Source organism: Pseudochaenichthys georgianus, chromosome 4, assembly GCF_902827115.2.
Source record: "Pseudochaenichthys georgianus chromosome 4, fPseGeo1.2, whole genome shotgun sequence".
Taxonomy (NCBI): Eukaryota; Metazoa; Chordata; class Actinopteri; order Perciformes; family Channichthyidae; genus Pseudochaenichthys; species Pseudochaenichthys georgianus.
The window spans coordinates 2,863,915-3,440,630 of NC_047506.1; the positions used below are offsets into that span (position 1 = coordinate 2,863,915).

The following is a 576,716-nucleotide window of genomic DNA, read 5'->3' on the forward strand; positions in this document are numbered from 1 at the left end:
CTGCGGGGCCAGAACCACTTCGTGCTGTTTCTGATAATAAGATATTATCGTATCGTATTCTCCGTGAACTGAGAGAACTGCATTTTGTGTGTGTGTGTGCCGCATCGATTACAGTTCTTGGAAAGATACAAACATTGCCCTAGGAAATAGCAATCTGTGCATCGTCAAAATAACCTGCACATTTACATGTTGGCCTCACGTATGTCGCTCTGGTCTCCCGCTGAAGTCAGAAGCTGCTGCGTTCGCCGAGGAAGCCAACTCGAAAGATCTCAAAGATCCCGTTTAAAGTCCTGGACGCTCCGGAGCTGCAGGACGACTTCTACCTGAACCTGGTGGACTGGTCGTCTCTGAACGTGCTCAGCGTGGGGCTGGGGACCTGCGTGTACCTGTGGAGCGCCTGCACCAGCCAGGTGCTGTGTGTGTGTGTGTGTGTGTGTGTGTGTGTGTGTGTGTGTGTGTGTGTGTGTGTGTGTGTGGTGTGTGTGTGTGTGTGTGTGTGTCATTGACAGCATGAATAAGTGAATCACTGGTTGATATGTCTTTTCTTCAGGTAACACGGTTGTGTGATCTGTCGGTGGAGGGAGACTCGGTCACGTCCGTTGGCTGGTCCGAGAGGGTGAGTAAATGAATGAATTGTATAGTGGTGCTGTGATGTCGTATTTCTGTGTTGGAGCCTGAAGGCAGCATCTCCCTAGTTAATGGGATTTCTCCATGTGGTTTGGATTATTGCAGAAAAATTATCGTTTATGATTCTTACACGTTTAATTCAGCCGGATAATCTGCACGTATACTATTAACACCACTTTATGATTTCTGAAGTGAAAAGCTAACGGTAGGCTGTAAAGGAACCGCTAAGCTAAAGGCGGCTAACGTTGAGCCGTAAAGGAACTTCAGCACGGTCACATGACTTCGTGTATTTTCCTGTTTCAGGGGAACCTGGTGGCGGTGGGCACTCACAAAGGCTTCGTTCAGATCTGGGACGCCGGCGCTGGGAAGAAACTCTTCGCCCTGGAAGGACACACGGCGAGAGTCGGTGAGTGAGAGTCTTTGTTTTTACTTTATAAGATTAGATATACTTTATTCATCTCAAATTAGCACAAAGTTTAAAACACAAGTTAAGATAAGATAAGATGGACTTTTATTAATCCCTCGTGGGGAAATTGTTTCTCTGCATTTGACCCATCCTAGTGTTGGGAGCAGTGTGCAGCCATTTTGAACGGCGCCCGGGGAGCAGTGTGGGGAACGGTGCCTTGCTCAGGGACACCTCGGTAGCACTTGGTCTTGCTGGGACTTGAACACAGCCCAGTTGTGAAATGATCAATAAGCAGCGTAACTAGGGATGATCGTTTGAAATGAATCGATTCGGGTTCTTATCGATTCCGCTTCTTATCGATTCGGGTTCTTATCGATTCCCCGTTTCGATTCCAAAATTGTAAAAGAAAGAGGTCAAACGTCTAGATAACAAAAATATCTTTATTCTTTTAAGCTTTAACTGACATTTTTACAAATCAAAAATATACATGCAATACAAAAGCTGTACTTTATTTTAACTGAGCTATGAACTTGCACAGTTACCCCGGGTCACCGCGGGTTCAGACGGGCCCGGTGGAATACAGGGTCTACCACGTTTAGGAACCGTTACGCAGAAACCAAAATGTCGTATGGGTACAAAGGCATTTCCTTATCGGTTCTCGTCTGGAACCCAGTTTCGGTTCCCAACCCTAAGCGTAACACATGATTCACAATCCTCTGTCACGATCAGTTGTTTCTGTGAACCACCGACTGTTGTCCTGACTTAAATGTTTGCAGAAAGAATTGTGGGACAGCATTATGTCCTTTCCCTTCGCAAAAGGATTGTCAAGTGTGTCCTAAAGGAGATAATAAAGGAAGCATTGAAGCTCCCTTTCCTATCACCCTTAGAGAATCAGACCAGCTCTAATCATGGCTGACACTTCGGGGGCGTTCAGGAACCTTCCTGAACAAAACTCACATCTTGCCTCAGATTTAAGGTGGCAGGGGTCAAGAAGTAGAGGTGTGAAGATGTTTCTGGGGTCAAAGGTCATGCGGGGCCTTCGTTAATGCAGCTTTCCCTCTGTGTGCAGGAGCGTTAGCCTGGAACGCAGACCAGTTGTCTTCGGGAAGCCGTGACCGTATGATCCTGCAGAGAGACATGCGGACCCCCCCCCTGCAGTCAGAGCGCCGTCTGCAGGGTCACAGACAGGAAGTGTGCGGCTTAAAGTGGAGCACCGACCATCAGCTGCTCGCATCGGGGGGCAACGACAACAAGGTACCGTCCACTCAACTATTTACTAATGAAAACTGTAATGTATGTTTTATATTGTAGGACATTTTTACTATAAGGTAAGATACGTTTATTTTATACATTTTCAGACACAGAGGCATTTTTAGAGTGCTTTACATCATCAGTAAACACTTAATACTAAGACAACAGAAAGGAACACGATAAATAAACATAATGGAAAAACATGGAAAGCATACAAGAGATGCAGAATAGTTTAAAAACAACATTATAAATACGGTAGGTGCTAAAAGAAGTTAAAAGGCTTCTGGGTAAGCAGGTTTTTAGCCTCGACTTCAAAGAGCTCGGCGTTGGCGAAGACCTCAGGTCTTCTGGAAGTTTGAAAACTATAAGTTCTTGTGTTTAAATGTTTGCTCTAAACTTCTTGGATTTTTTTACTATAACTTCTTGTGTTTACATCAATGATTTTGTTCTGTTTTATACTTTAACTTGCTCTAAAGTTCCTGGAGCCTCCGTCACAAAACCCAATTGCCCGGGACAAATAAAGTCTTCTGATTCAGAAAAAACCAACCGACACTGAAGTTAACACAAATGTGCTTCATAATAAAACATGAAAATACAAAAACCCTCTTCGTGAGCAAAACAAAAGAGATCAATAAACACTGGACTTAAATAAAACAAGACAAATAATATTCTATTTAAAGCCCAGTTGTTGTTCTTAATCTCCATCTTAGTGTATTGGCTTTTATTTACTACACTAACAACCTACCAAGAAATAAAAGAGATGGCTTTGTAATCTTGCTGCTTAACTTTCCATCAACTTCCAGAAACCACGATTTCTCAACTTCTTATAGACTCTTCTTGCACTAATTCTATTTAATTTGTATTTACATTTTTGCACATCTCAAAACATTTCCCTTGCACTATTTGATCTGTTTTTATTTGTTTTATGTCCTGTATTCATGTTGCACTGCTGGAGGAGCCTGTGACCTAACTTTTTCATTGCCATATCTTCACTGTAGCTACGGTGCACACGACAATTGAGCCTTGAATCTTCTCTTTCGCTCACTCTACACATGCAGGCGCCATACCCTCTCTCCCGTAAAGGGATAGGCTGCCCTAGTCTGCATTATGCTCGCCCTGATGGCTCCCACAGGATTGTCGGCATCCTCGTGGATTCATCTTCTTAGTACAGACAGATGCATTTCCAAACATTTGGACTACCTATGTTGCAAATGTATTATCTTTTCAATTTACACACGGCATCTATTGCACGTCTGTCCGTCCTGGGAGAGGGATCCCTCCTCTGTTGCTCTCCCTGAGGTTTCTCCATGTTCCCTTTAAACTGTGGGTTTTCTCTGGAAGTGTTTCCTTGTACGATGTGAGGGTCTAAGGACAGAGGGTCTAAGGACAGAGGGTCTAAGGACAGAGGGTCTAAGGACAGAGGGTCTAAGGCAGTGGTTCCCAAACTTTTTGTGCCCAAGGCACACCAAAGGACAAGTAAAAATCTCAAGGCACACCTATTGTGCAAAATAGCCCTTATAGCACGTGTTATCACTCATATCATGTAAAATATCTGTAAATGTGCATAATTATTTACTAATGCCAAATAAAATGTGACAAAGACAACTATATTACTCATGAAATATTTATTAACGAAATATTTCAGAAATTAATTTGAAACGTTATCAAATTAGGCTTCATCAAAGCAGCAACACACTCATTTAAACCAGACAGGTCACAACATTAAAAATGAGACAAAGGAAATTCAGCACAGATAACTGTAAATGCAAGGAAGCTGCATTGTCCATGGTCCTGAACTACAAATTATAAATGTAACATTTCAGCAGAGATGGGGTCGTTACTAAAAAAAAGTAATATATTACATATTACTTTAAAAAAGTAATATATTACACTACTTCGTTACTCTCTACATAAAGTAACTCGTTACTTTACTCGTTACTTTACTCGCAGGGCCGGCCCGCCCCTCCCTGCAGGCAGATCACGCAGACTGCTAAAGTTTCAAATGTTCTCTTTAGTTCAGTTTCCATTATCGCGTAAAACTAATCCAGATCCTGAATGTTTTCCTATCTGACCGTGGCTGTCCTCTGTCTCCTGCTATCTGTATATTTTGCGCAGTCTATCTCTGCTCACGCTGTTGCGTCGGCGTGTTCTCCTGCGTGTTGGCCATGTGTTGCACTGGAACCAGACACCGCAAAGACTTCAGCCGAGCACGTACGAACTGCGCATGCGTGAGTGGCAATAACTCTCCTTACCAGCAGGCGGCGGTAGTGTGTATTCGTCATTCAAAACAGGCAACAACCGGAAGACAGAGAAGAAGAACAGACTGTGATATAAACAAACAACAAATAGCGTGTGCGGTAGCTCCACCTTAGCATGTTTTCTTTGCAGGTGCTTGTTGAGGTTTGACGTGGTGTTTACAGCAGTGGATAACAGCTTCTGGCCTGGACACAGTTTGCACCTCACCGTCACATTCCTGTCTATTCTTCGGATGAACTCAAAATAATGGGCATACCTCCACCCCTCGAGAGTTATCGCTGACTCATCCATGTGTATGCAGCACTGCACGTGGAGATGTGGACGCGCAAGTCGCGCAGATTACGTACATATAAACCTACAAAGTACTGATATAGTAAATTAAAAAATAATTATTTTTGTGTAGTTGTATATTGCAATAATAACGTATGGTTGTCACAAAATCCCACTGCACACCCGGACTTGACTCACGGCACACCAGTGTGCCGCGGCACACCGTTTGGGAACCACTGGTCTAAGGACAGAGGGTCTAAGGACAGAGGGTGTCGTTTTCAATATTCTCTACAAACTGTAAAGCCCACTGAGACAAATGTAAAATGTGTGATATTGGGCTCTATAAATACACTTTGATTGATAATGCTACTATTACAGTTCATACAGTAAAACATCGGTATCGACATCGGCGGACTTTTTTAAAATCCGTGGATCCCTACTTGTCTGTTTGTATGTGAAGCGCTGCAGTCCGTTTATGAAGGTGCTGTATAAATAAAGCTTTATTTGTGTTGTGTTAACTCAGCTGCTGGTGTGGAACCACTCGTCCCTGAGCCCGGTGCAGACCTACACGGACCACCTGGCTGCAGTGAAGGCCATCGCCTGGTCGCCCCACCAGCACGGGCTGCTGGCCTCCGGGGGGGGCACCGCCGACCGCTGCATCCGCTTCTGGAACACGCTGACCTCCCAGCCGCTGCAGTGCATGGACACCAGCTCTCAGGTCTGCAACCTGGCCTGGTCCAAGCACGCCAACGAGCTGGTGAGGGACCCCCCATGCACTCACTACACTGTAATACCATAGGATATGATAATACTTTAGTGTCAGATCAGGTCTGCAGTGTTTCCTGCATCACAGCAGCTCCATGTGCAGCATCAACAAGGACAAATAGATAAGACAGGGTACAAGGAAACAGACATTTAACATGCTCAAGACCCTCTAACAGACAGTGACGAGTCCTAAAACCCGGAAGTGAGTTAGCATTTCACCACTTCCTGTTCCCTCGTCTCAGAGCCAATGGGATCTCTCCATTCGGTTTAGGAGAATATCTGGAACTAAGGTCTGTGGTTGAGACACATTTAAGAGACGGATCACGTTTTGTTCTACAACATTAAATCCATCAGCAGAGACCCCACTGGGGATTTCTGAAGAGTTTACGTGTCTGAAAAACGATGGTTATTAACAAGTGGCTGAATAGGACTACAGAAGTTGTCGAGGCCGTTGTACGTCATTACGCCGAACACGTCAATACTCCTCTGAGTTAGTTTCTGTTCTGTTTGAAAGCAAGTCCCTGCCTCCTGCAGACTGTTCAAACAAACGCTTCAACTTGTACCATTTAGAATCTGTAGTTTTGAATATGGATCTTAAGTTGGCGTGACGTTGAAGTCGTGCTGCTGGACTCGGCTGTAGTTCCTTTATAGCAGGGGCAGACCGCGGTCCGGACCCAGACGCCGACCTATACGGACCCGGACCTATAATCATTACATTGATTGGGGATTTCAATTTTGACGGGGCGATTCTATTTTAACCGCCGCCGACAGGGGGCGAAAGAGACGAGTGAGCGATACAGGGAGAGAAACACAGAAGAAGAGATGAGAGTGCGGCAGAGAGAAGCGGAGAGGAGAGTGAGTGAAGAGAAGAGTTAGCGATACAGGGAGAGAAGCGGAGAGGAGAGTGAACAGGCGTGTTAGCGGCAGACAGGGAGAGACACATAATGACACATGGCGCTCTCCAAGAAGAGGAAAGAGGAAAGTGAGAACAGAGCTTTGAACCCTGAGTGGACTCATTCGTGTTCATCCTGCCCACTGGGAGCACAGAGCCAGTGTGTCTCATTCAGAGACCGTGGCGCTCATTAAAAGTGCCAACACGCCAATATGAGACAAAACACAAAGTGTTTGACCAAACATTCCCTCTCAAGTCAGAACTGAGGTCACAACAAATAAGCAGTCTCAGAGCCCGATATGATCAGTCCAGCAGGATCAAAATTAAAACTAAATATGGTTCCAGGGCAGGCTAACCGAGGCTAACCAATGAGCTAACCGAGGCTAACCAATGAGCTAACCGAGGCTAACCAATGAGCTAACCGAGGCTAACCACTGAGCTAACCGAGGCTAACCAATGAGCTAACCGAGGCTAACCAATGAGCTAACCGAGGCTAACCAATGAGCTAACCGAGGCTAACCAATGAGCTAACCGAGGCTAACCAATGAGCTAACCCAGGCTAACCAATGAGCTAACCGAGGCTAACCAATGAGCTAACCGAGGCTAACCAATGAGCTAACCGAGGCTAACCAATGAGCTAACCCAGGCTAACCAATGAGCTAACCCAGGCTAACCAATGAGCTAACCCAGGCTAACCAATGAGCTAACCCAGGCTAACCAATGAGCTAACCCAGGCTAACCAATGAGCACCTGCATGTGTATGAGAATGGCTCTGACACCATTTCAGCCCAGATTTACAAACTCCTGGCAGAACAAGCTCTAGCTCAATTCTCACACTGAATTAAAAAAAAGTGAGTGAGGGACTGTGATATAAGAGGGAAAGAAAGAGAAACTTTAAAACTGTTAAATTGTTATGATGTGTAAAGACTGATATTGTTCTATAATCGTCTGAAACAGTTAAGTCATGATGTGAAACGGTTAACAAAGAAAAAGGGAAACTCAAGCTGCTGCTACACTTTATTTTATTTTATTTATCTAAAATTAAACACTTTTAAGATGCACATTACATTACATTGCATTTAGCTGACGCTTTAATCCAAAGCGACTTACAATAAGTGCGTTCGACCAAGAAGACACAAACTTAAAGAAAACAGAATCATAAAGTATATCAGGTTTCATAGAGCCAAGCATTTCAAGTGCTACTCAACTGGCTTTAGATAAGCCAGTCCTTTATTACTATATAAGTGCTTTGTTAGCAGTTGTTTGTTAGTAATTCTATCGCTCGAAGTGGAGTCGAAAGAGATGAGTTTTCAGTCTGCGCCGGAAGGTGTGTAAGCTTTCTGCTGTCCTGATGTCAATGGGAGCTCATTCCACCATCTTGGAGCCAGGATAGCAAACCCACGTGTTTCTGCTGATGGGAACTTGGGTCCCCTTCGCAGTGAGGGTGCAGCGAGCCGTTTGGCTGATGCAGAGCGTAGAGCACGTGCTGGGGTGTACGGTTTAACCATGTCCTGGATGTAGGAAGGGCCAGATCCATTTGCAGCATGGTATGCAGGTACCAGTGTCTTTAAGTGGATTCTAGCAGTTACCGGAAGCCAGTGGAGGGAGCGGAGGAGCGGAGTGGTGTGGGAGAATTTAGGAAGGTTGAAGACCAGGCGAGCCGCTGCATTCTGGATGAGCTGCAGAGGTCGGATGGCACATGCAGGTAGACCAGCCAGGAGGGAGTTGCAGTAGTCTAGGCGTGAGGTGACGAGAGCCTGGACCAGAACCTGCGTGGCTTTCTGGGTCAGCTGGGGACGCATCCTCCTGATGTTGTAAAGCGTGTATCTGCAGCAGCGGGTTGTAGCAGCGATGTTTGCAGTGAAGGACAGTTTGTTATCTCGGGTCACATATTTTCAAAAACTATTTTATTTATTTTCTCTATTTTATTTTTAAATGCTGCGAGAGGAACACATTACACAAGATTACACATATCCACAGTATTTACTGTATATCTGTATAGTTCAATGTTAATTGACAATAAATAATGTTGTTTATGAATTGTACTTTCTTTATTTGATTGACAGTCAGTTGTTGATTGCAGACGTTGATAAAGCTGCAGGCTACTTCAATATATATATCACACTAATTCATAAAGCAAGTTAGACATGTTTGATGTTCCGGACCTTTGCATTTCTCTAACTGGACCTCATTGAATGTTAGTTGAATGGCCCTGCTTTGTAGCATAACGTTAGCATTTTTGCTTCTGGCGATTAGATGTATGATTGAAAAATGATATAAGTAGGGTAGACATGTGGAGATTATCCGGCTGAACAAAACGTGCATTTTTTACAATATTACAAAATCCTATAGAGAAAACCCGTTGCTTTTTTGTTTAGGGAACCCATGCGCAGCTTACTTCCGGGTCGGCCTACAAAATACGTCATCCCTGCACCACTCTATTAGATCTGGGGTTGAGCTCTGTATTTGATTTGAGGATTGACTAGGGTTGGGAACCGAAACTCGGTTCCGATAAGAAAATGCCGGGTACCCATACAAAATACACAATTTCGGTTCTGCTTAACGGTTCCTAAATGCGGTAGACCCTGTATTCCACCGGGTCCGTCTGCGCCGTGGCGCCCCGGTGGAATACAGGGTAAGGGAGGACTGGCCATCTGTGTGTTCTGGAGAATCACAGAACGGCCGGTCGTCAGCGGGATGTTGACGGCCGGCTCGGTACGCTGACGGCCGGCACCACCCTTCATTTTTTAAACGTCATCATGTAAGTTGCGCTGACAGGCGACAGAGGTCCACAGTTGCCCCGCAGCGAGGCTCCCCCCGCCCTCCCGTAGACAGTTCACGAGCTCAGTCACTTCATAACAAAGATGGGTCGCGGTAAACGCTCTGAAGTGAGACTCCACTACACTAAAAAATAAAAAGACAAGGCACAGTGTGATGCCTGTTAATAGCTCGCCACAGGCATAGCTCAGTTCAAATAAAGCACAGCTATTGTGCAATACATTTGTATTGCATGTATATTTTTAATTTGTAAAAATGTCAGTTAAAGCTTAAAAGATTACAAAAAAAATGTTATCTAAACGTTTGACCTCTTTCTTTTACAATTTTGGAATCAAAACGGGGAATCGATAAGAACCGGAATCGATAAGCAGAACCGGAATCGATACATTTCAAACGATACCCATCCCTAGGATTGACTGACGCACAACAGAAAGCTTCAGTCTGACTTTTTTTTTTAACCCGTGTGACCCCGTCTCTCTGATTTGATGGAAACAATTCATATTCACGGTTCAGGACCTGGTTCTGAATATGTTGTTATTACACAGGCTACATGACACATTCGCACATTTGAATAAATAGTGGCAATTAAAAAGACAATTATTGCTTTGTCTTGTGTAAAAAAATAAGAAAATGTTTGGAGTACTGTGTCCTCATTTACAATCTCTTATAAACCTCTTATGAGGCAGATTAAAGGCTTAGCCATGTTTTACCCTGAAAATGTGTTGGTGCTTTTTGTTTTATATCTTTTGCACACGATGTATTGACAGCAGAACAAACCCTGCAGGATATCATATCTGTAAATACACAGAGAAAGCATATTATTGAATACATGGAAAAAATATAGTTTATATTCTGTGAGAAAAGGATCTCGTGTTTTAGTGTTAAGAACGTATTCATGGTGACTTTTATCATCCTGTTTTTCCTGCAGGTGAGCACTCACGGCTACTCTCAGAATCAGATCTTGGTGTGGAAATATCCGGCGCTCACTCAGGTCGCCAAACTCACAGGACACTCCTACAGAGTGCTCTACCTGGTCAGTGTGTGTCTTCTATCTGACGGGAATCATGACGTGGCTGTTTGGTCATGATAATGGAAAAGCTGGCCGTATTTTCTGAAACATATGGATTTGTTCTTTTTGTAAATATCAGGCCATGTCCCCGGACGGTGAGGCGATCGTGACGGGAGCGGGAGACGAGACGCTGCGCTTCTGGAACGTGTTCAGTAAAACCAGGTCAACTAAGGTGAGGAGGTTGCTGTCATAAGTCTCTTTTTCTATGTGGAACTGAAGCTTTAAAGGTCCCCTATTTTTCTCTTTTTCAACAATACATTTTAGGTCTCCGATATATACAGTGCATGTCTCAAAGCAGATCATTGCAGCATCCCATAATCCCCTCTGTTTCAGCCCTGTTCCAAAAGTGCTGATTCTGTGTCTGTAGCTTTAAATGCTAATGAGCTGCTGCTGCTGGCCACGCCCCTCTGAAAGATGCTTGGTTTTTTTTTAAAAAACACAATGGTGCTCTAGGAGGAGATTCAGGTGATAAGGTGGGGGGGGGGGTTACCTTGGTTGCTGATTGGCTAATGGTTACACAAGCCAAAACATCATAAAGTGGCCAAAATCTGATCAGCTTGTTTTCAGACAGGTTTTTATAGAAATGGATCAAAAAGAGAGAGAATCTTTGTTCCTGAAACTTCACAAGTCTCTTTCCACACAAGACATGATAAAGTGCATTTTGCATAATAGGTGACCTTTAAAGACACCAAAATCCATTGACAAAAACAGTGAGTTTGTCTTCGCAAGTTGCTGGTCATCTTCTGCCTCAATGGGTTAGTTGGCCTGTGTTGTTTTGTGTTTGTCACACAGTAAGCAAACCAATCGATGCAGCAGGAAACCAGTTTACCCCTTGGGTTCATTTCTTTTTCTGATGCAGTCTGGTGGCTTTGAAGAGAGTTCAGCGTGAAGCAGTGCATCTCAACTCAAATAGATTTTCTTTTTACACTGGAAAAAATGCTGCTCCAAAAAGAAGTTAAACAATATTGAAAACAAGCTGTTTTCACTTGAAATAAGTACACCAATCTGAAAAAGTGAAAATTAGCTTGGTCAGATTTCTTGAAATAACAAGGGATATTTAGATAAATCAGATCTATATTTAACCAGAAACAGGAAATGTTGTTACAGTATAAGCCGCAAATGCTCAAAAGTGTTGTGTTTTCTGATGTTAGTTGGTCATTTCTAATAATAATATTTAAAATGTGTTTCATCTGAGATACAACTCAAAAGGAGATTTTTGGACTTAACAAGATGACGCATTGTCCAAAGACAAAACCCGATATCTCACTGCAGTGTTACTTCTGAAGTTATTATGTTCTATATCAGGTGTGAAGACATATTCTGACTAGATGTTAGACAAATATCCTTGGCAAGATTTCGAGTTTTCGCAGTGTAGGCGGTATGTTTTTAGGTGGCTAAATATATTTTGCTGCTTTCCCCACCCACGGCAGCACATTGCTTATCCTCCGTGCTGTAACTCTGCTTTTATTTCGTAAACTGGGGTCTTCATCCAACCCCATTTTAAAACATCTGAAATATGACTTTAATCAAACACCCCCTTATATGTTTAAAAGCAATTTACCATCTTTCTTTTTTCAGGAATCCGTTTCAGTTTTAAATCTCTTCACCCGGATACGATAACTTTAAGGAAATATAAAAACTCTTGGACTCTAGTTGGAGTGCATCCTGTCGTCCGGACGGTTCCTCCTCACGGTGCTGAGAACAGAGAACACTACAGGCTTCTTGTTCCACAGAAAACATGGCGACAAGAACAACCGGGCACTTTTTTCATGCGAACAGTTGCTAGGGAAACTCTTTATTGCCTTTTTGTGCTCTCATTCTGAATGTAGTCATTTTTTTTTATTAAAAGAAATGTGTATAAGTGAGTTGAATTTCCATTTGTGTAAAAAAAAAAAAAAGGCCTTACTTGTGCTGAAACATGGAGAGAGTATTACTAGTTTTTATTTAACTCAGGTCTTATTTATTTAAAGCTGCAATTTAGAAAATGCCATTACATATTATGACTAAAACACGATCACCTACCAAGGCCTTTGCATTACGTGCACCATGTTTACTGTGATCCTCAGAGGACTCGCAGTGATTGGCTGAAATAATGGACAGAAAGTCTAATGCTGGGCATCGAGACGTACTTTAATCTGTATACTGATTCTTTCTTGTAAAGGAAGAAATAAAACCATGATGCAAATGAACAATCTGTGTGCGTCTCCTTTTTGCCATTACATATACCTTTGAGTACTTCTTTTAGGGTTATCCTGCCCCCCCTCACAGGGAGGGGGGGCAGGAGCTCCAACAAGCCGTTTAGGACAGAGAGTGAATACACATACTTTACAGAGATGCTGTGAGAAACCGATGTGAGTTTGGAAAATTGCACAATATAAATGTATTTTAGTAGACCTCAACAATGGAATTATGATCAGTGGAAATGGCCATGGGACCTTTAACCTTCTTTTTTTTTATATTGCCATATTTTATTCAACATGCTCCTGAGATAACTTTATATTTTATTTGTTGTATTATTTTCTCCTTATAGCATTGTGAATCACCTTGTTTTTAAAGAGTGCTATATAAATGAAATGTATTATTATTATTTTGCAATTCTTGTTTTACATTCAAAGAGGTACTTAAGGTAAGATAAGACGGAATTTATCCTCGCGGGAAATTCAGGAGATTAAAGCAGCAACAGAGTGAGAGTGAAAAACCGGAATGCACAGATTCACACAAGGGTAATACAATTAATGATAACATTATATAAGTGACTGTTAAAACAAGATATCACAACAAGGTAAAACGTTGATCAGTTGAATGAACATAGATATTTGAGTTTGGGTTATTTAATATATTTACATGATGTGTTGCAGTTTCTTCCTCTCTGTTACCGACAGAGGTGGGAAGTAGTGGAGTACAAATACTTTGTTACTGTATTTAAGTACATTTTTCTGTTATCAGTATACTTTCATCCACAACTTATTTTTCTGACGACTTTTTACTTTTACTTTTTACATTTTGAACACAAATACCTGTACTTTCTACTTCTTACATTTTCCAAACAGGCTGGTTACTTTAGTTTGAATGTGTGTTTGGTGGCGTGATCATTATTATTTAGAGTCATTGCGTGCCATTTGATTTGAACACGATCCGTGTATCCATCATTTCCTGGTCTTCTCTAAAGAAGAGTATGGTGGCTGAGAGGTGCAATCAGTGTGAAACACTTTAACAAAGCTTCAGACAAATTTACATTTTATAAAACAAATGTACATTTTACAAAATTACATTAGCAAAACACTTTTACCAAAGAAAAAACGATTTAACGTTAACAAAAACAAAGTAACAAGATGCGAAACACTTTTACAAAGCTAGAGACACATTTACAAGTGTCGAAACACTTTAACATTTCCTGAAACACTTTAACAAACTAGAGAATCAAACCGGAAAGGGAATGTCCATTATACAGAAGTGACGTGCAAGTGATTGGCGGATAGACCGCCGGTGTTACAGTATAACTTGAGTCATGACAACTGGCGGCATTCTATTATTTTCGTCACAGGAATCCGGGGCGTGTACATTGAGGACCCATTGTAGACTTACCAGGAAATAAACATGTCGATCGCCTGATTTGTCGTTTACATTCATCTTTTGCTGTATCTGACTTCCTAAGATCACTTTGATGCACATTCAGTACTCGTATGTGAGGTTGTGGGTGAGAGGTCGATATCGTGACGCTTACAGGGAGGTATCGGAACAACCCGGTATCACGGCAAGACGTGAACATGTGACGATTTACCATGCTGGGAGACGTGAAGATGTCAAGATTTCGTCCCTTCAAACGTGACAGTTCACGGTATTGTTAACCCATGTTAACCAGTGGAGAAATACCCGGAAATGCCAAGCAAATGCTACCCCGACGGTCGGTTGTTATTGTCAATATTAATATAATAATGATTTATTTTGAAATAGTTACACTCGATTACGCCGATTTTCTTGTTGCCCCAGCTGGTCGACACCTCTTTTAGCAGAAACAAAGGCTACATTAATGTATTAAATCGATGTTAATCCATGCATGGATGTGGAATTAACGGACGTAAAGTTGTGCGATTGCGTTGCCAGGCAACAGCTTCGGTTCATGTTAATTTACAAACTCTTCAATTACAACCGTAGTTATATTTAAAAACATGTTAGAAGGCCTCACGAAATACTTTAATGTAAATTAAAATTTAAATGTGAAGGAATGTGTGTATAACCAAATACATCGGAAACCAGAAACAGAGGTAGGCAAGATCCTCAGCGATGAGTGGATGGTTTAGCCGCAATGCACGCTGGGATTTGGTGTTTATGCGATGTGAAATCCGAAAACATTTAAAAAAAATAAAATAATAATTTATTCCGAGTGTGCTTGATTTTCTCTTTGAAAGTCATCACATAACGGCATTGTAATACACGGTTCGGCTGCATTAAATATTACATATCTGCCGTAGTTGCTGACACCGTGTTGTATCGGAAATGACAAAGTAGGTGACTGTGTGGATGCCTGTTCAAAACATTGCAAACTTGAATAAACCATTTAAATTATATATTTGTGTCCGACTTTCATTTGTACATCGTTCTTAATGTGATGTATAGTAGCTTTGATAGCTGTCCATACCTTCAGACAGCCTAAAAGTAAAACACAAGTTGTTTATTCACAGCCCGAAAGCCCGAGCAAGTTTTTTTTATGAAATACCTGTATCCCTCTCATCACATCAAGACTCTACACTGTGCAGAAAAAACAATTACATACATGAAAATAACCTTGATGCAACATAGGAATTAAACAAACTATCTTCCATGGCTAATACTGATATGTCACCGTAACGGTAAACCACAGAAAAGTAAGTCCAGCGGGGCACAAGCTCAATACATATAATACAGTAGTTATATTATGCCTTTAAGCGATACGTTCAACCCATAAGAACCCGGACCCATTTCTACTTTTGGGGAAATTAAGGGGAACGTTATTTAGACTAAATAGACCACCTTGAACACATTTCTGACAAGTAACCCCCCCCTAGTGTCACATATCTGAAATGTGACATATATGTCACATTGAGCTTTAATGGTAAAGTAACTCTTATTTATAACTTAATGAATGAGGATGATTTTTTGGTTTCCATTTGTTTGAACATACTTTGAATTGAAGAATAAAGAACATGTTAACTAAATATAATTTCATCAGCTAAATTAACTGATCAGATCATAATAATATTTCTAATTGTTCATAATGTCACTCCGGATTTACTGTGAATGTTTAGAGTTAATGTCCCGATGTGACATTAATGTCACAGAGATATTTATGTCATTTGTTTCAATTAGATCAAGAAATGTTTCCACAACAGGTTAAATGGAATCAGAATCAGAATTCCTTTATTTGTTCCACAGAGGGGAAATTTACATTTGTTACAGCAGAAAAGAGCCAAAGACAGCTTAATGTTTAACAAAGGACATGACATGTAAGTATTTTTATTTTTAAATGGCTTGAATAGCAGCCAACAAAAAAACCTTTCCAAATGTAGCTAGTTCTGTCACATGGACATCTTGGACATGTTGTTATGGAACACAAAAGCAAAATAGAAAATACATTTCCTGCTGAAAATGCTGTAACCTGTGTACATTTGGTGCTGAATTTAGCTGAAAATGCAGAAAAAGCTGAATGTTATTATTTGAATAACACAAATAAGTGTGTTGCTGAACTTAGCGGAGAAATGCAGAAAAGTGAAATTATTTGAATCAAAATTGTTACAGCTCAAATGCATTGCAATGACTTTGTTGGAAACTTGAAAGTGAAATGTTAAACTGGAAGAGTAGGAAAAATAGTGAAGAAGCTTAATATTTAAAAGAAAAGGTTTAAAAAAGGTATGAACAACTAAATGTATACTGTAGCCTCAATGTCCTGAAATAGCTGAATAAGTTAATAGTTGAATGGTTTATAGCTGAAAGTAGGCTGAAGGAGTTAGATATTAAATGCAAGTAGTAGTGAATGAATGTTTACAAACACCTGTGTGTGTAAGCCCAGAGATCAAAGGTTACCACGGTGACGACGTTATCAAACATCTGTGTATGTGAGCAGGGATCAAAGGTTTCCATGGAGATGTGCTGTGAAAGGAGAGCCTTTCCATTGTTCTGAATGAGAAATAAACCTCTTACATTTCTAACTATAGTTTAAAAACGGTCGCTGCTTTCCTAATATGTCAACGCGTGGAGGATGTCAGGATCGTGAGGAGCGTTTGTGCATTTTCGGGTCAATAATGTGGCATTTTTGGCAGATTTACTAAAAGGTGTGCATCTGCTGCTCTGAGGACAGATCAGGCTTGATTTACAATTGGCCTTAATGGAGACATGTTGAAAGGTTTTGTCACGTCATGCCCTCAGGAGGCATTTTGTTTAATTTTTCAACGTAGAGGTTTTCCTACGTTTTTCACAACAAATTATGTCCAAGGAGTGTAGGGTTTGCGAATTTCAAGCTCTAGCTGTTCCACTCTAGCTGTGACATCACGCACTCTAGCCTTAACGAGCTGCGCAATACACACTCAAGTTAAAATCTGAAGGAGGCCTCTTTACCAAGCTCCAAAATAAAGTTAAATATCTCAAAAAAGTGTAAAAGATATGAAAAATCTGAAGAACGAGTTTTATAGCTGAAGGTCCTGTGATCATTTTAAAGTTGGAATGAAGTCTTTAGCTGAAAGTATGTGGAAGGAGAAGCATTTGGCGCACGGTGTAGTTAAGAGGATTTGAAGGTTCCTCCCATTGAGTTACAGGTTAAAATAAAAGTTTAAAAAGCTGAATATTTCAAAAAGTATAAAATATTTTGAAAAAGGTGAAAGTTTCCCCATCATGTGCTAAAAAGGCTGAATAGTTTGATATTTGAATGGTTTCTGTAGCTTAAAGTATGCTGAAGTTATTGAGAGCCAAAGTATTGGTTGAAATAAGAAGATTAAAGATTTGAAGAACTCTTGCACCATAGGACCCACTGATATAAAATGCTTAACTGCCTAAATTGCAACTACACACTTTTTGGTGGGCTAAGCCCCAACTTGACATATTTTTGGCTTATCTTGGCCTACATTACCATTATAGAAGGAAAGACAACAGTGATAGTTATGTTTCAGAATAACCTTTATTGGAAATTGTTATAAAAATATCACTCGTCACCGGCTTGAGCTTCAATATCAGGATCTATGTATTTATGATCCTCTCAAGAATGGAAGTAGTCATCACATACAGAGCATCAAGTAGTTCCTGAACAGTGTCCTTCACATGCTGATATACAAGAGAGGGAGTTACACCGTCACAAGATGGAGGAATAGAAAGCAGTATTCAATGTTTACTTCAGATTAGCTCCACGTCAGAAATGAGCATGCTTGTCATATGTCTCTCTCCATAGAGGCTGAATCATCATGTTAATCACATAGCTATCATATGCCTCAAACAGTCCTGATGCTCTTCTAGGTAATCATACATCCTGTCATGTACACAGCTACAGTTGAGATACCTTTGTTAGCATGTGTACTCTGATATTGGAAGAGTATATTCACTATTTTTCCAACAGAAATAATAAAGTGTGTGTGTCTAAAAAGTGCAGCCTTTACAAAAGTAATCAGCATCGACAGAGGGCTCCCCAACACATTTGGTGTGGTACCACATAGTGCACTCAATCTTAAAAGAGTAAGCAGTAATCAAGTTGTTTACATTACATTAAGCAAGCAATGTATAGGTTTGTATCTTAGCTGTTTTCCCTTTCCGTTTAGAGTCCATGCTCAGAAGTTTCTCCAACTGCTCCAGTGTCTTCCCATAGTGCAAAGACATGCAAGTTTGGTGAATTAAAGTAAACATTTATCATTTCTGTTGTAGTGCGTGTTCACCCAGTGATGTAGAGGTAACCAATCCAGGGTGTATCCCAGTCTTCCAGCCAAATGTTGGTCAGGAAAGAAATACAACTTCTTACCCATTGGTCAACCTTAGATCCTGAGCTAAGCTCCCCACAGGCCCGACACAGCTGGGCTAGGTCACCGGAAAAAAAGTAAGGTGAGATGCCAAATAAGATACAATATTTCTATTTCCCCTGTCTACCTGAGTTTTTCCACCAGAGCCATTGCCATGTGGAACCTGATTGAGGCCACTCCTTCCCGGTCCACTACATACTAGGGATGGGAATTTGAAAGCAAATGTATATTCGAATATTTGACCCCCAAAAAAACGGTTAACCGATTAACCGGAAATGTACATATCCTATAAAAAATAAATGTGGGAATTTCTTTTACAAAACAATTCATTTTGAAAAATAAATAAATACATTCAAACGTTCAAATAAGTATAGAAACCAAGTCGAATTTGTCAAATGTATTGAACAGTTGACAGTGTCATGGCCTGGCTCTTAGCCATAACAAACGTGTGGAAAGGACAAGAATATATATATATATGAAAGATGTTTATTTTAACAAAACTCAATGTGACCAAAGCCAAACAAAAAGGCAAGACAAAAGAATTAGCGACGTGGCTGCTCTCCCAGAACAGGTCCTCTGCGGGGAGAGAGATCAAGACTCTGGCCTTTAAATCCTCCGGTGCCAGCAGCCAGGTGTCCTCAAACAGCGCTGACACAAACAGAGGGAGAACATTAAAAGAGCCATACACAGGAGACAGTAAAGCAGGGGTCGTCACAACAGCTATCGGCCTACAGCTTTCATGCTTAAAACATAACTTGGTTCTCTGATGGATTTGGACATAAACGCGAGTGAAGTATAACCGGACGCGAGAGCGGAGCAAAACACACCTTTAGACCCAACACATTTAGCTATGGCTCTGTCGTATACATTGAATTATTCCATTTGATAATATGTAAACTTAGGCACTCCACCCAAATAAAAATATGCATAACTCATATTCGAGTACCTGAATAATTTCGAATAATCGTTCCCATCCCTACTGCACCTTTGTTTATATAGTATAGTATTTGCTCTGCAAGCTTAAAAGGTCTGCAATAAGTATCTTCGTAATATTTGTTAATTACAGATAGTTATATATACACAGACATTACTAAATGTTACCTTCAGAACCAACACACCGCAGGATGTAGAATCCTGATGGTCCTGCCGGCCCATCTCCCAACTGAAGGTCTGTTTTTCCAGACCAGCGATCTACACAGGAAACGGATGGATTGGGTTTTGTAGATAAGCCCAAGTAAGATCCTTCTTTAAGTCAAGAAGAGCTGCATGTTCACAAAGGACAATCGAATGGTATTCAAGTAAAACAGAAGTAACCAGGAACATGATTTGTGGCTTTGTGTTGCTCCCCCTTAATATAATCTAAAATCATGAATATGTGTCGTAAACACATTAGAGCTTAGATTTTATTCACCTTGTTAAATCTTTACATCTGCTTACAATGAGGGTCCAGTGTGCCCCGTCACAGACGGCTTCCACATCATGTTTTGACAAATTCCAACTGCAAAATATTTGTATACATCAGTACATACATATGTTCATATATACACTTATCTCTAGTACTCTACTCACCTTTCTTAACCCTCCCTTGTGGGTTCCCTGCCAGAGGGAAGTCATCAGGTAGGAGTCCACGATGAACACCCCAGCTTTGGCCCCAATCCATGCCAGATAGGCATTCACAATCTATAAATACACCGGTATCATTTGAACCCATTTTCTTGAGAATTATCAGTTTGCCTACTTACATTTTTCACATACAGTACGCTTACCTCTCCCTCCAACTCCTTTCCCGGGGCCAACACCAACAGATTTCCACTGTATATGTTGTATGCGCCCACAGTGTCTCTTTTCTCCTCCCTGCCCATATGTCTCGGATTACTATTAAAAAAGGCATGTTAGTTATGAATGAAATGCTTACTTTAAGGTGTACTTTGTGTCAGTTTACTTACAAGTCTCTACATCAGAGGATGCTCCTCGTGCCTGGCAGTCAGTCATGGAGGTGGGTGTGGGGGTCAGTGGACCAGCCAGAGGAGAAGGATCCAACACTTTTTTTAACTTGGCAGGGATCCTCTCCTCTGGCTGGACATAGTGTTTTAAATGATCAATATTTATTATCATTGTCTTTTTCCATCCCAAGGTCCGCCATTTTCTTCTCAATTTGTAAAACCCTATATGGTCCCACCATTTCTGCTTCTAGCTTTTCCTTTGTTCCAACCTTTTGTTTCGTTTGAAAACCAAATCACCCTCTTGGAAATTGTCCACTTGCCCGTGGTCTCCTTTCTCGGCTTTTTGTCATGTTAGTTGTGACCTCTGCGGAAACGGCCTCCTGTTTCTGGAGTCCCTGGAAGACTTCCTCCCTTTGCACCAAGCTGCAGACTTTCTCTTCCGTTATCTGCCACAGAAAAGCGATATAATGTTGAGAAAATATATGTTTATAAAGGATGACAACATTATCAGATCTTACTTTGTACTCCTTGGGCACCTCGCCTCCCTCCCAAACATCAGATAATATGGCCTGAACTTCTGGTCAACTGTGTTCTGGTCGTTCGACCAAACGTGGTCCCTTGGAGGAGTTGGTCCCACCGTGTTGGCTCACCCGCCACCAGTTTGTTCAGGGACCTAAATTCAGGTAAAGTACAAACACAAGAAGGTAGAACAGAAATTGGTTTCTAATATATGATAAAGCAGCTGATTTATTTACTCGTTGTATTTTTAGGTATAATTTCTGATTAGTTAATATAGGAACAGTAATGTTTGTTATTGTTATGACCTGGCTCAAAAAGGCCACAACAAAGAGGAGACACAACTTCTTACCCATTGGTCAACCTTATACCCTGAGCTAAGTTCCCCACAGGCCCGACACAGCTGGGATAGGTCATCTGTAAAATAAATACAGGCATTAAGGTGGTGCAATGCCAAATAAGATACAATATTTCTGTTTCCCCCGTCTAGTCCTGTATACCTGAGTTTTTCACCAGAGCCATTGCCATGTGGAACCTCATTGAGGCCACTCCTTCCAGGTCCACTGCACACGTCACCTTTGTTTTCAGAAGTATTTGCTCTGCAAGCTTAAAAGGTCTGTAATAAGTATCTTCGTAATATTTGTTAATTACAGATAGTTATATATATACACAGACATTACTAAATGTTACCTTCAGAACCAACACACCGCAGGATGTAGAATCCTGATGGTCCTGCCGGCCCATCTCCCAACTGAAGGTCTGTTTTTCCAGACCGGCGATCTACACAGGAAACAGATGGATTGGGTTTTGTGGATAAGCCCAAGTAAGATCCTTCTTTAAGTCAAGAAGAGCTGCATGTTCACAAAGGACAATCTAATGGTATTCAAGTAAAACAGAAGTAACCAGGAACATGATTTGTGGCTTTGTGTTGCTCCCCCTTAATATAATCTAAAATCATGAATATGTGTCGTAAACACATTAGAGCTTAGATTTTATTCACCTTGTTAAATCTTTACATCTGCTTACAATGAGGGTCCAGTGTGCCCCGTCACAGACGGCTTCCACATCATGTTTTGACACATTCCAACTGCAAAATATTTGTATACATCAGTACATACATATGTTCATATATACACTTATCTCTAGTACTCTACTCACCTTTCTTAACCCTCCCTTGTGGGTTCCCTGCCAGAGGGAAGTCATCAGGTAGGAGTCCACCATGAACACCCCAGCTTTGGCCCCAATCCATGCCAGATAGGCATTCACAATCTATAAATACACCGGTATCATTTGAACCCATTTTATAGAGAATTATCAGTTTGCCTACTTACATTTTTCACATACAGTACGCTTACCTCTCCCTCCAACTCCTTTCCCAGGGCCAACACCAACAGATATTCACTGTATATGTTGTATGCGCCCACGGTGTTTCTTTTCTCCTCCCTGCCCATATGTCTCGGATTACTATTAAAAAAGGCATGTTAGTTATGAATGAAATGCTTACTTTAAGGTGTACTTTGTGTCAGTTTACTTACAAGTCTCTACATCAGAGGATGCTCCTCGTGCCTGGCAGTCAGTCATGGAGGTGGGTGTGGGGGTCAGTGGACCAGCCAGAGGAGAAGGATCCAACACTTTTTTTAACTTGGCAGGGATCCTCTCCTCTGGCTGGACATAGTGTTTTAAATGATCAATATTTATTATCATTGTCTTTTTCCATCCCAAGGTCCGCCATTTTCTTCTCAATTTGTAAAACCCTATATGGTCCCACCATTTCTGCTTCTAGCTTTTCCTTTGTTCCAACCTTTTGTTTCGTTTGAAAACCAAATCACCCTCTTGGAAATTGTCCACTTGCCCGTGGTCTCCTTTCTCGGCTTTTTGTCATGTTAGTTGTGACCTCTGCGGAAACGGCCTCCTGTTTCTGGAGTCCCTGGAAGACTTCCTCCCTTTGCACCAAGCTGCAGACTTTCTCTTCCGTTATCTGCCACAGAAAAGCGATATAATGTTGAGAAAATATATGTTTATAAAGGATGACAACATTATCAGATCTTACTTTGTACTCCTTGGGCACCTCGCCTCCCTCCCAAACATCAGATAATATGGCCTGAACTTCTGGTCAACTGTGTTCTGGTCGTTCGACCAAACGTGGTCCCTTGGAGGAGTTGGTCCCACCGTGTTGGCTCACCCGCCACCAGTTTGTTCAGGGACCTAAATTCAGGTAAAGTACAAACACAAGAAGGTAGAACAGAAATTGGTTTCTAATATATGATAAAGCAGCTGATTTATTTACTCGTTGTATTTTTAGGTATAATTTCTGATTAGTTAATATAGGAACAGTAATGTTTGTTATTGTTATGACCTGGCTCAAAAGGCCACAACAAAGAGGAGACACAACTTCTTACCCATTGGTCAACCTTATACCCTGAGCTAAGTTCCCCACAGGCCCGACACAGCTGGGATAGGTCATCTGTAAAATAAATACAGGCATTAAGGTGGTGCAATGCCAAATAAGATACAATATTTCTGTTTCCCCCGTCTAGTCCTGTATACCTGAGTTTTTCACCAGAGCCATTGCCATGTGGAACCTCATTGAGGCCACTCCTTCCAGGTCCACTGCACACGTCACCTTTGTTTTCAGAAGTATTTGCTCTGCAAGCTTAAAAGGTCTGTAATAAGTATCTTCGTAATATTTGTTAATTACAGATAGTTATATATACACAGACATTACTAAATGTTACCTTCAGAACCAACACACCGCAGGATGTAGAATCCTGATGGTCCTGCCGGCCCATCTCCCAACTGAAGGTCTGTTTTTCCAGACCGGCGATCTACACAGGAAACGGATGGATTGGGTTTTGTGGATAAGCCCAAGTAAGATCCTTCTTTAAGTCAAGAAGAGCTGCATGTTCACAAAGGACAATCTAATGGTATTCAAGTAAAACAGAAGTAACCAGGAACATGATTTGTGGCTTTGTGTTGCTCCCCCTTAATATAATCTAAAATCATGAATATGTGTCGTAAACACATTAGAGCTTAGATTTTATTCACCTTGTTAAATCTTTACATCTGCTTACAATGAGGGTCCAGTGTGCCCCGTCACAGACGGCTCCGGCTGCCACATCATGTTTTGACAAATTCCAACTGCAAAATATTTGTATACATCAGTACATACATATGTTCATATATACACTTATCTCTAGTACTCTACTCACCTTTCTTAACCCTCCCTTGTGGGTTCCCTGCCAGAGGGAAGTCATCAGGTAGGAGTCCACCATGAACACCCCAGCTTTGGCCCCAATCCATGCCAGATAGGCATTCACAATCTATAAATACACCGGTATCATTTGAACCCATTTTATAGAGAATTATCAGTTTGCCTACTTACATTTTTCACATACAGTACGCTTACCTCTCCCTCCAACTCCTTTCCCAGGGCCAACACCAACAGATTTCCACTGTATATGTTGTATGCACCCACAGTGTCTCTTTTCTCCTCCCTGCCCATATGTCTCGGATTACTATTAAAAAAGGCATGTTAGTTATGAATGAAATGCTTACTTTAAGGTGTACTTTGTGTCAGTTTACTTACAAGTCTCTACATCAGAGGATGCTCCTCGTGCCTGGCAGTCAGTCATGGAGGTGGGTGTGGGGGTCAGTGGACCAGCCAGAGGAGAAGGATCCAACACTTTTTTTAACTTGGCAGGGATCCTCTCCTCTGGCTGGACATAGTGTTTTAAATGATCAATATTTATTATCATTGTCTTTTTCCATCCCAAGGTCCGCCATTTTCTTCTCAATTTGTAAAACCCTATATGGTCCCACCATTTCTGCTTCTAGCTTTCCGCCTTTCTTTTGTTCCAACCTTTTGTTTCGTTTTAAAACCAAATCACCCTCTTGGAAATTGTCCACTTGCCTGTGGTCTCCTTTCTCGGCTTTTTCTCATGTTGGTTGTGACCTCTACGAAAACTGCCTCCTGTTTCTGGAAGACTTCCTCCCTTTGCACCAAGCTGCAGACTTTCTCTTCCGTTATCTGCCACAGAAAAGCGTTAGAATGTTGAGAAAATATATGTTTGAAATACAAATAATTAAAAAGGATGACAACATTATCAGATCATACTTTGTACTTCTTGGGCACCTCGCCTCCCTCCCAAACATCAGATAATATGGGCTGAACTTCTGGTCCACTGTGTTTTGGTTGTTAGACCAAACATGGTCCCTTGGAGGAGTTGGTCCTGCCACGGTTACACCCCTTTCCTTTCAGATGGGGAGAAATCACCACAAGAGTGAAAATGGTGTTACATCACGTACATTTACTCAAGTGTTTTGCATCACATGACAATCACAATACAAAATGAGCAATTCACAGAAATTGTACAAAAACATATTAACATGAGATTTCCTTTGAAGTATAAAATATACCCTTTTTACATAAGCACTTTCTGATAATGACACTATAATAATTCTTCTGTGTCACTATAAGAAACTACATGACTTGCAACTGTCACACATTTTCTATAAACAGCAATAAACACATTACATTAGCAAAATACACATTTAAACATATTGCATTAGCAAAATACACAAGTACACACCTTTAGCTTTACAGCCATACTGTAATATGGAGGCACGAGCGTAAGCTGCGCTGTGTACCTGTCTCCAATACAAAACGGGAACCTAGTTTACACACACATTCCTGTCCAACAGCACTTGTCAGTCAAAACACGTTTAAACTCTTCTAAAACGTACTAACATTTGCCCCAAACTCTCGCGGGCACTCTGGAAGTATTAAAGAACAATTGCAATACTTTTAGTTTCATTTCTTCACCGGTAACATACCTTTCAGGTGGGGAGAAATCATCACAAGAGTGAAAATGGCGTTTCATCACGTACATTTACTCAAGGCAATTAGGAATTGCCCGCGAACCCCAAAATGTGTTGGTGGAGACAACAAGAGCAATGGATCTCAGGATCCTAGATCAGACATTTAAGTGGATCAAAGATCAACATTTTATATTGATCATGTCAAAACGTAAATGTTATCTTCACAGTGTAGTATTTATATGATATACAATCTTTGTGTGTCTAATGTAATATATGATCTTTATAACCACATTACATATTTTATCACGAAGAAAACATGAATTTACTTTCTTCTATTTAAAACAACCTATTACACCACAAGTTTGTTCAGGGACCTAATTTCAGGTAAAGTACAAACACAAGAAGGTAGAACAGAAATTAGTTTATAATATAGGCTATGATAAACCAGCTGATTTATTTACTCGTTGTATTTTTAGGTATCAATTCTGATTAGTTAATATAGGAACAGCATTGTTTGTTATTTGTATGACCTGGCTCAAAAGGCCACACCAAAGAGGAGACGCACCATATCAACAGTTAGCAAAATATGTTTAAACAAACAACTCAACCAAATTAATTAAGTGCAAAGTATGGTGTGGTATCAGTAGTGTAAATGCAGGGTGAGGGTTGCATGGACATGTATGTGTGAGGGTGTTGAGGTGCACAAAGTGAAGCAACTGAAATAACTGATAGCATACGCAACAGAACTGGGCGCCTGCAGGAAAAGCCGAGGGAAGACAGAGAGGAGCAGAGAGGCTTTAACTGCAGGGTACCAGACCCAGGTGCCCTGAGTTACTGCAATCAAGGCGGCTGGATGCAGCACAGCCACACCCTCTCCAGATGACCCCACAGGGGCATCATTTAATCTATGAACAAATATATCTTTGTATTGTGCCATTTCGTTTTTTCACCAGCCCATTAGTCTGTGGATGGTAAGGCGCGCACAGGCTTCTCTGAATGCCCAGCCTCTCCCAAAGGTTATAGTTGACCTTGAAGTGAACATTGGGACAAACAGGAAATAAATTAGCAGCAGTTACATAATGGGGAGTCATAATTCTTCAAAGTAGTACCTCATTACAAAGTTCCCCGCCTTGATCTGTTAGCAGTCTTTTAGGTGCACCAAATTTGTAAAAGAAATCAATAATACACTTGGTCACCTCATCTGCTGTTTTGTTTTTAACTGGGTATGCCTCTGCCCATTTGGTGAAATAATCAACCATTACACATGTACTGGCTGCCACCATCGGTTACATGAAGTTTACCCACTATGTCTATGCCGACAAGCTCCAGAGGCTCGGTTACCTGAGATGGAAAAAATACACATGAGCATTGCAGTCCATCGCTGTTGACATCTTTGAAAGCTGAAACTGTCTGCAAAAGTTTCCTTGTACCTCTCTGGGACTGTCGTCTTTCTTCTCCTTGATATTGGCCCTCTTGGATTGGCACTGGGGACACTCAGCAATCTGAACAAAAAAAACACACTATAAACTTTTATGTGTTGCACTTTTGTACCATAATGTGTAATTTACCTCATTATTTTGAACTCACCCATGCGGATGTCCTCCGCATGCCAGGCCAATAAAATCTTTGAATGATGGCCAGATGCCCTGTTTTTTCCCTCCTGCATATGTAGTGTAGATCGCCATCTGGTATTGAAATGTCATAATTATACATGTATTGACAGTGTTATCAGCAGATGATGTTCTGAAGACCACATGTCTGAAATGGTTACCTTTAATCCTGAAGGACTCTTGATTTGCTAGTCAAGCCATCATGATAGATATGGCGGATGAAAATCCATCAGTTGTTTCACAACGTCTGGATCCATGGTTTGTTGGCCCTCTCATGTAGCGCTACTTATGCTGTCCCTCCAACACACACATAGGCAAACAACAACTACTCACTAAAAAAATTACCACACACCACACTCACAAGGACAAACACTATCACATTCAGTACTCACTCACGCACAACCGATCTTTCTCTGTCGAATCTCACATTTGCACCGGTTTATAGCCTAGCCCTAGAGACAATCAAGGAGCGGATCACAGCTTGTCACTGATAATCACGATCATCAGTGACAAGCTGTGATCCGTGTGAACATGTGCTTCATATGATCCAGTCATCTCGATGCTGCTTTCGGGCTGTGAATAAACAACTTGTGTTTTACTTTTAGGTTGTCTGAAGAAGGTATGGACAGCTATCAAAGCTACTATACATCACATTAAGAACGATGTACAAATGAAAGTCGGACACAAATATATAATTTAAATGATTTATTCAAGTTTGCAATGTTTTGAACAGGCATCCACACTGTCACCTACGTTGTAATGTTCGATAGCTCCCTGTAAGCGTCCCGATATCGACCTCTCACCCACAACCTCACATACGAGTAGGCTACTGAATGTGCATTTGTTAATTTGTTTTTGTTAATGTTAAATTGTTTTTCTTTGGTAAAAGTGTTTTGATAATGTGATTTTGTTTTAGAATATGTAAATTTGTTTTATAAAATGTAAAATTGTCTCAAGCTTTGTTAAAGTGTTTCACACTTTGTAATTGTCGATTGCACCACTCAGCCACCGTAGGAGAGGGACCAATGAAAACGTTGTCATGTTGCCGTTGTTCAGCATGGAAACATTCATTAGCTAACAATGACATTATTGTTCTATTAATATAAAGGGAGCTCAGTTACTCTTTAAAACAGCTGCTAGTTATGGGTACCTTTTACTTAAGTACATTTCAAAGCGCTCTTTACTTTTACTTGAGTAAATAAGTTTAGACAGTAGGCTACTTCTACCAGAGTATTTTAAACACGAGTATCTGTACTTCTACTTGAGTAAAGGATGTGTATACTTTTGCCATCTCTGGTTACCGGCCTCATCAACAAGGCCCGGGACCTCCACTGACACTGGCTTTTATCCAGCCCATAATAACATAAAGCATTACATTAATCACATCATAAAACCACATATTGTTCTTTTAAAATTGTAAATCCTGAACATGTTGCAAAGGCAGTTTATTTGGTTCCACTAGTGGGTGGTAATGCCTCTAAACACCAAAGAAGAACCAATGAAAGAAATGCGATTGGAAGACAAGCACCCGCCCTCTAGTGACGTCACTTCCTCCACTAGCCTTTAAAATAAAGGTTGTGAACGCCACATAAACCTTAGTATTAGTATTAGGGCGATTTGAAGATGAAATAACAATCAATTAAGATGTATATGCTATCATTATTAATGTGTGTATCACTGTGTGTTGTTTAAAAAGAAACACGCTAAAACAAACAACTCTTATTTTGACATTCAAAGTGTCATCCGGAACCACATCCGGCTGTCTGCTCTAGGACTGTGAACCCAAACAGACCCATGTCAACTTTAGCTAAAGCGATGTCCAGTAAGTATGGTATTCATTTAAACTTATTTAAAGTCGTGCATTAATCTAAGTGCATGTACAGCTTTGTGTTATCCACCGTGTGTAGAAATTCAGACTGTTAATCTGCGTTTCTGGTTAATTTAGACAACATATTTAAAGTAGCCTATGTATACATGTTTGTTGTTGTTGTGCTTCTATCATTATTATATTATATCACACCCTTTATTCCCTTTACACAAAGTACATGTGCATGTTCGTTGTCTAATAAAACGAAATGCAGTTTAGCATAAACAGTCAAATGCAGACAGCGAATTACAATACATGTAATATACTGAATTATGAAAGTTGGTAAACTGCACTACACTGTTCAATAACTCCTTGCTAAATTGCTCATATAAGTGCAACTGCTAAAATAATTGTAATACATTATATCAGATTATTATTGTTGTGTCATGCAATGAATTTACAATATTGTTCATGTTAATTGACGCAGTAGTGACTTACATGAATGCAGCATTGAAGTTATACTCTGGGCAAGTACAAAGTACATGTCCTACACAACAAACGGCAGTTTAGCATTTGTGTAATGGTTAATCAGAAATACTTAACAGCAAAGTGCAGATAAACAGACACATAATTGTGATAACTGTTATATGTCATGTAAAAAAAGGGTGGATTTAAGAGTGGAGAAATTATCGTTTAATTAAATTAAAACGCTCACGCTCTGTCTGTTTTCCTGTTTCAAGGCTTCTATTGTCATGTGTGCACAGCTACAGTGTAGTTATGATAATGAAAATCTTAGGTCACAGGCTCCTCCAACAGTGCAACACAATAAAACAGATAAAATAGTACAAGAAAATAAAATAGAATATAATAGAAACAGAATATAATGGAAACTGTGCAGAATAGTCTATACAAACCGCTCAGTTCAAACCTCAGCCCGTATCTTTGTTATGCTTTAACGCTTTGCTGCATTTTGTCTTTTGAAGCTGTTGCTATTCTCTGTGTTTCTCTTTCAAGCCAGTTCAGGACCGGTTGCAGGTTAAATTGCCCTCCCTGGTGCTGTGATATTGCACCGGCACCATGGGGAATGTCTGGTCTTCAAGGTTCTTTATTTAGTCATACGAACATAGCTACAGTGTAGTTATGCCGATGAAAATCTTGTGTCACCCCCTGTCTCATGTCTTTTTCTACTTCCTGTCTCTCTGTTTTCCCTCCTGTCTGATTCTGGTCACCTGGTGCCCTTGTGTTTTCCTCCCCAGCTGTGTCTCGTCCTCTGATTGGTCTTGAAATAAAGGGAATTTTCAGTTTAAAACATTTGTCTGTTCAACCTGCTCTGCTTAAACCCTGACACATGTTAGTGAAAGTAATGCTAAATGTATTACAGTAAATGTGTCTTATGTGGCAGATCTTTTTTTTATTAAGTTATTAAGTCGTTACATAAACACGGTGTTTTTTGTGTTCCCTCAGAGTTTCGCCTGGCTGTGGTGCAGCTGCAGGTGGGGGGGGTGAAGGCTGATAACCTGAGCCGAGCCAAGAGGCTGGTGAAGGAGGCGGCCGGGCGGGGGAGCAACCTGGTGATGCTGCCGGTCAGTGAGGAGAGGGGGGGGGGGTCATTATTTACCTTTACCTCTATGGTCCCATTATCCAGTGCACTGTAATCCGAATCAGACACGGGTTTAATAACAGGTAGGTTGACACGTACGAGGAATTTGACTTGGTGTCGTGGTGCATACATAACAGTAAAACAAAAATAAAAAAACACAGATGGAGAACTATTATAAGAAAACTATAATAACTTTAAAAATATAGTAAAATAAAATATGGCAGTATTTACAATGAATAGAATGGATGACAGCTACATAAGTTATATTCAGACCCAGATGCTGATCATTCCAAAACAGGGAATGTTTGTGTCGAAAGTGTAATCTCTGGCTTTTCGGGGGGCAATAGGATACAGCTTGTCTAATGTATGTGAGGAGTGGGACTAAATGCAACATATCAGTGAGTTACAGTCCCAGAAGCTGCTAATGTGAAACTGAAACCCATATTTTCTACCGTCATCGTTCCAGGAGTGTTTTAATTCCCCGTACGGCACCAGCTTCTTCTCTCAGTACGCAGAGAGGATCCCCGGAGAGTCCACAGAGCTGCTGTCAGAGGCAGCCCGGGAGAACCAGGTCTACCTGGTGGGAGGTGAGAGAACCGGGTTTTAATCCACGGTACATTTACATTTTGAAGGAGCTCTATGATGCTCGTCTTCAGGTGTATATCAGTATGTAGTGTCTCTACTGGGACATGTCTCCGTGCTTTAATGTTCAAAAAGCTGCAGCACCTCTTTTCACCCTCTGTCTGAAACCAGAGCCCAGTCTGCTCTGATTTGTTAGCTGGCCGGCTCTGTTGTGATTGGTCAACCTGCTTAGAGTTGTCCCTCCCCCTTAGCCTAGCACGTACAATGTGTTGGAGCGCTAGCCAATAGGAGCGCAAGTGTAACAGAGATGTCACTATGTTTAGGGAGTAACCAAAGATTCCAATGGAGGGTTTCAGACGGGGGGGATTTTAGCCTTTGCAGACCATTTACATGCACAAAAACCTTTAGCACGCACTACAGGACAGGGAAAACCCCAAAGTGCATAACAGGGCCGCGCGGTTTAAAAGATAAGAAAGCTAAGCCCTAACATGACAGGAAGCACTTGAAATTACAAATGAATAATAATCCAAACTTTTTTAATGTATGTAAATGGCACATTAATGTAAAAGGCATTCTCTCATTCACCAGGATCGATCCCTGAGGAGGACGGGGGGAAGTTATATAACAGCTGCATCGTGTTCGGGCCTGATGGGGAAATGATCCTGAAACACAGGAAGGTACGTGAGCTTCAACTCCAGTTCTTAGTTTGTGAATAGTTTAGTTCTCAGAGATCACAGCAGGTAATGTGTATCTTCCAGATTCACCTCTTTGACATCGACGTGCCGGGGAAAATCCGTTTCCAGGAGTCCGAGACTCTGAGTCCAGGAGACACTTTGTCCATGTTTGAAACACGTAAGTGACCTTACTCCGGTGACTAGTCATTTTAGTAGAATACATTTTTAAAGTAACCCTCCCACCCCCGCACTCTGTGATTCTCCCTCAGCGTTCTGTAAAGTGGGCGTGGGGATCTGCTACGATATCCGGTTTGCAGAGCTGGCTCAGCTGTACAGTAGACAAGGTGAGAGGGGGATATCAAACTGCAATCTGGGCTGACTTTACAGATCATTTAAAGGTCACCTATTATGCAAAATCCACTTGTTCATGTCTCTTCTACATCAACATGTGTCTCCTCTTCTTCATGTCTCTTCTACATCAACATGTGTCCCCTCTTCTTCATGTCTCTTCTACACCAACATGTGTCTCCTCTTCTTCATGTCTCTTCTACATCAACATGTGTCCCCTCTTCTTCATGTCTCTTCTACACCAACATGTGTCCCCTCTTCTTCATGTCTCTTCTACATCAACATGTGTCCCCTCTTCTTCATGTCTCTTCTTCATCAACATGTGTCCCCTCTTCTTCATGTCTCTTCTACATCAACATGTGTCCCCTCTTCTTCATGTCTCTTCTACATCAACATGTGTCCCCTCTTCTTCATGTCTCTTCTACATCAACATGTGTCCCCTCTTCTTCATGTCTCTTCTACATCAACATGTGTCCCCTCTTCTCCATGTCTCTTCTACATCAACATGTGTCCCCTCTTCTTCATGTCTCTTCTACATCAACATGTGTCTCCTCTTCTTCATGTCTCTTCTACATCAACATGTGTCCCCTCTTCTTCATGTCTCTTCTACATCAACATGTGTCCCCTCTTCTTCATGTCTCTTCTACATCAACATGTGTCCCCTCTTCTTCATGTCTCTTCTACATCAACATGTGTCCCCTCTTCTTCATGTCTCTTCTACATCAACATGTGTCCCCTCTTCTCCATGTCTCTTCCACATCAACATGTGTCCCCTCTTCTTCATGTCTCTTCTACATCAACATGTGTCCCCTCTTCTTCATGTCTCTTCTACATCAACATGTGTCCCCTCTTCCTCATGTCTCTTCTACATCAACATGTGTCCCCTCTTCCTCATGTCTCTTCTACATCAACATGTGTCCCCTCTTCCTCATGTCTCTTCTACATCAGCATGTGTCCCCTCTTCTCCATGTCTCTTCTACATCAACATGTGTCCCCTCTTCTTCATGTCTCTTCTACATCAACATGTGTCCCCTCTTCTCCATGTCTCTTCCACATCAACATGTGTCCCCTCTTCTTCATGTCTCTTCTACATCAACATGTGTCCCCTCTTCTTCATGTCTCTTCTACATCAACATGTGTCCCCTCTTCCTCATGTCTCTTCTACATCAACATGTGTCCCCTCTTCCTCATGTCTCTTCTACATCAACATGTGTCCCCTCTTCCTCATGTCTCTTCTACATCAACATGTGTCCCCTCTTCCTCATGTCTCTTCCACATCAACATGTGTCCCCTCTTCTTCATGTCTCTTCTACATCAACATGTGTCCCCTCTTCTTCATGTCTCTTCTACATCAACATGTGTCCCCTCTTCTTCATGTCTCTTCTACATCAACATGTGTCCCCTCTTCCTCATGTCTCTTCTACATCAACATGTGTCCCCTCTTCCTCATGTCTCTTCTACATCAACATGTGTCCCCTCTTCTTCATGTCTCTTCTACATCAACATGTGTCCCCTCTTCCTCATGTCTCTTCTACATCAACATGTGTCCCCTCTTCCTCATGTCTCTTCTACATCAACATGTGTCCCCTCTTCTTCATGTCTCTTCTACATCAACATGTGTCCCCTCTTCTCCATGTCTCTTCTACATCAACATGTGTCCCCTCTTCTCCATGTCTCTTCTACATCAACATGTGTCCCCTCTTCTTCATGTCTCTTCTACATCAACATGTGTCCCCTCTTCCTCATGTCTATTCTACATCAACATGTGTCCCCTCTTCTTCATGTCTCTTCTACATCAACATGTGTCCCCTCTTCTCCATGTCTCTTCTACATCAACATGTGTCCCCTCTTCTTCATGTCTCTTCTACATCAACATGTGTCCCCTCTTCTTCATGTCTCTTCTACATCAACATGTGTCCCCTCTTCTTCATGTCTCTTCTACATCAACATGTGTCCCCTCTTCCTCATGTCTCTTCTACATCAACATGTGTCCCCTCTTCTCCATGTCTCTTCTACATCAACATGTGTCCCCTCTTCTTCATGTCTCTTCTACATCAACATGTGTCCCCTCTTCTTCATGTCTCTTCTACATCAACATGTGTCCCCTCTTCCTCATGTCTCTTCTACATCAACATGTGTCCCCTCTTCTCCATGTCTCTTCTACATCAACATGTGTCCCCTATTCTTCATGTCTCTTCTACATCAACATGTGTCCCCTATTCTTCATGTCTCTTCTACATCAACATGTGTCCCCTCTTCTTCATGTCTCTCTACATCAACATGTGTCCCCTCTTCTTCATGTCTCTTCTACATCAACATGTGTCCCCTCTTCCTCATGTCTCTTCTACATCAACATGTGTCCCCTCTTCTCCATGTCTCTTCTACATCAACATGTGTCCCCTCTTCTTCATGTCTCTTCTACATCAACATGTGTCCCCTCTTCTCCATGTCTCTTCTACATCAACATGTGTCCCCTCTTCTTCATGTCTCTTCTACATCAACATGTGTCCCCTCTTCTCCATGTCTCTTCTACATCAACATGTGTCCCCTCTTCTTCATGTCTCTTCTACATCAACATGTGTCCCCTCTTCTTCATGTCTCTTCTACATCAACATGTGTCCCCTCTGTGGAAAGAGACTCTGAAAGTTTCAGGAACAAAGATTCTCTCTCTTTTTGATCCATTTCTATAAAAACCTGTCTGAAAATGAGCTGATCAGATTTTGGCCACTTTATGATGTCATCACGATTCTTGTGTAACCATTAGCCAATCAGCAACCAAGGTAACCCCCCCCCCCACCTTATCACCTGAATCTCCTCTAGAGCTCCATTGAGTTCTTTGTAACCAAATGTCTCTCAGAGGGGCGTGGGGAGGGGCTCCTTATCTTCATCTAAAGTAACAGACAGAGAATCAGCACTTTGGAAACAGGGCTGAAACAGAGGGGATTATGGGTAATGCTGCAATGATCTGTTTGGTGTTTGGAGCCAATCAGAGACATGTTCCGTATATATCTGAGAGCTGTGATATATTGATGAAAAACAGTATAATAGGCCCCTTTAATGTTAATATGGGTTGTTTGTGTCCTCAGGCTGCCAGCTGCTGGTGTATCCCGGAGCTTTCAACATGACCACGGGTCCGGCTCACTGGGAGCTGCTGCAGAGAGCCAGGTTAATATTCATCGGAGGGGATCATGAGACTGTAAAGACTCCAAACTTCAGACATGGCTACATAACATTCGATAGAGAGTGAGATTAGGAAGAGAACCAGAAAAAAGGAAACCCTCCAATAGTTGTTTCCTATAAGTCTGAGCCCGGGTTGGATCCTTTCATAATTAATACGTGCAATATGTCCTGCATTAGAAGCGTCACCATGATTGCATGTAAATGATGTGATGATAATTAACTTTAATACTATTTTTGAATGGCGCATTTTAAGTTTAGAGCCTTATGACCTAAGAGTTCTCTTTGTTTGCCCTGCAGGGCGGTGGATAACCAGCTGTACGTGGCCACAGCGTCTCCTGCTCGAGACGAATCCTCTTCATACGTGGCCTGGGGACACAGCACTGTCGTTAACCCATGGTACAGAAACAGACACCCTCTGAACAGCTGTGTGAATGAAAGGGCTGCAGAATATTTTAAAAGAAAAGTGGTGGATTAGATATATGAAATAGTATACTAATGTGAAACTACTCGTAAGCTTTTGTTTTTTGTGATACATTTTTGCAGACTTGTGATTGTTATAATTTGTCTTTTCAGGGGAGAAGTGATCTCAAAGGCCGGGACAGAGGAGGAAGTCATTTACGCAGACATTGGTGAGTGGAAGATCAACAGATGCGTGATATTTGAAAATGATTCGTCTTAGCCATAGCAGACAATTGACATGCACTAAAACCCCAAAAAGCAGAATAGGGCCTCTTTAATGCAGGGCCGTTGTATTGGATTGCATTAGATCGCCCAGGTGTCTTTTTTCTTAAATTCGTTAAAAGTTGTCCTGATTCTATCTTTTTCCGTCTTTTTTTTACACTTATGCTTTTATTGAGTTTTCACAACAATAATAACAGAACAACAAAACATAATGCACACAAATCAGTTGTAAAATAAAGCACAAGTTGTCTGAAGACCTTCAATATGAGAGAGAGAGAGAGAGAGACTTTTTTTTACTTTTAATAAAACCTTTATTTAAGTCATTTTAAATTAAAAACTTACAAAATCATCACATTCATGACTTTTTTTTTTTAAAATATTCATATCAAAGCCACTTTTTTTTTTTTTCTCTTTTTTTTTTTAATTTGATAAATTCAGCTCCAGCGTACCATCTTCCCTTGTCGTACATAGCACATGATTGACCCCCCAAAGAGTCCTGAAAGCAGGCAGGTTGTTGGTCACACTGTAAAAAGCATGTTCGACTTTTAGCCGAGCAGCCACCAAACCCTTCACACTCTGAACAACATCTGTCCAGCCTTGCCCTAGCATCTGGTTCTTCCTGGTCCTCCAAATTGCTAGTTTAGCAGTTGCAAAGATAGCATTAATCAGAGTGAGAGTTACTCCTTTTGTTGCCACATATCTAGGCCCATATACAAATAGTGGAAGTGAAAACACCTCCCCTAACCCTTCCACCCATCCTTTCAGTAGCCCAAATAAGCCTGCCAGCCGCGTGCAAGAAACTACCAGGTGCTCAACTGTTTCACTCTGCTGGCAAAACGGGCACTCGTCCCCAGCACTTGGATCAAGGTGAGCTCGGTGTCTGTTTGTAGCTAAAGCTCCATGTATAATCCTCCACTGGAGGTCAGCCATCCGTTTTTCAACAGGACGCTTATACAGGACCCTCCACCTGCCTTTAGGGGTAAAGCCTGAAGGGAAAAACTCGTTCCACCTCGACTCCTTGACCTCAGCCAGAAGACGGATGTGAAGCGTCTTGACACAGCACTGGTACAGCTGCTTTTTCCCACAGGAACTGAAACTGCCCAGAATTGGTGTTTTTAGCGAGAGAAGTTTTCCACGCTCCTCTTGCCACTCTCCGACAGCAGCACTGACGGTGAGTGAGGGAAAACCATAGTCATTCTCCTCCTTCCAAGTGTCCAATCTAGCAGGATCCTCAATGAATGCCCTCTCTGGCGCCGACAGGGACTGCATGATGTCTTCAACGATCTTCTGTATCACTCTGGAAGACCTGATGTTTATGGTGTGACAAAGAGTTTCAACCGATGTTCTTTTCAGATGACCCAGCTTGGTGATGCCAGCCTCAACAAACTTTGTTCCCAAAGCTGCAGATGAAAAGGTTGCAGTTGGGAAGAGGTCATTCTTTTGGAGTGGCTCCTCGAACACCCACATTCCCGGTCTCTGGTCCGGGGTCCGTGTGACCTTTAGTGTCTGCCAGGCGTTAAGAACGGATCTGTAGAAGGATGTAAGTCCCGTCAGGTCAGCTTCAGTCGTCCTGATTAGGAAAAGGTGTTTATCCATCCCAAGCCTTCCAGCCTTCCTGAGGAGCAGCCGAGCAGGATCCACCCAGCGCTGCCCGCTGCCGTACAGCAGTCTCTGAGCAGTCTGCAGTCTAAAAGCTGCTGTTCTGGACTGAATGTCTATGAGCCCTTGCCCTCCCTCTGCCACAGGGAGATACAGGACCGAAGCCTTCAGCCAGTGTTGTCCAGACCAGAAAAAGTTTACAAGGCACCGCTGTAGTTCCTTCACCAGCCCTGGTGGTGGTGCCAACACTATGAGCTTGTGCCAAAGAGAAGAGGCAACGAGATTATTCACAACCAGAGCTCTTCCCCTGTATGACAGCTGAGGTAGCAACCATCTCCATTTAGACAACTTAGCTTCCACCTTGTCCAGCACTCCCTCCCAGTTCTGTTTTTTAAACTCCTCAGTCCCTAACTGCACACCTAGGACTTGAATCCCTCGTCTACCCCACCTGATGCCTCCAGGAAGACTAGGAATGTCCCCTACTCTCCACTGGCCCACTAAAACAGCCTCGCTCTTTCCCCAGTTGACCTTGGCTGAAGATGCTTTTTCATAAAGGGCAAGGCTTTCCTTCAGTTCCTGTACATCCGTGTGACCCTGGATAATGATATTTATATCATCTGCATATGCTGACACAACAACAGGAGGGCTGTGAGACATCTCTGGTAAACAGAGACCCCTCAGTCGGCTCCTCAACCTGCAGAGAAGAGGCTCAATGGCAATACTGTAAAGCTGACCTGAGATAGGACAGCCTTGCCTGATCCCCCTCCCAACCGGCACAGGGACACTCAACCCTCCTCCCACTTTTATTACACAAAAAGCTTCATGGTACAGAATCCTTACCCACGACAGGAACCCCTCCCCAACACCAAAAGCCTGCAGTGTTGTAAAGAGAAACTTGTGATCTACACGATCAAAAGCCTTCTCTTGGTCAATTGATATGATGCCAGCATTGATATCATACAATTTACATATGTCAAACACATCCCTCATTAAAAACAAACTATCAAGCATCGACCTATCTGGCACACAGTATGATTGATCCACAACAATCAGTTGACCAATAAAAAGTTTTAATCTGTTTGCTAAAACCTTTGAGAGGATTTTGTAGTCCGTACATAAAAGAGCCACTGGTCTCCAGTTTTTTAAAGAGGTCAAGTCTCCCTTTTTAGGAAGCAGAGAGAGAACTGCACGCCTGGAGGAAGCTGGGAGTATCCCTTCTTCAAAACATTCTTTAAAAACATCCAAAATGTCCTGTCCCATAAGACTCCAAAAATGCTTAAAAAAGTCTGATGATAATCCATCTATTCCAGGAGCCTTTCCTGACGCCATCTGAGACACAGCGGCAGTTAGTTCATCAAAAGTCAGTTCAGAGCTGAGCGTGTTCTGTTCCTCTGAGCTCAGCTGAGGAAGTCCCTGCAGAAGCTCTGCAGCAGAATCCACATCACATCCATCAGCCTTGAACAAATCCGTGTAGAAATCCACTGCATGCTTCCTCATCTCAGCCGGCTCCGTGGTCACCTTTCCCTCAGGAAGCCGCAGACACAACATCTGTTTTCTCTTTACCACTGATTTTTCCAAACTGAAAAAGAAGGCAGTGGGTGCGTCTATGTCCTGGAGTTTGGTGAAACGGGCTCGGACTAAAGCTCCTTTGGCTCTTTCTTGCATGAAGGAGTTAAGCTCCTGTCTTTTTCCTTTTAAACTGGCATTCTTCTGTGGATCAGCTTGTGAGAGACTTTCCAAATCTATTATGTATTTTTCTAAATTCTCCACTACTCTCTTAATGTTGGCTGTTGAATAGGAGGTGTATTGTTGACCAAAAACCCTAATTTGGGCTTTTCCTACCTCCCACCACTGAGTAAGGGAAGAAAAACTATCTTTCCTAGATCTCCAGTAAGCCCAAAACATTTTAAATTGTTCACAGAAATTCAAATCATGTAGTAACCTATTATTGAAATGCCAAAAAGACCTGGGTTTTCCATTGGAAGATAAAATCAGCTCCATCAAGACTAAATGATGGTCTGTAAAAGCAACAGGGATGATCTGACAGTTTGAAACCCTAGCAGAAAAGGCCTTGGGTAAATAAAACCTGTCCAATCTGGCTGCACTAACTCTACCATCTGATATTTTGACCCATGTGTGTTGCCTGCATGTAGGATGCATCATCCTCCACACATCCACCACATCACTTTTCTTCACAACATGGGACAATACAGAGGAAGACTGAAGATGTCGCTCAGCTCCAGTCCTATCCAAAGTGAAGTCAGTGCAACAATTCCAGTCTCCACCCAAAACAATAAACTCCCCTTGACCAATATCACTTATTTTCTCTTCCAATACTTTAAAGACCTCTTCACGCTCAGAGCCTTGGTTTGGTGCATACACATTAATAAAGCTAATCAGAAAATCATCTATTCCAGCTCTCACTAGAATGACTCTACCCTTCACTACCTCTGTGCTGGATATTATTTTTATATTTAAAAGCGGTGAAAATAGAATCGCTACTCCTGCACTCAAATTTGTCCCATGGCTAAGGACGTGCGGCCCCCCCCCCCCCCCACCAGAGACCCCAGTCAGTTTCATTTCTGCTGTCACTGTGAGTTTCTTGTAGAAATACTACATCTAGCTTTTTCTGTTGGATAACTTCCGTTACTAAGGCTCTCTTTTGAGCGTCTCTGCCCCCATTCATATTTAATGAGGCTACCCTTAGACCCTGAATGTGAGGAGAAGAGAGACAGGCCATTAAGAAAAAAGATAGGAACAGACAGTAAGGAGGAAACACCCGGTGCTGTATGATCATATTCAATTATTTACGACTCCTTTTTTTAGGCACTTCGGTCCCTTTGTTTAAAGCTTTCCTCAGTCTAGTGATGTGTTTCTTGAGGCGATACCGTTTTTTTTCATCAAGTAAGTCTAGCCCAACAACCCTCTGAATTGTCTTGGCTGACTTAACAAACTTTTCAACATCTGGGAAATAATTTTTTACATTTACTGATTTCCCGAAAGTTTCATCCAGAAACTCCTGGATCTGTTCAAAAGAGTAGAGATCCCCACTCTGAGAAACACTGTCAGACACGGAGACACTATCCGATTCAGAGTCACACTCCATATCTGCTCCATCATAACCAGCTGATTTGCCCCCCTGCTCTGCCTCATTTTCCAGTTTTTGTGACAGCTGAGCTTGTTTCCCAGAGACCACCTGAAGCTCCTGCTCTGAGCACTCCATCACACCCTCTTTACATCCAGCCCTTACCTGAGCTTCAGCCTCCACAAATGTTTTTATATTAAACCCTGCAAACAACGGCTTAACACCCACAGAAACTGCGGCTTTACCCGCCATCATGGGACCAAACATAAACCCGCCTGGCACCACTGCTTCGGGCAACACAGGCACAGGCACGGCTACACTGGGCACAGCGAGTGCGGGCACGACGGCCCCAAGCACGGCTGCACCAGGTGTGGGTACAGCGGGAGCGGGCACGGGTGTAGCAGGAGCGGGCACCGCGGCCCCCGGCACTGCAGCCGCACACACGACTGCGCCAAGCACGGGCACGGCGGCCCCGGCGGCTGTAGACACGAGTACGTCAGCCCCGGAAACAGGGGCCGTAGCTCCGGTAGCTCCAGTAGCTCCGGTAGCTCCGCTCACAGGCCTAGCAACTCCGCTGGTTCCCTCTCCACTCTCATTCACAATGTTTCCTTCCAATATAAGTGCTGCTATCAGTCTCTGCGGACAAGCGATCTTCTTGTGCCCCACATCACCACAACCAAAACACTTGACACTGCCAGCACTCGCATACACCATGTAGAAACCTTCCTCATATTTAATACGGAAAGACACATCCAGTGTTTGCGATGTGCTGTCCAAAAACATAAACACCTGTCTCCGCAGAGACTGCACGTGCTTCAGCTTGGTGTCCTTACAGCCCAGACTCACCGTGCGGAAGCCACTCGCCATTCTCCCGTAGCGTTTAAGCTCTTTCTCCAGCGTTTCATTAGGAATAAATGGAGGGACTCCCGATATGGTAATCCGGGTAGAAGGCACTGCCAGTGGGGACACTTGTATGAACTCATCATTTATGTTTAAGCCACTTTCAATTAACTGGCTTACCAACTCCTGCTTCTTTACAAAACTACCACAGCTTTATTCATGCGGGATGCGTAGGAGATGTTTCCGTGTCCCACCTGCTCCCCCACCGCCAGCAGCACACTCTCCACCGTACTGTTCTCCTGAGGGATCACCCTCACCCCGTGTCGCAGGGACGGCATCTCACAGGAAGCCATCCCTGCAGAGAAACACGCTTCTCTCACGGAAGAAAAAACTAACTACACTCACAACAAACAAGACCAATAAACAATCATACAATGAACAAAGTAGAAGAAGAAAAAAGTGAAAACTTTTTCGAAAAGTTACCATCAAACCTCACCACGCTCTCAGCTCACCACCACCGAACTCCTCACACACTCAGAGAGAGAGAGAGAGAGAGAAAATATCCGAAAATACCCGAAAATACAATTTAAATATTTTGCACACTTATTCCAGGTGTGCCACTGGTTACGGTGCCGCGTGCCAGGGGTTGCCGACCCCTGCTGGACAGGATTGAATTAGTCATTCACTTACTCATTGGTGTCAACCATGTAAATATTCCACTTTTCCCATTTCCTATTGAATGCATTCTCTTGGATTCTCAAAACATGTCAACTTTTCCATTACAAAAATATCTTGAACAATTTCCAGCCACTGCTCCTGAGTCGGAGCGTTCACATTAAGCCAATTCCTAGTTATAGCTTTCTTACTCGCTGAAAGTAAAACCTTAATCAAATATAGATCGCCTCCCATCACAACATCCTTAATGTTCCCAAGATACATCACCGGGCAGGTATTTGGGATTCCTTAACCCATTATAATGTTGACAACTGCATTAACCTTCTCCCAATATGACCTTATCTTGTACAGTTCCAGGAGATGTGTGAGTGGTCCGCCTCCATGTTCCCACACAACCTCCAACACTGTTGCCTGCTCTTTATTTTGGGTGTTATGAAAAAGCGAGTCACTGATTCTATCTTCTGATCTCAGATCTGCAGTATTTAGCCGACGTCAGGCAGCAGATCCCGATCACGGCTCAGCGTCGAAACGACCTCTACTCAGTGACCTCTGTGCAGCGAGGAAACAGCTGATCGAAGAGACGGAGACACAAACACTGCTGCAAATCTAACATCTCGCTGTTGAACTAGAGATGCAGATCAGAGAGAGGAGCTCTGTTCTTAAGATGTGATTATTCAGTGTGATGGCTGGGGTATATATATTGTAAAAGTGAACATTTTCATTTTATAGCTTTTTTAATGTGACAATCTGCAACATTTCATTAATTTCATTGTAAATTAATCCCTTGTTTGCAGATGAAATGATGTATTGATTTCCACACTAGATATTTCAAATGTAAAAAGAAAATATACTCATGCAGTAAAATAAATCTAAAAAACAAAAAGTTGTATTGTCCTTTTATTTTACACACACACACACACACACACACACACACACACACACACACACACACACACACACACACACACACACACACACACACACACACACACACACACACACACACACACACACACACACACACACACACACACACACACACACACACACACACACACACACACACACACACACACACACACACACACACACAGACATTAAAACAGGGAGAAACAAATATTAAAAGTTAAGAAAAACATTTTGTCAAAGACAACAAAAAACATGTAAAAATGTACCAGAAAAAACAACAATCTCATAAAAAAAAAAGATACGAATAAATGGAGCCTCTTAATAAAGCTTGTAACAGACAGTGTTTTCTAATGAAGACTGTTTTCATAGCTTCATTTTTAACAACCTACCAGATGTATTAACATTGAAAAGGTGAACCAGGGTATCAAATACATATTACACATCAGTGGTGTCAGTGAACGGCTCCTTAAACCTCGCTCTCCTTTTTCTCCGGCTTCATCGGCTCCTTCTCCTCCTCCTCCTCCTCTTCGTCCGGACTTCTTCTTTTATATCCTGACAAAAAACACATTAAAACCAATAAATACACACATCCCTCCAGAGATATCACATCTTCATATTTAAAATAAAACCTTTCTCTGACTGAAGCAGCGATCACCGTTTAGATTTTTATTTTGGAAACGTAGATGTTTGAGATATATCTGAAATATTGATCTCATTATTTCATTTCCCTGACAAAGTCAAATGTGACGAATAAAAAGTTCAGGTTCAGGTTATTTATTTGTACCCGTACTGTAGGTAGATTTTGTTTGCAGAGAAAAAGACGAGGGACAGTAAAAACAAACAACGGACACATCTCTAATAAAAGGACTAGTAAAAAGTACAAGTATACCCTGCTCAACCAAATCTCAAAAATATTTCTAAAACATTTTAAGAAGGAAAACACTAGTACAAACATGGACATTCAAAATTCATAATTAAATCAATAAAAATAGGCATCTGTGAGACACTCCTATGATGTGTTAATTTGTGCAATGGCTGCTGGGATAAAACTGTTTCGTTCTACTCTTTGGGACAACTGACCTCCGGCCCGAAGGAAAAAGCCTGAAGTCCAACTATTTTGATAATTGATAAAAAAAATAAAAATTCTAGCAAGAAATTCTTAAAGTACTTTTTCCAGCCTTGTAAATGTGAAGATTGAGCGTCGCGGAAATAAATAACAAATAAATCCGCCTTGTGAGCGCAGACCTCAAAATAGCATTTATTAACTATTTTATAACATTCTTGACATTTACATCCAATTTTTCTGGCTTTTTCATAAACTTTGAAAACATTTCACATATATTTGTTGTGCTTTCATCAGAAAAAATGACTAGAACTTTTACAGATTTTTTAAAGGTGCTTCACTGAGTTTACTTTTCAAAATAATATCGAATAATATTTAAATATATTTTTCCTGCAGAGCTGTCTTTCAATGCTGTCTTTTGGTGAAGTGAAATACTTTCATACACAAATAAAAAGTCTGCCTTGCATAAATTCACTTTTCACTTATATTCTGGACATTTATCAAATATTTTTCTGACATTTTATACATCCTTTGAGGGCATTTCACTTTAATTTATTTACGTTTACGACACACACACTTTGAGATCTGACCAAAAGTGAATATATTTTAATCCTGTCTGAGAAAAAGTCAGAATTCTGAAACTGGTTTGACATTTCTGAAAACAAATATTTTGACAATCAATTAGTGTTTGAATGAATTTTTCTTGCATTAAAGTCTTTAAATGCTGTTTCAGCCTCTAACAAATTGAGACTTTCTACTTCTTCTCTGTTTTGTTTAACATATTAAAGTGAATATCTTTGGACATTTGGAGATATAACCTTGGCCTCTGTTTTATGCTATTTTATTTCTATTTCAGAAATATTTTGGATTGTTTATTTCTAGTGTCTTAATTTCTCTTATGTACATTGCTGCAATGCAAACATTTCCCAAATTGGGATCAATAAAGTACCTATCTATCCATCTATCTATCCATCCATCTATCTATCCATCCATCCATCTATCCATCCATCCATCCATCTATCTATCCATCTATCCATCTATCCATCTATCCATCTATCCATCTATCCATTTATCTATCCATCCATCCATTTATCTATCTATCTATCCATCTATCCATCTATCTATCTATCCATCTATCTATCTATCCATCCATCCATCTATCTATCTATCCATCCATCTATCCATCGATCCATTTATCTATCCATCTATCCATCCATCCATGTATCTATCTATCTATCCATCTATCTATCCATCCATCCATCTATCCATCTATCCATCCATCTATCCATCTATCCATTTATCTATCCATCTATCCATCCATCCATTTATCTATCTATCTATCCATCTATCTATCCATCCATCCATCTATCCATCTATCCATCCATTTATCTATCTATCTATCCATCTATCCATTTATCTATCTATCTATCCATCTATCTATCTATCTATCCATCTATCCATCTATCCATTTATCTATCCATCTATCTATCTATCTATCCATGTATCTATCTATCCACTATCCATCCATTTATCTATCTATCTATCTATCTATCTATCTATCTATCTATCCATCTATCTATCCATCTATCTATCCATCTATCTATCCATCTATCTATCCATCTATCTATCTATCCATTTATCTATCTATCTATCCATCTATCCATTTATCTATCTATCCATCCATCCATCTATCTATATATCTATCTATCCATCTATCCATCCATCCATCTATCTATCTATCTATCCATCCATCTATCTATCCATCTATCCATCCATCTATCCATCTATCTATCTATCCATCCATCTATCCATCTATCTATCCATCTATCTATCTATCCATTTATCTATCTATCTATCCATCTATCCATTTATCTATCTATCCATCCATCCATCTATCTATATATCTATCTATCCATCTATCTATCCATCTATCCATCCATCCATCTATCTATCTATCTATCTATCTATCTATCCATCTATCTATCCATCTATCCATCTATCTATCCATCTATCTATCTATCCATCTATCTATCTATCTATCCATTTATCTATCTATCTATCCATCTATCCATTTATCTATCTATCCATCCATCCATTTATCTATCTATCTATCCATCTATCCACCTATCTATCTATCCATCTATCTATCCATCTATCCATCTATCTATCCATCTATCTATCTATCCATTTATCTATCTATCTATCCATCTATCCATTTATCTATCTATCCATCCATCCATCTATCTATCTATCTATCCATCTATCTATCTATCCATCCATCCATCCAATCCATCCATCCATCCATCTATCTATCCGAGAAACTGGGATTTTCCATATGTGATCAGTGAAAGCAGCAGAAACAGGTCTACCTCTGGACTGCAGCTTCTGGAAGTCGTGCTTCTTCCTCATGTGGACGCGGTCCAGGTGGATCTGGTAGGCGACCCCCGTCAGCACCAACACCCCGACCACCACACACAGCGCAGTGCTGAAGATCCACATCGCCTCCGAGGCCCGGCTGTGCACCGTGCTGCGATTCATCGAGTCTGAAAACACACAGAGGGCAAAAGTACACAGATCCTTTACTTAAGTAGAACACAGATACAAATAGTCTGGTAAAAGTAGAAGTACTGACTAAACTTCTTTACTCAAGTAAAAGTAAAGAAATATGGGCTTGAAAATGTACTTAAAGGTGGGGTAGGTAATTCACTTCAGAAACACTTTTTGTTATATTCCATGGAATGCTCTTAACATCCCGATAGCAATGAATACATTAAATGCTTGGACAATAAATACATAAAAAAATGTCATCTGTGGAAGCCGTGGCGCTGTAAAAAGTACGACTAATTATTTTAGCCAGCTAAAATAACTGGATGGCCTACCTGCCTGTTAGCCTTCCATCTCGTGCACAAACTTATCTTGTGCCCTCATTGGTCATGCGCGTTTGTGTGTGTTGGAGGAGGGTCTCAGTAAGGAAGTCTGAAAGAAGCAAGCCCCCAGGAAGTGCGCCGGACTCTGATGAAAATATTCGCTGTGTCCAAATGGCGGTACTACAACTTCCGTATCAGCCCGTGACGTCACCCGGACCAAAACAACTTTTTCCCATTGACTAACATCGGGAAAGAGACGTCTGTAAATCAGCGGATAATTTTTTTTAAACTAAATAAACTACCCATTATGAACTATTGTATAGCCCTTATTAGAATCATTAAGTCCTTAAAGTTGTGTTACAACCCGACTCGTGGGCTGTGACATAAAGCAGGGAGGCGAGACGAGAGGTAAGAATATATAGTTTATTTGTTTAAACACAACACTAAATGGACACCAGCAACAAGTCCCCGAAACTGGCGCAGAGAAAAGTGCCCAGAGGAGTGAGACCGACGTATCCGGCTGGGCTCTTTTTAAGGCTTCCGGCCAGGTGTAGCTCATCAAGGCTTATGCAGCTCGTCAAACAGGTGCAGCTCGTCAGGCAAAGGAACCTGCAAACATAAACACAACCAGACGGCACCCCACATGGTGTGGAGGGGTCGTCACACTCCCCCCATAAGAAAGGAGTTCCACTGGAACACCGTTAACTACCTAAATAGCTAGGAGCTCTTTTCCGATATTTGGCGTGGACAGAAAACCACTCAGTCAGTCCCCTGACCCAGCACCTGGAAGAACCCGGAATGTCCCTCCAGAAACCGCAACCTAGCCTTCGGCAACAAACCCAAGACCTGGCCCCCAGGTCGCTGCCGAACAGGCCCACCCGTCCGACACGCGTGACATGATCTAACATGCCGAGACACATCTCTCCTCAACCCAGGCCAAAAGAAATACCGCAACAGGTAACCACATGTTTTACGGACACCCAGATGTCCCGTCTGCCCATGCGCTTTTCTGAGAACCTCCCCGCGAAACCTGACAGGAACCACAATCTGATACTCTGGCCCACCAATAGCCTTTCCCACGTGACCACCACTTTCTGACCAGCAATCCCCCTTGCAGCTGACAACCCCTGGTGACACCATTTCCATCCCCGGTGGAGAGAACCGCCTAAAAAAACGGACTGAGGGAGACATCCGCTCTCTGCTCCATCGCCAACTCACTGCGGGATACCGACAACAACCAGTCAGGAATAACCACAATCTCTCGCACTGCCCTCTTCCCCCTGCTCAGACTCCCCCTGTGCACGGCTCACAGCCCGGGTCACAAACACTGCAGGAGAGCACTTAACATTCTCCTCTGCCTTATCACAATGGGTGAAGATGACTGCGTGGTAGGCGGTGGACCCTCAGCCCACACACAGCTGCCAGCCAGGCCCCAGGATAACATCCACACCACCAATCGGCATTACAGGACGGACCCCCATGGCGACCTCACCCTGCACCAGACCTGAGCAAAGCACCACAGAATGCAGAGGAACAGGCACAACAGTCATTCCCATACCTCGCATCCGGACAAAATCCCCAGTTCCAGATTTGTCCGAAAACGGTAACACAGAGCTCAGAATGTATGAGTCATACGATGCAGTGTCTCTCAAAATCTTTACCGGCACGCTGATGTCACTTCCCACCAATGACGCGTATCCGGTTGACACAAATGCAGAAAACACTGGGTCCTTCCACCCTCATTAATCTGCTGACGGGGAGAGATGACCGGTAAGGGTACCACAGATACCGCACAAGCAGCAGAGTTAACCTGGCCGACACAGTTCCCCCTCTTAGCCTTAGCTTTTGGACAGTCGGCCTTCAGTGCCCTCTCTCCCTGCTGTAATGACAGATTTCCGAATCACCATGTGGCTGACCTCGAATCTCACAACCCGGCTTGTGGGCTGTAACATAAGGCAGGGAGGCGAGACGAGAGGTAAGAATATATAGAGTATTTATCAATCAACAGCTTTATTAATCCTGCGAGGGGCAATTGGTTATGAGCAGCAGCTTATGTCATGGACACAGGCAGGAACATACAGGAAGAACACACACAGATACACCCGGGAGCACAGATGTGGATCATTCTAATTTACACTATAAATAGTTCATAGCATCAGAAAAATAAATAAATAATCAAGTTAAAAGCCTTTTCAAGAATTTAAAAGTTTGAGAGCAGAAGGGATAAATGATTTAGAAAAGCGATTAGTCCTTTGAGCAGGCAGAGCATATCTTCGCCCTGATGGCAACAGACGGGATTCATGTGAAAGTACACGACCTGGAGAGTTCAGAACGCTCTCTGCTTTCCGCACAATCTGTTGGTTCCAGAAGGAATTGAAGTCTCTCTGTTTCACGCCGATGATCTTGGAGCAGGTTTTAACAATGCTGTTCAGGCTGTTCCTGTCGTTCAGTGTGAGGCTATGGAACCAGCGGATAAAAGAAAATAAGGCTCTCAATGAATGCTTGGTAAAAACGACAAAGACTGAAAGGCCTGACAGAGAAAGAGTTCAGTTTGCGAAGAAGGTGCATTCTCTGTTGACCCCGCTTCACAATACACTCATGGTACGTCCACACTGCAGCTTTTCAAAAATCTTGAAAATCTTGGAGCTGGGCGTGTCTGACAGCTTGGGGATTTTATTCGAGCAATGCGACCAACAACCAATCACATGAATCTCGCGCCCCCGACATACAAAGCAAAAAACCCCGGGGATTTTATGCGAGCAATATATATATATATATAAACTCCCCAAACAGGCGAAAACCTACCAGTTTCCCCCACTGTCTCTGCCACCTCCCTCCATGCCTGGTTCCTCCGGTTTGTATCCCGTTAAATAGTCTGGTCGTAAAGAACCGGGTGATTTGCTACCGTAATTTCTCGTTTGGAATATGAGGAAACACGTGGTTTGATTGGCTAGCGCTTGTACTGTCAGATTTGCATAAACGTGTTTGATTGGCTGACGCTTCCAGCTCAGCTTCAAAAGTTGAACATTGCTCAACTTTTGAATCCTGAAAATCCTGGAAATCTTCGCTTCGCTCCCCCACAATGCAGTTCGGCGAAAAGCGAGGCAAAGTGACGTCATCCCCATTCAAAGTCAACGGGCAGAGAAGCGTTGGAAGCGGTGGAAGATTCGTCTAAAGCTGCTGTGTGGACGTACCGTCAGTATTCACATCGAATTTGAGGTGGTCATCGAAAATGGTGCCCAAGTATTTGTATGATGTGACCATTTCTACCTTGTCATTGTGTACGATGCATTCCTTAGGAACATCCTTGTGACGTCCAAAATCAATGATCGATTCCTGGGTTTTAGAGACATTTAAATCCAGAAAACTGTATCGTCACACCAGGAAATAAAATCGGTAAGAGCACACTCGTGGCCTGATTCTGAGCCGCTAAGGAGGGACAAGAGGGCGGTATCGTCAGAGAATTTAACCAGGTAGCTGTTGTCTTGCATGCTCCTGTATTTATCAGTGTACATTATAAAAAGTAGGGGCGAAAGAACGCATCCTTGAGGCGAGCCCGTGGAAGTGACGACAGAGTCAGAGAGGCGTCCATTGACAGACACCTCTCTATTAGTTAGAAAGTTTAAAATCCATAAAACAAGTTGATCGGGCAGTTTAAAATGACATGATAGGCTCTCCACCAGGAGATGCGGCTGCATTTCAATGCTGAAGAAAAGTCAGCAAACAAAAGCCTGGCGTGGGCTTGTGGCTTTTCAAGGTGTTTGTGGAGGGTGTGCAGTGTAAGAAGCTTTGCCTGCTCTACGCCTCTCCCTGCCTGATGCGCACATTGGAGTGGATCAAGTTCACCTACTGACATGACAAGGCCTTTAAACATTTGTTCAAACATGTTCAATACCAATGACGTTAAAGCCACCGGTCTGAAGTCGTTTAGGACTTTAGGATGAGGCTTCTTAGGGATGGGAATTACAGTTGAGGATTTCCACATATCAGGAATTTGGCTATTCTCAAGTGAGAGTTGGAAGATATGCTGGAAAACACCACAGAGTTCGCTGACACAATACTGGAGTGTACGCCCACAGATATGCTCAGGACCTGGGGCCTTCCTATTGACTCGTTTTAAGAGATTCCTAACATCATCCTGTTCAATGACTACGTCTGAGATAGGAGACTCTCTAAGGGTTGAGGTGTTTATGGAGAAATCATTTTTCTCGAATCGAGAATAAAAAAATGTAAAAGCATTGGGGAGGTCTGCCTCATTTGTTCCCTCAATGTTAACGGTATTCCTAGCCCTGCCATTGTTGTTGCCCTGGGAGATGGAGGACATTGATTTGCTTCCCCTCCAGGCTTCCCGAAGATCTCCACTGCTGTATTTGAGTTCCACCTTATCCCTATAAGCTATTTTAGCTTTTCTTATCTCATTTCTTAATTCTCTGTTCATTTCTTTTTTGTCCTGACTGTTTCCAGTATAAAATATACGTTTCTTTCTATTTATCTTTAGTTCCTTCGTGACCCACGGCTTATTACTAGGGAAGACGGTAATGTCTTTACAACGAATGTTAGACTCCACACAAAATGATATGTAGGATGAGACAGTTGACGTCAGTTCATTGAGATCAGAGCATGAGCTATAAAACACATCCCAATCCGTGCAGGCCGAACATGCCTGTAAGGTGGCAATGCTTTCCTCTGTCCTACATTTCACAGTTTTTTTTGTGCACGCTTGTTTCCTGCAGATGGGTTTGTAGATCGGCACCAGAAGAACGCTCGTGTGGTATGAAGCTCCAAAAGAGGGCATGGTCAGGGACTTGAACGCACCAGGCACCGTGCCGTAACAAGTCAATAGTGGATTTATTTAAAGTTGTAGGACATATAATAATAATAATAATCCTTATATTTATTATAGCGCTTTATCAATGACTCTCAAAGCACTTTACAAATACACATACAGATCATACATACATGTAATGGTCATCTACTGTGGACAATACCCACAGTGACATACTGCTCGTATGTTTTTACGGTCTTATGCACCTGACAGTGATTAAAATCTCCTAAAATAAAAGTAGGAGCATCGGGGGAGAGGGAGTCCAGTCTGTTAGTGACTTCCTCAATCAGCTGGGTGGCTGCTGAGGCGTTTGCCCGTGGGTGAATGTAAACAATAGTGAAAAACAGCTGGGGAAACTCTCTAGGCAAGTAGAAGGGGCGAAGCGAAATGGATAACAGTTCAAGATCCGGAGTACGTATTTCCTCCCGAACTGTGAAGGAATTACAGTACCTTTTGTTGATATAAAAGCATACTCCACCCCCGCAGGATTTGTTTGTTATGACAGACGACCGGTCCATCCGAACAGGGTACCCAACACCGCTGATGTGTCGGTCCTCGTTGCTGTCCGAGGCTTTCAGCCACGTCTCAGTGAATGCCAGCAGACACGCGTCCCTGTAATCTCGCTTGAATTTAGCACAAGCCTCCAATTCGTCCAATTTGTTGCGTAGGGATTGAACATTGGAGAGAAGGATAGTTGGGAGCGGGGGGAGCCGGCGTCGGTTGTCTAGCACGTTTGTCATCAGTCTGCGTTGAACGCCTCCTCTCCTTCCTCTCTTCCGCCGACGATTTTTGGGCAACATCCCGCCTGGTAAAGCATTTGTACTACTTCTTCTTAGGAAGTGGGGAATAGGCGGAATAGGGTTACTTGCTGCCAGTGAACTTATATCCAGCAGCAGCTCGCGGCTGTAGATGAGGCTGTGACTTAGCACGTCACCGCTGCTGAGTCTCCATGCCATACAGCTGAAAAGAGTCCAAAGCACCGCAAGGACGCATATGTAGACACTCCGCATGATTAAAATAATCCACACAAGCTCCTGGATGTAGAAAAGTTCACACAAACTAGAAGAACAACAAAAAACAAAGCATGACACACACACAGCTGCTCCCAGGTCGCACCAGCGTGAGCGCCCCGGATGTGTGCCGTGTCCTCAGCTATGAGCTCAGCTCGTCAAACAGGTGCAGCTCGTCAGGCAAAGGAACCTACACACACACACACACACACACACACACACACACACACACACACACACACACACACACACACACACACACACACACACACACACACACACACACACACACACACACACACACACACACACACACACACACACACACACACACACACACACACACACACACACACACACACACACACACACACACACACACACACACACACACACACACACACACAGTGTGGAGGGGTCGTCACAGTTGTAAAATGCACTAAAAGCCGAATATAGATTTATTTTCTCTCTCCATTCATTCTAGTGAGCCAAGAGTGGGAGCTCGGGGGACGGGGTTTAAGGGGCAACTCAACTGCGCATGCTCAAGCCAGGCATGAATGGTAATCTGTGACGTTTCACTCTCAAAAGTTGGGCCATTTTGCATTCATGCGCCAATGAGCAGCTCATAGGAAAGAACGAGACCCCGCCTCCCACGCTGTATCCAGTTCTTATTATACATCCATGGTTCTTCTGCTCTGACAGCTAGGCATGATGGGTAATTTGTGACGTTTCGCTCTCTCAAAAGTTGGGCCATTTTGTCCTCATGCGCCAATGATCTCATAGGAAAGAACGAGACCCCGCCTCCTGTATCCAGTTCTTATTATACATCCGTGGAAGGAAGGGGCAGATTTTTTTCGGCTGCGTACTTTCAAATTCTAGCGCACTCGAGCTGGTTTCTCCATTCTTACCTACCCTACCTTTAAAAGGGGACCTTTTGTACGTCTTTTTTACATGACTATGTGTCCCCGGTGAGTCAGGGAACTCACAAAGTGTCAGAAAACACAACCCTCTCTCTTTTCCTCCGTACCCAAATCTCTAAAAACGGGGCTACAACGGATCTGATACAGACTGATACAGATTTGAAAATAGTCTGACGACAGTGACGAGGAGCTCCGCCTATATGGGCAACTCCCCACCAATCAGGGGAATGAGAGGTTGCCATGGTATGGTAACAGCATGGTAACAGCATGGTAACAGCATGGTAACAACATGGTAACAGCATGGTAACCTTTGCAGGGGGGCGTGGTCAGCTGCAGCTCATTTGCCACAGAATCAGCCCTTGCAAAAACAGGGCTGGAATAGAGCAAATAGAGCGAAATGAGGCATGGCTAAAATGCATGATCTGTTTGGCATTTTGAAAAAAAAACTTCACAGACATGTTTTATATAGGTATGGCCCTACAATATATTATTCAAATATAGCATGATAGGTCCACTTTAAGTCAAAAGTACCCATAACTACCAGCTGTTTTAAAGAAAATTGATTTGTGTGCTGATGTTGAGACTGCATGGTCTTATTTTTATCCTGGTTTTATGGAGATCATTGATAGACATGCACCCCTGCGTACATTTAGAGTGAAGGGACGAGACAATCCTTGGTTTTCTGCTGAATTATCTAGTCTCCTGCATGAGAGAAACAAGGCCTGGGCAAAGGCTAGGAGATCAGGCTCAGAGGTAGAATGGCTGCGTTTTAGGCAGCTAAGAAATAGATTCGCTTCACATGTCAAAAGTGCTAAATCTAAGTATTATCTGGCAGTAACCACAAAGAACCTGAACAACCCTAGAAAATTCTGGAAGGCCATAAAATCGATATCCACCGGTGATATCCGTAATGAGCTACCTCCGTGCCTTACCACAGCATCTGGCTCTATATCGGATAGGGCTACCATGTTAAATTGTTTTAATGAGCATTTTGTGTCCTGTTTCATTCTGTTTCTAATTCTGCTTCTGTGAACACCACAGTCGGTGACACAGAACAATGTGGTCTGGAAAACCCTTTCAGTTTTGCTCCTTTTACTGTTGATGTTGTTCGTGAAGTCTTAACCAAGCTAGATCCTAAAAAGCCGGCTGGCCCGGACAACGTAGAACCTTTCTTTTTAAAGATAGCTGCAGATTTTATTGCTCCACCTCTTACTTCTCTTTTTAACCTCTCCCTCAGCACGAACACAATCTCAAAAGTATGGAAGTCAGCGTATGTCCTGCCTTTACTAAAAGGAGGGGAGGCCACCTTATTAAACAACTATAGACCCATCTCTAAATTGTCAGTTCTGGCTAAGGTTCTTGAACGCCTAGTGAGTGAACAAGTAAAGGAGTTTTTATGTACACATGACATCCTGTCTACACATCAAACAGGCTTCAGAAAGCAACACAGCACCATCACTGCCACGATGAAAGTGGTGAATGATATTACGAGTATTTTAGATAATAATAATAATAGATAATAAGAGTTGTGCAGCTCTATTTGTTGACCTATCCAAAGCTTTTGATACCGTCGATCATCGCATTTTGAAGCAGAGGCTGGTCAGTATTGGCATGTCCAGCCATGCAGTGGGTGGTTTGTGAACTACCCAATGTGTTCAGTCTTCTGAGTGGTTAAACATCACTAATGGTGTACTGTTGAGATCTTCATCGTATGTTGAATGCTTAAAAGTTAATTATAATCAAGTATAATCAATTATATTCTTGAATAACTCACAATGAAAATGTTTCATATGTTATGTTTTTCTATATTTACAGTATAAACAAAGTAGTTTGTTAAGTTGAGTGTAAGGCCTATAATGATTTATGCCTTACTCTCTGATAAGGGAGAAGGCAGTTTCTTCCCTCTCCTCTCACAGCGGTACACAGGGAGGGGGGGGCTCTGGACTTAAGGAGAAACACATTGAGGCCTCAAAAAGGTGGTTATGCCATAGCCATAGAATATGTCTGGTCATGTCCTTTTTTACACAAACATGGGAACGTGTGTCTTATGCCATAGCCAATAGAATATGTCCAGTCCTGTACATCAGTGGCCATGCCCAGTTCTTTTCATTGGTTCGGTATGGAGGAGGTGTTTTTGGGGTTTTCTATCCGGTTTTTTGAGCATAAAGGAACTTTCTTTTTGGGAGGGAGCGAGAGAGAGAGGGGGGTTCCCCTGGTATACTCTCTCCCGGTAGGCTCTGGCCCTCAGAGCTGGGTTAATAGCTCTCGGGAAGGTTCTCTCAGACTTGGTAAATATCTCTCAAATTTCTTGGTTGAATGCTGAGTGGAATGATTTGATGGGAGATGTGTTTGTGAATATTAGTCCCGCCACCTGTGAGGAATCTTCCTCCGAATTCATGCGGATAGGAATGGGTTTTTGAATGTTATTCCCGCCGTCTGTGTCGGAAAAAAGGTATGAAATTTATGTGAATTGATTGGGTGAAAATGAAAGTTTGAATGTGCTTTTTATTATCACCGGTCATTTATGAGGAAAAGCCTCTAAATTCTATCGGGAGATTTAAAAATCACAACTGAATTGGGCAGTTGAAGTGACAATTTTGGTAATAAATGTAAGATTGTGAATTAAAGTTTCATATTTGAACATGATCACAGCATCATTTAGTTTAGTATGATTATAATGTGTTAAAGAGAGAAGGTAAAAACCCTGTATTAGTTTGGACCTATTTTTCTTCAAATAAACTGATCCCACCTTTTGGACTGGGACAACTTAAAAGACATCTGTGCTCTCCTCTCCTGCTTCAAAGGTAAGACTGCACCCTGCCACACTCACACTTAGGTAGGACCACACCTCTTTACTGATATCAAAATCCTTCGGGATCGCTTAAACAGATTAAAAAGAGTTGTCTGAATTGAAACAGCAGTTAATTGAACCTGTTTCTTCGGGGAGTTAATAGAGGTGAGATCTTGCTGACGTTGGTGGATCTGAGCCAAGCAGTAAACTTACATAGACTCAGTAACTTCAGTCAGGTCAATTAGTAGGTCAGAGTAATTTACCGGAATAAATTATCAGGACCTCACCGACTCTAACAGTACCACAAGGTTCAGTTTTAGGTCCGCTATTACATTACATTGCATTTAGCTGACGCTTTTATCCAAAGCGACTTACAATAAGTTTTATTATTTATTATTCTCTATCTATATAGTTTAGGTGAAAATGTCGAAGGAGCAATCTTACATTTTTATGCGGACGATACCGTTATGTATTGTGCAGGTCCCTCCATTAACGAGGCTGTTGTTAAATTACAGGCTGTGTTTAACATTATTCAGGCTCAGCTCTCTGAACTTAAGCTTCTTTTAAATGTGGATAAAACCAAGGTAATGCTCTTTTCTAAAGCTAAAGCTAAAAATACACCGGAGACTGCTTTGGATATTGTAACTACTGTACGCAAGGAATACAACTTGAAGTGGTTACCTGTTACAAATACCTGGGTATCTGGCTTGATGATTGTCTCACTTTTAGATTTCATGTAAATAACCTGCTTAAAAAGCTGAGGATGAGGCTAGGTTTCTTTTTCAGGAACAAGTCCTGTTTCTCGCTTGAGGCCAGGAAAAGTCTCTGTGACCTTTTTACCTGCTGGACTATGGGGATCTGGTCTATATGAATGCACCTGCCAATTGCCTGGTCAAGTTAGATGCTGCGTATCACAGCGCACTGAGATTTTTGACAAATTGTAAAGCACTTACGCATCACTGTACCCTGTATGCAAGGGCTGGTTTGCCTTCACTAACTGTACGGAGGCTCAGTCACTGGTACTTTTTCATTTACAAAGCCATGTTGGATAAACTACCATCTTATATCTGCTCCCTGATCTCTCGGCGAATTGAAAGTACTTATTGCCTGAGATCGCATGCTGTGGTTTTATTAAATGTGCCAAGTGCTAGGACTGTCTTAGGGAAGAAAGCTTTTAGAAAGAGACTTACATATTAAAACATCTAAAAGTAAGCACACCTTATTAATAATAAAAACACAATAAGTAAAACAAATAACAGGTAAGTACACCATGGTGTTCAGGAGGTTAGTTGTCCCAAAGTGTAGAACCAAGCAGTATAAAAACATCTTAATTCTGGCAGCTATCGAATAAGTGGTAGCAGTGTCACACCGACGCGTATTTATTTATTACCTTTGAATGCCAATGTTTGTACAATTGTTTTTTAAATGTGTTTAGATGTGACACCTGAGCAGTGTGTACTTTTATTAGAGATGTTGTTTTTAGAATGCGTGTCAGGATGGATCCGTTGTCTTTTGATCTGCAAACTAAATCTACCTACGGGTACAAATAAATAACCTGAACCTGAACCTGAATTCTTCTGGCTTGAGAGACGTTTACTGGTGCCCAAGGCAAGCAGTTTTAGTTTGACTTTCTGTAATTACAAGAGGCTGTGAATGACAATAATCTGGTCATTGACAAGATGTTCGGGCCTCAACATCTGATGTTAGAACCCTTAATTGCTTGCTTGTCGTCTAACTTAGTTTCTGAATGACTTTCTGCCGTTAAAGTCGACTCACAGGAGCTGGAGGAGAGGGTCTCGTTGAGTTTGGGGTTCTCCACGATGCAGGTGACGCCGACGTCTTTGGCGAGGTTGACGGTGAGGCGGCTGCTGATGTTGAACAGCTGGGTGTCGGGGTGGGGGGTAGTGATGGTGGTCACGGCGCCCGGGGGGGGGTACTCCTTGTGGTTGATGAGCCAGGACAGAGTGGGAGCAGGGAAACCCCCGCTGGACTCACAGGAAAACACCGCCTTCCCCCCCCTCTTTGACTCCTCCCTCTGCAGCAGGGGGGTGCTGAAACTGGCTACACACACACACACACACACACACACACACACACACACACACACACACACACACACACACACACACACACACACACACACACACACACACACACACACACACACACACACACACACACACACACACACACACACACACACACACACACACACACACACACACACACACACACACACACACACACACACACACACACACACACACACACACACACACACACACACACACACACACACACACACACACACACACACACACACACACACACACACACACACACACACACACACACACACACACTGTTAGCTGCTCTTTATATGTCACATTGCTGGTTTAAAATGCTGGGTTAAAATGTCTACCGGATCCATGTTATATATATACTGTATACTTGGAAACTTACATTTTCCCTAAAGTTTCAACAATTTTTCATTATTTGTGACTGATTTTTGGGACTAATATTTATTTATTAGAATTCATTTTGAGGAAAATATTCCAGATATAACCCATGACCAGTACATACAATCTTCTTGAGGACATATCCTTAAGTCCTAACAGTAGGTAAGTATACATGACGAATAAAAAAAGACTATTTACTTTTACATGAGCAACTGTTAGCCTTTTAGCTTGTAGCATTCCTGCATGTGTCCATTGGAGAAACACCGATTTTTTTACACAGTCATTTAATTGGTTTTAATCAGCGGTATAAGATACGTTTTGGTGAGAAGGAGACATCTTAAATCATGAACACTGAAATAATCCTAACTTGTAGAATCAGAATCGGTTTTATTAAGGAGGTTTAGACATACAAGGAATTTGCTTTGGTGTTATGGTGCATACAAAGACACAGAAATAATAATACTTTTTAGTTTTAAAGACTATTATAAAAGCTATTTTAAAAACGATTGTGCCTGATAAAATAACAACAATATTAATACTAAATAAATATGTAAGAAACTGGGATGTGCTTTTATTGTATTTTTGATGAATTTGTTAATTTGCAAATGTAATTATATTCTTGTTTTGTACTTTAAACTGATGTCTTGTAACTGCACACTTTACATTATTTTGTAATCTGCCATATGTCTAATCTTGGGGAATGTTCAGTTGTGTTTGTGTAATGTGATAAATGTAAAAAATCTATAAATACATGTTTAAAACAATTAGAAAAAATAAACTGAGTAGAGTGAAATAAAAACTATATACTTTAATGAAAGTGGAGAGCTGTGCAGATTTCAAAAGAGTCTGGAACAGAGTTGTTGTGCAGGATTTCCAGTGTTAAAAAGAGCCAGATATTGATATTGCTGTATCTGACAGTGTCGGAGCCAAAATGCTGTGTTAGCCTGTGTTTATAGTTATATTATCTTCATTATTTGTTAACACCGCACACCCATGTGATTGTCACGTGGTTAATGGTATTTAGGGCACCTGTGTATGTGGAGGTTTGGTAGCAGGACAATGGGGGTGAGCTTAGCTCTGATATCTTTTGTTGACCGTATGATTCTGTTTGTTTATCCTTGAAACGTCAAGTTCAGTACAGACTTGATTATGTATACGCGTCACATCAAAGAGTGAAGTTTATCCTCAGAGCGGCCGTATTCAATGGGAATATAGCCGCCACAGACGGTGTCACTGACCTGCAGTCTGCAGACAGACGCTGCACAGCTCCGAGCTGCTGTTCCCCCCGGAGGTTTCCACCAGACTGAAGTGGGTGTTGTTCTCCGAGGCTGCCACGCTGGGCAGCTGCAGGGAGAAGTTCCCCGAGAGCGAGGCGTCCTGCGGGGTGGAGAACCTGCTGACGCTCCACTCCTCCACCTCTCCATCCTCCCTCCACACCGACCGCAGCACCACCTCCTCCCCCCGCCGCCATGCGATGGACAGGTTCACGGAGGTCAACAACTGGGGGAGGAAACAGGAGAGGGAGATGGGACGGCCCACCAAACCCAGTACACACTCCTCCTCTGGGGGGGGGGGGGCGATAATGAGAAAGTATTAGATCATAAATATCCCTGAGGGGAAATTCACTTCAGGTGCTCCATTTGAGAATGTGTAAAACATTAATAGATTTATTTTGTAAGCGCTTCTACAGGTGCTCAAAGTCGCTTTACAGAGATAGTGAAAAGAAAAGCACAACAAATAAATATAGTTGAAGTCAAATTAAAATCAAGCAATACAACAACAACAACAACAACAACAACCACCACAATCACACATTCAAAGCCAGATTGAAGAGGTGAGTTTTTGTAAGTTTTTTGAAGGTTGTAAGGTCAGTGCAGTCTCTGATGTGTGGGAATGATACAATGAAATAACATAAAATACAATTATTAAATATCATATAGTATAATATAACTATAATCAGAGGTGGGAAAAGTACTAAGATCTTGTACTTGAGTAAGAGTAGAAGAACCAGAGTGCAGGAATACTCTGTTACAAGTAAAAGTCCTGCAATCAAAATGTTACTCAAGTAAAGTACAAAAGTATTGGCATCAAAATATATTTAAAGTACCAAAAGTAAAAGTAGTAATTGTGCAGATTGGTCGGGACGGCCCACCAAACCCAGCACACCCTCCTCCTCTGGGAGTAAGGAGAAATAATAATAATATTAATAATATATTTAATTTCTAAGCGCTAATTCAGGTGCTTAAAGATACTTTACAGAGGTGATAAAAAAGAAATACAATAAAATAAAAATATTAAAACAGCAACACAACATAATTCACACATTAAAAGCCAGTCTGAAGAGGTGTGTTTTGGTCAGTGTTGTGAAGGAGGCAAGCATAAGAAATCTGAAATATCTCCGGGGGGGAATTTACTTCAGTTGCTCCATTTGAGAATGTGTAACACATAAACAATGACATAACACAAATTACAATTATATATAATATAATATAGCATAACATAATACAATATATTATCAACCAACCACCAACCACGGTAATGCTCTTTTCGAAAGCTAAAAGGACACCAGAGCCTGTTGTAGATATTCTACGCAAGGAATAAAACTTCAAGTTGTTGCCTGTTACAAATACCTTGGTATCTGGCTTGATGATTGTCTCACTTTTAAACTTCATGTCAATAACCTGCTACAAAAAGCTGAGGGTTAGGCGAGGTTTCTTTTTCAGAAACAAGTCCTGTTTCTCGCTTGAGGCCAGGAAAAGGCTCTGTGACCTTTGACCTGTGCTGGACTATGGGGATCTGGTCTATATGAATGCACCTGCCCATTGCCTGGTCAAGTTAGATGCTGCGTATCACAGTGCACTGAGATGTGTGAAAAACAAAGTATTAACCCATCACTGTACCCTGTATGCAAGGGCTGGTTTGCTTTCACTAACTGTACGGAGGCTCAGTCACTGGTACATGTTTATATACAAAGCCATGTTAGGGAAACTTCCATCCTACATCTGCTCCCTGATCTCACGGCGAATTGTAAGTGGCTACTGCCTGAGATCGCATGCTGTGGTTTTATTAAATGTGCCAACTGCTAGGACTGTCTTAGGGAAGAAAGCTTTTAGATGCGCAGCTCCTCTGTCTTGGAACAGTCTGCAATTGAAATGGAAACTGAACAATCTGGTGCCACGAAAAGTTTTTAAAGCTCGGTTGGATGCTACTCAATCGGAAGCTGTTGGTACCTGTTCATGTGGATAGTTATTGTAAATTGTAATCCCTATAATGATGCTGTATGATGTCCTTTTTGTTGTTCTGTTGTTTTATGCTTTTATGTTTCATGTGGAACCTACTTGAGCAGGTCTGCCTTGAAAAAGAGATCAATGATTTCAATGGGATTCACCTGGGTAAATAAAGGTTTGAAATGAAATGAATATAACATAATATGGTATAATATAATCAGAGGTGGAAGAAGTACTCAGATCTTGTACTTGAGTAAAAGTAGAAGTACCAGAGTTTAGGAATACTCTGTATAAAAGTCCTGTATTCAAAATGTTACTCATGTAAAAGTACAAAAGTATCGGCATCAAAATATACATAAAAGTAGTCCTTGTGCAGATTGGTCCATTTCAGAATATATATGATATGTTTTATAACGATTGATCATTAAAGTGTTCTCAAAGCTGGTAAAGGTGCAGCTAGTTTGAAGTACTTTGTATACTGCAGGGTAGCTTGTGAATTGACTCCAGGTGGAACTAAAGTCTGATTTAACACTTGATTATATTTCACATCATTCATCCACATCTGTAAAGTAACTAAAGGTATTAAATAGCCTACACTTAGTGGAGTAAAAGTACACTTTTTACCTCAGAAAAGTAGCAAAATAGTGAAAAACTCAAAGTACAAGTAACTCAACATACATTGCAGTGGAGTATAGGAACATCTTAGTTACTTCCCACCTCTGAATATATATATTAGAGAGCTCACCCCCGCAGCAGCAGACAGGCAGCAGAAGCAGCAGGAACAGAGTCCTCCAGCCCGCAGCTGGCATCTCCCTCTGAGGGACAGTCCGGGAGATAAACACCAGAAACCTCTCCGGAAATAGTTTCCTCTTTACTCTGGAAAACGCAGTAAGGTCCATTCCCAACAGGAAGATTCACTTCTCTATTGTCAGGTGATACACACACACCTTCCCTCAGTGTGAGGTCGTGTCAACATGCTGCAGCTTGTTGGTCCATTACTGAGTTCCGCTTTAAATAAATACCTTTGATAATATGAATATAATAAACTGCTAGCATGTATGTTCACTCACAGAAACACCTGTAAGTCCCTCTCAGTGTGCATCGCCATTCGCCATACATCTGGACAGGCTGTATACGGAGCTCTGTCTACCTGTCTGACTCGTTTTGACGTCACGCGGCCACACCCATGCGCCTGCGTAATAATCATGGTGATGATGCACGAGATGAAAACGTGCACACCTTCCATCTGATATTCAAAAGACAAAATATTAATCCTTTCAAATGTGTATTTTTGCAACAACTGACAAATTGAATTTGAAAACAATTTACAAAATATATCAAGATAGTATATTTTATTTCAACAATTATTTATAAATTGCCAAAGGTTAATCTTAAAACTATTCTAAAAAGTAAATTCTGTATTTCTGACTCGTGTTGTACTTTCCAACTATTACCCACTTTCTTTGCATTGGATGTAATGAGCCCAAAGCTAAAGTAAATTGTTTTTAATTGACTTTTTATTCTGATATTAATGTCATTATTTACTCCACCAGAACTTTAATATTGAATATAACACCTACACTTTTTGTAACTATGATAACAAATCGTTAAAAACATGTATTAAGGGTTAGGCTTAGCCTTATTTATAAATCATCAGGATCTTTCTGGCATGTATATTATTTAATTTCATATAATTGTTGTTGTTGTTGTTGTTGATGTTTAAGGGTTCTCGTTAAATACATAGAAAACAATACAATTATATTTTTCCAAATAAATACATCCTACTATTATCAAATAATACATTTTCTTAAGTGAACATTTTAAAACATTTGTAATTATTAATTAACCAAAAAAACATGATACCCGAAATACCCTTCGTCCGCCAGCAGGTGGCAGTGTGGCTCTGCAGGTTACTATCATCCACATAGAAGAAGAAACACCCCGACTGCGCATGCTATAAAATGGCTGTGAAGTAGCATGTTTTATGTGAGTTTGTTTACGAGTTACTTAGATATAAAGTTGACTGTATAAAATGTCATAATGACAGCACTGAGGAGGATCTTCTCCCGCCTGCCCCCCCTCCCTCTGCTGCAGGGACCCCCTCGCGCACACCGATCCGCGTGCACACTGCTTCATGCTACAGGTAAGGACATGCCATACAGGTCACTGTGTAAATGTGACATTTGTAAATGTAAAACCCCTAATAACAATGTATGTAGTTCAAACCAAATATATATGAGTCCTGTGCATGTGTGGAAAATCTGATATTCAAATGTACCTTTCTCCTGTTTCCACCAAAAGCAAAATAAGTACATTTGAAAAATACTGTATTATTTTATTGTTTTCTATTCTGAAATCTATTTCTGCATATGCCTATTTAAGATGTTCCCTTAATTTCCTCTTACTACCATTACAGTATAAATATATACCCACAGTGTAGGACCCAACATGCTTATTTTGCCATTGTTTATTATAATGTTATTATTTGTTTACAAGACACACAGTTATAATAGGTCACTTCCGGCAGTTATCACCTGTCTGTGGTGTAAGGTATTTACTCCTGTTGTGTGCCGGGCGTGTGTGGAAGACAAAGAGGGTGAGCTAGGATGTGTTTGGGTCCTGAAAAGAAGATTATTTATGTTATTATGCCTCCATTAAACATCAAGAACAACAACAACAACCACAACCACAGCACGGACTCTTATTGCAGCGTGTCAAAGTGAGGAGACACGTTTAGCCTCTCAGCAGCATAAATCAATGAGAGTTTTGTTGCTACACACACACACACACACACACACACACACACACACACACACACACACACACACACACACACACACACACACACACACACACACACACACACACAGACTGATTTTCCCATTGTGTGATTAATAAAGTGTCAAATCTGCCTCCATACACAGGACACAGAAGCTCCTCTCAGGTGCAGGGAGTAGCTGCAGGAAGCTCCTCTGTGTTCAGAGGCTTCTCACTGTCCTCCTCCTGCAGGGGGCGGGACTCTGATGAGTTCAGGGTCAGAGGTCAGCAGCAGCAGGAGGAGGAGGAGGAGGAGGAGGGGGGGGATGAAGATGATCTCCTGGATGACGGGGAGGTGGAGGAGCTGTTCCTGGATTACGCTCCTGCAGGCCTCGCTCCGGGTCAGCAGCTCAAAGTGTTCATCGTGCATCCTGATGTGAAGTGGGGGAGCAGGAAGCAGTACCTGACCACGGGTAACTCACAGAGGGGGGGGGGGGGGGGGGGGAAAGTACCCCCTGATCAGCACAAAAACTATTTGTTAGGGAAGACATGCCTATATAAAGAGGTACAGCACAGCGCTGCACCATCGGTGTCTGATTTATTAAAACAACAACCTTGTAACTGAGAAACACTTAAATGCTACATTTCAAATAATAATAATAGATTTATTTTGTTAGCGCTTTTACAGGTGCTCAAAGACGCTTTACAGATATAGTGTTTACAATCCATCACTACATTCATGGAAAACCAATTTTAACATCATGCAATAACACTAAGACGACATTAGTTGCATTGAACTGATCTTTTTAATAAGTTGTACTTACAATGAAGGCCACTGCAGTTGTTACACTTCGCGTTTTGAAATATGTGTAACTGTTAATATAAAACCCACACTGCTCAAAATTCGGTTTTTTTCATTAACATAAAATAAATCTCACGTACACCCTGCAGTACTCCAACGTACCCCTAGGGGTCCGCGCACCCCCATTTGAGAACCACTGCTCTATGGTATCAGTGTTTCCCAAAGCCAAAACATTCCCATAATCTCTCAAAAATATTATTTTCACTTTGATGGAAGAGTAAAAGAAACCAGAAATATTTCCCATTGGAAGAACCAGATGTTTATTTTCCTTTTCCAAAACAAAGAAAACCTCAGAATAGATTTAACAGCTAATAATTGTATCTCTACAGCATTGAGTGTACTACCGTGGGGTTTTAGTACGGTCTTGTTCTCTGTGCAGCTGGGCTGATGATGGCGGAGGCCGAGGGTCTGGTGAACACGCTGGAAAACTGGAGGGTCGTTGATAAGATCGTCCTCTCCACCAAAACTCCAGAGAAGAAGAAGATATTTGGAAAAGGGAACTTCCAGCTTCTGGCAGGTAACATCTGCTCCCTCTGTACGCTCTGTGAATCTGGGAAGTAAAACATCTGATAGCTTTCACTTCCTCCTCAGACAAAATCAGACAAACAGCAGGAATCAACGCCGTGTTTGTGAACGTGGAGCGCCTCTCTCCCGGGGCGGAGGTGAACCTTTGCTCACACTCATTCACATCCATGCACAACACTAACACTGCTCTTTTATTTTAATTCAAATATATTGTCCTTTTCTAACCTTTGTCTTGTGACATTTCTTTGCTATTTTTTATTTAAAGGTCACCTATCATGCTATTTTTAGGCAATGCATAGGTCTCAGACATATAAAAATATATTAAAAACATGTATATGAAGTGTTTTTCTCAAAATACCAAACAGATCACCCATTCTAGCCATGCCTCATATCCCTCTATTTCACTTCCTGTTTCAAAAGTGCTGATTTGTGAATAAAGCTTTAAAAATAAATTAAAAAAAGGAGGGGGCTGAGCTCATGCGGGACCCGGCAGCTACTGTCTAAACTAAATGTGATGAAACGCCATATCATGGATGATCAAGGATTCTCTCTGAAACAGTCTGGAGCTCAAAGGCTTTCTCTCTTGCCGGTTACACCACAAGGTGAGTTCCTTTCTAGGGATCGACCGATATGGCTTTTTCAAGGCCGATACCGATACCGATTATTAGTAATCAAGGAGACCGATAACCGATATTTGGAACCGATATACATTTCCAGTAAAATCAGAAAATCTTGGTGTCAAAATGTAGAATAACACAAACTCCAACTCAACTTCTTTGAAATGCATTTAAGCATATATTATGTTTAATGAACCTTTAAACATCTTCCAACTGGTTTCCTCTCTGAGCCCTTTTCTTTAGTGCAGCCATCTGCAATGAGTTAGAGAGACAAGAAGTGGGGCAGCAGGCTGACATGCTTAACTAACAATAATGCTTAATTTATTATATCAAACCAATGCCTGTCTGTCTAGCATAAACTCTCAATAAGCTGCTAGCAACTGCAAAACACTAGTGCTAGCTAATGTTTTGCAAACTATTAAATGTGAGGCTATTGCAGTAGACCTAACGTTAGTCTGGGAGCCTCACTTCTAATATTTTGCTAAACATTTGCTAAATACATGTTGATTAGCTAATGAGCTTCACATATCAACCTGAAAAACTGCGAGGCTCCACTCGCAGCCCCCCCTCCGCACCACAGTTACTCCGCACGCACCCCCAACTCTGACTGACTTCCCACGTCCCTGTGTAACTGGGAAGCTGATAGAATTGGATCAATAGATCGTGCTGTTTTTGCAGCTTCAGCATAGGGGATTGGGATGATTATTGAATTTAGGCTTTCAACTGATTTACCTTCGAAACACATGTATGGCTCTGCCGCTCAGCGCTGCTGCTTGCCTCTGTCTGTGTCTGCGTTCTTCGCACCTGCCTGTAATCTGAGAAGGTCCCGCCTCTCTGGCTGGCTCCCGCCCGGAAAATCTTCAGTGTTGATTGACACTTCAATAATAGCCTATCAGATAGCGCTGTGGGCGGGACATTGCTCGTGTACAGAGCGGTGACTGCAGACAGAGAAACGGCCGCATCAGAGCCAAAGTGTTATCGGCAGTTTTATAAAAAAAAGGCCGATACCGATAATCGGTCAAATGAGGAATATCGGCCCCGATAATCGGCCTGGCCGATAATCGGTCGACCCCTATGAATCCTTTCTACTTCCTGCTTCTTCACACACATGCTCTCCAGTACAGGTTAGCTCTGAGTGTTAGCGATGCTAATGTAAACACCAACCCTATTACGTCCAAAACAGTCGGGCATTGTTTCTGATAGTCCTGTGGTTCCGCCGCCGATTTGACATCATATCGGACGCCAATCTGGATCAGCTCCGTTGTTCCCCCGTTTTTAAAAGATTTGGGTACGGAGGAAAAGAGAGAGGGTTTTATTTCCTGACGCTGCGTGAGTTCCCCGACTCACCGGGGACACGTATTTATTTATAAAAGACATCAAAAAGGGCATTTTGCATGATAGGTCCCCTTTAATTGATGTGATATTTAAAGCCGTTTTTATGTTAAGCACAAAAACAACAAAGCAATTCCTTGTATGGGAAAACCTACTTCAGAGCAATGAATAAACAACTTAATGAATATTAAAGCTACAATGATAAGTCAACATTTTAAAGTATTAGCATATTTAAATTCTGCAGTTTCTTACTCATTTGTTTGTTTTATAGAAGCAGTTCCGCTGTGGGAGCCAAATAATAAATATCAAATCAGATTTTTTCTACGTTGTAAAACTGTTTAGTTCACCAGCTTCTCTTGCTGTCTTTAAGGGAAAGCTTCTTCCTGACTGCAACGAGCTGAGAGTTTTGTATCTGCTTTGTAAATATTGAGTTTTTCTGACTTAAGGGTTTGGCATTTCTTAATATTTTCTGACCAAACAATGAATGTAGTAAATCATTTGACGGATGAATTGATAATAAAAGCCATTTGACTCCACACAGCGGGAGTTTGAGGAGGCGTGGGGGGTGAAGGTGTTCGACAGATACTCCGTGGTCCTGCACATCTTCCGCTGCAACGCCCGGACTAAAGAGGCAAAGCTACAGATCTCTCTGGCAGAAATCCCTTTGTTAAGGTACATTTCACACTCAGAATGTCCCCTTTTAATTAAGTGTTTCTGTTTCCGAAATGTAATTTAATCGGTCTTTATTTTACGGTGGCAGATCTCGTCTGAGAAATGAAATGGCCAACTTGGATCAGCAGGGCGGAGGCTCCAGATACATCGGAGGCTCAGGTAACATCACTGAGATGAATGGAGGCACACACACACACACACACACACACACACACACACCAACACTCACACCAAAACACACTCACATACTCACACACACATCACACACACACTCACACACCAACACTCACACTCACACCAACACACACACTCACGCTCACACACCACTCACTCACGCTCACACCAACACTCACACCAACAGTCACACCAACACTCACACCAAAACACACTCACATACTCACACACACATCAACACACACACTCACACAACACACTCACCAACACACACACACATACACATCAACACACACACACTCACACAACACACTCATCAACACACACACACATACATACACACACACACACACACACACACACACACACACACACACACACCACACCACTCACACAACACACACACTCACACACACACTCGCAAACACACACATTCACACACACACACTCGCACACACACACACACACACACACACACACACACACACTCACACACCAACACTCACACCAACATATACTCACACACACTCACACTCACACCAACATATACTCACACACACACACACACACACTCACGCTAACACTTGCACACACACACACACACACACACACACACACACACACACACACACACACACACACACACACACACACTCACACACACACACATCTGTCTGGATGTGAGTGATGAACTCTGGGATGTCGTCCCCCTGCAGGAGAGACTCTGATGGAGGTGCAGCAACGTCTGCTGAAGGAGAGAGAGATGAAGATCCGATTGGCTCTGGAGAAACTCCGCAGGAAGAGGAAGCTGCTGCGCTCTCAGCGGAAACACAAAGAGTTCCCCGTCGTCTCCGTGCTCGGATACACCAACTGTGGTGAGAGGATGTACGAAGGCAGGCTCTGTTTGGGAACACATTACCGTGTACAGAATACAGGAGGAATATGGACAGCAAAATAAATACATAAATAAACATCTGACAACACAGGTTCTCAAATATCGGTTAAATAATTAGAATTATTACTCAAAGATAATGGCACTAGAATAAATATAATGATTGCATTACATATAATAAATATAATTATTGCACTTGAATGACAGTTTTTAATGCTCTAAAATAAACTGCCTTAATTCCACAAAAATAAATGTAGTAATTTCTATCGACTAAATCTAATCAATGCTCTAGAATACAATGTTATTTAAGGCACAAGGAAACAACTATAATTATAGCACATATATTGATTATGTATTATTGATTCACTAGAATAAATAATAATTATCGGACTAGAATACATGTACATAATGTACTTAAATAAATACATGTAATTAATCTTGTAAAATAAATGTAGTTATTGCACTAGAATTACAGGTTTAAATATCCTAATTCTGGGAATGGAAAAGAAAACAACTCTTACTACTTTTACTGCACTGTAACTTTTATTCATGTACCTGTGTTATTCGTAGGGATGTAACGATATATCGAATATCGCGGTAAATAAATGTCTCAATACCGTCGTGAGACTGACAAAATGGCCAAAGCATATCTCTCTGTCCCAGCAACATCAGTACCAAGCAAGAGAGTGTTTTCCACAGCAGGGGATTTTGAAAACGCCCAAACATCCCAGCTTCTACCTCGAAAATGTGGACGTGCTCATATTCCTAAAAGATAACCTTGATGACGCCGAGTGAGTGAGTTACTTGAAAAACTAAAGTGAAACTTGATTTATTCTATTGCAGGGTCTGATTATTATATTGTTGACACTTTAAAATACTACTATCCTACTAAAATGCTGTACAAATCAGATTTATTATTTAATAAAGAAAAAAAATTCAAGTCAAAAAAAAAATTACAAATAAAATTCACAATTTTGTTCTTCTTTATTTTTCAATATCGCGATAAATATCGTACCGTGGACTTTTTATCGCGATATTATCGTACCGTGAGTTTTTGGTATCGTTACATCCCTAGTTATTCGTGTTTTATTATCTTTGCTTTTTAATGTTTCTAGTGTGTTTTATGCTCTTAATGTCTTTCATTTTTGTAGAGCACTTGCCTTGTGTTGAAAAGTGCTGTATAAATAAACGTGTTCCCTCCATGGTGTGTGCAGGAAAGACGACCCTGATCAAGGCTCTGACGGGGGACAGGGGTCTGCAGCCCAGAGACCAGCTGTTCGCCACGCTGGACGTGACGGTGCACGGCGGCCTGCTGCCCTGCAGGATGCCCGTCCTCTACGTGGACACCATCGGCTTCCTGTCGCAGCTGCCCCACCTGCTCATCGACTCCTTCTCCGCCACGCTGGACGACATCAAGCACTCGGTGAGAGTCCAGCCATTGGTCAGAGGAGAAGAAGCAGTGTGATTTATTTTATTTTAAAGTTGACCTGTTATGCAAAATCCACTTCTCCATGTCTCTTCTACATCAACATGTGTCCCCTCTTCTTCATGTCTCTTCTACATCAACATGTGTCCCCTCTTCTCCATGTCTCTTCTACATCAACATGTGTCCCCTCTTCTTCATGGCTCTTCTACATCAACATGTGTCCCCTCTTCTCCATGTCTCTTCTACATCAACATGTGTCCCCTCTTCTTCATGTCTCTTCTACATCAACATGTGTCCCCTCTTCTTCATGTCTCTTCTACATCAACATGTGTCCCCTCTTCTTCATGTCTCTTCTACATCAACATGTGTCCCCTCTTCTTCATGTCTCTTCTACATCAACATGTGTCCCCTCTTCTTCATGTCTCTTCTACATCAACATGTGTCCCCTCTTCTTCATGTCTCTTCTACATCAACACGTGTCCCCTCTTCTTCATGTCTCTTCTACATCAACACGTGTCCCCTCTTCTCCATGTCTCTTCTACATCAACATGTGTCCCCTCTTCTTCATGTCTCTCCTACATCAACATGTGTCCCCTCTTCTTCATGTCTCTTCTACATCAACATGTGTCCCCTCTTCTTCATGTCTCTTCTACATCAACATGTGTCCCCTCTTCTTCATGTCTCTTCTACATCAACATGTGTCCCCTCTTCTTCATGTCTCTTCTACATCAACATGTGTCCCCTCTTCTTCATGTCTCTTCTACATCAACATGTGTCCCCTCTTCTCCATGTCTCTTCTACATCAACATGTGTCCCCTCTTCTTCATGTCTCTTCTACATCAACATGTGTCCCCTCTTCTTCATGTCTCTTCTCCATCAACATGTGTCCCCTCTTCTTCATGTCTCTTCTACATCAACATGTGTCCCCTCTTCTTCATGTCTCTTCTACATCACCATGTGTCCCCTCTTCTTCATGTCTCTTCTACATCAACATGTGTCCCCTCTTCTTCATGTCTCTTCTACATCAACATGTGTACCCTCTTCTTCATGTCTCTTCTACATCAACATGTGTCCCCTCTTCTTCATGTCTCTTCTACATCAACATGTGTCCCCTCTGTGGAAAGAGACTCTGAAAGTTTCAGGAACAAAGATTCTCTCTCTTTTTGATCCATTTCTATAAAAACCTGTCTGAAAATGAGCTGATCAGATTTTGACCACTTTGTGATGTCATAACGATGTGTTGTCTTGTGTAGCCATTAGCCAATCAGCAACCAAGGTAACCCCCCCCCCCCCCCCCTTATCACCTGAATCTCCTCTAGAGCACCATTGAGTTCTTTGTAACCAAATGTCTCTCAGAGGGGCGTGGGGAGGGGCTCCTTATTTTCATCTAAAGTAACAGACAGAGAATCAGCACTTTGGAAACAGGGCTGAAACAGAGGGGATTATGGGTAATGCTGCAATGATGATGAGGTTTTGTATATATCTGAGACCTGTAATATATTGATGAAAAACAGTATAATAGGGGAACTTTAAATGTCTCCTGCAGGATCTGCTGGTGCACGTCAGAGACATCAGTCACCCGGAGACGGAGAACCAGAAGCAGAACGTTCTGAGCGTCCTGAAGAACCTGCAGACCCCCGAGCGGCTGATGAGCTCCATGATCGAAGTGCACAATAAAATCGACCTTGTTGACGAGTAAGAGAATAAAACTGATATCCAAACACTTTTTAAGATCTTTTAAGAATTGAAAATAAGATACAAAATAGGTTGTTGTTTTTAAAAGCAGAAAAAAAGGAAAGGAAACATAACTGTCTAATTGTAAGCCAATAAGATCTGAGTACTAAGGTTTCCTTGCATCACAAACTGGATATTAAATACCATCTTTACAGAAAATATACCAAAAACTAAGACAATGACTCCAGATAACTATTGGAGACAACAATTAGTTTTCATAAGTTTGCATTCATGGGTATACATCGGTGTATTGCCCCTTTGTTCTGTTCTGAATGAATACGGTGACCTTGACGATAATACTGTCTCTAATAATAAAGTATTTTCCGTCAGTTATGAGTGCCTGGAGCCCGACGTGCTGCCCATCTCCGCTCTGACGCAGCGAGGCCTCGACCAGCTGAGTGCGGCGGTGGAGGAGGAGATCCTGAAGTCCACGGGGAAACACATTTTAGATCTGACAGTCGACCTCAGCTCCCCTCAGTTAAGGTGAGAGATGATTATTTAAGAATCGTGCAAAGAGGACAAATTCTGCTCTTTTTCAGGTTCATGTCAGGATGTCGTGTCTCTACTGTGGCCTGTCTTCAAAAGCTCTTTATTTCTCTCACACTGCCTGTCACCTCTTTTCACCCTCTGTCTGAAACCAGAGCCCAGTCTGCTCTGATTGGTTAGCTGGCTGGCTCTGTTGTGATTGGTCAACCGCTTAGAGATGTTTATTAAGGATCCCCAGTAGCTTTTTCTCTTGACAAAAGCTACTCTTCCTGGGGTCCGACACTTAAAACAATACAACAATAATACAACAACATTCAAGACATAATTCCTGACATCATCAACAATCTCATCCACTTTCAATATCAATCTCAGCCGAGGATGAGTGCACTCGACACCCACCAGAACAAAGCATGAGATCAAATTCAATTAGGGTTCACAGCTCACACGGGCACATGGTCATTAGTACATGGCCCTTCACTCTCTTCTTGAACGAGGCTCTGGACTCTATTTCAGCACGTTAGTAATAATAATAATACAGCTGAGTGTAATAGCGAAATATATTTCATTCGTCGTAAGAGATAACGTACAATGTGTTGGAGCGCTAGCTGTGAGGTGTGTTTTAGCTAGTACATGTTTCCTTATAATACATTTGCTCTGTGTTAGTGAGATATATTTTTCAACTTAGTGTCTGGGCCCCAAATATTAAGCTTCAGATTACATTGTCCTATTTCACATATCTAATGTATATTTTCTACTTTCTTGTATTTACATTTTTATTGTATAATGCCATGTATTTTTTTGCTTCTGCAACACAAACATTTCCCAAATTAGGATCCATAAAGTACTCTCTTATCTCTTACCTCTAACTTCCGTCTTGTGATTGTATTTCTAACTGTTTCTGGATAAATGAGTTGAATATCTGGCGTGTCTGTCCTCAGCTGGCTGTACAAGGAGTCCACGGTGCAGGACGTGGCGGTGGATGCGGACGACGGCTCGGCGGTAGTGAACGTCATCATCAGCGCCGCGGCTTATGGACGCTACAAGAAACTGTTCACTGATAAAGGCAGATAAAAGAAGGGGGGGGGGGGGGGGGGGACTTCCAGCTCCAACACAAATGCAAGAGAAGCAAGAGAGGGAAACGATAAAGGGAGAGTGAGCTTCGGGACAGTATTTGGCGCTGACCCTTTCCCTCATAGGACCGCCGTATCGACTTTCATTTGTGAAACAGGTGGGGGGGAAAAGTCATCAGGATCATGTTGGTCACCAGAGTGCACCACGACCCTATGTGTTAAATACTAAGAGGTCAAGTTTTTTTCCCGGTAATAGAAGAATACATGAAAACACTGTTTTAGCTGGAAAAACTGTTTTAACTGGAAAAAAAGTGGTAGCGAAAACAATTTTTTACGGATTTAATATCCTGGTTACATTTGATTGTTCACCTGTTGCTAAGACATAAAGACAGGAGAGACAACCATCCAGATCAGACTTGCCTCTCGAGAGCTTCTGTAGAAAATTGTACTTGAATGTATTTGTTCTGTATTTATTGTACAGTATAATACAAATATGTAACAATATAATTGTGTTAAAGAATGTCTTTTGTAAAAATAGTGCATGTTAGAGCTGTAGCCTTTGAAAATACTGGACAAATCTTTTGTCTCAGACTCTAAGAATGTATGTTTCTCACCTGCCTGTGCTGGCTTCCATGGAAAATATTTTTGTAATGCAGTACATCAAAACAGTATAATAAAATATTCACTAATATGTTTCTGTAATAGAAGGACATAGTAGATATATTGCACATTAGAGCTGTATAATAAAAACATCCATAACGTTTTCTAGCAACAGATACAGAAATATGATATTACAGATATCACTCTTAACATTTCCTTCACCTAGATGCAGTATAAAAAGAGGAAATTAGGTATTCAGGATCAGTTCACATGGAATACAAAGGTTTTTTTTTAAGGTTAATGTATATTTTACAGTATAATATAATATTTAATTATAACATTTTCTAAAAGAATGATTTTGTAAACATATATTAGAGCTGTATATCCAAAACAAACATTTTCTGGCAAAAAAGAAACCCCTTAAATGAAAGTAATTGATACAGAAGTTAAAAAAAATACCGTTCCTACTCTTAATGCAGACAAACGTGTCCATCCAAGTAGAAATAGAGGAAGTGAGGTAAGCTGTACATCAAAGGATCAGTTTCCAGTCGAATAAAACGTTTTTTTATCTGGAGCTTTTCTTCCGTAGAAGTTTTTGGTTGAGGGCGATGATGAGGGAGCAGAGAGGCAGGGGCCCCACGAAGTCTCCTGCGATGATGTTGAGGCTCTGGGGGCCCGAGCCGGGGGTCTGCTTCTCCACCCAGCCCTGCAAACACTCCCAGTTACTGAAGGTGATCGTCCGCAGGGACTGCCGCAGGTTCTCCGTGATGAAGCACCGATCTGCCGTCAGGTTCAGGCCGCACACAAAGAAACCCTCTGCAGGAGAAACATCATTAAAGAGGCCCTGTTGTGTTTTGGGGGTTTCCCTTTCCTGCAAACAATGTACTCAATATCTGTTTTCTTTTTGTATTACTGCCGAATTATATTCCATATTTTATTCCATTCTATTTCTATCATAGATCTAATTTACATTGTTACAGCAGAAAAGAGCCAAAGACAGCTTAATGTTACCTAAGCATGCATAAAAAGTTTAAAAAAAAAAAATTATAATAAAAGAATTACACATTTTGCAAAAAAATTAAAAAGTTAGACATTTTACAAAAATACACATCCTGTAACAGTTCTGAGGATTTAGCAGCCAGGTATATATTGCACAGTTTTTAACGGCATATATATATATTGCACATAGTTGGTATTTAACAACAAGAGGTGTTATAGTCTGTGCTGTTGTGTGTGGGGGGGGTCTACTAGGGGCCGTGCTGGTTATATGTATGCAGGGCCGTCCCTCCCTACAGGCCGATCATGCAGACTGCATGGGGCCTCACCTTGCGGAGGGGGCCTCACTTTGCGGAGGGGGCCTCACTTTGCGGAGGGGGCCTCACCTTGCGGAGGGGGCCTCACCTTGCGGAGAGGGCCTCATCTTGCGGAGGGGGCCTCACCTTGCGGAGGGGGCCTCACCTTGCGGAGGGGGCCTCACCTTGCGGAGGGGGCCTCACCTTGCGGAGGGGGCCTCAACTGAGCCGAAAATGCGGCGCACCTATGCGCTGCAATTAGTGTGGCGCGGAAAGGTTTCGCCGCTGCGAGGCTCCACTAGCGGGGGGCCTCATGTTGGCCAGGGACGGCCCTGTATGTATGTTTCTATGTAAATACTGCTATATTTGACTATATTTTCTATTATTTAAAATATTTTTTTATGTTATTAAAGTTTTCTTAAAATAGTTCTCTATCTGTGTTTTTTATTTTTGTTTTACTTTTATGTATGCACCACGACATCAAGTCAAATTCTTCGTACGTGTCAACCTACCTGGTAATAAACCTGTTCTGATTCTGTAGTGTGTAACATAGGTTTCAGTGCATGTAAATGGTCTGCAAAGGCTAACATCCCTGTTCTCTCCAGAGGGAGTTTCTCTCCCAGCCTCACCTGGGCGGCCTTGCTCTTTGTTCCAGTCCAGGTAACTGATGACCTCCTTCGCTGTGCACTGATTGGCCCACCAGTACGGGATGTCCGGCCACAGCTCCGGGTGCCGCAATGGATGCTGGGAGTCGTAGGAGAGGATGATCTGCTGCCCCGCGGCCCAGAGGCTGCGCAGTGTGGGGGCCGAAACCTGAGGAGGAGACACTACAGGTGAATACAAACAGACGTCATCATGAAACTTCCCCGGTTCGTTACTGACTTTAAGAATCATTCTATTTTGTATAATGAGTTTTCTGAAATGCTATGTTTGAATATGCAAACGAGGCATTCTCTTAATATGTGCTCATTTGCATACCTTCCCATAACTGAAATGTGAGTTCAACATTCTGGTTTTAATGTGTTGACAGAAGATAAGAGAGGATAAGATTGACCGTGGGGACAGTGACAAACAGGACGGTATAGATTCACACAAGGTGACACATATTGGACTCAAAGGTTTCTACAGAGGAGATTCTGGATTTCTCTTCGTAACACTCATTATTTAAACAATGCTGTCGTTCTCCCATGTCCCCTTCTAGCACATACACTGTGTGGTGTTTTCTCATCACTCAAGTCTTTGTGTGTCTCTGAGTAGCTCTGCGTCTCTTAGTGGTCGTATTTAATGTGTTTGTGTTGGTTTTGCTTCTACTTTTAGTCGTTAGACCCCGAAATGACCCATTAGCCTGATCAAGTATCCATCCTTGCTGAAATGACTGACATGCTCTGAGCTGGTTATTGATCTGATCTCCGATACGCTGTTTAATATTAAGACAGTCCAACACTGGTTTGCTTTTCATTTACTTCCGGAGTTATAAAGTGCTTTAAAATGTGTTTCCAGGTGCTTTCTCTGCACATGTGAGAGGCACCGCAGAAAGGGAAGCTCACCTTGTGGGGGCAGAGCTTCGACCCGAACATCTTCTTCAAGGAGAAGATAAAAGACTGATGCAGTTCGTCGCTGATTCCCTCAAAGTGGCTGAGGGCGAGAATAACGACCTCCTTCGGGTGAGAGTTCAGCCACAAGTCAACAGAGGACAGCGTTTCCTGAAAAGAGAAACTTTTAATGTGGATCTGGAATCAAAACCCAAACTGAGAGTTTAACCAATAAGATCATTAAACTCACCAGGACGGTTAGATGTGTGTAAATGACGTGCGTGAAGTAAAGGTCGCTGGAGGGGTCTTTGAGTTTGTGTGCAACGCGGAGATCGAAGTATCGGATCCCCATGGAGAGCTGCTCCTCGATGCTTTTGTCCTGCAAAAAGGAACAAATCATAAAACATGGAAATACATTTTTTATTATATTTTACTTCATGCATTTCAGTTCATTTAGGTTTTATCCAAAGCGACTTACAATATGTGAATTCTTTGAAGAAACAAACTTAAAAAAGAAAGGATAAGGTAAGTAAATTAGTTTAAAGTAAGTATCGAAGTGACGTTTTTAATTTGTATTATCTTTGTTATTATTTTGTTATTTTATTATTTTATAACTGTATTATTATTATTTTTGTTATTTTATTTTCTAGTTTTATTATTAATTAATTGTATTATTATAATTTGTTCTATTATTTTGTATTATGATTATATATTTTATTATTATTTGTATAATTATTTGTATTCATCTGTATGATTATTATTCATTTATCTATTTTTATTATTATAATTTTTGTATTTATTTTGACGTCCCAGCATCAACCCACGTGGTACAGTACCTGTGTTGTGGCCCATTTGAAGATGGTGGGTCTGGTGAAACAGCAGAACAGTCCGTCGAGGATCCTGAAGCAGTCGGACTCAGACGGGACCAGCGGAGAGTTGATGTCGAGGCAGTAACTCATCGCATCATGGCTCCCTGCAGAGACACATTTTAATCATCGTTTAAGATTTAAAAGTCCCTTGTGTCAACTCTGAAATAAAAAATGAAATGTGGCCTCTGGTAGGATACGCCTACAGAATAGGAAAAAGCTGCCTACATTTAAACCAAAAATAATAATCAAGCTGTATGTCTCCCAATAATATTTACATTGTTACTTTAAAATGTACTGTTACATTGTAATCCTGGTTGTAATCCCCATTTCAAAACATTTAAAAGTAATCTGATTAAACATTTTATTGTATGTAACTGCAAGGGAATAGGTCTATTTTTTAAAATCCTGATTACAAAATCCAGTTACATGTAATCCATTACTCCCCAAACCAGTACAAGTCCCTCAAAAAGGTACCTAAGTACCGTACTTGAGTAAATGTACTTACTATCCACCACTGGCTACAGTACTTGAGTAAATGTACTTCGTAACTATCCACCACTGGCTACAGTACTTGAGTAAATGTACTAAGTTACTATCCACCACTGGCTACAGTACTTGAGTAAATGTACTTCGTAACTATCCACCACTGGCTACAGTACTTGAGTAAATGTACTAAGTTACTATCCACCACTGGCTACAGTACTTGAGTAAATGTACTAAGTTACTATCCACCACTGGCTACAGTACTTGAGTAAATGTACTAAGTTACTATCCACCACTGGCTACAGTACTTGAGTAAATGTACTTCGTAACTATCCACCACTGGCTACAGTACTTGAGTAAATGTACTAAGTTACTATCCACCACTGGCTACAGTACTTGAGTACATGTACTTAGTTACTATCCACCACTGGCTACAGTACTTGAGTAAATGTACGTTGTTACTATCCACCACTGGCTACAGTATTTAAGTAAGTAAATGTACTTAGTTACTATCCACCACTGGCTACAGTACTTGAGTAAATGTACTTAGTTACTATCCACCACTGGCTACAGTACTTGAGTAAATGTGCGTTGTTACTATCCACCACTGGCCACAATTGAGTAAATGTACTTAGTTACTATCCACCACTGGCCACAATTGAGTAAATGTACTTATTTACTATCCACCACTGGCTACAGTACTTGAATAATGTACTAGTTACTATCCACCACTGGCTACAGTACTTGAGTACATGTACTTGGTTACTATCCACCACTGGCTACAGTACTTGAATAATGTACTAGTTACTATCCACCACTGGCTACAGTACTTGAGTACATGTACTTGGTTACTATCCACCACTGGCCACAGTACTTGAGTAAATGTAGCCCACTTAGTTACTTTGCACCGCTGCTTTAACTTGAATAAAATATCAAGATTCAAACTCAAAGGTTGTATTGTCATTAGCACAGTAGCTACAGTGTAGTTATGGCAACGAAACCCCTTCAACAATGCAACAGTAACATATATATAAGACACAACACAATAAAAACAGTGATATACTTGTATTATTACTACCCCCAGCATAATGTGAAATATTTACCCGGTATGGCGAGCTCCGTGAGCGGCGTGTCCCACAGCTCCTCCGGGAGAGAGGACATCCAGTCCGGGCTGAAGCTCATCTTAATCATGACTGCAGGAGAAACTCAAAAACCGGGAATAAACAAGTTATAACTTCCTTTATCTGATCCCTTTAACCGATCCACCTCGCTCACACACACACACGCGAGCGCGCGCGCACACACACACGCACAAATACGCGCACACAGACACACACTACACGGGGAGGAGGTTCCTCATTCCTGCCGTCTGGTGGTATGTCAGATGTTGCGGAAACCTCTGCAGGTGAAACACGTGACTGTGTTTCTGTTCTGTTTCTGTGGAATATTAATATGCGTCTTTGAACCATTTGAACACTGTTTACACTTCCGCAAACTCGTGGCCATGACGTCAGGAAGGGGCGGGGCTAACATCATGCAGCATGTTCAGATAGAGATAACATTGACATTAGAAAATAGATAATAAAATAGAGAGGAATTAAACATAGAATATAGAAAGTACTAACTAGTACATAACCAAACAGAGGGTAAAAAAGTGATTAGAAGTTATAAAATAAAGAATACAAAAGAGAATAAGGGAATATAATGCAATAAAATAGGTATTAAAAATAGAGTAGACAAGAATAACATAAAATAAAGAATAGATTAAAGCACTTTGATGCTTTTCAGGAATGTGGTTAGACCTGAAAGACCACAGAGACTCATGTGTATACCAGCTGACTGAAACTCAGCTACACAAAGTGCTGTGAACCTGTTTCACCTGCATGTCCTCCGAAGCTTGGTATACAGTTTACATATGCTGGTAATTCTCATTATATATATTGTACACCGATATGATACGAATGGCAGAAGCAAGTACAGGAACAGAGAAACTTTGCCAATGCAACTCAAGTATTTCCTGACTGTCTTAAATCACCAGCAGGAAGCGTTCACTTATTTAATTCATGCTCTACATAAATGCTGTTGTTACGTCCCAACATGTGACTAATGTGCTTAAGTGGACATTATTAAAGAAGCTGTATTAATCCCCAAGGGGAATTTTTGACGGTTGATTGTCATGAAATAAAACAAAAGGACTCGATTAAAAACGCTCATGTTTATTTGAAAAGCTCCTCTCCACAGGCACGGCGGCGCAGCATTATTTAAAACAAGGCCTCACCCGTTGAGTCAGCTTGTGAGTAAAACAGTCAGAGGTTGGGTTCATGCAAATATTTTCCCATGCATTTCGCATGAGTGTCGTCTACTCTACGTTCTCTGAGGATAAATACAGTATACCTAGCTGCTGCCGCCGACACGTCAGTTATAAAAGTGTGTGACCTACGTTACAATCACATGTGCTGCTTGAATACATCGCTTGTGCTTACTTCAAAAGTAAAAGCTGAGATTAGTTACGTTGTTGTTGTTATTACTATTATTGCTCTGGTAACATAAAACTCTGCCGACTCGTGAAATCTGATACAGGACATTTGCATAAATAGTGAATGTAAACAAAAGTGGAAATATTAAAAAGTCTAAAATATACATCTTCCTTATCAGTGCATTTATATTGAATAGAATAATTAAAGTCCGTTCTCTGCCACTAAACATGCTGTGGTTCTTCCAGTGTGTGTGTGTGTGTGTGTGTGTGTGTGTGTGTGTGTGTGTGTGTGTGTGTGTGTGTGTGTGTGTGTGTGTGTGTGTGTGTGTGTGTGTGTGTGTGTGTGTGTGTGTGTGTGTGTGTGTGTGTGTGTTTAATTATTGGAGAGCAGTCATGAGGTGTGTTTCAGCAGTTTCTCGTTCAGAGAGACGACGGTGGGCACGAAGCCGCTCTCGGTGACGAAGTCTCCTGCGATGATGTTGAGCGAGCCCCCCCCACAGCCGGGGCTCTGCTGCTGCACCCAGCTGAGTAGGGGGGGGTAGGTGGACACCACCAGGTCCTTCAGGGACTCTGTGGGGTGGGTGCAGATGTACTTCAGGTCCTCCGTCAGGTTCATGCCTGTGACGAAGAAACCCCCTGAAACATACAGTATGGAAATCAAAAGGACAAATGTGTGGGCCAAGTTGGCACATACAAAAACACATACATACCACATGAAAAGTACACACATACAGTTCCCTTACAAAACAAACAACAATTAAATACATTTAAAAAACACCCTCCACAAGTTAATTGTTATTATAAAATGTGCAAATTACTTTTTTTTTTTTTTAAATGAAAATATAAATACATCAAGGATTTTTGTATTAATAATATAAAAGAAATACAGTAATAATACCCATAGAAATAATGATAAAATATAACTATTTTATTGTATTAATTATTGTGCTTTTTGCTTATAATTTTAGTTTTCTATTTTAAAAAGAGACATTTTTATGAAACCCCATAAAGAAATGAGTGTGATTCATTCCCACTCTTAATTACCCTGGCATTGTACAGTAGGAAATCCACAGTTTAATGATCCTTAAAGGTGGGGTAGGTAAGTTTGAGAAACCGGCTCGAGATACACTTTTTGTTATATTCCATGGAATGCTCTTAACATCCCGATAGCAATGAATACATTAAGTGCTTTGACAAAAAATCCATAAAAAAAACTCATCAGTGGAAGCCGTGGCGCTGTAAAAAGCACAACCAATCATTTTAGCCGGCCTGGCTAAAGTAACTGGATGGCCTACCTGCCTGTCAGCCTTCCATCGGGGCACAAACTTATCTCGTGCCCTCATTGGTCATGTGCGCGTTCGTGTGTGTTGGGGGAGGGGCTCTGTGAGGAAGTGGCAGATTTTTTCCGGCTGTGTATTTTCAAATTCTAGCGCACTCGAGCTGGTTTCTCCAAAACGACCTACCCCACCTTTAACTTGAGTATTTATAGATGCCGTTACCCCAGAGTAATATATCTTTCCAACGTGTTTTTATTTACCTGGCCTGCCTCTCTGCTTGCGGCTCTCGAACTCCTGGATGAGCTCCTCGGCTCGGCACTTGTTGGCCCACCAGTACGGGATGTGAGGCCAGAGGTCGGCGCTGCTGCAGGAGAGCACGTGTTCATAGGACACGATCACACTGAGGCCCTGGGCCCACAGGTTACGCAGGGTCAACACCTCCTGAAATATTATTAAAGAATATAAGATTGTTGTTATTCTATTTTTATTAATATACCAGATTATCCTTTCTTCTCTCTTCTTCTTGTCTTTTTTTCTTTCCTTTTTCCACCTTTTGTTATTTTATTATATTGACATTATTACTTAACTGTATTGTACTTTTTTTTTTTTTCGGTATGCACTGTGCAAAAAAGGTTTTCTTTACCCAATGACTCTCGCAAAAGATCTATAAGATATTATTGTTTAAAATAACAAACATATGACCTCAAACCAGCTTAATGGGTATACAAAATGTCCTCCATAGACCAAAAGGTATTCAAATATATTTATGAAATAGTAACCAAAAGAGCGAGCACTTGTTTTATGCATCTACAGCACCAAGAGTCTCCTCTCAGAAAAACATGGAAATCAATTCTGCATCCTTTCGTTATGGGTCTATTTGCAACCATGCATACTTTGTAGGTCGTTGACAGAAGAAGCATGCAGATTTCATGATTACCCTCTGCAGGAGGAGTCTCACCGTTTTGGGGCAGAGTTTGGAGGCGAACACGCTGCGGATGGTGCTGATCAGCAGCGTGTGCAGCTCCGGGCTCAGGCCCAGGAAGTGACTGAAGGAGAGGATGAGCACCTCCCGGGGGTGAGCATCCATCCACTGCCTGATCTCCAGCAGCACCGCCTGCAGCCAGGACACACGGTGAGGAGACGCAGGGTAAAGAGACACACCGTAAGGAAACACACGGTGAAGATTAAACGAGAGCTAGAAAATATTTAACATTCATTTCCACATCTGTGTAGTAATCCTGACACACCACCATACAGACTAAAGTGGGAACTATTAAGGAAGAAGGTTAAGTTATCCTCTTGCCTAAATGTACAACATGTATTCATACACGTTTTGAAAATCCACTGAATGTCTTCTCTGTCATTTTTACACTTTGCAAAGTCATCCCACGAGCCGGATTGGACCCTATGGTGGGACGGTTTTTACACCCCGGATTTAGTATGTTCTAGAGCAGTGCTTCTCAAAATGTGGTCCACTAGGACCACTAGGGGGCGCTCACGGACCACCAGTGGTCCGCGAGCGCCCCCTAGTGGTCCGTGAGTATATTGGTAACATTTCACATTTGAAATAAATAAATACATTTCAGTTTTCCGCCCTCTCGCGGGAATATCTCCGCAATGGAGCGAGCTTAAGTTTAACTTTCGATTGCATGATATAGCCCAGATACACACATTTTCAGGCGATTTGTAATCTGTTCAAGAAAAACGATGTGTTTTTTGATATTTGTGGAGTTAGGTGGTCCGCGAGTGTTTTTTTATTGGTTAAGTGGTCCTTGGTGTGAAAAAGTTTGAGAAACACTGTTCTAGAGGTTTTAGAGCATGTAAATGGTCCCTGTGTTCCCTTCAGAGGGAGTTTCTCTGCTTTCATTAGACTCCTTTGTTTACTTCCGGAACATAGATGTTAAGAAACCTTTGGAGCAAGGACTCAGAAGACAAGGAGGACACTGATGAGCTCGAACTGATTTTAGACGTTGAAGATTTAGAAGACATTTCACTGCAGCAACAAGGTGATACATTTCCTGGCCTAGTACCAACTCTGAAGCTCTCTTGCTCACTCCTATGCCCAATCCTAACAGAATAATCAGCATTTGATAACATGTCAAAGCTAATTCTGTTCGTGGCAGAGAGTGATTATCCACCTGATAACATGGACTCCTGGTTGTCTTTTCTGTCTGACACAGTGCGTCAGCTTTGTCCTGTTATTATCTGAAGAAGAGATTGTTTTATGAATGTTTTGGGCAAGACGCATCAACTTCTTAGGTCATACCAATACACTGCAGAGGGGAAAGAGTGATAAAGCTCCAAGGCTGCAGGAGACAAGGAAGTGAGAGGAGACGCAGTAGATAAGAGGACTAGGACTAAACTGAAGGACCATTTAGAAAAACCTGTATCAATAGTTACATCAATATGTAACACTTGCACTTCTTTTGGCTATAGCTCCAACACATTGTACGCGAAGGCTAAGGGGCGGCACAGCTATAAGCGGTTGACCAATCACAACAGAGCCGGCCAGCTAACCAATCAGAGCAGACTGGGCTCTGGTTTCAGACAGAGGCTGAAAAGAGGTGCTGCAGCACAGAAAAATAAAGAGCTTTTTGAACATTAAAGCGTGGAGGCACAAAATACTGAAAAGAGACACAAAATTCAAAGCCTTATTTTATGTGTGAGTGAGTGAGTGAGTGAGTGAGTGAGTGAGTGTGTGTATTACCTCCACAGTGAGCGCGGTGTACACTCCGTGGTAGAAGTAGAGGTCCGTGGACGTGTCATTGGGTCGGTGAGCGATCCTCAGGTCACAGTATCTGACCCCCGAGTCCAGCTGCTGCTTTATGCCGACCTCCTGCAGCAAGAAAATAAGAATTAACTTCATAATCATCATGTAAACAAATACCCACAACAGTGTACTTATATTGATATTAATGCTAGAAATGGTTAGGTCTTAGCCTGTAATTATAATTAAGACACACAATGATGATTTACATGCGGTGTGATAGTTATAAGGCCAAAGCAGTGAGAGTAATGCGTAACTTAATGATTTGACGGGTTGTTTATTCCCTGCGCGTCTCACCTGTGTGATGGCCCACTTGTAGACAAAGGGCCGGATGAGAGGCTTCATGAATTTGTCGAGTTTCTGCAGCAGGTCGGGCTGCGTGAGGTCCACCGGAGAGCGGTCGTTCATATCCAGACAGTACGTGATCGCATTGTGGCTTCCTGCACCAGAGGAAATATAACAAACAGAAATGATATGTAGACATTTCAGAAGTAGATTTGAGGCTATTGCATATCATGATTATGCTGTCATCCATTACAATAGTATCCCTATAATGAACACAATAAGCATACATTTTGATAGGATGCAAGTATTTCAATTGCATCATAGATAGGACTTTTTTTTAGGAGATATTTTTTTAGTTAAAAAAAAACAATCTTACGTAGGCGTTTAAATGCAAGGTAAGAGATATTAAAATAAGATCAAATATTGAAAAAAAATGAAGAAATATTATTGAAAAAAATGCATTGAGAATACATTGAAGTACTGTGAAAAGATATTTTTAAAAATGTGGAAAAATAACATACACTGTTGTGTTGCTACTGGGTTAGTATGGGAGAGAAACTCCCTCTGGGATTTTAGCCTTTGCAGACCATTTACATGCACTCAAATCTAAAGAACACACTACAGGAAAAAGAAAACAAAAAAGCATAACAAGGCCTCTTCAAATGGGGCGAAGAATGCGAGCTAGTTCAGGCAGTCAACGCGAGCACCAATGATACATTAACACGTGACGCACCTCGTCCCATTTACCACCAACCAATCACATTCTCCTAAACATGCCGCTCTATTTAAGCTGCCAGGTCTGCCTGCCTCTGCCTCGCTAATGCTGCTGTTGCTGCTGCTCGCCTGCCCCACCACCACCCCAGCTCCACCCCAGCTCCACCCCAGCTTCCACCCCAGCTTCCACCTCAGCTCCACCCCATCATCCACCCCAGCTTCCACCTCAGCTCCACCCCAGCTTCCACCCCAGCTTCCACCTCAGCTCCACCCCACCACCACCCCAGCTTCCACCCCAGCTTCCACCCCAGCTCCACCCCAGCTTCCACCCCAGCTTCCACCTCAGCTCCACCCCAGCTCCACCCCAGCTTCCACCCCAGCTTCCACCCCAGCTTCCACCTCAGCTCCACCCCATCATCCACCCCAGCTTCCACCCCAGCTTCCACCCCAGCTTCCACCTGTAGGCTCGGGGGATAGTTATCCTGAGCCTAAACACCAAACTCAAACTATATGCTGCTTCTTATAAATATATCAAAGAAACATGTGAGTTGTCAGACTTAAATAGTAATATGTGAATTATTCTTCCACCACCTGAATGAAACTACTCACCCACTGATAATAAATATATTATATATATGTGTGTGTGTGTGTGTGTGTGTGTGTGTGTGTGTGTGTGTGTGTGTGTGTGTGTGTGTGTGTGTGTGTGTGTGTGTGTGTGTGTGTGTGTGTGTGTGTGTGTGTGTGTGTGTGTGTGTGTGTGTGTGTGTGTGTGTGTGTGTGTGTGTGTGTGTGTGAGCCTACCGGGGATGGCCAGCTGGCTCAGGGGGGTGTCCCACAGGGGGGATGGCAGCAGGGACATCCAGCTCTCCATCGGCAGCTCCCCCAGGCTCGACTCCCTCTTCGGGGGGGAGAACATGCTGAACTCCGGGGTCTGAAAACATGATTGGCGAGGAAGGGGTTAATGATGTTTCCTGTTTCCATTTGGAAAAAAACTTTGAATGATGAAATGTTTTTTTAAATGTTGTGAATAAATTCAAAAAATTCAGAATAAATCCAAACTTTAGACGGTTAGGCCAAATACCGATTGTCCAACTAATATTACAAAATTAAAATAATGATCCTTTAATACCATACATTCTGCAAGGGTACTCATTGCATTATTCAAAAAAAGTTTAGAACAAATCTAAACTTTTGAAAGTTAGTCCAAAATAGAAAATGAAAGTAGAAATTAAGAGAATAAAGTTAAATTGTTGAAAGTCAGAATTTCCAAACGTTAAAAAAATAACAGGATAATAAATGACTGTTATTATTGTAGTTTGATTTGCTCTCAAACCTTCTTATACATTTCAATAACAAATCCCATAAAGTCAAAGACGTCGAAAATACTTTTTATGTAAATTATTTCTCAAAATGCAATTAAATTTGTTTTTAGAAAACCTCAAATACCATGAAATTCTGAAAATGTATTCTAGAAGTTTCAACTTTGCACTCAAATGTTCCACTTTATTTTCAAAATGCAAAAATAAATTAATAAAATAATCCTCAAATAACGAAAATATAGAAAATGTAACTTGGAAATGTGTTCTTAATTCTCATCATTTTAACTTTATTCTCCTCATGCAAATTGAACCCTCCCTCCTCTCTGTGTATTCATCATGCATGGCCCTCACACTCTTCCGTACTTTCAGCACAGTCCGTTTCACTCTCACCTCTTTATCCTGCTTCCTCTCTCAGAACCTGCAGAAGCGGACCGACCAGCACTCAGAAACACATACACTCAAGGTCCATCCCACACAACATGTCATGGCTGAGCAGAACAAAACCTGCAGGACAGACCCTCCGCAGCTCAGCCTGGAAACACCTGCTCAGCCCCGGGGAGGAGGAGCACAGCGGGCCCGGTGCATCGTACCTCCGGTTACCGGTTACCGGGGATCCATGATGGTGTCCCGTTATTCTGCTGCAGGTGATCCTCATGCACCGGCTGTTTGTCGGTGCTGAGGCGGAGCTGTGGAGCATGCGGGCCGGGGAGAGGAGGGAGGAGGAGGGAGGAGGAGGAGGAACCACGGATCAGCAGATGCAGAGCGGCTTCCTCCTCTTAAAGAGCCCGCGGAGAGGAGGGCAGGGGCGGACTCAGGCTGTCTGAGGACCGGGGAGATACAGCGGTGCGGGAATCAGTCCTAAAACACAAGCATGAGTCAGCATTTTAGCACTAGCATGTATAGCAGCCGATTTATATATATTTATTATTTTAAACAAAACCTACCTGTGGTACTTTATGTACACTGCTGGAAGAGGGGTCCATTAGCTACTAGGCTATATCAATGGAATTGGAAAGGAACAGTATGAAGTTGACTTTTGATTTTGTTCTGGTTTTATGTTTCAGTATTTGTGACTGAAATCTTATTGCTTTTATTTCATTTTTTTTATTTTTTAAAGAAGGGGCAGGTAACATAAGATTTTCTTCTCCCTGCCTCTTTCCACCTTGCGCTATAAAATAATTTTAAAAAAACACTTTAAGTGTACATGTTTTAAAATAACTGCCATGTGTGGAATAAACAAAAAAACTATAAATACATTATCAATTAATTTTTTTTTAAACTTTACATGAATTTACATATTTTTTATTATGTTTTACATAATATTCATATAATAAAAATTGTCATTAATCTATTTATGCATTGATTTATTTGTATTATTATTATTATTATTATAACATTTGCACAAAATGTAGAATTCTGTTTTTTATTTAGCCTCTATGGCACTCTGTCAGCAGGTTCAGATATTTAACTTTAAATTACCATTTAACCCTTGTGTTGTGTTCGAAAGCTGTTACCGTTCATGGTGTTCGCGGGTCAATTTTGACCCATGATTTATCTCAGTCCAAAAGACTATCATCCAATATTGTTTTAACTACATCATAACTAACTTATTATGCATTCATAACCATACAATCCTGTTGTAATTTTATTTTATGGCCCCAAAACACATTACACCACATATCCGGCAAGTCCCCGACCAGACCTAAAATATGGAGTGTGAACTGCTACTTGGAGAGGTCCCAGTTCACCTCCTGCCCTGCCGTGGTGCCCTTGAGCAAGGCACCGGACAACCCCGAGTGACCCACAACAATTCTGCCGGGTCTCCCCAGACCCCAACACCAAATTACCTTCAGACTTGGCTAAAATTGTCAAAATCAGTTTGGTAGTGTTTATATATCTGTTGTGGAGGATATCACGAAGCCTTGTTCAGATACAAGAGCGTAAGTTATTATATAATTTTTATTTGAAACGGGTCACGGGAGACCCGAACACAACATAAGGGTTAGGAACATTCATGAGGGGGTCCCCACCAGGGTATTCTCCAATCAGCAAATAGGAAAAAGCCAAATCAAAGATTTTGTACGGGCTGAAAGTCCCACAAAAACCTCGATCTAGAGCTGTTTCATTAACATTCATAGAGTCACGCTGATTATTCTTCACTTATTCGGCCTCTTTAGTATTTCTCCTTGTTGGTTTTTCAGAGGGAGCTGGAAACATGTCAGGCTAACAATGTATTATGGTGTTAGGAAAAATATCACTCGTCACCGGCTTGAGCTTCAATATCAGGATACATGTATTTATTATCATTGCAAGAATGGAAGTAGTCATCACATACAGACAAAATAGTTCCCCGAATAGTGTCCTTGACATGCCTTATATACAAGAGAGGGTAAGAATACTGGTTCAAAGCAGTATTCAGGCCTTCGTTCAGATTAGCTAAGGCCTGCGTAAGCATAAATAGTAGGGAGGCGTGTGGTGGAGTGGTTTGTGCGTTGGTGTTCAGATCAAGGCACAGGTTCAAACCCCACTGCAGTCAGCATGTCGTTGTGTCCCTGAGACACTTCACCCCAAATTGCTCCTGTGGGGATTGGCCACAGTATTGAGTGTGTAAGTCGCTTTGGATAAAAGCGTCTAACATGTAATGTATTCAATTATTTTCATTTTCTGATTCTTCTCTAATATTGGCTTTTAAATGTGTAGTTTTGGATGTGTGTCACATACATCACAGCTTGTTTGTTTTTTTCAATCTTTAAATGTGCCTAAAGCAGTAAACATGTCCCTGACCTTTGCACAGAAACAGATAATAGATTAAGTCGTTCTGTTTGTTTGTGATATCGCGGCGCTCAGGATTTCTTTCAGCTTCTTCAGCAGCTCAATAATCCTGAAGCAGCAGTAACGGTGTGCCTCTCTGCTAGATGCAGCACTCAGGTTTCACTGGACAGTAATTATCATTGTACATGCTGGCTCACAGACAAAGTCATCATTATTTCATTGTATTATTAATAACAGCTAACACTTAATGCATCACTTTCAAACACACTCCTGAATATTGATACTGATATTAGTTTATTATGAATAGGGTTGCAAAGGGGCGGAAAGTTTCTATGGTAAGTTAAGCTGGGGAATTTTGGAAATATTCGATGCAAAATGAAACAAAAAAACATGACATTTCAACAGATTTAAAAAAAAAAAAAATGTTTTTAAGTAGAACTGAACAAGTTTTAATTATTTTATTGAACAATTATTTGTTTCATTGAAGAACGAAAACAGGAATGTTAAGTTAAATGTTACTCATCCCCCTCAACCCCACTCATTAAAAAATGAACAAAATGCACCCCCATCCAAAAATCCCCACAAAGTCCCATTCAAAATGTTAAATGAAGAGAGCCCTTCTCCCTCCAACATGTCCCATTAAACATACACATCTTCCTTCAAGCAATCAGTGTCACTGTCCAGCCGTGTTGAGGATGGCTCTGGGTGTTGCCCGAATGCCAACCAGTTTTTCCACTCTCACGTGTGTGAGCCTGTTGCGAACCTTTGTGTGGTCTCAATAGCCATGCAGTGAGCAGTGTGCGATGGCCAGGGTATTCAAGTGTACTGTTCAAGTGTACTGTTCAAGTGTACTGTTTGTTTTAGTCAAGATTATGCTAAAATATACTTTCCCCAACTATATTTAAGTTCCCTACGAAGAGCCAACCTCCAGTTTATTCCCATATATTCCCATTAATTCCTGTTCATTCCCGTGGAAAGTTTCCATTTTTGAGAATTCCCGGAATTTTGCAACCCTAATTATGAACAACATTTGTTTTGAGGCTCAACACTACCACTACCACTTATTAACTAGATGCACAAAAGTGTCATTGAGGTATATTTTTACATATTTTCATGAATTTAAATCTTGTTTATTTTCACAAAATGTTTATGATATGCAATATTTTAATGTATTATTTTTTCCCCACTGCATTTTTAAATAAAACTGCAACACAATTTCTGAAAAACATTTACACATTTTCAAAAATGTATTATTAAAATCTGCTATTCAAATGCTATATATATTAATAGTGTTCTTTGAGTGAGTTTAGTCTGATCTGAATATATTCATTAATTGTCCGAATTGTAGCCTTTTAACCCATAAGGACCCACCGTGACACGGGTGTCACATGAACCTCTGGAAAGTTCCTCAGATTGTTTTTATCTGGATGGTTTTAAGTGACACACACTGAACAGTCTGGTGGGCCCTGGTCCAGGACATTTGATTGTGTGTTCCCATAACAACATGTCCAAGATGTCCATGTAACAGACTTAACACATGTGACAGAACTACATTTCAAAAGCTTGTTTTTTGTTGTTAAAGGTAAAATTCAAGCCATTAAGAATTAAAATGCTTACATAACATGTCCTTTATTACATTTAACCTGTTGTGGAAACATGTATTGATCAAATTGATGAAACAAATAAGACAAACATCGCTGTGACACTGATGTCACATCGGGACTTTAACCCTAAACTTTCACAGTAAACCCGGAGTGACATATATCAGGGTTCATACACTTTTTCACCAATGATTTTCAATGACTTCTCAATGACTTCTCCATGACCTTTACCTCCTTTTCCATGACCAGAACAATTACTCTTTCTCAGCGATACCACTGAAACATGTTTATTTTAACATGGAACAGGAAAATAAGGTCTGCATCTGAAACATGTTGTTCCAATCTAAAACAAATCAAATAGCCTTACTAGCTCCTACACGCTAAAGCAGTGTTTCTCAAACTTGTTCACACCAAGGACCACTTAACCAATAAAAAAACACTCACGGACCATCTAACTCCACAAATATAAAAAAACACATCGTTTTTCTAGAACAGATTACAAATCGCCTGAAAATGGTACAAACACTTGGCAACATGTGTGATGAAGGTGTTGCCCTGAGCTTTATCATGCAATTGAAAGTGAAACTTAACCTCGCTCCATTGTGGAGATATTCCCGCGAGAACTGAAATGTATTTATTTATTTCAAATGTGAAATGTTACCAGTACTCACGTACCACTAGGGGGCGCTCACGGGCCACCAGTGGTCCGCGGACCACACTTTGAGAAGCACTGCACTAAAGCAACTCAAATCTCTCACCAGCAAAACACCTCGTCAGTTAAATGCCATTTTACATTTCATTACTAAACGATACAGTATTTATTATCGTTATAGTATTACTAGTATATTTGATGAAACTGGTTACATTTCCATGACTTTCCCAAAACTTTGGGAAAGAAATTGTTTTCCATAACTTTTCCAGGGCCGTAGGAACCCTGATATATGTACAATTAGAAATATGATCTGCTCAGTTAATTTAGCTGATTCAATTATATTTAGTTAACATATTCTTTATTCTTCAATTCAAAGAATGTTCAAGCTAATTTAAACCAAAAAAATCATCCTCATTCATTAAGTTATACATAAGAGTTATTTTACCATTAAAGCCCAATGTGATACATTTGTCCCTTTTCAGATATTTGACACCAGGGGGGGGTACTTGTCAGAAATGTGTTATAGGTGGTCTATTTAGTCTTAATTATGTTCCCCTTAATTTCCCCAAAAGTAGAAATGGGTCCGGGTTCTTATCCAATTGTATTAAAGATAATGCATTATAAAAACTGTGTGCATGATGTTGAAGTGAGGCGCTGCTGCCACCTAGCCTCTCTCACAGGTAACTCAAATGGTAAACCCTATCGTAAGTATCCTGCTGTTTTTAATGTCTTTCTCATAAACTAAAATCATTATTCATTACACAACAAAATAAAGCTTTTGTCATCAAAATGAGTCCACATAAAAATACTATACCGCCTCCTCTGACAGAATAATCCCAACACTGTAAACCAGTTATTCCAGGTCTTTTATTACAACAACAAAAAAGGTAACAAGAAACAGAAAAAGACAAATATAGAGGAAGTGAGTGATAGTGAAGGCTGATCATGTGATGAGCTGAGGGAAGAACACATCTGAACTCTAACTAATGAACATACTTGTTGAAAACATTGTCTTTAAATGTCTTCGTTTTGATATAAAACCGAAAGAAAATCTCAACTTTTGAGAGGCTGGAAACATTTATAGACATTTTCTGCATGAAAAATGACAATTACCAAAATAGCTTGCGAATATTTTCTGTCGTTCGTTTTATAAATGCTGCTTTGAGTCAGGGAATGTCATTCTTTTTCTTACACACACATTTCTTTTCACTTTGACACAAGAACGTCCATGTTTTTCATGCTCCTTTTGTTCTACAAATGGTGTAAAACGGCACACACACATTTCTGTTTGTAAAACGACCCCCCAATACTTGACCAATATAAAAGTCAGTGCGTCACCTGTGTGAAAACAAACTGTAACGGACAGTGTGTGAGAAACGGGTGCAGGACATGCTGGATTTCACTTTCTGGTGACGATTTGCTTTGATAGTGGAACATGTGAGATTCACAGTATTTACATCCCCATTTGAACATGTCTCACAGCAGAGTCAGAAATGCAAATTGAACGTGTGCGTTTCATACAAGATGTTACTGTAGTCGGGATAAGGCAGTCGTGAAAATCCGACAGATTAACACGGGGCTATTTTTGTGATTTAATTAACAAATGGATGATGTTGCTGAAAATTCCCTTAATGCACCTTCACCTTCGTACAGTAGAGCTGCAATTAGCAATTATATTTATTGCGGTATAATATAGCATCTCTCTGGTTCCCTCTACAAAAAGCCAATGGGATTTTACAAGTCGTGGAGTACTTACTTTTTAAATTCACCAGCGGGATATTTACTGACAAATGTGATGTCGTAGGATACAAATATATTCACCTTGTTTTAACCACAGACCTTATTTCAGGCTTCTAACCAAAAGCACATTCAGAAAACCATTGACTTTAAGATGAGGGAACAGGAAGTGCTACAATGCTGAGTCATGGTGTTAGGACTCATTCCGGCACCACCCATTCGCTTTTTGGTCCATAAAATGGTGAAAAATGAAGTTTTGTTTGGTCAACAACTCAAATATATTCAGTTTATTGTCAAAGAGGAGAAAAGAAGAGAAAATATTCACATTGAAGAAGCTGGAGTTACAGAATTTTGTCTTTTTTTTCTAAAAAATGAAATCTATCAAAATAGTTTTAACAGTTTTGAGGATGAATCTCTGCAGCTGTAGTGTACAGGCGTGTTCACGAAGACACTTAGGAAGACTAAACTGAAAAACGGAACCGCTGACTTTAATTAAATGTATCATATCAACAGATTTCACACACATGTATTAGGTTAGCAACACTATTAAGTTACACCTCATTGCTTTCAACCAACCCAATACAATAATGTGAAATCTGTTGCGATCATTTATATAATTAAACTCAACATTTCAGGTTTTTCAGTGTGGAGGGGGGGGTGCACACTGCCGTCACCTTTGCACCGGGTGTCTGGAGCCCTGTTTCTTTTGGGGGTCGGCCGGCGCCCCCCCCTGTCGCCGCCGGTGCCTCCCTTTGGCCTCGGGCTCCGAGTCGCTGAGCTCCAGGTCGGGACAGTACCCGTCGCTGTCCTGCCTCCCGCTCGCCACCGGGGTTTCCGACACCGGCTTGGCCCACAGTCTCTCTTTGCGGCTCAGTTTGTCGGAGGCCCTCAGGTCCTCCGTGGTCCTCACCAGGTTGATGGTGGCCTCTTTAAAGGAGCGGCCAAAGTGCTCCATGGCGGACTTACGGAAGCTGCTTTTCGTAGCTTCCTGCTCGCTGGGAGTCTGGCAGGAACTGTCCTTCTTCTGCGACACCAGCTTCTCCAGCAGGCCGTTGGATTTGCCGTTGCTGTGGGAGGCGTGTCCGTGCAGCGCCGCCTGCAGAGCCAGAGGCTTCCCGCCGGGCTTCGTGACGGCGAGCATCGGGCGGCTAGAGGAAGAGGACGAAATACGCCCGTTTGAACGTTCGTCTCTCCGGTTGTGTCCGTGCATCTGAGGCTTCCCCAGACCCAACCCTTCCCCTGAATGATCCGTCACATTCACGCTATTGTCCGGGCACAGCGGCCCGTTCCCGGATTTAGAACCACCGTTTCCCAGGCTGGAGGATTTGGGCATTTTTAGCTTCAGAGTTATTCTCGGAGGAGGACGAAACAGCACGCTCTCAGCTGAAGAGGAAGAAGGAAGACCTGGGGAGGAAGGAACACAACAAAAGGCTTCAGATTGGATTGTAAGATAAATGGACTGTATTTATATAGCGCTTTATAAGATAAGACTTTATTTATCCCAAAGGAAATTGTTGTGCCAGTTACAAAAATACAATAAACACAGCAGCATGATGGTAAAACTGTACACTAAAAGTGGAGTAACAAGAGCAATTAAATATCTACAGGAAACATAGACAGTCACATAATTTATGTAAATATTACCAGTATTTAGTCGTGCAAAAAAACGTAGTGGCAGATACGTAATTGCACGTTATCATAGCATCATAATAATAATAATATAGTCTTTGCATTTCCTCAAAGTCATCACTCACCCATTCACAAAGAGCTTTGTGCCACTTTTTAACCAAGGAATCCAATATTCACACACATGTCATGCCCTCGGGAGCATCTAGCATCTAGCATCTTGCCCAAGGTAATATCACAGCATATTATTGGCAGTAACATCAAAATGGCGGCAGATGGCTCACCAGCAGAGAGCTCCTGGTTCAGCAGCTTCATGTGGAGGTTGAACATCTGCTCCTGGGCTTTGCTCTGCAGAACCTTCAGCTTCTCACGACGACTCACCATGTAGCACAGATTCCTCACCTGCAGGACGAGAGGTTGCGACAATGAGAACAAGACCTGCACACTTTTACAACTGCATTATCTGCAACCTTTAAGTAAGGAATTCAGATTGGATTTTGGATTATTGCAGAAAAGAATCAGTGGCAAAAAAACGTTTATGATGCTTACACGTTTTGTTCAGCGGGATAATCTCAACATATTAACACGATGTTATGATCTCTCAAGTAAAAATCTAACATTAGGCTATAAAGCAGGGGTGGGCAAACCTTTTGGCTCGGGCGCCACTATGAGTTTTAATATTTGACAGACGGGCCGGGCCAGTAGCAGATCAGTGAAAAGATATTTAGCTGTCCACTCCTCATTATACACTTTTCTTTGGTCCACTCATTGTTACAGATGCAGGTTCAGAGGTGAATTATTGCGTTATTACGTCATCGTTTACATCATGATGTAACCGTTTACATGGCTTCTTATGACCCACACAGCGTTTTACGTCGCTGATTTTCTCCGCAACACCGCTCACAACAACATCAATAGAGGACAGCGTATGGTAGTTTTTAATTACACGAAGCCAGATTAAATTAAAGAACTACTTCTCCAACCTTATACCTTTCTCCAGAGTGCCGTGGTGCATTGTTTATTAATGTGGTTCAGCTGCAGTGCTGCTCGTCTACCGGAGTTTATTCTCCCGTTAACTCACGGCAGCAGCCGCTGTAAAGTTTTCATTGTCTGACTGTCACACAAGCAGCTGATCAATATCCCCCATCCCCATAAGTGAATGTGTTTTAGTTTGAAAGCTGTTTGGCATCACAACGCTGTTATGAACGTTTCTCTGGCATTCTACAGGTGATGTTACCATAGCAACCGAAGCTAATCAGACTATCTTGACTACTTGTTGCTATCATATTGTGGCATAAGCCGTTTTCTACACGCATATTTTACCGGCGTAGTTTTCGTTATGATTTGACTTGTGATGGCCACATGTAGCCCATGTATTGATTCCATCCGATAGCTGCAATAATACAAAACAGGAAAACGTCTGCCTTTTCACAATGGTCAATAACAGTGAGTGTTCTAGTCACTTTGCTCAGCGCTACTGCTTGTTACAACTTGTATTCGCCGTGAACTGTTATTGCTCAGGTTAACCCTCCAATGTAAGCGTGAAATATTTGGTCCTCTGATCTTGCCAAGTGGGGCCAGAGAATAGACCAGACTCCAACAAAAATCAATTGTGTCTAGAGTGGGATCAACTGAAATGCTGGGTATTGCAGGAAAAAAAAAGTCTTTACTATAATTTGGACAATTTTGTACCAATATTCGGCGGGCCGGATTCAAAAGCCCAACGGGTCGTATATGGCCCGCGGGCCTTAGTTTGCCCATGCCTGCTATAAAGGAACTACAGCTATAGGCGGCTAATGTTGGGCTATAAAGGAACTACAGCGCGGTCACATGACTTCACGTCACCACCGCTAAGCTAAAGGTGGCTAATGTTGGGCTATAAAAAGGAACTACAGCACGGTCACATGACTTCACGTCACCACCGCTAAGCTAAAGACGGCTAATGTTGGGCTATAAAAGGAACTACAGCACGGTCACATGACTTAACGTCACCACCGCTAAGCTAAAGGCGGCTAATGTTGGGCTATAAAGGAACTACAGCGCGGTCACATGACTTCACGTCACCACCGCTAAGCTAAAGACGGCTAATGTTGGGCTATAAAAGGAACTACAGCACGGTCACATGACTTAACGTCACCACCGCTAAGCTAAAGGCGGCTAATGTTGGGCTATAAAGGAACTACAGCGCGGTCACATGACTTCACATCACCGCCGCTAAGCTAAAGGCGGCTAATGTTGGGCTATAAAAGGAACTACAGCACGGTCACATGACTTCCCGTCACCACCGCTAAGCTAAAGGAGGCTAATGTTGGGTGTGATGACATTTAGTAGTCTCATTTAGACTTAGATTTTTTTTAAATCCACCAGTGGGGTATTTACTGACATATTTTATGACGAGGACAAAATGTTCAATTCTCTTCAGCTTGTGTTAACCAGACCTTATTTCAGGATAACGATGAAAACACACATTCAGAAAACCATTGAAAAGGGAACAGGAAGTGGTAAGATGCTAAATATTTTCAAGGTTTTAGGATTGATTCCTATTAGAATAATTATGTAAATCCCCCACCAATACAGTAAAAATTAAGTATCAGTCAAAAAGGATCACAATTCTTTCCAAATCGTGCAGCCTAGCATATATATATATATATATACTTCTGAAAGAACATCCATAACATTCATCTGTTTGCAACTCATATATATCAATATTCCAATGACTGTATATAGACCAGCGTTTCTCAAAGTGTGGGGCGCGCTCCACTGGTGGGGCGCAGAGATGTGATAGGTGGGTCGCGAATGGACGCGATGAATGGGAGATTTTTTTTTTTTTATTTAAAAATATAATAATCCGGATTATTACAGCCGGAGCCTCGCAACGGTGGTGGACTTTCATAGCACCGCTGCACCGGACCTGCCGGAGCCGCCAGAGCCTCGCAACGGCGGGTGTTTGCGGCGGCGGATGCGGTACTGGTGCAGCGGCGCTGTGAAAGTCCACGGCCCACCTATGCCAGAGCCACCGGCCCACCAACGGCAGCGGCCCAACGGGAAAAGTCCTGAATCTCTTGATGGCCAATCCGAGCCTGCTCACACACACACACAACTGAAACAAAAGTCATTTGCAGACATATGTAAAAATCTCTCATACACACATGTGAAACGCTCTCACACACACACACACACAACAGCGTTGCAGTCAGGAAGAAAAGCAATGTGGAGCGGCACCTCACCCACTTCATAAGGAGTTTAACCGTGACATTTTTCGAAATCCCGTTTGTGTCCCCCCGCTTTACAAATAGGCCTATGTTTATTATTATCTTTTAACGCAAGCCATCATCGCCACGGAGGAGCACACAGCCTCTGTGAGCGAGTGAGAGAGAGAGAGAGAGAGAGAGAGAGAGAGAGAGAGAAAACACACCTTTATCTATTTAATATAGCCTAGTACAAAATAAAGTAAGAAATCATTCCAATGTGTACTATAGGACAGTAAACAGTTTAAAAGGGGAGGGATTAGTAATGCATAAATAAAAAGAAAGAATGCTAACTAGGTAACATAAGATAAGAATACACAAGTTTAAATGATTTGTTATCTTGATCATATTCTAAAGATGTTTGGATTATTGAAAAGTATACAGCTCCCTTTCATAGAGTGTTGTGAGATGTATCCATAAATTCATTTTGTGCTCAAAGTCCACCAGATTGATGCTTTTCACTTCAACATTTAAAAAAAAATCATACATTTTCTTTTCACTGAAAACGGGTCCCACAGACCCAAACAGCACACAAAGGTTAAAGGTAAGCATATAATAATAATGTTAAAATGTGCTAAATATATACACTGCAAAAAAACTGAAAAAGAGGAGAAAAGTAGCTCACGACTCGTTTAATTTTTTTTAAAGTAGCTCTCATCCTAAAAAAGGTTGGAGACCCCTGTTATAGAACGATACATTTGACCATTTTAAGCTTGGCCAACCATTTTATTGGAGCGGCGAGGAACAGGTGGGGCTTGAAAAGGCACCTGTTCAAAGCGGGGAATGCCAGAAAGAGTTTGAGAACCACTGATATAGACTATTCTGCACTGTTTTTATCCGTTTAATTGTGTTGCACTGTTGGAGGAGCCTGTGACCTAATATTTTCATAATCATAACTACTTTCTGTCCCCAGAGTCAGAACTGAACATGGAGAAGCAGCGTTCAGTTATTATGCTCCAATATCTGGAACAAACTCCCAGAAACCTGCAGGTCCGCTGCAACTCTGACTACTTTTAAATCCAGGCTGAAGACTTTTCTTTTTGCCGCTGCTTTTAATTGAACTATTCATATCTACTCCACTACAGTTCAGAGGTACATGGTGTACTTCTACTCCACTACAGTTCAGAGGTACATGGTGTACTTCTACTCCACTACAGTTCAGAGGTACAAGGTGTACTTCTACTCCACTACAGTTCAGAGGTACAAGGTGTACTTCTACTCCACTACAGTTCAGAGGTACATGGTGTACTTCTACTCCTCTACATGTATTTAATACAAGCTACCCTGCAGTATACAAATCATTCAAACTAGCTGCACCTTTACCAGCTTTGAGAACACTTTCATGATCAATCATTATAAAACACATCATATATATTATTCTGAAATGGACCAATCTGCACAACGACTACTTTCGCTGTTGCTACTTTCACTATATTTGGATGATAATACTTTTCTACTTTCACTTGAGGAACATTTTGAATGCAGGACTTTTACTGTGATAGAGTATTCCTACACTCTGGTACTTCTCTGGTACTTCTACTTTTATTAAGTACAAGATCTGAGTACTTCTACTAAAGTACAAGATCTGAGTACTTCTACTTTTACTCTAGCACAATATCTATAATTATACCACCTCTGTTTATCCTATGAAAAAAACTATTAGAAAATGAAGGCTAAAGCTAACGTTAGCAGATAGTGACTATGTATGCTAGCTAGCAGAAAAAGTTTCAGTTCACATCACGCTCTGCCGCTCTGATCTAACAGCTGTTCACCAGCGGCTCAGTCTGTGCCGCAGTGACTCCGCACAGTTAACGACCGCACCGTAGATAATGTAGCTGACCCTCATCCCGGAGCCGCAGAGTTCAGCCGACAGGCAGGAAGACTCGAGCACACAGCTCGCGCTTCATATATTAAAAAATAACACCATGCGCGTCATGATGGCACATAACAGCTCGCGACCGCAGATTATTTTGACAATTAGATCACATGTAAATTATATTTGACGCAACTTTAGTTACATTTCCATGACTTTTCCAAAACTTTGGGAAAAATATTGTTTTCCATACCTTTTCCAGGTTTTCAATGACCGTACGAACCCTGACTGTAGCTATGAACACATGACAACAAAAGCCTTGAAACTATAAAGCAGGCAGCTGCGGCACCCACCCTCTCCAGGTCCTGCCTCAGGTGCATGAACATCCTCATGCGGGTGTGGATGCTGTCCTCCTGCGGCTGCAGCTCCAGGCCCTCCTCGCCCTGTCGGGGGGGCAGCAGGGCTCGGTTGAAGTTGGCCTTCCTCTTCAGCATCCAGTACTGGAAGATGAAGTCCACGAGGCGCAGCGACAGCCCCACGACCCCCACCAGGTCCTCCTGCTGCACCCGGGTGAAGAACTCCTCCTCCAGCTCCTGCAGCCTCTGAGCGCGCTGCCCCCCCTTCTGCGCCTCGGGGGGGGGCTTTGGATCGAGCGGGGCTCAGTCCGGGCTCTTTGGACTTGCTGTGCTTCAGGCAGTAGGATTTGAACTTGACTTCGTCGCCCTCGTCCAGGATGGTCTTCATCTCCAGGCTGTGCTCGAAGGCGCAGGTCACGTGGAAGGGGGTGGTGCAGTTCTTCACCGAGCACTGAGGGGAGAACACGGACGATGTTGTTAATATGGAGGGAAAACACTGGATAACATGGAAGCAGGTATAAGCAGGAATCCTGAAGTCAAACGTAAAACCTTTTAAGACCCTTTCCATACATTTTAAGACCTCATCGCCACTTCGAGTTTTAACCGGTTACATTGGCCCATTGTGATATTTATTTTTAAGGACCCTCACCTGGATACAGGCCCCTGTCTTCCACTTGCACAGACTGCAGATGAGGGACCACCGGCTGGGGGGGATGTGCGACACTTTGGTGATCGGCTCCATCCTCTCCGGACAGGCGATGCTCACCTGCAGAGAGAGAAGAGGACAAGTTCATATTTAAAGTTTAGACTTTAAACTTCACAGTTTGAACATTTAAACATTAATAATGACCAGGAGATGAGATGGGTAATAATGTTGTATCTAGCTATAAGTTATGATTAATTTGTGTTTTGCCTTCCTCATTTGTGAATCGTTATGTAGTTATTTTATGTATCAAAGTGAATGTTGTTATGCATGTCTTTTAATCGAATCATTTCTTACATTTCCACATTAAAGAAATTAAAATAATTACCAGGTTTAATGGCTCTGCCCTGTTAAGGTCTTTAGGAGAGAGATACATAATGCCTTACGAGATATTTTCAAATGTCATGTGCCCATGGAGAGTAAGGGTGCGTTCACACCTGCCTTGTATAGTCCGTTTGAATCGAACCCTGGTGCGTTTAGCCGCGTGGTGCGGTTCATTTGGGTCGGTGTGAACGCAGTCCGAGACCCCTGAAGTGAACTAAACAACCGGACTCTGGTCCGCTAAAATAGGTGGTCTCGGAGCGCTTGCTTGCGAACTCTGGAGCGGTTCATTGTTGGTGTGAACGCAGTCCGCCCCAAAACATAGGAAGCGCAGTATTTACGTGCCACAGGAACGCGGATGTCTTCAAAATCTTTAGCGAAAGAGTCTTTCAAGACATCCGCGGTTGTTTAGTTAAAGAGTGAAGCAGAATGAAGTGTTGGACAGTGTCGTGTGAAGTAACAATTCTCCGTCAGCTACATAAAAGTAAGAACACCTGTCGTCGGTGAAACCTCCTCCTGACTGCAGAACGTCTCTCATGTGTTATAATGTTTTTTAACGGACGTTGTCTGATTATATAATCATATGCGCGGGCCGCTAGTGTCTGTTGATCTCCAGACTAACAGCTGCATGAGAATAACCTGCCGAAAGTGCCGATGCTCCATGGCGGAGGCTCCGGTAGAAATTGCCGGGATTTGCATTTTTACGGTGTGAATGCACCCAAAGACTTTGTTCTTTGGACTCACACCTCAAGAATGGACTAAAAAAGACAAATATGTATTAAATCTGTTGCTGGTGGCGAGTAAAAAAGCTCTTACAAAGAAGTGGTTATCACCAGATCGCCCAACTTTAAACGCATGGATGGATATTACAATGGACATTTACAAAATGGAGAGGATAGGATCTGTCAATCACAAGCTGGACCTACTTGTGTCACGATGGAGAAAGTGGACTGATTTCGTAAAACCTCATACGCCAGATTTTATTTTTCCAAATGTATGATTTTACTGTGAAGTCCTGATCTCTCCCTAATGTTCGTACTTTTTACTGTTTTTATTGTTGTGTAAAAAAAGAAAAAGGCATTTCGGACAGACAAACTTAAGATGTACGATTACTACGTCTTCAAAAAACGCTGTGTAGATGTTATCGGCCAAATGTCAATACAAATAATAAATCAAATCAATCGTCTTCACTGTAGAATCACATAAAGAGGTTGGATGTGTACCTCTGGGATCCACAGGGCGCAGCTCACGTGGGCCCACTTGGTCCCGGCCCGTGTTGCCTTCATGGCCCCTCCCTTCTGAGGACAGAGGATACACTGCGGGTCGATGCCGAGGACACAGGTCCTGCAGAGCCAGTTCCCCACGGGCACTTTGACGATGCCGTAACACGCCTGGGAGAGAGAAGCATTTACGATATTACAGACTCAATGTTTTCAGCAACGAGGACAAATTCTATTCTGCTTGTTGTGGGGTTCCCTTCCCTGTGGTGTGCTCTATAGGTTTCTGTGCATGCAAACGGTCTGCAAAGGCTACAATCTGCGTATCAGGATAGGAGGATACGACTTTATCGATCCCAATTTGGGAAATGTTTGTGTTGCAGCAGCAGAAAAGACATGACATCGTACAAAACAAATTAAAAAGACTAGAAATAAACAAGAAAAATACACATGTTGAATTCACAAATTAACAGGAACAAAAACTAAATATAAAGCAAGTTATTATATATACATAAGTATGTGAGGGACGGAGGATATTCCCTCCAGGTGGAGTTTCTCCCAGACACTCAAACTAAATCTACAATCGGCAGAATACGTCACGTTGAATCGGCGGACGCCCACACGTAAGCTGCTGCGTGTGTTTACCTGGTGGACGCAGATGTTGCACTTGTCGCAGAACACCATGTCGTTGCCCTCCTCGCTGTCGGGGGAGCGGCACACATCGCAGATCACGTCCTCGTCGTATTCGATGCCGAGCCCCTCCACCGTCTCCATGGCGTGCTTCATGTTCTCGTGGCACTGCGTCTCCAGCGCCTCCATCACGCGCTCCATCGTCAGCTCGTCGATCGTTTCCTCGCCTGAAGAACAGGTCGTTTTAGTGCGTTTAATATATCTTACATCTCCAGCTTTAGGGAGGCAGCTGGTGATTCTGTGCGTGTAGTAACAATGCATTCTGACGTAGCAATACATTTGATTTGAAGAGCGCTTTTTTTGGTATTCAAGAGACACTTTACAAGCTAAAATTCATAAAAACAACACTTAAAATATATAAAACACAACAATAACTATTTTTGACGTTGCTTTTAATTTACCTATTCATATCTTATACTTCTATTCATGTATTTTATATCCGTGTTATTCTATATTAGCTTTGAATTGCCTTGTGTTGAAGTTGCTATATAAATAAAATGGCCTTGATCGAAAAACACGATAATTAACGATTTATTTTGCCCACTAGCGAAGTTACTCTACTACGCTGTTGCAAAGCCATTCAATCATAACTCATATTAAACGGGTCGCAGGCCCAAACTGCACAACTTGGATGGTGTGAACAGCCCTCCAGATTGTACATGTTCGCACGATATTTTCAGAACATTCTTAACAAATGGTCCTAATGCAAAGTGGTGGAGACAAAGTCGCCCATTTCCAACAGTCGTGGGAACTTGTTCTGTAATGTAATGGATGCTCCAGCTCCAGCCTCTCTCCTCACCCATGCGCTGCAGCTGCGTGTTGAGGCCGTGCAGCCAGTGCAGGTCCATGTCGTCCAGGTCGTAGCGGCACATGTTCTCCGACAGCTCCTTGATGTTCACGTATCCCGGCTCCGCGGACTCCTGACCGGAGCTCTGGATGAACTTCCTCTGGAGCGTGAACAGCAGCTCTTTGGGACTCTCCAGCACCGCTCTGAAACACAGGAAACGGAAGCATTCAGTGCTGCAGAGCCAACAAGGACTCCAGTTGCTATGTTGTTGGTGAATTAAGTTGCAGCGGCACAATAGTAGGGATGCTCCGATGAATCTGCAAGACATCGGCATTGGCTAGGAGCCCGAGATGCAGGAAGAGGTTTTGGGATTGGTGAATGAAATCCTGCTTTTCCTACAAAACGTTGCCGCGGCTGATTCAGTGTGCAGAGCGAAAGAAACATGACCCTGAGAAGTCACACAAAAAATACGTTTTGTAAAACGGCATTGTTTATTTCTGCCCGTTTCGGCACACTACGTTTTCAGTGGGCTACGCTGTCGACTGCAGGATAATCCTCTCAAGTCTCTGTGTGTTGAAATGAAGACTCAGCGCTCAGTCTCTGCTCATCAGCAATTTAATTTATTATTTATTTATGTACATATTCGCCATCATGTCTATTTAAGTCCCATTTCCTGTTTTTATATTGTCTTGTTGTTTTTATATCGTCTTGTTGTTGCGTGTTGGCACCTTGAGTTCATTGTAATTTTGTTGTACCTGTAATATGACAAATTAAAGATCTATCCATCCATCTTGACTCTATGCATAAATTAAACAATGTTAATATATACGAATGGTCATATAATGCCATTCCAGGGTATACGCAGGAATCCTGAAGTCAACTGTAAAACCTTTTAAGGTCGCGTTCACACCTAATAGTCCGCTCTCAGCTGCACCAGACCACAGTTTGTTACATTGTTTCATTCTTCAGAAGGTTCGGTTTGCGTTCACACCATAGTCTGTATATATAATATGTATATGTATATATATATATATATATATATATATATATATATATATATATATATATATGTATATATATGTTCACACGGGCAAAACTCAAACGGACTATAAACTTTAAACACAAGTCATGTGCACGGAAATGCTGTTCAACCATTGGTCAGACATTAAGGGGGTAAAAACGCAAATCCCGGCAATTTCTACCGGAGCCTCCGCCATGGAGCATCGGCACTTTCGACAGGTGTTCTTACTTTTATGTAGCTGACGGAGAATTGTTACTTTACACGACACTGTTCAACACTTCATTCTGCTCAGGGCCCGACATTAAGGACTGCCCAATGGCCCGGGGCCATCTAGTATTTAGCTCGGGCAATGAAGCCTCACCTGCAGCTTGCCCGATCGGGCAAGCTATTATTCCAGTCTCATGCAGCTCGCGGATCAGTAATGAATGACCCGACAGTAAAACTAAACATATCTATAACTAGTTACGGTAGTTTGAGAAGTAATTAAAATAGCTACGTGTGATATTCTAACCTGAAGTGTGTGTTTTGTTCCGCTCACCGCTGCATGTGGTTATGCAGAGCTGCGTGTCGAGTCTCGACTCGTCAGCAGCAGCTGATCTCTCTCCCTTCAGATTAGACTTCACTCGCGTTTATGTCCATATCGATCAGATCCAGCTAGTTCTAGCTAATGATATGACTACCTGCTTATTAAAAGACAACTACACAATAAGTGTCGCTATGCAACTGGATGAGGCCACAAAGTATAGCGCAGCATTATGCATTTGTTGCATGCCCACCGGAACCCCGAGGCATTACCAACAGATCAACGCACAATCAACCCATACAGGACATCTATTTCTCCACATTAAGTGTTAGACATTAGAGTTGACTATTCTTGTCTGTCACATACTCTTCTTGTCTGTCACATAAGTGGCGCAACTGAAGAGGTATTGCGCTAAGGGGAAATTATTTTTGACCGGACATTTTGACCAAAGAGATTTCGATTTTGCCGGCTAACGGGAACTCTGACGTGTGCTTCGCGGATACGCTCGGCTCCTCTCGACTGCTGCTCGGTCAGCTTCCGGATGAGGAGGCATTCGTTCGACCAACTTACAGTAGTTAACATTACAAACAGGGGCCATAATAGTGTAAATAATGTTTGTTTTGGCAGTTATAACTGAATGTAATGTTTTCTACTTTTTTCCATCTGGGAAGGCATTTGCCTTCATCAGATGGAAAGTGTTTTGACCAACAACTTAAGTGTTTCTTATAGTCTTGAAAGACTCTTTCGCTAAAGATTTTGAAGACGAAGAAGTTCCCATCAGCAAAAACACGTGGGTTTGCTATCCTGGCTCCAAAATGGTGGAATGAGCTCCCCATTGACATCAGGAGAGCAGAAAGCTTACACACCTTCCGGCGCAGACTGAAAACTCATCTCTTTCGACTCCACTTCGAGCGATAGAACTAGAACTTAGCACTTATATACTAATAAAGAGCTGGCTTACCTAAAGCCAGTTGAGTAGCACTTGAAATGTTTTGGCTCTATGAAACCTGATGTACTTTTCTTCAAGTTTGTATTTTGTTGGTCGAATGCACTTATTGTGTGCTGAAGAGTAGTATTTAAGGCAGGGGTGTCCAAACTACGGCCCGGGGGCCAAATGCGGCCCGCGGACCATTTTGAACCGGCCCTCATTGAATTCAAAAAGTACAATGACTTAAGTATAATAAACTATGCTTTTCTTATATTGTGCTTCTTAAATATATATGTTCAAATATATGACACAGTAGTATTCATGTGTTAATAAGGCCACTTCAAATAAATGCAGTCAATTAAAGTTGGAAACATTTTCTAACAAATCTTAGTTGATAAGAAAAAAGCCCGATGACTTATTTTCATAACAAGCTTGAAATACACCCTTCATATTTCCTCTTTTTATAATCAATCTGAAGCTTCTGCTTTAAGGAATGAGCCGCCAACAAAATAAATGAAACCTTATGGAGATATGTGATGTCGGCTGTTTTTCAAGTATCAAGAATAATTTACCTTTGATTGACTTTTCCAACTTATAACTGAACTTATGAGGCAGTACACCTCGCCTCTAGTGAGTGGCCCAGCCCTTCGTATATTTGTCTGTATGTGGCCCTCGGGGAAAACAGTGTGGACACCCTGCTCTCAGGAATGAAAGCATATTTCCACTGAAGTCAGTAAATGTAGCGTTACCTGACGGAGGCCTGAGGGATGGTGTCGGGGCACGCCAGCACCTGAACCCCCTTCTCCCACTCCTGCTTCCAGGTGTCAGCCAGCAGGTAGTAATCCTCCGGAGACACGTGGTGCGAGTCGGGGATCTTCATGGCGCTGATCAGGTCTTTTCTGAACACCTGAGGGGGGGGGGGGAGAGAGAGGGTCACAATCAGACATTACAAATACATGGTTATTCAGTCCTGTGTTTATTGACTTCTGTTGGTTTTAATGGTCTCCTAGTTTACTGTTTTCATCAATATATTATAGGTCTCCAAACACCAAACAGATCATTGCAGCATTACCCATAATCCCCTCTGTTTCAGCCCTGTTTCCAAAGTGCTGATTCTCTGTCTGTTACTTTAGATGAAAATAAGGAGCCCCTCCCCACGCCCCTCTGAGAGACATTTGGTTACAAAGAACTCAATGGAGCTCTAGAGGAGATTCAGGTGATAAGGTGGGGGGTACCTTGTTGCTGATTGGCTAATGGTTACACAAGACAACACATCGTTATGACATCATAAAGTGGCCAAAATCTGATCAGCTCATTTTCAGACAGGTTTTTATAGAAATGGATCAAAAAGAGAGAGAATCTTTGTTCCTGAAACTTTCAGAGTCTCTTTCCACAGAGGGGACACATGTTGATGTAGAAGAGACATGAAGAAGAGGGGACACACGTTGATGTAGAAGAGACATGAAGAAGAGGGGACACATGTTGATGTAGAAGAGACATGGAGAAGAGGGGACACATGTTGATGTAGAAGAGACATGAAGAAGAGGGGACACATGTTGATGTAGAAGAGACATGAAGAAGAGGGGACACATGTTGATGGAGAAGAGATATGGAGAAGAGGGGACACATGTTGATGTAGAAGAGACATGAAGAAGAGGGGACACATGTTGATGTAGAAGAGACATGAAGAAGAAGGGACACATGTTGTAGAAGAGACATGAAGAAGAGGGGACACATGTTGATGTAGAAGAGACATGAAGAAGAGGGGACACATGTTGATGTAGAAGAGACACGAAGAAGAGGGGACACATGTTGATGTAGAAGAGACACGAAGAAGAGGGGACACATGTTGATGTAGAAGAGACATGAAGAAGAGGGGACACATGTTGATGTAGAAGAGACATGAAGAAGAGGGGACACATGTTGATGTAGAAGAGACATGAAGAAGAGGGGACACATGATGTAGAAGAGACATGAGGAAGAGGGGACACATGTTGATGTAGAAGAGACATGAAGAAGAGGGGACACATGTTGATGTAGAAGAGACATGAGGAAGAGGGGACACATGTTGATGTAGAAGAGACATGAAGAAGAGGGGACACATGTTGATGTAGAAGAGACATGAACTAGAGGGGACACATGTTGATGTAGAAGAGACATGAAGAAGAGGGGACACATGTTGATGTAGAAGAGACATGAAGAAGAGGGGACACATGTTGATGTAGAAGAGACATGAACTAGAGGGGACACATGTTGATGTAGAAGAGACATGAGGAAGTGGATTTTGCAGAATAGGTGACCTTTAAGGCATGTGTTGTTGTTGTTGTTGTTGTTGTTGTTGGGTACTGGTGAGAGGGTTAGGGATAGTATATTTGTGTGAGAAAGTGGCGACAGATAACCCACAAGTACATGTTGTTATTTTTTTAAATAGAGGAAATAAACGTACTTCAGCCGGTTTCTTCGGGTCGGCGGCGGGGGTTTCAGGTTTGCCGCCATATTTGTTTGAGGAGCAGAAAGAAGTAGAGGGACCTAAAGGAAGAAAGAGGGTGTGAATAAAACCACATCAGCTTTTTAATAGTTGATGTTATGTGTTTAGCAGAAGACTTACTCTCATTGTCAGAACTGTCGCTGCTGCTGGAGGAATGGAGACGTTTCATCCTGTAACATCCTGGCGACGAGAAAGAGAGAAACATGTCAATTTAAGTTCTATTTGGAAAAAGGCGTCTTTATGATTTTCAGGATAATTTTGACGGGGAAGTTTCATATAATCCCATGCCTTAACATCATCATAATAATACTACATTGAATGTATGAGAGCTTTTCAAGACACACAAAGACGCTTTACTAAAGTCACATATAACAAACAGAAAGAAATAGGTACTTTTCCGTTAAGATAAAGTCACCGTTTTGGCCTTTTATTTTGAAAGAATCAGATGCCAATGTGGGTTTCCGTTAACATACATCCCTTTTGGGGCTGAATGCCCATTCCACTTTATTGGGAAACATTTCAGCATCTTATAAAATCATGAATTCTTCGTGGTTAATGCCGACACATTGTGATCGTGTTCTGGTTTTATGTTTCAGTATTTGTAAGCAACTGTGACTGAAAGAATATTGCTTTTATTACCGGACTTTAACCGGTAAAATATGCTGAAGACGGCAAATCTAAATCTCTCCGGTCAAAATAATGTCCCCTTAGCGCAATACCGCATCAGTTGCGCCACTTATGTGACAGACAAGAATAGTCAACTCTAATGTCTAACACGTAATGTGGAGAAAGAGATGTCCTGTATGGGTTGATTGTGCGTTGATCTGTTGGTAATGCCTCGGGGTTCCGGTGGGCATGTAAACAAAAGCATAATGCTGCGCTATACTCTGTGGCCTCACCCGGTTGCATAGCGACGCTTATTGTGTAGGTGTCTTTTAATAAGCAGGTAGTCATATCATTAGCTAGAACTAGCTGGATCTGATCGATATGGACATACACGCGAGTGAAGTCTAATCTGACGGGAGAGAGAGATCAGCTGCTGCTGACGAGTCGACACGCAGCTCTGCATGATCACATGCAGCGGTGAGCGGACAAAACACACTTCAGGTTAGAATATCACACGTAGCTATTTTAATTACCTCTCAAACTACCGTAACTAGTTATAGATATGTTTTACGTCGGGTCACTCATTACTGATCCCCGAGCTGCATGAGACTGACGGGCTGCCAGGAGAGGGAGAGCGCGCTCCGTTTATTATTCCCATGTTGTTGTAAGTTACTGTTCACTTTTGAATAATGTAGTTAATCTACTATAATTAGTTAATATCGAGTCATATCAATTTGTTTTAAAGCTCAATAAATAACAAAGAAGACCTTTGACCGGCACTTTTCTCCCCTTGTCCAGAAGATTTAAACTTTAACGGACACGTTGACCGGCAAAAAGATATTCTAACGGAAACTCTGGCATGCGCTATACAAAAAACTAAACAACCAGTATAAGTGTACAGACAGGTTTTGTAAAGTGTACATGTTCTGTTTTAATAAACAAATAAACAAGGAAAACTGAGTCTCTCCGGAAAAGAATCCTGCAAAAGCGCCACTTTAAATATTGTGTTGACAACAGATCAAAGGTTGAAAATAAACGAAGCAATAAAGAAATCTCAGTCCGTGACGACGACCTGAACGAGAAGCAGCTTTGGAGAGCAGACAGAATCAGAGTCTAGCTTTAGAGGGCGAGGTAAAGCAGTCTCCAGCCTCCTGAACTGAACTCATTGAAGGTTTTAAATGCTGCAGCTCTGAATACAGTTTCTGTCTCACAGACAGGACATGCCTCACATTCCCCATGAGGACAGGAGGGGTCGGGGGGGCAACCCTCGCCGTACGATAAGTAAATTACACTAATGCAAACTGTTCGGAGAAACAGCAGTCTGTTAGCGGTTAGATAGTTCAGTGTGATCACCAGGGAGGGTTACTTTTAGATCACTCACTTCACTTTTTAAAGGTCCCATGTCATGCTTTTCCGGTTATCACCCGTCCCCTTGTGCTATGAAGGTTTTTCTGCATGTGAACGGTCTGCAGAGTCACAAACCCTCAAAGTACACCCTGTAGCGAGTAAAACTCTAACACAGAGAAGACCTGTCTGCGCTGCCCCAGAACGCCTCGTTGGACATTTCTCTTTTTCTTCCTGAGTACAGTGACGTGCCCATACCCAAATGGACCAATCCGTGGAGCCGTTACGTTAAGTCCGTGGATTGGACTCACACACACTCAATCTTTTCTCAGCTCCAGCTCCGCCGATTTCTCAGCCTGAGACGGCGGGACGCGGCGAGGCTGCGAGTCGGTGTGTGAGCACACACACAAACTCCCAGCCAGGCTGCGAGTCGGTGTGTGAGCACACACACAAACTCCCAGCCAGGCTGCGAGTCGGTGTGTGAGCACACACACAAACTCCCAGCCAGGCTGCGTGTGTGTTCGGGCTGGGTTTCGCTGTGTCTCGCAGACGGCCACTGGGCTCAAAAGGGGGGGGTCAGGAGCACCATCAAGCCGTTTAGGACAGAGAGTGAATACACATACTTTACAGAGATGCTGTGAGAAACCAATGTGAGTTTGGAAAATTGCACAATTTAAATCTATTCGAGTCGACCTCAACGATGGAATTATGATCAGTAGAAATGGCCATGATGACATTTATCATCACATCTCAACGTTGTTTAACGCAATGAGGAAATGAAAATGTAGAGAACTCCTTTATAGCTCCAGAAATCAATGTTTTTTTTATACTAGATGTTCATTTTAACTGTGATGGCATGTTTTCATCAGGTTTAGACCAACTCGCGTGTTATTTTCCAGGTTAAGGGATCAACAGTGGACTTTAATGAATCATTAGAGAAATATCTTTAAGAAACTGTATTTAAAAATCATTAAAACACGGCTTAGTTTAATACTTGATTCTGATTGGTCAATTTGGAATATTCTGCAGTCTGCTGTTTTTTGCAAGCAGACCGTTGCTAAGGAGAGCAGACTGTTGACATCTGATTAATGGACTATGTGCGGCACTAAAGAAGACAGGAAGTAAACACTAACGGGAACAGCAGAAGAAGACAGAAAGTGGGTGTTTCTCAATCTCGAGTAAAGCTGCTCCAGAGCCACTATTTCAAGCATACTACGTCATCGAGTGCCGCTGAAGTACTGTTTCAATGTCCAGCATACTTGGAAATCTACCGAGCCCGGCGTACTTCGTTTGGAGACATTTCGAGGCTGCACATGTGTAGACTCCGGTCTTAAAATCCCCACAATGCTTTGCGCACGGACCAATTCCCCCAAATCTGTGGCGGAAAATGTAAGGCGGGGCCTCTCATATGACGCACACCTGCTCGCCTGTTCCACTCTTTGTTTTCAGAATGCCAGGAAGTATTCTTGCCTCGCTTCTGAAGCAAGTGACTCGGAAGACATGTGCTACCAAGCAAGCGTACTCGAGATTGAGAAACACCCAGGAAGTAAACACTAAAGGGAACAACAGAAGAAGACAGACAGGAAGTAAACACTTAAGGGAACAGCAGAAGAAGACAGGAAGTAAACTAAAGGGAACAGCAGAAGAAGACAGACAGGAAGTAAACACTGAAGGGAACAGTATATTTCGCGACCCATTTAGGTTTTTCTTTTTCGTCCGTGATCACGACGTCATCTGCGATCGATTAACTTGTGGACAATGATCCCTCGCTCTACGCCTCCTGTCCCGGACTGGCCATCGGGAGGACCGGGGGGGTTTCCCGATGGCCTGGCCTGTTAAGTGGCCTGCCTCACACAGGGTGACTGGCTGTCCACATGATGTGGCCTGCCGACATGGCCACTGTCATACAGATCATAAATCAAAGCCCTTGATTGGTCTCTGTGTGTCAATCAAGCTCAGGATAAGCTCAGCTCAGGTGAGGTAAAGGACTCTGAGTGTTTAGAAAGTTAACTTTAAGTTCTCAGTGGGTCTCAAACGGTTTGGTCACCATTTATGTAAAACACATATTTCCATTTGAGAGGGTAGTGATTGGTAAAATATGCATGAATAAATAAATAAAAAGTGAAAAAAGGTAAGATACACAGTGTTTTTTCATATTGTATGTTATTGGTTATGGCCATGATTTTATGATTATTGAAATGTATACAGTTCTGTTTCATATGGGTGTTTCCATGGATCTAATCTCTTTATTTCCCCCTCAAAATGCACCAGATTGATGCATTTAACTCCAACATTAAAAAAATATCTTACCGGGGGAGCATGTCCCCAGACCCCCCTAGAGGATTTGAGGTCCACCCCCACTTAAAATCACATGGAGAGGTTCCTAAATACATTTACCATTTTTGTTTATTTGTGGGTAGTAGGTTTAAACTATAGGGCTATCACCATGGGCCCTGCCTGTACCTGTTCGCTCTGCCATGGCGTGAAGGGTCTGCTAACAAGCGACCCCCCCCCCTCCCCACTACCACCACACCCCCATGGATATTTCAGATCTGCGGGAGACACTGATCAGACATTGTGGGGGTAAAATGTTGCAATAATAATACACCTCAGTAAACTCTGCTTGGAGTTGTATTTATAGAAAATGTTTTGTTGTTGTTGTTGTTGTTGTATGCAGCGGGGAAAGAGTAGTAGCATGATGTTTTTAAGGTAATGTATCTGGCATTGCACGTCCTGCGATGCGAGTATTGCAACATCAATGCTGCAACAACTCATCTGTTCGAAAACAACAACAACAAAAGATGAAATAAACAAAACGATCAGATCATGCTGGAGGAATTTCTACATGAGGAAGTGCTTATTGAGTCGTTTTCACGAGACAACAACAACAACAACAGTATTTGAAACAATGTTTTTGGTTTTCGGTGAGGGTCTTTGTCGAATAAACGGCAGATTACAATGAATATAAATCATCTCAGGCACATTTCTAAACCTTTCTCCAAGGTTTCTCGACTTGGTTCAAACCCTGCTGGGTGTTTCTGGACTGAATCTATTTTTAAGATGAGATCGCACACAGAGCGCGCTGTGTTTCTCTGCAGAGCGGCATGTGTTCCTGACGTGAAGAGCGCCTCTCCCGCAGCAGCAAACAGCGCTCAGGTCGTCAGGGCGGAGGTAAACGACGAATGAAGAGAAAGCTGCAATTCTTACAATAAAAATGCAGAACTGGATCAACCTAAAAGTTATTTAGACTGAGACTTTTCCCCTGTTGCTATTCAGCGTTTTACGTCTTCTTCAATTTCAATTTTGTGTTAAAAACAATTAATTGAGTGACAAATTATATGTTGATTTTTGACCCATAAAAAGTCAAATGCCTTTGGACAATTTCTACTTCTACATTTTCTGGGTAAACTAGAGCTGCAACTGTTCTTAATTCTGATTGTCTGTTGATTATTTTATTTATTGATAGTTTGGTGCATTAACGTCAACTATAAATCCATCATGATACTTTTAAAGGTGGGGTCGGTCATTCACTTCAGAAACACGTGTTGTTATATTCCATGGAATGCTCTTAACATCCCGATAGCAATGAATATATTAAATGCTTTGATAAAAAATACATAACAAAATATCATCCGTGGAAGCCGTGGCGCTGTAAAAAGCACGACCAATCATCTGAGCCGGCCCGGCTAAAGTACCTGGATGGCCTACCTGCCTGTCAGCCTTCCATCGGGGCACAAACTTATCTCGTGCCCTCATTGGTCATGTGCGCGTTCGTGTGTGTTGGAGGAGGGGCTCTGTAAGGAAGTCTAACGGAGCGTCCACACTACAGCTTCAAAAAAAGCTTGGAGCTGGGCGTGTCTGGAGCTTGGGGATTTTATTTAAGCAACACGGCCAACAACCAATCACATGAATCTCCCGCCCCCGACATACAGAGCAAAAAAACCCGGGGATTTTATGGGAGCAATATATATATATATATATATATATATATATATATATATATATATATATATATATATATATATATATAAACTCCCCAAACAGGCGAAAACCTACCAGTTTCCCCCACTGTCTCTGCACCTCCCTCCACGCCTGGTTCCTCCGGTTTGTATCCCGGTAGGTGAAGAGGGTCTGGTCATACAAAACCGGGTGATTCGCTACGGCGATAGTTAGTTTCTCCTCCGACTTTTTTTGAAATATAGAAATGAACGGCGGGATATCTCTCCCAGCTTAGACGCGGTTTGATTGGCTACGGCTTCAGCTGTCAGATTTTGGGAAACGGGATTTGATTGGCTGGCGCTGGCTACTCCGGCGTCAGAAGTTGAACATTGTCAACTTCTGACGCCGGAGACGAACCGCTCTGCTACCCACAATTCAGTTCGGCGAAAAAGCGAGGCTACGTGATGTCACCCCATTGAAAGTGAATGGGCAGATTGGAGTTTTCGACGCTGTCGACGCTGTAGTGTAGACGGGCCGTTAAGGAAGGGGCAGATTTTTCCGGCTGCATACTTTCAAATTCTAGCGCACTCGAGCTGGTTTCTCCATTCTTACCTACCCTACCTTTAAGAAATAATAATTTAGTAGATCCTCGACATGATCCCTTAAAATAGATTTTTGCAGAAAATGTGTATTTCTTTAAATCTTATTGCAATTAGAATATAAGTTTAAATATGTTTTCTAAACATGAAGCCCTTAAGTATTATAGGTATAGACACCCAGCAGTGTATAAACGTACTTAACACGAGTGCCAGCTTTACAATAAAGTGATAAACACATAAATGCATCAGTAATCCAGAAATATAATGTATACCATTTTTTTAAATGAATACTTTCACTTAAGTAATGTTGTGAGTACATGAATGCACTTAACGGAGTATTTCTACTTTTGAGTACGAGTACACACACACACTTTGTTTACATGTATTTCCTCATATATTGTGTTGTTTTTCATCCACTAAAGTCAGTAGTGGGTGAATTGGGAGCTTTTTCCAAACATAAACCCTGAACCTGCTGCCCTGCCCAAAGAGCCGAGTTGGCGCCAAACACACACGGAAGTCAGCTTCCGGTTGGGCAGTTAAGGGGAAATGTAAGGGGAAGCTTAATTTACAGTACTAAGGGTAGGATCCCAGCTTCTTTAAGCATAATTTAAATGTTAGACATTGTATTTAAAGGCTGTCTGAAGCACACCTTATAATTAAGACTATTTTTTTTAAAAGGTTGGTTTTATTTCCCTTTCTTATTCTATACCATTTTATTAGTCTGTATTTATAAAATCAGATATGTATCGCACCTTTTATTTCTGCTCCACACTACCTCTTTTTAAATCAGGTTATATTATGTGTAAATATTATCTTTATTTCTCATTTGTAACAAGTCTTTAAAATAAAAAAACTGTTTTCAAACACTATGTTTTGCTCCTTTCTTTAAAAAAAAAGCATTCTTCTTCTCTGTGTGTTTGTAAGAAACATTTACACCAAAGCAAATTGCCCATCTGTGTAAACCTACTTGGTGAAATCTGATTCTCATTGTCATATAAAGTGTTTTTTAAAAGAGACAATGTGGTTGAATAGGAAAAAAAGCTTTTTAATCTCCCTTTTTGTTACTTTAACTAAAAGCTTCACAAACCTGACAGTGTTTCAGACGTCTCACAGGCTTTAACAACAGAGGAACATAAAAAAGGAGAATCTATCCTTTAGAAATGTTTAAATGAACTTTCCCCTTAAGTGCCCCTATTGTAAACTCCCATCCTGAGTCTGACTTCAGCGCCGCGGCCTGCAGGCTGTGGAGAAATCAAACGTGGGCGCCACCATCACACAAAGATGTCACTTCCTTCCTACACACATTAACACAAAGTATTCCCCTCACAAACACCGGCACCATTATCCACAGAGAGGGGGACAGGAAAACATTCTTCATTAAGAAACATTAGCGGGGTGAATAAGCCGAAATACAGGCAGGAAAAGGGAGCAGGCCCCGGCTAAATCCTGGAACACATATTGTTTCCATTCCCCCCATTTTACCTTCAGTCCACCGGCTGCTGTCCGCTCTATTCCTGCCACTTTTCAGTCCGGATCAAACCTCCAGAATACGGGGTGATATACACGGAGTCTCCGGTGATTTTAGAGAGGGGGAATTTGGGTTTTTTGTATCCGAACCACAGAGGGAGATCCTGGGCAGCAGTCTGTCCACCACCACGGCACAACAGCTCTATTGTACCGAGACGCCCGCACGGTCCTAATACCCGCCGGATTCCATACAGCCGGGGTGCGCTCGATTTACTCACCGGTATTACCCTCTATCTCTTAGACCACAATGGAAAAACAAAAACGTTATTTATTTTTGCTTTAACACTTGAAAATAATTATTTGCAAACTCCGTTTATAATTCAATGTATTTATATTTTACATATTAAAATATACTTGAAAATCAATGACTTACCACAATTGTGAAAAGTAATCTGTTTTTTTTACATTAATGTCTATTTTTACGTTATCTTATCTTAGTATATATTATTTAATTTTGTAATAATTGTGTCAACTCTAAGTTCCCCCGCTGCTCTCTAAAAAAGAGATGGACAGAAATACAAACTCACAATAGAGTTAAAGTCAATGGAAAATAAAACGTATTTGATAAAATATGATTACAAATTAGATTGAATTAATAAATACAAATAAAATGATATACTTCAAATGTGTAACATAAGGAAATCCTACCTAATAATTATAATAATAATATTTCACATTTTCCTCATCCCCCTCACAGTAACCATGCTAGTCAAATGTATGTGAGTTGTGGAAATATCGCCAGTCTACAGTTTATTATTGAAATTGGCTTCTTTTTTTTAACAACTTACACTCCATGAAGTCACTGAGAATTGAGAAACACGTTCCTTTAAAAATCGTACATTTGTGCAACTTTACTCTGCTTTCAGGCCATCATTTGAAAACCTCCTTTATTAGTTATCAGGTTCATTAAGTCCTGAATCCGGAGTAATTTTCATCACACAAATCAAATCATGATACAGAAAGGTTCACATCTGTCCTCGACATTTATTAAAAAACAGTGATATTAAATAAGCAGTCAGTGTCCATTGCGTTTTTTTTTATATATCCTACGCTTTTAATGTAAAGACAGGGTGTCAAATTGCAGACAAATTGTGCATTCATAAGTTAATAGCTCTAAAAAAAAACGATGCTCAAGTACAAAAGGTTTACAAATACAAAATCACAGAATGTTCCTATTATATACTTCTTAAAGGCAACTGCACACAACTGCTTTAACTGAAACTGCCTTGTGTTGCAGGTTATTAACGATTAAATGAATAATACAGACGGAGGGATGTTGGCCATCGATTGGAAAATCATTATCAGTGTTTTTTAAGTAAGTGGAAGTGAAAGCTGCTTACTGTGATCAAATGGAGGAAGACGTTTCTTCTTTGAAACATCACGATTCATTGAGATTGAATGTTTTAAAACCAAAATCTGTGCTTCTTTAACAACATGAAGGAAAATAATGCATGAACTTTGTTTCCAGCTTAACACAAACAGAATTTAAATTGTTCAAAAACATCAAATCGCACAAAAGAATCCTTTTATATCAAATACCTTAAAGGGGTGCTACATCTCTCGATTCATATTTTGGACGTGTCTCCGTGCTTTCATGTTCAAAAAGCTCTTTATTTTTCTCATACTGCCTGTATTTCACCCTCTGTCTGAAACCAGAGCCCAGTCTGCTCTGATTGGTTAGCTGGCCGGCTCTGTTGTGATTGGTCAACCGCTTAGAGATGTCCCGCCCCTTAGCCTTCACGTACAATGTGTTGGAGCGCTAGCCAATACGAGCATGAGTGTTTGATGTCACGATGCCCCTGACGTAAACAAAGGAATCGTTTTTTGGTCCTTCGTTCACCGTGGAGACATGAGAATATCACAGGGGCCTTTTGAGGGTGAAATAATCCTTTACAATTAATCAGTTTTGCAAATATCAGTCGCTAAATGAACCCGGGAAGACAGACTATTTACCCAATTGTTCTTAATGTGTGTCCAGCGTCACTGCAGTGCTTAAAAAGCCTCGTAACAAAATAAAGTCAGACGTAACGAAACGTTTTACTAAAAACAATGACAAAGACAATACATGTGTTTCCATACAAAAACATTCAGCAGAGTATAAAACAAATATCACAAAATATGCCTACATCAACCAAAATGCAAACGTTCACGATTAAATGTTGGCCAAACAGAAACCAGTAGATATGTGATAAACATCTACACAGCAGGTCTCAAATATACATTCATAACAATCCATTATCTAATACACAAATAAATCCTTGGATGAAATAAAAATATGGTTTATTTATATAAAACATTTTCCCTCAGGCGTTCGTGTGCTCATGGTTTTTCTGCAGCGACATTAAATTAAACATTTACAGCAAAGCTCTACATTCACAATCGATAAAAGCGACATTCATAGAAATATAAATATTCACAGCTCGCTCAGCTCCGAGCGTCACGGCTGCAGACTCGCGGTCGGGCGAACTGCAGCCTTTCTATATACGCGATATCTGTGATTTGCTATCTCGTTTTCCGCCAATCCAACTCGAGCCGAGCTGCAGGGCGTTTCGCTTTCTCACAAACCCATCTGCATGTCGGCGAAGTTGAAGAAGTTGTCGACGTCTCTGGAGGAAGAGTTTTTATTTTCAGAGACGAAAACCTGCAAAGGAAGAAAAACAACTTGTTGAAGTAAACAACAACAGCCAAGTAAACAACAACAGCCATTACTTTTGCTCAGAGGGGGGAGAAGTACTCAGGTCTTGTACTTTAGTAGAAGTACTCAGGTCTTGTACTTGCGTAAAAGTAGAAGTACTCCGATCTTGTACTTGAGTAAAAGTAGAAGTACTCAGGTCTTGGACTTTAGTAAAAGTAGAAGTACTCAGGTCTTGTACTGGAGTAAAAGTAGAAGTACTCGGGTCTTGTACTGGAGTAAAAGTAGAAGTACTCAGATCTTGTAATGGAGTAAAAGTAGAAGTACTCAGGTCTTGTACTTTAGTAAAAGTAGAAGTACTCAGGTCTTGTACTGGAGTAAAAGTAGAAGCACTCAGGTCTTGTACTTTAGTAAAAGTAGAAGTACTCAGGTCTTGTACTTTAGTAAAAGTAGAAGCACTCAGGTCTTGTACTGGAGTAAAAGTAGAAGTACTCAGGTCTTGTACTTTAGTAAAAGTAGAAGCACTCAGGTCTTGTACTGGAGTAAAAGTAGAAGTACTCAGGTCTTGTACTTTAGTAAAAGTAGAAGCACTCAGGTCTTGTACTTGAGTAAAAGTAGAAGTACTCAGGTCTTGTACTTGAGTAAAAGTAGAAGCACTCAGATCTTATGCTAGAGTAAAAGTAGAAGTACTCAGGTCTTGTACTTGAGTAAAAGTAGAAGTACTAATTTCTTGTATTTGAGTAGAAGTACCAGAGTGTAGCAATACTCTGGTACAAGTTGTTTCTCAGGTTGGAAAGTATCAGAACCAGAAACATGTAATGTGTTTGTTCGATAGGTAAAACATAAAGCATTAGTTTGTAGATGGAGTTTTAGTTTTGTATTTGTAAACCACACGGCGTTAGTGAACCGTAGGGCATGTGTAAAACAGGAAGTGAGCTCCATCCTTTCTGTATTTATCTTCCAAAGCGCTCACCTTGGTGCCGGGGAACACCTGGTCGGCGATGCTCCTGCAGGCGTCCACCACGCCGCCTCCGCTCAGCTCCAGGGCGATAACCGGACCTTCAGAGGAGAAACAGGACGGACGGATTCAGGTGGGCTTTTTGTTATACTTTCTTTTTATTTTATTATTACTATTTATAAAAACGTTGTATTTGACAAATATTTTATTAAAAAAAAAAAATATGACTTTTTTTCTTTGTTTACTTCGTACGTGTACCTGTGTAGCACTGAGGTCAATGTCTTAAGTGTATATAATGACCGATGTTCATATGTTTTTTGAATAAATAATGTTGAGACAATAAATAAATATAAGTAATAATACATTATATTTCAAAGTGCCTTTTAAAGCACACCGTACAATTCATTAAATATTCCACCAAGGGTTCAAAACAGTTCAACAGGACAATGACAGGGAACATGTGGCGAGTCATTCGGTCTGCTTATTTCCATAAATACACCATCCACTTCCTCCACCCCCCCCTCACAGCTCACCCTGCTCTCTGCACACATCGACCACCTCTCAAGTCCATCCACAAACTTCAACTGGTCCAGAACTCTGCCGCCCGCACCATAACCCCCCCCCTCCCCATTAACCACATCCCTCCTGTTCTCCAGCAGCTTCTCCGGTCAGACACCGTATAGATGATCAGATTCTGCTCCTCACTCGTAAGGCCATCAACAACCTCCCTCCTCTCTAGCTCTCCGACCTCCTGCACATCAACACAGCCACCCGCACCCTTAGGTCTTCTGCTTCCATCCCCCTCCCCGCACCACCACTTGTGATGTGTCATTTTGCAAAGCACTTTGAGCTGCATGTGTTGTATGAAAAGTGCTGTATAAATAAAGCTTTATTATTAACCACCATAGGATCCGGAGCCTTCAGCCCTCGCTCTGCACCCCTCCTCTGGAGCGCCCTCCCACCTGACATAAGGGATATGGACTCCCTCTCCATTTCAAATCACGTCTGAAAACACATCTCTGCACACGGGCATATCCACCCTGATCACATGACACGTCCTCTGTTCTTACTGATTTCATGGTCTTGTTTTTCTGCTGGCGTTTGGTTTTTGTATCTTGTACGGCGACCATGACAGCCATATGAATAAAATGCATTATTAAGTATTTTAAACAATCTCTCTAGCACGACAATACTTCATTCAAAATGTATTCTAACTCGTATTCAGCCTTTAAGAAATCAATTTGGATATAGCCCATGTTGTGTTTTGGATCAAATGTACCGCCCTACCTTTGGTGATCCAGTCCACCAGCTCGTCCGCGCTGTTCTGGAAAACCCTCTTCACGTCTTCAGGTCTCATCGACACCTCCTTGGTCTGGACCAGCACGAAGCCTTTAGCCGCCACCTGAGCGAACGCGAAGGGAAACGTTATTTAATCAAAATCAGCAGGTTCGTAGAAAACTACTTCAAGACTCCTGCGGTGTTTGCACGGAGGAGACGAACTGGATTACAGCGCGCCTGCTACGCATGCTTTAGTGATGGAGTCATGCTTTTTTTCTGGCAGCAACACAAACATCACAGGAATTTTAAAGCAGCAGAACAGCAGGCTTCAGATACTGAGTAGTACAAGCTCAAAGTCAGATCGAAAAGAAAGTGATAAAAACATGTCAAGATCAGGAAGAATAAAACACAAAATGACATTTGATCCCTCCTTTCAACTTTGCATCTGTAATATTATAAATTGAACAATAATTAATGAAGTCAATATGTTTCAATTCATAAATAACTATGTCACAATCTGTAGGTAGGTAGGTAGGTAGGTAGGTAGGTAGACAGACAGACAGACAGACAGACAGACTATGTCACAATCTGTATTTTAACGTCATGTACGCACATATTTAATTTTTTATAATATGTTATATGTTGTTACAAATCCGGCAGGCTGTGCTGGTTAACATTGTTTTTATTTTATTTTAATTAGTAGTGTAACCTTTTAAAGAAGTGGCTGAGTGCACCCAGATGTTATCAGTGTGCAGCAGGTCAACTCTGATACCACCACCACCATGTTTCCATGTACGTACTATAAACACTTCCTCCATTTGTTTAGCACTTCATATCTAGTGGCTGTAATAAGTCAGTGGGATTATAAATACGGTTTTACGAGTAACTCCTACACAGACCTACAGCAGATGAATAAAGGATTTCTTGTTCTGATTTCCACCAGAGGCTATTTAAAAAAGGAATGTAATTTTACCTTGTGGAAAAAGGGAGTTGCTGGAAAACTGATGCCTTTTTCGGTAAGTTAGATTGTGTAACATTGGAGTTTTAAAGCGTTGCTTCAGTTTTACCCGGCAGTCACATTATAACCTGTATTTTAATTCAAAAGATAATTATAGGAGTCATAAAAAATGGCAATTTTTTTTATTAAAACTGTCATTACTTTATGTAGTAAAAAAAAAAAGTCGCCGATTTATCTTGAAAACCTTTAAAAATGTCACAGAAAATGTAAAATAAACATTTCATTAAAAAAAATCCTAGTATGGAACAAAAAGTCTTAAAAATGTATAAAATATTGTTTAAAAAGTATGAAAAAGGATTCAATACATTCGATATTAATCTTCTGCAAAAAACATTGTAGACAGACAGACAGCTTTGCTTCCTGCTGTCTGTTTCTACTAAATGCATCGACTGCAGTAATACACAGAGACTATAGAGAAGTGCTTTATACAGCCTCTCTTCCAAACTCCAGCACTAACCCTTTAAAGTGGACCGATCATGCTATATTTGAAACACATTGTAGGGCCATTCCTATATAAAACATGTCTGTGAAGTTTTTGTTTCAAAATACCAAACAGATCATGCATTTTAGCCATGCCTCATTTCGCTCCATTTGCTCTTTTCCAGCCCTGTTTTTGCAAGGGCTGATTCTACTTTTGTGGCAGACTACAGCGCCACTTACAGGCCTGGCATATGTACTACAGCGTCTCCAGCGCTTTCGAGCGGTCTCTCATTCCCCTGATAGCTGGAGAGTTGCCCATATAGGCGGAGCACCCCTTTTCTGACGTCAGAAAATTCAAATAATAATCAGCTCCGTTGCAGCCCCGTTTTTAGAGATTTGGGTACGAAGGAAAAGAGAAAGGGTTGTGTTTTCTGACACTTGGTGAGTTCCCTGACACACCGGGGACACATATTCATGTATAAAAGACGTACAAAAGTGCATTTTGCATGATAGGTCCCCTTTAAACTGAGCCTCCTCACACTGATTGGTCGTCTCCTCACCTCATCGATGAGCTTGCGGGCGTTAGCGGTGGTGTATTCCCCAGCGAAGAACACGAAGAGGCAGGACTCATCGCTGTCCTTACGCCGGCCTCCTTTTGTCAGAGGCACGATGCTGCGTTCAGGGTCGCCCGAGATCCGAACCGACTTGAATTCAGACTCTGGGTCAGGGACGGGCACAAAATCCAGAACCTTGGAAGACTCCGGCAGCAGGCTCCAGTTGTTCTCCCCAGAAACGGGCGTGAAGTCGTGGATGTTGCTCCAGTTGTTGTTGAAGATGCTGAGGCCGGCGTCCTTGAAGTGGAAGGCGAGATCGGGGTAGAAGTACTGGAAGCAGCCGAACTTCATACCCGTGGACGACTCGATGATGGGCTGTGTGGCGCAGCACAGGAACACGTCCATCTTTTTACAGTCCCGCGTGCGAAACTGCTGGCAGGCCACCACGCACTTGATGTCCTTGCAGTCCCTGAAGAAGACGCTGCCCTTGATGGGGCCCAGCACGATGCGGCAGTTCACGCAGTCGTCGATGGTGATGGTGGCCGCGTGGTCGAACACGAAGATGTTGCAGTTCTCGCAGTCCTGGATTACAAACTGCTGGCCGTTCAGTTTGCCCGGATGTCGGCCCACCGTCACGTCTTTGAGCCCCGACAGCATGTAGTCTTTGGGGTCAACCTGAGCAGAGAGAGGGGGCGCCATCAGTCAAAGGAGAATGGAGAAATTTCAATTTGATCATCTACTAAGCATGCAGATATTCTTGTAAGCGTCAGTAGAAAACATTAAAAAGGCCTTATTATGTTTTTGGGGTTTTTCCTTTCCAGTAGTGTGTTTTCTGGAGGTTTTTGTGCATGTAAATGCCTGAAATGCCTCAATTGGACTGATTTGTTTACTTCACTACTATGCAACACTCGCACTTACATTGGCTAGCACTCCAACACATTGTACGTGATAGGCTAAGGGGTGGGACATCTCTAAGCCCTTGACCAATCACAACAGAGCCGGCCAGCTAACCAATCAGAGCAGACTGGGCTCTGGTTTCAGACAGAGGGTGAAAAGAGGTGCTGCAGCACAGGCAGTATGAGAACAATAAAGAGCTTTTTGAACATTAAAGCACGGAGACACTAAATACTGATATGAATAATAGGGACCCTTTAAAATCAGGGGTGGGGAACCTCTGGCCCCCGGGCCGTATACAGCCCGCGAGACAATTTGTTACGACCCTCGAGGTAACACACGCAAAAAAGAAAAAAAATTAAGAAATCTAGACCGCAAAATATGTAACAAGCGAGTGCCTGTTTTTCCTGGCCAAGGTCAGGGTCCTTGAACACAACACGAGCCTAACGTGTCATCACGTGGTATATATTTCGTCCGACAGGGGTGCAGTTCTGACGGAGAGCACCAGAACGCCGCTCCGGGCCGGGACTTCACAAATGTCAGTAGCTAGCCATAAAGAGCCGTACACGCTGTGTCTTTAGTTGAAAGCCCAGTGGCGATCTGTTCATCTGTCATACTGAGCATACAGTCAATAACTTTGTTGTTATTAGCATCTGGTTAGCTAGCTATGCTAACGAATATAAGAAGCTTTTTCTACAACCAGTGAGGTAAAGGCACATCTTTATATGATCATTATAGTTATAAAAAAATAAGAGAATACAGTAAACGGGTATAAAATACTATATGACAGTAAAACAAAAGTTGTTATTAATAAACAAGAATACAGTTTGAAAGGAGAGTGATTTGTAAAATATCCATAAAGAAAAAGAAAATCTGCTTCCAGTTCTGTTTCATATGTGTTGAGAGATGTTTGCATAGATCTACTAATGTTGCTCTCAAAGTGCACCAGATTGATGCCTTTAACTTCAACATTTAGGAGGTTAGGCCCCCCCCCCCCCCCACTTAAATCATGTTCACATGGATAGGAAACTAAATTGCACACATCTTGTGTCCATATCTTTCTGTTTTGGTGGTCATGCCACAACTGTGCACGTGCATGCATGCGCGAATCATGGTAAAATATCTGGATTAAGAGGTTGCTTTTTCTTTGCACAGCATGAAAGAAAGGCGAAATGAATGGGCTGTGATTTTGGTATTTTAAGCAGACGTCAATCATTTGTACGGCCCTCGGAGGATGTTGAAAAAATTGAAATGGCCCTTGAGAGGAAAAATTTTCCCCACCCCTGCTTTAAATCCAACTCACGTAAGAGTGGATAAGCTGCTTACATAATAAAGCTCTGCAACCAGCTACATTTTAAGTTGAATATATTATACTTTCTGGATAATTTGATACGTTTCTTTACACACCCTTTGAACCGTGTCCTTCTATTTTGCAGTTCTTGAGTTTTGTTTTGAAATTATGCTCTCCATTTAATTAAGAATGTAAGAGCTCCCATTTTAAAAACTGCTTTACGAATAAATGTATTAAATCAAACCATTCATTCCGCGTATCTTCTCTTTGTTACATTTCACTAACATTACAGTAGTTTCTCTTCTCATATTTCAGACTAAGTGAAGTTGCAGTAGGCATTAAGCTAGTTTTAAACAACACACCGGATACTGATGGCTAGTGTGTTATTTTGGTGAACCACTGTTATAAAAAATGGAAGTGGAACCACGACCTAGTCCGCGCCTACATAATCTGAATAAATCATGCTCTGTGTGTTCAGCTGTGAACAGTGTTGTAATCCCATAATGAGATAACGCCGGCTGGATACATGGGGGACGCGTGCAGAGCATTGCATGCATTTTAAGCAACCGTCGACACGTAAAGCTGAATATGTTGAGACTGGGTGATGTAATAAAACGCTGCCGAGCTTGGCTCTGTTATGGAGACAGATTCAGAGCCAACGAGCTGATTAATGGATTCAATAAGACAAATATTATCAATAGGAATTACACTTACAAATTAAAAAGCTTTAAAGCATATGTATACACAAATATATCGGCCCTATTTACATTTGCTCCAGGACACTAATGCCAAGTTTTACTTTCTTTATATACGCCTTTCACCTGGTTAAATACATGAAGAGGTGGATTGGTCTTTTTGGTATCTTGCATTTGCTATTAAAATACTCCATTGTGAAAATATTTTAAATATATTTGTCATTTTCAGGGAATTTTTAATTTTTATAATATATATTCCTTTATATTTTTCTTACAAAAATGATCAATTCTTCCTCACTTTGACTTCAATGTATCTAACCCTGTATCTACTCTTTCACTCGTAGTGTTTATGTTGTTATGTTAAGGATCTGAAAACTTCCTCCAACACTGAAAACAACTCTGGCATTTGTAAACATTTAATAATCAGTTCACATTTTTGTAAACTGAGTATTTGTACACTGTAGTACTGTTAGAGTACCTCTGCATACCTGTGACGCACATTTTAATGTATCTTAGTGTTTACATTTTCACAAACAAGACAATATCTTTGTAAATGAAAAACCTATTTTTCTTTATTTTGTGTCAATGCAGCAATTTAAGGTTGTGTAATATATTAAATTATATTTTATTCATGTAAAAGGATGTACTTCATTGCATTAGGTGGGTGTAAGCAATGAGTACAATACACATGTGTTGCGTGTTAAAAGGTTTTTAAAAAAGGTATTTTAACTGGGTATAATGTTATTTATATGTGCTGCAATCGTGAGTTAATTGTGCTTATATGTTTTTCATGTGCTCTTGTATGTTTTCATTAAATGCCTTCAACCTGCCAGGGACTGCAGATGAAAATTGGCCTCTCTGGCTACAAGGAAAGGCAAGTTTATTTATATAGCACCTTTCAACACAAGGCAATTCAAGGTGCTTTACAAAAATGAAAGACATTCAGACAAAGGCATTTAAAAACAGTAAAAGATAATAAAAGAAACATTAAAAGAAAAAATACATGAATAAAAAGTTACAGTGCAGTTTAAGATATGAATAGTTCACACAGAAGTTCCACTTTACTGATGAACACAACGGCGCTACAGTTAAAGAACGTGCATTGTCCCTTCTTAAAATAGATAACTACAAATATTTCCATCTAAATGTAACTCCCTGTGTTTATATGCACCAACACAATGAGGGTTTTTTCTAAATTCCTAGCTGGAAACCTCCTAATAACACAACATAAAATACGTTAAGTGTGTCATACTTGTTAGGTAAGACTTCCAGGAACCAAAAGGTATAATTTAATTTAATTGTATGACTGTATTGAGAATGTAATGACGTTTTCACCTTTTCTCTCTTGTCCCAGCTGTAGGTTACTGCCATCAATTCATTTGACAAAATATGAATGTCCATATAAGGATTAAATATTGTCTTTTTTCAGTGTTACCAGTGTTTATGTAAGCACCAATACACCTGAGAAAACCCCTTGCACGCGAGTTGTTTCTAAATAGCTAGCTGGAAACGACTTAATGGCACAAATGAAAAGGCATTAAGCATCTCACACTTGTTGGGTTTTGTTAGGTAAGACTTCCAGGTGCCAAAAGGTATAATTTCATTCATCTTAATGATTTTATTTAACGTTAAATGTCATGTGTTCACCTTTTCTCTCTTGTCCCAGCTGTACTGCTTCGGAGGCTCCTCGCTGTTGTTGCCAAGGGGAACCGAGCTGTTTGTCGTCGTCGTAGTTTCAACGGTCGTTGTCGTCGGCGTACGTTCATCTTTTTCCGAGGACTTCCTTTTGGATTTTTTAGAGAAGAAGCACCCCATGTTGCTTGGAGTTTTTCGTCAACCTGTAACGAAGGAGAACACGATAAAATGTGAGAGAGTGAGAGGCTTATGAGCTCTTGAGTTGAAAAGATTTTTTTTTCTTTGGCTTCCTGTTTCTCTGCTTCGTTTCGCAACCAATCGCAACCGTCCCAGTCGTGTGAAGAGCCAATCACAAGGCTGATGTTGAGTGACTGGGTGACGTAAGAGAGGCGTGAATCCCATGAAGCGTTTGGGGACAAAACAAACTACTTCCGCAGGTTGCTTTTATTATAAACATATTTTAATAAGTATTTAATTGAACATAAATCAAAACAGAGACGCACACATCTATCTACTGGTGCATGATGTATTGAATTCAAGTTAAAGTATGATTACCTGCACATTTAAATGTATGTTTAACCTTTATACATAGTGTGTATAACTCATGTCATTATTGTCATTCATAATATTACTAAATGTTATTCTTATTTTATTTTGTATTCTTATTCTTTTTATCCCATGTGTACTATCTGTGTTTCTGTCTTGTTCCGTTGTTGCTACAACACCTGCATTTCCCTACAGGGATCAGTAAAGGTCCATCTAATCATATCGTATCTCACGATGATATAGCACTCCTGACTCCACTACAAGTAGCTCATAACTGTTCAATCAAGATCTTACGCAAGTAAAAGATACAAATGTTTGCTTAAAGTTTAATGTGTAAACGTACCTGGCAATAAACTTGATTCTGATTATAGTGTATTCTTCAAATTAACTATTGTATTATATAGATATTCTCTAGCAATATCTCTTATCCGTGTTGGTATGTATATTTACTCCGTATTTATTTACTTCTGTGCAATACTTTTGTTTATTTGTTGACATGAGAGTATTCTTAAATGAAAGGTGTTTTTTGTTGTTGATACATATACTCACTATCTCATTCACTATCAAATAGTGGAGTAAAATGTACAATATTTTCCTCAGTAGTAGAACATATTTTTAAAAAAGTACCATCAATATGCACTTAAGTACACTACAAATTACCTTGCAGCAACGTTCAGGAAAGAGGTGTAATTTACCAGCCTACCCTGAATGCACCGTTACACATTGAACACACCTCACGACGCTGAAGTTGGCTTCCGATTCAGAGCATCCGATTCGGCAGTTAAGGGGAAAGTTAAGGGACATTTAATTTACAGCGCTGAGCGAACAATGAAACCTTTATTCTATTTGTGGAAAATACAAACAAGGGAGATTTCAGTGCTTTTTTGCATCCTGACCACATTAGACCAGGTCCTGATCTAAAACCACTAGACCTAGACTCATCAAATCTGGACTGGATTATCCCAGAGAGGCTAAAGATTCTTTATAATACAGTTTGAGATTTGTGAAACCTTTATTCTATTTGTGAAAATACAAGAAGGCATAAAGGCTTGCCCAGCTGGGAGGTTCACACTCTGGCCTGTTGCAGCAACCTCAGCCTTCCACCTGTGTTTGTATTTTCACAAATAGAATAAAGGTTTCACAAAACTCAAACTGTGTTATAAAGAATCTTTAGACTCTCTGGGATAATCCAGTCCAGATTTGATGAGTCTAGGTCTAGTGGTTTTAGATCAGGACCTGGTCTTTTGTGGTCTACATGTAAAAAAAAAAACACTGAAATCTCCCTTGTTTGTATTTTCACAAATAGAATAAAGGTTTCACAAATCTCAAACTGGGTTATAAAGAATCTTTAGACTCTCTGGGATAATCCAGTCCAAATAAATGTGTATTTTTTTGAACACCAGGTTTATTTATTTATACTATATATAATATATTTACATCTCACTCTACAACAAAACCACAAATAACTTGTTACATGTCGGAGCAGACTTCAGATTAGCTAGCACCTTAAACCAATAGGCCACGCTAATAATAGGTAATCTCCCATCATGCATCTGTGAGAGATGCTTTGAGGATATGGCCTTCCTGTACGTGCCTTTTTCACCCTGCGTTACCTCATGATGTTATATGTAGACTAGACATACTAAACGGCAGAGTAGGTAATGTATGGCTATCTGCTCTTAAGTACACATTTGAAGTATTTGTTTATACTTGACTTCATCTCAGAGGGAATATTTTTACTCTATTTGATCACCTCAATCACATTGAAGATTCGGATCAAAAATACAAAATACAATCAACCAAAATAAGAGAAATAGATTAGTAGAAGGGATTAATAGAGATACATTGCACTTTATTGATTCCTTTGTGAGATTCACAAGCTGTAAATGCAGTACAAATAAAGTCTAATTAACATATTATGCTCATTTTCATGTTCAAATGTGTATTTTGTGCCTCTACTGTGACATGTCTCCATGCTTTAATGTTCAAAAAGCTCTTTACTTTTCCCATACTGCCTGAGCTGCAGCACCTCTTTTCACCCTCTGTCTGAAACCAGAGCCCAGTCTGCTCTGATTGGTTAGCTGGCCACCTCTGTTGTGATTGGTCAACCACTTAGAGATGTCCCGCACCTTAGCCTATCATGTACAATGTGTTGGACTGCTAGCCAATAGGAGCGCAAGTGTTAAATAGTGAGGTCACTATGTTCTCGAAGTAAACAAAGGAGTCCAATGAGGTGTTTTTGCTGGGGGGAGAGAAATAAAAAACAATACTAAAATGCTTTTAGAAGTTAAAAAACAATATAATAAAATAACCATAATAATAAAATACTGGGAAAAGATATGTTTGTAATTCTACTTGACACTTGAGTAACGTTTGGAAATCAGGACTTTAACTTGTAATGGGGTATACTTAGACCATAGTATTTGTAATTTTACTTAAATAAAAGATCTAAGTTGAGGAGACCAGGGACAGTTGCAACACTTTTGGGGTTTTTCCCCAATAAGTAAAAAAACAATTACATTAGGAGCCATTTTGCTATATTATACATTATCAATATGTCAGCTACTGAAACAATGTATTTAAGATGTTTTTATGAAATAAGTACAGGTTGGAAAATGTATTTTTTTTAAAAACTCAACTGTTACAACTGTCCTATACAGGGACAGTTGTAACACATGCCAGGCACGGTTGTAACATGTTAATAACGGTTACCTTTTTCACACTACATGACAACAAATAGGGAAAGCTGTCAAATTCTAAGGCAACAAGATTTGAATGGGGTTTCACACATCCCGGGATAACAGATAACACACACAGCATCATCCTCTGTGAAGGATTAATCTGTTCTCTGAGAGGTGCACTCTACCTGAATTATGTGGACCTACCTCCTTTGAGCTGAGACCATAATATAAATCAGCTGCCTCCATCAGTTAGTCTCTCAAAAGCATCTCCTGCTCTGTTGAGAACACCTTCTTTCTAGTAGCCTACTCTTGGGGGTGTCTGTGATCCCTGACTCTCCAACCTCAGCCTCTTTTTATGGAACCGGTACCGGGTGACATGGCATATGGGACTTTGCCACTTCCCTAAATGATTTGCCCTTCTCAACTTCATTTGAGGCCCTCTGCAGCAGAGCAAGTGGCACTCCCCTGTCTGTCTTCCTCTTTCTGACATTTGGCATACTGTAAACACACACACACACACACACACACACACACACACACACACACACACACACACACACACACACACACACACACACACACACACACACACACACACACACACACACACACACACACACACACACACACACACACACACACACACACACACACACACACACACACACACACATTTGTATTGTATTATTGTATGAGAGGTTCCAGGTTGAATTGAGGCGAATATTTGTAATGTTCAGAGGTTGTTGTGTTTAATATTCATGAGAATATTTGTCATTGTTCAAATGATAATAAACATTAGCATAAAGAATATTTGTCCACTCATATGTTGATAAGAGTATTAAAAACTTGAAAAATATTCCTCTAAGGTACATTTAGAACAGATAAAAAATGTGCGATTAATTTGCGATTAATCGTGATTAACTATGGACAATCATGCGATTAATCGCGATTAAATATTTTAATCGATTGACAGCCCTAACTGGAACACATCCTTCTCGCGGTGTAGATGACCCCGAGCCATAAGCGACAATAAATGTGATTCATTGTCCTCAGCTCTTTAGTCTATCTATTGAAGAATGTTGATTATTACACTTTGAACTAGTTAAAACCTCGAGCTACAGGAGGGTGCTTCAGAATTGATTGTGGCATCTCAACCGTGTGGTCGACTCGTGGCCCGTGACATGTCGTGTGAATTCTCCGGCTGAAGCTCCAAATAAACCGTCAGTGTTTGCCATCAAAGCTCCAGCTCTCCTCGTGTCTCTTTGAGTCCTGTTTCCAATTGCTTCAGAAGTTTCCCCCACAAGTACTTCTTCAAACACTGAGTAGAGGTATATTTAGCACAACATGAAAACATACTTTGTTAGTTCCCACAACTTGCATTCCACTACTGCTTTTTAACGACCAAACCCAGTCCCTGTGCACTTCCGGTTTTAAATCCTCAGCTCTGCACATTCATCAGGACCTGCTGACCGTGACTCAGGGGGTTTAGCTTTACCTCTGCTTCAAGAGTTCAAAGGTGTTATTGTCATATACACAGCTTGCAATGCAATTCCAAGTCACCTCCAACAATGCAACATAAACAAAAAAAACAACAACAATAAAAACTGTACAAGAAGAAATAGAAATAAAATACTGCAAGAGTGTTGCAAGACTAATGTACAGTACAAGTGATGCAGGAGAAGTTAACTATATGCAAGTTAATACAATAAAATTAGTGCAGAATATTGGTCCATTTCAGAATAATATATATGATGTGTTTTATAATTATTGATGAATTAAAGTGTTATCAAAGCTGGCAAAGGTGCAGCTAGTTTGAATGGCTTTGTATACTGCAGGGTGGCTTGTGAATATTACTCCAGGTGGAACTAAAGTCTGATTTAACACTTGATTATATTTCACATCATTAGTCCAAATCTTTAAAGTAACTAAAGGTATTAAATACATGTAGTGGAGTACACGATTTACCTCTGAACTCAACTGGAGTAGAAGTAAAAAAAGTAGCAAAATATACTCAAGTACAACTATTTCAAAATTGTTCTTAAGTACAGTACTTCAGTAAAAGTACTTAGTTACTTTCCACCACTGCGCATGCGCAACCTGAGAGCGGACCGGCGGTGTGATTTCGTCTCCAGCAGCAGAGCAGCAGTGTGTCTTTAAAAGGCTGAACCTGCAGCAGCCAGCAGACCCTGGATCTGTTTCCTCTCTGCGAGCACCGTGCAGTGACATGGCATCATCATAGCGGCTGTCAGCAGCAGCAGCCGCAGCATCATGGAGCTTCTCCGGCCGCAGAGACGCACCGCAGCCCGGGTTCTGGACACCCTAACGCCGGCCTTGATCCTCCTGAGCGCCGTCACGGCGGAGGACGGAGGAGCAATGGAGGAGCTCACCACGGAGAAGGAGGCTGAGGAAAGTCACCGCCAGGACAGCGTTAATTTACTCACATTCATTATGCTGCTGACCTTAACCATTCTCACCATCTGGCTCTTCAAGCACAGACGGGTGCGATTTCTGCACGAGACCGGGCTGGCGATGATTTACGGTGAGATCAACTACATAATAACAAATAAATATATATATATATATGTTGCACACACGTACATAGAGCCAGTGGCGGATCTAGACCGATTTTACTGGGGGGGGCCATGCTGGGGCCAGTTATTTGATCAGATTCAAAGACTGAAAGCTTTATTGTCATATGCACATCTACAGTTTAGATATGGGAATGGACATCTTAATTCATAGGATCCTCTAACAATGCAACATAACATATATATATATATATATATATATATATATATATATATATATATATATATATATATATATATATATATAGAAAACATAATTTCCAAGAAAAATAATATGACTCCATAATAGTAACAACAAACTATTAAAGGAAGATGCAATAAAAAAAATACAATGAATATATATTAAAATGAGAAAAAGAGGGGACTCGTCACCAGCAAATATAACGTTTTTGTTATTATTTTGATAATAAATTCATTCTTTTCATTCATTTTTAAATCAGAAATGGGGAAATAATTCCCACATTCTCTGATTCCAGCCTCTCCAATGACAGGATGTCCTGCTTTTTCTTTATTGATATCATTGTAAACTAAATATTTTTGGACTTTTCTGGAACAAAACAAAACATTTGAAGACATCACGTTTGGCTTTGTAAAGATGTGATAGACATGTATTGACATTTTAATAGACTAACTGGTATTGACTGACGAGAATCAGCAGAATAATGAATAAAGAGGATAATCAATAGTGGCTGGTCTCACCCTGCGTTTTAATTGGCTGTTCAAAATCTAACAAACATCATGCATCTTAAAAAAATGATGATTTCCTTAAAAACAACATAATAAGGAAAGGTAACGCAGGGTTGTCATCAGCTTCATCTATTACCTGCCATTTTATTTCTATTGTGACAACCATATGAGCACAGAATAATCCCTGTTGACTGTCGAGACCCCACTCTTCGTTAGAGCTCGTTCTTTCCCATTTCATGGCGTGTTGAGCCACCCTTAGATTTTTTGTGGCAATAATTTTTTCAAAACAAATTGTATTTTTAATCTCTTCAAACACCTTAAATTAACATTACTCCTTGATTGACTTTTAAAAATATGTATTTTACCCAGAAGAATAGTTGTATTTTATTTCTTCTACTTGATTAACAACATGTCACATGTTCTGAATCGACCAATCAGAACTTTATTTAGCCTCCGTATTGTTTATGGTTGAATGTGGGCCGCGAACAAATGTTTGATTCTTAAGTGGGCCCTGAGTTGAAAAAGGTTGGGAACTGCTGATCTAGACTAATGGTTTGCAACATAAAACAACATTATCATTTTGAAAATTGTCACTTTATATGGTATTATAAAGAGAAAAGCAGCACATCCCCACATTTAAGAGGCACATCCCCGCATTTTAGGTAAATTATGGCATTAAATATTACTTTTAACCTTTAATCGATTATCAAAAAAGGAAAAATAGGGATTGTTTTTCTGTTTTTCAACAATAGATAATGCATCCAAGCAGATATACATCTATGGCAGGGGTGTCAAACTCAATTTCATCGCGGGCCACATTAGAATTATGGTTGCACTCAAAGGGCCGGTGGTAACTTTAAGACTATAAATAATATACATAGATAAATATAGATAATAAATATAAAATGTATAATTTTACAGTATTTCCTCTGCATTGGATTATTATCGGATAGGGTAATAACTTCATAATTAACTATGTCTGAAATCATTGCAAGTCTCTTCATTGCGCATGTCACAAAATGAGATGCATTGTGGGACATGTAGTTTATGGGCAACGTTCTCCTGTAAAGCGGCACTAACATTATAATAAACTTATTATATTCTTTGCAAGCTCTTGTGGGCCACATAAAATGAAGTGGCGGGCCGGATTTGGCCCCCGGGCCTTGAGTTTGACACCCCTGATACGAGTAGATTTTCCCGGCTAAAGATTTATTTCAGTCTCATCTGTGTTTAGTGTCTCTTCAAATGTCAGTGATTAACCTGAGATTATCACATGAAGGACACACTTTGAATTGTTTTTCTTGATGAAAAAGCAAACCGTGAAATGACAGAAAGTGACATTTATATCACAGCACATATTTACGTTTTACTTTACTATGGGAACATCATTTTTTTTTTTTTTTTAAAGTTGGTTTAATTGGAGTTTCAACACAACTCCAGAATGATGGGATGTTTGTGTTTTTTCAGGACTGCCAAGTGGAACCACGTCAAATATTGATTTTCTGAATAAACAGCTGGCTCCACAGAAACTGTGCCGGTATTGTGGGAGTGTAATCGGGACAAATCAGAATACTTTAAGACCAGATTTTGGTCGGACAAATCAGGCAAAACAAACAAGAATGTTTGCTCAACATTTTAAAAGGTCCCTGGGAGGTAATTTTAAAATATGCCCTTGAACCTCAGACTATGAGTGAGCAAGACATTACTGTATACACAAGGCCTTATCATTTAAATATCTAAATTAAGGTTATTTCGCACACCTTATTAGCTGAGACTGTACGAGTGAATACATGTCAACAGATATTTTCTCCCCCTTTTCTCAGGTTTGCTGGTGGATCTGATTCTCTAGTGCTAAACATTTCATATATTATTTATAATAGATTTTCACACCTTTCTTTGAGCTTGTTAGTGGATGAGATTCTCCAATACTCTCATTTCCTATAATATTTATCCCCCCTTTCCCTAGGGTTTGCTGGTGGCCGTGATTCTACACTTATACACATTTTATATATTGTGTTTTTATTAATTTTCTTTTTAACCCAGGTTTGCTTGTGGAGGTTATCCTTTGGTACTGCATCCCGGCCTCAAGCAACCATTGTTCTCCCTTTACCTCTGGTTTGTTTGAGGGTCTGATTCTACAATGCGACACAGTTTATACATTACCTTTTGTAATCCTTTTTCTGCCTTTTGATCCTGCGGTACGACATCCCGGCCACCAGCTACCATTTCACCCCCCTTCCCAGGTTTGCTGCTGGTCTTGAATTGACAAGGCTACACATTTCATATAACGTTTTTTTAATTATTTCCCCCCCAGGTTTGCTGGTGGGGGTGATCCTGCGGTACGGCATCCCGGCCACCAGCTACCACAACAAGACCCCCCCCAGCTGCTCACTGAAGGAGGGGCCGGTCAGCACCGTCCTGCTGAACATCAGCGGGAAGTTCTTTGAGTACACGCTGAAGGGAGAGATCAACTCCAGAGAGATCCACAACGTGGAGCAGAACGACATGCTGCGCAAAGTAAACACTACACTCTCGTTTTTTCATTCATGTTCTTACTTTTTCTCACAATATTGACATACATGCATACTTTACCTACTGAATGTTGACCAGGCATGCACTTTCCCCCGTATCCTCATAAAATCCTACACCTTTAGAAGCATTACATTACATTACATTGCATTTAGCTGACGCTTTTATCCAAAGCGACTTACAATAAGTACATTCGACCAGGAAACATTAAGTCAGAACTTTCTCTAAAGACTTGTGAAATGTAATCAAATCAAATCAAGTTTTATTTATATAGCACATTTATAAACGATTTTTGGTCGAGCCAAAGTGCTGTACATAAAATAAAAATAGCCTACAGTAGAGACACTTTACAGCAAATACAACAGCACAGATTGTTCAGAATATCAGTATGAGAAAAACGACACCCTCTGTCCTTAGAGCCTCTGTCCTTAGAGCCTCTGTCCTTAGACCCTCACATCGTACAAGGAAAAACTTCCAAAGAAAACCCAGTTTAAAGGGAACATGGGAGAAACCTCAGGGAGAGCAACAGAGGAGGGATCCCTCTCCCAGGACGGACAGACGTGCAACGAAGAGATAATACATTTTACAGCATATAGACCGAATGTTAGGAAATGCATGTGTCTGTAATAAGTAAGATGAATCCACGAGGATGTCAGCTACAATCCTGAGGAAGCCATCAGGGAAGCAGCATGACGAGACCCAAGGCAGGACCGCAGAGTTGTTACGTGTTAGGGAGTAGTGACCTACATGTCATTTAACAGTTTAACTATATTTTGCAGAAGCTTTTTGTTTAACTTCTTCCCTATTTTCATAGTGATTCAGGTATTTGTGTTACTTTTTTGATTTGTGTGGCGTAGATATGACTGAAACCCCGAGCAATTTGGGGCCTGATGTTTAGATTTTCTTACAAATAAAAGGATAGAGTCTGATGAAGAGCAGAAACACTGTCAAGTAAATGCTTTCATTGTCTTCTCCCCTTTAACACAGGATGTGCTAAGTATAACTTCAACTTAACCAATGTGTGTCCATTTTATTATGTCTCTGCTGTGTAAAAAGGTGAAAGTTGAAGACTGTACAAATCACTCGCTAAAACACTGACGAGTACAACAACTGACGGCATTTCCATTGTTTTCAATTTAAACATAATACTTCATTTTGCATCTGTTTGAGCCAATTGTTTTGTTTTTGTGAAAAGGTCAAATAATATTGTCCCCTAGTGGTAACCTCTGTAGTCAAGGGAATATAGAAGACTGCAAATCTCACGGTAGAAATTGGCAACCTGTGTGGAAAACATTACATCACATGTCACTTGTTAGACGCTTTTATCCAAAGCGACTTTCATACTCAATACTCTGGGCAATCCCCACAGGAGCAATTTGGGGTGAAGTGTCTTGCCCAGGGACACAACGACATGCTGACTGCAGTGGGGTTTGAACCTGAACACCAACGCACTAGTCCACTGCGCCACACGCCTCCAGAAGCAGTGAAGACAATTTTAACCGTTAAATTATATTATGTACAACATAATAGAAAGAAAGATCAAGTTTCTTTATCATTTTATTTTAGGCACCTTTTTGTTTCGATTTTTCCTACAACAATCTACTAGTACTGTTGTATTGTATATTTATTTAATGTATCTTTTTTCAGTCGAACCTCTCTTTTTTTAAATGTGCAGATTGTTATTATTTAAACTAATGAATTTCCTAAAATCCTTTCCAGGTGACATTCGACCCTGAAGTGTTCTTCAACATTTTGCTGCCTCCCATTATATTCCACGCTGGATACAGTCTGAAGAAGGTGAGTGCGGCTTGTTCAAATCATTATATCTAACGCTCAATGCGTTTCAACTGGCAGTAACGTAATATAATGCATATTATGACACAGGCCCAAAAAACTCTACTATAGCAGGACACGCACACTTTGACACACTATCTGTTGATGTTTTGAGGCTGTTGTCTCTTTGTAGTCATTTTGTGTCTCCTTGTAGTTTTGTTGCGTCTCTTCCTGGTTAGTATTTGTCTCTTTTAAGGGACATTTTGTAGGTTAAGGCCACGATGGGGCCTGATCTGCTCCCTCATTATATGTTATGTTACCCTCATGATAAGTTGTAGGTCTTTGTACGTTTTTAAATGCATTGGATTTCATGCATGTGGTCACGCTCAGGGTTTCCACTCGCACTACTAGCACATGTTATTTCCAACATCCGGGGTTTACTTTTAGTATTTATTGTAGTCATTGTGGTGCTTTGCAGTGATTTTAAGTCTCGTTGTGCAGTTTTTATAGACTTTTTGACTAGCTTTGTAGTCATTGAATGTCTTTCTGTTTGAAGTTTGTCGATATTGTTGTGTCTTTGAGGTCATTTTGTGTCTCATTGCTGTATTTTTAGGCTTTTTGTAGTACAGTTCCTCCTATTGAAATGACAAGGCCTTGTCTTTTTTGTAGTCGTTGTGTCTCTTTGCAGTTTGGTAAATGCCTCCTTGAGTGATTTTTAGTAAGATAAATCCAGAGGGCCCTTCAGCTTGTGGCCCTATCATGACTTGCCCTGTAGTCAGGTGGAAATCTGATTCTGCTGCCACTTCCTGCTGCCTCTCACACACTGAGTGTCTGAGGGGAACTCCACTGCAGATGTCGTTCGTTTCCTCTCTGGCTTTTACAACAAAAACAACCAAAAAAGTCTGACAGTGAAAATACGAGACGGTTCTGCTTCCCATTGTTGAGCAACAGTAGTGTGGTGTTTAGAGACGGATCATCATTAATCCATCACCATGTTTACAGTATTCAACGGCAGCAGCTGGTGCAGTTCATGAGTTTTCTAAATATCAGACAATTATGTTTATGCATAAGCCCATTCCTCCTATACTGCAATATATGTTTTAAACGGCATTAAAAAAACACATTTCTTTAAGTGTTCTTCTTGTACCCCCCGCTACAATGAGCATGCTTCACAGGCTTTTTTTTTAAAGATGTATTGTTAAGCATTTTTGCCCAAATGTAATAGTGTGGAAATTGGGTGGGGGAGACAATTTAAATTCAATGGCATGTGCTTTTAAATGACCTTTTATGCCTTTTTTTTTAAAGTTTATTTTTGTATTATTGAATATCTTAAATTGCTGGCTTTCTGATTCATTTTGCCTTTTTATTCTTTTTTATTATATATTTATTATATTTACCTGAGGATGCAAAGCTGTACTGAGTTTCTGAATAATGATACTGCTATAAAATGTCCGTTTTTCTTTTTACAAAAGTGATAAAAGTGAAGTTTTATGGATTGTCTTTCTCCTAAAATTGCAACTAAAAATCTTCGAAATAATTGGCAACATATCTTTTTTTAGGTATGTAACTGAACGCCTCTTGCATGAACTAATAACCAACAACACTCATTGTTTGTTGTTTTCAGATGAAGTGCTATCTAGCAAAGGCATAAGAACACATTACATGTTAGACGCTTTTATCCAAAGCGACTTCCATACTCAATACTGTGGGCAATCCCCACAGGGGCAATTTGGGGTGAAGGGTCTCAGGGACACAACGACATGCTGACTGCAGTGGGGTTTGAACCTGTGACCCCCTGATCCCAACACCAAGGCTCTAAACCAGTGTTACTCAAACTTTTTCATGCCAAGGACCACCTAACCAATAAAAAAACACTCGCGGACCACCTAACTCCACAAATATGCAAAAACACATCGTTTTTTACAAATAGCCTGAAAATGGTACAAACAAGTGGCAACATGTGTGATGAAGGTGTTTATCTGGGCTATATCATGCAATCAAAAGTTAAACTTAAGCTCGTTCCATTGCGGAGATATTCCCGCGAGAGTGCGAAAAACTTAAATAAATGTATTTCTTTCAAATGTGACATTTTACCAATATACTCACGGACCACTAGGGGGCGCTCGCGGACCACACTTTGAGAAGCACTGCTCTAAACCACTGCGCCACAGCCTCCCTATTGTTACAATCAACAATACAGTTTCAATGTTTTCTTTAAATGTACCCCATGGCACAGCTGGTTTTAAATAACCGTCCGAGTGATGTTAAAACATTCTTAAATGTAAAGTAAAGTGAGAACTCCTTTTTTTGTTTTTCTGGTGAAATTGTGATTAAAGCTGGAATTTGCTGAGTCGGATCTAAGGAACAGGAAGCAGGAGGTCATGTTGGGAGGGATTTTAAACGCAGCGTTAACGGATTTTCTTCAGCTCATAACAAGCTTTAGATCTCTGTAATGAAACACACAGTATAGTAATGAATACATCCTGAACACAACGTGCTGCACACTTTCTATTTGAATCACTCCTCTCAGTCACTGAACCAAAGGCACTTCATCTCAGTCAGTGTTTTTGTTTCTTTAATCATATAGAGCAGGGGGGTCAGACTCAAATACACAGTGGGCCAAAATAAAAAAATGGGTACTAGTCGACTGCCGGACAGGTTCGCAGAACTTTTTTAAATGAACTTATTGCACATATTAAACCTGGAACTAACAAAGCTTAAATTATTGCCTATAAAAACAACATTAAATAATCAGTTGCATTAATTTCTTATGGCTCTATCTGCAGCTTTTCACCAACCAAACCAAACATGCCCTGTTGTCGTGAGAAAGAAAGTGCAGAAGGAAGCATCCATTGAACTCAGTGTGCTGCTCTGTGATGCTAGTTCAGATACTTGGCATCTCATCTTGGGTGCAAGGTCATCAATGTTTGGGCTCTGAGCTGAGGAGACCCTCAGGTGGAGTGAAGGTGTGTGTGCAATATACCGGCGGGCCAGATCTAATAGTAATTAGAAATGATCCTGCGGTCCGAAATTAAATCCACCACGGGCCTGATTTGGCCCCCGGGCCTTGAGTTTGACACATGTGATCTAGGAGTAATGTGGAGACTCAGATCAGCAGAATCAGTGTTTGTAGTTCAACAGGATGTTCCTCCCAAACATGCCGCTGCTACTGACTTTGGTTTGTTAAAGGAGAGTTAAATAAGTTCAGCTTGGTAGCTTTGTCATGCTGACTTTCTGCAGTGAAGTTTATACACTTACTTTCTTTAAAAATATATATATTTGTATGTACATTTGCAGTGTTTACAGAGCATTTCCAACAACAATCTTTAAAAATACACAAAACAATCAAAAACAGACACAAAATGAATACAAGCAGTTACAAAATGACCACACAGAGACATAGATATTGACGGAAGCAGGCATAGTTAGTAAAAACGGACAAATAGATGCACATGTCTACCAAGAGATGATAAAAGTCTACAAGGAGACACGCTATGACCATAAGGACAATCTAAACTCCTATCCAGTCTATGTTTCCAGCTGTAGGAGAGGTCTCATATGTTCCCACAGCAGCAGTTTGTCTTATCGTCCTTTTCTCTTCGCAGAGACACTTCTTCAGGAACATGGGCTCCATCATCACCTACGCCTTTCTGGGCACGGCCATCTCATGCTTCGTCATCGGGTGAGTGGAAAATAACTAAGTAGATTGTACTTAAATGTCCATTTAATGCTTCTTTATACTTCTAAATAATGTATTTTAATCCTCTGCATTTATTTTAAAGCTTTAGTTTCTCTCCAGATGAAGATTTAGCATGAACACAACATGTGATCAACTTTTAACAAGATGCATCCTCCAGTGTTGCTATGCAAAAGGTGCTCACCATGAATGCTTAATATATCATGTGTCCACAAACGCAGTACAATGATACTACTACTTAAAGTACATTTTTCTGATAATATACTTTTCCTTAAGTGAGATTTTGAAGTTAGGACCTACTTTATATTTGTAATGGAGTAATTTGACATGAATGTATTGGTACTTTTACTCTTAAGAAATGGATCTGAATATTCCTGCCACCTCACGCTTTTATTCTCCTCCTCTTTGCTCGTGTGTCTGCAGGAATCTGATGTACGGGGTGGTGAAACTGATGCAGGTTTTGGGACAGCTGACGGACAAGTTTTACTACACAGACTGCCTCTTCTTTGGTGCCATTATGTCCGCCACTGACCCAGGTACACACACACACACACAGACGGACAGACGGACACGGACTGACAGACGGACGGACAGACGGACGGACACACAGACACACAGACACACACACGGACAGACGGACGGACACACACACGGACGGACGGACAGACAGCACATTCTAAATATAAAGTGTGTGTGTGTGTGTGTGCGCAGTGACGGTGTTGGCCATCTTCAACGATCTGCACGCTGACGGGGATCTCTACGCTCTGCTGTTTGGAGAGAGCGTGATGAACGACGCCGTGGCCATCGTGCTCTCCTCGTACGTTACTCATGATTTATTATCAAACTCTCTTTGACTCCTGCTGATGAAATTCCACAGTGAGGTGTGAGACAGGTCTGTCTGTCTGCTGAAACACACACTCTGCCTCCCTCTACTGGCAGAATTAACTATCAATCCACTAAATTCTGTGTTATTTGTATTTTATATATATATATAGCGTACACTACTGCATTGTCAGTGAAAGGGAAAGAAAACTATTCACATTTGATCAAACTAACATAAAATAATTTATATATTTTGGTGTCATTGGAATCCAGATAGCGGAGAGTCCCTCTAAATATATTAATTAAAATTAAATAAGTGTCTTCTTATCTCATCCTCTAATTTATCCAAATTTGGAGTTTCCAAATAGTCTACTCACACGTATACATATTTGTATTATAGCGGACACCAAGACTTTTCACATTTCACAAACAAAAAAATTATAATTTAAAAATCATTGCATCTTGTGAATCCACATACAGGTGTCACAAAAAATATATAATATATATGTGTGCAATATATAATAACAGTTCATATTTAAAGAAATAATTAAAACATATAAGTATATTTTTTTTACAATGTTATATATATTATTATTATTACGATTATTATTAATTTATTTCTAAACCATAAAAGAATATGCATCAGGTAGAAGGGATTGCTTCTACAATATGATAAAAATAAGTATATAAGGTATATTAATGGTCAAAGTCTTATATTCACCTCCTTGGACAGGTTCATATATAGACTCTATATGAACCTGTCCAAGGAGGTGAATCCATTCAAAGAATAAATTGAACATCTTAAAAAAAATACTGAAAATATATTCTTTCCTGTGTCTCCAGCTCCATCGTGGCGTACCAGCCCAGCGGAGCGAACACTCACATGTTCGACGCCGCCGCCTTCTTCAAGTCCGTCGGGGTCTTCATCGGGATCTTCAGCGGCTCCTTCGTGATGGGAGCCGCCACCGGAGTCGTCACCGCTCTCATATCCTCACACTCAAGTCTCAGAAAGTTTTTTGAAAATGTTTGTTTATATATATTTTAAAACCAGACTGTGCTGTTGTGTCTTTAACGTCACCCTCACGTCACCAAGTTCACGAAGCTGCACTGCTTCCCGCTGCTGGAGACGGCGCTCTTCTTCCTCATGTCCTGGAGCACCTTCCTGCTGGCCGAGGCCTGCGGGTTCACAGGTGAGCTGAAGGGCAAATAACAAAAAGGTAGTAGGCTTAAAACCGCCATGGTGAAGAAGTCTGCACATTCAGAAGTCATGTCAGAATTTAATTTATCAACAATTGTTGTCGGTGAGGTCATGGTAGACGTTAAAATGCTTACACAAAGTTGAATTTACTATGTATTTAAAAAAAAAAACTATTTATATAAATCCAGATCAAGTTGACCGTACTTATTATTTTGTAACTTAATAGTATTTATTACTTCAGCTGAATATATATATATAGTATCTTATTTTATAATTAATGGTTATTTTTTGGTTTAATTTCTTCATAGCTTTATTTAACTGAACATTATTAGCCACTATAAGTATTTTAAATGTCAGTATATTCAAATATATCAAATTGTGTGTGTTCAAAAAACTCTTACTTCATTATCTGTAATAAAATGTACAAACAACATCCATCCAAAATAAAAAGTACCACTAAAACAAGATAAACAAGATGTGCCATTTATAACAACACAAACAAACCCATTTAAAAACCACCTGATTGTGTTTAAATCCTTTAAATGTATTGTATCTTTAGCAACTCTGCCTATGCCTTAATTACATGTGTGAAATGCAGTGAAGTACATTTACCCAAGTTCTGTAGTTAAGTACAATTTTGAGGTACTTGTACTCAACCTGAGTATTTTGTGTGTGTTTTCCTGCAGGTGTGGTAGCCGTGCTGTTCTGCGGCATCACTCAGGCTCACTACACCTACAACAACCTGTCTGCAGAGTCCACTCAGCGCACCAAGCAGGTACAATGACCACTTCCTGTTCCTTCATTCTGTTGCTGTTTACAATCTCACCCCCCAAAATGCGACCTGTAGTCGAAGGTTTTAGCGCGGCTCGCCATGGCTCGGTTCACTTTAAGCTGTGTTTACATTACAGTTAGTAACGAGGGTAGTAACGAGGGTAGTAACTATAGTAACGACGGCGCAGTGTAGGCGGGGCGATCGGCTGGGTTGTCGAACATAAATGTAAGGATAAAATAGGCTTGTTTGTTAGACGTGAGCTTTACAATAGATGGGGACACAATGCGTTCAAGCAAAGAACAGAGCGTTACCAAAAACGTACCATCCTGCTTGGACTCCAGCCGTTCCAGTTCTTATTCCGCCGTCGAGCTCTCGCTGTATTTTTTCATCTGCAACGAGACGGAGGACGTCTGTACCTCGTCCAACGACCACGGCATGCTTTTTTTTGCTGCCATTTCTTTATGGATTTGTTTAAATTAAAAATACTTTGTTGAAATTAAAAATACTTTGTTGAAATACTTGCTGACGGTAGCTCGTCTGTTTTAAAAATTGTGCTTATGCAACGCTTGGGGTCTCGTGCAAGAATTGTGACGATTTTCTCTGACCAATCGCCAGTGTTTTACGTCACTAGCTAAGCATATTTTCAGCTCGCTTAGAACCTCGACTGAGGTGGTTCTAAAAAAGTACCAGTGAGGCGGTACTACCCCAGGTGGAAAAGCAAAGAGAGCGAGCCGAGCCGAGCCTTGCTAAAACCCTATAGTGGAAATGCGCCGGGGCCAGATGGTGAGCTTAATCCGGGTCGATTGAGGACACGTTGTACTCTGTTTCTCAGGGGGGGTTCATTCAGTCTGTTGTCTCCAGATTAAACACACAGACAACACACAGCGGGAACCGTTAAATATCTGTGATACAAGTATTCAAGCTCCTATAGCTCAGTTTCAAAGAAAGACACACATTGCTAAAAAGACAGGAAGACAGGAGGAGGGTTTCTGCAGGTGCTGGAAATCCTTAAAACACTTCAAAGGTTTCCAGCACCTGTAAGAATTGGAATGCAGTGTTTCCAAGGTTTGAAAAGTGCTTTGATTTGAAAAAAGTGCTTGAAAATGCTTGAAATTGCACTACTGTCTACTTACAAACATGCAACACATTTTAAAGCTGGTTGTATTTTACCTTACTTGTGATTTGATGTTAAGAGGATGTGAATTAATCCGTATACTGTATATATTATGGTTTCCACAAAAGATGTAAAGGCCATGGAAAGTGCTTGACTTTGATGGAAGTGTATTAAAAATAAGGAAAGAAAGAGACTCGAATTGAAATGTTTTTGTTTGTTACAGAGGATTCAAGTCTTCTTACAAACATGGGACACATTTGTTTTAACTTAGATTTGTGTTTACTTTGTCAACATTCTGTGTATTTGCCATCACGAAACATCATTTTGGTTATCAGTAGCTCAATAGGCGCATTCACACCGCAGTACTTTTCCCACAAAGGTTCATGAGAACAGAGTACAGATCGCGTTCACACCAGAACAAGTCCCTGGGGGAGGATTAGGCAAATGAAACCGCTGACGTCACTTCTTCTTCTTCTGCTTCTTCTGCTTCGGTTTACTGGCAGGCCGCCAACCACTTCACGGCGTATGCTGCCGCCCAAAGTCCCCGGCCGGAAGTCCCCGGAGTTGGGGACTGGCTTCAGTAGAAGCTGCTGGGAGTCCCAGCAGCTTCTACTGAAGCCTTCCGAGTAAATAGCCAGAACGCCGACACCTCCTCATCTCCACCGCTCCCATGTTTTATTTTGCGTTGCCATAAGTTAGTCTCTCTGCGTTTCTGCGCTGGGCTAATGCTAATAATGCTAATGCGAGGATAATAAAATGGCGGCTTCACAACACTTTTTGGGAGTTTTACGGGGCGTGGTTTGCAATCCGCCCAGCCAATCAGAAATATAGATCTTTTCTCACAAGAGAGCCGCAGGGACTTTCGTGGGGGTAAAAAGGTTCTCGTGAACTAATTTTAGTACCGGCTCTTTTTGGTGTGAACGCGACAAAAGAGTTCTCATGAACTAAGTTCTCATGAACCTTTGTGGGAAAAGTACTGCGGTGTGAATGCGCCTAATAAATGCATCTTAAATGCACCTTTCAAAATACTAATTGGAGATACGTTTTGTGCATAACACTTTAAAATACAGACAAGCAAATTGTGATTATAAAAAAAAAAGTCAATCAAAGTCAATCTATAAAAAGTACAATTGCCATGTTAGAGTGCATTTCAGTGCAGTGCATTGTGGGAGACTTTCTGCAAAACTCCTCTTGCTGAACCTGAACATGAAATCTCTTGCTGTGGACTCACTGTATTCTCTCAGTAATATCTAAATCTGTTTCCCCTGCAGCTGTTCGAGGTGCTTCACTTCCTGGCGGAGAACTTCATATTCTCCTACATGGGCCTGGCTCTGTTCACCTTCCAGAACCACATCTTCAGCCCCATCTTCATCATCGGGGCTTTCGTATCCTTCTGAACAAACGTGCACTTATAATAATAATAATAATAATAATAATAATAATAGCTTGGATTTATATAGCGCCTTTCATAAGACCCAAGGTCGCTTTACAAAGCAGAACAGGAGTAGGAACAAACATAACAAAGCAAAAGGCAGTCAGACAAACAGTCAGACAGACAAAACGACAAATAGATTAGGGGCCAAAGGCCTTAGCAAACAGATGGGACTTGAGGGCCCTTTTGAAGGCGTCAAGCGTGGGGATGTCCACACTGAAGGCTCTGTCCCCGAAGGTTGATGTTGCAAATGTATTATCTTTTCAATTTACACACGGCATCTATTGCACGTCTGTCCGTCCTGGGAGAGGGATCCCTCCTCTGCTGCTCTCCCTGAGGTTTCTCCCATTTTTCCCTTTAAACTGGGTTTTCTTTGGAAGTTTTTCCTTGTACGATGTGAGGGTCTAAGGACAGAGGGTGTCGTATTGTCATACTGATATTCTGTACACACTGTGAAGACCACTGAGACAAATGTAACATTTGTGATATTGGGCTATATAAATAAACATTGATTGATTGATTGATTGAGGTTCGCAGGTTGGTGCGGGGGGTGGTTAGCAGGCCAGAGTCTGAAGACCGCAGGTTCCGGAGTGGGGCATGTGGGCGGAGGAGGTCCGATAAGTACTGGGGGGCATGGGAATGGAGGGACTTGTAGGTAAGGAGGAGGACTTAGTAGGATATGCGGGACTTGACCGGCAGCCAGTGGAGGTGGATGAGGGTGGGAGTGATGTGCTGCCACGGCTTTGTATTTGTGAGTACCCTAGCAGCACACTTTTGAACATACTGGAGCCTGACCAGGGTTTTGTTGGGGACCCCAAACAGGACACCATTGCAGTAGTCCAAGCGGGAGGTGACAAAAGCATGGACTAGGGTTTCTGCAACCGACTCCGAGAGTGACGGTCGGAGTCTGGCAATGTTCGTTAGATGGAAAAAGGCCGATTTGGTCACAGACTTGACGTGAGAGTGGAAGGAAAGGGTGGAGTCAAGGATGACACCCAGGTTGCGGGCTTCAGGAGATGGGGAGATGGAGCAGCCAACTTAAATCTACTTCCATTCGTAGAGTTAAGATATTCCCTCCCCTGCAGGAGTGGCTAGTGATGCTGGGATGGTGGTTTGCGCCGTCTATGTCTTAAAATGTTCCTGCTTTACAAACAAGTTACCTTCCATGTTTTACTTTAAATTCATATTAATAATGTCATTTATACACCACCTTTCATACAAGGGGGTATATTTGTATAGTAAGGGCTTTACTATAAAGTTAAGGAACAACAATACAAATAAAAAAGGCGCAGATACAAAGCATAAGAGTCAAACTTAATTATAAACATATATATATATTCACTCCACCATCTGCCCCCCCACGTCACGTCACAACCTCCTTAGAAATATACTATTATTTCCGTGTTTTTCTTTTCAGATTTAAATTCAACTTTATTGTCATTGCACAGAGTACAAGTACTTAAGACAACAACGTATGTAGTTAGCATCTAACCAGAAGTAACGGCAGAAAGTGTTTGTTAAAGTATAATATAAAAATATAAACAGACTGAATGTATTTAAAGTGTGAACATTATGAGGGGGTATAAACATTATTAACAGCAGTATAGGCATTGGAAATGCTGTATATCAGGTATACAAATATACAGTATAATACAGACACCACTAAATATAAACCGATATTGACATTTTCAATAATATGAGGTCACTCATCAAATTCAGTTAGACACTGGGTATCCAGGCGGGGGGAGTTTGTATATGTGCGGGTCGGGGATACATGACAGTTTCTTAAATGCGATTGAAAGATAAGGAGCATGTTAACAAGTAAAACATTTTGTAAACGATCACCCCAGCTCCCTGAATCTTTGCCGTTTTTTGAATCCTGAACACCACCGTCAGATTTCCATCTTCATCGGCCGAGCGTTCAACATCTACCCGCTGTCCTTCTTCCTGAACCTGGGCAGGAGGCACAAGATCAAAGGGAACTTCCAGCACATGATGATGTTCGCAGGTTAGATTATATTATGACGTCCCTCAATAATCTACTGATATTATGCAGCTCTAATATTTAGTTAGTCTGAAATGTTTGGCAGTTGAAATGACTAGGTTAGCTACGTTAGCTAGCTAGCTTACAGCAGATCTGCAGTAATATCAGACAGTCATGTGATCGCATTGTTAAAATAAGCCCATAAAACATTGTAGGTACATTTCCAACAACACAGACAGTTCAACTTTATAATCCTGAACATCACCAAGCGCTGCAGTCCCAGAGTGTGCGTCACTTTCTACTGTCCCCTGGTTTCAGTTTTGTTTATGCAGCGCTTTTTTTAAACGCATATTTCATCAAGATTGTGGGTGTTTTCTAACTGCTGCACATGTGTTTTCAAATTAGTGGCGATCCAAAGGATGTATTATCATATGTACGGCAGCTACAGTGTAGTTAATGCAATGAAAAACTGAAGTCCCAGGCTCCTTCCACAATGCATCATAAATATATATATATATATAAGACATAAAACAATAAAACTCATGTAAGAACAGAAATTAAATGCAAGTGCGAGACCATGTTGCAAGTGACCAATGTCCAGGTAAAAGCGTAATAAGTCAAATATGTACGTGTAAAATAGCATAAGATTAGCTAAAACTGAATATAATTAAATACTGTACAAGGATGAACTAAAGCTTAAATATGTGGGATGCAAACGGATGAACCCTTCATGTGCAGATATTTATTAATTTGCAGATGTTTTTGGCACATTTGTGTTTTTAGTTTTTGCAGAGCGTTTCTCCTACTGAAAATGTTTTTGACCTTGGAGCTCGTTTGCACATATCGGCCACCATACTCTAATATGATTGGCTGATTCATGTTTTTTTGTTTTTAACGTGCAGGTCTGCGTGGAGCGATGGCGTTTGCGTTGGCAATCCGCGACACCGCGACGTACGCCCGGCAGATGATGTTCACCACCACGCTGCTCGTCGTCTTCTTCACTGTCTGGGTGTTCGGGGGGGGCACCACGCCCATGCTGTCCGTCCTGCACATCAGGTGAGACATATTGTTTTTGTACATCTGCATCTCCTTTGCATTTGGATAACATCTTTACAATTCAACTTTTTCCAGCTGTGAAAATGAGCCTGGAATCTCAAAATAAACCCAGAGTTTTGCCTCTCTAGGAGATCTGAGAGATGGTTATAAAAGAGTGAAAGCTGATCAAGGGATATTTATTTTTATTTTTATTTGCTAGGGACAAAACACTTAAAACAGTGCAGGACACAAAACAGTTATACTCAGACTCATGGAGAGAGATACAGGTAAAAAGATTGAATAAATGCAGATATACTAAAGCAAAGTATATAAAACCTTGGACTGAAAAAAGGGCAACACAAACTCCTCTGTATTTCAACATTTTCCAGATATGAAAATTATACTTCTTATAAAATAATGTTCTTAATAATAAATAAAGATGAAAAAAGTATAAAAAATACGAAATATATCACTTAATTTTATTCTGTAACAGTTGCAGTTTTATTTTTATCATAATATATTAAAATGAAATGTGCACATTGTACTGGTGTTTGTGTCCAGGAGATGGAGCTAGAAATCTCCGCTGCTTTAAATCACAGCGCTTTGTTTCATCTTTTAGGAAATATCTGCATTCAATACAAGGATTTCAAACACTTCAACACTAACACTTAAAATCGTGTGTGTGTGTGTGTGTACTAGCATTACTATACTTGTGGGGACCTACATCTGTTTACACAGTCACGTGTGGGGACTCGCCTCCCTTATGGGGACAAATTGGAGGTCCCCATGAGGGGAACCATTAATTTTAGGGTGAAGACTTGGTTAGGTTTAGGCATGTGTTGGTTAAGGTTAGGATAAGTCTCCAGGAAATGCATGTCAGTCAATGTAATGTCCCCTGAACAGGGGCGGATCTAGACAAATATTCATGGGGTGGCAGGAGAATTTCAGGGGTGGCATCCAGTATATGCTGATTTAATCGCAGTCATATCAACAATGTTAACTTGGAAAGCCACAATATTGATATTTTAACTCCATAACATTAGGTGACATTATTGTGGCACATCAGCAAAGCCTTACATATAAATATATAAGGTGGCAGACATCATTTAATGAATTTTAACTGAATGAGTTTGTTTCACTCTTAGACGAGCAGGGGTACCAAATCTATGCAGACTGCTGCAATAATTACATTAATTAACTGTCTCATCGATGTTTGTCTGTATGAATATGATAATATTAACAATCATATTATTCCTAGTATCAGCTGTCAATCACTGTTACGATTCACATATTGATTTATTATTAAATAAACTATATTTTTTGGAGGAGTTAATGATGAATGTTCCTCAAGATGCTTGCTCACCCTCCTTCAAATTTGAAAGACGAGTAATTACTATCATAAATCAAAAGATTCAAAAGAACAGTTCAGCGCCCCACGACTTCATTGCAAACAGTTACAACCTTGACTTTACATCAGAAATAACAAACGTTAAAGAAGTGACTAACTGCATCAATTAGGGTTAACAATCGTGTATTCAGCTAAAACATAAACATCGCTGCAGTTATTATCCAGTGGAAGGTCCTTACCTACTGGCCTAGTTAAATCAAAGTGGTTACTTTCTGTTGGCTGGGCAGTGTAGTTTTACACACCGTCTGATTTGACTTTCTCAGGACTTGAAACTGTTTTTTGGGGGCAGACCCCGACAAAGAAGAAAAATATTACACACACGTAAGGTCATCATCTTAACAGTTTATTATTCTCATCGACTCATCCGTGAGCAGAGCATCAAGTTGCCTCTAACAGCTGAATGTGGCGATTACCATCTTGATCAGCAAAACGCCTCACAAACTTATTAAGATTTGAAGCTTTAGTGCGTTTTGATTCAATGCTGAGTACAGCCAAACTTGACAGGCTCTTCTCTGTCATTGTAGACCGCAAACAGTGGCGGCTCCAGAGTATTTGTGTTGGGTAATCTATGGTAGGGATAACCCATACAGTGGTGGGGCTCAAGTCAGTATTTGCAATGTAATTGTGCGGGTGGGTGGGTGGGTAAGGGGGACATGTGGTGCGTGGCAGGCGGTGAATGGGCACTTGTCTGTATACATTTACATATTTGTACACTTTTATGGGAGCCCTGAAACATAGTGAAACATCAGGTTATGTTAGGTTATACAATTACAAATATGTTAACTGTATTAAATATAATTAATATAAAGAAAGTGGGACTGAGAGCTTTGCCTTCTGGCTCAGCTCTCTTTTCATCACTTCTTTGTTCCTACCCTCATGATGGATGCATTAAAAAAACAAAACTGCTGACGTTAAATCGACGGGACTTCTTTCTGTGGATTGATATGACTGCACATAGTCCCTTGATCAGAGCATCCTCCTTGGTAACTGTCTGATCTCCTTAGCAACGGTCTGCTAGCAAAAACATATCAGACCTCCGGAATGTCCAGATTGACCAATCAGAAATGAGTATTCAACTGAAAGAAAATGACAGTTTGCTGATAACCACTCACAGCTGACGAGCGGTCATAAACAATGAGAGATTAAAACATAGAAGCTGTTGTTGACTTCTCAGTTTAGAAAGCCGTTTAATCGCCATTTGGGTTTTTGTATTATATTTGTTTGCCATCTTCCCTGTGCCAAGACTGAGGATTAGTGCATGTCCCATATGCAGATCATATTTGTCCAACTGTGTTTCAAATTACTGGACAACCATGTTGATCATTACTTTAGGCAAAGGATCTGGATACTAGATTTTATATTTAATCTTGACTGTGCACGATGCTGAGTGTTTATGATGTGACAGAGTTTGGACAGTGAAGCTTTGCAGGAAGAGCGGCGGCAGGTGTCGTATCTGAATCTTTACGAACTCTGTAACTATACCTGGTGCTGGGAATCGGTTTCGCCTCTTCTATCTAAACTTCTGTTTTTCTGAAGAAGGGGAACTGTGTGGCTTTGGTATAAAGGTCAACAGAGAGGGTTGAGACCTATGGTTGAGACTCATAGAAATGTACATTTTTCACAGTTTAGCTTCATGGCATGTTGTCTTTCAGAGTAGTGGAAAGAAAACCTTAAAAAAATCCATATCTTGGAGTTTATTTTATTGTCTGTTTATGTCAGTAGAGTTCAACAAAAGTTACCATTACATAATGCCTCATTTGCATATTTAAACATAACATATTAAGAACTTGTCTATCGTCTGAATAATGAACTGGGGAAGTCTAACGCTGATATCTACTAGTTACATTATTTACCCTATTCTCCCGTAGTGCTTCCAAAATGTCAGAATGTTATGATACTTATACTTTAAAGGTTGGTTTCTCCAAAAGACATGTATCTCCTCCCCTCTCAGCAGAAAGGCTTTTTGCACACATCATTCACAGCCTCATTTGTACACATGTTCTTACCCAAATCATGCAGAAAATGCTTTTTTTATGGCAGTATTTCCTGATTTATGGCATGTCACAAGGAGATATCCCTCTGTATGCACCATTTAGATTTAGTCTATGTCAACAAGTAAAATAAAAAGATTGAACCTGGCTTTATGCAATGTTCATGTTCTGGAAAAGTATGCAAATTAGCACACATGTATTAACATAATGCATAATTTGCATATTTAAACATATGTAACTTGTAATAGAACAAGTAATTGTCTTAAAGTCAGTAATGAACTTGGGAAGTTTCACAGAGATATCTGTTAGTTAAAAATGCAACCTGTAGTGTCTCCATCAAATATGTTACCAACTACTTAATGTGTTACGTATGTGTGGACCAGCTTCTCACACAGCGGTGCAAAGCACAAACCACACAAACTGTTCCAGAGTGTCAGAGAAGCAGCTTCACAGACGTGTGTGTGTGGGTGTTCATTTTAGGGTGAAGACCTGGTTAGGTTAAGGGTTAGGGTTAGGCATGTGTTGGTTAAGGTTAGGATAAGTCTCCAGGAAATGCATGTAAGTCAATGTAGTGTGTGTGGGTGTGTGAAGAGGAAGTGAAGAAGAAGCTCTGCAGGGATGCTTCCTCCTTTCAGCATGTCTTCCCTCAAAAACAAAAATGCTTGTGAGGAATATTTGATGGGTTTAAGGACAGGGGGGGATTAGGATTAGAGGTTAGTCAGTCAGTGGAGCTGTCTGTCTGTTTCTTATTTCTTCTTGTGTCTTAATCTCAGCGCCTTCCTCCACCTCTTTGTTTACAGGTTTCTTTGACCGTGTGTGTGTGTGTGTGTGTGTGTGTGTGTGTGTGTGTGTGTGTGTGTGTACAAGTAAACAATCTTTGCAATGTTTCCCCAGTTCATTTAAAAACTCTGAGCAATGACATTCAATTTATTGTATTGCTAGCATCATAGTTTTACACAGTTTGTCCAATGCTCATGGACACACTCACACACAACCCAGTAAATGATTATGTTAACGTCCGTGGAGCACCTGAATGCACCATGGGCCTTGTTGTGGAGCACCTGAATGCACCATGGGCCTTGTTGTGGAGCACCTGAATGCACCATGGGTCTTGTTGTGGAGCACCTGAATGCACCATGGGACTTGTTGTGGAGCACCTGAATGCACCATGGGCCTTGTTGTGGAGCACCTGAATGCACCATGGGCCTTGTTGTCCTCTGCCTCTCTGGTTTGAGATGTGTTCATGAGAGGATCTGCAGGATTACACTCTGCTGGGAATTAAAATCTGCTGGTGTGGGCTCTAATCCCTCTCTGTTAGTAACAGACACAGGGGGGGGGGGGGGGCTATGAAGGCTGAACATAATGTGCTGCAGTAATTTAAAGTTGAATTGATGAAGCTACAGTCAGCAGCTGGTTAGCTTAGCACAAAGAAGAAGAAGAAGCTAGTGTGAGTGCTAGGCTAGCTTTAGCTTCATATGCTAATACCGATATCTCATCTTGCTGGAAAGCTTGTCAGACTTTTACTAAATATTTGAATTACTTAATTGATTATTATAATTGTATTTATTATACTTTTTTCATTCTTTTTTCATTTTACAAAAAAATGTGGTTTTCCCCCCAAAATCCCCTTTTTTATTATTATTTCTACTTCAAACTACTTCTTAATATAATTCAGTGGTTCTCAAACTTTTTCTGTCAAACCCCCCCAACACAAATAGTCAGGCTCAGTGGCGGCGCCAGAGATTTATTTGGGGGTGCTGTGGGGTAGCTTGACATTTAGAGGGTGCTCAAACATTTAGGGTTTCCCATTAATGTACCGGTCGCTACAGTGGAATGTTCTACTGCAGGGGTGCCCAACCTTTTTTGAACCGAGAGCTACTTTTAAAGTTGCCAGTCTCCCGAGATCTACCAGTCCAAATAGAGAGGCGTAGCCATTACTGACAGCCTACTGCCAGGTAAATACACACTTCTACTTGTATAAAACTGACCTTTGTACGATTAATACTTCATAAAATACTGCAGATCCTTTATCTTACCTCTTTCTAATCTACACACATACAAGTATTTAACTGAAGTGACACAACAGTGTTGTTGATACAGAGTTGGAGTTTATTCACACGTCACTACAGTGGGTAATGTTTTCAAGAAACATTGAACTGTGCTGCCACATGTGACACAGGGACAAAGAAAAGACTCTGATCCCTTTCTTTGCCATTATATAAAAATAGTGTTGCTACAAAAGTATAAATTAGGCTTACTAATAAGACAACTGAGATCTGAAACTACACAGGAATCTGCTGCAACAGTGCAATAAAAAAGACAACATTAATAGAATCAAACCCTTTTTTGTTACATTTTAGTAGATTATAAAAATAAATGCCTTTTTTAAAAATAGGATGCAAGCAACACTAGTTTCTTAACCTGAATTGATAATAGACTATAATCAATTTAAGTTTGCATTCTTATACCATTTTGTACAATAATTATAATGAATAAGTTCAAACAAACTAAAACTTACAGCTGATTAATAACGGTATCTAACTTGAGTTTTTATTATATCAAAAACCTGTTGAAATGCTGCTGTTATTTTTATTACGCATCGGCAGCCTCCAGGAATGCTTCTTTCACAACTTCGCCGTATTTGAAAGACTTCATGTGTTTCGCAAGAACGTGACTGACACGATAAGATGCTCTGGTAGCAGCCTTGCTCTTGTTGTTGGGCCTGGTGGAAATGGACTGCTGTGCATTTAGCTGTCCTCTCAGGCCCCTCCCCTTTTGGAGCGTAGGGCAGAATTAGGAGGGAATTCCGTCTCGTACCGTTTGTGCACTGTTTTGAAATGCCGCTCCTAAAAGATCCTTCTTCGATAAAGCCACGCTCGCATTGCAGACGAGACAGATGGACTTTGAATTGGAATAGATACACAAATAATCATCCTCCCACTCGGAGTGAAAATTATATATGTTTTGCTTCTGCCATGATTGCGGTCTTGTGTGTGTGCGGACTGTCTGGTGTTGACATGGTGTTGACACGGACAACTAGTGCACTGCCCACTGCCCACCAGCCACGCCCCGACACATGGGGTCACGCCGGCCAATCACAAAGCTTTGATGCGTTCATGTGCATTATTCTGGCACAGGAAGATTATGTTATAGGACATTAACGATAAAACAGAATATTGTTGTTCTATTTTTAGACACATCTCGCGATCGACTGGGAATCTCCCCGCGATTAACCGGTCGATCGCGATCTACTGCAACACTCCCCACGCATATACACAGTGCTTACATTTGATAGTAATGCAATCAAACTTAAATAATGTCAGTAATTTGTAATTCATTATTTAATTAGATATGAACTCCGGGCTAACAGTGTACCCGCGACTGTTACAATGAAGACTCGATATCAGCTCACGGCATATAGGTGTAAGCAGGGGTAAAGTGCTATTTTTTTATAGGTGTGTGGACCTCATATAGGGGGGTCCGGGGGCATGCTCCCCCGGGAAGATTTTTAAATATTGAAGTTAAAAGCATCAATCTGGTGCACTTTGAGAGCAAAATGAAGAGATCTATGGATACATCTCTCAGCACCCATTTGAAACAGAACTGTAAACAGATTTACTTTTTCTTTATGGATATTTTACAAATCACTCCCTTTTAAACTTTATTCTTTTTTTAATGTCATATAGTATTTCATACCTGTTTTTAATTTATTCTCTTATGTTTTTATAACTATAATGATCATATAAATAGGGGTGCACATATCAAATAAGTATGTGAACATAACCAATAACCTACCATAGCCAATAAGAAATGAATGTAACTTATTTTATTTGTGTTGTTCATTCATATCTTATTTTACCGTAACATTTATTTATTTATGCATTTTTTTTATCTCCAGTTTTAAAGGATATGTATGGTTCACTGTCCTATAGTATGCATTGGAATGATTTCAAACCTGTGTATCCCAATAATTATAGTGCCTTGGAAATATGTGTTTACATAAATTGTGACCAAACTTAGACTAAAGTGAACTATCTAAACACTCAGATTCCTTACCTCACTGAGCTGTAGTTATCAGCCTCTCAGTCTGACTGGAGAGGACTCTTCCTCCACATCATTGTAGAAACATCTTCTTCTTACATCCGTTAGAGCAGCTAGCACCAGATTCTAATAACAACAGCGCCGGTACCGGGCGGTGCGCCCTTCTCTCTCCCTCGCTCACTCGCACTTTGGCTGTGAGCTGCGGGTGCCAGATAAGCCAACATCCCCTATTTTCATCACTTACAGCGCCCATCGTACGGGGCAAATGAAACGTGTAACCGGGGTGAAAAGGGTGTTACATGAACTTAATTATGAATATTGTTACATCAAGGCCGAAAATTAGGATGAGCACCAACGGTCAAAAATGTTTTTTTCCCTCCCAGAACTGTCAGCGCAGCGCCTCCCCAGATCTGGCGCCCTAGGCGAAAACATCTGTAACGCCAGTGCTACGTGCCGACCCTGAGTTCATATGCAACTCGCAAATCTCTCTCTCTCTCTCTGTCTGTCTGTACGCAAATGCGCCTTTTTTTTTTTTTACAGGTCTTTCAAGGAACACAGTCCTGATTGTGGGTTTCCCCTTTTTGTCAAATGTGGTTTTGCTAACCAGTAATTTAAGTTTTCTGACCCTGGAAAGACTTCTTTAGTCTTCTTTCAAGACAATTTAGGCGGTGTACTGCTCCACATCTTGTCAGGTAACTTTGGTCTTTCGCCTTTGAATGGTTGTACATTCATTGGTTCTTTGTTTCACACCTTGGTGTTCTTTGGCATGTCGTTTCAGTCTTGCAACTGCTCTTGACCAATCAGAGCATTTCTGTAAGCGATCCAATAATGACCCGTCTTCCTTGCGAAGTTCAGGATCATCCTCATTGATTTCTCCCACCTTGCATTCTCTTACAGGTAGGTCCTTTTGCCAAAGAAACGTTGGTCCTGTGAACCAGTTTGAAGTCTTCAGTCGCTCTGCAGTTAAACCTCGAGAGGCATGATCTGCTGGATTGTCTTTAACTTTGGTTCGGCTCACATAGTGTACTTCAGTTTTGAGACTGAGAGAAGGTTCTACACCTGGTGTCACTTGTCTTACTACTATGCGATGGCTAACGCCTATGGCGTCTCCATAATCTAGACAGGGATTCATGTTTCCAACAATACTCCATCCAAGGTCTGTACGTTGTGCGTAAGGTTGATCTTCTTTTCCAGACACAACTTCTCTAGGAAGTAAAGCTTGTGAGCAGTTGTACCCTATGAGCAGACCCACTTCACAGTCTTGCAGAGGTGCAATCTCTCCTTGGAGGTGCTCTAGATGAGACCAAGCTTTTGCAGTTTCATCTGTTGGTATGTGAGTTCTGTTGGCTGGAATGAAGTCACGTGGTGGTAAGGGAATCTTTTTACCGGAGTAAAAGCCTCTGACTTGTAGGTTGTTCACTCTTTGAGCGCTTACAACTGTGGTTCTTGAGGTCATAGTAGATAGCTTGAGCTTGACTTGTTGTTTACTTGCTTCCAAAGCCTCAGCTACTTCACTTAGCACAAATGTTGTCACTTTGAGAATCCAACAGAGCGTATACAAGGATTTCTTCTGCTGGTTGACATGTGGATGAAAGCCAGACTGGAATTATAGCAGCTGTTTGCGTGTTACCTTCACCAAGTATTACTCTGTTGGAAGTAGCCGGTTCTTTCTTCTTGTTGTGTTGGTTGAGGTCTTTCTTTGTATCTTTCTTGATTTGTACGCTCTTCATGCAGACAGGTAGGATGTTGCTTCTTGCATACTTCACATACACTCCTACTGTGGCAGCTCCTTGACTGATGGCCAGTCTCGAGACATCCAAAGCATAGCTTCTGAGCTTGAATGTACTTAATTCTGTCTGGAACAGCTTGCTCCATGAACTTCCTGCAATTGTGCAAGGAATGCCAATTCTTCTTACACAGAATACATGTTAAGACGGTGTTTTCGTCTGAACTTGTGGTCAGTGTCTTTGCTGCAAAGCTTTGTTGTCTTTGACATTTGGTGTTTTCAGCTTCACCTTGCTTCAGTGATTGCAATGATGTGACAGGGTTACAGGCAATCTCAATCTTTGCTTCTCTTGTCAAAAACTTTACAAATTTGCTGAAGGAGGGAAATTGTTTACTGTCTTCTTGGACTTCAGTAACCTTCCGATTCCAGCTTGCAGTTAGCCAATCTGGTAATTTTGAAAGTATTTACTAGTATCCTGTTTTCATTACAGTCATTCAAGATTTCTAATGCCTTGATATGGACCATGGCAGCCTCGCAACTACGGAGAAAGTCTGCAAAATCTCTGAGCTCAAAGCTGTGCTTAGATCCTATCTTGGGCCACGATTGAAGCTTGTCTCTATAGGCTTTTGCAATTGTAAATGGATTCCCATATCTCTCCTCAAAAATCTCCCATGCTGCAACATAGGCAGATTTGGTTCCGAGCAGGAAATAAACATCCAGTGCTTTCTTAGCTTGTCCACTAACATATCTTCTTAAGTAGTATATCTTTCCTTTGTCTTGGATGTTCTTCTGGTCAATCAGTATTTCAAATGAAAGTTTCCAGTCATTGTATTTCAATGCATCCCCACTGAATACTGAAGGTTCAGGAACTGGAATTCTGTTGGCAGTTAAGGCACCAGCTAGCACCTTAACAAGCTCTGCTGTACTTTCACTTGAGGAAGTAGTGACAACCTGTCGTTGAGGACTTGTGGGAGCAGGCACTGGGTTACTTACCAGATCCCTCTCTAGCACGTCTTTCCATTCTTCTCTAATGGACTCTTCTTGGTCATACACTTGCATTCTTGCTCGTGCTGCATTGAAATATTTTACTGCTTCCAAATGCTGTATTTTTCTCCGTTTGTCATCCAGAGTCTGTTGTAGAGCTACATGCTCTTCTTCCAGACAAGCTTTCATTTCTTTCTGAACGACGTCTTCTGGCTGCAGTCTCTTGATCAGCTATCTTTCTTTTAGCTTCTGCTTCCAGGCGCTGAATCTCCAAATGTTCTCTTTCTTGTTCTTGTAACACTTTTAGAACAGCTTGGCTTGCAGCAGCCTCAGCGGCAGCTTCTTGCCGTTTCACAGAAGACTGGTTCGATTGCTTGGAGTTGCTTTTCGAAGAAGTGTCGGTGCTTGAGTTAAAGAGAGAACCTGCTTCAGGCAAATTTTTCTTTTCTCCTTCTGGAACCTTTCCATCCAGGAGACTTGAGGCTCTGATGATGACAAACTTAGAAATCTCTGTACACAGATCCACTCTTCGACACGTGTCCTGGTCTGGAGTTGAGATTGTACGCAGATCCTCATAAACATGTCGGACATCTTCTGACAAACTTGTGACATCATGAATTATGTCATTAAGCAAATCTTCAGATAAAGACTCTGTTGTTTCAGATAATGGCCGCTTAGCTGTTTTCACTTGTGTTCTCCATTTCTCATAATTGTAGTTGAACTTTTGTAGGAGCGTTTTCATTTGTTCTTCTTGCATTTCTCTACCCTTTTCTGTAGGAGTTTTAGTTCTTTGACCTCTTCTTAGCTGCTGTGCTTCAGTGTTATCCACAGCTTTGTTTTGGGACTCTGCACTTTCCCTGAATTGTAGGCTCACTAGACTTAGACATTAGTAATCACTACTTTAAAGTGACTCACTTTTATAAAACGGCAAAATGCAGTTAAACCTTTTAATGAACTTTCAACACTTACTCAAATGTAAGTGTGACTTAAATGTACCCTATAAGACTTCAATAGAGGTAGAAATGCACTTAAAATAGAAAATGTGCAAAAAACAGCTTAATTGAACTTTACACCTTTCAAATATATACTCAAAAATAAGACTTCAGAACTTCAATGAAATAACTTTCACTTATTATTCCCAAAAACACACTTTGAATTAGAAATAAAATCACTTATGTTCCCTTTAACTTTACTTTTTTAACAAGCCTTAATAAAATGACATGAGCAAATAAGTCAAAATGCTAACCACACACTACTATAGTTGGCACTCACAGTAATAACGGTTTAGCAAACCTTTACAGAAGCCCTTTACTCGGATCACTCTTGATTTCTTGGTGTCCAAGTTCTTTATGGCTCTGTCTTGAAGCGTTGCTCTTTTAAAAACTGCGCGCGTCGTCCACTTCTGTGTGTGCATGCGTAGTTTCGCCTCCTCCGGCGGCCATTTGAAGACAGCCTCGTGCTCAGTCCGTGATCCTCTGAAGTTGCCGCTTCGTCAATTAAGACACACTCGCGTTGATGGACAGTCGAGTTTTCACTGTAATTCCCTCGAAGCACAGGCAGACACAAGTGGCTTTCTCATTACGGGTTTATTCCTCCGAATCCACCGTGAAAACTACACAAACAAACAGTATAAATGACAAACATAGTTTCGTGTTAGACACACAATAACATGCACAGCATGTGAGATAACTAGCAAGGTAATAAACATAAAAGTAATACAAACACAACAACATACCTCGTTGGGCTGCATGCTCTGTAAACCGAGGGAAGTATTCTTCAGTTCTCTTCACAACTTGTATGTATAAGAATACAAAACTAATTGAGCTGTAAGTATCCGTGCATCTTACTCTGAGGGTGCTTCTCATGTTCTCGCTCTTTAACTCACGCGAGAACAGCATAACGAGACGTGAGCTTGGACTTCAAAATAAAAGACTAAATATTGCACGCATGAAACATTACAACAATAATAATTAGTACACATAGAAAATACAGAATAAAAATTACATTTTTTATTTGGTTGCTGTAATTACCTTTTCTTTACCTATTTTATAGAATTTTTTTATTTAAACGTATGAGACAAAGCCAGTCTGTCGGCATCAATAGTCATCTAATACAAAGTATATATGAAGTATATAGACATTCTTCATGCACATAATGTACAAAATCCTTACACCTATATTTATTTGTTAATATATAAAACATTTGCACTATTTCTATAGTAACGACCTTGCAGAACACTTGTATAATATAGACTTATTGAAATCTTACTTGTACACATAATGGTATATTCTTTATTGACTTTATTTGTGCAGCTTTGTTGTCCTTGTTTTTAGCTCTTTTCAGTTTGAGGACACAAAGACTAGACAAACATTCCTGGGATTTGAAGTCTAATTTGATTTATGTGAAAATGATAAAACGCAGCTTGTTTTTCATGCGTCACACTTAACCGTTTCTATCACATGACTGTTGTTTTAGTTCTTGCATGATGAAAAGTGTCTCTGTTTGGTGATTTCACTGCGTTTCCCCCCCATCGGTGAAGCTTGCTTAAGGATGTGGTTTTCTCTTTAGCGTCACGAGCCACACAGTTATTTAAACTAATTCCTCCTACGTCTGCTCTACTGTGTACTGAGCTTTATCATATCACTGTCGTTCTGTGTAATGTTGTCTCACGGCAATTTTCAGCATTTGTCGCCCTTTAAAGGTCAACGCCATCGGCCCTTTTACATGTGTTATGTGTGGGCTTTCTAAAAACCTGCTGGCACAATAAGATCAAACAATCAAACGATAAAGGGGTTTCAAACAAACGGAGGTAGATCCTTTGCTTAAGCTGAGTAAAAAATACTCCATTACAAGCAAGAAATCCTGAATTTAAAATGTTATAAGTAGAAGAACAGATGTATTATCAGGTCAATGCACTAAAACATCGCGAATGGAAGGGGGGGGGGGGGGTGCTGAGGGGGCTGCAGCGCCCCCATCTGTGAGGCTCCACTAGCACCCGCACCCCCAAACGCGGCGCACTTACAGTGTTAGCGCGCCACAGTTTCGTTGCTGCGAGATTTTCCATTTGGGTACGGGCACGTCACTGTACCCAGGAAGACAAAGAGACATGTCCAACGAGGCGTTCTGGGGCAGCAGACAGGTCTTCTCTGTGTTAGAGCTTTACTCGCTACAGGGTGTACTTTGAGGGTTTTGACTCTGCAGGCCGTTTACATGCAGAAAAACCTTCATAACACAAGGGGACGGGTCAGAACCAGAAAAGCAAGACATGGGACCTTTAAAGGTTAATGTTTTCACGGTACTATTTCATCATAGAATATTTCAAATGTTCCTGTCTTTATCACTAACACCTACATGTAAGAGCATTTTGATATTGAGGTCTGCCAGTGTGGAGGTAATATTAGCATGTTTTTTATATGTGCAAAGAAAATGTAGTGAAGGTAAAAGTGTTATATTTGCTCGGGCTGCACTATTAATCAAAATGATATCTTAGTAAGGACTAGTGCAATATTGAAATTGCAGTGATTGTGGCACTGCAGACAAGAAATGGTTACAGACTTAATAGAAAAAACTGTTTGTTACAGATCCTCTCAAAACATCTACATTTTGCAATTGCCTTTAAACTAAAAGTACTTAATTACTTTGCAGCAAAGTGGCTGAAAGATACTGCTGATTGGCGTCAAACACTCATACGTTTATGTTTGTCTTAACTGGGTTACGTCAGTCATTTTTATTGCATTCTTCATGAGGTGTAAATATTGACTTCCTCTTGTTTCAGGGTGGGTGTGGACCCGGACCAGGACCAGCAGCCGTGCACAGACAGCTTCCAGGTCCTGCAGGGGGTGAGGAACTATTTTATTATTCATTAATATTTCTCCCATTTTTCCCCCTTAAACTGTGGGTTTTCTCTGGAAGTGTTTCCTTGTACGATGTGAGGGTCTAAGGACAGAGGGTCTAAGGACAGAGGGTGTCGTTTTTCTCATACTGATATTCTGAACAAGCTGTGCTGTTGTATTTGCTGTAAAGTGTCTCTACTGTAGGCTATTTTTATTATATGTACAGCACTTTGGCTCGACCAAAAATCGTTTATAAATGTGCTATATAAATAAAACTTGATTTGATTATAAAGAAATATACATATTTTCCTTTCTCCTTTTAATGCCAATTAAACCCCCTTGATGTAATTTGAGAAATGGCAGAAGGGGAGGGGAAATACTTAGATTTTAGGGTGCACACTTCCTTTAAGTTACTGCTGAAACTCTTTTACTTCTGCAATTTAAAGTGAGTCAGCAAGTCTGAAGAAACCCTTTAGTTTGTCGGATACAAATTGCTTATTTTCTGAGAGCTATTGAGAAATATAGTTTTAAGATGAGAAACGGAAACAAATAAAGGAACTACATTAACAGTATTGGAGTGAATTCCTACATATCCACGTATCTACAGTATATAGTACGGTTCCATTTTATCCTATTTTATATGTATATTTTCTATTCCTGCAACTTACTTATTACCTGTTTTATTGCACTATTTTAGGTCTGTTTCATTCCATGTTTTTAAGTATATTTAAGGTTGCAATGGAGATTTCTGATTTTTTTTTTTTCCAAAACTGCTGTAGCTTTTGTGCATACAACAAAAAAAGCTTTTTAATATTTTGTGTTGAATCAAATCATGAATATGCATGATGTATGTCCCGCTGTGTGTCTGCAGGAGGGGCCTCAGGCTGAAGGACAGAGTAAAACCAAACAGGAGAGCGCCTGGCTGTTCAGACTGTGGTACACCTTCGATCACAAGTATCCTTTCTGTACCGACTGTCTATTTAAAGGGAATATCCTGCTGATGTGCAGGTGTATATCAGTATGTAGTGTCTCTACTTTAAAGAGTCCTCTCCTGCTGATGTTCAGGTGCATATCAGTATGTAGTGTCTCTACTTTAAAGAGTCCTCTCCTGCTGATGTTCAGGTGTATATCAGTATGTAGTGTCTCTACTTTAAAGAGTCCTCTCCTGCTGATGTTCAGGTGTATATCAGTATGTAGTGTCTCTACTTTAAAGAGTCCTCTCCTGCTGATGTTCAGGTGTATATCAGTATGTAGTGTCTCTACTTTAAAGAGTCCTCTCCTGCTGATGTTCAGGTGTATATCAGTATGTAGTGTCTCTACTTTAAAGAGTCCTCTCCTGCTGATGTTCAGGTGTATATCAGTATGTAGTGTCTCTACTGTCTCCATGCTTTAATGTTCAAAAAGCTCTTTATTTTTCTCATACTGCCTGTGCTGCAGCACCTCTTTTCACCCTCTGTCTGAAACCAGAGCCCAGTCTGCTCTGATTGGTTAGCTGGCTGGCTCTGTTGTGATTGGTCAACCGCTTAGAGATGTCCCGCCCCTCGTACAATGTCTCGGAGCTATAGCCAATAGGAGCGTGAGTGTGATGTCGCTATGTTCTGGAGGTAAACAAAGGAGTCCAATGGAGGCGTTTCATGTTTTTGGGTAGTCAGGACAACGTAACATAAATCTCAGTGCTCCGTGATAGGCGCTAATCAAAGAGCATAGGCATGGAAAAGTTGCTTTCATATACAACATCCCCATATAGTATAGAAAAATACATAAAGGCTGCAGCCACAGGTTCCTATGTGGCCTCGAAAGAAAACGAGACTTGTTTCTAAACTTCAATTTAAGTTGACAGGAAACAGCCAAAGCATCTGTCTTGAGAATTTATGAACAAAGACAAACACTAAATAAATAGCCGCTGTTTTTACTACATCTGTTAAATAATGTGAGTTGCACTTTACCTCCTGAGAGTGAATCCAGGAGAAACAGGAAAACGGGAAATGTGCTAAACACATTAACTACAGCCTGTTGGAGCAGAGGCAACAAACGCGTCATGGAACAAACTCCTCGAGACTCCCAGAAGTCTCCCAGTCTGTTTTTCAGAATCAACGATTTTTTTACGCCGGAAAAAAACAGCAATGTGGTGTTTTTAGCAAACATGTACCGTACTTTTCGGACTATAAAGCGCACCTGCATATAAGCCGCAGCAGCTAAATTGTCCGTCTGTCTTGCTCTCGTTCTGTCTCTCGGTTCCACTTTCACTTTGGCGCGCTACCTGTCTCACTCTTTTCCGGCCTCCAGCCTTTCCGCGGACCGGTCCTAGAGCCCGTAGAGTTAAAGGTGGTTAATTTTACCTGTAAAATCCATAGATTTAGGAGGTTCCCTAGTGGCCGTTAGCTGTACAACAAAAATGGGGGAAAAAGTCGCGGTTTATAGTCCGAAAAGTACGGTAATGCAGGTACAAATATTCCCAAACTACCAATTTGTATTATAAATTGCGTGTAAACAATCCGGCTACGCTAACACTGAGAGCAGCAGCCTCTTGGCGGCAACCGGGAAAATCCCCCAAATTCACCAACATCATAATTCTTTGAATAAAAAAACACATTTCCTTTTCATTTCTACCTCTTATTAATGTCTCCCCTATGTTTGTAATTAATCTCACTCTGATGAAAAATGTATAGCTGTTTTCCTCAACACCTGCCCAGTTACCTGAAGCCCATCCTGACGCACAGCGGCCCCCCCCCTCACCTCCACACTGCCCGCATACTGCAGCCCGCTGGCGAGCTGTCTGACCAGCCAGCAGGCGTACGAGGTGAGACACACTTTTGGACTACAGGAAAGGGAACACCTGGAAAAAACATAATTATGCCGCTTTAAAGGTCACCTATTATGCAAAATCCCCTCTTCCTCATGTCTCTTCTACATCAACATGTGTCCCCTCTTCTTCATGTCTCTTCTACATCAACATGTGTCCCCTCTTCTTCATGTCTCTTCTACATCAACATGTGTCCCCTCTTCTTCATGTCTCTTCTACATCAACATGTGTCACCTCTTCTTCATGTCTCTTCTACATCAACATGTGTCCCCTCTTCTTCATGTCTCTTCTACATCAACATGTGTCCCCTCTTCTCCATGTCTCTTCTACATCAACATGTGTCCCCTCTTCTTCATGTCTCTTCTACATCAACATGTGTCCCCTCTTCTCCATGTCTCTTCTACATCACCATGTGTCCCCTCTTCATGTCTCTTCTACATCAACATGTGTCCCCTCTTCTTCATGTCTCTTCTACATCAACATGTGTCCCCTCTTCTCCATGTCTCTTCTACATCAACATGTGTCCCCTCTTCTTCATGTCTCTTCTACATCAACATGTGTCCCCTCTTCTCCATGTCTCTTCTACATCACCATGTGTCCCCTCTTCATGTCTCTTCTACATCAACATGTGTCCCCTCTTCTTCATGTCTCTTCTACATCAACATGTGTCCCCTCTTCTTCATGTCTCTTCTACATCAACATGTGTCCCCTCTTCTCCGTGTCTCTTCTACATCAACATGTGTCCCCTCTTCTTCGTGTCTCTTCTACATCAACATGTGTCCCCTCTGTGGAAAGAGACTCTGAAAGTTTCAGGAACAAAGATTCTCTCTCTTTTTGATCCATTTCTATAAAAACCTGTCTGAAAATGAGCTGATCAGATTTTGGCCACTTTATGATGTCATAACGATGTGTTGTCTTGTGTAACCATTAGCCAATCAGCAACCAAGGTAACCCCCCCCCCCCCCCCCTTATCACCTGAATCTCATCCTAGAGCACCATTGAGTTCTTTGTAACCAAGTCTCTCTCAGAGGGGCGTGGGGAGGGGCTCCTTATCTTCATCTAAAATCAGCACTTTGGAAACAGGGCTGAAACAGAGGGGATTATGGGTAATGCTGCAATGATCTGTTTTGTGTTTATCTGAGAGCTGTAATATGTGGAGGAAAAACCGTATAATAGGGGACCTTTAAATGATACTATAAAGTATTTTTTTATCTTGTTGAAATGTGTTTTTGTTCTGCCAAGGTTTAAGATCTAAGGATATATTTCAAATTGGCTTAAACCGAAGCGCTGAATGTGTGCCTCAGGAAGTCTCTCTGTAAATACTGAAGGCTTTTCTCTCAGGAGAATTGTAATACCGTCAAAGTATTCGTCGAGCCTGCCAATAAACGCACAAAGCCCCGAGGCCTGCAGTCAGAAAAGGAAATGGACAGTGGAGAGACCTTATAAAGGGACACAAAAGGCTCTTTTACAGCGCTTTGAATAACACTCTTATATTTAAACACTGAAACACACGGACGGATGGTCACACTTCTCTTTTTCATTTTATGTTGAAATTCTCGACTCTCCTCTCTTTTAGGGTCACCGTCTGGTTTCAAACGGCTTTTAAACGAGTCTTTTAGCTCTGCATCGATACATGTTTAGCTGCTGTTTGAGTTTAGCATGTTCATTTATCAGCAGCGCTCAGAGCTCTGAGCTGCCAAGTGAGCAGACGGGATTAAATTAAGCTCTGATTCCTCGACCGTTATGGATATTCTAAAACGGGGGGAGGGGATATAAACAACAACAACCAAAAACAGGATGTTGGTTCACATTGACCTCAGATTGTGTAACATTTAAAATGCGGTAGCATAAAATACTTTTTGAAGGAATTTATTGCTACATTTCAACATCAAGGCTTTACAACCACACATTGAAATCATTGAGATGTGTTCAAGAAACAGATTCGAAAATTACATTTTAAATACAAAAAAAATACAGGTATAAAATATAAAAAGAAAAGTAACAGTGTGTGCAATTAATACATTCTTATTAATTATTATATTTATTTTAAGGATTATTATCACCATATATTTAATAATATACATTTATAATTTAATAAGTATTTATTTCTATATTAATTTTCATTATTTATTCACTTTTGTTTTCACTTACAGAAAAATACTTGTGCATGTTTCTTTGTTTTGTTCATTTAAAGATGTAGGAATTAGCATTTTGAACGAACTACATGTGAACAAACTGAGTCTATAAATAACAAAAAATAGTTGGAAGGCCCCTAAAGTCAAAAGAACAAAAATACTGGGCATTATTCCATATTTTTCTTATTGTCAACAAATCCCATTTCAGTCAGACAACTCACGTGTTTCTTAATACGTTTATTATAGCAGCATATAGTTTGAGTTTGGCGTCTAGGCTCGGGCCTCATCACTCCACAGATTAGAACATTGAGTGATGATTAGATAACTACCCCCGAGCCTACAGGTGGAATCTGGGGTGGATGCTGGGGTGGAGCTGGGGTGGAGCTGGGGTGGAGCTGGGGTGGAGCTGGGGCAGACGAGCAGCAGCAACATGAAACACAGCAGCAGGAACATGAACGTAGCAGTAGCAAGTGAACACAGCAGAGGCAGCAGCAGCGAGGCAGAGGCAGGAAGACCTGGCAGCTTCAATAGAGCGGCATGTTTAGGAGAATGTGTTTGGTTGGTTGTCAGAGGGACGAGGTGCGTCACGTGTTAATGTATCATTGGTGCTCGAGTTGACTGCCTGAACCAGCTCGCAGGCTTCGCCCCATATATGTGAAAAAGACATGCCCTTTGGTTCCTTCTGAATCTTACAAATATAAAGTTACTTTTTTAAAACAGGCGTAACTATTTCCTTTAACAGCTGGGGGGAAATGCTCTTGTCTGGGACTACTTTCAATGGCGGATTAATACCAATTTGGTGCTCTAGTGAGGACGGCCTAATTCTATGATAAAAAGAGAAAATATCTTACTATTTTTACTTCATTGTTTATGTTTATTTTGACTTATCCTCACGTGTCACTATTTAAATTAGAAACGACCCCTTTTGAGGAGGGATTGATCTCTTTTTTTATGCGTCTGATCTGAGTAATCCCTGCTGACCCGACAGTAACTCGTCCTGTTTTGCCCCGGGACACGAGCAGAGTATTGATCGTCAGCCGGTCAATTAGGGGCGGGAGAACCTCATGCTGGAACTGCAGAGCTATTCATTACTTACCCAGCATGCAATGTGTGCTTTTAGACAAAAGGCAATACAACTTCCTGGAGAGAAATGTCTCATCGCTGACGGTTTCATTTAGATCATGCATGTTCTGACTTAACAAGTTAGCGTCATTCAGTATTGATTAATTGCATCCCCTCAGTGTATTATAATTCTATGATGTTTTTAATGTTGTATGTGTTGCTGCTTCTTTGTGTTTTCTTTGTCTTCTAACATTTTGGACCACTTTTATCCTTATAGTATTTATTTTGTAAATGCAGTCCAATGTAGGCGTTTTAGGTGGGGGGGGTGAGTGTGTGGGAGAGAAACTCCTTCTGGAGGACACACAGGAAGTGAAAGAACACACTATAGGGAAGGGAAAACATTATACATCGTGGGACCCTGTTAAATCACACTCATGTCCCCATGTTGTCTCTTTGTGTGTGTGTGTGTGTGTGTGTGTGTGTGTGTGTGTGTGTGTGTGTGTGTGTGTGTGTGTGTGTGTGTGTGTGTGTGTGTGTGTGTGTGTGTGTGTGTGTGTGTGTGTGTGTGTGTGTGTGTGTGTGTGTGTGTGTGTGTGTGTGTGTGTGTGTGTGTGTGTGTGACCTCCACCTCATGTCTCCTCTGTGTGTTTTCAGAACCAGCTGAGGGACGACCCTGACTTCATGCGTGGCGACGGCGGCGGCGACCTTTCCTTCACGTTTGGAGACACCACCATCACGGCCAACGGGGCGTCTGGCAGCGGGGGGGCGGGTGTTGGAGGGGGGGAAACTGCCGGAGCGTCGGGCTGGAGCGTGAACGGCAGGAGGAGCGGCAGCACCTCGGAGGAGGCGCTGGAGCGCGAGCTGGACTCCCGTGAACAAGAACTGCTGAGCCGGGGAACTCGACTTGTTTTCCCCATCGAGGATCACATCTGACCGCCATGTTTGTAGTCCTTCAGAGATGAGAGGTATTATGGGAGGAGAAGACGGGAGAGTGCCCCGGGAGCAGAGCTCGAGAAGATATTCATGCTCCAGGAGACGTGCATCCTCTCCGTCCACCTTCACTGATTGTTTCCTTGCATTATCAGAAGGACAACAAATATCACCGTGCCAGATGCAGGCTGTTTTTGAACATGTGACACTGGGCGTGCAGCCGAACAAGAAGAAGACTCGTCCTGAGATCCGACCAAAATGCTTCTTCGCCATCTACGCCCTGAAACCCAAACTTTGATAGTTTATAATTCCTCTTTGTCCCATTCATCCGAAGCTGCTGACAGTGTTTGGTCTGTTTGTGAGGATGCCCTTTTTGCTTCACAAACACGCTCTTGTGTGTGGGGGGGGACTCTTGTGTGGGGGGGATTGTGGGGACCGTGAATGTGTTCGGCTAACACCGCTCATCATGGGTGAATCAGCGCGGGTGGAGAATGTAAATAGCTACAATGCAGAGCTTTGTTCCCGCTTCTTGTCAGTGCATTTCGTCCCATGACTGTTACAAAAAGCATCTGTTGTGTCCAAGTGTCTGAGCTGGATCTTTGTCTGTGTCCCGGTCTGGTTTTCATTACAACAACATGGACAAGCTTTGATGCTCATTGTCTCTGCCAAGGCACCGTTTGTCCATTCGTCTGCAGAACAACGACTGGCCCGATTTTCATGACACTTGGTGGAAGGTTGCAACACGAGGCGGAGAAGAAAACGTTTAAATTATGATTTAACCTGTATAATGGGGTTGAAACACAAACTACGATACACTTCCATTAGCAATGGAAGATCAAGCGTTAATGCTGCGTGGTAAGCATAACAAATTAGTTATTCACATACAAATTTAAAAAGCAACACTGAAAGTCAGGGGGCATTTTATATTTTACCCGATTCCTCTGCTCCCCACTGTTATGAATAAATACTAAACACTGAAATAGGCCTTCAGTACATCTTCTTCTTTTTAGAGTCAATGTTCTTTCCCCATTTCGATTTTAAACTCTGCCTTGGTGGGGGTCTGCATCTTCTAGCTTCATATTAGCATGTTGCACAGGCTGAGCGTGAAGCTAGCATCACAAGGGCTCCCTCTGCAAAAACGGAAAAGGATTTGGATTATTGCAGAAAATAATCTCGGTTTCAAAATCCAATGTATGATATTTACACATTTTGCTCAGCAGGATAATCTCCCCATGTTAACACCACTTAATGAGCATTCAAGTAAAAAGCTAACGTTAGGCTATGAAGGTAAAACAGCGTGGTCACATGACTTCACGCCACCACCGCTAAGCTAAAGGCGGCTAATGTTGGGTGTGATGACGTTAACATCTCTTCAGCTTGTGTTAACCACAGAGCTTATTTCAGGTTAGCAACCAAAATAACAAATAACCCTTGACTTCGAGACTAGGATACGGAAAATGCTAGAATGAAAAGAAATGTCTGATTTATTTCTGCACCACTTAATGAAGGCAAATTCAACATTATAAAAGTAAAGAGCGCAGACCTCCTCTAAGTACATCCATCTCACTTTTGCTTGCTTCAGCTTCACACTAAATGTCATGAAGAGTGGGTTAGTCGTTGTTACGTAATCCTGAACACAGTTAAACGAAAGTAAGCTTCTCGGCGTAGTTTTTTTTTTTCATGCATCAATTTGTGTTCGACTTTAACTAACAATCATTTTCATTATCAATTAATCTGTCGATGATTTTTCAAATGTTATGGATTTGTTGTTTAGTTCATGAATGAGAGAAAATAGTCTCCCATCACCATTTATAAGAACTTGTTCAAATCGCTTGTTTTGTTCAGAAGTCTTTCATCAAAGTCTCCATCAATAAGAGTTATCCAACAACTTTAAATGTAACTGTTCTAACTTTCTGAAACCTATAATCCCAAATAAAGAAGAGCAGCCACTTTTAACAAATACTGACCATGGTGCCAAGTGCTCGAAAACAACCTTATAATCTGCGTTATTTACGTTATTTCCCCCGTTTCGAAATACACGGTAATAAAGACACTTCCGTAAACTCTGATTACATTAAACCTGATTCCCCATTTATCTGATAATGCACATAATAAGTAGAAACACAGGTTTTCCTGTTAAGCACTCTTATTTATTATGAAAGGAAGCATCTTGATTCTTGTGAAATCTGAGCCATTTTTAATGAGACGTTAGAGAGCAACCTGTGCATCAGTCTCTGTATTCATTGACATTTTTTCACAACTGATCAATATGGTTTGCATCCTCACTCCATGTGAATTATTAATTATTTATACTGCATAGATAAAGCTAATGACCTGATTACACAGGGTTTCTGCAGGTTTCTAAATATTTTGGGGTCAAACGGGCTCAAGGAAAATATGTCATAGACTAACTTACGTACATGCATATATTAAAATCTGTCAAAACTATATTAATTGATATGGGGTAAGACCAAAAAGCTGATTGTTAACGGCTTTGCATGCAGCCAACTGTGTGTATCCAACAATAATAAAAATAACAATTTAAGTATATTATATCAGACTTCTCTTATAGGTCATGGGTTAAAATAGTTGTAGCATTGTTTAATTGCAGTTACACAAAACAGTAAAGCATTAAAGACAATCTGACCTTTTAAAACCTACTTATCAATAGAATATAAGACTATTAAGGACCTGCAGACGCCCTGTTTCGTTTCCTCAATTTTTGTTGGCAATTCCAGCTGCGCAGCATGATTTTGAGGGCAGATTTTTATATTTGTAACTCTCATCCTATAATGTAAATAGTAACTGACTAAACCTCCCTGGGTTTGGGAGGTTTTTATTTTGGTTTTTATTTGTCCAGACTCATGTTGTGTTCCCTTGTTTTACCGCGTCAAGAGAGACCCGTTTTAAATGCACCACAGAGCACGTGTCGCCTTTTTGTTTGTTTACATTCTTTAACACAGTGGCTGCTGCATTAAAGAGCGACCCCCGAGGGCAGGTGTGAAAGACGTGATTGTCAAAGTGCAGTGACCGAGGACCTCCGAAGTGGAAATCTAGTTATGTAAGCTGTTGCCAAGCTGCGTGCACTGAGGGTCATTGAAATTCTTGATGGACTGAGACGCTAACGTTTTCTTTCACAGTCTCATGGTAGGGGAGCTCCTTTTAGTCTCAACAAACTGTTGCTGTTAGACCTGGGCTGCGGTAGAATAGTCCCAACACATTACGTAGGCCTACTGTGTTTCCTCAACTCTTATTCTTGCTATACATTATTAAAAAAAAGGAACAGTGACAAACTCAATAAAGCTCAAGATTCATGTCCAAAACAGAATTACATCGTCTAAGAAAGGATGTTTCCAAAGTGCACCGTCAAACAGAAGCGTTCAATCTTTTAAAGACTTATTGCTCTAAACCAGGGGTGTCCAAACTACGGCCCGACGGCCAAATGCGGCCCGTGGGACATTTTGAATCGGCCCTCAGCAAATTAAAAAAGTATAATAAAATATGGCTCACAAATGAAACTTCTGCTCGTCTGATATTGTACTTCTTAAATATATATGTTAAAATATATTACACAGTAGTATTCATGTGTTAATAAGCCCCATTTTCAAATAAATGCCATCAATTAAAGTTGAAAACATTTTCTAACAAATCTAAGTTGATAAGAAAAAAGCCCAATAACTTATTTTCATAACAAGCTTGAAATCTACCCTTCATATGTTCCCTTATTATAGGCAATCTGAGGCTTCTGTTTTAAGGAATGAGCTGCCAACAAAATAAATGAAACCCTATGGAGAGCTGTTTTTTTCTTAAAGCATTTTTAAGTATCAATAATAATTTGATTTGATTGATTCTGCTGACTTATAATGAACTTGTGAGGCAATATACCTCTAGGGAGTGGCCCAGCCCTTAAATGTTTCTGTATGTGGCCCTCAGTTAAAATAGTTTGGACACCCCTGCTCTAAACGCACATGTGGAGCCAAAGCCCTAATTATATATAATAAAGGTTGCTTAAAAGCTGAACAAGTTTGACGTGTATAAAAGTTCCCGGATCTTTCAATGATCCTCCGGTTCCCTGGGAGACTAAATTACTTTTGGTTTAGCCCTGCACATAACTTTATTGAGGGTAAATATATAACAATGTCATGCAGCTCTCCAAATGTTATCCGCATGACTGGTACAAATTCCCAAATAATTATCCACGAATTTATAGTTGTCTCTTTCCTTGATGTAATAGTCTAAAAACGTTTTTGGATCCCATGTCATCACTTGATGGTCCCTTTTAGTTTTAATTACACGGTTGTGCACTATATCAAATTGGCTTCAAAGCCTGGTGCTTCTCCTGCGGGGTTCATTTAAAAATATTCCGGCTGCAGAATATCGTGGGCCAGCATTATCCCCTTTATTTTGGATAAAATGTGGTGCATATATATATTCGAATATGAATGTCCTTAAGACCGGACGAGGCAGGCTTGTAAACAAATACAAGTAAACGTATACGTTTTTCTGGATAAATAGCTCTATACATTCAAAATGTCTTTAGATAATTTGTTTTTCTATCCATGGTCTATGAACTAGGTCAGTGGTCCTCAGAGTTACTGCCTGATTTAAAGATATTATGGATGGATAAATATTATGGTTATTGTTTTGATGTTTTAAATCATTTCAAATACTAAAATCTATCTGAAAATACATATTACATGAATCAAAGATACTATAAACAACTATAACAGTCTTTCTGTAAAAAACAAAAAAACATTAATCCACCAACATTGATGTCTATAACCCAGGAGTCCTTTTGCAATCACGCTAGCTAGCTAAACTGTGCTACATCACTGTGCTTCACCTATTCATACATGCTAACGAGTTAGCTACAGCAACTAGGGCTGAACGATATATCGTGCCATGGCAATAACCGCGATATGCGCGATATTCATCGCAGGGACGTGCGATTTTATTAATTTTTTTCATTATTATTATTATTTATTTTTTTAGGACGTGCGATATTAAGTAGGTAAATTAAGTCAAACACGTCATGTTACAATTATTTTGCTGCTTGCTACAAAAGGAAAACTTGCGCGGCTCTCATGTCAGGGGTTCTTGAGTGAGTGACATGCAGGCTCTGCATGCACAGCAAATCACAATCATTCTTGATCAGATCACAGCAGACCATCAAAACACACAAAAATGAGCGAGGACCAGGAGGACAATACCGGGGAGAATGAAGATTTACTTCCAAAAAGAAAAGCAACATCTGCCATCTGGAACTATTTTGGATACAAAAAGGTTCTTCTCTTCTTCATTCACAGATGAACCCCCTTATTTGAGGGTAAGCAACATGCATTATCATGACACGTTAGATCATGACTTAAGGTATGATGAGTCAACCAGTTAAGATCCAGATGTCCGTGACTAAAATCCTTCATCCGGTTAAATATAGTTAAAAAAACGCAATATATATCGCAGGGGAAAAAAATATCGCAATGTGAGTTTTTTTCAATATCGTGCAGCCCAAACAGCAATGTTTTACTATTTTAATAGTACAGTATGTTTTATATGCACCATAAGGTCTGTTTATATATTGCACTTGAAGCTGCTCCATGGTTATTGTTGTCCTAGTTTAAAAACAACACAGTTTCATATGTGGAAAAGCTAAGTTTCTCTTTCATTGAAAACCCTGATCAATGTGGAGTGATGTTGAGATATCAAATATAATCCAACATATTATTAAGTACAAAACAGCCTTGTATAAATAACACTCAAATCACCCAACATTGATGATAGTCAGCTAACTGTGAAAAACAGTGAGACACCTAGCCATACATGCTAACTAGCAACAGCTACATTTTATTATTTTTGTAGTACAGTATTTATTGTACGCACCATAAGGTCTGTTTATAAATGTTTGGCAATTTAAGCCACTCTATAGGTTATTCATTTTAATATAACATAGTTTATTAAGCAATTGTATACTGTATGTAAAAGAGGCTCTGTGCTCCCTTTTTCTCTTTCAGTGGAAACTGTGATTTATGTGGATTAAGATATTTTAATCTTTTATCCAAACTTTTGTTGAAAAACAATTCTGCTTCAGGGTTCATGGATCACTTTGGTAATGTGTCTGTTTCCTATGCTAAGGTCGATAGCATTGAGCAGCTTTCATTAGCATTTAGAGAACTCAACGAGCCAGAAGACACTTGAAAAAGACTATTCCACGGCAGCCTTGGATTCATGCATGTTTCTCTTCAGCATTATTGAATTGTTACACAGTTCCTACATACAATTTATTCACAGCAGATATGTTTCCTAAAAAATAAATGTAATTCCTGACCAAGTACGTTGGAGGATTTCCTTATAATTCTGGCTGCATCTATAGCAACATGCAGAAAAAGACCCTCACAGATGAATGAACCCTGTTGGCTGCAGATAAATAAAGACGCAGAGTTTTTGGCACTTTACCTCGAGCAGAGGACACCGGCGGGACGTATTTAACCTTCATGTGTGTCTATCTCCAGACTGTTGTGCTGTCAGTTGTCTTGCTGCTATATTTACATGCACTCTGTACCGGATAAATATGAGATGTAGCTCAACTGTTAATGTGTGCACCTGTTGTCCTTGCAGCAACTGGTTCCACCTACCATGGTCTGCATGTCAATAAAAATGACGAGTCACCCGTTTGGGATAATATTTGTTTTGCATTCTTTACGGTTGAGGGGAGGGGATAGGGTTGAAATGTACCCAATTATATCACCGTGAAACTTTCCCATTCCATTACTGACATTAAGACAATTCTTTCTGAAATAAATAGTATGTCCATTTGCAAATTAAGCTTTTTCTAATGCTAATTTTGTGAATTTAGGAGAAATCTACATACACAAGACATACTTAGACATACTCCTAAATGGGTGTTTTGAATGTTTTCTGTCCATGTGCATGTATTTTCTTGCCCCAGAATGCAGTATTTAGTCAGATTGCAGTTACACTAATTTCCATTCAAACCCTTTGTATTTTTTTTTTTACTTTAAACTATAAGGTGTTAATACTTGAATTGAATCCCCGCAGGTCCGTATTGTATTCATATCTCAGCCGGTGACCAGACTACATTCAAATTTCAAAATAGTTACCCATGCATACCAATCAACAGTGAAAGAGCCATGTAACCTAATGCAGATGTTTTAGACCCTTCTATAACTCAGCCAATACATCAAAAGATAATATGAAACATGTCTGCATTCAAAACGACTATAGCTGTATGTTATATATTTAGTAGTATTGTATAGTTTCAGTGAAAGGAAGGTAACGTTTCCTCTTGTCTCCTGTACTGGCATTGTTTTCCCTTTGAGCATGCTTCAGCTGTCAGAAGATTTCATCAGACTTTTTATCCAGATTTTAGCCACGACTTTACCATACACACTTTGGTGCTTTTAACCGAAAGAAGGGTTTTGATCTGAGGAGCTAACTGAGCAAACGCTAGCCTATAGCTTGTAGCGGTTCTCATACCATAGAACATTTGTTTTGCAGAGTAGGAGACCTTTGCAGATAATTTGTCTTCTGATAAAAAAACCTCAATGACTTCTGGATCTGTAGTTATAGGAGAACTTGGCTGCAAAAACGTCAGCAGCGGCCGAACAGCATGAAGGGAGACACTCTGATTTTAAACATCAAACTGATACTTTTACCGCTTTAAAACCTCCTTAACCATGAAGTAGTAAAAATAAGTAATAATCTAACGTTTGGCTATAAAGAAACTACACCACTGCTAAGCTAAATGCAGCTTATGTTCGGAAGGATCTAATTTAGACCGCCGCTCTTAGGACATAGAAGCTTCAGCGTAAAGCTAACCACAGACCTGCTGACTCATTTCAGGGTTTTTGGACTCATTCCTGCCCCACTACATTACATTAAATAACAATATTAGTGTGTTTAAGGTTCCTCCCAATGAATAGCAATAACACACATGTTTCTCTTTTCTAGTTTTTACAAACTCTTTATTGAGGTCAGTTTAAATAATCTAAACATTATTTCTTGCAGGTTTCCCCCCCAGAACCATTACAGAACCAACTTTTGAAGTTGAACACGTGGATGCTGGAAAACGTCCTTTAGCTTGTAGCGGTACCATAGAATATTTGTTCTGCAGAGTAGGAGACCTTTGTATGGAAGCCCATTTCCGCCACTTGAAAAAAATAAAATCCCCATGAAAAGTTATAATTATGAGATAAAAAAGTCGAAATAATGAGATAAAAAGTCATAATAATGAGATAAAAAGTCATAATAAACTAAGCTAAACTACAACAATGCAGTTCATAGCTTTGACATTACCTGTTATGAACTATAATATATATGCCTATAGTTTTGTGGTAACGTTCACGCCACTAATGACAATAGTGTAGGCATACTGCTGCTGTGAGTTGCTAGCCTAACTCTAACCCGTGAACGTTACCACAAAACTATAGGCATATATATTATATTATATTCATAACAGGTAATGTCAAAGCTATAAACTGCATTGTTGTAGTTTAGCTGCAATATAGGCTATATGTAACATCTAACATTTACAAAAGTCACCTGTAATAGTTACCTTAGGACTAGATGCCGTTTGCATGGTGGAGAGCAGCAAGGTGATGAAGGGACCTTTAAAGACAGCGCCACTGCAGCGCATGCGCACTTCTTATCTCATAATTATGACTTTTTATCTCATTATTATGACTTTTTATCTCAATATTATGACTTTTTATCTCATAATTATGACTTTTTATCTCATTATTTCGACTTTTTTTATCTCATAATTATGACTTTTCATGGGGATTTTATTTTTTTCAAGTGGCGGAAATGGGCTTCCATACCTTTGCGGATAATTTGGCTTCTAATAAAAACCTCAATGATGTCAAAAAAAACAAAACTGTAAAAACGTCAGCAGCGGCCGAACAGCGTAAAGGGAGAAACTCCGACATCCAACTGATTTATTTACTGTCCTTAACCATGAAGTAGTAAAAACAATTAAAAAGCTAACATTAGGCTATAAAAAACGACACCACCGCTAAGCTAAAGGCGGCTAATGGTCGGCAAGATGACGTTTAGTTGTCTCATTTAGACACCACTCTTAGGACACATAGAAGCTTCAGTAACGCTAACATGCTCAGGGTTTTAGGACTCATTCCTGTACCACCATTGATTGAGAGAAGATTACATATTGTTTAAGGTTCCTCCCAATGAATAGCAATAACACACATGTTTCTCTTTTCTATTTTTTACAAACATTGAGGTGAGTTTAAATAATCTAAAAGTTATTTCTTGCAGGGTTCCCCCGCAGAACCATTACAGAACCAACTTCTGAAGTTGAACACGTTGATGCTGGAACACTTCCTCCATCTTTAACCCAGAGGCATGTCGCAGCATTTTTTAAACATTATAGATAAAAACTATAAAAACAGTAAGAATCAGTACCGTGTGTTTGTGAAAACGTTGCTCGGAAAGTTCCTCCAGACACGTCCGTGTGATATTAGAGGATTTCACACTCTCGTGACGTCGTGAGTGTTTTGTCAGCGGGGTGCTGTAGGTGTCTGGATTCCTCAGGGGCCGGGGGGTGAGGGGGGGGGACGCCGGCTCCTCAGTCCGGCCTCTTTTTTCCACACACATACTGTAGTTTCTTCTTTCAAAGCACTTCATTGGCATTGTTAGAGAGCCAGCTACAGCGAAGTGTCAGTAATGCTGCAGATTACCGCACTGTCTGCGCGATAAGCCTCGCAGGTGAGAGAGAACCGACTCTCCGCACCCCCCGCTCCGACGTCGCCATCTCGGGATTTTTATGGCACTCGGCTGCCGGGGATTTGAGGAGGATTAGTGCTACTAAAAAGGACAGAAGGGTGGAGGCTGGCCAGCGTTTATTCCTCCTCCCACACCCTCTCTGTCTGAAAGGTGTTAAACATGTAACACTGCCAAAATAAGCGGCCTTCTCCCCCGTTCTTCAGTTCCTCTGCTCCCCTTGTTTTTCCCGCAGTTCGTCGAGCCTCCTCGTCTGTAGGGCTCGACTCTCCCAGCGGAGCACATTCCTGCTGCCCGTTTTCTTATTCCACCTTCTGCCTTCAGCGCTGAACACCAGGCCCCTGCAAGAGAAAATAAAGAGTCAACTGAGGATTTAAATACATTCTTCAGGATATAGTTTACAGCTGCACACTGAAAATAACTGTCAATATGATTGATGAGATCTCCATCAATAGCTCCATCAGTGAGTCTAAAGCCGGAACATTTATCTTCACAGATTTAGTCATTTTTCAAGCAGATATAGTGAAGGAAATGCAATATTCTCCGATCACAGCCTCTCAAATTAAACAATACTATTCTACTCTCGGTCAAATCATTGTAAACAAAACAAAATGTTTGATTTTGGCCGTAACAAGTTTTACTGTGAAATATGTACGGCCATTTTTAGACGTTTCATTGACTAAACAATAATTAAATCACTTGCTGCTCTTCTTTTTGGGATTGAAGTTCAACAAATATAACAGTTTGAAGAAATACTTTGCAACCTATTATTGTTTTGGGATTTTTAACTCTAGTTTGGACAAAACGGGCAAATGTGACCTTTTATAGACCAAACAACAGCCTGATTTAAGATTGTTGACGATGTCCCATTAGATTTTGAGAAGCTGTGTCTGGAGCTGGGCAACAGATATGAATATTTAAGTGATACATTAATATGCAACAAGACATACACTTGATTTGATCATATAGTAATATTTTCTAAATTGTATTTTTCTGGCTTTAAAAGCTGCACGACAGTTCTTATATTTGAACTGAAAACTATTTGAACTGTACTAATATTTCACTTTACCCATAAATCCACATTACTGAAGCCATTTCCTTTAACAGACACATTGTCCTGTACTTTGTATAATGTGCTGAAAGTACCATGTCTGCAAAAAAACAAATAAAAAGATTAAAATACTTAAAAAAAGATCATGATATGTGATTTCCTCCATACTCTCAACCGTAGTTGTTCTGGCAATTTTTTTTAGTCAATATTTGCAGCACTATCAGAGTCATGGAGGGGTCAGTGAGACATGAATCCCCCCCGTCAGGCGGCCAGCTGCTGGAGAGGCTGCTGCTGACAGCTGGTGGTAACCAGGGAGCTGTGCCCCGTCATGGACAGCCGTGCACAATGACCCCCTTCAGAGGAGGGTCTGCCAGCCCCCCGAGGTCCAGCAGAGGAGGCGGCACTGCCAGGAGGAAACAATGAGGCCTCTATCAAACCACATCAGTGGATCATCAAGGAGGGGGGAACATTTCTGAGACTGCTTCGCTCCAAAGGCTCTAAAAATCTGCTACAGTGGTCTTACTTGTGTTTAAAATGCCACTGCTGGAGGCCTGGAATTGAATGAATGTGCTTTATTTTACCCCGAAGGAGTGGTTTTTATGTTTTGAAGTCAGTTTTGTATGCGATGCTTCACCATCGGTTTAGATGGTGGTCAGCACGACGGAAGTCTGGAGAAACAACCAGGCCACGAGACTCCATTAAATAAATCAGTTTACCGTGCAGGACACAGGAGGTGCTTTTGTTTACGGTGCCTCAATCAGTTAGTCATTGTGTGACTTTGGTGAACCCAAAACAAACGTTCTTAAAACGCAAAAGTCGCACAACACAAATGACTATCGGTGGCCTTTCTCTTTCTCTAGAACTCCCTATTGCAACAGCAACACGGTGACACATTAATAGGTTATGATTGTTATCTATAACTCTCAGGTCTTCAGGGACGGGTCAGCTTTCTGTCCCCAGAGTCAGAACTCAACATGGAGAAGCAGCGTTCAGTTATTATGCTCCAAACATCTGGAACAAGCTCCCAGAAACCTGCAGGTCCGCTGCAACTCTGACTACTTTTAAATCCAGGCTGAAGACTTTTCTTTTTGTCGCTGCTTTTAATTAACTATTCATATCTTAAACTGCACTGTAACTTTTATCCATGGATTTTTTCTTTTAATGTTTATTTTATTGGCTTTTCTTTTTTAATGCTTAATGTCTTTCATTTTTTGTAAAGCACTTTGAATTGCCTTGTGTTGAAAAGTGCTATATAAATAAACTTGCCTTGTCTTGCCTTGCTTATAACAAAAGAGCAGAGTCCATCATTACATGACAGGTAGCAGATAATAGGGTAATAATAGTAATAGTAGCAGGGTGTATGCAGGAATCCTGAAGTCAAATGTAATTCCTTTCAAGACCTTTTTTAAGAGCCTTTCCATACATTTGAAGACCTCATCTCCACTTGGAGTTCTAACCGGTTACCTTGGCGACACACTTTACCTCACATTGACTATATACAGTATTGATTGTCCTTCCTCCTTATCTTCCAACCATTTGGACGCAGACTTGCATTTCCCCATAACGATGTTGTTCAACAACCGGTGCAAACGGACCTTCGCGCTATCAAGCAGTGAGCGTGCGACGTCCTGTTCAGACGACGTCAAACCCAAAATTGCATCGAGGACTTGAAGAGACATATTCAGCTCATAGTGTATGTAGTGTCTGTATGTAGTGTCTCTCCTGGGACATGTCTCCATGCTTTAATGTTCAAAAAGCTCTTTATTTGTCTCATACTGCCTGTGCTGCAACACCTCTTTTCACCCTCCGTCTGAAACCAGACAATGTGTTGGAGCACTGGCCAATAGGAGCGTGAGTGTTACATAGTGATGTCACTATGTTTAGGAAGTAAACACAGGAGTCCAATGTAAGCTTTTCAAGCAAGGGGGAGAGAAACTCCCTCTAGAGGGAACACAGGGATTTTAGCCCTTGCAGACCGTTTACATGCACACAAAGCTGGATAACACACTACAGGAGAGGGACACACCAAACAGCAGAGTAGGGCCTCTTTAAGGTTTCCTCCTCGTACTTGTGAAAGTTGCTCGTTGCAACATGAATGGGCTCGCCATCTGTTTGTGACGTCACTAAATCATTCTTGTGTATACGTGTACGCAAACGTTTGACAGAGAAACACTCGCCCTCAGCCGATGGAAGAAAACACTGCCTCTGCACAGTGAAGGTCAAACACTACGAGAAACTGCAGAAGGCTCTAAAATACATCAAATTATGTTGTGTCTTATTTTGTGTTGAAGTATCAGTATTCAGGGAGGCGTGTGGCGTAGTGGGCTAGTGCGTTAGTGTTCGTATCAGGGGAGCACAGGTTCAAACCCCACTGCAGTCAGCATGTCGTTGTGTCCCTGAAGACACCCCACCCCAAAGTGCTCCTGTGGGGATTGCCCACAGTGTTGAGTATGGAAGTCGCTTTGGATAAAAGCGTCTAACAAGTGACGTGTAATGTAATATTCAGTTTCAGTTTGAACTGAACGTACAAAATAAAAGATTATAACAGACGATAAACAAATGTGTAGAGCAGTCAAAGGATAACAATTTGTAAAATGTTTTTTAAAAAGGTGATGGAAATGTGTAATAAAAGTAATAGAAAATAATAAATAAATAGAAATATGAACCTGACATAACAACACTCGTGTGTACATGTATCGTTGTTCAGGAAAAATTGAATATTTGTATTTTGTTCTTTACTTTCTGTATGTTTTGGGGGTATAAACTGCATCTTAAGAAAACAGTAGAAATGAAATGATCAGTGTTCCAGTCAGCCTGCATGCGGTCTATCCCTAAACCATGTAGGCACTTGTGTGTGAACAGTGACGTGTGTGTGAACAGTGCTCTTTAATTTAATTGCCTCGCAGCTTTTCGATCAGCATAAACCTGCTTTTGTTCGTCTTCGCTTCAAGGAGTAATAACTTATTATTTGTGTACATATGTTTGAGTGTTATGTGTTGAACACGAGCGGTTGGCCTGCCGGGTGAAATGGAAAACAGAGTGATCTTTTACGGATCCTCCCGATGCACGCTCTGGTTTCAATTGGCAGCGAGAGGTCAAAGGTCAGGGGTCAGCCTCAGAGCGGTTTCTGTTAAACAGCGACTTCCTGCTCTAACTTGAGCGTACCGTTAAAACGCTCGTTCTGTCTCGCTGTCAAACTGAGGATCTTAACCCTTTTTTCACTGCTGGGTTTAATCCACTTTGTGAACTGGAAAGTACATCGTGTACTTTTTATTGCACTGTGTATCTGACAGCTTTAGTAACTTGCTTTCAATCAGATTCATAATGCATAATATAACTAATAAATACTTTAAAAAATATAGGTTAAGATAAAACTGTATTGATCTCTTTGTAAGATTCTTAAGCTAATTGGCATATTTTGGTAATTCAATATATATATATATATATATATATATATATATTATGAAACAATCACATGTTAATGTATATGCTTGCAAACTCCTGCGTGACTTAAATACCTCACAAATATAAAGTATGTTGTCATTTAATCAAGAACTTAAGTGCAAAATAAACCGAACAGTACATTCATTATATATTCTAAAATATATATAAATCAATAGTTCCTGTGCCATCATCGCTACTTGTACTTTTACTACTAGTATTGCATTGTAAAAGCTTCTTCAGTATGATGATACGGGAAATGTGTTTAAAGTATTAGAAATATAATGTAGACGTCCACTACGTCTGTTGTACTATAATATATGATATAACATGAGGTGATTGCTCAGGCACTAATGTAAAAGCATGTTTTTACTGCTGTAGTTTATGGTACTTTTGGTACATTACGTATTTTATGACTACTTCAAGATTTTGAATTAAGGACGTGTACACGTAACAGAGTATTTCTAGACTGTGGCTGCTCTGATAGCAGTTAAATATCAGATTATCCCCCCCCCTCTGCTCACCTGCACCCATGCGTTGCACCTCTTCATGTGGTTTTGTCCCCGCTGTTCTTGTCGTAGCCCAGCTGCCTCATCACCTCGCTGCAGTACGCCTCCACCTGGTGGATCTGCTCCACGTTCAGCCTCTCCCTCCAGGCGTAAATGGCCTCCTTGGCGTCCCTGGAGGAGATGAGGAAGGGTTTGTCGGAGGAGTATCCGTGTCCGTGCGTCATGTTGAGGGCGAAGCGGTCCAGCGCCGGGGAGCTGGTGAGGTTTGAGAAGAGGAAGAGCCTCTGCAGCTCCTCCATGGGCTGCAGAACCAGGTCCTCGTAGCGGACCCGGAGGTAGTTCCTCCTCACCCAGGGGGGGGCGTTCAGCACCAGCATCATGTCGCTCAGCCAGTTGTCGCAGATGAGCTCCATGGCGCTGGAGACGTAGCTCTCGGCCCGGTTCACCCTGTTGTTCGGCACCAGCAGCCGCTTGTATTTATCCGTCTGCTTCTTGCTCCTCAGCACCTGCAAGATATTATATAATAATAATAATACAACAAATGTGGTGGAGCCTGTTGTTGTTTACTCCGGGTTGGAGGGTTACTTTAAAAAGGGGCCTGAATAAATGTGCTTTATTTTACCCTGAAGGGGTTGTTTTTATGTTTTGAAGTGAGTTTTGCATGCGATGCTTTTGTTTACGGTGCCTCGATCAGTTAGTTATTTTGTGTTATTGTGTGACTCCAAAACAAACTTTCTTAAAAAGCAAAAGTCACAAATTAACGAGGGCAGAGATAAACAAGCAACTCCTGTTCTGCAAGCTGAAGTTACAAATGTTTTCGATAGAGTCTGGTGGTTTACTTTAACAAGGGGCCTTATTCTGCCTGTAGTGGGGTATACAGGTTTGTGTGCATGTCAATGGTCTGCAGCGGCTAAAATCCCTGTGTTCTGTCCAGAGGAAAAAGCTCTTATATTACACGACAGGTATTTACCACAACACTGCCTGCTGTGTTTCCCAGAGCCTGAAAGGAAAAGCTGCACCTCTTGACACACAGACGCTGGAGCCATGGGATGTTTTGGTATGCGTTAGTACCTGGATGCTCTCCTTCACCAGGGCCTGCTTGGACTTCAGCCGGGAGTTGTGCACGGCCCGCGGGTCTCTGAAGAGCTGGATGATCTGCAGGTTGATCGCCGGGTCTTTCATGAGAGGAACCAGCGTGCTTAGATCCAGCACACGGACTCCTTTGATCACCATCACCGGGTACTTCTTACACTCCCTCTCCAGATCTCTGATGTCCCTCTTCTTGCACTTTGCGCACAGATCCTCCTTCACCAGCCCGATGTCGTGCCTCTTGTGAGCATCGCACAGCGGCTCGGAGCAGATCACCTTGTTCATCTTCCAGCCGAATATGAAGGAGGTGGTGATGTTCTGAGAGCCCGCGTAGAGTTTGAGCACGGAGAAGTCGCACCGGTACAAGGCGTTCATCATGTCCCGCACCGCGCCCTGCAAGACAAGGACATTTATATATCACCTTTTTAACAAAGTGCTTTACAAAAAAGAAAAACATTTAGAACATAAGAAATAGAGCAGTGAAAAGCAAATTATGAAATGGCATTTGAAAACGGTCATTAAAAAGCAAAGAACCAGAAGTGGCTCTTTACCTCCCACTTCTGGTTCTCTTCGACTGTTTTCAAATCTCATTTAGAATGGGTTTTTCTGTACTTTGAGGTACCTGGATTCGTCGTCTTGTTATTAGACACATGCATTTTCAAGCATTTGGACTAGCTATGTTGTAAATGTATTATCTTTTTAATTTACACACAACATCTATTGCATGTCTGTCCGTCCTGGGAGAGGGTTCCTCCCGCTGTTCTCAAGGTTTCATTTTCTCCCGTTAACTGTGGGGTGTTTCCTTGTCCTATGTGAGGGTCCAAGGTCATAGTCATATTCATATTGGTGGTAAGCCGCTGTGATTGACACAGTCTATTTTTGAGTAAGGGGTAAAATAAGACTTTCTCCTCCCTGCTCCTCTCTCTTACAGTTACATAAAAAAACGTGTAATCAGATTACTGGTACATGTTTAAAAAGGGGGATTACTATCAGGATTACAAGATTGATGTATTGACTAATTTCCTTCTTCTTTATTGTAAATGAAACCTGATTTATTGAACAAAAAGTCCGAGTTTGTTTTTAATTCAACTAAAACAGTATGTTTAAACCGTTCGTAGGCATTTACTGTAATTTAAGAGGGCACATTGTTTAACCTAAATATCTTGGTTTCTTCTTTTTTACGGTCACATTGTTCTGTTTTTACTTGGACATTTATGTGAGTTTTCAGTGATGAATTTACTATGTATTGTGGGCCATAATATTATGTGCGAAATTGTCGTTTTCTTGGACCTTGATGTGAAGTTAAGATGTGTGATATAAACTTTGGGTATTGCAATTTCACACGTGTACAAAAGTAGTTTAATTCAGCTGATGAGTGCTATGTGAATAAATGTAAACGATGTGATGCAAGTAGCTCTTGGCCCCTTTCATTTTTTCAAAGTAGCTCTCAGATGAAGTAACGTTGGAAACCGGTGTTTTACACAATAGGCTGATGTAGAAAAACCTCACATTCATTTTGCTCTTGTATTTATTTGCATTGCATTTGATATTGAGGTAACGGAAAGTAATCAGGTTACTTTTATATGTTGAGACTCTGATTAGGCTACCGATTACAGTTGTTGACACGGTAACACTGGTTATAATAATGTCCATGAGTGGAATAACACTAATAATAAAAACAGTAAGCAGACCTGCAGGCTTCCAGCGTCCCCCGGGTACAGAGCCTGCCATATGTGCCACATGGGCTCATACAGGTAGAAGACATCGGGGTGCTGGTTGAACAACTCCCCCAGGAACGAGGATCCGGTTCTCCAGGTGGCATGAAGGTAAATGTGTATCCGAGTTTGGCTCCTGTTGACGGCGTGCTGTTCCGACGCGTTACCGTTATCATCCCAAAGCTTCTCCAAATCTGGGCATCTGGGCTGTTGCTGCTGCAGTTTGTTATTGTGGTGCACGGATTTATCCCCGTAATCCAACACGTAGGGGATTAGCAGAAGTAAACCTGTGTATGCCAGGATCAAAACCAGGTATTTCTTGTGCAACCGCCTCTTCATTTCCTCTCCGGAGGCTACAGTTGTTTCCTTTTGGAGGTTCTGCGTTTTGTGAGCTGCAGTGGAGATATGTGTGTGTGTGTGTGTGTGTGTGTGTGTGTGTGTGTGTGTGTGTGTGTGTGTGTGTGTGTGTGCGTGTGTGTGGTGGGGGGGGGGGGGGGAGTGTGTGTGGGTTTTAACCACGCCCCATTAAAGACAAAACTACCAGATGATTTCGTTTACTTGTTCCCAGCGAAATACATGATGTAAAAAACCGTTATAAAAGGCCCTAAAAATGCGTAGGTTGTGCTGGCATGGTTCTTATACAGTCGACAACTAAAGAGATTGAGAACTCACAAAGAGTCTTAAAGGAAAAGACGGCCCAACGGATACTACCTACCCTAACAGTGTTGTAATAGTTATGACCGTTAGAAAATAAATAGTTTGTACTGTCTCTTGTACCTTGTGCTAAATTAGCTGTGAAAAATTATGTGAACCATTATATCATATACCGAAATATCAAAGAATCTTGTTAGAGAAGAGGGTCCAATGGCTACCACCAACTGTAACCCGATTTGAGTAGTGCTAGGAATCGTGGGAGATTGAAGAGAAATACGTAGTCCTTTTGATTAGTGCTTTTAGTCAGTCATGTATTTTTATCATAAGGCATTGAACGTACCCACGTTTACAGTTTTAACTAAAAATGTTAACATGTAAGCAATGCATAATGATAGTACCGTTAATTTGGAAATATCAAAGAGCCTTGTAGGTAAGAGTGTCTAAAGGAGACCTTCTACCGTAACCTAACCGGTGCAATGAATTCTGGGAGATTGTGCGAAACTAGTGCTCCATGTGAACAACATTGTATTTATAGTATATATTATATAGAGTATACTATCTTAACCCGACAGTGTATTATCATCAGTTCAAAACAAATCATCGCTTACCCAAATTAAAAGTTTTAAACAAGTGAAAACAATGTCTACTTTCTCTTGGGTGTTGCGCATGCGCCCAGTTTGTTGTCAGATGGAGGCAACGACGCTCCGTACTGAATGAATGAGAGGAGAAATAGCTCAGACTATCATGCATTTGCAACGAACATCATTATGCTGATGTCATTATCTAACATTTTACATTTCGAGCAAGCTCTATAGCTTGCAGCATCAACAGGACTGACAGACAGCTAAATCTACTACATCTACATGCTAACTTGAAGCTAACTGCTGTCAACAACATGGCGCACTGGACCACCTTCGAGAAAGAGACAGAGAGGGAAACTAAGAGGCTGGTAGCATGTATCTCCGGGGTGGAGGACGAGGAAGACCAGAACTTTCAGCTGGCCCTCAAATTTTCCTGGTCCAACTTCAGGTAAAAGGGACGAGGAGCTAGCTTGTTAGCTGCTAGCATGCTAATGTGATGCTAATAATAACAATGTGGTTTGTTGACAGGTTCCATCGTTTCCTGGACGTGGACAGCCACAAGGTCCAGCGCAGTATAAGTGGGTGAGTGCTGCTCTTGTTGTCTTTTACAGGAGCATAACAATATCTATTCCACAAATGAAGGATTTGCTTTAATAATCAGTGTTAGGGAAGTAGTGTAGGTTATATACTTCATTATATTTAGGCTACTACAACAGAACAGTACAAATATTGACTCTAATTATCTAAGTTTCATGAGGGAAATGGGTTTAAAGTATAATACAAAATACTTTTCAATGCATACAAATGTCCCCTATGACTCACACCCAAACTTAATACTGTATTTATCATGTACAAGCAGGATTTTATTGTTGTAGTTGGTTGAGTTGGCGCTGACTTTAAACTGTACAAATATAAAAAAATTGAAATTAGAAAGTAGTCAACATCTCCACATTATTACACACTTTTATATTAAGAAAAAACCCTCACATGTGAGGCTTTTAATGAAAAAGAGTGGTTTGATTTAAAAAAAAAAAAATATTCTAATGTTATCTCTAAAAAAGCATAAATATGTTGGATACCTGTAGTGGATCAAAAAGTTTCATTTGTATATGTATATAGTTGCATGCAAATTGCTCTAAGCTACAGTAATTGAATAAATATTGCATTTCTCTGCTGCTGTGTTTTCCAGAATCTACGAGAAGCTTATGGTGCACTCAGACGTGGTTAAAGCAGAGAGCTGGACGACGCTGACTGAAGAGTTCCTGAACTCACCGTTGCCTAACACAGATGGAGTAAAGGTAGGCAGGAGACGTGGGCCGACAGAAAACTCAATCATTAGTGAAGTTAATTTTTCTCCTGGCCCGCAAAAGACGTGACACATTATTCACATGTTGTGTTTTTACCCAGAGTGATGCACACTACAGTCTCGTGTCCCTGCTGCTCTTCCTGTCGGAGTCCCCCTTGCACACAAACTTTATCGAGAGACCCAGGATAAAGGAGGCCGGTGAGTCGACGTCTCACAGATGCTTCGTTCTTTAAACTATTTTAAATGTCCATGGTAATAATTATCGCTTCCTCTTGTGTCTGCAGAAACAAAAGACGACTTCGACTGGGCTAAATATCTGAGGGAGGATGAGGACATAGACGATGGACCATACCCAGACACCCCTGTGAGTTACTAATAACAAAACCCACTCTTTATTGACATCAATTTTTACAACAGCTGAATATAGTGTATTGTATCGTAAGTGTGTGGGAGCTTTAAATCAACAGCAAAGTAAGCAATGCAGCCGAAATAGACCCTCTCAACGGCTTTATTAACACAGTGAATCAGAAAGAGAGAAAAAGGGAAACGATCAATTAATACTTTTTTATAAATAATTGAATAAATAAATACACAGTTTAAGATAGATGATTAAAAGTTGACTCTTTATAATAGTACTATATACACAGTACAGAATCTTGTTTTCTTAATCTTTTGAAAAAGTGAGATATTCATAGATTTTTCAGATGGATTAAAACAAATGTCATGAAACCTGGTGCAGATATTGAGATGAATTTAAGTGAAACATTTTCCTGTAACGCGGTGCAGTTTTAAAGAAAGAAGATTTACATTTAATTTTAAAGTCAGTGTTATGTTTACGAATTTTCCGTTAAAGAAAATATTCAGAAACAAAAAGTGTCAGACATTTGAAAATGGCAAAAATCTAAAAAATAATCTGCAGTAGCCAAGAAAATTATAATCAGTGCATCTGTCTATCTATCGAAATAACATCTTATTAAAACGATTTTTTAGGAGTGGTCTGAGGAGGAGAGCGAGGACGAGGACAGCCAGCAGCCAATCAGCAGAGAGGATTCTGGGATCCAGCTGGACCGGACACCGCAGGAGGATCAGGACAACAACAACAAGACGGTTCCTGTCACATGGACAGGTGCAAACACATCACAGTGCATCGACACACACAAACATGGAGAGTGTGTCTACATTTAAAGGTCACCTATTATGCAAAATTCACTTTTTCATGTCTCTTCTACATCAACATGTGTCCCCTCTTCTTCATGTCTCTTCTACATCAACATGTGTCCCCTCTGTGTAAAGGCATTCTGAACGTTTCAGGAAAAAAAGATTCTCTCTCTTTTTGTCCTGATCCATTTATATGAAAATGAGCTAATCAGATTTTGGCCACTTTATGATGTCATAACGAGGTTTGACAATATTAAAATAACCCCACGGTGTGTCTCTGTAGTGGGGGAGCCGGGGGCCCGGGTCTGGCTGGAGCAGAACGTGGTGACTCCGTACTGGGTCACTCACGCTCCTCGGTTTCCTCACAGCCTACATCTACACTCCAACCTCCTCAACGTGTGGTAAGACTTATCTTTATTTTAATTTATTTTTTACTCAACACTTGCAGCCGTGCTGGGGATGCATGTGCAGGAAAACTGATACAAAATGAGCTTCAGAAAACTAGTTGGGCCAAATGTACAATGACTAGGTTAAAAGGAATATAGCCATAACATTTCTCAAAATACTTCCCCCCAAAAAAGGTCTAGTCGTGATTCCTAGGATTGGTATACAGCTAAAATACAGAATATTATTTACCATGATATTTCAATTTACTATCAAAATATGATATCTTGTTTAATAATATATATAACATACCATTTTGTCATGTTTAATTATAGCATCAATATTCAATATGCCATAGGCCATATCAAATGAAATATAATGAGGTGTTATTTCAGATGGGTAGATATATACACATTTTCCCATGATATTAAGACGTATTGTAGACATACAAGTATACAGCTTTACTTTATAATATGACTTACATTTCTTAAAGGCTAAATGATTTATTATGACTTAATTCTGGCCATATTATAGATTTGTTTAACATTTTTTATTGACCTGCCATTATGTTTGTTTCCCTAAAGTATAGCAATTTTACTTAGTGATAGTATTTCAAAGCTGGTATCAATATTCAATCCACTTTATTTATATAGCACATATTAAAAACAGAGGGTTTACCAAAGTGCTTCACAGCAAACATACAATTATTATAATATTACAATAAGTTGAAATGACTATAAATGCTAACAGTCAGCGTCTCTCCTCTCAGGGATCAGCACCTGTACAACACTGATCCATTGTATCTGCCTGAAGAAAAGGCCTTTGTGACGGAGACCCAAGTCATCCGGGAGACACTGTGGTGAGATGTGATGACGCTGTGTGACTGTGCTCTTTGTTCAAACTCACAAGGAAATCATTCCTGCTCTCGCACAGGTTGGACATTTTTATAGAGCTGTGCAGAACGGTTTCAAGCTTCATTTATAACCTGACATTGAAACTGTGAATCCAATGCTGCACAGTTGTGGTTGTTGTTTTTGCATGTAAATGGTCTGCAAAGGCTAAACCCCTGTGTTACACTCTAAATCCTCCCCTTCCTGAAACATAAAGTGTGTGTGTGGGTGTTGTTTTGCAGGCTTCTCTCCGGGGTTAAGAAACACTTTATATTCCAACACCACGATGGAAAAGTGATAGTGAGGAACAACGTGGTGGTGACTCACCTGACCAGTGTAAGCTCAGGTCTAATATAGCTTGTGTTGTATCTCAATACAAGTGTTATTTCCCACTGTGTGACGCGGTCTTTCCCGTCTGTGCTGCAGAACTGCCTGCGCTCGGTGCTGGAACACATCGCCGTGTACGGCCAGGCGGTGTTTCGTCTGCAGAGGTTCATCGACGAGGTGACGGGCTACAGCTCCGAGCCCTGCCCCCCCAGCTCCGGTTCCTCCCACGGCTCAAAGAAGGCCTCCGAGCCGCCCTTCAGGACCTACCAGGCCTTTGTGTGGGCGCTCAACAAGTACTTCACCAGCTTCAAAGAGGAGCTGACCACCATCGAGAGGGAGATCATCTGCAACGGTGAGCGGAGGATGTTAAGAGGGGGGTGAAACAGTGTCGCAGTGATCGATAGATGGATGGATAGATAGATGGAGGCTGTGGCGCAGTGGAATTCGGATCAGGGGGGCACAGGTTCAAACCCCACTGCAGTCAGCATATCGTTGTGTCCCTGAGACACTTCACCCCAAATTGCTCCTGTGGGGATTGTCCACAGTATTGAGTATGTAAGTCGCTTTGGATAAAAGCGTCTAAAAAAAAAAAGAAGAGTTATTACGTCACAGCGTACACTTCAGCGGAATATCAAAACAACGGGCCGGGGTGCAAAACGCATCGATGAAAGCGACCCTCTACCACACAAAACAACACCTGTAAATAACCCAATTTGTGTTCTTTGAAATGGAAAAGGATATTGCATTGTGTTTGTTACTTTCGCGAGTTTACGCTGTTGGCAGGAAGTTGTTGTTGCTATGGAAACAAGAAAAGCTTCACAGCGATCCATAAAGTCCGCGATAATAAAACCCACGCACTTAGAAAAAACCCCACCCATTTAGAGGGAAGATATGATTGGTCAATTGTACTGTCATTTGACCTTACTCTCTCGTTGAGTTACTATAGCTGGGCCACCAATCAGCTCCTCTCTTCCCAGTAACTCGCAGAGACGAGCTTCTTTCATGTAACCCTTCACATTCAAACTGAATATGCAGATTCAAAGGATTTATTTCTTTGGAAATGTTATTTTAAATACAATTAAATCAAGTTATTTTGGTAAAACTAATGAAAAATATAACTAAAAAAATATATTTAAAAAATCTTTATATTTTAATGTTTTTAAATATTATTTTGTAGAATATCTTAGGCGCTCAAAGAGGCCTGAGGGCCCTGACGGCTCGCCACTGCAATCAGTTTTAATGCTGCACATACCTGGCCGCTTTCCCAGCCTTGGCTCTCGGCGTCTCCATTTGCCGTCTTCATGAGCGCAGGTGGGGACAATCTCCAGTTGATTGTGGTGCGTTGTCCAGCTGATCCGGAATGACGGTGTCGGTTGTGCAATAATCCAATTGTTGTCCGTTGAAAACGATCCTTAATCCATTGTGAGGTGATTCTTACTGTCCAGTTTCACTCGAGTGCGAATTCACTTAATGTAATGGCAATTTTAATGTTCCAATGTCCTATATCCTTTTGCCATTACTTCACAGGAGGGCTGGAGAGTGACCCAGACGCAGACACAATCAGATGATTTCCGGTCTTTTGCTGCAGTTAATAATGATGTTTATTTAGCTTTACATGGGTGGGTGGGTGGGTGGGTAGGTAGATAGATAGATAGATAGATAGATAGATAGATAGATAGATAGATAGATAGGTAGGTAGGTAGGTAGGTGGGTGGGTGGGTAGGTTATTGATCCCAATTTGGGAAATGTTTGTGTTGTAGCAGCATAAAGAACACAAGGCAATGTACATAAGAGAAACTAAGAGACAGAAATAAACAGTCCAATATATTTCAGAACTAGAAATAAAATGGCATTAAAAGATTAAAAAATATATGTTGCGCTTTTCTTTTTAAATAATATTCAACATTGGACCAAAACATAGTTCAATACACACGGTGGTAAAATAAATGACAGGTAGTTTCTTCTTGTAACATCAGTGGTTTGTTTCTGCTCTGTTGCAGATGAGACGGTGACCCTGTCTGCGGTTCTGGAGCGGCTCCACCCTTACCTGGTTCAGATCAAAGTCCTGCACAAAGTGTTCTGCACGGGGGTCGCCGAGGTCCCCCACGAGACCCCCAACGTGGTGCGAGCCTCCCACCTGCTCAACACGCTGTACAAAGCCATCATCGAGTACGACAGCGTGGGGGAGGCGTCGGAGCAGGCCGTGAGTTATCTATAGAAAGCTCAGAGAATCAACGATCTCTACTTAGAACAGGCAGATGTTAACATTGGATAATGTGTATGCTTTATGAACATGTAAATAACATAAAAGGGATATGTATGTCATGAATATTTGGTAAAATATACTTTAAACAATCATTTTTAATGGTTACAGTGCTTTGTTTGTGCAAAATAGTCATTTAATTTCAGATTAAAAATAAGTCCTTTCCCAGCAGAATCATTGTATGTGGCTTTAGTCAGTTTTGAATATTGGCCACAATATTGGTTCGATGTAAAATGTGTTTTGAAAGAACACTCTGTATTTCTGATCATGTCTGTGTGTTCCTCCCCTCAGGTGGCCTTGTTGTTCTCTCTGTGGACGGAGACAGTCAGACCGTACCTGGAGATCGTGGATGAATGGATCTTCTACGGACATTTGTTCGACCCCGCCAAAGAGTTCATCATCCAGAGGTATGAAGCAAAGGCCGAGCGAGGTTTTTCATACGTCACATTTCACATCCTCTGAGAGATATGTGGTTAAAAAGAAGACAATGGTGCTCTAGGAGGAGATTCAGGTGATAAGGGGGTACCTTGGTTGCTGATTGGCTAATGGTTACACAAGCCACAAAAACATTGTGACATCATAAAGTGGCCAAAATCTGATCAGCTCATTTTCAGACAGGGTTTTATAGAAATGGATCAAAAAGAGAGAGAATCTTTGTTCCTGAAACTTTCAGAGTCTCTTTCCACAGAGGGACACGTGTTGATGTAGAAGAGACATGAAGAAGAGGGGACACATGTTGATGTAGAAGAGACATGAAGAAGAGGGGACACATGTCAATGTAGAAGAGACATGAGGAAGAGGGGACACATGTTGATGTAGAAGAGACATGCAGAAGAGGGGACACATGTTGATGTAGAAGAGACATGGAGAAGAGGGGACACATGTTGATGTAGAAGAGACATGAAGAAGAGGGGACACATGTTGATGTAGAAGAGACATGAAGAAGAGGGGACACATGTTGATGTAGAAGAGACATGAAGAAGAGGGGACACATGTTGATGTAGAAGAGACATGAAGAAGAGGGGACACATGTTGATGTAGAAGAGACATGAGGAAGAGGGGACACATGTTGATGTAGAAGAGACATGAGGAAGAGGGGACACATGTTGATGAAGAAGAGACATGCAGAAGAGGGGACACATGTTGATGTAGAAGAGACATGAAGAAGAGGGGACACATGTTGATGTAGAAGAGACATGGAGAAGAGGGGACACATGTTGATGTAGAAGAGACATGAAGAAGAGGGGACACATGTCAATGTAGAAGAGACATGAGGAAGAGGGGACACATGTTGATGTAGAAGAGACATGGAGAAGAGGGGACACATGTTGATGTAGAAGAGACATGGAGAAGAGGGGACACATGTTGATGTAGAAGAGACATGCAGAAGAGGGGACACATGTTGATGTAGAAGAGACATGAAGAAGAGGGGACACATGTTGATGTAGAAGAGACATGAAGAAGAGGGGACACATGTTGATGTAGAAGAGACATGAAGAAGAGGGGACACATGTTGATGTAGAAGAGACATGAGGAAGAGGGGACACATGTTGATGAAGAAGAGACATGCAGAAGAGGGGACACATGTTGATGTAGAAGAGACATGAAGAAGAGGGGACACACGTTGATGTAGAAGAGACATGAAGAAGAGGGGACACACGTTGATGTAGAAGAGACATGAAGAAGAGGGGACACATGTTGATGTAGAAGAGACATGAAGAAGAGGGGACACATGTTGATGTAGAAGAGACATGAAGAAGAGGGGACACATGTTGATGTAGAAGAGACATGAAGAAGAGGGGACACATGTTGATGTAGAAGAGACATGAAGAAGAGGGGACACATGTTGATGTAGAAGAGACATGGAGAAGAGGGGACACATGTTGATGTAGAAGAGACATTGAGAAGAGGGGACACATGTTGATGTAGAAGAGACATGGAGAAGAGGGGACACATGTTGAAGAGACATGAAGAAGTGGATTTGGCATAATAGGTGACCTTTAAAGTAGAAAGAGTGGACTTGCATATTGTGAAAAAAAAAGAAGCAAGAACACGTTATTGAAAAATAAAAACATGACCTAAGATTTCCTTTGTCTCCCGCTCAGGAACAAGGACGTGCCGGTGAACCACAGGGACTTCTGGTACGCCACCTACACGCTGTACAGTGTGTCGGAGACGGCGGACGGCCAGGAGAAGCTGAGCGACGCGGCCAGCGGCAGCTCGGGGGGGGACCCGGGCTCCGGCAGCAAGCAGCTCACCATGGTGTCCTTCCTCAAACCCGTCCTCAAGCAGATCATCATGGCCGGGAAGTCCATGCAGCTGCTCAAAAACCTGGACCGCACACAGAGGGAGCCGACGGAGAAATCCTGCAGAGGTCAGTGGTCAGGCTTCAACTGTTTAGGGTTTCAATGAAGTGAAATCATGAGCCAATGCTGATGTTTAAAAAGCAGTCCGGGCACATTTAAAACAACACTATGTTTGAATGATGAACCTTTATTCTAACAAGGTGAATAACGACAATACAGGAGGCTGAACTCTCTCCCCTCCTTCCCTCCTCTCCCCCCTGCCCCCACTGGACTTTAACACCCCACACATCCAGCACCAGACACTTTGTTACGCTGCTATGGACAGTCTTCTACTAATGTACATTTTCTACAAATATTGAAGTGACTGTTATTTTGAATATATTGATTGTTGTGCTTTTATTTATGTCTTAATGTGTGCATAAGTATAAATGTGTCTTTTGATTGTGTATGTAGAGCAGTGGTTCTCAAAGTGGGGGGCGCAGATGCATGACAGGGGGGGTGCGAGAGACCAGGAGGAAAAATGGTTATTAAAAAAAAAAGATTTAAAAAAAAAAAAATCATATTTGTAAAAATTATTGATAGAAAATAATATGATACAGTACTATTACATCTGGGTCTCTGTGTTTCATTAAAGCTCGGCTGTGTGTGTGTGTGTGTGTGTGTGTGTGTGTGTGTGTGTGTGTGTGTGTGTGTGTGTGTGTGTGTGTGTGTGTGTGTGTGTGTGTGTGTGTGTGTGTGTGTGTGTGTGGAAAGAGCCATTTTGTGTGCGTGCGAGAGAGAGAGACTCAGTGAGCTAAAGGACTCTCTCAGTGTTATCTCAGTGGGTCTCAAACGTTTTGGTCGACATTAATGTAAACAATTATATCCGAGGCACACGTTTATATGATCATTATAGTTATAAAAAAATAAGAGAATAAATTAAAAGCAGGTATGAAATACTATATGGCAGTACAAAAAGAATGAAGTTTAAAAGGGAGTGATTTGTAAAATATCCATAAAGAAAAAGTAAATCTGTTTACAGTTCTGTTTCAAATGGGTGTTGAGGGTATCCATAGATCTCTTCATGTTGCTCTCAACGTGCACCAGATTGATGCTTTTAACTTCAATATTTAAAAATCTTCCCAGGGGAGCATGCCCCCGGACCCCCCTGTGAGGTCCACACACCACCTATAAAAAATAGCACTTTACCCCTGCTTACACCTATATGCCGTGAGCTGATTATCGAGCCTTCATTGTAACAGTTGCGGGTACGTATGCATGGGGAATGTTGCAGTAGCGTAGCGACCGGTACATTAATGGGAAACCCTAAATGTTTGAGCACCCTCTATGAAACGTCAAGCTACCCCACAGCACCCCCAAAAATAAATCTTGTGTTGGGGGGGGGGGGGGGGGCGACTTTTTTTTTTCTCCAAAGGGGGGGCCTGACAGAAAAAGTTTGAGAACCACTGATATAGAGGTATATACATATTTTTATATATATTTGTATTTCTGTATTCGTGATTGTGGGAAACGGTATTTCCATCTCTCTGTCTGTACACACAAACTGAAAGATTGAACTTGACTTTGATATGTGATGGTTGTGTTGCAGACGCAGAGAGGAAGAGTTTGTACACTCTGTTCCTGGAGTCGGTGCAGTCCCGGCTCTGCAGTCAGGAGGATTCTCCAGCAGAAGGCGTCACGGAGCAGCAGGCCACCAGGAGGAGCCTGATCAAGATGCAGTCCATCATCAAGCAGCACCTGCAGATAGAAGACGTGCACGACCCCCTGCTGGCCATCAACTTCGCCAGGTAAGATGTTACATTCATGTGAGGGATGTTAAGCAGCAAGGCGAGTTATATTTTTATTATGCATCAACATGTGTCCCCTCTTCTTCATGTCTCTTCCACATCAACATGTGTCCCCTCTTCTCCATGTCTCTTCTACATCAACATGTGTCCCCTCTTCTCCATGTCTCTTCTACATCAACATGTGTCCCCTCTTCTCCATGTCTCTTCCACATCAACATGTGTCCCCTCTTCTCCATGTCTCTTCTACATCAACATGTGTCCCCTCTTCTTCATGTCTCTTCTACATCAACATGTGTCCCCTCTTCTTCATGTCTCTTCTTCATCAACACGTGTCCCCTCTTCTTCATGTCTCTTCTACATCAACATGTGTCCCCTCTTCTTCATGTCTCTTCTACATCAACATGTGTCCCCTCTTCCTCATGTCTCTTCTACATCAACATGTGTCCCCTTCTCTTCATGTCTCTTCTTCATCAACATGTGTCCCCTCTTCTTCATGTCTCTTCTACACCAACACGTGTCCCCTCTTCTTCATGTCTCTTCTACATCAACATGTGTCCCCTCTTCTTCATGTCTCTTCTACATCAACATGTGTCCCCTTCTCTTCATGTCTCTTCTTCATCAACATGTGTCCCCTCTTCTTCACGTCTCTTCTACATCAACATGTGTCCCCTCTTCTTCATGTCTCTTCTCCATCAACATGTGTCCCCTCTTCTTCATGTCTCTTCTACATCAACACGTGTCCCCTCTTCTTCATGTCTCTTCTTCATCAACATGTGTCCCCTCTTCTTCATGTCTCTTCTACATCAACATGTGTCCCCTCTTCTTCACGTCTCTTCTACATCAACATGTGTCCCCTCTTCTTCATGTCTCTTCTACATCAACATGTGTCCCCTCTTCTTCATGTCTCTTCTACATCAACATGTGTCCCCTCTTCTTCATGTCTCTTCTACATCAACATGTGTCCCCTCTTCTTCATGTCTCTTCTACATCAACATGTGTCCCCTCTTCTTCATGTCTCCTCTACATCAACACGTGTCCCCTCTTCTTCATGTCTCTTCTACATCAACATGTGTCTCCTCTTCTTCACGTCTCTTCTACATCAACATGTGTCCCCTCTTCTTCATGTCTCTTCTACATCAACATGTGTCCCCTCTTCTTCATGTCTCTTCTACATCAACATGTGTCCCCTCTTCTTCATGTCTCTTCTACATCAACATGTGTCCCCTCTTCTTCATGTCTCTTCTACATCAACATGTGTCCCCTCTTCTCCATGTCTCTTCTACATCAACATGTGTCCCCTCTTCTTCATGTCTCTTCTACATCAACATGTGTCCCCTCTTCTTCATGTCTCTTCTACATCAACATGTGTCCCCTCTTCTTCATGTCTCTTCTACATCAACATGTGTCCCCTCTTCTTCATGTCTCCTCTACATCAACATGTGTCCCCTCTTCTTCATGTCTCTTCTACATCAACATGTGTCCCCTCTGTGGAAAGAGACTCTGAAAGTTTCAGGAACAAAGATTTTCTCTCTTTTTGATCCATTTCTATAAAAACCTGTCTGAAAATGAGCTGATCAGATTTTGGCCACTTTATGATGTCATAACGATGTGTTGTCTTGAGTAACCATTAGCCAATCAGCAACCAAGGTAACCCCCCCCCCCCCCTTATCACCTGAATCTCCTCCTAGAGCACCATTGAGTTCTTTGTAACCAAATCTCTCTCAGAGGGGCGTGGGGAGGGGCTCCTTATCTTCATCTAAAGTAACAGACAGAGAATCAGCACTTTGGAAACAGGGCTGAAACAGAGGGGATTATGGGTAATGCTGCAATGATCTGTTTGGTGTTTCAGCCAATCAGAGACAGGCTCTGTATATATCTGAGACCTGTGATATATTGATGAAAAACAGTATAATAGGGGACCTGTTAATGAACACCGACGGGGTGTTGATAAATCCTGACAGTTTGAATGTGTTCCCCTCAGGTTGTATCTGGAGCAGAGCGACTTCCACGAGCGTTTCTCCGGAGGCGACTTCATCGTGGACCGCTCGTCGCAGGCCGTCACCTGCCAGACGTTCGAGCTCACGCTGCGCTCCTGCCTCTACCCGCACATCCAGAGGAGGTACATCGAGTGCTGCGGGAACCTCATGCAGACCCTGAAGAAGGACTACAAGTACGTAGCACTGCCGACAAATCGTCTAAGAAACCAGGTCCGATGTCTTTGCCTAACCTATTCTCCTTAACCTCAGTGACATCATGGGGTTTAGGAAAGAAGTGAAGGAGGAGTCAACAGGACTTAAGAGAAGAGACTGCACTGACACTGAAGGATCGTCTCAACCTTTTTTGAGCTGCGGTACATTTTTTACATACCGACAACCAAAAAAGTTACAAAATGACATTGTAGCATAATAGAGCACAAATAAGACATTAAATGACCAGTATCTCATTCAAGTAACGATTTCAGCTGCTCAGTAGTTTTGAGAGCTCTGTCCTTGGGCTTTTCTCATAATTGTTACCTGTTTGTTTCTGCAGGCAGTGTAATGTGAATCTGTCTTGCCCCCACAACCTTTCCCTCGCACCACTTAATGCTAATGTCCTAAATTAACGGTCATTATTGCGCGACCTACTCAGGGGGTCCGCGGGGTCTTAAAAAGTATTAAAAGTTGATAAATCAATTTAGCGAAAATTAAGGCTATTAAAAAGTATTAAAGGCATTTTCCAAGGTATTACATTTTGTAGCTTGTTTTCAATAAGTATATAAATGGTCCAAAGAGGTTGTGTTCTACAGTCTGTAGAGTGTGTCGCCAAGGTAACCGGTTAGAACTCCAAGTGGCGATGAGGTCTTAAAATGTACGGAAAGGCTCTTAAAAAAGGTCTTGAAAGGTTTTACATCTGATTTCAGGATTCCTGCATACACCCTGTAACTGCTATTTACTGGCATGGAAGAGTATTTATTTAAAGTATGTTGCAGGCACAGAAGCTCAACAATGGCAGATTATTAACATGAACCAAATCATGTTTTTTTGGACCGATTTAGTAAGATTGGGAAATCTCTCACGGCACAGTGGTTGAACATCTCTGATCTATTCCAACCGCTCTGATCCTGGCTGATACTGAGGGTCATTTTATCCTTTAGGAACCTCCCTGAGAGAAAAATAAATGCGACCTTAACCCTGATCCTTGTTCTCCCTGGATGTCTCCGCAGGCTGCTGGAATACCTGCAGGCGATGAGGAACTACTTCCTGCTGGAGGCCGGAGACACCATGTACGACTTCTACACCTCCATCTTTGAGAAGGCGCAGGAGAAGGAGTGCTGGCAGCAGCTGTCCTTCCTCAACGTGCAGCTGCAGGAGGCGGTGGGGCAGCGCCACCCGGAGGACAGCAGCAGGTACTGCGGCAGCCTATTTATCAGGGAGGGAGAGGCAGGTTCAGAAATTCTTTATTCATCCCACAGCAGGTTATTTACAGCAAAGAAATAGAGCAGACAAAAGGCCTAACAAAATGGACTAACATATTAAATAAAGAGGTAAGCACACTTTAAAAAGTCATAAAAGATTGATGTACGATGCGATGATTAGAAAAGGTATTTTTCATCATCGAACAGTACATTTTACACTCGTGTATTTTACAGGTTGTCCATCTTCTTGGAGAACATGGACCCTGCCAGGAAGAAGCATCCAGTGAATAACCTAGAAGTGTTAACCCTGTGTTACAAGGTGAGCATCACACATGTATTAAATAACATTTTAAAAAGCACCTTCGATCTGCTGCTCACTGAGTTCCCTCCCCTCAGGTTCCCTGGCCGGTGGACATCGTGATCAGCTCCGAGTGTCAGAAGATTTACAACCAAGTGTTTCTGCTGCTGCTGCAGATCAAATGGGCCAAATACAGCCTGGACAAACTGCGCTTCAGCGGTACGAAGGGAATGATCGTGAAAAATGACTTGTTCTTTTTTAGTATATCAACTTTCTTAAGGAATATAACTTGACTGTGTGTGTGCCTCCTTTTGTGTGCAGAACGAACATGTTTTGAAATGTTAAAAACCAACATTTGTGTGTTAGTGTTTGGATCAGAATATTTGCTTGGATTGAAACATGTAGATCAGGGGTGTCAAACTCAAGGCCCGGGGGCCAAATCCGGCCCGCCACTTCATTTTATGTGGCCCACAAGAGCTTGCAAAGAATATAATAAGTTTATTATAATGTTACGTGCCGCTTTACAGGAGAACGTTGCCCATAAACTACATGTCCCACAATGCATCTCATTTTGTGCCATGCACACTGAAGAGACTTGCAATGATTTGCCCTAGACTTCTGCTTTCAGACGTAGTTAATTATGAAGATATTACCCTATCCGATAATAATCCAATGCAGAGGAAATATTGTAAAATTATACATTATTTTATATTTATTATCTATGTATATTTATATAGTCTTAAAGTTACCACCGGCCCTTTGAGTGCAACCATAATTCTAATGTGGCCCGCGTTGAAATTGAGTTTGACACCCCTGATGTAGACCTATCTTTTTCTTTCACTGTGCAAAAATACCAGCTTGAAAGACTTGCAACATCTCCACAGTAAACGTTCATTGTGATTTTCTAATCTGTGAAATATGTTTTGTATCTTTCAGATTTCGAGGACGTCTCTAAGAAGCAGGAGGGCGCAGCGTGTGCGGAGGTGAAGGTCAAAGACTCCAGAAACCAGCAGATCCACAGGATGTGTCTGCTCCGAGTCAAACTCATGCACTTTGTCAACAGCCTGCACAACTACATCATGACCAGGGTGAGAACACACATCTTATTATTTACTGTAGAGCAGGGGTGTCCGAAACCTTTTCACCGAGGACCACATACGGAAAAATGTACGAAGGGCTGAGCCACTCACTAGAGGTATATCGCCTCATAAGTTCAGTTGTAAGTTAGCTAAATCAATCAAATGTAGGTAAGTGATGCTTGTGAGTGTTGGCAGCTCATCCCTTAAAACAGAAGCCTCAGATTGATTATAATAAGGAGAAATAGGAAGGGTGTATTTCAAGCTTCTAAATAAGTCATTGGGCTTTTTTTCTTATCAACTAAAACCTCATTCACACCAACGCAACTCCGGTTCAAGCTCCGTGCTAGAGCTTTTCAGGTTCAGAACCGGTTCTTCGGTTTAGCTCCGGCTCTTCGGTTTAGCTCCGGCTCTTTTCACACCGCCCAGAGTCCGACTGGTGCTGCGTCATTGCGTCATCGTTTGCGTTATAACGTATAACCGTTTGCGTGCCTGCTTCATAAAACCAAACCCCTCACAGCTGACACCGACAACAACAACAATGGCCGATTGTGCTCCAGCTTCCTCTGTACCTCTTCGGAAGACCAGATTCCCAGTAGGTAGCTGGTCTCTTCAGTGGACCACTGCTGCTTGTTAAGTTTCTCCATCGTTGTGTACAAACTGGATAAAACGCCGGCTTGTTGTTGTTGTTCAGGAGTTGATCCCGCCCCTGCCCCCGCCTCGACGTAAGCGTGACGTATGCGGTGCTTTTACTCTGGCCAGACAATTTTTTGGTGCTCGAAATGAACCGGATTCCGGAGCTAAGAGGCTGCTCCGCTGCGGTGTGAACAGGAAAACCCGGTGCTTTTCAAGCTCCGAACCGGCCCTGAAACACCGTTGGTGTGAATGAGGTATAAGATATGTTAGAAAATGTTTCCAACTTGAATTGACTGAATTTATTTGAAAAGTGGTCTTATTAACACATGAATACTACTGTGTAATGTATTTGTACATTTGTATTTAAGAAGTACAATATAAGACAAGCTCAAGTTTCATGTGTGGGCCATATTCCATTATACTTTTGAATTAAAAACAGATTATAAAGAGATATCAAGAGTTAAATGTGTCTGCGTTGTCTCTCTGCAGATTCTGCACAGCACGGGTCTGGAGTTTCAGCACCAGGTCCAGGAGGCCAAGGATCTGGATCAGCTGATCAAGATCCACTACAGATATCTGGCTACGATCCACGACCGCTGCCTCCTCAGGGAGAAGGTACACACGGTTATCTTGTTTTGTTATTCATAAATGATGAAATGTTTTATTTTAAAGGTCCCCTATTATACTGTTTTTCATCAATATATTACAGGTCTCAGATATATACAAAACATCCCATATCCCATAATCCCCTCTGTTTCAGCCCTGTTTCCAAAGTGCTGATTCTCTGTCTGCATTTCCACTGCAGCGCGTAGCACGGTTTAAGCGTACTGTGCCAAACCCGGCCCGTTTTTTGTTGCGTTTCCACTAGGGGTAGTTCCGGCTAACGGGTACTTTTTCACAGTTTTTCTGGCCCTCCAAAATCATGGTTCTTTCCGGGCCAACAACCGGGCTAAATATGCTAAACTAGTGAGAGAATCGCTGGCTACAACACAATGAACATATTTGACCGTGATTTAATTGTAATACACGTTTCAAAATGATGCCGAAGTAACAACATACTGATACCGGTTAGTAAAAACCATGAATTAATGCTTTAACGAGTCTGCAGACAGACGGTAGGCGACAAACCTTTTAAAATGCGTGTTTTCTGAATAGAGATCGGATCGATCAGGCTAAGCCAGTGGTTCTCAAACTTTTTCTGTCAGGCCCCCCCTTTGGAGACCTCACATAGGGGGGTCCGGGGGCAAGCTCCCCCGGGAAGATTTTTAAATATTGAAGTTAAAAGCATCAATCTGGTGCACTTTGAGTCAAAATGAAGAGATCTATGGATACATCTCTCAACACAGAACTGTAAACAGATTTACTTTTTCTTTATGGATATTTTACAAATCACTCCCCTTTTAAACTTTATTCTTGTTTTAATGTCATAGTATTTCATGCCTGTTTTTAATTTATTCTCTTATTTTTTTACAACTATAATGATCATATAAACGTGTGCCTCGGAAATAATTGTTTACATTAATGGTGACCAAAACGTTTGAGACCCACTGAGATAACACTGAGAGTCCTTTAGCTCACTGAGCCTCTCAGTCTGACGGGAGAGGACTCTCCTCCACTTTGTTGTTGAAAAGACTCCGTATATCCGTTGGCGTAGCTCGCTAGCACCAGAAGCTAACATCAACGATCTCCGGTACCGGTGCTCTCTCTCTCTCTCTCTCTCGCTCTCCCTCTCTCTCGCGCACGCACACAAAATGGCTCGTTCCACACACACACAGAGCCGAGCTTTAATGAAACACAGAGACCCAGACGTAATAGTACTGTATCATATTATTTTCGAATCAATAATTTTTCAAAATATGATTTTATTTTATTTATTTTTTTGAATCTTTAAACATTTTTTTTTTTTTAATAACCATTTTTCCTCCCTGTCATGCCTCTGCGCCCCCCTGGGGTGGCGCGCCCCCCACTTTGAGAGCCACTGGGCTAAGCTAACGGCCTACAGACATAAATATACCAGCGACTGTATTCGCCATGACACAGAAGGTATGTTACCTTGGTTGCTGATTGGCTAATGGTTACACAAGCCAAAACATCGTTATGACATCATAAAGTGGCCAAAATCTGATCAGCTCATTTTCAGACATGTTTTTATATAAATGGATCAAAAAGAGAGAGAATCTTTGTTCCTGAAACTTTCAGTCTCTTTACACAGAAGGGACACATGTTGATGTAGAAGAGACATGAAGAAGAGGGGACACATGTTGATGTAGAAGAGACATGAAGAAGAGGGGACACATGTTGATGTAGAAGAGACATGATGAAGAGGGGACACATGTTGATGTAGAAGAGACATGATGAAGAGGGGACACATGTTGATGTAGAAGAGACATGAAGAAGAGGGGACACATGTTGATGTAGAAGAGACATGATGAAGAGGGGACACATGTTGATGTAGAAGAGACATGATGAAGAGGGGACACATGTTGATGTAGAAGAGACATGATGAAGAGGGGACACATGTTGATGTAGAAGAGACATGATGAAGAGGGGACACATGTTGATGAAGAAGAGGGGACACATGTTGATGTAGAAGAGACATGATGAAGAGGGGACACATGTTGATGTAGAAGAGACATGATGAAGAGGGGACACATGTTGATGTAGAAGAGACATGATGAAGAGGGGACACATGTTGATGTAGAAGAGACATGATGAAGAGGGGACACATGTTGATGTAGAAGAGACATGATGAAGAGGGGACACGTGTTGATGTAGAAGAGACATGAAGAAGAGGGGACACGTGTTGATGTAGAAACGACATGAAAAGGTGGATTTTGTATAATAGGTGACCTTTAATTACATACATACATCATTGAGGTGACTCACAATAACCAGCTCCATGTATTTATGTCACTAAATATATTCACTGTTGTCAAATTTTGTTTTGTTTTCTCAGGTCAGTTTTGTGAAGGAGGCGATAATGAAAGTCCTCAATCTGGTCCTCATCTTCTCCGACCGCTGGCAAGCCGGATTCGGAGCCTGGAAGTAAGACATTACAAATAAAATGCTGTATTATAAAAATTCCATGATTGTTTTTACATTGTGTTTTTTTTTTTTCCTTTCAGGATTGAGTCCATCGATAAAATGGAATCAGATTTCAAAAACTGTCACATGTTCCTCGTGACAATTCTCAACAAGGCCGTCTGTCGAGGATCCTTTCCTCACTGTAAGTAAAACACAAAGAAAAATACTTATTTATTTTCAGCTTGTTTTTAACCCTATGTACAGAATAATAAGGCTGCCATCTTTGGACCTTTTACATCATGGCAAAAATAATAATATTAACCCAAATTAGCATTATAGGTCCCCTTTAAGGCAAGGCAAGTTTATTTATATAGCACCTCAAGGCAATTCAAAGTGCTTTACAAAAATGAAAACCAAAACAGTCATTAAAAACCAAAGATAATAAAATAAAGATACAAAAATGTATTCATGAAAAAACACATGAATAAAAGTTACAGTGCAGTTTAAGATGTGAATAGTTCAATTAAAAGCAGCGGCAAAAATAAAAGTCTTCCAATGTTCACCACCTTAAAGCCTTTAAGGTGGTAAACATTTTTAAAAACCTCATGTATTTATGAGAAGAGTATTCTCTGAGATAACGTTTTCCAAAAAGACATTAATTGTGAGTTATTTCTCGCAGATTTAAGAAATTTTTCTTGTACATTTGTACAACTTTATATCAGAGAATGAATATCAACTGGTAATTTGTCTTGTAAAATTACCACTTTAAACAGGGTGGGGGTAACTTAAGTATTCTCTTAGATTAAGGGGGTTACATTCTGTAGGAAAAACTCACACATTTACGAAAAATAAAACATGATTAATGTCTGAGATTATAAAGTTATACAATTTCCAAAAACACTTATTAGGCGCTTTCACACCTACTTTGCCGTACTTAGTTCATCAGAACTCTTTAGTTCTGATGAACTAAGTACAGATCGCGTTCACACCGGAATAAGTCCCTGAGGGAGGATTAGGAAAATGAAGCCGCTGATGTCACTTCTTCTTCTGCTTTGGGTTTACTGGCAGGCCGTAAACAACTTCACTGCGTATACTGCCATCCAAAGTCCCCGGCCGGAAGTCCCCGGAGTTGGGGACTGGCCTTCCGAGTAAATCGCCTGAAGCGCCAACACCTCCTCAAATCCACCGCTCCCATGTTTTCTTTTGTGTTGCCATAAGTTAGTCTCTCTCCGTTGGTGCGCGGGGCTAATGCTAATGCTAATAATGCTAATGCCAGCGAATCCAATGGCGGCTTCACAAAACTTTTCAGAGTTTTACGGGGCGTGGTTTGCAATCCGTCCAGCCAATCAGAAATTGGAACTTTTTTCTCCCCAGGAAAGTACCACCTCTCTAGCAGGGACTAAAAGGGGGTAAAAGTTCTCATGAACTAAGTTCTCTTTTTGGTGTGAACGCAAAATCCCAGGAACTAAACAGGAAAAGTACGGGGAAAAGTACTCCGGTGTGAAAGCGGCTAATGTTTAGGGCGCGTTCACACCTGCCTTGTATAGTCCGGTTGAATCGAACCCTGGTGTGTTTAGCCGCTTGGTGCGGTTCATTTGGGTCGGTGTGAACGCAGTCCGAGACCCCTGAAGTGAACTAAACAACCGGACTCTGGTCCGCTAAAATAGGTGGTCTCGGAGCGCTTGCTTGTGAACTCTGGAGCGGTGCATCGCTGGTGTGAACGCAGTCCGCACCAAAACATAGGAAGCGTAGTATTTACGTGCCACAGGAATGCGGATATCTTCAAAAATCCGCGGTTGTTTAGTTAAAGAGTGAAGCAGAATGAAGTGTTGAACAGTGTCGTGTGAAGTAACAATTCTCCGTCAACTACATACAATTAAGAACACCTGTCGTCGGTGAAACGCCCTCCTTACTGCAGAACGTCTCTCATTGTGTTATAATGTTTTTTAACGGACGTTGTCTGATTATATAATCATATGTCTGTTGATCTCCAGATTAACAGCAGCATGAGAATAACCTGCCGAAAGTGCCGATGCTCCATGGCGGCGGCTCCGGTAGAAATTGCCGGGATTTGCGTTTTTACCACCTTAACCAATGGTTGAACAGCATTTCCGTTCACATGACTTGTGTTTAAAGTTTATAGTCCGTTTGAGTTTTGCCCGTGTGAACGCAAACCGAACCTTCTGAAAAATGAAACAATGTAACAAACTGTCGTCTGGTGCGCACCAGAGAGCGGACTATTAGGTGTGAATGCACCCTAATGCGAGCAAATAAAATGGCGGCTTCACAAAACTTTTTGGAGTTTTACGGGGCGTGGTTTGCAATCCGCCCAGCCAATCAGAAATTGGAACTTTTTTCTCCCCATGAAAGCACCTGCTCTCTAGCAGGGACTGAAAAGGGGGTGAAAAGGTGCAAGAACTAAGTTCTAGTTCTGGATTTTTTTGGTGTGAAGGCAACATTTTCTGAACTATACTTGGAAAAGTACTCCGGTGTGAAAGCGCCTATTGTGACTCAGAGATTTATAAATTGAATTCTCACAATTTTATTATCAGAGGATGAATATCATGTGCTTATTTTTCTCTTGTATATTGTAATTAACCCACAGCTCCTTCATTTATAACTTTTCACCTACAATAACCCTTAATGCGCGTCATGAGTACTTTTCCCAGGAATAGTTCCGATAGTTCCTGGGATTTTGCGTTCACACCAAATAGATCTGGTACTAGAACTTTTTTTCGGGAACCTTTTCACCCCCTTTGCAGTCCCTGCTAGAGCGGTGGTACTTTCTTGGGGAGGAAAGGGTTCCAATTTCTGATTGGTTGGGCGAATTGCAAACCACGCCCCGTAAAACGCTGAAAAGTTTTTGGTGAAGCCGCAATTTTATTTGCTTTATTAGCTTTAGCATTAGCCCAACGCACCAACGGAGAGAGATTAACTTATGGCAACACAAAATAAAACGGTATCGGTGGAGTGATGAGGAGGTGTCTGCGCTTTTTGCGATTTACCCGGGGCTTCCGGTGGCGATTTACTGCCACCCGAAGTCCGGGGGGCTCCGGGACTTCGAGTGGCAGTATACGCCGTGAAGTTGTTTGCGGCCTGCCAGTAAACAAGAAGAAGAAGAAGAAGAAGAAGAAGAAGCAGCTTAATTGTCTTAATCCTCCCTCAGGGACTTATTCCGGTGTGAACGCGATTTACTAGGACAGTTACGGGACTAAAGAGTTCGGCGGGACTAAGTACTGGGAACTAAGTACGGCAAAGTACTTGGTGTGAAAGCGGCTATTGATAATGTACATGAAGTACTGACTCTCTCTCTGCTTCTCCTCCCTACAGTGGAGTCTCTCGCCCTCTCTCTGATGGCCGGGTTCGAGCAATGCTGAGGAAACATCGTTCGCTCTGAAGATTTATTTATGTTTCTCTGTCTGTCTGCTGTCATTGTTCACGATGCAACACAATAAAACATCCGCTGTGATCTGTTGGAGACGGACTTTGTGACGGTCGAGGATTACCTGCGACTTCAAGCTGCCTGTGAACATGCATCAGCTTCTATATTTAAAAAAACTTTTTGTATAAATATTTTTTTTACATGCTGTTATGTTGACTGTTAATAATGTGTATATGTGAAGCACAATACATCTTGCACAATGCTGAGTGTAGAGGCTAAGCCACCGCTTTAAGCCTCTGAGGATCCGCTTGGTGGGTGTAATTGACGCACACAAGTTTGCTGCTGAATAAATGTTAGAAACCAAGTTTCCAGTTTGAAACAGTCCATTTATTTGCTTCTTTTCATGTTCACCACACGATATTACCGTTTACACCATACCGTTCCTTTGCTTGTAATCCCGTGTTTGTGTGTGGTGTTTGTGTGTGCTCTCCATGTGTGTTCTCCGTGTGTGCTCTCCGTGTGTGGTCAAAAACTGTATGGCCTTCCGGCGGAACCTCTCACCAACACACATAGGTTCCTACCTTTATACCCACAGTTAATTGGCTCCTACACACCAGCCCCTAATTGATAGTACAGGTATCAATTGAAAACAATTATGGAGCCAAATGTAAAAATCATATTTCAATACATAGAAATGCACATCCTACACTTCCTGTACTAAACATAGTTTAGTAATAGGTCGCACAATAATGTTGGTCTTGGTCTGTAGCTTGACAGAGCGCACCAGTCCTCCTTTGTCAGGAAAAACCTCCAACACTTTGCCAAGAGGCCAGGAACCGCGGGGAGCTGAGGAATCCATGATGACTACAATATCACCAGCGACTATATTCCTTTTCCTTTGGATCCACTTTTGCCTCTCTTGTAGCAACGGCAGGTATTCTCGCACTCAACGCTTCCAAAATAGATCAGAAATGTACTGAACTTGTCTCCAGCGACGTTTCACATACATGTCAGATGGTTCAAACAATCCAGGTGGCAGAGCTGGTTTCCCTTTCAAAAGAAGAAGATGATTTGGTGTTAGAGGCTCCAAATCATTTGGATCGTCAGACAGCTTGGTGATTGGCCGATCGTTAAGAATGGCTTCAATTTCACACATGACTGTATGGAGTCCATCATCATTCAACATCTGTTGCTGCACAACTGAATTGAGGACGCGCTTTACCATGCGTATCAAGCGCTCCCAAACACCACCATGATGAGATCCTGCTGGTGGATTAAAACTCCATTCAACTCCAGCTGAAATTAGAGCTCCTTGAATCTTCTCATTATTCAATGCAGCGAGGGCCTCTCTTAGTTCTCTTTCTGCTCCAATGAAGTTGGTTCCATTGTCTGACCTCATATGAACAACTTGACCTCTTCTACTGATGAAACGTCTTATAGCATTTATGCATGCGTCAGTGTCAAGAGAGGGTGCAACCTCCAAGTGAACTGCTCTACTTGTTAAGCAGGTAAATATCACTCCATAACGCTTGCAAGTAGATCTGCCCCTTCTGATTTCCACAGGTCCAAAATAATCCACTCCAACATTGGTGAATGGAGGTAGATCTGGAATAATTCTCTCCTTTGGAAGATCCGCCATTTTTTGCTCCATAGCTCTTCCATTGTAACGTCTGCAAAAGTGGCATGACGATATGATCTTCCTTATGGCAGAGTTAGCACTTGTTATCCAATATTTTCTTCTCAAAGCAGACAGTGTATGGTTTCTACCGCTGTGCCCTAGTAGTTGATGAATGTCCTTAAGGATGAGTGTGGAAATATGCTGCTCTTTGGAGAGGATCAGTGGATGTTTCACCTCCAAAGGCATTGCTCCTTTGCTTAGCCTGCCACCAACTCTTAGTAGTCCATCTTCCAGAATCGGATCCAGCTTGTAGATGGAACTGTGTCTGCTAACTGTTCCTGTTTCAGATGTTAAAGAAGTGATTTCATCCTTAAACCTATGCTGCTGACCGTAGCGTATTATAGCCAACTCAGCTTCCAAGAGATCTTTAGGTGTCAAGATGTGACTCTCCGGGTTGACTTTGAGTTTCAGTCTTTTCACTTGACCAGCTTGTGCAGAGGGATTCAAATCCTTTCTTTTACGACACAACTCCAACAGAATTGTCTTCAGCCTGATAAACCAGGCCACCGACACTTTGAGCTTTTTCCAGTCTGAGAAGTAAGTCATGAGCTGGTCTGTTGCATCAAGTGATCCATTGACTATGATATTAACCGAGGTATCTTTTCTGACTTCTGGGTCAACCAAATCCAATATGACATCACCGCCATAATATGTAGGCCATTCCTCTTCAGATTTGACAAGAAACATGGGACCCTCAAGCCAACTGCGGCTCTTCAGAAAGTCAGGGATCTTCATTCCTCTGGATGCAGCATCAGCTGGGTTGTCTTTGGTTCCTACATGCTTCCATTGACATGGTCTTGAAACCTCTCTTATGGTTGTGATCCTATTTGCCACAAATGTGTGGAAACGCTTGTCCTCGTTGTTAATGTACTTCAGAACTGAAGTACTGTCTGTCCAAAACACAGACTCATCCAAATGAAGTTGAAGCTCTGATTTTAACATCATATCCACTCTGGCAGCCAGAACAGCAGCTGTTAGTTCCAGTCGTGGAATGGTCACCATTTTTATGGGTGTAACTCTAGCCTTTCCTAATAGGAAAGCAACATGAACATCACCTTTGCAGTTCATTAGCCTGATGTAAGTTACAGTCCCGTAGCCATTTTCACTGGCATCAGCAAAGTGATGTAGTTGAGAGTGTATGGGTTCACCGAAGTCCTTTGGCTTCATACACCTGTCCACTTTGAGTGATGCCAACAGCTTAATGTCCTCCAACCACCGTCTCCACTGGTGTACGATATCTGGTGGAATAGCATCATCCCATCCACAGCTTCTCCTGCAAAGCTCTTGTTGCATTATCTTGGCTGGCAAAGTGACTGGTGCCAAAATACCCAAAGGATCATACACCGAGCTTGTTGTGGACAGCATGCCACGTCTGGTTAGAGCCTGCCGTTTCACTTCCATCTTGAATTTAAAGGAATCTGACTCGACGCACCAGAGTAGTCCCAAAGCTCTCTCAAGAGGAAGATTGTCTCTATCCAGATCCAGGTCCTTTAGCTCCTTAGCCTTCTGCTCTTCCGAGATTGTCTCCAAAACTGCCCGACTATTGCTGATCCATTTTTCCAGCACAAAACCTCCTCTTTTACAGAGAGCATTAAGATCTTCAACCATTTGTATTGCTGCCTTCTCTGAGCCCAAACCCATCAAACAGTCGTCCACACAGAAATTTCGCTTAACTGCTTCAACAGTCTCAGCAGAAAAGTCAGACTTGTTGTCGTCAGCAGTTTTCCTTAGCGCATAGCTAGCGCAACTGGGAGAAGAGACAGCCCCAAACAGATGCACCGTCATTCTGTATTCCTGGATCTCTCTGGTGAAGTCTCCCTCTGGCCACCAGAGAAAACGAAGGAAGTCTCGGTCTTCCTCTGTGACTTTGACCTGGTGAAACATAGCCTGTATGTCGCCCATGAACGCCACAGGTTCCTGCCTGAAACGAGTGAGAACTCCAAGCAGTGAACTGGTGAGATTGGGACCTTGATAAAGTACATTGTTTAATGATGTTCCTTTAAATGTGGCACCACAATCAAACACCACTCGGAGAGAACCTTTTCGTGGATGGTAAACACTGTGGTGTGGGATGTACCATAATTTTCCACTGCCACAGTGCTGCTGTGTTGGTACCTGTTCAGCATAACCCTTTTCAATCACTCCATTCAGAAAGCTGGCATATCCTTATGCAATATTGGGTTACTCACAAATCTCACAAATCTTTTCCTCAATCCAAGTAGCCTTTGCTTTGCAACTGCAACGTTGTTTGGAAGAAGGACGTCAGGTGTCTTAAGGGGCAACTTCAGGCTGTACCTGTTGTCCTGTAATGTTGCAGATGTATTCATGATTTTCATAAATGTTTGGTCTTCCCTTGACATCTCTTTTTCCTCTGAGGGCTTTTCATTAAAGTCATGATTATACTGACTGCTAAGCATGAGCTCCAATTTGGAAATAGAAATCCTATTCACCACAACAGAAGCTTGCTCCATTTCAACATCGCTGCCATTGCTGCTTCCATGTAAAGGACCATTGATGGCCCATCCCAACACTGTTCTTATAGCGTATGGGCCAGGCCATTTCCACAACTGTTGACAATTTCCCAAGGTTCCAATATCTTGGGAGCGTTGGTTCCAATCAACATGTCAACATTGGCATTTATGCTGGGGATATGAACTTTTGACAAATGATTCCACCTCTTAACATCTGCAGCTGTAGCAATGTGTTCTTTGGTTACTGGCATTTGCTTCTGTGTGAGGACTTCTGGAAGAGAATAAAAGTTATTTCCCTCAAGACCAGATACCTCCATCCCAAATAAGGAGTAAGCTGGAACGACCTTTTTCTGTCCCATAGTCTTCAAAAGAAAATTAGTTCTTTTTCCTGTGATGTTTAATCTGTGCATGAGATCTTCTGAGCAGAATGTGGCTGTGCTTCCAGGATCTAAAAATGCATAGGTCTGTATAATCTCACTTCCTTTTGTGGACTTGACCTGCACTGGAATAATTGAAAGAATGCAGCCATCATTTCCGGCCCCTGTACGTCCACATGTCTGAGGGGGTGCTTGTGATTTAGCAGTTTGTCCCAATTCCACATTAGATGTATTTATGTGGAGCGCAGTAGGATGTTGCTTTTCACAAACCTCACAGATCAAGCGTTGTTTACAGTCCCGGCTTATGTGTCCAATACACAAGCATCCAAAGCAAATTCCTTTCTCCTTTAGAAATTGAATTTTGTCTCTGTGCTTCCTTTTGCTGAACTGCTTACATCTGTCCAAAACGTGAGTGTTGTGATCACAACAATGACACACCAAGCTCTCCTGTGGTTTTGAGTTATTTGTCGTTTTAATTCCGACCTCACTCATTGGGAATACTGTAGCGGCAAAACTACTTCCTTTCATTCTGTTCTTTGATTGTGGCTGAAACATGTTGGAAGATTTGATAGCAACTGATTTATGTCCTGAATCCTCGATGTCTCCAAAGATCGGATCAGAAAGGACTCGTACATGCCTCTCAATGAATTTGACCAAGTCAATGAAATGAGCTCTGTTGTTTGAGGCTTCCATGATGTTATGAGCTTTGTTTCTCCATTGTTCCCTTAGTTTGTATGGCAACTTGAAGACAACCATTTTCATATTGGAGGGCATATCCAACTCCTGCATGTACTGAAGTTCTTCCATCACATTAGCACATCCACGCAGAAATAAAGCATAGGCTTGTAGTGCTTTAATGTCTTCTGCCTTTGTTATTGTTGGCCAAGCTAGAGCCTTTCCTATGTAAGCAGCAGCGATCTTGTACTCGTTCCCAAAATGTTCTTGCAAAAGACCCTTTGCCACAATATAGCCACGTTCTGGAGCCATATGCTGGCAGCTACGAACCAGTTCCTGTGGCTGTCCTTTTGTGAACTGTTCTAAATAGTACAAGCAGTCGGCTTTGCTGGCTTTCTTTTCCACTCCTTGTTCAAATGCTTTAATGACAGCCTTGTACTGAAACAGGTCTCCATCAAAGATAGGAATGTCTCTTGCTGGTAGAGACAGTAAACGTTGCTGGTGAACCAGTGCAGCTGTTATTTCATTTTGCTTTTGCATTATCGTGAATAAACCTTCAGGTGGAATTAGATTGATTTGCTGATGGTGATTTTCCTGTTGCCTTTCCCATGCAGTTGATTCACCAGTTATCAACCCATGTGATGTTCCCAGATAATGTTGATTTTGTACATACGCTTTGGTCCCATGTCCATCTTTGTTGGTTTGCTGGAGGATATTTGCCATGATGTGGAATCATACTCCTTTGCCAGGGGGTTAAGTATGTTTAACGATGCCAGTTTCCTTTTTTCCTTTTCCAGGTATGAGTTCATTCCATTTGTTGGTGCAAGCGAGGAACATCGTGAATGTGAACCCTGTAAAACTGCTAGCCTAGCAGTAGATACAGCTAGCTCAGTTTCCAACTCAAGCTTTTCCTTTTTCCGCTTTAATTGTAGCTTTAATTGTAGCTCCTGTTCCTCCAGTGCATGCCTCTCAGTTAAGCCTGCCATGCGAGCAACAATTGCAGCCTTTTCTGCTGCTGCTATAATTTGTGCAGATGAAGTTGTACTTGACTTTGTACTGCTGTCACTTTTGTTTGAACATTTACCAACATTAGAAACACTGTCATCAGGATTGATTTCATCATTATTATCACCAGTACCTTTGGTTTCACAAACCCACACCTTGATTTGGACAATAAATTCATCATTGAACATCATTTTGGCTTTAAACCATGTTTCATGTCTTTCTCTTTCATCATGTGGCAATAAACCCATTAAAGTGTCATGCATAGACCTGACTTCAACACACAATTCAATATAACCATCCAGAGCATTTTGAACCTTAGCATGTTCAGCACTTAACATCAAATCTGTTATACTTGTTCTTAATTTGCTAGCTTTATTTAGCTTAGCCTTTCTGCCATTTTGCAACCTCTCAAGTTTTTCCGCAAGTGCTTTGGCAGAGAGTTTAACTACCCGCTTAGTGCTTTGCGCATCACTACAGCCGGCCACGCTATCCAGCTTGCCAGCTGCTGGCAGCGCGTAATCTGACGCGCTGTCAGCTGCTGGTATGTCCGCAGAGCGCTCCTCCATATTTGAATGTCTTAAAGTCAAACGGATTGTCACAAATCAATCAGTACAATACAAGCGCTTATTGTTCATCCTTTTCACAACCAATGCATTGGAATTACGCCCCTTATGTGTGCACACAACTTAATTCCTATGGCCATTTAAACCTTAGATGAACGTAGTTCCGTGCCAAGCGGCGAAAAGCTTCCCGGCACCATTCAGCGCGTTGCTCCTGTCGCCTTCCTGTGCAGCAGATGAGCAAACGAGTTGTAGCCGTCCTCCTCTCGGCGTCAGGTGGCTGCTAACAGCTGTGCAGCCGGCGTGTTGTTTTCCTCCTCTCGGCGTCCGGTAGAAGGTGAGCAGCCGCTCTCAGCGTTCCATAAACGCAACGAAAAAATGTCCTCTTGTGTTACTCCAAAAAAGGCAAGTTTTTGACTATTTGTAGAGGCTAAGCCAACGCTTTAAGCCTCTGAGGATCCGCTTGGTGGGTGTAATTGACGCACACAAGTTTGCTGCTGAATAAATGTTAGAAACCAAGTTTCCAGTTTGAAACAGTCCATTTATTTGCTTCTTTTCATGTTCACCACACGATATTACCGTTTACACCATACCGTTCCTTTGCTTGTAATCCCGTGTTTGTGTGTGGTGTTTGTGTGTGCTCTCCGTGTGTGTTCTCCGTGTGTGCTCTCCGTGTGTGGTCAAAAACTGTATGGCCTTCCGGCGGAACCTCTCACCAACACGCATAGGTTCCTACCTTTATACCCACAGTTAATTGGCTCCTACACTGAGTATACAGTGTGATGTTGTTATTCAGGATAATGCTCTCGAATAAAATCGTATTAAGGTTTGTAAAGAGTAGAGAAACTCAATGCACTCTTTTAGCACAAGATATACACTCATACTGTGTGTTGGCAAGTTATGTAGGATTACTTTTAGGGATGCTCCGATCGCCAATTTCGGGGCCGATCGCTGGAATCAGTATCGGCCGATACCGATCGCCGATCCGATCGAGTGGGCGGGGCCTAAATGGAAGATTTAAACATCACTTTAAATCTTCCATTTAAAGTGATGTTTACAACTCAGTTAATGCTCATTCACTGGAGCTTCCACAAACAACAATCAACTTAATTATTACATTCAAATTATGTACATTATTCAAGTTTACATTCACTTTGGATAATAACACGGGAGAAATGAGCGGAAGCGCTCTCTTTTCCTCTCTCCCTCTCTCTCTCCCCCTCTCTCCCGCTCCTGACAGCCTGTCAGTATCTCATGCAGCTAACTGATCTAGTAATGAGTGACCCGACAGTGAAGAATAAATATATTAATAACTAGTTTAGCTAGTTCCAGAGGTAGATAAAATAGCTAAGTGTGTTAGGTCTAACTCTTGTGTGTTTCGCTCCGCTCACCGGTCCGGCGGGCGGAGCTGCAGGATTTCTGCTTCACGTTGCATACCGCTATTTTACTGTCTTTTTCGGACACCTTAAAATAATACCAGACCGGTGAAGCCATTTTGGCGAGCTTGTTTTGCCGCACACAGAGAAAAGTGTCATGTATTCTACGTCATGCGATCTGCTCTCGCGATCGGCATGTTTAGAGAGCACCGATCGATCGGTAGAGGGTGAGTATCGGCCGATCTCGATCGGTGACCGATCGATCGGAGCATCCCTAATTACTTTTATGTCACTTTTTTGGATAGAAATGAATTGTAATATGGTTTATTTGTCAATTTTAGGACATGGGGTAGTGCTGCACTTCAACCTCTTGTGGACAGAAATAAATGCATAAGTACAGGAGAGAAAAGCACAAACACACTTTTCATCCTATTTTTATTCCTCCCTTATTATTATAATGATATATATATAAACAAAAAACTACTTGCATTATATTCAAGACATACTGTATATTATAGTTAATGCAGGGGGAGAGAGAGAATCTGTCCAGATGAAGAAACCAAAAGTGGAAAAATGCTGACTCACTTCCATTTTTTTTTACTTCACTTTTTAGTCACCATTTGTCTTTTTTTAGTTCTTGTGTGTCTCGTTGGCAGTAATGACCCTCCATACACTGGGCAGCTTTTTTTTCCAAATGTATTGAATATTTTTTTCCAAATGTATTGAATATTTTTTTCAAATACATCAGAAAAAGGCTCATCACATCAGTGGGCAGGAGCTCCAACAAGCCGTTTAGGACAGTGTATACACATACTATACAGAGATGCTGTATGAGAAACCAATGTGAGTTTGGAAAATTGCACAATATAAATGTATTCTAGTAGACCTCAACAATGGAATTATGATCAGTAGAAATGGCCATGACGATGGGACCTTTAAGACTGGAACAAGAATCTGTATGTTACTAAGTAAATATATAGTTTAGTTTAGTGTATTTTATTTTTTTCGAGCGTGAAAAACCAAAGAAAATACAAATGAAACAAAAGATGATACAGACATGATACAGTACTATACAAATGAATGCAATAACGAAACGAAATATTTAATTAATAATTGAATAATCTGTAGTATCATTGTCTGATATCAATATATATAACTTTATTGATTTACCACTGCAATCTACCCGCTACCACACAGTATTCTACACTTATTTTATTTAATAAATACTGCTTACTTACTCATTTCCCCTGAATGTGTACTTCTGTACGTTTTTTATTTTATTTTAAATACGATGTGCATGCCTTTTTATTTAATAGTGTGTTAATTTTTGTACTTTACTTGTATTTACATGTTATTTTACTTTGTACTTCTACCCCACTATAGTTCAGACAGGTAAATGGCGTACTTCTACTCTACTACATGTATTTAGTACCTTTAGTTACTTTACAGATCTGGATGATTCTGTAGCTACTAACATAGCTACAGAGTAATTATGTCGTTGAAAATCTTAGGTCACAGGCATCTCCAACAATGCAACACAATAATACAGATAAGCAGACAATATTAAAACAATATTACAATATACTATATAAAATATACATATATGAAATATAATCAAGTGTTAAATCAGACTTTAGTTCCACCTGGAGTAAATTCACAAGCTACCCTGCAGTATACAAAGTCTTTCAAACTAGCGGCACCTTTACCAGCTTTGAGAACACTTTAATGATCAATCATTATAAAACATATCATATATATTATTCTGAAATGGACCAATCTGCACAATGACTACTTTTACTTTTGGTACTTTAAGTATTTTGATGCTAATACTTTTGTACTTTTACTTGAGTAACATTTTGAATGCAGGACTTTTACTGTAACAGAGTATTCCTACACTCTGGTACTTCTTCTAAGCATCCCATAATGTGTAAACTGTATGGAATGCCGTTTAAGCCAACAATAATTAAATATATAAACTAAATAAATATGCCTATGAAATAAATAAATATAGCTATGAAATAAATAAATATAGCTCTGAAATAAATAAATGACGGAATAAATATATGTAAATGTACATTTAAATACACATTTATTTACTTCAAGGGACTTTTATTTCATAATGCCACATTTATTTAATTCAATACATTTTATTTCATAATGCCTCATTTATTTATTTCAGAATTCATTTCATAACCATATTTGTTTATTTCATGGGCATATTTATTATGTATTTATTTAATTTGGGCTTAAACGGCATTCCAGTTTACACATTATGGGATGCTTAGTAGAAGTACCAGAGTGTAGGAATACTCTGTTTCAAGTAAAAGTCCTGCATTCAAAATGTTACTCAAGTAAAAGTAAGGCAAGGCAAGGCAAGTTTATTTATATAGCACCTTTCAACACAAGGCAATTCAAGGTGCTTTACAAAAATGAGAGACATTCAGACAAAGGTATTTAAAAACAGTAAAAGATAATAAAAGAAACATTAAAAGAAAAAATACACGTACATGAATAAAAGGTTACAGTGCAGTTTAAGATATGAATAGTTCACACAGAAGTTCCACTTTACTGATGAACACAACGGCTCAGTTTCAATTAAAAGCAGCGACAAGTACACAAATATTACCATCAAAATATAGTTAAAGTAGCTAAAGTAAAAGTAGTCATTGTGCAGATTGGTCCATTTCAGAATAATATACATGATATGTTTTATAATTATTGATCATTCAAGTGTTATCAAAGCTGGTAAAAGTGCAGCTAGTTTTATTATTTATTTATGTATTTAATTTAGGCTTAAAAGACATTCCATAGTAGTGCACCCAGGGGCAGCTTCTTACTGTACATTCCTCCCCCTGCAGGAGGAGTCCCGCCCCAACCCTCTCTGAGTTTCCTGTTGAGTTTCCCTGTTTCAGGAACTCCCTGCTTCCCTCCCCCGCCCAGGATAATAACACCGATAAAAAGATTCCTCTGGTCCGACGAGAGGATAAACTAAACACACTTGTTCATGTTTTAAGGACTTCAGTGAACCCAGCTGTCCGGATACATGTCGCTGTAGTCGGCTTATAAACCGCACAAGTTCCCCTTCCTAACCACACAGCTCCGGGTGAGTAAAACCATCGAGAATAATTTAAAGTAAACTGTGCGAAAACAGTTTATATGAAGCGTCTAGTAACATTGGTTCAACCCAAGCTTTTAATTAGCATGTCATCCGGTTAAAGAGGCTACAATGTGGCAACGTAAAGCCGTGTTCCTGGCTCTTAGGCCCGGGCTGTGACTAATCTCAGGCCGCGGCTCGGAGCAGGGATTCGGCCATGATCAGCTACATGCTGCTGGAGGACTTCCACACAGCAGAAAAGTCACTTTACACTAAGGGTTTCTGCCTCTAAAGCTCAAATGAGAAGCAAATAATAAGTTTGTAGTGAGTTGGAGTTGAGAGTTATGTGTGTCCATGAGTTGTGATTGCTGTTGGAAAAAGTTAATAAAAGTTATACATTTAATAATTAAGCTAATTAACTTTCAGTAGGTGTTCCAAGTGACACTTAATGAGTCTTTATCATTGTTTTAATTTGATTTTTGTTTGATCCTTTGGGATTTACTGTATTCGAAGACAGTGTTGTGTTCAGGAACCAGACTGTATTCCACACCCTGGTGATGCATTCACTGCCCTGCCTAAATACTAGTTCACTTCAGCCTCTGCATCAGTTTGAACTTTCTATGTTAGGATATTTAGGGAAATACCTTGTAATGTTTTTCTTTGTACTTAATTAGGCATCTTTTTCACATGTTCAGATAGATAATAATAATAATAATAACAATGGTTGGCATACTTTTAATAAAAATAATAGGTATTATTATAAATCATAATATGTAGGAAAATGTATAGAAGAAAAGATGTGTTTCTGAATTTAGCATATATCATTTACATACAAATAAAAATACTTAGGAAAATAACTTTTAAAATACATGTTTTAGAGAATTAAGAATATATTTCAAACATAGAAATAAATAATAATGATAATTAAATATAAAATACTGGAACAACATTCCTAAATACTACATTTTTGTAGTATTTAGTATGTATGTAGTTTGTGCAAATGAATATGTTCACTTTGGATTAAATTGGGTTGGGTTTCCATCAAATCTGTCAAACGTGCCTTTTTAAAGAGGAGTGTGTGAAGTCTTGCTTTTAGTTTACAAGTCTTAGATATGAGGACACGATGAAAGGAAGGAAGGAAGGAAGGAAGCAACGATAGTGAAACCACATCCGTTTGTATCTGGTGCTGCTTCTTCCGGTGGTTGCACAGATGCTGCAAAACCAACTTTTAACTTCATACTTCAGGTGTTCTTGTTATACTTCAGCGGTGAAGCCACTGAAACTGATTTTTGGGTTTCTATTTTTCATTCAATGACTTTTAGGATTGACGTGTATTTGTTAAAGTATACAGAGCAACGTTTGTTGTCCTAATTTCCTGCCTTTTTGGAGATTTTTGAACCTTTTTTAAACTTTTCTTTTACCCCAATCTTTGAGTTTTTGTTGGCAAGTTTGATCATTTAACTCTAACCCAATGTAGACCCGAGTCCTATGAAAACACTTGCATAGAAGTCATTGGAGAAAAAGGAAAATGTCATGGATCTGTGTAGCTTTGTTGTTGTTGTTGTGTCTTTCTTAGTAGGGCTGCACGATTCGGGGAAATAATCTAATTGCGATTTTTCTGACAGATATTGCGATTCGATTTACGATAGTTGTTTTTAAGCGACCCAACGGAAGTTTATTGTAAAATGCAGCCATATCTCCGGCTAGGAAGGTCGTATCAACATGCTCCCGTCTCTAGCGCCCCACAGCCCGAGCTACGAGTGAAAGAACTAAACTTACATGAAACTTCCGTTGGGTTGCTTTAAAGTCAAGCTTCAGTTTAAGATTCACCCTGTCATAGAAACATGTGATGGAGCATTACTAACCTGACTCAGATGTTTCACCAAACCATCTAAAGCTCCATTGGAAGCCATTTGGAAAGGGCAGGCACTTTCACAAATACTTGGCAGGTGATTGGATCAATCTGTCTATCACCTTCTATCAGGGGCCACCTCTGATTGGTTAACTATGGCTGGTACATGTGGAGCACAGCACTTCTGATTGGTGTGGATGACTGACACACAAGAAGAACAAAGCCCTACTTCTTACTTTGTGGACATTTTCTCGTCAATGTCGGTCTTTGTTTAGTTATTTAGCCTCTTTTTTTGCTTGTAGTCGTTAAGCATTATTCTGTGCAATTGTTGCTTTTGGTTTGGTCTTGTTCAAGTCACTGTGATGTGTCCCTGTGGTCATTGTAAGTATCTTCTTGGGTGGTTGTCCTCTCTTTTAGTAACATTTTGCAGGTGAAAGCTCTGGGGGCCTCTGACACTTTTGGCCCCTGAGTTGAGTCTTTTTCCTTAATTCATCAACACAGGCTTTTGTTTGGGTCCAAGTGTACTTTTTTAGATTTACTAGTGGCACTTAAAGTTTTGAAGCTCTGAGAAACGTAGAGATTGTTTTTGCGTTGATAAGGAAGTGTGTGATATCCTGCCGAAGAAGGCTTTCACACCTCAGTGCAGAATCCTTGGTCGGAGGATTCCGGTTTAGATATTCTGTTTTGTTTTGAGTGTGTTGTGCAGGGCATGTTGTTGCATCTCTTCAGAGGAATGCAGCGGCTTCCTCAAAGTCTTTAGATGTGAAATCTTCTCTGATGAATGTGATATTCTTGCATTTCATTTAGGCAGAGCTTACATAAGTGTCAAATCTGAAATATGACACATTCTGCTAATTTTCAGCTTCATATCAGTATGTTGTGTCTCTCCTGGGACATGTCTCCTTGCTTTAATGTTCAAAAAGCTCTTTATTTCTCTCATACTGCCTGTGCTGCAGCACCTCTTTTCACCCTCAGTCTGAAACCAGAGCCCAGTCTGCTCTGATTGGCTAGCTGGCCGGCTCTGTTGTGATTGGTCAACCGCTTAGAGATGTCCCGTCCCCTTAGCCTATCACGTACAATGTGTTGGAGCGCTAGCTAATAACAGCGCAAATGTAACAAAGTCACTATGTTCAGAAAGGAGTGGAATGGTTGCGTTTCAGGCGGGGCGGGGGGGGGGAGTGCGTGGGAAATAGTAATAACTATAATCTTATTTAATGTGCTAACTTTAGATAACTATGCTTCAATCTTCATTTTATTGAAGGAAAGTCATTATATGCACAAAAGTTTATGAATGACAAGGATTCAATCCTCCAGTCCCTCCTGAGTGTGCAGAGGTGTCCCCGTTAGTCTTCCTGTGATTTCACAAACGTCTGAGGAGCTTAAAGGTGGGGTAGGTAAGTTTGAGAAACCGGCTCGAGATACACTTTTTGTTATATTCCATGGAATGCTCTTAACATCCCGATAGCAATGAATATCTGAAGTGCTTTGACAAAAAATCCTTAAAAAAATGTCATCTGTAGAAGCCGTAATACTGTAAAAAGCACGACCAATCATTTTAGCCGGCCCGGCTTAACGGATTGGATTGCCGCCCTGTCTGTCAGCCTTCCATCTCGTGCAGGGCCGCCCCTGGCCAACTTGGGGCCCCAAGCGACATTGTGAGATGAGGCCCCCCCCCCCAACCGACAGGAGTGAAAACATTTTTTTTGGAAACAAAGTAGTCTACTTTGCAAATATAATAACTGTTTATTATTATTATTATTATTATTATTATTATTATCAACACAGTTACTTTTGTATACAGTGAGGTAAATGGTAAATGTGCATGTATGTCGTTCAGTATGCGTTTACAGGTGAATACGTCTGCATTTCCTGCCAAATACTAGCCTCAAAAAAATTAAAATATAATTAATGCAAATAAACTACTTCTACTAATAATAATTGTGACGAAGGTAACTTCACGGCCGTAATACTGTAAAAAGCACGACCCCGGCTAAACGGATTTACCGCCCTGTCTGTCAGCCTTCCATCTCGTTCCCTCATTGGGCGTGCATTGCGCGTTCATGTGTGTTGGAGGAGGTGTCTGTAAGGAAGTCTGAAGGAAGGGGCGGATTCTTTTCGGCTGTGTACTTTCACATTTGAGTGCACTCGAGCCGGTTCCTGAAACTACCCCACCTTTAAGTGAAATACTCCTGGTTTGATTCTAGCGGTTGTTTTCATTTCATTTCATTTCAAACCTTTATTTAACCAGATTGGTCCCATTGAGATCATAGATCTCTTTTTCAAGGGAGACCTGCAGCATATAGGTTCCACATGAAACATAAAACAATAAAGGACATTATACATTATATTTACAGGATACATAGTTATAGACATTTACAAGTGCCCATTGTATCGGCAAGCATTTCATTTACCCTAGCTTTAAAAACATGCAGAGGAATGAGATTGCTCAGTTTCAATTCTTGCTGAAGATTGTTCCAAGCAAGTGGAGCTGCGCACATAAAAGCTGTCTTACCTGAGACAGTCCTTGCTCTTGGCACATCCAACAAGACCACATCATGTGACCTCAGACAATAGCTGCTTGCAACTCTCTGTGTTATCAGCGAGCAGATATAATACGGGAGTTTACCCAACAAAGCTTTATAGATAAAAGTGTACCAGTGACTGAGCCTCCGTACAGAGAGAGATGGTAAACCTGCCTTGGTATACAGTGTACAGTGATGTGTAAGCGCTTTACAATTTGTGACAAATCTCAGAGCACTGTGATACGCAGCATCCAATTTGCTCAGGTAATTGGCAGGTGCATTCATATACAACAAATCCCCATAGTCCAGCACAGGTAAAAAGGTCACAGTGACTAGCCTTTTCCTGGCCTCAAGTGAGAAACAGGACTTGTTTCTGAAAAAGAAACCTAGCCTAACCCTCAGTTTTTTTAGCAGGTTATTGACATGAAGTTTAAAAGAGAGACGATCATCAAGCCAGATACCCAGGTATTTGTAACAGGCAACAACTTCAAGTTTTGTTCCTTGCGTAGTTACAATATCTAAAACAGGCTCTGGAGTCTTTTTAGTTTTTGAAAAGAGCATTACCTTGGTTTTCTCAACATTTAAAAGAAGCTTTAGTTCAGAGAGCTGAGTCTGAATAGTGTTAAAAACAGCTTGTAATTTAACAACAGCCTCTTTAATGGAGGGACCTGCACAATACATTACAGTATCGTCCGCATAAAAATGTAAAGTAGCTTCATCCACATCATCACCTACACTGTTAATATATATGGAGAATAAAAGTGGTCCTAAAACAGAACCTTGTGGTACACCATTAGAAATGTTTAACCACTCAGAAGACAGCCCATCAAAGTGAACACATTGGGACCTTTCAGAGAGGTAGTTCACAAACCACCCCACTGCGTGGCTGGATATGCCTATACTGAGTAGCCTCTGCTTTAAGATGCAATGATCAACGGTGTCAAACGCTTTGGAAAGGTCAATAAACAGAGCTGCACAACTCTGCTTATTATCTAAAATAGTAGTAATGTCATTTACCACTTTCATTGTCGCAGTGATGGTACTGTGTTTCTTTCTGAATCCTGACTGATGTTTAGACAGGATATCATTTATACATAAAAACTCCTTTACTTGTTCACTCACTAAGCGTTCGAGCACCTTAGCCAGAACTGACAATTTAGAGATTGGCCTATAGTTATTTAAAATAGTTGCCTCCCCTCCTTTCAGTAAAGGCAAGACATAAGCAGACTTCCATACTTTTGGAATTGTGTTCGTGCTGAGGGAGAGGTTAAAAAGAGAAGTAAGAGGTGGAGCAATAAAATCTGCAGCTATCTTTAAAAAGAAAGGTTCTACGTTGTCCGGGCCAGCCGGTTTCCTAGGATCTAACTTGGATAATGCTTCATGAACAATACCAACAGTTAAAGGAGTAAAACTGAAAGGGTTTTCCAGACCACATTGTTCAGAGTCAAGGATTGGAGTGTTCACAGGAGCCACACAGCCAAACAGAGAGCCACAAGACACAAAATGCTTATTAAAACAATTTAGCATAGTAGCCCTGTCTGATATAGTGTCAGATGCTGTGGTAAGGCACGGAGGTAGCTCATTTGGGATATCACCAGTGGAAATCGATTTTATGGCTTTCCAAAATTTCCTAGGATTATTCAGGTTTTCTGTGGTAACCGACAAATAGTACTTTGATTTAGCACTTTTTATTTGGGATGTGAAGCTATTTCTTAGCTGCCTAAAACGTAGCCATTCTACCTCTGAGCCTGATTTCCTAGCCTTAGCCCAAGCATTATTTCTCTCATGAAGGAGACTGGACAGCTCAGCAGAAAACCAGGGATTGTTTCGTCCCTTCACTCTAAATTTACGCAGAGGTGCATGTCTATCTATAATTTTCATAAAACCAAGATAAAAATAAGACCATGCAGTTTCTACATCAGCACACAAATTGATTCTACCCCAATCAAAATCAAACAGATCATGTAAAAAACCCTGCTCCACAAAGTGTTTTTTGTCTCTCTTTGTGATGATACGTGGTTTAACCTTTTGGACCTTAGTGTCCCTAATTGTGGCTACAACACAGTGGTCACTCACATCATTAGCAAATACTCCCACAGATGAGTATTTATGTGGAACATTTGTTAAAATTAGATCAATTAAGGAGGATTTATTTGGGGACTTAATATTTGGGCGAGTAGGACTGTCTATAATCTGGGTAAAATTCAAAGAGGTACACAGGTTTTTAAAATCCTCTGACACAGAAGTTAACCAGTCCCAATTAAAATCACCAAGCAGCACTATTTCCTTGTAGGAAAGTTGCGATAACAGTTTTGCCAATGACGATAAAGAGTCCTTGACAGCCGAAGGGGCCCTGTAGCAGCCCACCACCATGAGCTGTTGACCCTTTGTTACCTCAATATTCACGGCTAAAAATTCTAGCAGTTTACTAACAGATTTGGAAACCATATTAGTTACACAAAACTTATTTTTCACATAAATGGCAACGCCACCACCTTTTTTAGGCCGGTCACCTGTTTGCCCTCAGCCTGACTCACCTCGTTACCTGCAGCAGTGTAAGCTCCTTACCGTGTGATTACAGACGGTCAAACACGCGCTGTGCTCTCTGAACCCGTTTATAAGCAGCATGTCTTTTCTACTTTGTCTTATAAGAGCAGACGCATTTACAGATTAAACAGGAACTGTGAAGACGCTCGCTTCATTCTTTTTAAATAATGCACTGGCAGTTCAAGTGGATGAACTCAAGAATGGAGTTGTCGGGTCAATGTTTGTCAAAGCTCCTTTATGTTCCCTATCTATATTTGTAAATGTATGTTTTGGGAAAAGCAGGACGGTTTGTTTCAGGTTTTCTCTCCGTCACATGTCTTTGAGTCTTACTTCACTTTTTTGTCACAGACTTTTAATGATTTGCCGTCTGACATCCCCTCGTGTCAAACAAAAAGAAGAAGATGTTTGTCTGAGTAATTACTGAGACAGAGTTCGCTGTTCTTTCTGACTTCCTTCCCTCTTTAAAAAACCATTATTTCACAACTTAGCGCCTCCTTTGACCCCCTCAGCAGCAGAACACTGATACTTAATAACACTGATCACTGCAGTCAGTCGGCAGTAACACAACACCACCGTTTTATTTTGCACTTTGTGTTTAAAGCTGCTATTTGTGCACAGTGTCAGATCAAGACAAGGCAAGTACTCTAAATGATATGCTAGAAGTAGAATTATATTTAAGTAGTGTTTGTGTAGGATAACTGCTAGCGTGGCAGTCCAAAAGTCAACATGTTAAAGCTGATAAACATACAGTTGTATACTTTTTTACTTACATTACTTTTCATTGACCTGGTGTAAAAACAACGAAGGTCAGACTCCTCAGTTTGGACTGTGGCACATTTTCTGTTGTTTCAGCTCGGTACTGAATTTAGGTTTAAGTGCATTTTAGGATGTTAATGTTTATTTATTAAGATATAGGAGAGTTCCTACACTTTTCTCCTAATAAACACACCGAGATGAAACCTGAAGGTCAGGGCTTGTAGCTCATAATTAGGGCTCCAAGTCCCTCGAACAAATGCTTCTTCAGGCGACGCTTGACTCGACTTAACTTTAGACATTTCACCAGCGTTCCAGCAGATCCTATTTTCATACATTCTTCGTAGTCGAGCTTTCTGTCGATGTGGTGGAGTAAAGGACTTCGAGCAATCGTTTGGTTCGACAACATTTGCAATAAATGTTAGTTCGGTCCACGTCAGATTTTTTAAAATCCCTAATACCTCCAGACGACGGACACAGCTCCTCTCCTCCTTCTTCTTGTGTGTCGTATGTATCTCCAGCTCCAGTCTCTCTCTCTTCAGGGTCCATCTTTACATTCAGCTTCACATCTTATGCTACTGCGGCTACGCTTGGCACTGAACCCCAGCGTGGGGACTCCTTTCACTGCCGCACCGCTCAAGTGCCCGTCGCTACGATTTCAACAGTGTTACGGTATAGGACAAATGTATATCATATGGTATATAGTTCACGGTATTCGGTTTGAAACGGTACACCGCCCGGCACTACTCATAATCATTTTACTTCAGATGTAATGTGACGGAGAACATAACAAGGCTTTTCTCTTATTTGAATGAAGCTTTCAATACGATTAATTGATTGTTTATCAATAAAAGTGATTTTAATTTATTTGACAAAGTAACTTTCTACTGAATATAACCTGTTAGTTTGTACAAACAGTGTGTTGTGTTAAACAAAATAGTGGTTTTTGAGGTTAACACCAACAAATATGAAGTGGAACTGAATATTTGATATGATAAAAACAATCATATTATGCATGTTAATTATTATGCAAAATAAAAATCCATATTATTGAGAATGGATACAGTATTACAAAACATAAAGACAATTACAAGACAATATATTTTAATATTTTCTTCCACCCCTACATTGAAAAACTACATATCCCATGAGTCAGTGCGGTCGGACTTTGAGTTTTTAGAAACTAAATCTAAATGTCTTCCGCCTGCAGTGATCTGTCAGCTGTTTCTCATCTCCTGCCGTGTTCAATGACCTGACAGTGACCGTGTGTGTGTCCCTGTGTGTGTGTGTAATGTAATTATTCAGACCCTTTATCTGCAGCTGGGGGTCAGTGACCCCCGCCCCCCCCCCCACGACCACAGGCTTTGTGTTTCTCTCGATTCTGATTGCAAACGTGTTTTTGATTGTTCGCTGTCAGCAGCAGTGTGAGAATGCAAACAGCAGCGGAGCTCGCAATAAACAGGTCTGATGTATTTCACTGGATCCATGTTGGTCATCAGTTTGCTCCTGGACCTGTTGAGGAACGGGGCAATATGTATTAATATTATGTATACGACAACACAAACACTCATTTATATTTAAGTATTGTTTAAAGAGCCCATTAGTTTCTATCCCTTTGTTTACTTCAGGGACACATTGACATCAATATGTAACACTTACGCTCCTATTGGCGCTCCAACACATTGTACGTGATAGGCTAAGGGACGGGACATCTCTAGGCGGTTGACCAATCACAACGGAGCCGGCCAGCTAGCCAATCAGAGCAGACTGGGCTCTGGTTTCAGACAGAGGGTGAAAAGAGGTGCTGCAGCAAAGGCAGTATGAGAAAAATAAAGAGCTTTTTGAACATTAAAGGCCCCGTGTCATGGCCATTTCTACTGATCATGATTCCATTGTTGAGGTCTAGAATAGATGACTTTGTTCAATGTTCCAAAATCACATTGGTTTCTCACAGCATCTCTGTATAGTCTGTGTATTCACTCTCTGTCCTACACGGCTTGTTGGAGCTCCTGCCCCCCCCCCCCCCTCCCTGTGAGCCCACTGTGCTCTGATTGGTCAGCTCGCCCACTCTGTTCTGATGAGTCCACCACCGTTACAGCGGAACATCAGTGATTATGTGTTACAATGGCGTTTGTTAGCAACCAGGAAATGACAAAACAGATGAGAATGCTGCGTGGGGTCTGGGTGCCGTGATGGCGGGACGTTGCCCATTTGGACCAATGGGTCCATTTGGGTATGGACACGTCACTGTATCCAGGAAGACAAAGAGAAATGTCCAACGAGGCGTTCTGGGGCAGCAGACAGGTCTTCTCTGTGTTAGAGCTTTACTCGCTGCAGGGTGTACTTTGAGGGTTTGTGACTCTGCAGACCGCTTACATGCAGAAAAACCTTCATAACACAAGGGGACGGGTGATAACCAGAAAAGCATGACATGCGTCCTCTTTAAACTCTGCCAGTAATTCAACATGTTTATAGCCTACAGTTTATATTCTGGTCTGTTAAAAATGTTTGTTTTAATTGCACTGAAACCTTCCCCAAGCGAGGGCTTAGCAGCATATTTTCACTCAGCCGTAACCCTAAATGGCATCGTGCTGTTACAAAGGCTATAGTGTCATGAGGATTTGAACTATAGTCTAACTTATTTTGCAACGATATGACTACCGTACTTTTCGGACTATAAAGCGCACCTGCATATAAGCCGCAGCAGCTAAATTGTCCGTCTGTCTTGCTCTCGTTCTGTCTCTCGGTTCCACTTTTACTTTGGCGCGCTACCTGTCTCACTCTTTTCCGGCCTCCAGCTTTTCCTGCTGGAGCCCGCCCTTAAAGGTGGCGGGCGCGGACCGGTCATAGAGTAGTGTTAAGGTGGTTAATTTTACCTGTAAAATCCATAGATTTAGGAGGCCCCCTAGTGGCCGTTAGCTGTACAAAGAAAATGGGGGGGAAAGTCGCGGCTTATAGTCCGAAAAGTACGGTATTTGTAAATTGATTCAGAATTATTGAATGTTTTTTCTAATGCATGTTCTTAATTTAAGAATATAACTAATGATTCTAATAATTCTTAATTGTCAAAGAAACTACAGCTTATCTTAAGTCCTCCAATGATGTAACATACTATACTTAAGACATAGAAACAAATCAAATGGTGCAAGAGACATAATGCTGCAGGTAAAATACAGGAGTAAAGCTTTTGACACCGTCGATCATCGCATCTTGAAGCAGAGGCTAGTCAGTATTGGCATATCCAGCCATGCAGTGGGTGGTTTGTGAACTACCTCTCTGAAAGGTCCCAATGTGTTCACTTTGATGGGCTGTCTTCTGAGTGGTTGAACATTACAAATGGTGTTCCTCAAGGTTCTGTTTTAGGACCACTTTTATTCTCCATCTACATCAACAGTTTAGGTGATAATGTCGATGGAGCTACTTTACATTTGTATGCGGATGATACCGTGATATACTGTGCAAGTCCCTCCATTAAGGAGGCTGCTATTAAATTACAGGCTGGTTTTAATATTATTCAGACTCAGCTCTCTGAATTAAAGCTTCTTTTAAATGTGGATAAAACCAAGGTAATGCTCTTTTCTAAAGCTAAAAAGACACCAGAGCCTGTTTTAGATATTGTAACTACGCAAGGAATAAAACTTGAAGTGGTTGCCTGTTACAAATACCTTGGTATCTGGCTTGATGATTGTCTCTCTTTTAAACTTCATGTCAATAACCTGCTTAAAAAGCTGAGGGTTAGGCTAGGTTTCTTCTACAGGAACAAGTCCTGTTTCTCGCTTGAGGCCAGGAAAAGGCTCTGTGACCTTTACCTGTGCTGGACTATGGGGATCTGGTCTATATGAATGCACCGGCCCATTGCCTGGTCAAGTTAGATGCCGCGTATCACAGTGCACTGAGATTTGTGAAAAACAAAGTATTAAGCCATCACTGTACCCTGTATGCAAGGGCTGGTTTGCTTTCACTAACTGTACGGAGGCTCAGTCACTGGTACATTTTTATATACAAAGCCATGTTAGGGAAACTTCCATCCTACATCTGCTCCCTGATCTCACGGAGAATTGTAAGTGGCTACTGCCTGAGATCGAATGCTGTGGTTTTATTAAATGTGCCAAGTGCTAGGACTGTCTTAGGGAAGAAAGCTTTTAGATGCGCAGCTCCTCTGTCTTGGAACAGTCTGCAAATCAAATTGAGCAATCTGGTGCCAGTAAATGTTTTTAAAGCTCGGTTGGATGCTACTCAATCGGAAGCTATTGGTACCTGCTTATGTGGATAGTTATGTAAATGATGCTGGATGATGTCCTTTTGTTGTTCTATTTATGTTTTTGTTTCATGTGGAACTACTTGAGCAGGTCTCCCTTGGAAAAGAGATCAATGATCTCAATGGGATTTATCTGTATAAATAAAGGTTATCTTAAATCGAATGATCTTTGCTCTTAAAAACTCGCTTAACTTCTCTTTGTTTTACTCTGTGTTTGATTAGTTCTCTTTATTCTCTGTATGTTTTTAAAGGTGTTCTGTTATTACCTGAAAGGCTGCCATGCTTTTGAAAGGCCCCTCCTTCCACAGACTAACCTCTCCTCTTCCTCTCTGCAGCATCATGACGTCCACAGTGACTCTGGAGGATGCTCTCTCCAACGTGGATCTGCTGGAGGAGCTGCCGCTGCCGGACCAGCAGCCCTGCATCGAGCCGCTGCCGGCATCCATCATGTTCCAGGTCCGGACACACACACACACACACACACACACACACACAAATACCATGTATACATCACTTCAGGGGACATTACATTGACTTACATGCATTTCCTGGAGACTTATCCTAACCTTAACCCTAACCAACACATGCCTTACCCTTAACCTTACCCTAACCAAGTCTTCACCCTAAAATGAATGATCCCCCTTATGGGGTCCTCAAATTTGTCCCCATAAGGGAGGCGAGTCCCCACACGTAACTGTGTAAACAGATTTAGGTCCCCACAAGTATAGTAATGCTAGGCCACACACACACACACCATTTTTTATCATCAACATGCACTTAAAATACTGTACATCAAGGAGGAATCAGGAGGTCGTACTCCAACCCACATTTTAGAGACACTTGACTTGATGCAACTTAAAATCTGTTTATTCATCCAAAGTAATATCTTGTTATATACTCAACAATTAAATAGCAGATTTGTTGCAATATCCTGCAGCGATACTATACACACTTCCTCTGCTGCAGGGAGCTAATGTATCACATTACACACAGACACCAGTCTTTATACTGATCTACTTCAGATGCATCGGTTAATTACGGCACACAAAGAGACTTGATGTGACATTTTTGGATTATTTTTACACAGTTTTTACGAACATTAAGACGTCGATATGCTGCAGTTACATAGGATACAAGAAAATAATTCATAGACAAACAAACTAGTGATAAAGAAGATAAATGGCAGACATTAACACGTAGTTCATTTATCATAATATGCACATTGTTATAATTAACCAATGCATTTAAAATAAATTAGTAGAAAAGAGCAAATAGACTTGATTGATTTTGGGATTTTTTAAACGTTTTTTAACGAGCACAAAGACGTGTTATATGCTGCAGTTACATAGGATAAAGAATAGACAAACTAGTGATAAAGAAGATACATTAGTGACATTAACAAATACAAGTGCGGACATTACCATGAACATACTGTATGTACACGTTTTCATCTGATATAAATTATATAATATTAGTGTTGCTCCTTAATTGAAATGGTAACCTCTGTTCTTGGATACCTGTCGCAGACACACTATGATTCTCTGTGATGTAAAATATACATATTACTCTTTCTGTAACATATGTTCCCATCTTCCCACAGCCGAACTTCAACACCAACTTTGAGGATCGAAATGCGTTCGTCACCGGCATCGCCCGATACATCGAGCAGGCCACCGTTCACTCCAGCATGGTACACACACCTCCTCTCATCTCTGTTTCCTCTCGTTCACGGGGAGTACATAAACCGAAGAAAGAAAGAAAGAAAATACCATAATAATTTGTTTTACCGGCACCATTTACACACAGCTCGTCAATTTCATAACATCTGACTTTCAGAATCTAAAATCACTTTTTAAACGTACAGATATCACCATGAAACACCCCCAGTTGATAACTTACAGTTACTAGTATAGATCGGTGCAGAAACAACTCCTAAAACCATAAACGTTTGTTCGACACAGATTATTTTCTGCTATAATCCAAAACCACACGGAGAAATCCTGTAGTTTTTTGTCCCCTTTGCTACTTTAAGGGTTGGACTACACGGATACGTCATCACTGCAAAACTCTCATTTGTAATGAAAGTTTTCTGAAATATAATGTCTAGATATGCAAATAGGGCATTATCTAAATAAATGTGAAGTGAGTTCTATACATTTCCAGAACTAAAACGGTCTCTTACTTGCACTTACAGTATAAAACAAGCTTGCTGGACTACAATATGTAAAATCAAGTTAACAGACTACCGTACTTTTCGGACTATAAAGCGCACCTGCATATGAGCCGCAGCAGCTAAATTGTCCGTCTGTCTTGCTCTCGTTCTGTCTCTCGGTTCCACTTTTACTTTGGCGCGCGACCTGTCTCACTCTTTTCCGGCCTCCAGCTTTTCCTGCTGGAGCACATGGCTGGAGCGGACCGGTCATAGAGCCCATAGAGTTAAAGGTGGTTAATTTTACCTGTAAAATCCATAGATTTAGGAGGTTCCCTAGTGGCCGTTAGCTGTACAAAAAAAATGGAGAAAAAAGTCGCGGCTTATAGTCCGAAAAGTACGGTAGTTTAAGTACATATAAGTTACCACTGCAATTAAATGCAAGTTAGCAGACTATTTGTATTATTGTTAGCGGTGCTTTTTTGGCTGAACCTTGTCATCATGTTTCAGAGATTTTGAAATATGGCCAGAACGTAATTGCTGTAAATAGTTATGTTTGTGTTCTATTTGTGTTTGGATTTTAATTCCGGAAGATTTTAACGTATTTAATGTGTGTAGTTCAGGCGTAGTCAGGCCAAACCCAATTCTTTGCTTTAAAAAACATATTAGTTTCTTCTTCAACTTTTTCCTTTTTAAAAAATGCTATCATCGGTGTCCGCACCACATGGGGGGGACACAGCTTTCTGAGTACATCACTTATTGGAGACCAATCGTTAGTTCTCTGTAACCTCATCTCTCACCAAAGTCAGACAGATTCAGAAAGGTGTTGTCTGAGTTCTGAGCAGGAGAACATTTAGTCCGTGGGTCTGCGGCTCTGGAGGAAGTTTTTCTCCTGCAGAATGGCTGGCTATTTGGATCATCTCGTTACAGAACAGAATAAAGGAGCTTTGTGTGTAATTAGTGAGGGATAATTGCTCTGAATCAAACGGCACTGTGTGTGAAGCTCCAGAGCACTGCCGCTCCGCCTGCCACCCAGCGGGATCAATGATTCAGAAACTCTGTATGTTGGCTGGTCTGTGTCTGCATTGAGGTCAGCTGAGTTATCAATGAGGCTTTTCTAAATACTTCATACACACTAGCACACATTCAAAGGATTACATGCAAACATTTTAACTCCCAACATTATGGTCTTTCAGAGTATGTACTAAAGCTAAGGATGCTAAATAATGCTCCAAGTTCAAGCGTATCCTTTTGACTTTTCACACTTTAATTACATTTCATTTTTATCAAATCTCGATCAAATCAAATTGGTGTAACAAATGGTATTAACCCAAAGACTGCTGCAGCAATTTATGAGATTATTAATTTCATAGGCACCGAAACACAATCTGTTGATTACAGATTTATGACTCGAACAATTTCACACACAGTGCTGGGCTGCATCTCAAATGGTTCTTCAGGTTCCCAGCTTTCGGACGATTTAAATCCCATCTGTGTGGAAAATACTGTTGACCGACTATCTCCGTCTCAGAAAGGGCTATGGTGGGAGTGGAAAAGGGGAAAAACGAGACATGAGGTTTGATAGAAAGTGGAGAAAGTTTACAAAAAAAGGGTTGCAGGTAGGGGTGGGCGATATTGAAAAATATATTATCACGATATTTTTCAAGCAGTGTCACGATAGACGATATAAATCACGATATTTTTTCATGTCGGTTATTATGGTTATTTTTCAAGTTACTTAACAGTACAAGCACCTACGAGGTGACAGAAACTAAAACAAAAAGGAGTAACAGACCAACATAGCATTTCCCTAAATGAACAATTCAACATTTTGATATGGCTTCAAGTTTCTCAGTATAAAAATGAACTTTCTGAGGTAGCACTAGCAGTGAACATCAATAAACATGAAAAGGAGGGTAAAACATAAAACATCAATGAGGAAAAGTCAGTGACTAACAATTAAAATGTAAACTTTAGACTTGAAGTGCAATAAAAGACTTTAGCATAACGGAAGGGAAAAGTAAAAAAAAATTATAGTTTTTTTTTCAATTGTTAAATGTTTTCGTTTTTTATCACGATAGATACGATATCTCTGAAAAAGCATATCGTGGAGAACTAATATCATCACGACGATATATATCGCCCACCCCTAGTTGCAGGTTAAAACATTACTAGCTGATATAGTATCCTAATAGGTGTGTGTGTCTGTGTGTGAAAACAGAACGTGATGCTGGAGGAGGGGGAGGGGTACGCCATCATGCTGTACACCTGGAGGAGCTGCTCTCGAGCCATCCCTCAGGTAACATCCCATCATCAGATCATAAATATATCTCATCTTTCACGGACTCACGTCTCCCCTGTCGGCAGTTATGACCCAATAATGCATGTTTTTATGTATAATGTAACCGTGCAGTACCGTCTTAACCGTGTGTGCTCCAGGGGATCTCAGTGAGCGAATGGAGAGACATGCAAAAGCTTCCCCAGGTTTGACTTATGGATTCTTCTCGTGTCTCAGGTGAAATGCAACGAGCAGCCGAACAGGGTGGAGATCTACGAGAAGACGGTGGAGGTGCTGGAGCCCGAGGTCACCAAGCTCATGAACTTCATGTACTTCCAGGTGAGTTTACAGACACTTTTTAATGGCAAACACGGATGGTTTATTTGGAGCTTCGGCGGGAGAGTTCACAAAACATCTGCCGTGCCAAGAGTTGACGTAGCGGTTGCCAAACCAATTCTGAATCTCTACCCCAGGCCCGTGTGTTTAGCTGGTTCTGAGAGAGGAATCAACATTGTGCAAATCAAGATAAAGCAGTATTACCTATCAGCTGACGCCAACAGGCAGGAATAGGGAGGCAAGACACTGAGGGCAGCCCAAGGTCGCAGGCCAACTGGGTCAAAGGCGTGGGCCTAGGGAAATATTTCCCCAACACTCACCTGCACATAATCTCCTTCTCGATGCCACAGACACACTACCCCTTTATTTCCTCTGTGTTCCAGCGCACGGCCATCGATCGCTTCTGCGGAGAGGTGCGGCGTCTCTGCCACCAGGAGCGCAGGAAGGACTTTGTCTCCGAGGCGTACCTGCTGACGCTCGGGAAGTTCATCAACATGTTCGCCGTGCTCGACGAGCTGAAGAACATGAAGTGCAGCGTGAAGAACGACCACTCCGCCTACAAACGGTACCAGACACGTCTTCGACCTTCTGATCATTTCCACTGATTCAGAGATCTCCGTCGGGCTGCTTGTCCAATCACCTGAAAGCAGAACACGTGTCAGGGGAAGGAAAGGTTTAAATGAAGCTTTGAAAAGTGGCTTTTATTGCAGATAATTTCTGAAATTTGTTAACGGTGCCAAACAGAGGTCAAATTACATGTTTAAAGTAGACCTGCAATGATTTGTGGATTGACAGAAAAATACAAGTTAACTATTTTAGTTATTGGTTAATATTTGAAGCACATTTTCAGACGGAGAATGATGCAGGGGACGTAGTAGCACACAAAAGACTTGCAGCAGATCGTGACGGAAGCAAATAGCAAAACAACAATATAAGAAACATCTTTGTGTTTCTGTTGGGATAGATTAGATGAATTGTGAGCAGAAAGTGAATTTAGGTGAAAGGTAACGATAACCTTTTGTGCAAATGAAGCATCACACTAGGAACACATTTAAACCGTAATCTATTGCTCTCTGACCCGACGGGAGGATGAGCTCTCTAAAGCCCCTCCTGCTTTAAGGTGGGGTAGGTAATTGACTTCAGAAACACTTGTTCTTATATTCCATGGAATGCTCTTAACATCCCGATAGCAATGAATATATTAAATGCTTTGACAATAAATACATTAAAAAACATCATCCGTGGAAGCCGTGGCGCTGTAGAAAGCACGACCAATCATCTGAGCCGGCCCGGCTAAAGTAACTGGATGGCCTACCTGCCTGTCAGCCCTCCATCGGGGCACAAACTTATCTCGTGCCCTCATTGGTCATGTGCGCGTTCGTGTGTGTTGGAGGAGTAGGGATGGGTATCGTTAAGGTTTTAACGGTACTACTACTTTTATCGATGCCGCTCATCGGTCCGGTCTTTTAACGGTACTCTTATCGGTTCTTTTGGAGAAAAAAATAAGGTAAACTAATTAACAAATTGTGAACAAAACTAACATTGCTTTTTATTTAAATTAAATACATAATATTTCACATCAAAAGAAACAAGAATGCTTTAACAAATCGTATTACATAATCTGAAGACAGAACTGTAAACAGAATAGCTGAAACTTTAACAAAATAAATAACTCAGTTACCTCTAATCATTAACCCATGTGTGTATAATGTCGTTAACTCCGTGTGTTGCTGCTAGCAGACAGAACACCTGACGTGGAAACGTTCCTCGTGGACGGGGCTACAGAGCAGCTAGAAAGACAGTGGAACCCGGTGCATTCCTCCGTCTGGATGTGGAGCACTTTTGATAAATGTTTAGACAAATTGCTCGTGTTACCGCCCTCACATGATAAACTGTTATTGCACTTTAGGCAACGAGGATTGTCCACATCGAGACGGGTAAAGTTGAACCACACCTCGGAGCGCGTTCTCTCGGCCATCTCCTCTCTCTCTGTGGTGTGTGTGGTGTGTGTGTGTGTGTGTGTGTGTGTGTGTGTGTGTGTGTGTGTGTGTGTGTGTGGTGTGTGTGTGTGTGTGTGTGTGTGTGTGTGTGTGTGTGTGTGTGTGTGTGTGTGTGTGTGTGTGTGTGTGTGTGTGTGTGTGTGTGTGGCCCCGCCCCCTCGCACACAGACGGGGAGAGAGATCTCATCTGGATTGGAAAGATCGAAAACACTAAAAACAATCATAGACGCATTTTTTGTCTTTTTGCGTATTAGAAACGGAGTTGGCGAAACTAAAACTGCAATATAATGTTTGTGTAGCAATAATACATACGACATATTTTTGTAGATGTCTCCAGTACCGATAAAAAGACCGATAACGTTGGAGTTTAACGGTACCACGGTCTTTAATAATTCAGCCCACGGGGCCCGTTTAATACCGGGGCTCGGTACCCCTCCCTATGGAGGAGGGGCTCTGTGAGGAAGTCTGAAGGAAGAGGCAGATTTTTTTCCGGTTGTGTATTTTCAAATTCTAGCGCACTCGAGCTGGTTTCTCCATTCTTACCTACCCCACCTTTAACTATTCCTGTATTTAAGGAACATATAAAGTTAAGCTTCATTCTCAAACTTGATTGAGGACACTAGAGGGCAGCATTGCCCAGCATGTCTGTATAATATATTGATTTGAATTGATATGAAAGTGTGTCAGTGTTCCAGGAATATGATGGACTACAATCCTGATCATTTAAGGGATGTAAACACATCCCTTAAATGTTTTTAATGTGTTTAAATGATTTCTATTTATAACAACCCAAATGAATGATGTAACGTCTGTGTTTGACTGACAGGAGAAAGATGACCGAGTATCTGCTTGTTGTACATTTTGTTTGTATTAAAAGCAATGTTTCTCTCTCTCCTGCAGAGCTGCTCAGTTCCTCAGAAAGATGTCTGAGCCTTCCTCCATCCAGGAGTCTCAGAACCTGTCCATGTTCCTGGCAAACCACAACAAAATCACTCAGGTGGGGCACACACACACACACACACACACACACACACACACACACACACACACACACACACACACACACACACACACACACACACACACACACACACACACACACACTATCATCAACATGCACTTCAAATACTGTACATCAAGGAGGAATCAGGAGGTCGTACTCCAACCCACATTTTAAGAAGACACTTGACTTGATGCAACTTAAAATCTGTTTATTCATCCAAAGTAATATCTTGTTATATACTCAACAAATAAATAGCAGATTTGTTGCAATATCCTGCAGCGATACTATACACACTTCCTCTGCTGCGGGGAGCTAATGTATCACATTACACACAGACACCAGTCTTTATACTGATCTACTTCAGATGCATCGGTTAATTACGGCACACAAAGAGACTTGATGTGACATTTTTGAATTATTTTTACACAGTTTTTACGAACATTAAGACGTCGATATGCTGCAGTTACATAGGATACAAGAACATCATTCATAGACAAACAAACTAGTGATAAAGAAGATAAATGACACACACACACACACACACACACACACACACACACACACACACACACACACACACACACACACACACACACACACACACACACACTCTCTCTTCATCCTGTTTATCCAACATTACTTTGATTGAAAACCTTTCTCTACAGACAGTTTGGTTACAGGCAAAGTTAAAGTCTGCTGATCGCGGTCACAAAGGGAAACATTTGTTCTTAATATAGCGTACACGTGCACTGAAATTGGACAATAGCTTTTTTCTAATAAAGCGGACATTAAAGAGCAAAGAGTATAATTCATCTTCAAAAGTACAATGCATTTAGGACAAACTCCAAAAGGAACCACAACAAAACAACATTTCAGTATAATTTGACCGTCAGAATAGAAATTATTTGCAAGATTGCAACACATTCTGTCAATAATAACAACCAATAATCTGTCGTGTGTGTGTGTTGTCTTTCGGACTATGAGAACATTTTCCTACCAGTTTTTGTATTCGTCACCTCAGATTGGCTTTTGAAAATGTGGTTATGCATCCTGTTCAACAATTAGACTCTTAAGGCTAAGGTGAATTAAGGTCATGAAAAGGTCATGAAAATATTGATTACCTCCCCGGGTGCCGTTCAAAATGGCAGCACACTGCTCCTAACACTAGGATGGGTTAAATGCAGAGAAACAATTTCCCCACGAGGGATTAATAAAAGTCCATCTTAATCTTAAAATTAAAAAAAGTGTGAATTTGAGTCTAATATTTGATGTTATTTGTGCAGTCCCTGCAGCAGCAGCTGGAGGTGATTAACGGCTACGAGGAGCTGCTGGCCGACATCGTGAACCTGTGTGTGGAATACTACGAGAACAAGATGTACCTCACTCCCAACGAGAAGCACATGCTGCTCAAGGTGAGTCAACTCTCAGGAGTGTAGAGTCAAAGGTTATTTATATTGTTAGAAAAACCTCACTGGTCTCCGGCTTGAGCTTCAACCTCAGGAGCAGAGGTCGCGTTAACCGAATATATGACGGAGAAATCTGAAAGCAGTCCCTCATTTTGACGGATTAGAACAAACTCGGAACAGCGCCAAAGTTTCCCGCAGCGAGGCTCCGGTGTTAAGCATGCCCGCCAAAAAGGAAATGATACCGTTTCCAAACCCAACTTTGCCGAACAAATGATTGAAATGTCTGAGTTTTGGCTTTACGCTGTCGGCACTCCCGCGAGGTGCAGTGGGCGTGCATAACGCCCCGCCCCCGTTGACAGTCCTCTCTCTCTCTCTCTCCCCCCCCGGTTGACAGTTCTCTCTCTCTCCCCCCCCCCACACCACCGTTGACAGTTTACGACCGTGCTCCCCCCCCCCGGTTGACAGTTCTCTCTCTCTCCCCCCCCCCCCCCCGACGGGTAATACTGAATTTTGACGGAAATGTTACGATCCTGTCCGTCAAAATGAAAAAAAAAAAATCTAGTGCAACCTCTGCTCAGGATCCATGTCTTTCTGATCCTCTCCAGAATGGAAGCAGTCATCACATACAGAGCATCAAGTAGTTCCTGAGCAGCGTCCTTCACACGCTGATATCCAAGAGAGGGAGTCACACAGTCACAAGATGGAGGAATATAAAGCAGTATTCAATGTTTACTTCAGATTAGCTCCACGTCAGAAATGAGCATGCTTGATGTCTCTCTCCATAGAGGCTGAATCATCATGTTCATCACATAGCTATCATCTGCCTCAAACAGTCCTGATGCTCTTCTAGGTCATCACACATCCTGTCATGTACACAGCTACAGCTGGGATACCTTTGTTATCATGTGTACTCTGATATTGGAAGAGTACATTCAGTATTTTCCCAACACGTATTCACCTATATCCCCTCTCTGCTCCGCCTCTAGGTGATGGGGTTCGGCCTGTACCTGATGGACGGAAACAGCAGCAACATCTACAAACTGGACGCCAAGAAGAGGATCAACCTGACCAAGATCGACAAGTTCTTCAAGGTACGGAAATCGGCCAGATGTTTCAGAATCAGAATCGGGTTTATTGCCAAGTTGTGCCCACATGCTAGCAATTAGCTTTCGTGTGAAACGGTGAATACATAAACCCAGTAAGGTGAATTTTCTGCTACAGAAGGTGCAGATATATTACAAAATTAAAAAGTCAATGATTATAAGGAATATGAATTAAGTATAAAGCAAGTACTAAAATATAAAAAAAATTAAACATGTGCCGTGTGTGGGGGAAACTTCTGAAGCATTTGGAAACAGGACTCAGAGAGACACGAGGAGAGCTGGAGCTCTGATGGCAAACACTGACGGTTTATTTGGAGTTACGGCCGGAGAATTGTCGAGACATGTGGTGTGTCACTCTTTCTGCAGCTCGAGGTTTTAACTAGTTCGGAGTGTAATAATCAACATTCTTCATCAGTGAGACGAAACAAATATGGAGCCTGAATCTAACGAGAGCCCTCGTCCGTAGGAAAGAATGGGCGCCAGGGAGCCTTCGTCCCTGAACAGTAAACGACCTCATGGCGGCTTGTGCTCGGTCATAGACTGGCAGCAACAATGCGCCCAAGCTGCTCCTCCTTAAGAGAGATAGCAGCAATACCCAAGGCCGTAGACCTAGGCCACGGGGAAGGAGACGGTGAGAGGAGAAGACGATGAACTGGGTCAAAGGTTGAATACCTAAGCAGATGATTCCCTAACACCGTGCATAAGAGTGGAAGTGAGGGAGCATTGAACAGCAAAATATCCAGAGAGAAAATCTTTATTTAGTTTGAAATGTTAATCCATTTCCTGACTCCTAATTTCATCTCTAATATACCTTTTATAGCATGTCATCCTGAATGCTTGTTTGGACGTAATGGTTACATCACTAAAGAGAGAACCACCTGCCTTGACCCGATGTTTATCGTTATATTTTGGGGACTATTTCCATTTGATCAATCAATTTAGCAAAATGTGTTCTTGCATAATGGCTCGTTTGCACCCTATATTTCGCGGCATACCCAGTTTGATAGAATATGAATAACTCGGATGTGTGTGTTGTCGATGTTTACAGCAACTTCAGGTGGTGCCTCTGTTCGGGGACATGCAGATCGAGTTGTCCCGCTACATCAAGACCAGCGCTCACTTTGAGGAGAACAAATCCAGGTGAGAGGAGAAACGTGTTTTCTGTCATCAGGATTTGACATCGGTGTTTGTGTGTATTACATCTTTGTATTACCCCCCCCCCCCCCCCCAGGTGGACGTGCACGTCTATCTCCAGCAGCCCTCAGTACAACATCTGTGAGCAGATGATCCAGATCAGAGAGGATCACATGCGCTTCATCTCAGAGCTCGCCCGCTACAGCAACAGCGAGGTACGTGAGGAGATGGGCAGTCACTGCATTCAGGGGGAATACATAAGGGACAGTGTTAGACCCTCTTTGGGGTGAGACTGTGCATCACCTCGGGACACGCAAACGTTCACTTATCTCTCAGATACAAGAACATTAGAAAATATTTAAAGTGTGTTGTTTTTATGTTCTTAAAACATATACGTATTCTTCTAAATCTCAGAGCTCGTGAGGTACGTCAGGAGACAGATGTTTTACTATTGAGGAATGCAATTAAGTACATTCACACCAGTACTGAATATAATTAAAACGATGAAGTACTTACTGTTTGAAATATTCAAACAGCTTTAGTTACTTAGCAAATTGTGATTTTTGCATAGAAAACACATTAGAGGAGCTACCAGATAATATTTAGTGGTATTACTGAAACGACTACTGTACAAATCAAAAGAAGTTGATCTCCAACTGTTTTGATAATCGTTTGAAATCATTTTTCATTCATGAATGTCTTTACATGCTGTTTTCAGACTTATACGTTTTATTTCATATTAAAGTGAATTTCCGTCGAAATGTAAATAGATCACCTCGGACTCTACATTAATCACTGTTTTCTGACTTTTTATTGACCAAACAATAAAACTATAATAATTCATTAATTAATGATGTAAAAATGGTTGGTTGCACCTTGAGCTAATTGACAGGAAATGATTAGGAGGTATCTTTCATTAGCTGTTTCTTTCTTGTAATTATTGTAAATATTTGTATTTATTTGAGGTGTGTTCAACTTTTGACAACCCTTCTTCAACGTAGTAAAATAGGTCACCTGGCCAAAATCCTAATAGAGTCCAAATAAAGACACACAGGCAGTGAAGTATCTGGTGGGAGAACGCAGAATAAAACACAACGGCTTAAAGGTGGGGTAGGTAATTCACTTCAGAAACACGTGTTGTTATATTCCATGGAATGCTCTTAACATCTCGATGGCAATGAATACATTAAGTGCTTTGACAATAAATACATTAAAAAATATCATCTGTGGAAGCCGTGGCGCTGTAAAAAGCACGACCAATCATCTGAGCCGGCCTGACTAAAGTAACTGGATGGCCTACCTGCCTGTCAGCCTTCCATCGGGGCACAAACTTATCTGGTGCCCTCATTGGTCATGTGCGCGGTCGTGTGTGTTGGAGGAGGGGCTCTGTGAGGAAGTGGCAGATTTTTTCCCGGCTGCGTATTTTCAAATTCTCGCGCACTCGAGCTGGTTTCTCTATTCTTACCTAGCCCACCTTTAAGAGAGGGCTGCAGATGCTCCTCTCTTCCTTCATTCCTCATGCTCTCATGAACTGTGTGTATGTCACGTTTCATTTGTGCCTCTGTGTTTTCTTTCTTTCTTTTTGAACAGTTTATTTTCATTTTTACAAATCAAGACATATCCTAACATCGGACTTTTCCATTCAAATGACAAATAATACCATAAAACAGTTGAAGGTTCAAATAAGATCTCAGTGTTTTTACGTGTGTTACTCTCCAGGTGGTGACGGGCTCGGGGCGCCAGGAGTCCCAGAAGACGGACTCTGAGTACAGTAAGCTGTTCGACCTGTCTCTGCAGGGCATCCAGCTGCTGTCCCAGTGGAGCGGGCACGTCATGGAAGTGGTGAGGAAACACACTTTAAAGCAGGACAATCACTATTATATATAGTTTTATTTCTTATCCAGGTTTGTACAAAGTGTATAATAGCAGGAATCACTTATAGCTTCTCAATACTCGTTTCACTATACTCGTTTCTGGTTGGTGCAAACTGTTTATTTTTTGGCTAATCTCTATAAAAAGGTATGCTGTATTAAAGGCTTTTCCCCTTGTTATTCCACTTTGTTTTGCAAGGAAAACATTTTTTCTAATGAGGTGTATAGATTTGTAAGATGAATGTGAGACTCTAGTGATATCTTTTTGTTACGGTTCGTGCAAACTCCTTTTAAAGGGGACCTATCATGCAAAATGCACTTTTTGATGTCTTTTATACATAACTATGTGTCCCCGGTGTGTCAGGCACTCACGCAGCATCAGAAAATAAACCCCTCTCTCTTTTCCTCCGTACCCAAATCTCTAAAAACGGGGCTACAACGGAGCTGATCCAGATTTGAGTCCGATATGACGTCATATCTGAAATGTGGACCCACGGCCCAATCAGAAACGTTGATATCAGAAACAATGCCCGACTGTTTTGGACGTAATATGGTCGGTGTTTACATTAGCATCGCTAACACTCAGAGCTAACCTGTACTGGAGAGCATGTGTGTGAAGAAGCAGGAAGTAAAGAGGAACTCACCTTGTGGTATAACCGGCAAGAGAGAAAGCCTTTGAGCTCCAGACTGTTTCAGAGAGGATCCTTGATAATCCATGATATGGTGTTTCATCACGGCAGCATTTAGTTTAGACGGTAGCTGCCGGGTCCCGCATGAGCTCAGACCCTCCTTTTTTTAAAGCTTTATCCCCAAATCAGCACTTTTGAAACAGGAAGTGAAACAGAGGGATATGAGGCACGGCTAGAATGATCTGTTTGGTATTTTCAGAAAAACACTTCATAGACATGTTTTTTATATATTTGTATATCTCTGAGAACTACTGTATGCTATTGCCTAAAATAGCATGATAGGTGACCTTTACATTTATTTTAACCCATTTAATAATAATACATGTAAGTTAAAGCTTCTCAGTCGTGCTTAGGAAGGAAATACTCATTTAGAGGATCTGGTTAGTGCAAATAGTTAATATCTATTCACCCAGATGAACTTTATTATTTGCCCCTTTTGTGTGTTTGTTTGTTCACCATGTAAAGCGGCCTTGGGTCCCTTGAAAGGCGCTATACAAATGTCATCTATTACTATATTATCGATTATTAAAAACGTCCGCCCTTCACCCCCCTCAGTACTCCTGGAAGCTCGTCCATCCCACCGATAAATACTCCAACAAGGAGTGTCCCGACAACGCCGAGGAGTACGAGAGAGCCACGAGGTACAACTACAGCTGTGAGGAGAAGTTCGCTCTGGTGGAGGTCAGTCTCACGCACGCACGCACACGCACGTGCGCACACACACACACACACACACACACACACACACACACACACACACACACACACACACACACACACACACACACACACACACACACACACACACACACACACACACACACACACACACACACACAGGCCATAAGACTGTTAAACACCTGAACCTCAATATTCCAATTACTTGTATATAGACTATTCTGCACTGTTTCTATTCTATTCTATTTTATTTACTTTATTTATCTGTGTTATTGTGTTGCACTGTTGGAGGAGCCTGTGATCTAAGATTTTCGTTGTCATAACTACACTGTAGCTATGACAATAAAAGCCTTAAAACACACTCACTCACGCACTCTTAGGATACAAAAAAAGGTAACTGTGGTAAATGTTTTACATATAGATACACGGTTGTTGGCAAATATTCAACTAAATCATAAAACCTATTGACGATATGTTTCCCCCGTGGGGCTGTGTGCAGGTGTATCGGCTCACAGCTGCAGTACTCATATGTTTAACTCTGTCACACAGGTGATGGCGATGATCAAGGGTCTGCAGGTGCTGATGGGCCGGATGGAGAGTGTGTTCAATCACGCCATCCGACACACCATCTACTCCATGCTGCAGGACTTCTCTCAGGTGACGCTGCGAGAGCCGCTGCGGCATGCCATCAAGAAGAAGAAGAACGTCATCCAGAGGTATTCATCGCTGTGGAAAAAATAGTATTCACATTCATAGATCAGATGCATACTGTCAGAGGGGGGGGAGTCAATACTGTAAATGCCACAGTCTAATAATACTCCATTACAAGTTAAATAATGTCACTTAGTTAAAAGTGCAGAAGCATCAAAAGCGAAATGTAAATAGATTTTCAAAATTAAAAGTACTAATAATGTGGAATGGTTCTTTTAACAGTGTTATAACACATTATATTATTATACTGGAGCAGATGTCCCTGAATGCTCCAGCAAAGCTGTACCCTTAGGAATAAAATATCAAACTCTTCTGAGCTTTTGAAGGTCTTCGGAAATGTTGTCATAAGCAACCATATTTTCTCCGTACTTTATCACATTCATAATTCACAAGAAGAAATTCAGTGTTTCCCTCTGCTATTATCTATACCCAGTACAAACACACAGGACCTACAGAACAGTACGTCTGAAGACACACATGCACAAACACATGCATTGTTTTAACGGAGAGGCTGCTATTTCCAGGAGGTGAACTGCACATAAGATGAGAAGTACTTTATTGATCCCAATTTGGGAAATGTTTGTGTTGCAGCAGCATAAAAAGACACAGCATTGTTCAATAACAATGAAATCACTTGAACCGGCGACCCACCAGTCCCTAAAGTCCCCGTCACACTGTCCCGAAATTGACACCCGATGGACACACGAATATGGAATTGTGAATTTCGCACGAAGATGGCCCCGAACCACACACGAAGGCAACATTTACATTACATTTAAGATACAACTGCAATGAAAGTACCAAAAACAATTTTGTTACAGTACTATGATACTGTACTGATGTCTTCAGACTGTTCTTTACTTTCTCCGTCTTTATATGTAGAAGATATTACGTTTTCTCCGTAATGTTGTTTCCATAGCAACAACAACTTCCTGTCAACTTGCCTTCAAAATAATATATTATATCCTTTTTAGTTTCACAGAACACAAATTGGTTATTTACATAATATGTTTACATGATTTTGTTGTGCAATAAAACAACCCGATGGACACACGATAAAGGAAATGTTCAAATTCGGCTGTGATCGTAGCAACATCGGGCCATTCGTGAGGGCATCTTAAGCCATCGTATGACCGCTGGCGGAGTTTCTCAGGCTCCGGCAGCAACTTCGTCAGCGGAGGCAAAATCTTTGGCATGCCAAACAATTGCCGAAGGACCTTGAGAAGGTTCATTTTCGTGTTGAATTCGTGTGTCCATTTTGCCCTTCGAAGGCCATCGTGAGGGCATCTTGTTATCATCGGTGCCATCGGGCATTCGCCCCGATCAGAGTGAGGGCGAATGCACCGATGATAACACGAAGATGACACGATTTGACAAGATGCCCTCACGAGTGCCTTACGAGTTGCCGCTCACGAAGTTGCTGCCGGAGCCTGAGAAACTCCACCGGCGGTAATACGATGGCGTAGATGCCCTCACGAATGGCCCGATGTTGCTACGATCACAGCCGAAATTGAACATTTTCTTTATCGTGTGTCCATCGGGTGTCAATTTCGGGACAGTGTGACAGGGGCTTAAGCCCCTTTTGTTTGTTTGTTTGTTCACCATGTAAAGCGGCCTTGGGTCCCTTAAAGGCACTATACAAATTTCATTTATTATTATTCAGTCGCCACAGACTGAGCTGCTGCAGGAGTTAAAGTCCCCCATGTGTATTGGGGTTGCAGGTGGGGTCCAAAACTAGCAAGCCACGTGAATGTCTGGGAGCAAGTGAATGTTATATGCTACACAAATACGGCCAGGATCCGTAGAATTTTCTGAATATTGGGTTGCAGTTTATAATTTTCCAAAAGGGGGTTCGTTTAGCATGAAACATAAATAACTAAAGGTCAAGTTAAAAAAGAAAGTAGAAAGAAAGTGAAGTCAAAGAAAACTCAGACCTAAACATTTCAGATGTGTGTATCTCTCACTGTAACTTTTATTCACGTACCTTTTTGTTATTCATGTTTTATTATCTTTGCTTTTAAATGAGTGTTTTTAAACGCCATTTTAAAATATGTTTCTTAATGTCTTTCGTTTCTGTAAAGCACTTTGAATTGCCTTGTGTTGAAAGGTGCTATATAAATAAACTTGCCTTGCCTTGGAGTCCACCAGCTGATGCTCTGCCCCCCTCTGTCCTCAGCGTCCTGCAGGCCATCAGGAAGACGGTGTGTGACTGGGAGGCAGGCCGAGAGCCGCACAACGACCCGGCTCTGCGCGGAGAGAAAGATCCGAAGGGAGGCTTCGACATCAAGGTCCCCCGCAGAGCAGTGGGCCCCTCCAGCACCCAGGTGGGACCCCCGTGCTATGCCCTGTGACTTTTTTAATGAAATGTCTTTAATGTAATTGTTTCAAAAAGTAAATATCAGTTTAAAGGGACAATAATATCATTTTCTTTATTTTATCTTTAATGCATTAACAAAATTGTAATTATTATTTTTTTAACCTTTTTTTATAGAGATATAAATAGTATAATATATTTCATGTAATATACAGTACGAGTCAAAAGTTTGGACACGCCTTCTCATTCGATGGTTTGTGTTTAATTTAATTTGTTAAATACATCAAAACTATAAAAGAACACATGAAATTATCTAGTTAACAAAAAAGTGTAAAAAAATCCAGAATATGATTTATATTTTAGATTCTTCAAAGTCGCCCCCTTTTGCCTTGATGACAGCTTTGCACACTCTGGCTTCTCTCAGTCAGCTTCATGAGCTCGTCAAATAAACAAAAACCGTTTGATGAGAAGCTGTGTCCAAACCTTTGACCGGTACTCCATATATACACACTTCCCCTGTTATAGACGTTTTTCAGGCGTCTGAAATCCGTCCACAGCGGCACAAACGACACAACTGAAACTGATTGACTTCTCTTCATTACGTTTCAGTCCTGAACTGCTATCATCCATGCAAGGTTATCTATATATCACAGAGATATACAACACATTGTGTGATATAGCTTCCTCTGTTACCTCACAGATTTATCAGCTCAGACCCACACAACAACAGCTAATCTGTTTCCAGGTTTACAACGACAAATCCGAGCGAATTAATCACCTGCTGGGTTTTATCTCCGGCGAATAATCTAATCTCATATTGAGAGGGTGACTGAGGGGAACCAAAGCAAACCAATCAAATGCACTGCATAGGGTGGAAAATCTATTTCCTTGTTAATGTTCTTTTTAATGAGATAATATTCAGCGTTGTGTAGGAGGCAACTGTAACGAGATTAAGATTTGTAGGATGTTTGCCGGGCCCAGGAGTTCAACACTTTTAATCTCAATCAGATCCGATCAGATTTTGAAATCCCATTTTTCGTGATCCAGGATCAGACAAGTCGGACAGATTTTGTCCCTGGAGTTCAAAGCAATTCAGGATAGGATCAGCCTGATCCAGATTACGATGTTTCAAGATGACTTGATCCTGAATATCAGTGCTTTAATCCTACCGATCGCCATCTAGTGGACATGAAAAATACTACAAGGAAGACAAGAGCCCACATTGCAGACATCTATTGTCCGCAATTACTTTTGAAAGGTGATGACAGATGATGGACTTTTTTTTTGTTGAAGATATTTTTTCTTTAATCTAAATTACATTTGTGATTGACAATCTTTGTTGTGATACTTTTATGAGCATAAACATTTATGTCATCAACATTTGGTTGAAAACAAAATAGGCCACCACAAACGTGACCAAAAAATGAAAAATAAAATTGATTTGCCATGAAGGCTAAACATGGTGTATTATTTCAGTTAACACACTTTGCCATCTTGTTTAAATTGAAACATATTTTATTTTATTTATTTTATTTTAATAAATTGTTCAGTACATTTTGCTCTGGTAATCCACTGGAAATCCACCCCTCTGGTGGGATCAGGATAATCCAGTTTTTTGGGATCAAACTGAACCCAATCCTGTGTTGTCGGTTTGAACTACCCGTTTTGAAGATTTGATCCAGATTAAAGCTTGGATTGGATTTCCTGATCTGATCGGATATCAAAGTGATCCGAATCCTGTTTTTTGGTTTTGAACTCCCCAAAATCCAAATTTGATTTGATCAGATAGGGATTAAAAATGTTGAACTCCTGGGGTGATGGAGATAACAAAAGCAGCATTTAATAACATTACACCCCCCCCTTATTTATTTTCTTTACATAAATCCCCTAGTATAGCTTCAGGGTATTGCAAAAAAAATCTGCTATTTATTTTTATATAGATATTACTTTGGATGAATAAACAGATTTTTAAGTTTCAGATTTGTGCTGCTTTCAGAAGTTTGCTAAAAAAAAAAAATTGCATGTTAAATAATAAAACAAAAATAATAGAAGAATGAGAATTAAAATAAAAAGTTGCATCAAGTCAAGCGTCTTATTCAAATGTGGGTTGGAGTAGGGCTGCTCGATTATGGCAAATATCATAATCTCGGTTATTTGGGTCAATAATTGATATCACGATTATTAAAAACAATTATCCATTTTTTTTTTAACAGTATGTTTTTAACAGTTGATTAGCCTGAACTTTAAGTGTAATTCAACTGAAGAAAAAAAAAAAAGTAGAAAAAAAAAGTACTAATAACAAATAATCGTTTTATTTCGATTACGTTGTTTTCGTAATCGTTGCCAGCCATAATCGTAATTGCGATTTTAAAATACGATTAATTGAGCAGCCGTAGGTTGGAGTACGACCTCCTGATTCCTCCTTGATCTCCAAATGTACAGTGTTTTAAGTGCATGTTGATGATAAAAAAAACTGTGTGTGTGTAGCTCTACATGGTGAGGACGATGCTGGAGTCTCTGATCGCGGATAAAAGCGGCTCCAAGAAGACGCTGCGCAGCGGCCTGGATGGCCCCACCATTCTGGACATCGAGAGGTTCCACCGCGAGTCGTTCTTCTTCACACACCTGCTCAACTTCAGCGGTGAGAAGCAGGATCAGTTTCTGTACTGGGCTTTATTAAAACTGCTGAGAGAATGGAGTGAGAATAATAAAGCAAGGGGAAGACAACACAAAGCAAACGGAGGACATTGTGTTTGGCTCACCGTCTGACTCTCATGGAGTTCCTATTGTCATCCGACCTGAACAAAACAAGTAGAAATACCACATTGAAGATATCTGGAAAAGGACAACACAAAGAATTTATTTTCTACATCGCCTTAAGTCTTTCCGTAGTGTTTGTCCACTGCTTTAAAGTCAAAACGTCTCCACTGAATGAAAACCTGCTCAAGGATTGTAGTTCAACCTTTTGAGAAACTCTATGAACATAATGACATATTAAAGGGGCCCTTTTATACCAATTTTCAGGTTCAAATTTGTATTTTGTGCAAAAAAGCTCTCACACCAGACCATTTACATGCACTAAAACCTATATTCCTCACTACAGGAACATACAGTGATGATGTGCCCTTGGGAGTGTTCCCTGTGACTCAGCGCTTTTACAGACAATAATACGCCCACAGGAGCAAACAGTGCCTTTCAGTAAACAGCTCGTTAATAAAGGAAAGCAGCAGAACACGTAATTAGCTTTTCAGACAGTCGTCCTCGCCCCCTGCTGCATCATGGGGGATTACAATGTTTATTCCTGTGATGAATCAATGTTTGTTTCCTCGGCCTCTTTAGTATTTCTCCTGGGAGCTGGAAACATGTCAGGCTAACAATGTATTATGGTGTTAGGAAAAATATCACTCGTCACCGACTTGAAAAAACTCTGGGTTTCCGGTCCTACGACGCTGGTTCTCTTTTTAGTGGGCTAGATCTCCATGGTAACTTATGCTGAGTGGCTAACCTGCTCCGGAGCAGGTTAGGTTGCAGGCTAAGAGATCAACTCAGTGAAAGCACCGCCTGCTGACCAATCAGAGCTCAGTGTGCGGAGTTTAAAGCGATCAAGTCATATTACAGGAGAAAGGAAATACAGAAAAGCTGTCGTTGCAGGAAAGACGGCCGGCAAAAATCACCGACTGTGTGAACGTGAACATTAATAGAATATCACCTCCCATCTTCAGAGCAATCTGACTATTATAACATTAGCGTTAAGAAAGCTTACTTACATATCTGCCACAACATAAGTAACCGGATCAAAGTAACATTCCGTACAGTCCGCGGCACTGAGTGCAGACGTCGATGTGTGCCATCATCATTCATATCACATCATAATGTAGGGCCTTTGTTACCATGTGCTACTCTGATACTAGAAGAGTACATTCAGCATGTTCCCAACATATGGTAAGTGTTGTCTGGTTGCTCCCGCAGAGACCCTTCAGATGTGCTGCGATCTCTCCCAGCTCTGGTTCAGGGAGTTCTTCCTGGAGCTCACCATGGGCCGCAGGATCCAGTTCCCCATCGAGATGTCCATGCCCTGGATCCTCACCGACCACATCCTGGAGACCAAGGAGGCGTCCATGATGGAGTGAGTAGAGTTCTCCTGGAAAAAGGTTATTGTGGGAAAACATATTTTCACCGTTTTTAACTCCTTACATTAAATGTGTCTGCACTGTAGACATTGGTCTTTTATCTACAACAGCTGACTCACGCAGTACATATATGTTTAAACATGCCCTAAAGCATATTAGCCTGAAGCTGCTGTTCTACTAGCTGCTTCTGCTACAACAGATGTCCAAATCTATCCAGATGGTACCCAAGTTTCAAGAAAAAAGCTAATTACTGCTTGTTTACATCCCCTACAGTTCTAGATCAAGAGATACGCAGTAGCTGGAAAACTATTATACTATTACAGAATAAGATGACGTTATTAAAAGAGTGCCAGTTGAAGCTCAGATGGAAAATGATGTTAAAGTATTATGTATACATTTAAGTAAGGTTACATCAGATCTGTTTGGGGTCATGAATCTTTTATTCAATAAGTACATTCTATTGAGCTTGTTTACATTTAATTTCTTCAGAATTGTGACTTTTCACATTTTGAATTTCTTCAGATATTTTGACTTTTTTTCCAGAATTTTTACTTTTTCAAGGAAAATGTAATTTCTTCATAATTTTTGACTTTTCTCATAATTTTGAATTTCTTCAGAATTGTTGACTTTTTCAAGGAAAGTTGATTTTCTTCAGAATATTTTTTCTCAGAATCTTTACTTTATTCAGGGGAATTTTTACTTTTTTTAAGGAAAATGTATCTTCAGAATTTTGACTTTCCACTGATTTTTGACTTTTACTGAATTTTTACTTTCCCCAGCGTTTTGACTTTTCACAGAATGTTTACTTTTTCAAGGAAAATGTAATTTCTTCAGAATTTTCTCATAATTTTGAATTTCTTCAGATATTTTACTTTTCAGAAATGTTGACTTTTTCAAGGAAAGTTGACTTTTCTTCAGAATTTTGACTTTTTCAAGGAAACATTTAATTTCTTCAGAATTTTGACTTTTCTCATAATTTTGAATTTCTTCAGATATTTTGACTTTTTCCAGATATTCTGAATTTCTTCAGAATATTTTTTTTCAGAATTTTGATTTTTTTTCAAGTAAAGTTGAATTTCTTCAGAAATGTTGATTTTTTTTCTCAGAACTTTTTTTTCAGAATGTTTTACTTTATTCACAGAATTTGGACTTTTCTCAGAATCTTAAATTTTTCGAGGAACATTTTGACTTAAAGGGACAGTGCACCCAAAAACAAATAAATAAATAAATTTTCCTTTTACATTTTTCCTTTCTACTGTAGTGCTTTTTTTCTGTTTTGTTTCTAATGTTTGAGAATCTTTGGAATGAAAAGAAGGATAAAACCTGCCGATCTCCAAATACTCTGCTTTGTTTCCTTTATGAACAACACATTCTCAAAAGTTAATTTGATGCTATTGAGATACAAGGATGCCACTCTGTCTCCTACACATTTAATGCTTTTATTTTGGCAGGACAGAGCTTTGTGTGTTAGATTAAAAGTGAGTGGACAGATGCAACCTCCTCGTTTTTTGTTTTTCTTCCTATTTTACATTTTTTTAAAGAGACTTTGGGTAAAACTCCCTCAAATTTGGGATTAAGCGTTAATGTTTTGATGTCTGTTTTGAACCGCACTGCAGGATTATGTTGAGGCAGGTTTCACATAATCCTTTAAGCACAACAACTGGCATCAATCATAAGTGCTGTAATTCAGCTGTTCACCCAACAATACTGAAACAAATGATTTAGTATTCCAGTTGTTTAATGTTGTTAATGCTGTTCAAATATTTAAGAATGCAGAAGTGATGATTATGCAGTTATGTGAAGCACATTCACTTTTATTTACACTTACTTTGATAACTCCAAAAACTTCAAATCTTGACTTTCCTGACTGGAAATGCATGGTAAATGATAAATGGACTGTACTTATAAAGCAACTCAGGGTTAAGTATCTTGCCCAAGGATACATCGACATGTTGACCACACTCTGACCCTGTTGCACAAATAAATGATTTTTCATGCAGATGTGACGTTCGCTTGTCTTTCCCACTTTGTTTTTTAATACTGCTTAATTTTCAGCAATATATAAACCAATATGAAGGCCTAAAAAAACTCACCTCAAAAGTCTTAAGAGTAAACCTGCTTCACTTGCAAATAAGTATTCATATCCTGCCAGGTGTTACTGCTTCCTGTTCTTGGTTTGTTTTTAATGCATTTTATGTTTTTTAACATCTGTGTGTATGTTTGTTTTATCCTTATTTGTGAAGTGTCTTCTTTTTATCAAGTTGCCATATTCAAATATCTATGTTCACTGTTGGATACAGGTAAAGTACAACACTCTGCACTTTGAAGTAACAGGGTTTCTATTGAATTATCTTCCAGGTATGTGCTGTATCCTCTGGATCTGTACAATGACAGCGCCAACTACGCTCTGACCAAATTCAAGAAGCAGTTCCTCTACGACGAAATCGAGGCTGAGGTAATAAAATATGGATAATTGCATTAGATGTGATGGAGATGCAACAAAGCAGAGTGCCACTATTTAGTAAGATTTGTCTTAAAGTGCTGTCGAACAAAGTCGATGCTTCCGTTTCCACATCTGTCGTCAGCCACATCTGCATTTCCAGTTGTTATGTAACCGCTTCTAAAATGCCACTAATGTAGTAACAATACACTTTGTTAGGCTTTATTTACAGTTCATCCAATTTGACTCACACAAAGAAGGGACAGTTGTATAAAGTCAAATAAAAAAGAGATGTTTACAAAAATGTTTACAAAGTTAAAAAACAAGGTTGTACTGGATGGCTTTTTTTGAGGTTTCCCAAAAACTAAATATTGTGTTCAATAAATTACAACAAAAAAGAGTCGCATGTACTTCTAACACTCCAGTTATTTGAACCTGTGTCTGTGATTTTAGGTGAACCTGTGCTTCGATCAGTTCGTCTACAAACTGGCTGATCAGATATTTGCGTACTACAAGATCCTAGCAGGAAGGTAAGGGGACATATTTCAATGTTTCACACCATGCAGTGATTGAGGGGTATTTGTACCCCAGGGTTATTATTGTGGAGTGATGATAGATGGTTATAGACATATTAGGGATGGGAATTTGAAAGCAAATGTATATTCGACCCCCAAAAAAACAGTTAACCGAAATGTACATATCCTATAAAAAAATAAATACATGTTCAAATAACTATAGAAACCAAGTCGACTTTGTCAACTGTATTGAACTGGTGATCACAGTTTGAACAGTTCACAGCTATAGGCTACAGCTTTCATGCTTAAAACATAACTTGGTTTTGAAATGAAAGAGGGATCAGACACGAACAACATAACAGGTTAGGGTAACGTAACCCGTGACAACAGGGATCAACAACCTGTAACGGGGCCTATCCACAGAATGCAGCTATTCAATACTCATTCTTGTTTAAGAATGTGAGCATGTCTACTCAGGGGAGAGGCGGAGGCGATTCACAATCAGGCCAGCTGTAGAGAAGACACTCTCAGCTGGAATTTGAGCATAAGATGACGTTTGAGTCTGCGTGATCTGCGTGTAGGGAGGGGCAGCAGCCGTATCTTTGGCTAGAACTAGCTAGATCTGATGGATTTGGACATAAACGCGAGTGAAGTCTAACCGGACGCGAGAGAGAGAGAGATCAGCTGCAGCTCTGCCCGCTGTGAGGGACCGGTGAGCGGAGCAAAACACACCTTTAGCTATGGCACTGTCGTATACATTGAATTATTCCATTTGCTCATATGTAATCAACTTAGGCACCCCTCCCAAAAAATAAAACACAATAAAAATATTCATAACTCATATTCGAACACCTGAAGAATTTTGAATATTCGATTAATCGTTCCCATCCCTAATACATATCAATACAAATAGAGCCATTAACATTTCATTGATACAAACCCTTAGTTAATACTCAATAATCAGTAAAAATACAGCAACAATAGTTTAAAAATGTATTTAAAAAATGAATTCATATGGCTGAAATATTTACATTAAAGTAAATGATAAATGGCTTAAATAATGGGCCAAATGTTATTCATAAATATTCAAAATAATGATGCCTATACAGTTGGACTAGTTAGCCAACGGTAATGATTAACATTTAAAGTCTTTAGCTAAAAATAAACAGTTAAAAAAGGCTAGTTAGCTAAAGTTTAAATAGTAAGTTAAAGTAATATTTATCAAATCAACTCGTACTTAGAAAATAAACCGTTGAAAAGGCTAGTTAGCTCGATGTATAGATTATCGGTTGATTTGGTTAAATAAAAGTGGTGATAAACTATTGAAATCTGAAGCTTTGAAACCCTTGAAATAATCGGCTAAAAGATGAAATAATAGGCTTTACTTTGTCAATTCAAATAAAAATACAATAATGCAACATTTTCCACCTTTTGTTTAACTTCCTCCGATATATCAAGTAAAGGAAACACGTTAACTTGAGTTGATCTAGTAAGGATGTGGGTTTAGTTTGGGAATCCTTGTCGTAAGGTACTTTATACCAGGAGATTTTGTTTTTAAACATGTATTCCGATATCGAGACACTGTGTATGCGTAACTGAACACCTGTCCCCCCCCCCCCCCCCCCCTCCCTCAGTCTCCTGCTGGACAAACGTCTGAGGTCCGACTGTAAGAACCAGGGAGCGAACATCCCCTGGCCGGCCTCCAACCGCTACGAGACGCTGCTGAAGCAACGCCACGTCCAGGTGACGAGCTTTCACAGAGGGTTTCATTTGATGGTTTTTATTTAGTCTCAGTCTAGTATGTAATATCCTCGTCTTACCTTGGACAAAAAAACCTAACTTTTTTCTGGTTTCTGTTTAAGAATTCGGATTATTGAACATTTTAACCAAAGTTTTGGTTGCGTGTGCATTGTTTTCAGTTACGTTTAACGCATGCTTTTATGACTTTACTTTTGCACTTCGATTGTCCATTGATCAATCTTACACCTAGAAGGCACTTGGAGAGAGCAACGCTACCCCAGGTCAAAGGGTCACAAAGATAATGAAAGTGAAAGATAATTGGTGAATCCACTCTGTAATTGGGATCCGCTCCAGTTTAAGTTGAATAAAAATCGGACCACTGGTTTGTCTGAAGTCCTGCACAGCAAACCAAAGCATACACTTGTACTCAGAGGTAAAAGAAAACGCTGTAATTCATTATTGTCAATAATAATAATAATAAGTGTTTTAGGTTGTGTTATTCTTTTAACTACATGTATGTGATCTCGTCTGCGTTCAAGGGTATCGGTGCCATTTCCTCTCACTCGCTTCTTCACAAACATGTTTTGTTTTTTGGTTTTAACCCTGTTACTTCATAACTTCTGCGTCATGTCGTGTCTATAACGTGTTTTTGTCTCCTATAGCTCCTCGGCCGCTCCATTGATCTGAACAGACTGATCACTCAGAGGATCTCCGCCGCTCTCTACAAATCTCTGGAGCTCGCCATCAACCGCTTCGAGAGCGAGGACCTCACCTCCATCATGGTGAATACTTCTTCTTTATCAGCTCACCTGTCAGGGTTACCGTAACGTGAGGAAGATGTGCTGCATTTAGGGTTAGGGTTATTATCCAAGACTAGTATGAACTAAATAACAGGGATTTCACCGTTAACTAAAGTACACCACATGCAATAGAGGGAAGGTTCATGTTATCCAAAACTAATATCCAATATGAAACAGAAAACGTTCGTATATAGAGCCATGGTCCCTCCCACCAGGGAAGCATGGAGAGACGCAAGGAAACCACCAGAAGCAGGAACATGAGTTTTAAGAGCAATGGGACGTCCTTTCCTCCGGAGCGTCACGTGAAGCGACGTCCGTTTGTGATGACGCCGCACAGCTGATCGTCTGACAGCAGCCTGATCAGTGCATGCGCTGCATCGTCCAATCAGTGAGCGATACATAGTAAGGGGGCGGGGCGAGTGTATGAGGATTTCACCAGAGGATGGTCTGGTAGTTCCTCGATTATCGGTCCTCCGGCACAAATAAGGCCACTGGGGCACTACTCAAAACTTCCGGTGATACCGATACCGAGGAGCGAGGAAATGAAAAATAAGAGAAGTGAAACGCACCCTTTATCATTCAGGAAAATTCCCCAATGCATTTCAAAAGTTAGCTAAAAAAAATCATCTCCGTATCATAATGTACAACTGTGTCTGTGGGAATGTACAATTATTTATGTCTGGCTTAATGATGGTTACAATAGGATGATAATTGTTGTTTTCAGTTCATATTGAATTGTGAATTATATTGTGGGCTATATAAATAAACATTGATTGATTGATTGAATTGCATGAAATTACGCACAGTTTTTTTAATGTATGTTTGACTGTGTGTGCGGACCCCAGTAAGAATAGCCAATGCTAGTGCTAATGGGAATAAAGAATAAGAATAACATCAGATTATTAAACAGTGACATTCATTTCTCATACATGATCCAACAAAAAAAACCTTCTTGCCACCATCCTGTGTATTCCCTGTGTTTCAGGAGCTGGAAGGTCTCCTGGACATCAACCGCATGACGCACAAGCTGCTCAGTAAGTTCCTGACTCTGGACAGCATGGACGCCATGTTCCGCGAGGCCAACCACAACGTGTCGGCGCCGTACGGACGCATCACGCTGCACGTCTTCTGGGAGCTCAACTACGACTTCCTGCCCAACTACTGCTACAACGGATCCACCAACAGGTGCGTTATCAGAGGCGAATCCGACTGTATCTGTGTCTTATCAACTCTGAGATCTGGTCATAAGAGATATGGTAGATAAAACGAATCAAGCCAAATACATTTCAAACATATACTCACACCAGCGTGCTGCCATCATGATTATAGTGCATTTAGTGACTTTACATAAATCATAATAACATAATACAGGTGGACACACATGCTTTTAAAATGCTTTCTCTAGGTAAACATTCAAAAAGACAACATCTGTGATCTCCAACAGCATGTTAGGGCCACTGTCAGTTCAAATGAATATGGAGGAGAGGGGTAACATTCAGAGGAGAAACTCAGAAATTAAAGGCGGAAACTTTCGGAATGAATTTAGCTAATCTCTCAGGATAAAAATGATACAAAATTTCCCAAAGATAATTAAAACAATCCTTTTAGGCATTTAATTATCGGCATTTATATTAGTTAGTTATAACTGTAGTCCAAACATAAGGTTGTTTAATATAATAAAATGTCTTGTATGAATCTTTTAAAAGTAAAATAGGTTAAATAGTTAATAGTTAAATAGGCGTGATACGTATGATTATTTTTTTTTTAAACCAACAATATTCTCACAGTATTTTTGCTAGTACATTTGTGACCTTAGTCATCTGTTGTCTTCTTAGAAACGTTATAATCTCACATGATATTCAAGTTTCTCACAAAAATGTGTGAGGAATTTCTAGTAAATGTACCGTTTTAATCTCAGAGAATAGTCAAGTAGTTTTCTCTGAATATCCCAGCTCCATCCATATTTTTGTGTAACCTTTCGATGAGCCGTAACCTATGGCCGTAACACACCATTAGGCGCCTTCACACCGCAGTACTTTTCCCACTTTAGTTCCGATATAGTTCCGAAATGTTGCGTTCACACCAAAAAGAGCCGGAACTCAAATGAGTTCGTGAGAACCTTTTCACCCCCTTTTCCGTCCCTGCTAGAGAGCAGGGACTTTCGTGGGAGAAAAAGGTGCCTATGTCTGATTGGCTGGGCGGATTGCAAACCACGCCCCGTAAAACTCCCAAAAAGTTTTGTGAAGCCGCCATTTTATTATCCTCGCATTAGCATTATTAGCATTAGCATTAGCCCAGCGCAGAAACGCAGAGAGACTAACTTATGGCAACACAAAATAAAACATGGGAGCGGTGGAGATGAGGAGGTGTCGGCGTTCTGGCGATTTACTCGGAAGGCTTCGGTAGAAGCTGCTGGGACTCCCAGCAGCTTCTACCGAAGCCTTCCCCAACTCCGGGGACTTCCGGCCGGGGACTTTGGGCGGCAGTATACGCCGTGAAGTGGTTTGCGGCCTGCCAGTAAACCCAAAGCAGAAGAAGAAGAAGTGACGTCAGCGGGTTCATTTGCCTAATCCACCCCCAGGGACTCATTCCGGTGTGAACGCGATCTGTACTTAGTTCATGAGAACTAAAGTAGTTCTCATGAACTAAGTTCTGATGAACCTTTGTGGGAAAAGTACTGCGGTGTGAAAGCGCCTATAGATCCATTGTGCCGTACAGAATCCCAACCAGAGTTTAAACCTCATGCTATGTGGGTAAAACAAACGTAAACAGCCTCATTATATTCTGGAAATAAACACTCGTGTTTTAGAAATTGTTTTGCGCCAACATAAAACACATGCGTTTAATTTTCATGTTTTAATTTTGTACATATTTTAAATCTTCTTTGCTTCTGTATCTGCAACAAGACAGTGTGTGTTTGATCCTCCTGCCATGCCATATAATCTCATCCATACAAAGTGCACGGTATCCTCGTTGTGTTGGTAAATAAAGGGTTTGATGTCTCTCTGCAGGTTCGTGCGCACCGTGCTGCCGTTCTCTCAGGAGTTTCAGAGGGACAAGCCGCCCAACGCTCAGCCTCAGTACCTGTACGGCTCCAAGGTCAGTGAACTTTCCTCCATCAGCCCTTTATCCTCCTGGGTTCAATGAGTCGAGGGGATTTTATCTGACCTCAACCTCTCCTGAGTCCACATGTTAAAGTCAGTACATGTCGAGGTGTATATAACAAGTAGAAAAGCATCATTGTGGGAAAAATACATTAGTGGAACAGTGGAAACAAATCAGATGTGATCAAAATGTCCTCCATGAGCTACTTATTTACAACAGAAATATTCAATGGGACAAAATATGAAGAACAAAACCATGTAAGCGCAGTTGAGCCGGGATAATTTACACTGTCCTGTTCTAATAGATCTGCTTTGTATATTGTTCAAAGCTGCAACAAAAGTATTATTTTTTGTATCCAAGTTTCTATTGAGATTTTTTTAAAGTGAGCCTTGAATGTCTGTCATGTAATTACTAGGGATGCTCCGATCGCCAATTTCGGGGCCGATCGCCGGAATCAGTATCGGCCGATAGCGATCGCCGATCCAATCGAGTGGGCGGGGCCTAAATGGAAGATTTAAACTTCACTTTAAATCTTCCATTTAAAGTGAAGTTTAAAACTCAGTTAATGCTCATTCACTGGAGCTTCCACAAACAACAAACAACTTAATTATTACATTCAAATTATGTACATTATTCAAGTTTACATTCACTTTGGAGAATAACACGGGAGAAATTAGCGGAAGCGCTCTCTTTTCCTCTCCCCCTCTCTCCCCCTCTCCCTCTCCTGACAGCCTGTCAGTATCTCATGCAGCTCACTGATCCAGTAATGAGTGACCCGACAATGAAGAATACATATATTTATAATAACTAGTTTAGCTTGTTCCAGAGGTAGATAAAATAGCTAAGTGTGTTAGGTCTAACTCTTACGGTACGTGCACACAGCAGCTTTTCAAAAATCTTGAACATCTTGGAGCTGGGCGTGTCTGAAAGCTTGGGGATTTTTTGCGACCAACAACCAATCACATGAATCTCCCGCCCCGACATACAAAGCAAAAAACCCCGGGGATTTTATGCGAGCAATATATATATATATATATAAACTCCCCAAACAGGCGAAAACCTACCAGTTTCACCCACTGTCTCTGCCACCTCCCTCCATGCCTGGTTCCTCCGGTTTGTATCCCGGTAAATAGTCTGGTCGTAAATACTCTGGTCGTAAAGAACCGGGTGATTTGCTACCGTAATTTCTCGTTTGGAATATGAGGAAATGAACTGCGGTCTGGTTCTCCCTGTGTGTGTGTTTTCGCTCCGCTCACCGGTCCGGCGGGCGGAGCTGCAGGATTTCTGCTTCACGTTGCATACCGCTATTTTACTGTCTTTTTCGGACACCTTAAAATAATGCCAGGCCGGTGAAGCCATTTTGGCGAGCTTCTTTTGCCGCACACAGAGAAAAGTGTCATGTATTTTACGTCATGCGATCGGCTCTCGCGATCGGCATGTTTAGAGAGCACCGATCGATCGGTAGAGAGTGAGTATCGGCCGATCTCGATCGGTGACCGATCGATCGGAGCATCCCTAGTAATTACAAATCCAATAGAAAATCCTCAAACAAAACCCTACATCTGAATCCAGAATTTCATGAAATTGAATGAGGTTTTTTCAATTAAAGGAAAATTCAATGAAACCCCTTTTTATTAAATTGATCTCATCAGTTATTATTTAAAAAACCTTACCTTGGTTGCTGATTGGCTAATGGTTACACGAGCCAACACATCGTTATGACATCATAAAGTGGCCAAAATCTGATCAGCTCGTTTTCAGACAGGTTTTTATAGAAATGGATCAAAAAGAGAGAGAATCTTTGTTCCTGAAACTTTCAGAATCTCTTTCCACAGAGGGGACACATGTTGATGTAGAAGAGACATGAAGAAGAGGGGACACATGTTGATGTAGAAGAGACATGAAGAAGAGGGGACACATGTTGATGTAGAAGAGACATGAAGAAGAGGGGACACATGTTGATGTAGAAGAGACATGAAGAAGAGGGACACATGTTGATGTAGAAGAGACATGAGGAAGAGGGGACACATGTTGATGTAGAAGAGACATGAGGAAGAGGGGACACATGTTGATGTAGAAGAGACATGAAGAAGAGGGGACACATGTTGATGTAGAAGAGACATGAAGAAGAGGGGACACATGTTGATGTAGAAGAGACATGAAGAAGAGGGGACACATGTTGATGTAGAAGAGACATGAAGAAGAGGGGACACATGTTGATGTAGAAGAGACATGAAGAAGAGGGGACACATGTTGATGTAGAAGAGACATGAAGAAGAGGGACACATGTTGATGTAGAAGAGAGACACATGTTGATGTAAAAGAGACATGGAGAAGAGGGGACACATGTTGATGTAGAAGAGACATGAAGAAGAGGGGACACATGCTGATGTAGAAGAGACATGAAGAAGAGGGGACACATGTTGATGTAGAAGAGACATGAAGAAGAGGGGACACATGTTGATGTAGAAGAGACATGAAGAAGAGGGGACACATGTTGATGTAGAAGAGACATGAAGAAGAGGGGACACATGTTGATGTAGAAGAGACATGGAGAAGAGGGGACACATGTTGATGTAGAAGAGACATGAGGAAGAGGGGACACATGTTGATGTAGAAGAGACATGAAGAAGTGGATTTTGCATAATAGACCTTTAAACACAATGGATGATGTTCTGGGTGGTGCCTGATTCAAACTATTGTTGTGAGCAGGTAGGCAACTTTAAAAAACCTAACCAACAATAGGAATTATAAAATAGGGACCGTAATTCAACAATTAATTGAATCGTATTTCTCCCTGACACTCCCCGGGCTGGGCATCATTTCACGAGTGGATACAAACTGAGTCTGGAGATGACAATACCGCGATGACCTCAATCCAGCTGCTTCACACTGGCTCGGCTCCAGACAGCTTAGCCAGCGCCCTGAGCTCGTGCTCCTGGGTAATTACGCGGTTAGCGGCGTTGGCAGAGAGAGGAGGGGTGGGGGGCTGCACGATGCCGCCGTTCTTCCCGCTGTCCTCGCTGCTGTTAGCGTAGATCCCCGAGGATGCCATCATGTCCTGCCGGGCGATGCTGGTTCTAGTTGTTGTTGTTGTTGTTGTTGTTCCTCCCCGGGTCGGCACGCAGCACATTGTGTGGACGCACCCCCACAGCAGCACGCCTGCGATCACCAGCAGCAACACGCAGCAGGTGAGCCACACCCCCATGGCCAGCTCCCACCCCGCACGGTCGTGGGGGTCGTTGCTGTCGCTGGGCGTGCTGAACACCTGACACTGGTCCTGCACCGGATTGGCTGCCTGGCAGGTGACACACAGGAAGTAGGCGGTCTGGGGGATCAGGTGGTGCAGGTAGGTGGAGGTCTGGCTCACGGGGATCCGCTCCTCGATCATGAAGCTCTTGCGCTTGTATCCCATCAGCAGGCTGTTCCAGTTGGGGTCGTACATGACGCTGTAGAAAGTGTCCAAGCAGTTGGGGGAGACCGGCCAGCTCACATGGGCCGAGGTGGCCGAGATGTTGAAGACCACAACCCCCATAATTCACGGCGGTTTCTGTGGTTAGGTGGAAGTGTTTCCTCAGGTATGATAGACTTTGTGTTCTCACGAGGAGACGCCGACCTGGAGAGGAGACAGAAAACAGAGAGAGAGACGCTAAACGGGAGAACTCATCGTAACCTGGCAACAGTGGCAGTTATATTATATACCTTTATAGAACAATGACCCTGCATAAAAATACATTCATCTCAAAAAGAGAAGAGTTATAGCTCGATGCTCATTTCCATCTGCAGTCGCTGGGCAGAAACACACAATTATAATTCTAGTTTCTCTTGGGTACCATGGAGGGGCCAGTTGTTTTATGAGAGGGGGACATTACATGAGGGACAAAAGAGACAAAGACAGTGTTCAAGATTTAAACATTTTTATGGTAGTATAACATCATAGTGCACAATAATATCAACATCAATGGTTCGAATTTGTGACAGAAACATATGCTTTTAAGCAAAAGACTAGGTAGTAAACTATACTCCACCTCCTTAGTGTTGCACGTCATTCAAGTTTATCTTTGAATGACTTTATATTCCGATGTTGGCCTCTGCAGACCGTTTACATGCACATATATAGGACACACTACAGGGAAGGAAACCCCCAAAGTGCATAATAAGGCCCTTTTTAAGAGATATAGCTGAACATATAGTTAAGGAACTTATTTGTGCATTGTTCAATGATGATTTCTACCAAATTTGACAAAGAAATAAATGATTTGACTCAATGTGTATTGGTGAGATATATCTATATATGTGGATAGTCATATTTTGTTTGTGAGATTTCTGGTTCAAAAGTTACAGGACAGTTTGTTTTGGTGTCTATTGTTCATGGCTGTGTCCATGGTTACATTACTATACTCCCGCCCCTTTTTAAATTATATTTAAGGTGGGGTAGGTAATTCACTTCAGAAACAGGGTTCGGGTTATATTCCATGGAATGCTCTTAACATCCCGATAGCAATGAATACATGAAATGCTTTGACAATAAATACATTAAAAAAAGTCATCTGTGGAAGCCGAGGCGCTTTAAAAAGCACGACCAATCATCTGTAAGGAAGTCTGAAGGAAGGGGCAGATTTTTTCTGGCTGCGTACTTTCAAATTCTAGTGCACTTGAGCTGGTTTCCCCACTCTTACCGACCCTACCTTTTAATATACAGCATTCCTACAGAGTATTTCCTGTAGTGTGTTATGCTTATGTAAAGCCCTTTGAATTGCCTTTGCCTTATAACAGCGGATTAATGGCAATAATGTTACAGCCACCTCGCCCTCGTATCAAGCAATAACAAGAGAAGGGAGAGTACAGCGGGATAATAAGCATTGTCTGCAGGATTAACTGGAACAAAATGTGGTGGTGAGGGTGAGGGGTGAGGGGGGGTGAGAGGGGAGAGGGGGGGGGGTGTGTGAGTGTGCACAGATGTTCAGAAAATGACATAATGCAGGATGATTTGTTGTGAGGAGGCTCATCTGTAGCCCTGTGGAGTCACCTGACGGGTGGCGGTCCAAACACAGCCTTTCTGATGTTTTCTGGATTAAGAAATGCTCTATTCGATTATTTCAAAAATGTAATTGGCTAATTGTTATTAAATAAAATCATGATCTTAACCAAAAAAGAAAACGTCAAGGGGTGACAGTAAAAACGACTTTTAGGTGACCAAAATCCAATTTCTTTATTTAAATAGTTTTTGCACAACACTTAATTTATAATCAAATAAAGTTATGAGAAAAAAGTATTTTTGTCAGTGACGATGTTAAATCCATGTATATATCTAAAATCCACTGCATCATACAGAGAAATAACACTCTTTGTGTAAACCAACACTTTGTAGTCTTTTCACTCTTTTCACTAAATGCCATCTGCTGACAATCAGAAACTGTGTTAAATATCCAAACCTGTTTGAATGCCTTGTTGCACATCTCCACACGCTGACGACACTAATCCTGGCATGTATGAGATGGAAAATGACTTTAAGGACTAATTCATGATGAAAGTAGTTGCTGGTGATCTTTGCTTGAGTTAAGAAATATGAGAGACTTACCAAAGAGACACGGTCAGAGAGACGCTCCGGTTATTCAGACATCACATCGCCTAATCCTCTGACGGCAGAGATCGCTGTCCTCGTCTCAAACGCTGCTGCTGCTTCACGAGAGGGGGGGGATTAAAGAGAGAAAGGGAGAGGGGAGAGAGAGAGGGGGGGGGGGGGGGGGGCTGAAGCCTTGTGTGATGGATGATCAAATGTAAAAGTGAGATTCACATTGATAAAAGCTAGTGACTTATTGAGTGTTGTTCTAGCTGGTCCTTTACAACAGCCTCCATCATTACAGGTGTTCATTACATGTGAAAGCAGATGGGTCCCGTTAGATATCGTCGTGAACAGACATTTTATTATATTATCAGTAAACATTTAATTCTAATTGTTTCTTAACAAGTATATTTTTCACAATTATCCCAATATTTTTGTGGTTCTTGTTTTTTTCTCATCATATTTATAATTTTTATTACTATTTTTTTTTTTTTTCTCACCATTTAGTTTAGTCCCTTCCATTAGAATACATTTTCTATAATGCTTTTATTTTTTATTTTCATTAAAAATAAATAAGAATATCATTATTTTCTCTCCTTAAATATAGGCAAGGTCGTAGTGTAAGTACTTCTCGATCTTTCCTGTCACAACAATACCTATTTTTGGATTATAAGCGGTCTTTTATATATAATATTATAATAAATAAATAGTGTGTATAAATTACACATATTGTATATTTTATATTAAGACATTCTCAATTATTTGTAACTAAAACGTCCCTTTTATCCTCCGTGCAAATGCGATGTTGTTGAACTGTTGGATCCATCTGTCCGAGCATTTGTCCCGCAGTAAAGTCACAGATTGTGATTTCTGTAAACATTCATGGATGCCCAGGGGGTCCTTCGTGACCCCCTGACTCGTCTGTTCACAGTGAGCAGATAGTTTTACTTCCACACTATCTACCCAGCAGATTGAGGTGAAATCCATCCTTTTAGCGAATTAACCGCACCATGAGCTTTCCTGTACTGCCGCCCTCAGGATGAATCAGTATGTTGTGTCTCCATGGTGACATGTCTCCTTGCTTTAATGTTAAAAAAGCTCTTTATTTCTCTCATACATCGTGCTGCAGCACCTCTTTTCACCCTCTGTCTGAAACCAGAGCCCAGTCTGCTCTGATTGGTTAGCTGGCCAGCTCTGTTGTGATTGGTCAACCGCTTAGAGATGTCCTAACGTTAGCCTATTACAAACAATGCATTGGAGAGCTAGTCTATAGGAGCGCGAGTGTTACACAGTGATATTACTTTGTTCAGGAAGTAAACAAAGGAGTCGAATGGAGGCGTTTCATATGGGGGGGGGGGGGGGGTGAGGGAACACAGGGATTTTAGCCTTTGCAGACCATTAACATGCACTAAAACCTATATACCACACTACAGGAAAGGGAAACCCCCCAAAAAGCAGAGTAGCGACACTTTCAATAGTAAGATTGAAAAAATAAAAAAATGGAAACCTGCCAACAATCATTATTCCTTTAATCGTTCAGACACACTTTGAATAATTTCCAAACTTAAACTGATGATGTTCCCAGTGACTTAGCGCTTTTACAGACACTCAATCCTGTCTTTCAGTAAACGGCTTGTTAACAAAGGAAAGCAGCAGAACTGACCTTTCAGACAGTCGCCCTCGCTCCCTGTTGCATCATGGGGGATTACAATGTGTATTCTAGTGATGAATCAACGTTTTTTCCCCTGTGCTTGCAGACCTTGAATCTGGCGTACAGCAGCATCTTTAGCACCTACAGGAACTTCGTGGGCCCCCCCCACATTAAGGTGATGTGCAGACTGCTGGGCTACCAGGGCATCGCCGTGGTGATGGAGGAGCTGCTGAAGGTGGTGAAGAGCCTGGTGAGTGAAACAGGAAGTGAGGGAGGAAAGGGTTTCAATCTCAGAGATGCACCGGTTTTTATTTTGGAGTTATTTTCACACACATTTGGTATGTTGTAAATGTATTATCTTTTTAATGTACACACAACGTCTATTGCACGTCTGTCCGTCCTGAGAGAGGGATCCTCCTCTGTCGCTCTCCCCGAGGTTTCTTACATTTCCCCCCCGTTAACTGTGGGGTGTTTCTTTGTCCGATGTGAGGCAGAGTGGGTCGTATTTATATTCTGTACAAACTGTAAAGTCCCCTGAGACAAATGTACAATGTGTGATTATATAAATGCACTTTAATGTATTGATTATTTAGAGTCTCCCTAACCTCCTGATCTAAAGGTTTCCTCAGATAAAAAGATTTGCATAAAAAAAAAGGATTTGCCAGAGAAGAAAAAAAAGTGATTTGTTAATATTAAGTCCACATTCTTTTGTGTAAATAAAGCTTTAAAAAAAAAGAAGAATAACACAGTTTATTCAAGGGCTCTCTGATCTCCATCGAGGCCAAAGCCTTTTATTTTTATTATGTTTTCCCCTAACTGAGTGTTTAAACCTCCTGATAGGGTGTGTGCGCTGAACCTCGAATCAGATGATAGCAGGTTCAAACCCCACTGCAGTCAGCATGTCGTTGTGTCCCTGAGACCCTTCACCCCAAATTGCTCCTGTGGGGATTGCCCACAGTATTGAGTGTGTAAGTCGCTTTGGATGAAAGCGTCTAACAAGTGACATGTCATGTAATGTAAAGATCCTCAGGTCAAAGAAACATGCTTTATCTGTTAATATCAAGTCTCTGATATATATATATTTTTTTTTACAAGATCTTTTTTCTGAGTTCCTTAAATAAAAAAAATATTCGGGAGAAACACGGGAAACGGTTCTTCAAGAAATACAAAATTGTCATCTTTAAATTATGCAACAAAAAAAAAGGATATCTTATATTAGGTCCAACTTATTTTGTGTTAAATAACCAATAATAATAATAATAATAATAGCCACACGTCAAAATAAAGAAAATAATCAAATGAAATAAGAGCCTCTATTTTCTTGTCCGAGTCAGATGTATTCAAAGTCTCTGAGAGTGCAGACCTAGCCCAGAAGTATGCTGCTGAACCCTGTCTTTCTCCACCACAGCTGCAGGGCACCATCATGCAGTATGTGAAGACTCTGATGGAGGTGATGCCCAAGATCTGCAGACTCCCCCGCCACGAGTACGGATCCCCAGGTAGGCGGTCTTACTTTTTACCTCGAGCCAAGTCAAATATGGTTTCATAGTTCTTCTGTCTGCAGGACGCCGGAACAACGACCAGCCTGATTTTCATTGAACTTGATGAAAGGGTGCAGAGAAACCCTGTAATCCCTACACATCCTCCCTTACTGATAATGTCTCCTCTCCTTCCTCTCAGGGATCCTGGAGTTCTTCCACCACCAGCTGAAGGACATCGTGGAGTACGCCGAGCTGAAGACGGTGTGTTTCCAGAACCTGAGGGAGGTGGGAAACGCCATGCTGTTCTGCCTGCTCAGCGAACAGAGCCTGGTACGCTCAGGATCTCTCAGCACATACACATGATCACGTGGGAGGGTCGTTGTTGGTAACGCATGTAATCGTGGAGCCAGAGGAAGGGGCTAATATTCCCACATTTCGAGTATTCTCTGAGATTATAAAGTTGAACATTTTGCAAGAAAAAGTTTTAACTTAAGATGAGACTTTTTGTGCTTTAAAATGACACACCAAATATGTATGTTTATAATACAACAATCTCCTGAAAAATACAATTACAATGGGTCGAAATGATAAACCCTTTGCCTGAATGTAGTCAAAGATGTCCTTAACTTAAAGGTATCAATCATTGTAAGGATTTCTTTTTCAAGCAACGAAAAATCAAAGCATAAAGACTTAATTATTAAGTATTTCCTTCACATTAAGTGAATGAATAAGTGACACAGGTTACATTTCAATTTTATATATTATTATTGATTATATTAATAATTAAATCTCAGTGTTTTGACTTCCTGTCTCCCAGTCTCAGGAGGAGGTTTGTGATCTGCTGCACGCGGCACCTTTCCAGAACATTCTGCCACGAGTCCATGTCAAAGGTAAATATCCCTTTTTGAGGGAATTGAAAAAAGAAAAACGTCTATTCAGCCATTTTCCTTCGTAGTTTAATCTCTTAAAATCGTGTCCTCTCCTTGCTGTGCAGAAGGGGAACGTCTGGACGCCAAGATGAAGCGTCTGGAGCAGAAATACACCGCACTGCACCTCGTCCCTCTGATCGAACGCCTCGGGACCCCCCAGGTACAACCAGGCTGAACACCCATCACAGAGCGGCGCAGGGACGACGTTTTTCTGTTGTGGACCCTGAAGGCAGCATCTCCCTGGATCAATGTTATTTTGGATTATTGCAGAAAATAATCTCTCTGTCAAACAAACATTTATGATACTTACACGTTTAGTTCAGCAGAATAATCTCCACATTTTAACACCACTTTATGATTTCTGAATTAAAAAGCTAATGTTGGGCTATAAAGGAACTACAGCACGGTCACTTGCCTTCACGACACCAGCGCTAAGCTAAAGGCGGCTAATGTTGGACGTGATGACGTTTAGTCGTCTCATTTAGACACTTGTTAGCAACCGCCGTTTTAAAATTCACCAGAGGGATATTAACTGACGTATTTTATGTCGTAGGACAAAAAGATAACTTCTCTTCAGCTTGTGTTAACCACAGAGCGTGTTTCAGGATAACAACCAAAAACACATTCAGGAAACCATTGACTTCCAGACAGAGAACAGGAAGTGCTAAAATGCTGAGTCATTCCAGGGTTTTAGGACTAATTCCCGCAGCTCTCTATTGAAGATTCAAGATTGTTTTCTGGCTCGTCAAGTGACAGATGATGTTGAAAATCTTTCCCTCGTCTCGCTTCTCTTTCAGCAAATCGCCATCGCTCGTGAGGGCGACCTGCTGACCAAAGAGCGTCTGTGCTGCGGTCTCTCCATGTTCGAGGTCATCCTCACTCGGGTGCGCGGCTTCCTGGACGACCCCATCTGGCGCGGCCCGCTGCCTAGCAACGGCGTGATGCACGTGGACGAGTGTGTGGAGTTCCACCGCCTCTGGAGCGCCATGCAGTTCGTCTACTGCATCCCTGTGGGGGCCCACGAGTTCACCGTGGAGTGAGTGCAGCACACTCACTCACACACTCACTCACTCACTCACTCACTCACTCACTCACTCACTCACTCACTCACTCACTCACTCACACACACTCACTCACTCACTCACTCACACACACACACACTCACACACCTGCAGCACACACCTGCAGCACCTGGAGTACACATACACACACACACACACACACACACACACACACACACACACACACACACACACACACACGCGCACACACACTCACCTGCAGCACACACTCACCTGCAGCACACATACATCTGTAGTACACACACACACCTGCAGCGCACACACACCTGCAGCAAACACATGCACACCTATAGCAAACACATACACACCTGCAGCAAACACATACACATGCAGCACTAACACACACATCTGGAGTACACACACACACACACCTGCAGCAAACACACACACACATATGCAGCACAAACACCTACACTACACAATACATTATGTAGCCCTATTGAAGACATTTAATAACAATTATTTTGGAAGCCAAGGCAAGTTTATTTATATAGCACTTTTCAACACAAGGCAATTCAAAGTGCTTTACAAAAAATGAAAGACATTAAGAAAATGGCATTTAAAATCAGTCATTAAAAAGAAAAGCTAATAAAATAAACATTAAAAGAAAAAATACATGGATAAAAGTTACAGTGCAGTTTAAGATGTGAATAGTTCAATTAAAAGCAGCGACAAAAAGAAAAGTCTTCAGCCTGGATTTAAAAGTAGTCAGAGTTGCAGCGGACCTGCAGGTTTCTGGGAGTTTGTTCCAGATATTTGGAGCATAATAACTAAACGCTGCTTCTCCATGTTCAGTTCTGACTCTGGGGACAGAAAGCTGACCAGTCCCTGAAGACCTGAGAGATCTGGATGGTTCATAATTTAGCAGGAGGTCAGAAATGTATTTTGGGCCTAAACCATTCAGTGCTTTATAAACCAGCAGCAGTATTTAGAAATCTATTCTTTGACACACAGGAAGCCAGTTTAAAGACTTCAGAGCAGGAGTGATGTGATCCACTTTCTTAGTGTTAGTGAGGACTCGAGCAGCGGCGTTCTGAATCAGCTGCAGCTTCCTAATAGATCTTTTAGTGAGACCTGTGAAGACACCATTGCAGTAGTCCAGTCTACTGAAGATGAAAGCATGGACAAGTTTTTCCAAATCCTGCTGTGACATTAGTATTTTAATCCTAGATATATTCTTTAGGTGATAGTAGCCTGATTTAGTAACTGTTTTAATGTGACTGTTGAAACTCAGGTCAGAGTCCATGACTACACCTAGATTTCTGGCTTTATCTGTTGTTTTGAACATTACAGACTGAAGCTCAGCGCTAACTTTTATACGTTCTGCCTTGGATCCAAAAACCATTACCTCAGTTTTATCTTTGTTTAATTGGAGAAATTTCTGACACATCCAGTCATTGATGTGTTCAATGCACTTACTCAGTGTTTGAATTGGAGCATAGTCTCCTGGTGAAATTGTTACATAAATGTGTGTGTCATCTGCATAGCTATGGTAACTTATTTTGTTTTTCATTATCTGAGCCAGTGGTAGCATGTAGATGTTAAAGAGAAGAGGCCCCAAGATGGAGCCTTGAGGAACCCCACATGTCATATTTGTCAACTCAGATGTGTATTTACCTATAGAAACAAAGTTGTTTCTGTCCTTTAAGTAGGATTCAAACCAATCTCGAACTGTTTCCGAAAGTCTCACCCAGTTTTCCAGTCGGTCGAGTAATATGTTGTGGTCAACAGTGTCCAACGCAGCACTGAGATCTAATAATACTAACACTGAAGTTCTGCCACTGTCTGTGTTTAAGTGGATGTCATTGAAGACCTTTGCAAGAGCAGTCTCAGTGTTGTGGATTTTGGAACATCTATTTCAAGACTCTTTATGAACCCTGTGTCCCCCCCCGTGCTCCCTGCAGGCAGTGCTTCGGGGACGGGCTGCACTGGGCCGGCTGTATGATCATCTCTCTGCTCGGTCAGCACCGACGCTTCGACATCCTGGACTTCAGCTACCACCTGCTCAAAGTGCAGAAACACGACGGCAAGGACGAGGTCATCAAGAGCGTGGTGAGTGAAGGGGGGGGCAGAGATATGGAGTAACATGGTGGTAATTCGGATGCCCTGTGAGGGACAGTTTCAGTAAGAACAAAATTATTAGGAAGCCGGTCGAGGGAGGGTATATTCAAAGAACATGTTGAGAATAGAGTTGTATATTTACAAGGAGAAAATATGGATTTTAAATGGTTTTGAATTTGAAAAGATATTCATAAAATCCCAAACTTCCCAATATTCTTTCTAGTAGTCAGTTATAGAAAGACAAAACACTACTTTTATCTGAAAGAAATTTGAATCTTGAATATGAACAATGAGGACGCCCTTTTACGGCAACAAAATATTAGCCATCTCAACCAATTCTCATTACCATTGAAAAATATAATATAATAGGAACTGTTACAAAGAAATACTTTTTATTAAGTCTGTAGAACACCGTTAGCAGGCCAGTTCCGCAATACTTCATTCAGATACTTTTGCAGAATATTGTGCTAACTTCCAGGGACTGCAGATGGAAATTATATTTTATTATCTACTTGTACTTGTTCAATGAGGTTATACTTATCACTGCATTCTGGATGTTGCACGAGTCAATATTGCAATTAGGATAAATTGTGGAACCCTTATTCAGGGTATTATTACAAATTGATAAATCAATTTAGCCAAAAAAGTATTAAACTGCATTTTCGAAGGTATTACATGTTGTAACTTGTTTTCAATAAGTATATAAATTGTCCAAAGAGGTTGTATTCTACAGTCTGCCTGAATGTAATCATTGCGTAGGTGTGTAGTGTGAAGTTTATTTATGGCATCCCGTTGGATTTGACGTCATCTGAACAGGACATCATACTACTTGATAGCGTGTGAAGGTCCGTTTACGCCGGTTGTTAAACAACATCGTTATGGGGAAATGCAAGTTCATCCAAATGGTTGGAAGGACAATCAATACTGTATATAGTCGATGTGAGGTGAAGTGTGTCGCCAAGGTAACCGGTTAAAACTCCAAGTGGAGATGAGGTCTTAAAGTGTATTACATTTGACTTCAGGTTTCCTGCATATACCGTTATTGAATCCCCCCCTTTGTATATCTGCCTTCCTTCAGCCGCTGAAGAAGATGGTGGACAGGATCCGCAGATTCCAGGTCATCAACAACGAGGTGTTTTCGATCCTGAACAAGTACCTGAAGGCCGGAGACGGAGAGAACATGCCGGTGGAGCACGTGCGCTGCTTCCAGCCGCCCATTCACCAGTCTCTGGCCAGCAGCTGAAACTCACACTCAGTCACTTCGTAGAGAGGAAGACGTCGGGAAGAGGGGCCACTTTTTTTTTTCTGTCAGATTTATTATTTTTTGTATTCACTTGTGCCTTATCGTAAACGAATAGATATTCCCCTTTTGGATGACTATTCTTTGTTTTATACTTGCAGAAAGCTTTAGATCAGGGAGGTGAAATGAGTTTTATCAGATAATATTTAAGGGGTTTGCAGTGGTGGAGAGTAACGTATTTTAAGGGTGGAGGTGTTATATTCTATATTGTTGTTGAACGTGCATGCACAATATTTTAAGGAAATTGAAAAGTAACAACGCCCATACTCATGTTAAGCATTTATTCACTGTGCCTTCAAATGTTTTAATCGTTTTAATTCAATAAATATGTAACAAATCTGTTTGTTCACCTCGAGAGCTTTATGTAAAAAAGAAAACTTCCAACGAAATCTGTCGTTACCTTCAAGTATCACGAAAAAAAAAAAAAATTATAGTGAGCGTCTTTTTTTAAATTGTCAGCAGGACTTCATATAGAATATATATTAAAACATTGTATCCCCTTTGATTTATAGAAAGTAAGTCAGTGCATGAGTATGCATGTACATATAACAAAACTTCTCTTAAAAAAAACTCATATTTACAGCGCTACAGAGGAATGAAATTAAGTTCTAGGGTTCAGAGAAAAGTAAGGCAAATGAAAACGTTAAATACAATCCGCTGGTCCGTCCGAACGCTTCCATCACAGTCGATTGTCTCATTGGTGTCGAGTCAGTATGAAGAGTTCCTCAGTGATCTAAAGAGGAAGTCATCGCCCCGTTCCTCCTGGACACGCTGTCGAACGGCAGCCCCATCTCCCGGTCCTCCATGTCCCCCGTGGACTCGTGCAGCAGCTCGTAGTGCGACGCTACGCCGTTAGCCGCCGGGCGCTCGTCCTTCCTCATGGACACGGCGAGCGACGACAGGCTGACGCTGACGTCTTTGAAGGCGTGCAGCAGGAAGATGCCCACGATGATGGTGAGGAAGCCGCTCAGGGTCCCGATGACGTCCCCGGCCCCCATGTGACCCCACTCCTTGAAGAGGATGGCGGAGCAGGAGAGCACGGAGGTGGTGAAGAACACGTAGTAGATGGGCGTCACCAGCGAGGTGTTGAAGATGTCCAGCGCCTTGTTCAGGTAGTTGATCTGCGTGCTCACGCAGGCCAGCAGCCCCAGCAGCAGGATCCAGGCCAGAGGGTTCCCCACCACGTCCTTCCCCGCGATCGCCTCCTTGATGGCGATGCCCAGGCCTTTGACGCAGGACACCGACAGCGAGCCGATCACCGAGCAGATGGTGATGTAAACCAGGATGTTGCTCTGACCGTGACGGGGACCCACCACGAAGATGAAGATGAGCGCCACGATGATGACCACAATGGCAAAGGATAAAAAGGCTGGGGGGAAACGGGTGGCAAGGTGAGTAAGAACACAAACACATTGGTAGTGTTTGGTACAACAGCATGTCGATATTTATTTGTTGAATTTTTACATTTGAGGAAAAAACCTGATATCTACGACATAAATAAGCAGCAGAAAACTGAAATTCTTTATTTAATTTGGGGGGAAATCTGAACTCCTCCATCCCCCCGGGGTCTGGTAATGTATTTATTTTTTGCAAAAGAAGAAGAGATGTTGTATTGTAGGCATGGGGCATACAATACAACATCTCAATATATTAGCTTATTAGCCTGGTTTCTGATATGGGGCCCACTTGTCTTAATTAAGGAAAAATAAAATGCCATAATAAGCAATTCTAGTTTGTTCTTAAATCAAGCAAAAATAGGCACTATTCTGATATGAAATGGCAATTCAACATGTAGCCTTTTAAAGAGGACACATGTGACCTGCTCCATCGAAGTCACATTGACCCGAGGACACATGTGCCCTGCTCCATCGAAGTCACATTGACCCGAGGACACATGTGCCCTGCTCCATCGAAGTCACATTGACCCGAGGACACATGTGCCCTGCTCCATCGAAGTCACATTGACCCGAGGACACATTTTGAGTTGTATACACTGTTGGAAAGAGGAGATTCCTAGCTTTCTAATGATATCAGGGTTGTTGTTGTTGTTCTCTAAATATCAAGCAAAATATGTCACATTCTATAATGACTGTCACCGAGTCGTCACTTCTCTGGAATCCATCGATCTGATTGGTTGTTAGCGGCTAGCAAATGATCAAAGGACTACGGAGGGAAAATATTTTAGTTTGGATTACTGGTCTGGGGGAAGTGTGTGTGTGTGTGTGTGTGTGTTTCCCGGGGAAAACCCTCTCGAGATACACCGGCTGTTGTTATGCCTGCTGTGACGTCAAGTTACTCCGTTCTCCGCTTGTAATTATGCCGTTAAAAGCTTCAAAGTTGTATTTATCATCTGAATTTGCCGAAACAAGTTTAATATTCTGAAAGCCAAGACTTTGTTTATTTCAAATCAGATGAAAACAAACTGTAACGGACCCTGCCGTGTTATCTGTGATCACTATACGCCTTACATTCATAATGTCAGCGAGAGGGAGGGGGGCGGCTACGGAACAGTGGCGAGTGAGAGCTGTCCTCTTCCCTTCACAAGCTTCAAACATGTATTTATCGTGTGATTTTGGAAATAAAAGTTTCATATTCTGAAAGCAAAGACTTTGTTTAGTTAAAATCAAACAAAACACCTGAACACCTATTTTTTTTTTTTTTTACGCAAATCCACGTTTATTTGAAATGAGCCGTTCCGACTGATTTCGATAGAGCGGGTCACACATGTACTCGTCTTTAGGTTCACATTACAGTGTTTCCCACAGAATTTGATTCTATTTGTGGGGGCACCGCACCGCACCCCACAAATAAATCAATTTGAGAAACACTGCATTATGAATTTGTGCCTCTACTGTCTGGGAGAGGAACTCCGAACGAAGGGACCATTCACATGCACTAAAACCTATAGAACACTACAGGAAAGGGAAAACCCCAACATGTCCTCCCTTATTCTGATGTTAAGTGTTACAAGGAAGTCAGCCATGATGACAGAAATATTTCCGGCCCGTTCTGTCTGTACCTGGGTCGACGAGCTTCTCGGACATGTGGTCCAGGCTGCTGATCTCCTCCTCCTGCGGGGCGTGGATCACCATGGTGGTGGAGCCCAGGATGCTGAGGAGGCAGCCCAGCTTCCCATGGAGGTTCAACCGCTCCGTCAGGAAGTAGGAGGACAGCACCGCACTGCAAACACAGTACAGGACACAGTCGGTACAGGACACTCGGTACAGGACACTCGGTACAGGACACACATCCATTTACTAATATGTAAAAAAGTAACTTTACACATGGTTTTAGGTTGCGGTCGCATAGTCTTTTTTCTATCAGGAAGGTTCCTAAAGGTGTGAAATGTCTTGATAAGAGCGGTTTGGATTCCCTAGATCAGGGCTATTCAATTGGCGGCCCGCGGGCCAAATCCGGCCCCGGGGTGATATTTACTGGCCCTTTAAGTATAATGTTAAAAAGTAATCTATTTTTTTTAAAGATTTTTATCTGGGCCAGGGTGCCTTTATTCCAGAGAGGGTGTTACATTGAGAGAGAGAGGGGAAGACATTGCCTGAAAACTTCAGCGGGCTCGGGTTTGGAACCCACCTACTAGCTACTGTAGAGACGACTCCTGTCATTGATTGCATCTCTGCGTGAATGATTAGATTATTTCACCTAAATATGTAACATAACATATAATAACATCATTGATGTTGATGGTTAAATCAGCTTCACATGTCGGCCTACTGAGTTCTGAACGTGTAGATCTATGAAGGCCTTGGGGCGATGTTGTTTGATTGAATTAAACACAATATATGCACTATGCTGTTGGAGTATTTACTGGATCTGAAGCCATCTTTTTCCCTCAAGCTTCAATGCTTCCTTTATCATCTCCTTTAGGAAACACTTGACCTTCCTTTACGAAAGGAAAGGAGAAAACGGGGTCCTACAATTCCTTGCCTCACAGGTTTGAATGGTGGCCTCACAGGCTTGTAGTTGCATTTATTTAAATAGTTTCATACTTTCATAATAATTGGGATTCATGTGGATTAATCCAACCGGACACGAGTGTGATCAACCAATTCCAAGAATATATTTGTTACCGATGTCCATGTTTATAAAGCTTGCACGAAACAACAGGATAAAAATCTAGATGTTTTTAGTCCATCTGTGGGACATCGTAGTTTCCCTACGCTGGACTCGTAACATCCTCTCATCGTGATGACGTCACAGTGTCAGTGCATCTCTTTCCTCTGATCATCTTTCCTGAACCCCGAGACATTTCTCCCTGAAGCAGAAGAGGTCAGGAAAACACACAGAACCTGATTTCTTTCCTGCAGAGGTATCTTTACCTGACGAGCACGCTGAGCGCTCCCAGCGGCGTCACCAGGGTCGCCGGAGCGAAGGCGTACGCTGCAAAGTTCGCTGCTTCACCGGCTCCCACTGAGAGATATGACAAACACTCAGTAAGACACACGATGTGAGGAAAGGCCGGCTGAGGGAAACATGAGTCCGTCTGAGGTTAAGGTGTTCAAACGGTAATAAGTATGAAGGACGTGATAGTTTGCAGCTAAACTACACAACAACACAAACCAGAAGTGTGAGGTAAACTGGGTGAAAGTTACATATAATGGTTTAACAACAATTGATTGAAAGTAAGGTCCTCAGTCCCACTAGCGCTGGAACCAAGATACTTTTTAATACGGTCTAATTTGGTGAAAGATATCACTCATGATTTAAAATAAAGAAAAACAGCAAATCTTCAAACTTGAGGGGCTGAAATATGCTGTTGATTCAATTAAGTCCTTTTTAAAAAAGGGCTTGAATTCACAAAACTACCCTTTCAACCAGTTTGAATCTCATTGCCTAAACATCCTTTAACTGACCGGCTCCTATCTGACCACAGTGTTGACCTCCTGCGTGTTTTCACTTACTTGATAATAAACCGGCCCACCACAGCCACTCCTTCAGATACGCATGACCCCCCTGGCCTGAAGAACAAAAGCATTAAGAACATTTGAATCTATTCATTTGAATAACATTTGCATGTTAACAAAACATGCAGTCAATAAATACACAACATGCAGCAGCTGCAGAGGGTCAGGTGACCAACCATCAGCTGACATTCATATAAACCATTTAAAAAAGCCAATTTAGTTGAGCTCAAATTAAAGTGAATACGTTTGAGTTATTGAACTTTCATTGAATCCCCAAAAACAAATTCCCTTTAAAATAAAAGACTTCTATCGGCCTGTATATCATGTGAATCTATTGACCCCTCCCTAAATAAGACAACTTTAAAAAGGTATTAATATTACAACTAATACAAATGTCAGGGGCTCATTTTATTATTGAAGCTTAAAAACATACGTTACAAATATTTGCATGATGTATTATATGTTTGGTTATTTTATTTTAATATTGCTGTGTTTCATTTATTCTTTTTTTGACTTTGTAAAATGACTTTCTAACATTGCATTAAAAAGTGCTATATACATACATATATATTCTTATTATAACTGTTTTTAAATCCTCCCAGACTTTTCTTGGAAAGTTTCTGAAAAGGGTAATGTACTTTGAACCAGAACCTTCTATAAGTATCTTTTATGGACTTACTTATACCCCAAAACAAAGTTTTTATATGAAGTTGTTAATTATCTCCTCCAGCTTACTGGCGCACAAAAACACACCTTTCAGAGTAAAACTAAGAAAACCTGAAATGTAGGTGAAGTGTTTTCTCCAGGTGTGCCTCCACCTGTTCAGCTAGTGATCAGTTGCTTAACTGCAGCAGGGAGTGCCCTCGATGCTCTGACAGGTGGAAGGTTTGTTCCTTGTTTTTAGGTTATTTTTGAGGTGCATCAGTTCCTCAGTACCTGCTCGCATGGATCCTTTCCTGGCCAGCCGCAGAAGTCCTTTCTTCTTCAAGATGAAACTTCCTCCGATAAAGATGCTGGAGCTGACGGCCAACCCCAGGCCGATGTAGAAATCATACTTCCCCCGGTCCTCACCCATAGTGAGGCTGGTTGTGTTGTTGTGGTCTGTCACATCTACGAGCAAACAGTGCAGGTGCTTGCCTAAATGACAGTCCCGTCCAGCCCACACACCTGAGAGCAGACACACAGTTAGACATGATGTTTATAAACAGCTGTTGTTGTATAAAAGACCAAAAGAGACATTTTGACAGCCAAGACCTACCGTCTCCACAGGTGATATCACAAAAGTCATCCACCATGATTTGATGTTTGGTATTAATCCATCAGAGTAACTTTTACAACTAACTAGTTTCAATGTCAGCTTATCCCATACTAGAATCAATGATTGAATGCCAGCAGGTTGAGAGGGTGTTGTGCAAAAAAAGCCTCGTGCAACTTAGTCAGCTGCTATGTCAATAACATCTTTCCAACAGAGGCATTCAGGGAGGGACACCGTTGAGGTTAACCTGGGCACGCTCTGTGCTAAGCTAAGATACAACGAGGAACTATATTTGGAAATGCAGCTTGACAGTGCTTTGCAACACTGATCTTAAAAGTGGGGTTTCATATCATAAGATACAAAAGGCTAGATAAATAGATACAAGGCTATGAATAATGAAGGATACAAATGATAATCCTTAAAAAAGGTATGAATAGATAAAATAAAATACATTTAAAAATAAAATAATGTGTAACATTAAAAGGGAAAATATAACCCTGATTGATAATGATACAAATAATACATAAAGTACAAATAGAATATAAATAAAATGTTAAATATAATGGGAAGTATACTGCATTGATTATTTATAGTGAAAAAAATATACAATATAAAAATACAAATAATAAAAACAATTAAGTAAAAAAACAACAATTAAAATACATACATTTCAAAAGAAGTGCACTGCAGTTCGTAAGTGCGAAGCAAAGTGCCAAAATACAGTTATAAGGCCTCTATTAAAAATAGTCATAGGTAACGAACGGAACATTTTATTAAATACTATTAGCTTAGCTTAGTAGCCTGGTATCTGATAGTACCTGATCTGGTTAGTTCCGTAGCATATGGGCGTAATTAACAAAGGCAACATCCGCGATCTTATTTCGGCTGTTAATTAGATACACCGGCAGTAAACAGCCTATTTCCTTAAAAACACTGTCATCAAATGTCAGAACACCATTCACATTGAAAGGGCCATTATTGTGGGGCCAAAGCATTACATTTGCATCCAAATATAAGCATTGCATTACGAGTATTTCCCTCGATAGCCACAGTAGCTTATATTAGCTCGACGGCAAACTAATTGGCTGGCTAGCGAAGTCAGTTGGCGTCAAGTTAAATACAAATAACCCAGCTATTGGTTATTTGTTTGGTTAAATAAGTTAAATAGGAAATAATGGAAGTACATTACCTGTCCAAAAGGTAGCTGCCTGCTGGTTTCCCCACAACAAGAGCAAAGTGGAATAGCTAGCAGATTAGCTGACAGCTAGCCTACTTCCGGCTTCTGATGCTCCACATCTCAAGGTTCATCAGCAGGAGATCCGCTGAACGACTGGCGCACTGAGAGCTTCTTCTTCTGCTTATCAGAGTAGCAGAGCCCGCTGAACCGACGAGCCCTCCGGAGGTTGAAGTCCAGAAGCACACTGATAATACATGGGTCATTCCAGAATTGGATGACATTTCATGTCCCCCATATAAAAATCTAATAATCCATGCCCAAAAAGCTAAAACATGCACTTGTTGTGTTAAACATACTTGTCTTGAGACAAAATGTATATGAAGTTGTAGAAAAAGTTGTTTCAAAATATTATTTAAATTATCAAATAGCTCTCGAACATCCCCTAAAATGGCATTTTTCTCTTGTCCCCGCTTCTTGGTGACCAACTTGCAAGTCAAATATAACATTTAAAATAGGGATTTTATTTACTTTTGTTGGTATTATTCTCTTGTAATGGTAAAATCTATTTGTTAAATCATAAACATATTTTAAATAACAGTAATTTTGCACAGAAGGTGTGTCCCTCAACATGCGTTCAACCCTGTTACCCAAACCTTTTTAGATTGGCAGAGGAAATGAAAAAACTATAAGTCAGATGACACAGTGGAAAGGACATCAGCAAGCCATGTGCTAGTGCCATGGGTAGACCAAAACTAAGTCCTCTCTTTTTATTTTTACAATCTTTTTTTGTCTTAAAAGAGTGTGGCACTCTGACCCACTCAACCCTGTTACTCATATTATCAGAATAAAGCATATTAATTTAGTAATTAAGTTATCTTTCTTTCATTAGACATCCAAGTTTGTCCTTGCCTTGAAAGTAGAATTACATGCTACATCTAGCAATAATTCCTGAGGTTAAAACTCAAATTAGCATTGATTTTCAACCCTGTTACTATAATTAGAGTAACAGGGGTAATTCTTCGTTGGAAAATATACATTTGATGCCTAGCTGGGCAAAACACTTTTTGTATGGTTTATTATCTGTTTTTCCTAAATACAGAAAAAAAATAAAAGGTTAATTTTTCAAAAATGTTGGCGTCTAAATTGTCCTCCAATTCTGGAATGACCCACAAACACTCATAGTATTTACCATGAGTCATCTTTATTGCTGGCATTAGGTGATTCATATTATCTATACAAAAATAGACACCTAATGTGCAAAGCAGCTGTTTTAAAGCACAATGCATCTAGATTTTATGATTACTTGTAATTACTAAAGATAAGTAAATAAACAACATTCAATTGTCTCTTTACATCTTATACAACAGTACTTAATGTTTTACACATGTTTAATTCATCTTAATTTAGATTGTATTAAAGTGCAATTCAGAACATCCCTTTAGTTTATTGCTTTATTAATTATAAATATTTTAATGTGCATTTTTGGATAATTGTTAAGGATCAACATAAATCACTACCACTACTTCTATTCTCCACGTTACAATAATACAGCCCCATCTGTAGCAAAATCCTTCTTTATTCAAAATTGTGTACATTATTACAAATAATGGACAACAGCATTTGTGAACAACTGGTGAGGAGTTAAAAGTTAACTAATACTTTAATGAAAGTACGAGTCCCATATATTTTTTTAAACTACACATATACTACTGTATAGTAATACATATAGTATTTCGGTCATCCGGGAGGGACTCGGAGTTGAACCGCTCCTCCTTCGCGTCGAAAGGAGCCATTTGAGGTGGTTCGGGCACCTAGTGAGGATGCCACTTGGGCGCCTCCCTAGGGAGGTGTTCCAGGCACGTCCAGCTGGGAGGAGACCAAGGGGTAGACCTAGGACCAGGTGGAGGGATTATATCTCTTCGCTGGCCTGGGAGCGCCTTGGGATCCCCCAGTCAGAGCTGGTTGATGTGGCCAGGGAAAAGGAAGTTTGGGGCTCTCTGCTGGAACTGCTACCCCCGCGACCCGGCCACGGATAAGCGGGAGAAGATGGATGGATGGACATGTATAGTAATCTGTATTAGTAAAATTGAAGTACAACTACATTTAAACGCATGTTTTTTAAACTTTTATGACAAATAGTAGAAATGAATGCAAACATATTTTTTAAATACATTGTCCATAATCAAATTAGACAACAATTAATTGACATCACATCACAGTTACCACGTTTAAATAAAAAAATATAAAGTTTATATTTGGTCGATCAGACATGCAGATAATTCAGTCATTGTTCAAACTCGTCTTCACAGCTCCTGGACTAAAGAGGCTGCTTCTTAAGTTACACTGAATAATTCACAGGCTCACTGAATAAGTTAAAGTGTCGGTGATATAGTCTTTCATTGGAGGAACTTTCAAAGAGTGTATTAAATTATTTTAAGTTTCTTTAGCAGGTTGCATATGTTCGTTAAGCCTCTTGTACCTATTTGCAAATAGGCAAAATATAACATGGCAAATGAACTGTTACTGTTACTGTTACCCAGGTGTTATTTAAAGAGGACATAGTATGCTCGAGTTCAGGTTGAAATCAGTATTCACACTGCCTGTGCTGCAGCACCTCTTTTCACCCTCTGTCTGAAACCAAAGCCCAGTTTGCTCTGATTGGTTGGAGAGGAAGTTTGGTATGTTAGCCTTTGCAGACCATTTACATGCACACAAACCTATAAAACACACTACAGGAAACGGAAACCCCAAAAGCATAGGGCCTCTTTAATTAATTATAGGTTACACAGTAACTGATAAGAGATTCAAGTTAAATGTTAAGTGAAGGTAGTTATAAATTGTTCATTTAAACGGAGCTTTGACCAATCAAGTATGTTATGAGGAATGCTATGTGCACGGATGGAATACCTAATGTGTCATAACGGCCTGTAAACATAAATCATCTCCATCAGTCCGTCTTCTTCTTCCAGGTGACCTCGGCCTCCTGTGAGATGCGCAGCAGAGCGACTCCGACACACACCGTGGTGAGAGCGCAGAGCAGGGCCAGGCTGTGTGTGGCCGTCAGAGCCGTCCACTCCTTAAACAGAAGGGCGGACGCCACGATCACGGAGCACGTGAACGCCACATAGTACACGGCTTCAAACACGTTGGAGCTGAAGCTCTGCAGGGCCTTGTTGATGTAGAGGAACTGCAGGAGGATGCTGACGGCGAGCGTGCACAGCAGGAAGAGGAAGAGAGGCAGAGCGCGACCCCCATCGGCCCCAAACACCTCCCCCGCCACCAGGCCCAGGCCCTTGCTGCAGGGCACGGTGAAGCTGCCCAGCAGGGAGCATATGGAGACGTACACCATGATGTTCGAGGAGCCGTGGGCCGGAGCGACAAACAGGATGAGGACGAGCAGCAGCAGCACCACCAGCAGGGCGTAGCTCACAAACACTGCAGGAGAGATTACTTAGAGATGCATACAGAGGTAGGGGAAGTACTCAGTCAGCTCTATTTTTATTTCTGCTTTTTTAAACTGTAGTATGTGCTCATGTGTTTCATTGTTTGTGAATACTGTCTGGATATTCTGAATGATGTTTTCCTATAAATAAAACAATTCTGGTATCAGGTCTAAAACCACCGGACAGTTTCATCCCACAGGCCATAAGACTATTAAACACCTGCACTTTAAAGAACATCCATAAACATTATATATATATATATGTTGCACTGTTGGAAGAGCCTGTAACCTACGTGTTTCATCAACACATCTACACTGTAGCTAACGTGAAAATGACAATAAAGCCTTGGATCTTGAATATCTTGGTTTCTTGATTTTTAACTTTACATTGTTCTGTTGTCTTACATAATACACGTTAAGTAAACACATCTTATTGATATTTATTTTCTATTGGATTGATTTGAGTGTCTCACCCGGGTCTGCCAGCCTCTCCTCCAGCTGCTCTCTGGAAGTCACAGTCTCGGCTTTAGGCGCGTGGATGATGAGCACCACGGAGCCACAGCAGCATAAAACACAGCCCAGCTTCCCCAGAATGTTTAGATGCTCCTTCAGGATCCACGAGGCCAGCACAGCCCTGCAGGAGCACACGACATCTTCAATAAGCTTTATTTATCATCAAAAACAGTCAATGTGCCGGCAGAACATAAGAAAGAATCTCTCTCTTACCCAAACAACACCCCCAGGGCGCCCAGAGGTGTGACGATCACAGCAGGGGCCACGTTATACGCCAGGAAATTCCCAATCTGACCAACAATCACTGATGAGACATACAGGTGTGTCAACAGCATGACAAACGTGTTGCCCTATATCCTCTAACAGAGCTACAAAGTAACTAAGTACATTTACTCAAGAAATGTACTTAATTACGCATTTAAGGTACTTGTATTTTACCCAAGTGCTTTCATTTTATACTACTTTATACTTGTCCTTGACTACATTTTGAACTTTTTACTCCACTATATTTGTTTTACAGATATATTTGCTATAATTGCTTTATACATTCTGAATTTGAACCCCAACATTTGTTTAAAATATGATTATTTGGTATAGATTAAACCATCTAAAATGATATTTAATTGACTAAAACCTGGAGTCAATCCACAAGCTACCCTGCGGTATACAAAGTTATTCAAACTAGCTGCACCTTTACCAGCTTTGAGAACACTTTAATCATCAATCATTATAAAACATATCATATATATTATTCTGAAATGGACCAATCTGCACAATGACTACTTTTACTTTTTGTACTTGAAGTATTGATGCTGATACTTTTTCACTTTTACTTGAGTAGCATTTTGAATGCAGGACTTTTACTTGAAACAGAGTATTCCGACACTCTGGTACAAGACCTGAGTACTTCTCCCACCTCTGGTTATGAAGGATACATATCTATATACAGAGTATACTCACTGGCCAGAGTGCCCCCCCACCACACCACATCTGTGAGGTAAGACCCCCCTGAGGAAAACACAGAAACACGTTTTATGAACAGACTTTATGGTGTTATTTTCAGAAATCTAGATATGTATGCATGTTGTCTCCCACACAGAAAGCTAATTATCGGCTTCATTATACCTCTGTCTCTGGAGCGTAATATCCCCTTCTTCTGCAGCACAAAGGTGGAGCCATTGATGAAACTCGACACCACTGCTATCAGTATTCCAGAGACAGGGAGAGAGACACCGCTCTGCTCCGAGTCTGGAGACATAATTCACTTTTATTTACTTTAGTCTAACTGAGGAATGACTGAAGCTCCTCTCCACGGGTTGGGAGTTTGGACCCGGAAGTGACACACTGCGCATGTGCAGTTGCTCAAGCACCCGGCTGCACCATCCATACATCCATGGCACCATGGCACCATCCCATACTGTACTTTAAAATGTAAATAAATAAAAAAAATAGATGAATACAAAGATAGATAAATAAATAAATGCAAATTAATAAAAATTAATGAATAAATAAAATCTACTTTGAAATGTTAACACAAAATTAAAATGGTCTAAAAGCATTTCAATGTTATATAAAAAATAATAAAATATATAAATTATTTATTTATTTACATGCTTTCAAATGTTGTGACCCAGTTGATAGTACAAGTGCTCAAACAATGTAGAAAGCAAAACATGTAACTTACTAACTGTATTTAGGGTTATTTAAAATAAGAGAGGTATACTTGGTATTTATAAAAAGAAGAATGTAGAAAAAATACAATATTGAGTCCTATAAAATAAGTCACTCATCAGCTAAATAAAACAAATGCAAAAATAAATACACTATAATTAAATAAACATCTTAACGTATAGGATAATATATAACTGAAACAAATGGGAAATAAATACTCTATAATTAAGTAAACAAATTTAAATCTATGAAATATGAAACCCTGTAGCTAAGGAAAATATTATTGAAATATAAACACTAAATAAATACACATCTAAAATGATATGTAAAACAATATGCTATATGTTACTCTGTGGCCTGAATACATATCTAAAAATATATTAAACGTGTGACTTTGTGGCTAAATAAGACTGATGTGAAATAAACACAACATTCCTTAAGACACAGCGCCACCTAGCGGACATTTTCCATCACTCTTCAAGCCAACCCCGCCCCTCCTAAGTCCCGCCTCCAATAACAAAATACGCTCGATTTAAAACCAATACCGGTACGAGAGGGCGGAGTACACTCAGTGCCCGACGGATTCAAACCCCGCCTCTCAACGAGCTGTTGCGGTGAGCAAATCCATTGCACTATAGCTCCCCGTTTACCTTCTACGTCATTTGTTTCCATGCCTCGTGCCCAGTCTGCGACCTGTCAATCATGTCCATTATGAACGTCTTGTTAATGCAGCAAAGCAGCTGAAGGGTCGAGAATAGCTTGAGAAGACACCGCAGGTAATCTACAAATGTGTTGTTTATATTGACATGTTGCCCATTGTGTTGCTAGAGTTGATCTCATTTGGTTCAGTGTTATATTAGAAGCGTCATCACTTTAGCCTGGATGATGTTTTAACGGTATTAGCTGCAAGCTAACTGGTTAGCCTTGAGCTATAAGCTAATGTGAACTAGCATTATGTGCTGCGTTATTATGAGTAAATGCTGTGTCAGTGTGTGTTATTACCTGTAGGATTGGCGTCTGTTATCCTATATTAACACCATGTTGCATTCACAGTATCAAGGTTAACAGAGACTGTGCCCTTGCTAGCATTTAAGCTATGATGGTCTCGTTTTTGTATACATTTGGATACATACAACTAGCATTATGTGATATTATGAGCCTGTTCATTCAGAATTCCTTTATTTGGGAAATCTACATTATTACAACAGCAGAAGTATAGTGTGAATAAAGTGAAGAGAAAATACTTGCATATCAAAATGTATTAACGTATGTACAAGCTATTTATTATTAAAAAAAACACAATAAGTATTTATTAGCGGATAAGTACACCATGGTAAAAAGTATTGAGAGAAAATAAAGGGTATATTGCACATGAGTGTATATTGCACGCACATGCTGTGTCAGTGTGTGTTATTACCTGCAGGACCAGTGTCTGATATCCTATATTAACACCATGTTATATTCACAGTATCAATGCTAACAGACAGTAGACGGCAGATCCTATCTGACTCTGGAGGCTACCAATAATATGAGAAGTAAATAGGTCAAAATGTAGGTCAAATAAATACACAGACAAGTACAGTTTAACAAACATCCCAAATGATATGAAATGTATAACAATGTAGCTAAAGAAAAGCTAAGCCACCTATATAGACTAAATAAACATTTACGAACAACATATCTGGCCTTTAACTATAAGAGTGAAGTATGTGAATGAAGCCAATGTGTGATTCTTTACTGACGTCACTATTGAAGAAGAATCACAAGGAGAGTTGAAGAGGTTGATCCTGATGAGTATACCGTTAGATCGTTTTGTGTTCAACAGATACATTCATATACAACTCAGCTATCAGATGTAGTTTCTGTATTAAAAGTAAGATTTATTTTAGACTTGGCATTTAAATGGGAGTCAGTGATTCAGTCATGTGTTTTTCTATCTGTTTTAATATTATGGGTCATGCTGAATTTTCACAGACTGTTTAAAATTCATTTTTTTGAGATAATCTTAAAAGCGATAGGTGTTGCTAACAAATGTGTGCCCAAAGACTAAATAGATTAGATTTAGCAGGATAAGTGACAATTAAATAAAGTTTGTTTGGATTGGTTTTAAGTCCTAAAATCTGGTACTGACATTTGTGAAAATATCTAACAGTACAACTTTTAACATCACATAGAAATAGTCAGATTGCTCTGAAGATGGAGGTGATATTCTATTCATTTTCACGTTCACACAGTCTGTGATTTTTGCCGGCCGTCTTTCCTGCAACAAACTGTATTTCCTTTCTCCTGTAATATGACTTGATCGCTTTAAACTCCGCACACTGAGCTCTGATTGGTCAGCAGGCGGTGCTTTCACTGACTTGATCTCTTAGCCCGCAACCTAACCTGTTCCGGAGCAGGTTAGCCGCTCAGCACAAGTTACCATGGAGATCTAGCCTGCTAAGAAGAGAACCAGCGTCGTAGAACCGGAAACCGGGAGTTTTCCCTGAAGTTAGCCGCTGAGCCAAAATCCGGCTTCGTCGTACAGGCCTCTGCACAAAGATACATTTAGTATGATAAGAACACCTCCCTTCTCAGAACACTGCTGTTTCAGGCACAAATGGGTTTTATTCATTTCAAAGGAAGCTATAAATATACCAGGGTAGGAACATGCTAATTTGATCCAACCTCACTTTATTATCAAGGCATTCATTCACTAAATAATGTCGGTGTATATCATCCTATTCTCCTCTCACTGTAACATCGTACGTGTGTCTCAGTTTCCAACCAGCCTCTCTTCTCTTCGTCCTGCAGGTTGGCTGCGCTGGCAGCCAGGAGAGGAGAGGGCAAGATGCCTTCTCCATCTTTCACCCTCGATGCTCAGCTGAGATTCCATGACAAATGGCTGAAGATAGACCTGCAGGTATGTGAACATTAAGGAGCAAGCACAGGCAAAGAACAGATGCAGAGGCCAGCGTGATATTTTGAGGTTTCAGAAAATCTGCGTATTATTCATCATCTTTGCTTCAGCTGAGAGACTGCACGTTTCATCTTTTTCTGCTTTCTAAAACGACTGTTGTTGGTCACTTTGTTTTGGAAGAAGCTCCCTGTGAATGGCTGTGAGTCTGCGCTGCATTGTGTTTGTGACAAAGTGGAATGATGAATCTCTCTCAGCCTTAACGTCACTGATAGTCAATGTTTCATTTTTTCAAAACATTGTTCTGTGACACCAGAAGGTGAATGCATATCACGCTGGAGCCCTGCAAGCTGCATCAAGCCTCCTGCACGGATGATGGTTGTTTTCCTGAGAGACGTGTATCCTGTAATATTATAGACAGTAAAGGACTAGGTATTAAAACGGATCGACTGTATGTTGTGGAAAACACACTAATGTTGGTTGTAATTATGAGCTCTTTTATTCATCTCGGTAAACACCGCTGTCTCTTTCTACAAAACGAGTGCGGACAGAGTTCAAACTGAAATCACTTTTCAATTGGCTGAGGGCGTCATGCGTTTCTCACAGTGCAGAAGACAGCTTCAGTGTTATGCCTCTGGTCTGGTGCCCTCTGTGAGCAAACATGTGGACATTTTAAGATATTGGATCCTTGAAAGCAGCGGTTGGCTTTCGACTCGTGAGTGTTTCTCAGGATCACGACACCCATTTTTACACAACAGCCGCTGTATCTGTGAGTAAGTTGGGAGGCCGGAGGTAAAGCCGCTATTAAGAACTCTGCCTTCATATATATTTGATATTAGTTTGTGGGTGTAAGGCTTCTGTCCTTGGTTATGGAGACGGCACAACACATTTCCTTTCATGGGTGGAAGACATTGTTGGATCCAAATGGGACTGAAGTACAGGGAAATTAGTCGTGTAGAAATGGTTATTCTGTGGGACAATTTGACACAAATCAAAATGTGGGTGTGATTATATTGTGCTGCTTTGATAATAACCTGTGTGTATACTGTATGTAGAGTTAACTAAGAAAACTGTGATGAAGAAGAGTAGAGCACTTCAGTGCCATTCTGAGGGACTTTTAATTTAAATCTGTATTTTTCGGCTACTTATTGTGGAGTCTCGACTGCACTGCAGGCAGTGGCGGCTAGTGGAAAATATTTTTGGTGGGGCTATTGATAGGGTGAGTAAAACATTTTTTTTGGGAGAAATGACCCCTTAAATTAGGACTTCTGGTGATGTAATGGCGCGTTTCCAGTGCGGCGCGTTTCCAGTGCAGCGTGGAGCTCGCTTTAATGCTGCGTTCAGATCGGACGCGATGAGAATATTCGCTTCGCTCTCAACGCTCCTATCGCATCGCTCTAGTCACTCGAGTTTTACCGCGGCTGCCAGCTGTGTTTACTCGCATCATTCAAACAAGACGCGCTGGATCGGGAGCTACGACTAAAACAACATGAACATATTTGACCGTGATTAAATTGTAATACACGTTTCTAAATGATGCCGACGTAACAACATACTGATACCGGTTAGTAAAAACCATGAATTAATGCTTTAACAAGTCTGCAGACAGACGGCAGGCGAAAAACCTTTTAGAATGCTTGTTCCCTGAATGGAGCTTGGCTAAGCTAACGCTATATATGCTCCGACCGTCCACACTCACAACAACGGCCTACAGACATAAATAAACCAGCGACTGTATTCTCCATGACACAGACAGTCTGTGGTTTGTACTTGTTTAACTTTTGTCTAGTTTCTGAACAGATCGTACCTGTCCCCGGCTGTTTGAAGAGCAAGCATGTGAAACAAAAGATAGCATTTACCTGTTTGCATCCAGCTAGCCATGTGAGAAGCCTTGTTGATACGTTTTGTCTTTTTCACGAGCCTGCTGTGATATATACAAATCGGGTTGGTCCGGTCCAAGGTCTTTAAGTATCAATTTATCTCCCAAACTTCTCCTTTCAAAAGGATTGGAGAGTAGCTCTTGGGCGGACCGAGGTTCCGGCGACTCCACCTGCACACCATTCTCATCCAAATACTGCGTCACCTTGGTCACTCACGAGTCTAAAAAACAACTCACGTCAACGCACGTAAGCAACATGGGCGCCAACCTGAGCGCCCACGTGACCAAAATATTTGACGGCGCTGATTGGCTGAAATTATGTTTTGGCGGCACAGTTTACTATTGAGACTTTTGCAACGTGCTGGTTGCTGCTGTTTGGCTCGGGGGCTCTGCCCCGTAATGATAAACTAATGCCATGGGCAAGGCCAGGCAGGAAACAGGTGACTTATCAGTAACTTTAGACATCGTAACACAATTTTAAACGAGATTGTATTGTAGATTATACATTTTTGTGATACCAATTGTATGATATTTACCTTGTTCATTAAAAATTAAAATATAAAATATATATATTTTTTAAATATATATTTTTTTATTTAATATTTATTTTTTATTTTGTATCTGGCAAGAGGTGGGGCGGCGCCCCTATGGGCCGGCCGCCACTGACTGCAGGTATCTGACAGCTGTAGTTACTTCTAGATTTATACTTCCGTACTCAAGTGAAATTGTGCATGTACACATCTGAGACTGCACCAATCTCTCCATGTTCAACTCACGAATGTAACTACCGTACTTTTCGGACTATAAAGCGCACCTGCATATAAGCCGCAGCAGCTAAATTGTCCGTCTGTCTTGCTCTCGTTCTGTCTCTCGGTTCCACTTTTACTTTGGCGCGCGACCTGTCTCACTCTTTTCCGGCCTCCAGCTTTTCCTGCTGGAGCCGCCGCTTAAAGGTGGCGGGCACGGACCGGTCATAGAGCCCATAGTGTTAAAGGTGGTTAATTTTACCTGTAAAATCCATAGATTTAGGAGGTTCCCTAGTGGCCGTTAGCGGTACAAAAAAATGGGGGAAAAAGTCGTGGTATATAAAACTAAATTATAACACCATTATTCTCAGTGGGTACCAGGAGTATTTAGAAAACGAAAATGTATTACAGCAAACATAGCAGCAGCAGTGATGGAAGAAGTATTCTGATTATTTACTTCAGTATAAGTACAGATAATATGGTCCTAAAATACTCGAGTAAAAGTCTTGGAAATGTTACTTAAGTAGAAGTGCAGAAGTATTATGAGCAAATGTACCTCAAGTATCAAACGTAAATGTTTTCAGCATACATATTGCCAGTATTATATCATTACAGAATATTACATTATCCAGTTTTTTTTTTTACGTGTCTAATATGTCTAATAATGTCTGATAGCGCGCGACGGTCCGTTTACGCCGGTTGTTAAACAGCATCGTTATGGGGAAATGCAAGTCTGCGTCCAAATGGTTGGAAGATAAGGAGGAAGGACAATCAATACTGTATATAGTCAATGTGAGGTGAAGTGTGTCGCCAAGGTAACCGTATGGAAAATGTATGGAAAGGGTCTTAAAAAAGGTCTTGAAAGGTTTTACATCTGACTTCAGGATTCCTGCATGTACCCTGATAAAACTTGTGCTGCGTTGCTGACTTTCGGTGTCTCTCTCTGTCTCTGTCAGCGGGCGTTCTCTCCGGAGGGTCTGAGTGAGATGTGGAATGAAATGGTGAAAGACGAGGAGATAACGTTCAGCGGAGAAGAGTCCGCTCACACAGGTATGTCTCACGGAGGTTTCAACATTCACCCTCCATGTTGTTTACCAATCCACACATGGCTGCTGTTTGTGACGGCACGGGACATTTGTACACACTGTCTAGGGATGATACATGAGCTGCTGACAGCGTTGGCATTTTAAAGGTTCAACGGGTAAATCCAAGTCACCTGATCCTTAGAATTAGCGGGCAGCATTTCCCCTCCGCTTCAGGGTTCATACCATCTCAATGTACTGTCATCTACTCATTAACAGCAAAGGAAGAATACGTAGAGCTGGTCAAAATAACATTGCTATTTTATAAACTTGAAGGGGGGGGTTGTGGCCTAAGCTAAAGTTAGTGTTATTGAGCCGCTGACCCTAGACTGGACTGTTGTGTACACTTGTATATATAGATTGTGTAACCGTTTATATTACTTGTCTGAAACCAAAGCATCAGAAGCGGGAAAACAAGCCGCACCTTTGATCTTTTTTTAGTAGATATCTCTTCAAAACAGTACTTTGCATCAACACCGTCCTATAACAGTTCTATCGTTAGATCCGTTGTAATCCTCTCAGGAAGAAGCCCTGCTCCCCAACAACTAAGTTAACCCCTCCCTTGTGGCTCTCCCACCTCCTGCACATCAACACACCCATCCGCACTCTCAGGTCTTCTTCTCCACCTCACTGCACTCCCCTCCGTTTAACCACCATGGGGTCTAGAGCAGGGCTATTCAATTGGCGGCCCGCGGGCCAAATCCGGCCCCGGGGGGATATTTACTGGCCCTTTGAGTATAATGTTAAAAAGTAATCAACTTTTAAAAAAAAAAAAAAATTTAAGATTTATTTTCTGGCCAGAGTGCCTTTATTCCAGAGAGGGTGTTCCATTGAGAGAGAGGGGAAGACATTGCCTGAAAACTTCAGTGGGCTCCTAAATGAAATGAAATGATGTTGATGGTTAAATCAGCTTCACATGTCGGCCTACTGAGTTCTGAACGTGTAGATCTATGAAGGCCTTGGGGCGATGTTGTTTGATTGAATTAAACACAATATATGCACTCCACGATGCTGTTGGAGTATTTACTGGATCTGAAGCTCTTAATAGGATTGCTCATATTTCAAGCCATCTTTTTCCCGGCCTCTTGCTTTGGATCATTTTCATCAACCGGCCCCATTCCAAACTAATTGAATAGCCCTGGTCTAGAGCCTTCAGCCGCTCTGCACCCCGCCTCTGGAACTCTCCCCCACCTGACATCCGCAACACTGACTCTCTCCCCATTTTCAAATCACGTCTGAAAACATATCGCTTCACACACACTGCATTGTCTTGTTTATGTCTCTTATTCTGGTGTTATGTATTGCGTATCTGGTTTTCTGTGTGTTTGTACGGCGACCTTGAGAGCCTTGAAAGGTGTCTATATAAAATAAATGAATTATTATTATTATGAACTTAAAGTACATTTGGCGGTTTAAGAGGCCCTGTTGTGCTTTTGGGGGGTTGTCCCTTTCCTGTAGTGTGTTATATAAGTTTGTGTGCATGTAAATGGTCTGCAAAGGCTAAAATGTCCCACACTACCCCCCCCATAATCAGCATAATAAGTCGTCTTTATTTCATTGTGTGTGCGTTGTTGTGTACATTCGTGTGACCATTGAACGATGGTTTGATTCGAATACCTCAATAGCCTTGAAGTTAAAGGTGGGGTAGGTAATTCACTTCAGAAACACTTTTTGTTATATTCCATGGAATGCTCTTAACATCCGATAGCAATGAATACATTAAATGCTTTGACAATAAATACATAAAAAAACATCATCAGTGGAAGCTGTGGCGCTGTAAAAAGCACGACCAATCATCTGAGCCGGCCTGGCTAAAGTAACTGGATGGCCTACCTGCCTGTCAGCCTTCCATCGGGGCACAAACTTATCTCGTGCCCTCATTGGTCATGTGCTCGTTCGTGTGTGTTGGAGGAGGGGCTCTGTAAGGAACTCTGAAGAAAGTGGTAGATTTTTTACGGTTGTGTATTTTCAAATTCTAGCGCTGGTTTCTCCATTCTTACCTACCCCACCTTTAATGTCAGATATTCTTTCTTGATCATTTCAGAGGATTGCACCGACTGCTTTGGAACTCAGAAAAAAGATGAACCCAACGACAAAGAGAAGAAAGAGGAGGAGGAGACGTCCACCTCCGTGCATCACTCCATCATCGAGACCTGGGACTGGGGCCGGCAGCCAAGTAGGAAGGCCACCAACACAAATAGAAACATCACACTATGTCCTCCTGCTACTACGACTGGCTGTTTTACGCCTTTCTGTTTCCAACCTTTCTGTTTCCAACTGGGGTAATGAATACCCCGCTGGGAGCTTTCACAACACGTAGATGAGGACTAGATACTGACCGTTTCAACACCTGGCCGCCGCCGCTCTGTGTTGATCAGTTTCACTGCTGATGAGTGCATGTCCTGCTGGCTGGCACGTGAGATGTGGAAACTGTGAAACGATCACTCTGTCTGCCGGTCTGATAGGGTATTTTTTACCTCGCAGTGTAATCTGGGGAGGCGTTACAATGCGGTCAACAGAAGGGTGGCATCCAGCGTAACATGGCCTTTAAATTATACCTCTGTTAATTTATGCTTTTTTGCAATACACTGAATATTCTAGTAGTCCCTGCAACATGTGTCGTGCAAAAAGCGGGAAATCACGTGTAAAATTGACATATTTCTTTATTTCAACCCGGCATTTGTAACCAAATCCATACAAAAACCTTATATAACAAGTTTCAGAATGTTTTAATAATTTACGTTTTACAATATGTCAACTTTTCAAATATCCAAACCCAACACATATATCATAGTCTCTCCCCCCTTGTTGTCGGGGTGGGACAGTGTCATGCTGGGGGGAGATAAGCTGAGGTGGGGGGTGGGGGGGGGTGTACATGCTCAGTGGATACAGGCTGCTCTAGTACAGAGGCTGGGGGTGGGGGGTACATGCTCAGTGGATACAGGCTGTTCTAGTACTGAGGCTGCGGGTGGGGCGGGGGGGGAACATGCTCAGTGGATACAGGCTGTTCTAGTACTGAGGCTGGGGGTGGGGGGGGGGGTACATGCTCAGTGGATACAGGCTGCTCTAGTACAGAGGCTGGGGGTGGGGGGTACATGCTCAGTGGATACAGGCTGTTCTAGTACAGAGGCTAGTCACCAATGGGGTGTTTTTTGATCGAGTGAAGCAGGAAGTCAGTCTGGTCTGATGTTCAGTGTAACTTGATGTCTGAACGGTTGCTATAGTTAGAACTGTAAACGTCTTCTTTTCCATATCTTTGTTCAAATATCTGCAATAATATGATGTAAGAAGTTCAAGCCCACATGTTGTTTTATAACGGGATGCTCTCAAAGAAATACCATCACCTCACCTGGTGCTTTAAGCTGCCTTCAAAATAAAACCACAACGCCTTCTTTATTAAATGAAAGAATGACTTGATAAACAAAAACAGCAAGACATTTTTTTAAATAATCAAATCAATGAATAGCTCCAACCTTTTAACTTGTAAGTCCAATGTGTTGACTTCTCTCTTCATTGGTGGTTCTTTTTGAAAGAGTTAATTAACCCCTTCACATTTGGCATTATCCAGGGCAAGCTAATTTTACCATGGGTAATTTATAATAAGTCCTGCGGTACATATCTGTCCTGACAGAGGAGCACAGCTGACCTCCGGCCGGTCTTCATGAAGCTTAAGTGGATTCAGAGCAGCTATTTTAGCTCGTCTCATCTTCCCTGCAGCACTGCTGTATGAAATCGTGACAAAGCATGTCTTCTCTTGAACAACATCCCAACAAAAGGCTGATTGTGAGAGTGCAGAACATATTGAATGGGGGGGATTTTTATTTACTTATTTCGAAACAGAGTACAAGTTGCCCTAATAAGCTCCAAGTGTCATGAGATCCTTTCTGGAAACAGTTATTTTTTTCCGTAAGAAGTAATAATGGGTGTAAAATAAGGTTGTGATGAATTCGTCTCCCTGGTTGCAGGTGAGACGGAGCTGAAGGACTGTCTGCTGGTGCTGGTGGACGATCAGCAGAAGCTCTCTGCTCAGATGGCTAAGAGCACTCTGTCTGCTCAGCGGCTCCGGCAGCGACTCGTCATCCTGGAGCGATACCTCATCTCTCTGAGCCACAGCATGATGGAGGAGAAGTACAAGGTCCGCTGGAAGGGGCCGCCCAGCCCCCCCCTGCCCGCCGCCGCCGACAATAAAAGGTAATGGTAATTGTGCGGAGTTAGGTGAGCCAGAGGAAGGACTGTGAGTGTGCATGAGGACAGAGCGTTCTGTAATGTGGAAGAAACCACGCTCAGGTTTGCATTTGGACCTTAAGGTAGATTCAGTTTGCAGTTAAAAGACAAGGCCTCCATTGTGACACACGTTTTAAAACAACAATGACTAATCCTTAAAAAGGTACCTCATTAAGTTTTATTAACCGTGCAGCCCTAGACAGGTGAGTGAGTGTGCTTGTGCCTCTACACCACATGTGTCAAACTCAAGGCCCTGGGGCCAAATCAGGCCCTTGGTGGATTTAATTTCGGCCCGCAGGATAATTTCTAATTACTATTAGATCTGGCCCGCCGGTATATTGCACGCACGCCTTCACTCCACCCTGAGGGTCTGCTCAGCTCAGAGCCTGAGCCCAAACATTGATGACCTTGCACCCAAGATGAGATGCCAAGTATCTGAACTAGCATCACAGAGCAGCACACTGAGTTTAATGGATGTTTCCTTCTGCACTTTCTCTCTCACGACAACAGGGCATGTTTGTTTTTTTCGTTGAGGGAAATTGTTTTTTGAAGCTGTTGTTGGCCTGTGGAGAAATGTACTCATAAGAAATGACTCTGGAAAAGCTGCAGATCGAGACATAAGAAATGAATGCAACTGATTATTTCATGTTTAATGCTGTTTTCATAGGCAATAATTTAAGCTTTGTTAGTTCCAGGTTTAATATGTGCAATAAGTTCATTTCAATAAGTTCTGCAATAAACATTGAACCAGTCCGGCCCTCCACTAGAACCCATTTTTTTTATTTTGGCCCACCATGTATTTGAGTTTGACCCCCCGGCTGTACAGTATATAGTTGTGAGGGCTGCACTTATTTTTATTTAAAATGTATATCCATTTTAAACGTCTATTGAGGTTTTTTCGATAAAGCTCTGAATGTATTTGACACACATTTTGTATAGCTTTACAACAGATCTAAACGTGTATATTAAAGCTGGTTCACTGCTGGTTGTTTTGCATGTGTATGGCCATAAAGAAATACTAGAATTAGTTGGCATTTTCCAAGTTTATTTTAAACAATTGTGCTCTTCAAGCTTCAAACTATTCAGTACAGCCCCAGAAGCTCTCTTGGGAAAAACCCGAGTATTTTCTAGGAAAGCTATGAAAAACAAACTAAAGCTGTAGATGAAACCAGTCCAGTAAAAACAGTTTGTAATGGTAAACACTGGCGCATTTCCACTGCAGCGCGTAGCACGGTTTAAGCGTGCCAAACCTGGGCCAACAACCGGGCTAAACTAGTGACGTGAGTGGCTACAACTACAATACTACATGAACATATGATGCCAAAGTAAGAACATACTGATACCGGTTAGTAAAAACCATGAATTAATGCTTTGACAAGTCTGCAGACAGACGGCAGGCGAAAAAAACTTTTTTCCGAATGGATGCTAAGCTAACGCAGTATATGCTCCGACCGTAACACTCACAACAACGGCCTACAGACATAAATAAACCAGCGACTATATTCGCTATGACACAGACAGTCTGTGGTTTGTACTTCTTTAACTTTTGTCAAGTTTCTGAACAGATATGAGGAGCTGTGAGCTTGAGTGCTAACAGCTAACGGCTCATGTTGGTTTTCTGTGGTTCGCATTGAAGATGACGTCACGGCTCCGCCTACACTGCGTTACTATAGTTACTGCCCCAGCTACTAAACTCAGAGCCATATATGGCGCTGAGTAAACTGTAATGGAAACGCAGTACAAAGTGAGACTGGCCTACCAAGGCCTAACTATACCGTACTAAGCCGTGCGAGGCCCTGCAGTGGGAATGCGCCATTATACTGTGTGTATGTAACTTGCTGGCTTGTTTGAGTTAAAGCCTACAGCCTGGTATCAAGTGCTCACTTTGTTTTCCTCTTCTTCACCCTCTCATGTTAATCTCTGTGTGTTCTGCTCTGTTTTTCAGCACTCGTCCTGCCAGTAAAGGAGTTGAAGGTTTGGCCCGAGTTGGCTCCAGAGCCGCTCTCTCCTTCGCCTTCGCTTTCCTGCGCCGCGCCTGGAGGTCAGGTAAGAGTTTCCTGCCTGTGAAGAAGTGCTGTCTGTGTTAGAGCCGCTGATAGCTGCTGTCAGAGTGATGGAGCGTCACGACACAGCTGTGGATTTACATCTTGCACCATGTCACACACTGCTCATAGTAAACAACCCAACATGTTTCTCAATGCTATGTTTGTAGCCTGAGCTTGTGATATCAGATAGATGAAGAGCTGCTGGGGTTGAGGGCTGAACAACATGGGAAATTATATTATTGCATTAGTTTGAACCGTTATAACGACTTTGTATTAGATTTGTTATTAGATTTTTCTATTTGTTTTCTGAAACAACTGAAAAATTTGATTAAAGTCAGATTTATTTAATTGTATTTCAGATTATTTATTTATTTATGATTTATTACATACATATTTATATATTTAAATTGTATTTCCTATATTTAATTTTGTTGTAAAATAAAAAATTAATCCCCCAGTATAAGTGAAGGCAAACAAAAAAAGCAGCAGTGTTTAAAAGTCCTTCCTGTTAGCATGTTAGCAGATGTACTGTAGAATGTGGTCTGATGTGAAGAGGAGAGCTGCCGGTCCTCAGGGACTGGGTTGGAACAAAAGAGCCTGTCTGCTCTCTGAAGCCTTCCTGTAACATGAATAACACACACACACACACACACACACACACACACACACACACACACACACACACACACACACACACACACACACACACACACACACACACACACACACACACACACACACACACAGCCTCTTCGCTCTATTCCTAGCACACACTAGGTCAGAGTGGTGAAACAGTTTTTAATTCACCCACCGCCCAAATCTTAGACATTAAGATTTTAGAGTTTCTTCAAGTGCAATAAGGATAGGGCTCGTTTTATCTCATTAGTGACCTGTTGTTTTAAGATGACTGTTTGTAAATGCATGCATGGATGAGCCCATATAATCAATAGGGATGTACTGGATGTGATTTTATTGAATTAAAATCCAAATTAAGCTTAACATGTCTATTTATATTTTAAAAGATAATCACTCTTTTTTCTAATTAGAACATTTACATAAAGTGATTTATACGATCTAAATAGACGTTTTATTCCGATGGTTATATGAATGTATGGTGCTCTTAGATTGCTGCAAGTCGGGAAAGCCATTGCATTAAAGGCTTTTAAAATTGTATGCAAACCTGTGAGTTTACTGTAACCTGAACCACTGCGTACCCTCCTTTTGCGCTCATGCTGGGTTTGACAAATTGTACATTTCAGATGTTTCCCCCCCTCCTTGTGGGGTAATCTGACCACTGTGCCTCGTATAAAACAGAAGAGTGCTTGGTGTGTTTCAGGGGACGATGCCGACCTGTGCAGTGAGCTGCTGCAGGAGTCTCTGGACGCCCTGCGAGCGCTGCCTGAAGCCACACTGTTCGACGAGGGGACCGTGTCATCCGTGTGGCTGGAAGTCGTCGAGAGGGCCACCAAATTCCTCAGGTTCGTTATTTACTCCTCAATCTCTTCAGCTGCTGCTAACCACAGACCTTATTTCAGACTAACAACACATTCAGAAAACCATTGGCTTCCAGGTGAGGGAACAGAAAGTGCTAAAATGCTGAATGGTATTTGGATTTTAGGACTCTTTTGTAAGATGTTTGATAATCTTTTGTGTTTCTCATGTGTAGTGACGTACATGGGAGTGCCAGCACCAAAGGCAACATTCCTCTGCAGGATCAGCATCTGGCGCTGGCCATCCTGCTGGAGCTGGCTGTGCAGAGGGGCACCCTGAGGTGACCTTCAACGCCTTTAACACCTTTAAACCCGCTCGCATGCCTCTGCTGACACCCTGCTGAAGTGCTCTCTGCTCACTGTGTGTGTGTGTGTGTGTGTGTGTGTGTGTGTGTGTGTGTGTGTGTGTGTGTGTGTGTGTGTGTGTGTGTGTGTGTGTGTGTGTGTGTGTGTGTGTGTGTGTGTGTGTGTGTGTGTGTGTGTGTGTGTGTGTGTGTGTGTGTGTGTGTGTGTGTGTGTGTGTGTGTGTGTGTGTGTGTGTGTGTGTGTGTGTGTGTGTGTGTGTGTGTGTGTGTGTGTGTGTGTGTGTGTGTGTATAGTCAGCTGCTGTCTGCTGTTCTGCTGCTGCTGCGCCTGTGGGAAAGCGGCACCAGAGAGATGGATAACGAGCGCTCCACCCAGGGAACCAGCGCCCCCCTGCTGCCCCTCCTGCAGCGCCTTCACAACATCCACAGCAGCAAGGAGGAGCCCGTCGCTGAAGAGGAGGCTGAGGTAATATCTCCCCCTCTCATCAGCGGTGCAGTTAGAAACCGAAGGGATGTTAGAAATGGAACACATTTTATTTTAACTAATTTTAATGCAACTTTAAGGCGGGGTAGATAATTCACTTCAGATACACTTTTTGTTATATTCCATGGAATGCTCTTAACACCCCGATAGCAATGAATACATGAAATGCTTTGTCAATAAATACATACAAACATTTCATCTGTGGAAGCCGTGGCGCTGTAAAAAGCACGACCAATCATCTGAGCCGACCCGGCTAAAATAACTGGATGGCCTACCTGTTATTTACAAACTTATCTCGTGCCCTCATTGGTCATGTGTGCGTTCGTGTGTGTTGGAGGAGGGGCTCTGTGAGGAAGTCTGAAGGAAGGGGCAGATTTTTTTCGGTTGTGTACTTTCAAAATTCTAGCGCACTCGAGCTGGTTTCTCCATTCTTACCTACCCCACCTTTAAACATAGGATATGAGAAGTACCCTCTTAAATGAAATGAAATCATTAGACTTAATTCACACTAACTAATCAAACTAAACTTTATTTATACGGCACTTTTCATACACAAAGGTAACACAGAATGCTTCACAAACCAAAAACATAAACAGTACACCAAAAAAACAAAAACAATACTAATTTGATTAATAAGAACCCTTACCAACACAGGATTGAATAAAACAAGAATAAAACGAGAATAAATACAAATAAGACATTTTCCTTTTTTTAAATAACTGCATTTTTCTACATTCTTTGAAGCAAAGTGTTCATCCCTGAATCGACAACACACAGTAAAACCTGCCTGTCGTCCTCTTCCTGTTTAAGATTCAAGCTAACGTGAACCTTGTGCTTGTTTGCTGTGATTCTCAGATCCTCACAGTGCAGATGAGTCCCAACGAGAGCTTCCTGCGCTACCTGACGCTGCCTCAGGACAACGACCTGGCCATCGACCTGCGGCAGACGGCCGTGGTGATCATGGCTCACCTGGACCGCCTGGCTTCTCCCTGCTGCCCCCCCCACTGCAACTCCCCCACATCACACAAGGTGAACTCCTCTTACCAACTCCGCATGGTTGTGATCAGGCATAGAGTACATGTAGCTGGATTACATCATCAGGACAATGTGTTCCCTTGACGTTACATATAAATGATGCCTGAATATGATTAATGAAAGGCAGGTTTTACTATGAAAACATTTTTTTACTCTAACCTAAATGTCTTGGTTTCTTATTTTCTAATATGGAACTATTATAAACAACTGTGAACATGCTGCTTCACACTGGGGTTACAATCGGACGAAGGAGAAGGTGGATTGTGAAAAAGGACCAGGTTTATGGTTAAGGGGGAGGTTCACAAAAACAAGCTTTGACAATTAGCCCCGCTAGGTCCTGAGGCGGCTCGGGGTCCGTGGATCACTGCAAGCGAGAGAGCAGAACCAGGTTACCAGCATTATACTGAGAGCTTCCCTGATCTGGTCTCCGGCCGAGCCACTCCCATCCCTCCAGCAGCCGGCGCCCTAACCACACCCCGCTGCCACAACAACTATTAAACATTAATGCAATTCATAATTAAAATAAATCTTCTTAGAAATATAAATATACAAAAAGTAAGCACAACAAGAACTTGACAAGTTACACATTTTTAAATATGTAATGTATCAGAATTTAAAGTTGAAGAGCTGCGCAATTTGAAACGAGAAACGTGTAAGCTTCACAGCTATTTGAATGAGGAACACGACAGTTAATCAATTCTCAAAGGTTGACCTTAATTTTCTCCGCAGTATTTGTGATGCTCATGTGTTTCAGCCCATGTGACAGATGTGTCCTCCTCTCTGCCCTCGTTTGTTGCAGGGCACTCTGCAGGAGGTGATCGCCTGGGGCCTTCTGGGCTGGAAGCTTTACGCTAACGTTAACGGGCCGATCCAGTGCAAAGCGCTGTCCAGCGTCGGGGTGGCTCAGATCGTGTGCTCGGAGAAGGGCTTCCTCATCCTGTCCAGCAGCGGTGCCGTTTACACCCAAAACTACAAGAGCACAACCCTGGTCAGTTCTGACACGCAGGTGGATTCTGTTTATTAACGCATTCTCAGTAGTAGTAGCTGATAGGGCTGCACCAATTGGAAAACATAGCGTATTGCGATTTTTTTTTTACTGATAGCAACTGTAACATTATATGATATATAACAGGGAAGATTTCAGCTTGTGATAAAGTCTCTCATCTTAAAGTCAATGGCCTTTATTTATACTTTATTCTATACTTTTATTACAGAAATAAGGTCAGTAAGCTAAAGAGATTTTAACATTTTATTCTATGACACAAAATAAGTCGGTAAATACCTCACTGGTGAATTAAAAAACGGCGGTTGCTAACAACTATCTAAATGAGACGACTAAACGTCATCACGCCCTACATTAGCCGCCTTTAGCTTAGCGATGGTGACGTGAAGTCATGTGACCGTGCTGTAGTTCCTTTATAGCTAATATATAGCTTTTCACTTCAGAACTCATCAAGTGGTGTTAATATGTCGAGATTATCCTGCTGAACAAAACGTGTAAGTATCGTTAACGTTTGTTTGACACAGAGATTATTTTCTACATAATCAAAAATCACACGGAACAATATTTTTGTGGTGGGATGCTAATTTCTGGGTCGATTTACAACAAGATCATTTCATCCCTGCTCCCCTCTATTGCACTACTCCACATTGCGATTTCATAACATTTGTATTTATCGTGCAGCCCTGGAAGCAGATCCTTTTATCTCTATTTTCGGCTGAAGATTGAGTTTCTTAATTTGTTGGTTTCAGGCTCCGATGCTGATCCACGGTCTGAGCTCCAGGAAGATTGTGAAGCTGGCGGCTCATCCTGACGGGCAGCACTACCTCGCCCTGTCCTCCAACGGGGAGGTGTTCTCCTGGGGCTGCGGGGACGGAGGCCGTCTGGGACACGGAGACACAACGTAAGCAACTTAAAGAAACCCTGCGGCTGTTTGATCTCTAGAAGATCCACCTAACTACGCGCAGTGGTAGACGAAGCACTCAGATAAAAGTACTAATACTCAAATACTCTCATACAAGTAAAAGTCTGGTCTCATTTAGACATGGTATATGTCCACAAGATAAAACGTCACCTTAACTCAACATACTGCTGGGAATTCTGCAAAATTGTACTAAAGTATTGAACTTAAAGTGTAATGCCTGCCAGATACGCCACTTTTGCATTGCCACCTCCACTATAAAATATCATTGATATGGAAGATTGAAGGTACCATTAGGCGCTTTCACACCGCTGTACCTTTCCCACAAAGGTTCATGAGAACTTAGTTCATGAGAACTCTTTAGTTCTCATGAACTAAGTACAGATCGCGTTCACACCGGAATAAGTCCCTGAGGGTGGATTAGGCAAATGAAGCCGCTGACGTCACTTCTTCTTCTGCTTTGGGTTTACTGGCAGGCCGCAAACAACTTCACGGCGTATACTGCCACCCAAAGTCCCCGGCCGGAAGTCCCCGGAGTTGGGGACTGGCTTCAGTAGAAGCTGCTGGGAGTCCCAGCAGCTTCTACTGAAGCCTTCCGAGTAAATCGCCAGAACGCCGACACCTCCTCATCTCCACCGCTCCCATGTTTTATTTTGTGTTGCCATAAGTTAGTCTCTCTGCGTTTCTGCACAGGGCTAATGCTAATAATGCTAATGCGAGGATAATAAAATGGTGGCTTCACAACACTTTTTGGGAGTTTTACGGGGCGTGGTTTGCAATCCGCCCAGCCAATCAGAAATAGGAACCTTTTTCTCCCAGAAAACTTCTACTTTTCCCACTTTACTTCCGATATAGTTCCGAAATGTCGCGTTCACACCAAAAAATCCGGAACAAAAATGTGTTGATGAGAACTTTTTTACCCCCTTTTCCGTCCCCTGTTAGGTACTTTCAAAAGTTTTGTGAAGCCGCCATTTTATTATCCTCGTATTAGCATTATTAGCATTAGCATTAGCCCAGAGCACAAACGCAGAGAGACTAACTTATGGCAACACAAAATAAAACATGGGAGCGGTGGAGATGAGGAGGTGTCGGCGTTTTGGCGATTTTACTGGCGGTTGCCAGTCCCCAACTCCGGGGACTTCCTCCGGGGACTTCGGGTGGTAGTATACGCTGTGAAGTGGTTTTCGGCCTGCCAGTAAACCCAAAGCAGCAGCAGAAGAAGAAGTGACGTCAGCGGCATCATTTGCCTAATCCTCCCTCAGGAACTTATTCCGGTGTGAACGCGATCTGTACTTAGTTCATGAGAACTCTTCAGTTCTCATGAACTAAGTTCTGATGAACTTTTGTGGGAAAAGTACTGCGGTGTGAAAGCGCCTATTGTGGCAAAACACAAACATGTATAAATCGGCTAATAGTTTTAGAATTTAGTAGAAGGAATTTGATTAAATAAGTGTAATTATAACACTAACTTTCCTCAACAAAAAAAAGCATAAATCAAAGCTTGACATATATTTCTTTTTTTTTTCATTTAGAATTTTCCTGCAAAGCTTCTTGTATTTGTCCGCTACATTACCTCTGTATTCTTTCTTTCAGGTATCTGGAGGAGCCGACCATGATTGCAGCCTTCAATGGGAAGCAGGCAGGGAAGCATGTGGTGCACATAGCGTGTGGCAGCACTTACAGCGCGGTGATCACTGCTGATGGAGAGCTGTACACCTGGGGCAGAGGGAACTACGGCCGGCTGGGCCACGGTGAGATCCTCCTGCCGTAAACCGCTGGATGATGAAGCATTATCTGACATTTAACTGATTTATTTTCGCTACTTACGGGAAAACCCTGAAAGCCTGTTTGTCATTTTGACAGAATTTAATGCGAAAAGTACAATATCTATTTATTTATCAAAATGAAAGATTTTTTGGACTGGAAATGTAAAAGTGTAACTCCTGCTTCTGTGTGCTCTCAGGCTCCAGTGAGGACCAGACCACCCCGATGCTGGTGACGGCGCTGAAGGGGCTGAAGGTGATGGATGTGGCCTGTGGGAGCGGGGATGCACAAACACTCGCTGTGACAGAAAACGGTAAGAACACAAGTCTTTCTTTCAAACAAAAAGACTTCCAGCAACAACCAGGGTCAATCGGGGTCGATCGGCTCAAAGAAACCTGTAGCTTTTTTTCAATCAAACTGAACGGCAGCACAAAAGACCACTCAAATATATGCTGGGAGTAGCGCTTTTTCTCGAGGCAGCTGCATGCGATGGCATGTGCTCTGTACTTATTTGAATCAATCGCTCAGAAAAAGGCAAATTCAATTTTAATGTCAATCTTTCAGTTTGTGTGAACAGTTTGCGTGTACAGACAGAGAAATACCTTATGAACTCGCCCCCTGTGTGTTCCCACAGGTCAGGTCTGGTCCTGGGGGGACGGGGACTACGGTAAACTGGGCCGCGGGGGCAGCGACGGCTGTAAGACCCCCAAGCTGGTGGAGAAGCTGCAGGACCTGGACATCGTGAAGGTGTGCTGCGGCAGCCAGTTCTCCGTGGCCCTCACCAAAGACGGACAGGTGTACACCTGGGGGAAGGGGGACAACCAGCGGCTCGGACACGGCACCGACGAGCACGTTCGATACCCCAAGCTCCTCGACAGCCTGCAGGGTCAGTTCGCAGTTGTAAAATAAACTTAAACTTGGAGCACCTTCTGTGACTCGTAATCAGAATTCACTTATTTACTTTTACAGCGTTACAGCAAAAGTGACGTGGCAGCTAAAAGGCAAGCCATGATAAAAGTAGCTAACATGTTAAAAAAAACACACGTTAGTAATGAAATAAAGACGAATAAGTACACATCCATGGCTAAAAAATGTGCAGCCGCATATACTAGCAGTAGCTTAGTGGTGATTGGTAGCTTTTTGATAGTTCCAATGTGTACAATGCATTCTGTATACATACCTATAATATAATTAATAATGTAATTGCCTGGAGACAGAGGGAATAAAACAAATAAAAAGTAAAACACAATGATACCTTACCTGTGTGTTATTATTTTGCAATAGGTAAGAAGGTGGTGGATGTGGCGGTGGGCTCCACACACTGCCTCGCCCTCACGGAGGACGGAGAGGTGCACAGCTGGGGCAGCAACGATAAACTCCAACACTTCGACACTCTGTTCTCCAACAAGAAGCAACCAAAGGCTCTCCCGGGACTCAACTCCAAACACATCGTGGGAATCTCCTGCGGCCCAGGACAGGTAAGACACAACTGGCATTCATAACTTTAATGTAAGGGATAATGGGCAGCGGTAAACACACATTGTCCCGCTTATTACACAGCTACATAATACATTAAAGGGATTTTGTTGATTTAAAATTGATCCAGTAATCTGGAACTGCGGCAACAACAACATAACTTAAAATTACATCAGCACTGATTGAGGTTTTCTGTAACTGTCCAATTATGTTCACATTTTCTTTTCCATTAACCAGTGTTTAAACACTGCCAGAGCCCATACCATGTTCCCTTTTAGTGTTTATTTCCTGTCTGTCTTCTTCTGCTGTTCCCTTTAGTGTTTACTTCCTGTCTGTCTTCTGTTGTTCCCTTTTAGTATTTACTTCCTGTCTGTCTTCTTCTGCTGTTCCCTTTAGTGTTTACTTCCTGCATGTCTTCTGTTGTTCCCTTTAGTGTTTACTTCCTGTCTGTCTTCTCTTGCTGGTCCCTTTAGTGTTTACTTCCTGTCTGTCTTCTCTTGCTGGTCCCTTTAGTGTTTACTTCCTGTCTGTCTTCTCTTGCTGTTTCCTTTAGTGTTAACCTCCTGTCTGTCTGTCTTCTTCTGCTGTTTCAGAGCTTCGCCTGGTCCTCGTGCTCGGAGTGGTCCGTTGGGCAGCGTGTTCCCTTCGTGGTGGACGTCTGCCCGATGACCTTTGAGCAGCTGGACCTGCTGCTGCGCCAGGTGAGCGAGGGGATGGACGGCAGCTCCGACTGGCCCCCCCCACAGGAGAAGGAGTGCATGGTGGTCGCTACGCTCAACCTGCTCCGGCTGCAGGTAGGCACAACAATCATCTGTAGCTACGCTAAAGGCAGCTAATGTTGGGCGTGATGACGTTTAGTCACTTTTTTTTAAATCCACCAGTGGGGTATTTACTGACATATTTTATGTCTTAGAACAAAACGTTAAAATCTCTTCAGCTTGTGTTAACCACAGACCTTATTTCAGGCTAACAACCAAAAACACATTCAGAAAACCATTGACCATCTCGGCGAGGGAACAGGATGTGCTAAAATGTTAAGTCATTTCCAGGTTTTAGGACTTATTGCTGCACCACTAATAGCCTCATTTGAGCATTTGACTGCTAATAGTAATAAACATTGCTCATAAAAACAATGATACTTGACTTGAGAACATTAATTTGACTGCTTTACAATTCAAGATGATTGTTTTAAAGCGCTATGGATGTTTCTAAGTGTAATAAATGAACATTAACCTGTGAATCTCTGTCCTCAGCTGCACGCAGCCATCAGTAACCAGGTGGATCCGGAGGAGCTGGGGCTGGGGCTCGGCAGCGTTCTGCTCAACAACCTCAAGCAGACGGTGGTGGTGTTAGCCAGCAACGCGGGGGTGTTGAACTCTGTGCAGGCGGCTGCTCAGGCCGTGCTGCAGAGCGGCTGGTCGGTGCTGCTGCCCACTGCGGAGGAGAGAGCCAGAGCGCTGTCCTCACTGCTGCCCAACGCCGGTGAGCGCCAATATAAACGTCTAAGATGAATGTGGAGCCCGTCTTCCCACCCTGATGAAAAACACACATGGACACAAAATGATCTGATTACTCTTTTCATATTGTCACTTAAAACCTTTTTGTCACTTTCTTTCTCGGGGCTTCTATATATATGACATGTGGTGATGAATACACTTCATTCAACAGGATGCAACATTTCATTTCTTCCAAAATAAATGTCTTAAAAAAAATCTGTCATATTCAGACGGATTCAATTTGAATTTTTCGAACTTGAATTTTGTCTTCACAAAGCACAGATCATTATTATTATTACTTAAATGGTTCAGACCAAGGATATCAAAAAATGGTTTATTGTTTATATTTAATTATATCAATCTCTTTCTCGCTAGCGTCTGGTAACGAGATGAGTGTGAGCCCTGGCCGCCGCTTCATGATCGACCTGCTGGTCAGCAGCTTGATGGCTGACGGAGGGTTGGAGTCTGCACTGAACGCCGCCATCACTGCAGAGATACAGGTCAGTGGTTGATGCATCACTCTGATAACATGTCATTATTTTCTAGAAGAATATACCTTGTGTGTTTGTACAAATACATGTAGATAGAAACGTCTTATTGGACTGAGATTAACCTTGAATTCGTTTTTAGTAGGCAAATGTATTATTTGTATTTATTGATAAGTTTATCTAACATGAAGAGAGCACATTGATAGTGATTGCTGTAAATGCACCAAAGGCTAAAGTCAATAAAAAAAAAAAATGAAATTATAACATTTAAAAACAAATACAGAAATAGTTTATTTTCGAAATTTCTCTCATTTGTTTGATTTATTGGTCAATTCTTTTACATTTTTTGGATGTTTTTAAGATGAATTTGTTTTATATATTATATATGTATCCTGACATCCTTTTAGTTTCTGACATTTATTAGATTTCTTATAATTTTTTGAATACATGTTTTGATATTTATGACACATTTTTCAGGCATTTTACAGCTTTTTGCCCACATAATTAACTTTTATCCCATAAATAGTTTGTTAATCTTATAGTTAAAACCTAATATTTGACAGTCTGGCCTAAAGTTAAAGACTTGGGGGGGAAGGTAATTCACTTCAGAAACACTTGTTGTTATATTCCATGGAATGCTCTTAACATCCCGATAGCAATGAATACATTAATTAAATGCTTTGACAATAAATCCATACAAAAATTTCATCTGTGGAAGCCGTAGTTCTGTAAAAAGCACGACCAATCATCTGAGCCGGCCCGGCTAAAATAACTGGATGGCCTACCTGCCTGTCAGCCTTCCATCGGGGCACAAACTGCTCTCGTGCCCTCATTGGTCATGTGCGCGTTCGTGTGTGTTGGAGGAGGGGCTCTGTAAGGAAGTCTGAAGGAAGGGGCAGATTTTTTACAGCGGCGTACTTTCAAATGCTAGCGCACTCGAGCTGGTTTCTCCATTCTTACCTACCCTACCTTTAATGATTTTAATGTGACAATTTGAAACTTTGTTAGACAAACTTAAAGTATTAATAGAATCCCGCATTAATGAAAATAATATAAATGACCTTATTCTACATCCATGTCCAGGAAACAGAAATAACGCTGTATTTTGTTCATCTATTGACAGGACATCGAGGCCAAGAAGGAGGCTCAGAAGGAGAAGGAGATCGATGAGCAGGAGGCCAACGCGTCCACCATGCAGCGGTGCCGCACCATGCTGGACAAAGACCTCATCAACACGGGCATCTACGAGTCCGCGGGGAAGCAGAGCCTGCCGCTGGTGCAGCTGGTGCAGCAGCTGCTGAGGTACCTGCTGTCTTGTCAAATTTGTATATAATCATTTAAATCATATATATAGATTATGTTTTACTCTGATTGCCTTTTACTCGGCTAAATTGCCATTTTATCCTTTGAGTATGAAGTTGCCCTGTACCTGCATTTCAGATCGATTTCAATTGTACATGTGACCCGCTCTATGGAAATCAGTCGGAAGTCGCAACGGCTCATTTCAAATAAACGTGGATTTGCGTAAAAAACGATAGTTACGACTGTAACTACGGTTCTATGAGTCCCGGATGACCGCCAGAGGCGGTGCTTTAGCACTGGATATGTCCATCGCGCGCATGCGCAGCTCGAGTACCAATAACAACAAAGTCACCTGTGACCCACGTGACACCGGCTATATCAGCCGGTATTGACAGAGGATCTGTTCCCCGAATCTTCTCGCGAGCACACAAGAATTCTGAGTGACAGGGAACTCTGGCGGTCATCCGGGACTCATAGAACCGTAGTTACAGCCGTAACTATCGTTCTATTTCGTCCCTACTGACCGCCAGAGGCGGTGCTTTAGCACTGGATGACCTATACCAACAATGTCATGAAGAATCCAAGCCCTTGCTCACCACTGGAAGCAGCGGAGCTCGGCAAAAGGACCACGCCCAAAGAATGGGGAGTGGCGACATTGACCTGATGACAACTGGAGAATGTGCCAGAAGACGCCCACGACGCCGCGGCGCAGATGGTCTCCAGGGGCACCCCTCTCAGGGCAGCCCAATATGTTGAGATGCTCCTTGTAGAGTGGCATCTCAGCCTGGTGGCAGGGGGCGGCCACTGGCCCCGTAAGCCTGTGAGATGGTATCGACAACCCAGTGGGGAAGCCACTGGTTAGAGGGCCTAACCTCCTTTAGTGCCGCCAGGGCAAACTCAAGAGTTGCTCCTCCTGTCGTATACAGGCAGTAGCCTTGATATACGCCCTTTGGGCACCCCCCGGGCACAGCAACTTCGATGTGCCGTACTCCTGAATGTCAAAGCGTGCCAGCTGGGCAGGCTGATTGAAGTGAGTTTGTGGAAGGACCCCGGGCGGGAATGCCACATTTGCCCAAAGGGCAACGCATGAGAGTCCCACCTCGGGCATGTATTGCTTATGGAGAGGACATGCAACCCCCCGACTCACTTCCCTGAGGCTATGGCAAGCAGAAATGCTGCCTTTGTGGGCAGCCACCTAAGCCCCACCTGGGCCAGGGGCTCGAAGGGAGGAGGTGATAGGGCATCCGGCAGCAAGGGCAGGTCCCAAGCCGGAGCCCTCGGGGTGCAAGGGGGACGCTGCCGTAAAGCCCCTCTCATAAAGAGGGACACCGACCTGTGGCACCCCGCCGTGGCGCCGTCGACCCGAACATGTCGGGCAGAATCGCAGCCACATAAATTCAGAGTGAAGTGAGAACGTCCACTATCTAGAAGGGACTGTTGTCTAAGCAACAATGTACATGCTGTCCCCAAGGAACACGCACATTCTTGCCCCCCAGTTGGGGTAGAAAGTGCGTGAGTGCAAGCTGCACGGCCGAAGCTCTAGCACGTTGACCCGGCGCGCACTCTGCTGGGCAGACCACTGACCCTGAACGGTCCTGCCCTGCCGCACTGCACCCCACCCTGAGAGACATGCACCTATGCTGATGGTCTCCTGGCGGGATGGGATGGCGCCCATGGGCACGCCTACCAGAGATAGGCCCTGCCCCTCCAGCGTGACGGAGAGTGGAGCAATGCTGCGACACCCTGACTTCACTGTGCCTGTGCCACTTGGCGTCCAAGTGAAGGCTGTTCAGCCACATCTGCATGGGGCACAACGACAGCGGGCCTAAGGGCCCAGCGGCCGAGGCAGCTGCCAGTCTGCCCAAGGGCCGGAGGAACTGAATATAAGGCACCCTCTTGCCCGGCCCACGTGGAAGTAGGCATCCCTCGGTTGGGAACCACTCCACCTGTGCGTATGCAGTAGTCAGCATATAGAATGGCAGCACCTTCAGGAATCTGTTGATTCCTCTGAGGTCCAAGATCGGGCGAAATCCGCCGACTTTCTTGCTCACGAGAAAGTATGCCGAGTAGAACCCCCTGGCTAAGCAGAGGGTCTTACTGGGTTGATTGCGTCCTTGGACAAAAGAACGGACAACTCTTGGCCCAGAGGTAGGGCCCCTGCCGGATCGCTGACGACTGTCAATTAGACCCAGCCGAAGGCTAGGGGCCGGAGCTGCGGTCCGTACCCCTGGGTTAAGGTGAAAACCACCCAAGGGACGGAAGTACAGACTGCCCAGAAACTGAGCTGCTGCTGGGAAAGCAGCCGCCGACCACCCCCGGGATTTCAGAGCCCAGCCCCCCGGACCCTGGAGCCTCTTGGGGGGGGTTCCGGTCAGGCTCTGGGGCACGAGGCCGCCTGGAAGGCGGGCGACATGGGGCACGAAAGTCATTGGGAGGCGGTTGAGTGGGCCGCTAAGACCTCTGCAGACCACCCCTGTAATCCAGCGGCTGAGTGCGGCTGCTAGAGCGGCCCCTGGGCCTGCTGGGAGTGGGCACAGGTCTGCGAGGACCCGAGTGCTGCTGCCTGGTCTGCCTAGCTTGGGCGGCACACTCCAGTGCCTCCGAGGGCAGCTGATCTAAACAGCTCCCCTGGCTCGACTGGTACGCGACGGAGGACTCTCCGTCAACCGGAGGAGGTGCGTCAGCCGAAGGAGGGGCGCCAACCGAAGGAGGGGCGCCAACCGAAGGAGGGGCGCCCACCGAAGGAGGGGGGGGGTTAGCAGCCCCTACACCGGGCCCAGGCTGATCCACTTTAGAGGACAGCCTATTTCTAGTCCTTCTATTGGGGGGAGCACACAAAGCCATCGCTCCCTCAAGTCGCCGGGAACGGCCGAATTGATCTGGAGGAGTACGTGACAAGGAGAGGTGTCTGTTGGCTGCTGCCAGACGTTCCACCTCAGTGATTCGAGCCACTCTGAGCACCCGAGGCATGCAGCTACAGCTCATGCAGGCGTTTACCGTGAGAACCTCCCTCAGATGCTCGAATTTCGTCCCCACTGACCGCCAGAAGCGGCCGAGGCAGGAGGGGCAGCGGTCGTGGCCGTCCTCGGGCTCAAGAGAAACCCTACAGGCGCTACATGAATGAACCATTCTGTAGGTAGCCAGATGCAGCGTACCCGGGAGCGGGTGCGGGAACACGCCTTCACCAGCTACCTGCTTAATGGAAAGAGTAGAGCGTTGCTGCTACTCGCCGAACAGAAAGAGGGATGTAATTACACCCACGTTACGGCAGAGGGAGCGGGGGCGAAAACACTGCCTTCACTGGCTGAGCTAGAGGCGAGTGCCAGAGACGAATGCCAGATGCAGCGTAACCGGGAGCGGGTGCGGGAACACAGCCTTCACCAGCTACCTGCTTAACAGAAAAACAAGGCAGTTTGGCGTCTACCAGGAGCGGGGGCGAGAACTGCCTTCACTGGTTGAGTTAGAGACGAATGCCAGATGCAGTGTAACCGGGAGCGGGTGCGGGAACACAGCCTTCACCGGCTACCTGCTGAACGGAGAAACAAGGCAGTTCCGCGTCTACCAGGAGCGGGGGCGAGAACACTGCCTTCACTGGTCGAGTTAGAGACGAATGCCAGATGCAGCGTAACCGGGAGCGGGTGCGGGAACACAGCCTTCACCAGCTACCTGCTTAACAGAAAAAACAAGGCGGTTTGGCGTCTACCAGGAGCGGGGGCGAGAACTGCCTTCACTGGTTGAGTTAGAGACGAATGCCAGATGCAGTGTAACCGGGAGCGGGTGCGGGAACACAGCCTTCACCGGCTACCTGCTGAACGGGAAGAGTAGAGCGGTGCTACTACTCGCCGAACAGAAAAAGGGATGTAGCTACATCCGCATTACCGGTAGAGGGAGCGGGAGCGAGAGCACTGCCTTCACCTAACTGGGTAAAATAAAGAAGCTAACAGTATACGCAAGACATTAGCCGAGCGGCTGCTGCTAACGATCAAGCGAGATCAAGTCAAATAACACACATGTTTAAGACCAGATAACTAGCTTCTAAAGAATAGAATAGCACAGAGCCGTAGTTACAGCAGTAACCATGGCCAGGGCTCACACGGCATCTAACCGTAGTTACAGTAGTAACTATGGCCAGTACTTACACGGCTTAGCACCGTCGTTACAGTCGTAACTCTGGCCAGTACTTGCACGGCTTGGATACTTACACAGCATAGAGCTGTAGTTACAGTAGTAACTCTGGCCAGTACTTGCACGGCTTGGAACCGTAGTTACAGTAGTAACTATGGCCAGTACTTATATGGTTTAGAACCGTAGTTACAGTAGTAACTATGGCCATTACACGGCATAGAGCCGTAGTTACGGTATTGCCTATGGCCAGTACGTGCACGGCTTGGAACCGTAGTTACAGTAGTAACTATGGCCAGTACTTACGGCTTAACCCCGTAGTTACAGTATTAACTATGGCCAGTACTTACACAGCTTGGAACCATAGTTACAGTAGTAATTATGGCCAGTACTTACGGCTTAGAACCTTAGTTACAATAGTAACTGTGGCCGGTGCCTAAAAGTGTCAGCCAACGGCTGCCCACTAGACAATATAATATTGGGAGGATGAAATCCTCCTTAATGGCCATACATGCAGAGCACACGGCACACAGTGAAGATTGTTCCCTGCATATCGTCCTAGTGCTAGGAGTCTAGTACTAGGAGCAGTAAATACCACGATATAGCGCTACTGCAACCATACCATGCGTTTACCGGGAGCAGCAGCGAGAGCACTGCCCTCACCGGCTGAGTTAAATAATGAAGCTTAACCGTACATGCAAGGTGTTAGCCAAGCGGCTGCTGCTAACAATCAAGCAACCAAGTCAGAACACAATGTTAAGACCAGATAATTAGCTTCTAAGAAAGAGAACAGCCCGCATAGAACCGTGTCTGGTTACAGTAGTAACCGCACATGTCGAGCACACAGCACCCGCCGTGAAGATGTTCTCTGCATATCATCCTAGTGCTAGGAGTCTAGTACTAGGAGCAGTAATACAACGAACTAGCGCTACTGCAATCAAACCCTATGCTACAGGGAGCGGGAGCACTGCCCTGAGTTAATAGTTAAGCTCAACAGCAAGGTGTTAGCCAAGCGGCTGCTGCTAACAATCAAGCGACCAAGTCAGAACACAAATGTTAAGACCAGATAATAGCTTCTAGAAAATAGAAAGTACTTACCTTACTTTCTGCATCTAAACGAAAAACGGGTTTAAAGTATGACACTCTTGGCTTTCCATACTAAATCGAATGAGGGACGCAGCCAAAGCTGGGACTCAAATGCTAATGATAGCTCGGGCACAACGCCACAAGCAGAACTTTCAGAAGAGCATAAGGGCAACTTTATGGGAGAGGAAGCGGGAACACTGTCGTCACCAGAAAGTCTAAGCCACAAACAATAAGACGGTAATCAGGACAACTTGGCTGGGAGCGGGTGTGGAAACACAGCCATCACTAGCAACAAGCTGACACAAACCTGTCTGTCGAGGCTCTGCACAGCCGGCGCAGCTCCTGGAGGACGCGTCTAACGACCCGTAGCTCCGACTGTCAGTCGCGAAGCTTCACGCGGCCAGCTGTTTGCAGAGAAATCCCTCCGATCAAACGTTCAAGCCTGAACGCTGTAGGCTACGAAAACGTAGCCACGGTACCCTCGCGCAGCGAGAAGATGAAAAGGAACAGATCCTCTGACAATACCGGCTGATATAGCCGGTGTCACGTGGGTCACAGGTGACTTTGTTGTTATTGGTACTCGAGCTGCGCATGCGCGCGCGATGGACATATCCAGTGCTAAAGCACCGCCTCTGGCGGTCAGTAGGGACGAAATAGAACTATTTTTTCGGGGTTCGGGTGTTTTGTTTGATTTTAACTAAACAAAATCTTGGCTTTCAGAATATGAAACTTTTATTTCCAAAATCACACGATAAATACATGTTTGAAGCTTGTGAAGGGAAGATGACAGCTCGCACTCGCACTCTGCTGTTCCGCAGCGCCGCCCCCCCTCCCTCCCGCTGACATTATGAATGTAAGGCGTATAGTAATCATAGATAACACGGCAGGGTCCGTTACAGTTTGTTTTCATCTGATTTCAAATAAACAAAGTCTTGGCTTTCAGAATATTAAACTTGTTTCAGCAAATTCAGATGATAAATACAGCTTTGAAGCTTCGGCATAATTACAACCGGAGAACGGAGTAACTTGACGTCACAGCAGGCACAACAACAGCCGGTGTTTCTCGTGAGGGTTTTCTTCGGGTCAATGCGACTGATTTCGATAGAGCAAGTCACATATAGACTTTCTTTATTACTTTATTAAATATAACAAAAGACACACTTTGTCCATGAATCATTAATCAGTTTCTATTAAGGGAATTAGAATTTCCTCCACACCTGCCATCTCCCCAAAATCAAATCAAGTTTTATTTATATAGCACATTTATAAGCGATTTTTGGTCGAGCCAAAGTGCTGTACATAAAATAAAAATAGCCTACAGTAGAGACACTTTACAGCAAATACAACAGCACAGCTTGTTCAGAATATCAGTATGAGAAAAACGACACCCTCTGTCCTTAGACCCTCTGTCCTTAGACCCTCTGTCCTTAGACCCTCACATCGTACAAGGAAAAACTTCCAGAGAAAACCCACAGTTTAAGGGAACATGGGAGAAACCTCAGGGAGAGCAACAGAGGAGGGATCCCTCTCCCAGGATGGGCGAGGGAAAATATACAATCATCTGCTCGAGTGAACACTTGTTTTCTGCAAGCACGTTCACAGAATACATTTCTTCCAGGGAGTGGGATTCATACTCCGTTTCTTTTCCAGAGATTTCTCCTCATTTCTTTTTTTTGTTAGTTTTTACTTTCATGTTGTTTAGAGTTGGCATGAATACTTAATTTAACCCGGAGACAAATTGGGTTTTGGTCAATGTTGCAATAAAAAGATGGGTTGTCCTTTTGTTATGTAGCTCTTGTATCCAGTGGCGTTTTTATATGTACAAAAGTGGTGGGGCACAAAAAACGTAGATGTCTATAAGCTTCTGCAGTGAGGTTCATGGCTGGTGAGGCTCTGGCACCGACTCTTCAGGTTTACAAATATTATATTTTGACCTAAATCAAAATATATTATTTTCAAAAGCTTTTTTTGTCTGATGCTTCAATTAATTTTAAACAGACAGTTCAACAGAAGGATACCCAAAAAATGGAATTTTATCATTTAAATATTGAATTGTTCTCTCTTAGTAAGATCCCATTTTCAATAAAATTGCAGTCTTACCTTGACTTGAAGATGAAGTCCATTTGCCTATCCTTCTGGACAAAAATCTATTACTTTTGTGTAAAAGTCCTCCTTATGTTCTTGTAGTTTCAAAAGTCTATCATAAATCTAATCGATAGATTTATGATTCGAAAATGATAAAAGTAGGGTAGACATGTGGATATTATCCGGCTGAACAAAACGTGCATTTATCTAACAGGTACGTTTCCCTTAGACAGTGAGAGGGAGGGGCATGATCGGGTTTTGTCCCACATGGCTCTAAACAGCTCAATAGGCACACTGTAGACACTAGTTACAAGAACACAGACTAAAACAGCAAAGTACAGACGAATCAGATGATTAAACATGATCTTAAAATATATTTAATATATTTTTTATATATTTTTTGCATGATTTTTGTAATCATTATTTTTAATACTTTCTGCCTAATGACCAGTCGCCACGGCTTGTATCATCTCTTGCACTTTATATGTCGTTGCTGCTACATTGTACTGCCATGTGGTAAATACTTGTGTGTGCTGCTCTTGCTCTTTCTGCATATCATGTATTTATTTGTTGCTATGTTTATAAATGTCATTCTTATATGTTGTATGTCAGGGACTACGGATGGAAATGAGCTCAAAGCTAAAATCCGGCATATTTACACTTGAAGCATTATTTGTCTTAAGAGTTTATTAATGGTCATTGTCCCTATTCGAATAAACGATTAAAATAAATAAAGCCACTTAAAGGTGGGGTAGGTAATTCACTTCAGAAACACGTGTTGTTATATTCCATGGAATGCTCTTAACATCCCGATAGCAATGAATATATTAAATACTTTGACAATAAATACATAAATATCTTCTCTGGAAGCCGTAGTGCTGTAAAAACACGACCAATCATCTGAGCCGGCCCGGCTAAAGTAACTGGATGGCCTACCTGCCTGTCAGCCTTCATCTGGGCACAAACTTATCTCGTGCCCTCATTGGTCGTGTACGCGTTCGTGTGTGTTGGAGGAGGGGCTCTGTGAGGAAGGGGCAGATTTTTTCCGGCTGCGTGCTTTCAAATTCTAGCGCACTCCAGCTGGTTTCTCCATTCTTACCTACCCTACCTTTAAGTAAATGTGTGATTTGTAATATTAAACTTTAATAGATAAAATAAAATAACGTGTCTTGACTTCTGCAGGAACATCGCCTCTCAGACCATCGCCAGGCTGAAGGACGTCGCTCGGCGGATCTCTAGCTACCTGGAGGCGGAGCAGGTGAGTAAGGAGCGCTCCGCCTCTCTGGACCTGCTGCTGCGCTTCCAGAGGCTGCTGGTCAGCAAGCTGTACCTCGGGGTCAACGGCACCGAGAACCTCAACGGATACAGTGAGTCACGTGCTGCAACCTACATGCTTTTCTAAAGTCATTCATGTTCAGGAAAGGGATAATAAACTGTGATCTGAAATATATTTACAGCTTTTAGGCAAATGGAGTGGAGTGGAAAGTACAACATTTTCTCTGAATTGTCGTAAATGAGGTGTATAAAGTAGCAGGAATGTAAACAGTCAATTAAAGTACAATGGCCTGGACTCACTGTACAGCTCAGTGAGTTTAATACACAGCTAGGAAGTTTAAAAATAAGCTCTTAAAGTGTTTCATCTCTGTTGTTGTTGTTCTGCAGATCCTGAGCTTTTGGGTGTTGGTTCCTTGTTGAAGAAGTACATTGCGCTGCTGTGTACTCACATCGGAGACATCCTCCCCGTGGCCACCAGTATCGCCTCCACAGGACGCCGCCACTTCGCTGAAGTCTCTCGAGTTATTGAAGGAGATCTAACTGGTAACCATTTCAATTCATATCAGTGGGGCTTCATTGGGATCAAATCAAATCAAATCAAAATGTATTCTAGCTCCAAATCACAAGAAATGCCTCAAAGGGCTGTACAAAGCAAAGACAAAAACAAAATACAAACGTCATAGCATAACAATTTGAAAAACATTATTAGGGATGCTCCGATCTCTGTTGAAAGCCGACACATTTGAACTATGATGTCAAGTTTAAATAGTTCCTGCTGGGCTATTTGATCTACCTCTGGAACAAGCTAAACTCAATCAATCAATCAATGTTTATTTATACAGCCCAATATCACAAATGTTACATTTGTCTCAGTGGATTTCACAGTTTGTAAACTAGTTATAAATCAAATCAAATCAAGTTTTATTTATATAGCACATTTATAAAAAAATGTGGTCGAGCCAAAGTGCTGTACATGAAATAAAAATAGCCTACAGTCGAGACATTTTACAGCAAATACAACAGCACAGATTGTTCAGAATATCAGTATGAGAAAAACAACACCCTCTATCCTTAGACCCTCTGTCCTTAGACCCTCACATCGTACAAGGAAAAACTTGCAGAAAAAACCCACAGTTTAAAGGGAACATGGGAGAAACCTCAGGGAGAGCAGCAGAGGAGGATCCCTCTCCCAGGACGGACAGACGTGCAATAGATGCCGTGTGTAAATCAAAGAGATAATACATTTTACAGCATATAGGAAGACGGATGCGAAGAGATGGGTTTTGAGTTTGCAGGGTTGTGCAGGAATGAGTCCTAAAACTTGAAATGGGTCAGCAGCATGTAATCACTAACGGGAGTTTCCTCTGACAGGCGTGCTGCTGCCTGAGCTGGTGGTGTCCATCGTGCTGCTCCTCACCATCGATGCCGGTCTGATGCAGGAGACCGGGTCCATCCCGCTGCTGGCCGGCCTCCTGGAGCACATCGACCGCTTCAACCACCTCGCCCCGGGGCACGAGAGGGACGACAACGAGGACCTGGCGTGGCCCGGCATTATGGGTATAATATGAATTATGTTAATGTCCGTTAGCCCGTCAAGTTTAAATAGTTCCTACTGGGCACAATTTCAAGTGTATTGAAAAATAGACTGTTAATGTTATAAGCCAGACAGGCATACATGTATTTTGGTTTGTCTACAAATAAGGTTTATTCAGTTTTTGTATTTTTATCAGAGGTCCAAATCTGAGGGAAGTTTTTTTGTGTAAAATAAAGCATACTTTATTTATCCCGGAGAGAAATTGGGTACATTTATATTTCATAGTTTCTCCATGTATCCCTGAATGTGGTAAATCTGAGCTGCAGCCGGTGTAGAATGTAACTAGCTCTCTTTCTGCTGTGGCAGGATCCTTCTTCACAGGACAGAGCTCCAAAAACAACGAGGAGGTTTCTCTCATCCGTAAAGCCGACCTGGAGAACCACAACAAAGATGGAGGCTTCTGGACCGTCATCGAGGGAAAGGTGTACGACATCAAAGACTTCCAGGCGCAGTCCCAGTCGCTCGCTGGAAACAGTATCCTGGGTAAGGCTGAAATGATATTGTTCAAATTGTACGGAAGCCCAGACGAGCCAGAAACACATTTCTGTTGATGTTTTTTTTTTAAGTACGATACGATAGTACTTTAGTGTCAGTCTGAATTTGTTCTTGCATCACAGTCTGATCTAAATATTTCTTCTCTCCTGTGTTGATGACCAAGTGGGGAAGAAAAGTAGGACTACACAATTAATAAACTTTACAAAACCTACTTGTTTGGTAAAAATCCTCAAACCATGATAATTTTTTCCATAAAAAGGAGAATTATGATCAGTCTTTTCAATATTTTGTCATAATCGCAATATCAGTCAAAATAATCCAAATAAATTATTGTGCACCAGATTTTCCACGTGAAAATGTTCCCCCTCTTGTGTCCAAAAGTAGTATTACAACAACAAACTATTTTTTTATCCTGTTATTTACAAATAAAAAAAGAGTAAATTAGTAAAACCTTTGTGTCCTTGTTTTTCTAATTCATAAACATATAGAGAAAAAAATATACTTATAAAATGCATCACAAGATTGTTTTGTGCCCATTTGCCTTGAGCTTCCCTATAGTGACCTTATAAGTCAGAATAAACATAATTACTTTGAACTCAAGTTTAGAATAATATTGACTAACGCCACATTACATTTAAGTTTGCTCTCCGCCCTTGTAACAAGTCGTCTCCCCTCACAGCCCAGTTTGCAGGAGAGGACCCGGTGGTCGCCCTGGAGGCGGCGCTGCAGTTTGAAGACACCAGAGAGTCCATGCAGGCCTTCTGTGTGGGACATCATATGGAGGTACAAACCTTCCAACACACACCTTCTGTCTAATTTCTACATTCACAATTGGTTTCTCTAAACACTTTATATTTCAGAAAATGTTCGCATGACATGTCACATAGTTGTTGAATATTTAGATGAATACCATTTGTTTTTGTATTTATTGATATAGGTGGTTGTGTTTCTGTTATAAGGTGCTATATGTTATTATTTTCAAAAAGTGATGGTCCCTTAATGCAGCCTTCCGTGGCAAAAACATACTTTGTTAAACTACGGTACGCTAGTTAGAAGCTGGAATCCTGCACGTTTTTAACCATGTTACAATTTTTTTGTTATCAACTGCGCTGTTAAAGAAAATACTATTGAATCATCAAGTCTGTTGTGGTCCTTGACAGATGCTATTAAGGTGGAAATAACTTGCCAGTAATGCTGTATTTATAAAAAAAAAAAAAAAAACCTTAAAGATGTACCTGCCTCCTTGGAGTACATTTTGTTACCCAATAGAGATAAGCGGTGAAGTCCCGCCCTTCTACTTCCGACCCATGGGACCTTATTTTGGAAAAAGTATGTATAGAAGTCAATGGAGAGAGAAAACGTATCTTTCGATCCCGTTTGAATTGTGCCACGAATTACACATGATGTTTGTCAATCTTAAAAAATAATTTCCAAGTCAAAAAAGTCACAGTTTGTCGTAAAACTGTTGAAATATAAGACTATGAAAAATACGCAACTAGAAAGACTACAAATCCCAGAGTCCCGGTCCCGCATGCTGGCTCTCACGGAACCGACTAACTCCCCTTGTGTGTATGTACAGCTCTCAACGTGCCCAGACTTGGAGTGATTTTCACCTCTTTTAATACTTTCCGCCTCATTCTGAAAGAAAGAAGTGAAATGTTTCAATGTGACGGCCGTCTTGGTGTGTGGTGCGAGATGGGAGATGTAGTTCATTGAGCGGTTTCACACAAACAAAGTGTTACTTCACAGTTTTACGACACCTTTTAATTTTTTTGACTTGCAAAATTATCTTTTAAATTGACAAACATCATATGTGTAATTAGTGGCACAATTCAAACGGGATTGAAAGATAATCTTTCTCTCGCCATCGACTTCAATACATACTTTTTCCAAAATAAGGTCCCATGGAGCTCCCCCGGAAAGGGAGGGACTTTGCCTCTCTATATGAATTGATTATGGAATACAAGCAACCCCGAGGAAGGGCGCTGGCTGTTGAAACAAATGTTCATAGTGGCCAAATGACGGTACTACAACTACCATTTTACTTCATTCGGCCCTCAAGGACTTTTTCCCATTGACTTACATTTGAGAAGGGACATCTGTTAATCAGCGTACAATTGTTTTTTTTTGCAAAATCATCTACCCAGTACAAATACTTATATAGCCCATTTGTTGACTCACTGAGCAACTTTCATGAATGAACGAGGCCTTGCCATTGACGCTGGACGCAGTTTTCTTTATACATCCATGAACACGTGTCAGAACTAATATATCCTTGCAGACTAAATAGCGAAGTTGCATTGTACAAACGGCCACAGTATTTCCAGTGTTTGAGATTCTGATGTGTTATCGTCTGCAGCCCAACCAGGAGACGGTCACCACCCCGGACCTCAGCAGCCTCTCCTCCCCCCTCATCGACACCGAGAGGAACCTGGGTCTGCTGCTCGGCCTCCACGCCTCCTACCTGGCCAAGAGCACCCCCCTGTCCCCCATGGAGATCGAATGTGCCAGTACGTCAAATGGTTTTAAAGCAACTTCATGGAGATATAATTGTCTCAATATTGTTTGTTTTAGAAAATCGACAATCTGTGTGTAAATGTCAGAATCCATTTATTAGTCCTGAAGAGGGAAAATGTACAGCGTTACAGCAACAGTGATAATGCAGATAAAAGGCAATACAAAAATAAGATTACATATTTAATATAGAGACAAGCATGTGTAAGTAAGCATGACATCTGCTTTCCTACTTCTTTAAATAACCAGCGGCTAGTCATGTACATTAACATTCACTCACAGATTGTTCACACATAAAATGTCAAGAACAAATCTTTCTCCACCCAACTTAGTCTGAAAATGAAGATCTCAAGCTCTGCATTTTAATTTAAACTTTTCTCCCTCTGCACAGAATGGCTCCAGTCGTCCATATTCTCGGGGGGGCTGCAGACCAGTCAGATCCACTACAACTACAACGAGGAGAAGGATGAGGACCACTGCAGCTCCCTGGGGACGACCACCCCGGACAAAGCCAAGATGTACTCCCGCAGAATCACCCTGAGTGACCATGCTCAGCCTTTCCTGCAGGCCATCGCTGACAACAACACTCAGGACCACACTGTCAAGGTACAGCCTCAACAACAGCTGCTACGTTTACATGCAATACCACAATATCCCGATAAACAGCCAATTCTGGTATGATTTTGAGAATTAGGTTTCATTTCAAGATTTAAAATAATATTCAGATTTAATGAGCATTCTCTAGAGATTTATTCAGCACATAAAGAATTTGCAGTTTAGATTTGTATGTCTTTTTTACTTGCATGATAATGTCCAGCTTTATGCGTTGAACACGACCTAATTAGAGATGAATGCCACACAAAAAATCAGGAGAAACACCTACTTTTATTTATTATTAAAGGCTTTAATATCAACAGGTTTAAGCTTTTAAACATCATCAAAGGCGTGGATTTAAAACGGGTTTCTATTTTTCAACTAGGGCTGTCAAAGTTAACAGTTTTTTATATAATTCGGGCAACCTTAACTCCTTAATATATATTTTTTGTTCTTTAAGTTTTTATTCATTTATTTTCACACATAATTAAAATAGTTTCCGCCAATAATATTTTTTTTACAAAAAAACACATTTTTAAATAAAAAAATTAAATAAAGACACAACAGGAATCGCTCAATATATCTTTTTTAAATAATGCTAATTGATCACATTACCAAGTTCGACCAAAAGTGCTTCCCGTAATTTTAGCCCGGATGCCGGAACAGCAGCTTGTCAATGCTTTAGTGTTCGAAAATTGTGCCTGATTTTATTTTCCCATTGTAGGACTTCCTATGCCAAATAGAGCGTTGCTGTAAGCAGTACCATCTCATCACCCCCATCACATTCCCCCCCGAGCACCCTGTGGAGGAGGTGGGCCGCCTGCTGCTCTGCTGCCTGCTCAAACACCAAGACCTCGGTATGCTCAAACAAAAAAATTGGGATTGTAAAAATTAAATGTTTTGCACCCTTTTTTTATACATGAATTGAATGTGTTATCTCCTCCTGTCTCAGGTCACATTGCTCTCTCACTCGTCAGTCAGTGTGCCTTGAGAGTGGACCAGGGGAAGCAGAGGTCCCTCCCCAAATCTGTGATCAACGTCTGCCGCATGGTCTACCAGGCAAAGTGCTCCTTAATCAAGGTAGGAATAATGCTTATACTATACAGAGAGATATCATGACAACATGATAACTGTAAGTCAATGGTTTACTGAATGTGTTTTTGGTTGTTATCCTGAAATAAGTCAGTAAATACCCCACTGGTGAACTTAGAAACCGCAGTTACTAACAAGTGTCTAAATTAGACAACTAAATGTCATCACGCCCAACATTAGCTGCCTTTAGCTTAGCGGTGGTGACGTGAAGTCATGTGACCGTGCTGTAGCTCCTTTATAGCTCAACATTAGCCGCCTTTAGCTTAGCGGTGACGTGTGTCACTACCCGATCCGTCCCCCTGCCCGATCGGTACTGCGCATGTGCGAGATGGTCCGGAAGTCCGGACGGCATCCCACGATGGACACTTGACACAGTGGCTTTTTAGCAAATTTCAAAAAGAAAAACCGAGAGAGATGAGTTATTGTTATTACAACGTGACTTCACTATTATTTAACAACTCTTTTTATTGCGTTCTTTTATTTGGGGTTAAGTACATTGTCAGAATAAGTGAGAAATGGATTTAACTTCTGTTAGACAGCTATCATACTGAATACATATTTACTGTGAATGTATGCACAAATGTATGGCATATGGCTATCTAACAGAAGTTAAATCAATTTCTGACTTATTCTGACAATGTACTTAACCCTAAATAAAAGAACCCCATAAAAAGAGTTGTTAAATAATAGTGAAGTCACGTTGTAAAAACAATAACTCATCTCTCGGTTTTTCTTTTTGAGCTTTGCTAAAAGCCACTGTGTCAAGTGTCCATCTTGGGTTGCCGTCCGGACTTCCGGACCATCTCGCACATGCGCAGTACCGATCGGGCAGGGGGACGGATCGGGTAGTGACAACGTGAAGTCACGTGACCGTGCTGTAGCTCCTTTATAGCCCAACATTAGCCGCCTTTAGCTTAGTGGTGGTGACGTGAAGTCATGTGACCGTGCTGTTGTTCCTTTATAGCCTAATGTTAGCTTTTTACTTCAAAAATCATAAAGTGCTGGGTCGGAGAGTTTCTTTCTTTCTTTATTTATTTTATACTTAGTTTTGTCCTCTTGTCTGATTGTTATTATTTTTTAATGTTATTTTTGTATTTTTCATGATTTGTTGTGTTGGTTATAATTGTTCATTGTATTTTTCTAAATTTGTATACATTTTTTTTTTTTATCAAAATCATAAAGTGCTGAAAAAGTTGAATGGAAAAATCCTATTGGCTATTTTTTTTGAGGGAACCTGGGAGATACAAAATACGTCATCGCTGCACCTCTCAGTAGACACAAAGAGAAATTGAGTTTTTATGTTTTTTTTCTTTATTTCAGACCCATCAGGAACAAGGTCGCTCCTATAAGGAGGTGTGCGCCCCCGTCATCGAGCGCCTTCGCTTCCTGTTCAACGAGCTGCGTCCGGCCGTCAGTAAAGACCTGTCCATCGTCTCCAAACTGAAGCTGCTGAGCTCGCAGCCGCGCTGGAGGAGGATCACCCAGAAACTCATCCGGGACCGCAGGAAAAAGAGAGGTGGGCTTTTTGCAGAATGAGACCGTAGTGATAGATATTATTTTTATAAAATCAAACCATTTTATTATTTTATACTTTTATATAAAATAGTTTGATTATTTTGTGTTGTCTTTACTTAAGTTTTTTTTTACGTTTACCCCATATACTGTTCCTTTGCACAATAAAAAAATAAATAATGGTGTCATATTTTGATGATAATCTCCAGATGTTTAGTTTTTATATATCATTTATAGATCTTCAAAAGTAGGAGGATTTTCGTTGTACAAGTACTGAGACAACAAAAGAGTGGTATGTGGAGTGTATATATTTGTATTTTTCAGTGCCTAAAAAGTCAGAGTCTGCTGACATAGAAGAGCCAAAGCTGGAGAACGAAGGGACCAACGAAGAAGAACTGAACGTCCACATCAGCCCCACGCCTGCCGACAGGAAGTCACCCACCAGCAAAACAACCAAGGTTCTTTCATTAATAAGGGTTATTTATTGGAACAGTTTGCGAGTTAAAACATGTATAAGTTCGCTACAGACTTCTTTAGTAAATGTTTGCTTCAGGATCTAAAAACGAGGAGATGTAGACTGGTATTGAATCATATCAAAGTGTATTTCCTGTCAGATAATGAGAATAACATCTATTTTCCTTTCACTAAAGCTTTGCCTTAGCCTAAGAGATGGCTCACCGCTCAACACACACTGATGTAACCTTCCTCACATTGAAACATAAAAACTAACACAAATATATATTTTTCCACCTTTTAATCATCTTGTTGAGGCCTGTTGTTTTGCAGAGATATCATGTGTTATCATTACTGCTTATCTCCATTGTCCTAAGAAGCACATAATAGAGTATGGATGGAAACAAGCCATTCATTCTCTTTGTAAACCCGGCTAATATAACAATTTCTTCCCGGGTGAAGGTTCAAGCCCAAGAATATTTTAGTTCTGCAGCCGTCCCAGTAGCCACGGTTCATATTCCTGTATCATGTTTTACTTTACAGCAGGACAAGTGGCACCCGCTGCTCACCACTGTGGCCAACGCGCAGAAGTACCGGTGGCTGAAGCACAGCGTCCAAGGAATCTTCTCTCAGTCCAGCCTCATGGCCACCATCGTGGAGTTTGCACTAAAAGAGGAGCCGCTGGACGTGGAGAAGATGAGGAAGTGTCTCCTCAAACAGGTGATTGTTAACCACGGGTTGTTATAAAGTAGACAACATGTTTGATGTATATCATTGAAATGTGTTAACTCTGTTTTGTCGCAGCTGGAGAGGGCGGAGGTGAGGCTGGAGGGCATCGACACCATGCTGAAGTTAGCCTCCAGAGACTTCCTGCTGCCCTCTGTGCAGTACGCCATGTTCTGCGGCTGGCAGAGGGTCATACCAGAGGGGACCAACATCGGGTAATAATACTGCTTTTGACAAATTCCTAGTCTTGGACAGTGTAAAAAAAACCGCACGTTTGACAGATATAAATCCGTAGATAAGGCGGAATAACACCAAGAACAGATAATTGTAATTACATCTTACGTTTCCCTTTCCTCTTCAGAGAGCCGCTGTCTGACTGCCTGAAGGACGTGGATCTGATCCCCCCCTTCAACCGCATGCTTCTGGAGGTCACCTTCGGAAAGCTGTATTCCTGGGCCATCCACAACGTCCGCAACGTCCTGCTGGAGGCCGGCGGCCGCTTCAGAGAGCTCGGTGAGTGGCAGCATCTCCCAGGTAAAAAAAGTGTGTGTGTGAGAGATTGCGTGTGTGTATGACTGCGTGTGTGTGATTGCACTACAATAAAGTTGGAAAGGCTTGAATTGAATTAAGTGTAAAGCCTTGCCTTTGGTCTCGTAAAGCTACACTGCTGTTATCTAACCTGTTGTTCCCCTGTGTTTGTCCCCAGGAGCGCAGCCTGCCCCCCTGCAGACCATCACCAACGAGAACCCGGCAGGCCCGAGTCTCGGCACCATTCCTCAGGCCCGCTTCCTCCTGGCTATGATCCACATGCTGTCCCTGAAACACGGCTCCAACAGCCTCAGCCTCTTACTCAACTCTGGGCTACTGGCGCTCACACAGAGCATCCTCCGGCTCATCGGTGGGTAGAAATACATGCACCGAGTAGAGAGGAGCCGTGCTGATGCATGTGTGTAGACCCTGATGCATGTGTGTAGACCCCGATGCACGTGTGTAGACCCTGATGCATGTGTGTAGACCCCGATGCACGTGTGTAGACCCTGATGCATGTGTGTAGACCCCGATGCATGTGTGTAGACCCCGATGCATGTGTGTAGACCCTGATGCATGTGTGTAGACCCTGATGCATGTGTGTAGACCCCGATGCATGTGTGTAGACCCTGATGCCTCTTGTTGTCCTGTCTGCAGGGCCCAGCACAGACAGCAGTGAGGAGGATCAGAGTGTGTGTGCTCACGGAGGATCAGCCACAGTCCTGGAGGAGTCCAGGAAGGAGACGGCCCCGACCCCCCTCCCTGCCTCGGGCCCTGAGCTGGCTGCCATGATGAAGATTGGCACCAGGGTCATGAGGGGGGTGGACTGGAAATGGGGAGATCAGGTAGCTGCATTAATTTGATATAAAGCTGGGCAGGATAAGAACATTTGGGTATCTGAAGCTACAACAGGGGGTCCGCGGGGTCTTAAAAAGTATTACAAGTTGATCAATCAATTTAGCGAAAATGAAGGCTATTAAAAAGTATTAAACGGCATTTACACCGGTTGTTAAGCAGCATCGTTATGGGGAAATGCAAGTTTGCGTCCAAATGGTTGGAAGATAAGGAGGAAGGACAATCAATACTGTATATAGTCAATGTGAGGTAAATTGTGTCGCCAAGGTAACCGGTTAGAACTCCAAGTAGCGATGAGGTCTTAAAATGTACGGAGAGGGTCTTAAAAAAGGTCTTAAAAGGTGTTACCTTTGACTTCAGGATTCCTGCATACACCCTGCATGAAGTAAACTGACTTAAACACTCGGTGTTTAACCCTCTGCTGTTTTCAGGACGGTCCGGCTCCAGGTCTGGGTCGGGTCATCGGGGAGCTCGGAGAGGACGGCTGGATCCGAGTCCAATGGGACACGAGCAGCACCAACTCCTACAGGATGGGCAAAGAGGGCAAATACGACCTGAAGCTGGCAGAGCCCCCCCCGGCGGCTCAGCCCCCGGCGGAGGACTCGGACACAGAGGACGACACAGGTCAGCTCACATGATCCCTCAGTCATCACCACAGATACAGGCAACAGGGAACATAGTGACATCTCGCTAACCAATCACAGCACACTGGGCTCTGGTTTCAGACAGAGGGTGAAAAAGAGTTTTCTCAAAGATATATTTAGGGATGTGTGCTCATTCAAAGTTAGTCTGATGAAGGCCTGAAATACTTAATATATTTTATAATAGTGTACTTGCTTCCCCACAAAATGGGAATAAATTACAGAAAATCATTATTAAAAAAACGCCATTTCTCTCTCCAGAAGTGGAGTTGATGGAGAAGAGCAGCCACCCGACGGCCATGATGCTGAACAGCACGGTGAACCTGCTGAAGACCCTCTCTCTGACGGCTGGGATCCATGCCGAGGTTCTGCAGAACGACGCCACGCGGACCCTCTGTGGGCTACTCCGTATGCTGGTGGAGAGCGGAGCCAACGACAAGTCAGGTAGCCGAACCGCCATTTTTATTTTTGTAATGTGTTCTGAATTTTCCAAATTGGCGGTACACCGCATAACCAAATCCCTCTCCCCCGTGGTCCTGGCATTGACATTAGAAGCCATGGCATGGAAAAAGTAAAATAATAATAATCACAAAATCGAAAATTAGGTAGATCAGCAATGGACAATTAAAAGTGTGCAGTTCTTGGTAAACATTCAAATCAAGTAGAGTCTCTGTCGGCCTTTACGTGTGTCCAGAAACACTCCCAAGGATCGTCTATCAGAGCATCTGTGTCTTTATAAATGACCTGGGTCGTGCGGTCAATTAGATGTCATATCTCTCTCGTCTCTCAGGATGCCACTCCCACAGGCTGGTGTCCCGGGAGCAGCACCGCAGCTGGTCCACGCTGGGCTTCATCCGCAGCATCGCTCTGATGCCCCAGATGTGCAGCACGCTCAGCACCTCTGCGTGGATCGGCCTGCTCATCCGCATCGTGGAGGGACACCAGTCCTTCAACGGCGTCACTCTGCAGAGACAGGTGGGAACTCGACCACGAGTCAGATGCTCCTTTGTCTCTTCAGGGTACTCTGCAGATAGATCCTCAGACATCGTTCAGGGCGGTAGAAAAGTAAAGCAGCACCCGGTCATAACATTAGTAAATAGTAGGACGTGTATATTAAATAACATAAGATAATTGTATTTATTTTGAAACACCGGAATGCTTAGTAAAATAGTGAATAATATTATTTATAGAAATTATAATTGAATTTTTTTGTAATTGAATTCAAATCCTATAATTTGAGCTGTGACTCAGGAAGTAGATAGATGTCTTCCATTCAAATTGTATACGTAAAAGCACTTTAAGGGGTCCCAAAGCTGGAAAAGTGCTACATAAACACGGGTAATTCACCATTTACGGCTAAATGATACTTGGAGTAACGGCAAGAAACAAGTATTAGTTGAATTATTTGTTATTTGCCGAACATTAAAGAATGGAAACCACCTTTGTGACGGTGCTACTTGTCCTGTGTGTCCAGATCTTGGCGCTACGTCTCCTGGCGGCAGTGTTGCCCTCGTGGGACAAGACAGAGCGAACCCATGACATGAAGTTCCTGGTGGAGAAACTGTTCAACTTCTTAGGAAGCCTCCTGAGCACCTGCTCCTCCGACCTGCTGCTCCTCAGAGGTAAGGCCTTAAAGACACCCGCAGTGCTAACCCAAATCTGCTGTTGTTTATCTTGGATTTTGATATTGCCGCTTCCTCTCCTCAGAGGGTTCCGTGCGGAGGAGGAAGTCCCGCCCCCAGGCGTCTCTGACCGCCACTCACAGCAGCACGCTGGCGGAGGAGATCGTTTCCGTCCTGAGAGCGCTGCACTACCTCGCCCAGTGGAACGGCATGATCAACGACTACATCAACGCCCAGCTGAGCTCCATCGGAGACGTCATCGCAGGCTGCCAGTCTGAAGCTGTAAGTGCAGTGTTATGGAAAGAGTGGTGCAGGAAGGAGTCCTTGACCTGGGAAGGAGTCAGCATCTTAGCCCTTCCTGTTCCCTTATCTGGAATGTGTCCTGGTTGTTAGCCTGAAATAAGGTCTGTGGTTAACTCGAGCTAAAGAGATTTTGTCCAACAGATACAAGTTGTCAGTAATGCCCCTCTGGTGAATTTAAAAGCGGTGTTGTCTAAATGAGACGACTAAACGTCATCACACCCAACCTTAGCCTCCTTTAGCTTAGCGGTGGTGATGTGAAGTCATGTGACCGTGCTGTAGTTCCTTTATAGCCCAACATTAGCCTCCTTTAGCTTAGCGGTGGTGATGTGAAGTCATGTGACCGTGCTGTAGTTCCTTTATAGCCCAACATTAGCCACCTTTAGCTTAGCGGTGGTGACGTGAAGTCATGTGACCGTGCTGTAGTTCCTTTATAGCCCAACATTAGCCACCTTTAGCTTAGCGGTGGTGATGTGAAGTCATGTGACCGTGCTGTAGTTCATTGATAGGCTAATGCTAGCATTCACAAAGGGTTGTTAATATGTGGAGATTATCCTGCTGAACTAAACGTGAATCAATAATCAATCAACAATAAAGATTTTGTAGAGGGAACCAGGGAGATGCTGCCTTCAGGGTCGGACTACAAAATACGTCATCACTGCACCTCTCTTAATTGTGTGTTAGAATTGTTGTTCAAATCAGTAAAAGTTAACATCCTCCCTGTTCCAGTGTTTCCTGGAGGAGTTCTTCCCTGATCCCGACGGTCCTCGTGTCGGCTGTCTGATGGCGGTGATGGCGGTCATCGGAGGGATCGACGGGCGCCTCCGGCTCGGAGGACAGGTGGTCCACGAGGAGTACGGAGAGGGAACGGTCACTCGCATCACCCCAAAAGGACGCATTACCGTCCAGTTTTACGAGATGAGGACCTGCAGGGTGTGCCTGCTCAGCCATCTCAAACCGGTACGGCAGTGACTTCCTGCTCGACCTATACTATGAGTTAAAGGTCACCTATTATGCAAAATCCACTTCTCCATGTCTCTTCTACATCAACATGTGTCCCCTCTTCTTCATGTCTCTTCTACATCAACATGTGTCCCCTCTTCTTCATGTCTCTTCTACATCAACACGTGTCCCCTCTTCTCCATGTCTCTTCTACATCAACATGTGTCCCCTCTTCTCCATGTCTCTTCTACATCAACATGTGTCCCCTTTCTTCATGTCTCTTCTACATCAACATGTGTCCCCTCTTCTTCATGTCTCTTCTACATCAACATGTGTCCCCTCTTCTTCATGTCTCTTCTACATCAACATGTGTCCCCTCTTCTTCATGTCTCTTCTACATCAACATGTGTCCCCTCTTCTTCATGTCTCTTCTACATCAACATGTGTCCCCTCTTCCTCATGTCTCTTCTACATCAACATGTGTCCCCTCTTCTTCATGTCTCTTCTACATCAACATGTGTCCCCTCTTCTTCATGTCTCTTCTACATCAACATGTGTCCCCTCTTCTCCATGTCTCTTCTACATCAACATGTGTCCCCTCTTCTCCATGTCTCTTCTACATCAACATGTGTCCCCTCTGTGTAAAGAGACTCTGAAAGTTTCAGGAACAAAGATTCTCTCTCTTTTTGTCCTGATCCAAAAACCTGTCTGAAAATGAGCTGATCAGATTTTGGCCACTTTATGATGTCATAACGATGTGTTGTCTTGTGTAACCATTAGCCAATCAGCAACCAAGGTAACCCCCCCCCCCCCCTTATCACCTGAATCTCCTCTCGAGCACTATTGAGTTCTTTGTAACCAAATCTCTCTCAGAGGGGCGTGGGGAGGGGCTCCTTATTTTCATCTAAAGTAACAGACAGAGAATCAGCACTTTGGAAACAGGGCTGAAACAGAGGGGATTGTGGGTAATGCTGCAATGATCTGTTTGGTGTTTGGAGCCAAACACTTCAGAGACCTGTAATATATTGATGAAAAACAGTATAATAGGCGACCTTTAAATAGACCAATAACTAACTGATTTAATGTCGTGGTGTTTCCCCAGCTGCCTGCAGTCTGCTTCAGTGTGCAGAACCTGCCCTTCACGGAGCCCATGCTGGCAGTCTGGGCTCAGCTGGTCAGCCTGGCAGGAAGCAAGCTGGAGAAACAACGCATGAAGAAGTCGCTGAGCCGCGGCGGCCTCACAGGTACAGAAACCTCAGAGACCCGTATGATCCCACATGTGACTCATAAATATCATATTAAATAATTAACTCTTTAACTTTTTAGAGGGGAGTTTGGATTAAGGAGATATGGTGTATTTAATAGATTTTTCAATGTTTAAAATATTAATTTAAATGTTCACAATCCAATAAATAAATGTGTATTCTCCTAGCTTTAAATGTCTTGCTTGTGTTTTATTATTTTAAAGCTGTAAAATCACCAGAAGATGATTATTGAAAATTAGCTTAAATTCGAAACTACACGAAGAATGTTTATTTTTTTTTAGGGTTTTAGAAACGTACTAACAGTAGTAATGTGTTTATTCACCCATTAACAATCAAATTTGAATGACAATTTACTTTATTATTTAATTCAGTAATCCAAAACATGCACAAAAGGACCATTGCCGATCTCGATTAACCACAATTGGATAAATTACTAATCATGTGCCTGGTCTAATTCCCTGGCAATATGCATGACCATTTGTTCTTGCTTTGATTTGGTGTTAAATGTGTGCTCCAGTGTATTTATCCTACACTTGTTGTGTGCCAGCCGACCAGGTGGACGTCCACCTGCTGCGCTGCCAGCAGCTGAGGCTCTACATCCTGAAGGCCGGCCGGGCGCTGCTCTCTCATCAGGACAAACTCCGACAGATCCTCTCGCAGCCCGCCGTGCTGGACATCGGACCGAACCCCAGCGGTGAGAGCAACAGTCCGTATGGAAAACTGATGCTGTTCAGTAGGGCTGCTCGATTATGGCAAAAATCATAATCACGATTATTTTGGTCAATAATTGATATCACGATTATTTTGGTCAATAATTGATATCACGATTATTAAAAAAACAATTATCTATTTACTTTGAAAACATCCATTTATTGAAAAAAAATATTTGAACAGTATGTTTTTAACAGTTGATTACCCTGAACTTTAAGTATAATTCAACTGAAAACACAATAACAATTACATTTTTTTTTTTTTTATTATAATAAGAAATACAATTTAAAAAAAAAAAAAGAATAATCGTTTTATTTCGATTATGTTGTTTTCGTAATTGTTGCAAGACAAAATCGCAATCGAGATTAAAATACGATGAATTGCACAGTCCTACTGTTTAGTCCAGTTTAGCTCTGTGGAAATACTTTTATTTCATTTGTCGGTCACAGAACTTCGACTGCATTAAACTGCAAACATCTTAGGTGTTTTAGATTCTCTGCCATTACTAAGAAAGTGTTTCAGTAATTGGAAATTGTGTTTGAAACTTGCAAATATGCAGTATGTTATAAGAAATTATTATTTGGCCCAACAGGAAGACAGCTCAGTCACATTATAAGGAAATAAATATTTTTTAAAAACACGTTATTTAAGTGGCTAAATATCACTTTCACTCCTAAAAGTACATTATTTAATCACTTTAATGAAAGCTATTTAATACGTACTTCCTTGTTGTTACTTGTTCTTAAAGTGCCTTGATTGCGTTTCTATTGATATTGTTTTCCCCCAATGTTGAGCTCAGTGTAGTATTAAGAGAAACTGGTTATCCCCATCCAAGGCACTCAAAAATATAAGAACACGGAATATAATATAAAACCCTGAAGTATCGCTTAAAAATATGATAGTATTTTGCTTAAGAAAGTGTACCGCCTCTCCTGTTTGATTAACACATCTGCTTAGCTTGCATACCTTGAAGGTTTTCCTGTGACCATATTTGAGTGTCCTGTGTTCTGTTGGGGTTTTTAGTTTCTAACGATACCTCTGTGTTTTCCCGTCTGCAGAGGACCCCGTGGTGTTGTCCCCTGATGTGGGGGATCTGTCCCCCGAGGGGCCGCTGCCTCCCATGATCCTCCTGCAGCAGCTGCTGTCCGCTGCCACTCAGCCCTCCCCCATCAAAGCCATCTTCGACAGGCAAGAGATGGAGGTGAGTCAAAGGGCATCAGTCAGGTTGCCTCCACTTTAATACAAGACCCATAACTTTAGCTTAGCGTCGACACTACTCTGCCGTTTTAGAAACCATGAATCAAAGACCGTTGAGTGTGTCCTTTCCCGATTTCTTACTACTGTCGCATCACGTTTTTTCATGAGAAAACATATGCTTCCATACGGGTTGTTCTTTAATACATGACAAGTGTTGCCTACCTTGTTGTCCATGCTGGCAGCCACTGTGCGGTTACAATTGTATAACGGTACTACTGCCTATATGCCTGTGGGAAATAGTTATTAAAGCCAATTTTGCGACAACATTTGGTCCAGTGGCGTTGTTTATAATTGTTTGTGGGTTATGGGAGGCGTGTGGAGCAGTGGAGTAGTGCGTTGGTGTTCGGATCAGGGGGGCACAGGTTCAAACCCCACTGCAGTCAGCATGTCGTTGTGTCCCTGGGACACTTCACCCCAAATTGCTCCTGTGGGGATTGCCCACAGTATTGAGTATGTAAGTCGCTTTGGATAAAAGCGTCTAACAAGTAACATGTGATGTAATGTAATGTAATGTTATTAGCTTAAGCACATTAGGTTTGTCTATAATGTGACTTGGATGAATATCTGATCATATTTAATAACCAATTCATGAATATAACCAGGAAATTCCAAAGGGTTCACATGACTTTTCTTGCCACTGAATTTGACCTGTGTTCTATCTGTGTCTCTCTGCAGGCTGCAGCTCTGGCGGTGTGTCAGTACCTGGCGGTGGAGTCGGCCCACCCCTCCTCCCCCCTGTTTGAGGAGAGCAGCTCCAGCGAGGCCACCACGCCGGTCACCGTGCAACACATCCGCCCCCCCAAACAGAAGAAGCAGAAGACCTCGCCCGTGCCTCCCTTACCGATAGTCCTCCAGCTCATGGAGATGGGCTTTGCACGCAAAAACATCGAGTATGCCTTAAAGTCTCTGTCGGGAACTACAGGAAGTGCCTCTGGCGTCCCAGGTAACATTTCATCCACGACACAAAGTATGAGTAAGCTTCATTCATAATGTTGACATTCATTTTCTCAATGCACAGCTTCCCTCCATTTCTTGTTTTTAAAGCTGGTATATGCCCACAGCTACACTACAAATGAGTTGATGAGAAGCTAGTGAGCAACACATCGAAGTTATGATGGCTAAAATAATCTGCTAAAAACTTGTGGCATATATTTCAATTCGAAAGTTTTAAGCTTCATTTTTAACGGTGACATTTCAACAACAACAACACAGATCTTGCATGTCTATTTATTTAATACCAAAGTCAACATTGAAAAACTATTCATGTAATCATTTTCCAAATTCACAACATGTTTTTATCTAACCAAGTATTCTACTTGATTCCATATTTAATGGCGTTAAATCCTCCTAAACATAATTGTAACTGCATTTAAACACCATCAATTACATTCATTTAACCACATCTTTTTGTAGACATAAAGCATTATTTATAAAATAAAACATGTGTTCTGATGTTTGGGCTGTACCTGTGGAGAGTAATAAGGTGTTGTCCTCAGGTGTGGAGGCTCTGGTGGGCTGGCTGCTGGACCACCCTGAGGTGCCCCAGGCGGAGCTGTCGGACGCAGAAACCGTGTCGGACGAGTTCTCTGACGAGGAGGTGCTGGAGGAGCTGGAGGAGCTGGAGGAGCCCGAGCCCGTCTTCACTGTGGTATTTACTTTTCCTTTATTTCTGCCATAACTCCCTCAGTAATGGACTGATTTAATACTTCATCGTGATCATTTGTATTTCTGTTGTACCTATATGTTCACTTTGTTTTATGGGGTTTTATATTTTATATTGTTGCATCGATTCAGTTGTCTTGTGTCTTATCTGTCAGAGAGATACCATTATTTATTTTATTTGTATGATCATACATTTGACCTCCTTGTGTCTATTAACCTGATAAAATGTTATATTTTGCTGCATGTACCTTTTTAAAGTTCTTAACAAATAATCTGAGTGGGATTTCTTGTTGTTTGTTTTTAACTTGCAATGTGTCATTTTGTAAAGCACTTTGAACTGCATGTGTTGTATCTAAAATGCTTTATTATGATATTGATGATTAATGTTTTATACCTTGCTTTATTCATTTTTTCATAATATACTCCATAACATTAGCCGCTTTCACACCAAGTACTTTGCCGTACTTAGTTCCCAGCACTTAGTACCCCCATGGAACTAAAGAGCAGATCGCGTTCACACCGGAATAAATCCCTGAGGGAAGATTACGCAAATGAAGCCGCTGACGTCACTTCTTCTTCTTCTGCTTTGGGTTTACTGGCAGGCCGCAAACCACTTCACGGCGTATACTGCCGCCCAAAGTCCCCGGCCGGAAATCCCCGGAGTTGGGGACTGGCTTCAGTAGAAGCTGCTGGGACTCCCAGCAGCTTCTACTGAAGCCTTCCGAGTAAATCGCCAGAACGCCAACACCTCCTCATCTCCACCGCTTCCATGTTTGTTTTTGTGTTGCCATAAGTTAGTCTCTCTGCGTTTCTGCGCGGGGCTAATGCTAATGCTAATAATGCTAATGCCAGCAAATACAATGGCGGCTTCAAAACACTTTTCCGAGTTTTACGGGGCGTGGTTTACAATCCGCCCAGCCAATCAGAAATTGGAACTTTTTTCTCCCCAGGAAAGTACCAGCTCTCTAGCAGGCACTAAAAATGGGGTAAAAGTTCTTATGAACTAAGTTCTCTTTTTGGTGTGAATGCAAAATCCCAGGAACTATCGGAACTAAACGGGAAAAGTACGGGGAAAAGTACTCCGGTGTGAAAGCGGCTATTTTTATTAGCTAGCATTGTTGTTTTTATTGTTGGCGATTTTATTTTGCATGTATTGTTTTACATGTAGAAACTATTGTAAAGATAAGGTCAAATCAACTATTAAATATACCAATAAGTAAACTTCCCTTTGTGTACCTTCAGCCTCCAGGTGCACTGGTGACTGAAAGCCAGACGTTCAAGAAGCGATCAGATTTCCAAAGCAACGATGACTACGCCGTGTACGTGAGAGAGAATATTCAGGTAGGAGTGGCAGCTTATTCAAACATTTTTAAAAGCAACACATGAAAAGTGATTGAGTCTGACAGATGAGCTCCTCCTCTGCAGGTGGGGATGATGGTGAAGTGCTGCAGAACGTACGAGGAAGTGTACGATGGAGACGTGGGGAAAGTGATAAAGCTGGACAGAGACGGGCTTCATGACTTGAACGTGCAGTGTGACTGGCAACAGAAAGGAGGAACGTACTGGGTCAGATACATCCACATCGAGCTGCTGGGTGAGAACATTTGAACCTGATGTCATTTACGTATCCTCAGGTACAGGATTCAAATCCTAGAGGAAAGGCACGAGATAGATCACATACTCTAACCATAACTTCCCCTACCAAGAGTAGCTGTGTAGCCTTATTGTTGCTCTTTGGGGATTATATTAGTTTGAAAAGCAAGCATAAACCAGAGCTTTCTGTAGAAACATTGTCACTTTCTGGGGCTTTTTTCTTTTTTAAACAAGCCTCCTCTAGAGCGTCCTGTAAATATTGTGTAGCTCTTATGGGCTTTTATTTTGAAAAACATGCATCTTACTGAGCTTCCTGTAATGATACAGCTACTATATGAAGCTTTTATTTTGAAAAACATGCATCTTACTGAGCTTCCTGTAATGACACAGCTACTATATGAAGCTTTTGTTTTGAAAAACATGCATCTTACTGAGCTTCCTGTAATGATACAGCTACTATATGAAGCTTTTATTTTGAAAAACATGCATCTTACTGAGCTTCCTGTAATGATACAGCTACTATATGAAGCTTTTGTTTTGAAAAACATGCATCTTACTGAGCTTCCTGTAATGATACAGCTACTATAAGAAGCTTTTGTTTTGAAAAAAATGCATCTTACTGAGCTTCCTGTAATGATACAGCTACTATATGAAGCTTTTGTTTTGAAAAACATGCATCTTACTGAGCTTCCTGTAATGATACAGCTACTATATGAAGCTTTTGTTTTGAAAAACATGCATCTTACTGAGCTTCCTGTAATGATACAGCTACTATAAGAAGCTTTTGTTTTGAAAAACATGCATCTTACTGAGCTTCCTGTAATGATACAGCTACTATATGAAGCTTTTGTTTTGAAAAACATGCATCTTACTGAGCTTCCTGTAATGATACAGCTACTATATGAAGCTTTTGTTTTGAAAAACATGCATCTTACTGAGCTTCCTGTAATGATACAGCTACTATAAGAAGCTTTTGTTTTGAAAAACATGCATCTTACTGAGCTTCCTGTAATGATACAGCTACTATATGAAGCTTTTATTTTGAAAAACATGCATCTTACTGAGCTTCCTGTAATGATACAGCTACTATATAAAGCTTTTGTTTTGAAAAACATGCATCTTACTGAGCTTCCTGTAATGATACAGCTACTATAAGAAGCTTTTGTTTTGAAAAAAATGCATCTTACTGAGCTTCCTGTAATGATACAGCTACTATATGAAGCTTTTGTTTTGAAAAACATGCATCTTACTGAGCTTCCTGTAATGATACAGCTACTATATGAAGCTTTTGTTTTGAAAAACATGCATCTTACTGAGCTTCCTGTAATGATACAGCTACTATATGAAGCTTTTGTTTTGAAAAACATGCATCTTACTGAGCTTCCTGTAATGATACAGCTACTATAAGAAGCTTTTGTTTTGAAAAAAATGCATCTTACTGAGCTTCCTGTAATGATACAGCTACTATATGAAGCTTTTGTTTTGAAAAACATGCATCTTACTGAGCTTCCTGTAATGATACAGCTACTATATGAAGCTTTTGTTTTGAAAAACATGCATCTTACTGAGCTTCCTGTAATGATACAGCTACTATAAGAAGCTTTTGTTTTGAAAAACATGCATCTTACTGAGCTTCCTGTAATGATACAGCTACTATATGAAGCTTTTGTTTTGAAAAACATGCATCTTACTGAGCTTCCTGTAATGATACAGCTACTATATGAAGCTTTTGTTTTGAAAAACATGCATCTTACTGAGCTTCCTGTAATGATACAGCTACTATAAGAAGCTTTTGTTTTGAAAAACATGCATCTTACTGAGCTTCCTGTAATGATACAGCTACTATATGAAGCTTTTATTTTGAAAAACATGCATCTTACTGAGCTTCCTGTAATGATACAGCTACTATATAAAGCTTTTGTTTTGAAAAACATGCATCTTACTGAGCTTCCTGTAATGATACAGCTACTATAAGAAGCTTTTGTTTTGAAAAAAATGCATCTTACTGAGCTTCCTGTAATGATACAGCTACTATATGAAGCTTTTGTTTTGAAAAACATGCATCTTACTGAGCTTCCTGTAATGATACAGCTACTATATGAAGCTTTTGTTTTGAAAAACATGCATCTTACTGAGCTTCCTGTAATGATACAGCTACTATAAGAAGCTTTTGTTTTGAAAAACATGCATCTTACTGAGCTTCCTGTAATGATACAGCTACTATATGAAGCTTTTGTTTTGAAAAACATGCATCTTACTGAGCTTCCTGTAATGACACAGCTACTATATGAAGCTTTTGTTTTGAAAAACATGCATCTTACTGAGCTTCCTGTAATGATACAGCTACTATAAGAAGCTTTTGTTTTGAAAAACATGCATCTTACTGAGCTTCCTGTAATGATACAGCTACTATATGAAGCTTTTGTTTTGAAAAACATGCATCTTACTGAGCTTCCTGTAATGACACAGCTACTATATGAAGCTTTTGTTTTGAAAAACATGCATCTTACTGAGCTTCCTGTAATGATACAGCTACTATAAGAAGCTTTTGTTTTGAAAAAAATGCATCTTACTGAGCTTCCTGTAATGATACAGCTACTATATGAAGCTTTTGTTTTGAAAAACATGCATCTTACTGAGCTTCCTGTAATGATACAGCTACTATATGAAGCTTTTGTTTTGAAAAACATGCATCTTACTGAGCTTCCTGTAATGATACATCTACTATAAGAAGCTTTTGTTTTGAAAAACATGCATCTTACTGAGCTTCCTGTAATGATACAGCTACTATATGAAGCTTTTGTTTTGAAAAACATGCATCTTACTGAGCTTCCTGTAATGACACAGCTACTATATGAAGCTTTTGTTTTGAAAAACATGCATCTTACTGAGCTTCCTGTAATGATACAGCTACTATATGAAGCTTTTGTTTTGAAAAACATGCATCTTACTGAGCTTCCTGTAATGACACAGCTACTATATGAAGCTTTTGTTTTGAAAAACATGCATCTTACTGAGCTTCCTGTAATGATACAGCTACTATAAGAAGCTTTTGTTTTGAAAAACATGCATCTTACTGAGCTTCCTGTAATGATACAGCTACTATATGAAGCTTTTGTTTTGAAAAACATGCATCTTACTGAGCTTCCTGTAATGACACAGCTACTATATGAAGCTTTTGTTTTGAAAAACATGCATCTTACTGAGCTTCCTGTAATGATACAGCTACTATATGAAGCTTTTGTTTTGAAAAACATGCATCTTACTGAGCTTCCTGTAATGACACAGCTACTATATGAAGCTTTTGTTTTGAAAAACATGCATCTTACTGAGCTTCCTGTAATGATACAGCTACTATATGAAGCTTTTGTTTTGAAAAACATGCATCTTACTGAGCTTCCTGTATGGTAAGAGTTACTTTCTGGGGATTTTATTTTGAAATATATTTCTAATGCTGAGTTACCTTAGGAAATAATTATTTTCTGAGGCATTTATTTTGAAAGGCTTGAACAAAAAGCAAAGCCAACAAGCGCATATATGGCAAAATGTCAGTGACTACGTATATTTATTTTCAGATAAGTTCTAAAAGAATGGCAAGAGAAGTTCAGAATGTTTTTTCTTCCCACATTAACATGTTTTCGGACATTATTTGCTTTATTTCCAGGATTCCCACCACAAAGTTCTCCCTCCCACATAAAGATAGGTGACAAAGTGAGGGTGAAGCCCACTGTCACCACACCGAAGTACAAGTGGGGCTCCGTCACTCACAGGAGTGTTGGGGTTGTGAAAGGTAAGCAGCTCTTTGTGTCTTCTGTTCATAATCTGAACAAGCACATGTTGAAGAGACAGAATCCATTGTTTCTGCGCTGACAGAGCTGGTTGGTTTGTTTCAGCGTTCAGTGCCAATGGGAAGGATGTGATCGTGGACTTCCCTCAGCAGTCCCACTGGACCGGCCTGCTGGCTGAGATGGAGCTGGTGCCCAGTGTTCACCCTGGAGTCAGGTTTGGATTTATACCATCCTTCTCTCTGGTTTGGACATATATCTTCCTTATTAAGCCGGACTGGACAAATATACTGAATTTTGACTCAGTAGTTAAGTTACTTTGAGGCTTTTATTTTGAAAAACAAGACTCACCTGGAGCTTCCTTTAAGGATACTTGATGGTGCTTTTATTGAATTTAAAAAAAATGCCTCTTCCTGTAAGGTCAGACGTACTTTTATTTTGAGATTCGTAAATAATCCTGAGTTTCCGGTCAGGATAAAGTTACTTTCCGATGGTTTTTATTTTGAAAAACATGCCTCATCCTATGCTTCCTGTAAAGATTAAGTGTTAGGTCAACTTAGGTAAGTCATTCGTGGCTTCTTTAGTCATTTTATAAACAAACATATTATTTAAATGAAGTTTTGATATTACTTATAACTAATGCAATACAATTTAGTTTGAAGTTTCCAGAGGCTGCCGGTGTAGGCTACCTTTTAACTTGTCATTATGACAAATTCTGGTCTCATATACCCCCAGACCAGCCCCTTCGGAAATGTACTGTACTCGACATCTCAATATGTTCTTTAATCGAAGCTTGTTTTGTCTGCAGGTGTGACGGCTGCCAGATGTTTCCTATAAACGGCCCCAGGTTCAAATGCAGGAACTGCGACGACTTCGACTTCTGTGAAAACTGCTTTAAAACCCGCAAACACAACACCAGGCATTCCTTTGGCAGAATCAACGAGCCAGGTAAGTCACACAGAAAACCCCATGTGTCCAGTTTCACTGCAAAAGCATCAAATCATACCGGAGAGAATAATCCTCATGGTCCCAATCACCATTACAAATCTGCGTTACTCAATGTTGTTGCTGATAACTAGTGCCAATACTTCCTTGATTCTTTTGAGCATCTGATACCTGAATGTTTTACGTCAGTTTTTGTGTGTTGGTATGTTTACGTTGTGGTGTACCCGGTCCCTTTTTGTACTGTTTCTAAACTATGTTTCCTCCAACATCATCAGGCCAGTCTCCAGGTTTCTGCGGCCGCTCAGGGAAGCAGCTGAAGAAGCATCACAACAGCCAGCGTGGGATGCTGATCGATGATTGGTCGCGAGCTGTGAAGAGCCTGAGCGTCTCGTCCTCCGTGAACCAGGTCTCGCGCCTCATCGACAGCACCGATCAGTGCTGGCAGTCCTCCGGATCGCAGGGAAAGGCACGACATTTAATGCTTACTCTAGAAACTAGAACATTCCCTACTGAGATATTGTGACTGTGTGACTGCTGTGTAATAATACCAGCGATAAGGAGGTATTGATGGCAGAGTTCCCGTTCCCGTAATTATAGGACTATGACCGGTAAAATATGCTGAAGACGGCAAATCTAAATCGCTCCGGTCAAAATAATTTCCACTGAGCGCAATACCGAATCAGTTGCGCCACTTATGTGACAGACAAGAAGAGTATGTGACAGACAAGAAGAGTATGTCACAGACAAGAAGAGTGTGTGACAGACAAGAATAGTCAACTCTAATGTCTAACACGTAATGTGGAGAAAGAGATGTCCTGTGTGGGTTGATTGTGCGTTGATCTGTTGGTAATGCCTCGGGGTTCCGGTGGGCATGTAAACAAATGCATAATGCTGCGCTATACTTTGCGGCCTCACCCGGTTGCATAGCGACCCTTATTGTTTAGGTGTCTTGATAAGCAGGTAGTCATATCATTAGCTAGAACTAGCTGGATCTGATCGATATGGACATAAACGCGAGAGAGATCAGCTGCTGCTGACGAGTCGTCACGCAGCTCTGCATGATCACCTGCAGCGGTGAGCGGACAAAACACACACTTCAGGTTAGAATATCACACGTAGCTATTTTAATGACCTCTCAAACTACCGTAACTAGTTATAGATATGTTTTACGTCGGGTCACTCATTACTGATCCGTGAGCTGCATGAGACTGACGGGCTGCCAGGAGAGGGAGAGCGCGCTCCGTTTATTATTCCCGTGTTATTGTAAGTTACTGTTCACTTTTGAATAATGTAGTTAATCTACTATAATTAGTTTGTTTAATATCGAGTCATATCAATTTGTTTTAAAGCTCAATAAATAACAAAGAAGACCTTTGACCGGCACTTTTCTCACCGGAAGATTTAACTTTAACGGACACGTTGACCGGCAAAAAAATATTCTAACGGGAACTCTGAGTGGTAGTATAGTTGCTTTATGGGGCTTTTATTTTAAATAACATGCATCTTATTGAGCTTCCTGTAACGGCCCGTCTACACTACAGGCATCAAAACATCTTGAAGCTGGGCGATTTTTTGCGAGCAACGCGACCAACAACCAATCACATGAATCTCCCGCCCCCGGCATACAAAGCAATAGCAATGTTAAAACGAAGTAAACTGGATATAAAATCCCCAAACAGGCGAAAACCTACCAGTTTCACCCACTGTCTCTGCCACCTCCCTCCATGCCTGGTTCCTCCGGTTTGTATCCCGGTAAATAGTCTGGTCGGAAAGAACCGGGTGATTTGCTACCGTAATTTCTCGTTTGGAATATGAGGAAATGAACTGCGGTCTGGCTCTCCCAGCTTGCACGTGGTTTGATTGGCTAGCGCTTCTACTGTCAGATTTGCATAAACGGGATTTGATTGGCTGATGCCAGCTTCCAAAGCATCGGGAGCATAAAAAGTTGAACGTTGTTCAACTTTTGATGCTCACGATGCTTACAAAGCCATGCTCCGCTCCCCACAATGCAGTTCGGCGAAGATTCAAAATCTTCTACGTTTTCGCTTCGCTTCTACGCCATTCAAATGAATGGGCGAAGCGTTGAAAGCATTTTTCGATGCCTGTAGTGTAGACGGGGCGTAAGGATTCTATAGGGCTTTTATTTCTGCAAGCATGCCTCCCTCTTAGCTTCCTTTAAGTTTCTAGTGCTTTTATATTTAAAAACATGGCTAATCCTGAGTTACCTGTTAAAATATAGTTACCGTACTTTTCGGACTATATAGCGCACCTGCATATAAGCCGCAGCAGCTAAATGGTCCGTCTGTCTTGCTCTCGTTCTGTCTCTCGGTTCCACTTTTACTTTGGCGCGCTACCTGTCTCACTCTTTTCCGGCCTCCAGCTTTTCCTGCTGGAGCCCGCCCTTAAAGGTGGCGGACGCGGACCGGTCATAGAGCCCATAGCGTTAAAGGTGGTTAATTGTATCTGTAAAATCCATAGATTTAGGAGGTTCCCTAGTGGCCGTTAGCTGTACAAAGAAATGGGGGAAAAAGTCGCGGCTTATAGTCCGAAAAGTACGGTACTTATTTTTAAAAACGAGCCTCATCCTAAACTTCCTGTAAGGATACATTAGCCCTTCAGGGATTACAAAATGGGTGAAGGAGAGTAGGAATAAGTATGCCGGTCACACAGATAAAGATGCATTACAGTCTATTTCATCTTTATTGGGGACGGGTGGCGCAGTGGTCTGTGCATCCGATCATCAGATCAAGGGGGAGTGCTGGGGAACTCCAGTTCGAAACCCGCTCCTGCCGCCACTGCGTCAGGCCGTTGTGTCCTTGGGCAAGACACTTCACCCGGATTTGCTCCTGTGGGTATTGTCCACAGTACATGTATAATATCAATGTGTACTTGTAAAAGCGCCTCGATGACTTCGAGGCGTGAAGATGCATGCCTCCCTGTGGCGCAGTGCGCTGTGCAATGATCATCAGATCAAGGGGTGAAACCCGCCGCTGCTGCGTCTGTAAAGCCGGTGTGTCCTTGGGCAAGACACTTCACCTGAACTTGCTCCTGTGGGTATTGTCCACAGTGTTTGACCATTGCATGTATGATATATGTGTAATGTGTGTATATGTAAAAGCGCTTTGAGTCATTGAAAAAGCGCTATAATAAATGTAAGGAATTATTATTATTATTATTGGAGTATAATGGACTTCTTTATGTTTTGGTCTCCAGCACTGGATCCGTATGGAGCTGTTTCCAGATGTTCTGGTGCACAGGCTGAAGATGGTGGTGGATCCAGCGGACAGCAGCTACATGCCCTCACTAGTGGTGGTGTCAGGCACGTACCATTTGAACCGTTTACAGTTTACACACACTTGCACCTTAGTTTAGATGTTTGTTGACATTTTAACTTTTTTTAACAGCAAAAGCAATGTGCTTTCTCTTCTTGAATTACAGGTGGAAGCTCTTTGAACAATCTAATTGAGCTTAAGACGATTAACATCAACCCCACAGACACCACCATCCTGGTCCTGAGTGACTGCACTGAGGTCAGTTGGCTTTTAACTGACTTTAATTTGTAATGAATGTTTATTATCTTAACTCTCCTGCCTCACTTTAAAAGTTGGGCACATGGGTTAAGAAATGGTTGTCGATATAACCCAAATGACCCGTTTCCCACAGTATCACAGATACATCGAGGTCGCCATCAAGCAGTGCCGCAGCTCGGGGATCGACTGTAAGATCCACAGCCTCGGCATCGTGGGACGCATCAGAGCGGAGGATGAAGACCTGGCCACCGTGCCCTTCCTCGCATCGGACAACGAAGAGGACGACGACGACAAAACTGCTACCGGGAGGTGAGTTGTGTGGTCGTAGACGATTTCCTTATTTATAATAAGCAGGTATTTACATTACATTACATTAACTAGCAGATTCAGGATGTACGAAATGTGTAAATGCTCACAGGAAGGGGTGGAAGACGTTTTCAGATTGTTTGCTGAAAAGAAAATACTTGAAAAATTAAAAAGTATATTCTTCAATACGTGCCTTAAAGGTCACCTATTATGCAAAATCCACTTCTTCGTGTCTCTTCTACATCAACACGTGTCTCTTCTTCTTCATGTCTCTTCTACATCAACATGTGTCCCCTCTTCTTCATGTCTCTTCTACATCAACATGTGTCCCCTCTTCTTCATGTCTCTTCTACATCAACATGTGTCCCCTCTTCTTCATGTCTCTTCTACATCAACATGTGTCCCCTCTTCTTCATGTCTCTTCTACACCAACACGTGTCCCCTCTTCCTCATGTCTCTTCTTCATCAACATGTGTCCCCTCTTCTCCATGTCTCTCTACATCAACATGTGTCCCCTCTTCTTCATGTCTCTTCTACATCAACATGTGTCCCCTCTTCTTAATGTCTCTTCTACATCAACATGTGTCCCCTCTTCTTCATGTCTCTTCTACACCAACACGTGTCCCCTCTTCTTCATGTCTCTTCTACATCAACATGTGTCCCCTCTTCTTCATGTCTCTTCTACATCAACATATGTCCCCTCTTCTTCATGTCTCTCTACATCAACATGTGTGGGCGTGGGGAGGGGCTCCTTATTTTCATCTAAAGTAACAGACAGAGAATCAGCACTTTGGAAACAGGGCTGAAACAGAGGGGATTATGGGTAATGCTGCGATGATCTGGTTGATGTGTCGGCCAATCAGAGACATGTTCTGTATATATCTAAGACCTATAATATATTGATGAACAACAGTATAATAGGGGACCTTTAATCAAAGATTACCATGGTAAGGTTTAGCTACATTAAGAAAGTGTTTGATTCATATCTCATGGCAGACCATTAAAGCTGAACTCATTCATGTTCTGATCCTCAATGTGTGCGTTTCATTTTTGCCTCCAGTCTTGCCCGTAAGAAGTCCTCTGGTCTGGACTCAGCGGCCACCATCAGGACCAAAGTGTTCGTTTGGGGTCTGAACGACAAGGACCAGCTGGGAGGACTCAAAGGCTCCAAGGTGCAGACGCTGGAGAGTTCACTCTAAATGAAGGGCTGCAGTATTTTAGAGTAGATTTGTCCTCCGAGAGAGAGAAGCTGCTGCATCTTAAATAACGTCCTTTTGTGTCCTCCACAGATCAAGGTTCCTTCCTTCTCTGAAACTCTCTCTGCTCTCAATGTGGTTCAAGTGGCCGGTGGCTCCAAAAGCCTCTTTGCAGGTGGGTGATAAATGTTTAAGAGTTAATACTCTGTTTCCCTTAAATTCACTGATTAAGAATTATGAGCCAAAATCTCACAGTGCTACAAATAACCTGTGGGTTTTTATATTTCGTGTGTTTCGCTGAACTACATCAGAACATATTGTGTTGTTATTATTTATTATTTTGTATTTATTTATTTTTGTTTGTCACTCTCTTACATTTTGGCTCCATGGTCTGTTTTGGTTATAATTGTGGTTTAAATATTGTACGCCTTCAAGTGAAGATCAACTACGTATGGCTTGTCAAGTGATGTACAATAGTAGAGACTAAGCTGAACACTTGTGGCTTTGAAGTGCTCAATCTAACCTATCGATGTACCAAATGTATTTTCTGTGTGTCTTCAATAAAAAGCATATTGTGTTGTGTGTAACCGTTGTGTCTGTGCTGCAGTGACGGTGGAGGGGAAGATCTACGCCTGTGGAGAGGCCACTAACGGCCGGTTGGGCCTGGGTCTCTCCAGCGGGACCATCCCAATCCCCCGCCAGATCACTGCACTCAGTAACTACGTGGTGAAGAAAGTCGCAGTGCATTCTGGGGGACGGCACGCCATGGCGCTGACCGTGGACGGGAAGGTGTTCTCGTGGGGAGAGGGAGACGACGGCAAGCTGGGACACTTCAGCAGAATGTACGTTAAGCTGCACAAATACTGTTGTTATTATCTTTACAATAAATGCACATTTAAGAGCCTAAACATATTTGAAAATTACACATTTTTGGCACCAGAAATGTGCATCAAAACATGGTCACGTCTATTGATAGTGATTTTTGATATGTCTTCCTATCAATTGTTTCTAGGTAAATAATATACAGATAATATTTGACCGTAATTTCACATTTTTCCACGACATTAGAACCTTCCTGGACACGTTAACCTGTTGCAATTATTATACATTATGGACAACTTTCTCCTAATATGAGTAATAATTACGTGTTTTTCCACCTTTCCTGTAGGAACTGTGACAAGCCTCGGCTGATCGAGGCTCTGAAGACGAAGCGTATCCGGGACATCGCCTGTGGCAGCTCGCACAGCGCCGCCATCACCTCCAGCGGGGAGCTGTACAGCTGGGGCCTCGGGGAGTACGGCCGCCTCGGACACGGAGACAACACCACGCAGCTCAGGCCCAAACTGGTACGTCTGTACTTCTTGCACCGAACCACTTCTATAGAGCGGTGCGGGGACGAGTCCTAAAACCCGGAAGTGAGTTAGCATGTTACCACTTCCGGTTCCCTCGTCTCGGAGTCGATGGTTTTTTGAGCATTTTTGGTTGAAATATCTGGAAATAAGGTCTGTGGTTGAGACACATTTAAGAGACGGATCTTAGATTTATGATTCGAAAATTATAAAAGTAGGGTAGACATGTGGATACTGAACAAAACGTGCATTTATCAAACAGCTTCGTTTTCCACAGATCTTATTTTTTACAATATTCCAAAGAGAAAATGCAGATATTCTCTGAGATTTAAATTGACTATGAACTCCCTTTTCTGTGTCTTCTAGGTGAAAGTGCTTCTGGGACATCGAGTTATCCAGGTGGCTTGTGGGAGCCGGGACGCTCAAACTCTGGCCCTCACTGATGAAGGTATTTCTGTTCATTAACTATCCTTCAGAGTATATACTGTGTATTAAAAAGTCTCCTGAACTACCTTTATTACGCCTGAGAAGATTTCTCTCTGCTTGTATAGATGTGTGTTAGTTTCCATTTAGTGATGCATGTATTTTCTGTCCTGTCAGGCTTGGTGTTCTCCTGGGGGGACGGGGACTTTGGGAAGCTGGGTCGTGGAGGCAGTGAAGGCTGCAACATCCCCCAGAACATCGAGAGGCTGAACGGACAGGCGGTCAGTCAGATCGAGTGTGGAGCTCAGTTCTCTCTGGCACTCACCAAATCTGGAGTGGTGTGGACCTGGTGAGAAGGAGGGTTTTTTAAACATTGTTTCAGGTTTCTGATTCTGAAACATCTTCCCCTGACTGCAGATGAAGCACAGCCTCAACATGTGTTCCCTCTTCTTCATGTCTCTTCTACATCAACATGTGTCCCCTCTTCTTCATGTCTCTTCTACATCAACATGTGTCCCCTCTAGTTCATGTCTCTTCTACATCAACATGTGTCCCCTCTTCTTCATGTCTCTTCTACATCAACATGTGTCCCCTCTTCTTCATGTCTCTTCTACATCAACATGTGTCCCCTCTTCTTCATGTCTCTTCTACATCAACATGTGTTCCCTCTTCTTCATGTCTCTTCTACATCAACATGTGTCCCCTCTAGTTCATGTCTCTTCTACATCAACATGTGTCCCCTCTTCTTCATGTCTCTTCTACATCAACATGTGTCCCCTCTTCTTCATGTCTCTTCTACATCAACATGTGTCCCCTCTTCTTCATGTCTCTTCTACATCAACATGTGTCCCCTCTTCTTCATGTCTCTTCTACATCAACATGTGTCCCCTCTTCTTCATGTCTCTTCTACATCAACATGTGTCCCCTCTTCTTAATGTCTCTTCTACATCAACATGTGTCCCCTCTTCTTCATGTCTCTCCTACATCAACACGTGTCCCCTCTTCTCCATGTCTCTTCTACATCAACATGTGTCCCCTCTTCTCCATGTCTCTTCTCCATCAACATGTGTCCCCTCTTCTTCATGTCTCCTCTACATCAACATGTGTCCCCTCTTCTTCATGTCTCTTCTACATCAACATGTGTCCCCTCTGTGGAAAGAGACTCTGAAAGCTTCAGGAACAAAGATTCTCTCTCTTTTTGATCCATTTCTATAAAAACCTGTCTGAAAATGAGCTGATCAGATTTTGGCCACTTGATGATGTCATAACGATGTGTTGTCTTGTGTAACCATTAGCCAATCAGCAACCAAGGTAACCCCCCCCCCCTTATCACCTGAATCTCCTCTAGAGCACCATTGTGTTCTTTGTAACCAAATCTCTCTCAGAGGGGCGTGGGGAGGGGCTCCTTATTTTCATCTAAAGTAACAGACAGAAAGGGTGTTTCTCAATCTTGAGTACGCTTGCTTGGTAGCACATGTCTTCCGAGTCACTTGCTTCAGAAGCGAGGCAAGAATCCTTCCTGGCATTGGGAAAAACGAAGAGTGGAACAGGCGAGCAGGTGTGCGTCATATGAGAGGCCCCGCCTTACATTTTCCGCCATAGATTTGGGGAAATTGGTCCGTGCGCAAAGCATTGTGGGGATTTTAAGACCGCGGAGTCTACACATGTGCAGCCTCGAAATTTCTCGCTACGAAGTACGCCGGGCTCGGTAGAATTCCAAGTATGCTGGACATTGGAACAGTCCTTCGGCGGCACTCAATGACGTAGTGTGCTTGAAATAGTGGCTCTGGAGCAGCTTTACTCGCGATTGAGAAACACCTCCAGTCAGCACTTTTGAAACAGGGCTGAAACAGAGGGGATTATGGGTAATGCTGCAATGATCTGTTTGGTGTTTCAGCCAATCAGAGACATGTAATATATTGATGTAAAACAGTATAATAGGGAACTTTAACTGTTCGTGTTTCCTTACAGGGGCAAAGGCGACTATTTCCGCCTGGGCCACGGCACCGATGTCCACGTGCGAAAGCCTCAGATGGTGGAGGGACTGCGGGGGAAAAAGATTGTCCACGTGGCGGTGGGCGCGCTGCACTGTTTGGCTGTTACAGAAACAGGACAGGTGTGTACTGACCGTCCAGAGCCTCTGCTCAGTTACTGCCGTGGCTCTGAGCCAGATGAGTGTTTTCTCCTCCTGGAGCGCGACTTTATTTATCGACTCTCACGACTCTGACCTTTGTCTCACGGCCAGTTTCCCTTTTATGTGCTACCATCCATCAGAAGGAATCACTTCCTATCATAAGAGGCAGCTACTCAATATTGGAACACTTGAAGACGTTGTTAAGATTGAGTGCTTAGAGCGAAGACTTCACAGATTTAAACTAAAGAATGTATTTAGATAACCACGGCACATCCCTTTTTTTTAAACCATACATATATCATTAACACAGGAGATTGAACAATAAAGAAAACACACCTAGGAAACTGGTTACTAGATTGATTGCAGGGGTAGTAGATTTTCGTTCTCACCGGCCCCACCATTGTAGCCACTGGCCCGGAGCATTCGTCCAAAAAAAATCCACTCTAATAATGAAGAAAATTAACACATTTGTTGCAATAGTAATTTATGCACAAAATATACATTTCTACTTTTAGAATTTGAATTAGGGCTGCTCAATTAATCGTATTTTAATTGCAATTACGATTTTGGCTTGCAACGATTATAAAAATAACATAATTGAAATAAAACGATTATTTTATATATATATATATATTTATATATATTTTTTTCAATAAATGGATGTTTTCAAAGTAAATCGTTTTTAATAATCGTGATATCAATTATTGACCCAAATAATCGAGATTATGATTTTTGCCATAATCGAGCAGGCCTAATTTGAATCATCAGTTCTTCCTCATTTTCATATTTGGTTTATTACAATTATTATATTGTGGTCATTGTTAAAAGAAAAAAAGGAAGGTGACATTTCTGCTAAGATAATTATTATTTGCACTTCCTGCCTTCCTGTCATTATCAGGAGTTAGAAATGTAATGGCTATGTAATAGATTAGATTAGAGCCTTCATTCTCCTAAACTGCTGGGACATTTCCCGATAGCCAATATACAGCATACAGTGTTTCCCACAGATCTGAAATATACTTGGGCGGGTGGTGGGAGAAAAAAAAAAAAGTTTTAACAACATGTTTATTTATTGACTTTTCATTCCTGTATAATCATTTTGCGCAAGGATGGCACTGTTTGTCAGAGCACTTCATCCTTCTGGGATTTCATGAAGAACAGCTTCAACCTCTGTGTATGGGAACGCCTCTGGTGCTGGTCCATTAAGTTGGCATTGATTTCATACTCCCTGTCACTCTCCTTTAACTCCTCCGGTGACTTTCTTATATTTGAAGATTGTTTTTTGGCCGGTTACCGCTGGTTTTAAAAAAAAATTGGCGAATGGTTAGGTGGCGCGAAAGTCTGTGAAGGAGCGTGCTCGCACTGCGCTCTACTCCGCAGCAAACAGCCGTTTAATTTTCATCCAACAGCGACAACCGCCTCACGAAACGCTATGTTGTAGCGTTAATAAACAAAACAATTTAACAACATTGCTTGTCAAAATACCAAAATACCACAGGATCATGTGATTTTATGTCTTACTGTTTTTCGTTAAAGCAACATTTTTAATGACCCGAGCGGGCAAGTGGAAAGTACGTTATGCTGTCTAAATAGTGCTTCCGGGCCAGCGGGCCATTTATAAGCAGGGCGTCCGCGGGGTCTTAAAAAGTATTAAAAGTTGATAAATCAATTTAGCGAAAATTAAGGCTATTAAACTGCATTTTCCAAGGTGTTACATTTTGTAGCTTGTTTTCAATAAGTATATAAATGATCCAAAGAGGTTGTGTTCTACAGTCTGCCTGAATGTAGTCATGGCGTAGGTGTGTCGTGTGATTCTGTGGAGTTTATTGATGGCATCCCGTTGGGTTTGACGTCATCTGAACAGGACGTCGCTCGCTCACTGCTTGATAGCGCGAAGGTCCGTTTACGCCGGTTGTTAAACAACATCGTTATAGGGAAATGCAAGTCTGCGTCCAAATGGTTGGAAGATAAGGAGGAAGGACAATCAATACTGTGTATAGTCAATGTGAGGTGAAGTGTGTCGCCAAGGTAACCGGTTAAAACTCCAAGTGGCGATGAGGTCTTAAAATGTACGGAAAGGGTCTTAAAAAAGGTCTTGAAAGGAATTACATCTGACTTCAGGATTCCTGCATACACCCTGCTAATGTCTAGCCCTGCCTTGCCTCTCAGGGCGTCTGTACATTTATGAAACTAAAGAAAATTAAGTTCACGATTTTCCATTTTAGAACAGTTAAAGAAAACCTTGAATGTAACACAAAAGACCTTCGTGTTTATACTGAGGTTTTCCCCTCGCGTTCCTCCCTCAGGTGTTTGCGTGGGGAGATAACGACCACGGGCAGCAGGGGAACGGCACCACCACGGTGAACAGGAAGCCCACCCTGGTGCAGGGTCTGGAGGGGCAGAAGATCACCCGGGTGGCCTGTGGCTCCTCCCACAGCGTGGCCTGGACCACGGTCGACGTGACCACGCCCTCCGTGCACGAGCCCGTCCTCTTCCAGACCGCCCGGGACTCGCTCGGAGCTTCTTACTTAGGTACTCATCAAATGTTCCCCTCAAAATATGGGGCCCTTTTTTCAAATGTGTTAAGAGGAGAAAGTTCCCAATCGTTCCTGATTAAACTTTTGCATTTTGGAGGGGTCCCAACACTGGATGGGTTGTCGCGGGGAGGAGGTGCTGCCGTCCTGACATTTATTGTTTATTATTGAGATTTTTGTTTTAGCTGACTGGTTTTCTATTTATTTATTTGTTTATATGTTGTTTGTCTGTTTGTCTTCTGTCTGTGTGGGATTTTGCTTACATTGTTACTCTACCTATTTTTCTATAAAGTGAAGATTTCGATACATGCTCTGATAGAATAACTTTATGCTGTTGAAAAAACTCAATAAACAAAGTTTAAAAAAACAAAAAAACAACAACATTGTTCCCTCTTAATAGTGGGGTTTCTTAGGGAGTTTTTCCTGTGATGGTCTAAGGACAGAGGGTGCAGCTACTTTACTTATCGAGGTGGCACAGGTTGACTGCAGCTCTGAATCTGTCTGATATCTGCAGGAGCTGTATGTGTGTGTCACATTATTAACTGTGTCATAGTGTGTGTGTTGTCCTCTGCAGGCGTCCAGTCCGACAGTGACTCAGCAGCAGTGAACAACAAGCTGAGCGGGCAGAGCAGCGTGAAGCCCAACCGCCCGTCGCTGGCCAAGATCCTGCTCAGTCTGGACGGAAACCCGGCCAAGCAGCAGGCTCTGTCCCACGTTCTGTCAGCGCTGCAGATCATGTATGCTCGGTGAGTCGGAAATACATCCTCTCCTCCAACGCACCATGTGACTCAACCATGTTAACGACTGGCTAAGGACCTTTGTCACCCCCCTCCTTCTTTCATTTCTTGTTGCACATAAGCCTTACGGCCCGTCCACACAGCTTCTGCCCATTCACTTTGAATGCAGAGCGGAGCTTTCCTGGCGTTTCAGGCTGCAAAAGTTGAGCAATGTTCAACTTTTGAAGCTTCTGAAGCTTTCGGTGGAAGCGTCAGCCAATCAAATCATATGCCAGTACAAGCTCTAGCCAATCAAACCGCTGCTTGTGTGTCAGGGGCGGGAGATTCATGTGATTGGTTGTTGGTCGAGCTTCAGACACGCCCAGCTCCAAGCTTTTTTTGAAGCTGTAGCGTGGACGGGCCAAAATGACATGTGACATGCACACTAAGAAGTCTGAAAACAGTAAAAAGTAACAAAGTCATAAACTCGGAACATGTGAAAGAGTAATTTATAGACGCTCTATTTAGTTTTTTTTATTTTCCCTTTCCTGTAGTGTGTTCTATAGGTTTTAGTGCATGTAAATGGTCGGCAAAGGCTAAAATCTCTGTGGAAATGTTAATGCAAATTGTCCGAAATTGCTGTTTTCAGCCCATCACATATGGAGATGTTCTGCTTCTCTCTGTCGTATATCATATTAAAGTGAATATCTTTAAATGTCTCTAGATTAAAAACATCAACAGATAATGAAAATAATCGTCATGACAGCCACCTTAGTTTAATATTTAACCATGAAAATGAAAAATCTTTTGGCTAGCATCACGTCAGGAAAAGGATTAAGATGCTTTGGGATTTTGATGGTGTTAAAATCATCATAGCTGTGTTTACAAAGTGGTGCTGAGTGACGCCCTGAAAGTGTGTATGACGTCTAAATAATATAATCAGGCACTGTAACTCTCATTAGTGTGTGTGTTACCGTTGACAGGAAGTGTTCTGTGTGTCCTCAGGGATGCAGTGGTTGGAGCTCTGATGCCGGCCAGCATGATCCTGCCTGCAGAGGTTCCCGCCAGCTCCCCTCTCCCCCCCTTTGACTCCTCCTCCTCCTCCAGCGTCAGCGATGAAGAGGGGCCTCCGGTCCTTCCTGAAGCCGAGGAGAGGCTCAGCCCCAACCCCTGGCAGGACAAGAAGGGAGAGGTGAGGAACACATTTATATTTAGTATGACTTTAATAATTGTCAGTTAGGGTGTTCCTTTGCCTTTTTTATCCATACCCACGGCATCTATTGCTCCCAAATTCAAGATTCAAGGCTTTTATTGTCATTAGTGCACAGATACAGTGTACTTATCACAATGAAAACTTAGGTCACAGCTCCTCCAACAGTGCAACACAATAAAACAGATACATATATAACCTCATGCAGTTTCTAAAATGTTGGGTAACTTGGCAGTTTTGCCGGCCAGGGTCTATTAAGAATGAATACAGGCGATAATACCTTACAACGCTCAACATTAAAGGTCCCATGACATGGCCATTTCTACTGATCATAATTCCATTGTTGAGGTCTACTAGAATAGATTTATATTGTTCATTGTTCCAAACTCACATTGGTTTCTCACAGCATCTCTGTATAGTATGTGTATTCACTCTCTGTCCTACACGGCTTGTTGGAGCTCCTGCCCCCCCCCCCTCCCTGTGAGCCCAGTGTGCTCTGATTGGTCAGCTCGCCCACTCTGTTCTGATGAGTCCACCACCGTTACAGCGGAACATCAGTGATTATGTGTTACCATGGCGTTTGTTAGCAACCAGGAAATGACACCAGTAATGACAAACAGATGTGAATGCTGCGTGGGGTCTGAGTGCCGTGTTGGCGGGACGTTGCGCGGCTCGCTGCTGCGAGGAGCGGACAGTGTCAGCTCTATTACTGGTGTTGTTTCCTGGCTGCTGCGTGGGGTCTGCGAGACATCGCGAAACTCAGCCTGAGCATCATGGACGTGGGAAGCGGGGGTGCTGAGGGGGCTGCAGCACCCCCATCTGCGAGGCTCCACTAGCACCCCCCCCCCAAACACGGCGCACCTACAGTGTAAGCGCGCCACAGTTTTGCCGCTGAGTGTGTGTGTGTGAGGAGCTCCACGGATTGGTCCATTTGGTTATGGTCACGTCACTGTACACGGCAAGGACAAAAAAGATCTCCAACGAGGCGTTCTGGGGCAGCACAGACAGGTCTTCTCTGTGTTAGAGTTTTACTCGCTACAGGGTGTACTTTGAGGGTTTGTGACTCTGCAGACCGTTCACATGCAGACAAAGCTACATAACACACAAGGGGACGGGTAAGAACCAGAAAAGCATGACATGGGACCTTTAAAATTATGTTATAGTTCAAACTAAGTTCATACAAAGAAAGTTAATTGAATCGGTCATACATGGTGCATTTCTTAATTTAATGTTCTTATTTAAGAAATTGAAAAAAAACGCACCCTACTGGATCTAGCCTATTGTGTGAACATGGCGTTAACGCAAGGGTGTAACTTTGGTTTGAGAAGTGGGGGGGACACAAAACAGGGGGTCCTCCGCAATGAAACATTTTCTCAATTTAATTCCATTTCCTGCCTGTCTACAAATATATCAGGGACTATGGTGTTAACAAATCCAAGAAAAATGTGTAGTGTATATAATGAGTGTGCACACTTATCTAGTATCCTATCCATGTGAACCTGTTTTATTTGTGATGACCTCACATCCTCTAGGGGGGTCCGGGGGCATGCACCCCGGGAAGATTGTTTTCTTTAAATTGAAGTTGAATGCATCAATCTGGTGCACTTTGAGGGCAACATTAAGAGATGTATGGATACAGCTTTCAACACTTATATGAAACAGAACTGTATATATTTCAATAATCAAAAAACCATTAGAATATTCTCACAACCAATAACACATCATTGATAAACTCCTCTCTCCTACCTGTATCTTACCTAGTCTGCAATCTTTTTATTTATGCATATTTGACTAATCACTCCCCTTTCAAACTGTGTTTTTTATTTGTGTACTGACCTATAGAAGGATTTCTTAACTTACTTTATATACAACTAATATTACATAAATGGAAATATTTGTTTACATAGATGACCAAACCGTTTGAGACCCACTGAGATAACTTAGACTAAAGTTTACAATCTAATCGCTCAGTCCTTTACCTCCCTGAGCTGACGTTATCTCTCTCAGTCCCACAGGAGAGGTCTCTCTCTCTCTCTCTCTCTCTCTCTCTCTCTCTCTCTCTCTCTCTCTCTCTCTCTCTCTCTCTATCTCTCTCGCTCTCAAAGTCCGACAGGAAAGAACTCTCGCTCTCCTTATTGTTGAAACAGCTTCTAATGTCCGTTAGCTCCGAGCTAGCACCAAATGCTAACAACAACCCCCTAACTCTCCATGTCTTTCTCTCTTTCTATCTCTCTCTCTCACAAGATGCGCTCGTGCCACACACACACAGACACTCCTCCGTGACGATGACCGCTTGCGTAAAAAAAAAATATATAAACACATTTAAAAAGTGGGGGGGGGACACAAATGTGATTTTTGAAAAGTGGGGGGGACATGTCCTCCCTGTCCCCAGTGGAAATTACGCCCATGCGCTAACATGTTTTTGTGTGTGTGTGTGTGTGTGTGTGTGTAGGCTCCCTCCTCAGAAGATGCTCTCACCCCCTCCTCAGGTATAACCCCGTCTGCCTCCGGTGGTACTTCTCGTCCCTTCATCCCCGTCACTGATGACCCCGGAGCCGCCAGCATCATCGCTGAAACCATGACTAAGACCAAAGAGGTGAGTTTGACTGACTCGGCGTGTGTGAATTCATAAAGTGGTGCAGGAATGAGTCCTAAAACCCAGAAATGTGTCGGCATTTCAGCACTTCACTAAATGAGACGACTAAACGGCATCACGCCCAGCATTAGCCCGTGACCGTGCTGTAGTAAACCAGCGAGATGCTACCTTAAAAAATCTGTCATTTCTGCCCCACTCCTTTAACCCGAACACGTTGTCCTGCTTTATGTTCCCTTCAGGACTCGGAGAGCCATAGTAAGGTTGTGGGTCCGGAGCCTCAGTACCTGGATGAGTTCACCAGTCTGCTCGTTCCCGATGATACCCGTGTGATGGTGGACCTGCTGAAGCTGGCGGTGTCCTGCCGCTCCGGAGAGAAAGGGAAGGAGGTGCTGTCCGCCGTGCTGTCAGGCATGGGAACAGCTTACCCTCAGGTGATTTACTTTACTTTTACAATATCACGTTACCGGTAAAACCCATTTTTTTTACTTTGCTTGTACTCGCTCTCCTGTCAGTAGCTTTATTGAGGTGCAAACACATGTTGACTGTATGTGAAGATTTCAACATTTGGGATAGACATTACTGTTGCAAAACCAAAGTGTAGCCGCATTTAAAACGTCGTAGTGAATATGAATGAATGCATTATGAAATCAGCAAAATACACTTTGAGATATAAAGCATTAATTTCCATGTGAGCATTTTAAAAGTCAATATTGATCATAAAAAGTCAATATTAAAGTCGATCTAAAGTAATATAAAACTATTCGTGCAGCCCTAGTTCATACTATACCACAGAAGGAAGAATTATTGATTTAGAAAAGATAAGATTAAATATATATTATTAATATGGCATCATTTGTCTTATGGGAACTTTTGTGAATTATATTGAATGGTTATTTGGGTGCATCTTTATCTCCGAGCCTCGTGATTGGTCGTAACATTTGTTTAATCTCTGTCTCTCCGGTGTTGCAGGTGGCGGACATGCTGCTGGAGTTGTGTGTCACAGAGTTGGAGGACGTGGCGACGGACTCTCAGAGCGGCCGCCTGTCCTCTCAGCCCGTCGTGGTGGAGAGCATCCACCCGTACACCGACGACACCTCCACCAGCGGCACCGTGAAGATCCCAGGTACAAACGGAGAAGATACAGAAACAGAGGGGATTATGGGATGCTGCAATGATCCGTTTGGTGTTTCAGACAAACACTTCAGAGACATGTTCTGTATATACCTATAATATATTGATGAAAAACACTTTAAATTGCCGTATCATCTTTAATGTATCTCTTATTTTGTTCTGTAGGTGCCGAGGGTCTGAGGATAGAGTTCGACCGCCAATGTTCGACGGAGCGACGCCACGACCCGCTGACCATCATGGACGGAGCCAACAGGATCGTATCCGTCCGATCAGGTGATGAGAGGAGGACCATACATCTGAGTAACCATTAAGTGTGTGTCCATGAATGAAGTCTGACCGTGTGTGTGCTTCAGGGCGGGAGTGGTCCGACTGGTCCAGTGAGTTGAGGATCCCGGGGGATGAACTCAAATGGAAGTTCACCAGCGATGGCTCGGTTAACGGGTGGGGGTGGCGCTTCACTGTGTATCCCATCATGCCTGCTGCTGGTGAGCCACCTCATACGACGAAACACTGACAATAATCTGTGACCAGATCAGTGTTTCCATTCGCAAAATGTGTGACATAAATCCTTTTCGTTTCCCTCCCCAGGTCCCAAAGACCTCCTCTCAGACCGCTGCATCCTGTCCTGCCCCTCCATGGATCTGGTCACATGTCTGCTGGACTTCAGGCTCAACTTCGCCTCCAACCGGAGCATCGTGCCGCGCCTCGCCGCCTCCCTGGCTGCCTGCGCTCAGCTCAGTGCACTAGGTACGGTACTTGTGGCCATAATCATCTCCAAAAGGTTTATTTATGTGACTTTTCTTAGGCAAGGCAAGTGCATTTATATAGCGCCTTTCAACACAAGGCAATTCAAAGTGCTTTCAAAAAAGGAAAGACACTAAGAGAATTAAGAAACATCTCATAAAACGTCATTTAAAAACACTAATATAAAAGCAAAGATAATAAAACATGACTAAATATAACAAAGGTACATGAATAATCTTAGACCTTTAGGGATATTTCTAAGGTACAAAAGGGTAAAAGACAAGTCAGATGTAAGGAGTAGGGTTAGAGGTGTAGAGATTTAATGGCGTTTCGGAATTCATGATGTATTTAATTGAATGTATTTGCAGCTGCCGGCCACAGGATGTGGGCTCTGCAGAGACTGAGGAAGCTTCTGACCACAGAGTACGGTCAGTCCATCAACATCAACCGACTGCTGGGATACAGCGAGGGCGAGGCGCGCTCTATGGTGAGATCCACAGGAGAAAAGTTTCTTGTTTCAAATATTTGTATTGAGAAGAAGCATACTGTACAAGTGTAAGCAAAAGTACAGACTTCTTTGGGGTGGACATCATGCTTCGCTTTTTCAACCTAGAAGACAAACAGAACAGCCAACACGAAATAATAAAGAAAACACCTAGCATGACAGGGTTACCATACTTAATGACATACATAGTCATAGTGGGAAAGAACAAACAAAATAGTATATATAATAAAAATAAATAAATAAACTTAAAGGGTGAGGAGAACAGTTTCTTAATAAAAGGCTTTACTGATATATTTATTGGGTTTATTCCATGTTTGGCCGACGATTTAATCTAAGGAGCCTGATACAAGAGTGCTCAATATCTGATTTGATATAGAATTCCTAACATATAATCTAAGAACTGCTAACAGAGCACTTATATACTAATAAAGGACTGGCTTATCTAAAGCCAGTTGAGTAGCACTTGAACTGATTGGCTCTTTGAAACCTGATGTACTTATATGATTCTGTTTTCCTCAAGGTTGTGTCTTCCTGGTCGAATGTACTTATTGTAAGTCGCTTTGGATAAAAGCGTCAGCTAAATGCAATGTAATGTAATGTAATCTATTTTGGTGTGAAGATATATGCCTGTAATAATAGTGTGATCAAGCATTTTAACTATACAATACAGTACTATGGAAGCTCAAAGCTCATGGTTTAAATAAGGAATTTATCTGATTAACTATTTTCTTTCAGAGTTTCACAGGCAGTGCGCTGGCCGCCTTAGTGAAGGGGCTTCCAGAGGCTCTGCAGAGGCAGTACGAGTACGAGGACCCCATCGTCAGGGGAGGAAAGCAGCTGCTTCACAGTCCATTTTTCAAGGTACGTTCATTATTATTACCTTATACCACGATCGGTTAATAGCAGTGTAACGTGGGCCCGAATTTACTCGACTTTGAGCGGAAAAAGCCGGTTGAAGTTCGACACATTTAAAGTCATATTGTCCGTTGGAAATAATTAAAATGTTACGAGCCTAACCGACCTGCATATATTCTGGTTTCTTTCGACATGTTTTATTTTATCTAAGAATATTAAGGGCCTAAAGCTGAAATAAATAATCTGTGTCTACATGACTTCATGATGTAATTTCTCATCTTCTTATCAATTCGGACTCTGAAATCTTCCTGGAGACATTAACCAAACCAATTATGTGGAATGGACAAATGTGCATTCGTTTTTTGTAGATCATAAAGTAGGTTTTTGTGTTATGTATCCAGGTGTTGGTTGCTCTTGCCTGCGACCTGGAGCTGGACACGTTGCCCTGCTGCGCTGAGACCCATAAATGGGCCTGGTTCCGCCGGTACTGCACCGCCTCCAGAGTGGCTGTGGCTCTGGACAAGAGGACGTCTCAGCCCAGAGCCTTCCTGGATGAAGTGAGTCTTCACCAGTATCTCACTACAGTTACTTATGGCGCGTTTCCACTGCAGGCCTCGCTCGGTTTGGTTAGGCCTTTTTAGGCCCGGCTCACTTTAATGCTGCGCTTCCATTACAGTTTAGGAACTGGGGCAGTTACTATAGTAACGCAGTGTAGGCGGAGCCGTGACGTCATCTTCAATGAGCGCCCCAGAAAAACAACACAGCCGTTAGCTGTTAGCATTCAAGCTCACAGCTCCTCATATCTGTTCAGAAACTAGACAAAAGTTAAACAAGTACAACCCACAGACTGCCTGTGTCATGGAGGATACAGTCGCTGGTTTATTTATGTCTGTAGGCCGTTGTTGTGAGTGTGGACGGTCGGAGCATATATAACGTTAGCTTAGCCAAGCTACATTTAGAAAGCACGCATTTTAAAAGGTTTTTCGCCTGCCGTCTGTCTACAGACTTGTCAAAGCATTAATTCATGGTTTTTACTAACCGGTATCAGTATGTTGTTACTTCGGCATCATTTTGAAACGTGTATTACAATTAAATCACGGTCAAATATGTTAATCTTGTTGTAGTTGTAGCCCCCTGGCCAGCGATTCTCTCTCTAGTTTAGCATGCTCAGCCCGACTCAGCCCGGTTGTTCCTGGCCCTAGAACCACGATTTAGTCGGGCCAGAAAAAAGGTGAAAAAGTAGCCCCGGGCCAAAACTAGGCCAAGTGGAAACGCAACCAAAAACGGGCCCCGCACGGCTCGGCATGCTTAAAGCGAGCTACCCGCTGCAGTGGAAACGCGCCATAACATTGCGCAAACAAATGACTAGATTCTCCCTTTGACAGACTAGAGGTTTATATTTGAGTGACATTTGCGCGACTTGTCCACATGCAACTGTCACAGGGGTTGTGCTGCCGTACAGAGACATGGCGGAGTCATCAACAGTGTTATGTGACGATGGACACTGAACTTAAGAGAACGTTTGAAAGTTTAGAATTTGTGTCTACCACTGCTCACATCTTCCTTATTGCAATAGTAATTGTTATATGTGTGCACATGTAGGCCTAAGTTTTAGGTTTTGGCTTTAGATGAGAGTAACACCTACGTCACTTCCGGGCGAAGATTACGGCCCCGCCCACTTTTGGGGGGAAAACAACGCTGTTATTTTTTCATGGCGGTCAAAACACATTCTGAAGTTTTTGCCAATCCGATCAGAAATGAAAGAAAACCGTGGATTGTCTGATCTTCAAAGAGCCCGATTACGATGTCCAGACAGGCAGACAGTTACATGAAATCATCGGTCTCGATATATGGTTAAATTAAAATCAGTAGGCGAGGCCGTAATTTCGCCAGCTGTTACTCTCATGAGCGAGGCGGAAAATAATTGTGTTATCATGCCAAAAAGCTGCGGAGTCGTTTATTGCACCTCAAACATTAAATCAAATCCAGAGTCCAGTGTTTCTGGACTTCCTCTAAGAAGAAAGGACGGTAACAGAAGAGCTCTGTGGCTTCAGGCTTGATCGCCGTTCAAATGACAGCGTTGGTTTCCCTCAAAAATGGGCGGGGCCGTAAATGTTACTCATCTATGGACATCGATCGCCAACTGCTATATTTAACCATATGTCGAGCCCGATCTTGGATTTCCAATGATTGAATGTAATTGTTTGCCTGTCTGGCCATCGGGCTCTTTGAAGATCCACAAATCCACGGTTTTCTTACATTTCTGATCGGATTGGCAAAAACTTCAGAATTTGAATTGACCGCCGTTCAAATGACAGCTTTGTTTTCACCCAAAAGTGGGCGGAGCCGTTATTTTTGCTCGGAAGTGACGCATGTGTTACTCTCATCTATAGGCTGTTGCTGAGTCCGCAAAAGTAATGTAACGAGTTACTTTATGTAGAGAGTAAAGAAGTAATACATTATTTTTTTTGAGTAACGACCCCATCACTGGTCTTCACACACTTTTACATTCAAATGGTATTCAAAAAGAAGATATATTTAATACCAGGTATACTACAAATTGTCCTTCCTTATCTCCTCTGCCGTTGAAGGTCACAAAGAAAATCCGAGAGCTTATGGCCGACCACGAGATCATGAACAGCCTCCACGAGAGTCACGACTTGTTCAAGCGCGAGCACGACGAGCAGCTCGTTCAGTGGATGAACCGGCGACCGGACGACTGGACGCTGTCGGCCGGGGGCAGCGGCACCATCTACGGCTGGGGCCACAACCACAGGGGCCAGCTGGGGGGCATCGAGGGGGCGAAGGTCAAAGTTCCCACGCCCACTGAAGCCCTCGCCACACTGAGGCCGGTGCAGCTGATCGGGGGGGAGCAGACGCTGTTCGCCGTCACCGCAGATGGAAAGGTCTGTCTCTAATCTCATCACACAATACAGTGATTAACATGTTTGATGCTCAATGTTAGAGATATCTTTGTCTGGAACTCATCGATTACTTTGGCTGCAACAATGATTTGATCTAAGGAGCCTGAAGTGTTTTCAATTGAATGTTTCCAATGCAAATGTCACAAAATGCTGTTTTCTGCTTTTTAATTTGGAGATTTTCTGATTTTCTCTACTTTATTTCACATTAAAGTAAATAATGAATCAAATCAAAGTGATATAAATAGGCTTTATTTTCAAGATTTTCCACTGATGTCTGCAGTAAGAAACCCAACTTAGAAGCATTGTCTGCACTGGTACTGTAGTATCCAAAGAATATCCTTCAACCTGAACATTAAGAACATATAACACATATCTTGACAAACAAAACATGCTGTTACCATGACCCTTATCCAGTGTATTCTCATATTCTTAACAATAGTGGAGTATTAGAGAGTGTATAGTTTTGAAAACGTGATATACATTGTCATATTAATACATTTGTTCTGGATCCCCAGCTGTACGCCACAGGATACGGGGCGGGGGGCAGGTTGGGCATCGGGGGCACAGAGTCCGTCTCCACCCCCACGCTGCTGGAGTCCATCCAGCACGTCTACATCAGGAAGGTGGCCGTGAACTCCGGAGGGAAGCACTGCCTGGCGCTGTCCTCCGAGGGGGAGGTGTACTCCTGGGGAGAGGCGGAGGACGGGAAGCTGGGCCATGGGAACAGAAGGTCCACACTCAATAATATATACATGACTTTGAACCTTCAATTTACAGTTCACAACACACGCGATGACATTTTAGATCACTGTAGGAATTAAGGAGTGATGTTAAGTGTTCAGTTTTATACAGGATTTCTGCAAAGTCCTCAAACATTCATTATTTAGTTATAAATGTAGGTCTAAATTGTGTTAAAAACGATTTTCAGGTCTTACAATGAATGCTTTTCTGAAAAATAATTTAGTTATTTTATTATTATTTCTAAAAAATATTGATCTGTTTTATTAGTTATTTATTACATTTTTTAATAGAGAGGCGAAGTCCCGCCCATCTACTTCCGACCCATGGGACCTTATTTTGGAAAAATTATGTATTGAAGTCAATGGGGAGAGAAAGATTATCTCTCGATCCCGTTTGAATTGTGCCACGAATTACACACATGATGTTTGTCAATTTAAAAATAATTTCCATGTCAAAAAAAGTCAGTTTGTCGTAAAACTGTTGAAATATAAGACTATGAAAAATACGCAACTAGAAAGACTACAAATCCCAGAGTCCCGGTCCCGCATGCTTGCTCTTGGAACCGACTAACTCCCCTTGTGTGTATGTGCAGCTCTCAACATGCCCAGACTTGGAGTGATTTTCACCTCCTTTAATACTTTCCGCCTCATTCTGAAAGAAAGCAGTGAAATGTTTCAACGTGACGGCCGTCTTGGTGTGTGGTGCGAGGTGGGAGATGTAGTTCATTGAGCGGTTTCACACAAACAAAGTGTTACTTCACAGTTTTACGACACATTTTTATTTTTTTGACTCGCAAAATGATCTTTTAAATTGACAAACATCATATGTGTAATTCGTGGCACAATTCAAACGGGATCAAAAGATAATCGTTCTCTCGCCATTGACTTCAATACATACTTTTTCTGAAATAAGGTCCCCCGGAAAGGGAGGGACTTCGCCTCTATAGAAAGAATTTTGTTATAAAATTATACATTTTTCATATCGGTTTTGACCATATTTGGACGTAATCTTTGAAAACACATCTTTACCCCCATGTGTAAGAAATAGGATTATGCTGCACAAAATGTGTTCTAAAAAAACATCTCGGTTTAAATGAGAAGACATACTTCTGCCAGTATGACCTCAAAATACAAATTAAAGGAACACATTTCTTTCCTTGTGGTCTAAAAAACTCAACATTTGGTTTGTCTTTATCCCCCTTCTCTTCGTCTGTATCATCTTATAAAAAACGTCTTGCATTGCACTTGTTGAAGACTGTTATATTGACATTGACTCCTCTCTGTTCCAGCCCGTGTGACCGCCCTCGTGTGATCGAGTCCCTACGGGGGGTGGAGGTGGTGGATATCGCAGCCGGGGGGGCTCACAGCGCCTGCATCACGGCCAGCGGAGAGCTCTTCACCTGGGGCAAGGGTCGCTACGGACGCCTGGGGCACGGAGACAGCGAGGACCAGCTCAAACCCAAACTGGTCAGTAACGTTTTACATCTATTTCTCATATAACCTCACAACGCAGGCTCTATGCATCACATTAATGCACACAATGTTGACAATATCTGTTTTTTTTACTGCACATATTTTATTCCATTCTATTTCAATGTAAATACTGCTTTATTTTATTTTTTATTTTACTGTATTTGTTCTTATTGTTTTACGTTATCATAGTGTTCTTAATACACTAGAACCGCCAGAGGTCGCTGTATACCTAAAACCGCCAACGGGTCAAATGTACCCGCTATTGATTTTCAAGGTACAATGTTCTTTTATTTATCATACAGAACAGTGAGTTTTGATCGCACAGGGATGAAACTTATACCAATAGAATCTGTGGACTCTCAGCTTTATATAGTTTGTGCAGATGGCATGAAGTGTAAAATATCGCAACCAGTGCTGATTTAAACGCTTGATGTTAGACTTGTGTTTTGTTTAGCTACACATCTCTCTATCTCTCTCTCTCTATCCATCTATAACTATATCTCTCTCTCTCTCTCTCTATTTATCTATCTCTCTCTCAATCTATCTCTCTATCTATAAGGAACCGCAGTAGGCAAAAGCCGTTGCTATAGCAACACGTCATGTTTATGCAAACAAATTTCGAGATTTTTTTTCAATCTGACTTCATATTGACAATTGTTAACAACAGAGGGTGCTACATAACACACTTTCAGGAAAAGTCACGGACTGGGAGACTTTAATATTTTATTGAAAAAAAGTGACATTCAATCAAAAAACAGGTGCGGGTAAAATTGACCCGTTGGCGGTTCTAGTGTTAAAATAGTTCTCCATCTGTGTTTTTTAATTTTTGTTTTACTTTTATGTATGCACCACGACACCAATTCAAGTTCCTCGTACGTATCAACCTACCTGGTAATAAACCCGTTTCTGATTCTGATAAAGGCTTTGGATTACCTCAATACCAAATGCAATGCGAATAAATCCAATAGAAAGGAAATATCAATCAGATGTTTTTTTACTGTAGTGTATTATGTAAGACAACGGAACAATGTGACCGTAGAAAAGAATAAACCAAGATATTTAGGATCAGAAATGATTGTTTTGATTGGAAAACCTGCCTTTCATTCAGCATATTCAGGCAGTAGCCTATACACCAACAGTGAAACACATGAGCACTTTATACCACAGTTTAAAAAAAGCAGAAATAAAATCTGGGACAGAAAATGTTCCGTTTTAGTTTAATACACACAGTTAAGCTCACACACTATTTTATGAACATATAGGTTCACCTGCTGAATTCAAAACGGAACAAATGAACCAAAGAAAGTGAAAACCATAAAGCAGATTCAGGCAGGAGGCGTATAGAAGTATTATCCTACAGAACAGCTCACAGAGAAGAGACAACACCTGATCCTTTACAACGGGGGTGTCAAACTCAAGGCCCGGGGGCCAAATCCGGCCCGCGACTTCATTTCATGCGGTCCCTCGAGAGATTGCAAAGAATATAATATGTTTATTATACGGTTACATGCCGATTTACAGAAGCACATTGCCCATAAACTACATATCCCACAATGCATCTCAAATTTGACTTTTTTCTCCGAATTTGACTTTTTTTCTCAGAACAAGTTTTTTTCTCAGAATTTGACTTTTTTTCTTCAAAATATTAATTTTTTCTTAGAATTTGCCTTTTTCTCAGAATTAGATTTTTTTTTAAATCATTTGTAACACACTCAATGAAGAGACCTGCAATGATTTGCCCTAGACTTATGCTTTCAGACGTAGTTAATTATGAAGTTATTACCCTATCCGATAATAATCCAATGCAGAGGCAATGATGTCATTTAATACATTATTTTATATATATATTAAATATTTATATATGTATTTTGATATATGGTCTTAAAGTTACAACCGGCCCTTTGAGTGCAACCATAATGCTGATGACAACCCTGCTTTACAACAAATGCTCTTTTAGTTTTGGATCACATTTCAACTTCAGTGTATATGCAGATGGAGTTAAATAGTTTTACAGAGTGGTCAGTCTTTTTTCTTTTTCTTAACAAAACAACAACAATAAGCACACAAGAACATGGAGTGTTTTATTTTCAATATAAAACATTGACAGTATAGATCATTAAATAAAAGATTCAAACAGTTCAACAAAAGAAGGGTTCTCCCATCTTTTTAGGTTTTTACTAACATTGTAATCTTGCTATTAATCAATTGACTTGACCTCACTGTCTCTGTCTGTGTCTCCTGCAGGTTGACGCTCTGCAGGGTCACCGGGTGATCGATGTTGCCTGTGGCAGCGGAGACGCTCAGACTCTGTGTCTCACAGACGACGACATGGTCTGGTCCTGGGGGGACGGGGACTACGGCAAACTGGGCCGGGGGGGCAGCGACGGCTGTAAAATCCCCATGAAGGTAAGAGAGTTCAGTCTGTGGCATGCAACAGAGGTCAGCAGAGGCATGGCTTTATACTATGTCTCCTTTCCCCCTTATTCGACATATGAAGAAAACAGAGTGTGTGTCAAAAGCATCGAAATGCGTTTTTACTTTCTTGTAATGTCTGAAATACTTCTTCAAATGTACAGTAGTTAAGCACTGCTAGCTTTTAAAACTTCGGCCTCGTGGTAGATATTAGGGATGGGAATTTGAAAGCAAATGTATATTCGAATATTCGACCCCCAAAAAACCGGTTAACCGAAATGTACATATCCTATAAAAAAAACCTTTTGGGGAAAAATGTTTACAAAAATACAACAAATTTATTTTTATTTTATTTAAATAAATAAATACATGTTCAAATAACCATAGAAACCAAGTCGAATTTGTCAACTGTATTGAACTGGTGATCACAGTTTGAACAGTTGACAGCTATAGGCTACAGCTTTCATGCTTAAAACATAACTTGGGTTTTAAATGAAAGAGGGGTCAAACACGAACAACATAACGGGTCAGGGTAACGTAACCCGTGACAACAGAGATCAACAACCTGTAACCTATGCACAGAATGCAGCTATTCAATACTCATTCTTGTTTAAGATAATAATACAAAAACAATCACACATTAAAAGCCAGATTGAAGAGGCGAGTTTTTGTGAACACTTGGAACAGAACGTCAAAGAACACATTTAAATACCTGATTATTAAAGAGCCAAGAGACACAATAAGATCTTGATCCTTGAGGCAGAATGCGTGCACATTGTGGAGGGATGAAATGAATATTGAAAGAGATGTGATGTGTGATTCAAACCCTCACATGACATCTGTGTTAACTTCTTGTTTCTGCAGATCGACTCTCTGACCGGCCTTGGCGTAGTCAAAGTGGAATGTGGCTCTCAGTTCTCCGTGGCGCTCACCAAGTCTGGAGCCGTGTACACATGGTACGTTCATCTGTTTATAATGGGATGACCTTATGTAGCCCCGCCCCGTTTCACACTTCCGGTTCGACCCGAAAAGTGTCAGTTCTTCCAGTTCGACCACACAGTTAACACAGTTGAGATTAGGGTTGGGTATCGTTTGGATTTAACGAGTCCGGTTCCGATTTTGGTTCTGCTCATCGTCTTTGGTTCTTATCGGTTCATAATTAAAGTCAGATGCCTATTTAAGACACAAAAATGGTTTCTATGAAGACCTTTACTCAAATGACAATTCTCCCTGTCTCTTTAGCTGTAAGACTGAAACGTGCCTGTGTAACACATTAGCCGCTTTCACACCAAGTAGTTTGCCGTACTTAGTTTCCAGCACTTAGTTTCCAGCACTTAGTTTCCAGCACTTAGTTTCCAGCACTTAGTTCCCAGCACTTAGTATGCCCATGGAACTAAAGAGCAGATCGCGTTCACACCGGAATAAGTTCCCTGAGGGAAGATTACGCAAATGAAGCCGCTGACGTCACTTATTCTGCTTTGGGTTTACTGTCAGGCCGCAAACCACTTCACGGCGTATACTACCGCCCAAAGTCCCCGGCCGGAAGTCCCCGGAGTTGGGGACTGGCTTCAGTAGAAGCTGCTGGGACTCCCAGCAGCTTCTACTGAAGCCTTCCGAGTAAATCGCCAGAACACCGACACCTCCTCATCTCCACCGCTCCCATGTTTTCTTTTGTGTTGCCATAAGTTAGTCTCTCTGCGTTGGTGCGCTGGGCTAATGCTAATGCTAATAATGCTAATGCCATCAAATACAATGGCGGCTTCACAAAACGTTTCCGAGTTTTACAGGGCGTGGTTTGCAATTCGCCCAGCCAATCAGAAATTGGAACTTTTTTCTCCCCAGGAAAGTACCACCTCTCTAGCAGGGACTGAAAGGGGGTACAAGTTCTCATGAACTAAGTTCTCTTTTTGGTGTGAACGCAAAATCCCAGGAACTATCGGAACTAAACGGGAAAAGTACTCCGGTGTGAAAGCGTCTATACTGTCAACATCGCTGTAATTTCACTCATAGTAACTTTCTAGACAAGACCTTAATCACAAGCAACATCCTGACTCCTCTGCTCTGAGTCGGTCTCACAGTTTTGGGATGTGATAACAGAGCGTTGTGGGAAAACTTGTTTACTTCTTAGAGGATGAGGCATCGAATACCAACAGACACAGGAGAGGAAATGCTAGATAACCTTTACGTGTTAGTAATACACCCTTCGTCCTTATCAAGCCAGTTGTATGTTCTTTCTCTGGACTTGCTGTGTGTAGAGAGTCTGGGAGACGAACCGATAAGCAGAACCGACATCCATTTTCTTTTGGGCACCCGGTTTTGGGAAATGGGTTTTGGTACTGACTCTGAAACAAGGTTTGGTTCACAACCCTATTTGTGATGACATGAGTCTGTTGTAAATGTTTGCATGATGTTGTTCTCAGGGGGAAGGGGGACTACCACCGCCTCGGACACGGCTCTGATGATCACGTGCGACGGCCCCGACAGGTTCAGGGTCTTCAGGGAAAGAAAGTGATCGCCATCGCCACGGGGTCGCTGCACTGCGTCAGCTGCACAGAGGATGGTACGATCCACCTCTCTCATGCATCCTCTTCCTTTTTCTTCATATATTTGACGTCACCCTTAATGTATATGTCGGCGAATTTCAGACCCTTTAACCGTACAAGTTCTCTCTGCCATGTTTTATGTTTTTTTTTTTATCTTTATTGCTCTATTAATATTCTGATAACAAATATTTTTATTGCGTTTCGATAGTGCATAACCAGTGTTTGTCATTTAGAGATGGAAAGCAAAATATATATGCATACAAATAAGACAGTGGTCTGTACTGATTGTATGTACAAAGAGAATTACAAAGAACACAAACAAACAATAACAACAACTAAAGTAGTCCCCTACATTCTGCCATGTTAACAGTTGGTCTGCTAACAGTGCAGCTAAGCCGTGTTGGATTCTCAGATTGTTGTTTTTGGGTTTGGCTCAGGAGAAGTGTACACGTGGGGCGATAACGACGAGGGCCAGCTCGGAGACGGCACCACGAACGCCATCCAGAGGCCTCGGCTGGTGGCGGCGCTGCAGGGGAAGAAGATCAACCGAGTGGCCTGTGGCTCCGCCCACACGCTCGCCTGGTCCACCAGCAAGCCCACCAACGCCGGGAAGCTGCCCGCACAGGTACTGAGATCAAGCTTTCATTCTTTATGGTCACAAATTAGATTAGATGTGATTTTTGTTGTTGTTGTAATTATCTTTTTATTTTCCTTTCGTTACAGGTTAATAAACATAGGAACAACACTCGCAGAAAAGCAGACAGACTTATGCATAGACAAACAAAAAATGACAAATAAGAACACAAAAGACGAGGATAAGGGAGATTAGATAAATATATATTTTTTAATCTGATTTATTTTTCTCGGAAGAATACAATACACCCAAAAAGTTAGATAGAAAAAAACATCCCTTTTTTAAATCTTATTTTTGTGGCCCTAATAGATAGATAGATTAGATAGATTCAACTTATTGTCCTTACACAGTACAGGTACCATGTAACGAAACGGTTTCTCTGCCTTTGACCCATCCTAGTGTTGGGAGCAGTGGGCTGCCATTATGTACGGCGCCCGGGGAGCAGTGTAGGGAACGATGCCTTGCACCTCAGTAGCACTTGGTCTTTCCGGGACTTGAACTGGTGACCTTCCAGTTGCCAATCCAAGTCCCTATGGACTTCGCCACCACCGCCCTAATCTTCTTAGGGCCACATGTTTTGATGACTTAACTGTTTCTTTTGGCCACAGCTGATGTTGAATTGACATTGGGAAATTCCGTCACTGTCCACGTGTCCAGTAGATGGCAGTAAAGCTTTGCATCATTAACACAAAGTGACTCTAAAATGCCTATCATGTGTGTTAAAGGTTCCCATGGAGTACAACCACCTGCAGGAGATCCCCATCATGGCGCTGAGGAACCGGCTGCTGCTCCTTCATCACATCTCGGAGCTCTTCTGCCCCTGCATCCCCATGTTCGACCTGGAGGGCCGGCTGGGCCAGACGGGACACGGACCCTCGGTGGGCTTCGACACGCTGAGGGGAATCCTCATCTCCCAGGGCAAGGTGAGATGACCGGATCAGTCAGCGTTATTCTACACCCACAACATGCTGTTATAGTCATTTTATTCTCAACACACACAAAAAACAGATGTGCATTGTCAGATTTAATTGAAAGATGCCCTTATATGTTTTTAGGGTGTTGCCTTTCCTGTAGTTCTAGAGGTTTTTGTGCATGTTAATGGTCTGCAAAGGCTACAATCCCTGTGTTCCCTACAGAGGGACTTTCTCTCCCACACACTTCCCTCCAAAGTACCCAAAGTAAAAGTACTGGTTATGCGTAATGGCTCATTTCAATATAATGTATATTCAATTCCTTAATTTTGGTGCGAATGCTTTTCTACTTCATTTTGAAAACCCAGCTTTTACTTTTACCCGTGTTTCAGCATAATAGTATTTTTGGGGACTGACGAAACCTTTTTGTCTCCGTGAACAGGAAGCAGCGTTCAGGAAGGTGGTTCAGGCCACGATGGTGAGGGACCGGCAGCACGGCCCTGTGGTGGAGCTCAACAGGATACAGGTGAGAAATAACACACACACACACACACACACACACACACACACACACACACACACACACACACACACACACACACACACACACACACACACACACACACACACACACACCACTTATAATCACTTTTATCCTTCTCCAAGTCTCCTGCTCACTCTTACTGTAGCCCTCACCCTCCCTCCCTGTGTTCCAGACAGGCGTTACATGTGATTCTTTCATAAGGGGATTGTGTGTGTGTGTGTGTGTGTGTGTGTGTGTGTGTGTGTGTGTGTGTGTGTGTGTGTGTGTGTGTGTGTGTGTGTGTGTGTGTGTGTGTGTGTGTGTGTGTGTGTGTGTGTGTGTGTGTGTGTGTGTGTGTGTGTGTGTGTGTGTGTGTGTGTGTGTGTGTGTGTGGTGTGTGTGTGTGTGTGTGTGTGTGTGTGTGTGTGTGTGTGTGTGTGTGTGTGTGTGTGTGTGTGTGTGTGTGTGTGTGTGTGTGTGTGTCTGTGAGTTCCTGGACTCCTGAGCTGTCATATCCAGGACGTCATGCTCATCACTAGTTTGTTTATATATAACAGGAAGTGATTAAACACAGAACAGAAACAAAGTAAACCATGACCTCTCTTTTTTCCTCCTCCTCCTCCTCCTCCTCCTCCTCCTCCTCCTCCTCCTCCTCCTCCTCCCCCCTGCAGGTGAAGCGCTCCCGCAGTAAAGGAGGTCTTGCTGGTCCTGATGGCACTAAGTCAGTGTTTGGTCAGATGTGTTCGAAGATGAGTTCCTTCAGTCCCGACAGCCTGCTGCTGCCTCACAGGGTGTGGAAGGTCAAGTTTGTGGGTAGGTGTTTAAAGATCAAATGTACTTGTTGTTGTTGTTTGCTCACAGCAGCATGTCAACAAGGCATTGCACATAAAATAAACCAAAAAGAAACAAAGTAGTGCTTACCTTTTGATGATGAATGTATGACGACAGGAGATTCATGAGGTTCCTTTAACAATAACAGCCGACAATTCAGGTCCAAGGAAATGTAAGTATCGCTGCCAGATTGTCTAGAACTGGTCAGATTTGGCATGGTTAAACATTTGTGAGATATTCCGGGGGAACCGACTCAAATATAATGTTGCGCCGACCTTTGAGGGATGGACCTGATCCTTAGTCGACTGTCATCAAATATTTTTCCTAGCAGCAAAAGTAAGGACATTATGTAATGTTCTGTTCGCAGCAGTCGGTAGTGATTTGACTGGTCGACCTAAAATCAAAGACAGCGGGTCCGTCTCTAAATGTCTGAAATATCTTCCCCATTTCATCCAATATGTCAGACCAATATTTCTGCAGTTCGCCTTACCTTTTTATTGAATATGTTATACAACTTTACCCTTTGGGGCTGTGACGCCCTAAATCCCGCCGCTGCAGGACGAGTTAAGTGTTTCTGATCTGATGCTCTTGTCTCTCTCAGGCGAGTCTGTGGACGACTGTGGGGGGGGCTACAGTGAGTCGATCGCCGAGATGTGTGAGGAGCTGCAGAACGCTCTGACGCCGCTCCTCATCGTCACTCCCAACGGCCGTGACGAGTCGGGCGCCAACAGAGACTGCTTCCTGCTCAACCCGGCCGCCAAGTCCGCGCTGCACATGAGCATGTTCCGCTTCCTGGGTACGATCCTGCTAATCCAGTCAGGGACGGCTAATCCCACACAAACAAAAACTGAAAATATGCACAAACGTACAAAAGCTTCAGGTGCTTTCTCACTGATAAAACACCTGGACTGAGCTGCGACTCGCTTCAGTTGCCCCACAGGTTTCTACTGCCCAGTGAAGTGCTGTTGTGTTTGGGTATAGCAGTAATCTGGTGTTCAGGTTCACATTGATTCATACTGAAACACCCCTGGGATTCTACTCGTTAAGTATTTATTTAGATTTTCTTTCTTTTTTAGATTTTGCACATTTTGCTTAACCTTCTTATGTTTAGGTACATTTCAGAGTACTCAGATCTTGTACTTGAGTAAAAGTAGAAGTACTCAGATCTTGTACTTGAGTAAAAGTAGAAGTACTCAGATCTTGTACTTGAGTAAAAGTAGAAGTACTCAGATCTGGTACTTGAGTAAAAGTAGAAGTACTCAGATCTTGTACTTGAGTAAAAGTAGAAGTACTCAGATCTTGTACTTGAGTAAAAGTAAAAGTACTCAGGTCTTGTACTTGAGTAAAAGTAGAAGTACTCAGGTCTTGTACTTGAGTAAAAGTAGAAGTACTCAGATTTTGTACTTGAGTAAAAGTAGAAGTACTCAGGTCTTGTACTTGAGTAAAAGTAGAAGTACTCAGATCTTGTACTTGAGTAAAAGTAGAAGTACTCAGGTCTTGTACTTGAGTAAAAGTAGAAGTACTCAGGTCTTGTACTTGAGTAAAAGTAGAAGTACTCAGGTCTTGTAATTGAGTAAAAGTAGAAGTACTCAGGTCTTGTACTTGAGTAAAAGTAGAAGTACTCAGATCTTGTACTTGAGTAAAAGTAGAAGTACTCAGATCTTGTACTTGAGTAAAAGTAGAAGTACTCAGATCTTGTACTTCAGTAGAAGTAGAAGTACTCAGATCTTGTCCTTGAGTAAAAGTAGAAGTACTCAGATCTTGTACTTCAGTAGAAGTAGAAGTACCATACCAAAGTAACATAAAATGGAAATACTCAAGTAAAGTGCAAGTAACAAAATGTTTTACTTAAGTACAGTACTAAGTTATTTCCAACCTCTGGTAAATATCTTTATTTAAAAAAAATATATTGCACATCTAACGTAAACATTAAATAATATATTTATTTTGTATTAAATTCTCTCTTTTATTGGGCATTCTCAATTCATATATATGAATATACATTTATTTAAATGTTCTCTTTTATTGCACATATATACTTTGTATATTTATACAAATATTCTTAGTCTATTTTGTTTAAATTAATCTTTGACTGAACGTTTTGCAACTTCCTATGTTTATATAATATGTCGAGCAACATCTAAATTCTCTGTTTAGATAAACGTTTTTTAACTTTTTGCAAATGTATACTACTTTCTTATGTTTATTACATTTGTCCTTATCGGTACATTTGACTTTAACTCCTCATGTCTACATAATTACTTTAATTCTATGTATAGTTTTTTTTTTTATAGCAACTGTCACAACACCCAATTGCCCCATAAATAAAGTGTTCTGGTTCTGCGTGTGTGCAGGAGTGGTGCTGGGCATCGCTATCCGGACAGGAAGTCCTCTCAGTCTGAACCTGGCCGAGCCCGTCTGGAAGCAGATGGCCGGCATGAACCTGACCATCGCTGACCTCAGTGAGGTACGTACACACACCCAGGCTCTGTGTTTTTAATACACACGGAAGATTAGTGTGAAAATATTTGAAAGGAATACGGAAAAGGACATTAGTACCGTACTTTTCGGACTATAAAGCGCACCTGCATATAAGCCGCAGCAGCTAAATTGTCCGTCTGTCTTGCTCTCGTTCTGTCTGTCACTACCCGATCCGTCCCCCTGCCCGATCGGTACTGCGCATGTGCGAGATGGTCCGCCATATTGGACAACTCCGGACGGCAACCCAAGATGGACACTTGACACAGTGGCTTTTAGCAAAGCTCAAAAAGAAAACTCGAGAGAGATGAGTTATTGTTAATACAACGTGACTTCACTATTATTTAACAACTCTTTTTATTGGGTTCTTTTATTTGGGGTTAAGTACATTGTCAGAATAAGTGAGGAATGAATGTAACTTCTGTTAGACAGCTATCATACTGAATACATATTTACTGTGAATGTATGCAAACATGTATGGCACATAGCTGTCTAACAGAAGTTAAATTCATTTCTTACTTATTCTGACAATGTACTTAACCCCAAATAAAAGAACCCAATAAAAAGAGTTGTTAAATAATAGTGAAGTCACGTTGTAATAACAATAACTCATCTCTCTCGGTTTTTCTTTTTGAGCTTTGCTAAAAGCCACTGTGTCAAGTGTCCATCTTGGGTTGCCGTCCGGACTTCCGGACCATCTCGCACATGCGCAGTACCGATCGGGCAGGGGGACGGATCGGGTAGTGACACTGTCTCTCGGTTCCACTTTTACTTTGGCGCGCTACCTGTCTCACTCTTTTCCGTCTCCAGCTTTTCCTGCTGGAGCCCGCCGCTTAAAGGTGGCGGGCGCGGACCGGTCATAGAGCCCATAGAGTTAAAGGTGGTTAATTGTACCTGTAAAATCCATAGATTTAGGAGGTTCCCTAGTGGCCGTTAGCTGTACAAAAAAAATGGGGGAAAAAGTCGTGGCTTATAGTCCGAAAAGTACGGTATTTAGGTTAAATGCAGGTTTGGTGAGTAACGGATTACGTTTCCACTTTCTTTGGTTCATTTGTTCTGATTTTAATTCAGCAGGTGAGCCTATATGTTCATAACATAGTGTGTGTGTATTAAACTGAGCGTTTTCCGTCAGCTCAGATTTTATTTCTGCTTTTTCAAACTGTGCTCATGTGTTTCACTGTTGGTGCTTAGGCTACTGCCTTGGGTTAATCTGCATTGCATTTGATATTGAGGTAATCTAAAAGTAAAGTAATCAGGTTACTTTGTATTGTGGTAAAAAGCACTTTGAATTTCCTTGTGTTGAAAGTTGCTATATAAATAATCTAGCTTTGCCTTGGTACTCAGATCAGGTTACTGATTACATTCGTTTTAACAGGTTACTTTTTGAAGTGTACCCCACCCCCCACCCTGTGTGTGTGTTACAGAAAGTCTCTCACTGGAGAGGATTAGAGTTTAATCTGAGCAGGAATGTAAAGGTTCATGTTCCAGGTTTTAAAGCAGATCATGAGATCATAAACACTTATATGTCTGACATTAGGAGACGTACACCACATGAGCACAAACAGTACGACAGTTTAAAAAAGCTGGGTTGACAGAAAATGCTCCGTTTTAGTTTAATACACACAGTTAAGCTCACACTCACTATTTTATGAACATGTAGGTTCACCTGCTGAATTGAAAACTGAACAAATGAACCAAAGAAAGTGAAAAGCAGATTCAGGCAGGAGGTGTATAGATTCAAGTATTATCCTACAGAACAGAACAGCTCACAGAGACGAGACAACATCTGATTCTTTTTCATCTAACACTATACGATAGGGGTGTAACGGTATTCGTCCCGTACCGTCACGGTTCGGACATCACGGTTCGGCACATGCAGTCACACGGCGAATACGCCTTTTTTTACGACTGGAAAAAAAGTCTGTCACTCAGGGCAGTATTTCACTATATACAATACAGGGGGCGGTATTGCGCCTAAAAGCCAGCCGCCCATAAATAACAAATGAAGAACAAGAACGAAACGCAACAAAACGAACACAATACATGAAGAAGAACAGATATCGTTGTTCGACAGCGGTGCGGTATGCTAGTGGTAACACGTCACACATGCTCAGTCACATCCGAGTCAGTCTCAGTCCCCAGCGAGAGGGTTTTCTCAACGGCAGGTGACATAGTTACCGCCAACAGATCTGCCCTCACTGCTGACAACGTAGACAAACTCATCTTTTTGAAGAACAACTTGAAAATAGAGTAAAGCTTGAGTACCTTTATTTAGGCGTAATGGCCTCACACACTCAAGTTAATTACACATGTTAGACATTGCTCCTAAAGGTACAGATTGTATTTGTTTTATATTTATCATTGTATTTATTTTATATTTTGACTTCAGGAGATGTTATACAGTTCTGTATTGCCTTTTATTGATTGTGATTGAAACACTTTCTTATTATTTATTTTAATATTTTCAAGACATTCTTTTTAGTTTTACAGCTTATTTAACCTTTTAGTTTGACATCAGCCATATGGCCATTGGTGTGTGGTACTGTTTGTGGTTTGTTTTTAACTGTGTAATACAGTTAATGATTCCAAATGTTAGAGTTCCTTATTTTCATACCAAAACATGCACTACTGTTAAAAATAAATAACAGCAACAAAAAATTATACATTTGGGACTTTTCTTTTCTTTTTCTTGTTGTACCGAACCGTGACCCCCAAACCGAGGTATGAACCGAACCGTGACTTCTGTGAACCGTTACACCCCTACTTTACGATCTTTTAAGGTTTTACTAACACTGTCATCCGGCTAGTTATCCACAATATGTAAGAAATGCAACAGTAGTCTGACTCTCTTCTGTAACTCAGGAATACAGTTAGTTTGTTGTGAATCCTCATTTCTCCCCAAGCCTGCACTCACTGTACCTGCTTCCCAGAATTCTATATTTCAGTCCAAGAGCCACAGTGTGAGCTTTTGTTTGAAAGGGAATGGAGTCCCTCCCTCACGCTGCGATCATGAGCTCCTGAACCGTCATACTACGCAGCGGGAGGAGAAACTCTGGTCCCGCATAAAGCTGCTCTTGTTTGGAGTTTGTTGCCCTGGAGATATCATAAAGGTTGATGTGAAAGCAGTACAGTAGGATAGACCGTTGTGCCGCTCACAGGGAATGTGATGCGAGCATGAGGACACGAGTGCAGCCACGTAATAAGAACACGCATAACAAAAGATGAATGCTACTGCAGGTGAAGTTAATGGTTATTTTAACTCTGTCGATATACAGCAATCATCTGGTTTTCATCATTAATATCTTAATTAATAGTAATACACCACTGTATATTGTGTCATAAATGTTTTTTTTATTATTGTTTTAATATATTAGTACAATGTGCACAACTTCTCAATGCTATTTAAATACTTTTCATTCCATTTTATTTAATATTTGTAAATGGAATGTACTTTTATTATTTATTTATATAGCACTTAATCAGGTCTTTTCGACCCCTCAAAGTGCTTCACACACACACACACACACACACACACACACACACACACACACACACACACACACACACACACACACACACACACACACACACACACACACACACACACACACACACACGCCGTTGGCCAAGGATACATCGACATGTTGACTACACGGGCTGGGATCGAACCAACAACCTTTTGGTTGAAAGACGACCGCACTCCCTCGCAGACAGTCGCCCTTGTATTTATTTTATTTTATTATTATTGCAGATATTTACTCAAGTTCTTATTCTTATATTGTATTTTAACCTTTAATGTTTATATAAGTGTTATTTCATTTTATTTTTACCTTAACTTCATGTGTTTCAAACATTATTATTTATTTTTTATATATATTTATTGAACATTTTATCTTATGATTATATTACTATTTTTTTCTTATCTTCTTATTGCACATATATATATTTTTGTTATCGGTCATTAAAGTGCTTAACAGCGGTCTCTCCGAATTGACCAATCAGAATCGAATTGTTACAGCAGGGGTGGGAAACCTCCGGCCCTCGGGCTGTATACGGCCCGCAAGACCATTTGGTACGGCCCTCGAGGTAATTTATAAACACACGCAAAAAAGAAAAACATTTAAGAAATCTAGACCATATACCACGTGTCATCACGTGGTATATGTCTCGTCTGACAGGGGGGCAGTTCTGACGGAGAGCACCAGAACGCGGCTCCGGCACTTCAGAAACTGCAGTACCCATAAGGAGCCGTACACATGCCGCAGTTTTTGTGTGGCTGTGTCTTTAGTTGAAAGCCCAGTGGTGATCTGTTCATCTGTCATACTGAGCATACAGTCAATAACTTTGTTGTTATTAGCATCTGGTTAGCTAGCTATGCTAACGAATATAAGAAGCTTTTTCTCCAACCAGTGAGGTAAAGACACATCTTTATATGATCATTATAGTTATAAAAAAATAAGAGAATAAAGTAAACGGGTATAAAATACTAAATTACAGTAAAAAAAAGTGGTTATTAATAAACAAGAATACAGTTTGAAAGGAGAGTGATTTGTAAAATATCCATAAAGAAAAGAAAATCTGCTTAAAGTTCTGTTCCATCTGGGTGTTGAGAGACGTTTCCATAGATCTCCTAATGTTGCTCTCAAAGTGCACCAGATTGATGCTTTTAACTTCAACATTTAAAAAAAAAAATCTTCCCGGGGAGCATGCCCCCCGGACCCCCCTAGAGGAGGTTAGGTCCCCCCCCCCCCCCACTTAAATCATGTTCACATGGATAAGAAACTAAATACTTTTGCACACATCTTGTGTCCATATCTTTCTGTTTTGGTGGTCATACCACAACCGTGCACGAGCATGCGAGTCATGGTGAGATATCTGGATTAAGATGTTGCTTTTTCTTTGGACAGCATGAAAGAGAGAACAAATGAATGGGCTGTGATTTTAGTTTTTTTAAGCAGAGGTCAATCATTTGTCCGGGCCTCGGAGGATGTTGAAAACAATGAAATGGCCCCTGAGAGGAAAAAGGTTCCCCACCGGATGTGTTTTTTGTAAATTGTGTAACTTTTTTATCTTTAATATTTTGTCATGCATGCTTCTTAGGTAACATTAAGCTGTCTTTGGCTCTTCTCTGCTGTAACGATGTACATTTCCCCTTTGTGGGACTAATCAAGGATTTCTGATTCTGAATATTAAACCAAACCTGAGTAAGTAAGCGTTAAAGCTTTACGTTTGTGTTCTTTCTGCCTCCCAGGTTGATAAGGATTTTATTCCCGGCCTGATGTACATCCGGGACAACGAGGCGACGACGGAGGAGTTCGAGGCGATGTCGCTCCCGTTCACCGTCCCCAACGCCAGCGGGCAGGACATCCAGCTCAGCTCCAAGTTCTCCCACATCACGCTGGAGAACCGAGCCGAGTACGTCCGTCTGGCCATCAACTACCGGTGAGGAAAGAAATCAATCAGAGCCCGTGTTCATGTCTCTTCTGCATCAACATGTGTCCCCTCTTCTTCATGTCTCTTCAACATCAACATGTGTCCCCTCTTCTCCATGTCTCTTCAACATCAACATGTGTCCCCTCTTCTTCATGTCTCTTCTACATCAACATGTGTCCCCTCTTCTTCATGTCTCTTCAACATCAACATGTGTCCCCTCTTCTTCATGTCTCTTCTACATCAACATGTGTCCCCTCTTCTTCATGTCTCTTCTACATCAACAGGTGTCCCCTCTTCTCCATGTCTCTTCTACATCAACATGTGTCCCCTCTTCTTCATGTCTCTTCTACATCAACATGTGTCCCCTCTTCTTCATGTCTCTTCTACATCAACATGTGTCCCCTCTTCTTCATGTCTCTTCTACATCACCATGTGTCCCCTCTTCTTCATGTCTCTTCTACATCAACGTGTGTCCCCTCTTCTTCATGTCTCTTCTACATCAACATGTGCCCCCTCTTCTCCATGTCTCCTCTACATCAACATGTGTCCCCTCTTCTTCATGTCTCCTCTACATCAACATGTGTCCCCTCTTCTTCATGTCTCTTCTACATCAACATGTGTCCCCTCTTCTTCATGTCTCTTCTACATCAACATGTGTCCCCTCTTCTACATGTCTCTTCTACATCAACATGTGTCCCCTCTTCTTCATGTCTCTTCTACATCAACATGTGTCCCCTCTTCTTCATGTCTCTTCTACATCAACATGTGTCCCCTCTTCTTCATGTCTCTTCTACATCAACACGTGTCCCCTCTTCTCCATGTCTCTTCTACATCAACATGTGTCCCCTCTTCTTCATGTCTCTTCTACATCAACATGTGTCCCCTCTTCTTCATGTCTCTTCTACATCAACATGTGTCCCCTCTTCTTCATGTCTCCTCTTCATCAACATGTGTCCCCTCTTCTTCATGTCTCTTCTACATCAACATGTGTCCCCTCTTCTTCATGTCTCCTCTTCATCAACATGTGTCCCCTCTTCTTCATGTCTCTTCTACATCAACATGTGTCCCCTCTTCTTCATGTCTCTTCTACATCAACATGTGTCCCCTCTTCTCCATGTCTCTTCTACATCAACATGTGTCCCCTCTTCTCCATGTCTCTTCTACATCAACATGTGTCCCCTCTTCTTCATGTCTCCTCTACATCAACATGTGTCCCCTCTGTGGAAAGAGACTCTGAAAGTTTCAGGAACAAAGATTCTCTCTCTTTTTGATCCATTTCTATAAAAACCTGTCTGAAAATGAGCTGATCAGATTTTGGCCACTTTGTGATGTCATAACGATGTGTTGTCTTGTGTAACCATTAGCCAATCAGCAACCAAGGTAACTCCCCCCCCCCCCCCCCCGCCTTATCACCTGAATCTCCTCCTAGAGCTCCATTGAGTTCTTTGTAACCAAATGTCTCTCAGAGGGGCGTGGGGAGGGGCTCCTTATTTTCATCTAAAGTAACAGACAGAGAATCAGCACTTTGGAAACAGGGCTGAAACAGAGGGGATTATGGGTAATGCTGCAATGATCTGTTTGGTGTTTCAGCCAATCAGAGACATGTTCTGTATATATCTGAAACCTGTAATATATTGATGAAAAACGGTATAATGGGGGACCTTTAATTTCCTTCTCCTCTTTTCCCATGATGCATCAGGCTCCATGAGTTCGATGAGCAGGTGTATGCAGTTCGTGAAGGGATGGCTCGAGTCGTTCCCGTTCCCCTACTGTCGCTTTTCACCGGATACGAGCTGGAAACCATGGTCAGTGTTTTAATCAGAATATATTCAAATGAACGCAAGTTAAAAGACGGGTCAGAAACACAACAATAAATGTGACCGTGCCGTTTGAGATGTGTTTATTTATTGCATAGTAAGAGATATTAAGATTTAGAAAAAGACCAGATATAGAAAAATCATCAAATCTAAATAAAACAAAAATACTTTTCTTGTTTTTACTATTTAAAGTAGCAGACAGTAATGTTGTTATTAAAAGTATATATTGTATCATGTTTGGAGCAAAAATTATTTGAATTGGGACGGACTCTAATATAACATCCACAAATATAAAAACAAAATACTTATTCTGGATGTTGAGTGTAGCTGCGAGGAAAGCAATCACAAAGAGATGGCTCAAACCAAACGGCCCATGTATAGATGATTGGTACGATATCATCTACGAAATCTTTGTAATGGAAAGAATAACCTTCTCTTTGAGGCTCCAGGAACACATTTGAGGACATTTGGGAGAAACGGAAAGTGTATTTTACCCCGATACGCCCTTCTTTTGTTTAAAAAAAAGTATATATTGTGCAAAGCATTATTAATGAATTATCCCCCCCCCCCCCCCCCAGGTGTGTGGGAGCCCTGACATCCCCCTGCACCTGCTGAAGTCGGTGGCCACCTACAAGGGGGTGGAGCCCACCTCCTCCCTCATCCAGTGGTTCTGGGAGGTGATGGAGTCGTTCTCCAACACCGAGCGCTCGCTCTTCCTGCGCTTCGTCTGGGGGCGAACCCGTCTGCCGCGCACCATCGCCGACTTCAGGGGGCGGGACTTCGTGGTGCAGGTAAGCAGAGACGTCTAGGAAGTGCGAAGGATTAGATCAGGGGTGTCCAAACCTTTTTCCACCGAGGGCCACATACAGAGAGATACATGGCGTTCTGGGCCACTCACTCGAGGAGGGGTATATTGCCTCATAAGTTATAAGTTAGCAAAATCAGTCAAATGTCGGTCAATTCATCTTGATACCTGAAAGTGCTGTACGAAACACACCAGCCTACATCACAGCTCTCCAGAGGGTTTACTTTATTTAGTTTGGGCTTTTTATATCAAAATGTTTCCAACTTCAATTGATTGAATTTATTTGAAAAGTGGGTTATATATTTGTACATATATATTTAACCCTGGATTAGATTCACTATGTTGCATGTTATGATCGAACTTCTGGACAAGAAATAGAGATTAGAGATGATAGCCACAACTACTACATTGACGTCACTGTGGTTCGGAGCAGCCCCATCAAATATTGAAGTGACTGTTATTTTGTATATATTGATTGTTGTGCTTTTATTTAGGTCTTAATGTGTGCACATGTATAAATGTGTCTTTGACTGTGTATATATAGATATACATATTTGCATACATATTTTTATATATATTTGTTTTTTGAACCGGTATTTCGATCTCTGTCTGTACACACAAACTGAAAGATTGACAATAAAGTTGACTTTTGAAAAGAGGCGAAGCATTTTGAAAAGAAAAGCTGGGCTCTGCTAAATGCAGTGTTAAGATCCCCTGCTACTTTAGTCTGTTTCTGTTATTCTGCATTTAAATTCTCAGTTATTTTGTTATACTAGACACTTAAAGGGGTAGGTAATTCACTTCAGAAACACTTATATATTCAATGGAATGCTCTGAACATCCCGATAGCAATGAATATATTAAATGCTTTGACAATAAATACATTAAAAAATGTCATCTGTGGAAGCCGTGGCGCTGTAAAAAGCACGACCAATCATCTGAGCCGGCCCGGCTAAAGTAACTGGATGGCCTATCTGCCTGTCAGCCTTCCATCTGGGCACAAACTGATCTCGTGCCCTCATTGGTCATGTGCGCGTTCGTGTGTGTTGGAGGAGGGGCTCTGTGAGGAAGTCTGAAGGAAGGGGCAGAGTTTTTTTTCAGCTGCGTACTTTCAAATGCTAGCACTCGAGCTGGTTTCTCCATTCTTACCAGCCTACCTTTTAGCTGGATTTATATTCGATGCAAAGTCCACACAGGAGTCCCTGAGTGGGTAGCTGCTTTTTACAGAAGTAGAACCAGCTTTATATTCCCTGCAGAACTAAGCGAGTCCTGTTCTCTGCCCCCAGGTGCTGGATAAATACAACCCCCCCGACCACTTCCTGCCCGAGTCCTACACCTGCTTCTTCCTGCTGAAGCTGCCCCGGTACTCGTGCAAACAGGTGCTGGAGGAGAAGCTGAAGTACGCCATCCACTTCTGCAAATCCATCGACACCGACGACTACGCCCGCATCGCGCTGTCCGGAGAGCCGGCGGCCGACGACAGCAGCGAGGACTCGGACAACGAGGACGCCGACTCCTTCGCCTCGGACTCCACACAGGACTACCTGACGGGACACTGAACACACGCACACACACACACACACACACACACACACACCTTTAATCAACACACACACTCATGCGGCTTTCTACGAAGACACGAACGTCTGTGGGGGAAAACGTGCAATGAGCTTTATTATAAGCTAACGAGAGGCTCTAATTTAGTTTCTTTCAAATGATCCGCTGCACATGTCGTGTTACATGGGAATTATGTATATTTACACTTAAAAAATAGCACTGTGGTAGACCCCCCCTCCCCCCTCTGGTTTGTGTGATTAAACCCTAAGTGTGTATAAAGGAATGGATGTACGACACGGCAGTGGTATTACTTTTTGTTTTTCTTGGTAACAGCCATTTTTCTTTTTTAAAAAGCTAATTAACTTAAAAAGAGAAATGTTGGTCACTCACTGAAGGGTCATTTTAAGATATTTACCCCCCCCCCCCCTCCACCAAGTCTGTGCACTGTCTCCTTAAAGAATGTATATAATATGATTGTGCCATGTATTCACAGAAGGTCTCATTCCTGCATATTAAATGTTGATACAATTCTGTTAATACATTTAAATGAGAAAATGACTCGAGTGTGATGTTGTTTGTTTGAATTGAGCTATTTTACATCATATTTTGACAGTTTGGAGAAAAAAACAGTCAATTAATCTGTGGATCAATTGTTATTTTTCTCTAAAATATCAAGTTTCTCAAAGTTGGTGAAGGTCCAAAACCTGAAGACATTTACTTTATTAATCAAAGAAAAGCAAAATATCTCCATATTAGCGGCTGAAAACATAATTTAATACAATTTGTGCATGAAAATGATGATTAGGAAAAATATTTGGAGATTATTTTACTGTAGAGCAACTTTCCAATGTTCAACTCATGGTAAGATGTCTAGAAAAATGTCCATCCCAGTCCCACAAACTCCAAGGTGATGCATTTCAATGTCCAAAGATATTTATCTAAAAATGATATGAATCAGAGAAAAGTGAAAATCAGATTAGAGAGGCTGAAAACAGCATTTAAAGATATTAGTAAAAAGTAAAAAATGATTTCAACAATTACACGATTGTCAAAATTGTAAGAGATTATTTTTGTCAATCAAGCCCCTTATAAAGTATTGACTTATTGCAACAAGAGTCCTAAAGAAATGTCAGAATGTGTCCAAAAAACTATGAAAAGTAAAAGTTTGAAAAGTATGTGTGATAAATGTCCACATATATTTAAAGGTGACATGTCATGCTTTTCCGGTTATCGCCCGTCCCCTTGTGTGTTATGAAAGTTTGTATGCATGTAAACGGTGTGCAGAGTCAAAACCCTCAAAGTACACCCTGTAGCGAGTAAAACTCTAACACAGAGAAGAACTCCCCAAAACGCCTCGTTGGAGATACGTCACTGTCCATTTGATTCTTCCGGGGACATCATGATGTCATGTCGTCCCCGGAACGAAATGGACCAATCCGTGGAGCCGTTACGTTACGTCCGCGGAGCCGTTACGTTAAGCCCCCGCTGATTGGTCCAAATTGACCAATCCACGGACTTCCTCACACACTCAGTGCAGGCAGCTCTGCTGATCTCTCCTCCCTGGCTGCAGGCTGATAACAGACAGTTGGGATCGCGGCGAAATTCTCTCTGCAGACCCATTCTCACAGCGTTTATCAACCTTTCTCTTACTCAATATCAAGCCACACTTATTGTTTTTACTTCGGCTGTGACTTTGTGTGTGCTCAGGGTGAGTTTGGCTGTGTTTCGCTGTGTATCGCTAAACAAGGAAATCACACCTCCACGGAGCTCAGCGCGATTCACAACGTCCCGACTGGTCAGAGCACACTGGGCTCACAGGGAGGGGGGGGGGCAAGAGCTGCAACGAGCCGTTTAGTGGAGAGAGTGAATACACATACTTTACAGAGATGCTGTATGCGAAACCAATGTGAGTTTGGAAAATTGCACAGTATAAATCTATTCTCGTAGACCTCAACAATGGAATTATGATCAGTGGAAATGGCCATGACATGGGACCTTTAATTTAATATTATTAGAATTAAAAAAACAGCACATTTCTAGCTTTTAGGGGCAGAAAAAACAGCCTTTAAAGACATTTCTGTGTGTTTGTTTTGCTGTACTTGTGGGGACCAAGTATTGAGAAACAACCGATTCTCTGAGGACATTTCTGTGTGTTTGTTTTGCTGTACTTGTGGGGACCAAGTATTGAGAAACAACCGATTCTCTGAGGACATTTGGTGTGTTTTATTTTTTTATGTAATTTTTTTTTTAAGGCAAGATCTGAGAGGCTTTACAGAACAACTGGTGCAACACAAATGAATACAAGTGTTTCATAAATCTTTTTAAGAGGCTGTGTAGTCTGGATCAGGGACTTATTTTTAAATGTAATGAGTTTGTAAAGAGTCAACATGCTGCTGTCCTCGTGAAGCCTTTTATTTGGGTTTTAGGTCAGAGGTTCATCTGGGTCTATTCTCTCTTTAAATCAGTCGTATCGAGTTTATTGCCATTTACTGAAGTACTGTACTTAAGTAAAATGTTGAGATACTTTACTTGAGTATTTACATTTAATGCTACTTTGTACTTCTACTCTAGTACAATTCAGAGGTAAATTGTGTACTTTTACTCCACTATATGTATTTAATACCTTTAGTAACTTTACAGATCTGGATAAATGATGTGAAATATAATCAAGTTTTAAATCAGACTTTAGTTCCACCTGGAGTAAATCCACCATCAATCAATCAATCAATGTTTATTTATATAGCCCAATATCACAAATGTTACATTTGTCTCAGTGGTCTTCACAGTGTGTACAGAATATCAGTATGACAATACGACACCCTCTGTCCTTAGACCCTCACATCGTACAAGGAAAAACTTCCAAAGAAAACCCAGTTTAAAGGGAAAAATGGGAGAAACCTCAGGGAGAGCCACAGAGGAGGGATCCCTCTCCCAGGACGGACAGACGTGCAATAGATGCCGTGTGTAAATTGAAAAGATAATACATTTGCAACATAGGTAGTCCAAATGTTTGGAAATGCATGTGTGTATAATAGGAAGATGAATCCACGAGGATATCCATCCAGGACCTATGATCCAGGACCACAGCCACGACTCAAGATCCAGCGCTCGCGATCCAGGACACAGGACCGCAGGATCATCCATGACTCCGGATCCCAGCGTATATAGACACCAAAAAGAAAGACATTTGGGGAAGCTGGGTTAATCGGAACATGAGTGTACACGGGTATAGACAGAGAGAAGGAAGAAGTAAGATGTCCCCCGACAAACTAAGCCTATATCAGCAAAACTAGGGGCTGAATCTAATCAGCCCTAACTATAAGCTTTATCAAAAAGGAAGGTCTTAAGCGCACTCTTAAAAACGGATAGGGTGTCTGCCGCCCGAACACAAACTAGAAGCTGATTCCACAAATGTGGAGCTTGATAAGAAAAGGCTCTGGCTCCCATTGTACTTTTAGAGATTCTAGGAACAACCAACAACCCTGCATTCTTGGAACGCAATGCCCTAGTAGGACAGTAGGGTATAATGAGTTATTTAAGGTAAGATGGCGCCTGCCCACCAGCTACCCTGCAGTCTACAAAGTCGTTCAAACTAGCTGCACCTTTACCAGCTTTGAGAACACTTTAAAGGTCCCCTATTATACTGTTTTTCATCAATATATCACAGGTCTCAGATATATACAGAACCTGTCTCTGATTGGCTGAAACACCAAACAGATCATTGCAGCATTACCCATAATCCCCTCTGTTTCAGCCCTGTTTCCAAAGTGCTGATTCTCTGTCTGTTACTTTAGATGAAAACAAGGAGCCCCTCCCCACACCCCTCTGAGAGACATTTGGTTACAAAGAACTCAATGGTGCTCTAGGAGGAGATTCAGGTGATAAGGGGGGGGGGGGGGGTTACCTTGGTTGCTGATTGGCTAATGGTTACACAAGACAAAACATCGTTATGACATCATAAAGTGGCCAAAATCTGATCAGCTCATTTTCAGACAGGTTTTTATAGAAATGGATCAGGACAAAAAGAGAGAGAATCTTTGTTCCTGAAACTTTCAGAGTCTCTTTCCACAGAGGGGACACATGGTGATGTAGAAGAGACATGAAGAAGAGGGGACACATGTTGATGTAGAAGAGACATGAAGAAGAGGGGACACATGTTGATGGAGAAGAGACACGGAGAAGAGGGGACACATGTTGATGTAGAAGAGACACGAGGAAGAGGGGACACATGTTGATGTAGAAGAGACACGAGGAAGAGGGGACACATGTTGATGTAGAAGAGACATGAAGAAGAGGGGACACATGTTGATGTAGAAGAGACATGAAGAAGAGGGGACACATGTTGATGTAGAAGAGACATGAAGAAGAGGGGACACATGTTGATGTAGAAGAGACATGAAGAAGAGGGGACACATGTTGATGTAGAAGAGACATGAAGAAGAGGGGACACACGTTGATGTAGAAGAGACATGAAGAAGAGGGGACACATGTTGATGTAGAAGAGACATGAGGAAGAGGGGGGACATGTTGATGTAAAAGAGACATGAAGAAGAGGGGACACATGTTGATGTAGAAGAGACATGAAGAAGAGGGGACACATGTTGATGTAGAAGAGACATGAAGAAGAGGGGACACATGTTGATGGAGAAGAGACATGGAGAAGAGGGGACACATGTTGATGTAGAAGAGACATGAAGAAGAGGGGACACATGTTGATGTAGAAGAGACATGAAGAAGAGGGGACACATGTTGATGGAGAAGAGACATGAAGAAGAGGGGACACATGTTGATGTAGAAGAGATATGAAGAAGAGGGGACACATGTTGATGTAGAAGAGACATGAAGAAGAGACATGAAGAAGAGGGGACACATGTTGATGTAGAAGAGACATGGAGAAGAGGGGACACATGTTGATGTAGAAGAGACATGGAGAAGAGGGGACACATGTTGATGTAGAAGAGACATGAAGAAGAGGGGACACATGTTGATGTAGAAGAGACATGAAGAAGAGGGGACACATGTTGATGTAGAAGAGACATGAAGAAGAGGGGACACATGTTGATGTAGAGGAGACATGAAGAAGAGGGGACACATGTTGATGTAGAAGAGACATGAAGAAGAGGGGACACATGTTGATGTAGAAGAGACATGAAGAAGAGGGGACACATGTTGATGTAGAAGAGACATGAAGAAGAGGGGACACATGTTGATGTAGAAGAGACATGAAGAAGAGGGGACACATGTTGATGTAGAAGAGACATGAAGAAGAGGGGACACATGTTGATGTAGAAGAGACATGAAAAGGTGGATTTTGCATAATAGGTGACCTTTAAAGCATCAATAACTATAATCAAAACATATATATTCTGAAATCGACTAATCTGCATAATGGGTACTTTGTTGGTACTTTAAGTATATAATACTTTTGTATTTTTACTTCTGAATGCCGGACTTTTACCTGCAACAGAGTATTCCTACTCTCTGGTACTTCTACTTTTACTGAAGTGCACGATCCGAGTATTTCTCTCACCTCTGCTCAGCTTTCACGCAAATTAAATCGGATTTTGATTTCTTCTTTCAATATTTAGCCCGCTGGATGCTGGTGTTGATGTTAACCCTGGAGCTCTATGGGATTAAAGGAAATCTCCCATAATTCCCTCTCTCAGCATCATAAGGGCCGAGCCTCCTTCACGTTCACAGTAAGGTTACCCCCCCCCCCCCCACATGTGCACAGGCATCACTTCACATTCCTCGTGTAGCAAAACTGTGTGTGCGCGCGTGTGTGTGTGTGCGCATGCAGAAAAAACCTGTCTTGTTTTATGAAGGCTTGATTTGGCTTAAAAATCATTAGCATTCTTTGTGGATTTAGTGCTTTTTTTTGCACTAAGCTGCTGCGAGTCAGGTGATTCAAATAGTCTGGAGGTCGGGGATAAGTCTCCATTTATACTCAAGTTATGTGGTATTTTGGTTGTTGGATAAACTAATCAGCACAGGAGAGAAATGTTATGCCTTCTTGTGCATTTGGCATATTCCTACTGTTGTATTTTATAGTGTCTTTCTATATTCAGCTTGCTATGAATGCATGAATCATTTGCTAAGGTTATAACAGTTTTGGTTCATTCATGACATCGAGGTTTTTAAAGTGTGACTCGGAGATCCAAACTGTTGCAGAGGAGGCTCAGTGAACGCAAGTGGAACAATATGACTTTAGTGTTTAAACCAAGTTAATGTGTGTACAGTAGGATTTGAGATACAGTCGTTTTGTGGATTTTTATATTTCACAACTGATTGCAATGTGGATTTGTGTGCTGGTGCATGGCTTGGACATCAATTCAAGCACTATATTGGTGGACAATATTAGCACACAGTAGATTCACTCAAATAATATGGTGGACAGTAAATATAGTCTAGTAAACATGCACGCTGTTGCAGTTTCTCCCTCTAGATTTGTACTATTTTAAACTATTAGCTTCCCTTTTTGATCAAACCTTATTTGTTATTTTCTGGCCCTCTCTAACCTTTCTTGTAGAGAGATTTTGTTTGTTGATGTTGTGCATCCACGATACTGTTGCACATGGCCGCTTTCTTTAGACCAGGCTAATCGAATGGACAAGCTAACCACGTCAACCAATAATCATACAAAGTATAGAATGTACTTTAATGTGCTTTACAGAAACATTGATGCACCAGGATATATCTGACAACAACATTTCCATCAATGGCTTCCGGACTATTCGGGCAACGCTACCATCAACAACATTTCATTCAACATTTCATTTATTTCATTTAATCGTTTATTTGAACCGGGACAATGCACATTGATGAACACTTTAAGTTGTTTTCATTTGTGTCCACTTGACTGTCTCCTCCATGATTTCCTGTTTGTGTTTTTATCATGTTTTGTTGCCTATTCTTTCACACACAGTGACGTCACGAGCTACCCACAATGCAACGCGCGCCATATATATATATATATATATATATATATATATATAAATACGCCATTTTCCTGGAGGTGCTAATATCCTGGAGGTGCTAATATAAACAGCTAGCTAACGTAGCCACGCAGAGCGCACTAGGTTTTTTTTCTGAATTAACGACCGAAGAAATCGCTGCATGTCTTCGGATTACATCTCTGGACTTGAGGGGTGTGCTTTAGGTCGTTACCAGCGTGAACTAGAGCTGTGTGGGTTGTCGGACTGCCCTTACAGACAGATGCAGATGTATGGAAAAACGACAGTGGCCTTCGTCGATTTTGGCTGCATCTACGTCTAATTTCTGGAAACACCAGGTGAATACCCCACTTGTCACAATAATATTATCATGCCAATGCATATATGTGGTATTTTAGAGTTGACTAGATATTGATTAAGGCAATAGACTATGATATTCTGCTTGCACCTCGCGTGAAATGGCGGATACCGGAAGTACGGTGTCGCACTCGGCCCAATACCCGTAAGTGTGTGTGAAAGAATTAGCGTCTTCTTTCTTTTTTTTTTAACAAATTGTACGGTGCCTTGGGTGTCATGAAAGGCGCCTAAAATTAAAATGTATTATTATTATTATTACTTTTAAAAAATAATGCTTCAAATGTAAATAGGCCGGATTTTTAGCTTTGAGCTAATTTCCAGCCGTAGTCCCTCGCATACAACGTTTAAGAACATGATATTTATATACACAGCAAAAATAAATACATGATATGCAGAAAGAGCATGAGCAGCATACACGCATTCACCACATGGCAGTACAATGTAGCAGCAACGACATATGAAGTGCAAGAGATGATACAAGAGCTACATGAAGTGCAAGAGGAAATACCCCTGTGTTAAAGTGCATTTAGCGGTGATTGCACAGATGTTTGTTTCTCAACCATTCTTTGAGTTGACGTTTAAAACTATTGAGAGAGGGACAGTCCCGTGTCTCAGTTGGGAGGCTATTCCACAATGAGCTGCCTTTAATGGAGAGGACATTTTGTCCAAAAGTGGTCCGTCTACGGTGGACCTCACAGTCTCCTCTGGTTTCTGACCTAGTGCAGCATCCAGTGTGTTTTTTCCAATGTTTCCTTTGATGGCCTCTGGACTATTTACATGTAGGCTCAACAATTATTGCAACCAAGGCTTCATCAAGAGCCTGAATCTTCATCATGGGATGCCCTCATGTTGTGGAATTTTACAGTTTTCCCACTATCAGAACAAAAAGAAACTTGTAAATACCTTAAAGGTGGGGTAGGTAAGTTTGAGAAACCGGCTCGAGATACACTTTTTGTTATATTCCATGGAATGCTCTTAACATCCCGATAGCAATGAATATCTGAAGTGCTTTGACAACAAATCCATAAAAAAATGTCATCCGTGGAAGCCGTAATACTGTAAAAAGCACGACCAATCATCTGAGCCGGCCCGGCTAAAGTAATTGGATGGCCTACCTGCCTGTCAGCCTTCCATCTGGGCACAAACTTATCTCGTGCCCTCATTGGTCATGTGTGTGTTGGAGGAGGGGCTCTGTGAGGAAGTGGCAGATTTTCTCCGGTTGTGTATTTTCAAATTCTAGCGATCTCGAGCCGGTTTCTCAAACTTACCTACCCCACCTTTAAGACTGAGTTTTTATATATTTGGTGTGGTGTGAAGTTATTTCAAACTTATAAACCATATTACATTTCCTAGGCTTAACTCTAGAGCGTCTTAGGGATCAAATATCATATTCATGATCCTATAGGCATTCAGCCACACTAAGCGAGTAAACTAAGTTAAGGGGGGTGAGTTGGCGCCTTTGATCAAGCTTAGTCTGAGGGCAGGCCCTGAAGACTGTGAGAACCTCTGACACGAGAGATTTCTGTATTTGTGTTTCCCCTGAGCTCCACCACTGCCTTAAAGTGGGCGTGCTCTGCGTGCAAGGGCATGTGATAAATATGAGTGTGTCTTATAGAGAGACTCAATGCTTCCAGGAAAGTGTCTGTTTGGAGCGATAATATCCTAAAGGCAAAAGTTGGCTTCACTGTTACAATAGTGCATTGAAGGAGGGAGAGATGGGAATTCATGGGTTGTAAAGATTGGCCTACAAAACATATGGTTGTATTGAAGTTCTTCACCAACAGATTCATAATTCTCTGATGATAACAAGTCATACAGTTGTTTGTAGGTGCCATAACACTACTTAGCTCAAGTTCATTATTTGTATTATCATTATTATTTACGTCACCTTTATTTGCTTGTTGAGTACTTCCGGTAATTGTCACATGGGTGTGGTTTGGTTTATAAGTCAACTGTTTGATGTCGAGTGCACATGACAGAGGGTGTGCTTGTGCTGTCATTTTTTCTGTTGACCGTTTTGTCCATAGTTACTATGTTTTGATTTTGTTTATTAAATATCCTTACAACTATATTGCTTCAACATGGACTTTCTTTTCGAAAACGCGTCACAGTTTAAAGCCAAGTTTAGCCTCTCGGCGACTCAAATGTAACTGGGTATTGAGCCGCCACAATGTTGGTGATCCTTGACTTTTCCTTGTGACATGTCGTAGCAAATATTTAATTGATTGGCATTACACGTTATACAAAACTTAATTTTCCCCTCAGGATGAATTGAAATAACTTGGACTTTTCTTCGAGCACCGTCAGGTCAACATTTTAACGTGTCCAATCTGCTGAAATAATGACCTTGCCATCAGCTTCACCAGCTGTTCTGTGTTTTGAATGCTTATCAGAAATCATGCTTATCCTTTTGGACATAATGCCCATCGTTGATAGCAGGCAGTTAAAAGCTAATAAGAAACGAGTGACACTTTCAACGGAAGTCTTACACAGCCATAACCAAAATGCATAGGCCTTACTTGGACCCTAATTTGGATGTATTGTTTTTCACTTCCAGCAAGTTTCATGAAAATCAAGCAAGTCGTTTTTTCTTAATTCTGCTGACGGGCAATTAATAACCTTTTTGACTGAGTCCTAAAACCCGGAAATCGGTTAGAATGTAAATTGAGCAATGTTCAACTTTTGAAGCTTCGACGGAAGCGTCAGCCGATCAAATAATTTGCCAGTACAAGCTCTGGCCAATCAAACCGCGTGCTTGTGTGTCCGGGGCGGGAGATTCATGTGATTGGTTGTTGGTCGAGCTTCAGACACGCCCGCTGGCAAGCTTCAACGCACGCCGCCGTGTGGACGCTGCGTTAATCTGGTTTAGCAAGCTGACTGACAGACACGCAGCTCCCCTTCAACACCTGGAGCTTACATTTGGACTGCTCATCATCATCATTTCGTTTTTAAGCTATTCGTGCAAAAGAAAGGAAAATTCACACACGACTTGAGAAAAACCTGGAAATGAGTTAGGATGCTGCTCAGCTCGGCAAGCAGAAAGACAGAAAGTGAGAGAGAGAGGCGGCAGCAGCATGTGACTTTCATGTGGGAGTTACACAAAGAGGCCCGATGGTCCTGTGTCTCCAACTTTGACCAAGAATCTTAAGAACCCTCAGGTCAGTGAATGCACCTCAGATTGAGATGATGCCTGCGTCACTGCCCCCCCGGCGCTACATGTGATCACACAGTGCGCACCCTCCCCCCCCCCCCCCCGGACATCCTCCTGGTTTATCTCCCTGCAGACCAGGTGACTCCTCCCCTGCTCAATGGACAACATTGTTTCTTAATTTTTGAGAATGAAGAGTCCTGGAAACACAGTGGGATCAGAGAGCAGTTTTCGGGGAAGTGAATGGATGTATATTTTGGGATTTTGTTCAGTGGACTGGATCATTTTTGTACGGAGGGGTTGGAGGGTTGTAATTACTTTGGTTACATTAGTCTGGTTCACTTGATTTTACTCATGTCTAAATCCTAATCTGCTCAGTTGTGTTGACTCAAAGGCAAATGTTTTAACAGGATAAATTACAGATACACACCCTAAGTTTGTTTTAGAGCCCCTCCCCCCCTTTATACCAAATCCCAGTTGTCTACTTTCGCGGGAATTTGTGATTCAAAAGCTATTTTTGTTCCATATTCCTTCAATCTGAAACTTTGTGTCCTTATATCCAATGTAGCTGCTGTTGCATAATATTTGTAAATGTCAGACTTAGACACTTTTAAGAGGGCAATTTCAGCAAATGTTCAGGTTCATATTTGTATTTAGTATCTCTACTGTGACATGTCTCCATGCTTTAATGTTCAAAAAGCTCTTTATTTTTCTCATACTGCCTGAGCACCTCTTTTCACCCTCTGTCTGAAACCAGAGCCCAGTCTGCTCTGATTGGTTAGCTGTTAGTGGGAGAGAAACTCCCTCTGGAGGGAACACAGGTATTTAAGCCTTGTAGACCTTTGCATGCACACAAACCTATAGAACAAAAGCAGAATAGGGCCTCTTTAAATAGATAGTGAGAGATACATGTAATAAATGAGACTATGCTGCACGAGTTGTGTGAGAGTTTGTAAACAGATGTTTTCATATCGTTTTTCTGTTCTTAAACGCAACCCCCATTTACCTCCATTCATCAGCATGACGTTTTTTCTTTTGCCCACTTAGAAACATATGCATCAATTTAACACACTTTTGCATTTAAACTATCTGCAGACCAAAGTGTTCTTCGGACAAACAGGGATTCATTTTTTCAGAATTCCCTCTGACCGTCTGACCTTTTTTTTGGCTTTTCCCTCAAACCCTAAATCTGGCTTAGCAGTCTGAGCACTTTGAACTTAAATTTGGACTGCTAATATTTTCATCAATTCGTTTTTTTAAAGCTATGTATGCACAAGAAGAGGAAACATCTTTAACAGAGTGGTGCAGGAATGAGTCCTAAAACCTGACATGAGTTAGATTAGCACTTCCTGTTCTCTCGTATGGAAGTCAATGGTGTGGTTAACACAGCTGAGGAGATTTGATGTTTTGTTCGATAACGTAAAATACGCCAGTAAATACCCCACTGGTGTATCTAAAAAACAACAACATTACTGCACCACTAAAAGGGTTTGAAATGAAAACAAATGAGCTCCACTTTCTGTAGAAGAATGAAGGATATCATCAATGAAAGAGAATTATTTATTATTTGTAAAAAATTAAATAATTCTCTTTCATCGATGATATCCTTCATTGGGGGGGGGGGGGGGTTACGGTTTCCCTCGACCCCTGCTGACCTGTCTGAACTTTCTGACTTTCAATCTGTGGAGTTGTCCCACCCTGTTACAGCAGGGTGGGCTTGGAGCATGTGACAGCTCGCAGAAAAACTCACATCAATGTCAAAATCACCCCAAAAGCTGGTAGTTCCTGATAGTTACAAAATAAATAAGCATAAATATCACCAGGTGAAAACGCCATGTTACCAATCAGCTTGAATCTAACTCAAAATCTTTTAATGTTTTTTAAAAGTATGATTATTTAAACGTCCCATGTCATGGCCATTTCTACTGATCATAATTCCATTGTTGAGGACTACTAGAATAGATTTAAATTGTGCAATTTTCCAAACTCACATTGGTTTCTCACAGCATCTCTGTATAGTATGTGTATTCACTCTCTGTCCTAAACGGCTTGTTGGAGCTCCTGCCCCCCCCTCCCTAGTCCACGAACTTAACGTAACGGCTCCAGGGATTGGTCTATTTGGCCCAATGGGTCCATTTGGGTATGGGCACGTCACCAGGGGCGGTTCTAGGGGGGCCAGGGGGGCCAGTGCCCCCCTAACACTGACCTCTGACCCCCCCATGGCCCCCCTAACAATGAACTTTTTTTTTTTTAAATGTATATTTTCTGGTACTCGGTTTGCCAAAAGCCGCAGGATTTTGTTGCTGTAATGTGAGATTGTGCAGACACCCTTATGTAAAGTAGAGATGTAACTGTTCATTGCCTTTATTTTTATATAAATATGGTGTTAGTGCAAACATTGTACTATAACTTAAGCTGAAGCTAACAGTAATAACTATAAGATCTATCTGAAATAAATAAGTGCACTGAAACAAATACCAATAACTGTATTGCATTGTTTTCTTATGCGCAATTACTTCATACTGTCTCGTTCTCTTTTTCGTCCTGCATTTAATGTGCCCCCCTCAGAAAATAACTGGCCCCCCAGTGGCCCCCCCAGTCAAACTGGTCTAGAACCGCCACTGCACGTCACTGTACTCAGGAAGCAAACAATGGAAAAAGAGAAATGTCCAACGAGGCGTTCTGGGGCAGCACAGACAGGTCTTCTCTGTGTTAGAGTTTTACTCGCTACAGGGTGTACTTTGAGGGTTTGTGACTCTGCAGACCGTTTACATGCAGAACAACCTTCATAGCACAAGGGGACGGGTGATAACCAGAAAAGCATGACATGGGCCCTTTAATTGAAGTTTTTTTTAGGCGATTTTCTTATAATTGTATTTTAAATCTTAATGTATTTGATCATTTTAATGTTATTACTGTGTATTATATTTACCCTTTATATGATTATTATATATACAAATTGAAATGTTTTTTTATTTGCTTTCTTTATTTTTCATTGTTTTCTTTTTCTAAGGCAATCTAAGGCCTATGGGCATTTTCTTTGTTTTGTATTTTGAACAAAGTACATGTATGTATGTATGGACAATATAAATAAAACAAAGTAGTAAATAAATACTATTTATTGATTTTTAGACTGAAACTTTGTTTGATTCAAGGATCTGTCGTTCTTTTCTCTGCAGGATTTGTAGTGCATGTGAGAGGGGGAGGGGGAGGGGCTAATCAGCGTGGGGAGTGTGGTTGTAAAAAGGTGGAGAGAGTGATTGAATGGGGGAGATTTTTAGTGCCACTCCCCTTTCTCCTCCTCTCCTCCTCACCCTCGCTGTTCAGCATCATCTCCTCCTTCTGCACGCAGCAGCAGGAGAGGAAGCTTCACATCTCCTCCTCATCGTCACAGCTAACATCCCAATATCTGTAGCACTTCCTCCGGATAATCAGCGTGAAGGGTTTTCTGTTGGAGGTCCATCTTGCAAAAACCTTATTATTATCATCATCATCATCATCATCATCATCATCATCATCATCATCATCAACATCTTTTAAAACAGCTTCATCTCTAACAGTAAGTCTCATTACTTTCATTTCGGTCCATCTCACTTTCATACATTTCATTTAAATCAGAATCAGGGTTATCGGAAAGAACATGAAGGGAATTTTCCACAAATGTGCACAAACACTGTAAGAGGAATACAGCTGTAAAATAAGAGAAAATAATTGTATAAATATATAACATTTTATTTAATAAATGTAAAATATAAAAAAAAAATATTGAATGTGAAAAATATTAAAAATAACCAATTTTAAAATTAGAAGAACAAATTATGACCAACGATACATAAATAATTAAGACAAATACAAGGAATTACTCAAAGTGGAAGTGCTGTGAAGGTTTTTCAGAGGTAGCATTGAGCAAAAATGTGCAAAAATATACAGATAAATATGCAAAAGTTGACGGTATCTTATGGGCTCAGAACAGATTGGAACATGAATATGTGATTGGCTTAGAATTGAGGAGACATCTGATTGGCTATAGATAGAAATAATTACAAGTAAGAATCGGCTGACCGTCATGAAGCGGTTTGTGTTTGCAGGTGCAGAGGTTTTAAACGGAAAACAATAAGTGTGGATCAAAAATACACATTTAAAACTTTTTTCTGTATTTGGATTTTATTTACATGTATATGAAACGGAATACATTTGTGTGTGCATTGAAAAACACAAGTGTGGATCCGGAAATACAAGTTTGAATCCTTTTGCGGATCATGAAATACAAGTGTGAATCCTTCTGTGCGCATGTGTGTATTACGAGACTGTGCTGAGCCCATAGTATCTAGAAAGAGGAATGGATCACAGAATAAATGCAGTTTCTTTCAGTCCTTTGACGTTCTCTGCATGATGGATTTACACCAATGTACTACACTAGTGGGCTTTGTTAAAGGGGGTTAAATCATTACGTCCTAATACTCCTGTGCAGTGTAATACGTACACACATCCCTTTCACCAACGGTGCATGAATGGATGGTATGTTTTCAGACAAGTTGAAAATTGAAAGACAAACGGTGGTGTTAAATCCTTTCGTCGCAGCCATTACTTTTGTTGATGACCGTCGTGAATTAATTACTGCTGTGAACGAAGGGTGGAGAAATAAAGCAAACAGTTTGTGTTCGTCGTCTCGATTCGCCCACAGGCAGGAGAACACAGAAAGCATCTCTTCTCTCTGTGACCGTCATCATAAGCATTGGATAGGAGCCTTAGTGAGGGTCCAACACCAGCCTGACGTACTGCCTGTGCAGAAAGAAAGGATCGGTTCATTTCATGTCGTTCAATTACTTCGGAGGTTGTTTGTGTCAGTCATTAATAATTAGCGGGAAATTTATTTAAGTGTAGTAATATCAACTAATACATTTTTTTTGTAAAATTACAAGATAGAATGTAAAATACAAATAAAATTAAGTAAAATAAAATGAAATAAATACAGAAAAAACAAATTAAAACAAGCTAAATTAAAATTAAATTAAAAAGAGGGATATAAAAAAATAAAAATAAAAATAAAGTCAAATAAATACAATAAGAATACAATTAAAATACAATAAAATAAATGTTGACTATGTCTGTCACATAAATGTAAAAAATAAACAACATTAAACATTTAATAAGAATGAATATATTTATTATATGTTAGAGGTTAGAGGTTACGATCAATTATGCAACTTTAAAGCCTCATAATAAATCATGAGATGCAAATAAATTGTGAATTACTTATGAAGAGGTTCTCATTGTATGTTAATTATAAAAACAAGTAAATTGATTTAAATGTAGCAATTATTAATGAATAATAATTATTTACAAAATATATCCAATTAATATACTTTATATATAATATTTATAATAAAATATCTCGTTTATAATATTTTTTTAATATATTTTTTTACTGAAAACTAATTTGGTTCCTTATAGCCATTCTTACAAAAAAATAAATAAAAAAACAATTAATTAATAAAAGTAAGGCATTTAATTAAAATCATAATACATTTTAAAGCTACTTTAATAACTATGTATAATATACCAAGGGATTAAGTCATCATGTGAAATGTGATAGGGGTTGTTACTTATATTTCTTGGTGAACATTAAACACTGTAAATAGTTTGAGGGATCAGTGTTGGGCCTCCTCTCAGACTTTAGTCTCACTCCTCATGAGGAGTGATCTCACAGGGCACGAACGTCACGCGTGAGTTCCTGTTGCTTTTCATGTGAGCGATAATCCTCTGAGTTGATGCAGCCTTTGTGTCGGCCCACATGTCTTCTGTAGCTGACCTCTGACCCCCCGCTGTGCCCTCTGGATACACTGAATCAGTCCCTGTTATAACGCATGATGGCCTGCCTCTGGGTCAGAGGAGCGTGACTGAAGTTACATCACAAAGCGTGGAATCAGGTGTGCTGCTTTACGTGTGCGGCAAATCAGGCAGACAACAGTACGCTCTTTGTGAAGCAGATCCTTGTTCCCTTTGCCCGAGGAGAGGAAAGTTAGTGATGTGAGGAAAGTGAGTTGTGCTGCTGCTGGGTTAAGCTCTGATGTGATGCTGCAATGCATTACTGTTGATGAGGAAGTTCAAAGCTGCTATCAAACCATAGATTTCACATCATCAGTGGGTTGTTTGTACAGTCATTTATAACTGACTCTGTTTAATTTACAACTGAAAAATGTGAGCGATTATCATTTTGATTCAATATAAACGATCATAGGGCGATAATAGTTGATATTGATACCAATACTTTTGACATAGAGTAGCTAGTATCTACGGTGAGTAAGTGTTATGAACCGAGATACAGGACGCAGGACCCAAAAGCAGGATTCGGAGACAGATGTCCAAAAATAGAATGTTCTTTAATCACAAACTAAATCGTACTTTCACAAAAAATAGAAAGTAGATAAAAAGTCAAAACAAAGTTGTACAGCAACACAAAAACTCACTTGACAAAGGGTCTAAATCACAAGGTAGGTATCAGGAGTCAAAAGGCCTAGGTGCTCACGACATGAAACATAACGAACTGACAAAGGAACAAAGAAACACCAGGGCTATATATAGGTGAGGGGGATGGGCACAGGTGAAAACAATCAGGGCAGGGCCAAGCAATCTCACGGGCGGGAAACACACAAAGGCAGGAACTGTGGGATCTGAAATGACAGGAAAGATTACTTTCAAAATAAAAACATAACTAAACCCAACATATCTGTCGAGTCACAACAGTAAGGGAATCATGTTGTTGTTTTTGGCTGTAGCTGTGAGGGAGTGCGGTCGTCTTTAAACCAGAAGGTTGTTGGTTTGATCCCAGCCCGTGTAGTCAACATGTCGATGTATCCTTGCGTGAGATACTGAACCCTGAGTTGCTCTTGATCAGTGCTTCTCAAAGTGTGGTCCGCGGACCACTGGTGGTCCGTGAGCGCCCCCTAGTGGTCCGTGAGTATATTGGTAACATTTCACATTTTAAATAAATAAATACATTTAAGTTTTCCGCACTCTCGCAAGAATATCTCCACAATGGAGCGAGCTTAAGTTTCACTTTCGATTGCATGATATAGCCAAGATAAACACCTTCATCACACATGTTGCCACTTGTTTGTACCATTTTCAGGTGATTTGTAAAAAACGATGTGTTTTTGGATATTTGTGGAGTTAGGTGGGCCGCGAGTGTTTTTTTATTGGTTAAGTGGTCCTTGGTATGAAAAAGTTTGAGAAACACTGCTCTTGATGGCCAACAGTGTGTGAGTGTGTATGAATGTTAGCTTCCTAGAGCAAGTGGCACTGCTCTGTATGAATGAGGTGTGAAAGGGTGAATAACTTGTAGTATGTAAAGCGCTTTGAGGGGTCGTAAAGACTGGATAAAGTTCTATATAAGTACAGTCCGTTTACCATTTTCTGAATGTGTTTTTGTTTGTTATCCTGAAATAAGGTTTGTGGTTAACACATTTCATTCTACGCTATAAAATACCTCAGTAAATACCCCACTGGTGAATTTAAAAACGGCGGTTGCTAACAAGTGTGTGATTTGTAAACAGTTTGCTAAAACGTGAGCCGTATCAAGCTAGTAGTTGATAATATGTCAGTGTTGCCTTCGTGTCAGTAGATCTTTTGGATTGTCCACTGATGGTTCAATACTGTCAGCATCAGCAGCTGCAGGGGGAACAACTCAAACTCAGAACTTTCACTACCCAGCACCAAGTTGCAGATGGACAAAGTTGACAGCTAGCATTACATATTAGCGCTAGAAAGATTAATATAATTGTATTTCCCTCAGAAGTTGGTGGAGACCATAACCAAGCTACAATTGATGGTCAGAAACATGATTTTAAATCGATGTTGCTCCATATCTGCTTGATTTGTAAACTGTTTACAAGCCGATAGGAAATAATATGACAGAGGTGTGATATTCGGTTTCTTTTTTTGGTTTTCCAGCCTGTAACTAAAGCTGAAAGAGAAAGAATAAACATATAAATATATGTTAATATAGCGTTGTATCTACTGGATGTGTTGATAAGCAACTTTTAGGAAAACAGCTAAAAGGAGATAACATGACAGTGATGGGTTTATTTCAGTTAATTGTTTTGGTTTTCCAGAAGGTAACTGAACTGTTTTAGTGCACTACTCTCAGCGTTAGCAGCTACAGGGAGATGTTACGAGCGAAAATAGCTACCTACTGCTAACTACCTAAGTTACCTACCTAGCAATGGGAGAAAGACAAAGCTAGTAGTAGCTTTAAAGAGAGACAGATACTTCTCTCAGGAGTCTGTTGGCGGAGACCAAAAACAGAGCTAAAAGAGACAGAATTTTAGACTTATATTAACCGGGTGTTTAAAAACATGATTTTAAATGAATGCTAATGTTGCTCAATATCTGCTGGATGGGTATAAGCACACTTTGCTAAAATGTTAGCCGCATCAAGCTAAAAGACAATAGCTGGTTGACGGAGACCAAATAGAGAAAAGACAGAGAATTTAATTATATTTCAGAAACATGTTTATAAATGAATGCTGACGTTGCTCAATATCTGCCGGATGTTAGCCTTACAGTTCAAAAGTGATATTACGACATTATGTTTGTTTCTGCTGCCCCCAGGTGACATTTCATTTGACCTATTTTGAGATAATCAATCTGAATTCTTCCTCCTCTGCTGCTAGCCTCATCATGTACTTGGAGAACAAAAACAACCCGGAGATGGAGATGACCTCCGCCCAAGGCCACCCGGGCTCGCCTGAGGCCCTGGCCGGAAACTTTGGGGAGCTGCGCCTCCTTCAGGGCATCTCGGAGAGGAGGGACACCCAGAAGCTGCAGCAGTCTGCGGTCCTGCCCAACGGACAGTGTGTGATCCACACTGAGGGCTTCGTCCCGGTGCGACAGGACAACGGGTAAGACACCTGAGCATTGAGAGGACGAGATCTCATTAATTGGAGCCTGATTGAATGAGTATATGGTTTTGGCGCGGGCACTGAAAAGGGCAAAAGTTGAAGATTCAAAAAAAGATGTCCAACTTCCTGTTGGGTTTACGATATGCCTCGTGCTGATTTTTTGTGCGTCCCATCATGACAACATGTCATGTCATGTCAACCGAGTTTCAGACTTGTAGGTGAGGGGGCGCTATAGAGCCAATAAAGTTGACTTTGAATTTGATTATTCGCAAGGTTTTTTGGAGGGAAAACTACTCTGGAGGTTTAACTGTGTTGAGGTCAATGTCTGTCGGCTGAGTCAAAGACAAGATAAAAGCCAAAGTAATAAATCTAGATGAAAACCAAAAAAGAGATTTCGGAGAGTGCAGATATTACATAAGGGAAAAACAATGCATATATTTACCTGTTATCCTGAAATAAGGTTTGTTTCATTCTACAATATAAAATACGTTAGTTAATACCCCACCAATCCGTGGAACTCCTCACACACACACTCACCCATATATTTTCTCAGCCGCGATACTCCGGAGCTCCAATAAGCCGTTTAGGACAGAGAGTGAATACACAGACTATACAGAGATGTATGAGAAACCAACGTGAGTTTGGTAAATTGAAGAATGTAAATCTATTCTAGTAGACCTCAACAATGGAATTATGATCAGTAGAAATGGCCATGACATGGGACCTTAATATTTTAATTTTTTCAACAAAACAATTCAATAACGTGTTTTAACCACTAGGCGGTGCGGGTTAAAAAACTGGCAAGTTTACAGTGTTAACACAATAAATGATACATAAGTATAAGTTACCAGTTTAGTTTATGACGGATTTATTTTTGTTATCCACACATATATTGTTTTGATATTTGTAACACCAAACCAACAGCAAATATGGTCTTAACAACATGACCCAGTGGTCTAGTTAATAAAACATAATAATATCAAACATAATATTACTATTAACTTTATTGTGAAATTAAAACAGAACGGTAAAGAAAAATCCCGTTTCAGTCTCTCGATTTGAAGCTAAAGGCCCTGACACACCAGGGCGAAATCGGCCGTTTTCGTTAGCCGGACGACGAAGAGTGCCCTGTCGCCCAAACTCAATTTGGTGTGTCCCGCACCGTCGGCCGTGACACGCCTTATTTGGCCTTTCATGGCGCACGGCCGATTCAACATGTTGAATCGGCCGTGCGTCGGCCACAGGCAGTCGGACAAATAAATCACTCTGATTGGCTGTTCAGCTAGCGAATCAGTGCATGAGAAGCAAAACGGTTGCTTGAGAATGTCTTCCACAAGCAACACTCCAATGGCTGATAGCTCCAGTACCGCACGAAACATGTTTTCGATGGACGAGAGTGAAAATGGAACGCACACGCTATTTGTTGTTTGTTTAGATCACGCAGTCTGTTCTTCTTCTCTGTCTTCCGGTTGTTGCCTCTTTTGAATGACGAATACACACTACCGCCGCCTGCTGGTAAGGAGAGTTATTGCCGCTCACGCATGTGCAGTTCGTACGTGCTCGGCTGAAGTGACACATGGCCAAGACGCAGGAGAACACGCCGACGCAACAGTCGGCGTCAGAGAGTTCTCTGGTGACTGCTTGGTGTGTCATGGCCTTAACAGTCAACTGCATGACGAGTTGGAAAGGTAGTTTCTGAAGATGTTACAAATAACACACAGCATACAATGCCATAATAACTTTGTATTATTAGTGTAGGACACTTATGTATGTATAACATCTGAAGATGTGTAGTTTTATTCATGTTTTCACATCATTTTACTGGATATTGCTATATTATTTCACATATTGTAGTTCTACACATTAATATCTGATTTGTAAAATATCATAGACAGAAAGGTATATCCGTAATTTAATGGTAAGCTATTGAAATTCTGATTCCATAGATATGTCTGCCATCACCCAAATCCCCTGACTATTCTCTCAACTCAGTATTTACATTCTTTGATTCAAAGAAAATCAGTAATATCTTTAAAAACTACAAGTCCTTTTCTATAAACTGTGCACCGTTATGGTTTGAATAATACTAAGCGCTTGAACAATCGACCTATTTGGTCATATGAGTTGGAAGACCTGTTTCCATGGGATGTACACGTGCAAAAAGTTGGCCTTTTCTCGTAAAGTGATCATTCACACACACTCAGACTAAAGTGTGTGTGTGTGTGTGTGTGTGTGTGTGTGTGGGGGGGTGTGTGTGTGTGTGCGTGCGTGCGTGTGTGAGTCTGTGGGTGTGTATCTCAGTCACTCAGGGGGGTGCTAATCTGAAGCCCGTGGCTGTGACTTTATTGGGATTAAACTGAGGAATTTTTTAGCTTGAACTAAGTCAAAGTTGCATGTGATGGAGAGTGTACTACAGCTGACACATGGATTGCCCTGTGGTGGGACGGATTAACAGTGTGATAACCTTTTTGCAGTGAAAACTAGTTTTATATCTGGACAAAGTTTAGTTTGTGAAGATAAAAAAACATGATTCAAGGATATATGATGTTGCAGGGCACAGTTAGCATATCTACTGGGACATGTCTCCATGCTTTAATGTTCAGAAAGCCCTTTATTTTTCTCATACTGCCTGTGCTGCAGCACCTCTTTTCACCCTCTGTCTGAAACCAGAGCTCAGTCTGCTCTGATTGGTTAGCTGGCCGGCTCTGTTGTGATTGGTCAACCGCTTAGAGATGTCGAGCCCCTTATCACGTACAATCAGGCCCGTACCCAGGATTTTGTAAATACCGAGGTCCAAAACAACAGCTCGGGGGCAGCCCCCCCCAATTTTTTTTGTGCACACAAAAGCATTTTACGCTGGGCTCAGCAGGTGAGAAACTAAAAAGGGGCTTCCACATGTGGCAGACTAGGTTGGCAGACCAGGTTGGTGCTGCAGGATTTGGCACCCCCACTATAACTTTGTCCAGGGTGGTCGTACTCACACCAAAATCACACTGGTGTTTGCTGTTCACCTGTAGTTTGTGCACACAAAAGTCACTCTGGGCTCAGCATATATACATATATATCTTTTTTAAATGTTTCTTTGCCTTTCAAAAGCATTACATCCTTATTTACACAACACGAAAATAAAGTATTTATTTCAACTTCCCTTAATATACATCCATGGGTACAAGTCCGGACTGAGGCTGTTAGTTGATAAATGGATGTTGTCTTCTTCTGTTTGCTTTAATGTAGGCTGCTTAGTTGTGCATTGCCGCCAGTAAATGGAAGAACCCTGATAATTATGCGCAGTTATTTAACAAGTTTTATTATATACACCTCGAAAAAATTACCGAGGTCCGGAAGTAGGTGACATCAATGGTGGGTACGGCCATGCGTACAATGTGTCGGAGCGCTAGCCAATAGGAGCGTGAGTGTTCCGTAGTGATGTCAATATGTTCAAGAAGTAAAAAAATGAGTCCAATGGAGGCAATTCAGGCAGCGAAGAGAAACTTCCTCTGGAGGGAACACAGGGATTTACGACTTAGCAGACCATTTATATGCATACACACCTATACAACACACTAGAGGAAAAGGAATACACCAAAAAGCAGAAGGGCCTGTTTCATGTTGTTCTGCTGGGTGCTAATCAACTAAAAAACGGATAATATGTTAATGCCTTGTTTCTGGCGCCCCCAAGTGGCCAGAAATGTTTAGACACATGGCTGATTTATGCATTGTGTATAAAGAAACCACCTCTCACAGCAACTTTAAAACCAACATTAGGTGAACAGGCCATTCAAATGAAAAATATCTCCTGTAAAATACGACCTATTTTCCATTGTGAGACATAATTATTCACACTGACTGTTCCTTGCTGGTGCCCTAAAAACGCTGCTGTGTGATCCATCTCTAATTCCAGCTTTAATTTGCTCTCTGAGCTGAGTATTCTTTAAAGGCCCCTCTGTAGACTGTGACCGTGCAAATCTGCATTCAAAGTCACAGGATCAGAGGAAGAAGAGCGGAGAAAACATTTGTAGACACATTGTAAATCTGCTTATAGTTGTCAAAGAGTATGGAAGAGGATTAATGAGTTCTTTATCACCAACATGTATTGATTCAAATCGCCCGAAACACCTTTTCAACAGCACAAGGAATGACTGAATAACCTCTTTATATAACAGAAAGTCAAATCAAACCATCACAAAACTAGGATTTCCTTATTAAAATACACTTATTAACCAACAATGCATATAAATGTGTGAAGTGCACAGACTGTGTCTAAGCGTGACATGCAGAGGGTAAGATCCCTTAAAGATGATAAGATTAGCCGAGGGGGAACTTTTTAAATTTCGCATTTCCATCGAACAGTTTTGGCTCAGTGCGTGGGTTTGGTGTTTCATCACATAACGACTCCCATGACGTCTTGAAGTAATTGCCTAGATGACAGTGGGCTTAATGGAGTAGAGTTTTTTTGTTTTTGTAAACCATGAGATTTTCCCAGCTGAACAGATTATACTTTTTAACAATGTGACAATGACGATACCGGAATGGCTTTTTGTCTAGTGTTTTGAGTGCTTGTTTATACAGTGATTCCAGTGGTTTTAGAGCTGTAGAGTGTGCACTAGACCAGCTTATCAGACATAGTTGATGTGGGAGAGGACCATTGAGTGAAGGTATAGTTTAGCTGCTGCAGTCGATAGGAAGTTTCTAATGTATCTGTAAATTGACAGATTGAACTTTACTTTATTGCAGACCTTTTTGATATGTTTTTTGAAATTGAGGTTTGTGTCAAACCATAGAAAGCAGAAGTCCCTCCCTTTATTTATTTCGGAAAAAGTATGTCAATGGAGAGAGAAAGATTATCTTTCGATCCCGTTTGAATTGTGCCACGAATTACACATATGATGTTTGTCAATTTAAAAGATAATTTTGCAAGTAAAAAAAATTAAAATGTGTCATAAAACTGTGAAGTAACACTTGTTTGTGTGAAACCGCTCAATGAACTACATCTCCCGTCTCGCACCACACACCAAGACGGCCGTCACGTTGAAACATTTCACTTCTTTCTTTCAGAATGAGGCGAAAAGTATTAAAATAGGTGAAAATCACTCGTCTGGGCACGTTGAGAGCTGTGCACACACACAAGGGGAGTTAGTCGGGTTCCGTAAGAGCCAGCATGCAGGACCGGGATTCTGGGATTTGTAGTCTTTCTAGTTGCGTATTTTTCATAGTCTTATATTTCAACAGTTTTACGATAAACTGTGACTTTTTTGACATGGAAATGATTTTTTAAGTAATTCGTGGCACAATTGATTTCAATACATAATTTTTCCGAAATAAGGTCCCATGGGTAGATTGTGTATTTAAATATTAAGTATTTACTTTTTGTTGCCCTACTTTGCATTGCTTTGATTCAAACTATAAATGTTTTGGGTTTGAACATTGTGGGAGAAGTTTGTGATAGCACAAGTACACAAATCAAATAATTATAAAAGATAGGTCTGTTACTTTTCACTGGATTTATTGCGGAAATATGATGTATTATACTTTTAATTGAAAGTGTGCTCATGTGTCTGTGCGTGTGTGTGTGTGTGTGTGTGTGTGTGTGTGTGTGTGTGTCTGTCTGTGTGTCTGTGTGTGTGTATTAATATGATCTCCTCAGGTGTCTCCAGCTGTGCCCGAGTGACTGACAGCTGTGTGAGGACAGCTGAGGGCTTCTCTATAGGGTCTATAGATGAGTCTTCTTTTATTTTATTTAACAATTTGTTGTCCATTTCATGTTGTTTTCTCAGGCACGGCTTCAGCGTATTAAATATCCTGAGAGCAAAAACGAATTCTGCAAACCTCTCAGAGAGGTCTCCGCTGCTGAGATTCTCCCAAGACGAAAGGTGAGTCTTTATTCACGTTTTACATTATAAGTCTACGGAGGCCTAAAGGTGCCAATATTAACAAATAAATCAAATCATTTAATTAATAAATACTCAAAGATGCTTTAAAATAAAAATTGCGGAATAAATAATAATACCTACAGTATATAACTCTATTTTCTTTGTATTATTTTCCTCTCGTTTTAGTTTAAATGTAACATGAATATTATTATGCCTTCTTTTATAGGCCTGCTGTTTCAATGTGAATCTTATTTTATCTAACGTTTTTATTAGTTATTTTGTAACTTAAAGGTGGGGTAGGTAAGTTTGAGAAACCGGCTCGAGATACACTTTGTTATATTCCATGGAATGCGCTTAACATCCCGATAGCAATGAATATTTTAAGTTTGAGAAAAAATCCATAAAAAAACGTAATCTGTGGAAGCCGTAGTACTGTCAAAAGCACGACCAATCATCTGAGCCGGCCCGGCTAAAATAACTGGATGGCCTACCTGCCTGTCAGCCTTCCACCTGTGCACAAACTTATCTCGTGCCCTCATTGGCCACGTTTGTGTGTGTTGGAGGAGGGGCTCTGTGAGGAAGTGGCAGATTTCTTCCGGTTGTGTATTTTCTTGAGCTAGTTTCTCCAAAATGACCTACCCCACCTTTAATAATAATGATGATGAAACAACTACAATACGTAAAATAAAATTGGTATTATCGTTATTATCGTAGATTTTATTATCTAATTACATACTTTACAAGCTTACGCCCAAATTGCTGAATTACGGAAGCAGATCTATGGGAACAAAAGCACTTTTTGGGTTTTTTTTAATACTCCATGTTAGGTAGAAATGTCACATCATTGTACAAGCCTTCTAACATTGATTCAGTTAGCAAGTTACAACTCATGTAATGAAAAGCTGATTACAGGATGCTCGTGGCTGCTCAGAAACATTTGTCAATGCAGTCCCTCACATCCACAGCTGGTGCCTTTTAATAATGAAGTTATCACTCTGTGAAGCTGCAGAGCTGCGTGCCCACAGGCCTGACGCAGTTGTTATTGTTTTCCAGCATGACTTACATGACCCTGCATGACCCAGGCTTCGTGGGGGAGGAGGCGCCGTGGGACGGGGGCTCTCCGGACCTGGAGAGGAGGTACCGGCTGGGCAGCGAGGTCACCAACCTCTCCTTATCCCGCTCCAGCTCGGAGAAGAGCGTCCGGCTGGAGAACCTCAACCTCAACTTCAAACTCACCAGCAACGTGAAGTGAGGACGCAGGAAAACATGACTTTTCACTCTTTTTCAACCCTTTAGTGTGAATTTAACTTGTGATGAGTCTTCTTTTGAATCAGAATCTCAATTCCTTTATGTCCCACAGAGGGATATTGTTACAGCACAGTATAGATGGAGATGACTATTAGATAAAAAGGCATGCACATAGTATTTAAAATGAAATAAAAATAGAAAACAAAAATGATAACAATTTACAGTTGGGATTATTTTTCCTGTGTATTATTTTAATATCGTTTAGATGGTAAAATGGTAAAAGAACTGTACTTTTATAGTGCTTCATCAGGTATGACCCCTCAAAGCCCTTTACATACTATATGTCATCAAATTGTAAAATTAAATTCAAATGTGTGGGAAATAATAACTTTAAAAAATACTTTTTTTTCGTCACCATTTTGAGCCACCATTGTTCTCTTTCATTCTATTGACTTTCTCCTTATTTTGTTTTCCAGATGCTGCTTCAAAATCTCCAAAATTGCCACCATGTTTACGATAGTCGTCCTCTGCAGTGTAAGTGAAAAACTGTAGATTGTAATATATAAACATTTCTACAAATTGAAGTTGTCATAAATTGAACAATGTAATAAATGTACACATCTTCTTATGATGATACACATTCTTTTTGAAAATGTATTTTAACCTCTAATGGCACATTTGTACTTTGACTTTAATAAATATTAGTAGTAATTATTAGTAGTAGTAGTTGTATTAGTAAGAGTTGTAGTAGTAGAAGTTATATTAGTAGTATAGTTGTTGCAGTAGTAGTAGTATTTGTATTAGTAGTTGTATTAGTAAGAGTTGTAGTAGTAGAAGTTATAGTAGTAGTAGTAGTAGTAGTAGTAGTAGTAGTAGTAGTAGTAGTATTTTTATTAGTAGTTGTATTAGTAAGAGTTGTAGTAGTAGAAGTAGTTGTATTAGTAGTAGAAGTTATATTGTAGTAGTTGTAGTAGTAGTAGTAGTAGCATTTGTATTTGTAGTTGTATTAGTAAGAGTTGTAGTAGTAGTAGTAGTAGTAGTTGTAGTATTTGTTATAATTAAGTATTTTTTTAGCCTTATTGTTTCTTTTATGTATTATTATTTTAATTATTTGAAAAAAATATTAAGATTTTGATTCTAAAAATAAAAACAAAAGCATCATTTAGTAAAAAGGTTGTGATAATAAGAAATCTACTACTTTGACCCACCTATTTGACTTACTGTACTACAGCATTTTTGGAAGTATGCCTTGCTTTATGTTCAGAGGCTAATAGATAATAACAACAACATCCTGCTGATTTCCCCAGCTGTTCTTCAGCATGTATCCGGACAGAGATAACCCCGTGAGGATGTTGGCCGTGTCCCCCTCAGAAAGCTTCTGTATCCTTTCATACTGAAATGTTGTTTTAAATAATGTAAATACAAGATGCAGGTCTTAAATCCACACTGAGAGGTGGGACGTGATGCAGCTGCGTTTTACTTTGAGGGACACAAGTGAAAATACTTTGACAGATTTAAAAAGTGTTCTTCACTCAGATGTAATCAGTATGAAATATGCAGGAGGAGAACAGGTGGGAAAGTTCTCCCACTGTTTTAATATTTACTTCAATTTATGTCTTCATTGTATTTTGAAAGAAGAAACCTGCAAAGTTTTATCGATTTTCAGGAATGATTTCAAAAGGAATTCGAGCTGTTGATGTCTTTTTTTGGTTGTTTTGGTTTTATTATTATGGTCAGTTTTTGCCCATGGCTGTGAGATTTTGCGTATCTGTATAGTGATTTATACTCGCTTTGTTTATCTGTATTTGTGTCTTTTTATATAGTCGTTTTATGCCTCTTTGAGTGTCATTCTGTCGGCCCATCTCTACATCAGAACCTACAGATGATTCCCTTAACGTCCGTGTCCTGCAGCCATGAACCTGACAGATTTCCGGGACAACGCCCTGCTGAAGCTGCAGGTCGGGGGGGCGTTTTCAGTTGGGAAGGTGGACATCAACACCCAGGACTACATCCTGATCCAGGTGGAGCAGACGGAGGGGGGACGCAGGAGGAGGGCGCAGCAGGTGAAGTTCTGTCAGTGAGAAACATCATTGTCTGCGAAGTGTTCAGCTGAGAGTTATTAATCTGCTGTTTGTGAACAGGTGATTCACAACTGGACCATTCCTCTGCACAGTGATCGCAGCGACCAGATACTGCTCACCAAAACCTTTGAGATTATCAGCAGGTACTTATAAAGACTGTGACACGTTAGAATAGAGCTTCAACACATCAGTATGTCAACATGCTCCCTTGCCTTGACACAGCTCCACAAGGGACTTTTGATAAATATTCCTACATTCAAAACAGAATCTAATGTGGTCCAGTAGGACTCAGATGAGGGTGTTGCACTTTTCCTTTTCGGTGTTGTTGTTTTGTTTCTTTCCGTTAAAGGTGGGGTAGGTATGTTTGAGAAACCGGCTCGAGATCGCTAGAATTTGAAAATACACAACCGGAGAAAATCTGCCACTTCCTTATAGAGCCCCTCCTCCAACACACACGAACGCGCACATGACCAATGAGGGCACGAGTTAAGTTTGTGCCCCGATGGAAGGCTGACAGGCAGGTAGGCCATCCAGTCCGTTTAGCCGGCCCGGTATTACGGCTTCTACAGATGAAATTTTTTTATGGATTTTTTGTCAAAGCACTTCAGATATTCATTGCTATCGGGATGTTAAGAGCATTCCATGGAATATAACAAAAAGTGTATCTCGAGCCGGTTTCTGAAACTTACCTACCCCCCCTTTAACTGTCAAGTGGGAGCTAAGTATTTTTTGTAGTAAGTAAATTGTGTTTCTCTTATTATCCTACGATACTGTTATATTTGGCTGTGAATAAGAAAATAAAAGGACAGACCATCTATTTTTTTTTTTCTCGAAAGGCAGGTCATATAAGATTATTTTCCTCTCCCTGCTCCTTTTCGGTCAATGGTGTGTTCATAGAGACATGTGTGGTAAATAATTGTTAAACATTAAGTTGTGCATACCATGGACGTAACAAATCAAAATGAAATGAAATAGCATCTGCCTAAAATAAAAACATGTGTCCTGCACAGCGACCCCATCGTGGTCTCGGTGCAGGCCTTCCTGCAGGAAGAGGAGGTGGTGCCGCTCTCCATGACCCACCAGGCGCTCTACGTCAACGTGGAGACGCAGGTGGCCATCGCCGCCATCATCCTCACCGGGGTCTACGTCCTCATCATCTTCGAGGTAAGTGTGATGCTACACTCCTCTAAGGATGATGAACGAGATACAATACTTATTGTATTCAGTATTGTATTCAGCATACAGAGTAAATTGCAGTTTATTGCAGTGGCACGAGGATCAGCTCGTATAACTATCGCTTATCACAGATCTGAGCTTTTTAATAATGGGAAGCATCATGCTTGAGAGGAGTGATGAAGGAGCATCATGGAGTCCTCTGTAAAATCCCCAGACCGTTTATAAAGCAATATCCTCCTGAAATTCTGAATGTAACGATTTTTTGCCGAGAAAAGAGGGGAAAAAACTAAAAAGGACACACTCACCTTTCCTGTTTCTGCTACAGGGTAACAAGGCCACATAAAATAAAATACCACAAAAACAAAATGTAAAATAAAAAAATATATAAATAAAACAAGCTGAAGCTTTGCATCAATTCCTATTAAATAATATCCATTAATTCAATGAATTAAAGGCAATAAATGCATTTGACACAACTTGTAGTTCCAAGATGTAGATAATATACCTTTTAACGTAGGGTGACCAGACGTCCCCGTTTGTATTGCCCTGTCCCCGGTTGAAACTGTCCCCGTTATTTAATGTGTTAAAAACACATAGCAACGTGAAATAAAACGTTTCATGTCAGGAAACACTGGGTAAACAGATTGTGGTCAAGCCAACCCCCACTTCGGAAAACACAGTCAAGCCAGCCCGCACTTTGTATTGCGGTGCGCGAATATCCTATGCATTGCGGTAGAGGCCTGTAAAAACTGCCTTCAAAATAAAAGCGTTTACTCGGTCAAAAACAAATATACCTAAAAAACAAACCAAACATATTCATATATACTGGAGCTTGAATTAAGAAATATGTACTTTATAATGTGATCAATACTAATTTAAAACAAACTACGTATAACTACCACATTATAACTGAGTGAATGTAAAAGGTAAGTATACAGTTATGAAGACATATCTGACATTTCCACTGGGTGACTTTACAATGTATGCTGTTTAAAATCTCATTAGATCTATTGTCCATCTATATTTTGATTATTATTTAATGGAAACTGTCCATAATCAAAGAGTCATTCAAAGTCAATAAAATATTTATTTCACTTCAGGGTGATAGCAGGACACCTCATCTAGTCACTCAGAGAGAATCAGGACAATCTGATGTAGAGTTTCAAAATAAAAGACCTTTGTAGTCTCATATATGAGCTATCATCCCTCTATTTTTAGATAAGAATAAAACAAAAACTATCCAGTATCAAATACTTATTTCACTTCAGGGTGATAGCAGGAGACCCCCATCTAATCACTGGACAATCTGATGTACAGTTTCAAAATTAAAGACCTTTGAACTCTCATATTGAGCTATTGTCCTTCTGTTTGTATCCAACAGTTAAAATGTTCGAATTACATTGAACCAGAATTGTCCCCCTTTTTTCTTGAACAGTGAAGAAAATTGGATATGTTAATGAGATTTTGACCGCAAAACTCAAAATGTCCCCGGTTCTAATTTAGAAAATCTGGTCACCTTATTTTAACGTGTTATATTTGCCTTTGGTTAGCGCATGTATTTGGACTGTATGCGAATGATATCAAGAGATAGTGGTTGTAGCTTGTTAACTTTTATCCATTGTCGCCTTGTTTGATTCAGAGGCCTAAAATAAGGTGTTAATGGTGAATATTTGTTTATGTTTCAGGTCGTTCATCGTACTCTGGCGGCCATGTTGGGATCTTTAGCAGCATTAGCCGCTCTAGCAGTCATCGGGGATGTAAGTCTCTTTTTGATCTTTAAGCTATACAAATAAGTGTTAAGCTTAAATCTAACAAGTTTATTCTTCTAATGTATCTTTGTTTCTGTATATTCTGCACAATTTGGATCATTTTGTATTTCTCCACGTGTTTAATCGTAATGCTAAGTCTGCTAACTCTCATCTGTTAGCTTGTTGTTAGCTTTATTTCTAATGGAGACTCTTACATTTACAATTACAATTAACAATAAGTACAATTTGTTGAAGTGTGAGTGGTCAATCTGCCTTGATTTTTAGAAAAAAATCATAACAACGTCTTGAAATTAGCCAGAAAGTTATTTAGTAGTAAGTTAGCTAGCTACGTTTACTGTGTGTGAGCAAGGCCATCTTCATAATTTCCACCTGTGCTTTTCCTGCAAGTCAAATGTCAGCTTCAGATACGTTTACCAAAGTATTTAGGGAAGTTTAATACTGTAAAGAAAGTTATTGGTTATTGTATATGAATTGAAGGATTTGTTTATTTGTCAAACAGCGGCCCAGTTTGGTGACGGTGATGGAGTGGATCGACTACGAGACGCTGGCTCTTCTATTCGGCATGGTTAGCTTTTAAAGTTCAATTATTTAGTTAATTTATTTACTCTAGTGATGGAAATTACGGTTCTTAGAAGGGAGCCGGATCTTATGGCTCCCTTCCTTTCCGAGAGCCGTTCAAAAGAGCAGTTTTTTGCGAAATAATCACCAGGATAATGATTAACTGTTTTTGCCAGAAATCTGTATAAAAAAATGTATAACTTGCTACATCTCTCAGCCAGCCAAACTACTACGCAAGCGGCATGCGTTATGCCATCATCTATACGGCACATTTGCATTCAGGAAAGTAAGTTCCTTTAAAGGCGAGTGGATTTCTGGCAGGCAGGGAACCAACGATAAAACGGCTCTCTCCAAGTACGACTCGGTTCCCTTCGTTCGTACCAAAGAGCCGTTCAAAAGAATCGGATCGTTTGCGAACGTAACATCACTAATTTACTCATCGAAAGTCCTTTTTCTAAAGCCGTTTTAAATACCACTTTTGATTGCAATTTGAAAATAAAAAAGCTTTTCTCCTACAGTAATGAGATTTCAATGCTTCTCTTATAGAAATGATAGTGCAAGTATCAGGGTTTTGTCTAAACCGGGTAACAAGGGCTTTGCACCCTCTTACTTTCAGCGTGCACCCTCTTACCAAAATGCAGATTTTCCCCGTAACATTTTAAAGTGATGCCAGAATACAATATTTCTGTTCATCAAAAACTGTATAATAACAAAAAAAATATGAGAATCGTGTCAAACAGACCTTCAGACGACAGAGACAGCTTTGTTTTTGCGGAGCTCCGACATCGCGTTGATGTTCACGTCCACGGCGCCATCTTGTATTACGGGCGTCATGTTCTCGAGATAATCTATGTATATAAATACAAGATCAGCGCCACAGTATTGCCCTCATACTATATCTTTCTAGAAGAACCCCATTGAAAACAATATCTTAAAGGTCACCTATTATGTAAAATCCACTTCTTCATGTTTCTTCTACATCAACATGTGTCCCCTCTTCTTCATGTCTCTTCTACATCAACATGTGTCCCCTCTTCTTCGTGTCTCTTCTACATCAACATGTGTCCCCTCTTCTTCATGTCTCTTCTACATCAACATGTGTCCCCTCTTCTTCATGTCTCTTCTACATCAACATGTGTCCCCTCTTCTTCATGTCTCTTCTACATCAACATGTGTCCCCTCTTCTTCATGTCTCTTCTACATCAACATGTGTCCCATCTTCTTCATGTCTCTTCTACATCAACATGTGTCCCCTCTTCTTCGTGTCTCTTCTACATCAACATGTGTCCCCTCTTCTTCGTGTCTCTTCTACATCAACATGTGTCCCCTCTTCTTCGTGTCTCTTCTACATCAACATGTGTCCCCTCTTCTTCATGTCTCTTCTACATCAACATGTGTCCCCTCTTCTTCATGTCTCTTCTACATCAACATGTGTCCCCTCTTCTTCATGTCTCTTCTACATCAACATGTGTCCCCTCTGTGGAAAGAGACTCTGAAAGTTTCAGGAACAAAGATTCTCTCTCTTTTTGTCCTGATCCATTTATATAAAAACAATGAATGAAAATGAGCTGATTAGATTTTGGCCACTTTATGATGTCATAACAATGTTTTGGCTTGTGTAACCATTAGCCAATCACCAACCAAGGTACCCCCCCCCCCCCCCCCCCCCTTATCACCTGACTCTCCTCCTAGATTTCGAGCCAAACACTTCAGAGACATGTTTTTTATATATCTGAAACCTATAATATATTGACGAAAAACAGTATAATAGGGGACCTTTAAATTCCTTAAAATTGGGGTCATCTTTCTGACTGAATGTGAGCACCATCTTGTTTTTTGTGAGGACAATTTAAACCATATATTAGGGTGGCCTACTGTGTAATCTTATTGCATAATGATAGGTGTTTTACTTAATTAATGTATTTATTTTAAACAAATGTTTCTTCCAGATGGTGCTGGTGGCCATTTTCTCCGATACGGGCTTCTTTGATTACTGCGCTGTGAAGGTGAGTTTTCTTTCAGGAAATAAAGTTGTGACGTTTTGAACATAAAGGTCAGGTATTGTATTTATATCAGTTATATATATATCATCTGCATGTGGCATCCTGAGTGACAGGTCTATGGAAGCAGCTGCCCCCTGTCTTTGAGCTATTCCTGAAATCAGCTCTGACACATGACAAGGCTGCAGATTTGATGTTGACTTATCTGACATGAGCAGGATTTAGGACGACCTTATAATAATATCCAACCAGCTTTGATGCTTTTCTTTACATCCTGAATCAAAACTCAGCACTATAATTGTCTGAGAGAAGTGATCTTAGCTTTGTTGAGAGGCAAAGATCACAAAACTGGGCCATTTTAGTATTTCTCATCTAGAAAAGACAGTCTCACACTTACTGCACAGGCAGGCGAGCTATTCGTCCGTGTCAGTGCTGTTTATCAGGAAGTGCTTTATGAAGTAGTTCAGTCTGACAACTCACGTGTTTCTTAATATGTTTACTATAGCAGCATATAGTTTGAGTTTGGCGTCTAGGCTCGGGCCTCATCACTCCACAGATTTACAAAGAACATGAGTGATGATTAGATAACTATCCCCCGAGCCTACAGGTGGAGCTGGGGTGGAAGCTGGGGTGGAAGCTGGAGCGGGGATGGATCTGGGGTGGAAGCTGGGGTGGAAGCTGGGGTGGAGCTGAGGTGGAAGCTGGGGTGGTTGTGGGGCAGGCGAGCAGCAGGAACATGAACGTAGCAGTAGCAAGTGAACACAGCAGTCGCAGCAGCGAGGCAGAGGCAGGAAGACCTGGCAGCTTCAATAGAGCGGCATGTTTAGGAGAATGTGTTTGTGTATCATTGGTGCTCGAGTTGACTGCCTGAACTAGCTCGCAGGCTCCGGCCAATTTATTTGTATGAAAATGCATTGATTATGGAAGTGGTTACGGATAGTCTATGAGACAATGGTCCCCTGGGCACAGATATGTAAAGGGCCCGCCACCCTTATTATGAAAATAGCCAAAGATTCAAAGAGACAATTATTTGGTCTTTTTGCATCTCTTCAGGGTCTTTCTGTTTGTTATTTATTTTTGTTTCTTTTTTAATGTATTTATTTATTTATTGTGTCTCTCCGGGTCATCTTGTGTCTTCTGGTGTTCATTGTCCGCCGAGCCTACAGGTGGAGCTGGGGTGGAAGCTGGAGCGGGGATGGAGCTGGGGTGGAAGCTGGGGTGGAGCTGGGGTGGAAGCTGGGGTGGAAGCTGGGGTGGAGCTGAGGTGGATGCTGGGGTGGAAGCTGGGGTGGAAGCTGGGGTGGAAGCTGGGGTGGAAGCTGAGGTGGAAGCTGGGGTGGAAGCTGGGGTAGAAGCTGAGGTGGAGCTGGGGTGGAAGCTGGGGTGGAAGCTGGGGTGGAAGCTGGGGTGGAAGCTGAGGTGGAAGCTGGGGTGGAAGCTGGGGTGGAAGCTGGGGTGGAAGCTGGGGTAGAAGCTGAGGTGGAGCTGGGGTGGAAGCTGGGGTGGAAGCTGGGGTGGAAGCTGAGGTGGAAGCTGGGGTGGAAGCTGGGGTGGAAGCTAGGGTGGAAGCTGGGGTGGTGGTGGGGTGGAGCTGGGGTGGAAGCTGGGGTGGAGCTGGGGTGGTGGTGGGGTGGAAGCTAGGGTGGAAGCTGGGGTGGAAGCTGGGGTGGTGGTGGGGTGGAAGCTGGGGTGGAGCTGGGGTGGAAGCTGGGGTGGTTGTGGGGCAGGCGAGCAGCAGGAACATGAACGTAGCAGTAGCAAGTGAACACAGCAGCAGCAGCACAGCGAGGCAGAGGCAGGAAGACCTGGCAGCTTCAATAGAGCGGCATGTTTAGGAGAATGTGTTTGTGTATCATTGGTGCTCGAGTTGACTGCCTGAACTAGCTCGCAGGCTTCGGCCAATTTATTTGTATGAAAATGCATTGATTATGGAAGTGGTTACGGATAGTCTATGAGACAATGGTCCCCTGGGCACAGATATGTAAAGGGCCCGCCACCCGTATTATGAAAATAGCCAAAGATTCAAAGAGACAATTATTTGGTCTTTTTGCATCTCTTCAGGGTCTTTATGTTTGTTATTTATTTTTGTTTCTTTTTTAATGTATTTATTTATTGTGTCTCTCCGGGTCATCTTGTGTTCATTTTGTGTCTCTTTCGGGTCATAATGATCTTTTTGAAGAGGTTTCTGTATCTCTTCGTGGTCTTCAGGTAGAGGCTTTTAGCTTATTTTTGCATTTCTTTATGGTCAATTTGTGTCTGTTTTCTCATTGTGTCTCCTGATCTTTTTGTGTCTCTTTTTGTTGGACTTGTACTTTTCACGGCTCCTTTGAATCTCTTTGTGAACCTGCCGTGTCTCTCGTGTCTCCTGATGTTATGTCTCTTAAAATTGTACAAATCTTTGCACCTCTTCGTGGTCTTTTGGTGACTCTTATGGGTCATTAGGATCTTTTGGAAGAAGTTTTGCCTCGCCCGGGGGGTCTGTTAAGTATCTGCTTATGCTTACATTTTGTTCGTTTTGAATCACTTTTTGCTTGCCTTTTATCTATTTGGGTTTCTTTTGAATATCTTTGTGAACTTCTTGTGTGTCTTTGTGGTTGTGTTGTGTCTCCTGATGTAACTTGTGTGTCTCTTTGTAGACATTTTGAGTCTCTTTATGACTTTCCACAACAAGAAATGTTAGCAGTAACTTCAAACAAAGAAACATGCCCAGTGGGGGGTTATGTGTAAATCCATTTTATACAGCTAATTGTGAAATGTACCTCTTTTAGCTCTATTGTTAGAAGTGTTAGCATTCAGGCACTTACTAATAAACACTCACTGTAGACACTTTTACTCAATGAAGTGAATCAACACATCTGCTTATTGTGTTTGCTTATTTTATATTAACATTGACTGGTTATTAAACCCCCTCTCTGCAGGCGTACCAGTTATCCAGAGGACGAGTTTGGCCGATGATCATCATCCTCTGTCTCATCGCTGCCATCCTCTCTGCGTTTCTGGACAACGTGACGACCATGATGCTCTTCACTCCGGTCACCATCAGGTACAGTGAAGACATTTTCCATTTGAATCCCTATATCTCCATCATACCTTAGATCAGTGCTTCTCAAAGTGTGGTCCGCGGTCCGTGAGCACCCCCTAGTGGTCCGTGAGTGCCCCCTAGTGGTCCGTGAGTATATTGGTAACATTTCACATTTGAAATAAATAAATACATTTAAGTTTTCCGCACTCTCGTGGGACTATCTCCGAAATGGAGCGACCTTAAGTTTCACTTTCGATTGCATGATATAGCCCAGATCAACACCTCACACATGTTGCCACCTGTTTGTACCATGTTCAGGCGATTTGTAATCTGTTCCAGACAAACGATCTTTCTTTTGGATATTTGTGGAGTTGGTGGTCCGCGATTGTTTTTGTATTGGTTAAGTGGTCCTTGGTATGAACAATTTGAGAAACACTGCCTCAGATTACATTATCAGGATACAAAGATGAATTCAGATTACAGTTACATTTCTAAAATTGTTGGATAACTAGCAGGATTACAGTGTTAGTAAAACCTCTAAAGATCGTATAGTGTTTGTTGTAAAGGATCAGATGTTATCTCTTCTCTGTGAGCTGTTCTGTAGGATAATACTTTAAGTGTGAATATACGCCTCCTGCCTGAATCTGCTTTATGGTTTCACTTTCTTTGCTTCACTGTTTTTAATTCAGCAGGTGAACCTATGTTCATACAATAGTGTGTGTGAGCTTAACTGTGTGTATTAAACTAAAACCGATCATTTTCTGTCAGCCCAGATTTTATTTCTGCTTTTTTAAACTGTAGTGTGTACTCATTGATATTTATTTTCTCTTGTAATTATTTGCATTGCATGTCATATTGATGATATCCCAAAGAAACACAGGTTATATTACTTCTATATTGTGATACTCAGATTAGGTTACATTTCTAAAGTAACCCTGCTTTCATTTTAGTAATAGTCTGAATACGTTAAAGCCCCAGGAAACACACAAAAACAGAGGCTATAATTTCCTGTATGTACAAATGGTCTGTTTGTGCGTCCCACCTCCTCTTTCTCACTGCCTCTATTGTCAGCCACCGTGAACCTTTATTAAAATCTCAAAATTGCTTTAGCTGCCTGCAAAAAATAGACGATATTGAAGTTAAACTAGACTCCCGATACTAACGACACGGATGCAGTCTCTCAGGGTTGACGTCCTGCATGTTAAAGAACCAGCGCTTATTATTCTAATATATTTTTTTACATTTATTTTGCTGTAATCTAATCGTGTCTAAAGGGCTTTTGTGTCTCTATCTGATGGTGCAGGTTGTGCGAGGTGCTTAATCTGGACCCCAGACATGTCCTGATTGCAGAAATAATCTTCACCAACATTGGGGGGGCCGCCACAGCTGTCGGAGACCCGCCCAACGTCATCATCGTGTCCAATCAGGCGCTGCGGAGAGAGGTATGCACCGTCAAAACCTGTGATAATACACTGTGAGAGAGGACAGGGTGTGATCTGACGCCTGAAACATAATACTGTCTCTGACTTGTGAGTGACGGATTAATAATGATAACGAGATGAAGGGAAAATCCCTTTTTGAGATGTAGCTACAGATGGCGTCATCTGTACATCTCAAAAAGGGATTTTCCCTTCATCTCGTTAGCTCTGACACATCATCAGAAATGTTTAGAAGTCTTTTTTATTCTAGGACTTTTTTTGTCTTTGGTGTTAATCAATAATTCTAAAAGGTGGTGATTTTGAAATTGAGTGCACATATACAGTCTCTTTCTCTGAACTCTCTCTCTGTGTACTCTGGTATTAGAGTTTTTTTTATATTTATGTCAACATTGGAGTCAAGAAGTTAAAGTAAAAATATGCGATAAAAAGGTTTAAAAAATAAGATAGAATTCAAAAAATATTGATACAAACGTGAAAAAGTAGTCATTTGCAAAAAACAAGAAAACGTAAACAAGTAAATAGAATAATGTTTTGAATACAAACAACATTTGCTAAAGAAAGATAGAAATTAAACAAAAAGGGAAACAAAATATTACATAAAACATAAAAAGTCAATGCAAAATTGTGCAATAAAAAGGTTCAAACAAAATCAAATAGAAATGTGTAGTGAAAACAAAAAAATAGAACAATAGTATAATATTTAAAGTACGAAGTCAAAGTGACAATGTGCACTTTCTCCCGCTTCATGTCTCCTATAGAGGTCGCTATTAACCACTTTTCATATGACTGAATATCTGCACTTCAAGTATTTATTCTCTTCAGTAAAATAAATAAAGACTTTATGAAACAATCACAACATCTTCAGGTTCAGAGTATTAGCTATTACAAAACTTGAAGTCATTTAAGATATGAAATTGGCCATTACACATTACGAGTACTTTTGGTGCTTTAAGAGAATTTGAATCCAACACTTTATTCTTATTAAAGTACGATTCTAAATGTATTTTTATAATTTGACATGGTCTTGCAGAGTATTTCTTCCTCGCCAAATGTACATTTCTGCAGAAGCATTTCTGATCTCTGTGTCTGAGCTTCAGCAGAACGCTCTGCACTAACGTCTATCTGAATGAAACCTCCTTATCTCCGGAGATGCTGTTTATGTCTGACACACGTTTTCTCTCTTGCAGGGGATTGATTTTGCCAGCTTCACAGGCTACATGTCCCTGGGAATAGTCATCGTCCTCTTCTCCTCATTTCCTATGCTGCGGATGCTCTACTCGAACAAAAAGCTCTACAACAAAGAGTCCATTGAGATAGTGGGTGAGTTCCCGCTGTCACTGCGCTGAAATGTGAAGTGAATGTGAGTAAGGTGCTCTGGACGTGGCAGAAGCTAAAAGTCAATTAGCTTTTGATTATGAGATGGAGGTGTCTAACCCCCCGCACTGCAGAAACTCACCTCCTCAGGCGATGCAATGACCTCATAGAAACGTCATTAAACACATTATTATATCCTGCGCCCTCTAACCCCAACACTTGATGTATATTGCTCACTGAATTAAAGTGCTCCCCCCCCCTGTGTGTGCCACAGGTAATTGTAGTATTGCTTCACATTGTCCTTATTGTGATGGCAATTCTCTATTGAGCCATTATACTGGAAAGAGCCTGCAGGAAGCTGCTGTCTTGCACTCCTAAAGGTTTATTAAAGAGGCCCTGTTGTGCTTTCCTGTGGTGTGTTATATAGGTTTTTATGCATGTAAATGGTCTGCAAGACTAAAATCCCCAATGTCTTCCATCCAAACGCCTCCATTTTTTCCATTTCATTTCAAACCTTTATTTACCCAGGTGAATCCCATTGAGATCATTGATCTCTTTTTCAAGGCAGACTCGCTCAAGTAGGTTCCACATGAAACATAAAAACATAAAACAACAGAACAACAAAAGGACATCATCCAGCATCATTACAGGGATTACAATTTACAATAACTATCCACATGAACAGGTACCAACGGCATCCGATTGAGTAGCATCCAACCGAGCTTTAAAAACATTTACTGGCACCAGATTGTTCAGTTTCCATTTCAATTGCAGACTGTTCCAAGACAGAGGAACTGCGCATCTAAAAGCTGTCTTCCCTAAGACAGTCCTAGCAGTTGGCACATTTAATAAAACCACAGCATGCGATCTCAGGCAGTAGCCACTTACAATTCGCCGTGAGATCAGGGAGCAGATGTAGGATGGAAGTTTCCCTAACATGGCTTTGTATATAAACATGTACCAGTGACTGAGCCTCCGTACAGCTAGTGAAAGCAAACCAGCCCTTGCATACAGGGTACAGTGATGGGTTAATACTTTGTTTTTCACACATCTCAGTGCACTGTGATACGCAGCATCTAACTTGACCAGGCAATGGGCAGGTGCATTCATATAGACCAGATCCTCATAGTCCAGCACAGGTAAAAAGGTCACAGAGCCTTTTCCTGGCCTCAAGCGAGAAACAGGACTTGTTTCTGTAAAAGAACCCTAGCCTAACCCTCAGCTTTTAAGCAGGTTATTGACATGAAGTTTAAAAGAGAGACAATCATCAAGCCAGATACCAAGGTATTTATAACAGGCTCCGGTGTCTTTTTAGCTTTTGAAAAGAGCAATACCTTAGTTTTATCAACATTTAAAATAAGCTTTAATTCAGAGAGCTGCGTCTGAATAATATTAAAAACAGCTTGCAATTTAATAGCAGCCTCCTTAATGGAGGGACTTGCACAGTATATCACAGTATCATCCGCATACAAATGTAAAGTAGCTTCATCCACATTTTCACCTAAACTGTTGATGTAGATGGAGAATAAAAGTGGACCTAAAACAGAACCTTGAGGAACACCATTAGTAATGTTTAACCACTCAGAAGACAGCCCATCTAACTGAACACATTGGGACCTTTCAGAGAGGTAGTTCACAAACCACCCACTGCATGGCTGGATATGCCAATACTGACCAGCCTCTGCTTCAAGATGCGATGATCGACGGTATCAAACGCTTTGGACAGGTCAACAAATAGAGCTGCACATTTCTGCTTGTTATCTAAAATACTCGCCACATCATTCACCACTTTCATTGTGGCAGTGATGGTGCTGTGTTGCTTTCTGAAGCCTGACTGATGTTTGGACAGGATGTCATTTGTACATAAAAACTCCTTTACCTGTTCGCTCACTAGGCTTTGGACTCCTTTGTTTACTTTTGGAACATAGTGACATCACCATTTAACACTCGCGCTCCTATTGGCTGGCGCTCCAACACATTGTACGTGAGGCTAAGGGGCGGGACATCTCTAAGCGGTTGACCAATCTCAACAGAGCCGGCCAGCTAACCAATCAAAGTAGACTGGGCTCTGGTTTCAGACAGAGGGTGAAAATAGCTGCTGCAGTATGAGACAAATAAAGAGCTTTTTGAACATTAAAGCGTGGAGACATGTCACAGGAGAGCCACTAAATAATATGAACCTGAAAATAAACAGAATAGGGCCTCTTTAAAAAGCTAGACCAAGTATGCAGTCAGATTTAATGCCACCTTCTATTTAACAAACGGTTCTCGGCTATTTCTACAACACCCCGGGGAATTAGATAATGGGCAAAGCAGTAAAACAGGGATATTCCTGTAAGAATTGATTAGCCAGAAATACAAACACCTCTCAGCTGTGTTTACCTACACTGGTGCAGAGAGACGCTCAGCAGGGGATAATTTAAACAGAGACCCCCTCCCTCTCCCCAATCACTGCTCACATTTAAAAAGAGAGAGAGGAACTGTTAAGAGCTTTGTGTCCCACTGAGCTCCATGAAAACTGAAGGAAGTCCCTGCCAATCTGTAACCATGTGGAGGTTCCTCCTCTCCCTCTAACCTGGCCTAACAGATACACGTCAAACAGAATGTAAATATATATGTTTTATATTAGCTAATAATCCGATCTGACTTGATGCCTTTTTTTTTTTTATCCCAGGGGTAATTGAGTTTTGTAACACAGGTTAATAAAAAAATAAAAGATATAGTGAAATGTCCGATTAAAGACAAAATAAAATTCATAAATCTATACAAACATAAGAAGTTGTAGTAAAATAACTAATTAAAGAAACAATATAATAGAATACAAAATCTATATAAATGTATATAAACACAAGACGTTAAGGTACAAATGTGCACATTGTACTACAACATATGTATAAATGTGTCTGTTGATTGTGTATATATAGGATATCGATATTTGTATACATATTTTTATATATATTTGTATTTTTGTATTCGGGATTGTGGGAAACTGTATTTCGATCTTTCTGTCTGATTGACAATAAAGTAGACTTTGACTTAGAATATATAACAAGTAACTGAAACTGGCGAATAATTAAGTATAAAAAGGTAAAATACTGGCTTTTAAAACGTAGAAAGAACATGTTTAAAGATAAGCATAACATGAAAGTACAAGTAACTTAAAATTGTACTTAAGGACAGTAAGGCAAGGCAAGTTTATTTATAGAGCACCTTTCAACATTATTCAAAAGTTTACAGTAACTTCTGATAATAACACATGGGAAATAAACGAGGCATCTCTTTTCCTCTCTCTCTCTCTCCCTCTCCCTCCTGACAGCCCGTCAGTATCAGGGTTAGTCAAAATGAATCCCTTGGCGGTTCTGGTGTTCATTTACCGTTTTGTCTTTTCTTTGCAATGCTTAATCGATTTGAAACCAAGTCTAACATAGCTTAAATTTAACGTTAGCTTTCTAGCTAACACAACACGTACCTTTCTCTGTGGGGTTGTTTGTAGTGACGAATGAAGTTGGATGTTGTGGTGGTCGTGTCACTGATCTTTATGCTGCAGACCCTGCATACCGCTGTTCTCTTCTTATTACCGTCATCTACAAAATAATCCTTGAATCCAAACTTCACTATTTGTGAAGTAACGCTAGCCGCTGCCATGTTAACTGAGACTCCTGCCTTCTAGTGGGTTGCCAGGTTTGCGCGCATGGCGCTATAATCACGTTTTTTCGAAAAAACTAAACGTAATTTCTCACTACAAAAACAAACGCAAATATTTAATTTTAAACACTCAAGTCCTTTCAAGTCATCTATCTAAAGCTTAAGTCAAGTCTCAAGTCATGAATACCAAGTCAAAGTCAAGTCATGTCTTTTATCAATGTTAGTCAAGCAAGTCTTAAGTCAAAAAATATGCGACTCGAGCCTGAGTCAAGTCATGTGACTCGAGTACCCACCTCTGTCTTGGAATTGTCTGCAAATTAAATGGAAACTGAACAATCTGGTGCCACTAAATGTTTTTAAAGCTCGGTTGGATGCTACTCAATCGGAAGCTATTGGTACCTGCTTATGTGGATAATTATGTAAATGGTGCTGTATGATGTCCTTTTGTTGTTCTATTTATGTTTTTATGTTTCATGTGGAACTACTTGAGCAGGTCTCCCTTGAAAAAGAGATCAATGATCTCAATGGGATTTATCTGTATAAATAAAGGTTTGAAATTAAATGAAAATTAGGCACTTTCACACAGGAGTACTTTTCCCAGGAATAGTTCCTGGGATTTTGCGTTCACACCAAAAAGATCTGGAACTAGAACTTAGTTCTTGGGAACTGTTTCACCCCTTTTAGTCCCTGCTAGAGAGGTGGTATTTTCCTGGGGAGGAAAAGGTTCCCATTTCTGATTGGCTGGGCGAATTGCAAACCACGCCCCGTAAAACTCCGAAAAGTTTTGTGAAGCCGCCATTTTATTTGCTAGCATTAGCATTATTAGCATTAGCCCCGCGCACCAACAGAGAGAGACTAATTTATGGCAACACAACATAAAACGTGGGAGCGGTGGAGTGATGAGGAGTTGTCGGCGTTCTACCTGGGAATTCGGGTGGCGATTTACGCCGTGAAGTTGTTTACGGCCTGCCAGTAAACCCAAAGCAGAAGAAGAAGAAGTGACGTCAGCGGCTTCATTTGCCTAATCCACCCTCAGGGACTTATTCCGGTGTGAATGCGATCTACTAGATAGTTCAGGAATTAAAGAGTTCCGGGGACTATTCCTGGGAAAAGTACTTGGTGTGAAAGCGCCTATAAAGAAACATGTTTTTTTTTGGCATTTAAAAACACTCATTTAAAAGCAAAGATAATAAAACATGAATAACAAAGGCACATCAATTAAAGTTACAGTGCAGTGTGAGATACACACATCTGAAATGTGTAGGTCTGACTCTCAATCATTGACTTCACTTACTTTCTACTTTCTTTTTTAACTTATCCTTCAGTTATTTCAAGTGTTTCATGCTAAACGAACCCCCCTTTGGACAATTCTAATCTCCAACCCAATATTCCGAAAATTCAACGGATCCTGGCCATATTTGTGTAGCATATCAAATTAATTTGCTCCCAGATATTCATGTGGCTTGCTAGTTTTGGACCCCATCTGCAACCACCTACTTGAGTAAAGTTACTTTCCGCCACTGACAGGAGGCTTTTCGTTTTGTTCCTGCAGAGCTGAAGCATGAGATCCTGGTGTGGCGTCAGACGGCGCAGCGTATCAACCCTGCGAGCCGCGAGGAGACGGCGGTGAAATGCCTTCTGATGCAAAAAGTACTCAACCTGGAGAGTCTGCTGCGCAAGATGATGCACACCTTCCAAAGGTTAAAAGAAAACTCAAAACATACATCTGTCATTCTCCAGGATATTTGCATCACCGCTCACAGAAACACATTTCGTTATTTTCTTTTATGTTCAACGATGATATAATGTTCTTGTTGTTGCCAGAGATAGAAAAAGTAACCACATCCTTTACTCAAGTAGAAGTACAGATACTCGTGTTTAAAAATACTCTAGTAAAAGTAGAAGTACTGACTAAACTTCTATACTCAAGTCAAAGTAAAGAGGCTTTGAAATGTACTTCAGTAAAAAGTACCCATAACTAGCAGCTGTTTTAAAGAGTACCTGACCTCCCTTTATATTAATAGAACAATAATGTCATTGTTAGCTAATGAATGTTTCCATGCTGAACAACGGCAACATGACAACGTTTCCATTGGTCGCTCTTCTTTAGAGAAGACCAGGAAGTGATGGATACACGGATCGTGTTCAAATCAATAGGCACGCAATGACTCTAAAGAATAATGATCACGCACCAAACACACATTCAGACTAAAGGAACCAGCTGTTTGGAAAATGAGAGAAGTAGAAAGTACAGGTATTTGAGTTCAACATGTAAGAAGTAGAAAGTACAGGTATTTGGGTTCAACATGTAAGAAGTAGAAAGTACAGGTATTTGGGTTCAACATGTGAGAAGTAGAAAGTACAGGTATTTGAGTTCAACATGTAAGAAGTAGAAAGTACAGGTATTTGAGTTCAACATGTAAGAAGTAGAAAGTTCAGGTATTTGTGTTCAACATGTGAGAAGTAGAAAGTTCAGGTATTTGTGTTCAACATGTGAGAAGTAGAAAGTACAGGTATTTGGGTTCAACATGTGAGAAGTAGAAAGTACAGGTATTTGTGTTCAACATGTAAGAAGTAGAAAGTACAGGTATTTGAGTTCAACATGTAAGAAGTAGAAAGTACAGGTATTTGGGTTCAACATGTAAGAAGTAGAAAGTACAGGTATTTGTGTTCAACATGTAAGAAGTAGAAAGTACAGGTATTTGAGTTCAACATGTAAGAAGTAGAAAGTACAGGTATTTGTGTTCAACATGTAAGAAGTAGAAAGTACAGGTATTTGTGTTCAACATGTAAGAAGTAGAAAGTACAGGTATTTGTGTTCAACATGTAAGAAGTAGAAAGTACAGGTATTTGTGTTCAACATGTAAGAAGTAGAAAGTACAGGTATTTGAGTTCAACATGTAAGAAGTAGAAAGTACAGGTATTTGTGTTCAACATGTAAGAAGTAGAAAGTACAGGTATTTGAGTTCAACATGTAAGAAGTAGAAAGTACAGGTATTTGTGTTCAACATGTAAGAAGTAGAAAGTACAGATATTTGTGTTCAACATGTAAGAAGTAGAAAGTACAGATATTTGTGTTCAACATGTAAGAAGTAGAAAGTACAGGTATTTGTGTTCAACATGTAAGAAGTAGAAAGTACAGGTATTTGTGTTCAACATGTAAGAAGTAGAAAGTACAGGTATTTGTGTTCAACATGTAAGAAGTAGAAAGTACAGATATTTGTGTTCAACATGTAAGAAGTAGAAAGTACAGGTATTTGAGTTCAACATGTAAGAAGTAGAAAGTTCAGGTATTTGTGTTCAACATGTGAGAAGTAGAAAGTTCAGGTATTTGTGTTCAACATGTGAGAAGTAGAAAGTACAGGTATTTGGGTTCAACATGTGAGAAGTAGAAAGTACAGGTATTTGTGTTCAACATGTAAGAAGTAGAAAGTACAGGTATTTGAGTTCAACATGTAAGAAGTAGAAAGTACAGGTATTTGAGTTCAACATGTAAGAAGTAGAAAGTACAGGTATTTGGGTTCAACATGTGAGAAGTAGAAAGTACAGGTATTTGAGTTCAACATGTAAGAAGTAGAAAGTACAGGTATTTGAGTTCAACATGTAAGAAGTAGAAAGTTCAGGTATTTGTGTTCAACATGTGAGAAGTAGAAAGTTCAGGTATTTGTGTTCAACATGTGAGAAGTAGAAAGTACAGGTATTTGGGTTCAACATGTGAGAAGTAGAAAGTACAGGTATTTGTGTTCAACATGTAAGAAGTAGAAAGTACAGGTATTTGAGTTCAACATGTAAGAAGTAGAAAGTACAGGTATTTGAGTTCAACATGTAAGAAGTAGAAAGTACAGGTATTTGAGTTCAACATGTAAGAAGTAGAAAGTACAGGTATTTGAGTTCAAAATGTAAGAAGTAGAAAGTACAGGTATTTGAGTTCAACATGTAAGAAGTAGAAAGTACAGGTATTTGAGTTCAACATGTAAGAAGTAGAAAGTACAGGTATTTGAGTTCAACATGTAAGAAGTAGAAAGTACAGGTATTTGGGTTCAACATGTAAGAAGTAGAAAGTACAGGTATTTGTGTTCAACATGTAAGAAGTAGAAAGTACAGGTATTTGAGTTCAACATGTAAGAAGTAGAAAGTACAGGTATTTGTGTTCAACATGTAAGAAGTAGAAAGTACAGGTATTTGTGTTCAACATGTAAGAAGTAGAAAGTACAGGTATTTGTGTTCAACATGTAAGAAGTAGAAAGTACAGGTATTTGTGTTCAACATGTAAGAAGTAGAAAGTACAGGTATTTGAGTTCAACATGTAAGAAGTAGAAAGTACAGGTATTTGTGTTCAACATGTAAGAAGTAGAAAGTACAGGTATTTGAGTTCAACATGTAAGAAGTAGAAAGTACAGGTATTTGTGTTCAACATGTAAGAAGTAGAAAGTACAGATATTTGTGTTCAACATGTAAGAAGTAGAAAGTACAGATATTTGTGTTCAACATGTAAGAAGTAGAAAGTACAGGTATTTGTGTTCAACATGTAAGAAGTAGAAAGTACAGGTATTTGTGTTCAACATGTAAGAAGTAGAAAGTACAGGTATTTGTGTTCAACATGTAAGAAGTAGAAAGTACAGATATTTGTGTTCAACATGTAAGAAGTAGAAAGTACAGATATTTGTGTTCAACATGTAAGAAGTAGAAAGTACAGGTATTTGTGTTCAACATGTAAGAAGTAGAAAGTACAGGTATTTGTGTTCAACATGTAAGAAGTAGAAAGTACAGGTATTTGTGTTCAACATGTAAGAAGTAGAAAGTACAGGTATTTGTGTTCAACATGTAAGAAGTAGAAAGTACAGGTATTTGTGTTCAACATGTAAGAAGTAGAAAGTACAGGTATTTCTGTTCAACATGTAAGAAGTAGAAAGTACAGGTATTTGTGTTCAACATGTAAGAAGTAGAAAGTACAGGTATTTGTGTTCAACATGTAAGAAGTAGAAAGTACAGGTATTTCTGTTCAACATGTAAGAAGTAGAAAGTACAGGTATTTGTGTTCAACATGTAAGAAGTAGAAAGTACAGGTATTTGTGTTCAACATGTAAGAAGTAGAAAGTACAGGTATTTCTGTTCAAAATGTAAGAAGTAGAAAGTCATCAGAAAAACAAGTAGTGGAGTAAAGTACTGATACCAGAAAAATGTACTTAAGTACAGTAACAAAGTATTTGTACTCCACTACTTCCCACCTCTGGTTGTTGCCTATGGTCTCGATAAAGACATTCACTATTAACCACAGAATTCAGTATTTATAATAGTATTTTTGGTGACCCTTGCTACATCATGCTTAAGAATGAACAATTAGCTGAGTTTATTTATAAAAACCCAACATTGTATTTTGCAATTGAATGTTTGGTCAAAAACAACTGAGGGAGGACAAGCAAAGGAAGTCCAAGAGTAATCCATGTTATCCACATGACACACATAGTAATTATGGCACAAATACCATATGCAACACTGGGAATTATGGGCAACAAACAATTTAAAACAGCTCACCATTCATTATGTATTCATAAACAGCTGCTAGAGGCACATTGTTTCACATCTTAATACCATTTAAAAAGCCTTAAGACAGTGATTAGTCCAGAATGCAATGTATTTGTGTGCTTTAAACACTACACTATGAGATTAACATGTTTCCTGTGTCCGACAGAGAAATTGCTCAGGAGGATAAGAACTGGGAGCAGAATATTCAGGAATTGCAGAAGAAGGTAAGCGTTTATTCTTCCCCCTCAGACTCTGTGACGATGTTATCTCCATAATGAAGCTGGCCTTGTTCTCTTGACACAAAAACAATCAGTTGTGCGATAAAAACTTGAAAAGCTTCTCCCCTGTTCAGACAGAATATGTTTTTGTTCTGGTCCACAGCACAGAATAAGAGACAAGGTTCTGCTGGTGAAGTGTGTGTTCGTCCTCACGGTGGTGATCTTCATGTTCTTCCTCAACTCCTTTGTTCCCAGCATTCATCTGGAGCTCGGTAAGTGCACGATTATTATAGCTTCTGTCATGTAATTATGAAAAACAGCTTCCTCTGTCCTTGCATTACAAATGAGCCCCAAATAATTACATGGATACTGATCTGCATTTAGACCCGACACTTTACATCTATGTGATGCAATGGTGATGAATGGTGTAACAGCAACATTATAATACGCACTTTTGACCCGAATTTAAGTATCTTTTGATCAAATATATGCAATAATACTGAGTTACACAATGAAAAGTAGAATTGCAGCCCCTCCATCACCTGCAAATAGTTTTCTGCCACACTATCTCAAGGTCTGATCACAAAATATATTGTGGTCATGATAGTGCAAACTCGAACAAGCCTTGCAGCTGAGTGCAAAATATGTTTTTGTGTCTGATTGCTATTATCCATGTGGCATAGTGAGAGAAGGAGAGAACAATAAATGTTACAGGCTCAGAGTGCAACAGGTGTTGGCTGACGAGGTGCAGAGACATCTAGGAAGAACTTACGGTGGAGAAAAGGACTCAAATTGACCTTAAGGATGCTGTTACAGTGGATAAAATATGATAAAGGGACTTTATGGATGCCTGTACAGATGAGAAAACGTGATAAAGTGCCCTCTAAGTTGCTCTTCCAGTCGAGAAAACATGATAAAGTCAAATTGTGGTTCCCTTCCAGAAACATAATAACGTATCCTTGTGTGTCCTTTGAGTGGAGAAAACATGAATAAGTTCCCTTCCAGTGGAGAAAGTGCAATTGGGGTTAAAACTGGGAAAATATAATGCGGTGTCATCTAGGCCAGGGGTTTTAAAAGTGTGGGAAGGTTTTTGGCTGGGCAGTGTAGTTTTACACACCGTCTTATCAGGACTTAAAACTGTTTTTTGGGGACAGACCCCCACGAAGAAAACATTTTTTTTACCAACGTAAGGTCATCATCTTAACAGTTTTGTATGCTCATCGAGTCATCCGTGAGCAGAGCATCAAGTTGGCATGCCTATAACAGCTGAATGCGGCGATTACCATCTTGTTCAGCAAAACGCCTCACACACTTATTAAGATCAACAGCTTTAGTGCGTTTTGATTCAATGCTGAGTACAGCCAAACTTCACAGTCTCTTCTCTGTCATTGTAGACCGCAAATACCTCATTCCTTCCGTCTACTCGAGTCCGAATGCTTCTCGTTTGGCGCCGTCCAGTTCAAATGAAATCGCCTCCAATCACATTTCCGTTTCTCTCATAAATGTCCGATGAGCCACAACTTTTATTTCAAAACAAAGCTGCCAACTGGGGTGGCAGCTGGGGGGGTAGACCGGTACTTGCTTTTGATCAAAGTCAATGCGGAAAACCCGCACTCACACAGGCAGTGGCGGCGCCAGAGTGTTTTTGTTGGGTAATCTATGGTAGTCTAACCCATGACGGGTGGGGCTCAAGTCAGTATTTGTAATGTAATTACATACACGCTATATCGCCCCCCTTGACAGTGAAACGCACGCGTGAGGCTTTTATTAGCTTTTATTAGTCTCTTTGTATCAGCTAAATTACATCGAGAGCAACAGGTGTGAGTTAAACAATACAATAGCCTATTCTGCTAATTCTACGTTGTTACAACATGCTACGCAGCGGCAGAAACAAGAAAAGTTGGCATATAGAATTGACACGGAGAGACAGAGGGAGAGAGACAGAGACACAGAGAGAGACAGACACAGCACACAACAGGTAGCCTGTATCTCTATTGTCATACAAAACACTTTTTCAAATGACCCATTATTACAAAATATATTCAAAACTCACTATTCACTCTTCAGGTGGGTCGTGTGACTCTGGCACCTGTTCGACTTGTACCTCAATGCGAGGGCGTTTAAGAACAAATCTATCCATCCGAAATATACAATTAATCCTAGAAGTTCTGCTGTCTGTTTGTCTGCAATTTACTCGGCGCGAGTTTGGGGACTTTTCACTGTGAACGTGACGTATCGACGTATCAGTAATGCATGACCCAGCAGACCCAACGTTTCGTTGCTCTGATTGGCTGTAGGTCTGTTCAAATTGCATTCGGAGGCATTTTGATCTGACCCCGGCCGCGCTGATATTATAACGCGAGAGAATACCCACACCTTTAGTGTATAAAACTCCCCCACTACTTAGACTATTCCCTGCACCCCTCTAGCATAAGCCCGAATGGTCTCAACCATATTGCGTCAGTAACGTGCACTTGTTGTTACAGCAGGATCAGTTTGTGTGTTGTGGACACGCCCGGTAGATTTTCGCAATCCGTGTTCTCAACATGCTTACTTACTTAAACATACTTTTTCATGGTCGGGCTAAGGTAGGGCTAAGCCATTTCTTGGTATGGCTGTAGCCTACCCCAGCCATACCCTGGCGCCGCCACTGCACACAGGTAGGCGGAGGTGAAGGGAATGAGCACTTTTCTAGCCTTTTTGGCGAGGTGGTGGAACTCGGTCTCCACAGACAGCCAAAAGTATGCAAGTGACGTTTTCTGCCAAACACTATCTCCTCTCTCACTTTAGGTAACTTCACAAAAAATCGATGTTGCATAAAGTTAGCTGAAGTGAATTAGCTAGATTTAACTGTTTGTCATTATTTTTTTCTCACGCTGCACCTCCCCTGAAGCTCTTCAAAGTGTGAGGCGCGCCCCCCCGGGGAGGTGCGCCTCACACTTTGAAAACCGCTGATCTCGGCTCTCCTACAAGCTTGAAAAGGTATTACACACTGCTGTCCTTTTTATTTTCCCTCCCTGCCTCTCAGACAGCCTGAATACGCCACTGATTCAGCTGATTTAAATCCTGCTTGCATATTTTGTGCATGTTAGTAATTGCAGACCTGTTGGTGAGGTGGAGGGTTATCTCTTGTCAGCCTGACACGGCGATGTCTCTGATGTGCGCTCGGTGGATGACCCTAACAGCATCTCATTAATGGTAACACTTACTCTAAATGAAGATTGCTGTCATCTCCCCCCCGCTCTGAGGATACTCAGCCTCCAAACAAGCTCGCTTAATTACAGCCGCCGCTCAGGTTCCCTCTCTGTGACATTTATTAAATGGGAATGACCCCACAGCGCCGTGTTTTCTGTCCCTGTGGAGGCGCCCATCCAAACTCAATCTCATTAATGCACACAGGCCACAAGTCTTTTCACTCACAGGTGTCTTTAAAATGGAGCCTCATTAATTTCAGTCTGTTTGTCGCCTTGTCTTTTTTTTCCTTTATTCTCTAGCCTATCTGTTTTAGTTTGAGATACAACTGTGGTTTGCATGAAACTTAGGCTAAGTGATCCATGTACAGAAATCAGGAGCATGAAGTGAAAAAAAGGTCTAGAAATAATTTAAGCGTCCTTGGGTTTCTTGAAAGGTGCTATAAAAAAAAAAAATCTAAATTATTATTAGCAATAATGTGTGGATTGTTAAGTGTGAAATAGAGTGGTGCATTGATGACGTATATTTGTAGGCCAACCCAGAAGTTAGCATTACAAAGCCTACAAAGTCAATGGGATTTTATGATTGTGGAATATAATGGCGCTTTTCCACTGTAGCACGGTTTAAGCGGGCTGGGCCAAACCAGGCCTGCTTCCTTTTGCTTTTCCACTAGGGGTAGTTCCGGCTCAGGGCTACTTTTTCACCTCTTTTCTGCCCCTCCAAAATCGAGGTTCTTACCGGGCCAACAACCGGGCTGAATATGTTAAACTAGTTAACTCTCGACTGCTGAATGGTCAAAGAGAATCGCTGGCAAGGGGGCTACAACTACAACAAAATGAACATATTTTACCGTGATTTTATTGTAATACACGTTTCAAAATGATGCCGAAGTAACAACATACTGATACCGGTCTGCAGACAAGACGGCAGACGGAAAACCTTTTAAAATGCGTGTTTTCTGAATGGAGATTGGATCGATCAGGCTAAGCTAACGTTGTATATGCTCCGCCCACACTCACAACAACGGCCTACAGACATAAATAAACCAGCGACTGTGTTCGCCATGACACAGGCAGTCTGCGGTTTGTACATGTTTAACTTTTGTCTAGTTTCTGAACAGATATGAGGAGCTGTGAGCTCTGAGTGCTAACAGCTAACGGCTGATGTTTTGGTGTTGTGGTTCGCATTGAAGATTACGTCAGGGCAGTTTTACGCAGCGTCGCTCCGCCCGCCGAACAGCCGATCGCCATTACTACACTGCGTTACTATAGTTACTACCCCAGTTGTTAAACTGTAATGGAAACGCAGCTTAAAGTGAGCCTGGCCTACCAAGGCCTAACCATACCGTACTAAGCCGTGCGAGGTCCTGCAGTGGAAAAGCGCCATAATACAGAAAAGCTCTTTGGCTAAACTCATGTTTCTGATACTTACATGTTTTGTCCAGCAGAATAATCTCAACATGTAAACACCATTTATGATTTTTAAGACGTAAATGAAATCTCCAGAGGTAAAAAGCTAATGTTGGGCTATAAAGGAACTACAGCATGGTCACATGACTTCAGGTCACCACCGCTAAGCTAAAGGCGGCTAATGTTGGTTGTGATGACGTTTGGCCAATTCTTCTGATTCAAAATCAAGCTTAGCAGTGTAATACGTTTTTAATACACGAGAGAGTGTTTTTAATTTTTAAATAAAGTTTTATTATAATGTTATGTTCATTGTGAAGCACTTTGGCAAACCCTCTGTTTTTAAACTGTGCTATACAAATAAAGTGGATTGGATTAAATGTAAAAGCAAATGTTGATGTTTCTTCTTCTTCTTCTTCTTCTTCTTCTTCTTCTTCTTCTTCTTCTTCTTCTTCTTCTTCTTCTTCTTCTTCTTCCTCTCTCAGGATGGATTGCGATCCTCGGCTCTATGTGGCTCTTGGTGCTTGCTGACATCCAGGACTTTGAGATCATCCTTCATCGGGTGGAGTGGGCCACGCTGCTCTTCTTCGCTGGCCTCTTCGTCCTGATGGAGGTATTTAAAATATATGAACCAAATATAGGTCATATTTTTATTTCTGTGTCTTAAAAAACCACAAGGCAATGTACATAAGAGATGTACATTGCCTTGTGGTTTTTATGCTGCTGCAACGCAAACATTTCCCAAATTGGGGTCAATAGAATATCTGTCTGTCCGTCCGTCCGTCCGTCCGTCCGTCCGTCTGTCTGTCTATCTATCTATTTCAGTTTTGTAATTTTTTTGTAATTTTTTTTGCATTTATAAGGGCTTCATTTAATTTGTTTAATATTAATAATGCGTCTTTGGTTTCTTTTAACAATTTGTAGAGAATATTTGAAGTGTATATCTCTTTTACATATGTGTGAGTGTATTTTGTAAACCATTACATTATCAATTTTAAAGGGAAAATATGTAAAATTAACTCTTTATAGAAATGGTGTTATTTTAGTGGCCTTCTTAATGGCCGCTCAAAACAAAAACAAATAGCTTTTCCTTTGTCAATGTAACCCTACCTGTAGATAATCCTCCTCAGATCTCTTTTTGTTCCATGTTAATCATCGCCTCTTTCATTTCCCAGGCTTTAGCGCAGCTGCAGCTCATCGACTATATTGGAGTGCAGACAGCGATGCTTATAAAAGTGAGTTTCCCTTTGAATCTCATCTCAACAATCCTCTCTCATGCAGCGAGTGTAATTGTTGGGCACAGGTGACATGATATTGCTTTTCATGCATATTGATCCTTTTGTTCTGCACAGCTCTGAATTCAATTATTTTGTTTACAATTTTAGCCACATTCTAGCCTGTGTGCACCAAGCAGGCGAAGTGCGTGTGTGTGTGTGTGTGTGTGTGTGTGGGTGCGCGTGCGTGTGTGTGTGTGTGTGTGTGTTAGCAGAGAATTGAAGCAGTAATAGCTACGTCAGCTTGTGTTTGTACAGCGAGCCTCAATAAGGATAATAATCATACATGACAGGTGGCGCTGCTCTTGGTTTCTGACCTGCGCAGCAACAGAAAACAAGCTGGGGAGAATAGAGCGGTGCAGGGATGACATATTCGTGCTGAAGGCAGCGTCTCCCTGGTTCCCTTGACAGAAAGCCAATGGGATCTTTCCATTGGACGTTGGAGAAAATAATCACTGTGTCAAACCAACTTTTATGATTCTTCTGTTTTGTTCAGCAGGATAATCTCTACAAAATAACACCACTTTATGATTTCTGAAGTAAAAAGCTAATGTTGGACTATAAAGGAACGGTCACATGACTTCACTTCACCACCGCTAAGCTAAAGGTGGCTAATGTTGGGTGTGATGGTGTTTAGGCGTCTCATTTAGACACTTTTTAGCAACCGTTGTTCATAAATGCACCAGTGGGGTATTTACTATTTTATGTCATAGAACAAAACAGTAACATCTTTAGCTTGTGTTCCACAGACCTTATTTCAGGCCGACAACCATAAAACCGTGAAAAAAAATGCAGACTTATTTCAGGGGTTGGTCCTCATTCCTGCACCACTTTATTGCCTGGCATCTCTCTCTGGTTACATCAAGAGCAGAGGTGAAAAGTACATGTACTAATTCTGAGATACGAAAAGATCTGCATGCATGCACACGTTTGCAGAATCGGCCCCGCTGTGTGCAGAGATAAAACTCAACGCAACCTGCGGTCATGTCAGTTCTAAAGACAGAACATAGTAGTGTGTTTTATTCACATCGGTGGGGGTTTAAGTGTCAGTGAAGGCAGCGTTTATCTAAGTGTGTGAGTCTCTCTCCTCTCAGTCGGTGCCAGAGGACCAGAGGCTGGCGATAGCGCTCATCCTGGTGATGTGGGTCTCTGCTCTCGCTTCTTCCCTCATCGACAACATCCCCTTCACTGCCACCATGGTGAGAGGCTGATAATGTAATGTTACACACACGCACGCACACACACACACACGCACGCACGCACGCACGCACACACACACACACACACACACCTTGTAAGTGCAGGACTAGTCACCACCACCATATATTACTTCTTACAAATCTGGTTTAGAATTTAAACTTGGTTAGTTCAAGTTAAGCTACACAAATGGTATTTACATGCATGCAACTTTAGGGGTACCATACTATTTAATTAAAGGTACACTGTGAGTAAATATGACTATAGTTCGAACATTTTTGTCAATTTCCCAACATAAAGCAGGAAGTGAAACAAGATTAGACACAAGAACAAGATTGTTCTATAAAATAATACACAAAATAATGACACCTCTCCGGTCTCTCTCTGTATCGCAGATCCCAGTTCTGATCAACCTGAGTCAGGACGCAGACGTGAACCTGCCGGTGAAGCCGCTCATCTACGCCCTCGCTATGGGGGCCTGTCTTGGAGGTAAGACAAAGCAGACTTAAGAAAAACACCTTTGTTTGGTGAAAGGTCACCTATTATGCAAAATCCTCTTCTTCATGTCTCTTCTACATCAACATGTGTCCCCTCTTCTTCATGTCTCTTCTACATCAACATGTGTCCCCTCTTCTCCATGTCTCCTCTACATCAACATGTGTCCCCTCTTCTTCATGTCTCTTCTACATCAACATGTGTCCCCTCTTCTCCATGTCTCCTCTACATCAACATGTGTCCCCTCTTCTTCATGTCTCTTCTACATCAACATGTGTCCCCTCTTCTTCATGTCTCTTCTACATCAACATGTGTCCCCTCTAATTCATGTCTCTTCTACATCAACATGTGTCCCCTCTTCTTCATGTCTCTTCTACATCAACATGTGTCCCCTCTTCTTCATGTCTCTTCTACATCAACATGTGTCCCCTCTTCTTCATGTCTCTTCTACATCAACATGTGTCCCCTCTTCTTCATGTCTCCTCTACATCAACATGTGTCCCCTCTTCTTCATGTCTCTTCTACATCAACATGTGTCCCCTCTTCTTCATGTCTCTACATCAACATGTGTCCCCTCTTCTTCATGTCTCCTCTACATCAACATGTGTCCCCTCTTCTCCATGTCTCTTCTACATCAACATGTGTCCCCTCTTCTCCATGTCTCTTCTACATCAACATGTGTCCCCTCTTCTTCACGTCTCTCCTACATCAACATGTGTCCCCTCTTCTTCATGTCTCTTCTACATCAACATGTGTCCCCTCTTCTTCACGTCTCTTCTACATCAACATGTGTCCCCTCTTCTTCATGTCTCCTCTACATCAACATGTGTCCCGTCTTCTCCATGTCTCTTCTACATCAACATGTGTCCCCTCTTCTTCATGTCTCTTCTACATCAACATGTGTCCCCTCTTCTTCATGTCTCCTCTACATCAACATGTGTCCCGTCTTCTCCATGTCTCTTCTACATCAACATGTGTCCCCTCTTCTTCATGTCTCTTCTACATCAACATGTGTCCCCTCTTCTTCATGTCTCTTCTACATCAACATGTGTCCCCTCTTCTTCATGTCTCCTCTACATCAACATGTGTCCCGTCTTCTCCATGTCTCTTCTACATCAACATGTGTCCCGTCTTCTCCATGTCTCTTCTACATCAACATGTGTCCCCTCTTCTTCATGTCTCTTCTACATCAACATGTGTCCCCTCTTCTTCATGTCTCCTCTACATCAACATGTGTCCCGTCTTCTCCATGTCTCTTCTACATCAACATGTGTCCCCTCTTCTTCATGTCTCTTCTACATCAACATGTGTCCCCTCTGTGGAAAGAGACTCTGAAAGTTTCAGGAACAAAGATTCTCTCTCTTTTTGATCCATTTCTATAAAAACCTGTCTGAAAATGAGCTGATCAGATTTTGGCCACTTTATGATGTCATAACGATGTTTTTTCTTGTGTAACCATTAGCCAATCAGCAACCAAGGTAACCCCCCCCCCCTTATCACCTGAATCTCCTCTAGAGCCCCATTGAGTTCTTTGTAACCAAATGTCTCTCAGAGGGGCGTGGGGAGGGGCTCCTTATTTTCATCTAAAGTAACAGACAGAGAATCAGCACTTTGGAAACAGGGCTGAAACAGAGGGGATTATGGGTAATGCTGCAATGATCTGTTTGGTGTTTCAGCCAATCAGAGACATGTTCTGTATATATCTGAGACCTATAATATATTGATGAAAAACAGTATAATAGGGGACTTTAAGAAAAAAACCTTTGTTTGGTTAAGATTTAAAATCACACCATGATCGTGCTAACAAGTACTTTTACTTTTGGTACTTTAAGTATATTTGGTGAAGGACACGGAGTCAGACAGCTGTCAGAGTTACAGTTAGACCCTCTGCACTGTGACAGTATCGATCTGCAGGAGAACGTTTCCACTGAGGCCTCTCTATCGATCTGCTGTCAACACTCTGCCCTTAGGAGACCGGAAAATACTACAACTTTATAAAAGTCAGAATTGAAAGGGTTTATTTGTTGTATAGTATCACATGTCCACATTTGTCGCTGTTTGTAGTACAAAACAACCAATACACGGAAGAAAAATACTTTTACCATTAATATTTTAGGTAAATTCTTCCACTAAAGCTTCTGTACTTCTACTTAAGTAACATCTCCAATTAAAGAGTTTTTTATTTTGTAAGTAAAATGTCTGAGTAACTCTTCCACCACAGGTTTTATGTGGTATTAAACGTACTGTTCCTCACTAAAGGCCCTGTCACACTGTCCCGAAATTGACACCCGATGGACACACGATAAAGGAAATGTTCAAATTCGGCTGTGATCGTAGCAACATCGGGCCATTCGTGAGGGCATCTAAGCCATCGTATGACCGCCGGTGGAGTTTCTCAGGCTCCGGCAGCAACTTCGTGAGCGGCAGCTTCGTAAGGCACTCGTGAGGGCATCTTGTCAAATCGTGTCATCTTCGTGTTATCATCGGTGCATTCGCCCTCACTCTGATCGGGGCGAATGCCCGATGGCACCGAGGATAACAAGATGCCCTCACGATGGCCTTACGAAGGGCAAAATGGACACACGAATTCAACACGAAAATGAACCTTCTCAAGGTTCTTCGGCAATTTGTTGGCATGCCAAAGATTTAGCCACCGCTGACGAAGTTGCTGCCGGAGCCTGAGAAACTCCGCCAGCGGTCATACGATGGCTTAAGATGCCCTCACGAATGGCCCGATGTTGCTACGATCACAGCCGAATTTGAACATTTCCTTTATCGTGTGTCCATCGGGTTGTTTTATTGCACAACAAAATCATGTAAACATATTATGTAAATAACCCAATTTGTGTTCTGTGAAACTAAAAAGGATATAATATATTATTTTGAAGGACAGTTGACAGGAAATTGTTGTTGCTATGGAAACAACATTACGGAGAAAACGTAATATTTTCTACATATAAAGACGGATAAAGTAAAGAACAAAGTCTGAAGATATCAGTACAGTATCATAGTACTGTAACATAATTGTTTTTGGTACTTTCATTGCAGTTGTATTTCTTAAATGTAATGTAAATGTTGCCTTCGTGTGTGGTTCGGGGCCATCTTCGTGCGAAATTCACAATTCCATATTCGTGTGTCCATCGGGTGTACATTTCGGGACAGTGTGACAGGGGCTTAACAAATAATTTAGATGAACAGTTTGTTATTAATGTTTTTCTCCTCAGGAAACGGCACATTGATCGGAGCTTCAGCTAACGTCGTGTGTGCGGGAATCGCCGAACAACACGGATACGGATTCTCCTTCGTCGAGTTCTTCAAGTAAGATTTCGCTGGCACAGCACAACATATAGGCAGACTTCTTCTTTTACTTAAAGGTGGGGTAGGTAAGTTTGAGAAACCGGCTCGAGATCGCTAGAATTTGAAAATACACAACCGGAGAAAATCTGCCACTTCCTTATAGAGCCCCTCCTCCAACACACACGAACGCGCACATGACCAATGAGGGCACGAGATAAATTTGTGCCCCGATGGAAGGCTGACAGGCAGGTAGGCCATCCAATTACTTTAGCCGGCTCGGCTAAACGGATTGGTTGTACTTTTTACAGTATTACGGCTTCTACAGATGACATTTTTTTATGGATTTTTCTTCAGATATTCATTGCTATCGGATGTTAAGAGCATTCCATGGAATATAACAAAAAGTGTATCTCGAGCCGGTTTCTGAAACTTACCCACCCCACTTTTAAGTATAATATCTGAGCGCCTGTTTGTGAGAAGCTTTATCCTGTTTGATAGGTGATGCTCTTTCCTGTCAAAGCAGGAAAAGGCATTTAAAGGTGACAGTGTGACCTCACTCTGAATAGAAACTCAGGTTGATCCGTCTGTCAGCAGAAACAGGAAATAACTTGGCACAGAAGAGTTCATGTCATCAGGTTTCTGTGTGTCCTCTCCGCTGTAAGGGCACTGAGAAGTGTTGAGTACTTTTACAGTAGAATGAGCGGCACAGTGCTCCTGTGCTTTCGGTATGCAGACGTTTGATGCAAAGTGTGTAAGATAAGGCAAAGCAAGCACATTTTAACACGAGGCAATTCAGAGGGCTTTACAAATATAAGATTGCTTTTAAATATATTTAAAGTCTGTCATCAAAATACAAGAAAATACAATTACTGTATATTAGGCTCAAATAGACGGGCAGTGAGATATATAAAGTTATTTTAATCAATAAAAGGCAGCGGAAAACAGTCGAAAAGGATATTCTTGCAAATAATTAATATTTATAATGATCCGCGTTAATTGCTATCATCATTGAAATGATTAGCGTCTTCACAGAGTTAGTGGTCACTGAAGCACATCGACACATACATATATTATAAGGGCTTTCGTTTGCACAGTGATTATCCACGATGTCTTTTGGATGACATGAAAGTGGTGCCATGAAAAATATAGGAATAATTCTATGTCTTATCTTAAAATACTTGAGATGAAGAGCTGGAAAAAATAGAAATAGGGTTATTATAGGAAGAACAAACCAAATGTTCTCCCGGTAGTTAGAAAACATGGCAAATAATCTGCCAAAAAGGCACATTGTACTCCGGTGTTCTGCTGTTGAATCCTTTTTTGAGCGAGACCTTGATATGACGGCAGGTTATATACACTGAATGCTTTTAGCGGCCTAAACAAAAATCCATTCTTGTTGAGTTCTCCCGTCTTTGTGTGTAAGCCTGTGCACAATTATTGATTGACTGTGTCACTGATTGAATTGACACTCGGGGCTTGATTTGAGAAGTCTCTGGTGAGACTGACGTACAAAATGTTATTAAATCTGAAGCAGGATGCTGAGTACGCTGCCACCTGCTCACTAACACGCTTCAGTCCTGTGGAGTAACGCACGCAGGCACACACACACACACACACACACACACACACACACACACACACACACACACACACACACACACACACACACACACACACACACACACACACACACACACACACACACACACACACACACACACACACACACACACACACACACACACACACACACACACACACACACACACACACACACACACACACACACACACACACACACACACACACACACACACACACACACACATACCATGTATACATCACTTCAGGGGACATTACATTGACTTACATGCATTTCCTGGAGACTTATCCTAACCTTAACCACAACCAACACATGCCTAACCCTAACCCTAATCCTAATCCTAAACCTAACCAAGTCTTCACCCTAAAATTAATGATCCCCCTTATGGGGACCTCCATTTTGTCCCCATAAGGGCGGCAAGTCCCCACACGTTACTATGTAAACAGATGTAGGTCCCCACAAGTATAGTAATACTAGTCCACACACACACACACACACACACACACACACACACACACACACACACACACACACACACACACACACACACACACACACACACACACACACACACACACACACACACACACACACACACACACACACACACACACACACACACACACACACACACACACACACACACACACACACACACACAGTTTGCTTTGTTGGAGAAGGGGTCAGAGCTGAAAGATGAATACAGTCTGATTAAGGTTTTAAACATTTGGTTGTAACATGTCCTGTGATTCGTTAAAGAAAACGGCGCGAGAACATTGATTTTATTTCTTTTTTCTGCAACAAGTCTCACCAGAAAGACTCATTTGAATGTCAGCAGGTGGGGGTAGCAGAGTGGAGGGATTTAATGAACACATTTGTTTCATTAAGTCTAGGATATGATTTGTAAGCCGTGATATCCGAATCAGAAATACTCTATTTGTCCTACAGTGGGGAAATGTACAGCATGTGACAGTGCACATAATAATAAGTAGTAATAATATTAATTAATTACTTTATTGCTTATAATACTTCTGTACTTTCACCTTAGTAACACCTTCGGCCCCTAATTTATTTGCGGTTTTGTCTCTGACTGTTTGTTTGACTGTTTTTGTATTTTTTTGTTTTGTTTTACGCCTGTTTTTTCTGTAACGCCACCTTGGGTCCCCTGAAAGGTACTATATACATCCAAGTTATTATTATTATTATTATTATTACATCCATTAGGTACAGTAGGATACATGCCGTATGCCTCCCTCCGCCTGCTGCTGTATTTACAGATAATGGCCACATCCTCCAGGCTGCATTCCTGTCTCTAATGGTCTGCTAGTGAGTGCTGAGGGTCTCAGGTGTTCACACAGACAGGTAGAGAGAGGAGAGGTCTCTCTGTAATAGTGTGTTAGTGAGTTCTGGGGTCTCAGGTGTTCACACAGACAGGTAGAGAGAGGAGAGGTCTGCCTGCTGCTCAGGGCAGCTGGGACTGATGAGAGAAACTCCCACCGTTATACAGAGAGCCAGATGAGCCGCAGGCCTTACGATAGACCGTCACCATCACAGAAACTATAGATAGTGTGGCTCCCATCATGCCCCTGGCCCGGATCACGCTCCTCTCCTCAAACTGTTGACCCGGGAGAAGGGATGAAAAACGATGGTACATGATGCTCAACAGAGTTTAGACATCGCTAGTGGTTGTAGCTTCGTGTTGCAAATAACTGCTGTTAGAGGTCAGCGCGGCATTTTAGTGATTTCATCCGTACTCGCCGAATGCTTAAGCAGAAGCAGTTTTTGTGTAGTATCGTAATGCAGAATGTTCGTGGTTTAATAACATAGTAAAGATTAGCATTGTAAGATGTTACGGCGCTTAGTAAATGTTGTGACACATGGTTATTACCACTAGCAACATTTGGACTACCTATGTTGTAAATCTATTATCTTTTCAATTTACACACGGCATCTACTGCACGTCTGTCCGTCCTGGGAGAGGGATCCCTCCTCTGTTGCTCTCCCTGAGGTTTCTCCATGTTCCCTTTAAACTGTGGGTTTTCTCCGGAAGTGTTTCCTTGTACGATGTGAGGGTCTAAGGACAGAGGGTCTGAGGACAGAGGGTCTAAGGACAGAGGGTCTAAGGACAGAGGGTCTAAGGACAGAGTGTCTAAGGACAGAGGGCCTAAGGACAGAGGGTCTGAGGACAGAGGGTCTGAGGACAGAGGGTCTAAGGACAGAGGGTCTAAGGACAGAGTGTCTAAGGACAGAGGGTCTAAGGACAGAGGGTCTGAGGACAGAGGGTCTGAGGACAGAGGGTCTGAGGACAGAGGGTCTAAGGACAGAGGGTCTGAGGACAGAGAGTCTAAGGACAGAGGGTCTAAGGACAGAGGGTGTCGTATTGTCATACTGATATTCTGTACACACTGTGAAGACCACTGAGACAAATGTAGCATTTGTGATATTGGGCTATATAAATAAACATGGATTGATTGATTATTATTCGTCACATGTAGGTAACATTGCGTGATGACATTAATGTTGCGTAAAGTGGTTAACGTTGAGAAATGTTTGTGAAAAGTTGCTTAGGGTTGTAAAAAGGTTGGGGTTCACATCGTGGTATGCAGTTAACGTTTGGCAAAATGTGTGATTAACGTTGTTGTTGACATTGTGAAACGTGGTGAATGCCGTGAATGTCGAATGATGAGCGATGTGGTTATTGTTGCGTGGCCTCTGGCGAAACAAGGGCTTTTATTTTATTCATTTTTGTAGATTATAGTCATATCTTTTATGCAGTAGCATAGAGAGAGAGAAAGACACCCGAGCTGTGTTCTGCAGGTTATTCCCAGGGCACATTCTGAAAGCCTCGTGTGGTCACGATGTCTGACCTCAGTCTTCTACAGCAATCAATCACTCTCTCTTTGGCTCCACCGAAGATTGGAGATGGAGATACTACTTGTGTTTCCCCCCGCAGCGTCAACACGTTGCATGCTGCTGGTTCACCAGCACAGGTCAAGCATTGTGCCGCCCCCCCTGTTTATCTAAAACACGTCTCAGAGATTGCATCGGGTCTTTCAAAGAGTTCCCATCACATGCAATGAAATCGACGAGTGCGATCACGAGGTACGATGGGAGCTTTAAGACAAGGTGAACCTCGCACCTCTTTCTGCTGTCCCGTGGAACCGGTTTGTTCTGCCCTCCGTCCCGCCACACCGCACCTGTGACGGGGGATGAGCATGACTCAGCAGAAATAGAGGTGACCGCAGCTTGTCTCATGATGATCAGAGTTTAGAGAAGCCTCACATTTGTTCCACAGAGACCAAAATCACAGCGGTGTCGAGTTACATTTCCAACATGTCTGCATAAAAGAGGCTGTACAAAATGACCAAACATTTGTTATGTAGTTAGTGGAGTTGTTAACTTGCATTACATCACAAATGTTTTAGAGAAATGTGAAATGATATTGATGTTAACAGTGCGGTCTCCTGTGATGGCATTGTGTCTTTTTGTACGCAGTGTGATGTGAACTTTATTCTCCCACTGCAGATCAATGCACCCCACTGAGCTGTTGTGACCCTCGGCTAAACGCTACGTGACTAGAAAGCTCTGCAGGGTTTTATATCATCGATTCCTCCGCCTGGGGGGGCGCACCACTTAGTGAAAGGGTTGATAATCGGAGCATGTCAATGGCTGTGGGTTGTAAAGATACCAGCACCATGGAGAGGACCTCTATGTATCCTCTTAAAGCAGTGCTTCTCAAAGTGTGGTCCGCGGACTACTGGTGGTCCGTGAGCGCCCCCTAGTGGTCCGTGAGTATATTGGTAAAATTTCACATTTGAAATAAATAAATACATTTCAGTTCTCCGCACTCTCGCGGGAATATCTCTCCAATGGAGCGAGGTTAAGTTTTACTTTCGATTGCATGATATAGCCCAGCGCAACATCTTCATCACACATGTTGCCACTTGTTTGTACAATTTTCAGGCGATTTGTAATCTGTTCTAGAAAAACGATGTGTTTTTTGATATGTGTGGAGTTAGGTGGTCCGCGAGTGTTTTTTTATTAAGTGGTCCTTCGTATGAAAAAGTTTGAGAAACACTGTCTTAAAGGAACCATAGCCCTCTGATGGTGTTAGACTCCCTTTTGCGTTATTTCTGTCCATCAAAACTGTCTCAAAAAATAATACTCGCAGTTGCTCAGTGTTACAATTTTATACAGTTAACGAGTGCCGCTGCTAAAATGTATCACGGTCATAATAACTTCTGGAAACAAGGGAGGGTGTTGGAAAGAGGCTATACAATTTGAACCATTGATTGGTTGGTTGATTAATTCATTGATTAATTGTGCACACACATGCATGTCGTACTTAACCTAGAGTTGTTTATTTTTTTCAGAATGCCATAAAAGCAAATAAACAACGGGTTGGCAGATTGTTTTCTCAATCATTGTTAAACACCGGGGGAAACAACTCGGGCCAGTACTTTGCCGATATAGAAATAATTGACGAGATGTATTTTACCTAAGAAAAACGGACTAAAGATAAGACTTTGCAAAGTGTCCAACCCGAACCCTCTTACGGTGTTAATGGTTAACATTGATAATTGATGGCGACATCCCATTGATAATCACCCTTGGCAACTCATTTCTACTCACACACTTTGACTGAGTTACATTACATTCAGCACCACATCACGTTGGACTCATTAGCCTAAGTGCTTCATTAGTCCCTAAGTCGAGCAGTCATTTGACATATCCACATGCAAATTGAAAGGAAAGGTCTAAATGGTTTCCATGTGAATGAAGGGATAGTGACAGCGATTAAGAGTAATTCACTGACGCACAATTATTAAATATTTACACGCACACACACTTCCAACATTGTGTGTGCTGCAGAAGTCAGTGTTGGAACCTGTTACATGTAACCCATTTCTCCCGTAGCCTGATTAAAATAACAACGCCAAATAATGACCAAATTACCATATACAAAACGGCAATAAAATACATGTTTTAACTAATAAACTTTACAAATCAGTGAATATCTCCAACGGTTGCTGGTTGTGTGTCAGAGACTGAGGGCGAACAGATCTCTGGGCCGCGAGCAGCCATGTGTTCATGTAGGACACGGTGCTCGTCCAAATAACAAACCATCTGCAGTTATCTGAGGGCACATTTTAAATTCACCACGCTAATTGAGGAATACAAAAACATGGAAAGCAAGACATTTTAGTTTATTCGTCAAAGGTGGTGATTATCTTTAAGGTGTAAGTTTACTTGCCAGCAGTGTGAACCTGGAAGTGTTGAGCTATATGATGAACTGTGTAGTACGGGTCCCAAGCACGTAGAAACGGCTGGAAGCTTACTTGCATTTGTTGGACAGTTAGCACAATTAGCATTAAGTTTCATTATTTAGCATGAATTAACACATGCAGACAATGTTGAATGAATGCACATGACGTCATACAAAAGGGCGATGTTGAGGTTTAAATATCAAAATATATGTAAAATAGTCTTATTCTAGTTTGTCGAAAAAGTACAAGGAGAAAGTCATGGAAAGAAATCAGTGTGTAAAAGTACACGGGCAATAATCATGGAAAAAAATCCAAGTTGAAGGTGGGGTAGGTACGTTTCAGAAACCGGCTCGAGATACACTTTTTGTTATATTCCATGGAATGCTCTTAACATCCCGATAGCAATGAATATCTTAAGTGCTTTGACAAAAAATCCATACAAAAATTTCATCTGTAGAAGCCGTAATACTGTAAAAAGCACGACCAATCGGATTTGGTGGCCTACCTGCCTGTCAGCCTTACATCGGGGCACAAACTTATCTCGTGCCCTCATTGGTCATGTGCGCGTTCGTGTGTGTTGGAGGAGGGGCTCTGTGAGGAAGTGGCAGATTTTCTCCGGCTGTGTATTTTCAAATTCTAGCGATCTCGAGCCGGTTTCTCAAACTTACCTACCCCACCTTTAAGTGAATCATAAAATGTCACAACTGTGGAATAAGATGTTTGAATTCATGACATTAATGTTTTTTTTCTTTCTTCTTGCAGGTTAGGATTTCCCATGATGATCATGACCTGTATGATCGGCATGTGCTACCTGCTGGCTACACACATTGGATTAGGCTGGAACATGTGATCCAAAGACTGTGTGTGTGTGTGTGTGTGTGTGTGTGTGTGTGTGTGTGTGTGTGTGTGTGTGTGTGTGTGTGTGTGTGTGTCACCACTCCTTCCAGCATTCAGCTCCCTGTAACCTGATTGGCTGATCAGATTAAAGGCACTATATGAAGAACAACAGCCATATTTTGGAAAATGTGCTTTTGATTTACTCGACGGTACATTTATAACGATCAAAAGGTTGAGTGTTGACACATTTTTTGCTAACGGAAGGAGCAAAACCGGCAGTTAACGAAGCACTGTAACAAGTCATGTGTTTCTGTCCCCACTCTTGAAGAGACACACCACTACACAAGAGCCAAAAATAAGCCATTGTCGATTTCATTGGGTTAATTGGGCAGCTGTAATGATTTTGCTACCGCTAGCTAGCTCACACACAGCAGCTCTGTGGAATTTAACACAACTCTACCTTCGACCAACATTGTTTAAAGTTGTTATAATGCATTGGTTCTTGATGGCTTCTCCACTCTCTCCCTGTTAATAACTTTGAGGGAAACTTTGAAGTTTGTCCGAGGGAAAGACATGAAAATAGTCCCTCCAAAATGCTGAACATGGTGCTGCCTCTGTGACTGGTGTCAAACTGTATATTTGTTTGGAAATCTGTGTGATCTGTTTACAACGTCTCACTTCCTAATTAACTGTATTATACTAAATTGCTTTTTTAGAGATGTTTAGGACACATGGTTCACCAAAAGTGTGTTCATATTTTAAAGGAATACCCAGTGAAAGGGATTTTATAATGTTGAATATTTTTGTCAGATACCCAAATCTCAATTAATGAACAGCATCAATGAAATTAGAGAGGAGCGGGATGATTAAATAACACTGTTATTAAAACATGATGTATTATCTATTGTACTGTGTACACTATGATCTCATGTAATCATTGTCTTCAGTTAACTGTTTAATGTAGAACATGTTGCCGTCACCTGGATCCTTTCTTTGTCCAGGTGAAACTCTCACCTGTATTTATTGTACAGTTTGACGACCTCAAGGTCACTTCTGTTTAATGTTCAAGACTTTCACACAGACGTCAACATAAACAATAAAGGTTGTGATGTTTCTGCTTTTCATTCGGCTCAGTTTCTGTTTATTCTTTATGAATATTTTCATCACTTTCTAATAAAGTAGGAATAATAGAACGTTTTTTTTTGGTGAAACAACAAAGGTAAATCCTCTCACTCAAAACATTTCCAAATATGTAAGTTCTTGTATTCAACTTCTATTTAAGCCCATTATTGCTCCCTTTATTATCAACAATATGAAAAAAGTAATTATTTAATATGTCGAACAATAAGAAGTCACATGTAAACAAATATTTAATGTCATGGCCATTTCTACTGATCATATTTCCATTGTTGAGGTCTTCTAGAATAGATTTGAATTGTGTAATTTTCCAAACTCACATTGGTTTCTCACAGCATCTCTGTGTAGTGTGTGTATTCACTCTCTGTCCTGAACGGCTTGTTGGAGCTCCTTAAAAACACGTCATAGTATAGTATCTAGATTTTTTTTTTAAATGTAATAGTATTGTATGTCGAAAAAATATAAGGAAGTCATAGTATAGTATGCCACAAATATTTGTAAAAACTCAGCAGTCGTTAAAGTATGTCAACAAATATGAAAAGTACTATTAATGTTTAGATTAATTAATTACAGCGGTTCAATGAGAATTCACTCTCTCTGCGGCCAACGCTCGTATTCATCAAGAGGGGATAAAGCGAGTTCTGTCATCTGTAATTAAGAGCTGCAGTGAGGGAGCTTTGACAGTGCTTCTCAAAGTGTGGTCCGCGGACCACTGGTGGTCCGTGAGCGCCCCCTAGTGGTACGTGAGTATATTGGTAACATATCACATTTGAAATAAATAAATACATTTCATTTTTCCGCACTCTCGCGGGAATATCTCCGCAATGGAGCGAGCTTAAGTTTTACTTTCGATTGCATTATATAGCCCAGCGCAACACCTTCATCACACATGTTGCCACTTGTTTGTACCATTTTCAGGCGATTTGTAATCTGTTCTAGAAAAACGATGTGTTTTTTTATATTTGTGGAGTTAGGTGGTCCGCGAGTGTTTTTTTATTGGTTAAGTGGTCCTTGGTATGAAAAAGTTTGAGAAACACTGCTTTAGAGGATCCACTTTAAAGGCTATTTTTTAAAACGCCTGATCCTCCTGTTACAACACAGAGTAAAGTGATACAGACAGAAATAAACATTTCCTCCTTTGATCACCCTGACATCGAGATCTCACGAAGGTCTTTTTTAATTAGCCCGAGAGGGAGAATCACACAGAGCATTATTACATATGGACGAAGGCTTATTGTATTATTGCAAGTCAATATTGTATTGTATGTAATCTGTTTTATTGTGTTGCACTGTTGGAGGAGCATGTGACCTAAGATTTTCATCGACATAACTCAATCAATAAACAACTTTATTAATCCCGCGAGGGGCAATTGGTTATGAGCAGCAGCTTATGTCATGTACACAGGCAGGAACATACAAGAAGAACACACACAGATACACCCGGGAGCACAGATGTGGATAATTCTAATTTACACTATAAATAGTTCAAAGCATCACAATAATAAATAAATAATCAAGTTAAAAGCCTTTTCAAGAATTTAAAAGTTGGAGAGCAGAAGGGATGAATGATTTAGAAAAGCGATTAGTCCTTTGAGCAGGCAGAGCATATCTTCGCCCTGATGGCAACAGACGAGATTCATGTGAAAGTACACGACCTGGAGAGTTCAGAACGCTCTCTGCTTTCCGCACAATCTGTTGGTTCCAGAAGGAATTGAAGTCTCTCTGTTTCACGCCAATGATCTTGGAGCAGGTTTTAACAAAGCTGTTCAGGCTGTTCCTGTCGTTCAGTGTGAGGCTATGGAACCAGCGGATAAAAGAAAAACAAATAAGGCTCTCAATGAATGCTTGGTAAAAACGACAAAGACTGAAAGGCCTGACAGAGAAAGAGTTCAGTTTGCGAAGAAGGTGCATTCTCTGTTGACCCCGACCATTCATGCAGCGAGAGTTATTATAAAACATTTTTGAATTATTTTTTTTTTTAAGCAGACCAGACGCGAAATTCTGAAATATTGTATATGTTTGTAGCCTTTATTTAACCAGGTGAAGCCCCTTGAGGTCAAAAGATCTCTTTTTCAACGGTGACCTGCAGGACATTAGTTACACATACATCAAAACAACAGAACAACAATAAGGACGACATACAACATAATGTACAGGGTACAGTTTACAAACTCTATTCACAGTGACAGGTACCATGAGTATCAAACAGCATGTCACCCAGCCGAGTTTTAAAGTGATGCAGGGGAACCAAAGTGCTCAGTTTTAAACATGTTTGCAGACTGTTCCAATTTAGTGGGGCTGCACATCTAAAAGCTTTCTTCTCTAAGACAGTCCTAGCACTTGGCACATTTAATAAAACCACACCATGAGATCTCAGGCAATACGTACTTTCAATTCGTCGAGAGATCAGAGAGCAGATATAAAAAAAAAAAAAGAAGGTATAAATATAAATGTTTTGGAATATATTGGTAATCGAGATAGTATGCTTCTCGCCTGAAGAAGTGTTATAACTTACTAACAATTCAATCGAAAGCTTAAAAACATTGATTTGGTAAGTAAGCTAAAGGTTACCGGAAGTACCAAGACATTACACGGCAATGTGGGAGCACCCTAGTTAAGGTTAATAAGATCCGAGTAGTTTTCCAGGACTGCTTCTAGTTAATTAAAACTTGACTAAAACAATCTATTAACAATCGGGACGGAAATGTTCGGATTTCCAAAGGGAGGTTCTGTGAATAAATTAAAAATCAAGAACCGAAAGAATTGAACTATTCATATCTTAGACTGCACGGTAACTTTTAATGTTTATTTTATTAGCTTTTCTTTTTAATGACTGATTTTAAATGCCATTTCCTTAATGCCTTTCATTTTTTGTTTTTCTTTTAATGTTTCTTTTATCTTTTACTGTTTTTAAATGCCTTTGTCTGAATGTCTTTCATTTTTGTAAAGCACCTTGAATTGCCTGGCCTAAAAGGGAAGGCTTCATTAATGTAATACAAGCTAACAAGGACATTGGAAACAGCTGGGACAAAATGAACACTCGTGTCACAACAAAGCTTCTGGTTTCCTCTGGAGCTGACATGTGAAAATGCTCGAGAGTTTTTCCTTTCCTGACAGACTGTGGTAAAAGGAAACGGAATGATTAATGACACAACAACAATCCCACACTGTCAGCAGCCATGCTCTTGTGGTGGGAGGGTGTAATCCTGCAGGATGCTGTGAAAAGGACTCATCGACAAAAACTATTGAATTTGTGAATCTGTTCTGAAATAGCAGAATCCTTTTGTACAACAAGCTAACTTCAAAACAATCTGACGGTTCTTTGACAATTTCCACATAAATACAAGTGTGTTCGATAGTGCTGAAATAATACAATCATAATACAAGGATTTCTCATAAGACCATTTTTATTTGATGAGACAGAAAGAAAGACATCACTATGAGCTCTGTTCTGATACATATCCATCTCCTGTGTGACATTTCAAGAATATAACTTGATTGATTCAGTAATGATGGACACTAATGGACTAAGCAATAATAATTGGCATGCCTAATTAGCTCTGATCGACCGATTTCCCTGCACACCTCCATGTTTACTCATTGCTTTCCTACTGGATTTAACAGCATGAAAGCAGGTGAAGGAGCACTCCTAACTGCACCGTGGTTCTTCGAATAACCCATCATAAATCATTAGTGTGCTAGTGCTCAAGTGACTAATTACTTATTTTATTTTGAACAAGCAAGATAATTTCTGTTGCATAGTGAATTCACGGTGATTGTGTTTCTGTGAGGAGAACTAATGGAATGGTTCATTTTAACGGTTTGGATATAATCAAAGTATAAACTTTTTGAAATATCTTTATAATATATCACTATGTCTCAGCTTACGGAACGACAGAAAAAAGGGCTTGTTTGAGGAAAATGTGCAATGGATTTCTTATTTTGCGTAATATACTAGATACTATTTGCACGGAACTATTTTCACTGAGCAGGTTTCATGACTAAGGCCCAATTCCAAACCACACCCTACTCACTCCCACTTCATGATGGAGTGAACGAGGCTCTTTTCTTCCAGGTGGAGGGTGAAAGTACAGCGGCAAGCTTTGGATCAAACTCCCCTTACTCTGGCAAAAACAGCAAATCCCGTAACTTTTTTTTCAACAACTGTCTCCAATTAGCATCTCCAAGTCCAAGCAGGAAGGGGATTTTTTGGCTTGTGTAACCATTTTAGCCTTGTGTAACCCCCCCCCCCCCCACCTTATCACCTGAATCTCCTCCTAGAGCACCATTGCTCTCTCAGAGGGTCGTGGGGAGGGGCTCCTTATTTTCATCTAAAGTAACAGACAGAGAATCAGCACTTTGGAAACAGGGCTGAAACAGAGGGGATGATGGGTAATGCTGCAATGACCTGTTTGGTGTTTCAGCCAATCAGAGACATGTTCTGTATATATCTGAGAACTATTGATGAAAAACAGTATAATAGGAGTCCTTTAATGGAACATCTTACATTTGGCTAAATACACTTGTTTGCTTTCTTACTTCGCATTCACATTTATCTTTCAATTATTTCTGTCCGACCATTGTGACACCAACGGCATATCTATCTTTACATATGATTGGACACATATCATTTCTAAGCGTGGCAGGAGCTGCTTCATGTTGAGGACGACCGCTGTGTTCAGTGAGTAGGCTCAGCATGACAATTGCAGGTGATCTTTACATCGAGGCATCTGCTTTTTTCTATCACACAGATCTCCAGGTGAAGCACACAACTTTTTAGCACGTCTCTTTCCCAATGTAAGTCAATGAGAAAAAGTATTTTTGGGCCCAATGACGTGATAATTAAACTGAAGTTGTAGTACCATAGTTTGGCCACTACGAAACATTTGCTTCAACGGAAGGCTCCTTTTCTGAGTGCTTGGTTACGGCCCGTCCACACTACAGCGTCGACAGCTTCAATCTGCCCATTCACTTTGAATGGGGTGACGTCACGTTGCCTCGCTTTTTCGCCGAACTGAATTGTGGGTAGCATAGCGGTCTGTCTCCGCCGGAGACGCCGGAGTAGCCAGCGCCAGCCAATCAAAACCCGTTTCGGAAAATCTGACAGCTCAAGCCGTAGCCAATAAAACCGCGTCTAAGCTGGGAGAGATATCCCGCCGTTCATTTCTATATTTCAAAAAAAGTCGGAGGAGAAACTAACTATCGCCGTAGCAAATCACCCGGTTTTATATGACCAGACCCTCTTCACCTACCGGGATACAAACCGGAGGAACCAGGCATGGAGGGAGGTGGCAGAGACAGTGGGGGAAACTGGTAGGTTTTCGCCTGTTTGGGGAGTTTATATATATATTGCTCGCATAAAATCCCCAGGGGTTTTTGCTTTGTATGTCGGGGGCGGGAGATTCATGTGATTGGTTGTTGGTCACGTTGCTTGAATAAAATCCCCAAGCTACAGACACGCCCAGCTCCAAGCATTTTTTGAAGCTGTAGTGTGGACGCTCCGTTAACCTTCCGGCCCGTCTACACTACAGGCATAAAAAAATCTTGAAGCTGGGCGTGTCTGAGGCTTGGCGATTTCTCGCGCCCAAGGCGACCAACAACCAATCAGGAATCTCCCGTGCGCCCCCGACATACAAAGCAATAGCAATGTTAAAACGAAGTAAACTGGATATAAAATCCCCAAACAGGCGAAAACCTACCAGTTTCACCCACTGTCTCTGCCACCTCCCTCCATGCCTGGCTCCTCCGGTTTGTATCCCGGTAGATGAACACAACAGAGACTGATCAAACAGCACCGGGTGATTCACTACCGCTATAATGAATTTTCCCTCAATTTTTTTGAATATGAGGAAATGACCTGCTGCGTAGTCTCTCCCAGCATACACGCGGTTTGATTGGCTAGCGCTTGTACTGTCAGATTTGCATACGCGGGATTTGATTGGCTGATGCCAAGCATCGAGCCTCAAAAGTTGAACATTGTTCAACTTTTGATGCCGATAGATGCTCGTGATGCTTGCAAAGCCATGCCATGCTCCCCACAATGCAGTTCGGCGAAGTTTTAAAATCTTCTACGTCACCCCATTCAAATGAATGGGCGAAGCGTTGAAAGCATTTTTCGATGCCTGTAGTGTAGACGGGCCGTTCCTGTTGTCCTCCGGTGAAATTTGACCAAAATGTTTTTATGTTGGGATATATGGGAAAATAATCATGATCTCTTTCATTAGATTTAGGATTTCATTCAAATGTACAGCCTTTCTGGTCAATTGTTTTACTCAGAAATTAGGTTTGATTTTGTGTAAATGAATGTATTGACCATACATTTCAAAAAGAAGAGTAACACTTGTGGTAATACGTAGGAGTAAAGTTGCCTTAATTGGTGTGACACAGATTTGGGTGATCATTTATACTAAATATGCTTTATAAATAGTCAAACTGGGAGGCGAAAAGTCACTAGGAAGACAACACAAGGGTTAAGACAGGAGGCTTCACACTCCTGGCTGAATGTGCAGCGCTATGTTGAAGTTACTCATGATTATTATCTGTCGCAGCACAAACATTCAAACAGGAGCCATCAAAGGCCTTTTGTTTCCCACACAAGAGGTTTCACGGAGTAACAGCTGCAGTGTGTCTTCCTGGTTGATCTGAACTCTCTCGCCTTGCGACCGTTCCCTCCACTAATAATATGCATTTGCATATCAATGACAAAAATGTATTACACTTTCAACGGCTCATTGTTTATAGACATGTATGAGATGATTGCAGAAAAAGGGAAATAACACTGCATAGTATCGACTTAATTGGATTTCTTATCTAGGTATTGTGTGCTTGATGAAACAGAGTAGTGAGTGCTGAAATCTCGATGCATGCAGGGTTTAACTTTCAACTCTGTGTCCAAACTTTGCTGTCTTTGGTTATTCAAACAATCTGATGGAGATACATCTTCAGGTCAACCTGAACACAAACGTGACAGAGAGATTAGCTTCTTTTAAACGCCCAGTCTTAAGACATTTTTTCCACCTGTAATGTCATGAAATAGCTCAGTAACCCCCCCAAAAATCAGCATCAACTTCCTTCGAATTAGGAGCAATTTAATAAACCGACTTATCCTGATATTCCTTCCTTTTAGTTTTACGTCACTTGCATAACTCATCATTTGTACCAGACTTAAAAAATGGTATGCACCGAAATGCAAATGTTTTATACGGACACTTAACTTCTCTGGGAATATAATCATGTTCTATGATTCTGAGAATCAGTTTCTCTGAAGTGTTGCCTGGAAGCTTTAGTACAGACTCACAGAGTATCTGAGTTTAATGCGAAGTGATTAGACTGTCTGTGAGGATCAGTATGAGGTGGGACAGAGATTATTCCAACAGCTAAATGTCTTCAGCCTACAGCCTCTCAATCCTCTGCACCTGCTCCATTTATATGTCGTACGGCTGCACCTCCAGATACAAAGTGCAGCCAGGCTGGTTAGCCACTCATCTTCCTCCCCGTCAAATGCAACAGCTGAGGATTGTGTTAGAGGGCTACTTAAACTGGGATAGTTATGACGTTCAAAAGGAGATGCTTGGCATTACCTCACTTTGGACCCAGCACTGTATATACTGGGTATACTGCCCAGTGATATGATGGACAGAAACGTAGCTTTCTTACTAAGGATTCTTCTTCTAATTGCGGAAAAAATGATAAGGGTCTCGTGGCTGAAGCCGCAGCCCCCCAGCATAGTCCACTGGGGAAACAGGGTAACACATGTTTATTTAACGGAGAAAATCACAGCAAGACTGCAGCTGAAAACTGATACATCCGAAGAAAAATGGTCCCCATTAATACAAGCAACACCAGAACAGCAGCACCTCTTTATTTATTTATTTATTTTGGATTCATTTTTACTCGTACTTGTTTCATCTACGTAGATCAGGGGGGTCAAACTCAAATACACAGTGGGCCAAAATAAAAAAAATGGGTGCTAGTCCAGGGCCGGACTGGTTCAATGTTTATTGCAGAACTTATTGAAATGAACTCATTGCACATATTAAACCTGGAACTAAGAAAGCTTAAATTATTGCCTATAAAAACAACATTAAACAATCAGTTGCATTCATTTCTTACGGCTCTATCTGCAGCTTTTCCAGAGTCATTTCTTATGATTAAATTTTTCCACAGGCGAACAACAGCTTCAACAAAACTATTTCCCTCAAAGAACAAACCAAACATGCCCTGTTGTCGTGAGAGAGAAAGTGCAGAAGGAAACATCCATTAAACTCAGTGTGCTGCTCTGTGATGCTAGCTCAGATACTTGGCATCTCATCTTGGGGGCAAGGTCATCAATGTTTGGGCTCAGGTTCTGAGCGGAGGAGACCCTCAGGATGGAGTGAAGGTGTGCGTGCAATATACCTGCGGCTAATAGTAATTACAAATTATCCTGCGGGCCGAAATTAAATCCACCAAGGGCCTGATTTGGCCCCCGGGCCTTGAGTTTGACACATGTGCTCTAGATGGTAAAGCACTGGTTCTTCCTAACATAATGGTTCAGGTATTGTGCAATCATTTTCTTGATGAGGGGGGAGTGATAATGTCTGTAATATATTGGTAATGTTTGCACAATATGAAAATCGATAGCATCAAGAAATTGTATGTCCCTTTGGTGTCCAAGGAGGGCATGAATGATTAACCCTGATGTACAACAGCTGCAGTTATGTAAGCATCTCCATGTACAGTATGTCCTATTTATGTTATGTCTGTGAAAACAGTACCTTAAAAATGCTATAGCTTTCTAGTGCTGCATGTTCATCTGGAGTTGACAAGGATGTGCTGGTTTTTCATCAGCGAAGATAGGTTTGTATTGTTAAGTATTAATAGTTTTTAATTTACAGGATTAGCTACATTATCTAATCAATGTAGAGCAAGCAGCAAGTGATCAGTGATTAAATACACGTAGAGCACATTCTAAATCCAAAGACTGATCGAACACATAGAAGCTTTCTCATGTCTTTAATTTCCCCTCCTCGACTCCTCGGTCCTCCAGTGGTGACCGGAAATGAATTTCAGCGCGCCATGTTGAAGGACATCTCATTTCTCTAAATGCACATGGAGGACCGAGGATTGAGCATCGAGGAGGCTCTCTGGGGGAGCTATAACCGAGGATTGAGCATCGAGGAGGCTCTCTGGGGGAGCTATAACCGAGGATACACGGATGGATCCTCCGCGGATGTGTTTCCGGCAACAGTGATGTTTAAAAGAGTCGGGACCGTCGTGACGCACGGCATGCCAATGACAGCAGCACTGCATGCATATTATTTTATTAACTGCTTTCATCACGACGTGATGTTTACAGAGAGAACAGCTGTGAGGTCCAGAGCAGTGTGTATAATATACATCACTCAGTATAACAGGCCTACATTACTCTCTGTATTTGCTTTAGTTTAGTAGATATCTACAAACAAAGAGTCGATATTTTTCTAAAACCATTTAGTGCTTCACATAATAAAATACACAATGGCTGTAACCTGATATAGGCTATATTATATGCTTGAGGAGCTGCAGGTGGGTGTTGTACAGTGTGCAGGTGTGCGTAGATGCGGCGGACTGACAGGTCTCAGTTGGTTTGGTGTCCTATGCTTACTTTTAATACTGGTAAATAAAACTTTCGGCCCGTAATTTAAATTCCCCATAGCGACCAGAGAGGGGGGGATATATCCAGTCTCTGATAGTGTTACGTTATTATGAGAGTGCTCTCATACTTGTTTGATTCTGAAATATATATAAATATATGTGTGTGTGTGTGTAATATATATCCGCATCTGTAGCCTGCTGTTATTGTCTCATTATACCGCACTGTAAATAAATGAAAAGTAAATATATAAGTCATCAGTTCTGTCCATCAGACAGAGTGCTGTGCCTCCTGTCATCATTAATGGACGTCTCTTTAAAATCCAAAATCCAAAGACTGATTGAACTGATGACCGCTCAGAGGAGAGGATTTCTCATTTCTCTAACCGCCTGCTGCTTCCCCTCCTCTCTCCTCGGTTCCCCTCCTTGACTCCTCCACTCGCATCTCCTGTGGGCGGGACTAAGACACGAGGATAGGAGTCAAGGAGGGGAGTCGAGGAGGGGAATTAGAGAAATGAGAAACCTCTATAGACTAGGATGTTCGTTGACTGGTAAAATATTGACAAATCCTTTAACAACACAACATTTTGCTAAATGTCAAATGCTAAATTCAATAAATGATTGTCTTTAGCGAAGTTTGTCTCAGACTTCTATAAAATCTATAAAATCTGACTAGTGCACTGACAGTAGAGTAGTTTGAGTCAAAATACTTATTATTTCACAATTTTCAGTTTCCTCGGTCTGGTTTGAAGTCTGAAATAAAGTCTATGGTTAACACAAGAAGAGATTTGCATGTTTTGTTCTGTGTTTTCCATAATGCTTATTTTCTGAAATACTCAGAAATTCAATGGAACCATCCGCCCTTTATCAAGAGACCCCTAGCAATGCTAACTTATGTCTATTCAGAAAATAAAAATATGTCATCACTGCACCGCTCTATTAAAGATTATTCAGATAAAAGGAACTTCTGTATTGACTTTACTTTTCCGACACACACATTGTCACTTGGAAAAATCCCTGTTTGGGTCCACACTCCCGAAACAGGCCTCAGAACATCGTGAGGGTTTGGATTATGACAGTGGGGTGTGGTTACTTTTATGACTGTTATGTGTTGCCCCTTGTTTTTCCATGACCTGTGATTAAAGCCTTATAAAACATCCTTCATCTCCTTCCATTATTCCTTCTGGGTGAGCAGGACAATCTCACAGTGATATTTATATATAATGTCAAATGAATGAACGAGGGTAACACCACTCTTCAAATTATATAAATTATTATAAGAAGTCTATCTGTGCTGAGTTTCAGGAGAGAGCATCATAAGTATAGCAATGGGGAAATAAACGTTGAAAATGGCTTTTAAAGGTCAAGGCTAAGTCAGCCCCCCCTCGCTGCAGGAAATCAGATGTGTATTCAAACTGCTGCATGTCAGAAAGGACAGTCACTATGGAAACTGTCAGCTTGTAGTGCTGAGGAAGCAGGTGAGGGGTCTACTACATTTTGGTTGTTTCTGCACAACACACACATTACTACAGTTGCATCACTCTTCTACTGCTCAGGATGTTTAATCAGAAACAGGTTTATTACCAGGTAGGTTTACACGTACGAGGAATTTGACTTGGTGTCGTGGTGCATAAAAACAAGAATTAAAAACACAGGTAGAGAACTAGACAAATATTACTTCCACTTCCAGTGTTCATTCAATTGATAACATGTAAAGCCTTTACTGCAGTTACTCCTACCGATGTTTTCCACCCTTGTCTCAATTATTTTTTCCACAGTTGACACCTTGACTGCGCTCCAGATGCTTTTTCTTTTATACCTGATAATAATGCCTGAGAGCACAGTCCTTACCCTCTACTCTCCTTCTTTTTTTTAAAAAGCACACTTCCCGAACTCTTATCTCACATCTCTTTCCTACCTCTAACAAGAGACACTGTTAGAAACAGGTGAAAAAGTGCAGGCAAAAACAGAGCATAACAAAATAAAAGGGGTTTTAGCGAATTCAGTGTTTTGTCAAATGACCATTGTCGCTAACTAGAATCACGTTTTACTACCAGTAGTGCAAGTCCATTCTTTGTCCGTTAAATAAACCTTATTATCAATATTACCTATATTCTTATTGTTGCAATTTCTGTCATGGATGAATTGATTTTCACTGAGGATGCAAAGAAGGATTTAAGACTTTTTCTTGAGCGAGACTTGGGTAAAGCAGAACGGACTGACTGAAAGCTAAAGGAAGGGTCCATTCTATAATATTGTCGAACACTTTAAAATCCATCTAAGCCTGTTAGAAGCAAGAGCAATACCTTTTAGTGGTTTATTGATCTTGGATAATACCTTGATATGATCACATTGCAGTGCTACCGCTCAATACTGGAACAATTCAAACAATTATCCCCATCCCCATTTTGTAGTCAATTTCCTGTTGTTTGTCTTGTCTTACCCCGGCTGATACTTCACTATATCGACTGTTTTAATTTGTAAGGTAAAATTGTAAACGTAAATTGTAAATCTGTAACCCTGTAAGGTGTCCTTGGGTGTTTTGAAAGGCACCCCCCAAAATAAATGTATTATTATTATTAGTCACATAGAAACAAAAAACTTATAAAAATAGGGCATATACATGACCATTGCATGTATGTGTAATGTGTATTTGTGAAGCGCTTTGAGCATCTGGAAAAGCGCTATAATAAATATAAGGAATTATTATTATTATTATATACTGAAAAGTACAAAAGTTATTTACTTACACTTTGACGCCACTAGCTACAACATACAACACTCTACAAGAATATCTTTCATTTTAGTGTCTTTCTTGCTGGAATTTTACAGCTTACCCGTCGCCATGCTTCTTCACAGAAACCTTTGCTCCACTCCTAACCCATTGACCTCCATTTGGGCAATATTCATTAGAATTTGGGATTAGAAATTGAGCTTTTCTGCCCTTTCAGTAATATTTGGTGTTCATGAAAGCGAGCTTATTGTGTGTTTTGTGTGCAGAAAACAGACTACCATGGTTAATGCAAATGCTTATATTTAGCCCCTGCCCTTTGGCAATATTACATTATTTATTTATAGGTAAAAGCAACCATGGGCATTCAATTGTTACATCCTCCTTCAGGAAAGGCCTTATTGGATTTCATATATAATTGAATTTGTAGACAGACTCCGGGTCACTGGGCTTAAACCATTACTGTCATGAATTTATATTTATAAAAAGTAGAAAATTCATCAAACTGATGGACTTATGGACATGTACCCCATCCAAGTATCATAGCTACACAAGGTTGTTTGAAAATGAATCCAAAAAAGGAAGTAGGTACATTTGTACGTGTTTTAAATAAGTCATTTAAAAGCTTGTATTTAAATTGACATATTTTTGCTCTTGTGGACATTTCCAATTGCCCTGAATGTCTTTTTTTGGCCTATTCAGTTTCGCCAATGACCAGCGGTAAAATAGTTAATAGGAATGAGTTGCATCAGTGTCAATTATCGTGTTGATTTTCACTTTTCTTCAGCAGGATTACAAGGAAATGGTAATTGCATTTTGGACATTTGAAGACCTGTGTGTAGCCTATATTGTAATACTGTAAGAAATAAGATTACTACTTGTTCTTTAGTCCCAAATGTTTGTATTAAGTAAGCAGGGTGACTTTTCTCCCAGATACACATAGTAGCAAAATGTATATCAATCTCCCGGCCTGATTTAATGACTCAGTCCACCACCGCTTGCACACTACAGTATACGTTTCCTCAAAAATAATTGACATTGAAAACCTCTCATACAATAGTCTCTAGGGTCAGACAAGAAAAGGAGAAGGTTGAAGAGAGGGCACCGTCAGTGCCTCTGACAGTATTCCGCCATTGGGGATTTTTGTTGTTGTATAAAACCCATTTAGTCCTACTTTAAAACTTGCTTCAATTGAAATGCATAAAAAAAAGACATTTGTAGTGCACTGCGCTGAAGTACATTTATGAAAAAGAAACTTTATTTCAAAGTATCATAGGTATGAAAATAGCATGGGCATCAGAAATGGATGGTAAAGGACAAAAGAGAAAACAGATGAAACCCCCCACTCACAGGATGTCCTTGAGCAATGGGATATATGGACACTGAAGCCACAAATATGAAAACACAAGGCAGAAGGAGTGTTCAGTTGCGTATTGTTGGGTAGCCTATACAATAAGTTAGATACATACATGTCAACAGATATATGATGCACAACGGCTGAAATACATGCAGATAGCACAGGGTTTGGCTTAAACAGTGAAAACCTCATCAGCACATACGGTAGCTGTTAGAAATATTTCAGCCACACATAATATAGAATGGTGCAGGGATGAGTCCTAAATAAATCCCGTTAGTGGGTCAGCATGTTAGCACTTCCTGTTCCTTGTCTGGAAGTCAATGGTTTTCTGAATGTGTTTTTGGTTGTTATCCTGAAATAAGGTCTGTGGTTCACACAAGCTGAAGAGATTTTAACATCATCATGCCTAACATTAGCCGCCTTTAGCTTAGCGGTAGTGACGTGAAGTCATGTGACCGTGTTGTAGTTACTTTATAGCCCAACATTAGCCAACTTTAGCTTAGCGGTGGTGACGTGAAGTCATGTGACCGTGTTGTAGTTCCCACCGCTAAGCTAAAATCGGGACATGCCTAACATTAGCCGCCTTTAGCTTAGCGGTGGTGACGTGAAGTCATGTGACCTTGTTGTAGTTACTTTATAGCCCAACATTAGCCGCCTTTAGCTTAGCGTGGTGACGTGAAGTCATGTGACCGTGTTGTAGTTACTTTATAGCCCAACATTAGCCAACTTTAGCTTAGCGGTGGTGACGTGAAGTCATGTGAACCGTGTTTGTAGTTCCCACCGCTAAGCTAAAATCGGGACATGCCTAACATTAGCCGCCTTTAGCTTAGCGGTGGTGACGTGAAGTCATGTGACCTTGTTGTAGTTACTTTATAGCCCAACATTAGCCGCCTTTAGCTTAGCGGTGGTGACGTGAAGTCATGTGACCTTGTTGTAGTTACTTTATAGCCCAACATTAGCCGCCTTTAGCTTAGCGGTGGTGACGTGAAGTCATGTGACCTTGTTGTAGTTACTTTATAGCCCAACATTAGCCAACTTTAGCTTCGCCGGTTGGTGACGTGAAGTCATGTGACCTTGTTGTAGTTACATTTATAGCCCAACATTAGCCAACTTTAGCTTAGCGGTGGTTACGTGAAGTCATGTGACCGTGTTTGGAGTTACTTTATAGCCCAACATTAGCCGCCTTTAGCTAAGCGATAGTGACGTGAAGTCATGTGACCATACTGTAGTTCCTACTATAATACACCATGACTGCACCACTCTATACTTGAGTGGATGACTTGGCAAAAGACATAAACCATTTTAGAGCACTTCTAGGCTTATTATTTGTTACGTTCATAGTTTCCATTCAAATCACACTTCACAGTACTGCACTGAACACATGGAGCCGTTACCGAAAACACAACAATTTCCTCAAACATGATTCAATCTATTAGAGATGAATCTGAAACAGAAATGTCTTTGGCTTATTCATCACAACACTGAATGTGGCTTAGAATCAATGCAGTGTTTGCACTGGGTTTATTGTACTTTGTCACCAAAACCCACATTAATACTCACAAAAGTACACAACTTTCCTTGCAAGGGATTTACATAGAATAGATCAGTTTCATGTCTAAATGTCCGCCCCTCAGATGCCAGTCTGGAGACCGACATGCCCATACTGGCCTGAGATCAGATCATAAATCCCTCCCAGTGTTTACTCCCTGTTGCTTTCCCAGAGTCTGCAGAGATAATATTGGAAAGTGTGGGCTGTCCATTTGGAAAAGCATAGGTGCCAAAACAACAGTAACTATGATGCAGAGAAGGGAGCGGTGAGGACTGCAAATGAAAAGCTGTCAGTTTAAAGGCACCTTGAGTTCATGTTGTTCTGGTAATTAAAGGTGGGGTAGGTACGTTTCAGAAACCGGCTCGAGATACACTTTTTGTTATATTCCATGGAATGCTCTTAACATCCCGATAGCAATGAATATCTGAAGTGCTTTGACAAAAAATCCATAAAAAAATGTCATCTGTAGAAGCTGTAATACTGTAAAAAAAAAAAGTACAACCAATCGATTGGATGGCCTACCTGCCTGTCAGCCTTCCATCGGGGCACACACTTATCTCGTGCCCTCATTGGTCATGTGCGCGTTCGTGTGTGTTGGAGGAGGGGCAGATTTTCTCCGGTTGTGTATTTTCAAATTCTAGCGATCTCGAGCCGGTTTCTCAAACTTACCTACCCCACCTTTAAAGCATCATGGGGATTTGTGAATGTTCTGTGTTAACCCTGTAAGTCGAAATCAACACATGCACACCAACTCCAATACAGTACAGTTCATATTTTAACCATGATAACATAACCAATAAATTATTTTCTCCAATGTAAATCCCTTTACTTTCATGGTGTAAATTAAGATGTTACACACAATGTGATATAATGAACATTTAAGGACTATCTAGAGCCGGAATAACTCTTGACTTTATACATTTCAGTTTTAAAGGCTTTACACACTTTGTCTCAAGTACTTTCACAAAACGCAAATATTACACAGCGAAAAAAACAAGAGAACGCTTTATTGTCCAACAAAACGGAGACTATAGTCGAGAGCTGTATTGCAACATGGGAAATGCTAAATTATCTTACCAGGTTGGAAATGATCAAACAACTAGAACAAAAACACGTAAATCAGAAGCTTTTAAACGATTTGTATCCGGGTTGCAATACAAAAAAGTACTAAATGAATGCATATCAAAATGATCTAACTATTGTGGTAGACTTGGTACGACATCATAAAATAAATAGTACAAATATTTGTATCAACCTTGACAAAGATTCCGCATACCAGATGCTTTCCTTCCTCTCTTACCTTACACAATAAAAGCCTTTAAGCCCTCGACATAAATGCTGCAACTGTTAACAAGAGGAAAACTCAAATTCACCGAATAAATTAGCTTTCAGTAATTTAGACAATTCACTGACAGACGCTGCTCTGGGATAGTTGTTGGTCGTTATTGAACATGTGTTGCATCACTGCCTTTTGGAAAAGTTATGATGTTGTTTATTTGCCACGCCCCCGGTATGTAAAGCCTTTACTGAAGAAAAGTATTACTACAATGATATAATAATTTGCTGTGTATATTCAGACACTATTGCGTGATGATACAGACTGAAAGAAGGAGTTTATTTGACAGATTTGAACAGTCAGGGCCTTTTGAAAGATGTATTGTTAATTGGATCTCTGTCACATACCCTCCCTCTCTCAGTCCTATGAAGGTCAAAATGTCCCGAAAAAGAGTGTGTTCTTCGAGCTTCAATCCTAACATGGTCTTTGCTAGTTATTGTAAATTATAGCACCACTCAGAATAACTTTATTGCATCGCCCTTCATCTGTCAGCATAACATCTGGGCTCCACAGAGTAATTAATCAATCAACAATGACCATAATTGGATGTAAAACAATCTTTTTTTTAACGTTGTAGCCAAAAACATGCCACACAGGATTTTTGTTGTTGTTACAAAGTACGATTACTTATAAAATTGAATACATTGCCAAAAAAAATAACTGAAAAGACATTCAGAAGAGCTGCTCAGTGTTTTTTAGGAGACGTGATGAACAGGTGTGGCTGCATCTATTTTCTTTCAGTATCTTGTTTGTCAGCAGGCACAGTAGGCAGGACTTTACACCAGTGCTGAAAAACAATAGCATCAATACAGCGTCAACCCTCTCATAAGCCAGCTTCATATATGTATTACTCTTTAAAGCGAGACACTTCAGGCAAACCATTATTTGTGGCCTAGAAAACATCCATAATCCACCATTTGGTAGTTACTTAACTGACTTTGTCTATTTGTGTCTGCAGATTTCTACTATGTTCACCAAAAGATAGCATATTAGATAATGTCTCGTTTTCACATTTAAACATAAAAGTAATGAACTTGGGAAATGTCATTTAGTTAAATTTCAGTGTGTATAACATTTTACAGAACACATTTTTTTTTAAATCCATTTCTCCATACTAGTTTTTTTTCTCTTCCTTTTCTCAGATTTTAAAAAGTCATTCAAAGAGTTGTTTTTAATATTATTACTAAAAACATGGAGGAATTCAGTTTTTCCCCAGGATTTTCTGATTTACAGAAAAACAGAAAAACATTGACTGTAATATGTCAAGAAAATGAAACAAGAATTTTGAACCTGGCTTTATCCAATATTCATATTTGTGTTCTGGAAATGTATGCAAGTTAGCACATATATATATATATATATATATATATATATAGTTTTTAAATGTCTAATTTGCATATTTAAACATGACATTTCAGAAAACTTGTAATACTACACAGTAATTGTCCTTATGTAAGTAAATACCTACTGAAATATCATGGTATCGGCTTCTGCTGAAGTGTCTCCCTTTAAGGATTTACCTCCCGACTATACTATATATTCACACTATGTATTCTATATTCAAACTTGGCTGAACTCAAAAGACTGGGCTCATATGTGAAATATTTGGCACATGCATAGCAAAGATAATATAAAGAAAAACAGCAAAACAATAAAAAAGGGGGTAAAAAAAGGGGTTTCACTGCCCAAGGCAAAGCAGAGGTTATAATCAGAGGTAAATAGTATTTAATCTCAGGTCTGGGCGGGCTACACTAAGGCAATTCAACGGTAACTAATGCCACGTCTAAACACAAGGAAATCAGATGATAATACAAACAGTTGTTATTAAAACTATAATTATATCCCAGAACGTATTATCTTGATGTTTTACTCTATATTGCATGCAAATAAAAGACAAACACCACGGACATGAGCGATCCTGATGAGTGAGATTATTATATTTGTGCCTGCAGTAATGTACAAATGAGACATATTACTTTTAATTTGGCCTTCCCATTAACAACCAACTGAAAGAAAAACACAAAGATTTACCTTTCTCTTTATCTTAAGTGTGTTAAGAGCTCTGGTGAGAAGAAGCTGCTAAGCAACAACTAATACATGGTGAGAATATGTGTAACATCTAGAAAGTAACTCCTGGATTATAGTGTGGCTGTCTTTGTTTCTCAGAGGGCTCTGGTCTGTGAGAAAGCAGTTTTCATGAGAAACTGCCTTGTTATTTGTACAACCTTCGAAACCTCCTCAGCGTAATGCTAAGAAATACAGGCCAATTTACAGCTAAAATCCATCAACAAACCACTCATTAGAATACAATTATTTTAAGGAATAGTATAATATTTCGGGAAAATAGCTTGCTCACTTTTTGCTGACAATCATGAGATAATTGATACCACTCTTGCAGAATATGGAGCTATTGCTAGGAGTCAGTTAGCTTATATTAGCATAAATAGGGGAAACGGGCCAACAGTAAGCCTGGCTCTGTCCAAAGCTAACACTTTATAGCCTATAATCTTCAGAGAGCTGTTTGGATCACACAAATATCCAACCCAGTCTCATGGCATTTCGTGTTATAGTCACGACATTTAATCTATTGATTCGTGTTCACCAACACGATTTGCCCCTTTTTTTCATGTCACACAGAACGATTTTAAAAACAATGTATTTATATTGGTAGTATGTTTCGTGCCTGCACCACGTCTTTTTGCCCGCTCGGGTCTTGGAAGACCGGAAGCTGTGGGGTTCATAAAAACATGTTCTTACTTATTATTGTTTTTATTTTAAAATCGTATAATGTCGGACTTTTTTTGCCGTCCGTGAGGAAAATAAATGGGGCTCAGAGCCTCAGGATACTGAAATCTGTATTTTTTAAATCTTTTTTTCCTTCTAATTTGTTATTGTTTTCTAAATAACACACTGTTACTCACCAATAACACACAATATCCTTGTTTTTATTATTGTTTAATTCTATAATATCGGGCTTTTTTGCCGTCCGTCAGGAACTGAATTTCAAAATAAAGTCACCGGAAACATACCCAAGATCCTCAGCTATGGTTGAAGCTCGGTGATTGGATGTTTTAGCCGCAATGCACGTTGGGATATGGTGTTAATGCGATATGAAATAATTGTCAACAGAATTGCGTTGCCAGGCAACAGCTTGGGGTGAAGACAGTATTTCTGTAATTTGCATAGTAATCTGCAGTACTCATCAACTAAAAACATCAGTTTATCCTTACAACATTGATTGGTTTAAATGGTGTACAATGTTTTTGTGTTTTCCCCCTTCGATTCGGAGAAACAAATAGTTTTTTCGCTGTTTAGGATGGCCGAAGACACTACACTACCCATAATCCTCAGCTATAGTTTGGGACTACAGTCCCTTTGCTTGACAAACCCCGTGATTAGTCCACAAGATCTGCGATTGGATGTTGGAGTGGCAGTGCGCCAAGGTTACACCGAGCGTCAAACAGCTCTATGAAATGGAATTAAACCACGGTAGACTATCGACAACTGGATTCGAACTAGTCCCCCCCAGAATTACACATGCTGGCTATTGTGTGGAATTGTAGTTTTAAAAGACGTTTTCGTTTTTCCCACAATTAGAAGTTGCCAGTATTAAACTGTGTACACCCCTGGAGGTTTAGGGGATAAGAGACACATTGGTGTTATCAAATTTAAAACATATCATTAATAAATGGGTGATATATATTTTTTAAATCCTCTGGAGCAGAGAGAGAGCTGTGAATTATTGTTATTGATTAATGCATCAGTGTTTCTTAGGGTCAAAAAAACTAAACTCAGAACTTAAAATGAAAGCATTTAGTTTATTTAATAAAAGAGCACATGTTCAATGTGAAAAGTGACAGTAGATATAGATTAGTTGCAATTTATATATAAAAAAAATTATGAATAAATAAAACATTTTTTTAAAACACCTTGAATTTCAGGGGCGGCGCGGGGCTCCGTTGGCGGGGCGCAGCGCCCCTCCAAGACAATGGTAGGGGAAACACTGAAGTCCCTTTCTATCAGCTGTGCACCGCTACCTACTGTATCTACCAATTGGATCAAATATAAAAGTCAGCTAAATTAGTGTTGATACTGCAAGGAGACGTATTGTGTGAAGAGAAATTGAAGATGTTGTTTAATTGCTGATATATTTATGATCCACGTCACGTATTCAGTTTCGGTGGCAGTTCTTCCAGTTTGTCCAATGGTCTTCTAATTAGGGCTCTATAAATAAAGACCTACGGCAGATATGTAATATTTAATGCAGCCGAACCGTGTATTACAATGTCGTTATGTGATGACTTTCAAAGAGAAAAGCAAGCACACTCGGATTAAAGTATTATTGTTTTTTTTTTTTTTTAAATGTTTTCGGATTTCATATCGCATAAACACCATATCCCAAAGTGCATTGCAGCTAAAACATCTTGAGGATCTTGGGTAATCAGCTCAGTGGGTGTGTATCGCCCACCGTATTAGAAAGGTGACTTTATTTTGAAATTCAGTTCCTGACGGACGGCAAAAAAGCCAGAGATTATAGAATCAAACAAATAAATAAAAACAAGGATAAGTGTGTGTTATTGTTGAGTAAATAACAGTGTGTTATTTAGAAAACAATAACAAATTAGAAGGAAAATATTTAAAAAAATACAGATTTCAGTATTCTGAGGCTCTGAGCTCCATTTCTTTTCCTCGCGGAAGGCAAAAAAAGTCCGACATTATACGATTTAAAATAAAAACAATAATCGTGGCTTGATATTGAGTAAGAAAATGTTTTTATGAACCCCACGGCTTCCGGTCTTCCAAGACCCGACCGGACAAAAAGACGAGCTGCAGGCACGAAACATACTACCAATAGAAATACATTGCTTTTAAAATCGTTCTGTGTGACACGAAAAAAAGGGGAAAATCGAGTTGGCGAACACGAATCAATAGATTAAATGTCGTGACTATAACACGAAATGCCGTGAGACTGCGTTGAAATATCATGCTGTATATGTATTTTGAACTTACCCCTTCATATAAATCCAGGGGAACATTGTAATGCAAATGTGTTTCCTTCAGACAGACCCAGGCTAGCTGTTAGCCTGTTTTCAGTCTTTGCGTTAGCTAAGCTACAGGCTGCTGACTAGCTTGATGCTAAGCATAGAGACATGAGAGTTTGTATCAATTTCCTCATGAAGAAAGACAACAAAGGTAGAACGTGGAGAGTTTTTTTACTCATTTAACTCATTGATAAAATAACCTCCTATCCTCTAACATAAGAATGATGCCAATAAAACACGTTTCATGTTTCTTTCTGCTGTAAGTGTTATCTTAGGCTGCGGCCACACGAGGACGAAAACGGCTAAACACATAGGATTAACGCAAACGCAATCGCAAAAAAGCTTCCGTCCACACGCAATAGTTATCCGGATAGTGTCTGTCCACACGAGACCGCTCCGTTTAGCTCCAACCGCTGGAGAAGCTGCAGTACATATGCAGGAGCCTGTACGTGGCTCTGTATCTTCCTCCACAAAAGCAGCGAAGAAGCATGGTTGTCATGGTTGCCCTTCTGTTTATTCTCCGCGGTGGGGGCCGAGGGAACCAGGCAGAGTTTTTCGCCAGTCAGCGTGTATTAAAGTTTAAATCTTCCGGACAAAATTATAAAAGTGCCGGTCAAAGGTCTTCTTTGTTATTTATTGAGCTTTAAAACAAATGAATAACGAATCTATATAATATAATACACGGAGCCTCTCTTTTTCCTCCCTCTCTTCGGACAGCGCCAGTGTCTGTCTCATGCAGCAGCTGATCCAGTAATGAGTGACCCGGCCGACAGTAAAAATAAACATATTTATAACTAGTTTAGGTAGACTAGTTTGAGAGGTGTCTCCGTCCTGTCAGATCTGAATTCAGTGTGCAGTTTACTTTGACGCGGGGGTGAGCAGCAGAGGTGGGGAGAGGCGGAGCTATTGCCTCATCATTATCAGAAAATGATCGTATAGGGCGTACACACGGAGCCGTTGGACCCCCCAGAGCGTTGCGTATGCCTTTCTATCCACCTTGGGACCCGTTATTGTTTCCTCAGTCGTTTAGTGGCGTATTCGGTCGTCCTCGTGTGGCCGAACGGTCTATATGACACTAAACAGTAACGCAAACGACCGTTTTCGTCCTTGTGTGGCCGCAGCCTTAATGGCTCTCTTCCCTGGGAACCAATGTATTTGTTATAGTGTATAGGGCTCTGAGTAATGAGTCAGTATGAAGATATACAAACCTAAAGATTTGTCATGTGGTTCTTATACAAACGGCTGTTTTATAAATGTAACTCTGAATGAGGACAACCATAATCAGTCAAAGCCAGGCTCTTCTATTTTTTTTATTATAAATCATTACTCCCTGATTATTGTAGCAGATAGTATCTACCCCTCCGGAGGAAGGCACTATGAATGGTCTGAACGTCCTTGGATTTTCCTCAACTGGGTTTGACTGATGGATAATAACGTTCCCTACAAGACGAGTCATCATCCTGATTGAGAAGTTTGGAGTAGCTTCTTTTTCTTCACATTCGCACAGTCCATCCTGTTCTCTGTCTGTGTTCTGCATATTGAATGGATTCAGTAATGTGCCGTATTATCGCACCTGAAGTCAGAAACCAGTGCGAGGCTCTGGCCTGAAGACGCACACGTTATCTTTTATCTCCAGGTAGCTGCTTCAGGTAGCACTTATTTGATGTTACCTTTTTATTAACCTTGAATCTCCTGCGTTGAACTCCTTGTGTTGTGACTCCGCTGTGGGCTAAAGGTAGAGATAGCCAACCCAGTAAACGATGTTGAACAGCAAGAAGGAGGTGGGGAAAAAGACACGTGAGTATGCGTCCAGTTCGAGTAGATCTATGTGGACGCGTCCTCTCCTCCACCCTCCTTCTTTGCACTCCTCCAGGCAGCAGAAGAAGCTCTGGCAGTCTTTCCCGTCCAGACACTCGTAGACACAGGCGTCCTCGAACTCCTGCCAGTACAGGGAGTTGTTTAACGCGATGACGGTGTGTGGCGGTCTCACATCCAGCACCGCGTAGTTCTGAGAAAAAGGGGAGACTTTCTCAGACTTGAAGAAGCTACTTCAGTTTGAATTAATGTTCCCCTATTATACTGTTTTACATCAATATATTATAGGTCTCAGATATATACAGAGCCTGTCTCTGATTGGCTGAAACACCAAACAGATCATTGCAGCATTACCCATAATCCCCTCTGTTTCAGCCCTGTTTCCAAAGTGCTCATTCTCTGTCTGTTACTTTAGATGAAAATAAGGAGCCCCTCCCCACGCCCCTCTGAGAGACATTTGGTTAGAAAGAACTCAATGGTGCTCTAGAGGAGATTCAGGTGATAAGGGGGGGGGGGGTACCTTGGTTGCTGATTGGCTAATGGTTACACAAGACAACACATCGTTATGACATCACAAAGTGGCCAAAATCTGATCAGCTCATTTTCAGACAGGTTTTTATAGAAATGGATCAAAAAGAGAGAGAATCTTTGTTCCTGAAATGTTCAGAGTCTCTTTCCACAGAGGGGACACATGTTGATGTAGAAGAGACATGAAGAAGAGGGGACACATGTTGATGTAGAAGAGACACGAAGAAGAGAGGACACATGTTGATGTAGAAGAGACATGAAGAAGAGGGGACACTGTTGATGTAGAAGAGACACGAAGAAGAGAGGACACATGTTGATGTAGAAGAGACATGAAGAAGAGGGGACACATGTTGATGTAGAAGAGACATGAAGAAGAGGGGACACATGTTGATGTAGAAGAGACATGAAGAAGAGGGGGCACATGTTGATGTAGAAGAGACATGAAGAAGAGGGGACACATGTTGATGTAGAAGAGACAGAGAAGAGTGAGGACTGCAAATGAAAAGCTGTCAGTTAAAGGCACCTTGAGTTCATGTTGTTCTGGTAATTAAAGGTGGGGTAGGTACGTTTCAGAAAACCGGCTCGAGATACACTTTTTGTTATATTCCATGGAATGCTCTTAACATCCCGATAGCAATGAATATCTGAAGTGCTTTGACAAAAAATCCATAAAAAATGTCATCTGTAGAAGCTGTAATACTGTAAAAAAAAAAAAGTACAACCAATCGATTGGATGGCCTACCTGCCTGTCAGCCTTCCATCGGGGCACACACTATCTCGTGCCCTCATTGGTCATGTGCGCGGTTCGTGTGTGTTGGAGGAGGGGCAGATTTTCTCCGGTTGTGTATTTTCAAATTCTAGCGATCTCGAGCCGGTTTCTCAAACTTACCTACCCCACCTTTAAAGCATCATGGGGATTTTGTGAATGTTCTGTGTTAACCCTGTAAGTCGAAATCAACACATGCACACCAACTCCAATACAGTACAGTTCATATTTTAACCATGATAACATAACCAATAAATTATTTTCTCCAATGTAAATCCCTTTACTTCATGGTGTAAATTAAGATGTTACACACAATGTGATATAATGAACATTTAAGGACTATCTAGAGCCGGAATAACTCTTGACTTTATACATTTCAGTTTTAAAGGCTTTACACACTTTGTCTCAAGTACTTTCACAAACGCAAATATTACACAGCGAAAAAAACAAGAGAACGCTTTATTGTCCAACAAAACGGAGACTATAGTCGAGAGCTGTATTGCAACATGGGAAATGCTAAATTATCTTACCAGGTTGGAAAATGATCAAACAACTAGAACAAAAAACACGTAATCAGAAGCTTTTAAACGATTTGTATCCGGGTTGCAATACAAAAAAGTACTAAATGAATGCATATCAAAATGATCTAAACTATTGTGGTAGACTTGGTACGACATCATAAAATAAATAGTACAAATATTTGTATCAACCTTGACAAAGATTCCGCATACCAGATGCTTTCCTTCCTCTCTTACCTTACACAATAAAAGCCTTTAAGCCCTCGACATAAATGCTGCAACTGTTAACAAGAGGAAAACTCAAATTCACCGAATAAATTAGCTTCAGTAATTTAGACAATTCACTGACAGACGCTGCTCTGGGATAGTTTGTTGGTCGTTATTGAACATGTGTTGCATCACTGCCTTTTGGAAAAGTTTATGATGTTGTTTATTTGCCACGCCCCCGGTATGTAAAGCCTTTACTGAAGAAAAGTATTACTACAATGATATAATAATTTGCTGTGTATATTCAGACACTATTGCGTGATGATACAGACTGAAAGAAGGAGTTTATTTGACAGATTTGAACAGTCAGGGCCTTTTGAAAGATGTATTGTTAATTGGGATCTCTGTCACATACCCTCCCTCTCTCAGTCCTATGAAGGTCAAAATGTCCCGAAAAAGAGTGTGTTCTTCGAGCTTCAATCCTAACATGGTCTTTGCTAGTTATTGTAAATTATAGCACCACTCAGAATAACTTTATTGCATCGCCCTTCATCTGTCAGCATAACATCTGGGCTCCACAGAGTAATTAATCAATCAACAATGACCATAATTGGATGTAAAACAATCTTTTTTTTAACGTTGTAGCCAAAAACATGCCACACAGGATTTTTGTTGTTGTTACAAAGTACGATTACTTATAAAATTGAATACATTGCCAAAAAAAATAACTGAAAAGACATTCAGAAGAGCTGCTCAGTGTTTTTTAGGAGACGTGATGAACAGGTGTGGCTGCATCTATTTTCTTTCAGTATCTTGTTTGTCAGCAGGCACAGTAGGCAGGACTTTACACCAGTGCTGAAAACAATAGCTCAATACAGCGTCAACCCTCTCATAAGCCAGCTTCATATATGTATTACTCTTTAAAGCGAGACACTTCAGGCAAACCATTATTTGTGGCCTAGAAAACATCCATAATCCACATTTGGTAGTTTACTTAACTGACTTTGTCTATTTGTGTCTGCAGATTTCTACTATGTTCACCAAAAGATAGCATATTAGATAATGTCTCGTTTTCACATTTAAACATAAAAGTAATGAACTTGGGAAATGTCATTTAGTTACATTTCAGTGTGTATAACATTTTACAGAACACATTTTTTTTTAAATCCATTTCTCCATACTAGTTTTTTTCTCTTCCTTTTCTCAGATTTTAAAAGTCATTCAAAGATTGTTTTAATATTATTACTAAAAACATGGAGGAATTCAGTTTTTCCCCAGGATTTTCTGATTTACAGAAAAACAGAAAAACATTGACTGTAATATGTCAAGAAAATGAAACAAGAATTTTGAACCTGGCTTTATCCAATATTCATATTTGTGTTCTGGAAATGTATCAGTTAGCACATATATATTATATATATATATATATATATATAGTTTTTAAATGTCTAATTTGCATATTTAAACATGACATTTCAGAAAACTTGTAATACTACACAGTAATTGTCCTTATGTAAGTAAATACCTACTGAAATATCATGGTATCGGCTTCTGCTGAAGTGTCTCCCTTTAAGGATTTACCTCCCGACTATACTATATATTCACACTATGTATTCTATATTCAAACTTGGCTGAACTCAAAAGACTGGGCTCATATGTGAAATATTTGGCACATGCATAGCAAAGATAATATAAAGAAAAACAGCAAAACAATAAAAAGGGGGTAAAAAAAGGGGTTTCACTGCCCAAGGCAAAGCAGAGGTTATAATCAGAGGTAAATAGTATTTAATCTCAGGTCCTGGGCGGGGCTACACTAAGGCAATTCAACGGTAACTAATGCCACGTCTAACACAAGGAAATCAGATGATAATACAAACAGTGTTATTAAAAACTATAATTATATCCCAGAACGTATTATCTTGATGTTTACTCTATATTGCATGCAAATAAAAGACAAACACCACGGACATGAGCGATCCTGATTGAGTGAGATTATTATATTTGTGCCTGCAGAGTAATGTACAAATGAGACATATTACTTTTAATTTGGCCTTCCCATTAACAACCAACTGAAAGAAAAAACACAAAGATTTACCTTTCTCTTTATCTTAAGTGTGTTAAGAGCTCTGGTGAGGAAGAAGCTGGCTAAGCAACACACTAATACATGGTGAGAATATGTGTAACATCTAGAAAGTAACTCCTGGATTATAGTGTGGCTTGTCTTTGTTTCTCAGAGGGCTCTGGTCTGTGAGAAAGCAGTTTTCATGAGAAACTGCCTTGTTATTTGTACAACCTTCGAAACCTCCTCAGCGTAATGCTAAGAAATACAGGCCAATTTACAGCTAAAATCCATCAACAAACCACTCATTAGAATACAATTATTTTAAGGAATAGTATAATATTTCGGGAAAATAGCTTGCTCACTTTTTGCTGACAATCATGAGATAATTGATACCACTCTTGCAGAATATGGAGCTATTGCTAGGAGTCAGTTAGCTTATATTAGCATAAATAGGGGAAACGGGCCAACAGTAAGCCTGGCTCTGTCCAAAGCTACACTTTATAGCCTATAATCTTCAGAGAGCTGTTTGGATCACACAAATATCCAACCCAGTCTCATGGCATTTCGTGTTATAGTCACGACATTTAATCTATTGATTCGTGTTCACCAACACGATTTGCCCCTTTTTTTCATGTCACACAGAACGATTTAAAAAACAATGTATTTATATTGGTAGTATGTTCGTGCCTGCACCACGTCTTTTTGCCCGCTCGGGTCTTGGAAGACCGGAAGCTGTGGGTTCATAAAAACATGTTCTTACTTATTATTGTTTTTATTTTAAAATCGTATAATGTCGGACTTTTTTTGCCGTCCGTGAGGAAAATAAATGGGGCTCAGAGCCTCAGGATACTGAAATCTGTATTTTTTAAATCTTTTTTTCCTTCTAATTTGTTATTGTTTTCTAAATAACACACTGTTATTTACTCACCAATAACACACAATTATCCTTGTTTTTATTATTGGTTTAATTCTATAATATCGGGCTTTTTTGCCGTCCGTCAGGAACTGAATTTCAAAATAAAGTCACCGGAAACATACCCAAGATCCTCAGCTATGGTTGAAGCTCGGTGATTGGATGTTTTAGCCGCAATGCACGTTGGGATATGGTGTTAATGCGATATGAAATAATTGTCAACAGAATTGCGTTGCCAGGCAACAGCTTGGGGTGAAGACAGTATTTCTGTAATTTGCATAGTAATCTGCAGTACTCATCAACTAAAAACATCAGTTTATCCTTACAACATTGATTGGTTTAAATGGTGTACAATGTTTTTGTGTTTTCCCCCTTCGATTCGGAGAAACAAATAGTTTTTTCGCTGTTTAGGATGGCCGAAGACACTACACTACCCATAATCCTCAGCTATAGTTTGGGACTACAGTCCCTTTGCTTGACAAACCCCGTGATTAGTCCACAAGATCTGCGATTGGATGTTGGAGTGGCAGTGCGCCAAGGTTACACGAGCGTCAAACAGCTCTATGAAATGGAATTAAACCACGGTAGACTATCGACAACTGGATTCGAACTAGTCCCCCCCAGAATTACACATGCTGGCTATTGTGTGGAATTGTAGTTTTAAAAGACGTTTTCGTTTTTCCCACAATTAGAAGTTGCCAGTATTAAACTGTGTACACCCCTGGAGGTTTAGGGGATAAGAGACACATTGGTGTTATCAAATTTAAAACATATCATTAATAAATGGGTGATATATATTTTTTAAATCCTCTGGAGCAGAGAGAGGAGCTGTGAATTATTGTTATTGATTAATGCATCAGTGTTTCTTAGGGTCAAAAAAACTAAACTCAGAACTTAAAATGAAAGCATTTAGTTTATTTAATAAAAGAGCACATGTTCAATGTGAAAAGTGACAGTAGATATAGATTAGTTGCAATTTATATATATAAAAAAATTATGAATAAATAAAACATTTTTTTAAAACACCTTGAATTTCAGGGGCGGCGCGGGGCTCCGTTGGCGGGGCGCAGCGCCCCTCCAAGACAATGGTAGGGGAAACACTGAAGTCCCTTTCTATCAGCTGTGCACCGCTACCTACTGTATCTACCAATTGGATCAAATATAAAAGTCAGCTAAATTAGTGTTGATACTGCAAGGAGACGTATTGTGTGAAGAGAAATTGAAGATGTTGTTTAATTGCTGATATATTTATGATCCACGTCACGTATTCAGTTTCGGTGGCAGTTCTTCCAGTTTGTCCAATGGTCTTCTAATTAGGGCTCTATAAATAAAGACCTACGGCAGATATGTAATATTTAATGCAGCCGAACCGTGTATTACAATGTCGTTATGTGATGACTTTCAAAGAGAAAAGCAAGCACACTCGGATTAAAGTATTATTGTTTTTTTTTTTTTTAAATGTTTTCGGATTTCATATCGCATAAACACCATATCCCAAAGTGCATTGCAGCTAAAACATCTTGAGGATCTTGGGTAATCAGCTCAGTGGGTGTGTATCGCCCACCGTATTAGAAAGGTTACTTTATTTTGAAATGCAGTTCCTGACGGACGGCAAAACGCCCGAGATTATAGAATCAAACAAACAAATAAAAGCAAGGATAAGTGTGTGTTATTGGTGAGTAAACAACAGAGTGCTATTTAGAAAAGAATAACAAATTAGAAGGACATTTTCTCTTTACAGATTTCAGTATTCTGAGGCTCTGAGCTCCATTTCTTTTCCTCGCGGAAGGCAAAAAAAGTCCGACATTATACGATTTAAAATAAAAACAATAATCGTGGCTTGATATTGAGTAAGAAAATGTTTTTATGAACCCCACGGCTTCCGGTCTTCCAAGACCCGACCGGACAAAAAGACGAGCTGCAGGCACGAAACATACTACCAATAGAAATACATTGCTTTTAAAATCGTTCTGTGTGACACGAAAAAAAGGGGAAAATCGAGTTGGCGAACACGAATCAATAGATTAAATGTCGTGACTATAACACGAAATGCCGTGAGACTGCGTTGAAATATCATGCTGTATATGTATTTTGAACTTACCCCTTCATATAAATCCAGGGGAACATTGTAATGCAAATGTGTTTCCTTCAGACAGACCCAGGCTAGCTGTTAGCCTGTTTTCAGTCTTTGCGTTAGCTAAGCTACAGGCTGCTGACTAGCTTGATGCTAAGCATAGAGACATGAGAGTTTGTATCAATTTCCTCATGAAGAAAGACAACAAAGGTAGAACGTGGAGAGTTTTTTTACTCATTTAACTCATTGATAAAATAACCTCCTATCCTCTAACATAAGAATGATGCCAATAAAACACGTTTCATGTTTCTTTCTGCTGTAAGTGTTATCTTAGGCTGCGGCCACACGAGGACGAAAACGGCTAAAGACATAGGATTAACGCAAACGCAATCGCAAAAAAGCTTCCGTCCACACGCAATAGTTATCCGGATAGTGTCTGTCCACACGAGACCGCTCCGTTTAGCTCCAACCGCTGGAGAAGCTGCAGTACATATGCAGGAGCCTGTACGTGGCTCTGTATCTTCCTCCACAAAAGCAGCGAAGAAGCATGGTTGTCATGGTTGCCCTTCTGTTTATTCTCCGCGGTGGGGGCCGAGGGAACCAGGCAGAGTTTTTCGCCAGTCAGCGTGTATTAAAGTTTAAATCTTCCGGACAAAATTATAAAAGTGCCGGTCAAAGGTCTTCTTTGTTATTTATTGAGCTTTAAAACAAATGAATAACGAATCTATATAATATAATACACGGAGCCTCTCTTTTTCCTCCCTCTCTTCGGACAGCGCCAGTGTCTGTCTCATGCAGCAGCTGATCCAGTAATGAGTGACCCGGCCGACAGTAAAAATAAACATATTTATAACTAGTTTAGGTAGACTAGTTTGAGAGGTGTCTCCGTCCTGTCAGATCTGAATTCAGTGTGCAGTTTACTTTGACGCGGGGGTGAGCAGCAGAGGTGGGGAGAGGCGGAGCTATTGCCTCATCATTATCAGAAAAATGATCGTATAGGGCGTACACACGGAGCCGTTGGACCCCCCAGAGCGTTGCGTATGCCTTTCTATCCACCTTGGGACCCGTTATTGTTTCCTCAGTCGTTTAGTGGCGTATTCGGTCGTCCTCGTGTGGCCGAACGGTCTATATGACACTAAACAGTAACGCAAACGACCGTTTTCGTCCTTGTGTGGCCGCAGCCTTAATGGCTCTCTTCCCTGGGAACCAATGTATTTGTTATAGTGTATAGGGCTCTGAGTAATGAGTCAGTATGAAGATATACAAACCTAAAGATTTGTCATGTGGTTCTTATACAAACGGCTGTTTTATAAATGTAACTCTGAATGAGGACAACCATAATCAGTCAAAGCCAGGCTCTTCTATTTTTTTTATTATAAATCATTACTCCCTGATTATTGTAGCAGATAGTATCTACCCCTCCGGAGGAAGGCACTATGAATGGTCTGAACGTCCTTGGATTTTCCTCAACTGGGTTTGACTGATGGATAATAACGTTCCCTACAAGACGAGTCATCATCCTGATTGAGAAGTTTGGAGTAGCTTCTTTTTCTTCACATTCGCACAGTCCATCCTGTTCTCTGTCTGTGTTCTGCATATTGAATGGATTCAGTAATGTGCCGTATTATCGCACCTGAAGTCAGAAACCAGTGCGAGGCTCTGGCCTGAAGACGCACACGTTATCTTTTATCTCCAGGTAGCTGCTTCAGGTAGCACTTATTTGATGTTACCTTTTTATTAACCTTGAATCTCCTGCGTTGAACTCCTTGTGTTGTGACTCCGCTGTGGGCTAAAGGTAGAGATAGCCAACCCAGTAAACGATGTTGAACAGCAAGAAGGAGGTGGGGAAAAAGACACGTGAGTATGCGTCCAGTTCGAGTAGATCTATGTGGACGCGTCCTCTCCTCCACCCTCCTTCTTTGCACTCCTCCAGGCAGCAGAAGAAGCTCTGGCAGTCTTTCCCGTCCAGACACTCGTAGACACAGGCGTCCTCGAACTCCTGCCAGTACAGGGAGTTGTTTAACGCGATGACGGTGTGTGGCGGTCTCACATCCAGCACCGCGTAGTTCTGAGAAAAAGGGGAGACTTTCTCAGACTTGAAGAAGCTACTTCAGTTTGAATTAATGTTCCCCTATTATACTGTTTTACATCAATATATTATAGGTCTCAGATATATACAGAGCCTGTCTCTGATTGGCTGAAACACCAAACAGATCATTGCAGCATTACCCATAATCCCCTCTGTTTCAGCCCTGTTTCCAAAGTGCTCATTCTCTGTCTGTTACTTTAGATGAAAATAAGGAGCCCCTCCCCACGCCCCTCTGAGAGACATTTGGTTAGAAAGAACTCAATGGTGCTCTAGAGGAGATTCAGGTGATAAGGGGGGGGGGGGGTACCTTGGTTGCTGATTGGCTAATGGTTACACAAGACAACACATCGTTATGACATCACAAAGTGGCCAAAATCTGATCAGCTCATTTTCAGACAGGTTTTTATAGAAATGGATCAAAAAGAGAGAGAATCTTTGTTCCTGAAATGTTCAGAGTCTCTTTCCACAGAGGGGACACATGTTGATGTAGAAGAGACATGAAGAAGAGGGGACACATGTTGATGTAGAAGAGACACGAAGAAGAGAGGACACATGTTGATGTAGAAGAGACATGAAGAAGAGGGGACACATGTTGATGTAGAAGAGACACGAAGAAGAGAGGACACATGTTGATGTAGAAGAGACATGAAGAAGAGGGGACACATGTTGATGTAGAAGAGACATGAAGAAGAGGGGACACATGTTGATGTAGAAGAGACATGAAGAAGAGGGGGCACATGTTGATGTAGAAGAGACATGAAGAAGAGGGGACACATGTTGATGTAGAAGAGACACGAAGAAGAAGAAGAATGCACATTTTTCAAAAATACTTTGTAATGTAGTAACCCGTTTATTTATTTGTGTTATATTTACGTAAATATTTAATTATTTGATTATTTTTGAAGAATTCCTTGCTAATACTGATACTCAGGATCATGTCAGGATGGTTTACTTTACAGGATGATAGAAATGACATGTACACTCAGATAAGCGGTAGAAGATGGATGGATGTAAATAAACTAATAGTTTAACTATAACTTGAAGTAACTTGCCTGGTTATAAAATACCCACATGTTTGCAAGCGTTTTTTTTGCCATTTTAATGTGTCATTAAATACTGACCCTGAAACATGTTTGTGCCATAACACAAATACATTATATTTTAGTTAAATAAAAAAATGTTACAGTGAGTTATTTTATTTTTTGACTTATGTATGACCTGTAATAAACTTAATTTATTGTAATTTTTTAGCTGGCATATCTGTCATAATTTTAGGGTGCTTTGATCATATATTTGACTATTCCTTTTTCTTGTAAGGTAGTGTTAAACAAACTAGATTCATCCCAGTATTAATAAAGCCTATAGTTAGAGCTGGTTATTACATTTGATGACATTTGACTTTTTTTTTGCATTTTTACTGTATTTAATTTTATTCCATTACATTTTTGCATCCTATATTTATCTTGTAATTTTTTCTTTTATACGGTCATTCGTCTTTGTTGATCTGTAACGCACACTGAGATGTGTTTTTGTGACATTGGGCTACATAAAAAAAAGTAATTTGAAGATTTTCTTTCCCAGGGCCATATGTGCACTAAACGCTGCTAATATTTAAGTTATATAAACCTTCCGTGCAATACGAGGGGAATCGTGCAATTTAATGTATCCATTATTTATTTATGTACATATTCCATTTTTTTAAGTCCCATTTATTGTTTTTATAGTGTCTTGTTGTTTTTATATTGTCTTGTTGTTGCGTGTTGGCACCTTGAGTCTGTTGTAATTTCGTTGTACTTGTACAATGACAAATAAAGTTCTATCTATCTAAATGGTTAGTTGCAATGCTTTGAAGTAGCTGCCATAACACTGTTAGTTATACTCCAACAAAGCAAACTGAATTATGGCTCCTCTAGAATGGGATTTAAAGGCATATCTATCAAGAATATTACATTTACCGTAAATAAACAAATGGCTAATTGTAGTCCAACTCACTGTTCTTCTCGGTTCCCTGCAGCGTGGTTTCTTAACGCTGTTCGAATAGTAATTCAGCGTCGCGTACTCCATCAGCGCGGCGAAGACAAACAGGAAGCAGACGGTGACGAAGAGGTCCATGGCGGTGATGTAGGAAACTCTGGGGAGGGACACCCTGGCCATGCTGCTGAGGGTGGTCATCGTCAGCACTGTGGTTATTCCTGCACACGAGGAAACACTCTTCTTACAAGGAGACCTATCATGCAAAACTATCATGTGTCCCCTCTTCTCCATGTCTCTTCTACATCAACATGTGTCCCCTCTTCTTCATGTCTCTTCTACATCAACATGTGTCCCCTCTTCTTCATGTCTCTTCTACATCAACATGTGTCCCCTCTTCTCCATGTCTCTTCTACATCAACATGTGTCCCCTCTTCTTCATGTCTCTTCTACATCAACATGTGTCCCCTCTTCTTCATGTCTCTTCTACATCAACATGTGTCCCCTCTTCTTCACGTCTCTTCTAAATCAACATGTGTCCCCTCTTCTTCATGTCTCTTCTACATCAACATGTGTCCCCTCTTCTCCATGTCTCTTCTACATCAACTTGTGTCCCCTCTTCTTCATGTCTCTTCTACATCAACATGTGTCCCCTCTTCTTCATGTCTCTTCTACATCAACATGTGTCCCCTCTTCTTCATGTCTCTTCTACATCAACATGTGTCCCCTCTTCTTCATGTCTCTTCTACATCAACATGTGTCCCCTCTTCTTCATGTCTCTTCTACATCAACATGTGTCCCCTCTGTGGAAAGATATATAAAAACCTGTCTGAAAATGAGCTGATCAGATTTTGGCCACTTTGTGATGTCATAACGATGTGTTGTCTTGTGTAACCAAAAAATCATTATGGGGTTGTCTAAAGTAATTTCAAATTTCAAATCCAACATCTCCATAATTTTTCATCGTACGAGTAACCTTGTCTTTATGTTAGCAAAGAGATGCTAAGTGAGAAGCTAACATCTTTTTTCTCTCACAGCAGATTTTGTTTGTCCATTCAGATCGACAGACAGGAGAAACACCTCGGTCAGTGTATGTTTTGGTCATTGGATTTTCTTTTCACAAATGGATATTCAAAAACAAAAAACGACTGGATATTTGATTTTCGTTTTCAAATTGAAAAACCAAAATTGAAATACAAGGCGTTTTTCTTTATCATGGTCAAAAATGGATTTACTAAACTTAAAAAACGGGATGATTTTCATTTTCTACTTCTCAACACAAAAAATAAAATCACTAGAAAACAGAAACAAAAAAACCCCCCGTTTTTTCATATTCTGCTACCGGAAGTTGTGTTTCAAAATAAGAGCGCAGATGAGGACGGTCAATCCCTGTATCTACGGTCCATTTGTTTTCACAAAGAAAACAGCCAAGACACACATTGAGCCCAGATAATGAATGTTATTGAGGTCTGTAAATATAATAGGCCTGTGTCTAAAATGGACAACATTGTTAGGAGATTTCAACTATACAGCGATTCTGCACTGCGGTCACTCAGCCGTCTCTCGAGTTTGTTATTATTTTTTCTGCCAATAGTTATTCGTGAGATCGATCCTGTTGGACTCAGTAGCCTACTAGTGAAACTACTCCCACAACAAGTACTATGAAGTACATACTGTGTACTGTTTGAGTAATCCTCTGTCAATGTCCCCTCCCGCAACCCTGTCTCCTAAAAAGTACGTTCCCACAGAACTAAACTGCATTCTCAATTACGTTTAGCGAGAAACTTATTTTCTCCCACGTTACATTCGTTATGAACGTATCTCAAATACGTTTATTTTCTACATATCTTCTAGAAACATATTTTCTCCCACGTTACGTTTCTTGTGAACGTATCTTAAATATGTTTATTTTCTACATATCTTTGCCATTTATTGTCTTGCTTATAATAATGATAATAGTCATTTATAAATATCATTTTGGAGCACACATGTGAAATCAGTAGGCGAGGCTGTAATTTCGCCAGCTGTTACTCTCATGATTGAGTCAGAACATAATAGTTTAACATGCCAAAAAGATGCCGTGTTGTTTATTGCACCTCAAACATTAAAACAAATCCAGAGTTACGTGTTGCTGTACTTCCTCTAAGAAGAAAGGACAGTAACAGAAGATCTCTGTGACGCCAGATGTGGTGTTGTTAATGATCCTGTTTAGGATGGCCGACGACACTGCACTACCCATAATCCCCAGCTATCCTTTGGCACTACAGTCCCGTTGACAAACCCCGTGATTAATCTTCAAGCTCTGGGATTGGATGTTGGAGTGGCAGTGCGCCAAGGTTACGCCGAGCGTCAAGCTCTTTGAAATGCAACGAAACCACGCCAGACTATCCAAAACTGGACTCGAACGCCCCCCCAGAACTACACATGCTGGCTATTGTGTTTCGCAACATGTTCTCTATGGCACGTCTCTACTGGGAATTGTAGTTTTAAAAGATGTTTTTCCCAAATGTAGAAGTTGACAGTATTAAACTGTGTACAGCCCTGGAGGTTTAGGCGATAGGAAACACATTGGTGTGTACACATTTAAACATATAATTACTAAATGGGTGAAAATCGCTTGTGTCCATAATGGGCAGCATTAATATATACCCACACGACAGCTCATTGTTACTTTGTAATTCTACTCTACTACAATTCAGAGGTTAACCTGGTATTTTTACTTCACTACATTTATTTTAGTTACTTTGCAGATTCTGATTAATGATGTGAAATATAAACAACCATTAAAGCAGACTTTAGTTACACCTGAGTACAATTCAGGGAAGGTGATTGTCAAGTGCCAACAATCAGGAGAGATATTTGATAGTTGGTGCTTGAGAAGACTAAACATTTATCTGCAGATCTCTATAAAGTATATTCATTACTCGTTATTCTCTACTAATAGTTATTTAAAAACTGTATATAATGACTATTTTGCACATCTCTTTCAAGATTTCAAGATTTTCTAAGGTTTATTGACATATCATATACACAACTACGGTGTGCTGTAGTTATGCAATGAATGAAAAACTTGGGTCACAGGTTCCTCAACAGTGCATTACAAGACATCTATCAATATGTGTGTACCTCCACCATTAAACTGTCATATTCTGAACATTTCTTATACTATCTACATTCATAAGAGTATAATTAATGTGTATAATATCGGTTAAAATAAGTGCTTCAACATAGTTAACATTGCAGGAAAGCAATATATTAGACGTTAAGCACTTTGTCAGGCTTAATATTTATCTGTAGCTTTTTTCTTATTTGAAAGAAGACCTTAACCTAAAGTATTCTTTAATGTGTTAATAAAGGTGAATTAGTTTGTCTGTTTTGCACATCCTCATATTAATATCTTTGTACATCCGGCACTAAACGGTTTTATTGTAGAGATCACTTGCAGTATCTTCTTTTTTTTATATTCTATATTTCTATCACAGACCTTCTACTTTCCCCCTATGAAAGTATGTACTCTTAATATTGTTTTCATCAAATAACATTATTCAACAAAAATAACATTATTCAACAACAATAATTCAATAACGTGCTTTAACCACTAGGCAATGCAGACCAGGTACACACAGCATACTAATAATACCTTTGTATTATTAGTGTAGGACACTTATGTATGTATAACATCTGAGGATGTGTAGATTTATTCATGTTTTTACATAATTTTACAGGATATTGCTATACTATTTCTCATGTTTTACTTCTACACATTAATATCTGATTTGTAAAACATCACAGACAGAAAGGCATATCCGTCATTTAATGGTAAGCTATTGAAATTCTGATTCCATAGATGTGTCTCCCATCACCCAAATCCCCTGACTTTTCGCTCAACTCAGTATTTACATTCTTTGATTCAAAGAAAATCAGTAATATCTTTAAAAATGTCCTTTTCTATCAGCTGTGTACCGTTATGGTGTAAATATAACCTATCTACCAATTGGATCAAATATAAAAGTCGGCCGAATTAGTGTTGATTCTGCAAGGAGACGTATTGTGTGAAAAGAAATACAAGATGTTGTTTAATTGTTGATATATTTATGATCCACGTCACGTTTTCAGTTCCTCATGTTTGTCTAGAAGTCTTCTCATCAGGGCTCTATAAATAAAGAACTACGGCAGATATGTAATATTTAATGCAGCCGAACCGTGTATTACAATGCCGTTATGTGATGACTTTCAAACAGAAAAGCAAGAACACTCGGAATAAAGTATTTATTTTTATTTTTGAAATGTTTTCGGATATCATATCGCATTAACATCATATCCCAACATGCATTGCGGCTAAAACATCCAATCAACGAGCTTCAAGCTTGGGTAATCTGTTCAGTGGGTTTGTGGTGTGTATCGCTCGAAATGTCCCTTATAGGCCTACGTCTGTTTCCAGTGACTTTATTTACGGCTAAAAAGCCCAAGATTATAGAATTAAACGAATAAATAAAAACAAGGATAATTGTGTGTTATTGTTGAGTAAATAACAGTGTGTTATTTAGAAAACAATAACAAATTAGAAGGAAAAAAAGATTTTCAAAAATACAGATTTCAGTATTTTGAGGCTCTCAGCCCCATTTCTTTTCCTCACAGACGGCAAAAAAAAGTCAGACATTATACGATTTAAAATAAAAACAAATAAATAAAAAGATAAAACACTGGCATGTAATTTACGTTAGAATAAATAGAATGGTTTTGAATAATAGATGAGTAAAATCTACGTCACTTTACAACCCCGCCCACTTTTGGGGAAACCAAGGTTTATTATAGTTTTAAAAATAGCTATTTCAAGAAAATTAGTCTACATGTTCTCAATTTATTTAAATAAATTATTTAGTAAATCCTTCTAGTAAGGAATACAATAAAACAATTTAAAATCCTGATTACGTAATCCTGTAATTGCAGTATGTCAGCGTTCAGCGGCCCCTATTCTTAATTTGCAGTATTTTATTTTAAAAGTGTTCAGAAAGACACTCAAATATGCTATCTATATAATATCAATATTGTTATTAACTTCAATCAAAGTCAATTTAAATAGCGGGCAAGACTTTCCAAGGAGTGAAAATGCTGCTGCCGGACTACTGACTGGAGGTATTGCGGATATCATGTCTACCATCCTCTTAAAATACTCTGTCCAACAATATCAGTATCATGAAGAAAGGTGTTTTAACGCTGATTCAAAATAGCAGAGAAACATGCATTCTTGTTCTCAGGAGGGGATATTGACAGAGGATTACTCAAAAAGTACACAGTAAGTACTTCATAGTACTTGTTGTGGGAGTAGTTTCACTAGTAGGCTACTGAGTCCAACAGGATCGATCTCACGAATAACTATTGGCAGAAAAAATAATAGCAAACTCGAGAGACGGCTGAGTGACCGCAGTGCAGAATCGCTGTATAGTTGAAATCTCCTAACAATGTTGTCCATTTTAGACACAGGCCTATTCTATTTACAGCCCTCAATAACATTCATTATCTGGGCTCAATATGTGTCTTGGCTGTTTTCGTTGTGAAAACAAATGGACCGGAGATACACGGATTGACCGTCCTCATCTGCGCTCTTATTTTGAAAGACAACTTCCGGTAGCAGAATATGAAAAAACGGGGGGTTTTTTTCTTCTGTTTTCTCGTGATTTTATTTTTTGTGTTGAGAAGTAGAAAACGAAAATCATCGAGTTTTTTTTAAAGTTTAGTAAATCAATTTTTGACCATGATAAAGAAAAACGCCTTGTATTTCAATTTTGGTTTTTCAATTTGAAAACGAAAATCAAATATCCAGTCGTTTTTTGTTTTTGAATATCCATTTGTGAAAAGAAAATCCAATGATCAAAACATACACTGACCCACCTCCTACCTGCAGCGTCTCTGTATGATTATTTCTGTTCAGCATTGGAGAGATGTCTATCAAAAAACAAACATCTGTGACTGTTTCATCCTGTTTCCCATGGCAACAAGCTATTTCAGGCGACGCTCTCACTGTTCCTCCAGCCGCCGCAGCTCACCAACATGATAACACTCACCTTTCAAAAGTTAACAGAAAGGCACTTACATTTACCAACAACATAATGTAGAGGAAATTGTGATGTTTAGTATGTAATGCATACGAATACATGGTTGAAAGTCACAACATACATTAACACTTTTAAACACAGCAAGTGATTGACAACTTCTTAACTACGGTGAGTAGTGGTTAATAAGTACTCAAACCTGAGAACTACAGCAGCTAAATAGACTAAAATAACAATATTTATATCCACATAAGAAGCTAAAAGGGCCCTATTCTGTAGTGTCTTGTCTGCAAAGGATAGAATCCCTGTGTAGCACTTAGTAAACATATTACATGCTTCGAAGAGCCAAGAAGAAATCGCACATTGATGCCAATTATTCAGGACAAAATAAATTTCATTTTCATTTGTAAAAGCAGCTCTGTCATTTGAACATACCAATGAACAAGAGGCACACTTATTTACTTAGTAACTTCAGTCTAAAAGGCCTGGGCAAACACAAGCTGAGTTAAACATGTGAAAAATATATTTAAAGAAAATCTGAGGAAAATAACCAAAAACAATTAAATAAATTACCTTCACAAGAGCGATCCACAGGACTGCACAACAGAGAGCATGCACAAAAGAGACAAATTAAAAAAACAGAACAAGATGGAGTGACTCTAATTACATGAAAAACATATATTCATGCAGCATGGATCAGGGAAATAACTAAGTACTTATACTCAGTACAGTACCTAAGTTGAATTTTGAGATACTTGTACTTGAAAATGTACCTTTTACGCTACTTTATACATGTACTCCACTACATTAGTTACATTGCAGGTACATATAATTAATACAAATATATATCAACAAGTAGATAATGATGAACAATTATACATCAAGATCCCTGGTAGTAAAAATGATTTGCCCTTACTTACTGCTAAATTAAAATAATGATCAACAATATAATATATACTAATTAACAATGATTGGTTAATAACTATAAACCAGTGATATATACATATTATATTATTCTTAAAGTGGTCATTCTGCAGACCTAGTTTTAAAACTGAAATGCTAATACTGTTGTACTTTTACTGAACTAAGATTATCAAAAGGCATACTTTTACTTTAACAGAGTATTTGTACACTGTTCAGAACTTTTTCCACTGATGTAGATAAACGATAAAGATAGAAGCATATTCAAAGCAAAACATGATTAAAGAGTGCAAATGGAAACCTGATGAGAAAAGCCTTGACATGAAGTCTGCATCTGTACTTTCTTTTATTTGTATTAGCTGAAGTTTAAAGACATAGAGCTAAAGTGTGGATGGACTTTAGAATTTACGAGAATAGGGAGGGATGAAACCCTCTTTCATGGTCCCACATGCAGAGCAGAACACACAGTGAAATGTGTTCTCTGCTTTTAACCCATCCTAGTACCAGGAGTCGAGTACTAGGAGCAGTGGGCAGCTATTGCACAGCGCCCGGGGAGCAATGGGAGTAAGGGCGGTGTCCGATGCCTTGCTCAAGGGCACCACGGCAGGGCAGGAGGTGAACTGGGACCTCCCCAAGTAGCAGTCCACACTCCATATTTTAGGTCTGGTCGGGGACTTGAACCGGGGACTTGAACCGGCGACCCGACAGCTCCCAGTCCAAGCCCCTACTGACTGAGCCACTGCCAGACAATAATGAGTAAACACATATATCTTAGTCTCTGTGAACTTCAGCTCGTTCACAGTTGTGTAATTTGAAATGATTGCTTGAGTTCAAGGAAGTACGAGAACATGGTAGAAACACCAGCTGCAGAAAGCAAAACAGTACAGTTATATAACCAGCGTTTAACTGAGTAGACACTGCCTATAACAGGAAGTGATGTAAGTCATGTAATATCTGTGACTACTAAAGACTTTGCAAAATGACAAAATGCTGGGTTTCCTTGCAATTAAAACACGTCCATCTCAGATGATCCTGGGTGTTTCTCAATGTCCAGTAAAGCTGCTCCAGAGTCACTATTTCAAGCACACTGTGCCGCCGAAGGACTGTTCCAATGTCCAGCATACTTGGAATTCTACCGAGCCCGGCGTACTTCGTAGCGAGACATTTCGAGGCTGCACATGTGTAGACTCCGCGGTCTTAAAATCCTCTCATATGACGCACACCTGCACACTTGCTCGCCTGTTCCACTCTTTGTTTTCCGAATACCAGGAAGTATTCTTGCCTCACTTCTGAAGCAAGTGACTCGGAAGACATGTGCTACCAAGCAAGCGTACTCGAGATTGAGAAACACCCCCTGTCTCCAGTCTCTTTCTTAAGATTTCAAGACCTTTATAATAAAGCTTTATTTATATAGCACTTTTCATACACATGCAGCTCAAAGTGCTTTACTAAATGACACATCACACATCAAGTTAAAAACAAATAAGTTCCCCTCAGATTATTTGTTAGGAACTTTTCAGGTACGCAGCAAAATATAAGAAATGTTCAGGTTAATAGACACAAGGAGGTAAAAGCTATGATAATACAAATAAAATAAATAATGGTTTCTTTCTGAAAGATAAGACACAAGACAACTGAGTCGATGCAACAATATAAAATCCCATAAAACAAAGTGAACATATAGGTACAACAGAAATACAAATTAAAAGATCATAGAAATACAAATGCCATATTTCTAATAAAGGTCAAACGATTAAGAAATAAAAAAGAGCAACGTAAAAATAAATATTGCTATTGAAGCATGTTAGATTAATAAAATAAGAAAAAATCCTTTAAGACCTATAAAATAAATAAAACAATATAAAAGGTAGGTAAATAATAAAGACTAAAAGAACATTTAAAGTGGGGGGTTGCTAATAAAAAGCTTATCTAAAAAGATACATTTCTATTTTAAACATTTATTTGGCCTCAGTATCTGCAGAAAGAGAAAGCGGTACCTAAAGCGGTTCTGGCCGGCGTGGCGTCCTTCTTGATCCAGAAGGAGACCCAGGACAGGACCACGGTGAGGATGCAGGGGATGTAGGTCTGGATGGTGAAGTATCCCATCCTTCTGCTCAGGTCAAAGTAAACGGTCATCAGCACGTAGTCACCTGTGTGAGAAAACAACACAAATAGAGTAGTTGAACCCGGAAGTGAGTTCGCATTTTACCACTACGGGTTCCCTCGTCTCAGACGGGATTTCTCCATAGGGTTTTGGAAAATATCTGTAAATAAGGTCTGTGGTTGAAACGCATTTAAGAGACGGATCACGTTTTGTTCTACGACATTAAATCCATCAGCAGAGACCCCACTGGGGATTTCTGAAGAGTTGACGTGTCTGAAAAACGATGGTTGTTACCAAGTGGCTGAATAGGACAACAGAAGTTGTCGAGGGCGTTGTACGTCATTACACCGAACACGTAAACACTCCGCTAAGTTTTTTTGCCCTGTTCTGCTTGAAAGCAAGAACCTGCCTCCTGCAGACTGTTCAAACAAACGCTTCAACTTGGACAATTTAGAATCTGTATTTTTGAAAATGGATCTTAAGTTGGCGTGACGTTGAAGTCGTGCGACCCTGCTGTACCTGGCTGTAGTTCGTTTATAGCATAACGTTAGCATTTTGCTTCTGGCGATTCGATTTATGATTCAAAAATGATAAAAGTAGGGTAGACATGTGGAGATTATCCGGCTGAACAAAACGTGTACTTATCAAACAGGTTCGTTTTCCACAGACCTTATTTTTTATAATATTCCAAAATCCTATGGAGAGATCCCATTGCTTTTTTGTTGAGGGAACCCATGCGCTCTTTACTTCCGGGTCGGCCTACAACAATACGTCATCCCTGCACCGCTCTATTGCCCAGAAACTTAACTGACACACACCTGGAGTGACGTCACTGGGACACACAGTCTACTGATGAGGTTTTAAAAATAAGAGCTAAGGCTGACATCTGAATGTTTTAGGATCTGAATATAAATGTATCTTGGGGGCCGGAAGTTCCCCACCCCTGCTTTAAAGTCTTTATTAAAATATATATGAACTACTATAACTTGCACTTTCTTTCAAATAAAAAAAACTTGCCTTGCCTTTCACTCTTGTCTTATTACATGCAGGAACTTCAGAAGTCCTTAATTCAAATTTGTTTGAGTTATTTTTGTCATTTCTTCTACCCAATCAGTTCTGTACCTGTGTCTGGAAATGTGTGTATATGTCACAGCTACTAAATCCACTTCTTATAAAACAGTCCATGTGTTATAATATGCTCTGTTGTTAGTACGATGGTATGGTACACATAAATTCATATTTGAAAAAATAATCAGCAAATTGATTTAACATTTTTTTTGAGATAATCATTAGTTAAACCCTGCATAAAATAGAAAAAATTAGATCTACCTCCAACAGCCTAAATACTGTAGTAAGCTGTTTATACATTTGTAATAACAAATCAAAACACTGCATTTTATTTACATTGGGATGCTTTAGGTACATTTTGCTAATACTCTTTTCTTCTCCTAATATAAACACTCGCTAAAAAGAAACAAATTAAAGAAATCTAGACCGCAAAATAATTAAACAAGCGAGTGCCTGTTTTTCCAGGCCAGGTCAGGGTCCTTGAACACAACACGAGCCTAACGTGGTATATGTCTTGTCTGACAGGGGTGCAGTTCTGACTAGAGATGGCAAATGTGGATCCTTTTACGGACTCAGGGTCTTCTGAGTCAGTCATGGAAGAGATCCGGATCATAGGAGTCCTTTGAGTCATATGAGTCAGCATCACCAAGAGCGTAGAAATCCTACCGGTGAAACCGAAAAGTTGTTGCACTTCATGAGCATATTAAACTAACGTTACATTAACCTCCGCTAAACAGTGTATTTTGCTTTAATAAAAAATGTTGATCACAAATAAAAAGGGTTATTTTGCGATTTGGCGAATCTGAGTCTGCTGTTGACTCATGCATGGCGACGAGTCTGCTGGATCTCTGGATCTGCTACGGTTACGGCTCTGAGTCCGCACGAGTCTGCAGGAAGTTTCACTGATCCCCGTCCCCTGAGCCAAACGATAACTTCTGGCAGCTATCCTACTTGCTAAAGGCTAGGCAGATGGACTGGGGTACGTTGTAATGTGATTGTACATGTTATAAGGAGAGTAGTGAGGGACGCAATTTATATTTTTAATTTGTACGTCACCATGTGTAGGACTCAAAGGACTCGGGTTAATCGAGAGGGGAGACTCGTCACTACTTTTTTTTTTTTTAAATATCCATAAAGAAAAATAAATCTGCTTCCAGTTCTGTTTCATATGTGTTGAGAGATGTATCCATAGATCTCCTAATGTTGCTCTCAAAGTGCTCCAGATTGATGCTTTTAACTTCAACATTTAAAAAAAAATGTCCCCCGGACCCCCCTAGAGGAGGTTAGGACCCCCCCTCCACTTAAATCATGTTCACATGGATAGGAAACTAAATAAATTTGCACACATCTTGTGTCCAAATCTTTCTGATTGGGTGGTCATGCCACAACCGTGCACGTGCATGCATGCGCGAGTCATGGTGAGATATCTGGATTAAGAGGTTGCTTTTTCTTTGCACAGAATGAAAGAAAGAATAAATGAATGGGCTGTGATTTTAGTATTTTTAAGCAGAGGTAAATCATTTGTACGGGCCTCGGAGGATGTTGAAAAAATTGAAATGGCCCTTGAGAGTAAAACCCTGCTTTAAAGTGTCCTCATAAAAACACTTAAAGAAGCGGTAAGGATGAGTCAGCTCTATTCAGCTTCCTCTTAGAGAGTATCTTATCGGTGCTTTCTGTCTGCAGCCAATATCACTTATGAGTACTTGAAGGGGAAATGCAATTTAAAGGGGACCTATCATGCAAAATGCACTTTTTGTTGTCTTTTATACATAAATATGTGTCCTCGGTGTGTCGGGGAACTCATGCAGCGTCAGAAAATAAAACCCTTTCTCTTTTACTCCATACCCACATCTTTTAAAAACGGGGGTACAACGAGCGGATACAGATTTGCTGCCGATATGACGTAATTTTGGATGGTGAAACCACCGAGAGTTGCTATCAGAAACAATGCCTGACGTGTTTTGGACGTAATCTCGTCTTTGTTTACATTAGCAAGCATCGCTAACACTCAGAGCTAACATGTACGGGAGAGCACGTGTTTAAAAAGCAGGAAATAAAAAAAGGAACTCGCCTTGTGATAAACCCAAAAGAGAAAAAGTATTTGAGCTCCATACTATTTGAGAAATAATCCTTGATGTGGTTTAGAACAGGATGGCGTTTTATCACAGCAGAATTTAACTTAATCTCCGGTAGAATTCTGATCAGGCATTATCGGCCGATATTCACTCTTAGGGTCATTCCAGAATTGGAGGACATTTCATGTCCCCCATATAAAAAAACTAATAATCCATGCCCAAAATGCTAAAACATGCACTTGTTGTGTTAAACATACTTGTCTTGAGATAAAATGTATATGAAGTTGTAGAAAAAGTGGTTTCAAAATCTTATTTAAATGATCAAATAGCTCTCGAACATCCCCTAAAATGGCATTTTCACTTGTCCCCGCTTCTTGGTGACCAACTTGCAAGTCAAATATAACATTTAAAATAGGGATTTTATTTACTTTTGTTGGTATTATTCTATTGATATACAGTATGTCTCTTGTAATGGCAAAATCAATTTGTTAAATCATAAACATATTTTAATTTTAAATAACAGTAATTTTGCACAGAAGGTGTGTCCCTCAACATGCGTTCAACCCTGTTACCCAAACCTTGTTAGATTGGCAGAGGAAGTGAAAAAACTATAAGTCAGATGACACAGTGGAAAGGACATCAGCAAGCCATGTGCTAGTGCCATGGGTAGACCAAAACTAAGTCCTCTCTTTTTATTTTTACAATCTTTTCAGTCTTAAAAGAGTGTGGCACTCTGACCCACTCAACCCTGTTACTCATATTATCAGAATAAAGCATATTCATTTAAAAATTATCTTTCTTTCATTAGATATCGACGTTTGTCCTTGCCTTGAAAGTAGCATTACATGCTACATCTAGCAATACTTCCTGAGGTTAAAGCTCAAATTAGCATTGATTTTCAACCCTGTTACTATAATTAGAGTAACAGGGGTAATTCTTCATTGGAAAATATACATTTGATGCCTAGCTGGGCAAATCACTCTTTTTATGGTTTATTATCTGTTTTTCCTAAATACATAAAACAAATTATAAAATAAAAGGTTCATTTTTCAAAAATGTTGGTGTCTAAATTGTCCTCCAATTCTGGAATGACCCCTTAATAGTTTGATCGGTGCTCTCTATAAAGGCCGATCAGGAGAGCTGGATCTGATCGATATGGACATAAACGTGTTACAGGCTTGGCCTGTCACTTTAAGAGTAGCAGCCGCAAGGGGTTGTGGGTTTTTGGAGTGTGTGTGTGTGTGTAAAATGTGATGGCCAAGGCGAAGTGCGGAGTTATGAAGAGAGAGACGAAAGTATAGAGAAAGTGGTCAGAACGGCAAAAGTAACTAGTCTGTATGTAGGCCTATGCAATACAGTGTTAATGTAACTGATTAGTCTGAAGAACGTGAATAAACGGAGGTTCTTCCCACGGCACCCGAACGCCCCGTTTGCATCCCTTTTCCCCTCGAAATGTCTGGGCAGCTGGTTACCGGCTGACAACGAGCCAAGTCAGAAACCACCGGTGTGTAACCGAAACTACGGTTTCGGTGCCGAGATACCGTTAGTATAAAGGTAACAAACGCGAGTGAAGTATAACCGGACACGAGAGAGAGATCAGATCAGCTGCTGAGTCTGACGGAGACATTGCTCTGCATGATCACCTGATGCTCCGCCCTCTGTTTAGCGAGCTGACCGGACAGCGCAAAATGCGTATATGAAGTGTCACGAACGCAAGAAATCATACCCTCGTGGGGCGCGCTCATGTGATTGGCTTAGAATGGAGGAGACATCTGATTGGCTATAGATAGAAAAAATACAAGTGCGAATCGGCCGACCGTCAGCGGAGTCTCAAAAAACCCACCCACGAATGCACAGCGATCCGTGCACAGGAAGCGGTTTGTGTTTGCAGGTGCAGAGGTTTTAAACAGAAAACAAATATGTGAGGATCAAAAATACACATTTAAAACTTTTTTCTGTATTTGGATTTTATTTACATGTACCGTACTTGTTGGACTATAAAGTGCACCTGCACATAAGCCGCAGCAGCTAAATTGTCCGTCTGTCTTGCTCTCGTTCTGTCTCTCGGTTCCACTTTTACTTTGGCGCGCTACCTGTCTCACTCTTTTCCGGCCTCCAGCTTTTCCTGCTGGAGTGGACCGGTCATAGAGCCCATAGAGTTAAAGGTGGTTAATTTTACCTGTAAAATCCATAGAGTTAGGAGGTTCCCTAGTGGCCGTTAGCTGTACAAAAAAAATGGGGGGAAAAGTCGCGGCTTATAGTCCGAAAAGTACGGTATATGAAACGGAACACATTTGTGTGTGCATTGAAAAACACAAGTGTGGATCCGGAAATACAAGTGTGAATCCTTCAGTGCGCATGTGTGTATTATGAGACTGTTCTGAGCCCATAAACATTGTATATTATGTATGGTCAACACTGAGTCTGCATTTCCAACTATTAGATCGAAACAATGCAATATTTCTAATTTGGTGATCAGTTTTAAATATTTGATGTTGCATCACTGAACAGGAAGCAATTGTGGTCAAGTTGTCAAGGGTTTATTTGCTTGAAGTATTATGCCCTGTGCACGGTACACTTTAAATTAAAAACTCCTGAATTACTGAACCACCTGTTTATTCACGTGGAACAGACATGTAGTAACACGTCTCTGAACGGAAATGTCAGTGGAACAGTCTGCAAAGGAAATTCTATGCAATGCAAATTCAAAGGGTTTGAAAACACATTGAATGCAGTGGGGACAACAGAAAGAAAGACAGAGATGGACAGGTAGTGCTTAATAGTGATACTTAACTATTTGTTTGAATGCAGGCAGACAGTTTGTGTGGAGAGCAAAAGAGGCGGTGAGCATTGGCCAAAATGCAATCGTGGAACCCATGTTGACCACAATGTAGAGTTTTACTATCTTAAAGGTCACCTATTATGCAAAATCCACTTCTTCATGTCTCTTCTACATCAACATGTGTCCCCTCTTCTTCATGTCTCTTCTACATCAACATGTGTCCCCTCTTCTTCATGTCTCTTCTACATCAACATGTGTCCCCTCTTCTTCATGTCTCTTCTACATAAACATGTGTCCCCTCTTCTCCATGTCTCTTCTACATCAACATGTGTCCCCTCTTCTTCATGTCTCTTCTACATCAACATGTGTCCCCTCTTCTTCATGTCTCTTCTACATCAACATGTGTCCCCTCTTCTTCATGTCTCCTCTACATCAACATGTGTCCCCTCTTCTTCATGTCTCTTCTACATCAACATGTGTCCCCTCTTCTTCATGTCTCCTCTACATCAACATGTGTCCCCTCTTCTTCATGTCTCTTCTACATCAACATGTGTCCCCTCTTCTTCATGTCTCTTCTACATCAACATGTGTCCCCTCTTCTTCATGTCTCTTCTACATCAACATGTGTCCCCTCTTCTTCATGTCTCTTCTACATCAACATGTGTCCCCTCTTCTTCATGTCTCCTCTACATCAACATGTGTCCCCTCTTCTTCATGTCTCCTCTACATCAACATGTGTCCCCTCTTCTTCATGTCTCTTCTACATCAACATGTGTCCCCTCTTCTTCATGTCTCTTCTACATCAACATGTGTCCCCTCTTCTTCATGTCTCCTCTACATCAACATGTGTCCCCTCTTCTTCATGTCTCTTCTACATCAACATGTGTCCCCTCTTCTTCATGTCTCCTCTACATCAACATGTGCCCCCTCTGTGGAAAGAGACTCTGAAAGTTTCAGGAACAAAGATTCTCTCTCTTTTTGATCCATTTCTATAAAAACCTGTCTGAAAATGAGCTGATCAGATTTTGGCCACTTTGTGATGTCATAACGATGTGTTGTCTTGTGTAACCATTAGCCAATCAGCAACCAAGGTAACCCCCCCCCCCCCACCTTATCACCTGAATCTCCTCTAGAGCACCTTTGAGTTCTTTGTAACCAAATGTCTCTCAGAGGGGCGTGGGGAGGGGCTCCTTATTTTCATCAAGTAACAGACAGAGAATCAGCACTTTGGAAACAGGGCTGAAACAGAGGGGGTTATGGGTAATGCTGCAATGATCTGTTTGGTGTTTGGAGCCAGACATGTTTGTATATATCTGAGACCTGTAATATATGGATGAAAAACAGTATAATAGGAGACCTTTAAAGTTAGAAAACTGGTCACTTGTTTCTCAGCTCTAATTATTGCACTCAAGTTGCTATTCAGAACAATGAGTATCAACAAAGAAGTGTTGGCCTGGATAACATCTAGCCAAACTGGAACACCTGCAGTAACGATGCTTGACCCCAGAGAGATAAGGCCGAGGTTGCAGTTGATGTGACTTGTTGTCGCAGAATGAAAGTGAAGGTATTTCCACGATGAGATCCACTCCCTACCTGCTGTCGTCTGTATGATGTCCGTGGTGTTCCTCAGGCCCATGAAGTCAAACTGGTAGAGCCGCCAGGACTTCTGGTCCGTCGCCTCCACAGAGTTCTTCCTCCACTTGTAGATGATTTCATCTCGAGGGTATCCATCTGCAACACAGAGCGTGAGTGTTTGACCCTCTGCGACTCATCCCAACGATGGACTTCCCGTTCAGACGCACCTACAGCCAGCGGAGCAACATTAGGCTCGAGCTGCTAACGAAAGACCGTCTGCATGAGGGCAGAAAGGTCGATTAAAACAAGGCTTTGGTTCGATGATGCGCTGAATCCACCCCGACGCCGCCTGACCTTCACGAGATGTGCACACAGACGAGTAGTGTTTTTACAATCAATCATATGAGGTTAATGACGGGTGATACATCGATGTCTGCTTTGGTGTTCGGCCTGGATCTTCTTCAACAGACACATCATTGTATTCAGTAGAAAATACAATTTGATGTAATAGGTATTTAATTCACGAGAAGATTAGATGGAGGGAATTTTACCCAAATTACTAATTGTTTTCAAACATCTCTGGTGAATAAATTCATTTAACTTTTCACACAAATCTGATTTTCTATAGAATGCCATTAGAATACAGATATTGCAGTAAAAGCTTAATGTTGGAAAACTCATGAAATCTTGAATGAATGGTAACACTATACTGTAGGAAGTCTGTATTAAAAAAAAACACTAGTTATTGGTTCAATCACAATTCGCGGTGAATTTATAAATGAACAATATTTATAATACCTTACTCAAATGATAGTACCTTTCCTTGGAGACAATTTGAAGTTGAGACTCCACATCAAACCATACCAGATGACAGGTTGAAACTAATAGTTTCTTAAATGAAATGTAATCTGGCGAAAATATGTCTCTCTCCTTCTTCTGACTTACAAATCCCTCCATGCCCTCGCCCCCCAATACCTGTCTGACCTTCTCCGCTACCACACTCCATCCCGGAAGCTAAGATCATCTGGACAGGATCTCCTCTCCACCCCCCGCACCAGGTTGCGGACTTTTGGTGACAGAGCCTTCAGTGTGGCATCCCCCACCCTCTGGAACTCTCTCCCCCCCGAAATCCGCAGCGCCCCAACCCTGGACATTTTCAAAAAAGCCCTCAAAACGCACCTTTTTACCAAGGCTTTCCCCACTGTATAGTTAGTTTAATAGGTTTATTTTTCCGCTACTTCCCCCCCCACCCCCTTAACCTGTCTGCCCGACTTGTAAAGCGACCTTGGGTTTCCTGAAAGGCGCTATAAAAATATTATATATTATTTACTTAAAATATCTGTATTATAAAATGAAAATATTCGTCTGAAAAAACGACTTGTATCATATCTTCCATGGTTTCCGCAGATCTGCATTTTTCTCCTCCGATATTTCTCAGTAACATTAAGCCGCTTCTGATGACTCATATCTCATGATTATTTCATTTCCAGGTTACTGGAGTGGCGTCTTATTTCCTGCAATTGTATACGAGTAGTTCTTTTGTGAGATCCTGACAATGCTTTTTTATTGGATTTTTCAGCTAAAATTGCCACACTGTCGTTGGGAAAATATTGAATGTACTCTTCCAATGTCAGAGAAGCACAAGATAACAAAGGCCCCACTGTAGCTGTGTACGTGACAGGATGTCTGATTACCTAGAAGAACATCCGGACTGTTTGAGGCATATGATAGCTATGTGATTCACATGATGATTCAGCCTCTATGGAGAGAGACGTATGACAAGCATGCTCATTTCTGACGTGGAGCTAATCTGAAGTAAACATTGAATACTGCTTTCTACTCCTCCATCTTGTGACTGTGTGACTCCCTCTCTTGGATATCAGCGTGTGAAGGACACTGCTCAGGAACTAGTTGATGCTCTGTATGTGATACTTCCATTCTGGAGACGATCAGAAACACATGGATCCTGATATTGAAGCTCAAGCTGGTGACGAGTGATATTTTTCTAACAGTGGCCTATTTTATCATTTTTTTTAAATAGTAGAAAACTGGTCAAACTTTTGCTGCACAACAATGCACTTTAAGAAGGAACACTTACCAAATAAAACATGTTGTTGTCCATGTCTGATAATGACAATCAGCTTAAAAGCGTTATATTCTGCTTTTTGGGGCTTTCCCTTTCCTGTTGTGTATGATATAGGTTTTAGTGCATGTGAATGGTCTGCAAAGGCTAAAATCCCTGTGTTTCCGACAGAGACATTTCTCTCCCACTCTCTCACCCATCCTGCCTGAAACGCCCCCATTGGATTCCTTAGTTTACTTCCAGAACATCACTATGTAACACGCTCCTATTGGCTAGCGCTCCAACACATACGGGACATCTCTAAGCGGTTGACCAATCACAACAGAGCCGTCCAGCTAACCAATCAGAGCAGACAGGGCTCTGGTTTCAGACAGAGGGTGAAAAGAGGTGCTGCAGCACAGGCAGTATGAGAAAAGTAAAGAGCGTTTTGAACATTGAAGCATGGAGTCATGTCCCAGTAGAGACACTAAGTACTGATATGAACCTGAAAATGAGCAGCATACGTCCTCTTTAAGATAATTCAATTCAACTTTTTGAAAGTGTAGAAGAACTGCACTATTTAATTACTTTTTCCCCATTCAAGTGAGCATATGGCTTAAAAAACGAAAAAGTTATATAAATATCAGGATCATTTTAAACAGTGATCAATGTCAAAAGATATTGGTTTTTGAACATATAGTCCAGACATACGTTTAGGTTGCTAAAGTCTACTTTTACCAACATTTATCCGAACAATGTAAATGAAAGTGTTGGAGAACAATAAAAGGTGCTGAGGTAAACTGTGTGATACTTGCTTAGTACTCTGTTCATTATTTCAATCCCAGAGGCGTGATGGCTCTAAAGACGAGCACATCTGACTTAATCAGAAAAACAGAGACGTCGGCATGGAAACGGGCTTAATGCCTAGTGATGTCCTCAGGTAAGGAAATGGGTTTAATGGATCTCAGCGTGAAGTGTCCACACAGAAGAGGCGCTGCAGCGAGCCTTAAACTCTGATAAGCTGCACACAGTCTTTCACAATGAAGCCTTCCTGTAATCCTAATAATGGATCGCTGCAAGGCCACTACTCACTACCACAGCACATGCACGACCATTCAAAAGCTTTATTCTCATATGCTCAATACGTACTGAGTTGGTTTCTTTGGCCATGAAAATCTGGGGTAGCAGGCTCCTCCAACAATACAACACACGATACTCAAGACATAAAAGGAAATACAATATTGCAAGAGACAGAAGGGTACGAGTAAGATGAATGTGGGGGAAACTTCTGAAGCAAGGACTCAGAGAGACACGAGGAGAGCTGGAGCTTTGATGGCAAACACTGACTGTTTATTTGGAGCTTCGGCCGGAGAATTCACAAGACGGGCCACGGTTTGATCACACGGTTGAGATGCCACAATCAATTCTGAAGAACTCTACCCCAGACTATAGGGCTGAACGATTAATCCATTTTAAATCGAAATCACAATTTTAAATGATGCGATTATCAAACATTTTCTTGTTTTGTTTGTTCTTCTTGTGTGTCAGTCATCCACACCAATCAGAAGTGCTGTGCTCCACATGTACCAGCCATTGTTAACCAATCAGAAGTGGCCCATGATAGAAGGTGATAGACAGATTGATCCAATCACCTGCCAAGTATTTTTGAAAGTGCCTGCCCTTTCCAAATGGCTTCCAATGGAGCTCTAGATGCTTTGGTGAAGCATCTGAGTCAGGTTAGTAATGCTCCATCACATGTTTCTGTTACAGGGTGAATCTTAAACTGAAGCTCGACTTTAAAGCAACCCAACGGAAGTTTCATGTAAGTTTAGTTCTTTCACTCGTAGCTCGGGCTGCAGGGGTGCTAGAGACGGGAGCACGTTGATACGACCTTCCTAGCCGGAGATATGGCCGCATTTTACAATAAACTTCCGTTGGGTGGCTTAAAAACAAATATCGCAAATCGAATCGCAATATCCGTCAGGAAAATCGCAATTAGATTTTTTCCCAAAATCGTGCAGCCCTACCCCAGACCCATGTATTTAGCTAGTTCTGAGAGAATAATCAACATTGTTCAATAGATAGACTAAATAGCTGAGGGACACTGAATCACATTGGTTGTCGCTTATGGCTCGGGGTCATCTACACCTGAGAAGGACGTGTGCCAGGAGTCCCACAACAATAACTATCTCTAACCGAGAGTTGCCCGGTCATAAACTGGTAAAACAACAAATTGCTAGGGCAGCCCCTCCTTATGGGAGATAACGGCTGCTCAAGGCTGGGCATCTGCGTCAGAGGGCGAAAGACGACATGCAGGGGAAATTATTCCCCAATAATGAAGGACTAATAAAAAAACAAAATGATGAAGAATAGAATAAGATACTGTGGGCTAAAATGAAATAATGTACAGTTGAATAAGTCCCAGGCAACTCCAACAAAGCAACATACAGTATACCTAAGGCATTACAATAAATTAAATAATGCAAGAGACATAATGTTGCATTAAGATGCATAAATAAGCAAAGCAATACACATTTATAGAATAGAATAAGATAAAACATGTTCAAATTAAATAAAAGTACAGCAGAATAAGTTTCAGGCTCATAAATAAAATAGAGCCAAAGACATAATGGTGCAGGTAAGATGCAGGAAGAAGCAAAAATATAAATATATACGTATATATAGACACATTATATATATACTTAGCAGGCTACTTCTGTCACACCAGCAGGATCTGTGCCCACATTTGATATACACCAACATCAGCTAAATAAATAAACCAAAATAAGCAAATGATAAATACCGGGGGAAATGTGGTATTTTGATGCATAAGACACTACAAATAAATATGGTAGTTTTTGCTAGGAACTAAATTGAGCGAGGCGTACTGTTACGTGCCGTAGTGTGTGTGGGTGTGTGTGTGTGTTTTCCCTCTCTCTCCCTCTGATTTGTCCCCAGGTGCAGCCTCTTCCCAGGTGCAGCCTCTTCCCAGGTGCTCCTACTTTGCAATCAAGGATTCCATATAGGACCGGAAGAGGACGGCAGTGAGGGCCTTCTTTCTCTCCTTCTCGTCTGGCTGCATGTGTGCAGCCTGTCTCTGTGTACAACCCAGCCTAGTTGTGTTGTTTATGGTACCATTGTGTGGTAATGTGGCTGGTGAGCCGCCTTACGTATTGACGGATTAAAAACCTCACTTAAACTCCTTCAGCCTTCCGTTTCCTCTCCTTTTTCTCTCGTCCGGCTGTCTGGTGTGTCGCTACTTCCCTTGGTATCCCTAGCTCTACAAGGGAACGTAACACGTACTCACAGCTGGAGAAGACGAGCGGACAGGAGTGCTCGTCCATCGGGAAGTTGTGAAGCTGCAGCTGACACTCTGCGTTTATCGTCAGCCTGAAAGAAAAATCACAATCAGTTTTTAATGTCTAGTTATTTTTGTCGCCCAGAGAGAATATAAACAAATAACTACAACAATTCTAAATAACTTGAAGAAAGAGACGGGAGACGGGAGGCTCTGAGATCGACGTGTTTTAATTTCGAGGAAAACCAAAAACGTAATTGTGTTTTAAGTTGTCGTATCATTTCCTGTTCCTGACTCCCAAGACAGTGTCTTTCAATTTCACAGAAATGGAACAGTTGTTATATAACTACCGTTGTGCCATCTGCAGCTGGTGATTCATCCATGTTCTCGACTTTCTGCCCTATTGTGCTTTTTGGGGGTTTTCCCTTTCCTGTCGTGTGTTCTCTGGGTTTTAGTGCATGTAAATGGTCTGCAAAGGCTAACACCCCTGTGTTCCCTCCACACACTCACACACAAACACCTCCATTGGACTCCTTTGTTTACTTCTGTTTCATAGTGACATCACTTTGTAACACTCGCGCTCCTATTGGCTTGCGCACCAACACATTGTACGTGATAAGGGGTGGAGTCATTTGTATTGTAGTATTACTGTATAAAGTATGTGTAGTCACACACACACACACACACACACACACACACACACACACACACACACACACACACACACACACACACACACACACACACACACACACACACACACACACACACACACACACACACACACACACACACACACACACACACACACACACACACACACACACACACACACACACACACACACACACACACACACACACACACACACACACACACACACACCACTGCTCTGCTACTATTAGACCTGCATAATGAGGATGAAATAACAAGCTTCTTAGAAAACAGCCCACAGCAATGATCCTGTGCAGATTCAGGGGGAATGTGTGTGTGATGTAGCTAAAGGCCAAATGTCCCATAAGCCTAGACTAGAATCAAGAGTTTGTGTTTCCGGTACAACCCACCTGACCAAGAAAGCAAGCAGCATAAACATGTTGTTAACCTCTTTCTGGTTAAAGAGGGGTTACATCTTTCCTTTAAAGTGGCCCTATCATGCTTTTTTGGTGTGTTCCCTTTCCTGTACATATTGTATTGGTTTGTATGCATTTAAATGGTGTGAAATGCCTCCATTGGACTCCTTTGTTTACTTCCTGAACATAGTGACATCATTATGTAAGGCCCCTGCTCCTATTGGCTAGCGCTCCAAAACAATGTACGTGATGTACGCGGGACATCTCCAAGCGGTTGACCAATCACAACAGAGCCGGCCAGCTAACCAATCAGAGCAGACTGGGCTCTGGTTTCAGACAGAGGGTGAAAAGAGGTGCTGCAGCACAGGCAGTATGAGAATAATAAAGAGCTTTTTGAACATTAGAGCATGGAGACATGTCCCAGTAGAGATGCTAAATACAAATATGAACCTGAAAATGAGCATAATTTGTCTTCTTTAATGGTTTTGTCCCCACAGATAGTGTGAGATAAATTCCAATAAGAGAAAACATACAAGGTAATGAGCACATATACATTAGTTTCTATAGTCCACAAGGCAGGAAATAGTAGAGATATTAATATTTGCATCAATAAAGCGTGGAATCAGGAATCAGGACAATGCAGTGCATGGCTCCCACAGGATTGTTGACATCCTCGTGGATTCATCTTCTTATTACAGACACATGCATTTCCAAACATTTGGTCTATATGCTGTAAAATGTATTATCTCTTCGATTTACACACGGCATCTATTGCACGTCCTGGGAGAGGGATCCCTCCTCTGTTGCTCTCCCTGAGGTTTCTCCCATGTTCCCTTTAAACTGTGGGTTTTCTCCAGAAGTGTTACCTTGTACGATGTGAGGGTCTAAGGACAGAGGGTCTAAGGATAGAGGGTCTAAGGACAGAGGGTGCCGTATTGTCATACTGATATTCTGTACACACTGTGAAGTCCACTGAGACAAATGTACCATTTGTGATATTGGGCTGTATAAATAAACATTGATTGATTGATATGGGAGAGGTGGGGATATCACAACATGTCATCACTGTTTCAGCGACCAAAGCTAATACACAATTAATACCAGATGACATTTCACTGTCTTTTCTCATGCCACCAACGGATATTACTCTGCAAAGTTTGCAATGGCTTAATACGTCTCAATAAGGCTGCATGGGGAAGAATATAGCTTGCATCAAAACAACGTTCTATGGAGCCTTTTGCCGCTCCGAATTAGTTCATAAATAAGGTAAAATATATATTTGTTTACCTCAGACTCGATATATTTACACCACTTTATGATTCTTGGAGTAAAAAGCTAACATTAGGCTATGAAGGAACTACAGAACCACCGCTAAGCTAAAGGTGCCTAATGATGGGCTATAAAGGAACTTCAGCACGGGCAACAACCACAAATACATTCAGAAAACTAGATGACACAACAGGGAGTGCTGGACTGCAGATGGAAATCTGACTACATCTTAAAAAAAACTTTACTTTTATGGATCGTCCAAGTCTAATAAAAATGAAAAATGATAACCGCAGAGTTGGATTACAAACGACTAAATGTTGGCCTGTAAAATAACACTTAGAGACAGACATGAATTAATGCGAGAAGATAATAATGCTGCAAATATATGTACCTTTCACAATATCAGCTACCATACCACAGACAAGTCTTTAAACATGATCACAATTCTGGAAATGTCTCACAACACAAGACCAATGCCAAGAAGATCAGGGGCCTTGTGGAGATGGTTGTCACTGAAGCACCAGTTTAACATAATGCCAAGTGCTCCAATTACAAAGAGAGCTTCAGGGCAGGAGGGTAAAGTTGTTGTAGAGTTTAAAGCACCCAATTTGCACTTACCATCAGTAATGACAGTGTTTAATGGTTTTCATGTTCTTACTGGAGAATGTTTGCATCCTAAAATGGTGCAAACATCTCTTATCTCTTCAATATCTGCGACAATATAACTAATGGGTTGATTGATCAAATGTGTTGATTCCCATGGGTAGGTTAAATGGAAGTTAGCTTAGCAAGGGGTCCCTTCAAGAAAAGCTTTTAATTTTCTTTTGGGGTGTTGGTCAAATTCAGGATGTTTGTTTTTAAATCACTTCATAATAATCCTATGGATATCAAATATGCGAGTTGTACAGTAGTGACGTGTGCAGGCTATCTGCCGTCATGCTTTGGCCCCTTTTTCTGTGCTTTCGCCCGCCGGTTTGCCAGTTTTATGTGTGTTTTGCAATTACACCAGAGGTCTTTGCCGACCTCTGTTCTCAGACCCTAATTAGGGCGGTTTTTATATAAACCATATTGAAAATGTTGATACAGCTTTGAGATAATGGGCTGCACAATTTCACATTAAACAAAAAATATGACTTTAGGTAAATGACCAGGACTTTAGGAATCCCAACATTTCTCCACACGATGTGAGGCCAAAACCATACTGTATGGTAAAAACTATAACATTTAAAGTAAGTGTTTTTGCAAATGGACTGAACTTATATAGTGCTTTATCAGGTCTTCGACCCCTCAAAGCGCTTCACTGTACATACTGTATAGTACCAGTCAAAAGTTTGGACACACCTTCTCATTCAATGGTTTTTGTTTAATTTAATTTGGTTGTACTTTGTAGATTAATACTGAAGACATCAAACTATAAAAGAACACATGGAATTATCTAGTTAACAAAAAAGTGTAACGGCGCAGCGGGAGCGGTACTGCAGTCGCTTTACCGCACCGTTGTGACGAAAAGGGAGCTGAGCCGGAAGGCAAAGCTCTCTGTCTACCGGGCCATTTTCGTTCCTACCCTCACCTATGGTCATGAAGGATGGGTCATGACCGAAAGAACGAGATCGTGGATACAAGCAGCCGAGATGGGTTTCCTCCGCCGGGTGGCTGGCGTCTCCCTTAGGGATAAGGTGAGAAGTTCGGTCATCAGGGAGGGACTCGGAGTTGAGGCGCTCCTCCTTCGCGTCGAAAGGAGCCAGTTGAGGTGGTTCGGGCACCTAGTTAGGATGCCACCTGGGCGCCTCCCTAGGGAGGTGTTCCAGGCACGTCCAGCTGGGAAGAGACCAAGGGGTCGACCTAGGACCAGGTGGAGGGACTATATCTCTTCGCTGGCCTGGGAGCGCCTTGGGATCCCCCAGTCAGAGCTGAGGGGAAAGGAACGTTTGGGGCTCTCTGCTGGAACTGCTACCCCCGCGACCCGACCACGGATAAGCGGGAAAAGATGGATGGACAAAAAAGTGTAAAAAAAACCAGAATATGAGCTTTATTTGATATTCTTCAAAGTCGCCCCCTTTTGCCTTGATGACAGCTTTGCACACTCTTGGCTTCTCTCAGTCAGCTTCATGAGGTCGTCACCTGGAATGGTTTTCAATTAACACGCGTGCCTTGTCAAGACTCAATTTGTGGAATGAATTGCCTTCTGAATGTGTTTGAGACCATCAGTTGTGTTGCGCAGAGGTATGGTTAGTGCACAGTGGAAAGCTCTATTTGACTACTGTCGAACCTACATACCATTTTAAAGAAGGGCAAACCCGATGTCCTGAACTACAGTAACTTATATTTCTCAGAGCATTCAACTGTACAAACGGTCAGCAACAGCATAAGTTGTGTGGAATTTAACATTCTTATATTTCATTTGGTGACGTCTGCAGAACATCAATTACGCCAAAGCTTCCACTTGTTATTGCAAACTCTTCACTGAAGCACTTTACTTTCACTTTACCAGGAATAAGTTAGACAATTAAGAAGTTAAATGTACCTCAAGGTGTAGAGTATCTTCCCGTCGTTCCATATCCGGAGCAGCTGGTTGGGCATTGTGATCCAGTGGGAGTCTGCCGTCTTGGAGTTTCTGAAGATGGTGTCAGGAAGCCAAATCATTCCAACCATGTTGCTGTTCAGAGTCAATTTCTTCATGGTGCCGTTGTAGCTGAGGCGGCTGTCCGTCCACGTCTGGGCGAAGATGATGTCAATTTGGTATTCCTAAAAAAGAAAAATCAAAAAACTTCATGTGGACGTACAGCGTTTATCATTTGATGCCATTTCATTTCAGAAATATCACTCATACCGTCCAGTTTCCTCAGGTCTGCATTGAAACGATACTATTGCTGGGAAACGTTCTTGTTTTGGTCCGAGTATGATAAATGCGTTCCCTGCCCAAATTAGTTCGGTCTTTTAAGTTGCGTTGATTTATATAATAAATAATAATAATTCATATTAAATTGTGTGCTAGACACGCATGTTTTTAGTGTCTGTAGCCCCTGAGTTGCCTTGATAGAGGTTTACTGTTTCAGATTGCCATTTAAGTTCGATTTTAAATGTACCAGGGCTGTAATTAAAGACTAGTCCTCACTTGGTAACTTCTCCGGCGCTCTGCTGTGCGAGCTCAGTGGGGCATCAACTGGCTCAGAGAAACGCCTTCAGCACAAGTTTACATCTTAGGGTCCAACAATACAGATACAGATGTACAGCATAATGAAATGACTAATAGTCTCCATTCTCCACGTTTTTATTCTACTGCCACCGCCTGAAATCAATGTGACTTTTATCCAGTGCACCGGTTTGAATAGCTCCCAATTAGAAAGAAGGCTGTTACCAAGAGAAGCACTGAGGGCTGGTGACCGTTAATAGCTTAAAGAAACTGAACAGCATTTAATGACCGCTGGAGAAACAGTGCGGAAAATCAAATAAATAGAAGTAAAATAAGCTTGAGTAATCACAACGGGACACAGGATTGCAGATGGGATCATTTAAGATATAAACATTTGTATTCTCTTATGACAGAAAGACATTTGAACTATATGCTGAAAGAGAATCGATCAATTCCTCCCCCCTGCAGCTGCTTTCAGCCGCTATACTATAGGAGGCTTTGATGAGAACAGAATGGGTCTTTCACCTCAGCTGACTCAGAGGAGCTGCTATAGAAAGCTCCCTGAGGTAGAGCTACTGTATATACTCACAGTAAAATCAAAGCTGCACAGTGGGAACAGACCCCTCATGATATATTGCTTTGAACAAGAACAAATTATTTCCAGAGACATGAATCAATGACAGATGTGTATTACTGGTTGAAGTACAAGCTGTATAGAGAGGTGTAGGATTTAGTCCTAAACTTGGACATCACTCAGCATATTAGCACTTCCTGTTAATCGCCTGGAAGTCAATGTTTTTTTCAATATGTTTTTGGTTGTTGGTCTGAAATAAGTTCTGTGGTTAACACAAGCTCAAGAGATTGTAACATTTTACACTCTGATGCAGCCAGTCAGGATACTCTCTATGGTGCACCTGTAGAAGGTGCAGAGTATCCTGGAGTCCATGTTGAACCTCCTCAGCCTGCAGAGGAAGAAGAGCCGCTGTGGAGCTTTCTTGGTGATGGTGGTGGTGTGAAGAGTCCATGTCAGGTCCTCAGTGATGTGGACCCCAAGGAACCTGAAGCTGCTGAGTCTCTCCACCGTAGTCCCATTGATGGCGATGGGGGCGTGTCCCTCTCTCTGCTGCTTCCTGTAATCCACAATCAGCTTCTTTGTTTTGCTGACGTTGAGATGGAGGTTGTTATGCTGGCACCAAGATGTCAGTTATCCGACCTCCTCTCTGTACGCCGTCTCGTCGCCGTCTGTGATCTGGCCGATGACGGTTGTGTCGTCAGCAACCTTCATGATGGTGTCGGAGCTGTGTGTGGCCACGCAGTCGTGAGTGAACAGGGAGTAGAGGAGAGGGCTGAGCACGCAGCCTTGAGGGGCTCCGGTGTTGAGGATCAGGGTGGAGGATGTGATGTTTCCCACGCGCACTGCCTGGGGTCTGCCCGTCAGGAAGTTCAGGATCCAGTCACAGAGGGCGCTGTTGAGCCCGAGGTCTCTGAGCTTGATGGCCAGCTTGGAGGACACAATGGTATTGAATGCTGAACTGTAATCAATGAACAGCATTCTCACATATGTGACCCGCTCCATCAAAATCAGTCGGAAGTCGCAACGGCTCATTTCAAAATAAACGTGGATTTGCGTAAAAAACTAGTTTTTCTTGGTTCGGGTGTTTTGTTTGATTTTAAATAAACAAAGTCTTGGCTTTCAGAATATGAAACTTTTATTTCCAAAATCACACGATAAATACATTTTTGAAGCTTGTAAAGGGAAGATGACAGCTCTCACTCGCAATCTGCTGTTCCGCAGCGCCGCTCCCCCCGGCTGACATTATGAATGTAAGGCGTATAGTGATCATAGATAACACGGCAGGGTCCGTTACAGTTTGTTTTCATCTGATTTCAATTAAACAAAGTCTTGGCTTTCAGAATATTAAAGTTGTTTCGGCAAAGTCAGATGATAAATACAACTTTGAAGCTTCGGCTTCGACTATTTTGATCATTTGCTCCGCCAATAACCAATCAGATCGATGGATTCCAGAGGAGAGGAAACTTTGAGGCCTTTTTCTCAAAATGATGACTCGGTGATAGTCATTATATAATGTGAAATATTTTGCTTAATATTTGGAGAACAAAAACAATCCTGATATCATTAGAAAGCTAGGAATCTCCTCTTTCCAACAGTGTATACAACTCAAAATGTGTCTTCGGGTCAATGCGACTGATTTCGATAGAGCAGGTCACATGTGTGTTCCTCTGGTCCAGGTGTGAGAGGGCAGTGGATGGGGAGGGCCATGGTGTCGTCTGTGGAACTGTTTGCTCTGTAGGCAAACTGCAGGGGGTCCAGAGAGTCAGGGAGGGAGGAGGTGATGAAGGTTTTGACTAACCGCTCAAAGCACTTCATAATGATGGAGGTGAGTGCTACTGGGCGGTAGTCATTGAGGCTGGTGATTATTGTTTTTTTGGGGACAGGAACGATGGTGGAGTGCCCATGATCTTTACCTAATTTTCCATGACCAAAAAATGTGTCTTTCTCAGCGGTACCACTGAAAATGGTTTATTTTAACATGGAACAGGAAAATAAGGAACATATGAAACATGTTGTGCCTATCTAAAACAAATCAAATAGGCTTACTAGGTTCTATACGCTAAAGCAACTCAAATCTCTCACCAGCAAAATACCTCGACAGTTAAATGCCATTTTATGTTTCATTACTATACAGTATTTATTATCATTATAGTATTACTATTTTGGCGATTAGCTAAATTATATTTGATGCAACTTTAGTTAAATTTACATTACTTTGGGAAAAATATTATTTTCCATAACTTTTCCAGGGCCTGGAATTTGCATTTTGAATTTCAATGACTTTTCCAGGTTTTTAATGACCGTAAGAACCCTGTACATTGTACCACGTTGAGTGGTACACAGGGGGGTTCCTTCTTTAAGGGAATAGTCTCTTTTAGTACCCGAAACAATCTATATAGTTCATATATGTTTACAGTAATATTAAGAAACAATCTCCTTAAAGTTATTCAGTCGTTCATTCCTCGACTCATTATTAAAATCTTCTATTTTTATGATTTTTTTCCACATTATGGGTTTACTTATTTAGTATTTAATTCCATCAATTATAATTCTCTCCTGTCTAAAAAGGTGTTTAGCTTGGTCACGCTGAACACATTTACTCTTATAATGGAATACTGTTCCCATCAATCATGAAGACAAATTACTCATTATTATAAATCTGCACATGGCTTAATGTGGACTCTGATATGTGTGGAATTACTCCACCACAGTTCACTCAAACGTTTAAAATGAGAATTCAAATCAGACGTCGAGGCGGCCATGATGACTTCAGCTTCTCATTCTGTGCACACACAGCAGAGGCTTATTCCACTGACCTTCATGTGTCCTCGTGTAAACAAGGCATTCTTAATGATTTCTGCAGAGTTTTTAGATGAACTAAAGACTGTGTGGGAGGTATGACAACCTTAATTATGACATTATGTATGCAGGCATACACGTTAAATAAAAAACAATTATTAATGTTTCTCCTGCATGGAATTGTATGTTTTAAGACATTATCTAGGGCAGGGCAGGGATGGGCAACTTGGATGGTGGTCGCGTAATTGATGTACTAATATAATAAAATATTTAATTTGTTAGCGCTTTTACAGGTACTCAAAGACGCTTTACATAGTGAAGATACAATAAAATAGAGGAACAACAAATAAATATATAGTTAAAGTTAAAGTCAAATAATACAAAAACAATCACACATTAAAAGCGAGATTTAAGAGGTGAGTTTTTGCAAGTTTTTTGAAGGTGGTGAGGTCAGCGCAGTCTCTGATGGGTTGGGGGAGTGAGTTCCAGAGGGAGGGGGCAGCGACGGAGAAGGCTCTGTCCCCCCAGGTCCGGTGATTGATGTGGGTGGGGATGGATAGGAGGTTGGCTTCTGATGAGCGGAGGCAGCGGGAAGGGGTGTGGTGGTGCAGCAGGTCTGTGAGGTAGGGGGGGGGGGGCCTGATTGTTGAGGGCTTTGTGAGTAATGAGGAAGACTTTGAACTGTACTGGCCACCAGGGGGCCTCAGATTCACTTGGAACACACACACACACACACACAAAATTATTAACAAATATACTAAGTCTGACATCTTCATTGGCATTTTACAATCTTTCAGGGAACATCCTCTAATAAGCTCACTAAACAAATATCAGTTCACAGAAATGTTATTTAATTTTTACAAGTGGCATGTTTGTATTGAACAGGTTATTTCCCCCTATTATTTCCCCTTATTCCACAATAAGGGGAATGTCCACACAGACACCCGTCAACCTGCACTCTGCTGTTCCTCAGCGCCGCCGCTGAATGAAAAGCATATAGTAATCATAGATAACACGGCAGGGTCTGTGACAGTTTGTTTTCATCTGATTTCAAATAAACAAAGTCTTGGTGTTCAGAATATTAAACTTGTTTCGCCAAATTCAGATGATAAATACAACTTGGAAGCTTGTAAAGGCATAATTACAAGCGGCAATTTAACGTCACAGCAGGCATAACAACAACCGGTGTTTCTTGTGAGTGTTTCCCCGGGAAACACACACAATACACACAAACGCGTCAGATTATTTTTGCGCTATTTGGCTGCCGAACGAAATCATGTACGCAGCTCGCGACGTAACTAGTGGACGGTATCAGTACTACATGTAAAAACTTTTTTTTATTTATTATTTATTACGTTGTTTATAAATTAATCTGAGGGCCCCCATTTGCCCATCCCTGATCTAGGGGGTGATATAACATTGCGTTGATAATAACAGATGCAATTTGGGTTTTAGGTAATATAAGAAACATATTGTTTATTTTAAAGCTTTTTGTTGGGTTGATGGACACGATATTAGTGAAAACATGCTCAACTGTACTTTTCCTGTGTACTTTACGTATGTTTTCTCCAGTAGATTTGATAGCTTTACTACTTGTGCCATAAAACTAAATATTTGTATTTGTGCAGTACCTTATATTATTGTTTTAACCTTTCAATGTGCTGTTATCCTTCCTGTAGTATAATTTCCACATTTTGTAAGTAATTTGTTATGTTTTTATAAATATCGTTACTTTATTTAATCTTGTATTGGACCTTTCTTTTGTTTCTTATTTTTACGTTGAAATAAATACTTTTTTATTTGATCTTTTTATTACACTATTTAACTTATTTTGTTTATACACATATTTGTATTGTATCTTTATTTAAACTTTAAAGTGGAGCAAGTGTCACATTACCCAATTTCCCCCAGGACAAATAAAGTATTCTGATTCAAGGTAGCCAAGGCCATTTTTCAGACATTAAATATTCAGAATATTCACATTTGCAGGCAAGTAATAATCCTCCTGATGAAATCTGGTATATTAAACTGAGATAGTTAACTTCTTAAAGTCCCAGCCATTGAACCAGAAACAGTAAACTGGGGCAGTGCATGCGTCTCGGGTGTGCAGCTGATGATTATGCATCAGAACATGCTGTATCTGTACTGAGCTCAGAGACTTCCTGCTCCTTCTTCAGCTGCAGGTCTCTCTGCGTGTCCTCATTACTGCAAACCGAAGGTCATCCACCACGAGGAGACAAACTCGTAACGGCCCGTCTACACGACAGCGTCGAAAGCTCCAAGCTGCCCATTCACTTTCAATGGGGTGACGTCACGTAGCCGCGCTTTTTCGCCGAACTGAATTGTGGGTAGCAGAGCGAGGCGTCTCAGGCGTCCCAGGCGACCAGAAGTTGAACATTGTTCAACTTCTGGTCGCCTGGACGCCGGAGTAGCCAGCGCCAGCCAATCAAATCCCGTTTCCCAAAATCTGACAGCTGAAGCGCTAGCCAATCAAACCGCGTCTAAACTGGGAGAGATATCCCGCCGTTCATTTCTATATTTCAAAAAAAGTCGGAGGAGAAACTAACTATCGCCGTAGCGAATCACCCGGGATACAAACCGGAGGAACCAGGCATGGAGGGAGGTGGCAGAGACAGTGGGGGAAACCGGTAGGTTTTCGCCTGTTTGGGGAGTTTATATATATATTGCTCGCATAAAATCCCCGGGGGTTTTTGCTTTGTATGTCGGGGGCGGGAGATTCATGTGATTGGTTGTTGGCCGTGTTGCTTGAATAAAATCCCCAAGCTCCAGACACGCCCAGCTCCAAGCTATTTTTGGAGCTGTAGTGTGGACGCTCCGTCAGCCTCCACCTGGCGTGAGCTGCTGCTGCTGCTGCTTTTATCAAGTGCAACATTCAGTATTTTACGGTACAGTGTCATTTCAGGTGCCGTATTTCAAGAAAACACAATGGATGTGTAAAGAGAACTGACGTCAGAGGCGGGACTTAAGTAAATCTGTTCCATCTGAGTTTGAAATGAAAAAGCATTGATTTTCCAGCACCGAATAATCATGCATTGCAATCATATTTTGTATTTCCACATGTATATATACATATTTTTTTAGATCTATCTATCTATCCATCCATCCATCTATCTATCTATCCATCTATCTATCCTTCCATCTATACGAATATTTTGCAGGGAACCCAAGGAAAAGCAATCGATTTAACATCAAGTCAAACCAACATCCAACCAAATCAAGAAAAGTAACTTTGGATTCAGAATTTAGCGCATTTTCCAACTTTGAGACCCTAATGATTTAAATAAGGGATATAAAGGTGTCCGTACTAGTTGGTTTAGTCAAAATGACAACCATATGCTTATTTACAGACGTCTCTTTCCCAATGTACGTCAATGGGAAGACATTGTAGTACCACCGTTTAATTTCCTTTATTTCGGAGGGCTGAGGCGGCAGATATTTTACATTAGAAGTAATGATTATGTTTTTTTTTTAAAAGACATAGGTATTAGTTATGTCTCGTCCCATTTCAGAATCGTATATATTAAATGACTGGATTATGATCATTGATGCATTAATGTTTGTTGGTAAATGTGGGGCTACATTTAATGACCTTATACGTATGTAGGTGATGAATACATTTTCCATTTCTGGGTTTATGACTCATTCCTTTACCACTCTATTGCAAACTGTTCCTTTGACCCTCTGCATGCTGGGAAAGGCTCTCCTCCCCCTTCACCCTTTGTGTAGGAAATAAATAAATGGATGTAGGCTCTGCCCTGCAGGTGGATCTTAATGTCACACACTTGTTTTCGTTGTGCATTGTTTATTACTTTTTACGCTGCCATGGCAATAATGAACATTATATGGACAATCTGCACTAATGTACATTCTCAAATATTGAAGTGACTGTTATTTTGTATATATTGATTGTTGTGTTTTTATTTAGGTCTTAATGTGTGCACTTTTCGGACTATAAGCCGCGACTTTTCCCCCCATTTTCTTTGTACAGCTAACGGCCACTAGGGAACCTCCTAAATCTATGGATTTTACAGGTAAAATTAACCACCTTTAACTCTATGGGCTCTATGACCGGTCCGCGCCCGCCACCTTTAAGCGGCGGGAAAAGCTGGAGGCCGGAAAAGAGTGAGACAGGTAGCGCGCCAAAGTAAAAGTGGAACCGAGAGACAGAACGAGAGCAAGACAGACGGACAATTTAGCTGCTGCGGCTTATATGCAGGTGCGCTTTATAGTCCGAAAAGTATGGTATATATATATATATATATATATTTATATTAGGGCCGGGACTTTAACGCGTTAATTAAGATTAATTACTTACACAAAAATTAACGCGTTAAAAAACTTAACGCATTTTAATCGCACTGATTTTTGCACAGCGGAACGTTTCTCACTGGATGAGTTTCAGGCGTACCGATTATACTGGAGCACCAACTAACGTTCATGACTTCAGCATGGGACTTCAAACAACAACAACAAACCACGGTGAACAATAGTCAAACATGAACGAACAAGCTGATGAGACCGCTTTGGTCGGCCCCGTGGATGGGAAATGTTGTTTTAAAAAACGGACGGATGGAAGCGTCGACAAGAGCACGGTTGTGTGCAAATTATGCAAAAAATAATGTGCATATCACCGCAGCACATCAAGTTTAAAGTATCACCTAAATGCAAAGCATGTAGCAGCTAGCGTGTAGCAGCTAGCGTGTAGCAGCTAGCGTGTAGCAGCTAGCGTGTAGCAGCTAGCGTGGACGTTAGCCCGACTCCGAGTGCAAGGAACCACACCCTGACCCAACCCACACTCAACCAGACGACTGGTTTCAGGGCCAGGATAAGTCAGTCCACGTCTGAGAGAATAACCAGCTCCCTGGCTCCCTGGACTGCACTCGACTGTCGACCACCTGGAGTCACATCCATGTGAAAACTGCTTCTCCCTGTTCTCAGGTCAAATATGTATATTTGATTAAAAATGCGATTAATTTCGATTAATTAATTACAAAGCCTCTAATTAATTAGATTAATTTTTTTAATCGAGTCCCGGCTCTAATATATATACATATTTGCACACATATGTTTATATACATTTGTTTTTATATTTTCGGGATTGTGGGAAACGGTATTTCGATCCCACACAAACTGGAAGATTGACAATAAAGTTGACTTTGACTTGTGTGTCACAGGTCAATTAAACAAATTAACCTTCAATATAATTTGTTCTCCTCCAAAATGCCTTTTTATATATTCTTCAGCCTCACACACATAAACCACGGTGGTTGTGCAGCGCTTCTAAAGATGTTCTACCTCCGGAAACTGCCTTTCAAGATGGAAGGGAGAGATAACCCCAAAGTCTGAATGTATTATTAATGCGTTAGTCACAGAAGCTGACTCCTTCTTTCTTCACAGTTTAAAAAGGTTAAAGCACTCCCATTGTGTTAAAACATTTGTTGACATTTCACGCCATCAAGGAGAAATTAAAATGGGATTTCTGTGCTGCGGCTGCCGGGACTGCAAATGAGGAACATGTGAAAAAACAAGAAGCCTTTTCTCTTTATTGGTTTTAGTGGACCTTTCACGATTCTGCCCTTTCACATTTCACTCAACTATACTAGTGAGATATTTTCTAAAGCCTAATTAAAGCAATCATAAGGTAGGCACATCCATTAATTCTTTGCAGGTTTTGGGTAACAATAATCTGCACAAAACAATACAAATATGCATATAGTTGATATGTCTTTATAACATCAAATGCACATTAAAACTGGCAAGAAGGGTTCACACTAGCTTCCCTGAAATAAGACAATAAAGGAAAAAGTAAACAAATATTGAGTTTAGAAAAAGGCCCCTATTCTGAGTTTCTCTCCCACATATTTTATTGGCTAGCGCGGGACATCTCCAAGTGGTTGACCAATCACAACAGAGCTAATCAATCAGAGCAGACTGGGCTCTGGTTTCAGACAGAGGGTGAAAAGAGGTGCTGCAGCACAGGCAGTGTGAGAAAGATAAAGAGCTTTTTGAACATTAAAGCATGGAGACATGTCACAGTAGAGATGCTAAATACTAACATGCAGCTGAACATCAGGATAATTATTCCTGTTTAAGTAAAAGTACAAAAGTAATCTTACAGTATGCTCTTAAGTAGCACCAGTGGCGGCCGGCCCATAGGGGCGCTAGGGGCGCTGCCCCACCTCTTGCCATATACAAAATAAAAATAAATATTAAATAAAAAAATATATGTTTAAAAAATATATATTTAACAAAAAAATATATTTTATATTTTAATTTTTAATGAACAAGGTAAATATCATACAATTAGTATCACAAAAATGTATAATCTACAATACAATCTCGTTTAAAATTGTGTTACGATGTCTAAAGTTACTGATAAGTCACCTGTTTCCTGCCTGGCCTTGCCCATGGCATTAGTTTATCATTACGGGGCAGAGCCCCCGAGCGAAACAGCAGCAACCAGCAGGTTGCAAAAGTCTCAATAGTAAACTGTGCCGCCGAAACATAATTTCAGCCAATCAGCGCCGTCAAATATTTTGGTCACGTGGGCGCTCACGTTGGCGCCCATGTTGGCGCCCATGTTGCTTAGGTGCGTTTACGTGAGTTGTTTTTTAGACTCGTGAGTAACCAAGGTGACGCAGTATTTGGATGAGAATGGTGTGCAGGTGGAGTCGCCGGAACCTCGGTCCGCCCAAGAGCTACTCTCCAATCCTTTCGAAAGGAGAAGTTTGGGAGATAAATTGATACTTAAAGACCTTGGACCGGACCAACCCGGTTTGTATATATCACAGCAAGCTCGTGAAAAAGACAACGTATCAACAAGGCTTCTCACATGGCTAGCTGGATGCAAACAGGTAAATGCTATCTTTTGTTTCCCATGCTTGCTCTTCAAACAGCCGGGGACAGATACGATCTGTTCAGAAACTAGACAAAAGTTAAACAAGTACAAACCACAGACTGTCTGTGTCATGGAGAATACAGTCGCTGGTTTATTTATGTCTGTAGGCCGTTGTTGTGAGTGTGTACGGTCGGAGCATATATAGCGTTAGCTTAGCCAAGCTCCATTCAGGGAACAAGCATTCTAAAAGGTTTTTCGCCTGCCGTCTGTCTGCAGACTTGTCAAAGCATTAATTCATGGTTTTTACTAACCGGTATCAGTATGTTGTTACGTCGGCATCATTTAGAAACGTGTATTACAATTTAATCACGGTCAAATATGTTCATGTTGTTGTAGCTGTAGCTCCCGAGCCAGCGCGTCTTGTTTGAATGATGCGAGTAAACACAGCTGACAGCTGCATCGCGTCCGGTCTGAACGCAGCATTAAAGCGAGCTCCACGCTGCACTGGAAACGCGCTATTACATCACCAGAAGTCCTAATTTAAGGGGTCATTTCTCCCAAAACTAATTTTTTTACTCACTCTATCAATAGCCCCACCAAAAATATTTTCCACCAGCCGCCACTGAGTAGCACCATATAAGTAATCATATCAAATTACTGTATTCATGTGCATCACTGCTGGTACCTTTTTGGATTCTTAATTACTTATACTGCTGCTGGATATCTTAACCTATATGTTTAAATGTTAGTTGATGAATAAATAAAGTAAGTGCAAAGGGAATTATGGCTTCTAAATGTAAACGTATACAAATTGCTTTCTGACTGTTTTTTTTATTTTTACTACTGAAAGGCGCTATATAAATCTAAGTTATTATTTATATTATTATTATATACCCAATTACCTGTCACCACTGCGTAAGACACACGTGTAGAAGGGACATTGTTAGGGAGTTAACGAAACATTTTCAAGGACGTTTTCCCTCACTGCAGGTGGGAGCCAAACAATTACAGTGAGCTGCAAATATGAGGAAATAACACATTAATATTGAGCTGCTCGGGAAAATAAGATGCTGCGGACATCCTGCCAGCAGCTCTCTACCACAGGGGGAAATGAACTGGCATGGAGAGTGTGTGTCTTGGGCAGTGTGTGATAGCTCTCCCCGCGGTGGGGGGGTTAGCATCGGGCTGGCTCCAGCTTCTGGTTTGGCAGGAGGTCCTAGATTGCAGAAGGTTGCTTTGGACACCCAGGAGTGTAAACATAGCTTCTCCATAAATTCAAAGAAGCTGCCTTCTCCAAGTTCTGTTCACGTACTTTGTAACTTGAAATATATTTTGATTGTATTTTTGTTTTATAAATCTTCTTATGTTTGTATACCTTTATTTTTCGATGTCTGTAGAAATCCATTGGGTAACTGCACCTAGTCAGAGCAATGCTAATGCTAAGCAAGCCTAGTTAGCCATACAGGAAGGGAGTGAGTGGGTGTTTCTCAATGTCGAGGACCCTTCCTTGGTAGACATGTCTTCCGAGTCAGGTCCTTCAGCAGCGAGGCAAGAATCCTTCCTAACCTCGGAAAACGAAGAATGGTGTGCAGGTGTGCGTCATATGCGAGGCCCCGGCTTAAAAGGAGCGCGCTTTCCGCCAAAGATTTGGGAAATTGGTCCGTGCGCAAAGAATTGTGGGGATTTTAAGACCGCGGAAGATACACATGTGCAGCCTCGAAATTTCCCGCAACGAAGTACGCTGGCCTCGGTAGAATTCCAAGGATCCTGGACATTGGAACAGTCTTTCGGCGGGACTCGATGACGTAGCATCCTTGAAATAGTGGCTCTGGAGCAGCCTTCTTCGACATTGAGAAACACCCAGTGAGTGTGTGTGTGTGTGTGTGCGTGGGTGCGTGCGTGCGTGCGTGCGTGTGTGTGCGTGCGTGTGCGTGTGTGTGTGCAGCAGTATATTGAAACTTAGCCACCACAATACTGTGACATTTTCAGAATTGAGAAATCAAGTTAATTTCTGCAAAAAGCATGTTTTTCTAATTAGTGCCTGCATTAAATAAATGTAACACTGGTATCAAAAATTCATTAGCATTTAGAAAAAGTATTTTTACTTGTAAAATATACAAAAGCATAAATAGGCCTTTCATGAAATAAAATGTACAATATTAACTGTGAATGATGTACAGTTTAATATATCAAATACAAAAAGTGGGTATTATGCAGAGCTTTGACATAGTCTGGTGAATTGTGAGTAAACGTCTCTCACATATCACAAACTTGGCGGTTATTATAAATCACGCGAGTTCCCCTTGTATTATTCGCAGAGGAAAAGGGTTTTAATTGTATTTATGAATACAAAATAAAACCATGAGCTCTGCAGATATCTGATGATCTCCACGCAGATACTCTAGCCTCAGTAAGAGGTTCCACAAAGATGCCTCAGCATGTGTGCAGTTATATCATAAGACCCAATGCAAAGCTTTACTTTGCTAATGGACATTAATAAGCCCCTTTCGTTCAAACGTTCAGAATACTTCCCTCTTTGATTGTTCATTCGATGTGGAAGTTATGTCATTTCTTCAGACGTTATTCCCTAAAGCAAAGGAAATTAATCACCATCTGTCTCCTGGCAGAGTCACGACACCCAGGATTATACTCCGCATTGTAATTAGAAACAATAAGAGAACGACAGCTGATACTGTATATGAATAGTTCTCCAACAATGGGGCTTAAAATTAGCTTGTCACACAGAGCGGTGTAGATATGCACTCAAAAGCCAGTATTACATGAAGTTGCTTATGGACACAATTGGCAGGGATCACACATTTTTATAGGCCAACCCGAAAGTTAGCATCACAAGTAGTGGTGCACGATATTAGGAATTATGACGTCATCCCGATAAACCCGATAAAAGTATTAATAGCCCCGATAATATACAATATATTTTTTGGGTAAAAAAAAAGAGAAAAATCCTGCGGTGTGGGTGGATTGGGATGAGGGGTGCTTGTTTTTCACTCTGCTCCTCCCGTGTTGCCAGTACTGTGGTATAGTGGTTTAGGAAGAGGGGAGTTTATCACAAATCCAGCGCTCCCTAACTCAAGCCTGGCTGTGACGTAAACGGTGTGCGGCCGTGAAGGCAGGACGTAAACAAACGTGTCGTCGGTAGTATGGGACTATTTCAAAGTTTCAGAGTGAGATAGTTCGCTTGCTATTTGTATTAACAAATGCAATGCAGAAGTTCCACGAGGAGGGAAAAAGGCAACAAGCTATAATACTTCCAACCTGATCAGTCACCTGAAACATCGCCATGGCTACGATGGTGTGTTAAAAGCGTACGAAGACGCCTGCGCTGCTAAACTAGCGGCGAATCCAAAGCCAGCTGCAAAGGCACCGGGGCTTTTACCTATCGACGAGGCTTTTGAAAAAGGCAAGAAGTTTCTTTGGGAAAATAAATATGGTCACTTTAAAGAGTCAGAACTGTTCTTGGCTTTGTTTTGTTCATAGTAGTAATGCTCACTCTCTTTGTTACCACCAGGTGTGCAAAAACTACAGGTACATTTAATATATATATATTATATTATTATCGGTATCGGTATCGGTCTTGAGAAGCAGGAAGTTATCGGTATCGGTTTCAAAAAACCAATATCGTGCATCCCTAGTCACAAGTGGTCTATCGACAAAAGGCAATGGGAGTTTTCCATTAGAATACACTTTATTGTAGAAAATAAATAATAATCTTAACATGATTTGTTCATCAGGATAATCTCCACATATTAACACCACTTCAGGATTTTGGAAGCGTAAATGAAATCACCAGAAGTGAAAACTAACGTAAGGCTATAAAGGAACGACATCGCAGTCACATGGCTGAGCAGGGCCACTGCTAAAGCTAAAGGCGGGTAATGTTGGTGGTGATGGCGTTTAGTCGTGTCATTTAGACACTTGTTGGCAAATTCCCCATGTGTATTTATTTACTGATGTATTTTATGTCTTAGTACACAATGTTAAAATCAGGTGTTTTGCAAATCTGAGGTGAATAAAGTTAGAAGGGCGTTTCTCTCCCAAACTGAAACGCCTCCATTGGACTCCTTTGTTGACTTCCAGAACAAATTGACATCACTATGGAACACTTGCCCATCTACTGGCTAGCGCTCCAACACATTGTACGTGGTAGGCTAAGGGGCGGGACATCTCTAAGCATTTGACCAATCACAACAGAGTCGTCCAGCTAACCAATCAGAGCAGACTGGGCTCTGGTTTCAGACAAAACAACTTTCCGGCACCATGACGACAGATGCTGAGCTGTGTGAGTGTAAACAAAACGGTTCAAACAAAGGGATTTATTTGTTGACTTACCATATTGATTGAAGACACGGGTCCAATGCTGTTCACAAATATGCCCACATCTATAACAATTGGTTTAACTGTGGAGAAAAAGAAAGAGAGAAATAGTGATTGATCAAAACCATCATTGATACAATCCCTCTTATCCCTGCTGGTGTTCACTCCTGCCGACTAATTAAGAAGTGAATTACAACTGGGAAGGCGGATGAATGCAATTAACTGATAAACCAACGCTGCTTCCACCCCTGATGTGAGCAAGATGAAGCGCTGTGGAGCCCTATCCCCACACCCCAATGTTTCCTATCCAACCTGGAGACAGAAGATAATCCCACACGTAAAAAAAGGCCAAAACCTCATCAGCAGCTGAGCAGGAAACACAGGTCTGACACAAAGGGGGTGCATTACTTTAGGATTCAATCACAGCTCAATATAAACACTTTCTTTTCACCACAGCTTCTTCCAGATCGTTAGTTTAAATGGGAATAGAGTGGAATGAGCCCTGAAAACTGGTCATTTCATCGATACATTTTATTTCGAACAAGTAAAATAAATAATTACAAAACAAAACAAATGTTCCAGTGCATAGTCATGTAAGAGAAATCAAAACAAAAGATGACATTTACAACAACAACAGCATTAGCAACATAAACAGTGCCACATCTAGTGTTCAAAAAGGAGTGAGAAGAAGTATAATTCATTTAATCTCACCCCCTTGTCCCTAAATGATTTATTTATAATCTGCAATAATTCTCATCTCTCACACACACACACACACACACACACACACACACACACACACACACACACACACACACACACACACACACACACACACACACACACACACACACACACACACACACACACACACACACACACACACACACACACACACACACACACACACACACACACACACACACACACACACACACACACCACACACACACACACACACACACACACACACACACACACACACACACACACACACACACACACACACACACACACACACACACACACACACACACACACACACACACACACACACCCTGTCCCTCGAGAAAATAATTTCTCTGTATTTCCTGTTGACCTGGTTCATGTCTGGACATGGCTTTAGCTCCACATTCACACTGTTCCATCGTCTCACTCCACAGGCTGAGATACAAAAAGTTCTTCTGGTGGTCATGAAGTCAATGGTTTTCTGAAAAAGTTGTTAATGTTTTGTAACTTTATGTTATAGATGCTACCCTGTAAATCAAATAAAAATGCTGTCTCTTGTGTTATATTAATGATCAACAGCTGGTGAAGATTGGGTATTTTAGATGTATAGCGAGGGACATGTAGCTTACAGTAAGCCTTAGTGTTTATATATGTTATCATGCAAGTAGCTAGCTGCATATTTAAGACCTTTTCACAGAACACCTGTTTTAACAAACCTTATCTGAAGCCATTTTAGCAGATCTATGTGCCTACATTCAAGCAATTACTTGAGCTTCAGCCTGCTAATATGTTACTATGTTCCCCGTAATGTGTAAAGGTTTTCTCTAGGAAGTAACATGTCAGGAAAACAAAAACACAATGCCACTTGTGAATGTCCAAAGCTTCTACGTGTCATAACATCGACAGTTGCTTAGAAGCGACTAAATCAGACTACTAAACCTCTTCATGCTGCACATTAGCCCCCTATTGCTTAGCGGTGGTGAAGTGAAGTCATGTGACCGTGCTGTAGTTCCTTTATAGCGCAACATTAGCCGCCTTTAGCTTAGCGGTGGTGACGTCAATCAATCAATGTTTATTTTTATTTATTTATATAGCCCAATATCACAAATGTTACATTTGTCTCAGTGGTCTTCACAGTGTGTACAGAATATCAGTATGACAATACGACAACCTCTGTCCTTAGACCCTCACATCGTACAAGGAAAAACTTCCAAAGAAAACCCAGTTTAAAGGGAAAAATGGGAGAAACCTCAGGGAGAGCCACAGAGGAGGGATCCCTCTCCCAGGACGGACAGACGTGCAATAGATGCCGTGTGTAAATTGAAAAGATAATACATTTGCAACATAGGTAGTCCAGATGTTTGGAAATGCATGTGTGTATAATAGAAAGATGAATCCACGAGGATATCCATCCAGGACTTATGATCCAGGACCACAGCCACGACTCAAGATCCAGCGCTCGCGATCCAGGACACAGGACCGCAGGATCATCCATGACTCCGGATCCCAGCGTATATAGACACCAAAAGAAAGACATTTGGGGAAGCTGGGTTAATCGGAACATGAGAGTACACAGGTATAGACAGAGAGAAGGAAGAAGTAAGATGACCCCCGACAAACTAAGCCTATATCAGCAAAACTAGGGGCTGAATCTAATCAGCCCTAACTATAAGCTTTATCAAAAAGGAAGGTCTTAAGCGCACTCTTAAAAACGGATAGGGTGTCTGCCGCCCGAACACAAACTGGAAGCTGATTCCACAAATGTGGAGCTTGATAAGAAAAGGCTCTGGCTCCCATTGTACTTTTAGAGATTCTAGGAACAACCAACAACCCTGCATTCTTGGAACGCAATGCCCTAGTAGGACAGTAGGGTATAATGAGTTATTTAAGGTAAGATGGCGCCTGCCCATTAAGGGCTTTGTAGGCGAGAAGAAGAATTTTAAATTCTATCCTGTGTTCTATAGGGAGCCAGTGTAAGGCAGCCAGAACAGGAGTAATGTGGTCCGTTTTCCTAACTCTGGTTAGTACACGGGCTGCAGCATTTTGAATCAGCTGAAGCGACTTGATTGACTTCTTGGTACTCCCTGATAATAAAGAGTTACAATAATCCAGCCTAGAAGTAACAAATGCATGGACTAGTTTCTCTGCATCGTTTTGAGGCAAGATATGCCTGATTTTTGCAATGTTACGTAGATGGAAGTAGGCGGTCCTTGAAATTGATTTTATGTGGGCGTTAAAGGATAAATCCTGATCAAATATAACACCAAGATTCCTTACAGTCTCACTGGAGGCCAAATTAATGCCATCCATAGTTAGTATGTCTTTAGATCATTTGTTTCGTAGATTCTTCGGGCCAAGTACAATAACTTCAGTTTTGGTCGTGTTTAACATCAAAAAGTTTAAGGTCATCCACGTTTTTAAGTCCTTAAGGCAGTCTTGAATTTTATTTAGATGATTAATTTCATCAGGCTTGATTGACAAATATAGTTGAGTATCATCCGCATAACAATGAAAGTTTACAGAATGATTCCTTATAATATTGCCTAACGGAAGCATATATAATGTGAACAAAATAGGTCCGAGCCCTGAGCCCTGTGGCACTCCATGGCTAACTTTGGTTTGCGTGGAAGATTCATCGTTGACACGTACAAACTGAGAGCGTTCAGATAGATAGGACCTAAACCAGCCTAAAGCAGTTCCCTGTATGCCAACTAAGTGCTCTAGTCTTTGCAATAGGATATCATGGTCGATAGTATCAAATGCAGCACTGAGATCGAGCAAAACAAGAATAGAGACAAGTCCCTTGTCTGAGGCCCTTGTGAGGTTAACTTTCGGGACTACCTACACAAATACATTATCACTGCACCACTTGATTACCTGGAAGAATACAGTATTCTGATAAAATTATATCACTACACCAGGGTTGCCAACGTCAGTAGCGGGACCTTAGCATATATATAGGATATATATACAATATATACAAATACACAATATTGGACACAGACTATAAAGGGCACAAAGTTTCATTCACTAATGAAAGTCAAACACATGTTTGTTTCCACTGTTTTATTGTGTGCCTGTAAGCAATTAATTGACTTATGAAACGATAAATAAAAATGAACTCCATAACTTTTCTGACCTCAATAAATTGCCATTTACATGAGGATGTGACTAGCAGTTTGAAAGGATGTACTTGAATGATTATTATTATTATATATTATCATGATGTCAGTGGTCTAAAATGGTCATTCAACGGTGCCGACAATATTATCGTTTATCGCAATAATTTCCGGGAAAATGTATCCAACAAAATTAATTATGAGAGGCCTATACATGAAACACACACACACACAAATCTACAGACTTACTCCAAACTGCCAAATATATTAATTAACACACTCACTCTCATTACTCTTTGACTCTATTTTGGCCTAGAAGAACAATAAGCAGCAGACTTTTACTTGTTATCATTTCTACTGGATCTTAGATCTGAGCATGCGCCATACGGGTCGGATTGACCAACCGGCTCCCACTGCTCTGCTGTCTGTTAGCGTTGTTAAGAGTGGTGGGGGCGGGGAGGGAGCGGATCGACAGCTTGAGCAGCTGTCAACTCAACATTGTAAATAACCAACCAAAAACGATCGCCGGTTCATCTTGTTTTTGGCGTGAGAATAGTTTGGGCAGCGTGAGAGCATGAGATTGAGAGTGAAAGCGCGTGTCACACGCCAGATGCGTGAGAGTTGGCAACCCTGCACTCCACCAGCAACGGCCTCAACCAGGAAGCTCCTGGCAGTTTTTCAACCACACCATCTACACACAACACTACACTCCTACTCAGAGTGGACACACCAAACATTAAGAAATGACTATTGTCTCCTTTCCATCTCCTCCTGCAGGATCTCCCTGGGTTTCCTCTCTGCTGCTGTCCATGATTTCATGCTCCGAGTAAATCTGTCACTTAGCGCCTGGACTTTTAAAGCAGCTAAGTGACAGCTGTGACACACTGCTGCCACCAGCGCTCACATTGACACTGCATATAGCTCCCCATCATTTTACATTACCTGTCTTTGTGTCTCAGCCAATTTAGCCCAAAGCGAGAATTGCTCCACCTGCCAGTCAGCGCTCGGCCAACGTGCCAACAGATGGTGCACGAGAGGACACTTCTGCAGAAACCCTGCTGAGGCTGCTGCTCTGAAAGCACTTTATTCATAATCACACAACACCTGGGGAGGAAACTGCACCGGGTACAGCTCTAAAAATAAAATAAGAAAGCATTTTATACATTCTGAATGTAGTATGTATTTTTTTAAACTTATATAAAACCTCCTTTCCTGTCAATTGTAGATTTCTACAAAATCAGACATATTATCTGTTATGGAATAATTTGCTTAGTTATTCAACCTTCGACCCAGTTCATGGTTTTCTCCCTTCACTGTCTCTTTTCCCGTGGCCTAGTTCTACGGCCTTGGTAGCTGCCATCTCTCGTAAGGAGGAGCAGCTTGGGCGCATTGCTGTTGTCAGCTTATGAGGAGCACAAGCTGACATGAGGGAGTTTATAGTTCAGGGACATCTTTTCTGAAACGTAGGTCCCCTGGCGCACATTATTTTCTATGGATGACAGCTCTAGTTAGATTCAGGGTACATATTTGTTTAGTCTCGCTGATAAAGAATGTTGATTATTACACTCCGAACTAGTTAAAACCTCGAACTACAGAAGAGCTCTTCAGAATTGATTTGGCATCTCAACCGTGTGGTCAGATCGTGGCCCGTGACATGTCTTGTGAATTCTCCGGCCGACGCTCCAAATGAACCGTCAGTGTTTGCCATCAAAGCTCCAGCTCCTGTCTCCAATTGCTTCAGAAGTTTCCCCCACATCATCAACTGATGGGACAGGACTGCAAACACATCAAACACACTCCTTATTTTCTCAATTAAATACACAATATGACTCCCAAAAAGAAGTATAACACGACATTTATGTTGTGAAATTGTCGCACTGTGGCAGTTTTTTTTAACACAAATCACATGACTGATGTCTTTACCGTTGTGAAATGTTAAGATTTGGGATCTACTTTTTCTCCACGGTACAAAGAGAACCCGGTATAATATACTATATTCAGTTAGATGTGAAGGCCTTACATTCCTTACTGCCTGATGCTTGTTTAACATAATGTCTCCAGACTGTAGATAATAAAACATCCTTTACAAAAGTTTTTTAATGCATGTACCACACAACACTTTTTGGTATTAAGGGGTCACCTACAGCCGTGCAAAATGGTCACGTCAGACCATAACAGACACAAAAACAGCAGAACATTATTTCCCGCTAAAAACTCTCCCTACACGATACTGTACTAAATCTGGAGACACCATCAGCGTGCTAATATGTGCTAATATGTTAGCATCTAGGCCAGTCTCTGATTAAGGCATAAACCACAGAATAATACATTTGTCAGCCATTTTCTTAGCGCATAGGCTCCTATTGAAAATGTCCTGAAGAATATGGATTGATATATCAATGTTTTGCCCCCCCCTGACCTGGTGATTTTATCTCTTTGTGGTAGGTCTATGCCTAAAATGATTCAGATCCTCCAAATCTCCTCATATATTTAAACCATGGAGTAAAACTACTTGTGTGGGAAAAAGACAAAGAGAAGAAGCCCAAACAAATCTAAGTTTTTTTTAATTCTATTGAACAGATAAACTATAGTTGATTACACTGTTTCAATAGACAATATCACTGCGGCCCAAAAGACAAAAAGTTTAATCTAATTTAGATTAAAAATGTGATCTACTGTACACGCTTCATTATATTACGCTGGACTTCCGTGACCCTGCTTCTACTTAATTAGGCTCATATGCATTAGTAATGTATGCTCAGCAGGAGTGACGTTGATGCAGTGAAAAGGAAATTAAGAACGTGGAGGTCGCTGTAGTTAATAAGCACACAAGAGGTTATTAAAATGCACTTAAAGCCTTTTCCATCATCATTCATAAGTATCCACTTTCAAATAATAAATGGCTAATTGAGATACATGACGTCAAATCCACCTGTACAGTACAATGATACAGAAATATGACCAGCAGGATCAACTGCATCCACAACATCAAATCTACTGAGAAATGATTAACGAAACTATAATAACAACATATTTAATTGTGCAACATGAAGAAAAGAGACCTGATTGGAAGTAAATGGACCTTCCGCTAACCGCGTTACCTCAACAGAGAATGTCTAATCATAGCAGGAGTCACCGAGCCAACGTCACTGCTGGGCAAAACATATTACAGTCATTTATGTACTGTAATGGTTTCCTTAATGAAATTTGACAAAAATAAAATCCAGACACTGAAATCTTCCTTAGAGTTGGTCAATTACTCTTATTTTTTTAATCGTAACTGTGAGGCAAAACATTTAAAAAAGTTATAAAAAGATTTTTAAATAATCATATTTTTTGTCAGAATTCAATTTTTTCTGATTTTATTTATGAAATGTTTTCTGAAAATTGAAACATTTCAGATTTGTCTTTTTGTCAGAATTATGACAAAAAAACTCAGAATGCTTACTTCCCTAATTCTGAATTTCATCTCTGAAAAAAAGAAAAAGATTCCCAAACACTTGTACATGTGGCCCTAATCCTCTTCCATATAAAATAGCATGTTGTTGTGCCTTACTTTAAATACCAAAGGGAAATACAAAGCACATCATGGACAAGTAAGCAATATACTGCAGCTCTGCTTCCCTTATGTCAGCGGTGGAAGATTTAAAACAAAGGTAGTGCAGTAGTAGTCCCTCTAGAAAATGTTTAACCTGGGTGTTGAGGCTGCATTACATTACTTTCCTAATTACACAGTGCTAATTGTGTTGCAGGGTGTACTTTTGAACCTAAATTGCCACTTAGCAGCAGTTACGAGTGATTCATTGTGACAGATTATTTGCTTAAATAAAATAACATGAAGTATAGAATGAATTGGTGGTTGTGTGTTGTTCAGCCATCAGAGAAAAATGTATGGTGGTCACCTGATAAACTGCACTCTCCTCACATACACATAACTGCCTGGAAATGGGTAGTTTTTAAATAACAAGAGAAAGAAGAGAGAATAAGCTCTCTCAGGGGGGAGGTTATAATGTGCTCTGGAATATAGTGGCCCAGGGAGGATGTATTTGTGTACGCCAACCTGAAAGTTAGAATCACATCGCTCACTCGGTTAAAGCCAATGGGATTTTCTATTATGGTATATTTTTGGATATTGCAGAAAAAAGCTCTGATGCAAACACACAATTAATTTACTTACACATTTTGTTCAGCTGGATAATCTCCTCACTTTTAAAAATAGTTGTACTGTAGTATAAAGGCTATCTCCAGAGAAAGCTAACGGTAAGCTATAAACAAACTACTTCACCGCTAAGCTAAAGGCGGCTAATGTTAGATGTAATGAAATGCATAGCAATGGGGTATTTACTGACGTACTGTACTTTGTACTTTAAAATCTCTTTGACTTATTTTGTGTTGTAAAGCAAGCTACAGAGGAATAAAGCTAATGTTGGGCCATGGACGTGGGAAGGGGGGGTGCTGAGGAGGCTGCAGCACCCCCATCTGCGAGGCTCCACTAGCACCTGTCCTCTCCGCACCCCCAAACCCGGCGTACAGTGTAAGCGCGCCACAGTTTCGCCGCGACGAGGCTCCACTCCCCCCCGCCGCATCCCCAACTCTAAACTAAAGCACAGTCACATGACTTCAAGTCACCACCGCTAAGCTAAAGGTGGCTAATGTTAGATGCAATGAAATGCACAGCAATGGGGTATTTACTGACGTACTGTACTTTGTACTTTAAAATCTCTTTGACTTATGTTGTGTTGTAAAGCAAGCTACAGAGGAATAAAGCTAATGTTGGGCCATGGATGTGGGAAGGGGGGGTGCTGAGGAGGCTGCAGCACCCCCATCTGCGAGGCTCCACTAGAACCCGTCCTCTCCACACCCCCAAACCCGGCGTACCTACAGTGTAAGCGCGCCACAGTTTCGCCGCTGCGAGGATCCACTCCCCCCTGCCGCACCCCCAACTCTAAACTAAAGCACGGTCACATGACTTCAAGTCACCACTGCTAAGCTAAAGGCGGCTAATGTTAGATGTAATGAAATTCACAGCAATGGGGTATTTACTGACATACTGTACTTTGTACTTTAAAATCTCTTTGACTTATTTTGTGTTGTAAAGCACGCTACAGAGGAATAAAGCTAATGTTGGGCCATGGACGTGGGAAGGGGGGGTGCTGAGGAGGCTGCAGCACCCTCATCTGCGAGGCTCCACTAGCACCCGTCCTCTCCGCACCCCCAAACCCGGCGTACCTACAGTGTAAGCGCGCCACAGTTTCGCCGCTGCGAGGCTCCACTCCCCCCCGCCGCACCCCCAACTCTAAACTAAAGCACGGTCACATGACTTCAAGTCACCACCGCTAAGCTAAAGGCGGCTAATGTTGGGCGTGGTGACGTTTAGTCGTCTTATTTAGACACTTGTTAGTAACCTCTGTTTTTAAATTCACCAGTGGGGTATTTACTAAAGTATTTCATGTTGTAGAACACGTTAACATTTCTTTAGCTTGTGTGAACCACAGACCTTATTTCAGGATGACCACAAACTTGATGAACTACCGAATTCGTAACAAACCTAAAATGCTGACTCATTTCTGGTTTTAATACTCACTCCTGCACCACTTTAGGCTGAAAGAGTACTTGTAGACATGTATATAATCATCCAGAAAGAATGAGAGGAGAGCTGTAACCTCTTGTGAGATTTATTTGGCTTCAGGGTGCCAATGAACAGGTCTGCGGAGACATCAGCTCATCTGGAGCCCAGAGCCCGTCTGATGAAAGGATTTATATCAGCCGCAGCATCTGTTCGACATACTGACGGTTATATTTATGGCAAACATGAACGCGTGACCCTATTTGGATATTTGCCTTTTTACATTAATGTAAAATTAGAAATGTCCTTGTCAGGCCACAACAGCCTGTCTTTATTAAAAGAGTCAAAAAGAAGAACAGAAAAGTTCACAGAATACAAGAGACATAACATATCATAAAGTTCAGGAACATTAAGAACTGACATGTCGAGAAGTTTGAATTCTGTAAGACCTTGTCAACTTGTGTCTATGTGTAACAAAGGATGAAGGCCAAGTCTCTCTTTTTACAAAGTACTGAAATATAAATATTAACTTTATTAAACTTTCATTACAGTGAAAATGAAGTTATCTTCGGAGCCAAACCTTTTCTAGAGAAGTTTGAATTCTGTAAGACCTTGTTTGCTTTTGTCTTTGAGAACAAAGACGTGGATTCATCGTGTTCGTCCTTACCGAGTCTCTCTTTTTACAACCAATATTTGAAAACTTACGAAAGTCTTTCTTTATTCCCGCTAGGGCTGCACGATTTGGGGAAATAATCTAATTGCGATTTTTCTGACAGATATTGCGATTTGCGATTTTGTTTTTAAGCGACCCAACGGAAGTTTATTGTAAAATGCGGCCATATCTCCGGCTAGGAAGGTCGCATCAACATGCTCCCGTCTCCAGCACCCCCGCAGCCCGAGCTACGAGTGAAATAACTAAACTTACATGAAACTTCCGTTGGGTTGCTTTAAAGTCAAGCTTCAGTTTAAGATTCACCCTGTCATAGAAATGGAGCATTACTAACCTGATTCAGATAGTTTGTTTCACCAAAGCATCTAAAGCTCCATTGGAAGCCATTTGGAAAGGGCAGGCACTTTCAAAAGCACTTGGCAGGTGATTGGATCAATCTGTCTATCACCTTCTAACATGGGCCACTTCTGATTGGTTAACAATGGCTGGTACATGTGGAGCACAGCACTTCTGATTGGTTAACAATGGCTGGTGCATGTGGAGCACAGCACTTCTGATTGGTGTGGATGACTGACACACAAGAAGAAAAAGTACCAAAAACGTGTACAAAAAAATCGCAGGCTTTGCGATTTTTTTATTGCATCATTTAATATCGCGATCTCGATTTAAAATCGATTAATCGTTCAGCCCTAATTCCCGCAAATAGTTTTCAAGGCTTTTTTACTTTTCTTAAACGTGCTAAAGAACATAATGCATTTACAGCACAAGAGCAAACAGAACTATTAAGTATTTAAAGGCCACAGCTTTAATACGACTCATCACTCTTCAGGAGGAAAAGATAATACAAAATAATTTATAAAAGGTACATAAACAAGATTCAAGTATCCTCCCCAAAAGTTTATTCTTCAGCCTAAAAAAAAGAATTGATCAGAAAAGGCATTTGTAGGGAATAATGTGAACACCTTCAGAGTGAGTCAAATCTCTCATTTTGTTCGTTATTTCCGTTGCCTTAAATAGCCTTCTGGAACAAACTAGACATTTATCAATGTCTACTTTCTCAAACTGGGACTTGTTTATTACTTATCTCTCCCCCTCTCAGGAGTATCTTCTTCACATTTTTGTCAACTCATTAATCACATAAACTAACAGGAAATCCAGATGACACATGCTCTTGTTTGGAGTTTCGTTCAACGAGCTGCGGAATAATGACTTTAAGGTCTTCTCGAACAGTCCAGGCTCATTACCACTAGAATCAATGCCAAGGGGCTCTGAAATATTCAAAAAGCAGAACAGATCACTTCCCTCGGGCTAACTGAACCACGGCCGATCATCTGTCACCCAGTAAGCAGCGAGACACCAAAGCTAGTTAAAGGAGGGCTCTGTAGTGAATGTAAAACCCTATCTGCAACTAAGGGTGGTGAGAACTGCACAGAACATCACCAGGCCGGAGCTGCCATCCATGGAGGACCTCTACTCCCAGCGGCTCAGGAAGAAAGCCCTCAGGATTATAAAAGACCCCCATCACCCTAGCCACAAACTGTTCTGTCTGCTGCCGTCTGGCAGGCGGTACCGCAGCATCCGGACTAAAACCACCAGATTCAGAGACAGTTTCATCCCACAGGCAATAAGACTGTTAAATCTGATGGATTTGGACATAAACGCGAGTGAAGTATAACCGGACGCGAGTGAAGTATAACCGGACGCGAGAGAGAGATCAGCACCTGCAGCTCTGCCCGCTGTGAGGGACCGGTGAGCAGAGCAAAACACACCTTTAGCTATGGCTCTGTCGTATACATTGAATTATTTCATTTGATAATATGTAATCAACTTAGGCACCCCTCCCAAAAAATTAAATAAAAAATGAAAATAAAAATTACAATAAAGTTATTCATAACTCATATTCGAATAGCTGAATAATTTTGAATGTTCGATTCATCGTTCCCATCCCTACAATGAACAACTGCAACAGTTTGCGCACAGCACAAAAAACAAAAGTCTTGTGTAACATTTTTTACTGCATTTTCATCTTTATGACAAAACATAACAAGAGAGTAGAATGGAGTAAAGGTCCAGTCAGTTTTAAATTACAGATGTAGTTGACATGTTGAACAATGCTTTGAAAATCCACTTCCGACCGGTAAATACACTCGGAAGGCTTTCTGCTCAGCCCCCATGACGGCTCCTATTAATTACTGAGAAGTGAACGCACAATGTGTTAGTCACATCAATCCATCACTGTCCTCTGCACAGCGTCTGACAGAATCCTTTATAAAACACTCAGTAACGAGGTGATGGTCCCATTTATAGCTTTTTCATGTTCTTTTGAGAGCGGTTGCATTATATTAGTGTGATTGTGTCACCTGGTGTTCTGACATTATGCACAATGGAGAGAAAATCGTACCCAGTCTGCTCTGAATGGTAAGCTGGCCCGCTCTGTTGTGATTGGTCAATCGCTTAGTGATGTCCCGCCCCTTAACCTATCACAATTTGTTGGAACGCTACTCAATAAAAGCTTGAGTGTGTGGTAGACAAACTCACAGGGATTTTAGCCTCTGCACACTATTTTCATGCACTAAAACCTATAGAACATACTACAGGAAAGGGAAACCCCAAACAGCATTAAAGGGGCTTCTTTAAAGACGGTGAGTAACATTAGGCGCTTTCACACTGCAGTACTTTTCCCACAAAGGTTCATGAGAACTTAGTTCATGTACAGATCGCGTTCACACCGGAATAAGTCCCTGGGGGAGGATTAGGCAAATGAAGCCGCTGACGTCACTTCTTCTTCTTCTGCTTTGGGTTTACTTGCAGGCTGCAAACAACTTCACGGCATATACTGCCACCCGAAATCCCCGTCCGGAAGTCCCTGGAGTTGGGGACTGGCTTCAGTAGAAGCTGCTGGGACTCCCAGCAGCTTCTACTGAAGCCTTCCGAGTAAATCGCCAGAACGCCGACACCTCCTCATCTCCACCGCTCCCATGTTTTATTTTGTGTTGCCATAAGTTAGTCTCTCTGCGTTTCTGCGCTGGGCTAATGCTAATGCTAATAATGCTAATGCGAGGATAATAAAATGGCCACTTCACAAACTTGAGTTTTACGGCGCGTGGTTTGCATTCTGCCCAGCCAATCAGAAATAGGAACCTTTTTCTCCCACGAAAGTCCCTGCTCTCTAGCAGGGACGGAAAAGGGGGTGAAAAGGTTCTCATTAACTAATTTTAGTTCCGGATTCTTTTGGTGTGAACGCAACATTTCCGAAATATATCGGAACTAAAGTGGGAAAAGTACTGCGGTGTGAACGCACCTAATGATATATTAAGGTAAGTGTGCGTATGTAGCAACAGATCCTTCCAACTGCTCATTTTTAACAGGATGAAATGTTATTTATTTCTTCTACAGTCGTACAAAACGATTTAAAGTCATTCTTCTTTATATTCCTGTGAACACAACTTCAGGAAGACATGAGACAACGGAAACACTCCTCACATATTCTTCCTTTATAGAGGACTGTCTCTCAACATCACCAGCTCAAACATCACTTTACCCCCTGTGGGGAAATGCCTCTTGATGTTTCACATTTAAAAAAAAAAGTCACATTCATTAAAACTCCAGAGGACAAGGTCAACTAATTTCAGCACACCATCTGCCATCAAAGGGCCAGCTTCACAAAAAAAATGACTTTATAATTAGTCATTATCTATTGTTTACAGTCAGGGGAATTTAAAATAAATAAATAGGCTAATTGCCAATATCCTATTAATCATCGTTTATCCATAAAAGGTCATCTAGTCAGCTTTGGCTGGGCAACCAGGGTGGACTCCAATACAGTGGGAAAAAGTGTGTGTGTGTGTGTGTGTGTGTGTGTGTGTGTGTGTGTGTGTGGTCCCTAAAGTGGCTTTGTAAAAAGGTCACTGTTTATTTCTTACACACTGAGCTGAACAATGTAGCATGGAAAATATCCATAATATGTGTAATTCCTTTACTTTTCAATGTTTTACTACATTATTACAAACATTTTTCATGAAAAGTCATTTCGAAGACATTATGAAGTTTAAGGACATTAGTGTAATTGTATCATATCGATTCTTGAGTTCCCTGGGGTTCGTTTTGTGAAGTCACGTTGAGCTTGACATTTGATAATCAAATGTCTCCAGTCCAAGTAGACATTGTTTGAAAATAAGAAAATTCCCTTCAAAATTCCTTTTTAAAATATCGCATTCACAACAATCAGACAGACGTGATGTCGCAGTAAAGTAGACCTTTGATCCTATTTAATCTAATCATTTAATCCTCAAGTGCAGGTAAACTTTTGTGCCAAAGTTCTACAATTCACAACTCCATCTACCTGACTCTAATGTTAATATTGTTTTGACAGAGATTACATTTAATACACTAAAAGGCTGTGCAGAAACGACAAATAATCTATTCTCTCCGATGTTTTATTCTCCTCCTGTAGGGCAACCCGGTCAGCACCAGTATTCACTTTTGTCCTCCATCAATCACTCAATGGTGCACCTTATTCTTTTAATTGGCAAAAACAAAGTTAAAATATTGTAAAATAAACAACAGTTGTTGAAAAAGCACATATCATCAGTAGGTGTCTAAAATGTCCCTTATATGTCTTTTTATCTTGTACAACATGAATATTTTGGGGGCGGCAGTGTTAATATGTCACTAGATGATGTTAAAAAAACCTCTTCAAACTTTTTTATTATTACACAGCTTAGTTGAACACTCGATGCTGATTGGTCAGTTACTGTAGGAACATTCTGTGGTCTACTATTTTTTGCTAGCAGACCGTTGCTAAGGATATGAGACTGTTGCTAAGGACGACCATGGAACTACGTGCAGTCATATCAATCCTCAGATGGAAGTCCGGTCAATTTAACGTTAGCAGTGGACAACAAACATTAGTTTTCCTCCGTCAAAAAACACTGTTAAATACTTTTTGAATATTTATTTTTATATTTTTGGAGAGCACGTAACTTTGGATTTTCTTTATTAATGTCCGCCTGAATGTTATCCCCTATCCTTATGTTTTAACGTGCTACGAAATACTTCAGAGGAGCTTGGAGCATCAGTTGAAGTAACAAATAAAACCAAAAAAGTGACCAGAGGTTGAGTGGAAGTACAAAACGTCCAGGTGTGTTTCAGGAGAAGATAGTGAGAGGTTAGGGTTATTTACTGGAGTCAAAGTGTCTCTCTCTCTCTCTCTCTCTCTCTCTCGCTCTCTGAGAACGGCATCGGAGGGTCTTTTGCACCTCACTTTGTGTGAGGGAATCGACCCCTCACTGACGGTAATTTATTTTTCTGTCTGAAGGCCACACAGCATCACTGGCTTGGTATCCATAGTAACAGATGTATAAGTGCAACAGCTGCACAAAGACTCAAGCAATACAGATGCTAATGACCAGTAAGGGGGTCACTTTTATTGGATTTTTCAAAATGGACCCGATGTGTGTGTGTTTCGGCATATTGGGGACAGCATTTTTTTTTAAATTGATAAATTTTTGGGGAAATAATACTTGCAATTTACCCCAAAAATGTATCTGGTTGCTGTAAAACCAAAATAAAAAGCTGCTGATTTGGGTGATTGAACTTAAATAGTGAATAATGATTAACTTTACCACAATCGCCCTATAACAATAATTAAGTCACTAAATCACCAGCACTTCATTTCAAGGAGAAATATGCATTACGAAATCTCGCGAGATGTGTCTTGTTGATAAAGACATCATTTGAAATGTGAGCAATAGTCAGATAAAGGATGGGCTGTGTTGTAAAGATCTAGTTATCTCATTTATCAGCAAGTATTATCAATTATACCGTCTAGGGCTGCGTTTCAAAAATGATGATTACCTCTAATATTGCAATTGCAAAATCACGTTAAAATAATTGCAACAGGTTATTTTCTGGCAAATTGTGCAGCTCTGTCCTCCCTTCAATTACCAACTGCTCAACAAGAACTCAAGAAGCATTTGTGATGTTAACATAAAAAGGCAAACATACTGATGACTCAGTTAACATTTAAGTTTGACAGCTGGTCAAACCCGTCATTGGTGAATTTCAGGCTTGACAAATCACGACAACAATTCAAAAGATAGAGGCAACGTAATCATTTGAGACATCCTTTTAACACGTATACAACACGCTGTTGAAAAGAGTCAGACCAGTGCAGTTTCCTAGGACTGCAGTTACATAGCACTTAAACCACTTTACATATACAAGTCATCATTCACTCATTCATCGAGGCAAGCCAAGGAAACTAACATGTACACACATTACATTGCATGCCATTGGGAGCAACTTGGGGTTTCTTATTAAAGTATCTTGTAGTGAAGTAGTAAAGTATCTTGCCCAAGCATACATCAATATGTTGACTGCAGGGACTCGGATCAAACCCACAACCTTCTGATTGAAAGACGACCACACACACAGCCAGTCACTAGTTTTAAGATAAGATAAGACGTTACTCATCCCGAAGGACATTTTTGTGTTAAAAAAATACAATAAACACAGCAGCACAATAATAATAAAACTGTACACTAACAGTACAGTAAAAAGAGCAATCCAATAACTACAGAAACACCATAGATGGTCACATAATTAATGTAAATATTAACAGTATTTAGTAGTGCAAAGACCGTAGTGGTAGTTACGTAATTGCACGTTATTCATCGAACATTATTAATAATAATAATAATAACAGACATGTCTTTCCCAATGTAAGTCAATTAGGCCCAATGATGTCACAGACTGACACAGAAGATGTTACGGCGCGTCCACACGGCGGCGTGCGTTGAAGCTTCAACGCTTCTGCCCATTAACTTTGAATGGGGTGACGTCACACTTTGCCGAACTGCATTGTGGGAGCGTTGCTTCGCTTTGCTCGCTTCAAAAGTTGAGCAATGTTCAACTTTTGAAGCTTCGGCGGAAGCGTCAGCCAATCAAATCATATGCCAGTACAAGCTCTAGCCAATCAAACCGCTGCTTGTGTGTCCGGGGCGGGAGATTCATGTGATTGGTTGTTGGTCGAGTTTCAGACACGCCCGCCGGCAAGCGTCAACGCACGCCACTGTGTGGACGCCGCGTAATACCACCGTTTGGCCACTAGGTCAGGATTGCTTCAATGCCCGGCACACGTCCTTGGGGCCTGGAACAAGCCATTCAACATAGACTAACATTGGGAATGAGACGGTAGACATGAGATTGTATCTTTAAAACTAGGGTTATGGTTAAACTGTTAATTGACTAAATATTCAGCATTCATCAAATAAAGTCTTAGACAATAGAACTTGCTGTAATCCAAACGAACTAAATCTAACAACACAACTCTCATCTCTCTGACTCGTTGAAATTCGCACCAATGTCCTTTCAGAACGCTTATTTCTCCTTGAGTAGAAATGCTCGATAGGTTACATTTCCAGTATTTGCTCCCAATAATGGACCAATTTCAAAACTGTTGTCTACTCAATTCACTAAGATACTTAAACGTTGGAAAATAAGGTTATGAGGCATCTCTTAATACATCTATGGCTTGGAACCACATCTCTACTCACAAACTAGAGGAAGTTACCATCACACTCACTCTGGATCCTGACATTGATCAGATTGGTACCGTAGCCTCCTCTCAAACTTAATCTGAGTCTCTAAATTATAAAACTCCTCATCTCTCTGTCCTGCACTAAAGTTTCGTCCTCTAAATGTGATTTATATTCATGAGGATATGCAGATGAGTTGCGTCGTGACCTTTGTTGCTGAAGGTCAATATAAACTAAAAAGCTGTACAACGGAGTGAATTCCACCTTGTTTGAAACAAACAACCCCTGATTTAATGTGACAAAGACTTAAATGATTTACTTTTGGACATCTCTGCATTTAAAATTACTTTCCATCAAATCTCAGAGTAGTTGCAGATTATTTAAAGAGTGAATTAGGGCTGCAACGAACACCTTTGGGGTGTACAGTGTCAGAGAAAACTGTGAACGATGTCTTTAGAAGTCCAAAAATATTCACTTTGATATAAGAAAAAGGCAGAAATATTATCCACATTTGGAAGCGGAAAACAGCATTTAAAGACAATTTTCATAAAAGATTACTTGTAGAATAGTAGCTGATTATTAATCAATTTTTCTATTGACTTTAATACGAAATAAAAGAGAGAAAAGCAGGAAAATCTGAACGTTTGAGGGGATGAAAACATTAATTAAAAGGCATTTTTGCATGTTGGAATAGTCCATGGTTGCAGCTCTCGATATAATATTTTACTTGAATTACAGAATCTCTACAGCTTATCAGACACATATATGCGCACTGATCAGATTCTGACACCTGCTGCAGGAGGTCAGGTGTTATTTGCAGTAATAAACTTCAGTAAAAAAACATCTTATTGATATTTATTTTCTCTTGTGTTTAATTGCATTGTGTTTGATATTGAGATAATCCACGAGCAGCAGAAAGTAATCAGGTTGCATTACTTTTATATTATGATACTCAAATTAGGTTAATTACATTTGTTGCAGGTAACTATTAATTGTGACTAGTCCAACTAGTCTTCTTACTTTTAATTTAAAGCTCAAATTCTTCCAAAATTAGGCAACAGAACAGTTTGTCTCTAGTTGTTGACTCATGATTGTATATTGTGATACTCAGATTAGGTTAATGATGACATGTGTTTACAGGTAACAAGTCATTGTAAGCATCCACACCTTGGACATAGCATTTATTAAACAGCTGCATGCATGTGGTGGATTTACAGCCTGCAACTAAAACAAAAAAGGCTTTTACCTCCTATATCCGGTCTCAGTTTCTTATCATATTCCTTCAGCAGGTTGTTGAGTATTTCCGTGGCGTCGCTCTCCTGAGATTTGGGAGCCAGCATCTGGTTCACAGTGACATCCTCATAGTCCTCCTCATGCTGCACTGTGAGCGAGCTGTGGGGGCAAAGAGACACATTTCTGCAGACTGCATGCACGCAAAACAAAATCCCACTCAGAGTGCTTCAATTGAATTTAGAGACAAAGTTTTCTGCACGAAATGTGATTTATCCGACATCCCTTGAACGCCACTTACCAGGTGTGGAGGACAGACATCAGGAACAAGAGACAAAAACTCCTCATAGTTCGTAATCCGACACACATTTCACTCATGTACATTAAATCCCTGCTCACGAGCGCGTTCAATCCTCACTCCGCGGACACTGCTGCTGCTCTCGAGCAGGTGCGCGCGCTCCGCATGCATCGATTCATCACAAAGTCCTCTCGCGGAAGTGTGCGTCACGCCACTTTCTCAGGGACTACTTTGCACTGCTTTGCACAAACCTAGTTTGCTCCACTTCATTCACTTATTTGTGACGTGCGCAAAATGGTTTCCTTGTGACTGGACTGGATCATTTTATTTTTTGTCATATAGCTTTGCCTATTATAATAGAAGAAAAGGTCTCACAATAACTTTAGAGAAAAATAAATATATTAATATAAAATGAAATCATATACTTATCAGTGTTTGACCCCTGAGTACGATGGCCAACAGCAAACGCCTTACTACGGCCCAAAACACTAACATCAGAACTTCAGAAACTATGCAAATATAAAAACCCTACTTTTCCAAATCACATGTAAATGAAGAAACATCTCACCAACTTGACAACACATGCTGCTTGAAGAACACTTGATGAAATTCCTTCAGTAAATGATGGTCCAGTTTAGAGTAAAATAGATGATAAAGCAGTGAATCCTTTAAGGCGGGGCTAGTCCTGATTGAAAGCATGGTGTTGTCCTTGTTTTCGTTTTACAACGTTAAAACCTCTCACAGTTTGTGTTTTTACTTTATCAAGGTTAATTATAACATTTATTCTCCTAAAACAGCCTCCTTTAGCATTTGGTTGTACAATAGCTTCACACTGTGTCACTTCTGAGTCCAAAAAAGAAGACGGCGATGGCGACGCCACATTTTAAGATCAAATTGACTTTCTTCCCTTTCTTTGTACAATCTATGATACCTCTTAAATGTGGGGTAGGTAAGTTTGAGAAACCGGCTCGAGATCGCTAGAATTTGAAAATACACAACCGGAGAAAATCTGCCACTTCCTCACAGAGCCCCTCCTTCAACACACACGAACGCGCACATGACCAATGAGGGCACGAGATAAATTTGTGCCCCGATGGAAGGCTGACAGGCAGGTAGGCCATCCAATCGGTTAGTTGTACTTTTTACAGTATTACGGCTTCTACAGATGACATTTTTTATGGATTTTTTGTCAAAGCACTTAAGATACTCATTGCTATCGGGATGTTAAGAGCATTCCATGGAATATAACAAAAAGTGTATCTCGAGCCGGTTTCTGAAACGTACCTACCCCACCTTTAAGTAATATGACGTCTGTAGTTTCTGTCCTCACAAAGAGGATACTGTGTTGAAAAGGCTGATGTGGATTTATCCCTACCTGTAGCTTTTTGTCAACAGATCCCATGAAAGGATCAACAATACATGTGTTTTGCTATAAGAGGTATGTGCAGCCAAAACCTTATACAGGATATTCTTCCTACACATTCTTCTTCAAACTACACAAAACAACATTAAAAAGTCTACATTTGCATAAGAACACTCTGCTGAGCTGAAACCAGGAACCACATACATGTAAGAGGGTTACGTTGGAAGCCTGGGCAGATTAACAATAACAGCTTATAAGAGCCGACAGCACCTAATGACTAGAATGCAACCACCAACATGTACATACATATCACGTTACTTTAACAAGACTTACTATCTTTTACTCAACATACTTTTAATGACTGTTCACATTCATACCATTGTAAAAAGCATCACACTGCTTCAGCGGTATAAGTGGCTGTGCTAACCTCATCCTTGTAATACTAGAAAAATACTTTAATTACGGTTACGGCGCTATCTTGCCAAACATTGAAAACATTGCATTGAAACTTAAAAACTGAACCGATTGCAAAGCAAACTAGCCAGAATGGAACTAGAATGGAACTAATTTCCATAGCAAAGGGTATTAGTGTGCAATGTTCCCTTTAAAGAGGCCCTATTATGCTTTTGGGGGTTTTCCCTTTCCTGTAGTGTGTTATTATAGGCTATAGGGTTTTGTGCATGTAAATGGTCTACAAAACACCTCCATTGGACTCCTTTGTTTACTTCCGCAACATAGTGACATCACTACATAACACACAAAAAACCACAAAGCTAGCGCTGAGCCACGGGTGCATCACTTGGGGGTGGTGCTGGCGAAGTCGATAGAGACTTGGCTTGGCAACTGGAAGGTCACCAGTTCAAGTCTCAGCAAGACCAAGTGCTAGTGTCCTTGAGCAAGGCACCGTTCCCCATACTGCTACCCGGGCGCTATTCAAAATGGCAGCACACTGCTCCTAACACTAGGATGGGTCAAATGCAGAGAAACAATTTCCCCACGGGGATTAATAAAAGTCCATCTTATATCTTAACACTCCCACTCGTATTGGCTAGCGCTCCAACACATTGTACGGGATAGGCTAAGGGGCGGGACATCCCTGAGAGGTTGACCAATCACAACTGCCGGCTAACTAACCAATCAGAACAGACTGGGCTCTGGTTTCAGACAGAGGGTGAAAAGAGGTGCTGCAGCACAGGCAGTATGAGAATAGAGATGGAGAGAGAGGCAAAGATGATTGTCTTGGGAAAATATAAATAAATAACACAAATGTCCAAATGTTGAATGTGAGGAAACGTCTGCAAGTGGTTTTCTTTCAGTGTCCTTCAGATGAATAATATGACCTGTTTCAAATAGATCTGTGGCTGAGGAGTAGAAGAAGAACGAGTATTTCCTCCTCTGGGCTTCAAGTGTTATTCTTCTGACACATCCCAAAGATTCCTGAAGGGTGGAAATTAAGTGCTGAGATAAATAAACCCCAGATGACAGCAGAGATCCAATAAATACAGTTTCATTTGGTTTTGATCACGTGAATCATGTCCTCACAGCATTAAAGAAAGACTCATAGCCGATTGTCTCACTGAGGCTTTCTCTACCCCTGTGTTTAATACAGAGTGAGATACAGCGCGTGCAGATAAGCTGCTGTCACCCTCTGCTGGTGAAAAGCAGAAATGCAGACGATGAAGAGTAAAAATAAATGCAGAGATGGAAGTAAAAGTGCATTACCTTTGCTGCAGGGTTGCTGCATCTCTCACTCCTTTTATTCTGGTATTTTAAATCTGTGTTATTCTATTTTAGCTTGTTGTATTTGTATTCTCTTGGCTTTTTCATGACTGTTTTTTTAAAAGTATTTCATTGTGTTTTTATAATGCATTTCCATTGCTCTATATCCTAATGCCTTGAATATTAGTTTGTAAAGCACTAAAATACCCACAAACTTTTGAAATGCAAAAAATGCTCAAATAAATTGCCAAACATGGGAATAATAATTATAACCCTTACAAAGACAGATACAAGCAGAACAGTACATATTCACAGACACATGAATCAGCTAAAAATATGAATGAAAAATGTAATACAAGATACATACATTATAAGGTTGTGCTGCAATGTTTTCTGGATTCAAATGAAAAGAATAGAGGTTTTAAGAGCTTGCAAATATAAAATGTAAAACTAAAAACAATGTCAATATTCAGAAGCTGGATCACATTTAGTTTCATGCTTCATTTATATTTTAAAAGAGAGCTAAGCTGAATGTTGACCTTTGAGAGGTATGATCTATGCATCAGTGCACGAACGCTACAGATCTGCACAGAACATGACTCATCAATCATTTAACCTGATTTTTAAATTATTGTAATCTCTGCAAACGGGGACATTGTGTGAGCATTGATTCGGCCAACACAATTAAATACACAGTGTGCATCGGTGTGGAAGGGCACAGAATATGTTTTATTGCCTGTATGCAACGGCGTGGTTTAAATCAAGATACGAAATTATAAATAAATCACTTTTGACATTGTAGAGGGGGGTAAATTGGGTTTTGTGACCATTTAGAATAAAATAAAACTAAAATAATTGAATTTTTCTTTTGTATTACTATTAATATAGTATACTTTAATATTGTTTTAATGTTGTCTGCTTATCTTTATTATTGTGTCGCATTGTTGGAGAAGCCTGTGACCTAAGATTTTCAACGACATAATTTAATTGAATCGATTTATTTAAAACAAGGGACAGTGTACATTAATCAACATGTAAATGTAATGTAAATGTACATGTACATGTAAAAGTACTCGAATTAGCCAAAAGGCTAGTTTTCACTGATAGTCCCTTTGCCAGATGGTGATAGACATCCTAAAAGCAATAATGAAAATACCACAACATTGTTATACCATTGTACATATTTACAATAGATGACATCACTGAATACAGATAAGAGCAAGTCATGATAATAAATAAAACATTCCCCATACGCACTCATACTAACACCTACACCCAGTGAGCCACTTTTTAATACTGTGCTTGATTGTGTAGTAGGATGAGGATTCTCTTATTGGTTGTATTATTTGTAATGGAAACTTCTGCAGCAATGGAGAGTCAGGACTCAGAGAGACACGAGGAGAGTTGGAGCTTTGATGTCAAACACTGATATTTATTACAAGTATACGGCCGGAGAAATTCACATCACATGTCACAGAGCAGCCAGAGGTTCTGACTGCCCGGGTGGGTTGCCACATCAATTCTGCCGCGCCTCTCTCTCGATAGACCTTTTAACTAGTTCAGAGAGAGTAAACAACATTTGGGGAGATAGGCTAAACAGCTGGGCACCCTGAATCACTTGCGTCTGACCCTTAATGGCCTCGAAGCCACCGTTCCCACAGCCGTAAACCATTTCGTGACCGAGAGTTGAACTGGTTTATCAAGATAGCTGGAGCCTCCCATTCCTAAGAGAGATAACAGAGCCAGGGTTGGTTGTAAATGTCAACACACAGAAAAGGTTAAATATCTAGGAGTAAAGACAGAAATATTCCCTCACAGTATTGAATTCCATTGATGGGATGCGTGGAATGAAAAGACAGCCTGGCTGAATGCGCTTTTCCTAAATGGGATGGTGCAGTCTCCCCTAGCCGCACGCACCTCGAGTAACCCTGGTGGAGGAGGAGCCAACCCACGAGTGATCTTATAAACTAAGCAGATGTTTTTGTAAACTATGAGATTTTCCCAGCTGAACAGATTATACTTTTGAACAATGTTACAATGATGATACCGGAATGGCTTTTTGTCTAGTGTTTGGAGTGCTTGTTTATACAGTGATTCCAGTGGTTTTAGAGCTGTAGAGTGTGCATTAGACCAGCTGATCAGACAGTAGTAGATGTGGGAGAGGACCATTGAGTGAAGGTATAGCTTAGCTGCTGCAGTCGATTGGAAGTTTCTAATGTATCTGTAATTTGACAGATTGAACTTTACTTTATTGCAGACCTTTTTGATATGGGTTTTGAAATTGAGGTTTGTGTCAATATGTACTCCTAAGTACTTGTACTCCGAGACAACCTGAAGTCTCCTTCCAGAAAAGAAAACATCTTGTTCTGTTATCATGCTGTGGCCCTTGGAGAAGAACATACACACTGTCTTTGAGATATTTGGTTGCAAACAATTATTGTTAAGCCAGGATGTAATATTCTCCAACACATCATTGACCTTGGTAGCAGCCTCTTCTGCGGTTTTGCCATGAGTAAAAACAACTGTATCATCAGCACATTAATACATCACATTCTCCACACACAGAAGACAGATCATTTATGTACATGCTAAACAGGATTGGGCCCAATACAGAGCCCTGCGGTACTCCAGTTGACAAACATAGTGCACTAGACTTATGGTTATCAATTTGAACACATTGGGAGCGGGATGAAAGATACGAATTAAAGAGGTTGGTGAATTCTATAGAAAAATTTAAGTTGAGCATTTTTTGCAATAAGATGTTATGATTAACAGTGTCAAAAGCTTTCCGTAAATCAAGGAACACGGCCCCCACAACCCCACCCCTGTCCATTGATGCCTTAACTTTCTCCACGAAGAAGCATGTCGCTGTTTCTGTTGAGTGATTAGCACTGAATCCAAATTGCATTGGATGCAGTGGAAAGGAGCTGTTTTTGAGATGATTGATGATTTGTTTGGCAATCCATTTTTCAAATACCTTGGATACTATGGGTAAGATACTGATGGGCCTATAGTTGGATGTCATGAGAGGGTCCCCACCTTTGAATAACGGGACCACAACAGCAGGCTTCCATTGATTGGGAAAACTCCCTTGATTGATTGCAATATTAATGATATGCGTTAGTGTCTTTCAGCATGAATGTGTCCATACCGTAGATATCCTTAGCCCTTGAGGATTTCAGATTGGCAAATACTTCCGCAACCTCTGTCTCAGACACTGACTTTAGAACAGCTGCTGGTTCGCTAGAGTTGACAGTCGGGAGTGCATTGACATGTGAGTTAATGCATATGAAGCTACTGGCTATGGTAGCCACTGACTCAACAAAATAATAATTGAGTGTAGTTGCCACATCAGCTGGGCATTGCAGAGTTGCGCCCTCAACCCTCCGCTCCATTACCTGGCTCACACAGCCAGGGTCCAGGCTTCTGTTCCGTGCCAAGCAGCCATGGTTTCGGCTCCAGTACTGGCTCTCCGGCGGACGCCAGCTCCCCGTGTCCTGTCGGCGTACCGGCCGACTCCAGCCCCTCGCTCCTGTTGGCTCTCCGGCCGATGCCAGCTCCACGTGTCCTGTCGGCATTCCGGCCGACTCCAGGCCCCCGTGTTCTGTCGGCGAACCGACCGTCTCAAGTCTCCTCTCGAGTCCTCTCTCTAGTCCCCTCTCGAGTTTCCTCTCCAGTCTCCTCTTGAGTCCCCTCTCGAGTCACCTCTCCAGTCTCCTCTCGAGTTCCCTCTCAAGTCCCTACCCTATGTCCTGTGCCGTTGGAGGTTCCGCCGGGGGTCCTGCCAAATCCTTGTCCTCTTCCGTGGGGGATCCTGCCGACACTTGTCCCGCCGGGGGTCCTGCCTACTCCTTGCCCTGTTGCGTTGGTGGTCCAATCAACACCAGCCCTTGCTCCATCCGGGGTCCCATTTACACCAGCCCATGTCATGCCCAGGATCCCATCTACGCCTGTCCCTCCGGCTCTGGTTCCTGTCCGGCCGACACCGGGTCCTGCTCGGCCTCCGGAGCTGTCCGGTCTTCGCCCTCGAGCCCGGCCCCCTGCAAGCCCGGCCCCCTGCGAGCCACGGTCTTCGCCCTCGCCCTCTGGCCCTCGCCCTCTGGCCCGGCCCCCTGACTCTTCCAGCCGCTGCCTTCACCGTCATGCTCAGCCCCCTGAGTTCGCCCGCTGTGGCCCTCGCCCCTTTATGAACTCTGCCTTGCCCCCGAGCCGTCCGCCCGAGACCCCCAAAATGAACTCTGCCTTGCCCCCAGGCCGTCCGCCCGAGACCCCTTCCTGGTCCTCTGCCGTGCCCCTGGGCTGTCAGCCCAAACCCGTCCCCCAGACCCCCTCCACCCACCCTTTTGGCCCTAGTGATGCCCCAACCCTGACACATAGTGGTAGATAGCAATGATCTATGCCAGAGAAATTGTAGAGTTGCACCAATTTTTGTTTTTGTATTTTGTAAATTGTAAATTGTACAACTTCTATTTTTGTCTTAAATATTTTATGCATGCTTCTTAATTAATATTAAGTTATCTTTGGCTCTTTATTTTCAGTAACAAAGTTAATATCCCCTCTGTGGAACAAATAAAGACACTCTGATTCTGGTTTCATGGAGCTTACTTCATCCAAATACACAAATAGTGGCTTTAAACATTACATTGCATTTAGCTGACGCTTTTATCCAAAGCGACTTACAATAAGTAAATAAATACATAAATGAAATCAGTTGTATGATATAAAGGAGTACTTAAATGACATTATATATGCATCTATTTGTCTTTTGCTTTAGCATTTTACAGTGTTTGCATGATTAAAAAATAACTGCCGTATTTCTTTTTGCAGTGTGCCGTGTACAATGTGTGTATAAAGGTCAGAAAGCGGGAGTACCTTCGGTTAGCCTTTCCTTTACTGTCTGTCACTCCTCTTTGCTTCTCAAGCCATATACTACCAATGATGTCATTCAGAGCCATCAGTGGCGGCTTAATTTGGTGTAGAGTATGGGCCAGCTGAATGGAAAAAGCAACTTAAATGGAGCTAAATCCTCCACAAACAGATGTGAGCCAGATGTTAGCGCCACGGAGAACCCCAAGATGGATTTACCAGTCCAGCAACTGAAGAGGCGGCATGATCTGGATGCATATAATCAAAGAGAAGCAGCACATGATGCAGCCCGTTGTTCCATCAAGGAAGATTAAGGCAGCGTTTTGTCATGTGTCCTGGATGAATGTATATCAGCGTGTCCTGTTCAACTGTGTGTTTATTTTGAATTTAACAGAAGTAAACTGAGAAAACACAAACATCTGCTACATTAGTCGTGCAGTGATTACATATTTGTGTAGGCTGACTCGGAAGTTAGCGACGAAAGGGCTGATACACAAAATGCCAATGGGATTTTTGGAACATAGCATAAAACAATCGCTGTGGAAAATACAAGTTTATAATAATAATAATAACTTAAATGTATATAGCTCCTTTCAGGGTACCCAAGGTCGCTTGACACTTACATGTTTTGTTCAGCAGGATCATCTCCATATATTAACACCACTTCATGATTTTTGAAGTATAGGCTAAAGGCACCACAGCACGGTCACTTGACTTCACTTCACCACCGCTAAGCTAAATGCGGCTAATGTTGGGCGTGATGACATTTAGTCGTCTCATTTAGACACTTGTTAGTAGTAACGGCTGTTTTTTTATTCACCAGTAAACCGGTATTTACGGTATTTACTGACGTATTTTATGTCGTAGAACAAAACGATAACATCTCTTAAGCTTGACTTAACCACAGACCTTATTTAAGGATAACAACCAAAAACACATACAAAAAAACATTGACTTGAAGATCAGAAAAAAGGAAAATTAGGACTCATTCCTGCACCTCTGTATGTCACAACTTCATTATCAGTGAGATTGTGTATTAATAACATCAGATTAATGGATTCATTGAAGCTTTATTGGGAATCAGAAATGCATAACAATTAAGAAAGAAAGAAAGTATTAATTGTGACCCAGCCCCTTGCACCGGTCATCTGCACAAGTATTTTACAAAATTAATGAATAAATACATTAAACCTGCAGGGCACTGTGCTTCCAAGGAGGGATGGGCGGAGATAAAAGGAATCGGAGTATAGCTATAGAAAAAGACTATTGCCAAAAGGATTCAATCTGGATAAAAAGACATCAACCAAATGAAAGTAAAATGATGACATATCACCATGAACAGAAGTCATTAATAATTATGAGCATTATTTATTGCTTCAGATATTTGCATTTAAAGAACAGCCTGTACCTTAAATTCATTGAAATGTAATAATATAATACAACTGGTGTGTTCCATAAACGTAATAAATAGAGGCCGGCCACGCAGAAGGCATAAAGTCACATGAGAAGATCACATTCATATTTCAATTCTCAAATACTTAACAGTAAAACTAAAAACTGTGAAGGTTGCAAAACTTTCTCTGCTGAAGTGAGTGTTGTGCATGCACTGTCGCAGTATCAAGTAAAAAAGCTGGACTTGAAGGATATGATATTGAATCACATTATTTCCTTTCTTCTTGGACTAAGATAACAAGATCAATACCACTTATGTAGCTAAATATGAAGCTAGAACAAGGAGAAGGCAAGCTTAGCATAGTTTAGCTTAGCATCAAGACTCAAAGCACAGGGAAACAACTAGCAGGGCTATGTCCGTAACTTAAAGTGATGTTCCTTAAATCTGAGTTAAAGAAAATAGAAAGCATTCATTTACTAGTGAGGGAAATAAGGCAACTACAAATTGCTTAAAAAAAAGAGAAAGTAAGTCAAATTTCCTCCGGCTCACTTCTCACTTAATAAGGGACGTATAGTTGCTTAGGGCGAGAATTTTGACTGAAGTCTTACCTCTCAATTGTTATTTAAATAGTTTGATGTTTACAAAGTTCTGGCCTTAACCCTTTGCTACATTCAAGCTAATGCTAATTTTAGGACATGCTTATCAGTGAGCTTTAAAACCACTTCTGTTTAGCAGATTTCTTTCATTTGTACAAGCCAGTGTAGCTGTTTACCCCATTTTACATCTTGATAAAAAAAACATGGCGCTATGCTAAGCTAACAGTTGCGCTTTAGCTTCGTTTTTACTCCACTGACACATTTATGCCTCGACAAAGAAGCAAATGACTGAACAATTACATATTTAACCATGCAGGGCCGCTCCTGGCCAACTTGTGGCCCCACTCAAAGTTATATGATGAGGCCCTCTGTGTCGCGAGCGTCGACGGGGATGGGGACGGGGGCTCTAGTGGAGCCTAGCAGCGGCTAAACTGTGCCGCGCCTACACAATTGCGCCGCATAAGCGCATAGTTGCGTCGCATTTGCGGCTCCGTTGAGGCTCTCTCCGCGAGGTGAGGCTCCAGGCATGGAGCCTCACCTGCGTGATCTGCGTGATCTGTCTGTAGGGAGGGGCGGCCCTGTTTTTAACTGACTAACTTGTTTACAGCCTTTTTGCTAAGCTAAGCTAGCCAGTTGCTGGTTCTAGTTTCATATTTAACGCACAGACATGAGAGTGGTATCAATCTGAACATTTTAACTCCAAAGCGAATGAGCAAATGTCCAAAATGTCAAACTTTTCCAAACTTTTACTCATTAAATTAAAACTTTGAATTATTACTAGATCTCATGTTTTTGCCTGGATATGGATAAGGAATAAGACATCATGAATCTAAAGGATAATGGTGAACATGTAATCACCAGGTCATTGTGACTTTCTTCTCTTTAGTCCCAGGTCACTCTGGACTACAGCAGCTACTCTAAAATATAGCAAAAACCTGCTCAAAGCATCTACATTTTTATAAAGAAAATGTGCAAGTTATCATAAAAGCTTATAGAAACAACAAGTTGATGCAAAAAACCCAAGATATCTTTAAAAAAAGCATTGTATATATTCGGTCCAAAAATGCTAAAGCGTAAGCTAATCTGCTCATTTCTCAATATCCAGTCAATGAAGCACTAGACTAGGGTAACACTGTGCTGCTGTATATGCATAACATAGAAGCGAACTGGCTTCGTGGTACTTTTCTAAAAGCAGGGAATATATACATGTTTCTTAAAACTACAAACACACATACATACAGGGTTCTCAACATGGTGACAGGAAACTAAAATCTGTCCCTGTTCGAAAATGATATTCATGAAAAAACTGCCCATTCAAAATTGCAATCAAAGTACCAACACAGGATTTAATGAAAGTCGTAAATCTGGCTTCTGTAAAAGTAACTTCAGTGCATTCGTAATGAGTTATCACACTCTGAAGGCAACACATTTAGCATGGCTATTCATCTGCTTTTAACAAGGAAGCAAAGTCCCATGTCCTCGCACGTCTGGACCCCACGGCCCATTTATACAAAGTAAGAGTCACAAAGGCAACAGCCGCTTTAGATTAATGACACATGTTGTTTTGCATAGCATTTGGCTTTGCTGTACCATCATACACTGTAGACTCAAGGAGAAAAAGTATAAATGCAAATGCTAAAATCATTCATTGACTGGAGTCCTAAAATGAGATAAATAAAAATTGGAAAGGGGTATATTTTGTACAAACTCGAGGCATTTTCCTGACATGCAATGATTTCCAACTGGCTAAAAAAACACTATCGGACTAAGTGGCCTTGATTGAGTCAGGAGGATGGGTGATTGCAGAGTTTAAACCTCCTCTTGTCTCACGGGTTCCCTGTTGAGATACGTTGCCCAGTACACCAGGTTAAAGGTCCCAAACAGCACCGGGAACACTATTCTGGACATCTTGTCGATCTTGCTCACACTGTTGTAAGTCTTTTTGGGGTCCGGGGCCTTGGTTTCAGCGGGTTTGAGTAGTACCGCAGTGCTGTTTGAAATAGTGGAGATGGACGAGTCCTTTGTGAGGTTGGTTGTGTAATTCAAGCCGGACGAGCAGGAGTTGTTGGGCTTTTTAGACAGAGCCAAAGGGTCCTTCTTCTGTGGGGAGAAATGCATGCATTGACAGGTGGTTAATAATAACACACAAAGAGAAGAATCAAAGATGGCCAGTGAGGGTTGAAAGTGGGGATCGATGTAATGGACTGGCTGAATCTATTGAAGCTTCTACATCAGGGGTGTCAAACTCAAGGCCCGGGGGCCAAATCCGGCCTGTGACTTCATTTTCTGTGGCCCCACAAGAGCTTGCAAAGAATATAATATGTTTATTATACGGTTACATGCCGCTTTACAGAAGCACGTTGCCCATAAACTACATGTCCCACAATGCATCTCAAATGTGGCTTTTTTTCTCAGAATTTGCCTTTTTTTCAAAACGTTACTTTTTTTCAAAATGTCATTTCATTTTTTCCAGAATTTGGCTTTTCTTTTTAAATCATTTTCTGACATTCTCACTGAAGAGACTTGCAATTATTTGCCCTAGACTTCTGTTTTCAGACGTAGTTAATTATGAAGTTATTACCCTATCTGATAATAATCCGATGCAGAGGCAATAATGTAAAAAAATAATACATTATTTTATATATCAAAAATGTATATATGTATTTTTATATAGTCTTATATATAAAACTGGCCCTTTGAGTGCAGCCATGATGCTAATGTGGCCCGAGGTGAAATTGAGTTTGACACCCCTGTTCTACTTCTTTTCTGATTCAACTCTTACTTTATTATCATGGACTTCATTACAACTCCTTTCTTCCCTTTCCACACATCATGAAGTATCAGAGAAGAGAGAATGAAAAGAGAGTCGATCTTTGACTAAACCCACAGTAAGGTTTGAAAGCTGCTTTAAAAACAGCAATCCCTGTAACATAAGCTACAGTCTGTGGTTGTTTTTACAAATTCTTGAAATGACCAATGTTGAAGATCTCCTTAGATAATAATGTGGTGACTTTCAACAACAGACATAAATCAATACTTTGCGAGTTTATCCTGATTTCTTGGGACTTTACTGAGACTGAGAAATATTCATAAACGGCAATAATAAAACTAAACAAAGTAATTGAATATTAGAAACTATTATAATATCAAAACATGCAAACCTTGGGCTGTTGGGCCTCCATGGCTTTCTTCCCGTCCCAGGCCCAGCTCCTTTTGGTGAAGTAGTTCACGGTGGCGAACTCGATGAGGGCGGAGAACACGAAGGCGTAGCACACGGCGATGAACCAGTCCATGGCGGTGGCGTAGGCAACTTTAGGAAGAGAGTTTCGAGCGCTGATGCTCAGAGTGGTCATGGTGAGCACCGTGGTCACACCTGGGGGGGGAAACTGCGTCGTTATGACTAACCGGAAATAATACTACTACTTTCATTCACATGGTATGGTACAAGCTGTAGTGAAAGGAGGGGGCATTTATGTATAGACAAATCATGCAGGAGCAACAGCAAGTTCTTTCATATAATGGTCACCTATTACAATCCACTTCTTCATGTCTCTTCTACATCAACATGTGTCCCCTCTTCTTCATGTCTCTTCTACATCAACATGTGTCCCCTCTTCTCCATGTCTCTTCTGCATCAACATATGTCCCCTCTTCTCCATGTCTCTTCTACATCAACATGTGTCCCCTCTTCTTCATGTCTCTTCTACAGCAACATGTGTCCCCTCTTCTCCATGTCTCTTCTGCATCAACATATGTCCCCTCTTCTCCATGTCTCTTCTACATCAAC

At 41.2% G+C, this 576,716-nt stretch overlaps 19 protein-coding genes and 1 long non-coding RNA gene across 34 annotated transcripts in view; 8 read left to right on the top strand and 12 right to left on the bottom strand.

The window, feature by feature from the left end:
• The window catches only part of LOC117445495 (fizzy-related protein homolog), a 15,953-nt gene extending 3,774 nt beyond the window's left edge, over positions 1–12,179 (top strand). Inside the window, 8 exon segments of the mRNA XM_034081219.2 lie at positions 227–410; positions 551–616; positions 931–1,033; positions 2,103–2,287; positions 5,334–5,567; positions 10,174–10,278; positions 10,394–10,486; positions 11,893–12,179. Coding sequence (XP_033937110.2) covers positions 227–410; positions 551–616; positions 931–1,033; positions 2,103–2,287; positions 5,334–5,567; positions 10,174–10,278; positions 10,394–10,486; positions 11,893–11,934 — 1,012 coding nt within the window. The 3' untranslated portion in view covers positions 11,935–12,179.
• Positions 12,180–17,494: 5,315 nt separating this feature from the next.
• Positions 17,495–27,654, bottom strand: LOC117445109 (uncharacterized). 4 transcript variants are annotated; one of them, XR_004551930.2, is made up of 29 exons: positions 27,567–27,654; positions 27,336–27,499; positions 27,152–27,249; positions 26,995–27,066; positions 25,580–26,905; positions 25,336–25,397; positions 24,861–24,997; positions 24,333–24,773; positions 24,153–24,261; positions 23,956–24,066; positions 23,792–23,884; positions 23,482–23,571; positions 23,294–23,399; positions 23,146–23,210; positions 22,797–22,951; positions 22,282–22,724; positions 22,102–22,210; positions 21,905–22,015; positions 21,747–21,833; positions 21,437–21,526; positions 21,247–21,352; positions 21,099–21,163; positions 20,749–20,903; positions 20,234–20,676; positions 20,054–20,162; positions 19,857–19,967; positions 19,699–19,785; positions 19,389–19,549; positions 17,495–18,935 (listed from the first exon to the last, which is right to left on the bottom strand). It is a non-coding gene; the product is annotated as an uncharacterized lncRNA (long non-coding RNA). The 4 variants fall into 4 exon arrangements; XR_011643085.1 differs by having other exon boundaries at positions 24,333–24,462; positions 24,657–24,773; positions 25,336–26,905; XR_004551931.2 differs by having other exon boundaries at positions 19,389–19,478; positions 25,336–26,905.
• A 1,270-nt stretch (positions 27,655–28,924) lies between these two features.
• nit2 (nitrilase family, member 2) lies at positions 28,925–43,116 on the top strand. The gene is made up of 10 exons (XM_034082013.2): positions 28,925–28,996; positions 30,446–30,564; positions 31,048–31,168; positions 31,752–31,840; positions 31,922–32,015; positions 32,107–32,181; positions 35,272–35,350; positions 35,663–35,761; positions 35,939–35,994; positions 42,717–43,116. Exons 1-10 carry the CDS (start codon positions 28,969–28,971, stop codon positions 42,815–42,817), a joined length of 861 nt encoding a protein of 286 aa, XP_033937904.1. The 5' UTR covers positions 28,925–28,968; the 3' UTR covers positions 42,818–43,116.
• Positions 43,117–43,246: 130 nt separating this feature from the next.
• Positions 43,247–63,435, bottom strand: LOC117445932 (T-lymphocyte activation antigen CD80-like). The gene is made up of 5 exons (XM_034081878.2): positions 63,062–63,435; positions 60,328–60,651; positions 58,407–58,691; positions 46,587–46,760; positions 43,247–43,706 (listed from the first exon to the last, which is right to left on the bottom strand). Exons 1-5 carry the CDS (start codon positions 63,213–63,215, stop codon positions 43,621–43,623), a joined length of 1,023 nt encoding a protein of 340 aa, XP_033937769.1. The 5' UTR covers positions 63,216–63,435; the 3' UTR covers positions 43,247–43,620.
• Positions 63,436–64,261: 826 nt separating this feature from the next.
• On the top strand, positions 64,262–75,552 carry gtpbp6 (GTP binding protein 6 (putative)). The gene is made up of 11 exons (XM_034081696.2): positions 64,262–64,459; positions 65,241–65,546; positions 66,315–66,452; positions 66,527–66,597; positions 68,951–69,081; positions 69,170–69,240; positions 69,972–70,130; positions 71,362–71,570; positions 73,120–73,268; positions 73,638–73,790; positions 74,732–75,552. Exons 1-11 carry the CDS (start codon positions 64,357–64,359, stop codon positions 74,862–74,864), a joined length of 1,623 nt encoding a protein of 540 aa, XP_033937587.1. The 5' UTR covers positions 64,262–64,356; the 3' UTR covers positions 74,865–75,552.
• Positions 75,553–75,632: 80 nt separating this feature from the next.
• LOC117445822 (phosphatidylinositol specific phospholipase C X domain containing 1) lies at positions 75,633–81,096 on the bottom strand. Its single transcript, XM_034081697.2, has 6 exons — positions 80,743–81,096; positions 79,124–79,260; positions 78,538–78,666; positions 78,303–78,458; positions 77,385–77,568; positions 75,633–76,279 (listed from the first exon to the last, which is right to left on the bottom strand). Exons 1-6 carry the CDS (start codon positions 80,828–80,830, stop codon positions 76,029–76,031), a joined length of 945 nt encoding a protein of 314 aa, XP_033937588.1. The 5' UTR covers positions 80,831–81,096; the 3' UTR covers positions 75,633–76,028.
• A 756-nt stretch (positions 81,097–81,852) lies between these two features.
• On the bottom strand, positions 81,853–89,210 carry LOC117445388 (phosphatidylinositol-specific phospholipase C, X domain containing 1). The gene is made up of 7 exons (XM_034081048.2): positions 88,868–89,210; positions 87,960–88,089; positions 86,457–86,599; positions 86,100–86,228; positions 84,351–84,506; positions 83,653–83,833; positions 81,853–82,751 (listed from the first exon to the last, which is right to left on the bottom strand). The coding sequence occupies exons 2-7, from the start codon at positions 88,072–88,074 to the stop codon at positions 82,507–82,509; spliced, it is 969 nt and encodes a 322-aa protein (XP_033936939.1). The 5' UTR covers positions 88,075–88,089; positions 88,868–89,210; the 3' UTR covers positions 81,853–82,506.
• Positions 89,211–94,355: 5,145 nt separating this feature from the next.
• Positions 94,356–119,128, bottom strand: jade3 (jade family PHD finger 3). Its single transcript, XM_034081047.2, is given in 12 exon segments — positions 94,356–96,643; positions 97,150–97,267; positions 102,280–102,570; positions 102,572–102,733; positions 102,932–103,048; positions 104,530–104,697; positions 105,169–105,380; positions 106,013–106,203; positions 109,222–109,379; positions 110,919–111,001; positions 111,081–111,140; positions 118,931–119,128. Coding segments are annotated over 11 exon segments (2,283 nt in total). The 5' UTR covers positions 111,130–111,140; positions 118,931–119,128; the 3' UTR covers positions 94,356–95,909.
• A 1,872-nt stretch (positions 119,129–121,000) lies between these two features.
• Positions 121,001–130,675, bottom strand: rp2 (RP2 activator of ARL3 GTPase). 2 transcript variants are annotated; one of them, XM_034081702.2, is made up of 5 exons: positions 130,363–130,675; positions 125,842–126,510; positions 123,853–123,967; positions 122,581–122,666; positions 121,001–121,616 (listed from the first exon to the last, which is right to left on the bottom strand). In XM_034081702.2, exons 1-5 carry the CDS (start codon positions 130,528–130,530, stop codon positions 121,533–121,535), a joined length of 1,122 nt encoding a protein of 373 aa, XP_033937593.1. In that variant the 5' UTR covers positions 130,531–130,675; the 3' UTR covers positions 121,001–121,532. The 2 variants fall into 2 exon arrangements, with proteins under 2 accessions (XP_033937593.1, XP_033937595.1); XM_034081704.2 differs by lacking the exon at positions 130,363–130,675 and adding an exon at positions 130,051–130,068.
• A 5,061-nt stretch (positions 130,676–135,736) lies between these two features.
• Positions 135,737–176,121, top strand: slc9a7 (solute carrier family 9 member 7). Its single transcript, XM_034081578.2, is given in 17 exon segments — positions 135,737–136,116; positions 139,167–139,369; positions 141,101–141,178; positions 144,760–144,836; positions 145,275–145,387; positions 145,563–145,668; positions 146,517–146,658; positions 146,758–146,863; positions 147,558–147,646; positions 150,029–150,142; positions 152,086–152,197; positions 153,076–153,229; positions 167,134–167,197; positions 168,063–168,145; positions 169,885–169,915; positions 169,917–169,991; positions 173,846–176,121. Coding segments are annotated over 17 exon segments (2,097 nt in total). The 5' UTR covers positions 135,737–135,845; the 3' UTR covers positions 174,125–176,121.
• A 5,608-nt stretch (positions 176,122–181,729) lies between these two features.
• On the bottom strand, positions 181,730–192,107 carry chst7 (carbohydrate (N-acetylglucosamine 6-O) sulfotransferase 7). The gene is made up of 4 exons (XM_034081579.2): positions 191,659–192,107; positions 189,950–190,360; positions 188,894–189,384; positions 181,730–184,218 (listed from the first exon to the last, which is right to left on the bottom strand). The coding sequence occupies exons 1-3, from the start codon at positions 192,019–192,021 to the stop codon at positions 188,917–188,919; spliced, it is 1,242 nt and encodes a 413-aa protein (XP_033937470.1). The 5' UTR covers positions 192,022–192,107; the 3' UTR covers positions 181,730–184,218; positions 188,894–188,916.
• Positions 192,108–192,996: 889 nt separating this feature from the next.
• tubgcp5 (tubulin gamma complex component 5) lies at positions 192,997–215,515 on the top strand. Its single transcript, XM_034081548.2, has 23 exons — positions 192,997–193,365; positions 193,446–193,499; positions 194,107–194,215; positions 194,325–194,421; positions 194,508–194,587; positions 195,214–195,349; positions 195,665–195,782; positions 196,535–196,624; positions 196,898–196,991; positions 197,082–197,334; positions 198,983–199,185; positions 199,537–199,652; positions 201,351–201,619; positions 203,140–203,338; positions 205,320–205,508; positions 206,541–206,723; positions 206,967–207,051; positions 207,129–207,249; positions 207,967–208,118; positions 209,232–209,357; positions 211,699–211,787; positions 211,868–211,968; positions 215,097–215,515. The coding sequence occupies exons 1-23, from the start codon at positions 193,232–193,234 to the stop codon at positions 215,141–215,143; spliced, it is 3,045 nt and encodes a 1,014-aa protein (XP_033937439.1). The 5' UTR covers positions 192,997–193,231; the 3' UTR covers positions 215,144–215,515.
• Positions 215,516–226,173: 10,658 nt separating this feature from the next.
• On the top strand, positions 226,174–283,128 carry cyfip1 (cytoplasmic FMR1 interacting protein 1). Of its 2 annotated transcripts, none has more exons than XM_034081567.2 (31): positions 226,174–226,393; positions 238,652–238,772; positions 239,917–240,006; positions 242,687–242,764; positions 242,981–243,082; positions 243,463–243,644; positions 245,980–246,076; positions 247,366–247,494; positions 248,475–248,579; positions 249,640–249,731; positions 249,823–249,940; positions 251,445–251,567; positions 252,841–252,966; positions 253,513–253,679; positions 255,851–255,998; positions 258,476–258,629; positions 259,958–260,114; positions 262,477–262,573; positions 263,012–263,088; positions 264,708–264,816; positions 265,476–265,595; positions 266,599–266,798; positions 268,625–268,712; positions 276,042–276,185; positions 277,344–277,434; positions 277,616–277,746; positions 278,234–278,306; positions 278,411–278,505; positions 279,143–279,381; positions 281,332–281,479; positions 282,567–283,128. In XM_034081567.2, exons 2-31 carry the CDS (start codon positions 238,656–238,658, stop codon positions 282,729–282,731), a joined length of 3,762 nt encoding a protein of 1,253 aa, XP_033937458.1. In that variant the 5' UTR covers positions 226,174–226,393; positions 238,652–238,655; the 3' UTR covers positions 282,732–283,128. The 2 variants fall into 2 exon arrangements, with proteins under 2 accessions (XP_033937458.1, XP_033937459.1); XM_034081568.2 differs by lacking the exon at positions 226,174–226,393 and adding an exon at positions 233,920–233,940.
• Positions 271,527–272,370, bottom strand: LOC117445737 (fibronectin type III domain-containing protein 9). The gene has a single exon (XM_034081572.1). The coding sequence runs from the start codon at positions 272,251–272,253 to the stop codon at positions 271,606–271,608; it is 648 nt and encodes a 215-aa protein (XP_033937463.1). The 5' UTR covers positions 272,254–272,370; the 3' UTR covers positions 271,527–271,605.
• Positions 283,056–290,324, bottom strand: nipa2 (NIPA magnesium transporter 2). 2 transcript variants are annotated; one of them, XM_034081571.2, is made up of 6 exons: positions 290,152–290,324; positions 288,644–288,874; positions 287,705–287,761; positions 287,123–287,213; positions 285,808–285,968; positions 283,056–284,157 (listed from the first exon to the last, which is right to left on the bottom strand). In XM_034081571.2, exons 2-6 carry the CDS (start codon positions 288,780–288,782, stop codon positions 283,514–283,516), a joined length of 1,092 nt encoding a protein of 363 aa, XP_033937462.1. In that variant the 5' UTR covers positions 288,783–288,874; positions 290,152–290,324; the 3' UTR covers positions 283,056–283,513. The 2 variants fall into 2 exon arrangements, with proteins under 2 accessions (XP_033937462.1, XP_033937461.1); XM_034081570.2 differs by lacking the exon at positions 290,152–290,324 and adding an exon at positions 288,966–289,329.
• Positions 290,325–291,695: 1,371 nt separating this feature from the next.
• nipa1 (NIPA magnesium transporter 1) lies at positions 291,696–295,415 on the bottom strand. 2 transcript variants are annotated; one of them, XM_034081352.2, is made up of 6 exons: positions 295,220–295,415; positions 295,055–295,102; positions 294,308–294,398; positions 294,055–294,215; positions 293,047–293,574; positions 291,696–292,211 (listed from the first exon to the last, which is right to left on the bottom strand). In XM_034081352.2, exons 1-5 carry the CDS (start codon positions 295,350–295,352, stop codon positions 293,087–293,089), a joined length of 921 nt encoding a protein of 306 aa, XP_033937243.1. In that variant the 5' UTR covers positions 295,353–295,415; the 3' UTR covers positions 291,696–292,211; positions 293,047–293,086. The 2 variants fall into 2 exon arrangements, with proteins under 2 accessions (XP_033937243.1, XP_033937242.1); XM_034081351.2 differs by having other exon boundaries at positions 291,696–293,574.
• A 1,056-nt stretch (positions 295,416–296,471) lies between these two features.
• herc2 (HECT and RLD domain containing E3 ubiquitin protein ligase 2) lies at positions 296,472–398,921 on the top strand. Of its 8 annotated transcripts, none has more exons than XM_034081617.2 (91): positions 296,472–296,541; positions 298,559–298,667; positions 302,243–302,336; positions 304,413–304,544; positions 306,334–306,559; positions 308,538–308,638; positions 309,974–310,115; positions 310,304–310,408; positions 310,727–310,898; positions 311,772–311,945; positions 312,751–312,957; positions 313,704–313,855; positions 315,467–315,624; positions 315,837–315,950; positions 316,272–316,523; positions 316,922–317,115; positions 317,707–317,907; positions 318,367–318,595; positions 318,985–319,109; positions 320,221–320,399; positions 328,875–329,059; positions 329,355–329,510; positions 330,339–330,524; positions 330,868–331,044; positions 331,736–331,839; positions 333,416–333,566; positions 333,962–334,176; positions 334,889–335,021; positions 335,117–335,244; positions 336,577–336,772; positions 337,093–337,226; positions 337,765–337,941; positions 338,026–338,162; positions 338,309–338,481; positions 338,654–338,845; positions 339,133–339,320; positions 339,762–339,954; positions 340,233–340,415; positions 340,762–340,946; positions 341,446–341,593; positions 341,679–341,875; positions 342,623–342,853; positions 343,938–344,079; positions 344,648–344,794; positions 345,870–346,012; positions 346,744–347,011; positions 347,565–347,716; positions 348,973–349,071; positions 349,156–349,324; positions 352,988–353,113; positions 353,217–353,325; positions 353,917–354,056; positions 354,329–354,519; positions 357,267–357,372; positions 357,492–357,583; positions 357,717–357,892; positions 358,950–359,061; positions 359,179–359,260; positions 359,693–359,927; positions 360,254–360,431; positions 360,801–360,882; positions 361,035–361,206; positions 362,829–362,973; positions 365,298–365,523; positions 366,079–366,271; positions 367,247–367,433; positions 369,904–370,047; positions 370,287–370,478; positions 371,017–371,170; positions 371,344–371,451; positions 371,532–371,663; positions 371,767–371,925; positions 372,291–372,409; positions 373,163–373,288; positions 373,684–373,839; positions 375,874–376,188; positions 376,722–376,936; positions 378,236–378,413; positions 380,664–380,825; positions 381,696–381,787; positions 383,252–383,391; positions 383,812–383,999; positions 384,734–384,931; positions 385,362–385,445; positions 386,114–386,255; positions 386,875–387,069; positions 388,628–388,740; positions 394,003–394,193; positions 395,884–395,989; positions 396,580–396,792; positions 398,093–398,921. In XM_034081617.2, the coding sequence occupies exons 2-91, from the start codon at positions 298,596–298,598 to the stop codon at positions 398,363–398,365; spliced, it is 14,565 nt and encodes a 4,854-aa protein (XP_033937508.1). In that variant the 5' UTR covers positions 296,472–296,541; positions 298,559–298,595; the 3' UTR covers positions 398,366–398,921. The 8 variants fall into 8 exon arrangements, with proteins under 8 accessions (XP_033937508.1, XP_033937509.1, XP_033937512.1 ...); XM_034081618.2 differs by having other exon boundaries at positions 383,815–383,999; XM_034081621.2 differs by having other exon boundaries at positions 366,100–366,271.
• Positions 398,922–417,503: 18,582 nt separating this feature from the next.
• On the top strand, positions 417,504–466,171 carry oca2 (oculocutaneous albinism II). Its single transcript, XM_034081903.1, has 23 exons — positions 417,504–417,724; positions 423,499–423,594; positions 424,648–424,842; positions 425,319–425,376; positions 426,150–426,222; positions 426,754–426,905; positions 426,984–427,066; positions 427,934–428,087; positions 429,785–429,856; positions 430,368–430,433; positions 432,376–432,432; positions 435,345–435,469; positions 436,752–436,890; positions 438,075–438,207; positions 443,399–443,546; positions 447,539–447,596; positions 447,754–447,862; positions 452,674–452,801; positions 453,364–453,423; positions 454,557–454,661; positions 455,055–455,148; positions 458,379–458,472; positions 466,084–466,171. Exons 1-23 carry the CDS (start codon positions 417,504–417,506, stop codon positions 466,169–466,171), a joined length of 2,508 nt encoding a protein of 835 aa, XP_033937794.1.
• Positions 466,172–499,092: 32,921 nt separating this feature from the next.
• Positions 499,093–563,066, bottom strand: LOC117445644 (gamma-aminobutyric acid receptor subunit gamma-3). Its single transcript, XM_034081415.2, has 9 exons — positions 562,996–563,066; positions 562,711–562,856; positions 543,858–543,925; positions 528,667–528,887; positions 523,813–523,895; positions 518,462–518,599; positions 510,837–510,989; positions 501,887–502,086; positions 499,093–499,873 (listed from the first exon to the last, which is right to left on the bottom strand). Exons 1-9 carry the CDS (start codon positions 563,061–563,063, stop codon positions 499,595–499,597), a joined length of 1,356 nt encoding a protein of 451 aa, XP_033937306.2. The 5' UTR covers positions 563,064–563,066; the 3' UTR covers positions 499,093–499,594.
• Positions 563,067–571,990: 8,924 nt separating this feature from the next.
• gabra5 (gamma-aminobutyric acid type A receptor subunit alpha5) overlaps positions 571,991–576,716 on the bottom strand; it is a 35,490-nt gene continuing 30,764 nt past the window's right edge. The window contains exons 4-5 of the mRNA XM_034081220.2: positions 576,091–576,302; positions 571,991–575,029 (exon numbers count right to left, since the gene is read on the bottom strand). Coding sequence (XP_033937111.2) covers positions 574,739–575,029; positions 576,091–576,302 — 503 coding nt within the window. The 3' untranslated portion in view covers positions 571,991–574,738. The remainder of the gene's footprint in view (positions 575,030–576,090; positions 576,303–576,716) is intronic.

What these genes read in the sequence shown, in the direction of transcription:
- gtpbp6 (XM_034081696.2), top strand. Translation starts at nt 64,357, where the DNA reads ATGACAGCACTGAGGAGGATCTTCTCCCGCCTGCCCCCCCTCCCTCTG. An exon ending in TGGACGACATCAAGCACTCG is followed by an intron (nt 71,571 to 73,119) that starts GTGAGAGTCCAG and finishes TGTCTCCTGCAG; the next exon opens with GATCTGCTGGTGCACGTCAG. An exon ending in AAAATCGACCTTGTTGACGA is followed by an intron (nt 73,269 to 73,637) that starts GTAAGAGAATAA and finishes ATTTTCCGTCAG; the next exon opens with TTATGAGTGCCTGGAGCCCG.
- cyfip1 (XM_034081567.2), top strand. Translation starts at nt 238,656, where the DNA reads ATGACGTCCACAGTGACTCTGGAGGATGCTCTCTCCAACGTGGATCTG. An exon ending in TGAAGGTGGTGAAGAGCCTG is followed by an intron (nt 276,186 to 277,343) that starts GTGAGTGAAACA and finishes TCTCCACCACAG; the next exon opens with CTGCAGGGCACCATCATGCA. An exon ending in CCACGAGTACGGATCCCCAG is followed by an intron (nt 277,435 to 277,615) that starts GTAGGCGGTCTT and finishes CCTTCCTCTCAG; the next exon opens with GGATCCTGGAGTTCTTCCAC.
- tubgcp5 (XM_034081548.2), top strand. Translation starts at nt 193,232, where the DNA reads ATGGCGCACTGGACCACCTTCGAGAAAGAGACAGAGAGGGAAACTAAG. An exon ending in TGGTGACTCACCTGACCAGT is followed by an intron (nt 196,992 to 197,081) that starts GTAAGCTCAGGT and finishes TCTGTGCTGCAG; the next exon opens with AACTGCCTGCGCTCGGTGCT. An exon ending in GGACAAACTGCGCTTCAGCG is followed by an intron (nt 207,250 to 207,966) that starts GTACGAAGGGAA and finishes TGTATCTTTCAG; the next exon opens with ATTTCGAGGACGTCTCTAAG.
- LOC117445644 (XM_034081415.2), bottom strand. Translation starts at nt 563,063, where the DNA reads ATGTGTGTCGGATTACGAACTATGAGGAGTTTTTGTCTCTTGTTCCTG. An exon ending in ATGTCTGTCCTCCACACCTG is followed by an intron (nt 562,857 to 562,995) that starts GTAAGTGGCGTT and finishes TTGCCCCCACAG; the next exon opens with CTCGCTCACAGTGCAGCATG. An exon ending in CCGTGTCTTCAATCAATATG is followed by an intron (nt 528,888 to 543,857) that starts GTAAGTCAACAA and finishes TTTCTTTTTTAG; the next exon opens with GAATACCAAATTGACATCAT.
- herc2 (XM_034081617.2), top strand. Translation starts at nt 298,596, where the DNA reads ATGCCTTCTCCATCTTTCACCCTCGATGCTCAGCTGAGATTCCATGAC. An exon ending in CTCACTAGTGGTGGTGTCAG is followed by an intron (nt 357,373 to 357,491) that starts GCACGTACCATT and finishes CTTGAATTACAG; the next exon opens with GTGGAAGCTCTTTGAACAAT. An exon ending in GCTGTAAAATCCCCATGAAG is followed by an intron (nt 380,826 to 381,695) that starts GTAAGAGAGTTC and finishes TTGTTTCTGCAG; the next exon opens with ATCGACTCTCTGACCGGCCT.
- nit2 (XM_034082013.2), top strand. Translation starts at nt 28,969, where the DNA reads ATGTCAACTTTAGCTAAAGCGATGTCCA. An exon ending in GCAACCTGGTGATGCTGCCG is followed by an intron (nt 30,565 to 31,047) that starts GTCAGTGAGGAG and finishes TCATCGTTCCAG; the next exon opens with GAGTGTTTTAATTCCCCGTA. An exon ending in AGCACTGTCGTTAACCCATG is followed by an intron (nt 35,762 to 35,938) that starts GTACAGAAACAG and finishes TTGTCTTTTCAG; the next exon opens with GGGAGAAGTGATCTCAAAGG.
- chst7 (XM_034081579.2), bottom strand. Translation starts at nt 192,021, where the DNA reads ATGAAGAGGCGGTTGCACAAGAAATACCTGGTTTTGATCCTGGCATAC. An exon ending in GGGACGCTGGAAGCCTGCAG is followed by an intron (nt 190,361 to 191,658) that starts GTCTGCTTACTG and finishes CTTGTCTTGCAG; the next exon opens with GGCGCGGTGCGGGACATGAT. An exon ending in TGGTGAAGGAGAGCATCCAG is followed by an intron (nt 189,385 to 189,949) that starts GTACTAACGCAT and finishes AATATCTTGCAG; the next exon opens with GTGCTGAGGAGCAAGAAGCA.
- LOC117445737 (XM_034081572.1), bottom strand. Translation starts at nt 272,253, where the DNA reads ATGGGGGTTGTGGTCTTCAACATCTCGGCCACCTCGGCCCATGTGAGC.
- nipa2 (XM_034081570.2), bottom strand. Translation starts at nt 289,002, where the DNA reads ATGGTGGATGACTTTTGTGATATCACCTGTGGAGACG. An exon ending in TGATATCACCTGTGGAGACG is followed by an intron (nt 288,875 to 288,965) that starts GTAGGTCTTGGC and finishes GTCTGCTCTCAG; the next exon opens with GTGTGTGGGCTGGACGGGAC. An exon ending in GTGGGCCGGTTTATTATCAA is followed by an intron (nt 287,214 to 287,704) that starts GTAAGTGAAAAC and finishes CATATCTCTCAG; the next exon opens with TGGGAGCCGGTGAAGCAGCG.
- LOC117445822 (XM_034081697.2), bottom strand. Translation starts at nt 80,830, where the DNA reads ATGATTAAGATGAGCTTCAGCCCGGACTGGATGTCCTCTCTCCCGGAG. An exon ending in TCAAATGGGCCACAACACAG is followed by an intron (nt 78,667 to 79,123) that starts GTACTGTACCAC and finishes TCCTTTTTGCAG; the next exon opens with GACAAAAGCATCGAGGAGCA. An exon ending in ACACACATCTAACCGTCCTG is followed by an intron (nt 78,459 to 78,537) that starts GTGAGTTTAATG and finishes TTCTCTTTTCAG; the next exon opens with GAAACGCTGTCCTCTGTTGA.
- LOC117445932 (XM_034081878.2), bottom strand. Translation starts at nt 63,215, where the DNA reads ATGGACCTTACTGCGTTTTCCAGAGTAAAGAGGAAACTATTTCCGGAG. An exon ending in GCCTGTCTGCTGCTGCGGGG is followed by an intron (nt 60,652 to 63,061) that starts GTGAGCTCTCTA and finishes CCCCCCCCCCAG; the next exon opens with AGGAGGAGTGTGTACTGGGT. An exon ending in CGTCTGTCTGCAGACTGCAG is followed by an intron (nt 58,692 to 60,327) that starts GTCAGTGACACC and finishes GTGTGTGTGTAG; the next exon opens with CCAGTTTCAGCACCCCCCTG.
- nipa1 (XM_034081352.2), bottom strand. Translation starts at nt 295,352, where the DNA reads ATGTCTCCAGACTCGGAGCAGAGCGGTGTCTCTCTCCCTGTCTCTGGA. An exon ending in GCCCTGGGGGTGTTGTTTGG is followed by an intron (nt 294,216 to 294,307) that starts GTAAGAGAGAGA and finishes GTGCTCCTGCAG; the next exon opens with GGCTGTGCTGGCCTCGTGGA. An exon ending in GGAGAGGCTGGCAGACCCGG is followed by an intron (nt 293,575 to 294,054) that starts GTGAGACACTCA and finishes TCTCTCCTGCAG; the next exon opens with TGTTTGTGAGCTACGCCCTG.
- LOC117445388 (XM_034081048.2), bottom strand. Translation starts at nt 88,074, where the DNA reads ATGTTCTCCCCCCCGAAGAGGGAGTCGAGCCTGGGGGAGCTGCCGATG. An exon ending in ACAAGTGGGCCATCACACAG is followed by an intron (nt 86,229 to 86,456) that starts GTGAGACGCGCA and finishes TTCTTGCTGCAG; the next exon opens with GAGGTCGGCATAAAGCAGCA. An exon ending in CAAGCAGAGAGGCAGGCCAG is followed by an intron (nt 82,752 to 83,652) that starts GTAAATAAAAAC and finishes TGTATGTTTCAG; the next exon opens with GGGGTTTCTTCGTCACAGGC.
- oca2 (XM_034081903.1), top strand. Translation starts at nt 417,504, where the DNA reads ATGTACTTGGAGAACAAAAACAACCCGGAGATGGAGATGACCTCCGCC. An exon ending in AGACAGCGATGCTTATAAAA is followed by an intron (nt 453,424 to 454,556) that starts GTGAGTTTCCCT and finishes CTCTCCTCTCAG; the next exon opens with TCGGTGCCAGAGGACCAGAG. An exon ending in TCCCCTTCACTGCCACCATG is followed by an intron (nt 454,662 to 455,054) that starts GTGAGAGGCTGA and finishes TCTGTATCGCAG; the next exon opens with ATCCCAGTTCTGATCAACCT.
- rp2 (XM_034081702.2), bottom strand. Translation starts at nt 130,530, where the DNA reads ATGGGGTGCTTCTTCTCTAAAAAATCCAAAAGGAAGTCCTCGGAAAAA. An exon ending in GGTGGACTGGATCACCAAAG is followed by an intron (nt 122,667 to 123,852) that starts GTAGGGCGGTAC and finishes TCTCCTCTGAAG; the next exon opens with GTCCGGTTATCGCCCTGGAG. An exon ending in AGGTGTTCCCCGGCACCAAG is followed by an intron (nt 121,617 to 122,580) that starts GTGAGCGCTTTG and finishes CTTCCTTTGCAG; the next exon opens with GTTTTCGTCTCTGAAAATAA.